Source organism: Ambystoma mexicanum, chromosome 1q (assembly GCF_040938575.1).
Source record: "Ambystoma mexicanum isolate Mex_15411 chromosome 1q, UKY_AmexF1_1, whole genome shotgun sequence".
Lineage (NCBI taxonomy): Eukaryota > Metazoa > Chordata > Amphibia > Caudata > Ambystomatidae > Ambystoma > Ambystoma mexicanum.
The window spans coordinates 1,147,708,588-1,148,285,303 of record NC_090922.1 but is presented as its reverse complement, the minus strand read 5'-3'; the positions used below and the strand labels follow the sequence as shown (position 1 = coordinate 1,148,285,303).

At 45.6% G+C, this 576,716-nt stretch overlaps 1 protein-coding gene and 1 non-coding gene across 4 annotated transcripts; one reads left to right on the top strand and one right to left on the bottom strand.

Moving 5' to 3' along the window:
- Positions 1 to 2,508: 2,508 nt before the first annotated feature.
- Positions 2,509 to 2,627, bottom strand: LOC138564609 (5S ribosomal RNA). The gene has a single exon (XR_011300553.1). It is a non-coding gene; the product is annotated as a 5S ribosomal RNA (ribosomal RNA).
- A 132,989-nt stretch (positions 2,628 to 135,616) lies between these two features.
- On the top strand, positions 135,617 to 529,552 carry RNPC3 (RNA binding region (RNP1, RRM) containing 3). Of its 3 annotated transcripts, XR_011290577.1 has the most exons (16): positions 135,633 to 135,846; positions 144,700 to 144,747; positions 174,813 to 174,931; positions 218,829 to 218,912; positions 239,811 to 239,922; positions 246,730 to 246,798; positions 257,622 to 257,716; positions 276,035 to 276,160; positions 278,827 to 278,945; positions 324,651 to 324,815; positions 342,793 to 342,887; positions 371,674 to 371,732; positions 373,219 to 373,351; positions 381,202 to 381,268; positions 399,515 to 399,602; positions 529,333 to 529,552. XR_011290577.1 is itself a non-coding variant. In XM_069641890.1 (15 exons), the coding sequence occupies exons 1-14, from the start codon at positions 135,688 to 135,690 to the stop codon at positions 381,265 to 381,267; spliced, it is 1,449 nt and encodes a 482-aa protein (XP_069497991.1). In that variant the 5' UTR covers positions 135,617 to 135,687; the 3' UTR covers position 381,268; positions 529,333 to 529,552. The 3 variants fall into 3 exon arrangements, 2 of the variants coding, with proteins under 2 accessions (XP_069497991.1, XP_069497992.1); XM_069641890.1 differs by lacking the exon at positions 399,515 to 399,602 and having other exon boundaries at positions 135,617 to 135,846; XM_069641891.1 differs by lacking the exons at positions 399,515 to 399,602; positions 529,333 to 529,552 and adding an exon at positions 399,261 to 399,499.
- The last annotated feature ends 47,164 nt before the right edge of the window (positions 529,553 to 576,716 follow it).

Sequence of the window (576,716 nt, the reverse complement as noted above, 5' to 3'; positions counted from 1 at the left end):
TCATGATGCCTACCCCCAAGGAGCCAGACCAGGCCCAGCAACCCCAGAGGCAGACATCATTTTCCCGAGGGAAGTCCCAGCGGCCCCAGGTAGGGGCCCTTTGGACTCAGTCCTGGCGCCTTTGGCAGCAGGCTCATGTTGGACAATAGTCCAGGCGCCATAGGCGCCAGGCTCATAAAGGATGACTTTGTGTTAAGAAGTGCTTGGTGTGAACTTACATGATGCAGACCGTGCTGCAACATCCAGGCCACCTAGAGGCCTGAATGGGACTATTTTACCTATGGGACTACTTTACCACACGGGTGAGGCCGGCGGAAGAATACATACCTTAGAGGAAGACTACATACCTGGAACTACTTTGAAGGCTATTTAAGCCACGCCCAAGCAGCAACTCACGCTTCGCGTTTTTCTGCACCTAGCAGCTGGATGCTCACCGTGTCTGCTCCTGCATCCGGACTCCAGCCACGCCCGACAGCATCCTGGAACACCTGTAAAGGGAGAAGAGAGGAGAACAGGAGAAAGAAGAGACATTACCTGCTTAATCCGCATTCCAGAGTCATCTCGCCGACGATCCTAAAGGGAAGACATTCATTTTTAAAAGCACATCGCATAGCTCGCTGCAGCGCAGCATTCCACTCACCTTTACTAGGCGCCTTCTTGCCCATCAGCGACCATCTGGATCTTCCGCCGCATTTCAGCGCCTAAAGGAGAAAACGACAAGAACAAAGTTGAGCTAGGGAAGAGAATAAGAAAGGCTTAATTTCCACCATAAGACTTACCTGTTGGGTCAATCCCTCTTCACATCGGGTCGGCGCCGTTTCTTCGGCATTTCCAAACCCCAGCCCCTAATGGGAAAAAGACATTAGCATTAGTGAGCGAATGCAAAGACATTAGCGGAACGCTCATCAAAGACTTACCTGATATTTATTGGGACATCTCTTCTCACTTCGGGTCGGCGCCGTATATTCGGCATTTCCGAACCCCGGCCCTAAGGGGAAAAGGACACAAGCATTAGTGCATTAATGCAAGAACACTAGAGGAACCACTCATCAAACACTCACCAGAATTTTCCTTCGGCGGTTCCATTCCCTAACTCGGAATCTTCATTCAGCACCTGAAATAGAGAAAACAGACAATGGTTATTTAAAGCTTGAACTTGCAACAGAATTCTTACGGTACCTTACCGGAAAAGTCAAGCGAACTTGAACTCTCACCAATCCGAGATCCAGTGAAGTAACTGGATAACAACGCGCCCCTGCATCAGAAGCAGGATGGAGAGCTCGTCCTTTCAGACCCTAAGGTGAGACTTCACGGGGAATCGCAGAAGGGTTTCGTGGAGGGTGAGAAGGGGAGTGGGAGGCCTACGCATTATCCCGCAGATTGTTAATACTCCCTTTTCACACACAGAAGGATATTTCTACGAGCCAGACAAGCCAGATTTGGGGGTCCGGTCCATTCCATCTTCCGAGTCCTGCGCATCACCCTAGAAGAGGCCACAGCAATCCAAACCAGGCCAGCGCCTCCGTGGGAGTCAGGTGAGCGTTACATTTTCTCATTGTTCGAGGCTAATACTTTTTAACATAGCCTCAAACATACCGCCGGTTTATTTATTTAATATTAATTCACCGGTTGGTATTTTTTGCCAGAACTCGAAGTTGAGCCCTTTGTTCCACTTTGTTCCACTTTTGGCAGGCTTCTGCACAGAAGCCCTCCAAAGTGGTGCCACTCTGTCTTGGTACCACAGGGGATGTGGGAGGGGGCTTAGGCACCCTGGACTGAGTTGCCACAGCAACTCAAGTCGCACTCTTGTGTGATTGGCCCAGTGGTGAGCCGCCCGGCTCACCACTTAGCATGTTTGAGTGACAGCTAGGACTAATGAATGTAGGTTTTCTGCATAAAAGCAGGGCTTTGGGGACTGGGACTTCAGACGTCACCACAGGACCAAAGAATACGAAGAGGGAGAAGCTGAGCCGACCTGCAACGACGACACCACCGGTGGAACCCTCCTGAACCGACTCACCACTTCTTCCAACGACAGAGGAGATCTTCATCCCGAAGAGTCTTCTTCCTTTGACTGGTGGGGATAACCTGTTTGCCCACCTTTTCGCCTTCCTGGATCGTCTCGTGGCCGCCTTGCCTGTGCCAAGTACCCCGGCAACCGGGATACCAAGTTTTACCACTACTGCGAATAAAAGGGTAGTACCTTTTTACCGAAGCACTCCGCGGCTGGTTTCTTCCCTGGCAGTGCAACGACCTTCAGCTTTCCTCCACGTCGAGATCTTCTCTTTCTTTGGACGGTGCCGCGACTTGCATCCACTGCCAAGAACAACTGCCCCCGCTGGAGGATTCGCTCCACTTTCAAGGTACTGTGTCCGCCTGGCCCCCCTCGCAACGGTCTGTCTGGGGTGTCTCGTAAATCCTCATTTTACCACTGGGGTTGGCCCTAGGCTGGCTAACGGAACTTTTCTGAGCTGAACTGATTCCTTTTTATTTTTTTTTATTTTTATAAGCCACCAGCACCTGGTATTCCCAGGCGGTCTCCCATCCAGGTACTAACTAGGCCCGACACTGCTTAGCTTCCGAGATCAGACGAGATCGGGCGCATTCAGTGTGGTGTGGCCGTAGGCTTTTACTAACTAGGCCCGACACTGCTTAGCTTCCGAGATCAGACGAGATCGGGCGCATTCAGTGTGGTGTGGCCGTGTGATTCCTTTTTAAACTCTCTGCAAGAATTTCCAAGCCTTTTAAACTGTGTGATCTTGGGCGCATTGTTGTTCTACTCTCTCTAAGAGGGAGCCATGTCTCTGAACTTTTTGCTCACAAGTAGACTTTGACTTTCCTGCCTTGCTGAGTGCTTCTAAAGTATTGTGTTGTGTGCTGTTCCTAATTTCCGCCTTTCCCTCCCTTTTTCTTAACTTATTGGAGTGCTATCTTTAGTTAAGCGCTCACCTCTGTCTAGAAATAAGTGGTGTCAACATATGACTTGTCTAATAAGGAATAAGGGATGTATATATATTAATAGTGACTGTGTTTTTGAACTTGCTTACAATAATAGTGCTAGAGTGTTTCTAAGTGTGTCTTTAAATAAATAACGATATTCTTGATACCAAAGCTCTGGTCAGTGTTTGCTTGTGCTACTGTATTTTGGTACCTATCTTGTATACTCTATATACTGTCTAACTCTTCTTGAGAGATGTCTGGCTGCTCAGCCACAGCTACCAGGTAAATCTCGGTGGTACCGACTGCTACCAATTTGGTTTACTGCCAACACCTGTAGTCTTAAGCCTTTTGCAGTAGTCCCTAGGGGAACTGCACAGGTTTCTGCCTAACAGTCTCTGGTGCTACCCTTTGCTCTATCACTATCTGGTAAGGCACCCCAAATTCATAAACCATCTCTTCTGTGTCTTTGGTGTCTCAGAACAATTGCTTGTCGGACACATCCCTTAGCGATAAGGTTGGATCAATGCACAGAACTGTGCACAAATCTCTTTCTTCCTCATCAGTTCCCGAGAGAACCACCCTGTTCTTCTTGAACACTATTGCCTCTAGGAACATTGTGACAATGGTGCCTGGTGTTACCTGCTGTGGCATAACAGGCCGAAACAAAAACTCAGTAAGTACCCGCCATGTCTGATCTTCAATTCCCGGGACCCAACTCTACAAAAAAAACATAAAGAAACAAAATTTAATACACAGGTACCCACCTTACTGAGGTAGGTAAGGCGGGTACCTGTAGGTGTTTCTACCATGCTATTCCCGGGGATCCCTGACTCAGGTGGCCAGGGGAGGGCCATCCTTTTGGATCCCAACCCTGGGGGCGGATACGCGAGGGAGGATCACCTGGGAGAGGGACCACTGGAGACTGTGGGAGGAATGCCCTTGGGTGAGACATGGTATCCCCCTGTTCCAATACATTCCTACCCGACAGTCGTTATGGGATATTATCGCCCAAAACCCATTCACCCACAACAATACATCTATTCCTTCACCTTGACAAAAACATATTCAATTTTCCCTTAATCCCTAAGAAAAACGGCAACTCCTTCTCCCAATTTCCGAACAAGACTAAGAAGAAGAAGAGGCAAAAGGGAGTTATGAAGATTATCCATAGGAACTAATGCACCAGGGATTCCTGTGGGCGGTCGCCATTTTGTCCCGATAATGAGGCCAAGCAGGTTCAGGCCTCCATATACAGTTATTCTCACCTGAAACCTGTTAAGCCTTCCAGTCAGTATAAAAGGCAGAGCACACAGGCACACTCTGAGCGAGCTAGGGATGCAGGAGGTTGCACAGAGGCCGGTAGGAAGGAACAGCAGCTGGACAGCCTGGAAAGAAAAAGACTGCCTGAGCACTGAACCTGTGAGTACAGGGGAGGCTACAGTGTGATGAGGGAGCTGTGGCTCCAGGAAGCCAAACCAGAGGCAGCTGGGGCAACCTAGCAGCACCCAAGACAGATCTCCTCCCCTGGGTCAGATAAAGAGGCCCAGGCCTTTGAGGGGCAGGTGGTGAGACCCTGATATCAAATTCATTCCAATAGAAAACCCTGCTGCTCCTGAAATTGCCATAATGCTGTTAAGGGGAGCTGGCGAAGTTGGAGCAAAAGAGGAGTGATGCATTCTGGGACATGGAGACCGAAATATAAAAAAGTATAGACATTTTGTTTGAAAAGCTGAGCAATGTGAGACACGAGAAGGAGCAGGTCATCCGGGGCTAAGCCAAACCCACTGGAGCAGGACGACCGATTGAGAAACCAGAGTGAAGGGTAGAGAAACCCTGAAGTGCCCTGCAGGAGATCGTTAACTCTGGGAAACCATGAAGGAGATGCAGAGAAAGCCAAATCGCAGATAAGAAGAAGCCTGAATTGTGTTTCAAGGACACCAGTGACCCTGCTAGGTGAATGACAGAGTTGGGGAGGCGAGGCCAAGCCTGTGATATCAACCTTGACTCACGAATCAAAGCCACAGAAACAAGAAAGGAATGCATACAACCGGTAAGTTAGTGAAAGACATGAAAGGCCGGTTTGTGTCAGGGAAAGATTGAAGCCTCAAAAGTGTACCGTACGATTGAAGGTTTCACACGTGCTGATGAGATGCGGAAGAAAGGAAGCCAGCAATTAACTTTTAAGTTGATGATAACTGTGAAACCAGTGATACAGTGTAGCAGAGTGGTCCGGCCAAAGAAAATAGCCCACTCGAAAGTCTCCACAAAATGTATGATGCCTTGTTATAAAGCGGCAAAGTGAACACACTTAGAAATACACGATGGTTAAGATTGATCCCTGTGAAAGGGGAAGCTAAAAGGTGATTGCTTGAAGAGGAAGATTTCTATGAACTTTTTTGATTGTGGTATAGAACTACCAATATCAAGAGACACTAAGGCAAATAACATTAAGGAAGAGCTAAAGTGAAATGTCGAGGTGGTCCTACGGTGGTCTATGGTAAAAGCCTCGCACATTTGAAAGTCTTTGACATCAGTGAAAGGTCCGAGCCTGACTGAGGGAGACCGGAAGCATGAAATAAGTTAGGGGAAGGGAACCCCTAAAGAATTAAGTTTGGGGAAGGGAACCCCTGCAAGTGCTGTTATTACGAGGTCTGAGCCCAGCAGAGGGAGATCTATGATTGAATCAGTTAGTTTTTGGTTGAAAGGTCCCAGCCTCACTGAGAGAGGCGTATGTGAACTATTGATGCTTTGAGAGGTCTTAGCCCAACAGAGGGAGACCTACGTGAACTTTTGTTGAACTGTGAAAGAATACTTGGATAGCTGGAATAAGTGACTTTAACATGGAAGGCCAAGTGGGCCTCTACCCACGTTTTGAATGATCTTTTGTTTATAACCTGAGCCAGAGTGTGTTAGCCTGTTTACGGGGGCTGCCTTACTCTCTGCCGTCCAACGTGGGGAGGAGAGCTGACTCAACCGCATTGATCCTTTATGTTATAACACTGACTTTTCTTTGAATACACATTTCCCTTTAAACACTTTTTGTATAAGAGATAGTTTAGCCATTAGGTTTTATTGGTATAGGCCATTTTGATTTGACATAGACTGACTCGGACTGTGTTTTCTTTATTATGTGATGGCAGAGACGACTCCCATCATAGCTATAGGGCAAAGTAGGAGTTTTTCCAAACCCCAAGAATTAAATGTAGGTTTTGAAAACTTGTAGCTCTTGTCTCAGCGTCATACTTGTAATACCATGCCTCTCTTACAGCTGTCACCACCATATGCATGCAAACGAGCTGCTTCTGTTACCTGGAATTGAGCGTACTATACCTATCTCTGTGAAAGCAATCAACATTTGAAGTTTACTCAAGATGTATCTGCCCAAAAGATTAAGCAGGGTATCTGTTCAATACAACAAAGGAGCAGATACATTTTGTTTACCTATCTTGATACATAGATCTTCAGTATAAGGAACTGACTGGATAGCCCCCGAGAATATCTGTGTGTCCATTGTTTTGCATGACAAGGGCAACTCACCTTCCTTAATGCAATATTTTGAGACCCCCGTATCGGCCATGAATGAGAAAGTTCGATTACCTACCTGCACACCTATCTGGGGTTCCACTTCCGAATCAGTGGTAACAGACGGGACCGGACACATCAGAGATGCCTGTGGGCTGTCCTACTCTTGGTAAATATTAGCATCAGGGAGCAAAAAAGGTCTCCCTCCAAAACCACTTGTTCCAGTATAATGAGTAAGGGTAAGGGATTTTTCTCCCATGTCTGTACTGGTGCCAGTGCTGGCATACTCAGTGGGATCCGATAGGTCTGTGCAGCCCCAGTTGCTCGGTGCTGTTAAACCCGTACCTTCTGCAATTGCACAGAGGCATATGGCAGGGTCGGGGATTGCATCTCCTGAGCTCCCACGTTAAAATACTGTGACCTGACTTGACAATCTCATAACACGTGTCCCATCCTTCAGCGCGGCCAACACTGAATCCCATAAAACCCTCCACAGTTATTTCCTATTGGCCCATTAAACTGGGGACCCATTCCTTCAAACCTGTCATATGACCCACTTCCCTGTGGAAATCCTCCTCTACCACTCGGAAGCCCTCTCATTTGCCTTCAACCGGGGGCATACCCGCCCATCCAACCCTATGTCATACCTGATCCACCATGTCCCTGTTGTCCCAATTGCCTCTGCTGTCCCTCCATGGAGCTAGTAATCACTTCCCCTTCCAAACAAATCTTTGCCAATTAATTCTGAACAAGCTTGGCCTCTGCCCTCAGGGCACTGAACTCTCCTTTTCCTTTTCTTACCTCTTTTTACAAAAATGCACAATATGTCCCAGAATTTCTGTCCAGTTCTTGGCATCCATCCCTACCACTTTTCCTAAATCACGCTGGACCACCCTGTGTAGTCCCTTCTTCAGCATGTGGTATAAAATCACCACATTATTGTCCCACGCTTCTCTGGGCTCTGTACTGCACATCTCCTGAATTAACTGGATGTGTGAGGCAAGATCAACATTCAACTTCATTGTTTTAACTAGAATCAAATGTATTTCCGGCATATCGGGATACAAAATCTCCAGGGCCCCCATACCTGCTACCTGCAATTATTAAAAACTGCTCCACCATGAGCAACTGAACTCACAGATACCCTGCTCTCCTCCAAAACTCATCTGACCGCTCCCCCATCAGAGCCGTGAATACGATTTTCATGTCCCCTATGGCCAACATGACAACAGTGTAAGTTTTGCTAACGTATACATCCACTTCCCCACCACTGCAGTGAGCGAAGGGAGTGTCTTCATCAAATTATTCCATCCCATGTGTGACCACAAGACATCAAACACCTTTCGAGACCCTTCTGGAGTAACGGAAACTGAGTTGCACACGCGTTTTCCTGGCGCTCCACCATCTCTCCTGTGCTACTTACTACAGCCATGCAAGTCCCCTGGCAGATCTTAAGACTCCTTTGTGTATTCTCGGTCACTGTTCTTGGAGTGGGAGGTAGGGCAGCTACACCTGTCTCCCTGCTTGATATCCTATTGCCATTCCTCTTTGTCTCCTACTCCGGTTATTCCTTCCCTGCTGGAATCCTGTACCCATGACAACATTCCTGTTCAAATTGACCTCCTTAATAATCGATTTATCCAGCCTAACAAGAATGTATCCATGCCTCTGCCTTCCTTCCTCTACATCCTTTGCCTGTCTATCCACTTGTTCCCGCTCTTCATTTCTCTGCCACCATAACAGCATTATCTCATCCTCCGCTAGCCTCAGCACTACTTCTATTTTTCCTGCTCCCGTGTCCCTACTACCCTTCTCAGCCTATCCTCTATCCTATTATGCTGCCGAAAAAAGCATAGTCTCTCCTTTCGCCCTCATTCTCAACCCTTCATCTACTCTTCTGATGGACGGCCTCACTCTTTCTCATTCTTCCAGGCTTAATCTCTCTGCTAATATAGCAGTCAGAGGAGTTATTCCCTCTTTCCGCTCTCCATTCTCAGCCTTTCTGTAGCCCTAACCATTGAAGGAGTTACCCTTCACTTTCCATGCTGTCCATTATTCTAAAATCATAGTAGATGAAGGCGTTACCATTGTGTTCATCTCGCAACCACTGGAGTGGCCGCTGGGGAAAATGGAAGGTCTAACTCAGGGTCTGTATACCCTTCTGCAAGAGATAAAGGAAAGCATCCATACGTGGACAGTGTGGAAGGAATTCCCACACTCTCTTTTGTTGGCCCCTCCTCTAAGATTTTAACATTATGGCCCTTTCCTATTTTGTACCTCCTCAATAGCTCTAAGATGTTCAATCGCTTCTCTAATTTTGCACCCTTATGCCTTGTAGTTAAAAAAAGTATGCAGGTTTTCCAATATCCCCTTATCATAGGTCCCCCAGATAGGCCAAGAATTTACCTTTTTACCCTTAGTTTACTGCAGCCATTCCCGATGGTATTCCAGAATCTTCGCCTTATAACCAGAAAGCACCGGACACAAATTATTCAATGAAGTCTCCATACTCCAACCCAAGTTATCCAAAATTATTTTACAAAGACAACACCTCAAGCTGAACCTCCAGCACAGGAAATGTCCACCCAAAGAACCACCCCCTTTTCCCCTTACTTGTTTCTTAATCACAATCACTCACCTCACTCGCTTTCGCAGCAATCGCCTCGCTTAGCCATTAACTTTAGTTACAATTCTCACTCTTACACAAAAGACAACATCTTATAAAAACACGCTGGCCAATATTTCTGAGATATTTCCTTCACTCGAGCTTGGAAGGAGCGCAATGTTTTTCACTACAACACAGCTGTTCTCGCTCTCTTCATCATCATTACAGTCCTCTCTACTACAATACCATCTTTCCCTGACTACAGGAAGTTTCCCCTACACTACTTCGACTAACCAAGAAAAGCAACGCAAGGGCCTCGCCTGCACAGTCAATACAAAATGAAGGGTGGCAAGGGTATACTTCAGGAAGGTATCTATGGGTAGATTTATCGAAAGATGCCACCTCACCTATAGGTGAGGGCTCCAGCCAACCGGACAAGCAAACTGAAGGGTATCAGGACAAAACTCTCAATGGACATACTCGGTAGGATACCACCTCACAACTCTAACATAACAAACAAAGTAAAAATATACACAAACGACTTACAAGGTAAAACAATTCGCTCACTCCTTCCAAGTATTCACCCTTTCAATCCCTGTAACCTCAGCTAACTCCACACGCACCTCCAATTCTACCCGTACCAAACCCCTTAAATCAAACAAAAACCTTCTTTTCCCAACATTTCCCCTCTTGCTTTACCCCCCAAAGGTGCACTCATGTGAACCCGAAGCACTCCGATTTGGTGCTCCATCAATTCGTCCTGCACAGTGGTATGTTATGATATGATATGGCATTTATGAAGCGCCTATACACAAGTGTTTCAAGGCACGACAAGGCAAGGTAGGGGGAACAGGGGGAAGACAGATAAACGATCCTACTAGGCCAGGTGTCATTCAGATTGCGCAAGTGCATGGGAGGAGGTGGTACCATGCCTGTGGGGAACAGACAGGACTTTAACCAACGTGGCACCCACACACCTCTCTTTTTCACTGTGCATCGAATACTAGTCCCCGCAGGGAGGTGCTGCAGCCAAGTTGTGCGGACAGGAGACCCCCAACGTCTCACAAAGCCTGGTGTCCCTTCATGGTCCCCAAATGTATGGATGGGTCCCTACTCATCTTAACCAAGCAGGCCCACAACTTAGGAAGCAAGTGCATGTTTGTACGAAACACAAGTTTATTGTACAATCATCCAGGGAGGATATAGATGACCTACCGTATAGTTACTTTTAGAATGAGAGGGCTAGGATAGGATTTCGAACACAGGACATTTTTGCTTTGTACATCTTGACACAGGACAGGTCCTTAATGTTGGTTGAGGTAGGGAAATACCTCCTATATTAAGGATAGTGAAGCATTTTCCAACCCCTTTATTATTTGATAAACATTTATCCCAACCACTATGAGGCCTCTGTGTCCGTGTCTCATTCCTGGTTCCTCACATTATATAGTGCTTTTATCAAAATTACTCTGACATCAAGGTGTGGATGAGTAACTTCTTTAATCAGTTTTCAAGCATAACATCCAGTTTCTAGAGTCATTATTCATCAGATGGTAAAGCCCAGATCTCATAGACAAGCACCGGCATCCTCTCTCTCAGGCTATATCGCTCAACTCCCTGAAGAGAACACCAGTCACACATAAACATTCTAACCAGTAACATTCCATTGTCAATCATGACACTCACTCCAGATTCCATTAGGATGCAGGATAAGACCAGATCCTTACATATCTCCTCTCCTTAGAGATATCAAAAAGACAACCAGTTAACTCAAGCATAACAGCTATATACAGCACACACACACAAACACCCACAAGTTCGATGCACCTGCATCATCTCTCCAAAATAAGAACATTCTGCTAACCACTTCCTATATTCCATGAACATCCACACCGCCGTGTGACACAATTACAAACAATGTCCCTTCCTCTTTCTACTAAGTGAAGAAGAGGCATCCAACTACTGAAAACCATTACTATACTTTACAAACATAGAGGCACCCATACCTCTCATCCAAATCTTAACCCCAACGTCCCCCAATATAACACAGACACAACTCCCTCACACCCTTCAATCGCAAAACGATATGTGCCTCAACACATACCACCTCCAACTAGGCTTAGTATCCCTGATACTCGGGTATCTACTTCACTACTCGGTGACTCCATTACCCCAATTGTGCCCATGTTGAAAGTATTCCTCAGTACATAAAGCTCCTTTTTGGGAGAAACCCACTTCGTACACCCGAGCAACATACAAACATCAATAACTCTGCTAAAATCCTCATATTATCATAACAACTACTGTAAAGGTTCTAAGCACAACAACCATTAACTTTGCTTAACCATCAGCACATATACACTTTAACATAACCAAACTCTCATTAATTCTGCATTATAAAAGTCCCAAAAGTCCCACCTGTGTAGAAAAACATTAGTGCAGAGAAACTCTACTTTAGTTTCCACATACCAAACTCTAGCAATACTGACTACGCAACCTATACTTCAATAAAAAGTCCATCTGTGGAAGGAAATGTGTGTTAGTTAAACATGCCAGTAACACTCTATTCCACTACTAAGCATTTGTTAACAGAGGCCACGACTTTTACACTCTATCCGTGCACACCAATCAATAGCATGCACCACCACTTGCAACAGCCCTCCCATCACAAATGTTCTTAAAACACAAATACTGAGTAACATTTCAAACTATCACTAGAACTACGCATGTTTAAATCACTTCCTTCAAAAATGTCAATTTAAACCTCCTTTAAACCCCTTCACATCAGGATTTAAATCCCGCACGCCCCTGGCTGATTGAACACAAACACCTTTGAAACCTAAACTCAAAACAAAATTTGTAAACAAAAATTGCAAACCTTGTTCTTTGCTTCTCAGCATTCGACCACTTTGATGGAGCACCCAAATATCTGGACAACATATCCCACAAGAAACTACAACCGTCAATTTCAAGCTCACACTCTCACGCACTCACGCTCTTTAAATGTTATACAGGCCTCGCATGACATTTATCACCAAACTAAACTTAATCTGCTATTCCACTAATAAACAAATCCTCAAAAGCAAAGAAAAACGAATAACTTCGTTCCTTGATCCTCGTGTCCACATCTTTAAACTAACAGTTCCTTCGGGGACACAGCCCCTCCTCTTGTCCACTTCGGTACTCTAAAATACCTTCAGGGACACAGCCTCTCCTCATGTCCACATCTCTAAACTAAAAGTACCTTCGGGGACACGGCCCCTCTTCAGGCTCAATGATGCAGTGCTCTGCATCTTTGCAATATTGCTTTCATAACAATGCGACAGCAGCACACCATAATCCGATCCCTAATTCAGAGCACAGACTTGAGAGCGCAGACTCTTCCAACTACTCCTTTTTGCACTCTTCTGCACAAGGAAACCTCCTACACAGCGCAGGCCGCTCCCTGCACTTCTCGCTGGCACACATTTTGCAAGTGTGTCACTCCGCCTGAAAACAGCCGGTTCCGAGCCTGATATATGCAACCTTTTCTCCTCAGCAAAGCCGGAATTAAGATCCCCTTCCAGTGCTGTAATGGGTTCTAACTCCCTTATGGTGTTGCTGTATATTGGCTCCGAGCCCCTTCATAAGCACATTTGTGACTCCGAATACCTCCACTGTGCCATGGGCTCCAAGCCCCCAAGTGTATTCACGGGCTCCAAGTCCCTAGGTGCAGGTACGAGCTCCAAGCCCTCTCAAACGCTGGAATGGCCCCCAGGACCCTCCTCTGCTCCAGGTGCTTTGTACCTTAGCCCAAACTCCTTCAAACAACTTCCCTGTCACTTCTTGGCGCAGCTTAGGTTCACCACCTCTTCTGATGCTGCTGCCTTGGGCTGCAAGCCCCCAGCTGCGCAGCATGGCTTCCTAATAATCCAGGCGTAACTTAGACCCCCAGGCCTCCTCAAATCACTACTGCCTTGGGCACCAAGCCCTCCATGTCGCAGCTTGGGTTACTAACCCCTTAAAATAGTCTTTGAGCCCTCAGCCCTGCCAAAGTCTCTTGACTTTCTCTGTTCTTGACCTGTCTAACTACTGACAGACCAGCTGGCCCCTGGCTTTGGCGCATCTCCTTATTTTCTGTGCCTGTGCCCTTTGCGCTGGGCCCTTCTGCGCCTATAGCATTAAGCGCTCTTCCTACCTGAGAGAGAGGGTCTTCCATGGTTTGGGGGGCGGTGCTTGTCTCTTCTTCTGTGCTATTCCCCCAGCACAGCCAGCATACGCGTCGCCGATGTGGAGTTCTGTGTTTTAGCAAAATGACTCTGACATCAAGGTGTGGATGAGTAACTTCTTTAATCAGTTTCCAAGCATAACATCCAGTTTCTAGAGTCATTATTCATCAGATGGTAAAGTCCAGATCTCATAGACAAGCACTGGCATCCTCTCTCTCAGTCTACATCGCTCAACTCCCTCAAGAGAACACCAGTCACACATAAACATTCTAACCAGTAACATTCCATTGTCAATCATGACAAGATTCCATTAGGATGCAGGATAAGACCAGATCCTTACACAAGGCATCCACTCTATTCATAAACGCCACACTCACTCTGCAGAAAACTCTTTCGCCTCCTGCTTATCTCCAACTCTCTCTTTGCAACTAGCACTACTGTCTCACCATCTCTCTCTGACCACTTAATTGTTTCCACCACTATTACCTTTCTACCTTCCCACCATTCCTCCCCACCCGCTACGCCCATTTCAAAATGAAAGATAGCACCAGCTAATATTATTCCCTTCCATTCTAAGCTCCAGCACCCACTCTCCTCCTTTTCTACAACCCTGTTGTCCACTGACACTACTTTCAACAACTTACAATCTAAAAATTCACAACACTTTCTCCTCCCAATTCCCACTATGTACTCTCACCCCTACTCCCAGTGTCCACAACCCTGTATCACAATATGTGGCTTACATACCTACATACCTTCATGTGACGACTCCTGCAAAAATGGAGGCACTACCAATCCCATGAGGATATCTAAATTTACCTCTCAGCCTATGAGTCCCTCAATTTTTCTGCCAATAGTGCTAAAAGTCATTACTACCTTTTTATTATTGATACTCTCTCCAAACACCCTTGCTGACTCCAAAACGCACTTCTCTCATCTCTGTGATGAATCTGATGATGTCATCACTGCTTTTCTGGAGGTAGCCTCTCCTCATGTGGTCAGGGGACAGCATGGCTACCTGATCCTGACCCTGGTGGTGGCTACGCGATGGAGGATCACAAAGGGGGGGTGGCGACCGTCAGAGGGATGGACAGGAATCATCAGATGATACATGGTGTTCCCCCTTTCCTTTTAGGGATATCCCCTGCATCCCCCATGCCTTAATGGCATATTGTGACAACGTCCTTCAACATCTTGCAAAAGCTACTGACAAAACGTATGAACATTTTAAACCTAATAAAACAACGTGTAAAGAGATGAGGAAGAGGACTGCCATGAGAAAGGGTGTGAACCATAATGCTCAGTCTAGTGTTGTGAGGAATGTGATTGGTCCAAGACATTTTTAAGTCTGAAGGTGGGAGTTTAAATCAGCTGCTGCAAGACAATGGAGAGACCTTCCTTTTCCAGGCGTCGGGTTGGAAACCAATGAGAGGTGTAGGGAGAAGTGCAGAGCAGACAGTGTCCCAATCCGGGAGCGAACCCTGAAGGCAGGCAAGTGGAGGCGGTGAGAGAGGGAGCCGACCCAATCACTCCTAGCTGGTCGGTCAGACCAGGAAGCAGAAGGGACCAAGAGCCATGGCTGCAGAGCACTGCCAGTGAGAGAACAGGTGTGGAGACGAGCTTCAGACCGCCCGTGTAGGGAAGCGTTGCCGGTTGACCGTAGAATTGCCAGAAGAAGACGGAAGTTGTAGTGGGAACTGGTAGCTAGGATGGGCTTCGTCCCAATGCAAGGAGTGAGAACGCTCTGTGACACAGACTGGGGAAAGCTGTGCGAGTCCAGCATACACTGAGGCGAGTACCCGAATGTGTACAATTGGAGGGAGGGAATGCATATGTTGTTGGTGAACCCAAAGGGGAGGATGGGATGCCAAAAATGAGGCAAAAAGACCCTGAAAGAGTGAATTGATTGCCAAGAGTGGGGAAGAGAGTAATCCTCATTGGAATCAGTGTCATCTTCATTGGCACAGTTCTTTGCCATAAAGTAACTTGCGGAAGACTCATGCACCCTTGTACTGAATGAGAAAGAGAAGTTGCAACGTAAAGTCCTGACAGGAGAGTATACTAGGTGTTTTGCAAGTCTGGGAATCACACCCAAATTGTGTAAAGGAACTAACTGGATAAGAGAACCTGGCAGGGGAGTATACCAGGTGTTTTGGGAGTCTGGGACCTGTACCCAAGTTGTTATCTTGGAAGGGGAACCCTAAGGAAAAACGATTACCTTAACATTAGAATTGTATTGAATCTGAAAAAAGGCCTGGGGAAGGGAGTCATTTCCCCTGGAGTGAATTGCAACAAAAGAGGAGGGAGTTATCCTCTTGGGCTATAAAGAACTTGGTTATTCTTTGAACTTTTGTTTTGGTGGAGAGAATCCTGGGGAAGGGAGTCATTCCCTTAGGAACTGTGAACATGATCCATTTGGATCTTTTGTTGGAGTTATAGCTTCTGTTGAACTTGAACATTTGCGCACTTTCTAAGCCAAAGACAACACCCTTAACACCTTACAGTTAGTTTTGGAATGCTAGGGCTAGGATAGGATTTCAGACACAAGACAGGTTTGCTTTGGACATCTTGACACTTGATAGACCCTTAGTTTTGGTTGAGGTAGGGAAATACCTCCTAGATTAGAGACAGTGAGGCATTTTACAACCCCTTTAATATTTGATAAAAGTGTATACCAATCACCATGGGACCTCTGTATCTGTGTCTCAGTGCTGGTTCCTCACACCTCCTAAACCTGCAACCATCAACTATACTCTGTCAGCTAATTACCTTGCTAAATACTTTGCTTATTAAATCTCTGCAGATAAGATCTTTCTCTCTCTACCTTCCTCCTACTCCCCCACACTCCCCTTTGGACTCCACCCACTCTTCCACTTTGCTCTACCTCCATCTCTCAATTAATTCACACTGACACTAAGGAAATACTCACTCCGTATTAAGGCCCAATCCATCCTGCATCCTTGCAGATCCTCTGGCACCCCAACTCATCAATACTATAGCCCCTTTAGTAGCCCATCATCTCGCCAATCTTTAATCTTTCTCTCGACTCCACTGCTAGCTAGTTATCTTCAAAAAGATCTATCTGCTGCTTTTGATACAGTCGACCATGCTGATCTCCTTAACACCATCTCATGAATAGGTATTTGTGATCAAGCCCTAGCTTGGTTAAATTCCCACCTAGCTCAATGTCAGTTTCCTGTATCATGGAACCACACCTCCCAATCCATCTCCCTAATGATAGGTGTTCCCCAAGGCTCAGTCAATGGTCCCCTTCTGTTCACACTTTACACCACTGCGCTTGGAGCACTCATCTCTTTCTGGGTTCTCATACCACCTCTTCGCTGACGGTGCCCAAATCTTCTTCCTTCCCAAACTCACCTCTGACCTATCTACCAAAATCTCAAACTGCCTATTGTGAAGGCATCATGAAGAAGGACACAGACAACAGATTCCAAATTCAAACAATCATTTTTTATTAACTTAAATGTCAGGATGGAAAAAGGCCTAACTTGCATTATGCAAAGGTGGGATTTCCCTACATAAATAAAACTAAGGAGAGTCTGAGTCAAATGGTTCAAATTAGGAATTTGTATGTGTTCAAAACCTATGCTGGCCCTCACAGCTATAACTATACAATGTTAAGGGATGTCAACACTCAGCAAAAACCAGTGTTCAACACAAAGTCCCGACATTCTTCCAGCTCGCAGCTTCCTTTCAGCTCCCTTCCTCAGGTATGAAACAGTTCAACAAAGTAAAGTCTCAAAATACCCTTATTTAGTATTAGAATGCAAAGAAGTCTCTTCAGGGCTCAGTGTTTCCTTTCCCCAAGTTAGGATTTGGCATCCACCTCCACAAGTGCCAAATCACACAAAATGAACTTGAAATGAAAGGCTTCTAATCAGGACTCAGGGTTCCCTTCCCCAGGTTCCAAAACACAATTCCAAAAGAAACACAACATATCTTTATCTTCCACTGTTTGGTTAATTTTGTTTTCAAATACACAGTTCAAACGATGTTGGTAGTTTTCCCACAGGTTGCAATTGTCTCTGTGTATGAGGCTGCAGTGTCCTTTGTCTGCCTATTCTTGTCACCTTTTAGTTTCAAAGCATTGGTTCTGTTTAGCAACAAAATCTTAATTCAATTTGGTGTTCAATTATTAAACCTCTGGCTTAAGGTTAATTTTCTCTTCATATGGAGTTCAATAATTATTAATTTCACTTTAAATATATAATTCAATGTGCAGACACCCCCAAAAACATGTTTCTCATCACACGCGATCACTCAGATGCAAGGTATTCCCTTTTGTTTAATGGTAGACAAATATAACTGGTCGTTTTGCTTTAATTGGATAGTTCGGTTAACAGAGATTTTCAAGCACGTGTTCCTTGCCACTCGTGACCACTCTGATACAAAGTATTACCCTTTCTTGTATACTTAATAAAAATAAATGTTCGTTCCACTTTAATTGAGCTGTTCACTGTTCAGAGACCTTTGAAAAAGTGCTTTCTTCCACACGCAACCACCCCAATACAATATATTTCATAAAATGCTTAAGTTCACACAAGCACACCGGGTTTCTTAAGTCCCAGAAACTCACTAGTTGCTTAGAATGTTTGTGCTGCAGCACGGATCACACAGCCTTCTTGCTCTAGTGCCGGGGCTCCAGCTTCTGCCCCTCAGACACTTCTGGGGTGGTCCTCCACCACAGGGGAATGAGCACTTTAAATAGAAAGGAGCGGGGCAGCCTTCCAGCATGGCTCTCTTCACCTTTCTTTCTTTCTTCTTTCATTACTGTCTCCTGTTGTGGGCCAGCCCTGCCCTCCTCTCCCATTGGTTGCCTTGGCCCCTTAAGCCAATAGCTGCAACCGGGAGGCGGGAGCCAGCCACACCATCTAAGGCCCACAACAAAGGCCGTGTCTACCCCTGTCCACCACAGTATGCCACATTTCCGCCCCTTTGGGTGTGCTTGTGCACCCCACCCACCCCCATGCTCTCGTGAGTGTGCTTGTACCCCCCACCAACCTCCATGCCTCCATGAGTGTGCTTGTACCCCCACCCACCCACATGCCCCCCAGGAATGTGCTTGTACCCCCACTCAACCCCATGCCCCCTGTGAGTGTGCATGTACTCCCAACCCACCCGCATGCCCCCTGTGAGTATGCTTGTTCCCCCACCCACTTCTATGCCCCTTGTGAGTGTGCTTGTGCCCCCACCGACTCCCTTGCCCCGTGAGTGTGCTTGTACCCCCACCCAGCCCCATGCCCCCCGTGAGTGTGCTTTGTACACCCACCCACCCCCATGCCCTCCATGAGTGTACTTGTACACCCCAATAACCCCCATGCCCCTGTGTGTGTGCTTCTAACCCCCACCCACCCACGTGCACCCTGTGAGTGTGCTTGTACACCTACCCACCCCCTTGAGTGTGCTTGTACACACCACCCTCCCCAATGTCCCCCCTGAGTGTGCTTGTGCCCCCAACCCGCCCCCAGGCCGCCTATGAGTGTGCTTGTACCCCCCACCCACCCCCATTTCCCCCATGAGTGAGCCTGTACCCCCCACCTACCCACATGTCCCTGTGAGTGTGCTCATACCACCCACCCCCAGGCCCCCTATGAGTGTGCTTGTACACCCCACCCACCCACATGCGGACCGTGAGTGTTCTTGTGTACCCCACCCATCCCCATGCTCCCGTGAGTGTGCTTGTATCACCCACCCCCATGCCTCTGTGAGTGTGCTTGTACCCCACAACGACATCCCCTTGTTGGTGTGCTTGTGCCCCCAGCCACCCCCATGCCCCCGGTGAGTGTGCTTGAGCCCCCTACCCACTCTCATGCCTCCCATGAGTGTGCTTGTACCCCCCACCCACGCCATACCCCCTGTGAAGGTGCCTGTGCCCCACACCCAACCCCATTCCCCCCTTGACTGTGGTTGTGACCCCCACCCTCCTCCTTGCCCCCTGTGACTGTATTTGTGCCCCGTCACAACTGCATGCCCCCGTGATTGTCTTGGTTGCATCCCAACTTTAGCTTGAACATTGTTTTACTCTACCGCCCACCAGGAGATGGAGGTAACTTTAATGATGACCTAGTCAACTTAGTTACGCCTATGTTGACTACAAATTCCGGGCTAGTTATTTTGGGTGATTTTAACCTTTGGAAAAATGACAAAAAAGATAAAAAAGCATTACAATTAGAGAAGGTGATGAAAACTCATCAGATTATCTACCATAATACCAAACCCACACATATCAGGGGACATATTTTGGACTGGATTGGTGGAGAAAATGTCCAATTCGGACCTATTTCTACTACCTCTTGCATCTGGTCTGACCATGACCTCTTGACATGTTGTTTGGAGCTCCCTGCTAAACCAGCAAGAGTGCATGCCATGGCGCACACAGTCAAATCACGTAATTTTAGGGACATCACCTCAGATGTTCTAAAGATTTATGTGGATTCACTCATGGATAAAACAGAAATACAGGATAACCCCGAGAGACTCACAAAAGTTTATAACGAGGTTATGTTAGAGATGCTAGATAAGTACGCCCCCTTAAAAGACAAAAAAGTTAAAGACTTGCCCAACCGCCATAAGTGGTTTTCTCCAGCACTAGCCAAACTTAAAGCTAGCAAGAGACGGGCAGAGCAAGCCTGGTATAAAGATAAATCCAATGAGAATCTATCGGCATGGAAACTCATTGCAAAGCAGTATAAGGCGATGATCATAGAGAATAAGAAATCACACTATGACGATCAAATAAACCAGGCTGGAGACAAGACAAAGGAACTCTTACGTCTCTTCAGAACTTGGGAGAAACCGATGGCCTGTAATCCTGATATCAAACCTTCTACTGAAGATTGTAACTGAGTTCAGAAGGCCTTCGCAGATAAACTGTTGAAAGCCCAGAAGAAAATTGAACAGGAAGCACTGATTCCACCTATATCAAAATCTTCAAAAAAAGACAACTTAATTAATTCTCCAGGTCCTTTTAACTTCACTGAACCAAATTCAGTCGAAGTCCTGGAGATATTAAAAAACATGCACCCCACTAATTGCCCAGGGGAAATTTTTCCTTCCAAATATATATTGGAACACCGAGAATTGTTTGCTCCGTTCCTTAGCCGGTTCGTCAGTTAATTTTTTCGTACCGGCTACATCCCTCAATCCATAAAAAATGTGGCAGTTACCCCTCTGTTAAAAAAAACAGGCTTGGACCCGCTGGATGCAGCCAATCTGAGACCAATCACAAATACCTTGTTCTTTCTAAAATGAATTGACAAGGTAGCTACCACACAGCTCCAATCTTATGTATTTAACACCGATAAGTTACATGTGAAGCAGTCAGGATTCAGGAGCTTTCATAGAACTGAGTCCGCGCTCTTGGACCTACAAACACACATGCTTGGTAAATTAGAGCATGGCAGGTCGGGGTTGCTGATGTTATTAGATCTCTCAGCAGCCTTCGATCTGCTGGATCATAAAATCTTGCTCGAAAGGATGGCGACTGTCGGAGGTCTATCCAGCAACGCCATCATTTGGCTTAAATCTTTCTTGGAGGGCCGTCAGTCTTGTGTTTACTGGGGTGATCAGGTTTCTGAGCCACAGACTATAACTTGTGGTGTTCCCCAAGGGGCTTGTCTTTCACCTTTATTGTTCAACATCTATATTCTACCATTATGTGTTGAGCTGGAAGCCCTGGGGATCTTTTTCTGCAATTATGCAGATGACTTCCAGTTGGTACTAAATATAGCAGGGGACTATGAAGTAGATCAAGAAACATTGACTGCAGCATACCACGTTATCAAACAATGAATGTCAACGAATTGGCTTTGTTTAAATGCCGCTAAAACGGAGTTGATGCTATTTGGTTCTAAATATGCACAATCAAAATTTAACCAAAAATATAACTGCTTTTCTATCGAAGGCAATCAAATTAAGATTGTACAGAAAGTTAAGACCTTGGGCACCTATATGGAGGAAAGTCTTGATAGTGAGGCACATGTCGCCGCCGTCTCCACCAATACTAACTACCATCTTAAGGTATTGAGACAAGTAGCCCTGCTAATATCGGTGGAAAATCGTATAAAACTAGTAAGAGCAGTGATTCTGCCACTTGTCGACTACTGTAACGCCCTATTAGGAGGAGCCAGTAAGGCAAACGTTCAGCAGCTGCAGAAAATACAAAATGCAGCGGTACGAATCATCTTTCAGATGAAAAACTCCGAACCTACCAGCACTGCCCGTATTCAATCTAAACTGCTCACCATGTGTCACAAATGTATCTTTGGCAATGCCCCTGCCTATTTGAAGGAGAGGATCAATATCTACCAACCAAATAGATGCTTAAAATCAAAGGAGGGCTCCCAGTTGGTAATACCACGTACTAATAGGGCCCGTGGACTGGGGCGGGCGTTTCATGTGCAGGGCGCCCAAGCCTGGAATATCCTGCCAACCAGGTTACGTAAAACTGATGATCATCATCTTTTTCGCAAACAGTTAAAGACCATCCTGTTTAGCTAGGATTGTCTTAGTATCTGCATCTTCTTCTGTCTTTCGGCGCCTGGATGCCTACGGGCTTTGGCGCCTTACAAATCCAAATAACATAACATAACATACTTCCCCTGACCTTTCCTCCTCCTGTTAATTTCAGGCACTACCTCAATTGCTGTTAGGCATAGTAATTGTAGCTGCCTGTTTTTCGCAGCCACCTGCCCCCCCCTCTTGTTAAAGTCTGGCATTACCCCAATTGCCGTCAGGCATAGTAATCGTAGCCGCCTATCTTTCGCAGCCACCTGCCCTCTCCCCCATCCTCTCTCTTGTTAATGTCTGGCATTACCCCAGTTGCCATCAGGCATAGTAATCATAGCCGCCATTCTTTCTCATCCACCTGCCCTCTCCACGTCCTTTGCCTCCCCATGTCTTGTTAAAGCCTGGCACTACCTCAATTGCTGGCAGGCATAGTAATCACAGCCACCTGTCTTTCGCAGCCACCTTCCCCTCTCCTTCTGCCCCGTCCCCTTCCCCTCTCCACCTGTCTTGCAGCCACGTTCCCCCTTCTTCTCCTTCCCCTCTCCACCTGTCTTTCAGCCACCTTCCCCTCTCGCCCTCTTGGCATGTCCATTAGCACTTACTCCTATAATTTGTCCCATGACCTCTGATAGTAGCTTCTGTCCCCTCTTCCCTCCTCCTCTTCTCCTCCCACTCCCCCACAGCACTATTCTGAATCGTCATCTGACCTATTCCTCTCCTCCTCCCTCTCTCCATACCCCCTTCGTACCCTTCCCTCTCCTCTTGTTATTCATGCACTACATCAATTGTCGTCAGGCATAGTCATGTTAATGCTGGTTTTGTCTCATTATTCCCTCCCCCTTTTCTCCTAAATTGTTTATTGCACTTGAAATGTCACCAGGCTGATTATGATAGTTATGTTTCACATTCTGAACTGTTTCAAGGACTTGTAAGAATGTAATTGTATTCTCCCATGTTCCCTCCCTCCTTGAAGTGCTTTGAAACACATTGTGTATAGGTGCTATACAAATAAACAATCAATTCAATTCATTGCTCCAGGGAGTCCTCACTCCCATGCCATGCTGAACTGTTCTCTGCTCCATGCACTGGCCTCCTGGTCTGTGTCCTGTCGCTTTCCTCTGCCACTGGGTTTGGCTCCATTTATACATCTGCAGCCCCTTGACAGGCTGCAGGTGTGAATTATTATTCAGTCCTGCCTAACTCGCATTTGCCAGGGACTTGCCTGACCTTCACAGATGCAGGAATCTTCCTCTTCCCAGTACTAGAGTGGTAAAAGAGCATAGTCTTCATTGCTCGTAGTTGCCTCTTCTTTGTCCCAGTACTGTGAAGTGTCAATAATGGATATGTGAGGGGAGCTGGCTTATAATAGCCCATAAAGGTTGGGGAGGGGTTGGGTTGGTTGTCACTAGAGAAAGGGGAATACCACATCTCGCCAAAGGGCACCCTGCTCCCCATTCCCAAGGATCCCCCACCCAGGTGGTCCGCTCTCGCTTTTCCGCCCCCAGGGGGCAGGATCCAATAGTGAGTGATTTTCCCTAGCCACCTGTGCAGAGGATCCAAGAGGTTAGGGAGTGAGAATACCCTCAGGGTTCTCACACTATCCACTTTTAAATACTGGCTGGCCTCTCACTCCCTAATGTTGAACTTCTCTAATACAGATGTGCTTTACTTTCCGGTCAGATCCTCTCTCCTCACCTCCATTCCCTTTGCAATTCTCACCTGACCCTCTCCCCTAGTCCATGTGAGCCAGAAACCTTGGTGTAATTTACAATCCTTTACACTTCTTCTCAAACTTTATCTCTAAAACTGCACTGGCAGCCTGCCTCAACCTCTACCATTACAGGAAAATCAGGAAACCTTTTCCCTTCAAAGCTGCCAAACATCTCTTTAAGTACTCTTGGTGTCTTCAAACTTGACTACTGTGCCAGTATCTTCTTTTGGTCTTCCTAACCATTTATTCCATCCCCTTGACAAAATTATTAACTTTGCAACTAGGACACTATTTCAACTTCATCCCTTCAGCCACAATTCCCACATTGTCAACAGGCTGGGTGGCTTTCTATATAAAACAGGTCCAAATTGAAATTCCTCCTGCTTATACATAAGTGCATCTCTGGTAAAGCACTGACATATCTATCCTCCTCTTAATTTTGCTCCTTCACCCATCTTGCTCCACTTACGTGGAACTCCCTTCCCCCTGAAATTTGATCCACAGTCCAAATCGATGAAAACACACCTCCTTGCTTCTTAACTCTCTTCTTGAACCACATCTCCTGCCCTACGACACTGCCCATACACTCCCCCTTTGCTTCCCTTGCTTCTCACCTTCTCTCTAGCACTTGTAGCGGCTGCCTCGCCCCTTCCCCAACTGTCTGGTCAGCCTACACACACCCTAAATGTACACATCTACTTGTCTCAAGTATATTTGCTTTCGTCCCAAGAAACTGCCCCACTTACCCCAACTCAAACCTGACCATTTTGTCAATCAAACTCTTACTATTATCAAAGGGTCACTGCCTCCTGTTCAACAGCTACACTGACTGTATGCTCTTTTGTTAACAAAAGAGACTTTGTTTCCAGTATGTTTCTATGTCAATATAAAATGGGGAGAGGGAGCGGGGAGCTCCCTTTTGTGCCAGCTAAGTGCAGTTTCAGCAGAGCTTCGAAAAGATCCACTGTCATGCTGGCTTGGATTGGGATTGTGATAGGCAGCATTTTCCTTTGGCGCAGGAGGAGTAGGGAAGTGTGGCAGCGACAGGAAGCTCTTCAGGGGTGCAAGGGAAATGTGACAGGTCAGAAATTAGAGACGGACACAAAGTTGTAACGTTCTCAACATCAGCCATTTTTATTAACAGAAAGAGGTGTGGATAAAGGCATAGCTTTCCCTATTCTTAAGAGAATGTCCAATCCTGTGAAACTAAAACTAAAGCATGCCGAACTTGTGTCCAAACTATCGCTGACCATCTCTCTAACATACACAATCAAAAGAAAATTCAAGGTAAATGTTTCTAATTGCAATTCAACAGAGATGTGCAAAAACCCAAACATCTATCTTCTACAAAACAATTCTAGTGTCCAGGGGTTGGCTCCTTTCCCCTGAATTGTTTATGGAAAAATGTTTCAAAATGTTCTGTTTCAATAATAGTCCACTAAAGGCAACGGAAATGTCTCTTTCACGTAATACTTTCATCAGGATGGCAAACAAATGTCTTTCCCATAACACTGGCTGGCAAATAGCAATGAAAAGTCTTTCCTAATTTTCAGGTTGACCAAAATGTTCAATTCGAATCACAACTTGATATGATAAATATCAATGATATGATCAATTTAACAACATCACTTCACAATGGGTTTCCTAGTATACTCTCCTGCTAGGAAACTTCTCGACTCAACTGAATCTCTAGCTATCGTGGTTTACTCCCCTGCCAGGAATAGCTCTCTTTTGCTCATGCAGATTCCTTGGTGTACTCTCCTGCCAAGTATTTCTTCCCAAAAGGTTCACTACCTGAAGTGTATTTTTTTTAATTACATTTTTTATTTCATTGTATACGCTTATAAATACCTTTACAATATCTCTCAATTACAAACAATAAAACTCATGAAAGAAAAAAAGTTAAAGCATCAATCTCATCTTGTGACAGATATCCTTGCTGAAAAACATCTCTGCATGATATCATTGTATCACAGGATTATTGATACTCAATTTGATAGCATTTTAAAGTGAGAAAATGACTTGATTTGAGTGACCACACAATAAATATGACCATAAAACATAATAATTAATAAAATTAGACTTATATATGAAATGTCTAAAATACATCAAACACCCAAAATGCAACGATGGACCCCTTACCAAAATATGCTTCAAAGACTCAATGCAATTGGCTTCTTTGCGGAATCTACATGTTATCATTTCCTTAGGAAGGATTCCCTTACTTATTTGCACTTCATTTGTGGGGAGAGTATTTAAACGGAAGAGCAAAAACCCATCTTGTGCCCTCTTATTCAGGAATAAGTTTAAATATGAGGGGAGAATACCAATTTTGTTATGCTCATGCTTAAGATGGTCCAAGGAAGAGGAAAGCCAAGTATTTCCACTATCTTAGTGCAGACCTCCACGAATCGGGCCACCGTCTTATTAGAACCCCTTTTTAAGATGACCCCCATATATTCATACAGTGAGTCTTTAGGCAGGTCCAAAGATTTCCACATCAGACTCCGGTATTTCCACTTGAGCCTGGATAAAAGAGAGTTCAAACCCAATTCATACCTAATAAATGATATGGGCACACACTTTGAAGATTAAGGGCTTTCCTCCAGACTATTGCTTCTAATAGATCCTGTTTCTCCTGTACCCAAAACTGCATTAAATCCAAGCCATACAGCCGTTTCGGAACCACTTTCCCGACAAAGAAAGACACCAGAGGTTTTACCGAAAATGTACAGTACTTCCAGTTTATCAAGCGTATCTGGGCACCCAGACGCTCTGCCTTATTTCTTAAAATATCCCTAATCTTCCCCTTGGCAGGCTTATTTTAAAAATCAGAAATCCTAAATAGATAACATTTTCTGAAACATGAAGCTTATGTCGATCTAAAAACCAAGAATTATTTAAGAATTTATTGAAACTGCTAAAATCCATAATTTTTCTTTTCATCAGGGTTAATTGCTAGGAAACGTTCCTTAGCACAGATGGCATATGCAGAGATCAGTCTCTGCAGACCAAGTTGTGTACAATCAAAAAACATAATATCATCCGCATATGCTATTCAATACAACCTAAACAATGCAAATTTAGGGGGGCGAAATATAAATGGAAATAGCTCATCCTCTAAATCCTATATACATGAGAAAGACAGGGATATTGGATACAGCACTGCAGCAGACCCGTGTCTGTATAAATGTTTTGTGAAAGAAGGCCTTTATTACTTAACCTGAACTGAATATTCGTGTTGCTATGTAAAAAGGACAGTCAGTCTTAGCAGCCCATCCGGTAACCCCCAGCTTGCCAACGTAGTCCAAAGCAAGTTCCTATTCACTGAATCAAAGGCGGCTAAGAGATCCGTTGAAGACACAAAGACATGGGGCCTCATTACGAGTGTGGCAGTCCAGACCCCCACACTACGAGTCTGCCTGCCGGGGCTCTCAAGCCTGGTAGGTCTGACCTGCTGGGCGCAGCGACCCCGGTAGGCAGAATCTTCACAGAAGCACCGCCACTGTTAGCAACAGTGCTGGCACTTCTCCCCACTCCCATAGAGACCGATAGCACTCTATGGGAATGGAGAGTTACAAAATCCGGTGCCTGACATCTCGCACCGCCAGGAATTGTAATGCCGGTTACCACCAATCTCGTAATGAGGCCCACGGTTATACCATTTTGATCAGGCAGAGTCTTGCAGCAGTATTATAATGAAGCCATTTGTTGCGGTCCCTTGATATTTACAAAAAAAACACCTGCACTTTCTTTTATCTGCCCACCTTCGCAGACCATGCCTCTAGGTGATCCAGAAGTAAAGCAGCAAATATTTTTTGGTCTGCCTCCATAATCATAATGGGCCTGTTTTTGGTTGGATTATTACGTTCACCTTTTACAAATCGGTAAGACATAGGATGTATAATTATAATTATTCTGTTATAATTATAATTGTTTAATAATGAGCTTAATATCAGAGATTGGTTTCTAAGCGCGGGATTGGGATTTGAACCTGTGTTGCGCTGCATTGTCTTGCTTCCAAGACAAAAACATTGTCCCTGAGCTATCCCCTTTCACCATGTATGCCACAATTCCGGTATCATAAGTGATTTGACAAGTTGTACAAAATACATTTCTAAAATACTGGTCCAAAATACTGGGGCTGCTTTAAACATCTGATTGTTCAGCCCGTTAGGACCGGATGCCCTGGAAGGGCTCATCCTTTAAATTGCCTCCTCAAATGCATTCATAAATTATACATTCACTGAACATTAGTAGGACTTCAGTACCTATGATCAAATCTAAAGCCACCAAACCATTTTTATAGATAGTTTCAAAGATATCAATCCATGAGTATTTTCCAATCTGATTCAATTGAATCAAAGATTGACAATTTTCCAAACCATTTAAAACCTGCTAAAAACCAGAGGAATGTCGATAGTTCAATAGTTTTATAATTTCCTCCCCAACATTCTACAACATTATATGCCAGTGGATGATAAACCAAACCTTATAATCCTGTTTGGCCTCCTTTATCTCTTTTAATTTTGACAACCAGCACACCCTTGGAATGGCTCATCCTTTAAATTGCCTCCCCAAATGCATTCATAAGTTATACATTCACTGAACATTAATAGGACTTCAGTACCTATGATCAAATTATAGGTACCACTTTTCTGAATGGAGCAAAAGGACTGTCTTAAGGCCTTCTTACGCACAGCTACCATGGGATCAAATTGATGGACATGTTGTACATTTGTCTTCTTATTCTGCAATTGGGACCTAGAGAGTCCCATTAATTCCTTCAAAGTCTTCTTCAAATACACATGTAAAAGATTATCATTAAAAGTAGACATTTTCCAGCTGTGAGAATTTACATTCCAATATTGCCGAAGATTCTCAGTAAAAATGTCCATGGCCTGATTAGATATAAACACCTAATTTCTCCCCATGTTGATCCTAATTTGGCCAGTTTCATGATCTCTCCATTGCCAATAGGGATAATAAATTCTGTCACCAACATATTGTGGTCACGCAAGTCATTTCTCACTACATTAAAACCTTTACAAAAATCAAAGAAATCAAATAAAACATGATGCACAAGAACATAATCTATGATTGAATTCAGTTTCCCACTTTCCCACGTCGGGTAAAGGTCACCCTTTATATGGCCATTGAGGATTCTCAAACCCAATGGATCCAACCAGACCCTGGTTCATTTTCTTGGACTGGTAGGCATTGATCATCAGATCCTCCACATCATCTTTATACACATAATCTAGGCAGTCCGAGCTAATTTCCCCCGCCATTATTAAATAGTTGGTTCCCTTTTTGGTCTAACCAGTCCAAGATCTACCAAAAGTGTGGAGTCACAAACAAAGTACCTGTGCGCTATTTATCACTACTCAATCTGTAACGGACAATATCAAACTAAAGGGTGTTAGCAGCAGTCCAGTACCCACCAACCAATCCACATAGGCTGGCGTTGAATTAACAGTATATTGAGAGGGGTAGGATTGCGCTTCACACCATTAAACTACAAAAAATCAACAATCTGGGTACAGTATTTTAATGGAGATATTTTGAAGAACAGCCGACACGTGTTTCGACACTTGGGTCGTCTTCAAGGCTGAATAAGATCATTAACAAATAATAATTTACAAATTCAATAGATAACAGTAAAGAAATTGTTGTAGAAATAAAGTGCAAAAAGGTGATTAAAGGATATTATAAAATAAAATAAAAGACATACCAAGAAACAGGTTAGGGGCGAGGTACAGCAGTTGTGGATCAATGTAAGTACACAATAGAAATAAAAGAGAAAATGGACAATAATCAAAACAGGATTCATCAATACAAGTTAAGGTTGATACCCTATTGCCATCTCTGGACTAGTTATGACCAGCACCCCGTGGCACAACCACATGCGACTCCAGACACCAAAAGAGTTCAGGTGATAATCAAAATTCTGGATGACCCCAAAACAATAATTATGTAATTAAAGGAAAAATACTGGAATTACAACATTAACCACTAATTAGTGACAAAAAGCAACTCGAAACACCAGTTATATAGAATCACAAAATAATATAGTACGAAGTCCGTCATAGAGTAATAGGACACAATAAAATCACTTACCACACAAAACTACAAATCATCAGTTCAATGACGATATCCTATTAAGAGAAGAAACCAAATAGACCTCAATTCGAAGGCTTCAATGCGTACTGAATCAAATAATACAGATTTTAAATCAAGCCACTCACCGATTGTATATGCTGAGTGGTTCACGTCAATCAGGAAATATTACAGGTGAAAGAGAAAAAATTACAGGAGGCCACATTGGCCGGCAAAATTATATAGCCTGAAAGATGACCAAAGTTAATGAGAAACTGCGGTATCACGGTGAGCAAGAAGCAAATACTCACAAAGAGATAATTACTTACTCGACAAATCGAGTGAGAATCATATATACCAGGACAAATCCAACCTTCAGTGATCGAGAACGCTCTGAAATAATAAATGCCGCCGGAGACGTCACAGGGGTGACGCCGACGGAAACGTTGACACGTTACATCGCTGTGGTGATGTATTATGTCAACAAGGTGATGGTAGCAGAAAGAGAAGCTACCGCAGTCGCAGGCTATGAAGTATGGTGTCAACACAGCACCGAAAAAAGTTCCAAAACCCGGCAGTTGCCGGAACACACTACAGGATCACGTGTTTGGACTCCTTAAGTACAGTAAACATAGAGTATCCAAATTACACTATGAAAAGATATGGTAAGTGCTGGCGATTGGATGCGCATCAGTGGTGCGCCACGGTGATGACTGGCCACAATCAGACAGATGGCTTAATCAATGATGCACACACCTGAGAAAAGCATTTAAAAACGTAGAATTTAACGGTAATAGGTGAACCGGATTCACAAAAAAACATGCATCTCATGGTCTGAATTTAATCCATGTGTGGTGCATCTCAGAAGACATATTAGTTTTGCTTCCATCTGCCGCAGTTTAAGCTGAAGATTCCCGCCCCTTTTCCCCTTATGTGCTTTCAACAGTCCAATAAAGCGCAGATCAGCGATTGAATCTAGTTGATGCTCCAATTGCTAATGAATTGCTAGAGGAGATGTGGCGTCCTGTAATTTGTTCTCTTTCACCTGTAATATTTCCTGATTGACGGGAACCACTCAGCATATACAATCGGTGAGTGGCTTGATTTAAAATCTCTATTATTTGATTCAGTACGCATTGAAGCCTTCGAATTGAGGTCTATTTGGTTTCTTTTCTTAATAGGATATCGTCATTGAACTGATGATTTGTAGTTTTGTGTGGTAAGTGATTCTATTGTGTCCTATTACTCTATGACGGACTTCGTACTATATTATTTTGTGATTCTATATAACTGGTGTTTTGAGTTGCTTTTTGTCACTAATTAGTGGTTAATGTTGTAATTCGGTATTTTTCCTTTAATTACATAATTATTGTTTTGGGGTCATCCAGAATTTTGATTATCACCTGAACTCTTTTGGTGTCTGGAGTCGCATGTGGTTGTGCCACGGGGTGCTGGTCATAACTAGTCCAGAGATGGCAATAGGGTATCAACTTTAACTTGTATTGATGAATCCTGTTTTGATTATTGTCCATTTTCTCTTTTATTTCTATTGTGTACTTACATTGATCCACAACTGCTGTACCTCGCCCCTAACCTGTTTCTTGGTATGTCTTTTATTTTATTTTATAATATCCTTTAATCACCTTTTTGCACTTTATTTCTACAACAATTTCTTTACTGTTATTTATTGAATTTGTAAATTATTATTTGTTAATGATGTTTGTTATTCAGCCTTGAAGACGACCCAAGTGTCGAAACACGTGTCGGCTGTTCTTCAAAATATCTCCATTAAAATACTGTACCCAGATTGTTGATTTTTTGTAGTTTAATGGTGTGAAGCGCAATCCTACCCCTCTCAATATACTGTTAATTCAACGCCAGCCTATGTGGATTGGTTGGTGGGTACTGGACTGCTGCTAACACCCTTTAGTTTGATATTGTCCGTTACAGATTGAGTAGTGATAAATAGCGCACAGGTACTTTGTTTGTGACTCCACACTTTCGGTTACTGTTTCGTCGTCACTTTTACTTGTGCCAGCTGACCATTACTTTATCGATAATGGCTGACTATATGGCCAATAGGGACCAGGATAGAGCGGCCCTATTTGCCCCGAGGGGCAGTACCGCAAATGCTTTTAAAAGCAATTTTACAGCTCCTGAAACTCTAAAACAGAAATTTATCAGACTTGAAAGATTATCCAAAAAAGAAATTAATAAATACTGGGAGCAGGCATCCCTCACAAACTATCTTGAAAATAACCTCATCCCCAGGGGCCTACGTAACCTAACTTTTCCGAACTTCGACAATGAGGAAGATGCAGACCTAGCGGAACAGTGGGTGGATAATCTTAACCAGAGCTCTAAGAATATGATAGAACTATTAATCCTACATGCTACTAGGGAACATAAAAGAGTACTTACCCAAATTCAGGAACTCAAAGAGGAAATTACTAAAATGCCAAACACGGAAGAAACTAAACATAAGAACTTTGATAAGATGCATGAAATTTTAGTAGAATACCAAGATGAAATCAAATTTTGCGTAAATGTAGAAAGTTTTTTCGAGATGATAAGGATTATCGTCAGGATAGGGTTTTTACATTCCAAACTAAATATGATAACATCAATATTGGTTCTAAGCTCGCCTCAGCCACTACCTCTGCAAACACCACCCCCGCTAGTTCTGACCCTGATTCTGAAACAGACCTTAGTGAACTACAGACAGATGATATCCCAATCAATGAACCCAATCTAAAGGGTAAACATTTTTTAGGGGAAATTCGGAGATACAAAAAAGGAAATGTAAGATTCGCAAATACCAAACAAGTTCGCTTCAACAAAACACCAACAGTATTTACTCCAATACCCCCAAACATACCAGGGGCAGGAGGGGGGGCAAGCGGCAGCGGAAGCGGCAGTTCAGACGAAGAGCAAGCCCGTCCGGGCATCTTGACTCGCTCCAAAAAACGTTTGGGACAATAACTGATGTGGATTTAGTTACTAACCTTTCCAATCGTAATTTGACTGCTCATGAAATATCTGCCCTGAATAAAGGCTTATCATTTTCACCAAGTGTATGTACTAATTTTGTCAATTTTCAGGTTGACCTCTATACATTTTTGAGAAAACTCAAGCTCAAAAAATACTTTGCCACACAGGTGACTATGTATAAACCTAAACCCAAACCTGATCCCCCGAGTGCTCTCAGCATTGGAGATCTTAAAGCTATTGAAATTTTGGTTTCCTTGAATCAGGAGGCCGGTTGTGACACTTCGAATGTTATTCAGGACTTGAATATTAATCCACTGCATTTGGACATTACGGAACTTAAACCGAAATCTAAGTTTACACCGCAATTTATTGGAGACAATGTCATTGAGACATTTAATCAAGCTTTGACTCGAGACATCCATCAATATATGGACAAGCGCTCCAAACCCCATTGGAAATCCAATCTTACCAAGAATCAAAAAATTGCTCTTCAAGAACTAGCTAATGACAGTAATATTGTAATTAAAGAGGCAGACAAGGGGGGTAACATTGTCATTCTAAACACTTCTGATTACATCACCATGGGCCTTAAACACCTTGAAACCCCCGGCTGCTATCTAAACCTTAAATCAAATCCTACTAAACGTGTTGTGTTAGATTTAACTGATTTGATTGATCATTGGCACTCTAAAGGATATTTAACTGATGATGAAAAGGATTTTTTGCTAATTACTGATCCCACCATACCAACGATGTATTTTTTACCTAAAATTCACCAACCTTATGACGTTCTACCTGAAGTCAGACCCATCATGAGCGGAATTCATTGGGCCACAGAGAGCTTGTCAAAATACTTGGATGAAGTGCTGAAACCATATGTAACGCAAATAAACTCTTATATCAGAGATAGCACTCACATTCTCAAGGACCTCATTGCTATTACCTGGCAAACAGATTTCATGCTAGCTACCATTGATGTTGTTGCTTTGTACACTAATATCGATCATGTTTTGGCATTACTTACATTAGACTATGTTTTCAAAGATTGCTCGGCATCATTTATTGAACATGTTTCTATGTTTAAACAATTTCTCATATTTGTCTTAGCTAATAATGTTTTTCTCTTTAATGATCAATTTTATCTTCAATTGAAGGGGGTGGCCATGGGGGCTAAGTTTGCACCCTCCTTGGCTAATCTCTTTATGTCATATTTTGAAGAAACCCACATTTTGAATCAAAATCAGTATAACGCCAATATCGTTACATGGCGACGTTTTATTGACGATATTTTTCTGATTTGGAAGGGTACTGAAGAGACCTTCAATGACTTTCTTACCTATGCCAACACCAATACATTTGGGATTAATTTCACCAGTAAATGTGATTGTAAACAAATTGACTTTTTGGATTTACACATATTTGTTGAGAATCAACAAATTCATATGCGTACGTACAGGAAACCCACTGAGGTGAATTCTATATTAGCAGCACAAAGCAACCATCGACGAACTACCATTAACAATATCCCTACGGGGGAGTTCCACAGGGCCAGGCGAAGTTGCACACGCCCTATTGATTTTGATATGGAATGTAACATCATTAATCAACGTTTCCTAAACAGAGGATATCAAGCCTCTGTAATTAATGTAGCCGATGCTAAATTCACTAATGTCACTCAACCGGACCTTTTGAACAAGGCGCCCAAACTCAAAGACTCTTCACCCCATATCTCTTTGGTTACCCCATTTACGGCTGATTCTTCTATGTTATACAAAATGGTTGCTAAACATTGGCACATCCTGAGACTCGACAAGGATTTAGAGCCATATCTGACACCCAAACCGAAATTCACTTATCTGAGATCACCTACTATTAAGTCACGGGTGAGTCCATCATTCTTTGATAATAAAATGGCTAAACCTTCATGGCTACAGCAACATACGGGTTTTCGCAAATGTCACCTGTAATATTTCCTGATTGACGGGAACCACTCAGCATCTACAATCGGTGAGTGGCTTGATTTAAAATCTCTATTACTTGATTCAGTACGCATTGAAGCCTTCGAATTGAGGTCTATTTGGTTTCTTTTCTTAATTGGATATCGTCATTGAACTGATGATTTGTAGTTTTGTGTGGTAAGTGATTCTATTGTGTCCTGTTACTCTATGACGGACTTCGTACTATATTATTTTGTGATTCTATATAACTGGTGTTTCGAGTTGCTTTTTGTCACTAATTAGTGGTTAATGTTGTAATTCCGGTATTTTTCCTTTAATTACATAATTATTGTTTTGGGGTCATCCAGAATTTTGATTATCACCTGAACTCTTTTGGTGTCTGGAGTCGCATGTGGTTGTGCCACGGGGTGCTGGTCATAACTAGTCCAGAGATGGCAATAGGGTATCAACCTTAACTTGTATTGATGAATCCTGTTTTGATTATTGTCCATTTTCTCTTTTATTTCTATTGTGTACTTACATTGATCCACAACTGCTGTACCTCGCCCCTAACCTGTTACTTGGTATGTCTTTTATTTTATTTTATAATATCCTTTAATCACCTTTTTGCACTTTATTTCTACAACAATTTCTTTACTGTTATCTATTGAATTTGTAAATTATTATTTGTTAATGATGTTTGTTATTCAGCCTTGAAGACGACCCAAGTGTCGAAACATGTGTCGGCTGTTCAAAATATCTCCATTAAAATACTGTACCCAGATTGTTGATTTTTTGTAGTTTAATGGTGTGAAGCGCAATCCTACCCCTCTCAATATACTGTCAGTCCAAGATCTAAACCTGTAGGATGGCAAAAAATCCTTCAGTGGGGCATTCCCCTCGTGCCGGTAGATGTTCACAATTAGACGATGCAAAGGTACGCTATCTCTTACCATCGGGAGGGTAACCTCCAATGCCCCCTTCTGAATCATGACTACATTAGTACCCCGAGATAGGAGGCTAGATTTATTTGCAATCACTAGGCCCCCTAAAGGGCGGCCTACATGTTGATACTTGGCAGTTTGTGAGAAAACATTGAAACCATTCAATATCAGGAAAATCCTGAGCCATGTTTCTTGGATGAGGATTATATTAAAACTCTTTAAATAACCACCTAGCTCAGGGTTGGAGAGGAGATGACAACTGCTCTTGAGTTTCAGAAAATCATAGTAAGCTCTTCACTACCTCTCCATGCATCAAAGAGAACAAGCCTCCCCGCTCATATTCAGGGATGAACTAATCCAAGACCAGTCTACTTCATCTCGATGACGAGAGGCAACAGGAGGTGCCCAAGAGATTTTACGCCTGGGATCGGTCCCTCTATTTACTGTGATAAATGCTCCTTTACCACCCTGCTCCTGAATCCCCAAGGGGCCATGCCCCTTCCCTCTCAGGCGATTGGCAGAGACAGAGATCCCAAACCCATTCAGAGTATCTTGCTCACCTAAAAGTAGGTAAATCATGATCCCTGGCACTGTTTCCAGCAGCACTATGTCAATTCTCTTGGCATTAAAAGGTTCAACCATCTCTATATCCTGAAATTGTATTAGTCTCAACTTCGGTATTCCATCAAATAAAGCTAAGATGTTACTACGATTCAACAGAACAGAGCCCCCCTGCCCCCGGGCCCCTATACTCTAGGCCTCCCGCAAAATACTTGGGGTTAACATATTCCTTCATCCCCAAGACACACACATTGGCCTCACAAGGGTGAGTTACCCATAGGGGAATGGACTCCCTAACCAGACAACTTCTGAGTCCTCCCCACTAGGCCCTAGTTACTGGAATTGCCTCTCTTCCACTACCGGGTCTGACAAACCATTATGTACAATATGGGGCTGGTTCACCAGCAGAGTGACATTCTGGGTGTCTTGTCTCCATCCTTCCCCAACCCCACCTTTCTCAGAGACTCCTAAATGAGTAATTTGTGCTCAGTGTACTGGCTTTGTAGGATAAGTGCCAACTACACCGGTAATTCTTTCCCCATCAAATGAATCATGGCCCCCATCTCATTGCCATGACCTAAGTATGAGGGTGAAGCCAAATAAGTATCTGTTTAGTTTAGTTTAGTTTATTATTTATAATGCGCAATTATACCCAGGGGTATCAGGGCGCAGCATTTACAAGAATATGGGAAGCTTAGTTACAAGATGTCAAAAGTACAAATTGGCATCGGGAGAATGTACAAAGCAGCAGAGGAAAGCAAGCAATATATACAGTATATACAAATTTAAAAAGTGGCACACGAAGTTACACAGTGTGCGGATCGCATGAGGATAGACTAGGCACTTAGTTGTCTTGGCAGTCCTTCAGTTTCAACCAAGAGATTATCTTAGAGCGGAAATTCAGGTAGGGCATGTCTACTCTGAGGTTGGGAGGCAAGGAGTTCCATAATTTGGCTGCTTTTACCGGGAAACTGTTACCTCCTATGGTGGCAAGTTTGTAGTTTGGGACAGAAAGGCAGTCTTTGTAAGCAGTTCTGAGGGGTTTCACGGAAGCTTGTCTATGGAATCTGTTAATCAAGTAGATCGGGGCGGCGTTGTTGAGGGATTTGTAAGTAAGTGAAGCCGTCTTTAGGAGAATTTTATCTCTGTTGGGGAGCCAGTTGTTCTGTAGGCTGAGTCCTGAGATATGCTCTCTTCTGGGGATGCCTAGGGCTGCCCTCAGGGCATTGTTCTGGAGAGTTTGTAACTTGCTAGTGGTAGCCTTGGAGGTTCCCAGGTAAAGGGTGTTACAGTAGTCAAGGCGGGATAGTATAAGGCCTCTAGCAAGTGTGAGACAGCTAGTGTCTGACAGAAAAGGTTTAGCTGCATGGATTAATTTGCACATATATGCAGATGAAGATTCCAGTGAGCTCAGTTGTCTTTTGAAGGAGAGGTTAGAGTCTAAGTAGAAGCCCAATGTTTTAACCTCCTGTCCAACTTTTATGTTGTTCCCATCTATCTTGAAAGAGTTGTAGGCCGGGCTAAGTTTCCTTAGACTGTGCGTTGTACCCATGATGATAAGCTCCGTTTTCTCATCATTCAGGCATAGTCCATGAGTGGCCATCCATGCCTGGATGATGATGTACACCCTATTTAGCAAGGCCAAATCCTTTCCATAATCTCCAGAAAGCGGAAGGAGGATCTGAGTATCATCTGCATAATTAGTGTAGGTGATACCGAGATGATCCAAATCATCGAAAAGGGGCTTGGTAAATATGTTGTACAATGTAGGGGAGACGCAGGAGCCCTGTGGTACACCGCAGGTGATAGGTATGGGGTCTGCTGCAGCTGTGGGAGAGAAGACCCTCATAGTTCTTCCGTTAAGGAATGAGGTGATCCATGAAATGGCCTCAGGAGAGAAGTGTGCTGCTGTGTGGAGATGTGAGCATAGGACAGAGTGGTCGACCAAATCGAAAGCTGCAGAGAGGTCAAGGAGGAGGAGCAAGGCAACTTGTCCTTTGTCCCTGAGTGTATCAATCTGAGCTTTCAGGTCGATGAGTGCAGTCTCAGTTCCATGTTGAGGGCGGAATCCTGATTGTCTGGATCCTAAGAGGTGGTGTTCTTCCAGGTGCTTCTGTATTTGAACGTAGGCGACCTTGTCTAGAATTTTTAGTAGGAAGGGAACAGTCGTTATGGGTCGGTAATTGGTAGGTATGGCTGGGTCAAGGGTAGGTTTTTTTAGTAAAGGAAGTACCCAGGATTGTTTTAGATTAGTGGCAATGGAGCCAGTGGTGAAAGAGGCATTGATCAGTTTCGTGATGAAGGGTGAAAGATCGCGAGCAGCGTCTTTGATGAGCTGTGCTGGGCAGAGGTCTCCCTGGCAATTAGAAGGTTTCAAGGACAAGATGATTTTTTCTACATCGAGAGTATTGACTTTGGAAAATTTGAAACGGGTGGGGTCTGTGGTTGTGCACTTGTCTGGTTTTTTGGAAGGGGACAAGTCTTTTAAGGTCGCTTTTTTGCTAGAGATTTTGGTTTGAAGGGTCTTGATCATGTTGGCCAGGGCATTCTGAATTTCTGAGCACCAGTTTTTATCTTTGGTGCAGGTATCAAGGGGTAGTATGGGGGTTTCAACTTCTTTGAGAATGGAAAAGAGTTCTTTCATGTTGGACTTGGCTGACGATATGCGAGAGTCAAAGGAAGTTCGTTTGGCCTTGTATATTTCTTTTTTATAGAGTGCAGTTATTTTGGATAGATTGAGTTTGTTAGCAGCTGAGGGACATTTTTTCCATGTAGCCTCGCAATTTCTCTTTTGTTGCCTCAAATTTTTGAGGAATGGTGTAGACCATTTGTTAAGGTGTGATTTCTGTTTGCTCGGTCTGAGTTTGAGAGGGGCGATGAGGTCCAGTGCTGTGGCCATGGCTTTATTATATTCCTCAACTAGGATCTCTGGGTCTGTGTTGTCCGAGAGTGTATCAAGTTTGGGGAGTAGGTTTGGGATGAGTCTTTCTGCGGTAATGTTTTTCTTGTTTCTGGTGAGAGTGGGTGGTGCTGTTGTGATGGGCGGAGGTGTAGGTCTGTCGGTAGTTAACCAGAACGAGACTAGGTGATGGTCGGTCCAAATTAGAGGTGAGATATTGGTGATGTTTGCTACACAATTGTGATCAGCCACCCAATCAAGTATTCTACCTTTCGAGTGAGCAGGGGCCATTCTTCTTTGCACGAAGCCTAGTTCAGCAAGGTTGGTGACTATAGAGTTAGATATTGGGTCTGCTGGGTCGTTATAGCCTAGGTTAAAGTCCCCCAAGGTGAGGACTTGAGATGAGGTTTTAAGATTGCTAGTTAGAATGGCGTTGAGGTCTTCATCGAAGGTACCGATGGGTCCTGGCGGACGGTAAATCAGGTGGATGGTGAGGGTTTGGGTATTATTGAGTGGGACTTTGACTGATAAGTTTTCACAGGATTGGACATTGGTGGGTGTAGCAAGTCTCATGGGTAGGCTGAGTTTATGTATAAGGATTCCACTGCCTGGCCCTCCTTGGGAAAGGATTCCTTGTTAGGCTTCCATTTTTTTCAAAAACATCCTTGCAATTACACTGTGCTTCTTTGGGTAGGGTCAAATTCTGAAGAACCTTCCTTTTTGGAATTAATATTTCCTTTCTTAATTGACAGATGTTTTGTATTTCTCTGTTGCTTCCCCCTATCTTTGGAGCTTGATTAATAGAGGTGACTACTATGAAGGGCTCTTTCTGTGTAGCCGTAATATCAATAATCTCCCTATTCCGTTGGAGGCTATTCACCCTCTGATTATCCATCCCCTCTTTCACACAGGGGGACTGCCACCCTGTGCCTGCGTGACCCTGATAAGACCCCCTCTTTTAAAGGGACTGTTGTCTTGCGAGGCCCTTGTGTAGCCCCCTCTCCTAAGACCCTATTGGTGTCCTTATGCACATTCAGCAGGTCAATAAGAGTTGGGCTGGCCGAGGCCTCACAAATGGATGATACATTATTAGCAATGGCCGACCCACTCCCTGGTGACAAAACCAACCCAACTTTACAAACGATACCCGCCCCTTTCCCCAAGGAGGGCCAGGCAGTGGAATCCTTAAGCAGATCCTTATCATCAGCCCAATGCTTAAAACGATCTGCAAGGTCCTGTATCAACAATGAATGATCTGAAACCTTTTCAAAAGAAATTTCATATAAAATCGCAAATTCCAAAAGAACTGTATTAAGGGCCACAATAGCAGAGATGTTCTGATCCCCCCCCCTGCGAAGTTCACAACTTTTCTTTTATTAATATCCTGCGGTCTATGAATCCCCCTGCTGAAGGGTGGAATCATTTCCTCCCCTAGAGATGCCAGCAGTGGAAGAGCCATTGCTTGCTCTAATCGAAGGCCATTTCCGACACATGCTTGTGCCCATATTTGCTTTCTTTTTCTCTCTACTCCTTAAACCATATGGGCACATTTGGGTGTTCTCCACACTTCACTTCTTACCTTTAACACCCAGATAGGCAAACTGCACACTTACACACACTTCTGTATGCTTCAGTGTGGATGTGAGGTCATATAGGGATCGCCCCTGCATGATGGAAAGTGAAAGAGGGCTCTGAGTAGTTTTCCTCTCCTTCACTCACACTCTGATGTTGATGCTATAACGTTATGCTCAGGACCAAGGCACTCTATGGAAGCAACGCACCCTCAGCAAACAAAGAATCCAAATAAGTGTGTGCAAAATTAGCAACCTCTGGCATTCTCCCCAACAAAACTGCGCAATCACACACACTTGAAAAAATTCAATAAAATTCAAAGGAGCCGTGCATTAGCTTAGGGCAAGAGTAACTCTAGGGAGCCGACAAGTTCACTCACAGAAATATCACTGCAGTCGAGCAAGCAATCACAGAGTCTCAGGTCCAAGTCCCCCAGGGCACTCTGCAAAACTGCAAAAGGTGCAAAGAGGCAGCATGCAGATTCACTCACCGCCCACTTACCCAAGGGGCAGAGCCATGACCATGGCCACAGTACACCCCACTCCCTGAAAGGCCTCATGCACCAAGACCGGCGGGACTGATCGCTATGGTCTATCTGATATGCACTGCAGTCTTCAGTCTTCGATCTCAGAACGCTCTACGCCGCTTCTCTACAGCTTCTCTTCCGCAGCCAACTGTGGTACCAACGCATTCATATGGTTAGCGAAAGGGACCATCATGCCGGACTGCCAGCCATATCGCTTCCCACAATTCAACACAGCCGCCTCTGACAACCTGTATGTCTCTTGTCAGATCTTTTTGTAACATTCACATTCCTCTTAGCTATAACACAATTGCACTTCTTCAATAGAAAAATGTTGTTGACTTCAGTTATTACTTGCTCCAATTTCCTCCCATACTGACATCCCATTTATGAGGGTTTGTTCAAGCTCTGTCTGTCAACCTTTCTCTTGATATCTCTTGGATCTTGGCAATGCATCTTCCAGGTTTCCCCAAATTGAGATCTCATATTTAGGAGAATTGTAAAACCTTTGCTTTCTTGTTTCTTCTGGTATGTATTTTGGCTTATGGCAAAGCTGGTTCAAGGTTTTCCCCAAATGGCATCTCATATCGGGAGAATTCAATTAGTTCATTAAATTATCGGCACGTCCCGGGGCTCCTTACTTTTTTTGGTTGACTCCCCAGTGTTACGTGCAGCTGTGCCAAGGAGTTTTTATTGGGCAAGCTTCCCCTTCTTGGCCGAGTCTCTTTTGGTTCCTGCGCCCGCTTTTTATTCTTTGCTGATGGAACCGTTGTGGCTCTACAGGACTGCGTTGTCTCTGGTCCTGCTGCGCACAGTTCAGCTTTGGCGATCCCTCCAGGGCACCCGCTTCGACTTCACCGGAGTTCCTCTTCTCCAGTCCTGAACACTTCCAGTCCGCCACTGGCATGCGTCCCTCACTCTCCCCACAGCTCTTCTCCATGAGTCTGCCTCTACTTCTGGGCTTGCTTCCTGCTCCGTGCACTATGCAGCCTTTCTCCTCCCTCCTGCTCCGATCTCCGGAATGCAGCTGATTTCCAGGTTTAAATGTCCTGCGCAGCTGTCTTTGATCTGGACAACTAGACTGCACGTTATATTTGGAGTCACATTTTCTCCACATTGACTCCTAGCTCCTCTTCCTCGTCTCAGTACTTGAGACTTTCTGGCACTTGGAGTCCAAGGACGTTTCAGATGATGTTAAGTTAAATTGTTGGATAGTTTTATTCAAATAACAATCCTCATAAACATTAGATGTTAAATGACAATATGCAATCAAAGATTCTGGAATTAGGGATTCTTCCTCGCATGAAATGGAAGAATACTGCTTCTCTCCTGCTGGAGTCACCACTCTCCCATACATCCATCTCCTCCCATGTGACCCACTGTAAGGAAGGCATGGTATCAACAGTAAGACAGACACAAGTGACCACAGTTCAAGGATGTTTATTGAACCTTTGCAGGTGTGTGATAAACACCTAGCTAAACCTAAATCTACAGATGGTAGCACACTACGACCATAAAAATAATAATAATGCAGTCCTAGTGGATTCTTGTCAAAATAAAAGGGCCTATACTAAAATAAACCTATTGCCAATCCTTACCACTAATTTACAAACAGTGTGGGGTAATGTTCACAAACTTATAAGTCAGGTGTCAGAAACCTGAAAGTGTCTCCCTGTCTAGTGCCCAGGGATCTGTCCTCTAGGTGGCCAGGACACAGCCATTGCTATTGGATCCAGTTCCTGGGGGTGGACCAATGAGCGAGGATCACCTGGACGGATGTCCTCAGGGAGTGGAAGTGGGACACCAGCGGGTGAGATGCGGTATCCCCCTTCTTATGACACCTTTTCCCCATCCTACCCCATAGGATACTCAAAAACTCTGTGCCCCCTCTTTTCCGACACAAACACTTTCACACACCACAAAAGACGATGAACAAACACTAGAGCCATTAACCTGACATGTTTCACCACAAGGGTCAGGCAAAGCCAGGCAAATGACCAGAATCACACACGCCTGACAGCCCTTTCCCTTCCTCACAGGGATAAAAGGTGTAGCACAAGAGCACAATAGGAACAAGGCAGACCGCACGACGAGAGAACTAACTCAGCATGCCAGTTCAAGAGGAGGATAAAGACGGCGCAAACGATAGGGTGACAAGGAGAGAAGCGACCTTGCCCTTTCCGACCAAGGCCTTTGAAGCCTCTGTGGAAGGAATCGTAAGACCGTGAACAATAGCCAGCGCGTGTTGCTGCAGATGTCAGCGGTACATGGGGCCCTCCTCCACTGATAACCAAGCCGGGAAGAGATGCTTGCCATTGTGGTACCAGCTTTGTGTCCAGAGGCAAGAAAAGCCAAGCTGTTCATCACAGCCGGTGAGTTGAAGGGAGAGCCGATAAGAAACCGAACTGTGATGAACAAAAGTAGCAAGCAGCAAATTGAAGAAAGTACAAAGAACTGTTGATACAAAAGGGGAAAACCAGCTATAGAGGAGTCAGGCACCACGTGGGTGCTCACTTGGGAAACTCTAGCCGATTGCCCTATTGTTGAAACTACCATTACCAGAAGACCTTTGGAAAGGTGAGAAAGGGGTCAAAATGGTCATACAGGGGTCTAGTAAAATCCTCTGTACACTCGAAAGTCCTTGACCGACAGATTATTGTGAAGCTAAGGGAAGTGAATCTTGACTCGTAAGAACTGTTCAAGGAATTCTGTGAGTGACAAAGTTGGCAGAAGTGAACCCGTTGCAGGGATGCCAATAAAGAGGGGACGAAGCCGAAAAGTCCCAATAAATAGTGTGTTGACAAGCGTGAACCCGGCAGAGGGATGTTCACAGTGAACTATTTAAAAAGATATTAAGATTCGTGAATGTCACAGATGAGATTGTGTTGAAAGCCGTAGTGAACCCGATCGAGGGAGGCTAACATTCGAGATAGGTCTGAGCCTGCAAGAGGGGGATCCAAGGGTGAAAAGGTATCACCCAGCGTGCAAGCAGAAAGTAACTTTTGTTTATTATTTTTGGAAACACATCAGGTCCTCGGAGGCAAGAGACTTTTTGTAGAAAGGAGACTTAACCACCGAAGGTCCTGATACCTGAGACTGGAACTGTTGTCTAGTGCTAGGAAAGCTTGGGCGTGTGCTCTGCTCCGGAATCCTACCTTGTCCCGTGTTCAAAACATGGGGAAGGGTGACCCTGACTACCGCATCCTGACTTATTATTTGTGAACACTTCTTTCTTTCCTGTGAATCCCATCCCACACTCTTTGTTTGTATTTAGCGTAAGGATTGGCAATAGGTTTTTCTTATTATAGGCCCTTTTATTTGACAAGATTTCTCTAGGACTGCCTTATTATTATTTGATGGTCGTAGTTAGCTCCCATCTTAAATTTTGGTTTAGATTAGGTGTTTTTCCAACCCACATATATAGTTTAATAAATACCCTTGAACTGTGATCACTTGTGTCTGTCTTTACTGTTTCCATCATGAGTTCCTTAGACAGGATGTTAGGGCCATTGGCCTCCCTTCCTCGCTTTTTCAGCCGGGGCAAGGCGGATCACTCGAGCAAAGCGCACCCTTTGGCTTCTGCAGCATGAGGATACAGTTCCATTTTCACAGTTCAGGACCTTCTGTGTCCAAGCCTCTTTACCTCTTGCAAGTCTCTTGACTCAGAGGGCCTGGTGCACAAAAACAACATGCAAAGATTCTTTTCCTTTCACCAGTATTCAATTTGGGTGTTTTTCCTGGATCCCCCTGAGCCGGGCTCAGATCCCTTTCAAAACAAAAGTTCAATGTTGGATCCCCTTCTTCCGGGCACAGATCCCCTTCAAAACAATGTTCAGAGAATTTTTCTTGGGTGACTCATGGTTCACCCCGGATCCCCCTAAGGCGGACTTAGATGCCTTTCTTTCACTCAATTAGTCTCCCTCAGCCGGGCTCTGACCAATTGCGATGTACATTAAACAATTGAAGACTTTTGAATGTGCACAAGGTTTAGTTTGACCCGTTGCATGACTACTTCGATCTTGATATTCCTTTTTCTCACACTCAGCATCAGATACCTAACAGAGACTTTCGAATGAGTGCCCACGTGGTGCCGGACCACTCTGTCTACAGTATCTTTACTTGGCCTCCCAAAGTTCAATTATAAAGTTCAACCACTCCTTAGGTTTCCAATTATATTTACGTTGCTCAATACAAACGCCCCACACACTGTTCTCTATATACAATGTTGCAGCTTGTAACCTTGATCAAAACACAAGCTGGTTTGATATCAGTCTCTCCGACTCACCGGCTGTGCTTTCTTTACTGACGCCGCTTTGTTGTAGGAGCCAAAGACAGTACCACGGCAGCAATTACTCCTCCTCGTCTTGGTTATTGACACGGGAGAGCCCATGGTACCTCCGACACACTGTGCAGGTTTGTTCAGCCTTAGTTGCTGTTCTTAGGTTTCTTACTTTCCAAGGCTCACGAAAGTAACAGTCTTTAAAGGTCAAGGGTACTTCCCTCCATGCAAACCTCTCTGGCCTCGCTGTCTTTCTCCTTGTATTAAACTGCCATCTTGGAACTGCTGTTTCCTCGTGTGCTTTGCCTCACAAAGAGTGTGCTTTTGTGCTCCACCTTTTATCTGTGTGGTGAAGTGTGATGGAAGTCAGGTGTGTGTAATGATCAATAATTGCCTGACCATTGTAGTGGGACATGTCAGGTATACGGCTCTGGTGTTAGTCCATTGTCATTCACGGCAAACTGTCTGTGAGAAAGTGTTTGTGTCGAGAAATGGGGTGGGGGTTGTATGCCTAGGTATCCTACCTGGTAGGATGGGGAAAAGGTGTTACAAGGAAGGGGATACTGCATCTCACCCTCCAGTCTCCCACTTCCACTCCCTGAATACCCCTCATCCAAGTGATGCTCCAGCACTGGTCCATTCCCAGGAACTGGATCCAAAAGCAATGGCTGTATACAGTCCACCTGGATGACAGATCCCCAGGGACTAGTTGGTGAGACACCTTCAGGTATGTCACACCAACCCTCAGATTACCATCACCAGTGCCAGGATCAGGTAGCGTTTACCTTCCCCTGGCAACAATATGGGAAGAGACTTTAGGCTGTGGATCAGTGATGACTCTGCAGGATTCACAACAGAAAGTAAAGTTGAGTGCAGAGGAGAGGGGAGGAGGTGGTGCGTAGATATTCAGTCAGTCAGGTACAAAGGAGCAAGACCATTGATAGTGTTGTAGACTAGGAGAAGGAGAATAAAGCAAGTTATCAGTAGGTAGAAGTAGGGAAGGATCTGGGTAGGTTATACAGTGTGCAGATAGCAAAGTTCTTTGCTCCTCCACTACTGCATGAGCATCAATTTCACCAGGTATTCGGTGCTCAACATCGTGTATCAAACCTCGGGGACACATATTGAACAAGGCCTCTGTCGCGGCCACTCCCGTGGAACAATGAAGCGTGGTACGGTACTCTAGTAAGAATTGGTTTAGGGCCCTTTTGAAGCATATCCCTTAGCCATTTGCAATTCTAAAGACCATATTTGATGATCTCATTAATCTTTCAGGCTCCCCGTTGGCTCTTGGCCACACTGGAGATATCTTCCTGTAATGAATTTCACACACTCGCATAAACTAAGAAAATCCATCTCTCTGAAAAGGAGGTCCATCGTCTGAACATACCTCTTAGACCATGGATGCGAAAATCTTCTCCAATACTGGTAAGGCATCTGACAGGGCCGTGGAGGTGACACACTCCACCTCTGGATACCTAGACCACTGATCGATCATTACCAAAAAATGGGTGTCCCTGCTGGTGTAACCAAAGTCGATATGTATCACTTCCCATGGCCTACAACTCCTTGTCATCACCCCAATACTGGGCGCCTTCTGAACTGGCACAGCCGCACAAACTCGTCCACTCACTCTTCCAAAACTGGAAACAACACCTTTAATATCAGGTTTGACTCTGTTTTTGCCGTCCATTGATGACCATGATGGGCTAGTACAAGCACTTTAGGAATGAGCTTGGAAGGTATCACCATCCTTGATCCTCTTAGCAGTAACCCATCCCCTGTGAATGCCAATTCATTTGTGATGCTTCCTAGTTACTCCAGCGCAACTCGGGCACTGTTTGTGCATTTGTCTAGGCTTCTCAGAACCCACATCCAGTCACCCCAAGTGACAGCGTTCTGCATTATCTGAAAACATTAATCATTTTCAGATGCCATTTTTATTTCTTCCAACGACATTGAGTTTGGTATGGAGGCCTCTGTGAGGAGCCGAACAAATTCTATTGTAGTGTATAGGCACATATTAATTTGAAGAAAAATAGATTTGTGCTTGTCATGGCATGGCGTATACAGGTTCACTGTGCCTATGAAGAAAATGTGATGATGTCTGCCTTACAGTTTTGGTAACATCAAGTAGACAAAAACCAAGTGCTGTATGTTGAGCATGGGTCAGGTTCTTATGCCAGTGATTTAAAGTGAATTGAATGCATCAAAACGGAAACACGTTAGGCGCTAGAGATTGAGAATTCAAGTGTTGCATATTAGAATGTGAATCATCAATCCATCAAGATGTTAGGTCTGAAAGTCATCTATTCTACCTATCTTCATCATTAGCTGGTTCTTTTTATAGATGTCAACTTTTAAGGTGAAGTGATTGGTTACTGCTTGAGGAGGAGAAATAATCTCAAATTTCTACTCATGTTAGTGCAAAGTACAAATATGGATAAAGATACCTTTCATCTGTGTTCATATTACGATATTGTTTCAGTCCCAAATGAGACTCTCAAAATTAGCTTTGTATTTCCCAGTGCCAGCCGACAGAAGAATAATTTCTCAAAATGTGCTATATTGATAGATTATGAATCTATATTAATGATTTGGGTAATTTTCGGTTTCCGGCTTGGTTGGTGCAATTATGGCTTTGTGACCTAAAACAAGATCAGTACTCCCACTTGAAATAATGATATACAAAATACTTTGACCATGTTTTAAGTCGGCTTGCCCCCCAATTTATTGGCCTTTCTTTTGCATTGATAAGGAGTTTTTAATTGGTTGATTTTTTAATTTTCTCACATTATCAGTGCCTTTGTTTCTAGTCTGTCTCTGGACCTAATTAACACAGTAAAGAAATCCTGATTTTTACTGGTCGTTCTAGTTAAAAGCTTTTTGTCTCTTGATCTATTTTCTCCAAATAAATCCACTTCTGTTTTGCCTGGGGTTAATTACTCCCTTGATGTTATGAGTTGTTTAGGATTGTGTGCACATTCAACAAAATATGTTGGCCTATATAAGACTTCTCTGCTCTTAAACGTTTACAAAAATCCAATTTATTAAAGGTTATCGTAAAAAGAGTTATTCAGAGTTCATTTCTTTTTTTAATGTATCCAGTGTCTGGAAAATCGTTATTTTTGAATCCAGGAGAGCATTGTTTGTCCAAATATGTTACAGCAAATGCAATTCTGAATCTTCAAGTGGTTGAATTTGTGATAGCACTCCTGCTTGTCCTGCATGATTCCACGGATGCTTGGCCATTTGCGATGAATGGCTGAAACTCTTCCCACAATTAGAACATGTGTGTGGTTTCCCTCCTGTATGTATTTGTTGATGTGTGTTGAGATTTGCTGACCAGCTGAAACTCTTTCCCCATACATCACATGTATAAGGCTCCTCTCCTGTGTGGGTTCTTTGATGGTTTTTGAGATGAGATTTCTGGCTAAAACATCATTCACAAAAACTACATGTATATGGTTTCTCGACTGTATGGGTTCTCAAATGGTTGTTAAGATTTGCGTGATTGCTGAAACTTTTTATTTACAGAGTACAAGCATATGGTTGCTCTGATGTACGAGTTCTAAGATGGGTAACAAGATGTATATTCTTACTGAAACCTCTGCCAAATCTACTACATTTATAGGGTTTCTCGCCAGTGTGGATTTTCTGGTGGGTAATTAGATTTGTTATATTACTGAACAGCTTTCCACAATCTGAACATATGAAAGGTCTTTCCACTGTGTGAGTCCTTCAATGGTTGATAAAATGTGTGCTTTTACTGAAACTTTTCCCACACTGAGTACATGTATATGGTCGCTTGCCAGTGTAGGTTCTTTGATGGTTTACCAAAGTTGCATCATGACTGAAGCTTTTGCCACAATCTGTACATGTATATATTCTTTCTCCAGGATTGATCCTCTTTTGTTTGCTCGAGTTACTTTTTTTGCTACCTTTTTTAGACTATATGGCTGGATCTTGTCCATTTTTGAAATTGATGTTTTGGTTTGTTTTTGGCTTGTACAGCATGGTTATGGGCATTTCTTGCTCTGCAATTTCAAGTACATCCTCGTTTCTGTGCTCTGATACTACCAGAGAAGATTTTAGTCCATCGATACATTCTTCATAATTCATTTCCACCCAATGGTCTCCGGTTTCTGGTTCAAATTCTGCGATCAAAGGTTCCTCATCCTGTTCTTGCTTCACGATTATGGGAAGCTGGTCTACTTCTTGTTCAGGTTCCAACCCATCTTCTGCAAACTGGATAGCAACAATATAGAATGTCACTGGTGTCTGTTCGGTCATTTCCATGTTGGCTCTACGTCTCTTTGATCTGCTCTACATCAATGGCTGTGAGAACCGCCTTTTGTTCTATAATATAGTAACAACCAGCATCTGGACCTAGAGCTTGCACTGTCAGAATACTTGCCCAGTGCTGGAGTAACCGATTAGGAGATCAGGACTTGTGTTGTAATAAAGATAGTGAACTCAGATCCTGTGCTGCATCAACAAGAGCTGTTAAAGCCAGGTAATTTGCTAAAATTATACAAGGTTTGGAGCTGACGACTTTAATTGCGGTAACAAGGGGTGCAAGCACGGCCCACAGCAACCTACGGTATGGGTGGAGGCTACGGGAATGGGAAATGGCACATATTTTGCAGCAACACGAACCTGGACATTGGGTAGCTGTACAAATTAAGGACTATAGATATGCTGAAATAACACAGAGGGCATGAAAATTGACTGCATGAAAAAGGGGGTCAGAAACAGTCTTCAGCCCTTCCTGAAGCTACACAAATGTTTGGAAACCTGCCCTCAGTAACTGGGCTGCCTCGAAAGCCGACCTGTCTTAACAAATGGGGCTAAGAAATCATGCCTGCTTTAGTGCAATAGCAGGTGCATGCTGAAGTAACAAAGGGCTGGTAACTGAAGCCTTTTCTCAAACAACAAGAGGCAGTAGCTCGGTTACAGCCCCAAATGCTTGAAGCCCAGGGTTCTGTAATGAGGAGCGGGGGCTCAGTGCTGCAGTACCGTCAAGGTAAGAACGCTGGGTGCAATAACAGGGAATAAAGATTACCCCTGCTAGCTGCGCATGGAGTATTAATTCTATTAAAGACTAGGAGGCGAGCATTATGCTTCAACTTCTTTAATTTACCACTCTTCAGCAGTTTCAACAAACTCAGAACCATAACCAACATTGAAAACAGTCTAAACAGACTTTTCTCCTTTTGAACTACAACTCCCATAGTCTCTGTAGTCCATCTCAGTCCTTGCTCAGCTATGACCACATCCTGCCCTGAGCTCCTCCTCTCTTTTACTCGCTCTGAAAGTCATAATAAGAACTCCACACTAAGTCCTGCAACTGGCAACGACTTTAACCATTCCAAACGAATGTCGAACTTCCTCGACCCAGGCGACTACCTCTGCTGGCCTCCTCCATCAATTATTCTTCTGCTCCTCACCTAGGAATAACAGAAAGTAGAAAAAATCAGGGTGGTGTCCATGTATTGACACTATTATCATATTATAATGACATACAAACATTCAATGTAAAGCTCAATACATCTTTGGGTGGGAATTTAATGCTTGCCTCCTAGCCTTTAATAGAATGAATACTCCCTGTGCAGCTAGCAGGGGTAATCTTTATTCTATGACAAGATTGGAGGCAAGCATTATGCTTGTTCAAAGCTTCCCAACACCGCGACCGCTAAACTCTCGGTCGGCTTGAAATAAAATTCTTTAAAAGTTCGATCATTCGACCAGTCTGCTGTCAGCATAATATCTCTGAGGGATACCCCTGTCTTATAGGCTTTGGACGCCATAGCTCCTCTCACAGAGTGCGCTCCATACTTCTCTACATCTATTCCTGCCGCCTGCATCACTTCCTTAACCCATCTGGCTATAGTAGCTGTGGACACCCCTTTGAATGGCTTCCTGCGCGCAATCAGCAATTGCTTCGTACTTGCTGCTCTGAACTCCTCTGTTCTGCTCTCGTACTGTTTCACGCAGCTCGCTATGCACCATTTAGATCTAGCTGGGAAATATGGGTAGTGAACTGAAGATGTCCCTGTCTTGGTTCTTCCCACGATTGTAAAAGTCACGCCTTCCGGCCCAAATGACTTCCTATCTACCTCCAGGGCTCTTACGTCTGATACGCGTTTACAAGAAACTAGACATAACAGCATCGCTAGCTTCCCTGATAACTGCTTCATAGATAAATATCTGTTCCCGGGCCAACTCTCCACTAGTTTAAGAACTGATAGGACATCCCAGACCGTCTTGTATCGAGGTTCAGGAGACACTTTAAATCTGGCTCCTCTAATAAGCCGTACTACCGCTGGGTGTTCCCCTGCTGGCACTCCATCAATAGGGAGATGCCCCGCGGATATGGCCGACCTGTACACCCCTATGGTACGAAACACTTTACCAACTTGTAGTAGTTGAGCTAAGAAATTCAAAATCATCACTACAGGGGCCGAAATGGGATGAAGACCTCTCCCCTTGCACCAGCTAGTCCACTTGGCCCAAGCCGCGTCGTAGCTCCTTCTTGTGGACGGAGCCCAGGAATCTGCAATGAGCTGCGCAGCTTGCGCCAAAATGCCTGGCAGCACCCAGCGTCTCCTGATATTCTGCACGCGATGAGCGGGAGAGTCCCCCTCACTCTCAGCAGTTTTTCTCCTTCTGGAAGAAGCCTCGGGTAATCTACCGCCAGTTCCATGAGTGTCGGGAACCATACTTGTGACTTCCAGCATGGTGCTACCAATAGCAACTCCGCTGTCTCCCTCCGACACTTCGCTAGAACTCTGCTCAGCATCATGAATGGCGGGAACGCGTAATGTGGACCTCCGTTCCAGTCTTGTAGGAACGCGTCTGTTCTTCAAGCTCCCGGAACCAGCCTCCAGCTGAAATACTCTGCTGTCTGGGCGTTCAACCGGGACGCGAAGAGGTCTATGTGCACTGAGCCCCATCTCTCTATCATCCTCTGAAAGACTGCTGGATCCAGCTTCCAATTGCTGGAATCCGTGAGGTACCAAGAGTTTCAGTCCGCTATGACGTTCAACGTTCCGGGCAGGTATTCCGCCGTGACGGACGTCTCTGACTGTAGGCAGAAGTGCCAAAAGTCCTTCGCTAGTTCGGCCAGCATCCTGGATTTGGTACCACCCAGGTGATTTATGTAATGCACTGCAGATATGTTGTCCATCTTTAGGAGGACACAAGATCTCATCTTCTCCTTCGTGAAGGCCCTGATCGCAAAGGACCCTGCAAGGAGTTCTGGACAATTTATGTGTAAGCAAAGTTCCCCCTCGCTCCATTTCCCTCCTGTCTGCAGGTTTCTGCACCTTGTGCCCCAGTTTAACCGGCTGGCATCGGATTCTATGACTAGATCCGGTCTGTCTCCGAAAATGGCACGCCCATTCCAGGCGTCCATATTCTGCAACCACCATTCCAGCTCTGTCTTGGATTCTTAACCCAACGGCACTGTCTGATGGTAGCGCAGACCCTGCTGTAGATGCCGTATCTTTAACCTCTGCAGTGCTCGATAATGAAGTGGACCTGGAAAGATGGCCTGAATAGAAGCTGCAAGCAGCCCTACTATTCTTGCTAGGTTCCGGAGAGATACAAACTGCTTCTGCAGACATCCTCTGAGTTCCCTCTTGATGTCGCGAATCTTCCGAGCTGGAAGCTCCAGTGTCGCTTTCCTGGTACGCAGAATGAACCCTAGAAAGTCTAACCTCTGCGCCGGTTCGGTATCTGACTTTTTCCTGTTCACTAGGAACCCTAGAGACGACAACAGGTCTATTACCCACTCTGTCTGGTACCTGAGGGTCTCTCGATCCTCGGCTAGTAGCAGTAGATTGTCTAGATAAATGATCAATCTTATGCCTTTCTCTCTTATGGCCGCCGCTGCTGGCTTCATTACTTTGGTAAAGGCCCATGGAGCCGAAGCAAGCCCGAAGGGCATAGTCTTGAACTGCCAGAGCTGCCCTTTCCAGCGATAAGCTAGGAAAGTTCTGAACTCTTCCGCTATCGGAATTGTCAGGTATGCATCTTTCAGATCCAACCTGGTCAACCAATCTCTCTCTCTGAGTGTGTCTCGGAGCTGGTGGATGCCCTCCATCTTGAAATGTCGGTACACAATCCACCCGTTCAATCCTTTAGGTTTATGACTGGACGCACTTTCTCCTTTCTGTGCACCAGAAACATGTTGCTTATGAAAGCGGGCTCCCTCGAACATTCCTCTATGGCGTCCTTCGCCACTAACTGGCGTAACTCCTGGTCTAACAGGCTCTGCTCTGCACGCTCTAAACACTGCTGGTGGGGCCTGCGCGCTTGCACTGGGGACTGAAAGAACTCCAGGCGTAATCCCACTACTGCTTGCAAAACCCAGGCATCGCTGGAAAGCTCGCGCCAACTTTTCCAGAACATGCTTGTTCTCCCTCCTACAGGAGGGTAATATGCAGCTCTCACCTTGAGTGAACCCTTGTCCACGACCGGAGCCTCTTCCTCTGCGACCCCTCGGGAAGCGTCCTTTGGAAGGCAAGAAGGAGTCCTGTTGTCTACTCTCCCAGTACTGGGCCCTGGGATTCTGGGGCCTTCTTCCTCCTTGGGTACGAACAGTCGACCGACCCCTGTGGCGACTGGCCCCTCCAAAAACTCGACTGGGGAAAATCTTCCTTATGGAAGCTTGCACCTTCTCCAGAGACGCGTAGCTGCCTACAAAGCGACCCATTTCCTTGCCAAAGGTCTCCCCGAAGAGGAGTCCCTGCGCAGCTTCACCAGCCTCGTAGGAGGCCAAATCACTCAGCTTCTAATCTATTTTCAATAGGAGTCCCCTTTGGCGTTCAGAAGCTATGGCGCAGTTGGCGTTCCCCAGGAGGCACACTGCTCTCTGCGCCCAGCCCGCTAGGGCGTCGGGGTCTACTTCCTCCCCAGTGTCTTTGGCTCTCTCGGCCAGGTCCATTATCTTAGCGAGCGGTCCGGCCAGGTCTAGCACCTTCTCCTGACAACTCCTCCAGGACCTATCGATACCTTTCCGGGGATCTTTGATCGTCTTTGAGACGAAAGTCAGCATTTTGGGGTCCAATTCTGGCGTCTCTGCCACCTTCCCCGGTAGATCTGGTCCTGGACACTCTGCTCGGAGCCTTTGGCGGACCTCTTTATCCAGTGCCTTTCGCAGCCCCAAGGTCATATATTGTGTCACTCTAGGCGAGGGCTGCCAGTCCGAGGACCTCGGATTCCGAATGCTCTCCGGGTCAAACATGTCCTCCTCCACCTCTTCGAGGTGCTTTTCTTTGCGGATTCTCTTCGCTCCGCTAGGTTTGATCTCTACCTCCTCCTCCTCCTCCTCTTGCGAGGGGATTAAACCTTCTTCCAGCTCTTCTCCTGAGCCTGGGTCCTCTTCTTCATATTCTTCGTTCCCTGGAGTGGGGGTCGTGAGGTCTGGCACAGTCTGATGCCGCAAATACGCTTCACAGAGCTTTGCAAAGGCATCGACGACCTCTGGGGCCTTCTCTTCTGCCCCATCCGAAGGGCCCTGGGGGTCAAGAGGGGCTTTCCTCTTACGGGCCTTACTACTCCCCAATGACCCTGCCTCTGAGGGTTCCGCGGGCATGCATCCCATCCGTCCGACACTGTCTAAGGGCTGGTGCAAAATTGCTTCGAGGGACTCCAGCCTATCCTGCAGGGGTTGCACCCCTTGCGCCACTGCATCTATGAGTGAATTTCCTAGCACCTGCTTGAAGCTGGCAGCCAGATCTGAGGGCTGCTCCTCTTCGCTCCACTCAAACTCCGACATTTTGCGTGGGTGCTGTGTGCCTGTTGTACCCGCAAGGGTGTCACTGCACGCCCTTTCACTCTAGGTGCGCTGGGTCTTATTCTTGTGACCCTTCTTTTAATCAGCAAAACATAATTTTTTTTTTTTAATTGTCTTTTAAAATTATTATTTCCTTGTGGCTGTGCTGGACGGAGAGTAGATACTAAAGTTGCCTGTGGTGGCTTCCTTCTCCAAATCCTCCTTGTCAGGGGAAACGTATCACGTGCCCTCACACGTCTTCCTGAGCCTCCCAAAGGCTATCGCACAACTGTGCTGATAAGACACGAAACACGCTCTTAACGTGCGCAAGTTAGGAATGCTCTTCAAGCTCTATCGCGCCCTCTGAACGGGCCGCTCATTCGCCTGCAATGATAATAGTAAAAATCACCACCGGGCCCGGCTTCATTTGCCTGCGCTGCTCCGTGTCGCTTGTACCGAATGCTGCAACACGGAAGCTAGCGCGCCTCGGCTCCGCCTCTGAAAAGGAGGGGGTGCGAGACTCTTACGTGGCTGGCTCCTCCCTCCCAAGGGAGGGGGCCGCTAGTCACGGTCGGATCTCCGCCGCTCTAATTCCCGTGGGGAGGGACGCGGAACTCGACTGAAGCGCAGTCATGCGACCCGCTTTCTGCTCGCCCTCGCTCGCGCTGCCACCCCTGATGTGCCGGGCATATGGCACGGGGCCTGCGAATCGAGGCGAAGCCAGCCCACACAGTCGGGCTATATAACGCTAGAAAAACACTACGCACCGCTGCGCTGTATCAACCATATTATCTAACATATAATCGAGCTGAGGATTAAAACGTCCTATTCCTCACTGCATTCTTATAACAGCCTCAATCAGCATAGCTATTACAGCCTTAATCTCATCTTACACTAACTGAAACCAACTTTTATACCAAAATAGGGAGATAACCAAAAAAGTACTTATCTGCTTGAAGAGCAGTAAAAGAAGAGGAGGAGCTCAGGGACAGGATGTGGTCATAGCTGAGCAAGGACTGAGATGGACTACAGAGACTATGGGAGTTGTAGTTCAAAAGGAGAAAAGTCTGTTTAGACTGTTTTCAATGTTGGTTATGGTTCTGAGTTTGTTGAAACTGCTGAAGAGTGGTAAATTAAAGAAGTTGAAGCATAATGCTCGCCTCCAGTCTTGTCATAGAATTGATGTTCTGCATAGCACCAGGTTTTCGAGCCAGGTAATAAGTGTTGGGAGCACATACTGCAATAAATAGTCAGGAATTATGGTTCCGGTAAAGCAGGGGTTGGGATCCAGACTACATGCACTAATCCCCGGGATAACTACTGTGAGTTCCAACTCCATAACACTTCAGATGTTGGCTCAAGCTTCATTAACACAGTAACTGTGAGCCCATGTTCGGTGGATTCGAGCAGTCAGTGAAGTTGCTTGGAGCTCGTTTTCTGGGATCATTTGATGCTGGTGCATAGAACACATTCTATTTTTCCTTGATGGATTTGGAGCTGCTTGTAGCTCATTTTCTGGGATAATATGAGGCTGGTTCATAGACCAAATTCGATTCTTCCTTGATGGATTTGGAGCTACGTGCTGCAGGGTGTCTAGACAGGTAGTCTGCTCCATTATCACTCCCAAGGCGATATATAAGTCAACATCGTACTCATGTAGTGCCAGCATCAAGTTCTCAATCCTCACCAGTGGCTTTGATGAGGACCAAGCCTATATTAGGAGGATAAACGTTTGATTGGTGACCAACGTGAGTGGTTTTCTGTACAAAAAATATTAAATATTTTTTATTTAAATAATTTGGTTGAAAAAGCAACCTTTAATTCACATTCATAAAATTCAATAGTCAATGCAAATCAAGCGTAGCCATTTAAGTTCTCAAAATATTTTTAAAAAAAATCATACTTTCATACACACAACACAATAATCTAATAATGCTATAACTCTCTTTAACATAATTAATCTACATTCAGTGCATTGCTAAAACCTAAAATCGCTATCACTGTAGAAGTAGTGCGCACTGCCAGTAGCATAGACCGAATAAAATCATCTCTGTTAAAATACTGCATTCCAATAAATTAATAATATTTCTTGAGGTATTTAACACGTAAACAAAATAGGGCACTACAATCAAGGACCCAATGTCATAAAGTCTCAGTTTTGCTTGCACAGAATGTACAACCTGCATTATCTGAAGAAATCAGACCAAATTGGACTAGGAGACTCCTAGTGCGCACTGCGTTCCACTGAAAACGTAGGAAGCCCAACCGAATACATCTATCCGGGTAAATACTCAAAAATTGTGCTAAAGTACGCAGATCTTCATGTTCACTATATAGATGTCATAGGAAACTATATAAATGTAAGGATTCTATTGTTTTGATACAATCTCAATGAAACAATCTAGACTTAGTTTTCATAGGGTTATTACAGAGATCCTCGGTTGTACTTCCTATGTCCTCCAAGATAGTCCCACATAAAGTGTAAATTGCTTTCAAATGTACCAAACACTGATCTAAATACATTTTATTCAAGTCTAGTTAAAGGGAGTTGCGCGGTGGATATAAGAACTTTCTTACCAACGAGAGGATACTCCAATATGCTCTTGCCTTAAGAGAAACGACTACCAACTCATGCCTGATTAACGTAATTGGGGTGCACTTTAGGCTTTCGATACTCTTTTCCAAATTTCCCGCATTCACCATAAATCCCAAGGATGGCCATCAATGGCCTCTGTTTAAACGGTGATAAAACGAGGTCTTCATCATAGCCCCAAAAGAAATTTTAGCCAAACTTGGCCCTGAAAACTCCCACTTCACCATTGACAACACGAACATTCCATTCTCCACATCTGTGAAGAACTTAGGAGTCTACTTAGACTCCACACTCTCAATGACGAAACAGGTCAGAGCCATCTCCTCCGCATCCGCGCTCACCACCAAACTAATCTATGCCATAAAACCCTTCCTAATCTCCCAAATTAGCCTCTCTATCGCCAGGGCTACAATAGGAGCCAGACGAGACTACTACAACACCCTCCTAGCAGGCACCTCAACCAAAAACCTCAAAAACTCCAAATAGTGCAAAATAACATGCTCTGCGCGGCCCTGCACATACCTAAATTTGACCATGTATCCCAGGCGAGATGAAATGCACACTGGTTCCCAGTAAAAGAAAAAATCAATTTCAAAATCCTCACCATTAATCATAAATGTATCACTCTAGCCGCACTTTCTTACTTATCGGAAACCATACTCAAGAACTCCTCCGACTGTCACAAAAAAAGCCATCATACTAACCAACTCCACATACCCACCATAAGAGGAGCCAAAGCCGGCAGCATTGGCTTCACCCACAAGGCACCTAAGCTTTGGAACGCCCTTCCCAACTCACTCAGAGCAGAACCTCCCTGTTCTCCTTCCACAAATCACTTAAAACTACACTATTTACCTAACTCTCTACTTCCACATACACCCTTTCCACCTCACCTCAAGATTGACTGTATCACTTCATGTCTGTATCTCTACTATGTCTCACAAAATTGCTCTGTAATGCAAATATTGTTGTATCCACCTAACCCTCCACTGTAACCAGCAAGCTTGTCATCTCTGTAACAGCGCCACGATGCCCCGGGCTGTTGTGCGCTTTAAAAATATGAATAAATAAATAAATAAATAAATAAGGGATTTTACCTTCTGAATTTCAGTTTTTCCGATAAACCACCTCTGATGGAATGCTTCCTTGATTTTGTCAACTGGATGACTTTTCTAGGTTAACACTCAGTGACAAATCCTTTACATTTGGCAAACGGGTCCATAAGTCTCTGTAGGCCTATATCGGTCACATCAAAAAGGATGAAATCATCCTGTAAGCCAACCCGGGAGGATAGCTCAGTGGCAACATGCTCGCCTTGGAAGCAAGACGACACGAAGAAACACAGGTTCGATCCCTGGGTCCGTGCTTAGAAACATCTGGGTATTTAAGTGCATTATAAATACACAACTAAGACAAGGCTGTGTGAGATCTTTAAAAAATAAAAAAAATAAAAAAAGCATATGCAACCACCTGACTCTAAGAGCTGATATATTTGGGGGCAAAAGTCCTGCGGATGACAAATGATCTACTGCGTCTGCCAAGTACAAATTAAAGAGCAGGGGTGCTAACATACTTGTTTATTATTTGTATCACGTCCCACCCTTAGGTAACTGGGAGCTGGAAAAAACTTAAGAAACAGGCATACACAGGATCACAGCAGGCGAGTAGACCAAAGGCTACAGGTAGGTATAGTGGGCAATAAATAAAGAGAAACAGCATAGGTCGTGGTTGAATGGCAGTACAGTAACAACACAAAATACCTATGTAATAAATAAGGTGACTGTGACTGTGAGTTGACAGCAGCTGTGCTGGAAGTGAGGCCTCAGGCTTCAGTTAGATAGGCTTATCAGTGAGCCAACTCTTTACTTTAGTTCTGAATGAACAGAAGGAGGGTTCCATTCTGATGACAGGAGGCAGGGAGTTCCAGCATTTGTCGGCCTGAGCTGGGAAGCTGGCTCCTCCAGCTGTTTTTAGATTGAACCTTGGTACTGTGAGGCAGTGTGAATGGAAAGATCTGGTGGGTCGAGCTCATTGATGTTTGGAGAATTTATCTGACAAGTATTTGCGGGCGGAATTTGAGAAGCATTTATGGGTGTTAGCTACAGTGAGTAATGTTATTCTGTTGCGCACCGGGAGCCAATGGGCCTCCCGTCTGAGATTCGAGATGTGGCTGGACCTCGGAATGTTTAGTGCTGATCTCAAGGCGTTGTTTTGTAGGACCTGAAGCCTGTTGAGGTTCCGTTCAGAGGTTACTAGGAATAGCTTATTATAATAATTGATCTTGGATAGCACTAGGGCTCTGACTAACGTAACGCAGCTATTAGGGGACAAGTCTGATGTGCAGGCATTAATTAGCTTATTGGTGTAAGCCTTTGAGGACGCTGTAATGTTAACTTGTTTCTTTAGAGACAACGTAGTATCAAGATAAACGCCTAAGGTTTTGATTTCCTTAGCAATCTTGATTGGGTTCCCATCGATATTGAAGGATGCGTACTGAGGGTCAAGCTTGTTTATTAGTGCCTGGGTGCCGACAATCAAGAGCTCCATCTTTTCGTCATTAAGGCAGAGGCTGTGGGCAGCCATCCATGCCTGGATTTCTAAGTAGATTTTGTTAATTCTCTTGGAATCATCTTCGTAGCAGCCTGTCAACGTGATGAGACCCTGGGTGTCATCTGCATAATTCGTATAGGTGACCCATGTTGTCAAGACGATCGAAGAGGAGCTTCGTGAATATGTTTTATAGTGTTGGGGAAACACATGAGCTCTGAGGCACCCCGCAGTGGATAGGGATAGGGTCAGCTGAGGCTGTGGGGGCAAAGACTCTGGTCGTTCGTTTGGTTAAGAAGGATTTGATCCAATTGGAAGCGTCAGTGGAGAAGGCAGCTGCAGTAGTGAAGTGTTCTGTGAGGATCTGGTGATCGACCAGATCAAATGCAGTCGAGAGGTCTAACAGCAGAAGGATAGCCAAGTTACCTTTGTCTTTAGCCTCGTCCATCTTTATTTTCAAATGCAGGAGGGCCGCCTCTGTCGTGTCTAGGTCAGAAGCCGGATTGTCGGAGACCAAGTAGATTGTTGTCCTCCAAGTGTTTCTGGATTTGCAGATATGTCACTCTGCCCAATAATTTTAGGAGGAATGGGACGGATGTGATTGGCCTATAATTCGTTGCAATGTTAGGATCTACCTTTACTTTTTTTTTTAAAGTGGCATAACCCAGGCCTCCTTGAGGTTGTTGGGGACTAAACTAGAGTTGAATGAAGAGTTTATCACTGTGGCGATGAACGGGACAGCTCTTTAGCGCCTTCCTTAATGACAGGGATCGGGCGGATATCTCCTTGACACCTTTAGGGATTTAGACCTCTGATGATATCTTCCACTTCTTTAGGTGTGACTGGGGAAAATGAGAAGGGTGGGCATAGTGGGGCTTGATGGTCTTGCGGCTGCTTTGTAGAGGGGGTGCTAATGAGGCTGTTCTTTTTGGCTGGCAGGGCTGGGGATTCCAATTTCCCTAAGATACAGAAGAGCTCCTTAGTCCTTGATTTAGCGTTTAGAATTATATTATTGTAGGTTTCTTTTTTGGTTGTTAAGGATGACGGATTTGTAGGAGGCAGCCGCTGTCATGAACAGTGCCTTGTTGTGAGTGGTAAGCGATTTTCACCAAGTAGTTTCAGCCACTCTTTTGTAGTTCCACAGATTTTTAGTTCTGGTGTGAACCATTTGTTGTGGTGGGCAATATGCTTGTCCTTTTTTGGTTTGAGAGGCGCAATGTTGTTCAGGGCTGACTCTAAGGTGTCTTTATAAAGGTCAACTAGTTTATTAGAATTTAAGTCCTTATAGCTAGTTGGGTCCAGGATGTTATTTATTAAAGGATGTCAATTTAGCCGTGTTATGTTCCGGAAATTTCTGGCAAAAGTCGGAGGGGCCACAATAGGAGTAGAGGGTGTTTTCCCCTGGATGGCGAAGGATATGTAATGATGGTCTGACCAGGCGATGGGTTAATTCTGAAGAATTTTGGTGGAGCAATTAAGGTCAGACAACCAATCTAGTGTTCGACCCTTGATATGTGTAGCCCCCGTGATACGGTGCTTAAAGCCGAGTTGGAAAATTGTGTTTTCCAATGCTAAGGCGTTGGTTTCGTCGGGGTCCTGGAGCCCTAGGTTGAGGTCTCTGAGCAAGAGGATTTGCGAGCCTAATTTAGTGTTGTTTGTTAGGAGGTTTGTAATGTCTTCCTTGAAAGAAGAGATGGGACCTGGGGGTCGGTAGATGAGGTGCATGAGGATTGTTTGAGTGGCTGTTAACGGGACTTTAACTGATAGGAGTTCAGCTGAGGGTAGGCTGATATGGGAGGTGGCTCTGAGGCCCAAGTGGAGTTTTGCTATAAAGGCAACTCCTCCTCCTTTGCCAATATTTCTGTCTGCTCTATTAATAGTATAACCTTCAGGGAGGGATAAGGATAGAGCAGGGCCTGCTGCCTGGTGCAGCCAAGTTTCAGTGATGGCGAGAAAGTCTAGGCAGTTGGTGGAGATGAGGTCCGCAATATCAAGTGCATGGGCAGCTTGGGACCGTGCATGGATCAGTGCTCCTTTGATGGCAGGAGGCGTCGCTGCAGAGATTGGACCTTCAGTGCTTGTATTAGCGGTGTGGAGGGGATCCCTAGTTGAGATGGTGGTAACTGGTAGGTTAGGTGAAACCATGATCTCTGTAGTTGCTATTGAATTGGAGAGCGGTAAAGTCTTTTTAGGCTTGGATGGTGGAATTTGAGCACGCAACCTTGTGGTAGTCTTACAGTTAGAGAAGCGAGAACCTGGTCTCTTGTTTCTGGTATTTACTGGGCAAGGTATTAAACCAGTAGGAGGTGTGGCGAAGCGTTGGATCCATTCTGCAAGGCTGAGTAGGTTATTAGGGGTGTCTCTGGTGTGAGTGCCATCTGCGGGTGAGTTGTTGTTGCCAGACGGGTATGGCGAGAGGGATGGTAAGAAGCTTTTGGGCGCAATTGATTGGACCAGTGCCGAGAGGGATGGTAAGAAGCTGTTGGGCGTGATTGATTGGAACAGCGGGAGGATGGAGGCCATAGTGAGGGTGACTCTGTGGAGGACAGCCATGTGGGCAAGGTAGATGGTGTCCTGGGGCGCAGCTGAGAGTGCAGGGGTAAGGATCCCTAGTGAAACCACTAGAGTGTCAAGGGTGGGGTCCTAGTGTCTTAGGGGCACAACAAAATACAGGCTAGGTATGGGGTCCTAGCGACCTAAAGTCACAGCAAAATACAGGCTAGGTAAGGGGTCCTAGCAACCTAGAGGCACAGCAAAATACAGGCTAGGTAAAGGGTCCTAGCGACCTAGAGGCACAGCAAAATACAAGGCTGGGTGCAGGCTCCTAGCGACCTAAAAGCACATCAAGTTACAGTCTAAGTATGGGGTCCTAGAGACTTAGATGCACAGCAAAATACAAGGCTGGGTGCAGGGTCCTAGCGACCTAAAGGCATAGCAAGATACAGGTTAGGTGCGGGGTCCTAGTGACCTAAAGGCACAGCAGAATACAGGCTAGGTAAGGGGTCCTAGTGACCTAGAGGCACAGCAAAATACAGGCTAGGTGAGGGGTCCTATCGACCTAGAGGCACAGCAGAACACAGGCTAGGTAAGGGGTCCTAGTGACCTAGAGGCACAGCGAAATACAGGCTAGGTGAGGGGACCTAGCAACCTAAAGGCACAGCAAAATCCAGGCTAGGTAAGGGGTCCTAGCATCCTAGAGGCACAGCATAGTACAAGGCTGGGTGTGGGGTCCTAGAGACCTGAAGGCATAGCAAGATACAGGCTAGGTGCGGGGTCCTAGCGACCTACAGGCACAGCAGAATACAGGCTAGGTACCGGGTCCTAGCGACTTAGAGGCACAGCAAAATACAGGCTAGGTACGCGGTCCTAGCGACAGAGATGCACAGCAAGATACAAGGCCAGGTACGGGGTCCTAGCTACCTAGATGCACAGGAGAATACAGGCTAGATGCAGGGACCTGGTGACACAATTGCGAGGGTGAAGGCATGGCACAGGAAGCTGAGTGATGCTAATAACTGATAAAGGTCTGGTGGTCGTATCAAAGCCATAAAGCACACATCAGCCAGGATCCAGTTATACTTGGAGGGGCAGTGCAATTGGTGTGTGCGTGAAGTAAGTATGTAGATACATTTGGGGCAACACAAGGTGCGTCAGGTGGACTAAAAGCACAGCAGTAAGGTCATACGGTATGGACCAGTAGTACTCGTTAGGGTGAATAAACCCAGACGGGAGGATAGTCATCATAGACATGCGTGCTTGGAGTGAGGAATCCCAATGGGATTTCATTGTGGCGACGAAATGCCAAGCTCGGCAGCTGAGAATGATCGCGAAGAGACAACCTTGTCGTACACCACTGCCCACTGAAATACTTTCAGAGAGGGTGCCCGAGTGGTTCAAACATACTCTTAATGTAGTTTCTGCATATAAAGCCATTATCAGTCTCAATAGTCCTCTCGGAATACCCTATAGTGCAAGTTTACGCCATAGAAGACCCCTATCGACCGCATCAATGGCAGCCAAAAGGTCGAGAGATGCAATATACACACTCTCATAACTCCCGTTCCATGTCAGATATTGAAGACAGTTCATTATAGTTCCGTTAAGGGGTGTTTCCATATTACTCCTAAAACCCATCTACCACTTCTTAAGTAACCCCAAATCTACCTGCCATGATTCCAGATGCGATCACAAAATAGATGCGAACACCTTACTATCCACATCTAAATTTGCACATAGGCAGTAATTTAGGGGGTTAGACCTATCACCTCTTTTGAAAATAGGTATAACATGTGCAGTAGACCAAGTGAGAGGGTACACCCCCTTCTTTACAATATTTTCAAAAAGAACAGAGAGAACCTCAGACCATAGATTGGGATCCCCCGAAACAGAAGCTTGGAAAGGCCATTCGGCCATGGGACATGGGAGAAACTTATTTTGTGCAAACAATCCTCAACTTTTCCTTTACTAAAGTCGTTGATTTTTAACTCTTCTTCATTGTTGCACATTTTCAGTGCCTCCCATTGATCCTCAGGATCTCCTGTGAATACTTTAGACAAATGGGAAACCCATGTTACCTCGTCAACCCCATTCAGCTGAGAATCTGGCTGAATGTTGTCAACCGCGTTTATGATTTTCCAAAACGCTCTACTATCTTTATCTTTGAGACAGCAAAGCATTAACTCTGCACCTTCCTGCAAACACTTATTCCTATTCCTATTTTGTTTAAGGCAGTTTCTATATGACTGACGAGCCCTCCGTATCCCTTCTAATCTATCTACATTAGAGATCAAGGATGCTTTTTTATAATGAATTGTTTTCCTCAATGGTTTCTTGCGCGCCACTACTTCTTCTCTGTACACATGACTATGATTGCTTTGTCTCGCTCCCTGATTACCACACTTCAGATGTCTACCCTCTATTAGAGCACAGGATACACATTTTCCAAAGTTTGCAAGAGTACAAACTTGATATCTCTATTCATCTGAGTTCTTATTCATTTAATTTGTAAATGATCGATTAAACCTCCTCACGGAACCCTCATTCCAAGAAATCCTATTCCCACTATTGTTGATAACCAAGTCCCTACTTACTGCTATCCTTGGTCTCGATTCCCCCTCAATGATTTCAATCTGAAAGACTGTTTGCATCAACGCATGATCACTATGAGCAATAAAATGAGTTTCGAAGCGTATACATTTAGGGGACAGCCAGTCATCCGTAAAGATAATTCCAAAACTGATGAAGTGAGACCATTGGTCCATGTAGGAGCAATAATCGGTCCCTGGTCATTTCGTGGATATAGACCAAGACCCTCCAAGCATTCGGACCAAAGTCTCCCATAATAAATGTTCTTCCTGTTCTTATTACAACCCTGTTCAAACTCTATTGTAGATTTCCCATTATTAGTATTATAACAATTGGAATTGAGATCCCCTACTAAAATAACTGTCTCTTTATTAAATTAGAATTCCACCATTCGATAACAAACTCTTATAAACTCTGCAAGAATCCTTCTAGTTCAAGCATCTTGTCATCCCAGTAGACGTTGACTATCAGCAGCTCCCAACATCCTTCTATTGTAATAAAATCAATGGTCTTAGATAGAGCACCTTGACAGATGTCAGTGGATTTGAGTGCCAGAGAAACCTTTATTAAGGTGAGGAGACCCCCCTGAGGGACACCCCTTTGGAACCTTGCTAGCCGATTGACCGGTCACCAAATAACCCTCAAACGAAGGAAACTGTGTCAGCCAAATTTCTTGAAGGTGATTACTAAAAAAGGAACTCAGCTGGTTCATAACTTCCACTGAGGCAAAGAGGCACTCATGCCCTCTTGTATTCCAGCTGACTAAGCTCAACTTCCTTTTAGTCTATTTTGGAGGATTCTCTACTATTTCAATTGCCCTTAAGCCCACTTAGCAGCCAGGATCAGTAATTAGATGCTTCAGACTGAGTCATCTTCTGTTGAAGTTCCTGAATCAACACACAAGTGTTTGGGTTCTTCATGTAGCTCTGATTGCCAAGAGGAGTCCGCACCCCGTCATTTTCTTTGGATACATCAAATCCCTGCACTCTAATGCCATCACTTTCCTTCACTATAATATCTGCCACTAAGGTTGACTTAAAGACAACCACTGACCTTGCCAGATTTTGTCGATCTTGAAAATACACCTTAAGAATATCAGAGGAAGCGATACCTGCTAAATTCGGGATCCGAGAGAGTAAGTGAAGGATAGTTGAGTGTCTAAGAATAATTGTGTTATTCTCCCGTAGTACACTTTCAAATACCAAAGTACAATTTATTTTGTTGGTATCATAGACTTGGCCATCATTCGAGGGTCCGTCACGCGAGGGCCGCGACCATAGTTTTTTTCCCACTACAATGGGTCCCTTAGGTCTATGTTCCCACACTGGCTTTTCACTCAGCAAGCTTCCCTCTATCAGGCCCAGTTCTAGTTGGGGCTTTTATGGTGATATGCTCTTAACACTGGTTTGAAAGTTGTTACTAGGTTTATTGTTGCTCCTGTCCTTACTCATGCTTAAGGAGTTAGGGAACGATACACCTTTTCCCAATCCTGCTACTTTAAACTCATTACTCAGTCTACTCAAAATGTTTTGGTGGTGTCAAAATTGACAACACCAATGGTATTTGAAAGGGTGCTTGCATGGACTTTTTCTCATGCGAATTGGGAGTCACTTTAACTTGTTTCACCCCCGTACCTATTCCCCCAGTGGCACCCCACTGATCCAACTTGTCTACACACAACATTGTTTGAATTGTACTTGTTGCTCGATCCAACTCATGACCTCCCAAGCCACAAGCTTTATTCCCCAACTCACTTAGGTCTGTCAACAGTCTCTTTTGCTTAGATTTGCCATGTTCAATTCTAACATTTAACACAGGCAAATTTCCACAGAGGGGCTGTGCAAATTTCCCCACTGCGGTCTCCACATGGAATTCTCCAGCTTTCACCGGATTAGAATTAGAGGCGCTTTTAAACAGTGCGTCCCTAACCACTGGCTGGTCTAAAAAGGTGGACATAAAGGATTTAGCCCCTCCCCAGTAGATTTAGGGGGAGACAAGTTCTTAGGTTTTTTTGGTAACAGGATCTCCCCTGACCTCCTGTAATTTCCTTTTTTAGATGTAAAAGTAGTTATCGTCAGCAGCCCTGCAGGTTCCATCTTTCTGCAGGGAATACTGCTAGATAAATCAATAGCCTCCTTACCAAGTGGGCCCCTACTTCCATTATCCGTGTCCTGTTTACCAATCTGGCCCATCAATCTCCTTGAGCCATCCCTTTCCAAGACTAGCTGATCACTCCCAAAGTTATTAGCCCCTTCACCACCCCTCCCAGTTATAATTGCTTTTCGAAGTTCAAGTTGGGACGGCTTATCTTCCTGGCTGTGCATCTTCTTCAAAGTCTCAATCTTTTCCACCACTGACTGCAAAATGATGGAGTTTTTCCTAATATCTTCTTTTAATCCCTCCTGGCTCTGTATCGGTTTAAAATGTTCAATCTTCTCCACCAAAGACTGTAAAACGATGGAGTTGTTCCTAATATCTTCTTTTAACCCCTCATACAATGACAGTAGGGTACACAAAAATGTATTAATTTCCAAGAGGGTTTCAGGTGTTGGCGCCTGCCACCGAGAATTCTTAGCAGAATTAGAAAGCGATGGATGCCTCAAAAGTTCAAACGGGGAGGAGAAACAAAAAAAGATGTATCAAACTCCATCCCCTCACCAATTGACTATTGCTAAGAGATTTTCATACACCGATGAGGATATGTCATACACCGAAAACATTTCCTACAAAGCAAATGACCGAATAGACACTTCTTCAGGTTGTTACATTCTCTTCTAATGACACCCTAGAAGTTTCATCAACAACCAATTTTCCATTTATTTCTTTTTTAGGGAGAAAAATGAGGTTATCAATTAACCCTTCTTTCTCCCTTCTTTTACTTGCTTAGGGGTGGCGCAACTGACCGTGGGTTGTACACTATCATTCTCTGCAGACCATTCTTCCTGGGTGGGCTCCCAAGTATCTACACTTGCTGCCCCCTCTGGAGACAAAGGGAGGGGCATTGACATGGCCAATAACATCTCAGCATCCGAAATATACTGATGTTTGGCTATATCAGTTGTGTAATTTTTCCCACTCCTTAATTCACACATAGCACCCACTTTAGAGGGGAGATACCTCAGTCCCAGAAAACCACTGCCTCCGTCAAAGACTCTCACACCTTGTGCCCACAACAATTCCCGCATCTGGGCAGACTTGAACACAACCGTGTGGTTTTGTGAAAAAGACTCATTGATTTTATAATAAATACAGGGGCATATGTCATTTTGCAAGTATACACTAGTAATGTATTTCATTGTCCCTCTACTTAAGGGAAGTAATTGTAACACAACCACAACTCTCCTCTGTAATCACTTAAATGAAACCTGAACTCTTCTTTTCATTTGGAGAGGTAAATAGTACCAGGTTACTGCTAGGCTGACAGATAGTTACACCAGCATGTTATTTAAAATGTCTTCCCCTTAAGTATTTTAACTCCTGTGATGCGATTTCAGCCAATCTAACAATAAATAAATAATCATATATTTCATAGTTCTATAAAAAGGCACTGTAAAAACACTTTCTTCATTCCAATCTGTAATAATCCACAACTTAATAAAACCAACAGGTCAAAAGGGACTTGTAATAAAAAGTCAATATTACTAAACATAAATAATCATGTATTTCATACTCATGTAAACATTGACAATAGAGAAAGCATGTTCTGCATTCAAGTCAGTGAGCTCTACAACTTAATAGAACCCGCACTTCCAAAGTACTAGCACTGGTGGATTAGAGGTTTTATATTCTGGCACGACCCTCTTTCCAGTTCTCAACACACGGGGCCTCATTACAAGATTGGAGGTAATGAAAAAAGGAAGGCGGAATGGTAATAGCGGCATCGTTAACGGGCCCGGGGCATTCCGACCCGACAACCCGCTACTACCGGCATCGCCTGTACTGTGCCCCATAATACCGGCATGCGCGTGTACAGACGCCCTTTTAGGGAGTAAATACCGGGATGCCAGTAATAGGAGGAGATCACAACCCATGTGGACATGTAAATACCGGCATCCCGAAGCCGGTAATTAGGGGCTGCACGATGGCACCCATACAGGCATCGCGGACCACCCGCAAACAGCAATCAGCAATCAAGCCAACTGCCACAGCTGCACACAATCACAACAGATGGAGTCAATGGAGCCTGGGCCAGCACAAAAGGAGTACACCCACACACCACACCCCTTCCCACACCAAAATGCTACCACTAGCTGTTGCAATCATGGTGCTGGAGGACATGCCTATACTGCTACAACTACAGCAACAACAGCAACTCCAACAAAAACTACAGCAGCAACAACAGGCAGCACAGAGGAGACGCACGAGGAGAAGGAGGGTGAGACAGGCCCAGAAATTACCACCTGCACAGCCAGCAGTGCCTCGTAGGCAGCCACCAATCCCTCGCATCAGACCCAGGCCATTCAACCTAACCCCTGAGCAGATCCACACCCTGTACCGGTTGGACCGGGACACCATCACCACCATACTGGACATGATAGACAATGACATTGCCAGCCTCATAGAAATACAACACTGCCATCCCCCCGCTACTAAAGGTGGTGTCTGTGCTCCACTTCCTGGCCATGGGCACATATAAACACACTGTGGGCAGCTGCATGGCATTTCACAACCACTATTTTCACGCATGCTGAACCAAGTGCTGGATGCCCTCCTGAAGCACGCAAGCACCCACATATCCCTACCACGTAGCCAACACCAAAGTAGGCTTCCATGCACTGGCAGGCATGCCCAATTGTGTTGGTGCCCTGGACTGCACCGATGTGGAATTGGTAGTCCCCCATGCCATAGAGGCAGTGTACCGCAATCGCAAGCAATACCACTCCATCAATGTGCAAATGGTATGTGACTCCAGCAAGATCCTCACACATTGCTGCGCCCGATTTCCTGGATCAACACATGATGCCATGGTGCTGCGCAACTCCACACTACCCCGTCACATGGAGCGACATGCTGGGCCATGTGCCTGGCTGCTTGGTGAGTTGCCCAACTGGCCCATGGCAGTGCTTTGGGGCACTGATGTGTAGGGATGCATACTCCACCTGGGTGGGAAGGGGGGGATGCATACTCCACCTGGGTGGCAATTGTTGGTGATTGGAGAATACATGCAGAGCTAAACACTCCTGACCTGGGCCTCCCAAACCGAACATGACACATCACTGGCATACATCTGCATATCGATGACAACAAGCAAGAGGCACGACCATGCCACCATGAGTATGTCAAGCAATGCATGACTGAATAGGATTGCAACTGTGCCAATGTGGCTAGTGTGACCATGCACAGTGTTGAATACACAGCATAAATGGGAGGCTAAACATTGGCGTACAACCACAGTACATCCACCTCAGCATGCATTATCACATCCGGCATCATCCATTGAACGCCATCCAGACTACCACAACTCATAGCAGTATAGTATGCATCTAGGTAACAATCTTGCATACGTACAGGGACATGTGCATGTCCACACCAAATAGCTGCGGCCATGACTGTGCTTCCTGAAGGTGGCAGCTCAGAGTGACACACACCTATTTGTATTTGCTTGCAGGTGATGGAGGATATCCCTTGAGGCCATGGCTACTTACCCCTGTGCGGAACCCGCAGAACAGCCATGAAGAGGAGTACAATCTTGTGCACACCCGTACCAGTGTTGTGATTGAGCAGACCTTTGGCCTGTTGAAGGCGCGTTTCCACTGCCTGAGCAGGTCTGGTGGGGCACTCCTTTATAGGCCTGAGAAGGTGGCAAAGATCCCCATGGCCTGTGTCATGCTGCACAACATGTGCGTACGGAGAAATGTAGCACTGCCACCTGACACTGACATGCATGCATCGGGTGAGGATGATGAGGATGGAGACGGAGGTGAAGTAGCACCCCTGCCAGTACATGATGCACGGGATGGCCATGCAGTACGCCAATCACTGATTCACAAATACTTCTGAACCACAGGGACTATGATAGACATGTGTCAGTGCCACACTGGGTCCATGTGGACATGCACAACAAATCACCAATGTTCAGCCATTATTTTTTTCTCACAACGGGTGTATTGGATTTAACAGCAACAATGTGACATAGTCCCCAACCCCCCAAGTGAACTCCCAAACCCCCAATTGACCCCCCATACCCCCCAAGTGAACTCCCATACCCCCAGGTGAACTCCCAAACCCCCCCAATCAACTCCACCAAATGCTCCCAATCACCCCCAACCATGTGTCCCACTCCCATTGTCCGCCCACACTACTTGCAGGACTTTTTGCTGTCCGGGGGAAGCATTAGGCGTGGCTTGCACTCCTCTTGGTGGGACGCACAGGGCTGGTGGGGACTGAGGAAACAGAGGAGTCGGTGGCAGGGTCCATGGCTGCTGCAAGGCGTGGCCACTGCATGTGGAGCAGTATGGACGTAAGTACCTGGGTCACTGCCCCCAGGCAGTCCCTCATTAGCACTGCCGACGCATTCACTGTGGCTGTGTTTGCGTTAATTTCAGCAGTGGTCCCCGCAATGGCAGTGGCGATTTCCCGCCTGGTGTCCTCGCCATCTGCCATGTACTGCCGCAGGATTTCCAACATGGACTCCTGTCGGGCCGCCACCCTCGCCAGGCGTGACTCGAAGGTGTTGGTGGGAGCAGGAGTGGTGGGTGCTGCACTCACGGGGCCTTCTTCATCGGTGCTGTCCTCTGGGAAGGGGCTCAGGTCTGAGTCATGGAGGCAGGGATCAGCACTGCTGTGGGTGGGTGAGGGCTCAATTTGGGGCGCGGGGATGGACACGGGGCTTGGGCTGGGTAGACATGTCACTACCGTGGCTTCCCCCTGCTCCACATTCTCCTCCAAGTCATCCTCAGTGGTAGCCAGTGCTTGCAGGGACTCCCCTTCATCTGGTGTGGGTGTGGGCTGCTGGGTCTCAAGTGTGTCACACACACTGGCAGCAGGTGTTGTTGGCTGTGTCTCGGATCGGTCAGGCACACTGGCTGTTGGTGTGGCCTGCTTGGCTGCCACGGAGGTGGTAGTGGCGGTAGCCCTTTCCTTTGGGAGGGACGTGGATGCCCTTGCGGTGGTGTCTTCGCTGGCATCTTCGCCATTGATGCCTGGGGGGTAGAAGAGATGCAGGGCATCAGTGATGGTGTTAAATGCCAGAGCATACTGTGGTGCTGTTCATTATTCATATAATCATGCATTCATGTCTTACAGGTGTGTCACACAGGGTAGTGTGAGGGGGCATTTTGGCATTAGCTGCATGGCAGGTGGCATGCCGTTGATTTGGGGTTTGTGTGATGTATTACATGGGCACAATCCATGTGTGTTGGCTGTGTATTGGTTATAGGATTGGCACTCAGCATGCATTTGTGTCTGGCAGAGTTTGGCCCACCATCTGGACTTGTATGTGTTCATGTGGGTGTTGGGACATGCATTGCCTTGCCTAGACTCTCTTCCATATCACTTGTGCTATGTCATGGTTTCCCCTACTGGGATCTGCAATGTCACTCACGTATTTCTGTGGATGATGCCGCACCCATCTCCATCTGCCCAAATCCCTTGATGGTCTCTGGAATGTTGAAGGAGCTTGCAGTCTCCTCCCAGTTGGTCATCTTTACAGGAGAGTGGGCACCCCCGCCTGTGGCCATGGCATCCCTCCTGTTGCTTGCCATGATGTTTCGCACCCGCAAGCGGAGGTCATCCCACAACCTCCGGCAGTCCTTCACACTACGTGGGGTGGTTCCTACAGCCGACACCTTGCGGGCTACCTCCTGCCAGATGTCCTTTTTCTTCTGATGCATCTCACGCTTCAGGCCCTGGGATTTTATGATGTCTGTGTGTGCAGCAAGGGTGTCAGCTAACATGTCTAGTTCTGTGTCGGAAAAGTGCTGTTTCCGCAGCCGGGGGGTGGTCTACCTGGTTGCTTTGGACATTCTGGAAGGTTTGGCACAGAGCTCTCCAGGAATCAACTGGTGGTTTTGGAGGATTGCAATGGATTGTGTTTTTAAATATAGCCGCCGGCCCATTTCCCGTTCCGACGCGATAACGTTATTTACGGGTCCGGGATTACGAGCCCGGTGTTAGCATGTGGGGTCATACGAGCACGGACCCGCTCGTTCCGCCATGCCAGTAATGACCCTGTTTTTACCTCACTACTCGTAATGAGCCCACGGTCTTAACACTTTAGTGGACAGAAAGAGTATCGGAGCTCAAAGGCTATATGCACCCACAGTCGCTCCGAGACTCAGCAACAAATAATTAGCTGACAATACCCACAGTACTTTCACAGGGTCTCAATGATTTTACTAGCCCACTATAACACTTGGCAGGCTCAAGATGGTAAATAAAACAAATCAGTAAGCGCAGGAGCTCAAAGGCTTTTATAACCTACAGTGACTTGTGCGCAGAACTAATAATGAGCAGTGAAAATAAATAATGCAAGGGCAGACAGACAGTTATGCAATGGGCTCAATGGCTAATTTAGCCTACAGTCACTCCAGTGCAAGGCGACTTCGAAGTCTTCAAAAATTCATGAGCTATAAGGCACAATCCCAGATGATTCACACAGCCGTGGCACATCTGGCTGCTGTGTTCACTACCCACTGAAATTGATCTTCTTACTAAACAAAGTCGGGACCAATCGGAGATCTCTTGGCGTGCAAGATAGATGTTGCAGCTCAGCCCAGTTAACCAGTCAGAGTAAATCACAGCATGCTAGTACTTGGTCTGTCGGGACTACTTAAAAACGGAGTGAACTTTTACCAGGCTGATCACCGAAGGTTGGTCACAGGATTAAAGTAACATGACACCCAGAGAGGGAAAATAGCAGTTCACTGACGGCCAGAGATTTCTTTTACCAGACAGTCCTTCGTTTCAGGGAGGAAACACCAGATGAAATCAGTTTCACTTTTTCAGCAAGACATCAGTTCTGCTTTTTCAGCAAGTTAATATGCTCAACATCCGCCGAACACTCAGCCAAACACTCCATCACGCTCCGCTTGTGGCTAGTGTTTTTAAGGGCTCGTGTACCTCCTCTACTGATAAAAAGTGCCCCTGAAAATTCTTAACAGAATTAGAAAGAGATGGAAACCTCAAAAGTTCAAACGGGGGAGGAGAAACAAAAAAAGATGTATCAAACTCCATCCTCTCCCCAAATGACTATTGCTAAGAGATTCTCGAGAGGACATGTCATACAGCGAAAGAATTTCCTCCAAAGCAAATGACCGAATAGACACTTCTTCTGGTTGTGTTACATTCTCTTCAAATGACACCCTACAAGTTTCATCAATAACCAATTTTCCATTTATTTCTGTTATAAGGAAAAAAAATGAGGTTATCAATAACCCCTTCTTTCTCCCTTCTTTTACTAGCTTAGGGGTGGTGCAACTGACCCGGGGTTTACACTATCGTTCTCTGTTCCCGGAGAGCTTATCTGTGCAGATGATACTTCCGGGGTGGGGTCCCAAGTATCTACACTTTCTGCCCCCTCCGGAGACAAAGTGTCATGATTCCTGCCCCTCATGTCCCCAGCCCTCCAAGATGTCAGGCTGGAGCCAGGCCATGATCACCTACATGGCCCTCAAGGGCCTCTCCATCCCTCCAAAGACCCACTTGGAGTCAGGCTTGGCGCTTGTGGCACCGGACTCACTCACTCCCATAGGATAACATTGGGGATTGGACTTGTAGTGCATTGATGGGGACAAGATGGATGCCCCCACATATTTCGGTTCCCAGAACTGCATGTGCAGTCTAGTCTTTTGGGTGTGGTTCAGCCCAGAGACACCTGGGGTACCCAGAGACTATTTAAGCCACGTCCAGGCTGAGAAACATGCTTTGTGTTTTCTGCACCTGCAGAGTGACACTCACCGTGTTCGGATCGGTCTCCAGTAGGCCTGCATCTTTCTTCTGCGCTCAGCTCCTGCAAGAACACTGTTAGAAACAGCCTTACCTTGCGGCGCTTCTGCCCATTATTCATCGCTTCTTCTGTTCTGCGGGCATCTTCGGCGGTGTCATTCCCATCCCGGCACGCCGCTTCCTAAGCAAAAGGGAAAAGAACAGAAAAAAGGCATTAGTAAGCATTCAGCAAATCTTCCCTTATTTTTAAAGACTGACGAGCGTCAAACGCTTACCTGAATCCCAGCCGCACTGGGGGAACTCTGTCTCCGGAACTTCTCGTCCATCTGCAAGAGGGAAAAGACACTCCACTCCAGGTTAGCGTGGAAACATCAAGAAGCGCTGCATACCGTGCTTACTCAACTGCATTTTTTCTTCATAACCGGCATCCACGCTGAAAACGTCGCGGCACCTAAAAGACACAGAAAAAGAGCTCAGTTCAATACGGATATGAAAGGGTTGCATCACGCATCGCGCTCTCACTCACCTTCAGTACTACTCATCTCAGCAGCACGTCGCCATCCCCGGACGCCGGCCATTATCTATGGAAGGAAAAGAACGAAGTTAGAGAACTGTTCAAAAGGCCCATTATACTTACCTGTCGGACACTTGCCAGTGAAGTAACTAGGCAGCAACGAGCCTGCATCAATCAACGCGCCCCTGCGCTGAAAGCAGGACGGAGAGCCCACTTTCCAAGAAAACAAGGTGAGCTGTGGATCAAAGGGAAGGGTTGGACCCCGGGGAAGAAGGGGTTCAAGCACACAGCGACAATAGGGAGTTAAACTCTACCAATCCTGTGTTTCAGGCCCAGTCTCCAGTCGAGTAGACTCCAGGGAAGGGTTCGAGGTCGTAAGAGGTCAGAACAGGCTGAGTGACGTCCCCGTGGATACCAGGTGAGCGTTACAGAACACAAAGCCTCACATCAAAATCCACCTGGGCGTCATGGAAACGTCAGAAACCAACCAGTTAGCCCACATGTTGGGGCAGCTACATTCCCGAAGTACATGCAGCCAGGCAGGAGACCAACACCCTGAGGAGAGAGCTGATAGTAGCCAAAGAACGCACTGATGATTTAAGCCAGCAACTTCTCCAGTCACAAGCAGGGCATGCACCATTGCCGGGAAGCGTGCCCTCGATGCCAGCATCATCAGCTAATCCCGTTCAGATAACCCTTCCTGGGGCAGTTCCCTTGGCCCCGCCCGAACGATTTACGGGGGATCCCAAGAGGTTTGCAACGTTCATGAACCAGTGCCGCCTGCACTTCCTTTGTAGACCAGGGGCCTTTCCGAATGACATATCACGGGTGGCTTTTGTGCTATCCTACCTGGGTGGTAGCACCGCAGACTGGTTTGTACCCTTTGTGGCCCAAGATGATCCTTTGCTGCATGACTTTAGGGGCTTTCAGCAGGAGATGGAAAAGCTGTTCGCCCATCGTACTCATGGACAGGCATTAGACAACGAACTTCTGTCCCTATGCCAAGGGAATCAAGACCTATTAACATACATAGCCACGTTCAATAGACTCATAGTTGAAGCAGAATGGCCAGTGGAGAAGAGAACCACGTTATTTCATTGGGGGTTGCGGGGGGAGCTCAAGGATGTTCTCGCACAAGTAGTGAACCCTCCGAAAGACTGCTCAGAATTAATTGACCTTGTTGTTCAACTGGATCATAGGTTGCAGGACCGGAGAGCAGATCGAACCAGACCGGACCCTCACCCTATGTATGTGCGTTCAAAGGACAATGTTGCCAGCACAACGAAAGGTTTAGGAGAACCAATGCAAATCGGAGGCTCAGATCCCCCTTGACTAAAGCGGAAAGGGATAAAAGGAGACAGCAGCAGTTATGTCTGTACTGTGGAAGGTCAGGTCATTTCCTTAAAGAGTGCCCTGTGAAGCCACAGAGGAGGACGGTAGGGGGCCACGGACAAGGAAGATACCATCAAGGAATCGGAAAACTCCCCAGTCCGGCAAGTGTAAGGGTCCACTTGTCGAGCGAAGAAAGTGAACTACAGACCTCCCATTTTGCACTATCTGTGGTCTTGATCAATCACCAACAACCATCTCGGATGCATGCAGTAAGAGCGTACATTGACAGTGGAGCCGTTGGGAATTACATCGACCAGGATCTTGCGGCAAAGATGGGGCTTCCGTTACACCCTAAATCAAGCACCGACACTGTTACCACTGTCGACGGCACGGAAATAGCTTCTGGCCCAGTATCCCAATGAACTACAGCTTTAACCCTTTTGTGCCAGGATGGACATCCAGAATCTATCATTTTTGACCTCATTAAGGCACCAAAGTTCCGGTTGATTTTGGGAATGCCATTGTTGGTAGCTCACAATCCTCGAATCGATTGGCGAGCAAAAGAATTGGCCTTTCCCGAGACTTGCGCCCACTCATGTTATCGCTAAGAGAAACAACCAATAGACACCAGAACCTCCAGGCTTGCGACTGTGGCAATCGGCACCCTACCAAGTGAATACCAGGATTTTCAAGACGTCTTTCAGAAAGAACAGGCTAATACCCTGCCACCGCATAGACCATACGATTTCCAAATCGACCTGATACCAGGCGCACAAATCCCTTGTGGGCGAATTTACGCACTCACGGAACCAGAAAACCAGCACCTGAAGGCCTATCTTGACCAATACCTGGCCAACGGGTTCATCCGTACCTCGAAGTCTCCAGCAGCCAGCCCTCTATTCTTCGTACCGAAAAAGGAGGGGGACTTGAGAACGTGCATCAACTATCGCGCACTGAACCAGATTACCGTAAAAAAACGCTACCCCCTGCCACTGATCCCTGAATTGCTTGATCAACTCAAAGATGCCCAAATCTACACAAAACTAGACCTGAGGGGGGCATATCACCTTGTTCGCGTAAAACAGGGGGACAAATGGAAAACCGCTTTTCGCACCAAATACGGCTTGTACGAACATCAAGTAATGCCCTTTGGCCTTTGCAATGCGCCTGCAGCATTTCAATACTTCATGAACGATGTCCTACAGGAATTGATTGATGTCTGTGCTCTAGTGTACGTCGCCGATATTCTAGTATATTCCACATCAAACCAGGACCAAGTTAAACACGTCCGATCCGTATTGGAGAAACTCCGTCAACACCAGCTCTACGCCAAGCTCAAAAAGTGCTCATTCCACGTCTCCGAGGTGGAATTCCTGGGCTTTATTCTCAGCCCAAATGGAATCTGAATGGATGTACACAAGGTACATGCTATCCTGAACTGGCCATCCCCAAATTCATTCAAGGGGGTTCAAAGTATGCTGGGTTTTGCAAACTTCTACCGCCGGTTCATCCCAGGATTTTCGCAAATCATGCATCCCATCAAGTCATTGCTAAGGAAAAGCATCAAAAAGTTCCAGTGGCCAACAGAAGCCGAGGAAGCTTTCCAGGAACTCAAAGCAAGATTCACATCTGCCCCAATCGTACGCCACCCTCGCCCTGATCTCCCATACCTGGTGGAAACGGACGCCTCAAGCATGGCTATGGGAGTCGTCCTCTCACAAAAGGACCCCGAAACGGGCCAGTTACACCCTGTTGCCTTCTGGTCACGTAAATTCACACCCCTGAACTCAATTACGCTATCACAGACAAGAACTCCTGGCCATTAAGTCAGCCTTTAAGGTATGGCGGCACTACCTCTTGGGCGCCAGACACACAATCACCGTAATAACTGACCACCGGAACCTCCAGTACCTAAAAAAAACGGCAAAGGCCCAATTCTCACGACAACTATGTTGGGCTCTTTTTTTTGCTGAATATGACTACGTGATTACATTTCAACCAGGGGTGAAAAACAGGAAGGCCGATGCCCTTTCCCGTATGGGGGTGGAAGGGTAAGGGTATCAGACCCCTGACCCAATAGCAATCATCCCGAGTGACAAGCTCCTAGGAATCACAGCAACCATAACTCAGAAAGAATTACAAGAAGAAATCCAAAACCTGATGAGTCCGGAGCAATTACAAGCGTGGAGTGCACAAGGAGAACATTACATGATAAAAGATCAGTTGCCCTACTTCAGGAATCGTTTATTCTTACCAAACCAAGAACTACGAGAACAAGTCATGTCCGGTTATCATGATTCCTTGATCGAGGGCCACCCCGGAATCGCTAAACCCCTAGCCAAGGTAAAACGAAATTATTGGTGGCCCACGTGGCATAAAGACATTATCCAATTCATCCTATCTTGTGGAGTGTGTGCTCAAAACAAGTCATCCAAGCAGAAACCGGCTGGGCTATTACAACCATTTGAAATCCCACCAGCACCCTGGCACACGTTGTCCCTCGACTTTATTACTGACTTACCACCCAGTCAAGGATTTAGCACTATTCTTGTGGTCGTGGACCTATTTTCAAAAATGGCACATTTCATTCCTCTTAAGGGGCTCCCAAATGCTTCCACTCTGGCAAAGGTATTTCTTGAAGGCATTGTACGGCTCCATGGGTTTCCTTCAGTTTTAGTCTCAGGCCGAGGTACTCAATTTGTATCTAACTTCTGGAGAAGTCACCATCCCCAAACAGATGGTAAAACTGAGAGGACAAATCAGACGCTCGAGCAGTATCTGCGTTGCATGTTACACCAAGCTGAAGGAAGCTGGTTCGACCTATTATCGATAGCTGAATATGCTTAATTCCCTACACACCAGCATTGGGCAGACACCCTTTTATACCATGTATGGCAGGCACCCACGTACTTCTGAGTTGGACGTTCCTACAACCCTGGAAATGCCAGCAGTCAAAACCTTGCACACAACCATTTCTCAAACCTTTAAAAGGGCAGCTGAACACCAACTTCAAGCTAAGAATCGCCAAAAGAAGTTTGCTGATCAACACCGAGCAAAGGCCCCCAACTACCGAGTGGGAGACAAAGGGGCTCATTACACGGTAAGCGGTAACCATGGCGCTATTAGCGCCATGGTTGCCGCCAGTATTTTACCGTGTCCGCCTTGGTGGATGGCGGAATTACCGCCCTACTCCAAGGTGAGCGGGGGCGGTAATTCACCAAGGCCCTTCCCCATTCCCATTGTTGCCCCCATAGGGCATAATGGGAATGGGGAAGGCGCTAATTATGGTACCGCAAATTGCGGTACCGTAATTAACAACAAGGTCCCTTTGCGGGTTCGTTTTTTAACGCCTGCTAAAAGCAGGCGTTAAAGTACCAACCCGCAAAGGGACCTCATAATAAAGCGGTAAGGGTTAACGGTCACCGGTACCCTTACCGGTGACCGTTAACCCTTACCGCCTAGCGTGTAATGAGGCCCAAAGTCTGGCTAGCGTCTAAACACATGTCCATTAAAGGAACCCAAACTTTCCGTCCAAGATACCTGGGTCCATTCACCGTCACCTCCGTGATAAATCCTGTGGCGGTCAGACTATCTTTGCCGTCAAACATGCAGATTCATCCTGTGTCTCTACTTAATACTTAAACCTGTTCAACCTGGGACCCGGGTAGCAATACCACCGCAGCCAGTAGTAGTCGCCGGGGAGCCAGAATTCGAAGTCAAGGACAACCTGGATTCAAAGTACATCAGATCCAAATTATACTACTTAATAGACTGGAAGGGGTATGGTCCACAAGACAGGAAATGGGAGCCTTGTGAGTACATCGATGCACCTCGCTTGCCTAGACGATTTCATCAAAACCATCCAAACAAACCAGGACCAGACAGAAGAGCCACATTGAGAGGGGCCTTGGGGGGGGGGAGTGCTGTCATGATTCCTGCCCCTCATGTCCCCAGCCCTCCAAGATGTCAGGCTGGAGCCAGGCCACGATCACCTACATGGCCCTCAAGGGCCTCTACATCCCACCAAAGACCCACTTGGAGTCAGACTTGGCGCTTGTGGCACCATACTTACTCCCATAGGATAACATTGGGGATTGGACTTGTAGTGCATTGATGGGGACAAGATGGATGCCCCCACATATTTCGGTTCCCAGAACTGCATGTGCAGTCTAGTCTTTTATGTGTGATTCAGCCCAGAGACACCTGGGGTACCCAGAGACTATTTAAGCCACGTCCAGGCTGAGAAACATGATTTGTGTTTTCTGCACCTGCAGCGTGACACTCACTGTGTTCGGATCGGTCTCCAGTAGGCCTGCATCTTTCTTCTGCGCTATGCTCCTGCAAGAACAAGAACACTGTTAGGAACAGGCTTCCCTTGCGGCGCTTCTGCCCATCATTCAACGCTTCTTCTGTTCTGCAGGCATCTTCGGCGATGTCATTCCCATACCGGCACACCGCTTCCTAAGGAAAAGGGAAAAGAACAGAAAAAAGGCATTAGTAAGCATTCAGCAAATCTTCGCTTATTTTTAAAGACTGTACGAGCTTCAAACGCTTACCTGAATCCCAGCCGTTCTGGGAGAACTCTGTCTCCGGAACTTCTCATCCATCTGCAAGAGGGAAAAGACACTCCGGGTTAGCGTGCAAACATCTAGAGGCGCCGCATACCGCGCTTACTCACCGCATTTCTTCTTCATAACCGGCTTCCATGCTGCAAAGGTCGCGGCACCTAAAAGACACAGAAAAAGAACTCAGTTCAATACAAATACGAAAGGGTCGCATCGCGCCTCACTCACCTTCAGCGCTACTCATCTCAGCAGCACGTCGCCATCCCCGGACGCCGGCCATCATCTATGGAAGAAAAGGAACGAAGTTAGAGAACTGTTCAAAAGACTCATTATACTTATCTGTCGGACTCTTGCCAGTGAAGTAACTAGGCAGCAACGAGCCAGCATCAATCAACGTGCCCCTGCACTGAAAGCAGGACGGAGAGCACACTTTCCAAGAAAACAAGGTGAGCTGTGGATCAAAGGGAAGGGTTGGACCCCGGGGAAGAAGGGGTTCAAGCACACAAAGACAATAGGCAGTTAGACTCTACCAATACTGTGTTTCAGGCCCAGCCGCCAGTCGAGTAGACTCCAGGGAAGGGTTCGAGGTTGTAAGAGGTCAGAACAGGCTGAGTGACGTCCCTGTGGATACCAGGTGAGCGTTACACAAAGGGAGGGGCATTGACATGGCCAATAAAATTTCAGCATCCAAGATATACTGAGGTTTTTGCCATATCAGTTGTGTAACTTTTCCCACACCTTAATTCACGCATAGCACCCACTTTAGAGAGGAGATACCTCAGTCCCAAAAAACCACTGTCTCCGTCAAAGACTCTCACACCTTGTGCCCACAACCCTTACTGCGTACGGGCAGACTCAAACACAACGGTGTGGTTTTGTGAAAAAGACTCATTTATTTTATAATAAATACAGGGGCATATATCATTTTGCAAGTATACGCTAGTAATGTCTTTCACTGCCCCCTCTACTCAAGGGTAGTAAAAGTAACGCAACCACAGCTCTCCTCTGTAATCACTTAAATGAAACCCAAACTCTTGTTTTTCATTTGGAGAGGTAAATAGTACCAGAGAACCACTGCCTCCGTCAAAAACTCTCACACCTTGTGCCCACAACACTTCCCGCATCCGGGCAGACTCGAACACAACCGTGTGGTTTTGTGAAAAAGACTCATTGATTTTATAATAAATACAGGGGCATATGTCATTTTGCAAGTATACACTAGTAATGTATTTCATTGCCCCCTCTACTCAAGGGAAGTAATTGTAACACAACCACAACTCTCCTCTGTAATCACTTAAATGAAACCTGAACTCTTTTTTTCATTTGCAGAGGTAAATAGTGCCAAGTTACTGCTAGGCTGACATATAGTTACACCAGCATGTTATTTAAAATGTCTTCACCTTAAGTATTTTAACTCATGTGATGCGATTTCAGCAAATCTAACAATAAATAAATAATCATATATTTCTTATTTATATAAACAGGCACTATAAAAACACTTTCTTCATTCAAATCTGTAACACTCCACAACTTAATAAAACCAACAGGTCAAAAGGGACTTGTATTAAAAAGTCAATATTACTAAACATAAATAATCATGTGTTTCATAATCATGTAAACATTGACAATAGAGAAAGCATGTTCTGCATTCAAGTCAGTGAGCTCTACAACTTAACAGAAACCGCACTTCAAAAGTACTAGCACTGGTGGATTAGAGGTCTTATATTCCGGCACAGCCCTCTTTCCAGTTCTCAACACACGGCCTTAAAACTTTAGCGCACAGAAAGAGTATTGGAGCTCCAAGGCTATATACGGCCACAGTCGCTCCGAGACTCAGCAACAAATAATTAGCTGTCAATACACGCCGTACTTTCACAGGGTCTCAATGATTTTACTAGCCCACTATAACACGTGGCATGCTCAAGATGGTAAATAAAACAAATCAGTAAGCGCAGGAGCTCAAAGGCTTTTATGAAGGAAAACCAGCCCTCCTTCTACTCCTAGCTCTCTCGGTTGCGTTCGATCTGGTCGACCACAAGATTCTCACTTCACACCTCACCCAATCAGCTAACTTCTCCAAAGAAGCAGCACTTGGGTCACGTCCTTCTTGGAGGGTAGGGCCATGAAGGTCTTCTCCAACACTGCCAACGCAGCCCCCACCACCATCCACTGTGGATTCCCACAGGGCTCTTGCACAGCTCCCACTCTATACAACCTGTTTACGAAGCCTCTCTTCGACAAGCTGGATGCCTTGGGTATTGCATTCACCAACTATGCTGATGATACCCAGGTACTCCTACCTCTCACTGGAGTATACCACAAAGACGCCGAAGCACTCCACACCATCTACACCACCATCCAGGCCTGGATGGTGGCCAATGGCCTCTGCCTCAATGGGGAAAAGACTGAAATCATCATACTAGGTCTAAAAACAACACTAGCCAAACTCGACAAACTATACTCCAACTTCACCATTGATAAAACCATCATCCCTGTGTCTACCTCTGTTAAGACCCTAGGAGTTCACATAGATTCCACCACTATCCATGCCAAAGCAGGTCAGCGCCATCTTCTCTGCCTCAGCTCACACCACCAAACTTATAAATGCCATAAAGCCATACCTCTCCAAACCCAATTGTCTATCTATAGCCAGAGCAACCATCTGTGCAAAACTGGACTATTGTAATGCCCTCCTAGCAGGCACTTCTGCAAAAAACATTAACCGACTCCAAGTCACACAGAACAATGCACTAAGAGCAGCACTTGACATCCCAAAAAGAAACCACATTAACCATGCCAGACAGGAGGCTCACTGGCTCCCAGTGAAAGAAAGCATCACGTTCAAAATCCTCATTCTCACCCACAAATGCCTCACAGACACAGCACCCTCATACCTATCTGAGACCATAACTAAATCCACCTCCACACGACCAGTCAGGACTCCCTACACCAACCAACTACACATCCCTCACATGAACAAAGCCAGAACTGGAGGGTTAAGCTTCCCATACACAGCCTCCAAGTTATGGAATTCCTTACCTGTTGACATCAGAGCTGAAAACTCTCTCCTTGCTTTCCGGAAAAAACTAAAAACTACCCTCTTCACCTAATCCCACTCTGTCGCTTCTTTCGCTTCTCTCCTTCTATGCTCTGTTAATAATAATATGCAAATGTCAATGTAACTAAGAAAAAATGTCTGTAACCAGCGTCACGATGCCTCCAGGTTGCTGCACGCTCAACAAATGCGAATAAAATAAACCTACAGTCACTTGTGCGCAGAACTAATAATGAGCAGTGAATATAAATAATGCAAAGGCAGACAGACAGTTATGCGATGGGGCTCAATGGCTAATTTAGCCTACAGTCACTCTAGCGCAAGGTGACTTCGAAGTCTGGGAAAATTCAAGAGCTATAAGGCACAAACCCAGTTGATTCACACAGCCGCGGCACCTCTGGCTGTCGTGTTCACTGCCCACTGAAATTGATCTTCTTACTAAACAACGTCGGGACCAGCCTTGCCAAGATAGATGTTGCAGCTCAGCCCAGTTACCCAGTCAGGGTAAATCACAGCATGCTAGTACTTGGTTTATCGGGACTACTTAAAAACGGAGTGAACCAACATAACATAAACTCCATGTTGCTCAAGCTGGTATCTTAAAATGATTAATTGTACTTGTTGTTTGTTAAATTTAAATCATGCTTTTAGCTTATACAATAATGCTCCTCATATGTATGACAATATGCTATGTTATAATTGCTGCTCCCATAGCAGGTGTAATGAGAATTAGAGCTGGTAGGAAAGAGAAGTGATATTAAATATATTAACTTGCTACCTTCAAGTGTCAGCTTCATATTTCTGAGTAATAAGGGCACAAAGAAATGTGCAGCTCACTACACCCACTGGGGAGACATTAGCACATAATGAAGTGTATGTTGTAATAATTCAGCTTGAAGACGAACACCAGAAAAAGATTGGAGCACTGTTTGGCCACAGTTACATATTCAATATAAAGGGCTGTTAGCATTTCAAGATTGGCCACCATTGTATGCACGGCAAGCACCCAGGGGTGAAGAGGTGGTAATGCATGCTTTTTCAAAAGAAGTGAGTGGAGAATTAATGCATAAATATGCAAGGAAATGGTCAGTGCTGGCAGCGGTGCAGCTGTTTAAAAATCATGTAGGGCATTGTAAGGAATGTCCAGCATATGTGATTGCAGTACTGAAACCAACCCCCCCCCCACAAAGGCAGTGGGCCTCATTATTACATCGGCGGTAGCCGTGCCTGTAGTACAGACACGGCTGCCACCAGTGTCATTTTATTTCTGGCGCCCGCGGATGGGCAATTACCGGGTCATTACGGCCCTGCCGGACCCGGTAATTGCCCATTTGCGAGCACTGGAAAAAAGATGCTCCCCATTCCCATTCGACCCCATAGGGCTGAATGGGAATGGGGAGTTTGGATACACCGGCACTGTTTATAACGGTGCCGGTGCATCCAACATGCTGTGCTCACGGGTGCCTTTCTGCCTGCCAGGTTCGACCTGGCAGGCAGTAAGGCACCCGCGAGCACAACTCGTAGTTTGCTGGTCCGGGAACTACGGTACCGGCATGCTTAGTGGTACCGTATTTCCCAGACCGGCAAACTTATAATGAGGCCCAGTATCCAGTTAAACCACACGCAGTTAGCCACATGCAAACCATAGTAGGCCAGCTAATGGACCAGTAATGGAGAAGCTTATCTTCTCTCTCATTGTGCTCTTCACAGTTCTTGCACCCTAGAGACATTGGGTACGTCCTTCTTGGCTGTGGCTGATCAGTTAGCGCTAGCCAAACTATGTAAGGAAAGACCCCATGAATCCAAACTTAAAACTCAAGTGCAGACAGGCTGAAAGAAAATGGCGGGCCAGTTACACGGCTGCCAACAGAACCGCTCTTTGTCATGCTCTAAAACTTATCAAAAAGCAATTTTTTCGGCTAAAAAATCTTTTTTTTTGTGAAAAGATTGAGCACACTGTTAATAGGTCCACGACACTTTTTTAGTTAGTACAATCCCTTTCTACCCTTACTAATACTTGTGTTTCTAATAAGCCCTCAAAGGCTCTGTGTGATTCTCTCTCCTCCTTCTTTCATTAAAAAATGTTAGCTATTTGTAAGGACATTAGAGATAACTCTACCTGGGTTGTCTCCAAGCAGACTACTTCCGAGTTGCCTACTTCTGAAACTGGACTTAAATCAGCGTCGCCTGCAAATGCTATTCCATTGGATGTGCTCAAAGATATATCTACAGATCTGATTACCCATACCACTACATCAGTGAATCTGTCCTTTCAAGAGGGGTTCATGCCAAGATCCCTGAAGCATGCACGTGTGCTTCCGCTATTGAAGAACCCTTCACTGGATCCAGCCGTGCTAGCTAACTTCCGTCCCCTCTCCCTTCTTCCATCTTTGATGAAGGTGCTTGAGGCTTTGGTCTCTCCCCTCCTGTCATCTGTTATGGAAACTTCGGGGTTCTTTGACACTTTTCAGTCTGGTTGCAGAGCAGGGAGAGGAACCAGATCAGTTCTTAACTCTCTATTTGATGATCTCACCCGCCTTGTTGACCAAGGCGGCGTGGGAGCTCTACTCCTGCTCGACCTGTCGGCCACGTTCGACACGGTAGATCATTCTATCCTGATCTCCTGTTAGTTTTGTCGAGAGCGGGCCTTGGGGGCCAGGTACTGAACTGGTTTGCAGCCTTCCTGGCTGACCGGTCCCAGTCAGTCTTTCTGCCACATTTTTGCTCTGAATCCATCTCACTGTTTTGCTGTGTTCCGCAAGGATCTGCGCACTCACTGATTCTTTTTAACAACTATATTCGCCCTCTTCTTCTCCACGTGTCTCATGGCTTCTGCTTTTATTCCTATGCGGACGATACGTAGATACTGGTTCACCTATATCTTTCTCGCCCTGAGACTGCAGCCTGGCTCAGGAGCTGCCTGGAGGATTTGGGTGCTTGGATGGCAAATAACTCTCTAAAACTCAATGGCAGTAAAACAGAGGTCCTTGTGTCGGGACCGACTTGTCCTCTCACTTACTGGACTCCTGACTTTTGGCCTGCCTCTTTTGGCCCTTTCCCCTCTCTGTCCCCCTTAGTGAGAAATCTAGGGGTAAAGTTCTCATCTTCCCTGGCTATGACCGAGTAGGTGGGTGCAGTCTGCAAATCTGGTCATTTTATGTTTTGCACCCTGCAGAAGGTTCTTCCTTTTATTCCTGGTCACTTTCATGCCCCGGTGGTAGCAGCGTTGGTTCTTGGTACGGCTGATTATTGCAATTCTCTGTACCTCGGCCGACTACACTACCTAATAAACCGCATTCAAATGCTTCAGAATACTGCGGCCAGAGTAGTCCTGCGCCCCCTGGGACGCACTCACATGTCACTGTTCCTGAAACAACTTCACTGGCATCCGATCCAAAAGCGAATATTGTTTAAATCTATGTGCCTGGTACATCGTGCTTTTTACAAGTTAGGAGCTGAATATCTTCAAGAAATATTTGTCCACTATGTCCCTGCTCGCCCTCTTCAGTCTCAGGCTGCCCTACTATTAGCTGTCCCCCGTGTTATACGGACTCGGACTGGTGGCCGTGCCTTCTCTGTGGTCGCCGCTAGTGCATGGAACCAACTGCCTTGGGCACTGCATGTGACTTCTAATGATTTGGCATTTTGGCGGGCCCTGAAGACCCATCTCTTCTGATGATCCCCCTATGACATGTTTATTCTGGTCCACCTTTCTCTGCTCAGCGCCAAGATGCCCTAGGGCGTACGTGCGCTCGATAAGAATATATAACATAACATAACCAGGGGGTAAACATAAAGCAAGCTAGCCCACATAAAAGTCCAGTGCTCCCAGTTTTAAAACCTGATGGTATCTACTGTTTTATTGTAGATTTTCGAATTTTGAATGCACATTGTAAGACGGAGGCAGTCCAGAACCAACACAGTTCTGGGTTGCTAGCCAACTTACACAGATGTAAATATAAAACAAACCTTGATGTAGGCAATGAGTATTTCACACAAGTGTAGAGAGCCAGAAATACACTGCATTTACGTTTAAAGGAACACATTTCCAGTTCACTAGAATAGGGGTATAAAGATTTGTCTAGCACATTCTCAAGTAGAATACAGATCTTACTCGCAGACATTCCTAATTGTTGGCAGTATGTAGATGACATTTACATCACCCATGAGAATCTCAGTGAACACTTGCAACAAGTAGACAGAGTCATTCACACATTGGGCCTCATTACAATCCTGGCGGTAGCCGTGCCTGTACACCTGCCATCGGAGTTGCATTTTTTCTGGCGCCCAGAAATGGGCAATTACTGGGTCATTACTGCCTTGCCAGACCCGGTATTTGCCCATTCCTGGGCCTTGGAAAAAATTCTTCCCATTCCCATTTGAGCCCCATAGGGCTCAAATGGGAATGGGGAACCCGGATACACAGGCACCGTTATCAACGGTGCCTGTGTGCATCTGAAATGCTATGCTCGCAGGTGCCTTTCATTCTGCCAGGTCAGACCAAGCTCAAACACTGCTCACCCTAATTTAAAGTGAACGGTGAACGTTGACCCAAATGAGAATATGGAAGATCTTATCTGTTGACAATTTAATTACTTTGTGGTATTTTGTTTTGTTTAGTCATAGTGCTCAAAAATGTGTTAATTAACTTCATCTTTCTTTTTTCCTTTTTATGTGTTTCACATTTGTCCTGACTGTGATGGGCTGTAAATACTGTTTTAACTATTTTTCTTTTTTCTTCTTCTTCTTCTCTTCTTAAGATGAGGAATGTATGTATAACAGTGTATATAAAACATTTGAAAAGTTGGTTTTCCAGCTATGACAAATAAAAAAAAAAAAAAAAGTTATGTGTGATATTACAATGCCTTTTTACTTGTCAAACGTGAACCCATTCTGTGGCCCAAATACACATTCTGGGGACACTGTGCAGTGCCATTTCAAACCGACAGTCCGGAATTCAAAGCAGTTCCCATATATTTCACTGAGACCATACCAAGCAGGGGGTTACATGTTTGAAAATCATGACAAATTCCCTCCAGAGCCACATAATGCACAACACATGTACGTTGCAGATTCAGTCATCTTTGACAGAGAATACTTTGCAAACATGACTGAACAAATATGGCGAGCAATCGTGCCTCTATGGTCTACTTGGGGTCAATAGATATGGCAAATTAAGGGGGGTTCACACGTTAGACATGGCATGTAGGTTCCCACATTTGATGTATTTCTTAAATTATACGCAATTCCAGACCACATGCAGCAATAGGAACCTGAGTTTCTACCCTGAGTGGGAGAAGGCAGAAGGTGCGTTCTGGAGTGCATCCTATAGAGAAGCAAAAGAACGCAATGGCACCAAGCATATTACTTATGCATCAGGGAGAACTGTGTTATGGGCGGTTCAAGCAAATGAATGCAATAAGGGAAAAGCAGGACTCAGTGTGGGCCCATATCGGGCTTGGAACTCCCATAACACATCCCTGACACAAGCTATATCCATAGGTAATCTATGCCAAGGAATGCTTTCACAGTAGCACCTTGGTGAGGTGATATAATCTCTAGATAACTTCATAAAAGAAGAGAATTGGACAGCTATCATGCAGTTAGCGGCTGGTCTGAAGCGCTCCCAGAATGGGCATGTCAGGAGAGCAGCTACCTGCACCACCTCTGACCCCAGTGTACCTTGTGAGGTGGGACAAACTTCCATAACAGGAAAGATGTACACTTGTTCACAAGCAATAATGCAAATCCTGCAAACTGAAAGTGAGGCAGTACAGCTAGGATTTCATGTTTCAGATTCTAATGATCAAGCGCTACAGCAGGGCTTTTATGCGCTGCGAGATGTCATAACAGATGTTATGGATTTGATTCAGAATGACTTATCTATGATTAGAAGTGACCAAGAAGCCTCAGTAAGTCTTTCTGTGGTAACTGATTTTCTGGCTGGACACACTCAGCAGAGGCGTCCCAGATTGGAATGTGATTTCATGGCCAGAACAAATACAGGTACTTAACTTGTCCAAGGTTGCAACACGCCAGATGATGTCTGGCTCTACTTTCTTATTCCTTAGTGTACTGGCAAAGAGAGAAGTGGCTGCATCTGCTTGTTCGCCAGGTTCCACAAATTGGATTGTGATATGATATGATAGTTTATTTATGTAGCGCCTATACACAATGTGTTTCAAAGTGCTTCAAGGCAAGGGAGGGAACATGGGAATTTACAATGACATTCTTACAGGCCATGAACAGTAAGGATGTGAAATTAACTATCGTACTTGGCCTGACGACATATCAGATAGTGTAAGAGCTAAGACATAGATAAGGAAGGGGGGGAGTGGGAAGGAAATGGAAACAGACAGGCAACTACCGTACTAGGCCTGATGACATTTCTGGTAAAGTCGGAGAAAAACAAAAGGTGAGGGAGAGGGGTGCAGAAAGGAAGGGGAGGAACAAAACAAGCGACTATCATACTAGGCCTGACATTTCAGATAGTGCCAGAGGTGGGGGGGGGGGAACAGTAATGGGAGGGTGGAGGAAACAGACGAGATAGCTATCATATTAGGTCCAGGGACAATTCTGATAGAGTAAGTGCATAGAAGAAAGTAAGGGGAGGAGATAGAAAAAGGGAGAAGGGAAAGGAGGAGAGAACAGAGTAAGCAGTCAAAAAGAGTAGAGAAGCAAGAGTGGAGAGCAAATACAATTGCAGAAGTCAGTAGTAACACATAAAGTTGCAAGCCAGGATACAAGATGAAGATGGGAACAGGATGATTCAGGGCCACCATGAGTACAAGAAGCAAAGGAAGTCCAGCATGAGAGTTGCGAAAGAGTGACGCACCGTGAATGAATGAAGTCCATAAAAGTCAAATCCAGCATTGGCCACAAGACGGTGAATGCTCGGTGTGAACGGGGTACTAAACATTCCCATTCACACAACACCTTCTATGATATGTTAAGAATTACATTCTTGGGTAATGTATATTGGGTGAATGACACGTGGGTCAGAGAAGATTACGTGGTACCATATTCACATGCATGTGTGTCACCATCTAGGCCTGAGATATCATTGTACTCATTACGTGAATGCAAAGGTTCTACTAGAATGTGTGCACATGCTGAACCAGTGAATTCCTGTGACAGTAACTCGAAATATACACTGCATATTGCACCAATTCAGTCATTTTACAATCAAGCGCATAGCTTAGCTAATGGTTCATATTTGGTAGATTTTAATTAATCGTGTTGTCATGTGACAGTGGGAATACAAACTCTCAACACTGTAACTGCACAAGTTAAATGCAGTGGATTTATTTTGAACCTACCTAGATCATTTTGGTTAAAATTATCATTCTGGCCTAGCTTCACTTTACAAAAATGAGAGACCCCGAAATTGAGCTTATATGTAGCAAGGCTGTTAAAAATGCGTTTGGAGGTGCGAAGCATTGAAGATACATATCTCCAAGCACTTTTTGCTGTGGTCAAACAGATTGCATCTCTGCTACGCTCCAAACACATGAGGCAGGAAGCCATGCACTCTTTGATTGACAGTTCACAGCTCAGTGGGTTCAATACTGGACTTTCAATAGTGACAGAAGTAGCCACAAGTGCCCTACATAAAAGGTTAATTGCCTTGGACACAGTCATTAGAACATTGACTTCGTTGAGTGCTTGGTGCGGCTGGCTGTTGGTAATACCTGGACTTTGTCTCATATTTTGTTGTAGACACTGAATTATGGCAAGTCACAAAATAAAGGCCCTTGAAGCAACCTGTCTCCGGTACAGAGCAAAGCTGTGCAGACGTCTTGAATACAAGCAGTGTTTGCAATTTCAAAAACATTTCATTTTGTAATTGATCAGGAAGAAATCCATGGGGTCAGCCATCACTAAGTGCAGAGTTTATGAAGAAGAATCACTGCTTGCATAGAAAGTAGGAGTAACAGCCTCGCCGTCCAGACTGGCGCTGTGGTGCAACAGGCTCTCCAGAAAAGTATCTGTACATAGAGGCATTTGCGGTATCCAAAGGTACTTCCCACAAGTATTCTACTGCGAGTTCATTGAAAGTCCCCCTGAAACCACACCTGATAATGGGGGCATGCCAGAGCAAGAGAAACTGCTCGGAAAACGACGAAAGCGACTATTGTCAAATGCGTCCAGTAACCCCAACGGCACAGCCAAGGAAGCACCTGGTCCCTCTGTCTCAGAGCCAGATACAAGTCAGCCACAAGATGATCGACGCACACTCGCAAATCCTGACCCACATGCACCTGGAGAAGAAGGTGACACAAGTGAAGGATTTCTCTGGTTCTAGGAATATATGGCACAAGGAAATAATGCCCAAAATAGTTAACTGTGACGACATCAGCATCTTGTTTTCCTCTCCCCTGTGCTTCTTGTCACACCTCAGGAAGAGACTTGCTATTAATCCAGAGTTTAGAATCCCTGAGATTCTACAAATGTTGCGCAGACAAGCGTCTCAGTCAGGAATCAAAGAACTGAACATATATCACATTCTACCTCAAGATGCAAGTTTGAGTGCAAAGCAAACATACAAATTGGATGACCTCCATGTGCTACTCTCTGTGAGTGTGAAGGAAACTCACATATTGGTTTATTTTCAAGGACACCAATTCAAACTAATAGCTATTTTTGCATGTGACAATGTGCTCAAGATCACACAGTCCACAGCGCATTGTGTCAAGAAATCACGGGCCAAGCTATGCTGGTTTCTAATTACTAATGGATTCTCAAAGGATCCTTTGTCGTATTTTGAAGCTATCGCCAGTAAAGATTTTTCAATTAACCTATATACCTCACATTGAATACATGCATTCATTCATTCATGCATTCTTAGCTAGGTCCAGTTGCAATATAATGGACTCATGCTGAATACCTCAATGTTAGATACATGTACTCATTCATGCTGATGTTGGCAGGTAGTGCAAACTATTGGAAATATGATGCAGCCGTCGATATTTTTTTTATAGTTTATAGCACACAGTACATGCTTCTAGGCGTTCGGCAATTTATCAAGCAACTCATGTTAATTCTTGCATGCAGCAGCTATGTGCTAAAATATGAATGTATACATGCTTTTCTGTTTACCACCAATATAGGCAATCTTTATGTACTTAGAGCTCTCAGTAACCATACTAATGACTTCACAGAGCTACAAATATTTGATCTATGCCAAACTGCCTTGAGGGGGGTATGCTATGAATTAATATGGATGATGGATGAACGAGCTAAGACAGTTAGCCACAGATCAGACGACTTCAGTAATGGCAACAGCGAGAGACCACTAATGTGCGTTCAATACAATATACACGGTTGCATATATGGCAAGAGCTAGTTGCAAGAGACAGATGTAGACACTTACTGTAGAAAAATACATTGGGCCTCATTAGGACCCTGGCGGAGAGGGTATTACGCCAGCGTAGTGCATGGCGTACCTCTCCGCCATACTACGAGTTCCCGTAGCGCCATGGAGGTTTTCTCCGCCTGGTTTTACCAGCCGGAGAAAACCATGGCGCTACGGGACCTCGTTGTTAATTACGCCACCGTATTTTACGGTGGCGTAATTAACTCCTTCCCCACTCCCATTATACCCTATGGGGCAAAAATGGGAATGGGGAAGGGCAGAATGGGGATTGGGGATTTACCGCTCCGCCGAGGTCGGAATGGGGCGGTAAATCCGCCAACCCCCATGGCGCTATCGGCGGCTTTCCGCCATGCTTCGCGGTGCATTTAGCACCGCGAAGTCCGCCTGGGTCGTAATGAGGCCCATTGCCTTGAATGAATAACACACGCGGGTTTAGCAACTCAACAGTAAGGGGCTACAAATGTTTGTTGAGTAGAAATCACACGCTTACACATAATACAGGAGCTGCTTTCAAAAGACAAGAAAAGACACATGCTGTAGAAAATATAGGTTCTGTTTAATACAAACAAAGGTGTGGCCAGCGAAGAACAAATGCAAAATCTGCTGCTGGGCTGTAGTGAGAGGTGAAGAACAGGAAATGGCAAGCTTCCTTGTGTCAGCATAGAAATACAACCACAAGTGGCAGGTCCCTGCCTTAAAACTGCTAAATTCAAGAGATACTTTTCACACCAGTCAGATCAGATAAGAAGCCAAGGACAGGACGCACAATACCAGAATACACATGTACAGTTAAAGTGTCCAAACGCAATTGTCGCTCTTCACCTCTACAGAAACGCCTTTACTATAATGGGGTTTAAAGTGGAATAGGAGCGTATGATACACTTGGCTCTTTTCCCCAAGCAGAAGCCCCAGTCACTCTAAGGGAAACAGCTAAGAGTCAAAGACAGCAAATGTCTCTTAATTTTGCACACAGGCATATCATATGTCCAACACGAAGCAAAGCACAGGAGCAGTGTTAAGCTCTACAGTTGAATGGCCCAGGTGTCAGAAATTACACACCCATTATAGGCCCGCTTTAATATAAAAAGCACAGGCTGACGGGGTAACCAGACACACAGTGCAGCAGAAGAAATGAATCCCGGTAGGGGGCTGGGAAGGCACATCTATCACAGGTCCCCAAGCAGAGGCACGAGCAAGCCTGATTGACAGGAGGTCGTGGTCAATTTGCATGCAGTCCAGCAAGCCCTGAAAGTGTGAGTTTAAATGTGGAAGTCGAACTGTATGCATTTTCTGAGACTAAAGGTGTGCTTTATTATGTTACACCACTCTCGATCATAATATAGCTCAGTGTAGACCAACATAACTAAACTCAATGTTGCTCAAGCTGGTATCTTAAAATGATTAATTGTACTTGTTCTTTGTTAAATGTAAATCATGCTTTTAGCTCCTACAATAACGCTCTTCATATGTATGGCAATATGCTATGTTATAATTGCTGCTTCCATAGCAGGTGTAATGAGAATTAGACCTGGTAGGAAAGAGAAGTGATATTAAATATATTAACTTGCTACCTTCAAGTGTCAGCTTCATATTTCTGAGTAATGCGTCATAATGATGTCTCTCTGAGTCCAAACGAACTACACAAACATTTTCCTGGCTGTATTTTGTCAAGTATGTCAAGAGGTGAGAACACTCAAGGAAACAGTCCTAGCACTAGACCGAACTCCTAGGGGCATCCCTTTCCATAGAACACGACTTTTGATTCCATGCCCACTTCACACAGCCCTATTTTGGGGTGCAGGGAGGGGGCAGAAATCACGCCCTATGGGGCAATTGAGTCAGCTTGTGGCCAGTGTTTTTAAGGGCTCGTGCTACTCCTCTCCTGATAAAAAGTGAAAGCAGACTGCAATCTTAGATTTCAGGCTTCAAAGCAGTACATGGCAGTGTTCTCACGCCAAACACTCTGCCATTTTCTGTAAATCGTGTAAATCGTGTATGGAAGGAAAGGTCTTCAAGACCCCCTCCCCTCCATTCCCACCAACGTACAGTCTATGACTCACCCAGCAGCCGTCCATCCACGTACCTGTGGCCAGGGATGCGGAATGGCTGCGGGTCGACACATGTGGCTGTAATGTTCACCCAAGAGTATGCTACCAGATTCCATTTTGGGACACACTCAGACTCCATTTTGAACATAACAATTTAGGCCCCACTAACTCAAGCAGTCTGCAGGGCTGCAGCTCTCCCGTCCTGACCACGCACAGCGAGCCCAGCGCTTCCCTCACCCTCCTCCCCTCAGCGTCCCTGCTGCAGGCCTGTTCTCAAGGGAGACTAGGCGCAAAGAAGTAACATGACAAACACTGTATCTTTCACATTCCGCAGTCCATCATTGACCTGCAGAGGACCGGGCTGAAGCTGGGGTTTGAGAAAAACAAGCTATCTCCATAAAACTTGTCCTGTCCCCTCGCAGACCCTACATTTATGACATGTGCTGAGGGAGGATAACCCCCCAACCATGTTCCCCGTTTGTTTGAAGTGCCAGATATGCATACATAACACGGGTGCCACCCTGTTTCATCCATACAGCTAATTCCTCTGAAGGGACTATAAATTCACTCCTGTTGGTGTATGCCACGAGAGTGATTGTATATATATATTACACAGCCACAATAGTGGCTGTGTAGTTATGCTTAAGTTGGAAGAGCACTTTTTGGGCAGCCTATAACTCCGCTCCGCCTGGACGAATCCTCACCAAACTTTGCAAAAAAAAGTATATTTCGCAAAGTTTGGTGAGGTTTGGTCCAGGGGGGGTCCCAAAACACCTTTTTTTCCCATAGACTGAATGGGGGAAAACCTTTGCACACGGCTACAGGTGAAACCGCTGGACGGATTTTCACCATATTTGCAGCAGGTACAGGGGCTTGGTCCAGAAAGCATGCTTTTGTAAATTTGGTGACCTTCCGTGCAGTACTTTTCATAAAAATGACCAAAAAGTAAGTCTGAAAAAATGAGTGATATCTATGTCCCCTTCGCGGTCACACTTCCCTGTTCGGTCCACGGACAAGATACCGATTGGCTAAGGGGCTCGCGTCATGACCGCGGACACGCAACGTCTCCGTCGATTGGCTGCAGCAAGACGTGTTCTGCGTCAGATTGTTTGGATGCGCCCGACATCTTGGATCCGCCGATAGAGGAGCGACAACCAGCGCAAACATGCTATATTTATAAAACTCTTTTGCTGTGTCATAGAGCGTTGGGAAAGGTTCAGACAGTAAGACATGGGTGATCAATGCATTTGTTCTGGCGGTCGGTCTTCATGATGTATTTTCTATGGCCACTTTGTACGCACAGAAAATGAGGGGTCCAATAACGGTAGTATTTCAGTCCATGCAGTGCACAGGCAACTTGTAACTGTTGTAAGGACACGCGTGGTGTTAGCGACCATTGAAATTGACAACATGCCATAATTGCATTACTTTTTCCTATGAGTATTGTATTCATTTGTACGCCGCCATGGGTGTGACATGCTATGGTGGTTGTGGCCAGGGCCTAGAGTCTTGAATGCATGGCCGTCGGCCAAAGGCCTTACTCCCAAGACTGTAGGCCCTGGCTACAACCACCGCAGCATGTCACACCCATGAATGCACCCGTAGTATTGCGTATTCATTGCCTGGTTGTGGGGAGTGTGTACAAAGTTATAAGCACTGGACGTCCAAGCCACTGCGCACCTATCCTATGTAATATCTATGGACATACAGCTAGGAGTGCAGCCTCTGGCCAGAAGCACCTATAGAAAAACCCCAACTACCACACATCACTGGACGTGGTTGTGGGGAGACCCTGCATTCTTGGGTGCATGGCCAAAAGCCATGCACCCAACAACAAAGTTATAACCTCTTCACTTACAAGCAACATGGGTTTTATCTAGTGCGGTGGTTGTGGCCAAGATGTATACTTTTGGATGCATGGTTGCAGGCTGAATGCCATACACCCAAGCATGTACACACTGCCCACAACCACTGCAGCTTATCACATTTATACTTCACACCCACACAATCGATTATGTATCTGGCAGGTGTGGCCAGCTCCCAGAGTTTTGGGTACAAATTCAGTACATGCTACATTTACAATGTTTCCTTCTATGGGTGTGCTACTGATTTTTACACAACCATGGGTGTAATATGCTGCGTTGATTGTGGCCAGGGCCTACAGTCTTGGGTGCATGGCTGTAGGCCGTAGGCCAGACGCCATACTTCCAAGACTGTAGGCCCTGGCCACAGGGACCGCAGCATGTCTCAGCAATGGGTACACCTGTAGTATTCATTATTGATCAGATGGTTGTGGGAAGTATGTACAGTCTAGGCTGCATGGCCAAAGGCCATGCACCAAAGAAGAAACTTCTAAGCACTGGAGTTATAAGCCACTTAACATCCATATATTGAAATGTATGGACATACACCTATGATTTTAGGCCCTGCCCACACCACTGCAGCATTTCACAGCTACAGAGACAACCCTAGCATTGAACATCACTCAGGTGGCTGTGGGAAGGTTCTGCAGTCATGCGTACATGGCTGCAGGCCATGCACCCAACAGCACAGTTATATGTAGTGTACTTACAAGGCACAGTGGGTGTGATATGGTGTGGTAGTGCATCACTCAGGTGGCTGTGGGGAGGGGCTGCAGTTATGGGTGCATTGCCAAAGGCCATGCCCCCAAAAGCACATTTGTACATAGTGTTGTTATATGCCCCAATGGATGTCATATGGTGTGGTAGTAGTGGCCAGGATGTAGAGTATTTGAACAAAGTAATACGCACTGCAGTTGTAAGCACCTATGGATTTTATATACTGTATACCCATTCATTGATAAATCTATGGCCTCACACTCACGTCTGTAGCCTGTGGCTACAAACTACTGCAGCATATCACAGCTATAGGTACACTTGTACTATGCAACATCATTAAGATGGTTGTGAGGAGGGCGTAGCGTTTTGGGAGCATGGGCGAAGGCCATGCTCCGAAAACCAACTTTGTACGTAGTGAAATTACAAGGCACAATGGTTCCGATATGCTGTGGTGTTTCTGCCCTGGACCCAGAGTGTTGCCTGCATGCCCAAAGGCCATTCACCCAAGACTGAAGTCATAAGCAGTGGGGTTATAAGTGAATATGGGTGTGGTATAATGCGGTAGTTGTGTACACGTCCTAGCGTCTTGGCTGCATGGTTGCAGACGATTGTCCCAAAAGTTAACTTAAAAGTAGTTAATTTACAAGGACCATGGTTTTGATATGCAGCGATGGTTGTAGGTAGGAACTATACTCTTTGTACCTTGGTCGTAAGTCGTAGGTGGTAGGTTACGCAACCAAGATGCAAGGGCCAGCCTACAGCCACAGCAGCATATTGCTACCATAGATTTGACGTGTAGGTTTGCATGTGTACAAAATGACTGCTAATATACTTACACCTTACTTTGTTCAGAATCCATATGTTTAAAATGCCTTTAGTACTTGGTGGAAGTATCCTTTCTTAATTTCTGAGATAAAAGAAAAAGGTATGTTAGTCTTTGCATTTTATGAAAACTTACTACATTGCATACTAGACAGTTAACTTTTTTTTTTACCCTCATATTTAGTTTACAAACCAGTGTACTGTGCATTCGGCTCAGTTTCTGTGTTTGCTTTTCTGATCCTTGGGTCTGGGGAATAAAATCCTTGTTGGATTAAAAAAAAACTTTATTTGCTATGGTACTAACTACTTCCTTGTTTCCTTTGAGTGCTTCCTTCTTCTTTCTGATTAATGTTATGTTTGTTGCCTTGCTGCCGATTTTTAACAAGAGTTAGATACCTGTAGGCATATTCTAACTGTGCATTTGTTCTTACAGATCTGTGATATTAATTTATTTGTGTCGTTGTTATATCCTCTTGGGCAGGTAGATACCTGTAGGCGTATTCTAACTGTTTGTAGTCTTTCACATAATTTTTTGGTAATCTTGAAATACACATTATCTATTAAATTTTGCCTTTAAGAAGATTAAATACGCATTTGTATGATTAGCTGGCAATCTCAGCTTTAGAGTAATGGTGCTATCATTACATTCAACCCATCCACATTTCTTTTTAATGTATGCAGTGTAGTGACCTGCATTGGTTGTAGCTCCTGCATGGTAGATAATACCTATTGTTGTAAAGGTTTTCTTTCCAAGAGACACTCGACCGTGTGTGAATCCAGTCAGTTTGCAGTTGTTTTTAGTACCATCTGCATTATAACGTAGAAGCATAAATATTATGTAGGCACTATGTGATTGTATCAGTAAGGTGGAGCGATTGTCTGAATTGCAAATAGTACATAATCTGCCATGGTTTGCATTCTGTACAAGTTGCTGAAATGGAATAGATTCACAATTAGGTATGTAAACATACACAAATCGCTCATTTGGGATTTGTTCATGTAGCACATTGCTACAGAAAGTGCATGTATGTTTCCATATGTACGAAATCTGGAAGATTTCATTTACAGGTATGCTTTTGTTTTCCAATACTAGTAGTAAGTACATTAGAAATTCGTGTGGATCTTCTTGTGAGTTTATAGTGAATCTCACTATTCTAGCACAGTGGTCCAATTCTTGCCTTATTCCATGCAAACGTACGTGTTGTCAGTATTGTTTGTTGCGTTTCTATGAAGCACTAACATTTGCAAACACAATTGGTCTGTACTGCGTAAGTAAATATTGTTAACAATTGGTGGCAATTGAAATAGAATATTCATTGCTACATTTGCCATGCAAATTTGCAAATTTGAATGGACCAGCTAGTTCTGCATCTGAGTGCATTTTACTGAGTTTCTGTTCCTTCTTTGAAGATGTACCTGGTTCACATTCCCTGATAGGATCTTCTTTGTTTGTGGTAATTGAAAAAGCTTAACTTCTTTTGTTTTCTTTGAGGGATTTGCTGTTGGATTCTGTTGCATTTCTGTTGAAGTGAAGTCAAAGCTGATATTCCTTGCATTCTAGAATACAATAGACTGCGTTCACTGTACACCCCCATCTAAAATAATATCCTGTTCCAGATAAAGTAAAATGTGGTAAAAGAAAACTGAATCAGTCTATTGTATTCTAGAATGTAAGGAATATCAGCTTTGACTTCACTTGCATCAAGGTTCATTAGCCAGACCTTCCAGGATTTTGCGGCATGAAATGGCAAATTTTGCGGCATGAAATGCCAAATTTTGCGGCACAAACCTTTATTTATTGCAGCATTTTTGCGGGACATTTTGTATTAACTGGAGGGTGTAAGATTGCCACATTGCAGGTAATAGGCAGAGTGCAAGGCTAGAAGAGAGCCAGGGTATCATTATTATGTATCTTTTGTATTGATTTAATAGGAAGAGCCAGACGTCTCTGGCTTGGCAGAACAGTGTTTGATTTGGCTACATTTCTGGTTTAATGTTCATGCCTATTTAACAGTATTAACTAAATTGATCATTATCAATTGTAATGCTGAAAATATTCCCCTTCTATGTTCTCCAATCCCCCAAACACCCACACACATCTCACCAACTCTCCATCACAACTTACATTCCTTAACCTCTCACTCTGTCATACAAATACTCACGTGCTATGTCACACTGTCAAGTCACAATTTGTACTGCCCAGCCCCTGCCACACTCCAAATCATACTCCCAACTCACACTCTACAATTCCTCCCTCAATATACAGTCCTTCATTCTTTTGTGCTGCTTCTGCATCTTGCATCTTTTCTCCCATTCTATCACATTCTTCCCTCATCCTTTTTCCCAATCTGCAGCTCATTGCCTCTTTCTGGCCAACCGCTTCCTCTACTTTCTGTACCTCTGCTCGCTCTCAGATTTCTGGCCCACCGCATCACTGCTTCCTCTGCTCTCTTGTGCAGCACTTCCTCCTCTGACCCACTGCTCTCCCTCTGCTTTCTTGCCCATCACTTGACATCTCACCCATCACTCTCCCTCTCTCTCACAGTGTAACCATTTTTTTATTTTTTTTAAATGTAGATTTTGACCCAGTTCCTCAAAGGATGGGGCATTTAAAAAAAGAACAGAGGATATGCTATTTTTAGACAACCCATTTTTGGAAATGAGCAGGTCACCTTATTCTCAAAGGTCCAAGGTTTCTGATCATACAATGCACGTCTCGGTGCCGTCGGAACCAATATCCCTTTGTACCACGCATGTTTGCAAACAAATTTGTTATACTTGATTGTAAAACCTCATCTTTTTCCTGTACTTTTTGTATTAACTGCGTAGCTGACATATTTTGAAAGTGGGTTCCAGATTTCAAAATGTGTGCAACTCCGTAACATAGCTTTGCTAATTCACTTTCATAGAGTAGGTGGAATATGTATTCCACATTTTGTCTAAATCTGGAATCTTGCAAATACATTCGTAATGAGCGGTATTCTGATGCCCCAATCTGAAAAGGGTCTATCATCGTATCTTCCACCTTTGTCAGTAGGAAATAGCAGTGGAAAAGCATGTTCTTCTGTGCTTTTTTGCCATATACTCATTGGTGAACCTTTGGTTTGTCTCATTTGATAAGTTTCTAGTGCATCATCTATGCTTTCATTGGAATGCAATGGATGAATTGTGTACAGCTCCAAAAGAGTGGATACTGTAGCAGGATCCAGAAGTTCAAATTGTCCAGTTTCTGATGGCTCTTGAATTATTTTAGTTGTTTCCCTTAAGCTTTCTTCAATATTTATTTACTTGTAGTACTTGTTATTGACGTTTAGATATTGCAATGCTTGTCTAACTTTATGTAAGTCCACCAGTTGTTGCCAAATTTTTTTGTCTTTTGTTGGTACACCATTTACCAAGACTATAAAAGGATGCTCTATTGAACGTTGCACTCCTAGAGTGTGTACATTTTCAGTTAAATCTAATGGTAAATAAACTACTTTGCCACGAATGCCTTTCACCAATTCAGAGGGGAGGTAATTTTGCTGTTTTTGGATGAAGGCGTATAATTGCTTGAAATGGGAAAACTGTTTGAATTATGATGATGTCATACAAATTGAATTGTTGCTTGATTTTTGGTAGTGGGAACAATTCCAAATTATTTGTAATAGCACGTGAAGGAGTGTGTTGTTGTCTAATTTTGTAGTGCAGTAACTGCAACATATTAGGCATTCAGTTAGTTCATATTTGTTTTCTGCTAAAAGGTAGACAGCTAATTCAAACCATTTAGAATCTTCATTGTTTTCTATTTTGTATGTAATGTCTATATTTTTTGTGTTCCTTTTGTAAAACGTTCTGCGGCAACACACACACACATGGTTTGGTACTTCAGCCGATGCCCTTTTAAATTTTAGTATTTCTTTTCTGTATGTGTGTAATAGAAGGTTGCTATGTGTAAGTATTTAGATGTACCATGCAGAAGAGTATTATTTAAATTGCCTAATTCTGAAGCTGGACTTTTTGCATAGATTGTTTGCCAAGGTTTTTGTGTTTTGTGACACATTTTGATGGAGGTGGTAAAGTTTCGGTAGTCGACGCTTCCTTTGTTTTGCTAAACGACTGTATTAGCTGGTTTTTTCCAACGTTCTCTACAAACTCTACTACAGATGGATGCTTAGATTGGACACTTTTCTTTTTATTTGCTCTAATTCTGCATTCCTTTCTACGGACTTGCTTTTTGGTAGGCAATCTTTGGAGTCTGTTGAAAAAAAGAAGGCATGCTTTGGTCTATTGTACAATGTATGTGTGTTGTGCGCATGCATGCATGATTTTGATGGGGAAGCTGTTTGTCGTGGTGTGTGAATGTGCATTGGACTCTTACAATGATTTGGGAAGGCTATTTTTCTATTTATATAGCACTACAATGTGCTTTAGATGACAGTACAGAGTGGCCTAGTGGTGACTAGAAGCATTATTTGTAAACGAAATGGCATAAAATTGAAACAGCTATTTCTTTCCTAGTACTAACATTCTAATGATTCCGTATGTTATTTTAGTTCCAAACACACAGGGATTTGTGAGCCATTCTGCCTGTTAGTCTTTGTTTAACAAATGGGGATTTGTGAGTAGAATTGTGCAGAAATTAATGTTTGCTTTGGTGCCCAAAGTTAATAAATAACCCACGCACCCTCATTGAGGAATAGTTAGAATATAAAGGTAGTACTGTACTTACTTTTTTTTGCGAAAAGACCAGGTTTCTTTGGATATGTCGTTTGCAGTGTAGATGCTGTTGCTTCCCAGGAGAGTCATTTTCACTGCGATTGAGAAAAAAAATGATTCACATTGTGTGTTTAAAGCAGTGATGATAGTGTACACGTTAATTGGGCATCATTTGTCAGAGTATTCTCCTTTCGTATTGCAACACAGTGCATTTGTGCATTTCACTTCACTATGTACTGTCTTGGTATGTTTTTTGCAGTATGTTACTTGCAAGTCCTTCAGAAATTAGAACAATTTTAAGCTTAGGAAAATGCCTTGTTTTTTTAAAGCTATTTTATCTATAGGAGAGAGGTTTGTAAGCGATAGGACATTACAGTAGATGGGAAAAAATGTTCTACTTTCAAATTATAAGTACGATGGCGAAAAATCGGGAGACCCTCAGAGGGAGATGTCACCACAGCAATAGGGAGCGCTTATTTATTCCATACGATCGCATTGCAAGTAGCATTACACAGTACACAGTACACAACTCAGACATTTTGCAATGTAAACACCAGTTTCGTGCTAAATAGGCATGACTGTAACGTATGTATAGGTTATGCGGGAGACAATAAGCGGTAGTGCGGTTTGCCAATGAAAAATCGGACATCTTCCACTTAAAATGGGAAGCGTTGGTATGTATTGCCTATGCAGATTTAGCAGCATTAATTTGTTTAAATGAAATCATAAGGGTTGCACATCTTCTCTGATTAAAATATGCATACCTGTACTCTATACGCATGCATGTGCGCATGCATGTAGGTGTACGTAGAAATCTGCAACACTTGCACAGTCGTTTGTGAGGTAGGTGCTTTGCAACGATATGCGACTTCCATTCAGTGTCATCGATAGTAAATTTGAAGTGTGCAATGTTGCTGACGGAGTTAGATTTAGCGATGTTTAATATGTTTGGTGGCTGGTTGTGTGACTGCTTAGTTGTGTCCAATGAGGGACTGGATTTGCGACTGATGTGGAAAGGGTAGAAGGACTAGGTAAAAGTTACGTGCCGCATGTAGACAACGCTTGTCCGTGGGTAGGGCGTGTCACATACGGGTTTCTACAGCAAATCCAGCATGGAAAGGGGACTGTAGGCATTAGCCAATCAGACGGTCACATTGCTCTTTTGTGTCGAAAGTCAGTGCGTATACTGAAGATGGCAGAGGTGGAGAGGGTCAGGCTTTTGGTGCTTGGAGATATTTTTGTCCATGGCTTACAGCACTATGCCGAGAGTAGGCATGTGACACACCATTTCAATGTGAGAGGAGTGGAGGTGGTGTGGAGTGCTGAGGCTGATGGCGATGTTGTTCCAATTCTGAAAGTTTGCAGACAAATGCTTACGATGACCTCTCCTCATGTGGTACTTTTGCACTACAGTGCTTACCATTTGGGGTATGTGAGTTCACGTACTTTGTTGGAAGATTTAAGAGAGTTGGTTCAAGCACTCATGAACATCTTTCCAACTGTGAAAGTCATTTTTTCCGGTTTGCTCCCTAGAGGAAAATGGGACAACAGTTCTGTTTTCTGTCCAGATCAAAGTATTGGGAGGTGTAACATCAATCGCGCCATGCGTGCTTTCATGTTAAGAGCTGGTATGCTTTTCTGCAGCCACGACAACATTGATCCCAGTAATGCAGATTATTTTGCAGCAGATGGTGTTGCACTGTCTTCTTTGGGAAATGCCATGTTCTTTTGGAATGTACGGCTTTCTTTAGAGAAGGTTCTGTAATGGTTGTAGGAGAAAAGTAAGAACAAAAAGGCATCTGCCTAAAAATGTAAAAAGAAAACGGCTCTTTTCAGATCCCACCTTCAAGGGGAAAAGGGGATTATTACTTAACTGTACAGTCGTCACGCTCTGATCCTGTACTTGTCCGTGGACATGGCGGTAGTTTGCAGGCAGCACATATTACCAACGGGGATTCTGGGGTGGAGACGCACACAAATGAGAATGAGCGCAGCTAGGGATTGGTCAATACAGTTCAGTAGGTTTCCTGTCTCAGCCTGTTCCAGCTGACCGATCCCTCTCCAAGGAGCAGGAGCTCCCAACCATCACTGCTGGAGCAGTGCACCCCCCCCCTAGAAGGTGTAGCTGGAGCTTCCCTTCCCCGAGGCTATCCCAGGTACTGCCCTGCCGTATGAATCGGCGTTTATTTTTCTTGAAGTGCGACTCCTGCGCACATTTCATCCGCCGCGCCTGCTACATGTAAGCAGCAAGGCTCGCTGCGGCTCCGCACGTCCGTGCTATCTGGGCACCATTCCCGAGGCTGCGGGTGGCGACCATTCCAAGATGGCGGCCCTGCCTCGCTGACTTCACCTCCACCGGCCCCTCCGACGACATCCCTGACCATTGGCCGACGACGGCTACAAGGCAGCCAATCGGGCACCGGGAGGCATGAGCCGGCCCCACAGAACGAAGGCCAGCAGGAACTAAGGCTGTTTCCTGTCTCAGCCTGTCTATGCCTGCCTTGCCTTTTGCCAGAGACCCTACTCGTTGCCGCCTGTATCCAGACTATCACTAGGTATGTCAGCCTAACTCCCCTAAAAGAAACAGATAGGTCCTCCAGCGACGCAAGCGTGCATTCGCCGTTGCCACGCATGGGGTACTTGACGCAGCCCAATATGGCTGACCTATTCTTGTCGCCGATGGAACTACCTACATTCAAGTAAGGACTCTTTCAGTTACTTGATTGCCTATACTGTCCAGCCAGCCATACCCGGGTATTGCTTCTTCCAGTCACTGATTGTCCTCACTGCCAGGTGCACATCTTGCCTATTGTGATGTTGTGAGCCCTAGTCACTGTTGCTTTTGCACACAGGTGCATATCCAATCTTGCCTATTGTGATGTTGTGAGCCCTAGTCACTGTTGCTTTTGCACACAGGTGCATATCCAATCTTGCCTATTGTGATGTTGTGAGCCCTAGTCACTGTTGCTTTTGCACACAGGTGCATATCCAATCTTGCCTATTGTGATGTTGTGAGCCCTAGTCACTGTTGCTTTTGCACACAGGTGCATATCCAATCTTGCCTATTGTGATGTTGTGAGCCCTAGTCACTGTTGCTTTTGCACACAGGTGCATATCCAATCTTGCCTACTGTGATGTTGTGAGCCCTAGTCACTGTTGCTTTTGCACACAGGTGCACAACCACTTTTTGTTATTACTAATGTCGTGTGATTCAGCTACTGCTGCCTTGCACATAGGTGCATAGTCTCATTCTCCCCTTAGTGAGTTAGCCAGCTCACAAGAGAAACCCCCACTCTAGATAGCTAACACCTGCCCACTCCCCTATCCAAACCAAGCCATACCATGCAAGGCTGCTTACTATTCATGATGTTCCCCTTCTGTGCCATCCCGTTTGATACACGTTGCACAGGTGCCCACTTCCTTTTCCACGATAATGGCCTATCCAGAGCAGCCTGCCCCCGTCATCATCCCATCCCATGCCCCACTCCCTTCCTGCCCCGCACCAACCCATTCCACAACCTGCACCCTCCGATCAACAGTTTAACAGATCACAAATGTATCCAAACGCTACGAAGCAACAACACACCTCACTTTTCACCTAAAACAACTACCCCAGTCCTCAGTGCACTTAGACGCACCAGACTCAGATCACGGACTTCCACATCTTCCTATCTCATTACGGGAGGACTACCCAAAGTTAATCAACCCAATCATATCCCAATTCTAGGCACATCAAGAACCCTAAGACTCAGATCTAGAACCTTCAACCCTCCTCGTAATATCACTCTTACCAATCATGCTAACACAGAAGGCATACCTCTATCAAGAACTCAAGATAAACACCCCAAAAGTCCCATCATAAGCAAACAACAATCTAACGCTACTGAAACTACCAACACTCACCCACCCACCCCAATCCAAGAGCCACCTCCGGCCTCACACCTCAAAGCAGCCCTCATTAACGCGCGCTCCATACATGCTCATGCCACTGAAATTCACGACCTCATTACTGAGCAAGAACTTGACCTACTCATAGTGACAGAAACCTGGCTCCACCAAGCATCCGGCCCCTCGCTCTCCATTGCCATTCCCCCAGACTATACCATTCTCAGAACTGACAGAACAAAATCAGTAGGTGGAGGAGTAGCCATCATCTCTAAAGACCACCTCAAACTAAGAACCAGCCCTATCGAGAGCCCAGACGGTTATGAAGTCCTGCTAGCTAAACTAGCTACGGACCACAAAACCACTATTAATTTAATAACCATCTATAGAGCACCTAACACCTTATCCCAACCAGAACTAGACATACCATTATTGCTAACGCCACTCATAAAACCAAACACAAAATGCTTAGTACTAGGGGACCTGAATCTAGGATTCAACGACCCCCAAGACCACAAAGCAGATGCACTACACAGTGCGCTTAAAGACATGGCTTTCACGCAACTCGTGAACACCCCTACCCACATAAAAGGGAGGACTCTAGACTGGATACTATATCTTAACACTACAGTATCCATAGATTCCATCTCCCCGGTACCATGGTCAGACCATCACTGCATAAACTTCACTATCCTGAGCAAAAAGCCAGATGCACCCAAAACGGCCATGAAAGAATCATATGTAACAAGAAACACACGTAAACTCACAGCAGAAAATATCAACCCACTATTAGCCAAAGCCCTCAATACCAAAATCATTAACGCCAAAGAACCGTGTGCCCTGGCAGACTTTTACCACAACTCTCTTACTAGTACAATAGACGCCCTAGCACCCTGCGTTAATAAAACTAAACGTAAAGACAAAAAATCCTCCTTCTGGTTCAATGAGGAACTAGTCGCCCTCAGACGAATTAAAAGATCGCTTGAACACCGCCTAAAGTAACACCAGACCCCAGAAGCTTTGGAAGAATTCAACTCGGCAAACAAAACCTATAAATCAGCCATCATCGCCCATAAAGCAGATGCCTTCAACACAAGAATCAGTAATGCGTCCTCCGATAGCAAAGAGTTATTCACCATACTCAAGGAGCTGGAGAACCCAATCCCTATAATTAACCCAGTCAAACCTAGCAAAGAATGGTGCACCACCATCCAAGATGCCTTAGACACTAAGATTAAATTACTACAAAACAAAATTATCTCTAAAAGAAACCTCCTATCCGACAAACACTCCACGGCCAACCAGATCTCCACTACCGGAGTAAACACTGCCCCTCTCTTCAACTTCACACCAGTCTCTCACGATACAGTACTTAAGACTATAGCCAAACTCAAAGCGTCCAACTGCAAAGGAGACAACTTCCCAGCACACCTAATTAAACTCTGCGCCCCCATCCTCACGCCCATAATCACCAACTTTGTAAATGCCTCCTTCTCCACCAACCAGGTCCCAATCAGCATTAAAGCAGCCTGGGTCACCCCCCTTCTAAAAAAGCCCACGCTAGACCCACTAGTGCCTACTAACTACCGGCCCATAACAACTGTCCCATTTCTACTTAAAATCATTGATAAAATAGCGTATAACCAACTACAAACTCACCTAGAACAAAATAATTTGCTAGGAGCCAGACAATCAGGCTTTAGGCCTAACCACAGTACTGAGACAGCACTCTTGGATCTAAAAATCCAATTAGACGCTATCAGAGACTCAGGCAAACTAGCTACACTACTGCTACTGGACCTATCAGCAGCATTTGACCTAGTAGATCATGACAAACTATGCAACACTCTAAAAAAAGATTTTAATCTTTCCAACAACGCCACTTACTGGATCAAATCCTTTCTTACGGACCGTACATCCAGAGTTGCCATTGGGAACTTTGCAGCGGACCCCATATTAGTGCCCTTAGGGGTCCCCCAGGGATCCTGCCTATCCCCCACACTCTATAATGCATACACCAAACTCTTATTCTCAGCCCTAGACGATATGGGTGTCATCTACACCAATTTCGCAGATGACACACAGATCCTCATCCCTATCTCAGGCGACTACACCCAAGACACCCTCACCATCAATAAAGTTTATTCCATAATCCAAAACTGGATGGCCCTGAACAGTCTTTGTTTAAATGATGAGAAAACGGAGATCCTCATCGTGGGCTCCCAAAAAAGATTAAGCACCCTCCAGCCGGACTACTCCCACATTAACATTGACGGTACCCAGATCCCAGTACTTAAACAAGTCAAAACGTTAGGTGTCTACATCGATGCCAACCTCTCCATGCACAAACAAATAGCAGCCCTCTCCTCATCCACAGTTTACACAGCAAAACTTATTGCTCTTAGTCGCCAATTTCTCACCCCTGTAAATTGTATCACTCTGGCTAGAGCCCTAATCCTAACAAAACTAGATTACTGTAACATCCTCTTCCTGGGAACATCCAAAACCAATATAAACAAAATCCAATTACTGCAGAATAAAGCCCTTAGAGCGGCTCTAGGGATAAAGAAATCAGAACATATCTCTAACATTAGAAGAGAAAATCACTGGCTGCCTATTGAAGCAAGGATCATATTCAAAACCCTTAGCATTGTCTACAAATGCACCACTAACAAAGCGCCCAGCTACCTCAACAACTCTATCAAAAACAAAATGGCTTGCAGATCACTGAGATCCAACAATCTGGCCCTCTTAGAAGTTCCCACATTCAAATATAGCAGAGCAGGAGGAAGTAGTTTCAAAGTTCTAGCCCCTTCGCATTGGAACGCCCTTCCACTAAGCATCAAAAAGGAGGAATCTTTACAAAACTTTAAAAAAGCTCTGAAAACCTGGTTATTCAATAAATATTGAACTATCTCACCAATTGTAATCTGATTTAGGACCATTTTTCCATTGTAACGTCTGTAAAAATATTACTGTCTTGAAACTGTAACATTGTGTATTAATTTGACTACCTTCTGTATCCATTCGCCGTGATACCCCAGGGTCTGGGCGAGTAATAAATGTATTAAATAAATAAAAATAAATAAATAAAATAAATAGGTGTGTTCTGAACAGAGAGATTTAGTGAGGCCGTCCTCTCCCTGACAGGAGACCACTCAGCTATGGCTCTGTGTGCTCGAAAACAGATTATCTGGATTTTGGGAGACTCATGAATACATTGGTTGAAGGTGCATGCAGAAAGTTGCCGTCTATCTACAGATCTTGCATTGCCTCGTGCGGAAGTGCACTGGCATGGCGTGCGTGGAATGAGATGGCTGGACTTGGTACCTCTCTGTGTTACTTTACTGACAGAGCGTCATCCTGATATACTTATCATTCATTGCAGAGGAAACAGTTTAGGCCACGTCTCTGGAATTTCTTTACGCAGATCATGGACATGTTCCCCAATTGCCACATAGTTTTTTCCCGTATTGCACAAAGACAAATATGGCTGCGTTCTTCTGCATTTGGTCCACAAATGGAGAAAGCAAGACGCAATGTGAATAAGGCTGTTTGTACTTTTCTAAGAGATGTTGGCATGTCCTCATTCTATACTGAAAACATTTTGTTTCGGAGCGCTTTCATTTTTCGATGAGATGGCGTCCATCTCACATATGCTGGCAACCAAATTTTTCTTCACAATGTACAAAATGCATTGCGCCCTTTTTTGGAATCACACTAACCTATTTGCCATTCCGTTTTTCCCAATGTACAGTTTTTGAAGCAGACACAACACCACCAAAGGCTCTTTTCAGAGCCACCACTTACTCGCAGCGTAAAGTCCATTGGTTTTACTCCGCGTGCACCCTCCATTTCTGTGTCCTACGACTGTCCGCAGACTTTTTCAAAAATGCGCAGGGGCCTACAACGGTCACTTGCTAGTTCTACTGTTAAACTGAGAAAGGCAGCTCTGAAAAGAGCAATTTTTTAAATGTTTATATTGTTTTCCACTTTCCTGCTTTTGGGCACACTACACACTAGGAGAGGAGGGCAAAGGTGGGTAAGGAAGGGACACCAACCACGGGGACAAGAAGGGGCAGGTGGAGAGAGAAAGCTATAGGGTGATCTTTACTTGGGTAGGAAGCAGTTATTCTGATGCTCCGTGACCGTAGCCTCAAAAGCACTTCGAAAACTCTCCCCCCTGCAGAGTACTGCATCACAATACATACACACTATTGTCACCTTTGAAAGAAAAGGGTCAATAGCATTTCGAATGGCTTGTGAGGAAGCTGGAGGGAGGCACTCTCCCACAGGAGTGTCTCTTGTGGTGAGAGGATCGGACACGGAGGATGCTGTGGAGGAACTTAATCTATTACGTTCTTCACACAGCATCACCTTGCGAATGTCTGCACTGTGGAACGAAGTTAGGTGGCGCTTCATGGTTGTAGTACCAAAGCTATACACACCAGGTCTCCCGCGACTCAGCACCAACTGGCACTGGTTACACCTGACCCGGTTCGCACGTGCTTTTGGTACGTTCCCACAAACGGAAAACAACCGCCACACCCACGACTCCTGACGAGTGCTTGTAGTGCGCAGTTCCTCCACCTCATTCTCTTCTTCCTCCTCTTCCTTGATCTCTACATCCTCACCCGTATATCCCCCTGCAGGCCCTTGGGGAGGTGGTGGAGGGTTTGGGGGTCTTGCTGAGGCTAATGAAGCGACAGTAGCCATGGATGCCATAACAATTAGTTTTCCTATTGGTCACTACAGCAGTAAACGCAGCACAACTCAATCTGCTATAGCCAGAAGCACAATGAAGATGCGCTCAGGGGTGTGGCCATTTATAGGGGTGGAGGGATGCGCCTCATCACCATCTTCATCACTGAAAAGCGTTCCAAAATATTTTACACACCATGTCCACAGGTAAGCTATTGTCTGCGATATGTGAAATTATATTTTTATACTGCACAATCATTTGCCTTGTGTGTATACTTTTTCTGTACTGTTGCGGAAGCACAGAAACTGCGCAAATTAGTCCACACACTCAGTGTGGGTGCGGTCACATGATGACGTCCTGAACACATCCGCGACAGAAATGGGTGTCCACTGGACAGCAAATGCAGACTAACAAAGGTGCGCATGCGGGCAAGTGTCCTACGGACAGTGTTCAGGTTCTCAAACTAATTCAAAGTGCGACACAAGTGAGACAGACAGTTAGGGACAGGCGCGATGTTCGCTGTACTTATGGTTGTACTGCGCATGTGCGTACAAGATATGCTCACTGCACTGACAGGTCCAGTGTCCTTAGGACAAATCTATTTTGTTTGACTACGAACATGCCGGCCACCACGCCTGTTCTACGGACGGTACCATCTTGGCTGCGGACGATATGGGCAGGTATAGTGTCCTTAACACGCTCCCATTTTGCTCATTTACAGACATCCCGGACACCTGGTGTGTTCTACGAACATGTTTTATGTCGTTTGTAAGCAGTACGGCGAGGTATAATATCCTTAGGACACCGCTTTCTCTTTCTTTACGCACAACTTGCACAGATGGTGCTGTAAAACATCAATTCCATCCATCTTAGTTGACATTAGTACGGGTAGGTGTACTGCCGTTGCAACATCCACATTCCATTCCTTACGGATAGGTCGAACAGGCGCGCTGTTCACAAACATTTTAAGTCTTTTAAAAAAAAAATGTACTACTCAAACTCTTTAACTACAACTACTATACAAAAACATTCAAAACACGCACACACACTCCTCACATTCCTCAATTATGGGAAGCTAAGCAACCATAACTCGCACCACCAAGGTGCATTGCTAAGCCTAACACCCAGGACATCAAAGGTGACATCACAAATGTCATTGATGACATCACTGATGACATCACATGTGCATTTACTTTTCACACTGCACCTCCACTAGTGATTGTCATTAGAATATTGGCCAAAAAATGTAACACATCATTGCAGAGCTATCATATGCCAAATAGTTCATTAAGCAATGCACTGCTAAATAATTCCATTGAAATAGTGCGTTTTTTCAATACATGAACGCCCTCAAAAAGAAACGTAGCCATTGTCTGCAACATGTGCTACAGAGGTGCAATATTCTAAATCATCCCATGTCCGCTACTACATTGATATATGCTTCCATTGCAGATTTGTGTACACTGTGCTACTTAAACATCTACAAATGCTTCCCTTACTGCATAATTGTACTATTACTCACAAAACACAAATAGCCCACAATGTATACCAATAGAAGCATATACAGGGACCGTACCATAAGCAAAAAAACCTGTTGTATTACCAGAAACTATTAATAACCGTCCTCATTACCTTCCCGAACAGAAAAAATTGCTTTGTTTCAGGATTCCTTCTTATCCTATGTATATGTATGATATGATGCCATTGTACCCTAAGGAAAGCATTTTAGGAACAAATGAGAAGGGTTACAACAACAAATATAGCACTTTTTACCTTTTTACTTCCTGACTAATAGGGAAGAAAGGCACCTGGCTTAGATACGTCAGTGAATAAAAAATGAGGGAGGTACACATGTGATGGCATCAGTGATGTCATCAATGACATTTGTGATGTCATCTTTGATGTCCTGGGTGTTAGGCTTAGCAATGCACGTTGGTGGTGCGAGTTATGGTTGTGCAGCTTACCATAATTGGGGAATGTGCAGTGTTTTTTGGTTTCAATGTGAAGTGTAACATCCCTTTAACAACGTTTTTTAACTGAATGGACATATATATGTATGGCAGTGAACGAAAACAAAGGGGTTAAACATGTAATGTCGTCAGTGATGTCATCAATGACATTCGTGATGCCATCTTCCATGTTCTGGGTGTTGGTGTTAGCAGTGCACAGTGGTGATGGCAGGTATGGTGGCTTAGTTTACCATAACTGGCGAATTTCAGGGGTTTTTTCGTATTAATTTGAACTATAATGGGGAGGTGGAAAAGTTTTTTTAGTGAAGTGCACAGATTTTTGGTAGGGCAACTTAACCATAACGTCCCCTTAACAACATTTTTTTTTGTAGTGAAAAACGTCCCCTTAAAGTTTATTTTTTAGTGATATATATATATATATATATATATATAGAAATAAGATGACCCTCATCCATCCCAGATTGCACACAGAACCATGAAGTGTACGTTTAAGTCTTTCATTACTAAGCAAGGATTATTGGTTGTTACAGAATACACAAAGCAACGTATGATATCAATATATACTCAATGATTTCCTAAAGATTTACGATTTCAAAAGTATTCAATCAAGTATCATGATATGTATGGTTTAATATGGTGTGTGCCCACTGTGTAATAGAGTGTCCTTTGTGGCATACGAGTAACCTCTGAGCATTGAATCATGCACTTCATATTCTAATCAGAACGTTGCACACCTTTTAATGTACCAATGCACACACTAATCTATTTCTACCTCATTTGAATGCATGTTCTATGTGTGCCAATACAACATAAATAATGCACGGCCCAACATGCTACGGGGCCCTTTCTCCCCTCTCCTGTACCACCCACTTGCACAGCCCCCACCATCCCTTCCCCTCTGGCCAGGCTGAGATATGAAGCCCTGGCCCTGTGGATGATGTGATGCTTCACTTGTAACCCCTTGCCCTTCCCTTGCGCCGTACCCAGCGAGCACCCCCCAAACCCCCTCCGACTCGGATTGCAAGAAATATGGTCGACAAGCCTCCCATCCCACCTCCCCCTGAAGTACCAGCTGAATGTCCTCTGACCCGGTAGTATGCCAGTTCACGCTAACCCCTACTGACCATAAAGGCCATATATTTTCCCTTGTACTAACATACTACAAAGATGTCCCCCAATTGATCTAACAAGGAGGAATGATAGATATATCCCTGCCTGTGCACCCTGATAGGCCTCCTACACCCATGAAAGCTTCAAACCTATGCACACCCCTTGAAAAATAGTCTTTAGAATAATGAACGACTCACACCCAGAGTTATGTGTTATGTCTCCTGTGATGTTAGAATAACGGTTTGTAGGATTTACATGGCATCCTAAATTACAATTAACAAAGAACGAGTGTGTGAGGCCACATGGGCAAATGTTAGCATAGTCAAAGATGTATCAATCAACCATCATCTGCCCAACGCTCCACCCTGATAAGTTGAGCCAACTTGCAAGCAACAAGCTGGCACCACGTGGACCTCTGCCAATCCTGGAACACCGGGCCTAAGGATTACATGGTGTCTAGTCTTCACCACCCAATTCCCACAACTTATGTGCCCCCTATAGTTTACGTCATCTCTGATGCGACTTTGTAATAAATGTGAATGTTTTCTGATGTTTGGCAGAGCGCTCTCAGAGTTTGTAGAGTTCTCTGCTTGCCCTATATTGGTTTGGATAAACTTTAACTTTTTGACTTCACCCGCACTTGGTCTTGGTCTCATTTCCATCCGGGGTGTGTCCATCATTGACTCTTATTGGGGAGTTTTAGATGCCTTGTGGGGGACGCTCACTTTCAAGTGGTGACCCCTAGGACGTGATTTGTCTCTTCATTCCTTTTGGCACGAGACGTCCCCGGCCACAGGGGAGACGAACGGCGCGCCCCCTCAAGAGAGCTGCCCGCCTACGAAAAGTGGTAAACTTAGACGTGCGCACACAGAAGGGGAGAGGGTACGGGTCCCACTTTGCAAAACCCACAGTACCACTCGCCGGAGCCGGGGGCGGCCATTGAGTGTGGAGCAGTCACGGACGGACCAGGTCCGCAGGGTATCGGATCAAGACGGACACGTGAGTATCAAGTGTGAGCGATATTAAAAGGAGTTGGATGTAGAACAGGGTATACGAGGTCTTGGAGGTACAATATATACTATGCTATTTTTTTTCTTTCTTTCTCTGCATATGGCAATTAGGATGAGTTAAGGTAATTGCCCATTTGCGAGCGCCGGAAAAAAGATGCTCCCCATTCCCATTCGGCCCCACAGGTTCCGAATGGGAATGGGAAGGTTGGATGCACCTGCACTGTTTATAACTGTGCCGGCGCATCCAACATGCTGTGCTCGTGGGTGCATTTGGCCCGCCAGGTTCGACCTGGTGGGCAGAAAGGCACCCACGAGCACAACTCGTAGTTTGCTGGTCCGGGAACTACGGTACCGGCATGTTTACTGGTACCGTAGTTCCCGGCAAACTTATAATGAGGCCCAGTATCCAGTTAAACCACACGCAGTTGCCCACATGCAAACCATAGTAGGCTAGCTAATGAACCAGTAATGGAGAAGATTCTCTCTCCTTTTTCTTTCATTCAAAAATTGTAGCTATTTGTAAGGACATTAGAGATAACTCTGCCTGGGCTGTTTCCAAGCAGACTACCTCCGACTTGCCTAATTCTAAAACCTCATGGCTCGCCTTCCCTGTCTTTTCTGAGCAGGATATATCTAAAGCTATCCATGACTTAAATCAACGTCGCCTGCAAATGCTATTCCATTGGATGTGCTCAAAGATATCTCTACAGATCTGATTACCCAAATCACTACAGCAGTGAATCTGTCCTTTCAAGAGGGGTTCATACCAAGATCCCTGAAGCATGCATGTGTGCTTCCGCTATTGAAGAACCCTTCACTGGATCCAGCCATGCTGGCTAACTTCCGTCCCCTCTCCCATCTTCCATCTTTGAAGAAGGTGCTTGAGGCTCTGGTCTCTCCCCTCTTGTCATCTTTTATGGAAACTTCTTTGATACTTTTCAGTCTGGTTGCAGACCAGGGAGAGGAACTGAATCAGTTCTTAACTCTGTATTCGACGATCTCACCGCCTTGTTGACCGAGGTGGCGTGGGAGCTCTTCTCCTGCTCGACCTGTCAGCCGCGTTCGACACGGTAGATCATTCTATCCTGATCTCCCATTAGTTTTGTCGAGAGCAGGCCTTGGTGGCCAGGTACTGAACTGGTTCGCAGCCTTCCTGGTTGACCGGTCTCAGTCAGTCTTTTTGCCACATTTTTGCTCTGAATCCATCTCACTGTTTTGCGGTGTTCCGCAAGGATCTGCGCACTCACTGGTTCTTTTTAACATCTATATTCGCCCTTTTCTTCTCCTCATGTCTCATGGCTTCGGCTTTTATTCCTATGCGGACGATACGCAGATCTTGGTTCGCCTAGATCTTAATCGCCTTGAGACTGCAGCCCGGCTCAGAAGCTGCCTAGAGGATTTGGGTGCTTGGATGGCAAATAACTCTCTAAAACTCAATGGCAGTAAAACAGAGGTCCTTGTGGCGAGACCGACTTGTCCTCTCACTTACTGGACTCCTGACTTTTGGCCTGCCTCTTTTGGCCCTTTCCCCTCTCTGTCCCCTGTAGTGAGAAATCTGGGGGTAAAGTTCTCATCTTCCCTGGCTATGACCGAGCAGGTGGGTGCAGTCTGCAAATCTGGTCATTTTAAGTTTTGCACCCTGCAGAAGGTTCTTCCTTTTATTCCTGGTCACTTTCATGCCCCGGTGGTAGCAGCGTTGGTTCTTAGCATGGCTGATTATTTCAATTCTCTGTACCTCAGCCAACTACACTACCTAATAAACCGCATTCAAATGCTTCAGAATACTGCAGCCTGAGTAGACCTGCGCCCCCCGGCAAGCACTCACATGTCACTGTTCCTGAAACAACTTCACTGGCATCTGATCCAAAAGCGAATATTGTTTAAATCTATGTGCCTGGTACATCGTGCTTTTTACAAGTTAGGAGCTGAATATCTTCAAGAAATATTTGTCCATTATGTTCCTGTTTGCCCTCTTCAGTCTCAGGCTGCCCTACTATTATCTGTCCCCCGTTTTATACGGACTCTGACTAGTGGCCGTGCCTTCTCTGTGGTCGCTGCTAGTGCATGGAACCAACTGCCTTGGGCACTGCGTGTGACCTCTAACCATTTGGCATTTTGGCAGGCCCTGAAGACCCATCTCTTCTGATGATCCCCCTTTGACATGTTTATTCTGGTCCACCTTTCTCTGCTCAGCGCCAAGATGCCCTAGGGCGTACGTGCGCTCTATAAGAATATATAACATAACATAACCAGGGGGTAATCATAAAGCAAGCTAGCCCACATAACAGTCTGGTGCTCCCGGTTTTAAAACCTGATGGCACCTACCGTTTTATTGTGGATTTTCGAATTTTGAATGCACATTGTAAGACAGAGGCAGTCCAGAACCAACACAGTTTTGGGTTGCTAGCCAATTTACACAGATGTAAATATAAAACAAACCTTGATCTAGGCAATGAGTATTTCACACAACCTTTAAGTGTAGAGAGCCAGAAATACACTGCATTTACGTTTAAAGGAACACATTTCCAGTTCATTAGAATAATGCAGGGGTATCAAGATTCACCTAGCACTTTCTCAAGTAGAATACAGAGCTTACTCGCAGACATTCCTAATTGTAGGCAGTATGTAGGGGACATTTACATCACCCATAAGAATCTCAATGAACACTTGCAACAAGTAGACAGAGTCATCCACACATTGGGCCTCATTACAATCCTGGCGGTAGCCGTGCCTCTAAAACAGGTACGGCTCTCACCGGAGTTGCATTTTTTTCTGGCTCCCAGAAATGGGCAATTACTGGGTCATTACTGCCTTGCCAGACCCGGTATTTGCCCATTTCTGGGCAATGGAAAAAATTATTCCCATTCCCATTTGAGCCCTATAGGGCTCAAATGGGAATGAGGAACCCGGATGCACAGGCACCGTTGATAAAGGTGCCTGTGTGCATCTGAAATAATGTGCTCGTGGGTGCCTTTCTTTCTGCCAGGTCAGACCGGGTGGAATGAAAGGCACCCACGAGCACAACTCTGAGTTTGCCGGTACGGATACATTAGTACCGGTAAGTTTACCGGTAACATTGTATCCGGCCTGGTAAACTCGTAATGAGGCCTATTGGCTGCAAAAGGGTACCTGTTTAATTTTTAAAAAATCAAGAATAGCTCATCGTGAAGTTACCTTCCTAGGGATCACTCTTTCAGATGAGGGCAGTGGCTTCTCAGTAGATTTTCTTGAGAAGTGTTCCAATATAAGACCACCCACCAAGCTTAGGCAGTTACAGGCCATTCTAGGACTGTTAAATTTTGGCAGATCGTATGTTTCTAATTTTGCTGAGCTAGTGAAACCATTGTATGCTTTCATGAAAACCAAATTTTAAGGCAGCTCACTGGCTGCCAGAACACACTTGTATCTGCACCAGGTATATTCATTAATGACTGACACTGGTCCTTTGCAGGACAGGAATACAGATAAAGACTTAGAGATAAACCTGGTGGTGGCAGACAATGCTCTCACACACACTGTGTGCAATCTAGGGGATACTAAACCAATTGCATTTAAGTCACATACATATTCCACACCTGAGTTAAAATATACACCTGAGGAGAACATTCTGGCTTCAGTTCTGATGATTATTCAGAAAGAGAGGCATCTGGCAGCAAATGGAACCATACACATAAACACACCTTTAGCTAAACTTGAAGCTGCCACAAAAGCTAGCGTTCAAAATGCAAAGGCATTACACAATAGATGGATTCAATGGTCAGCATCTCAGCATGCTCCGGATGTAAAGTACCATTATAAGGCAGAATTGCAAAGACTGAGTGGATTGAGTTGGACAATGGACACAGAGCCAGACACCTCACAGCCTGACATGCCATTGTTTGATTTTTTCTAGGTAATTTACTGCAATGGGTCGGCAATTGCTCAGCGGTGGGGACACGGTCTAAGTACAGAGCAGTCGTAATACACTTCACACATGAAGAAACATTTATACACACTGATATTGCAACCAAGCCTCTGGGAGATGTGTCTGCCCAGACTGCTGAATTGCATGGATTACTGCTTGCACTGCGCCAAGCAGATTCAGGGAAGTCCACACTAATAGTCTCAGATTCAGATTACATTGTCAGGGCTTATAACACTGACTTGTATTGGTGAATGCAGAATTACTTCAAAGGCATCAGGAATAAAGCAATTGCTTCCAGGCAACTCTGAAAGCAGGTTTGGGATCTTAAACAGACTTGCCCTTTGCTATGGGTGATGTACACAAGAGCATATACCAAAGGGCACATTCATAGCACTGGCAATGCATTGGCAGATAAATATGCCAAAGAGCACACAGTGAGAAAAACAATAGCAGCCATAACTTGCTCATCGACTGCAATTGATGAGGAAATAAAAGAGGCTTGTTTAGGTTTTGTACCTAGACAAAAAGGTTTCCGCTGTAAATACATTTATGACATTAAAAATAACAAAGCAATAGTCACCATTCCTATGACAAAAGGGGATCCTATTCAAAGATTAATTCCTAATAGAGCAGACAGGGAAAAGCTGATTGCAGCCACACACACTGGACGTGCATCTGCCCATTTTGGGGTGAGTGCAACTGCACAGCTGCTCCTTGACCGTTTCTGGTTGCCAGGGCTTCAACAGCAGGTGAAAGTATATATAGCAAACTGTGACACATGTTTAAAGACAACTGTGGACCACAGCAGAAAACCTAAGGAGGTTCCTTTGAGAAAGGCAGCCTCGCCCTCTGAGATCCAATAGATGGATCATATAGGCCCACTACCAGCAGTGAACAAGTACAAGTATATTCTAGTAATAGTGGATTCTTGCACTAGGTTAACCTGGATGATGCCTCAATAGAAGGCAGACTGCAAATCAGTCATACAGGCACTTAGGGATGTGGTAGCGATGAGCGCAACCAAATCGCTCCATGCTGACAATGGTCTGGCTTTTTCAGGGCAGGCCCTGAAGAAGGCCTTGGAAGCATGGGGAACAGAGTTGCAATTCTCAAACGCATTTTCGCCTCAAAGGAACAAGGTTGTGGAGAGTGCCAATAAGACCATAAAAGTTAGCCTGACTAAATGCATTTTGTCACTGGGAGGTAACTGGTTAGACCATGTGCCCTTAGTAATCAGGAGTGTAAATAATTGACCACGCCAGTCTCTATGCAACAGTAAGACCCCATTTGAACTCTTGTTTGGGAGAAGGATGAATATACCTGATGTGCATACTCTTCCCAGCCCCCTTTCTAGGCACAAGCATCTGCTGGTGACAACGCTGCTGAGGGAATCCCTCCAGGTGGAAGCTCCTGAGGCCAGTCCTGAGAATACTCTCAAAGCAGGAGATTGGGGCCTGGAAAACAACCATGACAAGACTCTGTTTGGCCTGTCTTACAGACCAGCAGTGCAAGTAATCAGAGTGAAAGGTCCCAGAACTGCTGTCCTACCTGCACTACCACCTAAGAGAGGTACTAGGCAAGTTTCTGTGTACCACAAAAAACCTGTGCCAGATGGTTACCACGATGTTTCCACACAATCTTCCTCTTCCAAGTGAGGAGCCCATGGAAGATGAAGGGGTGGAGATCCGGCAAATGATGATGATAGGCGTTCAAGATGAGGAAGAATAGGCCAATCTTGACTACGCGTCCACAATTCAGGAAAGTACTGCAAGTCTGCCAATTTGGAAACAGAAAGCCTTTCTAGTTGCTAAAGTAATGAAAGAATTATTTTGGACAGACTTTCTAAAACAGTTATGATTTTCTGGCAGTGTATTTCCTCCTACTATGGATCAACCTCACTTTATTCCTCATCTCACTGACTTCTAGGCACTTTCTGTGCAAGGTTTCTACTCCACCTGTAAGCAAAGAAGTTTTTCTAAAGCCTTTAAGTTCTTCATACATGTTAGAGAAAAGAGAGCTCCAAGAGCCAGGAACTCCAGCCTCAATAAAAATGTTTCCTCTAACTATGGGTCATGTGTGGATGCCACTGTTCAAGACATATAATGGGCCACCAACACAGCTGCAAGTTCACACCTTTTCAGTGATTGATGAATCCAGACTGTTTGCACCCAGTAATCCTGTGTCTAGAACATACAGAGAACTGTTAAGAACTGTTCGCCCTCTTCAGTCTCAGGCTGCCCTACTATTATCTGTCCCCCGTTTTATACGAACTCTGACTAGTGGCCGTGCCTTCTCTGTGGTCGCTGCTAGTGCATGGAACCAACTGCCTTGGGCACTGCGTGTGACCTCTAACCATTTGGCATTTTGGCAGGCCCTGAAGACCCATCTCTTCTGATGATCCCCCTTTGACATGTTTATTCTGGTCCACCTTTCTCTGCTCAGCGCCAAGATGCCCTAGGGCGTACGTGCGCTCTATAAGAATATATAACATAACATAACATAACCAGGGGGTAATCATAAAGCAAGCTAGCCCACATAACAGTCTGGTGCTCCCGGTTTTAAAACCTGATGGCACCTACCGTTTTATTGTGGATTTTCGAATTTTGAATGCACATTGTAAGACAGAGGCAGTCCAGAACCAACACAGTTTTGGGTTGCTAGCCAATTTACACAGATGTAAATATAAAACAAACCTTGATCTAGGCAATGAGTATTTCACACAACCTTTAAGTGTAGAGAGCCAGAAATACACTGCATTTACGTTTAAAGGAACACATTTCCAGTTCATTAGAATAATGCAGGGGTATAAAGATTCACCTAGCACTTTCTCAAGTAGAATACAGAGCTTACTCGCAGACATTCCTAATTGTAGGCAGTATGTAGGGGACATTTATATCACCCATAAGAATCTCAATGAACACTTGCAACAAGTAGACAGAGTCATCCACACATTGGGCCTCATTACAATCCTGGCGGTAGCCGTGCCTCTAAAACAGGTACGGCTCCCACCGGAGTTGCATTTTTTTCTGGCTCCCAGAAATGGGCAATTACTGGGTCATTACTGCCTTGCCAGACCCGGTATTTGCCCATTTCTGGGCATTGGAAAAAATTATTCCCATTCCCATTTGAGCCCTATAGGGCTCAAATGGGAATGAGGAACCCGGATGCACAGGCACCGTTGATAATGGTGCCTGTGTGCATCTGAAATGCTGTGCTCTCGGGTGCCTTTCTTTCTGCCAGGTCAGACCGGGTGGAATGAAAGGCACCCACGAGCACAACTCTGAGTTTGCCGGTACGGATACAACAGTACCGGTAAGTTTACCGGTAACGTTGTATCCGGCCTGGTAAACTCGTAATGAGGCCTATTGGCTGCAAAAGGGTACCTGTTTAATTTTTAAAAAATCAAGAATAGCTCATCGTGAAGTTACCTTCCTAGGGATCACTCTTTCAGATGAGGGCAGTGGCTTCTCAGTAGATTTTCTTGAGAAGTGTGCCAATATAAGACCACCCACCATGCTTAGGCAGTTACAGGCCATTCTAGGACTGTTAAATTTTGGCAGATCGTATGTTTCTAATTTTGCTGAGCTAGTGAAACCATTGTATGCTTTCATGAAAACCAGATTTTAAGGCAGCTCACTGGCTGCCAGAACACACTTGTATCTGCACCAGGTATATTCATTAATGACTGACACTGGTCCTTTGCAGGACAGGAATACAGATAAAGACTTAGAGATAAACCTGGTGGTGGCAGACAATGCTCTCACACACACTGTGTGCAATCTAGGGGATACTAAACCAATTGCATTTAAGTCACATACATATTCCACACCTGAGTTAAAATATACACCTGAGGAGAACATTCTGGCTTCAGTTCTGATGATTATTCAGAAAGAGAGGCATCTGGCAGCAAATGGAACCATACACATAAACACACCTTTAGCTAAACTTGAAGCTGCCACAAAAGCTAGCGTTCAAAATGCAAAGGCATTACACAATAGATGGATTCAATGGTCAGCATCTCAGCATGCTCCGGATGTAAAGTACCATTATAAGGCAGAATTGCAAAGACTGAGTGGATTGAGTTGGAAAATGGACACAGAGCCAGACACCGCACAGCCTGACATGCCATTTGATTTTTTCTAGGTAATTTACTGCAATGGGTCGGCAATTGCTCAGCGGTGGGGACACGGTCTAAGTACAGAGCAGTCGTAATACACTTCACACATGAAGAAACATTTATACACACTGATATTGCAACCAAGCCCCTGGGAGATGTGTCTGCCCAGACTGCTGAATTGCATGGATTACTGCTTGCACTGCGCCAAGCAGATTCAGGGAAGTCCACACTAATAGTCTCAGATTCAGATTACATTGTCAGGGCTTATAACACTGACTTGTATTGGTGAATGCAGAATTACTTCAAAGGCATCAGGAATAAAACAATTGCTTCCAGGCAACTCTGAAAGCAGGTTTGGGATCTTAAACAGACTTGCCCTTTGCTATGGGTGATGTACACAAGAGCATATACCAAAGGGCACATTCATAGCACTGGCAATGCATTGGCAGATAAATATGCCAAAGAGCACACAGTGAGAAAAACAATAGCAGCCATAACTTGCTCATCGACTGCAAATGATGAGGAAATAAAAGAGGCTTGTTTAGGTTTTGTACCTAGACAAAAAGGTTTCCGCTGTAAATACATTTATGACATTGAAAATAACAAAGCAATAGTCACCATTCCTATGACAAAAGGGGATCCTATTCAAAGATTAATTCCTAATAGAGCAGACAGGGAAAAGCTGATTGCAACCACACACACTGGACGTGCATCTGCCCATTTTGGGGTGAGTGCAACTGCACAGCTGCTCCTTGACAGTTTCTGGTTGCCAGGGCTTCAACAGCAGGTGAAAGTATATATAGCAAACTGTGACACATGTTTAAAGACAACTGTGGACCACAGCAGAAAACCTAAGGAGGTTCCTTTGAGAAAGGCAGCCTCGCCCTCTGAGATCCAATAGATGGATCATATAGGCCCACTACCAGCAGTGAATAAGTACAAGTATATTCTAGTAATAGTGGATTCTTGCACTAGGTTAACCTGGATGATGCCTCAATAGAAGGCAGACTGCAAATCAGTCATACAGGCACTTAGGGATGTGGTAGCGATGAGCGCAACCAAATCGCTCCATGCTGACAATGGTCTGGCTTTTTCGGGGCAGGCCCTGAAGAAGGCCTTGGAAGCATGGGGAACAGAGTTGCAATTCTCAAACGCATTTTCGCCTCAAAGGAACAAGGTTGTGGAGAGTGCCAATCAGACCATAAAAGTTAGCCTGACTAAATGCATTTTGTCACTGGGAGGTAACTGGTTAGACCATGTGCCCTTAGTAATCAGGAGTGTAAATAATTGACCACGCCAGTCTCTATGCAACAGTAAGACCCCATTTGAACTCTTGTTTGGGAGAAGGATGAATATACCTGATGTGCATACTCTTCCCAGCCCCCTTTCTAGGCACAAGCATCTGCTGGTGACAACGCTGCTGAGGGAATCCCTCCAGGTGGAAGCTCCTGAGGCCAGTCCTGAGAATACTCTCAAAGCAGGAGATTGGGGCCTGGAAAACAACCATGACAAGACTCTGTTTGGCCTGTCTTACAGACCAGCAGTGCAAGTAATCAGAGTGAAAGGTCCCAGAACTGCTGTCCTACCTGCACTACCACCTAAGAGAGGTACTAGGCAAGTTTCTGTGTACCACAAAAAACCTGTGCCAGATGGTTACCACGATGTCTCCACGCAATCTTCCTCTTCCAAGTGAGGAGCCCATGGAAGATGAAGGGGTGGAGATCCGGCAAATGATGATGATAGGCGTTCAAGATGAGGAAGAATAGGCCAATCTTGACTACGCGTCCACAATTCAGGAAAGTACTGCAAGTCTGCCAATTTGGAAACAGAAAGCCTTTCTAGTTGCTAAAGTAATGAAAGAATTATTTTGGACAGACTTTCTAAAACAGTTATGATTTTCTGGCAGTGTATTTCCTCCTACTATGGATCAGCCTCACTTTATTCCTCATCTCACTGACTTCTAGGCACTTTCTGTGCAAGGTTTCCACTCCACCTGTAAGCAAAGAAGTTGTTCTAAAGCCTTTAAGTTCTTCATACATGTTAGAGAAAAGAGAGCTCCAAGAGCCAGGAACTCCAGCCTCAATAAAAATGTTTCCTCTAACTATGGGTCATGTGTGGATGCCATTGTTCAAGACATATAATGGGCCACCAACACAGCTGCAAGTTCACACCTTTTCAGTGATTGATGAATCCAGACTGTTTGCACCCAGTAATCCTGTGTCTAGAACATACAGAGAACTGTTAAGAACTAGGATTCAGACATTTGCGCAAAATGCATTATTTGATGTGTTTGATGACGTGGAGGATCTCCATGAAATGGGGCCCCATGTGTGCTATGTGCGATATTACAATGCCTTTTTACTTGTCAAACGTGAACCCATTCTGTGGCCCAAATACATATTCTGGGAAACCCTGTGCAGTTCCATTTCAAAACGACAGTCCGGAATTCAAAGCACAGTTCACATATATTTCACTGAGACCAAACCAAACATTGGATTACATATTTGAAAATTAGTACAAATTCCCTCCAGAGCCACATAATGCACAACACATGTATGTTGCAGATTCAGTCATCTTTGACAGACGATACTTTGCAAACATGGCGAGGAACGGTCCCTCTATGGTCTACTTGGGGTCAACAGATATGGCAAATTAAAGGGGTTCACACGTTAGACATGGCATGTAGGTTCCCACATTTGATGTATTTCTTACATTATACACAGTTCCAGACCACTTGCAGCAATAGGAATCTGAATTTATACCCCGAGTGGGAGAAGGCAGATGGTGCATTCTGGAGTGCGTCCCATAGAGAAGCAAAAGAACGCAATGGCACCAAACATATTACTTATGCATCAGGGAGACCTGTGTTATGGGCGGTTCAAGCAAATGAATGCAATAAAGGAAAAGCAGGACTCAGTGTGGGCCCATATCGGGCTTGGAACTCCCATAACACATCCCTGACACAAGCTATATCCATAGGTAATCTATGCCAAGGAATGCTTTCACAGTAGCACCTTGGTGAGGTGATATAATCTCTAGATAATTCAAAAAGGTAGCAGGCGCTCCTCTCCAGAAAGAACATGGCATGATGACCTGTTCTGAGATGAGAGTTTGCAGCACACGCTTTTTGCTCACTGTACCTTTCACAGATGGGAAATATCCATTTCAGTGAAGCTGGGGGCAACCAGACGTGGACTCCCTGCTCACTGTGCTCAGAGAGGCAAAGCTTCACTTCACTGATGAGGCCCAACAAGGCTGAAACACGTGTATGGGGTTGCTTTTGGTACTCTTGTTCAGAGAAGAATTGCCATAGCATTTCGGTGCTGGACTGCCCATGTGGGCGGGACAAAGACTGATATGCAAATGGATATTTCCCATCTGTGAAAAGCACAGTGAGCAAAAAGCGTGTGCTGCAAACTCTCACCTCAGAAGAGGTTACCATGCCTTGTTTCTGGAGAGGAGCGCCAGCTACCTTTTTGAAATAATCTCTAGATAACTTCATAAAAGAAGAGAATTGGACAGCTATCATGCAGTTAGCTGCTGGTCTGAAGCGCTCCCAGAATGGGCATGTCAGGAGAGCAGCTACCTGCAACACCTCTGACCCTAGTGTACCTTGTGAGGTGGGACAAGCATCCATAACAGGAAAAACGTACACTTGTTCACAAGCAATAATGCAAATCCTGCAAACTGAAAGTGAGGCAGTACAGCTAGGATTTCATGTTTCAGATTCTAATTATCAAGTGCTACAGCAGGGTTTTTAATGCGCTGCGAGATGTCATAACAGATGTTAAGGGTTTGATTCAGAATGACTGATCTATGATTACAAGCGACCAAGAAGCCTCAGTAGGTCTTTCTGTGGTAACTGATTTTCTGGACACTCTCAGCAGAGGGGTCCCAGATTGGAATGTGATTTCATGGGCAGAACAAATACAGGTACTTAACTTGTCCAAGGTTGCAACACGCCAGGCGATGTCTGGCTCCACTTTCTTATTCCTTAGTGTACTGGCAAAGAGAGTAGTGGCCGCATCTGCTTGTTCGCCAGGCTCCACAAATTGTATTGTGATATGATATGATAGTTTATTTATATAGCGTCTATACACAATGTGTTTCAAAGCGCTTCAAGGCAAGGGAGGGAACAAGGGAAAATAAAATGACATTCTTACAGGCCATGAAAAGTAAGGATGTGAAATTAACTATTGTACTCGGCCTGACAACATTTCAGATAGTGCAAGAGCTAAGACATAGATAAGGAAGGGAGGGGGAGAGTGGGAAAGAAATGGAAACAGACAGGCGACTACCGTACTAGGCCTGACGACATTGCATGAAGAAAGGGACATTGCATGAAGAAAGGGACAGCTGCATTAATGGATACATACTGGGTTTGAGGTAAACAGGCATACTTGCACCTCCCACAGTCATGGAGGGGCACGTGCTCCCTGTCAACGCTGCATTCCGCCCTGATGGTGGTCCCAGAAAGTCATATTCAAGCAGGGAAGGGGCTGTCAGCCGTCCAAGAACCAGAGGCACCACAACCAACCGATGAGGCCCCAGTGCATGCCTTATCCGCACAGAACTTGCAAAGTTCAGTATCCAGAACAAGAAGGTCGTCCAATTACATATCCAAGGCATCCACAGAACTGTTGGCGCAAATTCCAGATATGTTCCGGTTATTCAATTCTGGTGAAATATTTTTCGCCTCCCTCGTCCCAAGTATCCAAGCGCGAGCCAATGCAAAATGGCTCCAAATCACACGCTGGGAGCTGATCCAACTGGCCAATAATACAGAAGAAGTATTCAACATAATCAAGGTGGAGTTAGGGGCCCTACGACTAATGACGATGCAGAACAGGTACATCCTATATCTGTTGACGGCCATGGATGGAGGTGTCTGCCGAAAAATCGGGAGCGCATGTTGCACTTTTGTACCTTCTGCAGATGCGGATAATGGAACTCTGTTGCACGTTATTGCAGCCGTGCACAACCTTGGCGAACGGATGAAGGAAGGAGGGGTGCAGCCCAGCTCGTGGTTTGATGAACTTTTTTCGTGGGTACCTTCCTGGCTCCGGATGGCCATCAGACTATTGGTACCCACCATCGTCTTTTTGCTCCTGATTTTTTGTGTGTGCCAGCTGGGTCTTCGGTGCTGCGCAGACGCGGTACCCAATGGTGTCATGATGATGGTGACAATGGACAACGCGAAAGGAGTGAGGCAGATGACACACGAGGCACAGGTACAGACAGGAGAGGACCCGGGGCCTAAATATAGAATGGTGCCAGTGTATTATGACAGGTACATAGTAGATATATAATACCACACCACAAAAAAGGAGACCTGCACACTAGAGTAGTATAAGGAAGTTTGGGTGGACTTGGAAGGTGATGGGGATGTATATATATGACGTGCACTCACGATGAATATGCTACAGCTGGGGAGAGCCTCAGGGGAGTGTGTAGAGCATGGATGCCAATAAAGGGAACACCTGCCTGGGATGAAGCAGTGGCTGATGAGGAAGAAAGTAGGAGACTGGGTGAACTGCAGTATTCGTTACTTAAGTAACGAAAGGGGGGAATGTATGGAAGGAAAGGTCTTCAAGGCCCCCTCCCCTCCATTCCCACCAATGTACAGTCTATGACTTGCCCAGCAGCCGTCCGCACACCTATGGCCAGGGAGGCGGGATGGCTGCGGGTCGACACATGTGGCTGTAATGTTCACCCAAGAGTATGATACCAGATTCCATTTTGTGACACACTCAGACTCCATTTTGAACATTACAACTTAGGCTCCACTAACTCAAGCAGTCTGCAGGGCTGCGGCTCCCCCTCCTGACGGCGCACAGTGAGCCCGGTGCTTCCCTCGCCATCCTCCCCTCAGCGTTCCTGCTGCAGGCCTGTTCTCACGGGAGACTAGGCGCGAACAAGTTACATGACAAACACTGTATCTTTTACCTTCCGCAGTCCATCATTGACCTGCAGATGACCGGGCTGAAGCTGGGGTTTGCAAAAAACAAGCTATCTCCATAAAACTCGTCCTGTCCCCTCGCAGACCCCACATTTATGACACATGCTGAGGATAACCCCCCAACCTTGTTCCCCGTTTGTTTGAAGTGCCAGATACGTATACATAACCCGGGTGCCACCCTGTTTCACCCATACAGCTAATCCCTCTGAAGGGACTATAAATTCACTCCTGTTGGTGTATGCCATGAGATTATTTATATATATATATATATATATTATATATATATAGAAATAAGATGACATCCCAGATTACACACAGAACCATGAAGTGTACGTTTAAGCCTTTCATTACTAAGCAAGGATTATTGGTTGTTACAGAATACACAAAGCAACGTATGATATCAATATATTCTCAATGATTTTCTTAAGAGGTACGTTTTCAAAAGTATTCAATCAAGTATCACGATATGTATGGTTTAATATGAGGTGTGCCGACTGTATAATAGAGTGTCCTTTGTAGCATACGAGTAACCTCTGAGCATTGAATCATGCACTTCATATTGTAATCAGATTGTTGCACACCTTTTAATGTACCAATGCACACACTAACCTATTTCTACCTCGTTTGAATGCATGCTCTGTGTGTGCCCCCACAACATAAACAATGCACGGCCCAACATGCTACAGGGCCCTTTCTCCCCTCTCCTGTACCACTGCGTGCACAACCCCCACCATCCCTTCCCCTCTGGCCAGGCTGAGATGTGAAGGCCTGGCCCTGTGGGTGATGTGATGCTTCAATTGTAACCCCTTGCCCTTCCCTTGCGCCCGCACCCAGCGAGCACCTGCCAAAGCCCCCCCAACTCGGATTGCAAGAAATATGGTCGACAAGCCTCCCATCACACCTCCCCCTGAAGTACCAGCTGAATGCCCTCCGACCCGGTAGTATCCCAATTCACCCTAACCCCTACTGACCATAAAGGCCATATATTTTCTCTTGTACTAACATACTACAAAGGTGTCCCCCAATGTATCTAACAAGGAGGAATGATAGATGTATCCCTGCCTGTGCCCCCTAATAAGCCTCCTAAACCCATGAAAGCTGCTCACCTATGCTCACCCCTTGAATAATATTCCTTAGAATAATGAACGACTCACACCCAGAGTTGTTTGTTATGTCTCCTGTGATGTTAGAATAACGGTTTGTAGGATTTACATGGCATCATAAATTATAATTAACAAAGAATGAGTGTGTGAGGCTACAAAGGCAAATGTTAGCATAGTCCAAGATGTATCAATCAACCATCATCTGTCCAAAGCTCCACCCTGATGAGTTCAGCCGACTTGCAAGCAACACGCTGGCACCACGTGGACCTCTGCCAATCCTGGAACACCGGGCCTAAGGATTACATGGTGTCTAGTTTTCACCACCTAATTCCCACAACTTATGTGCCCCCTATAGTTTACGTCATCTCTGATGCGACTTTGTAATAAATGTGAATGTTTTCTGATGATTGGCAGAGCGCTCTCGGAGTTTGCAGAGTTCTCTGCTTGCCCTATATTGGTTTGGATAAACTTTTACTTTTTGACTTCACCCGCACTTGGTCTTGGTCTCATTCCCATCTGGGTTGTGCCCATCATTGACTCTTATTGGGGAGTTTTAGATGCCTTGTGGGGGACGCTCACTTTCAATGTATAAGAGGAAGTGCCTGCACCCCCACAATACTGCTAAGGCTTCACACTCAATGTGTGAATAGCGTTGCTCAGCAGCAGACAGGGCCTTGCTCTCACAGGCGAGGGGTAGCACTTCCCCTCTCTTGATGTGCTGTGTAAGAAAAAATTGCCCTGATTCCAAACGGGCGAGCATCCATAATCAATTATGACTTTTGCCTTGACTTGAAGAAGGCCATCGTGCTTTTGGCTATGAGAGCACCTTTGATCTCGTCAAATGATTCTGTTTCAATGGTTTCCATTGCCAAGAACTCTCTTTCTTCATTAAATTGCAAAGAGGCTCTGAAATGGTGGCGAAATTCTTAATGAAATGCCCACAGTATGTCATCATGTCTAGAAAACGACGAACCTCAGACAAGTTTTCATGCAGTTTGGCATTCTTAATGTCTAATACTTTGGCCGGATCTGCTGAGATACTGCCCTCCTGGAACATGAATCCAAAAAACTCCATTCCTCACTGCAAGAATTCACACTTTTCCTTATTAATTGACTCTGCATGTTCTGGGCTGGCACACAGGAAAGGACGCAGAGACAGGTCTTTCTGTGTCTGGCTCCGCTTGTGCACTGCAAGCGTGCCTCACGTGAGGCCCTATTTATTGGGCTGATGTTGTGATGTTTTCATGACACTGCCTCTTAAAGAGACCGCTTTTAGAATGAGCTGACTCCTAACCCCCTTCCAATGACCCCACTGACATGCAAGTGCTAACACACCATCACAAATGTAACTGCCTAAAATTGTCTGAATACAAATGCAGTTGCTAACAATGAAATGCTTTACATTAGCATACATGCCAACCCTCCCAATTCAGGCGGGAGACTCCTGATTTTTCAGTGAAAAATATTACTGTTTTTCAGTCTCCTGCTTAATATAACTATAGCCAGTGCTTTAAGTGGGCCGGGGCCTGCCGGGGCCGGTCCCCGGCAGTCTCCAAAAAGTGAGGCTGAGCCGGGGCCCTGCCGGGGCCCCCCAGCCCCACTACGCCATGGTAGGACGCATTATCCCGCTGCGGCCGCAGCCGCAACGAGAGATGCGCCCGCCAGTTTAACTCAGGTAAGCTGACAGAAGTGCCAGCCAGCCACAGCGTCGCTGTGACTGGCTGGCACTTCCGTCAGTCTCTGTAACTTTCTCTGATGACCCCTCATCTGAGGGGCCATCAGAGGAAGCTGCAGTCCCTTAGTTCCTCTCGCCAGGTCGCTGACCCTCAGCGAACCCGCGGGCTCCATGATCTAATATGTAGATTAGATCTCGGAGCCCGCGGGTTCGCAGAGAGTGAAAGACGCCTCGGGGTCAGTGCTCTGAGCAGAGATCACTGAGCCCGAGGCGCCTTTCTCCTTTGGCAAGGCTTTATAAAATATGCCTTCAACTGTGTACGTTTAAGCCATCTTTTATACACGTAGAAATATTTCTATGTTTATAACAGATGGCTTGAATCGTACACAATTCAAAGCAACTTTTATAAAGCTTTGTCGACGGACAAAGCCACCTTGGGTTTTGTCCGTCCTCAACGCTTTATAAAAGATGCCTACGTTTCAAGCCGTCTTTTATAAACATAGACATATGTTACAAATGTCTATGTTTATAAAAGGCAGCTTGAATAGTACACAAACCATAGTAAGGTAAGCACACAAGTGTGCGTAACTTACTATGGTGTGTGCACTTTCAAGCCACCTTTTATAAACATAGAAATATGTAACATTGCTATGAATATAAAAGAAGGCTTGAAAAATACACAAACCATAGTAGTACGCAAACAAATATATAAATGCTCAAATACATTTATATATTTGTTTGCGCACCTTACTATGATTTGTGCACTTTTAGGCCACGCCCACAATGGAGGCCACGCCTCCAAACGAGGGCCCCCCCTCAATTTCTTACCCCACTTAAAGCACTGACTATAGCCCAATGCATTCCTATGGGTAAATCTCCCTCCTAGGTGCATCTGCATGTTGGCATATATAACATTAGTAATCGCTGTAGAATACACATCAATGTTCTAAACACACCTAGGAGGGAGATTTCATTTTCCCCGTAGGCATGCATTGGGGCAAGAATTATTTTAGGCGTGAGAACATAAAAAGTAGTGATACAGCGGGAGGGTTGGCAATGGCATTTATGGCTGTAAAGAGCAGGCAGGGTTTTTTGCCTGTCCTCCAATGGTTCTTTAGAACTAGGGTGACCAGACGTCCGGGTTTTCCCGGTCCCGGGAGTTTTTTCATTTTTGAAACCCCGTCCGGGTTTTGCATGTTTGGGGGGCTACGGTAATTAAAACAGTAATTATTTTTCACAACACTTTCAGAATTTTGAAGTTAGACTCGAACCCCCAACCTCTCAGTTACAGACTGTGCCACAGTGACTGGCGTGGAAATTGTTGTACAGCAAGCCAAGTAATATCAATTATAGCTCAAGCTCGTTTTGAATTAACATGCCACAATTCAAACACAAAACTGCACAAATTAGATTATATACAGTTTATAGAAAGGAGAAGTGCTGGAAATATGGTTGGGGTAGTTGGGGCGTGGTGGGGGAAGAGCAGTAATTGTTGGGCTGCGATGGGGTAGTCCCTCTTTTATGTTGTTGGCCGTCCCGGTTTTTTGTTTTGAAAATCTGGTCACCCTATGTAGAACAGTAAAGTCAACATAAGCCAACGTTTAGAGGGGAGCGGTGGGATAAAGAAAAATGTTCCCAATGGTCATTTGCTAAATAAATAAAGCACCGCGCCGAACAAAGGGCCCTAGGAAGTTTCGTCACTCTCTTCTCGGGGATGTTTACATTTCCCACCTGGCATACTGACAGTTTGATTGACATACCCGCCCTAACTCGTGTCACTTCCGTGCCGGCTCCTAGAGAGAGAAAGCCAATATGAAGGCTCGCTCGTTAAACAAATAGGAGCCGCCTTTGAGTCGTGCCACCATTGGGAGCCGATTGCGAGTCATGCCATGAGGACAACTATCCGACACTGCGTAGTGTTCGCGAGTTACCCTAAAATGTCACGCAGGTCACGTGATAAGGTTGTGCGCAGGGACACGTTTCTTGGGTCCGTTTCTCAGATAGGAAGTAACCACTGCCCTACCAAATACAATTGTGGCAGTGCAGAGAGCCATGGAAGAATCCGTGCGGCAGGGGTCTTGTTCTGTAAGAAAAAGCAGGACGCTACTGGTTCGGCACCTCCCCTCAGAGTTAACATACGAAGACAAGGAAGAGCTGCTCAAGTATTTCGGTGCCCAGTCTGTTAGGGTATTCTCAGATAAAGGACGGCTGGTATGTGAATGCATTCGACGTAATTTTGTTACCGTCTAACTAGATCCACGTAGTGCTCTTTTCCCTGGTTCGATTCTGGAGTACATCTACCTAGCAGCTTCAGGTGTCTCGGAGGACACCTTGGCTTGTGTTCATGGATTAGTCATTTTTGTTTTTCCCGTTACAAGTATGCAGCAAGTCACCGCATGCTAAGGGATAAACAAAGATGATTTTAAATTGATAAAGAGGGCCCCTTAGCAGCTGTGATTAGGCCAGCCCTTCTTCCATCAACACTTTACCAAGGGTGCATAAAGGCAAGGACTACTCTGGATTTGGCAGCAACTACGCTATCGCCATGTAGACCGGTTGAATCAATTCAAGTGAGCATCAGAAGAAGCATGGCGCAATTTCCTTGAGAACCTATGAGATGATGGGACTATACAGAGCTGAAGAAATCCACAGAGAGATGGGGCATTATACATGACGCATTGCCAAGAACAGCAGGGTATTTTATGTGCAGGGCAACGGTGGTCTCCGCCGAATTGAACCTTTCGCGTAACTGCTTGCAGCACTGTGATCTATAGGCTAGTGATTATTTACACTTGGCGTGTTAGAATTTGCGTGCTTTGTGTATGTGGAGAACTGAGGACCATGATTTATCTTATGCCTATAGCTAGCGTCTTGCAACTGTCTTTAACCCTGCACGATTTGTTGTTTTGAAATCTTGAGATTGTAGAACTGTAGACGTAACACATGTCACATTTAGTCAGCTATATGTGCCCTAAATGCAAATTACATGTCTGCGGTTTTGTCATTTGCTGATCTAGTGATGTTTGACAATTGACATAGGGCAGTGATCAGCCCATGATTTCAAGAGGCAGTGTGTTTTCACTTTTACTGGGCTTCATCTTGCAACTCTCAGCATGCTTCACCAGCTCTTTATTCTGAATAGTTTCTGCTCAAGGAGTACCATTTGAGGTGCTTCCCACTTCCAGATTCGCTGCAATCAGGGCAGTTTCTAGTCCACTTGGTGACCAGGGCGAAACACTAGGAATGCGCTGCACCACCGCCACCCTGCGTGCCTCTCCCAAACTACACCGTTAAGTAACTCCTACCCAAAGTCAATAAATCACTGCTAAACAAATCGGTTTTATGACATCATGATTCATGAACTTTGCAGTAACTGCTCGGACAAAGCAGAGTACACAAACAGTATATACTACTTCAATTTTTAGTCTAAGTTAAGGGACCTTCCTTGACTTTGCTTCTGTGAAGCATTTATTGCTGCTGCATAATCAATGTTTTCAATAAGTTCACTCTCAATTTAACATATTGCAAGGGCTGATAACCTTTCCTCAGCCATTGTGCAGCGCAAGTATGTCTTTATCAGTTTCAATTTACTGAAGCTCCTCTCACCACTTGCCACTGTAATTGGAATTGTTAGTAAAATCCTCATGGCAACCCACACATTTGAAAACCACCAATGTGTTTTTGTATGATGAATATGCTGCAAAATCTCAAGGGGCGTAATGGAACTCTATGAAGCGATGGCTAGATGTGTCTCAGTTCCTCACCCAACTGGGAACCATCTATATCAGATTCTGTGGCCCTATCACCACCCTTTGCTAACAATTGCTCCAGGTGCTTGCACAGTTGTATTAGTTCTTCTTTTCCAAGCAAGAGCTTTATCTTGTACATGAAACCCCAGCTTGTATTGTGCGGAGACAAGTGGGGAAAATTGCCTTTCAAGCGAAGTAGTTGAAGCGTCAACCAGGGTATAAAATATAGTTACTTTAAAACGTTTTTCATTCTCAGGGGTCTTGTCTTGAGTCTCGAACGCAAACATTTTTTCTTTTTTTCGTATGCAGTTTAGTTGCCTTAAAAGTGGGGTCATGTTAGGAACGATAACTTATTATATTTCATTCATTCTCATGCTTACCATTAATTGCCACACTATACAAATTTATGTATTTCTTATCCTGTAAATAGCTCTTATGATGATTAGTCCTTGCTAGTAGTGTTTGTTATGATCATGGCAACCATCAGAATGTGCAGGAGAAAATAAGCAGTTGCTGATGAGAAGGGAGCAGCTGATGCCTCCTAGCTGCGGGTCGTTTCTATACATATGATCTTAATAAAAGGATTAGATCATTTACATGCATCGTGTCTGGAACTTCATTTCTTAACAATTGGTGAAGAGGATTAAAAGGATTGTAGGAGACGACCCCCGGCTAGTAATACAGTGTCTTCCCAGAGCAAGAGGCACTTGCAAGAAGGCAGTCTGCAGTCTGAGGAAAGGACGTCCATGCCCAGTGGTTGGAGATCAGCAGGAAGAGGAAAAAGTTGGAACACAGATGTGGATGTTGTTAAGGATATTGCGCCCTGCAACATTAGATGATTGGTGTTTGGGAACAACCATGGACTGGGCAGATGAGTGAATATTGAGTCAAGCAACTGTCTTTGAAGACATTCATGAACTTTGAAATTGTTTCCCTGTGATCATTGCTGGCTACAGTAAGGAATTGGGACCACAACTTAGTTGGGGCACAGCAAGCCCAAGTGCCTTACGTTGAAAGTTCAGCATTGGTGAGTTAGCAGAATACTGCTCAGCTTGTTTGTCTGTGGATGGAAAAGATTTTCAGTATGCTATACTCACAATTTGTGACTGGGCAGTGAGTGGTAGCACATTAATTTCCTTCTGATACATTATACTTAGCAACATTATTTGGAATGCATGGATTGGCTTACAATTTTCACCTGAAATAGGTCATACCACACAACTAAAGTACAAAACTGGGACAGGGCAACCAACATAAAAGTAGGACTAACTCTTGAAAGTGGCTGTGAAGGCACTACACTTCTGTAGTGTTTGGAGGAGAAGGGAGTATTAAGTGTTACTGTTCAAAGAAACACATAGTGTTTGTTTGCAATAAATGAATTATAATATCTTAAGTTGTAAAGTGCAGCATTTCTTTCTGTGCGAGTGCATTCCTGTCTGCCAGCTAAGAAGACCTAATACAGAAAACCGGGACCACTGCAGTTTCCAATGGGAACATAACCTTGGGACAGATCATACAGCTTACTGTACTTTCTGCAGTCAGCCAGAGGATGGCTGTCCTTTGGGGAAAGCGTACCTTTGAAAGACTGCCTGATCTGCATCATAGTCGTTCTAGGCTAGCAAAACACAGCAGGGCCTGTTTTTATTTTGCCTAAACGTAACCACATCCGAGAGATGTTTCCAATTCAACCACCATGCCTATGCTGTCATTTCCCCCATTGTTTAATTCTGGGTACGGCTTGTTTTGGCAGACGAGGGAAAGGGAAAGGAGGCTCGTCACACAATTTGGTGTAGTGCAGAAAGCAGGATTTGAACTCAGATTTCCTGTTTCCAGTGTCAGAAATGTAGCTAATGCACCATTTGCACTTCTGGATATGTAGATTTAATTATGTGGTTGTTTTCACCATGGCAAAGATATATCGTAAATGAAGGTTCTCCTTATATGAGATTGGTGCCTGCAAAATATTTTATTTCAAAATGTTAATTGTTTGAATATTGTGTAAGGTTTCTCACAAACTGGACATTCTGGGGGGTCTTCATCTTCTTTTGTAGAATACGCCAAAGTCAAAACGGGCATTTAAGGGGAAACAATATTTGTAAATAATTTCCAGTGAGTGGACGGACATGTCATAAAGTCCAAGAAACATATCTTAGGATGGTGAATGGTTTTGCTGTGTAAAGGTGTTTGCAGTGTTGGATATAGAGCATAACATCTTTCCACTGCTCTTCTGATGACATATCATGAACTTTAAATTATAACTGAAGGAGGAAATTGCATTCAACATTTCCCTTCTAACAGACCATAAGAGTCAACTGCTTATTGCTCACCCCCTTATTTGTGGAAAGTGGTAAGAGGGACATTTCAGGACTGCCTAGTAATTTACTTTTTTTTTTAATGGCAGGGCCAGTTCCGGGCTTCTGTAAAGTGCCCGATATCAGCTTGATTTAAACCCCCCTTTCGAGCCAGCGCCGGGCTGTTGCTGTTGTGGCTTCAGCCGATTGTTCATGCTTGCTTTGCAGTGATCGCAGGGAGGGGGCTAATTTAGGCAGGTTTTATAGAATGGATCCCTGTGGCTTCGCTCCACACTGAAATATTGTCCCAGTCTCAATTACCTAAACACGGTGCAGCCCGAGTAGCCGGCGCCAGGCAGAAAATGTGAATGGGGGAATCCGAGGAGTCCATGGGGAGCGAGGCCAGGGCCGAGCTTCAATTACAGATAACTCCCAATCTTTAGATCTTGGCCTCGCTCGCTAGTAAACACTGTCTTGTTTAGGGCAGAGGCAAAAACCCTAACTCACTTGTGAAAGAGCAACAGATGAAGGAAAGTCCCGTAGCTGGAACAAAAAATTAATTATGTTTTGTTTGATAGCAGGTCACTGTGGGTGTTAAAATGCCTTGCCTTGCTTCACAGCACCCATATACAGTAAACACAGAATGCCGAACGCCATGTACATAGTTCTGCACACAAACAAGTCAGAGATGCAATGCCGTTTTCTTTCTTCGTGCAGGGTCCGAGAAGCCAGGAACACTTAAAGCAGGCGTCTTTATTCTTCTGTTGTGTTATATTCCTGCACAATTGCAAAGTTGGAACACCACCAGGAAAGACGACCTTTTATGCCACCCACCCCAAGAGGCACAAAAGTTCTCAGAACCTCTGACTTCCGTAATGTCACATAGTACTTGACTGCCAGTCAGAAGAGGAGGCAGCAGCACCTGCTATGGCTACTGTGCTGCGGCTACTCTCCCCACGGCAATCGTGACCCACAAACTGCGAAATTGCGCCCTCCAGGGACCGGGGGGATTGCACCCTGGGCTAGACACCAGCTTTGCCCGGGCCAAGAAACGGACCTGGCTGCAACTGTTACTTTGTTTCTGCCACCATTGAGCATGTATCTATGGCAGTGGCTTGCATCGCATGGAAGGAGAAGTTGGTTGTTGCTTGAAGTCTCCCCCCAACCCCCATTGTCTCCAGTAGAGGAGCAAGGTCTGCCTACCCTCCTCTATCGCAGGCAAGCTATCTGAACGTCCCTAAGGAGAGATTGGGCTTTGCAAGCTGTGTGTTCCTGCCATTATGAGTAATAAAGGCACGCCCCTTAATGCTCTCATCAGATCAAATAGAACCCACTAGGGGGGGAAAAATGCCCAAGTCCATCTTTTAAGGATAACACGTTTTAATCTTGCACACAGATTAGAGCAACAGCCAAGAACTCTGCTGCTAAGAACATTCTGCCAAAAAAAAAGGGTACAAACAGAGGCTTAAGAGAATACACATCGTCATCGTGACGCAATACATACAGTAAAAACCTGTGCACCTGGTTGGTGTGCACCCATACAGGATCCGCCTGCCCCATAAGGGATGCCAGGTCATTGGTTCCAGCCCGTTCGTCTTCCATCAAGTGGGTCCTGCAGACCTTATCTTCTCACTGACGAAGGTCAAAGAAAAAAATTCACTACACTCCTAACACAATGTTACTTTGTCATTATACTGTGGACCTGGTAGGCTTTAAGACTGGCACAAAGGAGGTTGTGGGGCACTCTAACCTCCATAGACACATTTCACTCACTCCCTCCTGCGCCATCCAGCTCCAAGGTCTCCACCCTCGTTTTGAACTATAATGTATCCCTCCCAGCACCTTGCAATACAAATCATATAATTGTAGCTCAGACATGCAATGTCCATCCTCTTTGAACACTTCAGGACTTGTTACTTTGGGGTTGGTGATCAAAGGGTGCCATGGAATTCGGAGATCTTGAAGTTTAGTCAGTTTATATCGGCTATAATTTGTGGTCGCCTGGGGATGGGCCGGGTCATGCTTTGGCCAGTGTGAGGTAACATGCACACCAGGCACCGGACAACGATCGTGGTCTTGTAGGGCACATTCCTTGCGGATAGAAAAACATATTTGCAACTCCGTTGGAACAATGAATGAGCTTTATGGCGGTTGAGCGTGTGGGTTGTCCTCATGGGAGTTCGGGCATGGCTGGAGATTTCCCTCGTCTCTCAATTAGGGCCTAGTGCATGAAATGCTGCATTTGCGCGCAGGCCTTGTCTCCAAACTATGGTTGCTAACATCTACACAGAATGAACTAACCTCTATACAAAAAATGTCTGTCTTGCTCGTGTCTTGGGCAACACTATTTTATTTTTTTGCATTTTTAAAGCGCTCCCACAGCCTGGGGGCATTGAGGCGCTGTTACAGATTTTTTTTGGTCTTATTTGCATATTTATAACACGCTTAAATACCCAGAGGTTTCTAAGCGCGGACCCGGGGATTGAACCTGTATTGCTTTGTGTCTTCTTGCTTCCAAGGCGAGCATGTTGCCGCTGAGCTATCCTCCCGGGATCACTATGCGGGTTGATTATTTTTGGGGTCCTACCACAGTCCCCCCTACCACCTAGCATGTCATAGTGCTTTAAATGCAGCTTGCCTTATTCTAAAGTGCTTGGGTGTGGTCGGACGGGGTTGCCCCCTTCCCAACAGAAAGTTATATGAAATTTGGGCTTTTGAGTCTGGATTTCACTCCTTTGTACACATTATTTGCTGGCACATCCTCATTGAATTATTTTGTACCCATTTATCGCTGGTATGCCACCCCACCCCCATTGAGTCTACTCCCAGCCGTCTGACAAATGAAAGCAGTATGGCGTCAATCTTTCGAGTATCTGGGAATTCCTCAAACATTTATACCTGGGCATTTTGAGCCAGTAGTTCAGCACATCATCTTCTCAGGATTCTTTTGTTCTGAAGAATGTTCTTCAGCCTGTGTTGTACTGGTAGTCCCACTGTCAGTGTGGCCATGTATCAATGTAGGCGTTTCTTCCCAGCACTGGCATGTCTGTTGTTGGTTGCTCTACCATCCCCAGGTTTGAATGAAGGTACGTAACAAATACCCGCAAAAAATGAAAACGTAGTAGCACAGGAAGAAACTACCTTTACTACTCCCTAATTGGAAGAAGTAAACATGCATCTTTTACTATGCATGAACTAGGTGTCAATAAATAAAAGAACAAATCATGGTTTTCCAGTTAAAACATATTTTTAGACACTTTTAAAATACTCACATTGGCAATTGAACTTACATGTGTACTCCCTATCATTTTACTACCAATTTTAAACCAATAGGATTTTGAAGTGGGAGTATTCTACTGCCTATCTAAAGCACTGATACTCATATTGACTGTTATTTCTCAAATTGGTCTTCAGAAAGTGTTTATAGGGGGCTTTGCAGTGGACCACAAAGAGGGTGGTGGAACCATTGGTACGGTACCTGCCAGAATCTTGTCTCCTGAGACTGGATTGGTGTCTGTCAACCACTCTTCAACCTCCCATTGTGACCGTGAGATCTGGATTTCGAGTGCTCTTGTTCATATTGCCTTTATCTTCCGTGTCTTGCTATCTTGGACAACCCATTAGCTACAAGCCCTGTCACATGCCTCTTCATTTTTTGTTATCTGTGCATCCTGCACCTCTTAGTTTAAACTTCCTCGTTGACGATTGATCTGGTTTTCTGAGTCTCAATATGTATATGTGTTCTTGGTGATGAAAACAGAGGATTTTCTGTGGGATTCTGTATTATGCTTGTTGCAGCAACTCATCCAAGCTTGTGGTGTATTTTAAATTTTTGCCTGGGTTGAAGGAAGTGATGCTGGAGGAATAGTGGGTGGGGCTTAAACAATAGCTGAACATTGTTCTCATCGACCTATGCCTCTGTTGTCCTCCTTAATGATTGACTCTTCCTGAATGTTCAATCTTTTTTGCTGTAATGAGAGAGTTACTGCAAAGAGACAGTAAGTGTAGGTGTTAAATATACATATCTGTGAGCGCACCATTGTCAGTTCCTGTCCCAAATGGTGTCTGGGCAAAACAGGTTGGTAGAGGGCTGCAGGACCTATTAGGCCTTCACCATATAGGACAGGAGCCAGGAAAGGAGACAACCATAACGATTAATTAATTAAAAGATAAGTAGGCAAAGCTACCTGCCTCAATGGGGAGTAACATCAATTTTTATATAGCGTTACAGACCCGCAGGTATCTAGGAGCTGAAATAACAGTTGACGGGGTTCGAAATTTAGGGGAGCTATTTAGCTCCTGCTTCTAGCACAGTAGAGCCTGAGTAGCTTGGCACCAACAGCTACAAGGAGCTACTGTTGGCTCCCCACGGCCAACTGCTGCCTTCCAAACATGTAAATGTGACATTAACTTAGAGTATTTTAGAATGTTAATAAATAACAATTGTAACACATCTAATACACATTTAAACACAATGGTTCATACAAAATGGACAAAAAGTGAGAGGAGCATCTCTGGTAGCTCCTGGCTTCCCTGTGGTAGCTCTTGCCTACTGGGTGATGACTGACACCCAGGAGCTTTCTTTAGCTCCTGCTTATTGAATCTCAATTTCGAACTCTGGTTGATTATCCCACTGTGACGTACTCCATTTATCAACCTCGGAAGGATGAAAGGTTGCGTTGGCTCTGCCGGGATTCAGCCATGCATGAGCAGGCTGCACACAGATGTCAGAATGATTGCTCAGCTGGCTGTGCTATCGGACCAGAATGCCTCCTTGTTTAGGACTGTGACAAGGAAGGTGGGAAATATGCGATGGGGACGTAATCATTGCTTGTGTTTTGAAATTCATATGGAAACTCAAGTGATGCTTCATGGAGGCATTCGGTAATGTTAACAGATATGCATGATTCATAAGGAGCTGTTGCTATCTTGACAAAACACGTTTTCTCAATAACTGAATGTCTCGCATAGCTATTTTTTGTTATTTGATTCAGAAATTCACATTTTGCTTTTTTGTTTTCCAGAAACGCACTGCTTTTGCAACATTCTCTAATGAAAATGCAGCTTCTAAGGTATGTAAGTGTTCAAATCGTTTCCAACTATGATTTGTGAACTGTGCTGTTTTTAGAGCTCAGTAGGAGCTTTTTTATTTAGTGAGTTTATTTCTTCTTGTAAGCAGTTGCGGTATGCTGTAGTTTTGTTATTGATCAGAAGTTATTGTTGACAAATAGGATTTCTTTACTCTTTACTCTGCGGTCTTTTTAACAACTCCCTGCATGCTCCTTCTTGCTTTTCAGTTAAGAATATAAACCAATGGAATCAATGTTAACGACCTGGGGCAGGGAAGCTGCACAGAAGATGCTGCCGGGACGGGACGGAAGTGGTGTACGTTATCTTGACTTCCACCCTTGACCCCAAAGTGTGTCCAGAGGATACACAGGGAAAAGGATCCATGGATCTGCAGTGTAGTTGGGAGTTTGTGCAGTGCTTTTCAGGGAATGTCACTGAATGAGCCGCTGGTCACTACCAAAGCTTGCCGTCGGAGTGGGCAAGGGGCCTGTAACGAAAATCAATGCAGTGGCAAGGGTGGGTTTTAGGGCAAGTATGCTTCGGTGACCTGGATAGTTCACAGCCATGTCCGCGTAGACCTCTTTGCGAGGTATACTGGTGCATGCAGACGAGAACAGCACTGTTTTCTCCACCCTCTGAGAGTTGGTGATTGAGGGTTGGAGAAATGACATGCCTTGGGGAAGAGGTGCTTGTGGTAAGTGTCTTTTGAGTGGTGGATGGACAGTGACCCAAGCTTGGGTTTCCCATACTATACTGTCGCTTCATAGCTACCTGACCACCTTATTAGCACTACTAAAGCACCCACAACCATTCTGGGCTTGCCTAGACAAACATCTAAGCCACTGTTGTAAGATCCTACTTTGTACTGAATGCCTTTCACAGGCTTCTCATCTTGGAGATTGTGAGGAATCTGTGCAGGTCTTCCCAAACGCCACGGTCGCCACAGTATGTTGGCTTCTTCTGAGGTACTGTAGTGGTTATCTCTTCCCAAGGTTGGGGGGGGGCGTGGCAAACTAGCCATGGAGTAGGACGTCTTTCTGGGTAGCTCCTGGTGATCCGTAACTGATCCTTGCAAAATACATGCATAATGCGGCCTGAACACCCTGTCATCAAAGGCGAGAGCGTCAGAAGGTGAACTGCAGGGAACCTGAAAACAGCAGGCGCGGGATGCCAAGGGATCCGAAGATATTCGTGCCTGGAGGCTGTGGCATAAACAAGAACAAAAGGAACAAAATAGCGGACCCGGACTTCAGAGAGCCCATCCGCAACATTGTATGAAACGGAAAGCTTTGCCCAAACCAGCTGGGAAGCATTGTGCCCCGGGCACACAGAGGCACAGACACCAAGGTAAACGCTCTGTGCCGGCAGCAGAGGGAGCAAAGTGTGGACTGTAGCAGTGGCGGCCCCGAAGAACAGGGGCCGCGGAGGAGAGCTGCCACAGGAGCCCGTCACGGACCAAGGGCCCGGCTGAGGAGGGGGCGCGACGTGGAAACCCCTTGCTATGGGCATCGGAGCACACACGCACAAACAGACCCACAAATATATTAAAGAAAATGGAGGAACACTATAGAGAGGGGTGCCCCGAATATATGGGCAGTGTGTACACCCCTGGGGGGACAATGTCGCACAGATGGTGTATTCAAGCCTGTGAAGAACGATCAGGCACTGCGTGAGCCCTGGACGGGGAATGTCTGCTTCAGCTGATGGTGAAACTGACATGGTATTCGGCCGAACGGACCCGACCTGTAGGGATACTCTGCAATAGCACGACACCGGGCTGCATTGGCAAAAAGGCACTGAAGCAATTAAACAGGGAAGGAGGGCATGACTGGATTTGTGGAGCGCTGCTGATGGACTAGGGCGTGCCGGGGAGGAGGCTGGCAGGGCTTTTGAGGTCCTGAGGCCCCCATGCTTGGGTAGGGCCCTGGATATCATAAGGGAGTGTGCGCCCCCCGGCCCCCTACTTGTGGATCATAAGAGGTCGGCGGACCCCCGACATAGGGCTGCGGCACCATGTCTAATAAGCCTCTCCGACAAAAAGTGAAGCAACCTATGCTGGATGAATTTGCCAGAACACCGCCGGGCCCGGAAAGTGCCAAGAGCAAAGATAAGCCCCCCGCAAGTAGCATGGCAGCTGCGGGTACGAATCAGGAGGTCCTGGCTGCGATTGCGAACCTGAAAGCAGACTTGAAAGCGGCCTGGGAGGCCAAGCTTGAAATAGTGGTGTCCGAATTGAAAGCAGCGTTGGACCTTAAGGTCGGAGAAGTGCAGGAGGAGGTGAATCTACTCCGACAAGATGTAAGGTCCCTGGCGGAGCGCACAGAGAGCCTGGAGAAAGAGGGGAGTTCGAACACAGCGGACTGTGCCTCACACAAGTTGGAACTGCATGCCCTGGTGCAAAGAGTGGGTAACATGGAGAGTAGGGCGGAGGAAGCGGAAGGACGCGCCCGGAGGAACAACATCCGCATCGTTGGTATACCGGAGGGAACCGAAGGCCACAACCCCACAGAGTTTGTCGAAAACATGTTGCTACAGGAGATAACCGGAGGAGCTCTGTCTCAAGGATTTGCCGTGGAACGGGCACATAGGGCTCTGACGAGGAGGCCGTCGCCAGGCAATCCGCCTAGGCCAGTTATCGCCAAGATCCTTAACTATCGGGACCGGGAGAGGATTCTGGAATACTTTCGCAAAGGTGGAACAATCAAGCGCGGGGAGGCAAACATAACAGCCTACCCGGACTATACCCTGATGGTGCAGCGGAGCCGAATGAACTTTGGAGCTGTTAAGAGGAGACTGAGGGAAGCGGGCCAGAAATACATGCTACTTTACCCGGCGAAATTGAAGGTCTTTCATAAAAACAGAATTTTATTTTTTGACACTCCGGAGGATGCTATGGGATGGCTCGACACGCAGGGTTGCCCCCAGGAATCCGACATCCAGACGCAAGGAGGAGGCGGTCGAGATAAGTAAAGAATAAAGGAGTGCATTGGAAGATGGTGACGCTTGAGACCATGGGACCTGAACCCCCATTTAGTATTAGTATTAATAGTTAAGCGGCCATTAGGGCGACTACACCCCACTGAGCTCTGAGCGTATTGGTTAGGGCTATATGTGGGGGTGCCTGTGATCCAGGGATGGAGCTGGGCAACAGTTGAAGAGGGAGTTGTTGGGGAAGGGATGGGCAGGGGGAGGGGAGGGAGGAGGGGAGTTCGAGGTGTACATAGTTTTAGTTAGCTCAGTTGGGGTGTGTAAGTTTAAATATGAGCCTTTGTGGAAGTACTATTATTGAGAGTCTGTTTGGTGTGGGGGGAGGGCTGCGCGGAGAAAGGAAGGGGAACCATTGACAGACCATGGGAGACCTTTAGATATTAACATGGAATGTTAGAGGGCTCATCAGTTACTTGAAGCGTAATAAGGTTATGTTGTACTTGAGACGACAGAAGATAGACATCGCCTTGTTGCAGGAGACACATCTGACAGGCGAGAAGATGGAGTTGGTGGGGAGGAAATAGAAAGGGATAGTGGTGGGTTCATCGTACTCTGCCTACGCAAGGGGAGTGCTTGTCTGGGTGGCGCCGCATGTCCCATTTAAGTTAACTGAAGAAATTGTGGAAGCAGATGGGAGGCTGGTTATGGTTAGGGGGCTGTTAGAGAACAAAGAAGTATGCATAGTGAATACATACGCCCCTAATCAGAACACGGCGGCATACTTTAGGACACTGTGTACCAAGTTGAGTGTGTGTGTGGGGGCTGCGGTGATTTGGGGAGGGGATTTCAATTGTGTCTTGAATCCAAGAGTAGACAGGTCGGATGGGGTGGCGGCCAGGCCCAGCCCAGCAGCTAAAGGGTTACAGACGATTCTAGCAGATTTTGGCTTGGTAGATGTGTGGAGAGTGAAACACCCTGATGGGAGGCAGTACTCGCACTATTCGGCCCCACATCAGCTACACACAAGGCTTGATTATATCTTTGCCACTCCGGACGTGGTTGCTGAGAGTAGTCATATAGATTACAAAGCGAGGGTTCTCTCGGATCACTCGCCCCTGGTTCTCGGGTGGCAATATTGCCCCCCTAGGGCGCGAATACCGACCTGTAATTTAAACTACAAGAAATATATAGAAGGGCAACATGCGGGAGGAGTTAAAACGGGCCGGCTTTTAGCGTGGTTGTATAAGAGCGAGGCCCCTAGGTCCCCGATTCGAACTGTAACCAGTGAAGAGGGTGAGACGGTGGACACTCAGGAAGGAGTGAATAGGGCATTTGCGGAATACTATACGGCTTTATACGAGGGTGATGGGGGGGGGGAGCAGCCGAGAGGAGATTGATGAGGTATTGGAGGACATAGGTCTGCCCAAGGTGAGTGACGAGGAAAGGGAGGAGCTTGATGCACCGATCACTCTTGAGGAACTGAAAGAGACTGAGGCAGTTGCCCACCAGTAAGGCCCCGTGGGGAGATGGATTCCCTAGCGAATTCTATAAAATGTATGAGGAGGAGGTGCTCCCACCCATGCTAGATATGCTCAACGAGGCGTTTGAGGCGGGACGGTTGCCGGAGTCACTCAGGGAGGCGATCATTATACCGCTCCCCGAGCCCAATAAACCTGGACATAGTTGTGGCTCCTACAGGCCCCTGTCGATGTTGAATCAGGACAGCAAGGTCCTGACAGCTGTTTTGGCCAACAGAATGCGGAGAGTGATCGGTAAGCTAATTCACCCAGACCAAACGGGCTATGTCCCGAGTAGGAATATCACTCACAATCATAGAGGACTCCACCGAGTGGTTGAATGGGGGTCCAGTTATGACGGCGAAATGGCGATTGTGGCATTGGACGCAGTCAAAGCGTTTGATTCTGTGAAGTGGCCGTGGTTGCTGGCGGCCCTGCGAGGGTATGGTATGGGGCCAGGCTACATTAGATGGGCTGAAATGCTATATAGCGAACCGCTAGCCAGGGTCCGTACGGGTGCAGTGGTGTCGGAGAGATTGCAGCTGGGCAGAGGCACTCGGCAGGGGTGCCCATGGTCCCCGATGCTGTACATTCTGGCCCTGGAGCCCCTGGCAATATACCTCAGGCAACAATACGAGCCGATCGGCATCGAGGTGGGAGGGGAGAGTCATCTCATATCCTTGTACGCAGATGATCTGTTATTGTATCTAAAGTACCCGGAGGAGAATCTTCAGTATGTTTTGGAGGTGATGGAGCGGTATGCCAGGCTGTCCGGTATAGCGGTGAACCCTCAGAAATCTTGCCTATTCCCGCTAGGCAGGTACGTGGGAAGGCCTATAGAGAGGTTACCTGTGTTGCAGATTCCGTGGGCGGTGAGTTCCTTCCGCTACTTGGGGATAGATGTGTATCATTCAATTGAGGAAGAACACAGGCGCAACACTGAAATAGCCATAGAAAAAATCGGGAAGTGCATGAGGTTTTGGGAGAAGTTGCCCCTAGCGATGATGGGCCGAGGTGCTATGCTTAAAATGGTGGTCCTGCCTCGACTTTTACATTATTTCAACAATATCCCTTACATGATCACTAAGAAGTTTTTTGTTAAGCTGCACAGTATGTGCAGACACTTTTTGTGGCATGGCACCCGAAACAGAGTTGCATTATGGAAGCTGCAGAACTTCTATGAGAAAGGCGGTATTAAACTGCCTAATTTTGAGGCTTATTATGTAGCGGCACAATTGCAGTACGTGGCTAAGTGGCTCTCTGATGAGGAGACCCCCAAGCACAGGTTGTTCGGGAGGAACTGTGCTCCTTTTTACTTGCGGGAACTGATCTGGGTGGCAAGCTCGGACATGAGGGAGCACCCTAAGATGCTGTTGTTGGGATGGAACATGTGGCGCCGAGCCTGCCGAATGATGGGGAACCCTTTCCCGTGTGACCCGCAGATACCGCTGGGCGCACTGGCAAAGGGGGACAGGCAACTGCAAGTAATCATTAGGACTTACTGGGAATCGGTGGGTCTAGTCACCTTGGGAGATATTTGGCAGAATGGAGCTATTATGGAGTTGGAGGAACTTGGGGCAGCGTCGGGATTGCACGTAGGCCAATAAGTCACTTATCACAGGGTAGTACAGGAGATCCGGAGTAGGTGGCCTGAAACCATTTTGGCAGAGGAGCCGGACACCACCGTCGGGGTGATATACGATACATCAGAGGGTGGGCATGAGGTGTCCAGGTTGTACGAGATGTTGATGACTAAGATCGGGAAGGACCTGGTGCATTTGAGATCAGAATGGGAAACAGAGATGGGAGCCCCGATGGAGGATGGGATGTGGGAACGGGCCTTGGGATATCATAAGAAGGTGTCGAGAAATGCCAGGTTTAAACAACTACAGTTGTACATAACGCACAGGGCGTACATGACCCCTCAGAGAATATCAAGGTTCAGAAACGTTGGGCGCCAGGCTTGCCCTAAGTGTGACGAAGAGAATGCAGACATGATACACATGTTCTGGGCGTGCCCGGTAATTGAAGTCTATTGGGGTGAGGTGGCACAGAAACTAGCGAAGAAGGGGGTCACACTCATAATAGACTCGGCCTGGGCCTGCTTGCTGGGGGGTTATCCCAGAGCGCGGAAACGCAAACATGTTGGAAAATTGAAAGACTTGGCATATGTGCTCGCGAAACGAAGGATCGCTATGGGGTGGAAGGAGCGTCATGGGCCGCAAGTGGAGGTTTGGTGGAAGGACTTACAAAAATGGGCGCAGGCTGAAACAGTTGTGTGGCAGGAGGCTAGTAACTCAGGGGGTCGGGGGATGAGGAAATGGGCTCCCTCATGGCATGGAAACTGTTGATAGCTGAAATGTTTGGAGCAGTATCGGCCCCAGCAGAATCCGAAAGCAGCGACGCCCTGACACACGGACCAGACACCGAGGGCGAGGAACAAACAGGCTCATAAGGGGGGGGGGGGGGAGTGCAGTGTTTATGTTGTTAAATGTTTTTAATTATGTTCATTGTAATGTTGTTTGTTTGAATAAAATAAAAAAAATCTCTTCCCAAGGTTCATTGCGCAAACTCATCTGTCGGAACATGCCAGTTAAGTGTGTCTCGCAGCAGCCTAGAAAAGTTGACTTGCAACATTAGAAGTCCTCTTCCTTGAGTCTGCCCACTGTGGTTCTGAGAGAGACCTTGTCATTGGTGCTGCAGCTGCTGTCTTCATCTCACTGTTTGCCAGTTCTAGTCTGCTGGCTCAGTGATTCTTTATTCAATGTATTTAATTACTGAACCATCTGCCTTGATGAGTCAGAGGGTCTGCAAAAGGGGTCTGAACTCCTGGGAGAGTGTCATGGCATTGAGCAAGTCTAAGAGCACCTTTTTGGTCCACTGCTCTGCTGCAGCCCAAGCCCTTCTGGCTTCTGTGCCTCACACTCGAGGGAAGACTCCCACACCTGCCTTGCCCACCCCAGATTGTCCTGCGACACTTGGCTTTCCGACGCCTCTCCTTAATTCTCAGAAAAGTATTTGTGAGGAGAGTCTCATATCGGTTCCTCTACAGTACTGATGTGTCGAAGCCTGACACACATCTTCTCCAGTGGCAGCTGTCTTCAGAAATATTTTCAGGTCACCAGGGGGAGCATTGAGTCTCCGCTTTGGCAGAGCTTGGCACTACATATGACAACGGGGACAGTATATATAAAGAGTTAGTAGCATCCCCTGAATTAATTTCTTTCTTTCTCCATTCACGGCTCAGAAATGCCATGAACCTTTTCTTGTTTTATTTTCCCATGCATCATGCCCATTACCCTAAAGGTGGCCTTGATGCCCTGAAGAACACAATACAATACGGTGCACTGTGGTTCCAGCCAATGAATGCAACCAAAGGCCCTCTGCCCACCCTTGTGGCCCTCCCAATCTTTGAAGTCTCCCAACTTCAGAGCCTTCTTGCAAAAATACCAGTGTCTCTGAGACGGAGGAGGACGCCTTCCACACTCGGAATGGAAAAAGAAAAGGGGAAAAAGAAGCCCTGCAAGGGGTTTGCTCACCCAGAGATACATTGATGTGCCACTACTTATACGCCTCTGGGGAAAATATGCTGTCACTTCTATTCCAAGGATGTTTAGGACACTTCCAAGGAATCGCGACCTAAGGTATCATTCCCCACTAGCTCCTATATTCCAGAGACTGGTAGGCACTCGGGCGTCCAATGCTACACCCTTTAGCCCACAAGACTGCATACTTTTCTTTTTTTTTTAAATTAGAATTTTATAGCGATTGCCGGCTAAGAAATGAACAAAAGCAACCAGCATCACAATTAAAGGAATAAATAGTTGGGAGACAGCAAATTACTAGGTAAGAAGATGGGTTTTAAGACAAGTCTTGAAAAGAGAGTATGGAACACGGAACACGGAGAGTGGAAGAGTTCCAGTTTTTTGTGGCCAGAAGAGTAAAAGAACAGAATCGTGAGGAAGCACAAGGAGGACGAGGGACCGCGTTAAAGGAGGATCGGCAATTTAATGCCGGTACTATTAAGTGCTACAGAGATGTGGGTGAGAAATAATGTGCTTTCGCAAGCGCTGTCACCACCACTTGAGATATTTACTTAGTCATTTCTTGGTGCTGTAAACCGTACATTCATTGTGCAGTTGCAGTGCTCCAAGTGAAAAAGTTAGTGTGCAGTGAGGACAGGAGATGGTAACGGTGGGTATAGTGACTGTATCAGAGTAGTGGTATCGGGGCATTGTCTCCTGCAAAACCTCTACTCGATGGGTTTAGCAAAACCGGATGGTCCACTGCGTGAAAGGCTCAGGATAAATCTATTAAAGCCAGGAGTCCCGATTGGAGGTTGAACCACACTTTCTGCAGGCACTGTTGCCTACATGGAGATGAGTGTTCACATTCAGGATGGTCAAGCTGCTCTGAAGAAGATCTTTCAGTACTTCGTAGATCACTGACCTCCTTGCAGGAAAGTACTCATTGCTATCCTGTAAACACCAATGACTCCAATGTTGGTGAAGAACGAGTTTACTTGCGTTTAACGCCATTTTTCTTTACATTTATATTTTTTAAAAACATTTGGTCGTTTTCATCATACATCATATTGTGATTGTAAATGTAGGTTTTGGTTCACGGTTATCAATATACATTGTTATTTTAACATTGTGACAGTTGGAGGAAAAGTATCTGAAACCCAGGCGCTCACCCCCGACCCCCTTTCATACAGCTCTTCTTCCCTGCTCCCCCGAGCTTACACCCCCCTGGAATTAAATTCAGAAGCTGGTCATCCACCAGTCGCCCTATCCTGTCCCTCTGAATGGTTAGGATCTCCCTTCCCCGATAACCCCATCTTCACTGTCATGTAGTCTAAGGCAGTCTTAAATCCGAACAGACCTCAAGCTTGTCCCAGACTTCGTGCCATATGGTATGCCATGAGACTCTGTTCACTAGGGGTGGTCCAGCAATGATGCCACATCTTTCAGCCCGCACCCACTTATGCATTTGCCAATGCCAGTCACCCATTTTCTGCCCAGCCTGTTCCTTCCAAGCCATGGTGATCATCCAGTTTGAGAGCAAGGGCCCCAGTCCTAGCACTCTAGAGATGGCCCTACCCCGCCTTCCTTTCTTGATGGCCCCAACCCCAGTAGGCAGCGCTGCACCGTAAGCGGAGTCCTCATCTCAACCATCTCAAACATCTCTTCACAAACCCTTCCCAAAACCCTGTCACCCGATCACATCCCACCACATGTGGAAATATGTCCCTTTCGCACTCTTACACCTCCAACAGGTCGTCTCCGGCCCAGGGACCATTTTGACCATCCTCACCGGTGTGACATAATGCTGCCTTACAATAGTGCTTTGGACAAGTGCTGTTCACAGGACCAGCTGTTCTCCATTCCTTTTTCTTCAGCATCTGTGAAAACATTGCAAGCAAGCTGTGGTATGGACATTAAGATGAACTACTATGGACACTAGAGCACACCTTCACTTCTAAATTATTTTTAGGGATTAACCTTTATTTGTATATCTTTTTGCTTTACTCTGCGTGACTCTGTTCTCAACGGGTTTCATTCATACCTCTCAGGACACACTGTAGCCAAGTCCCTGAACGCTCACCAGAGAGAATACAACCCGCTATGGAAGAAAGGCCCAAGTCTATCTTGTAAGGATTACACGTTTTAATCTCATATGCAGACAAGTGCAACAGCAAAGAACTCTGCTGCTAAGAACGTTCTGCCAAAGAGAGGTACACGCAGAAACCTTTAAAGGTACACAGCGTCATAATGACGCAACAACGTTCAGTAAAAACCTGCGTGGCTGATTGGATGGACCCTATACATGTTCCACCTTTACCCATAAGCAGTGCTCCAGATAGGATTTTGGCGTGAGAGTATTTTACTTCCAAATTTTAGAATTTGAGAGTAAATCCAATTTCAAGGGAGTAAAATGATTTTCCTCATTCGCAATAGAATAATAACTGCATGACAAATATCCAATATGTGTGTAAAATTAAAACTATGTTCGAAAACCTTGGTGACAAAGAACTTGTAGGTGCGTACTACCCAGCTTCATATTCATAATATTTCAACACCAAAACTCTGTTTAGAACTACTACAGATGCCAGCTAGTTACATCATACATAAAGTCCCTTACTCTACCAGCATCACTTCTCTGCCTCTCTGACCAACTGTTGCTGCTTGGCACTACCTGCTTGACAGCCGCTCCATGTTTTTGCCCCATCTCTCCTTCCCTTTGCTGCTTGGTTTCCTCAGTCTCTCACAGATGCTCTGGCTCTCACTGTTAAATGTTGCTATGTCACGTTTTGCGGTCTATTGCCTCGTTACTGTCTTTCCCATCTATGCATTCTATTATTGCTTTTTCCCGCCTATATTTTGCTGTATCGGTTGATATAACTCCTCTTCCTCTTTCATGGCATTACTCTGGCTAAATGTATTTTTTTTGTTTCCTTTTGTGGTTGCTACTCCTTTTGATTATCTTTCTTGCCCTGCCTCTTATGTCATTGGGCTGGAATTCTCTAATCTTGCTTTTCTATTTCCAGCTCTCCCTGCCTGCTGTTGATTAGTTTTTTATCTTAGTCTCTAAATGACTCCTTTTGGGGGGTGGGGGGGAAGAAGTGTGTGTTTGTGTGTTTGTGTGTGTGTTCGCCTTCTTCAAGTATAGCCTCCCTCATGGATGTGCCGTATTTGAGACATTACAGGTATAGCAGCCCTGAGGGAAATGTGTCTTTTCGGAGTCATTGCAAGTATAGCAGCTCCCATGGGATGCACGTGTTCTACTTCTGAGCCATTGCAGGTATAGCAGCCCAGATGGAGGTGGGGGGGGGGGTGTATTCTGAGCTATCACAGATATAGCAGCCCTGATAAGAGGTGTGTGTTCTCCCTGATTAGGTGGTGTTCTGAGCCATTACTGGTATAGCATCCCTGATGAAATGTGTGTGTTCTGAATCACTGAACCTTTAGTAGTCTGTTTGATAAGTCGAAAGCTAAGTCTGTTCTGTTACAATTGAATGTTTTCTGCATCTTAAAGACATCCCGCTGATGCAGATGCATTAACTCACCTATTGACAAGATTTGAACTAATAGCTTACACAATGATCACTGCAGCAGGCTGTTGACTCTGAAAGGCACGTAGGGTTAGGGCACTGGCAGTTCCATGTAAGGTTTGCCTGAAATAATTGGCTTGTCAAAAGCTCAAAGTCTGTTTGGACTATCCTACATGCGAGTCAGGAGATTCATAATGAGGCTTTGAAATGTGCTAGATTTTTGGCAGTGGAACTCGGTAATCTGGCATGGGAGGGATTGAAGCATATGACAGCAATGCCATCTTCTCATACTGTCTGCCAATGTGTATCACATCAGCTCAGGAGCATGGTGGGGATGAGCTCAGACACTGTTCTTGCTCAGTATTTTAGCTCTCTGCAGAAAACACCAAGACATGGTGATGTGTCATTACAGCATTTCTGTTAAGAAATGCAGGTACCTTTCCAAAACATATCAGTCCTGCTAAGAAATTTGGACATGATGCAATCAGCCTGCTGTGAATAATTGGCATTGTGCCATGACCTGCTTATAGCAGCTCTGCTGATAAATTAGGCTACTTTGCCTGAATATATAGCAGCCCAGTTGATCGTTCATTGGTACAATCTGTGCCACCGCAAATATATACAGCACTGCTTTTATCAGTTTCCATTATACCTGCTTGCTTTGGACGGTCAGAAAGGGAGTTAAGTAAAGTTCAGACCACATGCCTAGCTATTCCTTATTCTCTAAGAAATCAAACTATGTACAGTGCCCTTTCATGAACGCGAATACATGCAATCTTAAGACAAAAAAAATACCTTCATATATAACACCAAAAGCTTTTCCTTCTCACAAATGACAAACTGCTTGCTGGGAGGCTCTCCTAAAACTTCAAGAAATTAAGAACCCTAAGCCATTGAATGCAGTTGATGTGCTTCTGTTATACAAAGAAAACGAAGTATGATGCCCATGTTGCTACAACTGCCTCTATTAAATCCAATTAAAATAGAGGAAAATTAAGCCGAAATGCAGCCCTCGTTTAAGACCATTTTCATTTTACACAATACTACATGTGTCCTAAAGCAACGTGAAAAGCATTTTCATGATTCAAAACGCTTTAATAACACTAACCTACACAATTGAAGCAGTTGAACAAAGTGAACAAAACACAAATTCCATTGTACATTACATAAGGTATTAACTTGATAGTTACTAACATTCTCATCTGTTAATGATCCTAACGGACCAGGACTCATCCCAGTTGCTTCTTTCAAGGAACTGTGTGGATTGCTAAAGTAAAGAGTGGATTTGCAAGCTGCTGCTGGCCAGGCTGTCGCCAGTGAGCTCCGTGATTTATGGGGGTGCTGCCATAAATAGCATGTGTAAGTGGTACGCCAGGAAGAATCAAAAGTGCCATATTGACAAGATTTCTGTGTGTAAAACGGCCTGATACGCAACATATATGGAGGGCTGCCCCTAAAGGATGCTGGTCTCCGTCCCTTCCGTCTGTCTACCATCACGTGGGTTCTGCAGGGCTCATATTCCTTTCACGTCGAAGGTCAGAAATCAAAATAATGATACTCCTACCATACAACTTATTTTATCACTCATACTGTGCACTTGGCAGGCCTTAAGACGGACACAAAGGAGGATCTGGGGCACTCTAACCTTCACACACACATTTCACTCACTACCCTCCGTGCCATCCGGCTCCAAGGTCTCCACCCTAGATTTGAACTATAATTTATCCCACCCAGCATCTCGCAATACAAATCACACGATTGTCGCTTCACCGATATGCCCTGTCCGTCCTCTTTGAAAATGTTTCAGATTTGTTGCTTTGGGGTTGGTGGTCATAGGGCACCTGGTGCCACTGAATTCTGGGATCTTAAGGTTTAGTCAGTTAATGGGCTTTAACTTGTGGTCGCCCTGGAATGGGCCGGGTCGTGCTTTGGCCAGTGTGAGATAACATGCACACCAGGTGCCGGTCTCTGATCGCGACCTTGTGGGGCACATTCCTCTTGGGTAAAAAAAACACATCTTTGCAACTCTGTTAGAACAGTGAATAGGCGTTGTGGCAGTTTGGGGTGTGGGATGTCCTCATGGGAGCCCAGGCATGTCTGGGAATTTCTCTTGTCTCACAATTTTGGGCCTAGTGCATGCAATTCCGCATTTACTGAGCAGGCTTCCCTTCTACCTATGGTTACTAATATCTACACAAAATTAGCAATGCTGCTTGCGATTTATGCTGTACTATGTGGATAGACTATATTTGGTTATATTGGAGTAAGGGCCTGTTAAACTGGGAGGTGTCCCTCTCACCGGCCCCGCTCCCCCTGGTCCATCATAGTGCTTCAAATGCATCTCGGCTCACTCGAAAGCGCCTGGGGGGTAGGGCAGGGCTACCCCTTATCAACAGCACCTTCTGTTTCCTGGACTGGTAACACCTCCTCCACTTCGCCCCTCTCATGGTGTCCCACAAGACTGTTCTTGGCCCTCTTCTTTTAAAAAAAATAAAAATAAAAAAATTGTTTTACTCTTTACACCTCTTCTCAGCGCTATTATCTTATCTGTTGGCTTCTCTTATCACTTCTACGCAGATGACTCGCTAATCTTTCTATCCTTCACCTCTGTTACTGACTCTCTTCACTGTTCCTTGACTGCCCGACTTCTTGCTATTCAGTCATGGATGTCATCTTGTTGGGAAGATATTTTTATGTTTCATCTTCTCTCTTAGTGAGACCCCTAGCACTTTTTGTTGGGCTTCTCAACTTTTTTCTTTCCATCCTAAATGAGGGGATCGTTTTTATTTGCTCTGACCTTTGGAACTCTCTCTGTGTTTTAGTGTGGAGTCTACTATCCATATTTCTTAAGGCATCTGTGTTTTACTTTTGCAGCAGACGGCACACTATGTGCAGTGTTGCTCAGAACTCTTTGGGGTTCTTTCTGTATCCTTACTAACTACAGTTCTTAAGGATAGATATACTTTGTATCCTTCCTAAAACGCTGTACTACGAGAGATTGGCACACACCACCTGATGTGGAATGCTAAGGGTATACCTAGTATCCCCCTTCTCTCTGCTCATGTTACTTTTTAGTCACATAGGCCACCTTATAGCTATGGCTTGTGGCAGTGGACATGTTCTACCAACTTTTGTTCTATTTTTCTTACCGCCGACTGTATTCACAGTCCCAGTTGTGCACAATAGGGTCACCTATATTTTAACATGGTGGCTCCTTTCTTTTTTTTCTTACCATTTCTATCGTGGTTATTTGTCAGCGTGTGTGTGTGTGTGTGTGTGTGTGTGTGTGTGTGTGTGTGTGTGTGTGTTCGTTCGTTCGTTCGTTCGTTCGTTCTCTCCTTTCGCGGGATCCCTTGGGTGTCCCCGCCTAGGCCTGAGTGCCTCAATGGAACCAGATCCCACAGGGGGAATGCGGGGGCTGGCTGTCCTGATTGGAGAGTCACCCGCCCCTTTCTGTAAATTGCTCAGAGATTTTGCAGAGGACTATGTTGTGAAACTGAATAAAAGGTGAGGTTCCTGAGGTGACAGGCAAGTCGACCACTGGAAACAGAAGTAATGGAAGCTGAGGATGACCGGAGACTCCTGCAGACCCTTCTCATCACTGTGAAGCAACTACTGCTGTCCTGACCCCAATTTCTACTCTACAGAGAAGCTCCATTTGGCTGGTGGGACCAACCAGCCCAGAGATGAACTACAAACTGAGCCATCTCCCGAGGTGCTGTGCCTTTCCAGAGCTGCAGATCGCCAATACCAGGAGACCGCCGACCCATTTTCAGTGCAACGTCTTTGCAAGGCCGAATCTGTCCAAGTGTTTGCTGAGCTCCAGGTGAACCTCCAGCGACACGATCCGCCTCATTTACATTCCCATCACCAAAGTGCTGGACTCCAGAATTGAAGTAGATCAACCAGGCAAATACGTCCCTTTGTTGGTACTCAGAAAAAGGTGCCAAAACCGCAGACTGAAGAGACCAAAGAAATCTATGCCAAGGGTCCTCTCTCGACACTGCTGCTGAGACATCGCATTCAGAGTCCTTCCTTTTGTCAACAGACTGAGGAATCGGGGGACCGGATCTGTCACTGCACCAAGGAGACTCCAGCCACAAGAATTTCTTCTAACCGAAGATACTGTGGGATGATATGTAGAACTTAACTCTGAACCAAGAAGTCGCTCCAGTGTAACTAGAGTGCGTGAAAAGGTGTCCTGAGTAGCCACCTCAGACCCAAGCTGCTGGCTTGTCTCTTTAGTGAGTACTTTTGCAGGTCTCCATCATTGTGTTAAATTGTCAAGTATTTTTTCTTAGAGACTGAAAGTATCCTGGGGAACATTTGCTATACTGCTGCTTCTTAATGCTTGAACTCCACTCTGACTTTTTCGTATTGTTAGGGATTTGACTTTAAAAGTGTTAGATGTCAGAAGAGCCTCAAGAACGTTACGCTCTGCTGTTGTGTGATTAACCAACCGTTTTCCTCCTGTGAAGACATCATGAGTCGGACACAGACAATGGGTTCAAGTTCTTTTTCCAAAGTTTTATTAACTCAAAAATGTAGGATCGAGTAATGCCTAACTTGCCAGGATAGTCTGCGCCAGTAAGTACAAAGCAAAAATCTGTCTGTGTCCAAAGCCTATACTTGCCATTACAACTAACTGCATACAATGTGTAGGGATGTCTGCATTAAAAGGAATAGTGTTCAAAATAAAATTCAGAGCTTCTTCTAGCTCTTGGCATGTAATCCGCATACCCTTCCCCAAGTTCAACTAGTTTATAAAGCACAGGGGTTCCCATCCCCACGATTTCAAATCTTCCAGCTTTTCAAAACAACACTGAACTTCAAAATCATATAAGATGCTGTCAAAACACAAGTTTCTTTGTGTGCTTTCAGTTGCTTTTCCATTCAGGGGCACTCGGTCTAGGCAGAGTTGTTGGACCATGCAGTTCACCCATTCACAGGTCACGCAACCAGTACCCCTTCTGTACTGCTTTTCCATCAACACTAGTCCACAGCTTCTCCTTAACAGTGAGACTTGCTCCATTCACATGTGTCGCACTCTCCTGACACTGTACCGTGGTTTGATTGGCTACTTGTTATACTTTCTTGTATTCTCTTGGTTCTTGCCAATACTTGTTTCCTTATTACATACAGTTCCTCTGACTCTCTTGGCTTTGGCCAGGGCTAGATTTCTCATACCATACAACTCGTTGTGTTCTCTTGGTTTTGCCAGCACTTGTTTCTCAGGTAACCGTTCATTGTATTTTGGCTGTTGCCGATGCTTGGTTTCTCATATAATGCAGTTCATCATTTCAGTACAGTTCTTAAACCTTCTTTCATTTCTCTCATCTTTCATTCAAATGAGTATTCATAGCAATGTGTGCTTCCCTTTAAATCAATGTTCATTACTTGGTTTCTGTGTTCGCCTGCCAGCCTAGTGTTCCCCCTTCTGGTTGCACTTACCAGTTGGAGCTTATGGCTTCTTGTGAGATCCTCTACCGCAAGTTCCTTCCTTTCCATGCGGTACCTAGCGTCTTCTCCCAGCGGCTCTCCGTGGCTCACCCAGCAGTGTTCCTTCTGTGACTCAGTACTCGCACAACCGCATCGCTCGGACACACTGGTTTCCTTATTGTGGCTTGCCAGCGGCCTCCAGTGTCCTTTGACTTTGCTTCCCGCTGCATAAACTCTGCATTTTTCCACAGATCTCGAGCGCTCCACTTGTCACACCGCTGCACCAGAGAGGTCTGCCTGCACGCAGCAGTTTGTGGTCATACTCCCATAGCTGACTCCATTTCCATCTTTATTCCGGCTTTTAAAGTTGCCGCCTCCATGATCATTCCAAAAAGTATTAAACCGCCCACTACTGAAGCGGTAGTCCTGCTTTACTCTTGTTGTCCACCTCCTCGTCACAATACCTAGCTGGGTTCGGTATGTGTCTGTATTAAGAAAAGGAGGATGTGTTGCTCTAATTGTCCTTTTCTTCTACCAGTAGCATAATGTTTCATGGAGAACATTTTGGGGTAAAAACAGGGGAAGGGCGGTAACAGTCTAAAAACTACAAAGGCTTTAGGGATAGAAGGCTTGTTGTGGAAGGGAAATGGGGAATACCATGTCTCACAGAAGGATGTCCTCTTCCCCACTCCCCAAGTCTCCTCCACCAAGGTGATCCTCCTTCGCATATCCACCCCCAGGGTCAGGATCCAAAAGCAACAACCTTTCCCTGGCCACCCTAGAAGAGGATATTGGTGGGGGAAAAGAATGCAGGATGCCCTCGGGTTCCTCACACTTACTAAAATACTTTATATTGTGTGGGTTTGCTAACTAAATACAATTACTGTATATCTTGGTCTTAACGCGAGTGTGCGGTTGTACCGATAATTTGGTAGAACTGTCATTGGTGTCAGACTTAACAGTTGTACCACAAGCAACTACCACTGAAGCAGTGGCCTTTTGAAATGTGCATTTAAGTATTCCTAAGTGTGTTGGTTAATTGAACAAAGTATTTTAAGACCTTTCTTGTGTAAATATAATAATCCAACATTTTAAGTGTTTCTTTGGACTATTGTATTTACTGGGTTAGTGTACTTACCAATAGCTCACATCTTCCTCCTATGATAAGCCTGGCTGCTCTGCCACTCTGACAAGGTTCCATGAAGTAGTACAGACTTATACTAAGAGTTGGGGACCTGTATACGAAGGCATAGTTTTATGAAGTCTTCCCTCCAGTGGACTTAAGGAAAACTCCCCTTACACCACTTACTATCTCCATCTTAATCCCTCAAACGGAGGCTCTTTTCTTTCCATGCTCCTCCATTCCCCTCCCGCTCCTTCAGTCTTTATTCTCCCCCCTCAAACCTTCCCATCTCTCTGTTGGCCTGTAATCTTGGCGTCATTCTTGATTCTTCACTTTCCTTCTCCACTAATATCTCTTCTATCTCCCGTTACTGCCCTCCAGCAGAAGTTCAGTATCCTAAAATCCCGTCGGTTCCTTATTTTCTCCTCTGCCAAACTTCTCATCACCATGCCATCAAAGATATATCAAAAAATTATTACAATACATACCGATCATAAATATCCACTATTTCGGCAGTTCAGTACAAGAAATAAAAATATCAGAACCTTGTAAAGCAATTCCATTAGACAATGCACGAATCCTAAAGATTAAAATCATTCTTCTGCAGTGATTATAAACTAGCATAGGATGGGCTGCATGACCTACCTATAATTTGAACAATTTCAGAAAAGGATAATGTTTCTTTTATGGGAACCAAACTGCACCTCCCTGATGATGCCCAGCAAGGCCGAAACGTGTCTGTGGTTGTTTGCGTGCAGAGGGGACTTGGCATGCTCCCATTGGTGGCAGTACCTGACTGATTTGCATGTGGCTGGACCCCTTTTGTAAGGGCGCAGACATGCTAAAAACTGTGGTGTGGAAGGTTGCTCAGAGTAGTGCCAGTAGTTCAGATTAATTCAAAACCTTCCACCCATCGCTTTTTTTGGTTTCTTTTATTATTATTTTTTGTTTTTATTTGCATTAAAATTGCAACCACAATTTTTATGAATATCAGACAACTTATCCAATGTCCAGTAAAAGAGGCAACAGGAGAAAATAAATAGTAAAAGAGAAAGTAAAATAAGACTAAAATAAACAATGCAGTCAAATGGTTTTAGCAGACCAAGTCTCAGGAAAGACTTCTGGCAACAACTTAGCCACAGCAATTACATTCTTCGACCATTAAGGATGTCCACCAAACTGCAGAGTCAGAGATTGTGTTCCGAAAAGAAGGGTCTAAAGAATTTTGAACGTGCGTCTCTTATGGCCAGCATGCTGTTATTACGTGAAACAAGGATTCAACCTTGGAGGTGTTACAATGCCAGCAATGATTTTCTGGTGACTGTCCCCGGATTGCTTGAATCTCGTTCGTTGGGTGCAAGTTCAGAGAAGCTCTCATAAATTGGTCCCTGACCTTCTTGTCAATTGCTTCAAATATTCAGACTATGACTATATTTAGCTTTCGGCCTTCTGAAGGTAAACAAGCTAAAGATTGGTAACTACTAGCGACATCCAAAGTTTGGATCAAGTCATGATCTTTTCGTTTTTCTTTTACTTGCATCAGATTAGTCACCAGTTGCTCCAAGGAGCTTCCATCGCCTCTAGGTGATTCATCATTTTCAAACGCCAACCCTTCAGGGTTGGGTTGCAGACGATCATTTCCTTGTATACCATTTCCTAAATTACAGGACGCGGAGGAGTACAGCATTTCCCGAACAGGGCTAGTCTGTTCCAGTCGACTATGCACTTCAAAGATGTAAGGCCCAGTTCTCTCTGAATGATGGCAATAGGAGTGGGCAACGTGACTCCCAGGACCTTCTTCCAAAAGGCCCCCTCAAGACGTGACCATAGGAGCGCCGGGATGTTGAACATGGCTTCAACCTCATAAGTCACCACATGTGTTACGTTGGCTTCGTAGTACCTTAGGACTGGTAAAAAAGAAAAGCGCCCAAACTTTTTGTTTAGTGCACATGCTTGGCTGGTCAGAGCTTTCATCTTTCCCAGAAGATAAGTTGACATTAGGGCTTCAGATCTTGAGTTACTCAGCCAAATACCCAGATACTTGAAAGACTGCACCTGTTCAATTTTCTCGCCACCTATGTACCAGGATATTTTTTTTTTTCACCTTGGTAGTTACCAAAGCTCAGGGTTTTTGTTTTGCCCTTGTTTTAAGATGTAACTTGTAACTTGTAGGGCGTTAAGTTGCCTTTGTAGACCCACAGGGGTCTAGTCGATAAGTACGACATCATCAGCGTACAGTAGTCGCAATAACTGGGCTCGTCCGACTTTGGGGGTCCTCCAGAAAGAAATTTAAGAGTGCCGGGCCCATTGGGCACCCCTGCTTAATGCCTGTTGAAGTTTTGCTTTCATTAGAAAGGGTCCTCCCTTTGCTCATTCAGACTCTTAAAGAAGTGTTAGAGTGCATAGCCATAATTGGATGAAGTATTGACTTAGGGCAGATCTTCCTCTCCAGTTTCAACAAAAGTTTACCTCTATCAATTTGGTGAAACGCCTGGACCAAGTCCAGGAACGCCATGTAGATCTTAGGTTTTTGACTTCCTGAGTTGCCTTTCAGTACTTGGAGATGCGAGATGTAAACCGAGGGGCCCAAGCCCTTAACAAAACCCGTTTGAAACGGGTCAAGGCAATTGACACCAGGTTTGAAAATGGTCCAGAATGACTGTACTGTATAGTTTTCCGATTCAGATCACCTTTTTTGTGGATCGGTACCACTATCCCTCTCCTCCATGAGCTTGGCAATTGGTGAGAGATGGCTATTTGGTTGAACAAGATGGATATAAGACAGCCCAGTCTTCGGGGAACTCCTTCAGCATGCTGTTGGTCAGCCCATCAGGGCCCGGCGCTCTTGAACCTTTTATCTTCTTGATTCGCTTTACAATGTTGCTGACATCGTTGTCAAACACCCACGGTTCAGGACTCTCGCAGGCAGTGGCACTTTCACTGGTATCCAAAGGCATGGTGTAGAGACTTCCAAAATGATTAATACAGGATTCCTCACTTATTGGGTTTGATTAATCTTCTTTTGACGCCGTCTCATCAACTTTATCAGTGACCAGAATTTCCTCCGATCTTTACCGGCCAAAGCTTTCAACATGGCCTCTGAGGCGTTCTGGTATCTCTGATGTTTAGATGCACACAGCTTTTGTTACTTGACTGGGCCAACCGAGCTGTTTGAAGATCTTTAGGCAACCCAGACTTCTTAGCAACTTGTGCTAGCTTTCTCACCACTTTTCTCTGTGCCACCAGATCCGAGTTAAAGGTGTGTTTATTATTGGTGGCCGAGGGGATCTTCTTGGGGTGATAGCTGAATTGTTCCAACAGGGGCAGTATTCAACTGAGAAAACGGCTCTTCCTAGGTCCGTTGTTAAGGTTCTAATCTTTGTGGTTGATAGTCTCAGACATAGTCCCCCATTGCAGGAGTGACCGTTGATGTCATTTGTTCCCAAGCGATGGGGCTCAGTACCTTCCATTCCAACAAGTGGAGATGATGGTCGCTATGAGTTGTCTTAACCACTTGGAACTTGTTTACCATGGGTAGTAAGTTGTTAGAGACGTAGATGTAGTCTTAAGACCGAGCTGTGACCCATATTGTCCCATGTTGGCTGAGGTGGCATGTCTGCTTTGAAGTTGCCGTTAAGCAGGTGCATATCTCTAGAATCCATAAGTGTTCCATAAGTCCCGTCTGGTGTGCCGGATCTGCAGTGTTAAGGTTGCCACATATGATGACATAGTTAGACTGCTGGTTGATGTAATCGTCGTCCAGTTGGTCGGTAACCTGGGCTATAAACACTTCATTGGAAATCAACACCTGATTCCAGTAGACGTTGATAATTGTTAGTTTACTTAAGGGTTCGAAGCCTACTGATGATGCCCTGGTCTCCCCTCCAATCACTAATTCTTGTGTAAGGAGGTTCATTGAGACAGATTTGAGAAGATTTAGGGGACTGCCTGATTTGACTGCTGTCAGGAGGCCCGCTGATGGACTTGTAGATATTTCAAAGCCGTCCAAGACTGGAGTCTTCCTTAACTAAGTCTCTTGCAGACAAATCCGGTCATAGTACGCCACACTTATTTCACTGGCTTTTAATAGATGAGTGAACCCCCGAGTGTTCCAGGAGGCTAGCTTTAAGTTGGTAGGTGTAGGTACCGAAGGAACTGTATGCTATTATCGGCATTGTTCTTGAAGGTTACGGCTGGTTTGCTAAAGTTGCTTTGGGCCGATAAAGCACATAGCAGCCAGGACCAGTATGATTATGCGAGACTGAAAGTCTTGGAAGCAACTTCTGCGTTAATACAACCCACTTGCCGAGAGGAAGACTGTTTGTTTGAAATGTGACGTTTATTTTTAAACCTGGGCCAGTTGGGTCCCTTCCTAAATCTAAGGGCTTCAGATAGGTAGATATTGATGCAGGACACATTGTTCCGCCATCCCCTTGAAGTTGGTCTAGGTTGTTACTGCAGGAAGTTTTTGATGCTGTGGCTCATTTTAGATGCCTTGGTGAAGTGTCATCCACAAATTTTCCAGCCGTCAAGTCAAACCCCAACATTAATAAGCTCTCTGTTGCATCAAGCAACATGTTTTTGACGACAGATGAATTGATGTTGAGAAACAGAATCCAAGCGCCTTTCGTCGCTGAATTCGATAAGTTGTAGGTCGATCAAACGTAGCTGTCGCAAGTTTGGAATGGAGTGTAGAAGATCTAAAACTGCTCTCCAATAAAGAATGAGCTTGTCGTTACATCCAGCACTCTCTCCAATTTTAGAGAGTGAGATAGGGGATTCTTATGCCACGAACCTTCCGGAGCTTGGCTGCTGTTATTCCATCTAGATTCTTTGTGTCTCAAATTTTCCACCCTTCTTGTGCATTCGCCACGATAGTACGGGTGTTTAGTCTGGCAGGGTGACTGTTCTCGGGTCATTTGCTCCTTTGCGGTAACCAACCGTTCGTTGGCTTTTTGATGATGTCTTCTCTCAGCCATGGACACACTGTCACGACCCTCGGCCCTGATTCCCCACTGGCAAGCCCATTGGCCAGGTGGAATCAGGGCTCGGATCACTAATAAGGCCTGGCATCCACTTCTTAGGCCCTCTTGGGGCCAGTCCTGGCGCCTTTGGTGCCAGGCTCATCAGTAACAAAAGACCTCTGCTTGCGGAACTACTTTATTTAGGCTTTCAGCCAACATGGAGGCATCCACATAGCTTGATTCCTAGAACCAAGCTATGCGGTCTAGTGTTTTGGGTGTGGTGGCCTAGCGACTACTTTACCTGGACTACTTTACAGTGGCTATTTAAACCACACCCGAACAAGACAACATGCTTTGCGTTACTGTGCTTCTAGCAATGTGACGCTCACCGTGTCCAGCTTTCTCACGAGCCTGGTGAATTCCGGACCTGCAGAAAAACCAGGAACATCGTTCGCAGCAGAATCTTAACTGCATTCATCATCCTTCACTGCTCGCAGCTCCTGAGCAGCTCTGTTGGTGGAGTTAACCGCCCGGATCGAAGGACCTGAGAAAAGGAGGAAGACATCATTTAAAGGAGGTAGTGGAGACATAACAACCACAAAGCGCTTAAAGACTTACCTGGTTGGTTGCTTTTCGGCCGGCATAGCTCCGGGACTCCATCTGCACTGGGAACTCACTGCGACATACGAAAAGAGAAAAGGACCGGTCAGTGAGGACAAGACATCGCTGCGCTACGCAAAGCGCCTCCTTACCGCATCATAGCGCTATAGCGTGCCATCATCTCCCGGTGAGAACCAGCATATCCAGTTCTCCAAGTGGACACTCCGCGCTCCTAGGGAGATAAAAAAACAAACAAAAACAAAAAAAAGAAGACATTTAGAACACAGAAAAGGCATGCAAGAATTACGACGCCATCAATCGCAATAAGACCTACCTGAAAGACACTACAAAGGCAACAGTCAGTGAAGTAACTGGACCGCCCGCGCCCACAAAAGACAACGCGCCCCTGCCCAGAGAGCAGGACGGAGATCCCACCGATTCCGACAACCAGGTGAGATGAGAACCTGGAGGGGCTGGAAACACAAGGGAGGTGGGGCAAAACTTACCTTGGTCGCCCAGTCCTAATATAGTCTTCATTTCCAGGCGGAATTCCATCGACACCGAGATCACAACAGGGAATCATTGGGAAGGGCACCAACGACCAACTGGCTGGGTGGCGTCCCCGTGGATACCAGGTGAGCGTAACACACGAATGGAGGTGAACCCGGCAAGTCCGCCTGAGTTTCTGGTGACTCAGCGCAAGCTTCAGGATTAGAGATTGGGGCCGCTAACCCCTTCTCACGTGACTGGCTACATGTTGATTCATCAAGTGAATAGTTAAAAAGTTCTAAAAATTGTTTGCAATGTAGGACTTGCAGGGACCGTAGGAACATGTACACTTGAGGTGTCCGCCCTAGTGTCAACGGGCTGTCCATGAGGACCTGCAATCACCCTGCTTCTTGACTTTAAGGAGGACTTTCTTGGGGCGTGTTTCGGAACTTCCACCACACCACTCTGAGTAGATTTTGGACACTGTTGCTGGGCCTCTATAGTTATTTGCTGGTCTTGTCCTTTTTACTGAGCCCAGGAGTCTTTTGTTGGTTGAAGATGGAGAAGGCTAGGTTGCCGCTAGCTCCTTCACCCTCTTAAACCACTGAAATGTTTAGTAATGATTGGTCAGTACAAATACATGATCCATTCTCCGCTCTTTTGGGAACCGTTGCTCCCTTCTGTGAATCCTTAGGAATACCCCTGTCAGATCGTCAGGGAAGGACACGTTTGTAGTCTGGACAGACCTGGAACAGAAGGTACTTGAAACATGGTCTTTTCGATGAACCATGCTGGCGTTGTCACCTGGAGGGTACTTTCCCACTTTCCCAAACTCCAATCTTTTGCTGTAACAAAGCCTTCCCGAAAGATATGTTTAGAATGAGTCAACGGCAGTAGCATAGTAGGATCCTTAAGTGTGTTGTTCATCCAATTTGGTGGATGGTGATAGTGCCTGGGTGATGGTTGCCATAATTTAGAATAGATCTAGTTTTTCTCTTCTATTGGAAGAATTTGATTGTGGTTGACCAGGATGCTGGTTATCCTGGAGCTCAGAGACAGGGTTTTGATCAGAAGCTGATGTGGACAAACCAGGCTGGTCAACCACAGTTTCATGTAAGGTCGGCCCCTCTTCACCCGGCAATGACAAATCCCGGGTTGCCGGTACGCCAGATAAAGCTGGCTCCGGCCTCTTTAGTTTTGACACAAACACTCGAAACTAACACAAGAGGAATGGGCCAACTCCCGGCCGTCTGCACACCCAGCACGTGCCGGGGAAAACAAACTCTCTCGCCAACCTCTTTGGGGGTATCACAGGTGCGGACGAGGCGCCTGAGTCCAGGCACTTGGAAGCTGCAGTCGGCTCGAGTTCTAGCATCTGTGAGCCGTCCTTGCTGAGACTAGATGTTGGGGTTGTGCTTTGCCTATTTATCATGAATGGTGAAGGTGATGTTAACAGAGGTTTTGCTATAGATGTGGATGCCGTGAAGTTAAATGGGGTAATCCGATTGGACCCTGAGGCATGGTCCTCGACTTGTCCCTGAAAGTCTTTGATCGGTCACACCCACGACTCCACACCCACCAGAATATCCGCATCCGATGGGTCGACAGAGTTGAATTCAACAATAGAAGGAGCCAGCTTTTTGGTGAACATCGAGGGTATAGTTGAGCCCAAGGCTGGACTCCGTTGTACGAGCCTTGTGTACCAGTTTTGGAGGTTGTTTAGTTGATTTTTGTTATAATCCCCATGCGATCTGGCAAGGTGTCACATGCATCTTGGCACCAGGATGAATGGAGAAAGGACTTATGTTGTCCTTTTAAAGATGCGTTGGTAAAGTCAGTGTTACTTCGGTCTGGGGCACAAGGTTCCACCCTTTGGCCAGACAATTCCTCTCCAGTTAAACCCGGGAGACCCGGGCTGCTGTTGTTTAAGTTGGGGCAGTTGTAGGCAGGACGGGCACTGGGTTATATTCCATTTTATTAGATCCTGTACCCTCCATGTGGGAACGGGATGTCGGGATATGTTCACCTGTACATTGTCAAGAGTTGAGAATTTGAGCCTCAAAAGAGGGGTGTACCAGAAATGGAGGATACCAGTTCCGCCCTTTCTGCCTCAGTTGATATTAGAACAACCTGTGGCCCGCTCCCTCCGCTGAGCTGTCCACTCGTGGTAGAATGATGGAATGGGGAGAGCCCGTAGTCGGGCTAACATATGATTCATGTGAAGTAACCACAGGATGCGAGATCGACCGAGGTTGAAATTCGGCAGCTGGCAAGTCATTCTGAAAGGAAACCTGTACATGAGGGCACAACAAAAGCCCAGGTGATGTTTGACACTGAGCTTTTGAGGAGTTCAAGTCGAAAGAAGAAAATGAGCACAAAGGAGTGGCCACAGTGTCCGGTGAAGCATCTCAGAGCGTCAGCACAGGGGATGTATCCAAAGTTAATTTGGAGCCAGGCGTTGCCTGGCGCATAAGGGTCCGCATTGAGGGAGAGGCAAGCATTGGCACCATTAAAGTGGAAATTTTAGGCTTACTCACCACATGGTCATCACACTCCAAGTCAGAGTTCCGAGACTGCTGTTGCCGTTTTTGACATGTGGTGACTTAAAGATAGCAGCCGCCCTTGATCACACGTACTCTGGTTTTTGGAGCTCCTTCGTAACATGGCCTCGTCCATCGGACACCAGACACTCTATTGCACTCCTGGTTTCTTTTATAGGAACAATCATACAATGGGGGGAAATTATGCTCATCAAATGATATGCCACCACATCCTGTTACTAATTTCGTATTTCTCTTGAGTCAAAGCCAATAGAAATGCGTTCAAATGGAGGCAATTTATGTTTTCTCACCTGATTTTTGTGCGCCCAACTGAAATAAGAATCAGATTTCATGGTCATAAGAGAATAGTAAAAATTCTCCAACCAGAGATTTCACTGGTATACTGTTAGGGAGAATTCTCATTTCTGTTCCAATTCCCTTCAAACTCAGAGACCCCCAGCTCTTTTGCTGGACTTTGGGACTTGTTTAATTTTCTATACTGGAGTGAGTGAGACCTTTTTCTCACTCATGTATTTTTGATCTAATTTGGACTCTGTTTCTTTTGGTTTTGGAGTCTGACAAACTCCATATGCATCACCTTTTGTATTGTGACACACAGCACTCTCCGTGCAGTGTCACAGAGCAGTCTTTTGGATTTCTCTTCAGGTTTAAATACCTTCTCTTGGGTAAACTACTGTTCCCAAGAGTAGTACAGTGAAATTGACTTTACTTATCGGTTTTTCCTATGTCGGTCCAGTAAAGCCTAGCTTATGTGGAAGTACTCGAGGGGTGGGGGGGATAGGGTGGGAGGTGGTGTGGGGGGTGGGGGAGGGCTGGGGGAGGTGGTGTGGGGGGTGGGGGAGGGCTGGGGGAGGTGGTGTGGGGGGAGGTGGTGTGGTGGGTGGGAGGAGGGTTGGGGGGAGGGATGGGGAAGGGGGATATATGGGGAGGGGGGATATGGGGGATAGGCCGGATAGGTGGGGAGGTGGTGTGGGGGGAGGGGGTAAGGGGGGAAAAGGGGTATAGAGGGGGAGGTGGTGTGGGAGGTTGGGGGAGGGATGGGCGAGGTGGGGTGGTTACTTAGTAGCCCTTTTTCCTACTTGCGCATGTAAAAAATGTTAAGTTACCCTCACGACTTTTAATGACTGGTTGCAGTGGTTTAATTTTCATACAAGTGTGCATTTATACCGCAGGCTGAATCCTCAGCTGCAGTATTACACCCATAGGTGCCCATTTTGTCAAAATGGCCCCAGTCTCCTTTTTTTCAACATTTCTTGTTGGAAAAGTGCTTCTTGAGATTTACTCTGCGAGCCAAACCAGGTTTGGTTCCTTTGTTTGTTTTGTCTTTGGCAGGGTTCACTGCTGAAGCCCACCTCTGGCTCCGGCGTGTCTGGCAGGGCAGGAAGTGAGGGAGGTTCTCGAAACTCCCTGTGCTTAATCTCCTAGGTGAGAGGAATGCACCCAAAGGTGATTGGCTGGCTGGTTGGCTGTCCGTCCTTGCAGGATAGCCACCCTGCTGTGTGAGTGACAGCTATGCTGCGAATGAATGGGGGAAACCTACATAAACCTGGTTTGGCGTGCAGAGTAAAACCCAACAAAGACCTCACAAGCAAGAAAAGGCTAAAAAAAAGACCAGGCCCATTTTGACAAAATGGGCACCCATTGGTGCAATACTTCAATTTACTGGGGCTGCAATTGCAGCCCGCGGTAAAAACACAAAATGGTAGTAAAAAGTAAACCACTGCCACCCGCAATTAACTGTAGAAAGGGTAACATAAAAATGATGCGTAAGAAACTAGACACGGGATACTAGTAACCCCTCCAGTACCCTATTGTAAGATGGTGTGTGCTGGGTCTAGAAAGTTACAATGTAAGTAAAGTCAGTTTCACTTCACTGCTCTTGGAAACCGTAGTTTAACCAAGAGAAGGTATTTAAACCTTTGGGAAATCTGAAAGACTTCCCCCGTGCCACTGCACTTAAGGTGCTGTGTGACACAATGTAAAACGATTATGCCTATGGAGTTTGTCAGACTCCAAAACCAATAGAAACACAGAGTTCAGATTAAAGAAAATACATGAGCGAGTGGGGGAAAAAGGGCTCACTCTCTCTAGGACTCCTTAATTTTGATCTTGAAGTCCAGCAAAAGTGCTGGGGGTCTCTAAGGTAGAAGGGAATTAGCACATTTCTGAGAATACTCCCTAACAGAAGGCAGGGTCAGAAGAAAGAAACTGGAAGAGAAGCTTGCTGACCTTCCTGGACGGTTGGTTTGCCTGGTGAAGCCCTACTGCAGTGCTGAAGCTCTGAATTTCGTATTGACTAGAGAAGCCCGGAATGGATGACTTCTTCCCTTGGGTTGGTGGGACCAATTGACAGCATGAAGAACTGGAACCCCTCTTCCTGCTGGCTGTACGTCTTTGCTGCTTCTGGAACCGATTTGCAGGGGACAGGAACACCAGGAACGAGTGTATCGTCTTTAAGCCGGACCCGAGCTCAGGGAGATCCTAAGGAGCCTCTCGAAGCAGGACAGCCTGAGCCACCTCAGAGTGCTGGACCCCAGAAGCAAGGGGTGCGCATAAGGTGTCTAAGTACAGGGGTGGTGCTATTTGCCGGTAGCTGAAACCGCAAAGTGCAGCTGATTTGGAAGGAGTCCTTTGCCGCCGTCGACCTATGAACTGCAGTGCAGGAGTCCTCCCTCTTGTCCCCACGACTGAGGACCAGGAACTGCAGGACTGCAACTTGAACAGAAGCCGGCTGGATCATCATCTTCCAACCTAAGGTACTGTCTTGACTAAAGGGGTACTTCCCTTGTTTTGTCTATAGCTTGTCTCTCTCACTTGAGACTTACAGTAGCTGTATATTCTGCAGAGTTGTTTGCAGCTTTGCTTTCACAAGTCTTACAAACTCTTGCCTAACATACACTAACTAATTGGTCAAATAGCTGCTTCGATCACTGACTGACTTGATGACTTTGCAGAATTCATGAAAAGAGGCTCTAAAACCAATGAAAGCATGGAATCACTAACCAACCTAATTTTCTTTTTCTGCAATTGTCTTGCGCAAGTAAGTTAGTTAAAATCAATCTAGTCAGTGTTGCACAATTGCTCAACCAAATAGAAACCCACATAATACAAGGCACCTAGATGTTTAATACATTACTCAAGGTAAAACAATTAATTAGCTGTTGGGCTAAATACACTAACCGTCATCTTACAGATTTTCATTCAACAACTCGAATCCTAGTCTGTGGATTTATGGCCAGTAAGTGATAGATACATCTCTTATTCCTTATCGAGACTTGAGCTGAGATCTGTAATCCAGTTATGCGTAATCGGCTCACTGTGATGTCTGTGATTGTATTTGTTTATGCATGCATTTTGAAATAACATTAGTTGGTTTTCTTTCCTCGTTGTAGGCATTATCCAGACTGCATCAGTTAACTCTTTGTGGGCATTCTTTAGTTGTTGAGTTCGCAAAGGAACACAACCATGTTCAGCTACTTGATCAACCTTCGTATTCGGAGGGGAAAAAAAGGTATGTCAGGCATCTGATCATTTTACTTTCCCTTTTGTTAATGTCTTGGTGCAAAGGATATCCTTCCAAATGATTGATGATGTTTTAAATGATTTTTTGGGTGCAATGCTAACTTTATACTTCTAGGCAGTTGCTTTTAAGTACAACGATGAGATCAATCCTTCGAAATAATTCTATAGTATTTGTATACCCGACATAAATTGCACACATGAGAGGAAATTAACAAACTGAAATGGGCACAGACTATAAGGTGCACAATTTTGCTTGCCTTTTGCACCTTTATCTCAGAATGTGCATGCGGGAGAACATATACAGTAATGGCTGCAGGCGCATTGGCCAAACAGCCAATTCCTCATGCGTATGTAAGTGCTAGGCATTCAGCCAACATCCCCATATCAAGCTTCATTAAATCCACACAATCAATTGAGTTTTAGTCTACATTTAAGGTGGCTAGTTTCCCACTTTAATTGTACTCCACCTCGTGGTCAAGAGGCCATTCTGAAGTGTTTGTGTTCAGTAATTACACTGTCTGCCGGTGTCTTCTAGATGACCGCATTGAACTAGGCAAATCCCTGTTACCTGGAAGTCAACCTCTGGCAGTCTGCCCTTCAAACCCGTTGGTGAAGTTGGTCTAAGGGTGGGCTCTTGAGCAGCTCTTGGGTAGATATTCACTGAGAATGACTGAGTCTTCCTCCCTGGGAGTCGGCCTGCTTCTGCTTTCTCTAAGTAGTGATCACAGAGGAGCACTCAGGGAGGACTTTATCAGTTAGCAAAGATAAGTTCCAGTGAGGCATTGAGCTGGCGTGGTACAATGAAGATTTTGCATTACACCAGTCAGTATGTCTCAGTACTCCCCATTGACCCTCCATGCCCCCACCAGTTCAACTTGCTGGGTGAGGGTTTTGATTTTGCGATCCAAATCTGCACTGTATTATATTTTATACTTGTATTTTATTACATTGGTAATTAGAAAAAATAATTGTTTGGAATGTTTAAGCCTGAATTCTTATCTAGTGTGTTGCAGGTTTAGTGGCAGTTGCTCCAGTGCACAGGAAGAGACTCATATTGTGAGGGTTTTGAAAAATGAACAGCTGGTCGGAGAATCTGATGTGTGGTAGCTAACTCTAGCGCATTGAATGAAGCATGCCTGTGCCTTAGGTGGTGCCTGTTAATTTTGTCCCAAAGACAATAAAGGGAAATTGTCTATAAAAGGCAATGACCTGATGCTGGAGTGTTAACCATCCTATGTCTGACGTGACCGAAAGAATAAAGAAGAATAACCCAAAAAACGTGCAGTTCTTTGATCTTTGTCTGTGGGTCTACTCAAAGATTTGTGGCCAAAGTGAAAGCAGCTACAATACCGGACATTCCCCATGTTAACTCTAATAACCATCAGAAATGTAAACAGAATTTATGCTGTTTTTCAGAGGGCACAACTTTTTGAGTTTGAAACCTAATAGAAGAAAGCATGTTTGGGACTACAAAGGCTGTGTGCGTGATAGTCAAACGGCTGTGCGTCGCAAGGACTCTCTGTATCTGGTGCAGTCTGAAGTTTTTAATAAAGGTCTGCCTGTCAAGGTACATTTATCGAAGTCTGTTGTTTTGCTACGTTGCCTAGGTTTCAATTTGCCAGAAAAGGTCACCTCTCTTGAAAAATCTCCTATTATATTAGAAGAATTGAAAAATGTTGTAAGCAATGTGAATTGAACCACTGCATGCCTCAAGAATTTGAGTTTTCCATTTATGGCAGATTCCGGTGAGAGTAGTGAGGGTGAAGGATGCAGGCTGGAGTTTGATGTGCTCCCAAATCTTTCTGACTCCCACTCCCCATCCTCCTGGCCGGCCAGTACTACTGTGGCCCCAGCTGTGGGTGTTCTATAGTTACCCCACCCGAAACCATGATTCATAGGCTGCCCATTTGGTGATTTTGGTGGGCTTTCAATCGATACACCTGGGACATTATGAATCTTTTGAGCCCTTCATTGGCGCAAATCAATTTTGGTTGAAAAAGATCACTTCAGGGGAAATTCTTGCAAAGTGGCAATAATAAAAAGGGTTTTATGTTCATTTTTCGCCAGTCATTGTCAATGGGGTTTTTGCCAATTAAGTTTTTCGTGAAAAATTGTTTTCTTTTTGAAGGGTTATCCACCTCAAGCCCCCTTCCCCCTATTAATTTAACTCTATTCCCGACCCTATTATCCCTTATATAGCCTTTCCCACACCCCCTGTGTTTTCCCGTGGGTTTTATCGAGAGACAGATTGACAAAAAAGCATTGCAAAAATGACTGGTGAAAAATGAGCGTTTGTTAGGGAGAATTCTCAAATGTGTTAAAGGCATGGTCTAGTAAAAATTTTTATTGCCCCTACGGGTCGGCCATGTTTTTTTAAGCCTAAGTGGCTCAATTTTAGAAAACTTTCCTATGGACCTTACCCGAGTTTTCGTCCATTAAACGCACGTGAAAACAAGCACCAGGGAGCCGCCATTTTCTGATAATCCTATCTTTTCCCTGATCGCCTTGGCTGACCTGCTTTTGCGGCACTAAATCAATTCCCCCGCCCCTGAGCCTGACATTATCAAAACATTCATATTCCCCGCCTCTCCCCGTGACGTTACTGTGCTGCGTAGGCAAACGCGCCCAGTCGTCTTCTGCGCGACTCCACACAGAACCCGAAAACCAACACAGATCAACTCACAACACAGCGCGCCACAATTCGGAATATGAAACTGTACTTTAAAATGAAACGGCGATACGGTACATTTGGTAAAGTACATTTATTTGACATTAAATGTTTAGAGAATATTCAGCAATTGCCATATGAACTCCGGAAGCCATTTATTTTCTTTTATCTGTATCCGCAATAACTGTTCCGTTTCATCTTGAGTCACGCGCTGTTCCTTTATGGTACACAGGGTGTTCATTTTCGTAAAAAGAATCACTTTGGAAGCACGGTGAACCGCAAGGCTGTTCCATCAACTAGGCACTAGTCCAACCTAAAGGTTATGTTGCTTCTAGCCACTAGTACAGCGTAAGGGCATGTGGGCCCTTGGCGATCTTCCCATAATATGGTGATCGTGCTCCAGTTGTTGACACGAAGCTGCAGGTGTCTGCTGAAGAATCCATCCGCCGGTGTCTCAAACAGATGGCAGTGGCAGAATGGGATCAAATACCTGTTATGAAAACAAAAAAAATTATAATTAGTCTCGCTAGCCGAACTTCATTAATATTACTCATTTTATTTATTACAGCCGATCAGAAACTATTTGCTTGCAAGGATAGTTCAATGGAGTATGTTCGTCTCTAAAATCAATGCGAAAAGTAACAAGATAAATCGAGTCCAACACACAATGATAAACGACAGTCTACATGCGTGAGGAATGATATATATGATATGGCATTTGTAACACGCCTATACTAGTGTTTCTAGGCGTGACGAGGCAGGTGGGGATCAAGGGCAGACAGACAACGATCCTACTAGGCCAGGTGTCTTTCTGATCGCGCATGGGGAAGGGCTGTACATGGTTAGTTGAATACAAATTAAATAATAGGGCCAGCTGGTGGCAAGTGCAAGGTAAATGCCGGGAGAAGGGGCTGAAGGATACAGAGACAGTCCCGTAGTGCAGGTAGGCAGTGCATGGAAAAGTGGCTGGGCCAAGGACCGTGTTCGGTGAGACCAGTGGACCTGCATGCCCATGTGCCCACTACAAACAGTTTTACTTGCTTTTCCTAGCTCTTCATTCATTCATTTATTCATGCATCCATTCATTAAATCTTCATTCCGGTATAAAAGCGTGTAAAGATTTACTTACATTATATTTGAAATTTCCATTGTGTCTCTTCGTAATGCAGTCTGTAAAACGGACCGTGCTCTTGACAACGATTTTTCATATACTGACCTAAAATGAAACTCGGTCTAGTTTCTGAATTTTCTGCCTTATCGTCTCTTACGTTATTGCGCACTCCCTTCAAATGTAGTTCTTTCGGCATGGTCCCTGTCTCAAGGCCAAAAAACAATAGACCCTTATACTTCCAGTGCGACTTGTGGGCCTCATCTGGGCGCTGTCCTTCGCATTCTTTATTTGCAACATCACGTAGTATAGGCATCTGTGAGAACTTGAAGTTTAGAATCCGTCTATGTAGTACGCCTCAATGTGCAAATGCGAACTGGCTTCTCTCCCAAATGCCACGGCCCGCTTGGCTGGCGCGTTCTAAGTGCCCCAATTTTGTCCCCGTTGTCTGCGAGCTTTGCAGCCCAAATTGAGACATTTCATTTTTGGCGGAAGGTCAGGGAAAGTATAAAGTACCACAAGAGTTGAGTTAAAAGTGAGATTTATTGTTTGTTTGTTTTATTATTTGCAATACGCAAGCCTCCCCTCCGTTAACAGTGCGCAGCATTTACATTTACATGAGATGAGACACGAGAAAAATATATACATACAAATATGTGAGGTGAATAGAGAGAATTCAAAGATGACACCCAGCTTGTTCGCCACCCATGATGGTGAAGGTAGAGGTTAGGTTTACAGGTACACTGTACAATAACATTTATTTACAAAAAGACAATCGTATTGCAATTATTTAAACCGTGATTTGTACTTCACAATCAGCTGTGCTTCGGGTGGGCATGGCACAGTCGCAATGTTCGGTGGCAATGGATCACTGCTCTGCACAGAAACGTCCAAAATTCCATATCTGTGCTTCTCTAACACAGCAACAATAAGGCCTTTCACAAAGTCGAACTGCATTTCATCATAGACTGGTTTGATCACCCATTGCTTACTTCGTTTTGAAAACACCTTAGTGTAGCGAGGCATCCTTACTTTACCCCTAGTCCTAGATTGTTCACGTCCGACATTGCTGTTATGGGCCAAGACCGCTAGTAGAGTGCGATGTTTCATGCCCCGAAAGCTAAAATGCAAGCGCTTTGGCCTGTGCTTTAGGCACGTATTGTGGAACACCTCCAAATCTCCTGTGTGACAGAATTCTGTCAGTCCTCTCAAATCTCTTGATAGAGTTTTGTCGAAAACAATCTTCTCAATGGCTTTGTGTGTCGGTGAAGATGGAATCTGCCACTTCTTCTTCCGTGCCTCCTCTGGGGACAAAGGGCCATGTTCACATTGGTGGAAATGTTCATTTGCTGTCCAGCGGTGAAAGTTGGTACAGTGGTGCATCAGTGACCGCCATTTTTCAAGTATTATTTCCACTGACCCCTCACAAGTTTTTGAGCTCCACCAAAGATGGTTGGTGATAGAATGTGACCACTGCAAAATACTTTCAAAACCTTTTTTTTTTCCCTGCAGCCGAGATTTTCTTATTGATTGATTTAGCAAGATGCCATACGTCAAATTGATGTTTAATATGTGGGAACTGCTCTCTCATTGTCTTGGCAATTGAAACGTGTCTATCCGTGGCTATGAGGTCGATGTGCATTCCCCTCGATTGTAGATATTCCACTGATTTTATAAAACCTAGTTTCTCCATGGCCACTGAGGATGTACATTGTGCTACCTGCACGACCACCGAACTCACAATTTTCTTACTATCCATGTCCTGAAAGTGGTAGGTGCAGTACTTTGCAGAAAATCCAGGGCTGTCGCACTGTCCATCGCCGGCTAGCCTGAATCGTTTGCCTTTGAATGTACTTGCTAGAGACAATTGTTCAATTTTCCAAGCATCACTAATGGCCGGAAACAGATAATCACGTTGGTATATGTAGTACAGCGCTTTAGAAATGAAATGGAGTACCACAAACTGAAAGAAAGCCTCTAACTTTCTAAAACTGGAGCCACTAAAAAGTGATGCAGCTGCACACAGTAGATTGCCTGCTGGCAGTTTCTCCAGCATCGGTTGTGCAGACCATGAGAACCTATGATTTAATCTACAGGCGGCATTTATTTTGACGTTACTGCCTTTTATTTGACGAGTCACATTAATCAATGGCTTCCCACATACTTTCCCTCTAATGGAATGCACACATTTCAGCATACTTATAATTTCCATCAAACAACTGTCGATTACAATGTATTTGCTCTCTTTCATTAGACTGTCATCCTGCGTCACCGTTGTTTCGGCCTGTGACGTTGTGGAGATTTCAACACATTGGAAAGTAATATCGCTGATATCAAGTTCTGATGCGTCTATGGATGCTGCGGCTGGTTCATTCTCTGTCATTTCGACATCTATTACTTCAACATTGATGGGAGAACACAACAATGTCGACAGGTTTTTGGGTCGCAAATATTTGGCGGGTGTAGATTGTGTGAATTGATCTGCAACTACTTCAGAGCTATCTTCAATACATTCAATAACATCTTCTTGTGGTGGTGCGGTCGCACTGTAGCTATGGTCCAATGCAACTTTGCTGTAGTCTCCAAACACAGTTAATTCATGTTCTGGCCATTGGACATGAGCATCTCGAGCCTGAACACGCCTCGCCTCAATTAATAGTTCCTCCATAGTGTACACGGTCTGGCAAGCCACATCTCTCATTCGCTTCACTGTCTGTGTATGTATAGTTCTGACACCCACGGGTAACTGGAGGAGAGATTGGAAAAGGGATGTTCAGTTTAAACACAAGATGGAGTGTAGTAGAATTGACTGGAAAAAAACATAAAATAGTCCCCAGCACAAACATTTTTTTAAAGTTATGAACTGTTTGTAACTAACCTTTTTTTGTTTTTTTTTCTTTGCAACTTTTTTGACTCGACCTTCAACATCTGCACGCTGTAGCTCCGATTCGTTTCCGCATGTCCTCCCTTCCTCTTGCGCTGCAACGACTATATTTTCTGTATCCGCATAGACAGCACGGAATGAGGCTCCATCGTCTCCCTGAAACATAGTACTTTCATTACTATGTATCAAAATATTGTTAGCATAAAACACACGTGAGGACGAACACACAGGTACATCTCAATAGCCAAACACGATTTAAACATTGTGTGCAACAATCAAATGACAAGTATTCAACCAGTGATGATCTATTTCGATGGAGCTGTCAGTATCCATACCTCTGGCTCTGCATGGACTGCCATGAATGGTTGTATTGGAGAGGAGGCATCCGCATCTCCCTGAAACACAGTACCTGCATTAGTATGCTTTTCAATATTGGAAACATAACACACACTTGGGGTCGAACGCACAGGTACATATAAAGAGATAACCGCAAATGATGCATTGTCCAAAAGAATCAAGGAAAATCTAAATATGATCACATTTCATCGACTTTTTTCAACGATTCCTTTGCATCTGCATCATCTAAATGAGATGTTGTGTTTGTGGTGGAAGCTTCTTCTTCTCCCTGAAACACAGCACTTGCGTTAATAGGGAAGAAAGTATAGCAAATGGAATCACGTTATATGATATACCTCGTGCTGCTGAAGAATATCTATGGATGTTGCAAATGTAGTGTGCACTTCCGAAAGCTGTTGCGCCGATTCGTATACTTGAATGTCAGGCTCTGCATCAAGTGCAGGTGTTGACGCTCCATCAACTGCCTGAAACATAGTACTTGCATTAGTGAGGATTACAATTGTGAAAACATAACACACACCTGGGGTCGACAGCAAAGGTACATATCAACGGCTAACCACGAATGAAACATTGTGTAGAACAATCAAACGACAAGAATTCCAGCTCTGATGATGACGCTCGATGGAGCTGTCAGTATCCATACCTCCTGCTGTTGAAGAACATCTAGAAATGTTGTAGATGTGGCGGACGCTTCAGCATCTCCCTGAAAGACAGTACTTGCATTAGTATGGATAACACTAATTATAACTGAAAACAAACACCAGTGGACGATAACTAAGGTGTATATCAATTGGAAAGCAGTAACCAAACATTCAGTAAAGTAATTACACGATAGAATAAAACTATTACTTGACATGCATAAAACAAGTATGTAGCGGATTAGCCTAGTAAGATTACCTGATACGCGCTAGAAGTGGTTGATAACTGCGACCACGTCAAGGATGTAGAATGTTCTTGCTTCAGATTGAAGGGATAGTCAAGAAGTTGTAAAGGTCAATTAATGATTGATAATGAAATGCCAATATTAAAAATAGCCATGTAAGCCGACAGAATACTTGAAAAATGCTCAATACAGCACAGTTCCCTGTCCCCATATATATATATATACATTGCGTTTGTGGGTAATGAAATCGAAAAAGAATATATTGATAAATGTCATTATTCAAAAAACTATACACTCATATCAATATCGAAATTATTACAAGGGATAGAACACCTACAATATCAATTAATCCATTTGGCTACCTACACACTTACTGCAAGGCCTAAAGCTAAATCCGGACACTTGACTCACCGGTGGCGGAATGTGGACGAATAGAGTGGGAATAGCGTTTTTGCGCAATTTCCGTGTCGTTCGCCGTTTATTCTTCTTTGTTACCCAAGAAGTTGTGTACATCTCCAAGGAAAAGTGCCGGCTGCAGATGCGGTATCGATCACCCCTCTTGTCCTGTAAGACTTGTTGGACTCTACTTTCCAGCTCATCCAGTGGATATCCGCAATGTCTGACCCATTCTCTTATTCGATCAACAGTTTTCTGGAATACATGCATTGTAGTGCCTTCAGATTTCGCATGGGTCTTCGAAGGGCAACCGCTAATCGAACTGGCAGGCATTGTTGATAAATCTGAAAAGTAAATATCGATATTATTATACAATCTTCAAGAATAAAGATTTGATACAAAAGTAAATGAATCATACAATGATCAATGCAAGGTTTGTTTTGGTCGCAGGAACTATACCAGTTCATTATGTGCGGCTTAGTATTTGCATAAGTTGCAGAAATGTTTAAATGATGTGACTAAAAACTGAACATGTGACTCATCCCTTGGATGTTCTGTATTGCACGAGAAGGAAACATGCTTACATTATAGACTGGACCCCCGAAGGGTGCAATTCGATGACAATAGACACAGATGAAAATAAATAGATCTATTGATAGCATAGCAATGGAAACTCAAGTCAATAGCAATGGGACCAATGAACCTAGCACTATTGTGTACTCAACTCGTAAATGGATAGAAATTTAAAAATCTGCGAAATATGACTAGGATACATGGCCTTACCTTGACCAACAAACAGTTGGATTCAGCAAGCAGAGCAGTTTGTTGCAGGAGAATAGGTGGGTGGCCACGGGTAGCACACTGATGGGTTTGCTCTAAGCGGTCACAGAAGTTCACAGATAGCACGACGACGAGCAGATAAGCGTAGATCTCAGTGGTTGCCAGGTAACACGTTTAGGAGTTGACTTGCAAAGCACAAAGATGTTCTCATGAGACATATCAAGTGGTTTATAAAGTATTAGAAACGGGGGTGTGTATGTGAATGAATGACGTATGTATGTCGTGGTTTTAGGGGGGCGGCCTGCTTCAAGGGGAGGCCTGGCTGGAGACACGGGGTCTGAGGAGGCCATGTGACCGATGGCCCCTGGGCGTGGGACACCTTTTGAAGTGTACATGTAGCTTGGCACCTTGGCCTTTCGCGCCCCTGACAGCCCCCCATGCCAGCGCGCATCCACCGATGCGAAACGCCTTTGATACAGGGGGGTGGGATGGAGGGCCCTGGGGCGTGCAGATAAGGCACAGGAAGACTGCTGAATGGAGACACACTTATGTGTATAGCAGGGGGGCGGCCTGCTTCAAGGGGAGGCCTGGCTGGAGACACGGGGTCTGCGGAGGCCATGTGACCGATGGCCCCTGGGCGTGGGGCACCTTTTGAAGTGTACATGTAGTTTGGCACCTTGGCCTTTCGCGCCCCTGACAGCCCCCCATGCCAGCGCGCATCCACCGGCGCGAACCGCCTTTATATCAATATACAGTATATCGCCTTTATATCAATGATAGTATATCGTTGCTTATCAATAACAAATGCCACATACCGGAGATTCTTGTGAGCACAGACCCACACTTCAACCGGTATATTATAGTGGTCAAGACCCTAAGGCCTGTATAATCCAATGGTAATTGTTAGTATAGATATATGTGTGACTTTTATAGAGACATAACCTACTGAAAGACTTTGAACAAGTGTTATTTAGTGCATGCATTATCGAGAATATGTTATGTTGGCTTAGATAGATAGTGACCACCCTGCTTCACAGCGACCAGACCTTCACCCATCCGGAGCACAGATGTCTGACGTCCATCCTTGAATGGAGACACACTTGATTCATTTAAAGAATCGAGACAACCGTTGTTAAAATATATGTGGTGTTTTATTTTGTATCTTATTTTCATGACACAAAAATACAAGACTTTAAAGATTATACAGGTCAGGTTGCAGCATAGCGAGAGAAAATCCCCTGTACTGACCGCTGTCACTCAGGAACATTTCTCTAATGGCACGAACGGCACAGGCGGGTATCACTCTTCGAACGCGGTGTCCAAGCCTCCCGCGAAGCCACCATGTAATGGAACGATAGGCCACCAGCCTGTACCACCTGTGAAAAGGAATGAAAATATGACCAAGATAAGTTTAATAAACGTTTGTTGTCAATGACAATTCTTGTAACTAATGGCATTTTACACGGACAAATGCTATCTAGACAATGCACACTATTGAACGACTTACATGCGTTACAATGATATGTAGATGTAATTTTGGACATAGTAGAAGAACATGAAATAGGAGTGGCATGACAAGCAGAGTATACTTACTCGTTACTCGGATTACGAGGACGAACAGTTGCTCGAAGTTCGTGCATAAGCACCATCATTATTCTCAACACGGCCCGTGTGAGGCAGGCTGCCCTGAAGTCTGGCAGCTCGGTGATGCATTGCGGTCGTGGCTCGCCTTCCGAAATGTAGGCCAGGCATCCCGAGTTTTCTCGGCAGCAGCAGTTTTCGTCCTCAGTTGGCATTAGCTTGCACCGATTGCATGTGCACCAGGTGGAGACGCCGTCCATTCGACTAGGCCCAGGCTCTTCATCTGTTGATTCGTCCTGCCAACTGCCGTCCGAATCCCCATTGTTTTCGCGTGCTTCCCTTTCCAGTAGTTCCTCCTGGGTATACTCGGGCTCGTACATGTAGAGCATTATTGTAGCCATTGTGTGTTAAACTAAAATCATTTATAGCGGTGGTACTGGTATCTGTTCACACGGGCTACAAACGGCGAAGGTAGCTGACCAGAGCACTGAAACGAGTCACAGAATACTCAAAGTAACACAGAGAGAGGAATGGAATCGAAAATCTGCTGCTGTGTGTTGTGAAACGGTCTGTTTATACTTATTGAGGAAAGAGGCGTCCTGCCATTTCCATGGCGACACGTCATTAACTGAAGCCCAGCGAATGTTGACACGAGACATGCTTTGGCGTTGGGAAATGGGCGGTACGAGTCTGCTGATGACAGGCTCAGGGGGGGGGAATTGATTTAGTGCCGCAAAAGCAGGTCAGCCAGGGCGATCGGGGAAAAGATAGGATTATCAGAAAATGGCGGCTCCCTGGTGCTTGTTTTCGCGTGCGTTTAATGGAAGAAAAATCGGGTAAGGTCCATAGGAAAGTTTTCTAAAATCGAGCCACTTAGGCTTAAAAAAACATGGCCGACCCGTAGGGACAATAAACATTTTTACTAGACCATGCCTTTAATTCTCTTCTACCATAGAGAGCCCCAGGTCTTTTGCTGGACTTTAGGACTTTTTATCTCTCATGTAATTTTAAATGTGATTTATTCTGTTTCTTCTGACTTTGGAGTCTGACAAACTCCATAGGCATCATCTTTACATTGTGTCGCACAACACCTTCAGTGCAGTGGCACAGGGAAGACTCTTAGATTTCCCAAAGATTTAAATACCTTCTCTTGGAGAAACTACTGTTTCCAAGAGGAGTGAAGTGAAATTGACTTTACTTGCATTGTAACTTTGTAGACCCAGCACACACTATCTTACCACAGGGTGCTGGAGGGGTTACTTGTATCCCCTTTCTCTAGTTTCTCATGTAACATTTTTATGTTGCCCTTCCTACAATTAATTGCTGGTGGCAGTGGTTTACTTTTTACTACCATTGTGTATGGGTGCCCATTTCGTCAAAATGGCCCTGGTCGTCTTCTTTTTTTCACCATTTCTTGTTGTGAAAGTCCTTCTTGAGATTTACTTCGCGTGCCAAACCAGGTTTGGTGCCTTTGTTCGTTTTGTCTTTGGCAGGATTCACGAGTGAAGCCCACCTCTGGCTCCAGTATGTCTGGCAGGGGCAGGAAGAGAGGGAGGTGCCCGAAAACTCCCTGTGCCTAATCCCCTTTGTTACAGGAATACACCCAAAGGTGATTGGCTGGCTGGCTGTCTGGCAAGGACAGCTACACTGCGGTGCGATTGACAGCTAGGCTGGAATGAATGGGAGAAACCTGCATAAAAGGCAAGGCTTTTTGGCTTGGGAGGCAGTCGACAACTGGATGAAGGAATCCAAAGAAGAACTTGAAAGACACGTTTGCTACAACTCCTGGACCGTTGGTTTGCCTGTTGAAACCCTACTGCTGTGCTGAAGCTCTGAATTCGCCTCGATTAGAGAAGCTCTGCAAGGACGACTTCTCCATTTGAGTTGGTGGGACCAACCAACTCCAAAGTAAGCCCGTCTGGACATCCTCTCGAAGCTGGTTGCACTGCTGCTGGAACCGAATAGCCAGGGAGAGGAACACCAGATTGTGTGCGCTGCTTTTAAGTGGGACCCGAGTGCTAGGAAGATCCTCCGGACTACCCTGATGCAGGACCGACCAAGCCTGAGCCACAACAGAGTGCTGGACCCCAGAAGCAAGGAAAGTCTGAAGTGGTATCTGAGAACCGCAGTGTTGCTATTTGCTGTCGGATAAAACACTGAAGGACCGCTGACCGCTGATTTGAAGTTTGCCCGTTGCTGCCACTGACTGTCCCATTGCAGAGCAGGAGTCCCCAAACGTCCTCCCTCTTGTCCCCACGACTGAGGCTCAGAAACCGGATCTGCAGAGCTGTACAGGAACAGAAGCCAGCTGGAACCATTTATTCTAACCAGAGGTACTGTAAGGTATAAGATAACTGACCTCTTGTTGTGCCTTACTTGCTATCAGTTGAGCCCTGTCTTGTTTACCTTGCAGAGTTGCTCAAACATTGCCCCTCACAAGCCTCGCAGCTTGTGGCCTTTCAAGTGTTCGATTTTCTACAAACATTTCTAACAACATTGTGCAAGACTTTTTAACTGCCTGCAAAAAAGATCTTCAGCTCCCCTTGACATTGCGCAATTATCATTGGCTGTTCTGGCTCCCTGAGAGACTCCTCTTTACCTCTGACTTTGATTTGGCCTTTCCCCCAGGAAAGGGTTAATTTACTCTGCTTTGGAAGGTTTTTAAAAGTACTTAACTGTTTACAAATGATTTGTTAACCTTTGTTTTATTCCTCTATCTTTTCCACCAAACTCAGTATTGCTCTAAATCTACTAGTGATAAATCAATGTCCAGTGTCCTAGCTATTTAAGTCACCTAAGGGTGTAGGAGGGGTCTGTGTGCCATCCCCAATGGGTATCAACTAATTTCGAGAAACTAAGTGTGTTTTGAAGTATATTTGAATTGTTGCATATATTGCTTCCTTCTGAAGAAGGCCTTACAACTGACTGTGAAATAAATTAATAATTGTTTACCAAGAAACTTTGAGAATAAGTGTTTATTTATATAACTGCTACTGTGAAACTCTGTGTCACAACATTACTGCTAACAGTGACCCCTCTTGAGATGAGCCTGGCTGCTTGACCACACTACCAACCTGTGTAGTTCAGCCTTATACCAAAGGTTGGGTCCCTATTGCCATTGTCTCTAATCCCGGTTGCATCTCAATTCTGTTCCAAGCTATCCCATAGATTACAGACCTCGGTCATCTGTGTTATTCCATTGCAATGGTTTTATGCTTTTTGGAAAACTGGGTTTGACATTTCTGGGCTATTTTGCTAATAGATGAATATAAAGAAAGCAGAGAATACATACATAACAGTAAACTGGGTAAGCAAACATTTCACAGCGACACAACATAAGACGATAAGTAAGAACACACAACCTAAAATACATTGTATGGGGCATCTGAAAATAGAATACAATTGATCCTTTTTATATTCATTTTGTTACAAATGCCTGAAAACACACAGCCAAAATAGGGTCCCAAATACTGACCACGTCACTGACCATGGCCAGTGACTCCACCCCCTTACCCCCCCCCACCCCCACGTCACTATAACTCTACAAATAACTTTCAAAAAGAAATAAAACACAGCACCCTAAAATATTTAGCTGTGAACACAGAACTACTCCTAGCCCGCGGTTATCTGTAGTCTTTCATTGCCTCAGATATAGCCGCAAATGTTGGAAAAAAAAGGCTGGAAAATGAAATGCGCTCCAGCTCCCCAGACCCTCACCAAGTGCCCTCCTCATCTGTGCCAGCTCCCCCCACTCCCCAGATGGCCTACTCACTCTCCCTTCCCCCAGAACATGCGCTGCTTCCGTGACGCAGTTTGCTGTCCTATGTCGGCTATTTGCAACTATAGCCGAGGCTACAAAAAACTTTGTGTTGCAAACTCAGTCCCTAGACACCCTCCAATTCCCAAATTTCACTCAATGGCTTCTAGCCACCTTCTCCAGCATGGGGTCTGGCATGGATTCACATGCTCATGAATATTTCCCATCATCAGATCGGGAATCCGAGGTAAAAGAAAAAACTGTTTCACTTTGACATATTTCTCCTCTAAACCAATCGCTGTACTCTGGGTCATACTGCCCCCAGCCAATGACAAGCCCCTCCCTTGGTAGCCTTCTTCAGTTTTTTACTGCATGTTCAAGTGTTGGGAGTCCTCGAGTTATGCTCTGTGAGCTATTCTGCAGTTTTTGCTTTTTAAATTATTATTTTATTAAACTTTATTGGTTTTCAACATGTTATACAACAAATTGCGGCCGGCACATCACTGTATATCTCAAAAAAGCGCCCCAACTGGAGGCCAGTACTCTACATACCGTAACATTTCCCCCGTCCCCGCCACCCTCCCTGACCTTGGCATAGATGGAACATTTTTACTTGACCCAAATAGCTCTCTGGGCGGTGCCGTTCGTCTAACCTTATTCGAAATGGCAAAACGTATTTCTACACATCCTGGTATGGCAGCATCCTCCCCACTCCGGACCCCCGGGGGTGTCTCCCTGGGCTCCCCTATCACTGGTGCTCGGCGCAACCAGTCCTTCCATGCCCCCGAGTTGCCTCCGGCCTCTACGGCGACATGTACCTGGCCCTAAATTAATCACATTCCACTTCAAGACCCGTATTCCCTCCATGTATGGCCGCTGTTAGCCTTTCCATTCGAGAGATGTTTTTAGCGGTAAGCACCCACTCCTTTTTACCAGGGAGGCATACCCTCTTCCAGTGTATAGCCAGGCATGACCTCCCCGCCAACAGGAAATGCGAAAACGACCTAGACATGCCCCGTCAACATATTCCAATCCGTACAGCACTAGGAGCGGTGTCAGCGTTCGGGATATTCCATCCAGGTCTTTAATCCACCCAAGCCCTTCATCCCCGAACATCCGGACCTTCACACACCCCCACCACATATGCCAATAATCCGCCCTGGCCCCATACTCAAGATAACAGAGGGGGCTCACCCCCGGGAACATTTGAGAAAGTCAAACCGGGTCATACTGTCACTTGTGGAGCAATGTTATGGCATGCAATTTATATTGGGCTGAAATGGAGACTTTTTATGCTTTGCAACACATTTACCCCCACAATGATTCATCCATCTCTGTATCCCTTTGTAATTTCTTCCGCAGCCCCTCCGTATTCCCCTGTCCCACCTCCACCAGTCCCCCATACAGGGAGGAGATCAGCCGTTTCGATTCTACTGGTGAATCCAGAATATTCTCTACTGGTGGGCAGGCCCTCTGTATTTCATCCTTTCAAACCTCCCGTGCGAGTACTCCCTTCAGTTGCAGGAAGCAGAACACTGATAGATCCCGCACCCCCAGTGCTTTCTCCAATTCCACTATTGTAACAAAGTGGCCATGCCTCCACAGCTGCCCGATGTGCGCTAGTCCCGCCTCAAACCAACTCTGAAACCTATCAAGGTTCGGAATGTGATACCTCAACACTGGGGCCCATAAATGACTCAGTGGCGATGGCCATGTCGTTACCCTTACCATTTCCGGGCACGCTCTCCAAATCTCCCAGATGACCCCCGGAATGGGATGTTCACTAATCTTCCTGGGGTCCGGTTCCTTGGGGCCCAGAGCCATTCCCCCACTGTGGCTGATTGGAGATGGAAATTGTCTAATGCCACCCACTGGTGGTCCCCCTGCTCTCTGAGGTGCGGGATTAAGATCCTGAGCTGAGCAGCTCGAAAGTAAAGTCACAGATCTGGGAAACCTGCTGTCACGACCCTTGCCCCAAACTCCCTCTGGCAAACCCATTGGCCGGTGGAGTCAGGACTCGGGCCTCTAAAGCCTGGCATCCTCTTCAAAAGCCATCATGGAGGCATCCACATAGCTTGGTTCCCTAAGAACAAAGCTATGCGGTCTAGTGTTTTGGGTGTGGCAGGCCTGGAACTACTTTCCCTGGTACTACTTTACCTGGGCGATATAAACCACACCCTGACTGCAGAACATGCATCGTGTTACTTTTCAGCTTGCAACGTGACGCTCACCGTGTCCAGCTAGTCCCTCGAACCTCGGAGAAGCAGAACCTGCAAGGAGACAAAGGGAACATCATTAGCAGCAGCATCTTACCTGCAGTCTTCATCTTTAAACACTTGCAGCTACTGAGAACAGCTTCCTCGAATCTGCACGCCTCCCGGACAGAACGACCTGAAAGAGGAAGATCGAGGCAACATTAAAGAAAGCTGTAGAGATGTTTACAAATTACGAACTGCTCAAAAGGCTTACCTGGCTGGTCGCCTCCCGGCTGGCAGCACTCCGGACATATTCCACTCGCGCTGAAGAACACCGCGACCTACAAGGAAGGAAAACACAGGTTAGCAAAGGCAAGACTTCGCAGCGCTGCGCATAGCGCTTACTTACCGCATCATAGCACTCTTAATGCGCCATCATTTACCAGCGGGGCTCAACCAAGCTAGTTCGCTGCGCTGAAGCTCCGCATACCTAAGGCAGAAAAGAGACATTTTAAACAAAGAAAGGCATGCAGGATAGCAACAAAACTAAAGAACAGCAATAAAGACCTACCTGAACAATATCAAACGGGCCGGCGTCAGTGAAGTAACTGGACCGCACTCGCCCGTGAAAGACAACGCGCCCCTGCAAAGAAGGCAGGACGGAGAGCACGCCTAATTCTACCACAAGGTGAGGAGAGTGCGCCACAGGGACTGAAAGCATACGGGGTGGAGGGAGGATACACCCCAGTCGGTCAGTCTTGAACACAGTCCTCCTGTATTTTCAGGCAGAACCTTCCCCGCAGACCAGATCAGGGCAAAGCTGAGAAGCATACCAGCGAGTATCCCGCCTGGGTGGCATCCCTGTGTATACCAGGTAGCGTAACACCTGCTCCCCCTTTCTCTTTATGCAGCACCACGACCCAATATGCCACCCTGGCCTACTTTCTGTGCCATAAAAACATGAGAAGATGCCCCTTTATTTCCCAAAATGTTGACTCTGGGACTGATATAGGGAGCATCTGGAAGAGATATAACATTCTCAGGAGGAATTTTGATATTGTATTCCCAGAATTCCCAGATATTGTAACTGGTCTTCCTTGATCTCCATCCCCAGAGATGCCAGCTGTTACTGCCTCTGTTCCTCCATCGGTTCCAGAGGGAACAAAATTGACTCAGCCCTGTTAATTTTGAAGCCAGAGAATAACCCATCCTCTTCAACCAATTCCACCACCACCCGGACAGACGCCGCCGGGTTTCGCAGGTGGTGCAGTATATCGTCCCCGTATAATCCCACCTTGTATTCCTTTGTACCTACTGTGAGCCTCGGGTCGACCCTCAGCCTCTGGGCGGTTCCATGGATGGGGCAAACAAAAGTGGCGCCATCGGGCATCCCTGTTGTGTCCCCCGTCCCAGCTTGAACCATCTAAATAGCTCACCGTTCGTCATCACCCGTGCCTCTGGACCAGAATATAGAGCCATGACCCCTCTCAAGAATCCATCCCCCAGTCCCAAGTTGCGCAGAGCCCCCCCTCCCCTCTCCAGCCCCCCTCAGGAAAGCCCAGTCCACCCTGTCGAACACTTTTCAGCATCAGATTCCCACTCAGTGTAGAATTCCCATCTTTTCCACTGGCCTGGTCTATAAGATGCAGGGTTTTTCTCATCGTATTTGCTCCCTGACGTCTCTGTATAAACGCCACCTGGTCCGGGTGAATCAGTTGTGGCATGACCTCACCCAGTCTTGTGGCCAGTACCCTCGTGAACATTTTTGCATCCATATTCAGGAGCGAGATTGGTCAGGGGATCCGCAAGCCTGGGGATACTTAGTCTCCTTCAGTATTACCATTATAAGGGCCTTCCCAAATGAGTCCGGCGGGCCCGGCTGCTCTCAAGGATGTGGTTAAATAACTTCACCATGTGTGGAACCATTAGTATTTTTGTTTTGGGTATTGGAGCGTGTGGGCTATCTTGCCCTCCTCTAAGAGCCGCAATTCCAGCCTCTTCCCTCGGACTTCCTCTATCACGCTCTGAAACACTTGTGTACAACCGCATTATTAATAAAATATCATATCGTACCCATTCTTCCACCCCCTTCTCCGAGTTGTGTATTCGTCTTTCAAGAGTCCCCATCCCTGTTCATAGTTTATTCTCCAGGAGCATCCTCTCTTTGTCCTAGCCCCTTCTCTAATCAGGAGTCCCCTCCATGTCACCTTCACTGCGTCCCACAATGTGTCCTGGTTCACCTCCCCAGTGTCATTCAGTGTAAAATATTCCCTGATCCCTTCATAAGGACTCATTGCATCTCCCATATAGTTTTTCCTGATATGCCATGATAGATACATAGAAACCAAGTCGTGATCTGACCAGCTAATCGGGTGAATCCTGGAACCCAAGGCTGAATCCCACAGTTCCCTTGTTATGCACAGATAATCAATATGAGTGTATGTCCTGTGTGTTGGGGAATAGAAAGTAATGCCCCTCCTGTGGGTGGAAGAAACGCCACACATTCAGCAGATCATGGAAGTCCAACACCACCTGGATCCCTATGCCACTCCCTCCCAGGGCTTCCATCCCTGACTGGTTCAGGGCCTTCCCATCTAATGTGATATCCGCCCACAGGTTGAGGTCGGCCCCCCTCCCCCGCACAATCATGCGCCCTGTGCCCTCCTTCTGCATTTTCGCTAGCATTGGGTGCACAAATTTCAACTGGCCCTGATTCGGGACATACATCGTTGCAAAGGTAATTCACCCCCCCCACCCCCCTTGATAAGCACTGATACAGCCAGTGCTTGTCCATCCCCACTCCTCCACACCTTCTCCTCGATCATCCTGAGCCGTTTCTGTATCAGAATGCCTACCCCACCTTTCCTGGTGTCTCCAGAGGACCAATAGGTTTGACTAAGGAGCCCACATGGCAGTCCTTTCCTCCCTTAGGGAGAACCTTGTTTCTTGTATGAAGAGCACATCCAATCCCCCCCGCCCCCCTCCTGAACTCTCTGGCTGTCAAGGATGGTTTTGTGGGTACGTTTTTCCCCTTAACATTAAGCGTGCATACCCTCAGGTGATCCTCCTCGCCCCTATTACCTAGCTCCGCTATCACCAGGATCTACTCTGCACCACCTTCACAGTTCCCCATCATACCCATCTAACTTCACCCGGGTCCCTTCCTCAGACCTTGATTGCGCACCAATGCCAAGTTCCCTTAGCCCCCCCACTCTCCTGCCCAAAAGCCTATCCAGTCCCAGCCAATTAGCATCACTGGACTAGTACCGAATCACCAGTAAGAACCAAACCCCTCTGGTTCCCCCCCAAGCACCTCACTAGTTCAAGAGCCCCCTTCTAGCTCAAGATACCACAACACTCCTTTTTCCTACCCCCTCTCCCCAACTTCCCCCGGACATGGCTGAAGCAAGACAAAAAAGAACAATGCAGTCTCCGGTTTTCCCAACAGTTTGTCATGCCCAGGGTAGTAACGGGCGCCCCATCCGTAATTCACTCCATAGCCCAGAGTACCCCTGTTACTGAATTCTCAGAAATGTGCCAATTCCCCCTACCTTAGAGAGCCCCAGAAACTTTGCTGGATTTTGAGGACTTGATTTTCTTACCTGGAGAGAGTGAGACCCTTTTTCCCCACTGCCTCGTGTATTTTAATGTGATTTCTGAGCTTTGTGTTTCTTTTGGTTATGGAGCCTGACAAACACCATAGGCATCATCTTTTACATTGTGTCACACAGCGCCTTCGGAACAGTGGCACAGGGAAGTCTTTCAGATTTCCCAAAGGTTTGAATACATTCTCTGGGATAAACTACTGTTTCCCAGAGCAGTAAAGTGAAATTGACTTTACTTACATTTGTAACTTTCTAGACCCAGCACACACTATCTTACAATAGGGTGCTGGAGGGGTTACCTAGTATCCCCTTTGTCTAGCTTCTCAGATAACATTTTTATGTGACCCTTTCCTCACTGAATGGCTGGTGGCAGTGACTTTCTTTTAACTACTGTGGTGTGCATTTACCGCGGGCTGCGTTCGAAGCTGCAGTAAAGCATCCAATGGTTGTCATTTTTGTCAAAAAGGACCCGGTCTTCTTTTTTTGCCATTTCTTTGTGGAAAGGTCCTTCTTGAGATTTACATTGCGCGCCGTACCAGGTTTGTTCTCTTTGTGTTATTTATTATTTTATTTAAGTTTTATTTTGCATTTTTAAAGCGCTCACACAGCCCGCGGGTATCAAGGCGCTGTTACCGGAATAGTTTGTTTTTTCAGTTGCGTAATTGTTTTTTTTTGTTTGTTTTTTTGTCTTAGTTGCGTATTTATAAAGCGCTTAAACACCCAGAGGTTTCTAAGCATGGACCCGGGGATCAAACCTGTGTTGCTTCGTGTCGTCTTGCTTCCAGGGCACGCACGTTGCCGTTAAGCTATCCTCCCGGGATTTTGGTTTTTGCCTTTTTATTTTTAACAACTTTATTTATCTTTGCACACAGGTTATGCACATACATTTGTATCAATCATTTAGCAGTCATACAACATATACAAGTTAGCTTTCCTCTGTATTCAGGCTCTCATGTTGGCTCTCATGTTCTGTTAAATCTGCCAGATATTGTTTATACCTCGACAATATATTTCTGGGTTTAGAGGGGGGCATTACTGAGTCTATGTATAGTTCGTCGATATCGTTAGCCCACAGCATGTCTCTGTTCCAGTCTTCTTTAGTCGGCGGTTGTACATTCTTCCATCTCATCAATATGGCCCTTTTGTCTATTAATAGGCCTAGATTTAAAAGTTTTCACCACGTTGGGTTCATTTTCTCCCCCGCCCCCAGCATACACGTTTGCGGTGACCATTCCACCGATTGGTCTGCCATCTTGTCCAGAGCTCCACAAACCTCTGACCAATATTGTCTCAGTTCTATACAGTCCCATAGCATATGAAATATGTTGGCGTTTTCGCTGTTACATCTCGGGCAGGTGCCAGGTGAGGCAGGGGATAATCTCTTGAGTTTTAATGGTGTATAGTGTGTCCTATGTACTATTTTGTAGTGAATCAGTTTGAATCTTGAATTGCATGATATCAGTTTGGTCAGTGCACAGATCTGGGACCATTCTTGGTCTTCTATCAGTTGCCCCAGATCTTGCTCCACCTGCCCTTAGCTGTGTGAGTTACCACCGGGTGTGTCTGTACTATAAATGTATAAAGAGCGGAGGCCGTTACTTTCTGAGACCCCCCCTGTGTATATGTAGCCTAATGCTATGTTTATTTCAGGTTCAATCGGTAATGTTGGGTATATATGCTGTATAATGGCTGCCACTCGATTGTATTGTTGCTTATGCGCATTTGTGTTTCCCACTGCGTCATATCTTCCCACTGTAGAAAGCATTTTTCTAAGAATAGCTGCCCCCATTGTGTAATGCCTCTAGCACTCCAATGTATTGCCACTTCACTCTCTATGGAGAGGGGTGTATGGGGGTCACCCCAGATTGGCATAATCATGTGGTATAACTTACTGGCGTCAAATATGTCAGCGATTTTAGACCATGCCGTGATTGTGACCTTGGTTGGATTTATTGTGTTGTAGTGTTTGGGGGGTTGGCCTAGTTATCCTTTGTAGAGCTAACGCCGCTTCTCGCTCCCCTGAGGACATGGGTGGGGGGCCTGGGTTGATGAAGGATGTGGCCCAACTACAGTCTGGGTGCTAATAAGTGACTAAATTCCTTATAGAATTTAGCTCCCAGCCCATCTGTGCCCGGTGCTTACCCATTGGGGAGTGCTTTTATTGCTTCAATTATTTCAGCTTCTGTAATGGGTTCCTCCAATGATTCCCTAGTGACATCTGCTAAAAGAGTTGTTGGTACTCGGGAGAGATAGTGTTCTACTTCGGCATCTGTGACAGTGCTCTGAGGGGAATATAGGTCTTTATAGAATGCATAGAATGTTTCCTTCAGTTTATTCTGATCTGTGGTTATTGTACCGTCTGCAGTTTGTATGCAGGGTATAGTTGTGGGGCCTCTTTCTCCGTGTACCGTTCTTGCCAGTAGCCTCCCCGGACATTCCCCTTCACCATTTCTGCGTGCCGCAACAGGCATCTGTTAAATACACGCTATCTATCAAAGTATCTGATCGCTTGATCTGCTGTTTCCGTGTATTCATCTAATTTGGTCTTTATTTCTGGGCTGAGTTGAGGTGACGGGGAGAGTGCATACTGGGATTGCAGAGATGTTATTTGTGCTTCCAGTCAGGTTAGCCTACTCCTAACGTCTTTTAGAATTCCTCCTTCTATGGATATTGACTGACCTCTAATGCATACTTTAAATGCCTGCCATAATATAGCCTGACTTGAGACAGAGTTTTTATTCTTGTATATATTGCACCATTGAATTTTTATAAATCGGGTCTCTTACGGCTGCAGGTTTAAATCTCCACGGTGGTCTGTCGTTAACCCTTTTGGGGATCTGCAGTGTTAGTTTTATCGGGGAATGACCAGAGTAAGTCCTAGGGTGGATGTGTGAGTTTGTTGCCCATGCCATGCTTTCCGTATCTATTAGCCATAAATCTATTCTGGAGTGCATGTTGTGAACTGTGGAGTAGAATGTATATTCTCTCCTGTTGGGATTTAACGTTCTCCAAGCATCTTTTAGATTTAGGTCCGACATATGTTTGAGTATTGTCTGTGCTGCTTTGGTTGGTGTTCTAGGTTGTGTTGATGTGCGATCAAGTTGTACATCTAAAATAGTATTAAAGCCCCCACCACATATCACCTGGGCAGTAGGGAAACTCGCTGATTTTTCAAAAACTGAGGAGTAGAATTCTAGGTGGTCAGTATTCGGTCCATATATATTCAGGAAGACTATTTCCTCATCATAGAGATTGCCGTGGAGCAGTACATATCTCCCTTCAGGGTCACACTCAGCTTTTATACATTTGAACGGTAACGTTTTATGTACCAATATTGCCACCCCTCTCGCCCGTCTGGAGTATGTTGTGAAATATTGATGTGTCCCCCAATTCAGCATCAATTGTTTGCCCTGTCGTGATCCTGTATGGGTCTCCTGCAGGAAGATTATCTTAGCGGCTTGTCTATTGGCATAGGCCAGAATCTTTCTTTTTTTGATCCTAGATCCCAGGCCCCTTACATTCCAGCTTAACACATTAATATTGTCCTTGCCTGTTTTAGCCATTGTCTATGAAGTTCTTGCCTTTGTTTGTACGCCAATGTATTTCTGCTATATGCTTGAGTGCCTTTGTGCTTACATCCTGTGTGCTTTTTGCTTTACCAACCTCCCTTCCATAACAAAACCCCAACATTCCCAAGTTCACTCCCCCCCCCTCCCTCACAGTTCCCCAAACTTCAACTGTTCCATTAAATGTCCATCCCTCCCCACCGATCAATATCTTGAGCACCTGCTACAGGGGGGGGGGGGGGGGCTGCGGCCTCTCCAGTGCCCATGCCAACATTGGTTATGAATGTTGTATCCGGTTCTGACTTGTTACTCTCACTCATCATGATGTCTTTGGGTTAGCGCTATTGATGTAATTCAAAGCATGCATTTTAGACATCCCAAATGTGGGCCTCCCAAGGGGAAGCCTCTGCCATTGCTATTCATCTTACTACTTGAACGTGATGGCAATGATGTGGCCCTCGGGTTACTTAGATTGCCCTCCATTTAAGTTTGTCTGTTAGGTGGAATGTCTGTTTCTACAAACTTTGCTGCCTCCTCAGGGAATGTGAAAAAAATATGATTTATTCTGATGTTGGATTTTGAGCCTGTCGGGGTAGAGGATTGCATATTGCACTTGCTGATCGCGAAGCATTTTATTGACCCCTGTGAAGAGCTTCCTCTCCTGTTGCACCACCAATGTGAAGTCTGGGAAGATGGGTATAATGTTAGCTTCCCATTTTAGCTCGTTTCTCTAGCGGTTTATAGGATCAGGTCCCTGTCCCTGTAATTTATCATGCGTGCTATGATAGGCCTGGGGTATGCCCCAGGTTTCGGCTTCGGGGCAAGTGATCTGTGTGCCCGCTCCACTATGAACATCGGAGACCATCCCGGGTCACCCAATAGTGTACGCAATAGGTCATCCACCGCTTTCTCCATCGTTCCTTTCATAGCTTCTTCCGGAACCCCAATTATGTGGATGTTGTTCCTTTGAGACCTTGCTTCCAAATCTTCACATTTGGTCTTCACCATTCCTAGTTCTATGGCCATTGTGGACACCGTGTTCTTCAGGGTTTCTAAGGCGTCTTCTGTGCCCGATATCCTTGTTTCTGCCTCTGTCATGCGGGATGTGGTTTTGTCGAGTTGTGTTTTTATAGTAGCAACACTTGCTGTGGTTCCATCTAGCTTGTCGGTGAGTGTTGCAAAGCCCTGCTGCATGGCCAGAAAGACCGCCTGAGGATCCATCATTGATGTGGGGGGGGAGGGAGCTTGCTTTTCCTGCGCAGGCATTTCCTCTTCCATCTCAGGGTCTGAGTCTTTCTGCATTGTAGTCGTGTATTTAACGATAGTGCCTCTATTCTTTTTAGGGCCAAAGCTTTTGGGCATCGTTCCTGTTCAAGGGGGTTATCAGAGAGAGTTACTTCAGAGTTCCCCTTACCAGTTGTCTTGCGCCTGCGGTGTAGTGCATGAGCTGAGATGTAGAGCGTGATAAACAGGCCAACCCGATGTCCAGATTTCAGTGGATCTTGTAGCGTAGTATCACACTGGCGCGGGCCTGAGCCTTGTCTAGGGAAGCGTGTTATAAAGGGTGGGTGTCTTTGTTTACCAGCTTAATGTCTTAGTCAAACCGCCTCAATGATCGTTTTTTTACCTCTACTGAGGGTGCGTTATCTCGAAGATTTATCTCGCTGTGATCTAATCTGGCGGTTCCTGCGTTAACTCCCTTAGGGGGGTGTGTGATTCTCCTTCCCTTTTTCGCTCTTCGCCGCGTCGCTCTCGCCACCATGGTATGGTTGTGTAATAGCCCGTCGCCTCCACTGCGTGTCTGAAGGGGGCGATACGTTGTAGCTCTGGTGTCCTGATCCCTCCCCCCCCCCTGAATTCGTAATGTCAGCACTGGACCCCTTGCCAGTGCCTTATTTGTAACCTCTACCGTGTCTTCTGGAGTCGCTTCTATGGGATGACGAGGTATCAGTCCATCTCGTCCGGACGTATGGGCCTTTTTATCTGTGCATGGCTACTGAGTGGTCCGTGGGGGGTGGGGTGGGTTCTTTGTTGTGTGTGGCCTGGGTGTAGACTGACAATTCTTTCTGTGGTCTGGCTGGGTCGGATGGCGTATGTTCCTGTCCCGTTGCGGGAGCAGTGGAGAGGGGGGGGTAGCGGTAAGGCACCACACCCCCTGCCCGTTCGTCTATGGCGCTTGTTCCCACAGTGAAAAGTCTAATGTCCAGGAAATCAATCTCGCTTCCCTTGTGGCCTCCAGACAGTCCACACGGGGGGGGTGAAGATACGTGCGCGTGGGAGCGGGCCCGGCTTACCTTCCTCGTGGCGGATACAAGCGGGGCCGGGTGACTCCTCTTCCCGGTCGCTGTTATGATGAATGCAGAGGGGTCTCAAGATGCTCTCCGATGTTCGGAGCGCCCGCGACTCATCCCCCCCCTGGCTGGTCGGATCGAACGTTCTGCTGCCGCCGCTCGCGTTGTCCTGGCGCCAGGCTCCTCCCCACGTTCCACGGCAGATGCGCAGAGATCCGCAGGGCTCACATCTCGGGAACCCCTTCACCTTAGACAAGCGGCTAATATTGCTGCACGTTCTAAGCGGAATTCATGCGGAACCGGAGTCAAACAAGTGGCTATTTCGGCTTTGCGGCCCTGGATACTGCCGGAGCTTACTCAGGAGCTGCCATTTACTCCCGTGCGCAACAGCGCCCCCCCGTTCGTTTTGCCTTTGGCGGGATTCATGAGTGAAGCCTGCCTCTGGATCCATGGTGTCTGGGGTAGGCAGAAAGCGAAAGAGGTGCCCGAAACTCCCTGTGCGTAGTCTCCTAGGAGACCCAAATGCACTCTCTGATTGGCTGGCTGACTGTCCGGCAAGTACAGCCACCCTGCTGGGTGAGCGACAGCTAGGCTGGAATGAAAGGGAGAGAACTGTCTAAAAGGCAAGTCTCTTGGCTTGGAAGGCAGAGTCGACCACTGGACGAAGGAACCGAAGAAGAACTTGAAGATGCCGCCTGCTGCATCTTCTGGACCATTGGTTTGTCCAGTGAATCCCTGCTCCAGTGCCGAACCAAGTTCGCATCGACAGAGAAGCCCCTGCATGGACGACTTCTCCCCTTGAGTTGGTGGGACCAATCAACTCCAAAGCAAGCCACCTGGACATCCATCTCGGAGCTGGTTGAATTTCCACAGAGTTGCTGCTGGAAACCGTAGAGCCAGGGAGAGGAACACCAGTTTGTGTGCGTTGGCCAAGAGCTCCAGGAAGATCCTCCGGACTCCCAGGAAGCAGGACTGACCAAGCCTGAGCCCCACTCAACAGACTGCAAGACCCCAGAAGAAAGGAAAGTCCATCTCGACAGCCAGGAACCGCAGTGTTGCTATTTGCGGTAGACGCAAGGAGCTGAAACAACAAAGTGCCACTGAAAGTGAAGTTTGCCGGGAGTTTTGACCGTCCCACTGCAGGAGTCCAGCGGCATCCTACCTCTTGTCCCCACGACTGAGGCCCAGGAACAGTGAGATCTGCAGAGTTGCACAGGAACAGGAGCCATCTGCTGCATCTTTTCTTCATTTTAACGGTACTGTAAGATAACTTGCCTCTTGCTGTAGAGTTGCTTGCATCTTATAGTACTCACAAGTCTAACAGCTTGTGGCCCTACATTGATTCATCTTTTTCTTCAAAGACTTCTGAAACATTGTGCAAAGACCTTTCTACCCATCTTCAAAGAAGTGCTTCGGCCCTTCTAGACTCTTGCCTATTGACTTTGGCTTAGCCTGTTTTAAATGAATGACTCTTATTGGGGGATCTGACTTTGCCTGCTTAATATTTGTGGTATCTTGTTTGTTCTAATGTTTCCCTTTTTACTTGCTCTTAACTAAATCTGAATGGCAACAGTAGTACATTAATGTCAACAGCACCCTAGCAGTTGAAGTCACCTGAGCGTGTAGGTCTCTGCTGAATGCCATACCAAATGGGTATTTACTGATTCTGAACTAAGAGATTGTGTAATTTTGAAGTATATTTGTGTGGTGAAGAAGGCTTATATTAACTGACTGGTAAATAAATGAATAATTTTTTTTATCAGGAAACCCTGTGTGTAAGTGTCTGCTTGAATACTTGTCACTGTGAACCTCTGTGTAACTCCCCTACAGCTCACATTGACCCCTCTTGAGATGAGCCTGGCTACTCGTCCCGCCTACCAGCCTGTGTAGTACAGACTTGTGTCAAAGGTTGGGTTACTACTGTCAGGAGGTCAGGGTTGTTGTTGTGCACCATAAGGGCACTGAATACAACCTTGCCTAACAACCCCTCCGGTATCTCCCCCTGGCCAGGTGTTTAGCTTCATAAACTTTCTGGAGTCGGGAACTTTGCATGTGACTAGTTTGTAGTCATATCCATCACCTTCAAAGGCGATGCAAAATGGGAACCCCATCTGTACCCGATTCCTTTCTCGTTCAACCACTTCATGAGGGGGGCACACAACAGCCTCTTCGCCAGGGTTAGGGTGGACAAGTCCTGGAAGACCGTGATTTTTGGCATTACCCCGGGTCACAGTGCCCACTGATCTCGCCTGCTCCATGATCTTCAACTTATCAGGGCAGTTGTAAAAACGAGCTAAGACTGACCTTGGGCTCCTGGATGCCCCACCTGCTCTGTGCACCCTATCGATTTTTGGCTCGTCAATAGTCTCCTCCCCAAAGAGGAGCTTTGCAAGCCCATGGAAGGCCCTCTGCAAGTCTCTCTCGGTTTCCCGCTCCTTCTCAGGAAGGCCAAAAAAATCTCTGTTGTTCCTACTCTCCCGATCTTCAAAATAGTCCATTTTGAGGGTGAGTTCAGTCCCTCTCTCTCATATCCATTTGGGTTTCCAAGGTGTCAAGGGAGGTCTGGTTGTTTTCCACCGTTTGTAGCCGCTCGTCCATCTTATCTATTCTCATGTTGATCTTGTCCCGTTCCCCCTCTACGTCCACTCTCATGCCCCATATCGCTTCCAGTATGGAGGTGATGTCTTTTTTGATGGACCCTGGGGGGGGGAGTGGGTGAGGGGCTACTTCACCGGCCAACTCCGGCGCCCTCCACTCAGTGTTAGTTTCTCTGGGTTTGGGGGGGTCCACTCCCGCCTGTCTGTCCAGTTTCCGTCCTCCAGGTCCTCCAGGGGCAGTCCAGGTCTACTAGCACCCCCTACTGTATTGTCTCAGCAGGGACCCTATTCCAGGAAGAGCCACCAAACCACTGGGGTGGTCACATATGTGCCTCTGGTTGGGCCACGACAATCTATCCCATATAGTCTGACTGGCCACCTCAGCAATAACTCCAAAAAGAGGGGTGGGGGGGTCGATGGTCTTCTGCGCATGGGATCTGATCATCGGCGCTCCTCGAACCCACTCCTCACCAGGTCCACTATATTGGGTGGGCACATGCCCCTAGCCGATGCCAGGGGGCCTCACACCCCTGCTGTCGGCCCACTTCCCCAGTCACTGTGGGCCTCTGTTGGCAGGAGCCGCACTCTATTCCTCTGTTTCAGTGGGGGGAAACATCACCGCACTCAGCCCACCTATCACCTCCACAATCTCCTCTGGATCCGGCACTCCCACTGCGGTTCCGGACCCTCCAGCTCAAACCCCACCAGGTCTGTTCCACTGGGCAGGCATAGGACCCTAGCCGGTGCCAGGGGCTTCACACCCCTGCCGTTGAATCGCTTCTCCAATCTCTGCGCCCCTCTGTACTCCAGATCTGTGTTCTGCCCCTCAGTTCCGGGGGTGGAGCGGCACCACGGCACTCAGCCCATCTTTCAACTCCCCGATTGTTACGGGACCCGGTGTTCACCCTGGGGGGGGGTCAATGTTACGCTCACCTGGTATCCACAGGGACGCCACCCAGCCGGGTTACTCGCTGGTATGCTTCTCAGCTTTGCCCTGATGTGGTCTGCGGGGAAGGTTCTGCCTGAAAATACAGGAGGACTGTGTTTAAGACTGACCGACTGGGGTAAGTATCCTCCATCCACCCCCATATGATTTCAGTCCCTCTGGTGCCCTCTCCTCACCTTGTGGTAGAATTGGGCGTGCTCTCCGTCCTGCCTTCTTTGCAGGGGCGCGTTGTCTTTCATGGGCGAGTGCGGTCCAATTACTTAACTGACGCAGGCCCGTTTGATATTGTTCAGGTAGGTCTTATTGCTGTTTAGTTTTGTTGCTATCCTGCATGCCTTTCTTTGTTTAAAATGTCTCTTTTTTTTCTCCCTTGGGTATGCGGAGCTTCAGCGCTGCGAACTGGCTTGGTTGAGCCCCGCTGGTAAATGGCGTATTAAGAGCGCTATGATGCGTTTAAGTAAGCGCTATGCGCAGCGCTGCGAAGTCTTGCCTTTGCTAACCTGTGTTTTCCTTCCTTGCAGGTCGCTGTGTTCTTCAGCGCGAGTGGAATGTCCGGAGTGGTACCAGCCGAGAGGCGACCAGCCAGGTAAGCCTTTTGAGCAGTTCGTAATTTGTAAATGTCTCTACTGCTTTCTTTAATGTTGCCTCTATCTTCCTCTTTCAGGTCGTTCTGTCTGGGAGGCGTGCAGATTTGAGGAAGCTGTTCTTAGGAGCTGCGAGTGTTTAAAGATGAAGACTGCAGGTAAGATGATGCGGCTGCTAATGATCCTTTTGTCTCCTTGCAGGTTCTGTTTCTCCGAGGTTCGAGGGAATAGCTGGACACGGTGAGCGTCACGTTGCAAGTTGCAAAGTAACGCGAAGCGTGTTGTCTTGCTCAGGTGTGGTTTAAATAGCCCCAACAAAATAGTCCAGGTAAAGTAGTCCCTAGGCTACCACACCCAAAACACTAGACTGCATAGCTTGGTTCTTAGGAACCAAGCTATGTGGATGCCTCCATGTTGGCTGACAATACACCAAAGTAGTTCCCAAGCACATTTTCTTTCATGGTGTATGAGCCTGGCACCATATGCGCCAGGACTGGCCCAATGAGGGCTTTAGAAGAGGATGCCAGGCTCTAGAGGCCCGAGCCGTGACTCCACCTGGCCAATGGGTTTGCCAGAGGGGGATTTGGGCGAGGGTCGTGACGGTCAAGCCCACTCCATAAGTCCTCTTCAATAGGCACAGGGTAATGGGTGGGGGGTGTCCAGGGGTGCCCAACTATGGGGCAGCTGCAGGGGCGGGTCACCTGGGTTGTGGCTCACCCTCCTGGACCCTCCTCTCAGAGGCCCATTGCCTGCTGCTGCCGTCCCCCAGCCAAAGCGCTGTACTGCACCTCACAGTTTCCAGCGATACATGGTAAAGCCTGTGCCCCGCTCACCCAGCTCCTCACCAGAGGAGTGCTCAGCCAGTCCTTGGGCAACTTTTTATGGAAGGGCCCGGTCTCGCTCCAGCAGCCACTCTGGTGGCTCAGCTCCCATGCAGTGTCGCCCAACCATTCAGCTCCCGGCAACAGAGCTCCTGCTCCTCCCCAGGTGCTGCTCATTCACCAGAGCTCGTAGGCAGAGCACGGTGACTCCAGGTCTGCAGTGTTATTGCTCCCGCAGACCTCAACCTCCAGCCCACAGCCCGAATGCCCCGGGGCTCAGTCTCTGCCAGAGGCCAGTCCCCTCTGCCTCCACAGGGACACTCGGCCACAGACGCTGACGCAGCAGCGGCCTGCAGGACTCGCTCCCAGGCAGCTCTCAGGTCACCTCGATGTTCCAAGCCCTACAGGACTGAGCTCTGAAATTCCGCTGGAGTGTGAGCCTTATCTGCTCATCCGTTTTATGGTTGGCCTTTTGGGGTGGGGGTCAGAAACTGGGGCTCAAGCTGTTTTCAACTCTAAGGAAGCGGAGCTGGACGTTCAGACTAGTGCCATGAACACGCCCCCTGGTGGCCTTGTTTTTGCATTTTTCAACAGGAAAAAAGTTATATTTTTGTCAAATAAGAGCCTGTGTGCTCTTCTCTTCATCTGCCGACAGCGGGGATCCATTTGTCGGTTAATTTCATCGCCCCTCAAGGGCAAGGATTGTCCGAGTTTTCATCAAAGTTTCCAGAATGTCATCGGGCCTACTCCACACTCACGACCATGACAGAGGAGGAGGAGGAGGAGGAGGAGAAGGAAGGAGGTTCCCTTTTCAAGCTCTGCACCAGATGCGGATTGTGGAACATTTTTGTAGAGGACAGACTCATTCAATGCCTCTACTGCCTTCACCCGGACCACAAAGAGGGAGATTGCAAAATCTGCCTTGGCTTCTCCAAGAGAATGATGACGGATGGACACAGTAGACTGGCGGTATGGCTAGGTGACAAGACCTCTGCCCTGTGCCCCAAATGGGGGTCATGCCTCCTAGGACCGGCCGGTCCAATAATCGGGCTACTAAGTACTTTGAGGGTGCTCCATCCGTGGGCACCCAAGATGAGGCCAAGCTCTGCAAGTCCGCTTCGTCGGGGTCGCCCCGCTAATGAGACCCTCGGCGGCAGGGCGCGATCAACGTCGCCATCTGCCTCCATCTCCAGCTATTGATCGGGCTCTTCCTCCAAGAGGAAGTCACTGTCACGACCCTCGCCCAAAACCCCCTCTGGCAAACCCATTGGCCAGTTGGAGTCAGGACTCGGGCCTCTAGAGCCTGGCATCCTCTTCAAAAGCCCTCATGGGGCCAGTCCTGGCGGGCGCCAGGCTCATACACCATGAAAAACGATGTGCTTGGGAACTACTTTATTGTATTGTCAGCCAACATGGAGGCATCCACATATCTTGGTTCCTAAGAACCAAGCTATGCGGTCTAGTGTTTTGGGTGTGGTAGCCTAGGGACTACTTTACCTGGACTATTTTGTTGGGGCTATTTAAACCACACCTGAGCAAGACAATACACTTCGCGTTACTTTGCAACTTGCAACGTGACGCTCACTGTGTCCAGCTATTCCCTCGAACCTCGGAGAAACAGAACCTGCAAGGAGACAAAAGGAACGTCATTAGCAGCAGCATCTTACCTGCAGTCTTCATCTTTAAACACTCGCAGCTCCTAAGAACAGCTTCCTCAAATCTGCACGCCTCCCAGACAGAACGACCTGAAAGAGGAAGATAGAGGCAACATTAAAGAAAGCAGTAGAGACATTTACAAATTACGAACTGCTCAAAAGGCTTACCTGGCTGGTCGCCTCTCGGCTGGCACCACTCCGGACATTCCACTCGCGCTGAAGAACACCGCGACCTGCAAGGAAGGAAAACACAGGTTAGCAAAGGCAAGACTTCGCAGCGCTGCGCATAGCGCTTACTTAAACGCATCATAGCGCTCTTAATACGCCATCATTTACCAGCGGGGCTCAACAAAGCCAGTGCGCAGCGCTGAAGCTCCGCATACCCAAGGGAGAAAAAGACATTTTAAACAAAGAAAGGCATGCAGGATAGCAACAAAACTAAACGGCAATAAGACCTACCTGAACAATATCAAACGGACCGGTGTCAGTGAAGTAATTGGACCGCACTCGCCCACGAAAGACAACGCGCCCCTGCAAAGAAGGCAGGACGGAGAGCACGCCTAATTCTACCACAAGGTGAGGAGAGGACGCCAGAGGGACTGAAATCATATGGGGGTGGATGGAGGATACTTACCCCAGTCGGTCAGTCTTGAACACAGTCCTCCTGTATTTTCAGGCAGAACCTTCCCCGCAGACCACATCAGGGCTAAAGCTGAGAAGCATACCAGCGAGTAACCCGACTGGGTGGCGTCCCTGTGGATACCAGGTGAGCGTAACAGTCGCCCAACCCGGCAAAGCTGCAGGAGACCCCCGAGAAGCCCCCTCAGGGTGCCAAAAAAAAAGGGGGAAAGGGGATCAGGGGAAGAGACTAAATCCCAGGCCAGCCACAGGCCGTGACCCACGTCATGGATGTTTCGTCCTCGGACAATGAGGACCAGGAGTCCCTGCACATGGTCCACGAGGACGTGGAGGACGACCGCAGCAACGCCGACGGTGCGGGGCCTAGTGTGCCCACCACACCTCAGCCGAGAGATGCATCCATGGACATCCGTTCAACCCTGCCCACGTTGGTGTCAGAAATTTAGAAGAGGATGCCCCAGGTCCCGGCCCCAGCAGCTCCGGATCAGCCCCTGGCTAAAAAGAGGAAGCACCATCCAAGCTCGACACCCACGTCGGGAAGGCCATCAATGAGTCTTTGCAGGCCATCAAGACTGATAATGGCTAGTGCTCTGGGTACTCTCCAACAGCACCGCTATTCCTTTCGCACCTCTGGTGGAAAACCAGGCAGATTTACGAAGGGTTTTGGTTGAGGCTCCTTGTTGTACTCTTAGCCCTCCCGGTCCAAGACCCAGGAGGCCGTTCCAAGGTTTTTGGTGGAGGTGGCCAACATGCTGTTGTTGCCCCCAAGGCGGAACGCAGGTGCCGAAGGAGGACAGAACCAGCCAAGTCGTTGGGCCCCCAACCAGGCACCGCGGTGGGAGGCCAGCTGGTGGGATTCGTAGGCGAGTGAAAAAAGATCTCCACCGAGAGATGGGTGCTGGACACTTGCCCACGGACATACCCTGGAGTTTCAGCAAAAGTGTCCACGGAGCCCTCCGGTGACCAGGCAGGAGCAGCACATCCCTCAGCTCCTGCAGGAGGTACGGGTCATGCTTAGAAAGGGGGAGATGGGGCTAGTTCCAAAGCGACTATGGGGCTACAGAGTCTACTCCAGATACTCCTTAGTCAAGATGACCGTTGGCTGGAGGCACATTCTAGACCTGCAGCATCTCAACAAGTACCTGAAGTCCCAGAAATTCAGGATGGTCACGTGCTCGGCCAACTGGAGGAAGGAGACTTCTTGTCGTCGCTGGATCTGTTGGACACCTACTTCCAGGTCCCAATCCAAGGTTCCTATGTTTTGTAGTGCAGGGAAGACGCTACCAACTGAAGGCCCTCCTTTTCGTCTTAAAGTCGGTGCCCAGGGTGTTCTGGCACCAGTGGCGGCCCATTTTCGAGGGATACACGTTTACCCATACTTCGATGACTGGCTCATGCAGGCCAAGTCAAGAAAGGTGGCCGTCGAACACACAGAGAGGACTGTCCAGCTACTGTCCGATCTGGGGTTCTCCATCAATTATCCAAAGTCCTGCTTGACACCATCGCAGAGCGTACCATTCCTGGGAGCCACGCTTCGTACAGTCTCCTGCTTAGCGTACCCTCGGAGGAGAGGGTAGCTGCCGTGCTGGGGAAAGCGCAACGACTGTTGTCACTGAAGACTGCCACGGTGCGGACCATCAAGTCGCTGCTCGGCATGATGTCTTGCGTCTACCTTATCCGGCTCTGCAGGTTGAGGATGCAACCTCTTCAGGAGTTCCTGGACGCCCGCTGGATATAAGTGTCAGGAAGCTTTTGAGGACAAGATCCCCCTCGATGAGTTCTGTCGGGTGGTAAGGTGCTGGGACGTACACTCCTACATCGCCCGAGGTACAGGGTTTTAAAAACCCCCATACCAGGAGACTGTCACCACAGACTCTTCCCTGGAGGGTTGGGGAGCCCTCATCAAACGTCTACCTGCTTCCGGAGGAGAAGGATCTCCACGTCAATATCCTGGAACTTTGGGCAGTGTTCTGGGCCCTCAAGTAAGTCCTTCCGTGCCCGAAGGGCAAGGTGGTGAGGATCTTCACTGAGAACACCACCACAATGTTCTACATCAGGAATCAGGGGGCCACTCGATCCCCAGTCCTCTGGCCGGAGTCAAGAACACCATCGGCCTCAGCAGGGAGTTGCACTCTTCGGCAGGACCAGGTGGACCGCATCTCCATCAAGTGGGGCAGGGCCCAGATCAATCTGTTTGTGACGGCGGCGACCTCCAAATGCCAGAAATTTGCCAGTAGGTTCCACCAGCTGAGGAGCATGGGGGTGGGGGGGGGGGTTTGTTCTCCTTCCTGTGTGAAGGCCTGTTTCTTTATGCGTTCCCTCCGTTGCCTCTCCTGCTGCGAGTTATCAGGCAACTCAAACAGTGCCGATGCAGGATGATAATCGTCGCCCTGGCATGGCCAAGGCAGTTTTGGTACCCAGCCAAAACCGTTATTCCTATCAAGTTATTAACAATAGAATTTCAGCCTGTCAGCATCCCCTATGGTCAATCGTCAAGCTGCCAGTGGTCGTGGATCTGCTCACCAGAGGAGGAGGCGCAATCCTGCATCACGACTCAGGATAGCTGAACCTTAGGGCTTGGCTCCTGCAGCCCTAGAGTTTGGAGGATAAGATTTGCCGGCAGATTGCAGGGAGGTCCTTGCCAAGGCCACAGCGTCATCCACTCTTAAGTGCTACGGTCACAAATGGAAGCATTTTTCTATGTGGTGCCGGTCGCAAAATTTCACCCCTCCTGAGGGTCACGGCCCTGCAGATTCTTCCATACTTGTTGTCCTTTGCCAAGGCGCGACTGACGCACGCTTCTATCAAGGTGCATCTGACGGCTATCTCCCGCTACTCCAGTCCTCCAGGAAGATCTTCTCTTTGGTCCCACCATCTGGTCAAGGAGTTTCTCAAAGGACTGTTGCGATCTTTCCTGCCGGTGAAGGCTCCTGCTCCGGTGTGGGAACTCCACGTGCTGCTAGCGAGGCTCATGCGAGCCACCTTCAAGCCTATGCATACGGCCCCTCTTGAGGTCCTCTCGTGGAAAACTGATTTCCTTGTGCCCATCACCTCTGCCAGGAGGGTGGGTGAGATCAGGCCCTATCCTGCAAACCACCATATCTGACGTTCCACGAATCGAAGGCGGTGCTACGGATGCACCCCTCCTTCATGCCAAAGGTTCCATCAGAATTCCACCTCAACAAGCCTTTGCTGTTGCCTGTGTTTTTTCCAAAGCCTTTGTCACCGGCTGAAAGGGCCTTGCACTGGCTGGATGTTGCTTGTGCTCTGAAGTTCTACCTGGCTCGCACAAAGAGTTTTCAGAAGAGACCCAGTTGTTTGTGAACTTTGGTCCTGTGAACTATGGGAAGGCCTTGTCCAAAGCTTCCATCTCCCTTGGCTGTCCGGCTGTATCGCATACTGTCATCAGTTGGCAAACTGGCAGCTGCCCGGCCGGAATCCATTCCACCAAAGTGATCGCTGCGACGACAGCATTCCTGTTTGTTGTGCCCCTTCTGGACCTCTGCAGGGCTGCTATGTGGAGGTCTACACACACCTTCACAAGGTTCTACTGCGTGGAGCGGGATTCCAGAGAAGAGTCCAGGGCCGGCCAAGCGGTTAACTTGAGTTGAGTCTGTTCCGGAGGTAAGAGTGTTGCTACTGTTGAGCCGTGCCACCTCCCATGGTTGTGTTATGTTGTACTGCTATGAATTCTTTATTCATAAGCATGTGAATCCATGCCAGACCCCATGCTGGCGAAGGAACAAGTTACTTATCTGTAACTATTGCTCTCCAGTATGGGTCTGGCATGGATTCAAATTCAAACTCTCCCTCCTACCCCTCTGCGGCTCTTCTTGGTCATACTGCCACTTTACATGCTTAACAAATCTGAAGATGGCTGCCAAAGGAGGGGCTTGGGGAGAGGGCAGTCATTGGCTGGGGGGCAGTATGACCCAGAGTACAGTGATTGGTTTAGAGGAGAAATACAGTTTTTAAGTGAAAGTGAAACTGTTTTTTCACTTACTGAGGATTCCCGGCCTGACGGGGAATAATCATAAGCATGTGAATCCATGCCAGGCCCATGCTGGAGAACAATAGTTACAGGTAAGTAACTTGTTCCTTCCCATCTCTAGCCTGATGGCATTTGCATGTTTTTTTAACCTGGAAATAGCTTCTTTATTCCTGCATTTCATTTTCCCAAATCCTTGGCTATATCACGGGATATTGATCGCATCGAAAGAAAAACAAGAAGGTGGTTGTTTCATTTCTAAAAAACCCTGGTTTCAGGTAAATCCACTAAATATCGCAATCTATTTTTGGGAAGTGGGCACCCCTTTCTACATCAAATATTTAAAGAACTCCTGCACGGAATAACCCCACACCAACGCATTATGCCAAAGTTGTTCGGGACCTGGTCCAAATGCGTCCAGCAGTTTGGGTTGTGCGCTTTGGCAAAAATGTACCTTGTTTGTCTATGCGAAAATGAACGGGAATAGGGCGCATTCTTGGTGAAATTTCTTTTTGGGACGCTTAATAACTTTCTAATGAATCTTTACGAAACCTTGCACTTTGGGGGTGTTGGGGCCGGCACAGGATTTTAATCACTTTAGAAATTTCAGCCAAAACCATTACTCCAATCAACTTTACTTAAAAAAATGTACCCATAGGGTTAAGGGCGCCAGGACAATATAAAACAACCACAAAACAGATAGATAGAACAGAGTAGCACAAGAAGATTAAAAGAAACCAGTTCAGTTAAAAAGCAAAGTTTTTAATTTCTTCCAGTTCAGTGGATTTTTGGCTTCATATTTCTGGAGGCAGTCCATTCCAGTCTCTCGGAGCCGCATTCAGAAACGCTCCTTTACTGGCTTTAACCTCTTAAGTGCCATTGAGGTTCCCCCCCAGTGCCAATGGCTTTTTTTTAAAAAATCGCGGTATTCACCGCCCAAACCTGCCAACATTTCCCCCCTCATTAACCCCTTAAGTGCCACCGACGAGCCGGCTCATCGGTGGCAACCTGGAGCGGTTTTTACCGACGAGCCGGCTCGTCGCTGGCATTTAAAGGGTTAATGGTGTTACACTTCTATAAAGCCAGCTGATCAGTATTATTAGACCTGAGAGATCTCACATGGACTTTTTCTTCTAGCAGGTCCTGTAGATAAGATGGCATTTTACCCAGTCGACATTTGTGAACAATTAGCAACGCACAGTGTAGTAGTCTGGCCTCGACAGGTAACCAGTGCAGGCCACGTCTGGCTTCAGAGATATGCTCGCTCCACACGGTTCCTGTGATTACTCTAACAGCGCTATTTTGTATAACCTGTAAGCGATTGCGCTCCCCTTTGTTTATGCCAAAAAATAAGCTGTAACAATAATCTATTTGTGCCCCCACTATCGCCCTCGTGATGGTCTCGGCATTGAGTGATAAAAGTTCAGAGATTAGTAAGAGATTAATGGAGTAAGCTGCAGATGACACGAGGCTACTAACGTGAGATTTCATGTTAAGGTTTTCATCAAGGACAACCCCTAACGTCTTGACCTTCTTTTGGACAGCAATTTTGGTGTCAGTCAGATCCCAGTTTTTAAAATCATATTCGAGATACCCACGACCAGAAGCTGTTTTCTCCCTGTTCAAAGCAAGGTTATTTATCTGCCATCCAGTTTTCAATGAAGTTATATACTTCAATGAGCTTGCGTTCATCTTTGTCATGAGTACTGGTGAGAGGGATGACGCTCTTGAGTATCATCAGCGTAGTTCGCGAACGCTACATCATTTTGCTCTAAGAGCATAAAAAATTGAACCGTGAAAATATTATTTGAACACGGTGAGATCCACGTTTCTTGTGGTATGCCAAATTCCATAACTGTAGGTGGAGCTTCAGCTTCTCTATAATAGACCCTACATTCTCAATTACTCAGGAAAGAGGATATCCATTGAGCAGCCTCGTTCGAAAAGTTGGCCAAATCCCTCAACACATCAAGATGGAGTGATCCACCAGGTCGCCGAGAGATCCAGGAGCATAAGGAAAGAGCTGGCCGACCCTTATCCATGCAATCCACTAATCTTGACTTCAATTCCAGCAGGGAAGTTACAGTCCCAAACCTGACACCTGATAGATGTTTATTAAGAATAGAGTGGGCATTAAGATGGGCAGGTATCTGGACAGCGACCCAATCTAAACATTTTAACAGAAACCGGGTGTTTGTAATGGGTCTATAGTTAAGCGGGATATCATCTGGAAGACCTGTTTTTTTAGGATAGGTGTTATCTGCGCCTTTTTCTCTCTTGGAAAGGGGCATTGACAAATTAGCAAATAGCATTTAAAAGTGTGGAGGGATAAGATTTAATAATAACTGCCGAGCAGGGATCTCCTTTGCATGTTGTAGTCTTACGGTGTTCTATGATTTTGGGTAATTCAGCTTCCGTTATAGCCGTGAACCTAAAGAGAGGAATCTGTGGATTTTTTACTGGGGTGGCATGATCACTTGCCACCAAGGATTTATGTGATTCTCTTTTTTGACAATGTCTGCATTTATTTTATAGAGTTTACCCTGCATAGCTTCTTGGATTGAACGCCACGCAGCTTTGTTGATAACTAAGCCTGTGCCCTGCCTATATGGGGTTTCCTGTTCTTTAAAACTTTTAAATAATTCTTTTACTTCAGATTGAGCATTCTGAATTCTAGCATTAAAGCTATTTTTCTTTGTGTTAACAATGGCTAGTTTGTAGTCTTCAGCTGTTTTTTTATAGGTTAGCGGCATTAGTGGAGAGTAGTTGCCTTTCCAGGCATAAAAACACTTAAGCATAAGAGCCTTAAATTGCTTGAGTTTTGCCGAATGCCAGGTATTCCTGTTTCAAAAAGCTTTTCGAAATGTCTTTTTTAGTGGAGCTAGAGTGTTCGAGATATTATCAAAGGAAGAGGAAATAGCATTAGACAACTCCTCGGCTGAGTCAAGGTTAAGTATATTTACAAGAGTAGTACTAAGAATGGGTTCAATGCGATCGCGAGTAAAATTCCTCAAGTTTCTCGAAACAAACTCCTGCTTATGCAGGCCTTTTTGTTTAATAGGAAATTCATGTAATGTGAAATGTACAAAAGAATGATCTGACCACGGGCAAGAACGTACAGAAAAATCTTTAGTAGTAATATTGAGAGTAGAGACCCAGTCAAGAGTGTGCCCCTTACAGTGTGTGGGTTCACAAATCTTTGGAATAAAACCATGATTGGACAATGTGCACTCAAGATCTGTAGTTCTGCTATCCGAATCCTGCCCTAGCCAAAGATTAAATGTGCCCAGTATTAAAAACCTAGTTTTTGGTTTAAGAAAAGTAGTGGAAGGTCTTTAAAGCAAGAGAAGGTTAACAGTGGACTCTGTGTTAAGGCCAATCAACACATTTCAACTCTATACCTTCAGTGGTTTGGCATTTCACCTCCCAAATAGAGAGATGAGATTTAAAAATTAATGCAACCCCTGCCCCTCTTCCCAAAATCCTATCCTGTCTATAGCCATCAGGGATGGCTAAACTCAGTGAGGGGCCAGCTGCCTCATGGCCCCAGGCTTTTGCAATGGCACAGATATCAATTTCCATATCCATAATGTAAGAGGCTACATCCGTGGCACGTTTAATCAGGGGCCTAGTATTTAACATAACTATTTTTACTTCTGATATCAAAGTGATTTTAGGTCTGGAAGGGAGATCACTATGCTTATTGTCTGGCTACGGACTGTGCGTCGTCTGGACCCACGATGACTCTTCTGCGAGAGAGGGAACCGTGTGACAAAAAGCTGCCATTCTTGGTGAATACATTCCAAAGGGCTGTTATTTATCACAACAGGCAGAGTAGGTGATACTATAGCAAGACTGGATATAAAATTTAGGGGTTTGGGTACCCACATCTGTAAGTGATAGATCAGGATTAGTTTCAGTCAGGCATAACACAATTAGCAACCGGAATTACCTTAGAAAGGTTCCGTCTCCTGATTTGTAGCCATAAAAATGGTTATTGCTGCTGCAATAGCTGCGAGTACTTCAATAATTCCCATAACGGGATGAAAAGCAGAGAACTTCATGCTTCCGGACCGCCAGCAACCGCTTGGTGTTCTCGCGCCGGCGCTCTCGGGCCTGGTATGCACAAAAATAGGTGTGAGAACTACCAGGTGGTCTGGGAGTTGTGGTTGCAAGGCCTAAGCCAATCAGAACACGTCTGCTTTAAGACTCGGTAGCAGGATGTAGACAAAATGTTACAGACACACTTAGCCCCAAGTAAGCGCCGAACAGAGGAAATTGCACGAGGCAGGTACTAGGAAGCTAAAATAAGATTCAAATACAATCACAGGCTAAAAACCCATGTTAAAATGCGTGAGTATAAGAATCAATAAAATCAGCTGCTAAATCAAGTTATTAACAATCGAATTTTGAGGGGTTCCTATGGAAGTCCGACTCACCATGGGAGTCCGACTCACCTTAACTATAGGGTGGCTATCGCCGTCCGATAATATCAGAAAATCTTTTTGTTTGTTCCTTATACAATTCCACACCGTTCCACCAATCTGCACTAAATTTTGCGTAGTTACTTATTGGGACCATTCGGACATTACTGGCTACGTGACACGCCACCCCTTTCCCCAGATTTCAGCCCATTCATACATGAGACAGTTGCCTGAAATTGGTGAAACATCAATGTGGTCGTAGAAGGACCGGAAACACTCATTTTAAGCACCTCGACACGAGGAACAAAACTCAAAGGTCTGAAACCACGTTTCAAGGCCTTAGGACAGACCATTTCTGAGTTATTTGCACAGCAATGCACAACGCCAACTCTAGTCTCCCTGCCAGGAACACATGCTCATTCTCAGTGCAGTTTGCTTCAGAGTGCAAAGCACATCGAGCAATAAGCGACTCGGAACAGTGACCAACAGGATTATTGATTTTCAACAATTGATGATCATGACCAAGTCTGTCTACAGACCTCGTGCAGAGTATGGGTACTTTGTGCTAGTTCAAAATATAAATGTGTATCAGCCAGTGATGGTTTCTTCCTGTGGCTCTGTGTTGTACTGGTCCTGAGGTGGGTGAAAGTGGGGAGACCAGCTTCTATGAATCTGCTTCCTATTTATTTATTTTTTTTATTATTATTTTTTTTAAAGTAGTTTTACTCCCTATTTTTCTTCTGGGGTAGGATTTGCCTATTTTAGTCAGTGAAAGTGTTTTTTACACCCGTTATCTGTATGGCTGGATGTCCTGTTAAAACCAAGTATTAACAAAGTCAGCAGTTTTAATTTGTCTATAGGGAGTAGGGCATATGATAAGCAAATGCCTATCGCATGCCCAGGTAATCGTACCATTTTCCGATGTTGCCATCTTATTGCCGGGTAGTACAATTATGGCAGTGCCTAGCAAACACCTATCCGAAGCCTGCACAACACCCAACATTTGTTGGCTTTGCCAATGCTTGTTTTGATCGTGAGCTACACTTGACTTAACACTTCTGATTCCAGTCATAAACCTTTACTCCAACTTCCAGCAGATTTAAATACACCAGTCTGTGGGTGTAACGTAATAGGAAAAATAAATCCAAATTAAAGGTTGAGTTACACATTTGAACAACAAAATGCAACATTGAATTCAGGAAGCACTGGCCTTCAAACCCTGCCATCTCTTCTAGTCTTACTGGTCAAAAAGAAAGTATACTAGCTCCGCCGGCTTGAACCCATTTGCTAAATCCAATACTAGTACAAGGATGACGCCCAGATCTACCTTCTTGACTACTGCATACTTTTGGGAGTTGCCAACCCCACTCTGCTTACTATCACTCTCATCCTGGGGTCCTCTGATATGTCCCTGGGGTTTACTCTCAATTCCAATCTTACCTTTAAAGCTCATCTTTCCTAAGCCTGCTTTTTTTTAAAAACTTCTTTTTTTTCTTCCTCCCATTTTGTCTTATTCGGAACGTTCAGTCTTTCTTACTTGCTTTCTTTTTCCATTCCACCAGTCTAGCTGTGGCTCTTTCCAGGTCTCGTTGGCAGCAATGCCATCCTGGTCAGCCTGTCTGCCTGCCTACCTGCCTTGTCCTTGGCACTTCTGAGGACAGTCTTAACATTTAGCAGAGCACTTGCCTGGTTGTTTTACCAACATGAACTCTGTTGCACGTATACATTTTTAAATGTGCAACTTTGCTGTATCTACACATAGTCACAATTTAAATTTTTGGTCTTTATGTTGCAAGGGCCAATGACCTGCCACAATAGGAACATTCCATTTTGTCATGCAATCTAAATTTCGTTGACAGACCATTCCAATTGTTTAAGATAACATCTCTTTCTGAAGGCAAACAAAGGATTCTATTAATTCGGTTGCTGGGTCAGTAAGATGTTGCAGTTATTTAAAATCAATGTCCTTATATTTTGACTGTACTTGCAAAAAAGTTGTAAAGTTCTAAAATAACATTTCAAACCAATTTCTAAGAATAGTACCAATCCTTTTTTAAAATTTTATTATTTTGTGACTTTTTTTGTTAAATATGTTGTACATTGTTTTACCCAACATTTATTGCGTTTGTAACGTTATCACATTGTCTGTAATTAAATGCAGTTCCAATGAAGTTGATGAGGAAGAAAAAGAAATCAAAGAACCAAGTCCCCCATCCATAGAGAGTGGTGTTGCTCCGAGCCATGGGTTGGTACATTTACTTAATTGTTCAGAAACCTTTTGTCATTAAACACTTATTTGTTTTAATTGACTTAAAATGTTATGCATGCAGAGAAATGGTAAGCATTTACTTCATTATAATTTTTAACGTTTGTGCAAACATGTTTTTCTTAATGCATATTATTTGCTTCTATTAAATGCTTGTTGGCAAAGGACATAAATGTTGTAGTCTTTGTTTTTTAATGAGGGGTATCTAGATCCACATTTGATTACTATTATTGATGCTACAGTTCAGTTGCCCTAAACAAAGAGAAGAGAAAATAAGGTGCAGTAACACAGGATGCTTTTTGTTCCTAATCCTTTGCAACTGCTCCCACACTTAGCAACTACAGATGATTTGGTTGTCTCTGATAATAAAGCAACTTATTAGGTAGAAGTGGGGGGCAATGTCTGTAGAGGGTAAAAACCAGAGGAGACTCTAAGCCATTTTGGACTAGTAAAAGACGCAGGAAATAGTCTGTAGTACATAGTAAACAATACATCTAATTCAAAATAATTAGGTTCAGGAACTGGCAGCCCTGGGAATTAAAGCCTTCCCTGGGCCGTTCGTTGTTGGATCTTTCTTTTTTCCGGTCAGGGTGCCACCCCGCTGAACTTCTATAGAGATTCTCCCTGTGAAACGATATGCAGAACATGGTGGCGCTTGTTAGTCGACTGCTTAAGGAGAGGGATGACTGGCGCATGGAATCTCTGACCACAGTAACCATGGAAATTGGTGAGAATAAGACGGTTATAAAAGAGATGAATGAGATGTATCTTTAAAATAAGACATAACAATATCCTGGATGAAAAGGTTGAAAAATGAGGAGCATAGTTCAGCAATGAAGATCACCATTCAGACATTAACTATCCAACTAGAAAAGCTCACTAGTAAGTTCTCTGAGCAAGATACATTTCCAGTCAAAATAATCTTTGTAGATAACCTTTGTATAGCAGGTTGTCCTGATGGGTTTGAAAAAGGAAATCCCATTGACTTTCTTCAGCAAACCATACCTAAACATGTGCAGTCTGTCAGGAAAATCCTTTTAAATCGAACAGGCACACAGATCCCTGTGGCCCAAACCAGCTTATTGGGCATGAACTAGGCAGTTCCTGTGCTTTCCTGCCTAGTAGATGCTGCTCAGAAGAGCCAGAGGGTTATATACAGTAGGGTTGGGGGCCTACAGAACATACAATCTTTTTTTTGTGGAATATAGCAGAGCTGTTATGGAAAAGTGTAAACAACCCCAAAGGTCCACGGATTTCTGCCAAGCAGCACCACCTGATCTTTTACTTTGTGTATCCAGCCTCCTTTAAAAGTTTATCTGTAAGTTTAACGCACACTTTCTTAGACCATTTTAAAGCTGGCGAATTCGAAAGACGTGACCAGAGAGGCTCCGGGATGTTGAACATGGCATCAGTTCCGTAGGTGACCACAGGTATAACATTAGCTCTATAGTACCTGAGGGCTGGCACAATAGAGAAACAGACAAACTTCCAGTTCAGGCCGCAAGCTTGGCTAGTGAGAGCCTTCATCCTTATTTGTAGATGTGTTTGCATAGTGGCTTCAGATCTTAAATCACTCAGCCAAACGCCTAAATACTTGAATGATTGATCCTGTTTGATTTTCTTGCCATCCAGAAACCAAGAGGAGCGGTTATTTCCTTTGTTGGAATTACCAAAGCTTAATATTTTCATTTTTTCCCTATTCATTTCCAGGCCGTTTGATGTAATATACTGTTGTAAGGAGTCCAATTGACTTTGAAGACCCTCTTTGGTCTGGTTGGTTAGTACCACATAATTTGCGTACAATAATTGAGGTAATTGGACTCCTCCGACCTTGGGTGGGGAAGATCTTGTTAACGAAAAGCCTTCTTTCATGTCCTCCAAAAAAAAAGTTGATAAGGGCTGCGGCCATTGGACATCCCTGTTTGAGCCCTGTTAGGCAGAGTTTGTATGCAGTATCCTCTGGGACCACTACACACAATTCTGACTACAGGTATAGGCAACCCAACCTTTGGTATAAGCTTGTACTACACTGTTTTGGTAGCGTGTTGAGCAGTCAGGCTTATCTCAAGAGAGGAAATGTGAGCTGCAGTTTAGTTACACAAAGATTCACAGGTACAGGTATTCAAATAAACTCTTACACTCAAGGTTTCTTGCATAAACATTTATTAATTTATCAGTCAGTTATAAAGCCTTCTTCAGAAGTGAGCAATACAATATGTACACACAAATATACTGTTATTCATTCCAGCCGAGCTGTCAGCCACCCAGCAGGGTGGCTGTCCTTGCAGGACAGTCAGCCAGCCAATGACCACAGAGTGCATTTGGGTCTCCTAGGAGACTAAGCACAGGGAGTTTCGGGCACCTCCTTCACCTGCCTACCCCAGACAGTCTGGGGTAGGCAGGGTAATTGATACATAAACAGCCCTCCAGGGTCCTACACCCGGTGGATGCCATTTATTGGACAGCTTAGCATTAAACAACACAGAAGGAAGTGTCCCTTGTGAACCATCCTTGGTACTTTTGAAGTTTGAAAGTACAAGACTCACCTTTGTCCATAAAGGTTAGTCGACTGAGTCGGTCGCTATTACTGTTACACGGGTATTCATATGGATTTAATTAAAGTGCAGTGACTTTGTTCCTTTTATATTTCTTTAGATAGTGAAGAAATGCAATCAATTTCTACACCTGAAGAAGGGGTCGGGGAACCCCGAAACGTGTAGTGTTCTGCTATGATTGGATTAATACCGAGTGATGCATTGTTATTCAGTTGAAAGAGAGTCTCTTTGTTCCATATATTAGCTTGTATTTGCATTTTAGCTAATTTAGCTTTGAACATCATTTTTGTGATAGGTTTCTTCCTTTGTATGAACCTACTGTGAAGAAATTGTATTTACACTGGCGAATGAGGAAATTCACCACACTGTTTATTTATACTTTGAAACTTTTATTGATCACACAATACAATTTTGCTTAAGTCAACAATTTGTGTATTGGACTTTATCATATATTTAATTTCTCTTTAAATCAATGGTTTGTTGTAAAGTGTAACAACAAGAGACTTTTGTCTCGATCAGAGTGACCAGGTTCTTTCCTCAGTGCTTTCTGAGGTTATAAATTTGCCTCAGCGTTTTTCCCCACTCTCTCATGTATTTTGATATGTGTTTTACCTTGTTTTCTTTGGTTATGGAGCCACTGGGACCCCTACACACAACTGACTACAGGTGTAAGCAAAACCGACCTGTTGGTATAAGTCGTACCACACAGTTTTTGGTAGCGAGCTGAGCAGCCATGCTTATCTCAAGAGGGAATGTGAGCTGTAATAATGTTCCGCAGAGGTCTACAATCACAAGTATTCACTCTTATACCTAAGGTTTCTTGGTAAAATACTTATTAATTTATTACAGTCAGTTAGAAAACATTCACTAAATGGAGGCAATCAATACCACACAAATATTCTGCAGTACTTCACACTACCCAGTTCTGAGGCATTTAAACTACTTTGAAGGAGGAGCAAAATGTCATTCAGAGCATTTGAAGTAGGAGCAAAAAGGCATACGTTAATAAAACGAATAGTGGAGTTATTCTTAAACAGTGCAAATAGTTTGAGTTCACCAGAGCAGTTGATCCAATGCAATTGATAGGCTGAAGTCAATGGGCTAGAGTCATGTATCAGTAAAAACGGTTCTCAAAGTTAAACAGAAAGGTCTTTGCCACGGTTCTCAGAAGTAGTTCATAGAAGAAAGCGTTATGTCGGGTCACAAGCTGACTAGGCCTGCATGCCATTTCAAGCACTTTCGCAGTGAGAGGCAAGTTCTCTCGGTCGGGTTTTCACAGTACCTTATATTGAAGAAAAAGATGCAGACTACCCTTTGGTATAAGTCTGTACCACACAGTGTTTGGTAGCGAGCCGGGCAGCCAGGCTTATCTCAAGAGGGAATGTGAGCTTGTAAGGGTGTTACAAAAAGGTCTACAATGACCAGTATTCAGATAGGCACTTATACTCAAGGTTTCCTGGTAAACACTTCTTAATTTATTACACAATCATTTATAAGGCATTCATTAAATGAGGCAACCAATATCACATAAATAATACTTCAATACCGATTAGTAAGCAGTTGAGCTCCCTTGAAGTCGGAGCCAAATAGCATTGAAGTAGGAGCAAAAGGGCATAGGCTGATAAAACAAATATTACAGTTACTTTAAAACCGTGCAAATAATTTCAGTTCACCAGAGGAGTTGATTCAATGCAATAGGTAGGCCAAAGTCAATGGGCTAGTGTCTTGTATAAGTAAAAACGATTCTGGTATTTAAATCGGAAAAGTCTTTGCCACGGTTCTTAGAAATATTTCACGGAAGAAAGGTTTGTATGTCTGGTCACAAGCTCACTAGGCCTGCAAGTTGCCAAAGTTCCACAAACTTTTGTGGTGAGAGGTAAGTTTTCTTGGTTGGGTTTTCACAGTACCTTATTTTGAAGAAAAAGATGCAACTTCTGTTCCTGGCAGTTCCTGCAGTTCTTGCTGTTCCTGAGTCTCGGTCGTGGGGACAAGAGGGCGGACGTCAGGGGACTCTGCCCTGCACAGGGACGGATCACAAAGCTGGCAAAATGGCAAATCTTCGATTCTGGTTGCTGTTCCTCAAGTACACAAGCTGGTGTCCTTCTCCCTGGTTAATCCTAACCAGCTCCCAGAATGGTATCCAGGTGGCTTACGAGTTGATTGGTCCCACCAACTCGAAGGGAGACGTCGTCCTTGAAGGGCTTCTCTGTCGAGATGAACGTGGCGATTTGGATCTGCAGCAGGGCTTCACTGGGCAAACCAACGATCCAGGAGTTGCAGCAGCAGTCCTCTTCCAGCTCGTCTTCGGTTTTTTCGTTCCAGTGGTCGACTCTGCCTTCCAGTCCAGGAGACTCAACTTTTAAACTGTATTCTCCCATTCATTACAGCCTAGCTGCCACTCGCCCAGCAGGGTGGCTGTCCTTGCTGGACAGTCATCCAGCCAATCACGCCAGAGTTCATTTGGGCCGCCAAGGAGACTAAGCACAGGGAGTTTCGGGCACCTCCCTCACTTCCTGCCCACCCCAGACACTCGGACGCCAGAGGCGATCTTCAGTCCTGAAGCCTGCCAAAGACATGGAAACAAAAGGACCAAACCTAACTTGACGCGCAGAGATAAACACTAGAAGGACCTTTCCAAAAAGAAATGGCAAAAAAAGACCGCGACCCGTTTAAACAAAGGGGCTTAAGGCACCATCTTGAAAAACATGGCTTCCGTGATTTTTAGCTACCGGTGTTTGCGGTCGGGAAAAATCATGGTAGTTTGTTCTAAAACCACTGCCACCAGCCATTTCGATAAAAAAGGGTAACATTTGACTGCTACATGAGTTCTAGAAACGAGATAATAGGTAACCCCTCCAGCACTCTATAGGAAGATAGTCTGTGCTGGATCTAGGAATTTAAAAAGACTAGTAAAGTCAATTTAAACTTGCATTCTATGGGAAACAGTAGTTTATCCCAGAGAAGGTATTTAAACCTTTGGGAAGTCTAAAAAGACATCCCTGTGTCACTGCAGTGAGGGTGGTGTGTAACACACATGAAATGATGCCTATGCAGTCATCTTACAACTCCATAATCAAAGAACACAAGAGTAAAACACATATCAAAATACATGAAATAGTGGGGAAAAAAGGCTCCGGTTAAAGGCTTTTTCCAGGTTAAAAAAAAAATCAAGTCCTCAAAATCCAGCAAAGTTGCTGGGTGTCTCTAAGGTGAAGGGAATTGGCACATTTATGATAATTCTCCCTAATACTAGGGCAACCCGAATGCACCCAGTCCTGATTGGCTGGCTGGCTGGCTGTCCTTGCAGGAGAGCCACCCTGCTGTGTGATTGACGGCTATGCTGTGCATGTGTTAGGACAGTTTTTCTGAAGTCCAACTAAGAGCTTAGTAAAACCATTCAACTGAGGCAGTACAAGATTCCACTCTTCGTATAAGGCTGTTGTAGTACCTGAGTACATGGCCGCGCAGACAGAGCAGCCAGGCTTATCTTAGTACGGAGAGAGGGCTGTAGAATCAGTACATATGAAATTGTAATAGAAATGGTTCAAAGTAACACTGAAACACTTTGTATTGTAAAAATAAAGGATTTATTTAAATAAGGTAGGCCCAGATAAATCTAGGGGTAAATGAGCACTAACACATTATATGAAATCACAATTATAAAAAAACACAACACTATACTTGAAGGTGCACAGACCCAAGGATAGACCCTATTTTAAATACCTAACAGTAGTTCTAGGAAAGTCAAAACTTTTTCATACACATTCAGTATAGGGCACACCTATTCTTGGGGGGTAAAAAGAAATCGTTACTTTCACAGTTACATTCAGTAATGCAAGGGCAGTAGACCCTACCAGATGTACAGTGACTCTCGGTACAAATCACATAATCATTCAACTGGACAATGTACTTTTTGTGAATAGTGGAACACTTATTCCAGGTGCAGTAAAAACCTATAACTACTTTTTGTGATAACACACCGTTATACTAGGTGAGTCAAACCTAAGGATGTTATATTCAATTACAGGTGCTTTTTAGATCAGTGAACCACAGATGGAGATAAGCAGTAACTGATTGTTGGGAAGGCACACAGCTAACTCAAGATAAGTAAAACCCATATACTTTTTATATCTCACAAGCAGTCCAGGTTAGATCTTTCCCAGCTATAAGGATAACTGAGGTATGACTTATCAGGGACTGTTAGAACCACAGACTCTAGGTTAGGGTGCACAGGTAAAGTAAAACCCAATGTTACACTTTACTGAATGACTCAGTTATTCTAGGTAGGCAACAACCTAATGCAGACTTAATCTGGACAGGCTAGCAGCAAGTCAGGGGAAGCAAGACCCAGTTGTGGGACATGCATACAATTATCCTGCAGGAATAATCTGGTGGAACCAACACTTTCCTTTTGTGAAGAGGCACAACCTAATCACAGGAGAGTAAAATACTTCACATCTACTTACTTTCTATTGAAATAGCAAAATAGTTTCTATTTGAGAATAGTGCATCACACATTCAAGATATGTAACTAACTGTTCACTCTTAGAGTTACAGTTATCAATTAACTCTTTACAAGTGAAAGTTCGTAAGTCTGTATATAAAGTTAAAATGGGGCACGGAGAGGACTCTGCTACTCCGAGAGCGCTCTGCCCAAACAACAGAAAATACACATGATATTACAAAAACACATCTATGACGTGCACTATAGGGATACAGTAAGTTGTGCTCATTGGGCAAAGGGGACTGGACAGTATCCTTTGTGTATGGGTGTTGCTCCAGGATTGGTCAGCTCCGGACTTGTAGCTTTGTGGAGCATGTGGGTCAGCTGGGCTCATCTGGGTGGGGTGCAGGGTCAGGCGATGTCCGCGTTGCTGTATTTCATTCTATCTTACTCTTTACCCTTTCGGCACACACATTTTAGTATTGTACATAATTTCAATACATAATATATATATCATCTAAGCATTTGACCTGGGCCACTAAGAGTGAGGGTATATTGGCTAAGGTGCCTTATCTAACACAGTATTTCAAAAACACATTAATCGAGCAACTCTTTAAATCTAATGTGGGTTTTTTACTCTTTGTTAGTAACAGAAGAATATATGGTTACAGGGGATTAGTGGTATGGGGTGAATTGGAGTGGCAAATGGGTAAGGGGCCTGCAACTGTTACATCAAAGAGGTGTGGAGTTAGGGGGCTTGTGGTCTATATTTCTTTAGAAGGGGTCTGCTGGTGCAGAGGCAGGTTTGTGGAGACAGATGGATTTTTCCAGGACCATGCACCGGCCCGGTCACACACAGGGCAATAATGTAAAAGGAAGAGGAGAGATATAGTGTTTAGTTCGCTATACTATGCTCCCAAGCTTTCGTGAGAACAGGACAGCTGTGGAGATGGCTGAGGGGAGGAGCTTGAGGGTTGGCATGCTGGCGGTGCGCGGAGAATGAAGGGGAGAGGTGCAGGTTTGCATTCAGTTTCTCTGTTAACTGCGTTTATTTTTCCAAAACCAAATCTTCTAAATTGAAAATCTCATCCAGGTATTCAGCTAGAGCCACTCTTTCACTTCTATATTATCCATGTGATGTGCATTGTTAGGCAAAGTATGTATGCAGTACCTTTTGGGACCACTATACACAACTAGGACTAAAGGGGAAGCAAAACCAACCTTTGTTATAAGTCTGTATTACACAGTTTTTGGTAGCGGAGCTAAGCAGCCAGGCTTATCTCAAGAGGGAATGTAATGATCTTGCACAGAGGGCTACAATCACAGGTGTTCAAATAAACTCTTACACTCAAGGTTTCTTTGTTAAATACTTATTCATTTATTTAACTGTCAGTTATAAAACATTCATAAGAAGGAGGCAATACAATCGCACACACATATACTTCGGTACTGTACACTCTGTTTCGGAGGCATTCAGAATACTTTGAAGGAGGATCAAAAAAGCATAGGTTATCAGAGGATAGATGTTTTTAAGTTTCTAGGAACTAGTTGAACCACTTCCACTACATGTGGTTTTTGCTCTATCACCTTAGCAGCAGATAAAGGTGGGAGTCACAGTAGTGACCTCTAGCTTTGTGTGCCTAGGGTCTTTATACCTATTTGAAGTTATGGGTGCTACACCCAAGTGCCCTTCAGAGTGGCAGTAAATGCATAAAAGGCAAGGCTTCTTTGACTCAAGACAGTCGACAACTGGGAAGAACACCCAGACGAAGAAACCGTGAATGAAGCTTGCTGCATCCTCCTGGAATGTTGAATTGCTCAGTGAAGCCCTGCTGCTGTGCTGAAACTCCTTTTTCTGATCGACAAAATAAGCTCTGGAAAGGACGACTTCTTCCCTTGGATTAGTGGGACCAACTAACCCAGAGACAAAACTTGCTGGAAGACCTTCCCCCAGTTGGCTGTACTTCTTTGGTGCTGCTGGAACCGAGTGCCAGGAGTCGAGAAATCGTAGTCTAGTGCAACGTTTGTAAGTTGGCCAAAAACTCCAGGAGTCTCCTGAGGACCCTGCCGAAGCAGGATGACCCAAGCTCAAGTCACATTACCAGAGTGCTGGACTCAAGAAGTGAAGGAAGCCCAATGGTGTCCGAGATCCACGGTGACACTGTTTATCGAGAGCTGAAACCGCTAAGTGCCGCTGAACCAAAGAATGCCTGTAGCTGCTGCTGACCTTTGAATTGCTATGCAGGAGTCCTCGAGACATCCTCCCTCTTGTCCCCACGACTGAGGCCCAGGAACACAGGATCTGCATCGCTGCAAGCAGACAGAAGCCAGCTGGATCCTCTTCTAACCAAAGGTACTGTTCTGACTTTGGGGTACTTACCTCATTGTCTGTAGTTCTGCTCTGCTCAGTTGAGACTTGCAGTAGCTGCTTTTTAGTGTTGATTTCAGATCTAACTTTCACAAGTGTAACAGCTTGTGACCCAACAGTCAATTTCTACAACAAAACTCTACCGTTGCAAGCCTTTTTGCTATCTAAGAAGTTCCTCAGCTCCATAGACTCTGCTCCAATTTACTTTGACTGTCCTGGCTCCATGCGGACTCTTCCTTTCCATTGGCTTTGATTCTTAGTGTCCATCATATGTGATGCATTGTTTTTTAACTAATATTGCCGGGAAAGGTTTTTGTCTAGACTTCACTGGGAGATTTAAAAGTGCTCACATGCTCTGAGAACGTGTTTAACCTTTTTTCCTTCCTTTAACCTTTCCCTTTCCTTTCTACCAACCTCAGAAGTGCAAACGTGATATATAAATGCCAATACTGTCACTGCAGGGTGTAGGAAGTGTGTATGAAGCATCTTTAAAGAGTATCTACTTGCTTTGCCTTGATTCTGAGAAAGTACTTTGAAGTGTATTTTATTGTTGCACATTGCCCATTGCATTAAAGAATGCTTATTTAAAACTGACCGTTAGAAAACCTTGAGTGCAAGTGTTTGGATACTTGTATTGGTGAATTTCAATGCTACAGCTCTACAGCTCACATTTACCCCTCTTGAGAGACATCTGGCTGCTCAGTCACTCTACCAACTTGTGTTGTACAGACCTATCCTAATAGGTGAGTTACTTAATACTACGAGGACAAGGGTTGTTTAGTCTTCCCCCAGGGTTACTACATACATTCTTGCCTAACGGGGCCATTTTGAGAAAATGGTCACCCTTGGGTGCTGTACTGCAGCTGAGGAATCAGCCTGCCGATACATGGCACAGGGTAGTAAAAAAGAAACCACTGCCTCCAGCCATTCAAGTCTTACTCTTAGTGTAACAGAATGTTACATGAGAAGTGGGATAAAGGGGTTACCATGAAACCCCACAGCACTCCACGTAGGGTGATGTATGCTGGACCCACAAAAGAAAAGGTAAGTAAGATAGGAGTCATCTTAATATTTTTGGGAACAGTAGTTCACCGAAGAAAATGTAGTTAAAAAGGCGCTGTGCGTCACAATGCAAAAAGCAGATGCCTATGGAGTTTACCAGACTCCATTAAACAGTAAGAAACACAAAAGTCCTAGTCAGAAAAAAACACGAGAGTGAGAAAAACGTCCCACTCAGGAGTTAAAATTAAAAAGCCCCGAGTTCAGCAAAAGAGCTGGGGGTCTCGGAGGTTAAAGGTAATTGGCACAGAAATTAAAATTCTCCCTAACAATGCCCCAAAAGGATATAATCAAAAATACGCTATGGAGAGTCAGCAAAATGACACCCATAAAAAAAGAGTAAAAGAAAGATTGAGTGGGGGGAAAAAGGTTCTGGGGGTCTCATAGTGGAGGGAGATTTAGTGTAGAAATGAAACCCTCTCAGAAGCAGAAGTGTGACCGAGTGGTCCAGTGGCCAAAAGTAGGCCGGTCTGGTTAAGCTCGGATGCAAGAAAGTCAGAGTTCCAGAGGCTTTCTCATCCAACAAGTACACACTTTAAAGTTTGTGGAAAGTGTTCAGGGACTTTGTAGAAGGCTCCCTGTTAGCCAAGATTGTTTGGAGTACACTTTGGATGCACTACAAAAACCCCTGACCTCCTGGCAATAGAAACCCAACCTTTGGTATAAGTGCACTACGCAGGTTGTTAGCGGGTGGAGCAACCAGGTTTATCTCAAGAGGGGTCAATGTGAGCTGTAGGGGAGTTACACAGGAGATCCACAGCGACACATATTCAAATTAAACTCTTAGACACAAGGTTTCTTGAGTAAACAATTATTAATTTATCAGTAAGTTAGAATAAGCCTTCTTCAGAAGGGAGCAAAATATAACGCCACACAAATATACTTCAAAAATACACACTCTTAGTTATCTAAATCCACAAGTAGCCATTTGGGTTGACACACAGGCACTACCTACACCCTCAGGTGACTTCAATAGCTAGGGTACTGTTGGCATTAATATATTGCTGTTGCATTTAGAATATTCTTGGGAGTAGTGTTAAAGAGAAGAGAGTTCAGAATAAAACAAGTATTCACACAAGTTATTCTCGAGCAGGTAAGTACTTTCAATACAACCCCCCCCAATGCCAAGTCAGTTAACCCTTTCCTGGAAGGAAGGCAAAACACATGAGCAGAAGGGAAAAGTCATTTTACGGAGCCTAGGCCAGCCAATGTTAAGTCAGCAAAAGTCAAGGTGAACTGAAGGACTTCTTGCAGGTAAGTAGAAAGTATTTTCCAATATCTAAAAAGTCTTGGTAGAATAGAAGTAATCAAAGTAGGGCCACAAGCTGATTAGGCTTGCGAAGTAAAGAAGCTTGCAGCAACTCTACACATGCAACCAAGCAAGTCTCCAATGTCTCCACAACAAGAGGTAAGTTCTCTTAGACTTTACAGTACCTTTAGGTTGAAGAAAAAGTGCAGCAGATGACTTCTGTTCCTGTGCAGCTCTGCAGATCTCGCTGTTCATGGGCCTCAATCGTGGGGACACGAGGGAGGATTTCTGGGGACTCGTGCACAGCAATGGGACGATCACTGCTCACAACCGGCAAACTTCAAACAAGTGGCTGGTCATGTTTCAGCTCCTCGTGTCTATAGCAAATAGCAACACCGCGGCTCCTGGCTGTCAAGATGGACTTCCTTGCTTCTGGGGTCCCGCACTCTGAGGGTGCTCAGTCTCAGTCAGTCCTGTTTCCTGGAAGTCAGGAGGATCTTCCTGGAGCTCACAACCAGCTTAAAAGCAACGGACATAAACTTGTGTTCCTCTCCCTGGCTATCCAGTTCCAGCAGCGACTGCAGTGGAAACTCGACCAGCGTTGAGGGGATGTCCAGGTGGCTTACTTTGGAGTTGACTGGTCCCACCATCTCAAAGGGAGAAGTCGTCCTTGCAGGAGCTTCTCTGTCGATGTAAATTTGGATTTTCAGCACAGCAGCAGGGCTTCACCGGGCAAACCAACGGTCCAGGAGTTGCAGCAGGTTTGCTCTTCAAGTTCTTCAGATTCCTCCATCCAGTAGTCGACTCTGCCTTCCAAACCAGCTTGCTCCCCATTCCCGCCCAGCTCTGCCACCCAGCAGGGGGGCTGTCCTTGCAGGACAGCCAGCCGGACAATCACCTAAGAGTGCATTCCTGTCTCCTAGGAGACTAAGCACAGGGTGTTTCGGGCACCTCCCTTGCTTCCTGCCCCCGCCAGACACCCTGGAGCCAGAGGCTTGTTTCAATTGTGAAGCCCGCCAACGACAAAATGACCAAACGGACCAAACCTAGTTTGGCGCGCAGAGTAAATCTGAAGGACCTTTCCACAAAGAAATGGTGAAAAAAGATGACCAGGGCCATTTTGACAAAAATGACACCCACGGGTGCTTTAAAGTGGCTGCAAACGCAGCCCGTGGTAAAATCCCGTAATGGTAGTAAAACGTAAACCGCTGCCACCAGCCATTCGGTGAGGAAAGGGTAACATAAAAATGTTACATGATAAGCTAGACAAAGGGGATAGTCAATAACACCTCCAAATAGTGTGTGCTGGGTTTAGAAAGTTACAATTGTAAGTAAAGTCAATTTCACTTTACTGCTCTGGGAAATAGTAGTTTATCCCAGAGAAGGTATTTAAACCTTTTTGGCAATCTGAGAGACCTCCCTGTTGTGATGTCTGTATGTTAAAATCTGTGTAGATAGACAGGTGCTACAGAAGTGACCCAATTGCAGATACAACTGGTCTTCCTGAAGAATTTAGAAACAAATGACCTCTTTGTAGTCAAACCGGCCGACAAAGGTGGAGGCATTGTCCTGTGGGGCAAAGACCTATATGAAGCAGCAACCATCAAACAACTAAGCGACACACGTTTCTACAAAAAGTTGTTTCTGATGTTTGTTAATCTGCTTAGAATCACATGCTGTGCATAGGTCCGACATCCAGTGGTCACTGCGGAGTATTGCATTTTGTTTTTCGTAGTCGAAAAGGGGACGTCGACAAGGCGTGTCTGAAACACTATCCCTATAGTGACGTGCGTTGTACCCACAATCCCTCACGCAACCATCAAACAACTAAGCGACACACGTTTCTACAAAAAGTTGTATACCAACCCAATCACCCGCATCCTCGAACAAATCAAAAGTCTCATGCTCTTTGCCACCACACAAGGTTGTATCCACGAAGATGAGAAGGCCTTCCTAATAAAAGAGCACCCAGTGATACCCGCATTCTATTGCATTCCCAAAATGCACAGAAATTTCACCAAACCACCAGGAAGACCAATTGTATCTGCAATTGGGTCACTTCTGGATTCCCTGTCTATCTACACAGATTTTTACCTTCGTCCATTTGTCAGAAAAATGACATCATTTATCCAGGACACTACAGCCATGATACACCATCTCAATAACATACAGATATCACAACAAGACAATCTTGTCACTTTTGATGTTGAGGCTCTATATACGAGCATTCCACAAAATGAAGGCATCAACATACTCAAAGGATATCTAGATGAAAGAACAGGCTTATCAACACCCACCTCCTTCATCCAAGAATATATCCGCCTGGCAATCACTGAGAATTATTTCATACACCGGGATGAATTCTACCAACAGATAAGAGGGACCAGCATGGGCTCTACCTTTGCACCGGACATGCAAATTTATGTATGGACAATTTGGAAAACAAATTTGTTTACGACAACAACATATACAAAGACCACCTGATAGGTTGGGTTCGATATATAGACGACATCTTCACCATCTGGAGAGGAACGACGACACAATTACAAGACTTCCATACCTGGCTCAACAGCGTTGATGTCTGTATAAACCTTACTATGCACCATGACACTCCCAGCATAGCCTTTCTGGACCTTAACATCATCCGGTCGGAAGATGGCACCATCACCACCACCCTATACCGCAAACCTACTGATAAGAACACGCTTCTTAAATTCACCAGCTTCCAACCGCAGGCCCTAAAAGAAAATCTGCTGTACGGGCAGTTCCTGAGAATAAGAAGGAACTGCAGCACGTTACCAGAGTATGACCACCATGGTAAGGAGTTAGAGAATCACCTCAAAGCCAGAGGATACCCGTCAGCCATCATTAGGAAAGCACGCAAGACAGCCAGACACACCAACTGGACAGATTGTCTGACGAAACGTCCAAGAGATGAACATCAAGAAAAAATGACATGCGTGACAACATTCACACCAGTCAGCAATGCCATCAGAAAAACGATCCTGCAGAACTGGAACTTAACTACAAACGGAGACCTTTTCCCAAGAAACACCAGGGTTTGTATTTATAAGAAGTAAGAACTTGAAAGACAGTCTAGTACATACCTATCCCACTGACAAACACGAAAAGACAGACCAAACTATGCTATGGCACCTTCCCCCCGTAGTCGGACACTTTAGATGCGGCAAGTGCTCAGGATGCCATCTTACACAAGATCAAAAAGAAATCTTACTCAAGGACATCACTTGGAAATACAAAACCTTCTCCAACTGCCTGACCAAATGGAGTATCTATATGATAAAATGCCCATGCAATCTGATGTACATTGGGAAAAGTAAACGAGAAGTGCGGCAAAGAATCTGTGAACACAGATCGTGCCTAAAAAACAACGCTGAAGACAAACCCAGGGTGGCCCACTTTCTCAAAGAAAAACACAAACACACTGAACTAAGGTGTGTCATCCAAACTGTCGACGCCAAAGCTAGAGGAGGAGACAGAGACCTGGAACTCAGAAAGTTGGAACAGAAATTGATACACCGCTTAGACACGGTGAAAAACGGACTAAATGTTTCAATTGAGTGGAACCTATTTTTTTAGATTTTCTTTTTAGAAAAATCTTTTTTGAAAAACATTGTGTTGGAACTCTCGAACCACGTGTACAGGCATAACATTATTTGATGGGAGAATTTATCTGTGTGACCTTACCCGAAACCTCTGTTATATATGATGGGGCCCACGTTTTGCAAAAATTAATTATTTCGTTGAATGTTATGTATCCTTATAGAAAATTGGCCATCTCTTGTCATCAAAGCAGTAACACCGCAGGGACCATTTCTCCACACAGTATGTGTTTAAAAAATCTGCTGAAAGTCTCTCGCTTTATGATCTTGTATATGTGTATTTGAGATTGTACAAACCAGCCTAACCAAATGCATAATGTTGATGCAAAGCTTATGTAAAGTAAACAAGGAGCCGCTGGCATTCTAATTAGTAACTAACCCCGGGGCAATGATAGCCAATATATAGGATGCACGAACACAGCAACATAGCTACACGAGGGCACCACACGCCTGCAGAGGAGGAATACACCACTCAACAATGTCTGACACAGTGCGTAAGTGTCTAAATAGTAACAGACTCGCACCTTCCTACGTGATTCAGTCACCTTGTGTACATCGTTAGCAAGACGATTCCCAGCTAACGAGAACACTACTCGCACAGGAGTGCGCGGCCCGTTACTTGGTTGGCGAGTTAAACGCAACGCACCTATTTATTATGCGCATGCGCTGATCAGGGTCACTACCCCGGACACCGCTCCATCGAGAAGGAATCAAACGCAGGTAAGACCGTCTCCCTGGGAGCGGTTCTGCTCTTAGACCCATTAGGAGGGTCCATGATGACTAAATCAGGCGGATCCCACCTGACTGCCTCCCCACCCTCCCCAACCCCATGCGAGGGGCATAGTTTGATGTTTAACAGACCTCACAGAAGGGCGCCCCTACTTGGGACACCCTTACAAACGGCAGCACGGCCATGTTTGATTTTATAAATGCTTGTAGCTATCCACAAGCTGACAGTCCCCTCACAGGGTTGGCTATTCCAGCTATTAAGCACAAGGCAAATATGGTGCCGTCACAAATTACTCAAGCACCACCATAGATGCAGCAAAATATATTATCTGTCTAAACAGCTATGGAGACCTGCAATAAACTAATAGCCTCTATTAACTTTGCAGTTCATCCATGTGGCTACCTACCAGACCACCTTTGACTAAGATCAAGACACACAAGGTGCACAGCAGGCAACTTGATAGAAGAACGCTGCAACTCTTCTCTAGACCTGTGACACTACAATCACCGGCTCAGGTAGGACTATGTTGCAGCACACCACGCAGGCAATCACTGTCCCTGCAGAGAGACACCAAAATCTGATTTTAGTATTTTTATATTTTTTTTTAGATGTCCCACCAAAGGGGTTCTTGTCATGATGCCTACCTCCAAGGTGCCAGACAAGACCCAGCTACCCCAGAGGCAGACATCATGTCTTCAAGGGAAGTCACAACAGTCTCAAGTAGGGGCTCTTTGGACTCAGTCTTGGCGCCTTTGGCGCCAGGCTCATATCGGGCCACAGTCCTGGCGCCATAGGCGCCAGGCTCATAAAAGGGGACTTTGTGTTAAAGGTGCTTAGTGTTAACTTACCTGATGCAGACCATGCTGCAACATCCAGGCCTTCTGAGGCCTGAATGGGACTACTTTATCTTTGGAACTACTTAACCACACGGGTGTGGTCAGGGGAGGAATACATTCCTGAGAGGAAGGATACATACCTGGAACTACTTTGAAGACTATTTAAGCCACGCCCAAGCAGCAACTCACGCTTCGCGTTGTTCTGCATCTAGCAGGTGGACGCTCACCGTGTTTGCTCCTGCATTCTGTCTTCTGCCACTTCTGCCAGCATCCTGGAACACCTGCAAAGAGAGAAGAGAAGAGAAAAGGGTAAAGAAGAGTCCTTACCTGCTAAATCCGCATTCCGGAGACATCTCGCCGACGGTCCTGAAAAGGAAGACATCCATTTAAAAGCACATCGCATCGATCGCTGCAGCGCCGCATCTCACTCACCTGTACAAGGTACCACCACGTTCTACGGCGACATCTGGACTCGCAGCCACATCACCGCGCCTAGGGAGAAAAAGACAAGAATAAAGGTGAGAGGGGAAAGAAAACAAGGAAACCTTAATTTCCATTACAAAGCTTACCTGTTGGGTTATTCCAACTTCATTTCGGGTCGGTGCCGCATCCTGGCATTTCCGGACCCCGGCCCCTATGGGGAAAAAGACATCAGCGTTAGTGGGCGCATGAAAAGACATTGCCCAAAAGCCCATTCAAGACTTACCTGATTTCTTCTGGATTGAGCTTCGTTTCGGGTTGGTGCCGCATCCAGACATTTCCGGACCCCGGCCCCTATGGGGAAAAAAGACATCAGCGTTAGTGAGCGCATTGATACAAGGACACAGAGAACTCTCATCAAGCTCACCAGAGTCTCATTCTTCGGTTCCACAGCTCTTCTCGGAATAGTTTCCGCACCTGAAAAAGAGACAGCGAACAATTATTATTGCGGAATCATACTCATTAACAGAATCCTTATGGTACTATACCGGGGAAAACAAAACTTGAACCCTCTACAATCAAAATCCCAGTGAAGTAACTGGATACAACGCGCCCCTGCATGAGAAGCAGGATGGAGAGCTCAACCTTTCAAACCCTAAGGTGAGACTTCACGTGGGGGTCGCAGGAGGGTTTCGTAGAGGGGTGAGAAGGGAGCGGGAGGCTTATACTTTCTCCCGCAGATTGTTAATACTCCCTTTTCACATACAGAAAGATATTCCTGCGAGCCAGACAAGCCAGATTCGAAGGTCCGGTCCAGTCCATCTTCCGGGTCCTGCGCTTCACCATAGAAGAAGAAACACTCCAAACCAGACCTGCGCCTCCGTGGGAGTCAGGTGAGCATAACAGTTCTCAAGGGATACCATCAAGTCCACTTGCACAGTCCTGAAAACGGCACTAGCACTTGTTCGGAAAACGTTGCACAGCACTCATACTCGAGGCCCCATGGTATTGGCAATTTGCAACCCTGGAAGGACACATCTTGTCATGGGATGGCTTGGAATGCAGGTCATCTCAAGACTGATGGGTCCCAACAGTCTCTGGGTCGGAGAAGTCTTATTTGGGACTCCTCTATCGCTTAAAAGAAGGGGTCAGCATAGGCAGCGGTTACACAGCATGCATCTGTGATCGCTGGAAGTAGCTACATCATTCTTCTCTTCATCGGTTCTTCTTTTCCATTGGTCGACTTGTCTTCACCTCCAAGATCCAGGTCACCTATATAGGAACCCACTCACAGCCTCTGCAAACTCTCCCTGCAGTTTACAGAAAGGGTCGGGTGGCTGTTGTGAGAAACCTGAAGGTGTCTCACCTGCTAGTCTCCAGGGATCTGTCATCCAGGTGGCCAGGACACAGCCATCGCTTTTGTATCCAGTTCCTGGGGTGGACCCGTGCGGTAGGATCACCTGGGTGAGGGGTCTTGTGGGAGTGGGACACCTGATGGTGAGACGCAGTATCCCCTTCCTTGTAACACCTTTACCCCTTCCTTGTAACACCTTTACCCCGTCGGACCAGGTGGGATATTTAGGAAATTTTAGTGCCCCACCCCTTTTTACAACACAATCACTTTCTCACGGACAGCCGGTGATGAGGGAAAACAGATCAGAGCCTTATACCTGACGTGGCCCAATACAATGGTCCGGCGAGGTCAGACAATGACTGACCATCACACACACCCGACTTCCATTACACTTCCACACAAGGATAAAAGGCAGAGCACGAGAGGACACTGAGCGAGGCAAAGCCCTTGAGGAAACAGCAATTTCGAGATGGCAGCTGAGTAAGGGGGTGAAGACGGCAGATTCGAAGGAGATTGCAAGGCGGGATATTCCCTTGACATTTTCGACAAGGAACTGTTACTTTCCAAAAGCCTCAAATAGAAAGCATAAGACAAGGAAACCAGGCTGAAGAATCTTGCATTTTGTGTCAGATACCCGGGTCCCTTCCGCATCTGTAATCAAGGTGGGAAGAATCACCAGCCCCTGTGGTTCCAACCTTGGCTCCAAGAACAAAGCAGCGTCAGTTTGACACAGCCGGTGAGGTTTGGAGACCGATACAAGACTGGTCCGTGTTGAAGCCAAGGTTGCAAGCAGCAATATTGTATGGCGAGCACTGGAAAGAACATTGTTAAAGCACTTGTGATAAGAGACACATGTGAAGTGAATGAACTTTAAAGCAAACTACAATACCTTTGACGGAGTGGTCTGGCACCGCGTGGGTGCTCAATCGAAGGTCTCTGTAAGGTATCCAGCCGAGGAGTGACGAAAGTAGGTAAATTTGATCCGAGCCCGGCAGAGGGAGATCATTTGAAAGTGAACAAATTCATGTGAATTGAAGTGGTCCTGTGGCGGGTCAAGCAAAATCGTGCACACAGTCGAAAGTCTTCGATTTTGATGAAATTGAGAAAGTTTGGAAAAGTACATGAATCTGGTCCGAGCCCGGCAGAGGGAGACCAATTGAAGATTTTGTGTAAGCATATCTGAGCCCGGCAGATGGGGATCTGGGGTGAATCAAAAATCCCCCAAGAAGTTGTACATGAGAATCCGGAGGAGAAAGGAACTTTTGAATGTTCGTTTGTCACATCGGGCCCTTTGTAGTAAGAGACTTTGAATGATAAAGACAATTTGGCACAGAAGGCCCTGATATTGAGATTTGAACTGCATCCTAGAGAAACCAGAGATTGTGCTAAGCTAGAGTGTACTGCCTTGTCCCTTGCTGAAAACGTGGGGAAGAGAAGCCAACCACTTGAATATCCTTACATATTTCTTGAACAGAACACGCTTCTTTTACAACATTGTTTCCCACACTATTTGTATTTTGAAGTAAGGATTGGCAATAGGTTTTAGTATATGCCCCTGTATTTTGACAGACTCAACTATGATTGCATTATTATTATTTGATGGTCGTAGCTTTAGATTTAGTATTAGGTGGGTGTTTTTCAAACCCAATTGAAGTTCAGTAAACATCCTTGAGAAGTTCAATAAACACCCTTGAACTGTGATCACTTGTTTCTGTCTTACTGTTTGATACCATGCCTTCCTTACAGCCCCCTTCTTCACATCGGCACCCAAACATATGTACAATCTGTTAATTTGCAGTAGGGAGTAAGGCAAAAATCTCTGTCCTGATGCTTCTAGCCTGAGGTCGGCAGGTTTGTAACAGTATGATTTTGGATTAAGAACTTGCAGGAACTAGATCTTAAAAAAAAGAAAAGTGTTACAAACTGAGCTTTTCAAACAAATGTCCCTGTACTGTGCACAGAATTCACTATGGATCTGTGTTCCGCTAATGCTTTATTCTCAGTGTGTCTAATAAAGGATTTGCTATACAATCCTGAGAACTTTGCATAATGGTGTAGTTGTGGATGGAAATAACTTGCCTTCCCTTGTCTCCATTTCATTGGTTTTACTTTCCCTCCCTTAATTTTTCTTTCTGTGCTGTGAGCCAAATTGCTTTGCATGTGACTTCATCTTAAATTAATTAATTCTTTCAATGCAGTTGCCACGATTTAAAGATTTACATATGCATATTTTTTTCAGATTAACGTTTCCTATTAACTCTTGCCTGAAGTATCATTATCCTCCACCTTCAAATTCAATTCTTTCCAACATTGCAAATACTTTGGCAAGTGTGCCAAAATTCTATGTTCAGGTAATTCTTTTACAGTTACTTTGATAGTATATGAGTAACTGACTGCCTCCCTGTTTCATTGTCAGTGTTGCCTTCTTTACCATAAAATAACAAGCATAGATGTTAACTAGTTTGTTTTGAATATGTTTGTGGATGTGTTGGAGTTTTACAAAAGTCCACCTTAGGTAGGATTTGAGAAGACTCACACTTGGGACACGGGGCACCAACTCTTAGTATAGGCCTGAACTACATACGTTTTGTTGGTAGCAATGCCTGAACAGCCAAGCTTCTCTTAGGAGGAAGGAAGGGCTATAGGGGGAAGTACACTGAGCTTGGTATACACATAGGCCAAAGAAACACGGATACACAAAGTTATATAGAAATAATGGTTTATTTTATATATACACTAAGATAAAGGTGATTCTTCAGAAAGTTAAGTACTATAACATGAAAAAACCAATGCAATATTTCTAGTAAGTAAAGCATTTTGTAGCACTTTGAGAATGGCAGCAGGCAGTATGCAATACAAAAGGTAAGTAAAATACTTTTGCACGAATTGATTCAGGTCAGAATGAATGAAACAAGACCAACATAAAGCGGGTAAATACTTTTTCAGCACTTGTAATACTTTTCGCAGTGGCCTAACATTTTAGAAGTACATCCCTGTCCTAGTTATGAGGGTCTCGGAGCCCAATTGGAGGGTAGAACCGGTCAGGCACAAGCTGTAAAAAGTCAGTAGTTCCAGAGGAGGCTTCTGCGATAAGTAAGTAAAGCTTTTCTGTTGTAAAAAAAAGGTTCAGGGACTTCGGAGAAGGCTTCCTGAAGGTACACAAGCGTTGGACCTGGGCAAATGTGAATGGGCAAACTCGAAAACACATGCATCAGCACTCCAGCAACACAAGAGCAGCAGAGCCACTTTAGGTCATTTTTACCATGAGTATCACAGTACATTGAACATGAAGAAGAGGATGTAGTACGATGACCCCACGATGCAGCAGCAGACCCAGTCACTATATTCTTGGTCAGGCAGACTAAAGAAGCGACACTGGAATGTATTTCACAGCAGAAGCAGAGTGCAACGGCTCCAGGCAAAGGATTCTTTGTGGTTGTGTGATTTTGGTGCCCTTTTTAAAGCACCATTGATGAACGATTACCTCCCGGTCTATTCATCTCGCTTTCTCTGTCCATTACTCTGGTGAGGGGACTTCATGGAGTGGATTCTTGTCTCTGGAGGTCCGGTAGGAGTCCACCAAAGTTTCGGGAGCATTCAACCTTCGGAAGGCGATACAGTGCACAATGGCCACAGGTCCCAGGGTATTGGCGGTTTGCAGCCGGTGATGGTCACATCTCGTTGTGAGATGGCTTGAAATGCAGGACATTTTGAGAGTGAATTGTCCCCCCCACCCGCTCCCAGTCTAAGGGAGTGTCTTGTCCTTTTTGGAGCTCTCCTGACGCATGGAAGAAGGGGCCGTACAGCGACGATTACTCAGAAGGCACTGCTAGTCTTCTGGGAGTGGCTGCAGGCGTCCTCTCCTCTTCTTCCTCGTTGATTCTTTAGTTCCAGTGGTCAGCTTGTCCTCAGTCTCCGGATCCATGCCTCTTTTGCAGAAACCCAGGCAGTCGGCAGCCATGCCCAGTTGGAACTGGTTCCAGGCTGGCATAGCATAAGACCAAGAACAGCAGCGTTTCGGAGTCCTCCCCCGTTTCCTGTCCTCCGACACACTGGTGCCTTGCCGGACTTCACAAAGGGATCCTACCGGAGTCAAACGAGGACCTCCCCCACCCTGCACTGGCAGAAGAAGGTCCAAGAAGGGACAAGCCATCTTGAATTGGTGAAAAAAGAAAACTACCATTTTGGGTCAATAGTGACCCTCTGTGCACTACCGTAGCTGTGGGGACAGCCTGGGAGTACACATTGCACAAAAGTAGGTAGGCACAAGAAACACTGCCATCAGCCATTCAGATTTGCTTGTCACTGTAACCAAAAAGTTACAGGATCAGTAAGAATGGAGATGGTATTAGCCCTCAGCACTCCACATAAGCTGGGGTGTGCTGATCTCATAGTAGAAAAGATAGGAAGGATACTAAATATCCCCCCTGCCCTTGAACATGTGTTCCCATAAGGAAAGTAACAGAAAATAAAAAGGAAGCCCAAGGGGCTCCCAGCAACACTGCACAGACAGTGCTGCGTGCTGCAAACGTCAGACAGATGCCATAAAACTTGGAGGACAGCATGACCCCAAGAAAAAGGTATAAGATCCCAAAGATTGGGGGGGGGAAAGAATGAGTGTGGGAAAAGGTTCCCACTCACTGAGGAGAAATGACAAAAAAATCAAGTACACCAGCAAAGTGCTAGGGGACTTTAAGGTTAAGGGGATTTCTCATAAAAATTAAAATCTGCCTAGCTGTATGCACCAGAAATGCAACCTAATAGATGGATTTTAAAATAATCTTCATTGTGATTCACCACAGCCAACTATAAGTTTTTAAAACGCTGCTTTCCTCAGGAGCAGGCCTGACCTACACTTCGAAAATGTAGCGGCTTACTGCTGAGTAGCTAACTTTGAATCCTCAAAAGGCATTATGAGTGATTCACAAAAAGATTTTGGCTTACTCCATACAAGTGAAAATGGGTTTTCACATATACATGTCTTGTAGATCTGGGAGTGTCCGAATGGGGAATAGTACAGGCTGTTAGGGGAGTTTTCCTAAAATCCCACTTGGAGGTGAGACCTTAGTGGGCTATCCCAGTGGTTTGTAGATCTCGAACTCTTAGTATCCGTCTGGACTACTCGGAGTTCTTGGTAGAGTGGCAGATTAGTCAGGCTTATCTTAAAAGGAAGATGTGAGCTGTAGATAAGCACACTGAACCTAGCTATTAATGCACATCAAAGAAACACTTACCCATACATTTATATTAAAATATATATGCATTATATTTATACAAGAGTCACTGTTAAATACTTAGCACAATAAACCAACGCACATGGGTATACTTAACAATACTTTCAAAAGGCCACTTCTTATTTGGTAATTGCTGGACATGCACACTTTTTACACCAGTTTGACAGGTCTGCCGTACTATCGGTAATAACGCGCACTCACAAAGTAATACGGTAATTGCATTTAGTCAGCATACACATAAGATAGTGATTTCTGGTAAGGAAAACCGTTGGTTAGTGTTATCCTAGCAGAGCTTCAGGTTCTACCGGTAGTTTCGCGACACAGCAAGTCTTAAAATGCAACCTTGGCTGATAGGCAGTTCTTAGTGGCTAAAAGTTCCTGTGGATACTTCTAGTCTCTAGGAAGGAAGCTACAAGAAGGCTCAACCAATGTCGGAAGGCCCTATGAAGGGACTCGCTAATGGGCACTAGCAGCAGCTTAAGAGGGGGTTGCCCTAAACACCTCTACGTGCACTCCAATGCTCTGGAGCGACTTTCTGGAATCAGGTAAGCAATAACGTTTCTAGTAACTTAGGCTTGAAGAAAATGTTCGAGGTGGATGCTCCGCGTAGTTGCAGTTCTGGACCCGACCTCTGGATTCCTTGGTCAGATGATGAAAGGCAGGACAATGGGCGGGTTCTCTCGGCAGCATTCTCTATGGTTTTGGCGTCATTTCTGCAGCACCAACAAAGGACACGATTTGTCAGTTCAATCTTCTTTGGTTCCTACAGTCCTGCACTCTGATGAGGTCTGGTCGAGTTGGATTGTGTCTCGCGTGTCCTTGAGGGCTCAGCAAAGACTTGGGCGGATTGAGCCTTTCCACGATGATGCACTCAAAATGGGCAGCAGGTCTCCTGGTATTTGGGTTCTGCAGCTCTGGAAACTCACAGGACTGCGCGAGATGGCTCAAATCAAAGTTCATCTTGGGACTGGTTGTTCCCACCAGTGAAAGGGAAGGAGTCCTCCTTTTTAGAGTTCCTCTGTCGCACAGAAAACGGGGTCAGGACAGAAGTGGTCGCTTCAGTGTTGCAAAGGCTTTGCAGGCATCTCTAGTCCTCTTCTTTGGTTACTTCGGCTTCTAGGTATCAGGTAATATTTTCGCTACCAAAAATATCGCCGTACATATGGTCGTCGGGAACGGCCATAGGCGATATTTTTGGTGTCGAAAATATTAGGTGCGGGGGTGTCCTCCGCACATAACTGATGCGGGAGTGTCCCCCGCAGGGTCCATGTGTTATTTCCGCCACAAAAATATGGCGAAATGTTTGTATGGCAATATTTTTGCGGCAAAAATATCACATGGAACCGGCTTCTAGTGGTCGACTGGCTTTTAACTCCAGGAGCCTCACCTTTTATACAGTTCCTGCACTCACTCCTCTGCCATCTTCCTTAGGAGTTTACAGAAAGGTGTGTATGGCTGTCCAATTAGGACAACAAGACCCCCAGTGGGAACTGGTCCCATCAGGCACACTGGCAGAAAAGGACAGGGGGGTGGAAAATTGCTCCCCCACTTCCTGCCTGCCCAGATACTCTGGAGCCTAGGCAGGAAAACCCAAGGGATACCGCCAAAGACAGAACACACACACCGCCCTCCCCCTCCCAGAATGGTAAAAGAAGGGCTACTGTTGAGCAAGATTGTATGCAGTACCCTTTGGGTGCACTACAACAACCCTGACCTCTTGGCAATAGCAACCCAACCTTTGGTCTGCACTACACAGGTTGGTAGCATGTGGAGCAACCTGGCTCATCTCAAGAGGGGTCAATGTGAGTTATAGGGGAGTTGCACAGAGCTCCACAGTCACAAGTTTTCAAATAAACTCTTACACACAAGGTTTCTTAATAAAACAATAACTAATGTATCAGTCAGTTAGAATAAGCATTCTTCAAAAGGGGGCAATCTAAAACACCACACAAATATATTTCAAGACCCGCACTCTTAAGTTTCTAAATCGGTAAGTACCCTTTTGGGATGGCCCACAGATATAACCTACACCCTCGGGTGAATTCAATAGCTATGGTGCTGGGGACATTAATGTATCACTGTTGCATTTTAGAAGAGCTTAGGAATAGGTTAAAGGAAAAGGTTATTAGAACATACAAGAGATGACAAATATTCTCAACCAGGCAAATACATTTGGATCCCCCACAAGAGTCATTCAGAGGAACAGGCTAAGCCAAAGTCAATGGGCAAAAGTCTACATGAGCTGAAGCACTCCTTTGCAGGTAAGTAAGACCAGTCTTTTCACAATGGTTTTAGAATTCTTTGAAGAAAAAGAAGAATCAATGTAGGGCCACAAGCTTAGACTTGCGAGTAGTAGAAGATGCAAGCAACTCTACAGTAAGAGGTAAGTTCTCTCAGACTTAACAGTATCCTTTGGATTGAAGAAAAAGGGCGCATATGACTTCTGTTGCTGTGCAGCTCTGCAGATCTCACTGTTCCTGGGCCTCAGTCGGGGAGACAAGATGGAGGACTTCTGGAGACTCCTGCACTGCAATGGGGCGGTTACCACTTGCAACCGGCAAACTTCAAACAAGTGGCACTTCGGTGTTTCAGCTCCTCGCGACTACCGCTGTCGAGATGGACTTTCCGTGCTTCTGGGGTCCCAAACTCTGTTGAGGGGGCTCAGGCTTGGTCAGTCCTGCTTCCTTGGAGTCTGGATGATCTTCCTGAAGCTCTAGGCCAGCTTAAAAGCAATGCACACAATCTGGTGTTCCTCTCCCTGGCTATTCGGTTTCCAGCAGCAACTCCATGGAAATTCGACCAGCTCCGAGAGGATGTCCAGTTGGTTTACTTTGGAGTTGATTGGTCCCACCAACTCAAAGGGAGAAGTCGTCCTTGCAGGATCTTCTCTGTCGATATGAAAGTGGAGTTTCAGCACAGCAGCAGGGCTTCACCGGGCAAACCAACCGTCCAGGAGTTGCAGTAGGCGCCTTCAAGTTCTCTTTGGATTCCTTCGTCCAGTGGTCGTCTCTGCCTTCCAAGCCAAAAAGCCTTGCCTTTTATCCAGTGTGCTCCCATTCTTTCCTGCCTAGATGTCATTCACCCTGCAGGGTGGCTGTCCTTGCCTGACAGTCAGGCGGCCAATCACCACAGAGTGCATTTGGGTCTCCTAGAAGACTAAGCAGAGGGAGTTTTGGGCACCTCCCTCACTTCCTGCCCCCGCCAGACACCCTGGAGCCAGAGGCGGGCTTCACAAGGGACCACACCTGGTTTGGCGCGGAAAGTACATCTCAAGAAGGACCTTTCCACAAAGAAATGGTGAAAATAGAACAGGGCCATTTTGACAAAAATGGCACCCATGGGTGCTTTTCCGTGGCTGCGAACGCATAGTCTACAAAGAATAGAGTTCCTAAAAGGCATAGCCCATAAGAATGAATGAGTGGAAAACCATTCCACTCATTCAGTATTAAAGAAAAAGGTCCAGAAGTCCAGCAAAAAGTGTTGGGGGTCTTACTAGGAGAGTGGTGCAAGCATAAACATGATAAATCTCCCTAGCACAGGCCCACAAAAGTAACTTTTTATATTCACAAAACCTCAAAGCTGTTTTTAGAAATGTTTGCGAGTGTGCTTAAGTTACATATGAACATAACCAGGTGTGTGACGTGAGGTATGTGAAGTGTATGCACATGTGTGGTGTAAGAAGGGATATGCAGTGGACAAATAATTTGGAGTCAGTAAAAAGTATAATATTTATTAACTTAAAATAAAATCTCTTGTTGGCGTGTTAATCTGCCATAACACTAATTTTGTGTCCAAGTTCCCCTTCGGGTGCACCTTTGTACATATTTTCTGACAAACCAAGTGAAGATTTTACATTGCAGGTAGATTTTGGGACCTCATTTGGTTTTTCTGTTGTAATGGTCTGTCACCTTTCTCTATTTGTAGGTTCTACATTTAATGAATAAAATGAATCTACCAACTCCCTTTGGACTTACGACTACTGCACCATCTGTGGTAAGACATTGTATTGTAGGCAATATATATGTACACCATCTCAGTTTTGTAGTGAACTTTTTCCATGGGTACAGAATAATTGTGATCTCTATATGAAGTATATGCATTTTTGTTTTTCTGTGAATTTGTGTTTTTTTATGGTCTCTCCTTTGGTCCCAAGGCTTTCCTCCGTTTCCTGGTTGTTTATTCCTGAAACGTGTTTACTTTCTCCATGCAAAATCACTGTTCACTCCCCTGTCCATTTTATCTTGTTTCACTTACTAGACTTTGCTCTTTTCAATCTGATGTTCTAATTTCTTTAAGCGTTCATACTCTGTCCTAAATATGTGCTTAATACCTCCTGTGCCATATCGATGTGTGAAACCCTCTGGCCTGCTCATCGCACCTCTAAATTTTGTTCTGTTTTCTTTTTGAGTTTATTCTGCATTTAATCCAAAACTTGTCATTATGAATGATTCCTCATTTACCGTGAAAAATGCTGGACATTAGTATTGGAGTCCATATAATTGCATATATTTTGTAGTCTCTAACCTTTGTATGATTTATTCTCCCTTGTCCTCTCTTCTCCTTACCCGTCTCATAATCTTATTTAAAAATTTCCTGCCACTATGCTGATTTATGGAGCACTTCACAAAAATAATAGGAAACATTATCTGTGAACCTATTGCCTTAACACCGCTGCAAGGACTTCTCTGGCAGAGCAAACCTAACTTTAGAACTATCCTAACCTGAACTTAGTCACTATTGGCGAAGTATTTTTCATTTTGCATCTTTCCCACTGATTTCAGTAGAACCCCTGGCATATTGGCTGACTGAGCCTTGTGGCTTTTCGGTGACGCTGGTCTTTTTAATGTCCCTCGCCTGCTTGACCCATTTCATTCTGAAGTGCCAGGGCACCCCAGCCCCCAGTGGAAACCTATGTAGCATGGGAAGGAGCACTTTCCAACCCCTCCTTGATTAGGGCCAATTGACCTTTAACCGGATGACCATAGAGGAGCTCAAAGGTGCTGAAGCCAACCCCTTCTTGAGGGACTTCTCTATAAGCAAAGAGAAGGCATGGCAGTAGAAGGTCTCACTTTCTTCGAAGGGGTTCTTCTAAAGCACCTATCATGCTCTTCAGTTCTATTAAACCTCTCCACCGACTCATTGGTCTGGGGATGGTAGGCTGTTCAGAATTTGTAGGTCGCTCCCCAGTTTTTCCACGTGGTCTGCATGTAATGGGGCATAAAATTGGTCCCCCTGTCTGAGATAACCTCCTTGGGAAAACCTACCCTGGTAAAAATACCAAGTAGGGTCTTAGCCACTGCCTGAGCAGTAACAGTCCTCGTAGGTATGGCTTCAGGATATCTGGTAGCATGGTCTACCACAACCAATATAAATCGGTTGCCTGGAGATGTGGGAGGGGTCTAAGGGACCAACAACGTCAATCCCTGCCCTCTCAAAAAGGACTCACCACTGGGAGGGGCACCAAGGGTGCCACGTTCTTGGCTCCACTCTCGCCAGAGGTCTGACAAGTGTGACAGCTTCTACAGAGTTTATCTACACCAGACCCCATCTTGGGCCTGTAGAAATAAAGAAAAATCCTTTCCTCGCTTTTCTTAAAGCTTAAATTACCAACTAGAGGAATCTCATGGGCTAATTGTAGAAACTGAGGTCTTACCTCCTGGGGCACCAAGTCTTCTGTAGTCTCCTGGGGTAGACTCAGTAGGCTCACTGTAAAGGAGGCCATCCTCCCAGTACAGCTTGTGCGTCCCTGGCTCTTGCCCATCCGGCTGGGGAGCTGCCTGTTGGCAAAGTCCTTCAAGAGTAGGACACTCTCTTTGACCTCTGCTGAAGTCTCCCTACAGGGGCCACCTTCTGCAAGCAAAGTCTGCATCTCAGGATTGTCTTTAGGATCCAGATCTCCAACAGGGGGAAGGTCTCTTCCAGCTCTTCTCATCTGTAGCTGTTTCACCATCTTCTGGTTGATCCTCCCACTCAGCCTTAGCTGGTGGAGGGGTCACTGCTGTAACCTTGGACTAGCCTCTCGGGGATGTCCTGGTTTTGTGAACAGGAGTGATACTTTACTTGTTTCCTGAGACCTTGGGTTTACCCTTTGTCTCTTTCTTCCTGGAATCAGAAGGTTGTTTTTCCTGTGGACTGGGAGTTATAGGTACTTCTGTAACTTCCCATTGAGAGTCATTTAAGGTGAGCTCTCTGGCCTTCCTAGTCTGCTCCTGCATCCTTTTGCTGGGAGGCCTGGGGTGCTTGATACAACCCCTAGAGCTTTTAAGTCATTCCCCAACAGGACTGTCCCAGGCACCTAATTTTGTACACTGACCCGTATTCTTACAGTCATATTGTTGCACTGGATGAGAGCTAGTAGTATTGAAACCATCTCGATAGGGCCTCCAGTAAGTTTAGTGGGCCTTTGGATTCCTTGGCAACATCCTCAGGTTTGAAAAAGGTTTCATCCACCACTGTAATGATGGCCCCGGTGTCTCTAATGGCAGGGGCTTCCTGACCATTAACAAGTACGCTTTCCTTGTAGCGTTCTTTTTTGTTATCTGGAATAGTTATACACATCGAAATTCTGTTGTTTCCACAGCCCCAGGGACACTAAAACACTGACTGAGACTCCAATGGGGTCTTTAGCCAATAGATCAAAGTTTCCACTGGCCATATGACCTTCTCCCTCAGTGATGAGGGCTAAGGAGGCAGTGTGGACCCCTGAAGGTTTTCCTTACATCTGGGGTCCCCTTTCACATGGTCAGTCGACCCACAAGCATAATATTTACCAAATGTTTTGACAAATGGGGGCTTCTGCTGACCTCCCTCTGGTTTGGCACCGGATTTTTTACTATACTGACCTGGTTTCAAATATGGCTTTCCCTTTTTATGTTTGTGGCCCTCTTTTGGATGGGAGGGTTTAGAATTCTCTGTCTTTCGTGTGCTGTTTCCCCTCATCCTTTTTGTGCGTGGGAATCCTTGTGAATGGCCCTGTTGGCAACCCACAGGTCAGCAGCTTGGGATCAATCTCTTTTTGAGTCAGGCAAGTGGTGTCTCAGAACAGGCATAAAAAATAGTCTTCAACAAAAATAGATTTCTCATTCCTTGAAAGGAGCCATCTGTAACCCTTAACCCACCCATCTAAGTTTTTCAAACATTCACACACCCAGGTAGCCCAAGCTAGCTTCACATTTTCATGCTACAAACTTTCAAGTTCCCCCACCTCCATTATATCCTCAGTTGCAACCTGGGGGAGCCTAGATAAAAGCCAAGGAATCAACTGATTCAATATGAAGCCCTGAATCCCATAATTGTATTCAAAAGAACCCAACCAACCCACAATACCAAGATTCACATCATACATACTCACTGCTTCTTTGGGCATGCAAGGCCTTTTTAGACTGGAAGACCAAGAGGACTCTGGGAAGGAAATGTTTTCAAGAGACAATTTCTTCATTTCAAGAGCATGCTGCATTTCTAACTCCCTGAGTTTGATGTCCTGATGTTTGGTTTCAGCTTGGATTTGTAACCTTTTGAATTCCAAGAGTCTCATTTTCTCAAGAGACACACATTCTGGACTTGGTGATGGACCTTGTGAGGTCCCAGTGGCTAAAGGTTGAGGCAAAAAGGCCTCTTGAGGCAAAGAGGGACTCCCTTACTGGGATCCCTCTCCCTCTTCTGACTCTTCTAAGACATTAGAGTAAGACTCTGAATTATCATCCTCATTCTCATTTTCTGGGTTAGTATGTGTGATAGGCCTACTACCCAGACTTTGATTCAACAATCTTGCGATCAATTAATTTTTTTCTTTCCTTTAACAGGGAGATTCCTGACTTTACACATTTCTTTCAGTTACTCTAATGTTAAAATGATCAGGGCTTCCTGACTGAAGTTATCCATATTTGGCATGTTACAATTGATTTTCTAGTGGAGCTTAGCCTTGTGAAGATTTTTAGTTGAACAAAAGCAAAGCAAATACTTAGTATAACAATTCTACAATAGAGCCTCACCGCCTGCCCACAGTGTTAGGCAAGATTTGGAGCTGTATCCTTTGGGTGCACTATAACAAGCTTGACCTACAGGCAATAGAAGCCCAACCTTTGGACTAAGTCTGTACTACACAGGTTGGTAGCATGATGATCAGCCAGACTTATCTCAAGAGGGGTCGATGTGAGCATTAGGGGAGTTACACAGAGATCCACAGTGACAAGTATTCAAATAACTCTTACTCACAAGGTTTCTTAATTAAACAATTATTAATTTAACAGTCGGTTTGAGTAAGCCTTCAGAAGGGGCAATGCAATACTAAAACACAAATACACTCCATAATGCACACTATTAAGTGAGTTTTTCTAACTCAGCAAGTACCCATTTGGGATGGCACACGGACACTTCCTACATCCGCAGGTGACCTAATTAGGTAGGACACTGGACATTAATATATCACTGTTGCTTTAGAGCACTACTTTGGAGCATGTCAAAGAAAACGGTTGTTAGAATAAAACAAGAGATCTCACACATATTCTGAAGCAAGTAAGTAATTTTAGAAACCCCCAATGCAAAGTAAGTTAACCCCTTCCTGAAAGGAAGACAAAACATAAAGTCAGAGGAAAGAGGTCATTCAGGGAGCCAGGCTAGGCCAATTTCAATTGGGCACATGTCTCGGTGAGCTGAATCAGTTCTTGCAGGTAGGAAAAAGTCTTGCACAATGTTTTAGAAGTCTTTGTAGAAAAGAAGAAATCAAAGTAGGGCCACAAGCTGATTAGGCTTGTGAGGTAAGAAGCTGTTAGCAACTCTACAGAAGCAACCAAGACCAGTCTCACCTGAGAACAGGTGAGGCTACAAAACAAGAGGTAAGTTCTCTTAGACTGTACAGTACCTTTGGTTAGAAGAAACGGTTCCAGCTGGCTTCTGTTGCTGTGCAGCTCTGCAGATCCTGTGTTCCTGGGCCTCCATCGTGGGGACAAGAGGTAGGACGTCTGGAGGACTCCTGCACTGCAACAGGACAATCAGTGACCGAAAACAACCAACTTCTATTCAGTGTCACTTTACGGTTTCACCTCCTCGCATCTCAGCAAATAGCACTACCATGGACTCTTGGCTGTTGCGACTGGCTTTCCTTGCATCTGGGGTCCAGCACTCTGAGGTGGCTCAGGCTCAGTCAGTCCTGCTTCCTGGAGCTCTTGGCCAACTTAAAAGCAACATACACAATCTAGTGTTCCTCTCCCTGGCTCTTTGGTTTCAGCGGCAGCAGCAGTGGAAATACAGCCAGCTTTGAGAGGATGTCCAGACGGGCTTACTTTGGAGTTGATTGGTCCCACCAATTCAAGGGGAGAAGTCGTCCTTGCAGGGCTTCTCTAGTTGAGGTGAATTCAGAGCTTAAGCACAGCAGCAGGGCTTCACCGGGCAAACCAACGGTCCAGGAGTTGTAGCAGGCGTCTCTTCCAAATATGACTTTGTATTCCTTCGTCCAGCGGTCGACTCTGCCTTCCAAGTCAAAAAGCCTCTCCTTTTATGCAAGATTCTCCCATTCATTCGTGCCTAGCTGCCAGTCAAACAGCAGGTCGGCTGTCCTTCCCGTACAGCCAGCCAATCACCTTTTGGTTGCATTCCTCTAACCAAGGGGATTAAGCACAGGGAGTTTCGGGCTCCTCCTTCACTTCCTGCCCCCGCCAGACATCATGAAGCCAGAGGCGGGCTTCACTCGTGAACCCCACCAAAGACAAAAGAACAAAGGGTTCAAACCTGGTTTGGCGCGCAGAGTAAATCTCAAGAAGGACCTGTCCACAAAGAAATGGGGAAAAAAGAAGACTGGGGCCATTTTGACAAAAATTGCACCCTTGGGTGCTTTATTGCAGCTGCGTACACCGCCCACGGTAAAAGCACACCATGGTAGTTGAAAGTAAACCACTGCCCCCGCTGTTCATTGAGGAAAGGGTAACATAGAAATGTTACATGAGAAACTAGACAAAGGGGATACTAAGTAACCCCTCCAGGACCCTATTGTAAGATAGTGTGTGCTGGGTCAAGAACGTTACAATGTAAGTAGTCAATTTCACTTCACTGCTCTTGGAAACGGCAGTTTATCCAAAAGAAGATATTAAAACCTTACGGAAATCTGAAAGACTTTCCTGTGCCACTGCACCACTGTGCGGTACAATGTAAAAGAATAAGCATATGGAGTTTGTCAGACTCCACAACCACAACACTGTTAAAATTATAGACAAAATACATGAGAGAGTGGGGAAATAAGGGTCTCACTTTCTTAAGGTAAAACATTTTAAGTCCTCAAAATCCAGCAAAGGTGCTGGGGGTCTCTAAGGTAGAGAGGAATTAGCACATTTGAGAATTCTCCCTAACAGGGGACACTGGAGATCCAGTGGCCAAGGGCTGAGGAGGAAAGTTGTAGGTAAGCAGCAAACGAGAACAAAGTCTATGAGGATGTCTTCAGGTTTGCCGGTAAGTAATAGTTTGTTTTGGCAATTTGGAGCCCAATGGTTTGAGGGGACTCCAGGTGCCCTGGATGGGGGTGCAAATAACAGCTTAACGGCAGCCCGCCAAGAACACCTGAGCAACACAAGACCAAGATAAGTACCTAGGCTTGGAACAGTACCTTATCAATGGAGAACTTGATGCAGCAGGTTGGTCCCCAGGGTGAGGCGAAAGTTGTCCCTGGTTTGAGCTTCTTGGCCTGGATGGCTGAAGAGGGAACAGATGGATCCACTCAAGCAGTGGGACGCCCAGAGGTGGATCTTTGTGGCACTGGTGCATTGAAGCTCTTCAGAGGCTTTGGGTCAACAATGGTTGCTGTCCGGCAGACTTGTCCGGGAGACTTTTCTTCGGTTCTCGACTTAGCTGAGGGGACTTGGAAAAGCACATAAATTATTTCTGTTTCGCTAGCACTGTCTATGACTCGTATAGAGCCTCATAGATCCATCCACCTGTGCCAACAATGACCTAAGAACCAGGCCGGGGTACAGAAGAAGATATTTTTATTTAAATTATAGGTTCAATGAATGGTTTCATTAACTTTTTACACACTCCAACTACTCTTTTGTACAAAACAAAGCTTCAATACAAAACACAGTTTGAGGTCCTCCCCAAGGATCAACCCCCCCTTTACTGATAGGCTCTTTCAGTTCAATGATTGAAGTGATGTAAAAGATTGCTGGACCCACCTGCATGACATTTATTGTTTACATGTAATTTGCACTGAAAGTCCTAAGTGACCCCTTTCTTCATTTTACACTTGAAAATAAAAATTAATGTTTTTAGACTCTCCTACTCCTGCTGTACTCATGAAAAGTATTCCTGTTTAGGCAGGATATTGCTTATGCGAACTGTGATTGTTTGCCCTTTGCACAAAAATTATAATAGTTAGAAATGTGAAATATTGTACCCCGATATCTAATTTAATAAGCCACCAGCTCCCCAACTTTCAGATTCAGAACATTTTCGGGGAAGCTAGAACCACATTTTAGATTGTTACAGGGTTTCCAAAAATCTAACTTCGATACAAATAACATCAAAATAACAAATTGGTGCAAAATATTTGTTGCTGAGAAAATCAACAGTTGTTAGTTCATTTAAACTATTGTGAATCTTAAACATGTATGGAAATCTTGACTAACATTTCACAATTTTCCTAAGTTTTTTTCCGTTTCCTGGAGACCATGTGGTCCATGCCTGTGTGCTGCAGTGTTGATTTCTCCTGGAGTAAACCCATTAGACCTTCTTCTTCCACGGCTAATAGTCATTTTATTGCTTCTCCCAGAGACCATTCCCTCATTAAATCCATGTGTTTGATATTTCAGCTGCAAAAGGCACATGCAAGGCCCTTTTGAACCAGTTTCTCTTGCACACATTGGTTTTGCAATGGGGTAACAAAGTGAAACACTGCTGTTCATTCTGTCATTCACAAGCATTTTCAGTTCCTCTCTGTAATCCAGCTTCACCTTTCACATACTCCTTGTTTCAACTGCAGAAGTACATGTATTTGATTTCGCTAGACACCTTGGGTGTGTAGGTTTGAGGCTGGCTTTTCATTCTAACAGTGTGCATTTCCAACAGAAGAACATATTTTGCTTTACAGGCCTAACCTGGCCTTTCTGTTAATTTGCCTGGGCTGGAAATATCACACAGACTTGCGCCTCCTGTATGTCTTTTCCCATGAAGCCCATCCTATTCCTTTTCCTTCCTTAGGGAGTGGGCACTCTGGCCTCCTTATTTTTGCATTCCGAAGTATGGTAATGGAACCCCTCCCTCTTTTTGGTTTCCTTGTTGCCCCTCCGCTCCCCTGGACTTCACTACTCTGGTTTCCCCGGCTGGAAGGGAATGAGATACATTTTCTATAGATGGGAGTAAAGAGAGGTTCTTTATTTTGTAAAAACATATTTCCCTGGAATACGGTAGAAAATTAACGTGCAAATCTCTAGTTGACTGGGGACACTCTAGATGAGGCGCGGGGCACGCTCCATTCCACCTTGCAAGGAAGAAAGAAAATACCTAGGGGTTAACATCACAAATTCACTAGAATCAACATACGTGCAAACTACCCCTGATTGCTCCTGTCCTTAAAGACAGATCTTGAAAGCTGGAATCCCCTTCACATCTGGATGCAACGGATGACCTCAATTGGGATGGTGATCTTCCTGTGGTTTCTGTACTGTTTCCAGGCCCTGCCGATTTCCTTCCCGCGAGTTGCTTTCGTACCCTACATAACCTTCTCTGCATTTATTTAGAAGAATAAAAAACAGGGTGGCGCTGCATGTGCTAATGGCTCTGAGAACCAGGGGGGGTTTTTCGGTCCTGAATTTCAGTCAATATTTCCCAAGCTGCCCATCTGCAGGTGATCAAGCAGTGGCTATCTCGGGAGGACGAGAAGCAGTAGGTCCGCATGGATCAAGTAGTCGTCGCGCCTGTTCTCTGGCTTGCAAAAAACGGATAGACAGGCAAATATGGAGACGTCTCAGATCACAGCACTAGGGGGAGGGTATGCAACGCCTTGGTATTTCGGGGGAAGATCTCATCCATACGTGGCTTCTCTACTCCCCTATTTGGCAGCCCACAATTCCTCCTGAGGACAGAGAGGGTGGGCAGCATTTAAGCCTCTGACTCGGGGACTTGATGCACGAGCAAGAGGTTACATTCTTTGAACAGTGCAAACAATGCTTTGGCTTGAAAGAAGGTGACAGACTCCACCCAATAAAACAGCTGCCAACCGACAGCTCACCGCCTTTGAGAAATATATTATAACACAATCAGGGGACCCACCTGATCTCTGCACTTTACAAAATTATCTCAGTGAGTATGGGGAACGGTCCCTGCCCCTATATGGGGAAATGGGAGGGAATGCTGGGCTGGGCAGTAACCAAGGAGGAATGGGACTTTATCTGGGGTAACATTCCCAAACTAACTAGGTCTATCCAGTTGAGGGAAGCGAGGTATAAGGTTCTTCTCCAGTGGCACTATTCTCCAGTGAGACTTCAGATGATATATCTGGACATGTCGGCATCCTGCTGGAGGGCTTGTAAGGGACGGGGGTATTGGCCCCGCATATGGCAGTCTTGTCCGGTTTTGAAATTCTTCTGGGAACGAGTGCAAGCCTCAATCAATAAAATACTGAACACTAACGTGCCCCTGTGGATAGAAGTATGCATACTGGGCCTTTGCGACACACAATCAGCGCCACAAAGCAGGGCGCAATTCAAAGCTTGCATGGTCCTTGTATTAGTGGCGATTCTGGTGGTGGCCAGGAACTGGGAAAGCAGGGAGGCCCCCACGGACCATGACTGGATGTCCAAGATCTAGCACATACTTGTGCTGGAATGGGTCTCCTATAACATTCAAGGGGACAACTCGAAGTTTCGGGAAGATTGGGGTGTGGTGTTAACGTATCTATCTCTGGGGTGACTATTGCTTCCATATGCAGACATTGTGTAAATACACCTTCTTGGACTATTGTGCAATTCATTGGTGATCAGTGACTGAGTGACTTGGTGGGGTACGGGGGAACTTTGGTGTTTATATGGACAAAATGCTGATAAACAATTTTTAAAAAAGAAAGGACAAGAGACGGAGCATAAGGCTACTGGGAGCCTCATGATTGGTGGACTAATATAATTTGCTGACTGTTTCTGTGGTTTTGAAACTGCCGCAGGTTTCCCGAGTTTCTTGGAAAATGTAACGTTTGCTTTGATAAAAAATACTACATGGGCTTTCTTGTAAAAGAAAGTGAACGTCCAATGCTTGCCTCTGTTTTTGAAGCAGAAGTTTACTTACTCGAGAAATTGGCTGCATGTATGTTTGAATGAGGGTTACGATTTTAAGGAACTTTCTCTTGTTTTTTGGGCTGCAGACTTGCAATTCTAAATGATATGGGTAGTTGTGAGACACAAACACTTTAATATCACTAATAGACACTAAATATAGTTCTTGTGCTTTGCTCTAAACACTTAACTGCACTGTATATGTTTCTTATGGCCCGACTTTATTTTGAGTATATCTTTCGAGTAAATATACTTTGTAGACATACCTTTTTGTGCTTATGTTTGATTAGCTGTAACCTAGTACCACTGCTTACCCTCTTAAGAGTAAAAGCTGGTAGTTCTGTCAAGCTTACGATTAGGAGTGTGGTCCAAATTGGCGGTAACTGCCTAATTACTACAGGTTATTTTTTCTAAGCCAGGATACTTGAAGTGTTTCCCTTAAATGGTGTAAAGAAAAGATTTATTCTAAAGCTTTGAATTCATGCCAGTTGCATTTAATCTATGAAGTGAGATAACTGAGTACACTCATTTACCATCCCTTGTCTTTTCTTGCGCTTGGCTGGCAAGGACCCTCCTTTGCCTGAGGAAGATGACTATGAGATGGAAGTTTCTAGTAGGGATGAATCTGAATTTGAAAGTGGTGATGAGGAGGACAAAGAAAGGTAGGTAGTTTATCTAGTTCTATGAGTACAAGTTATTTAAATTGATTCTGTTAAGAAAGTTCCATTCTATTTTACAATATCGTGATATTGTGTGAGAATTTTGATCAATGGCTACATTTTATTTATTGGTGTTAAATAGCTGCACGTTTATTCAGGAAAGAACATATTCTTTTATTTTCAAGAATTAAAATGCATGGCAAAATATCATTGTGCGATGCATGTCAACTGTATTTTGGCATGTATTATTGCTGTCATTTACATTTTCCGAGTCTCATTGTATCCTAAATCCTGAATGTCTCTTCAGAATCCACTTTCTTCAAGGATTTAACAGATTCAAGGATTCCTTTAAAAATACAGTTGCTGTCTATTTTGAAGATGCAAGAAAGGCAGAATATTTTTTTTATAGAATGGTGATGCATTTTAATTTCCCACTGAATAATGGAATCCTAATTGTGGTCCAGAGAGAACAGGTGTAAGCATTCATCCTACATATTCTCCCTATTGGTGATGGTGGCACTTACTGCTGCCAACCTGATTTCTTCTGTAAACTGTATTCTTTCCTGCCAACTACTCTCATTGCAATTGTACCCCTTACTGTGTGACTGGACGGAATGAAGTTTGAGGCAAAGGCGCAGATAAGGAATCTTTTTCATAGACCAAAAGTGGAGTTTTATTTTTTAGTATTTATGGTTTACAAAAATAGATATACTTTGTATACATTAACTCATCAATTTAACGTTAAAAAACATTTTATGCAAGTTCATCTAACTGCATTCATGAGTCTTAAATATTAAAACCAAATCATCCGGATTAGTGATATCATTTCACTCTTGATAAAAAAAGGTTCTCCATATAGTTAGTAAAATGTGTTCTAGGTTGCATATTGAACAATCAATTTCCAGTGGAAGGGTGTTTGTATACTTCTCCAGCATGGGGTCTGGCATGGATTCACATGCTCATGAATATTCCCCGTCGTCAGGCTGGGAATCCTCAGTAAAGAAACGATCCGTTTCAGTTTCGTTTCTGAACTGTCTTTCTACTAATAACCAATCACTGGTCTCTGGGTCATACTGACCGCAGCCAATGACAGCCCTCTGCCTAAGCCCCTCCTCTGGCAGCCATCTTCAGATTTTTACCGCACGTTCAAGTGTTGGGAGTCCTTGTGCTTAGCTCTCGAGCTTTTAATGCGTATTGTTTTTTTCGAAGAGTTTACTCTTATTTTTTCGGTCAATTTGAGCCTCAAGCTCCACAGATTCTTCCTCCGATTAACGGTGACCCGTTTCGGAATTTTGCTACGCCCCTCAATGGAGGATTTTCTTCGAATTACACTTCTTGGAGGATTCTGGAAGACCTTTGAGGCCTACCCCGATTCGGACATGGCCCAGGACAAGGGAGATTCGACGCCTACTGGATCCAAACTGTTCAGCAACTGCCCAGGATGTGGATTACAGAACGTCTTCAAGGAAGATGAGCACCCGATGCCTCTACTGCCTTCACGTCGACAAGTCGTACGTGAAGGAGGACTGTGCATTCTGTAAGAACATGTCCGCCCGGACGATGAAGGACCGTCTTATTCGGCTCACCAACTGGCTGGAGGGGAAGAACCCAGCAGCAGGTGAGAAGTTCGAGCGGTCTTCTAAGACCTCTGAGGGCGCTCCGGCGACGGGGGCCCAACAAAAAGCAAAGCACCGCGAGTCTGCGGGCACTGGGAGCGCAGTTGGTTCGGGCTGCTCGGCTGCCAAGCAGGGCGCAATGTCACCAACGCCATCATCCACGAGCCAACGCTCTGGCTCGGGGGAAAAGGAAGGCAGAGAACCTGGGTAAGCTTCGGGAGAAGCCCCAGTCGATCCCGACAGAGAAAGCCAAGGGTGGGCGAGGCGGTGACCCTCCCCCTAAGGTGAAGGCCTCAGACGCGCCCAAGGTCTTGAAGGCCCTGATTCACCCGGCGAAGGCCTCGATTGAAGGAGTTGTGGCAGCCCTGGCGAAGCCTGCGGAGGCTACCCCAGTGGAGACTACTTCCGGGCCTAGAGTTTCCCTGCCACCATGGAGGGAAACATCTTTCTAGCCTATCGAGAAAACCCCTTTGAAAACCCGGGACGAGAAAGAGGGGGGGCACGGTAGCCATAACGGACACAGATACCACCTCCGAGGATGAGCTGGCTGGCATCAAAAAATCCTGGTCAAGAAGTTCGAGGAAGTCGGGTCCTACGGGAGGGATCCTGACGAGGCAGACGTTGAGAGCAATGGTGGGGCCAACGAGGAGCCGTGGGCTGCGGAGGACACTGCACCCCAGCTGTCGCTCCCGTCGCAAACAATGCCTATGCCACAGGACAATTCAGGAGCAATCTTGATGGCTTTGCAGACCCTGTGTACGGAGATGGGGACCAGGTTGCCCTTACCCCCAGCGGACGGTCCAGCGGGAGCCCACCGAACAAGCGGAGACAAATCCATCCTCCCCCTCCCTTCCATCCTTCACCTCCATCCCCTCCACCGAGGAAGGAGACGGGGACGGATGACGGTGGAGACGATGGGACGGATCTTACATCACCCCCTGCCCGGCCCCCCCGCTGATGAAATTGGCTCCTTTCACGCCATGATTGCAAGGGCATCAGAGTTTTTCCACCTATGCCCTGAAGAACAGTAGGAGGGTTTCCTCTACCAACGACGTTACTGGATGACATCTGGGACGAAGGACTGTCCCTACTGAAGAACCCGTCCACGACTCCTGTGAAGAGGGACTGGTACGAGAAGAAGTACCGGGTCCCAGACTCCACCCCATGTGCCTCAGAGCACAGCTGTCCCCGGATTCGGTGGTCTCCATGGCGGCCAAGAAGAAATCGGCAGGGGTGACGGCATCAACTTCCACTTCCCCATCCCGGGTCATCTCGTCGGCAGCGACGAACATCAAAGCGGCCCTCGCGATCGTGGCATGCTATGACCGGGAGCTGTGGTTCAAGATCGCTCCCCTCCTGGACTTCCTCCCAGATGACAAGAGGCAAGGTGGCTTCGGGACACACCATCACGGTGGCCACGGACACCGCCAACACCGGCTTTTGCCAGATGGGCAACAGCGTTTGCCTTCGGCGGTGCGGTTGGCTCAAGTCCACCGATTTGCGTCAGGACGTGCAGACCAGGGTACTGGATATGCCCTTCGACGGGAACAACCTATTTGGCAAGGCAGTGGACGAGTCCCTGCAGGTCATCAAGGCAGACACCGAGACGGTCCGGGCATTGGGTTCTCTCCATCAACGACGACTGTCCTTTCGGACCTCCGGAGGCAATTCTCAAGGTGCTTCCAAAGGATTCGGTGGCAGTTCCGCGTCGTACTTCCAGGCGGCCCGCTCCTCGTCGCTGGAAGCCTACAGAGGCCGCCGTAAGGCCGGAGGACACCGTAGTCATCGCCAAGGTGGCGAGGCCTCAGCGAAGGAAGACTGAACAGGCCGTGATGTCGGGCCCCCACCCGAGCACCCCGGTGGGACGCCGGCTAGCTAATTTCGTCAGCGTGTGGGAGTCCATCTCCACCGACCACTGGGTGCTAGATGCCCTGGCCCACGGGCACACTCTGGAGTTCCAAAGAAAGTGTCCCCGTTTACCATCCATGGCCAGGAAGGTAAACCACGTGCCACAGCTGCTTCTCGACGTAGAGCAATGCTAAAAAAGGGGGCGATGGAACTCGTCCCGAAGAGACTCTAGGGCTCCAGAGTATACTCAAGGTACTTCCTCATCCGGAAGTAGACCAGCGGCTGGCGGCCCATCCTAGATCTTCGCCGCCTCAACAAATTCATCAAGTTACCCTTCAGCACGTGCTGGGACAGCTGGAGGAGGGCGACTTCCTGTCGTCGCTGGACTTGGAGGATGCCTACTTCCACATCCCCATACACAAAGGACATTGAAAGTTCTTACGTTTCGTGGTCCAAGGACGGCACTACCAGTTCAAGGTCCTGCCCTTCGGGTTGAAGTCAGCTTCAAGAGCCTTAACTAAGTGCCTGGCACTGGTGGCAGTGCGGCTGCACCTGCAGGGTATCCACGTATACTCCTACCTGGACGATTGGCTCATCCAAGCAAAGTCAAGAGAACTCGCTGTCGATCACACAGCGAAGACTGTCTGTCTGCCTGCTCATGGATCTGGGATTCTCGATCAACTTCGCAAAGTCCCACTTGGTACTGTCGCAAGACGCCCTGTTCCTGGGAGCCAGGCTCTACACAGTGGCACGGTTGGCTTCACCGTCGGATGAAAGGACGAAGACCATCCTGGGCAAGGTACAATGCCTGTTGACCATGGAAGTGGCCAGGGTGAGGTTCATCAAGTCCTTGCTCGGCATGATGTCATCGTGCATTTACCTTGTGCGTCTATGCAGGTTGCGGATGCGGCCACTGCAGGAGTTCCCCAACGCCCATTGGATGCAAGCGGTGGGCAGCTTCGAAGACCAGATCTCCCTCAATGAGATGTTCCGTGAAGCGATCCGGTGGTGGGGCGCCTGCGCACACCTTGCGGCGGGCATGGACTTCCAGACCCCTGCGCATCAGGAGACAGTGATGACAGACGCCTCCCTGGAGTTATGGGCAGCACACACACCGGAGATCTCCACGCAAGAGGCCTTTAAGGGCAAGGTGGTAAGGATCTTCACCGACAACACCACCACGATGTTCTACATCCGGAAGCAGGGGGGCACCAGATCCCCAGCCCTATCCAAGGAGAAGCGCAGAATCTGTGGCACTGGGCCGTTCCCCAAGGGATGTTCCTGGTACCCTTCCATCTGGCAGGAATAAAGAACATCATCGCTGACTCACTCAGCAGGGAGCTGCGCTCTGCCACGAGTGGGAGCTTCAGCAGGATCAAGTGGGTCTCCTATTCCGACGATGGGGCAATCCCCAGATCGATCTATTCCCTACAGCAACGAACACCAAGTGCCGGAGGTTCGCCAGCAGGTTTCCCCAGCCGGGGAGCATGGGCGATGCATTCTCATTCCCCTGGGACGGCCTGTTCCTGTATGAGTTGCCGTTGCTGCTGCGACTCATCAGGCAACTCGGACGATCCCGGTGCAGGATGATCCCTCGTTGCACCGGCGTGGCTGAGGCAGATTTGGTTCCCAGACCTTCTGGACATGTCGGCGTCCCCCCCCAGTCAAACTTCCGACAGACACAGATCTTCTCGCCAGGGAAGGAGGCGCCATCCTACATCACGACCCAGTATCGCTGAACCTTCAGGCCTGGCTTCTGCAGCACTAGAGTTCGGAGGGTACGATATCCTGGCGGACTGCAAGGAGGTGCTTGCAAAGGAAAGGGCGTTCTCGACTCTTAAGTGCTATGGATATAAATGGAAGAGGTTCTCTGTCTAGTGCCATGCACAGAAGATCCACCCTCTGTGGATTACAGCCCCTCAAGTGCCACCGTACTTGCTGTTGCTGGCCAAGGTGGGGCTGCCTCATGCCTCCATCAAAATCCATCTGGCAGCGATCTCCAGCTACACCAGAACTCTGGGGCAGTTGTCGCTGTGGTCTCATCGCCTGGTGAAGGAGTTCATGAAAGGACTGTTCTGCTCGTTCCCACTGGTGAAGGCTCTGGCCCCAGCATGGGAGCTCAACGTGGTGCTGACCAGGCTCATGTGTTCGCCATTCGAGCCTTGCATTCGGCACAGTTGAAATTCCTATTGTGGAAGACAGCATTTCTTGTGGCCGTCACCTCCGCACGCCGAGTGGGAGAGATCCAGGCCCCCTCCTGTAAACCTCCATATATGACATTCCACGAGACGGGGGTAGTGCTGAGGATGCACCCCTCCTTCATGCCCAAGGTGCCGTTGGACTTCCATCTCAACGAGCCCTTGGTGTTACTGGTTTTCTTCCCGTCGCCATCTGAGAGGACTTTGCACTCGCTGGATGTAGCTAGAGCGCTGAAGTTCTACGTGGACCGCACAGAGTTTTCGGAAGACATCACAGCTGTTTGTGAACTTGGGCCTGTAAAGCAAGGGAAGGCCCTCTCGAAGGCTTCCATTTCCAGATGGCTCTCCGGCTGCATCATGCACTGTCACCGGTTGGCAAAACGACCGTTGCCCGGCCGTCCGAGAGCCCATTCAACCAGCCTACGGCATCCCTGTCTGGTGTGCCCCTGCTGGACATCTGCAGGGCTGCTACGTGGAGGTCGACACACCTTCACGAGATTCTACTGTGCCGACCGGGATTCCAGGGAGGAGTCCAGAGTCGGCCAGGCAGTGCTGCGCAAACTGTTCGCTTAAAGGTGAGCATGGTGAGGAGGTAAGAGATGCTTAATGTTGAGTTGTTGAAATGCTTAATGTTGAGCCTTGCCACCTTCCGTGGTTGTGCATGTGTGTACTGCTTTGTATTCTTGAGCATGTGAATCCATGCCAGACCCCATGCTGGAGAAAGAACAAGTTACTTACCTGTAACTGTTCTCCAGCATGGGTCTGGCATGGATTCACATACAAACCCTCACTCCAACCCCTCTGCGGCTCTTCTCTTGGGCCTACTGCCACTTTACATGCTACCAAATCTGAAGATGGCTGCCAAAGGAGAGGCTTAGGTAGAAGGCAGTCATTGGCTGGGGGCAGTATGACCCAGAGTCCAGTGATTGGTTCTTAGAAAGTTCAGAAATGAAACTAAAACTGATTTTTTTCTTTACCGAGGATCCCAGCCTGACGACGGGGAATATTCATGAGCGTGTGAATCCATGCCAGACCAATGCTGGAGAACAACAGTTTCAGGTAAGTAACTTATTCCAAAGACTACTTTCGAAAATCTGATTACGGTGAGTACTAATGGTTGAAGTCTACCTGCAAACAGTCAATTGCAGAAAGTATCAAAGTTACAAATTTCCTCTCTAGAAATCAAGGTGTTGGCCTCTTAAGTGGTAAACTTCAGTAGATTCCAACAATAAGTGCCCCCAAGTCTCAATGATGAACTACAGAATCTGCAAATAAGTTTGCCTATAGATATCCCAGAACAAGCGTTAATGAATGTACCAACATGAAGAAATCGCATAAACGTACTTCTAAGAGATGTATGCAGGAATTTCATGAGATAACTTGAGTGTGTTTTTTGTTTCTTTTCGAAAGATCCCAACTCCTTGAATAATCTATTTGTCAATTCATCCCTTCTATCAACCAAATGAATTACCCATAGTTTACATTTGGCTTGATTTGGATTACTTTGGAAAGACTCTCTGATTATAGTTTGTAGTTTTAAGATGTCTTCTCATTGCACCACCAGGCCATTACGTTCCTCATGTGTGTCATTTAAGATTATTCTATTCAGGTCTTCAAAAAGGTGAAACTAGGATTTTATGGTACAGCAGTGTTGGGTAAGATTTTCATATTTGTGATAAATCTTCATGACCTGTGTCAACCCCAGAACATTTAACTTGGACTTGGGGATTACTTTCCCTTGTCCTAGGTGAAGGGAAATATTTTCCCCCCTCTCACCTAGTCTGTTTGGGTTACTCTGTTTGGGTGACCTTTTTATGTCTCTCCTTAGTGTATGGTTGGAGTTATAGTTTCCCATAACTTTTGGGCTTATGCTGGGTTGACCCTTTGTGCTCTCCTGTTAATTTCTTTTTCATGTACTTGAGTGAACTACTTTTCCCAAGTAGTAAAGAGGGATTTTCATCCCCTTTACATTTTGTATAAATGAGCCAGCACACCCAACCTATGTGGAGTGCTGGGGATGCGATGCGTATCCCCTTTCTTACTTGCCTGGTAACATTTTTGTTACTATTGTAAGTTTACCTCAATGGCTGGTGGCAGTGATTTTATCTTTGACTTTTAGTCATTCTTACTTGCAGACTGTTAATTCAGCCTCGGTAATGACAGAAGGGACACCGTTCTGCTAGAATGATAGGTTCTTTATTTTTTTACATTTCTTAGTATACCTGTTGGTGGTCTTCCCCTGCCATTCTAGGTGGGAACAACTTCAGTGGAAGTTTTGTTTTTGGCGGGTATCCTTTTTATTTCCCCCCCCCCCACTCGGGCTCCAGAGGTTAGGGAAGACGGGAAGCGAGGGAGGAGTCTGCAGCCCTTTGTCTTTTACCTTGCCTGAAAGGAACCGACTCCCAGTGAGGGGCTGGCTATCCTGATTGGATAGCCAGACCGCCCCTTTCTTTGAAATGCAGGGAGAGATTGCAGAAGTTGTGCTGGAGTCCCTGATAAATACTCCAAACCTGGAAGCTGCTGACAAGTTGACCACTGGAGTTGAAACAGAAGAGGAAGCTGACGAAAGGACGTTTGTAGCGGTTTCCAGCGACCGAAGAGCCTGCTGTGTAACCAAACCTGCTCTACCCTTTCTTCAAATCCACCTGGGGGTCCCTAACACAATGAATCCTGCCCAGAGGCTGGTGAGATCCACTAGTCTTCAGAAGACCTGCATTTGATCCATACTGGGCTGCAATATCCTGGGACCTCGAGCCATTGTGCGGTGCATGGTCCACCGAAGTGCGAATCCATCTGAAACTTTGGTGGCCTCCTCCTGGCTCTCCAGAGATGCAATTCGAATCCCTGAAGTCCCCCTCACCAGAGTGCAGGACCAAGAGAGTGAAGTGAATCCGACCAGCGATATTCATTCTTCATCTGGCTGCTGTAAAAAGGCGCTGTGAGAATACGTGAAGAAACCTTTGCTGGAAGTCTCCTCTGACTGCTGCTGCACGTTCCAATCCAGTCGCCAGTTCTTTCGTCACTAGACGAAGAATCCAGGGACGGGGTCCTGTGCTGCTGCGTCCTGAAGGCATCCACCCAGATGCTCTTCTTTTCTCCTAAGGTACTGTGTGTGCGTGCTTGAGTATTACTTACCTTAAGTCTGGTGTGCATCCTGTAAGGCTTAGTGGGTGATTAGTGTGGGTGGGAGTTTGCCCATACCACTTGCCCAGCTCTGTTGCTGTAACCTATATAGGGAGCCTTCTCAGAAGTCCCTGAACACTTTAACTTTGAAAGTGAATACTTACTTGTTTAAAGACGATTTCCTATGGAACTTTGACTTTCCCCTATCTCAACCTGTTTACAGCTGGCACCTAGACAACTAGGGTCCCTCTTCTGCCTCTGTGAGAACTCATGCAATAGACTAGGGAAGGACTGGATAAGAAAAGGCTTCTGTCTTGAAGTATAGCAAGTGTAAATGTACTTACTTGCTGAAAGAATTAGTGTGGTAACTATCTCTGTGAAAGATGAAGTTACAAAGTCTCCTTAAGTTATACTTACCTTTAAGTCACACTGTGCCCTCTAAAGAGTACTTTGAATGGTGTTTCCCCCTTCTGAAAAGTAATAAATGTTGGTACTGTTTTATCATTGCTTAACTGAATTAGTGTAAAAGCTTACCACTATGGGTACCTACCTTGAATAACATTGTGTTCTTTTTAAAGTTTAACATAGGGTGTTACTTACTCTGATCTGCTTTATACAAATCTAAAACATTCCTTCAATTAATACTTGCCTTTGAGTTGCTTAAAGCCCCAGTTAAACGTATAGGGTCCCTTGCTTACCTTGAACAGCTGTTGCTCTTCTAAACTTGTAACACTGGGTTGTGCCACCCCTGAATCTGCTTAGAGCATTTCCAAAATAGTCATAAGGCTCATTACTTTCCTTGAAATCCCTTGGGTCTTAAAGTGTAATTAGGTTTTACTTTCCTGGAATTGATGAGTGCATTCAAAATAGTTATTGTGTGTTAATACTTTTCATTGAGTAGTTTAAGGCTTCTCCAGAAAGTATGAGTTGCTTTACTAACTCTGAACCGAGTTCTAAAAAGTAATGTTGCAAGGAGTATACTTGGTTGGTTTATTATTTTTCATTTTTTTTTTTTAAATTTCTTTTTATTGATTTTAAGATGCAACAACTGAATTCGTTTCAATGCAAACCAAGAAGAACAACCCTACCTCCTTCCCCCTTCCCCCTCCCTTATAAACCCCTGGGACTTGGGACGACTACCACACGGCTCCAAACTAGTCCTGATTTGTTCGGGACTGCGGTTTCAAAATAAGTTCAGAATACAAATGTTATGGGGGCACCATTGGAGCATGTTGTCACTCTGTAGATACTGGAGTGCCTGGCCCCAGTCCGATTGAAAGCAGTGGCCACCTGCAACTTACATGACATCCATTCCATAGTTACAAAGTGCCATATCTTTCTAAGCCATTGGAGCTGTGTCGGGGGCGTCTGTTGCTTCCAATTTTGGGCTATCGTCAACCAGGCAGCTATTACCAAGACCATTATTACCTTGCGCTGGCGTTTAGTGTGCATGCTCTGTTTGGGGACCCACATGCCCGCCATCCATATTCTGTCCCAAGATTTTCAGCTCCCTGGACCATCTTCTCAACTTGGGCCTTGATCTCGTTCCTGAAGGGTAAAATGTACGGCATGTCCTCCAGATATGTCTAATCTCCTTTCTGGTGGCATCTTCGCCAACAGAGTCCATCCATATTGGGATACATTACTTTCAATCTGTGCAGTGTTAGGTGCCATTGTAACAACACTTTTGCCACATCTCACGCAGGTGGATGGATCTCGTCAATGTAATGATGTTTTGCCACACCTCTTTCCAATGTGTTTGCAGTATTTCTGTCCCTAGCGTCTCCGCCCATTTCTTCATATATATCCTCTTCCCCTTGTGAATTCAGATGGGCGTACAGTTTTGATATCAGTTTGCACGTGCCTGGATCTGTTATTACATTGGTTTAAAATTTCGTGAGGTCTCTTGTACCCACTTCCTCATTGATCGGGGTGGATAGCCAATGGGACAGCTGAACATATCGGTATATTTCCGTTCTCGACACTCCCAGTTCTTGAACACAGTCTTCAAATGACCTGAGTGATCGGTCTTTATACATATTTCCAATCCTAATACAACCTGCCTGTTTCCAGGAAATGAAGGCCTTTGGGTCCATCCCTGGCGGAAAGTCGGGGTTTTGGAACAGTGGTGTGAATGGGGATGGGTGCGTTGTTAAGTTACCTCTCTTGACTGCCGAATCCCATGTGTTGAGAGAAGCACTCATTATCTCGCTTATCCTGGTGTTCGGATGTCTATACCGTTTGTGGGACCATAAGAGGTTAGAGAGTGGGCCCCCTGCCACCGCTATGTCCTGGGTAGCCCAATTGGAGTGTGGCAGATCGGCCACCCATTCCTTGATCACCCTCAGCTGTGCTGCTTCATAGTACCTCTTGAAGTGTGGGAATGCCCGACCTCCCTCATCCACTGCAGCTGTCATCGTGGTCATTGTTACTCTTGGTTTTTTGTGTTGCCATACATATGCTGAGGTCATTTTATTTAACGAGCGGAAAAACGATCTAGGAAGCTTGATCGGAAGAGCTTGAAAGTAGTACAGTACTTTAGGGAGGATTGTCATTTTTACCACGGAAATTTGTCCCCACCAAGATGTCAACATAGGTGTCCACCTCGTTAACAGTTTTTGCAGGTTGGTGAATAATTTCGGGTAGTTTGCTGTGTACAGTTGTGTTATCGTAGGAGTGATTTTAACTCCGAGGTATATTGTTCTGTGCAAGTTTCATTCCTTGTATCTTTGACAACCGTACTGTGGTCCCAGTGTCAGCCGACAGGTTCAAAACCTCCGACTTGCTTTTGTTTATTTTGAGGCCCGAGATGGCAACAAATGTCTCCAGCTCAGTCATGAGTGTGGGCAAAGATCTGGAGGGATCCGCTAGGGCCAACAGCATGTCATTGGCAAATGCCATCATTTTGTGCTCCACCCCTCCCATCTGCACTCCCTTGATTAGATGCTGTTGCTGTATTTTCGCTAGGAGGGGTTCTAGGAACAGAGCATACAGAAGAGGGGACAATGGGCACCCTTGCTTGGTGCCTCTCGTCTGTGTGATGGTATTGGACAGGAAGGTGTTGACAGCTATTCTTAGAGTGGGGCTTTTATAGTTCGATTTTATCATCTTCATGTAGGAGTCTCCATAAGTTCCATTGTGTGAAAAAGTTGCGACCATTCAACTCGGTTGAACGCCTTTTCCGCGTCGAGCGCTACTAGAATGGCCTCTGTATTTGTACGTTCCGCTTTTTCTATAAGATGGCACACTCGCCTGGTATTATCCACGGTTTGCCTCATGGGGACAAAGCCTGCCTGATCCGCGTCCACTAGAAAGGCAATGTATGACGTCAGCCTATTAGCCAGGATTTTAGTGAAGAGCTTTGCGTCCAAGTTTATTAAGGCAATTGGCCTATATGATCCGGGGATGGTAGGATCTTTGTCAGGCTTCAGGAATAGCACCAGTTTTGCTTCATTCATTGATGCCGTGATGTTTCCACGGGATTTGAAGGAGTTGTACAGCGCCGTGAGTCTGGAGGCCAGCGCATTACATAATTTCTTATAAAATGCCTCAGTGAACCCGTCTGGGCCCGGAGCTTTATTCTTGGGGAATTGCCCATTAGCTTGTAGCACTTCTTCCTGCGTTATGTCTTGGTCCAGTGCCTCTCGGGCTTCCTCCGTTAGTCTCGGTAGGGTCACATTCTGAAGAAACGCTTCCTGCTTCATCTCGTCCAGGTTACCGGTGGTATAGAGGTCCTGATAAAAAGTTCTCATGATTTCGCCCATTTCGACGTTGGTTGTTTTTCGCGCCCCTGAGGGGTCCAGCAGTGCCTGGATAGTTCTCTCTGGTCGTCTCCTGAAGTTGTTGGGCGAGCAGGGCATCTGCTTTATTGGCAAGGATGTAATACTTTTGTTTCGTCCTCCGGAGTGCCTGTCCGATTTTCCGAGTGTGGAGGAGCTCCAGTTGACCGTGGATATGCTGCATTGCTCTCCTCTTGGCTCTGCTAGGGATGGCCACTGCTTCCTTTTGTGCATCTCGCAGTTGTGATTCGAGGTCCCTCTTCCCACTGCGCCATTTGTTTGTCTCTCTTGGCCCTTGTTAATTTGCATATTTAAGTAACTTTGGGTCTCACCCTAAGTTACTAGGGGAATCCAGACGTGGACCCCTTGCTCACTATTCTTCGAGAGGCACAGATCCACCCTACTGATGAGGTCCAACCAGACCGAAACACGTGTCTGGGGTTTCTGTTGGTACTCTTGTTCAGAGGAGAATTGCCTAACATTTCGGTGCTGGACTGCCCCAGGGCAGGACAAAGACTGATATGTTTGGGATATTTCTTCTCTGTGAAAGATGGTGAGCTAAAGACTCTGGGTAAGTCTCTCGTAACCAGGACTAATGTCTGGCAGAGGGGCTCCCGGGACCCCCCCTGGTTAATTTTCTCTTGGCCTTCAAGGCTATAAGTTCTCCCCGCAAAACCACCTTGAAGGCATCCCACACCGTCTCCTGCAAAACAATCCCTGTGTCGTTTTCAATGAAGTACCTATCAATCTTCTCTTGGATTTCCTCGACCAGCAACGAGTCTGAGTTCTGAGGGGAAACGCCAGGTCCACACTCCGCCCCCTCTGGTTTTCAGCTCTAGGGACAGTGTGATCAGGGCGCGGTCCCAGAGGACAATGGGGCCCATCTCCACCTCCATTATTGTCCCTAAGAGGTTGGTGGAGACCCAAATATAATCTGTCTTGAGAGCGAATCATGTACATGAGAATAATGTGTGAAGCCCTGTCGTTCCCCCTTCTTTACTCGCCAAGTGTCATGTAGGGCGAGGAGCTCAAATGCCTTCCTTAATGCCACTGAGGGCGCCCTCGATCTCTCACTAGTCTTGCCCGCTCTGTCCTGAGCCGGATTACAAGCCAAATTCAGATCTCCTCCCAGTATAATATCTCCTGTGGCAAACTCCTCAAGCGCCTTCAGCATAGTCAGTATGAAGGTCTCCTGTCCAGTATTCGTGGCATAAATCGAAGCTAGCGTAAGCCGCCTCCCTTCCAGCGCAACGTTGAGAAAGATGTACCTCTCTTCGTTGTCGGACCTGTGGTCATAGATCTGTGCCTTCAGTGTGACCTTTATAACCACCATTACACCAGCCCTTTTTCCTTCTGTATTCGAATGAAAGACGTGTTTTGCCCATTTTATCCTGAAGCGTGTTTTCTCACTCCTTTTGATGTGCGTTTTCTGATATAGTAGGATGTCTGCTTTCTGCATCAGGGCTTGTCTGTCTCGTTTGGCCAGTTTCATAGGAGTGTTCATGCCCTGAACATTCAACAAGAGCACAGTCACCGGAATCTTATTCGCGATCACCATCATAAGATTGGTAGGTGGGCTCCCTGCAACTGTCCCAATTTATCTGGAGTTCTCTGGGTCTTGCCCGTGGGTCGTCCTGCCTTCCCCAACATGTAAACCCCCCCTGCCCCCCCTTTGAAACCCTGGAAGTCGATCCGGGTTGCTACGTGCCCTGGGACGAATTGTCCTGCGCTCCCGGGTCGAATGTCCCCTCACCAACTTGTTGTGGGGAATTCTAAACCCCACTGAGACTTCCATTGGATTCCTTCTTCACTCCCTATCGGGCAAATCGTCTAACTCTATATTCTCCAGTTGGAGTTTACCGTGGTAGGCGTTGCCGTTTACTGTGTACATGCTGTACAAGAGTTGGACCCGCCTCTCGGTTGGTCATGTCCTCTTATCTCTTCCTTTCTTGTGGACCGTCTTCCACCCATCTTGTTGAGTTGGACCCCTGGAGTTCAGCTGGGGACGCGGTTGGGCGGTTTCTCCTCCATTCGTTATGCCTAGTAGCTCTGCGCCCTCCTCAAATGTGATTCTATGTTGGACCCCCTCCCATGTGAAGAGGAGGCCGAACGGGAAAGTCCATTTGTTTTTCACCTGGGCTGAAGACAGGTGGCGAACCACTTGACCCATCTTTCGCCTCTTGAGAAGGGTGGATTGGGCCAAGTCCTGGTATAGTTGTACTTCTTGGCCGTTCAGCCTTATCAGGGGGGCTTGTCTGGCTTTTCTAAGAAGCTGTTCTTTCTGCCTATATGAGGTCATAGCCACCAGGACATCCCTGGGCCTCGTTCCCGGTTCAGCCCCTCTTTTGGGGCCCACTCTGTGGATTCGGTCGATTCCTATCCCCAGGTCCTCTTCCTCATCCAAGATCTCTGTGACTAGTTGCATAACCGTCGCCTTCAGGTGGATTCCGGCACATTTGAGCTCCTCAACCTATTTTCTATGTCTTCACATTGTTTTTCAAGGTACGCCGTTGCCTGGGCTACTCTGTCCAGTGTTTCATCAGATTTTATGAAGTCTTCTTCCAATTGCTGGAGTTTCCTTTCAATTGTATCAGTTCTCTGTTTACCCACATCCTGCCTGAGTTCTTGGAGTGATTGCACCATTTTACCCCTCTGGATTGTAAATTGTTCTTGGACAGAGTTAAGCAGCTGTGTCTGAAGTTCTTTAAAACAGGTTTGCATATCCTCTTTAATCATTGCACTGCCCTCCATCCTCCCCCGCACTGCATTCGGGGAAAGTGGGGGGGAACGTCTTCTGGCGTGGGCATAAGGCTGTCTTGTGCTCCCCAAAGTTGTTTCAGATTCTTTCCCTGGTTCCTCTGCGGGGAAGATTGTGTTGCTGACCTCACCCGTGATTTAGACATTAATGCGTCGTGCTGGACTTGAAGGGGCTTGGTCTGTCGGGGTCCTCCGTAGGGCCTCGCCTGGAACCTAGGGCGTGATCCCTGTCGTTAACCGGGGGCAGGTACCATGGGAAAAGCTTGCCTTGACAGTCTTAGGGCAATTTGTGCTCTGACTATTGGAGATTTTGCTGTGTGCTTATAGGTGGAGAGCATTTCCACTTGATGCGCGTGGAGTATTGCAGCAGCGACTGTATTGGTGGAGATCTCTTATCTAGCGGATCGTGTAGAGCTCTAGAGAGCGGCCGCCCGCTAGTGCGCCCCGTGCTTGGTCAACTTCCCTGCCGTAGGGTACTTTGTGCAGTGTGTCCTCACCTTCAGTTTGGGCTGGGAGTCGGGTCCCGAGCCGTTGCCTCTGCTGTTGTTAGGCTCTATCGACCGTGGTCGCAGCTGCAGGGGAGGCCGCGGTATGCTATTTGATGATGTGAGCGCCAGGCCCTCCCCCTGATTTTGGCGGTCGGATGGCCTCCTCCACGCCGGCCCCCGGGGCTCGTCTGTTTAGGGCAGGCTCGCGCTTTCAGGTCCCCATACCCCATTCTGCATCCACCACGAGTGCTCTCCGTACTTCTCTCAGGGGGTATGAGCTACCCGGCGGCACGCTGATTCCCGGCGGTGCACTCGAGGCTCCACGGGAGTGGGGGAAGGGGGGGCTCTGCAGCGCTCCGCTGCTGAGTCCCCACGCCTCAAGTCTGCACCAGCGCAGGTACGCTCCACGGGGCAGGGCGCTCAGCGCTCAAAGGGACATCCGCACCTGCCACCCCTCAACGGTGCTCCAGCTTCATCGGGGGGGGGGGCGGCGAAGGCCCACCAGCGCTCTCCACCGTCTGGGGGTCTCGCCTCTGTTCGGACTGGTCTCCGCCCTTTGTTGGCCGGTCAACCACAGCTGCAGCCTCAACCCCCCCCCCCCCCGCGGCGCGGGCTCCATCCACAACGGCAGCACCGCCGATTGCCCGCCGGTGGTCTGCACGGCCGCCCAAAGCCGCTGTCTCTCCCTGAGGCGGATCCTGTCTTCCGAGCGGCTCCGTTGCTCGTCCGCCATACCCCCAGCTAGATGTCAGCCCTCCGCGGTAACGTTATTTATCAATTCGCCTGAAATGCTAATTTGATGTGCTTGTTGCCGCGGCCCTGATAGGAGAGACAGTTAGAAGTGTTCTCCCTCACCAGCTGCCATCGTGGAAGTCCTGTTTTTAACTGAGTGTCACTGCATGCATGACTAACTGTGTCTACTACCCTTGAATTACTGACTGTATTCTAAAAGTATATCTAACCTGGTTTTGCTTCCCAAGAATAGTTGATGGCATTATGAATGTGTAATAGGTTTGACTCACCTTGAACTGCTGATTGCTATTCTTAATAAGGTTATACTTTGGGTTGTATCCCTCAAGTATTGAGTTGGTTTTTATACTTGTGGTTATATGATATGTTCTAGTGCTAATTTCCCGAACATTTATCTGGACTTACTTTTATTTAAATAAACCATTTATTTTTTACAATACATAGTGTTGGCAAAAAATATGAATGAAAGGGGTTTCTTTTGTTCCAGCTCAGTATCCTTAACGATACAGCCACCTATGGAAGACTGCTTTTTCTCCAATTAGTTTAATGAACACTATCAATACTTTTCGCCTCATTACGAGAACGGCGGTAGCCGTGCTGATAAAACCGGCAGGGTGCCGCTGGACTCGTGGTGATTTACTGCCGCCTGACTTGCCGGAATAACCAGGGCATTACAGCCCTGGCGGTCCGGTCAGTCAGCTGCATTCGTAAATCCCAATTCCCGTAGGAGTCCGATAGGACAATATGGGAACGGGGACCACTGAAATACTGACACTGTGTAATAACAGTGGCGGTGTTTCAGTGAAAGTCTGCGGACGGGTGCCGTTCCGCCTGCCAGGGCAGACCTGGTGGGCGGAAAGGCAACCCGCCTGCAGACTTGTACTTTGCCGGTCTGGAAATAACGTTGCCGGTAAGCTTACTGGCTCCGTTGTTTGCGGACCGGCAAAGTCGTGATGAGGGCCTTTGGTTTTAGATTAGCAGACAAAAGTGGCATATGCAGAGACATATTTAACACTAGAGTATGCAGAAAATTGTTAACATGGGATTGATCTAAATATTCCATTAGTATTTTAATAATTCATGTATCCGTACAAATTTTAAGTAGAAGTACAATTCCTAATACTGTACAATGAAGAAACTTTAACGTATACAAAAATTAACCACTCTGACATAAGTTTACATTTCATATTTATACATTTGAAAGGCCAAAAACATATGAAGTTGATCTATATTTCGTGTCTGTGTGTAGATACACATTTAATCTACTATACAATCCTATATATAGTTGGCCACATTTCATAAATCTACATTTATGCAAAAAGTTGCCTATTGTGCATCTTTTGTGTATGCATTTAAACCTTATTCATTTATATCTGTTGGTAATCATCCAGCATGTTTGTTAATTTTTGACGTAAATCTTATTCAGCAGTGTCAAATCTGTTGCTTTTACAAATGAATCACCATACTCATGGGTGCCACCTTCTGCTGTGGAGCCCTTTTTCCTTTTCCGATATCACCAACCAGTTTCGACATTTAGATGCATATCATCTCCCAGATCATTTACTTTCCTCTGAATCAGTGTAATTGAAATGAACTAGTGCTGATACTTGATATCTATGGAAGTGTTCGTAACAATACCATTAAATGTTGAATGTTATTTATTAATTTTTATCTTAAATAACATGGAAAATATTTCAAATGAATTACTTTTATGAATTCCTCAAATAAATCCTGGCTATTATGAAATTATGTTTTAATGTAGAATTTCCAAACTCATGGAATTGGCAACGTTTCAGCCTAAAAGACCGCAACCAGCAAAACAGCCTCGAATGAGAAAGCGTCGAAAGATAAAAGACTTAATAAATGTAGGCACAGCTGCACATCCAAGGTATGTATCAGGTGTATAAATAGTATGTCAATGAAATAAGTTTATGAATAATTTATGCTGTGGCTTAGTTCTCTGACTGAACCAGCAAGTTATGGAAATGGTTTGTTTGCTCTGTATAGTCGTAACTTGTATGACTTTGGAACCATGTCACACCTGAGACCTTTGTCTATCCCAAAAAGTAAATGCAAAGGGGACGCACTCATGTTGCTTTTAAATTATGAAGTCAACTGACCACCATCACAGCTGCTTTGAGGGATAACGGTTTAGTTGTCACAGTTTGTGATGGAAATAAAACATATGCATGGGAGGCCTGGAGAAGACATTGGGCACACACAGAGTATCTCATGGCACCTTTCTGGCCACTCTGACATAGTTTTGTGACTGACTTTGTGGGAGCAGGTTTGATTAACTTGCTGCATTGTAAAGTAAATGCATGTTCTGTTTTATTCTGGAAGCTATTTGAAATATTGTTTTTGTTTGCCTCCCTTTCACCCACTGGTTCATATGCGGGCCCACTTATACTTTCATGGGAGCAGAAATGTTTTAAATACACGTGGCCCAGACCTCCTGCATACTATAGCTCAGTGTTTCACCACACACTAAAGAATAGTTAGAAGCTACTTAACAAACATACATCATGGCCCCTACCAGCTGTCAAAGCTCATGGAACGATAAATGCTCTTTTGAAAAAGGCTTTCCAAAGGATACACATATGTTGTGTCTTGTCTTTGTGGCAATGTATTATATGTTCCTTTGCAGATCACCTGCTCGCCATTCTAAACTGTTAGAATTGTGGAAAATCCGATGGGATTCCCCCCCAGGAACCTAGTCTGGATCCCTTCTCATGTGGCCAGGAGAAGGCAGGCACTCTTTGATCCCGACACTAGGGGTGGTGTACTGCGGAAGGATCACATGGGTTTGGGGGTGGGGGAAATGAAAGAGGCGGCAAAGGCAGCTGACACTTAATCGGTCGGATGACTGAAAAGGACATTGGCAGTGCGAGCAGATGCTTAGCTGGGGGGCCCAGGAGCCTCCAGATGAAAGGAGACCACAATCAGACCGAGAGAGCAGTGTGGAGAGCGGGAGGGGGACAGACACACGGACGCAGAAGAACAGTAAGGCCATATTAGGAGAGTCCATATTAATATTGAAGACTCAGAGGCGGAGAAGTCTGGAGAGAAGAGGTGAGGTTGGCCCACTCTGAGGGAGACCGGCACAGGGGTCCTGTACATCTTAGCGAGAGTGATCGACAGGGTATGAGAGATGCAAGGCTTGCGGACAAGACATTCAAAGGAGTAGGATTGAATGGGTATGATGGAGGTAGGTATCCATTCAGGGAAGACAATGGCCACTCCGCCTCCAGGCTGGTTATTCCTGGGCTTGGAATGGATCTTGTAGCGCTCAGGAATAAGGGTGTCAAAAGCAGTGACAGAGATGGTATTGAACCACATCTCATGAGCGTGAGGACGTCCAGGTCAAAATCTTCAAGTAGGTGACAGATGTCACAGGAGTCTTTAACAGCAGAGAGAGAATGGAGGGGAGTTAAGTGAAGGTGGTGGCCACCTTTTAAAGGTTTTCCTAGTAGGGGTACAGGGACGAGGTACCACTGCTGGAGAGGGCAGTGAGGAAGGGGGGTGGAAAATGGAGGAGTGGCAGGAGAAGGAGAGATGTTAATGAGAGACGGAAGTCGCCTGTCAAGATAATCGATAGGGTTGGGCAAAGAGCCCTTGGCCATGATAGTACTGTTCAAGTAGACCTTGATGATGCACCTGGATGATGGGAAGTGTGCCACAAGCACTTCCCATATGGTTCCACCATTAATGGGTGAAGAAGAGAAAGGAGAGAGGACAGAAACCATATGGGGAGTCCATAGGTCCAGAGAGGGAACAACAAAGAGAATGTAAGTAATAGTGTTGGCATTGGGCAGACTTGGGTTTAAGACCCGGAGACCCTCAAAACTGTTTGTTTCCAGGCTTCGAAAGAGAGGGAAGATGGGTAATAGAGTAGCTGTTGGAATAGATAGGGGAGATTGAAAGAACCATTGGGAAGGGGGACACAAGGATGCCCATGGGAGGGAGTGAGACGGAGAGTGTAACATACAGGCTGAGTAGAGAGAGTGGGTAGTTCAATCCAGCCATTAAGCACGCCAAGTGAGGGCAGTTGAAGGGTGCAAAGGCGCTCTTTAGAGAGGTGAGGACAAGATGAAGTTTAGTCGAGCGGGTTGAGGTGCTGCACTGGATGGTATGAATACAAAGTGCGTACAACCTGAGAGGTCTGTGGAGCGAGGTGCGGCTGCAAGGATGTTGGATCAATCGATGAGTGTTTTTCACTTTTCTGCAATAAAACGTATATATTTTTCAGTATTTAAAATTTTGTTTATGGGCAAGATTGTACTTTGAAACCATCATATCCTCTCCAGCATATTCCCTCCAACAAGTAAGGACTAATGTAGAGAGTTTGGTCTAAATTGATGGGAACCCTTTTTTGACACCACTGGGTTGGTCTTCTAAAACCCCTTACGAAAGGGTTTCCGAAAAATCTCCCTGACAACTACCCATTGTTCGAGCAATTCACAAACTTTAGAATGTAGCCTGATTGTGAAATGGCTATTGAAATATAATTGCATATACTGCATTAGAACATTAATGTGTTTTTATTTTAAACAGAGTGCAGCCTGCACAGCCATCAGATGTGTTTGAGCAGTTATCCAATTTAGGTCCAAAGAAAATTGAGTTCCATATTTCTACAGATCTTCCAACTGGTCCTGATAAAGAAGCTAACAATGGTGAGCATGTTTTAGATTTTCTATTTTACGTATAAAAATGTAAATTTGATCTTTGAGTGTGCCTAGTCTTTTTAATCATTTGCTCAACGTTTGGAACCGGATGGGGTACATGTAAAATAAAGACTCTGGTTAGGAACAGGCTCAGAGAGCAAGAGGCAGAAGTACTAGTTGAAATATTCCACGAGAAGGGGTATGTCCATGGAACGTCTTCTGGTATAAGTCATGTGAACTAAAACAAAGAATGAATTTGGGAATGCAGAAAAACCTGGAGGAATTCTTAATTTGGTAGACGGTAAAATAAAGTCCAAGACTAAATTAGGTGTATGGTATGCGAGTATGCGAGCATGTGGTTACAACTGTGTTGCAGATTAGTCTTAACCTCAAATGCCATTTTTGGTTTTGGGTTATGTGCTGGCACAATATTGCTACAAAGAGGTTCCAAGAAGCAGTCTTGGTGGTTGGCATGACTACTGGAAATGCGATGCCATACAATCACCAACGCACAAAGTGTTAGTTTCTGTAGTAATACACAGATGTGTGACTTTCACTGGAGCCGCAGAGTGAGTTCAGGAGACTGAGGCAGGCCTCCAAAACAGTCTACACATACGGCCTGGACAACGGTTACTGATTTATTTTTGAATCACCGCCGTTCTTCAGTTCTCGTCCATATCATTGATAATCTGAAGCTTCCCGAGTCATTCCCAACATGCTGCTGTTGAAGTGTAAACCCACCCTTTGCCATCCAAGTAAGGCCAATATTATGTGTCCTATCAGTGTCCCTCTGTTCTTGCCCCAACCCAGACATGTACATTGCTATTGGGTATCTATGGCCCACTCTGCATACGTCTCATGAACTTTGTCGATTTGCATTCCCCTTCCCAGGATCCCATTTCTGTTCACTGTCCACAGACCTGATCTTCCATACATATGTCTGTTTCTATTAGGGCTATTTACCCGGGCACATACTCCTGTGTCTCCTCTTCACCCTTTGGGTAGTCACCCCATCTGTGTACATGTCCATCCTCTGTATCCCCTTGCCCAGTTTTCCAAGAGAGATGCGCCTTGTTAGGGGAGTTTTCCTAAAGTCCACTTGGTGGTAAGACTCTATAAAACTATCACTTGGTATACAGGTCCCCAAATCGTATTAGTACCTGGTGAGGGAGGTGTGGCAGGCTCCCCGCCAATGGGGAGGCTCAGAACGCAGGCGTTACCAGACTGTGATCCCACCGCCCTGAGCCTCCTCAGGGTTGACGGCCGCCATCTCCCCTCGCCGGGGAATGAGATGTCTTTCCCTCCCAGTATCCACAGAATTCCCACCCCGTCCTCCCACCCTCACTTAACTTCTTTTCTGTCATTTTCGGGAGCGGACGCACTAGAAACACTTCTGTCCCCAGCCCGTCCGCTTCTGATCTGTTACAGGGCGTCATGGAAAGGAAGAAGGGACTACACATACTCCCTTCCCTCCTTTCCATGGTGGTCATTTCTATTTTTACTTTCTTTTTCTATTTTTTGAATGGCCGCCATGGAAAGAGAAAACTGACTTCATTTTCCCTTTTCCTGGCGGCCATTTTTTTAAAACTGTTTTTCTGTTCCAAAATGCCAGAGGGTTTCGGAACAGAAAATAAAATGCTTTTAGTATTCTGGTTTCACAGGCGGGGGTAATAGCAATAAACCCCTCACAGGGGGGCATTACCACGTAAGGCAATGCCCCGGACCTTTGTTAAGGGCCTGTACCTATGGACCCCCCCCCCCCCAAAGGATTGGCAGAATGGCAGAGCAGCCGGACTTATATTATGAGGAGGATGTGAGCTGTAGGTAAGTACACTGATCCCAGTCAACACAATAGTCCAATGAAACTCTTACACTCTGCAAGTTCTATTAAAATATACATGTATTCTTATATACACAAAGCAAGATGGGTAAATACTTATTTAGATTAACAAACACACATCAGAATGATTAAAATACTTTCCATAGGTGACTCCTTCAGTAGTAGTTGATTGCGCTTACAATTGTTACAGAAAATGACAGTAATGAAAGTTCTACCATATAACTAGTAGTGCCACGCATTTGCATTTGTTACAGAGAAATGACAGTTTAATTTATCTACTAAAGTCACTTCAGACAAAATCTGTAGGAAGGAAAAGGAGGGGTTATTCACCACTTTAGCAGCCATTTACTTTCTAGTAACACTTTCCAAGTCTTCTAATGCTTTGGCAGTCCAATTCCTAACTATACAATAGTTACAATATACGACCTCGGAAGGATGAAAGGCTGAGTTTGGCCCTGCCGGTCAAGTGGCACAGCGAGTAGAGCGCTCGCTTTGACATCCGTGCAGAGCCTGCTAACGCAGGTTCGAATCCCGGCAGGGCCAAACTCAGCCTTTCATCCTTCCGAGGTCGTTAAATGAGCACCACACACCGTGGGTAATAATAAGCAGCGCTCAGATACCTGAGGGTTCGTAGCGCTATATAAGTGCCAAATTATTATTATTATTATTATTATTAATGAAAGTCAGTGTAGGAGTGGAGCAAAAGTCCTAAGCAGCAGCAGAAAAGGCAAAGTTCCTCCGGATAATCTAGTCTTTTAAATAAAAATACTTTAGAAGATGACACAAGTTATAGGGACCCTGCAAAGGACTCCCTATAAGAACACAAGCTGCTAAGCCTGGGACAGAAGTATGGATGGACACCCAAACACCTTGTAACATACTCCAGTCACACTGGAACGACTGTTGGGCTTGAGGTAAGTTTCTCCTTGAGCCCCACAGTACCTTAGGTTGGTTGGAGAAAATGCAGCTGTATTCTTTCCTGTGCAGCAGTGATGGACCTGGTCTCCTGATTCCTTGTTCTGGTGACGAAAGGAATCACTCTGAATGGGATATCATAGCAGCAATGGCGAGAAAGAACCCTCAGCAAGGATTTCTTCAGTCTCGCATGTCGGTCTGTTTTGGTGCCTTTTTTATCAGCTCCAACAATGGATGGTTAGCACATGGTCGATCTTCCTCGATTCTGCAGTCCTGCACTCCGTTGAGGGGATTTGGATGAGCGGGATCGTGCCTCTGGAGGTCAAACTGGAGTTTACCAAAGTTCTGGGAGGATTTGTCCACTCCAGGACGATGCACTGCAAATGGGTTGGAGCTCCCCTGGAGTTCGCGGTTTGCAGCCCTGGAAGTTCACAGCACCTCTGGGGAGGATTTGATCTGCAGTTCTTCTTGGGGCTTGTTGGTCCTACCAGCCAAAGGGAAGGAGTCGTCCTCTTCGGAGCTTCTCTGTCGATAAGAAAACTGGGTCAGACAACAGTGGCTGCTTAATGATTACTGGAAGGGTCTGCAGGCATCTCTGGTCGTCTTCGGATCATCTGTTCCAGTGGTCGACTTGCCTTCTGCCTCAGAAACCTTAACTTTTATTTGGAATTCCCATTCACTCCTCTGAAAACTCTCACACAGTTTACAGAAAGGGGTGGCTGGCTGTCCAATCAGGACATCCAGCACCCTGTGGGACCTGGTTCCATTCTGGCAGAGAAAGGACAAGGGAGTGTTACTCCTCCCCTACTTCATGCCTTCACAGACACACTGGAGTCTAGCCAGGGACACCCTAGGGTTTCTGCCAAGGCAAAACTCGCATTCGGACCCCTCCCCTTCAGAAGGGTAGATGAAAGAACAACCACACAAGAATGGTGAAAAAAGAAAGGAGCCACCGTGTTAGACCATAGGTGACCCTTTGGTGCAAAACCAAAGCTTTGATTAGTTTGCAGTAAAAATGACCAACAAAGTTGGTAGACCAAGTCCACTGCTACCAGCCAGAACTATAGGGTTGCTGCTGTGACCAACAAGTCACAGGAGCAGAGAGAAGGGGGAAACTTGTTATCACCTTAGCACTGCACATAAGGTGGGATGTGCTAATCTCTCATAAGTAAGTTCAGTTAGTTCAGTTTACACTGGTGCTGGGCTGCCCATGTTGCGGGTGCGGGGGTGTGGGGGGGGAAGACTGATATGCAAATGGATATTTCCCATCTGTGTAAGGTACAGTGTGCTAAAGTTTGGCTGCAGACTCTCGAATGGGTGCCTTCCTAAAGAACAGGTCAATGAGCCTTGTTCTTTCTCGCAGAGGGGCGCCTATGACTACATTTTGATTATTTCAAGGGCCTTTGGTCTAGTCACCCTAAGTTTCCCAGAGGCATCCAGACGTGGGCCCCTTGCTCACTGTGCTCAGAGGCACAGCTCCACCTCACTGATGATGCCCAACAAGGCTGAAACATGTGTATGGGATTGCTTTTGGTACTCTTGTTCAGAAGGGAATTACCATAGCATTTCGGTGCTGGACTGCCCATGTGGGCGGAACAACGACTGATATGCAAATGGATATTTCCCATCTGTTTAAGGTACAGTGAGCTAAAGTGTGGCTGCGGACTCTCGAGTGGGTGCCTTCCCAAAGAAAAGGCCAATGGGCCTTGTTCGTTCTCACAGAGCAGCACCTATGACTACATTTTGACAGTTTACACTGTATCCCTTTAAGAGCAGTAGTATTTAAGGATAGTTCATGAATATTGAAGGAGAACCCACAAGTTCCCCAGCAGCACTGCACATAGTGGGCTGTGTGCTGCAAAAATGTAACACAGATGCCTTTGAGATATGGAGGAAAGCAAGATTCCATAGGATAAGGTAATATAAAAAGAACAGCCTTCCCAAAGGTCAGAGCAAATAAGAATGAATGAGGAGTAAAAGGCTCCCCTCATTCAGGAGAGAAAGAAAGGTCCAGAAGTCCAGCAAAAAGTTCCTGGGGGGGTCTCACTAAGAGAGCGGATTAGGCATAAAACGGATTAATCTCCCTAATACGTCTCCCCCAGACTAAGGGACAGGATGATCTACTCCACTCCTGGATGGATCTCTGGTTCCAGTCGGTCATACTTTCTGGAGAGACCATCAGCATTCTTATGTTGGGTACCTGAGTGATGCTCAATGGTGAAGTTGAAGCTTTGAGGCTAATGGACCACCCTTCACCTTAGAGACCCCCAGCAACTTTGCTGGATTTTGAGGACTTGCTTTTTTTCTCCTGGAGGGAGTGAGCGCCCTTTTTCCCACTCTCTCATGTATATTGATGTGTGTTTTACTCTCTTGTTCTTTGATGATGGACTTTTAGATGACTCCATAGGCATCCTCTTTTCATTGTTGTCACACAGCACCTTTAGTGCAGTGGCACAGGGATGTCCTTTGGACTTCCCAAGGTTTAAATACCTTCTCTGGGATGAACTACTGTTCCCCAGAGACTGTAAAGTTAAATTGACTTTACTAGTCTTTTTAAATTCATAGACCCAGCCCACACCATCTTCCTATAGAGTGCTGGAGGGGTTACTTAGTATCCCCTAGGTCTAAACACTATTGTAGCTGTCAAAAGCTACCCTTTCCTATTGAAATGGCTAGTGGCAGTGGTTTCATAACAAACTACCATGATTTTTCCCGACTCTGAACACCGGTAGATAGAAATCGGGGAGAGCATGTTTTTCAATATGGCGCCCAGACCCCTCTGTAAAAACAGACTCTGGTCATCTTTGTTTTTTGCCGTTTCTTTGTGGAAAGGTCCTTCTGGGGTTTAACTCTGCACGTCAAACCAGGTTTGGTCCCTTTGTTCGTCAGCCTGTGGTGGGCTGCTGGACTGAGTCCGCCCTTGGCATCCGAGTGTCTGGTGTGGGCAGGAAGTGAGGGAGGTGCCCGAAACTCCCTATGCTCTGTCTCCTAGGAGACCCACATGCACGCTGGCATGATTGGCTGGCTGGCTGGCTGGCTGGCTGGCTGTCCGACAAGGACAGCCACCCTGCTGGGTGAGTGGCAGCTAGGCTGGAATGAATGGGAGAAAAGGCGAGTCTCCAGGACTGGAACGAAGGAACCGAAGACGAGCTGGACGGACAGCTGCTGCAACCACTGTACCGTTGGTTTGGCTGTTGAAGCCCTGCTGCAAATCGGAATTGCCAGAACTCCATTCGACAGAGAAGCTCCTTCAGGGACGGCTTCTTCCTTTGAGTTGGTGGGACCAATCAGCTCAGAGGACACCTGGATACCATTCTCAATGCTGGTTAAGGTTTAGCCAGGGAGAGGGAAACCAGTTTGTGTCTTGAAGCAACGGCTATTTGAACCAAAGTGACTCCATTTTGTTTGCATCAACGATGATCCCATGCAGTGCAGGAGTCCACCTACGTCCTTCCTCTTGTCCCCACGACAGAGGCTCAGGAACAGCGAGATCTGCAGGAACTGCCAGGAGCCAACGTCTTCAGCTACATCTTTTAGCTTCACATTGAGGTACTGTGCCATGCGTTTGAGAGATCCTAACTCTCGCACTGAAAGTTTGTGGAACTTTCCCAACTTGCAGGCCTAATCATCTTGTGACCCAGCATATCATTCTTTTTCATCTAAAGTACTTTTACAAAGACTTCTCTGTTTTTTACCAGAACGGATCTGTCCTATCTAAGAACACTAGACTATTGACTTTGGCCTGGCCTATTGAATTGAACTGACCCTCATGGTACACTGAAACTTTGCATTGCCTAACAGAAGTGTTTTCTAATCCATTGTACAAACTTATATCTTTCTATTCCCATTGAAAGTAATTGAAGTGCCATTTGACTCCTTTTTCAGGGGGGCACAAACTGTCCTTACAACTTAGTTTGTTACTGTAGTGTATTGGTGTTTCATATTAAGTGGATTTCTGCTAGTGAATGTTTTCTAAATGATTGTGTAAATAAATGTATAAGTATTTTTTACCATGAAACCTTGAATGTAAGAAGTCTACTTGAACCACTGTGATTGTGATACTTCTGTGTAACTTCAACTACTGCTCACATTCCCTCTTGGGATAAGCCTGGCTGCTCACCTGGCTGTTGGTTTTTGCTTACACCTGTAGTCCTAATTGTATGTGGTGTTCCCAGAGGATACTGCCTGCAATTCTGCCTAACACTGGTGAGGATAAAGTATAGATGTTACATTGATTGTGCTACTCTTACCTTTGTTCAAAATAACCTTCACAAGGCTAAGCTATAGAATCAATTATTTTATAATGCCTAACATGGATAACTACAAACGGGAGGCCCTAGTCATTCTTACAGTATAACAACTGAAAGAAATGTGTTAAGATAGGAACTTTACTGTTAAAGGAAAGATAAATGAATTGATTGAAACATTGTTGGAACAGCAAAGATTGACAAATTGGCCTGTAACCGCCAATGTCTCACAAAATGTGGATACTGTTGATGAGGAAAATGATGATGCAGAGTCTAATATTGTTGAAGAGGCAGATGAGTCGGAGGAGTCTCAGGATGTGAGCCCCACTGCCCCTCTATCTGCTCTTGGGCCTCAACCTTTAGCCACAGGGACCCTACCAGGTCCAGCTGTGTCTCTCTTGAAAAGATGAGACTTGAGTTAGAATTCAAAAGGCTCCAAATGCAAACTGAAAACAAACATCAAGAACTCGGGCTCAGAGAAATGTAATTGAATCATGCACTTGAAATGAAGAAATTGTCTGTTGAAAATTGTTCTCTCCCAGAGTCTTCTAGGTCTTCCAGCCCTAAGAGGCCTTGCATGCCTAAAGAAGCTGTGAGAATGTATGAGGTGAGACTTGATATTTTGGATTGGTTGGCTGCTTTTCAGTATAACAATGGGATTCAGGGTTTCACAGGGAATCAGTTGATTGGCTTTTGTCTAGGCTCCCCCAGGTTGCAACTGATGCTGCAATGGAGGTGGGGGAACTTGGAAGATTGGGTATGAAAATGTTAAACTAGCTTTAATAGCTAGATTTGGGAAAACTCCTTACCAGTACATTAAGAGGTTTAGGACCCTCAAAAAGAATGATGGTACCCCTTTGGCCACCTGGGCGTGTGCATGTTTGAAAATCCTAGATGGTTGGGTAAAGGGTTACAGAGTTAAGATTTTTGAAGGAATGAGAAATCTATTTTTGTTAGAATATATTTTTAATGCCTGCTCTCCTGAGCTGAGACAGCATTTGGCTGACTCTAAGGAACTTGATCCAAAGAAGTTAGCAAAGGCTGCTGACTTGTGGGCTGCCAACAGGGCTACTCACAGGAATTCTGGGGCAACTCAGAAGAAGGATGAGGGGAAACAGCACAAGAAAGATGTAAAAGAGAATTCTAATACCCCCCATACAAAAGAGGGCCCCAAACATAAGAAGGGTAAGCCACAAGGGAAACCGAATCAGGCTAGTGAAACCTCTGGTACCAAACCAGTGGGAGGTCAGCAGAAACAACTCATTTGTCAAGACATTTGGAAAATGTTATGCTTGTGGGTCTACTGACCATGTGAAAGGGGATACGAGATGCAAGGGTAAACCTTTCAGGGATCCACATTGTCTCCTTAGCCTTCTCCCCAGAGGAAGAAGTTCAAATGGCAAGTGGAAACTTTCACCTACTGGCTGAAGACCCTACTGGAGTCTCTGCCAGTGTTTCTTTAGTATCCCTTTACTGTCTGTGGGAACAACAGAACTTGGATGTCTACAATTCCATCCCAGACAATACTTGAGCAATATGCCCTGAGCGGCGGGGGCACTACCGACTCAGGTAATGCCCCAGGGCCATAGTTATAGGCCCTGAGCAAAGTGGTAATGCTCCCGCCGCAAGGGGCATATTGCTATTAGTACCCCGGCCGCAAAAACTGCGTGACCGGGGCACAAAAAGCTTTCTTTTGTCCCGAAATGCTGCAGCGTTTCAGGAGGAAAAAAAAAATAAATGACAAAGAAAATGGCCTCCTGCCTTTCCCTTTCCATGGCGGCCATAGGGAGCGGACGCGCTGGGAACACAAGTGTTCCCAGCGCGTCCGCTCCCGAAAAAGGATCAAAAAGAAGGTAAGTGGAGTTGGGAGGGTGGGAGTGGGATGTGGGGGGGGGGGGGGAAACGTACCTGCGTTCCCGGCGAGGGACGAGGGAAGCCTCCAGCCGTGTGGAGGGGCGGAGCAGGGATGGCCCCGCTCTGAGTCTCCACACAGCTGGAGGCTTCCCTTGTCCCCTGCCGGGGACGCAGGAACAAGAAGGTAAATTGGGGGGTGTGGGTGGGTGGGAGGGAGGGAAGAGAATTAAAAAAAAAAAAAACGTACCCGAGTCCCCGGCGGGGGGCGAAGGCAGCCTCTCAGCCGCGGGGAGGCTCGGAGCAGGGATGGCCCTGCTTCGAGCCTCCTCATTGGCTGAGGGGCTGCCACGCCCCCCGCCAGGGACAAATGCTGTGGAATCCCGACGGAGGGCCAATCAGAATGGCTCTTTCATTCTGATTGCACCCTCGCCGGGTACTAATAAGGAATATTATATAGATAGTGTACTTGTAAATGGTCAGGAGACACTGGGGCCAGCATTACTGTAGTGGATGAATCTTTTTTTCAAGGCTGATGATGTTGCTAAGGCACCCAAAAGCCTCACTAAGCTTGCTGTAGGCCCTGTTCAAATGTTTCCACAATTACCAGCTCTCATCCAGTGCAGCAACATGACTGTCAAGATACCTGTTAGTGTGCAGAGTGAGGTGCATGGGAGAGTACTGTTGGGGGATGACTTTAAAACTTTTGGAGTTGTATCAAACACCCCCAGGCCTCCGAGTAAAAGGAAACGGGAGCAGACAAGGAGGGCCAGGGAGAGTACATTAGATGTCAGAGGATGTTGTAGAGGAAACTAGAACACCCAGCCCACAGGAGTTACTGACTGCAATTTCAAAAAAGAACGAGGTAAAGGGAAAACCCAAGGTCTCAAAGAAACCACCAGAAAGCACTCCTGTGCTTCCAACCAGGACGTCCCCCAGAGGACTGTCCAAAGTCACACCTGTGACTACTTCACCAGCTGAGGCTGCGTGTGAGACCCAACCAGGAAAGGTTGACTCAGCTGCTGAGCAATCCGAGCTGGAAGTAGACCTTGCCCCTGTTGGAGATCTGGATCCTAAAGACCATCCTGAGCTGCAGCCTTTTTTGGCAGAAGGTGGCTCCTGTAGGGCAGACTTTAGCAGAGGTCAGAGGGAGTGTCCTACTCTTGAAGGTATTCGCCAACAGGCAGCTTCCCAGCTGGACGGGCAAAAGCCAGGGAAGCATAGGTTATACTGGGAAGCTGGCCTCTTCTACAGTGAACCAACTGAGTCTATCCCAGGGGACTACAGAAGATTTGTAGTGTCTCTAGAGAGCAGCTAACAGTTCCTACAGTTAGCCCACAAGATTCCTTTGGTTGGTCACTTGAGCTTCAAGAAGACCAATGATTCACTTTGCGCCACCTCAACATCATCGTTTACTTAGGGCTGTACTGCCCACAAACTAATTCACTGTGTGTTGTATCGGCACAGATTTACTTTGATCGCCATATTTCACTCTATCAATGCTCACTAGTGCTCCACTGTAGTCGCCTAGTTTGTTGCACTCTTTTACTGTACTGTTCTTTGCTCCACACATAGCTGCATTTGTGAGGCACATTGCTCAGTGATTATACCCACCTACAGACGGCCCTCTCGAGACCACTTTTTAGACCAAGCAACTATGCCACTGCAAAGGCTTAGCCACATACAATATAGAACTACAAAAAAATGAAAGCACAATTGTATTGTTATGCCTACTTCATCTACTACTGCAGGACAAATACCAAATTCAGACAAATAATAGAACCATAGTGCCCGCATCTGACTACCAATACTTGATGCCTCCACTACTGTACACCAACAGCAACAACTACCTACCATGCTCCAACGGGGCATTCGTCCAATTAGGTACAGGCTTAGCACACCTACTGTGCCCCAGACAATACCCCCTACCATGCCCCACACCAATTCTGCCTATCACACCAGCGTTCATATCAACTCCAATTATCACCCCTACCACCCAAACCTCAAAGCACCCTCTAGGACCAGACAACCTTCACAGATTATCCTCTAGAACATACACAAACATCCTGCATACTAGACCTATACAAGGATCCTTAAGAAGAACAAAGCTATCCTCCCGCATCTCTAGTAACCCCACCCTCCCACATTTCCATAATGAACTGGCCAACCTCAAAGGACCCCTCAGCCATACCATTGATAGTAGTCCGCTGACCCTCTCTAAAACTATAATCAGCCAGAGAAGAATGCAAAGGGCTTCCCGTCCCACCCCTACTGCACAAATAGCCCAACCTTGCAACCCTGCGCCTACCACTGAACCACTTAAAGGGGCACTACTCAACACTAGATCCCTAGGCGTACACGCCACCGACATACATGAACATGTGCTGGACCTACTTGTAATAAATGAAACATGGCCACACCCTGCATCAGGACCACTGCTTAACTGAGCCATACCGCCAAACTACACATCTCTAAAACCTCACTCCAGTTTAGAGAATGTAAAACCGAATCCTCATCAGGATACAAACTCCTAGCCCTCAAACGAGCCATAGACCCTAAAACGATAATCAACTTTTTAGCAATATACAGAGCCCCTAGCTCTTCCAATAATCCAGAGATAGATTTGCCCTTACTCATAACACCTCTACTCAAACCCAACACAAAATTCATCCTCCTATGGGATATTAACCTAGGGTTTAAAGATACTGCTGACCGCAAAGCCACAGCATTTCATAATGCTTTTCTAGAAATGCAATTTAAACAAATTGTTAATGCACCAACCCACTCCAAAGGGCGAACCCTTGATTTTATTTGAACTGCCCTGGACCGATCACTCTCTGATCCGATTTAGTATCATCACTAAGAGAGACCCCTCCCCAGTGGCTATTCTTGCACCTCCAACTCTGCTCCAGAAGTTAATCAACAAACAACCTCCAGCAGGCCCTAACCCTGATGAAATATCAGGGTATAAATAAAAAAAGAAAAATATTGTATTTTACCAACCCACCTGGTTCATGGTCCATTGTGACCCGGGGTATTTGAAAAGGGGGTGTACCATCTCAATATTGAATCTTGAATCAGTATAAAAAGATGAGCATTTCAGTTGTGCGCTGCACACTAGGCCGAGACCAAGGTGTGTCGCCTGATTGAAATCCTTAACGGCACCGCCATACCTATCTCCAGTTAAGTAAAAACGTTAGGCGTTTACTTGGATTCTAGTCTCACTACGAGTAAACGCATCAGTGCCCTATCATCTACTGCATACACTGCCAAACTCATTGCACTGAGTCGACCCTTCCACTCTCAACAAAACTGCATCACTCTTGCCAGAGCCCTTCTACTTGCCAAGATTGATTACTGCAATATACTACTACTAGGTACCTCCTAAAAAAAAAAAAAAAAAAAAAAAAAAAAAAAAAAAAAAAAAAAAAAAAAAACGAAATAAATACATTGGAACTACTGCAGAATAAAGCACTAAGAGCAGCTATAGGCATAAAAAAGAATGAACAAATATAAATGTGTCACAGGTAACACACCCAACTATCAACAAAAGCATCAGCCGCAAAATCACTATCAGAACGCTTAGACCCAACAATAACACTCTCCTTCATATCCCAAGATTCAAGAATTCAAGAACAGGTAATTCCAGCTTTCCAATAGCAGCACCCAGAATCTGGAATTCTCCCCCAAACTACATTAGTAATGAGCCTTCCCTTATCAAATTCAAGAAACTCCTAAAAACCTGGCTATTTAACAAATATTAAATTGCTACAGATGCCTATTTTCCTTATCAGCCCGCCGCTGCCCAACTCCAAATCCTCCTGTAGTCATCCACAGTGATGGCTACACCGTTTTGCACTCCACGTCCTTTCCACTGGAACTAAGATCAATACCCAAGGAATAAGCCTGCATCCTGAACCTGCACTTTGTAACTGAATTATGAAGGCGAGCGTCCCCAGATAGCACGATCCTCCCCACAATGGGAGACAATAATGGACTCTCCCAGGATGGGAATAAGGCCAGGACAAAGTGCGGGTGAGCTTAAATGGGAGTTTATCAATCAGAATAGGGCATGCAAAGAACTCTGCAAACTCCGAGAGCGCTCTGTCTGACAATAGCAAAGACAGGCGTATATATTTACAAAAAGCGTCATAAGAACCTACATGCTATAGGGGGCACAAGTTTGTGGGCATTGGGTGGCGACGACTAGCTATAAGTGCTGCTGCAATGTGGTTTGCCGTGGCTGGAGAACGTCACTGGTTACCCTTGTGGGTTGGGCTGGGCCTGGCAGGTCAGCTGGGCTCAACCGGACGGTGGTGTTGTGCCAACGGTGACCAGTGTCAGAGATGAATGTCCTTCCTGACTTTCTGCCCTAGGGCCACGCACACCGCAGTCATTCAACATTGCAATATTATCTTCCCTGGTAAATCTTCCAATATGTTATTCTACAGGTTAATGCAACACAGGAGGAATGCACCTAGAGGGGGGTCTTGTGGCGATACATCAATACATGGTTACCATCGTCTTGTTGACCGGGTATCATAGGTCGCGGGGTTGGGTCTCGGGGCATGGGACAGGCGGTCCGCGTTATCATGTCTCGTTAGAAGTCATTATGGATGTGTTCCTGTAGTGTTGCCATAATATTGGGTGTCCTAATTTTACAGGGGCCATTAACCTAAGGTGGGCCGGTGGGTCGTGGAGCCTAAGAAAGGGCGCCTTTGGATCTGTGTTTTAAGGCTGGGGTTTACTGCTGGGTGGTAAATAATTCAGGTGGCAGGCCGTGGCCTTGGGTGCTGCGGGGGAATGTGAATGTTTGAAGCGGCTCCAGTCGAATTGGGGGAGGTGGAGCAGGGCAGCACAGGCCTCTGCTTTTTCGTCTGGCAGGCTTCACTGGGGGTAAGGGGGAATGGCCTTGCATGTGCTCACAAAGGTATTTTCCTCGTGTGTTGCAGATTTAGGTAGAAGAGACATAAATATTCATATAACATACAATACTCATTGAGTCTTCTCAAAGCTCACGTTTTTAACATTGCTAGTGCCATCCATATGGCCAATTCGAACATATTACTTATACGCTAAGGTTTTAACAATTACAACATTTTGTTACATGTCTATACATGTGCGGTAAGTTAGGTAGTAGTAAGGTTGGTGGAGCATGCAGGAACAACCCGCCAATGAGACTGGCGGCAGTGGCACATGTTGAGCTTGGACATACACATGGTGCATTTTCGTGCACCCCTTTACGTGAGCTCTCAATATGGTTGCATTTGTCTTCCTTTGCACTCTAGCAGCATTAGTTCATTTATGGCGCGGGACCGTGGGGTGCAGTCTTCTTGATGAAACACATAACACGAAAAACCCCCGGGACACTTTTACTATTTGCGCATAGCTACAGGGATGTGGGTGCTTCATCCCTAATGTCATATAAGCACACGTTCTGCCATTTTTATGGAGTTTACAGGTTTTTAGTCAGAGGGGCAGTGGAGAGAAAGGTTTCACCACGGGTGGTTTGCACATTAGTATTTGGGGACTCTGCTTATGTCAGGGGACCGTTTTACAGTTCTTTTCCACCCAGGCCCTGCTGGCCGGGTCATGCTAGAAACAGTGATACACTGCGGAAGGTGAAATGGTACAGTGTTGGTAACTAACACTAGCTCATGTGCGTCTGGTCGTGGGAACAGGCTCTCAGCGGATCTGCCAGAGAGCTGCGGCCACAGGGATAATTGAAACTCTCCAAGGGTGGGGGCCGCGCTGCGGTGCACAGGGCTCAAACCATCTTTATTTCACAAAATGGTTTCCAGGACCTAGCTAAATTCAGCAGGTTTGGTTAATGTCTTCAGCCAGTGGCCCACCCACCACCTGGGCCCTGGTCGCAGAGAGGACCCCTGACGAGCCATGGACTTCACCGGGGGGGGAGGATGCAGGGGACGGGGGTCTCTTGGACCAATCCTCCCATACAGTTATTGTTACGCTCACCTGGTATCCACGGGGACTCCTGTATGCCTTGGTTGCCGGATTCCCCCGGATGTGCTCAATTCGGGATGATGTCTTCTATGGCAGGTGGGCCTTGTTATGATGTCTGGCGTGCTCTCCGTCCTGCTTTCTGCGCAGGGGCGCGTAGTTTTCTGCGGGTTGAAGCGACCAAGTTAACTTCACTGGTGCCAACCCATTCAAGTGTCTTTAAGGAGGTAAGTTCGATTATATCAGTCTCTGAAGGCCTTTGCTTTTCTTTCGTGCTATTAATGTCTTTCCCTGATTGTTTCCCTCCTTAGGTGTGCAGAGGTTCGCTGGGTGCGCTGCTTGGGTCAGGCTCCTGCCGAGATTTATGAACGCGGAGCGTATGAAGAAAGGTAGGTTCAGCGTGAAGTGCGGCGCGCTAATGTCTTTTTGGGCTAACCTGTATTCTTTATTCCTTTTCAGGTCGCAATGGTCTTTCTGGGCGTGCAGTGATTTCCAGAGCGGAACCGGCCAAGATATGCCCAGACATGTGAGGAGATTATGGTTGCTGCTGTGATTGCTGTGAGTAATCTGTTTAACGTCGTCCCTTTTTTCTCTCCCCTCCAGGTGCTTTGTTCCGATGCGAGCGTGATGTCCTGAAGATGCTGCCAACAGGATGGAAGACCGCGAGCAGCCGGGATCGAAGGATGGAAGGCTGCAGGTAAGCTGGGACTGCTAATGATGTTCTTTTGTCTCCTCTGCAGGTCTGCAATTCCAGGAACGCTGGGTGCTGGTCTCTGAACACGATGAGCGTCATGCTGCTGGCTGCAGAATAACGCAAAGCATGTTCTTTAGCTTGGGTGTGGTTTATATAGCCTACCCTGTAAAGTAGTCCAGGTAAAGTAGTCCAGGCTACCACACCCTAAAACACTGCACCGCACAGTCTGGTTCTTAGGGACTAGACTGTGTGGGTGTCTCCATGTTGGCTGCAGGCTTCCACACAAAAAGTAGTCCCCTCCAGTCCCATTCCAAATATGCCAAAGGCGCCAGGAATGACTCCAGGAGAGTCCCTGGTGATAATGTAAGGCCCTTGGGGCCCCAAATGAACCCAAAGTCCTAATCCTACCTGGCATGTGAACATGCCAGTGGGGTTCTGGGTCACGGGTCGTGACAAGTTATCTGATTGCATGTTTTCTTTTTCTTATATCACTTTGACATTTTCGTCACTGTATTGTATCTGTAGCTAAACCGTTATTATGTATAACTACTATGTACCGTCAACTACCAAGATTGTTACCAACTATGTCTGTATAATTACGCTGTGATGTCTCAGGGTTTGGGCATACAACAAATGCAATAAATAAGGCTTTCTCTATATTTCTACTGGCCTAAATTGGGGTCTTATGTAGATACATTCTGTAGGAGCTGTCAGAATTGTCAGACATCTGGCAAGAGTGGAGACCAGAATGTGGCACTGTTGATGTCTCTCCCAGTGGAGGGAGGGGGGAGAGTCTCTTTTGAGAGGGTAGGAATCGACATTGTTGGTCCCTTAGACCCTCCAACCTCTTCAGGCAACCGATTTTATATTGATGGTAGTAGACTATGCTACTAGGTATCCTGAAGCCATACCTATAAGGACTGTTACAGCTCAGGCTGTTGCTAAGGCCCTACTTGGTATAATTACCAGGGTAGGTTTTCCTAAGGAAGTCATCTCTGACAGGGGATCAAACTTTGTCCCACTACATGCATGGGTTGGTAGAGCGGTTTAACTGTACTATGAAGAGCGTGATGGGTGCTTTAGAGTAACCCCTTGGGAGAAAGTGGGACCTTCTACTGTCATGCCTTCTGTTTGCTTATAGTGAAGTCCCTCAGGAGGGAGTTGGATTAGTGTCCCTTTGAGATGCTCTATGGTCATCCAGTTAGAGGTCCTTTGGTCCTAATTAAGGAGGGGTTGGAGAGTGCTCCTTCTCCCAAGCCAATGAGAGTCACCGACTATGTGTTAGCCCTCCGGAGGAGGATGATGACGGAAGCATCTGATAACTTAAAGCAGGTCAGGCTCTGGTGAAGCATTGGCATGACCAGAAGACCAGCATGGTTGAGTTTACTCAAGACCATCAAGTTTTAGTTATGGTACCTACAAGACACAGGGCCTTACAGGACAAATGGATAGGACCCTTCAAGGTTGTGGGAAAACTTGGAGAAGTCAACTATTTGGTGGACATAGGCAAACCTAAGGAGGCCCCCAGGGTCTTTCACACCAACTGTCTAAAAGCTTATGTCACCAGACCAGAAGTGGGAGCTTTGCTTCTAGCTTCAGCTCAAGTGGAGGAAGAGAGTGAACCTCTACCTGATCTCCTCAGGGGACAACTTTTAGATTAGAAAATAGGAGTTAATCTCTCTTCTAACCTAAGACTGGAACAACAGGAGAAGTGCATATCTCTGTTAAATCAGTTTGCATCCCTGTTTTCACTTTCGCCAGGCTTGACCCCCTGGGTCCAGCATGATATTCTCACTGGTGACTGTTTACCTGTCAAAAGCAGAGGTTACAGAATGTCAGACCATGTAAGAACCCACATAAACGAAGAGTTAAACAAGTTGCTTGATCTCGGCGTATTGGAGCCATCTATAAGTCCATGGTCTAGTCCAGTTGTACTAGTGCCAAAGGTAGGATCCAAGGAGTTGGGATTCTGTGTTAAGGATTTCTATCAGACGACACACCTTGGTCTCGGCCTAGTATGCAGCGCACAATTGAAATGCTTATGTTTTTACGTTAGATTCAATATTGAGATGGAACACCACTTATATCACACCCCCTTTTCAAATACCCCGGGTCACAATGGACCATGAACCAGGCTGGTTGGTAAAATAAATTGATTGATTTATTTTAAAAGTTCAAACTAAATCCTAGTTTTTTTGATATGGGGCAGCAATCACCAATGGGGTGATAATAACAGTAGGAATGTAAGCAATGCACTTAGTTTAACCTTCTATTGACACATCTACAAAACACCAGGGAATAGGAGCACTTTTTGATTTTAAGTAAGATAGCACTCAAGTTAGAATTTCCCCCGGCAAGGTTCCCTCAACCCACAAATAATCAATTCTGAGTGGATAAAAAGAAGCAGCAGGTAATCAGGATTGATAAATGGAAAACCGTATTGAAATCAGACCTTTCCTCCCCAAATAAGAGAAAAACGGATTTTAAACCCTGGCAATGCTAAAAATGGCACTCGGAAATGGATGAATAAATCAATGAATGTGTGTAAAAACCTTAAACAAATACAGTTCTTCACTAAAGCAACAATGTAAAAGTGCAAACAATCACAAGCAATGGATTAGCAAGAGCATACAGTTCCAAAATGAGTGGCAGGTTTAACACAGATTGCAGCAAATGACACGTTGGAAATTTTGCAAACTTTAAAATTCCCGCCTGAAATTCCCAAAACGGTTTTTAATAAAAACAGGTGAAATATTGTAAATCACAATTGTGTTGCGGTGTAGCTATAGATCATAGATACAATATGGAAGTCAAATTAGGTCTCTAGCTGGTAAATTGAGTGAGTAATGCAAGATCTAGAGAGGTGCGTTTTGAGTAAAATGGATCGGTGAAAAAGGAAAGGAAATCAGTTTTGACAAAAAACAGTTTTGCTCTACACTAGAGAATTCAGGCTAGTCTACCAAAGAGGGACACATTATGCTCCAAGGTTGATTCACAAATTCATCCCTAGCTCCCCAGCGCCCACTGTGGCCGGACCAGTCCAATCACTCGAAATAGCATTAATAGTTCAGGATTTACACATGGCAGGATTACTAAAAGAAATGGCGCTAGCACTAGAACTCAATGGCAGGGTGGCAAAAATTATTGTGACAGTTTGAACAAGGTATCAGGATGAGGATAGGATGACTTGGAGAGTGGGATGAGGATAAAGACAAGAAAAGCGATATTATATGGCATTTGTAACGTGCCTATACACAAGTGTTTCAAGGCGCGAAATGGGTTTAGGTGGGGTGGCAATTGATGCTGACAGTCCACTTTTTTAGTTTTTGGATTCTGGACAGTCAGCGTTCTGGTCATCGCACGGATTTGGTCTAATAAAGGACAGCCGGACAAAATCAGCGGGAGAGGATCAGCTGAGCAGGGACTGGTTACCGGGTAGCACTTCTGGACTAGCAATTCTGGTCACTGGATAATATAGGTCATCAGGGTAGCAGGATGGCAGCAGCATGCAGTGAGTGGCAGCAAGCCAAGCTGTATCAGGATGCCAAAAGTACCACAGTTTTCCATTTGCTAATGTGGAATTTTAGTGGTTTTCAGAATTTGAGGCCTTGCTGGAGCGGGATCAGCAATGCTTGGGTTTTGCAGTGGACCCTGGAGTAGGGTCAGCAATGTTTTTGCCTTGTAGTTGGGATCTGGAAGATGACAGGTACAGGAACGCAGTGCAGGAAATCGGGAAGCATGTCTAGGGTCTTGTCAGGGACTTTTATTTATAGTGCAAAATGACATCATCATGGTAGAGGCTGGGCAGGGTTAACTACACACGACCCTACACTACTTGGATTGGGCAGGGGTGCTAGTCTCTGCCTTGCTCTCAACTGGTTGGATTTCCAAGGGAATGATGTCAGGTTTATGAGGCGAGTTTTACAATGTCCAAAAACGTGCACATTTCTTTTACTGAAAATCTGATTTTGCCGAAAACATACTATTACACCCTTGCAATCTCTTGGCAAATTATACACACAGGTTATGTGTTCTGTGCAGCACGTATCAGTCAAATCCTCCAATCTGTGTGACCTTGTTTCGCCCTTCTGATACATTTTGGTAATTTTAAACGTGAAAGATTTGGCCTAAAATTCCATAACTTTGTACACAGATGCAAATTATCCCCAGGGATGCATGTACACAATGCTGTTTGCAACATTAAAGGCATAATCCAGTAAAAAATGTTATTGTCCCTACGGGTCGGCCATGTTTTTTTAAGCCTAAGTGGCTCAATTTTAGAAAACTTTCCTATGGACCTTACCCGAGTTTTCGTCCATTAAACGCACGCGAAAACAGGCACCAGAGAGCCGCCATTTTGTGATATATCACTTGCCGCATCGCCCTGGCTGACCTGCTTCCGCGGCACTAAATCAATTTCCCCGCCCCTGAGCCTGACATTATCAAAACATTCATATTCCCCGCCTCTCTCCGTGACGTTACTGTGCTGCGTAGGCAAACGCGCCCAGTCGTCTTCTACGCGACTCCACACAGAACCCGGAAACCAACACAGACCATCTCACAACACAGCACGCCATAATTCGGAATATGAAACTGTACTTTAAAATGAAACAGCAACACTGTACATTTGGTAAAGTACATTTATTTGACATTAAATGTTTAGAGAATATTCAGCAATTGCCATATGAACTCCGAAAGCCATTTATTTTCTTTTATCTGTATCCGCAATGGTACACAGGGTGTTGCTTTTCGTTAAAAGAAGCACTTTGGAAGCACGGTGAACCGCAAGGCTGTTCCATCAACTAGGCACTAGTCCATCGTAAAGGTTGATATGTTGCTTCTAGCCACTAGTACAGCGTAAGGGCATGTGGGCCCTTGGCGATCGTCCCATAAAATTGTCAGTGTGCTCCAGTTGTTCACACGAAGCTGCAGGTGTCTGACGAAAAAACCGTCTGCAGGTGTCTCAAACCTATGACAGTAGCAGAAGGGGAGCAAATACCTGTTATGAAAAAAAAAATATATAATTTGTCTCGCCAGCCGATCTTCATTAATATTACTCATTTTATTTATTACAGCCGATCAGAAACTATTTGCTTGCAAGGATAGTTCAATGGAGTATGTTCGGCTCTAAAATCAATGCGAAAAGTAACGAAATAAATTGAGGCCAACACACAATGAGAAACGACAGTTAGTCTACATGCGTGTGGAATGATATGATATATGATATGGCATTTGTAACGCGCCTATACACAAGTGTTTCAAGGCGCGACGAGGCAGGGGGGGAACAAGGGCAGACGGACAACGATCCTACTAGGCCAGGTGTCTTTCAGATCGCGCATGGGGAAGGGGAGAGGGGGGTAAAAGTGCTGTACATGGTTAGTAGAATACAAGATAAATAATAGGGCCAGCTGGTGGCAAGTGCAAGGTAAATGCCGGGAGAAAGGGCCTAAAGGATACAGAGACAGTCCCGTAGTGCAGGTAGGCAGTGCAGGGAAAAGTGGCTGGGCCAAGGACCGAGATCGGTGAGACCAGTGGACCTGCATGCCCATGTGCCCACTACGAACAGTTTTACTTGCTTTTCCTAGCTCTTCATTCATTCATTTATTCATGCATCCATTCATTAATTCTTCATTCCGGTATAAAAGCGGCTAAAGATTTACTCGCATTATATTTGAAATTTCCATTGTGTCTCTTCGTAATGCAGTCTGTAAAACGGACCATGCTCTTGACAACGATTTTTCGCATACTGAACTAAAATGAAACTCGGTCTAGTTTCTGAATTTTTTGCCTTATCGTCTCTTACGTTATTGCGCAGCCCCTTCAAATGAAGTTCTTTCGGCATGGTCCGTGTCTCAAGGTCAAAAAACAATAAACCCTTATACTTCCAGTGTGAATTGTGGGCCTCTTCTGGGCGCAAGCTGAAAATCAAAGCCGCTGTCCTTCACATTCTTTATTTGCAACATCACATAGTAAAGGCATCTGTGAGAACTTGAAGTTTAGAATCCCTCTATGTAGTGCGCCTCAATGTGCAAATGCGAACTGGCTTCTCTCCCAAATACCACAGCCCGCTTGGCGCATTCTAAGGCCCCCAATTTTGTCCCTGTTGTCTGCGAGCTTTGCAGCCCCAAAAAATCATAACTATGGAGACATTTAATTTTTGGCGGAAGGTCAGGGAAAGTATAAAGTACCACAGGAGTTGAGTTAAAAGTGAGATTTATTGTTTTTGTTTTATTTGCAATACGCAAGCCTCCCCTCTGTTAACAGTGCGCAACAGTGCGCAGCATTTACATGAGATGAGACATGAGAAAAATATATACATACACATATATGAGGTGAATGGAGAGAATTCAAAGATGCCACCCAGCTTGTTTGCCACCCATGATGGTGAAGGTAGGGGTTAGGGTTACAGGTACACTGTACAATAACATTTATTTACAAAAAGACAATCGTATTGCAATTATTTAAACCGGGATTTGTACTTCACAACAAGCTGTGCTTCTGGTGGACATGGCACAGTTGCAATTTTCGGTGGCAATGGATCACTGCTCTGCACAGAAACGTCCAAAATCCATATCTGTGCTTCTCTAACACAGCAACAATAAGGCCTTTCACAAAGTCGAACGTTGGTACAGTGGTGCATCAGTGACCGCCATTTTTCAAGTAGTATTTCCACTGACCCTTCACAAGTTTTTGAGCTCCACCAAAGATGGTTGGTGATAGACTGGGACCACTGCAAAATACTTTCAAAACCTTTTTTTTTTTCTCCTGCAGCCGAGATTTTCTTACTGATTGATTTAGCAAGATGGCATACGTCAAATTGATGATTAATATGTGGGAACTGCTCTCTCATTGTCTTGGCAATTGAAACGTGTCTGTCCGTGGCTATGAGGTCGATGTGCATTCTCCTTGATTGTAGATATTCCACAGATTTTATAAATCCTAGTTTCTCCATGGCCACTGAGGATGTACATTGTGTTACCTGCACGACCACCAAACTCACAATTTTCTTACTATCCATGTCCTGAAAGTGGTAGGTGCAGTACTTGGCAGAAAATCCAGGGCTGTCGCACTGTCCATCGCCGGCTAGCCTGAAACGTTTCCCTTCGAATGTACTTACTAGAGACAATTGTTCAATTTTCCAAGCATCACCAAATGCCGGAAACAGATAATCACGTTGGTATATGTAGTACAGCGATTTAGAAATGAAATGGAGTCCCACAAACTGAAAGAAAGCCTCTAACTTTCTAAAACTGGAGCCACTAAAAAGTGATGCAGCTGCATACAGTAGATTGCCTGCTGGCATTTTCCCCAGCATCGTTTGTGCAGACCATGAGAACCTATGATTTAATCTACAGGCGGCATTTATTTTGACGTTACTGCCTTTTATTTGACGAGTCACATTAATCAATGGCTTCCCACATACTTTCCCTCTAACGGAATGCACACATTTCAGCATACTTATAATTTCCATCAAACAACTGTCGAATACAATGTATTTGCTCTCTTTCATTAGACTGTCATCCTGCGTCAACGTTGTTTCGGCCTGTGACGTTGCGGAGATTTCAACACATTGGAAAGTAATATCGCTGATATCAAGTTCTGATGCGTCTATGGATGCTGCGGCTGGTTCATTCTCTGTCATTTCGACACCCGTTACTTCAACATTGATGGGAGAACACAACAATGTCGACAGGTTTTTGGGTGGTAATTTTTTGGCGGGTGTAGATTGTGTGAATTGATCTGCAACTACTTCAGAGCTATCTTCAATACATTCAATACCATCTTCTTGTGGTGGTGCGGTCACACTGTAGCAATGGTCCAATGCAACTTTGCTGTTTTCTCCAAACACAGTTAATTCATGTTCTGGCCATTGGACATGAGCATCTCGAGCCTGAACACGCCTCGCCTCAATTAATAGTTCCTCCATAGTGTACATGGTCTGGCAAGCAACATCTCTCATTCGCTTCACTGTCTGTGTGTATATAGTTCTGACACCCACGGGTAACTGGAGGAGAGATTGGAAAAGGGATGTTCAGTTTAAACACAAGATAAAGTGTAGTCCAATTGACTGGAAAAAACATAAAATAGTCCCCAGCACAAACATTTTTATAAAGTTATGAACTGTTTGTAACTAACCTTTTTTGGGTTTTTTTCTTTGCAACTTTTTTGACTCGACCTTCAACATCTGCACGCTGTAGCTCCGATTCGTTTCCGCATGTCCTCCCTTCCTCTTGCGCTGCAACGACTATATTTTCTGTATCCGCATAGACAGCATGGAATGAGGCTCCATCGTCTCCCTGAAACATAGTACTTTCATTACTATGTATCAAAATATTGTTAGCATAAAACACACGTGAGGACGAACACACAGGTACATCTCAATAGCCAAACACGTTTTAAACATTGTGTGCAACAATCAAACGACAAGTATTCGACCAGTGATGATCTATTTCGATGGAGCTGTCAGTATCCATACCTCTGGCTCTGCATGGACTGCCATGAATGGTTGTATTGGAGAGGAGGCATCATCATCTCCCTGAAACACAGTACTTGCATTAGTATGGTTTTCAATATTGGAAACATAACACACACTTGGGTCGACGGCACAGGTACATATAAAGAGATAACCACAAATGATGCATTGGTTAAAACAATCAAGGAAAATATAAATATGCAGATTTCATCGACTTATTTTTCCGATTCCTTTACATCTGCATCATCAAAATGGGATGTTGTGATTGTAGTGGAAGCTCCGTCGTCTCCCTGAAACACAGTACTTGCATGAGTATGGTTTTCAATATTGGAAACATAACACACACTTGGGGTCGAACGCACAGGTACATATAAAGAGATAACCACAAATGATGCATTGTGTAAAAGAATCAAGGAAAATCTAAATATGATCACATTTCATCGACTTATTTCTCAGATTTATTTACATCTGCATCATCTAAATGGGATGTTGTGATTGTAGTGGAAGCTCCCTCGTCTCCCTGAAACACAGCACTTGCGTTAATAGGGAAGAAAGTATAGCAAATGGAATCACGTTATATGATCAAGCATGATGGAGCTGTCAGTATCCATACCTCGTGCTGCTGAAGAATATCTATGGATGTTGCAAATGTAGTGCGCACTTCCGAAAGCTGTTGCGCCAATTCGTATACGCATGGACGCCGCTTCCACTGGAATTACTTGAATGTCAGGCTCTGCATCAAGTGCAGGGGTTGACGCTCCTCCTGAAACATAGTACTTGCATTAGTGAGGATTACAATAGTGAAAACATAACACACACCTGGGGTCGACAGCACAGGTACATATCAACGGCTAACCACGAATGAAACATTGTGTAGAACAATCAAACGACAAGAATCCCAGCTCTGATGATGACGCTCGATGGAGCGGTCAGTATCCATACCTCCTGCTGGTGAAGAACATCTAGAAATGTTGTAGATGTGGCGGACGCTTCAGCATCTCCTTGAAAGACAGTACTTGCATTAGTATGGGTAACACTAATTAGAACTGAAAACAAACACCAGTGGACGATAACTAAGGTGTATATCAATTGGAAAGCACTAACCAAACATTCGGTAAAATAATTACACGATCGAATAAAACTATTACTTGACATGCATAAAAGAAGTCTGTAGCGGATTAGCCTAGTAAGATTACCCGATACGCGCTAGAAGTGGTTGATAACTGCGACCACGTCAAGGATGTAGAATGTTCTTGCTTCAGATTCAAGGGATAGTCAAGAAGTTGTAAAGGTAAATTAATGATTGATAATGAAATGCCAATATTAAAAATAGCCATGTAAGGCGACAAAATACTTGAAAAATGCTCAATACAGCACAGTTCCCTGTTCCCATATATATACATTGCGTTTGTGGGTTATGAAATCGAAAAAGAATATATTGATAAATGTCATTATTCAAAAAACTATACATTCATATCAATATCGAAATTATTACAAGGGATAGAACACCTACAATATCAATTAATCCATTCGGCTACCTACACACTACCGCAAGGCCTAAAGCTAAATCCGGACACTTGACTCACCGGTGGCGGAATGTGGACGAATAGAGTGGGAATAGCGTTTTCGAGCAATTTCCGTGTCGCTCGCCGTTTATTCTTCTTTGTTACCCAAGAAGTTGTGTACATCTCCAAGGAAAAGTGCCGGCTGCAGATGCGGTATCGATCACCCCTCTTGTCCTGTAAGACTTGTTGGACTCTACTTTCCAGCTCATCCAGTGGATATCCGCAATGTCTGACCCATTCTCTTATTCGATCAACAGTTTTCTGGAATACATGCATTGTGCCTTCAGATTTCGCATGGGTCTTCGAAGGGCAACCGCTAATCGAACAGGCAGGCATTGTTGATAAATCTGAAAAGTAAATATCGACATTATTATACAATCTTCAAGAATAAAGATTTGATACAAAAGTAAATGAATCATACAATGATCAATACAAGGTTTGTTTTGGTCGCAGGAACTATACCAGTTCATTATGTGCGGCTTAGTATTTGCATAAGTTGCAGAAATGTTTAAATGATGTGACTAAAATCTGAACGTGTGACTCGTCCCTTGGATGTTCTGTCTTGCACGAGAAGGAAACATGCTTACCTTATAGACTGGACCCCCGAAGGATGCAATTCGATGACAATAGACACAGATGAAAATAAATAGATCGATTGATAGCATAGCAATGGAAACTCAAGTCAATAGTAATGAGACCAATGAACATAGCACTATTGTGTACTCTACTCGCAAATAGATAGAAATTTAAAAATCTGCGAAATATGACTAGGATACATGGCCTTACCTTGACCAACAAACAGTTGGATTCAGCAAGCAGAGCAGTATGTTGCAGGAGAATAGGTGGGTGGCCACAGGTAGCACACTGATGGGTTTGCTCTAAGCGGTCACAGAAGTTCACGGATAGTACGACGACAAGCAGATTAGCGTAGATCTCAGTGGTTGCCAGGTAGCACGTTCAGGAGTTGACTTGCAAAGCACAAAGATGTTCTCATGAGACATATCAAGTGGTTTATAAAGTATTAGAAACAGGAGTGTGTTTGTGAATGAATTACGGATGTATGTCGTGGTATTAGGGGGGCGGCCTGCTTCAAGGGGAGGCCTGGCTGGAGACAACGGGGTCTGAGGAGGCCATGTGACCAATGGCCCCTTGGCGTGGGATACCTTTTGAAGTGTACATGTAGTTTGGCACCTTGGCCTTTCGCGCCCCTGACAGCGCGCATCCACTGGCGCGAACCGCCTTTGATAGAGGGTGGGTGGGATGGAGGGGCCTGGGGCGTGCAGATAAGGCACAGGAAGACTGCTGAATGGAGACACACTTATGTGGATTGCATTGGGGCGGCCTGCTTCAAGGGGAGGCCTGGCTGGAGACACAGGGTCTGAGGAGACCATGTGACCGATGGCCCCTTGGCGTGGGATACCTTTTGAAGTGTACATGCAGTTTGGCACCTTGGCCTTTCGCGCCCGTGACAGCCCCCCATGCCAGCGCTCATCCACTGGCGCGAACCTCCTTTGATAGTATATCGTTGCTTATCAATAACAAATGCCACATACCGGAGATTCTTGTGAGCACCGACCCACACTTCAACCGGTGTATTATAGTGGTCAAGACCCTAAGGCCTGTATAATCCAATGGTAATTGTTAGTATAGATATATGTGTGACTTTTATAGAGACATAACCTACTGAAAGACTTTGAACAAGTGTTATTTAGTGCATGCATTATCGAGAATGTTATGTTAGCTTAGATAGATAGTGACCACCCTGCTTCACAGCGACCAGACCTTCACCCATTCGAAGCACAGATGTCTGACGTCCATCCTTGAATGGAGACGCACTTGATTCATTTAAAAAATCGAAACAATCGTTGTTAAAATATATGTGGTGTTTTATTTTGTATCTTATTTTCATGACACAAAAATACAAGACTTTAAAGATTATACAGGTCAGGTTGCAGCACAGCGAGAGAAAATCCCCTGTACTGACCGCTGTCACTTGGGACCGTTTCTCTTATGGCACGAACGGCACAGACGGGTATCACTCTTCGAACGCGGTGTCCAAGCCTCCCGTGGAGCCACCATGTAAAGGAACGATGGGCCACCAGTCTGTACCACCTGTGAAAAGGAATGAAACAAACTGTTTTTAAATGACCAAGATAAGTTTAATAAACGTTTGTTGTGAATGACAATTATTGTAACTAATGGCATTCTGCACGGACAAATGCTATCTAGACGATGCATACTATTGAACGACATTCATGTATTACTATGATATGAATATATCATTTTGGATATAGTAGAAGACCATGAAATAGGAGTGGCATGACAAGCAGAGTATATTTACTCGTTACTCTGTTTACGAGGACGAACAGTTGCGCAAAGTTCGTGCATAAGCGGCATCATTATTCTCAACACGGCCCGTGTGAGGCAGGCTGCCCTGAAGTCTGGCAGCTCGGTGATGCATGGCGGTCGTGGCTCGCCTTCCGAAATGTAGGCCAGGCATCCCGAGTTTTCTCGGCAGCAGCAGTTCTCCTCCTCGGTTGGCATTAGCTCGCACTGATTGCATGTGCACCAGGATGAGATGCCGTCCATGCGACTAGGCCCAGGCTCTTCATCTGTTGATTCGTCCGGCCATCTGCCGTCCGAATCCCCATTGTTTTTGCGTGCTTTCCTTTCCAGTAGTTCCTCCTCGGTATACTCGGGCTCGTACATGTAGGGCATTATTGTAGCCATTGTGTGGTAAACAAAGTAAAATAATTTACCGAGATGGTACAGGTGTTCACACGGGCTACAAGCGGCGAAGGTAGCTGACCAGAGCACAGAAACGAGTCACAAAATACTCTAAGTAACACAGAGAGAGGAATGGAATCAAAATCTGCTGCTGTGTGTTGTGAAACGGTCTGTTTATACTTATTGAGGAAAGAGGCGTCCTGCCATTTCCATGGCGACACGTCATTAGCTGAAGCGCAGCGAATGTTGACACGACGTGCTTTGGCGTTGGGAAATGGGCGGTACGAGTCTGCTGATGACAGGCTCAGGGGCGGGGGAATTGATTTAGTGCCGCAGAAGCAGGTCAGCCAGGGCGATGCGGCAAGTGATAGGATTATCACAAAATGGCGGCTCCCTGGTGCCTGTTTTCGCGTGCGTTTAATGGACGAAAACTCGGGTAAGGTCCATAGGAAAGTTTTCTAAAATTGTGCCACTTAGGCTTAAAAAAACATGGCCGACCCGTAGGGACAATAACATTTTTTACTGGACTATGCCTTTAATGCTTTCCTGGTAATCTGTCATATTTTGTCATTTATGTTCCCCATGCAGCAATGAGTTCTACCAAGTTTGAAAAGAAAGCCCATCAAATTATATTAAACTGCAAACTTTTTACTAATTCTTTTTGCAGAAATAAGTCTTTAAAATTTCTTTATAAAATAGTCTTTGTAACCAAAAGGCAGTCCATTGTTACTGGATCCCTTTTTTATTTCTTCCTCCAACTGCAAGCAACTGTCATGTCCTTCAAGGCAAGGGAAGTTTCCCATCTTAATTGAAGGTTGTATTGCCCCTTACACTTGACAGGTTAGTGTCCCAGGACTTCTATTGTCCCAGCCTGGAGCACAGACAAATGTCTGACGAGCGTGTGAACTTTTTGTCCTGGCCCATTCAAGGTTTTTCAAGCTGGCAATTTTTACTTGCATGTCTTGGATTTATGGTGTATTCCCTTCCTTGCTGAAGTTTCATGGCTGTCAACTGGAATGACTGGTTTTTCTGAGAGCTTGCAAAACCAGCCCATGTGCTTTAAACTCTTACATTTCTTATTATAGATCCTGAATTAAAACAAACCTGTGAAAGAAGAGCCTATGTGTGTATTATCACTTCTAACCTAATCCCTTTGTATTGCTAAGTAAACAGGCTTTTATCCAACAATTTACTTTTAAACAGGCCATTTTTTTCTTCAGTCAGCAAAGCCCATTTTCCACAGGTGTAAAAAGATGCAACCATTTCTTTCTTTAAATTCGGTTTGGCAGCTCCCTCAGATGCCCACAATGTCTTTACAGCTGTAGTTATTTCCTTGAATGCATGAGTTTTATCTAAAGCATAGATTTATTTGACACTGACCTTGCTCAGAGTTCAAGTCTCCTTGAACTGCTGAGCCTGGATACATTTGGAAAGAAATAAATGCATGTTTCCGTGCGAGTGAAAGTGAAGTTGCTTATTGATTCTCTGAGTTGGTTTGACTGGGCCTTTCACTCAGGAATTATGCCTGGTTTCGGTGAAGCACAGTGAAATATCCTGGGCATGATAGGGCCTTTTTAATCACAGTGGTTTCAGAATGAACAGATGGAATTGGCATCAAAGCAGCATTTTTAAAGGGTGAAAATGTTTAATTTTGAAGTTTTTTTGTGGCTTTTGCAGCAATGGCAGGCTTTCCTTTTCACTGGATTCCATTTATAGGTTTCAGAACGCACTGGCATACTTTTTCAGTGTGTCCCCTTGTTCCATTTTGCCTGAAGTGTGCTAGGCAGGATGGTGCAGCCATCTTTTTTTTGTTGCTGCCAAAACAGTTTTGAGGTCCTGGTGCGCACAGGAGCCAGCGCAGCTTGGTTGCTGTTACTTGCTCAAATGCAGCTTAGTGATGTGGGGCAATGCAGTTGAGTGGGTCAATATATCCCACAGTGTGGACTATAGAACTCTCTTAATGCAGTCACCAAGACTGATGCCCATCCTTTTCCTAGGACAGATGAACTGGTGGATAAACTTAGGTCAGCCCAGTACATCAGTACATTTGACCTAACGTCAGGGTATTGGCAAATAGCTCTGACCGACCATGCCAAGGGGAAAACTGCATTTTCCACCCCAGCAGGCCTCTACCAGTTTAAGGTAATGCCCTTTGGATTAAAAAATGCCCCTGCAACATTCCAACTGATGGTTAATTAAGTTCTGAATGCGATGGAGGACGTCAGGAAATCCGGCTATTGCCTAGCAAAGTACAAGCTGTACAAGAATGGCCCACCCCTACTACTCAAACCCAAGTGAGAGCCTTCTTATAGGTCTCACTGGTTATTATAGGAACTACATTGAGAACTATGAGTCCATAGCTTCTCCTTTAAATGTGGTCTCCTCACCCAAATTTCCTAAAAAGGTTAGATGGAATGATGAGTGCTCTAAGGCATTTGAAGTCCTTTGTCAAGCTCCAGTCCTAAGAGCTCCTGACTATAGCCAAACATTCATTCTGCAGACAGATGACTCCAATACAGGTATAGGTGTAGTTCTGAGTCAGCTGGATGAGAAAGGTAGGGAGCACCCCATCTGTTTTATCAGCAGTTAGCTGAAGGAACCAGAAACGAGGTGCGCAGTCATTGAAAGAGATTGTTTTGCTATTGTGTGGTCACTGAAGAAGTTTAATCCATACTTGTATGGATCTACGTTTGTGATTCAAACTGACCACCGACCCTTGAGATGGTTAATGCAGATGAAAGGGGAGAACCCAAAATTGTTGAGATTGTCAATCAGCCTACAAGGGTTTGATTTTACCATTGAACACAGGTCAGGGTGTAATCGCCAAAATGCTGATGGTCTCTCCAGAGTGTTTGACCGTCTGGAGTAAGGAGATTCATCCAGGGGTGGATTAAATCCTCCTGTCCCTTAGTCTGGGGTGGACGAGTGTTTGGGAGAATTCTCAGAAATGTGCTTATTCCCTTCATCTTAGAGACCCCCAGCATTGCTGGATTTTGAGGACGTGAGTTTTTTCCTGGAGAGAATGTGAGCCCTTTTTCCCACTCTCTCATGTATTTTGATGTGTGTTTTACTCTTGTGTTCTTTTATTATGGAGTTTTAGATGACTATAGGCGTCATCTTGTCATTGTTGTGTCACACAGCACCTTTAGTGCAGTGGCACAGGGATGTTCTTTGGACTGCCCAAGGTTTAAATACCTTCTCTGGGATGAACTACTGTTCTTCTGAGACTGTAAAGTTAAATTGACTTTACTAGTCTTTTTAAATTCATAGGCCCAGCACACACTATCTTCCTATAGAGTGCTGGAGGGGTTACTTAGTATCCCGTAGGTCTAAACACTCTTGTAGCTGTCAAAAGCTACCCTTTCCTATTGAAATGGCTGGTGGCAGTGGTTTTATAACAAACTACCATTATTTTTCCCGACCGCAAACACCGGTAGCTAAAAATCGGGGCGGCCATGTTTTTAATATGGCGCCGAAGACCCGTGTGTAAAAACAGACTCCGGTAATCTTTTTTTGCTGTTTCTTTGTGGAAAGGTCCTCCTTGGGTTTAACTCTGCGCGCCAAACCAGGTTTGGTCCCTTTGTTGGTGAGCCTTTGGCGGGCTTCAGAACTGAGGTCCGCCCTTGGCATCCGAGTGTCTGGTGTGGGCAGGATCTGAGGGAGGTGCTCGAAACTCCCTGTGTTCGGTCTCCTAGGAGACCCAAATGCACTCTGGCATGATTGGCTGGCTGACTGTCCGGCAAGGACAGCCACCCTACTGGGCGAGTGGCAGCTAGGCTGGAATGAATGGGAGAAAACTGTTTAAAAGGCGAGTCTCCAGGACTGGAAGGCAGAGTCAACCACTGCAATGAAAGAACCGAAGACGAGCTGGAAGAGAACGGCTGCTGCAACCACTGGACCATTGGTTTGCCCGTTGAAGCCCTGCTGAAAATCTGAATTGCCAGAACTCCATTCAAAAGAGAAGCATCTTAAAGGACAGCTTCTTCCTTGAGTTGGTGGGACCAATCAGCTCAGAAGACACCTGGATACCATTCTCAATGCTGGTTAAGTTTTAGCCACGGAGAGGGAAACAAGTTTTTGTCTTGAAGCAACGGCTACTTGATTCGAAGTGACTCCATTTTGTTTGCTCTGACAACGATCCCGTGCAGTGTAGATGTCCCCCCGACGTCCTCCCTCTTATCCCCACGACTGAGACTCAGGAACAGCGAGATATGCAGGAACTGTCAGGAGCCAGCAGATTCAGCTGCATCTTTTTGCTTCACATTAAGGTACAGTTTCATCCGGTTGAGAGATCCTATCTTTCGCAGTGAAAGTTCATGGACATTTCCCAACTTGCAGGCCTAATCAGCTTGTGGCCCAGCATATCATTCTTTTTCGTCTAAAGTACTTCTGAGAACTTTTACAAAGACTTCTCCGTTTGTTACCAGAACTGATCTGTCCTATCCAAGAACACTAGACTATTGACTTTGGCCTGGTCTATTGGATTGAACTGACCCTCCTGGTACACTGAACCTTTGCATTGCCGAACAGAAGTGTTTTCTAATCCATTATACAAACTTGTATCTTTCTATTCCCATTGAAAGTAATGCCATTTGGCTCCTATTTCAGGGGAGCACAAACTGTCCCTACAACTTTTGTTGTAGGGACAGTTTTTGCTGTCAACACAACAATTCCCACGGACCCTGGCATGACTCCAGTGTTTGTGAAGCAATATCGCTTGCCTCTCGCATCAATGGAGTCCCTTACTGAAATAATTAAGAACCTTGAGTCCCGTGGGATAATCAGTCCACAGCACCTTCAATAATCAGGTGCTGGGGATATTGAAGCCATACGGCCAGTGGAGAGACTGCGCCGACCTTAGGGAGCTCAACAAACGGGTCCATACTTCCCGATGGCCTCTTCCCTACATTGACCAGGGGCTGGCCCAGATCGAGGGGCCACAGGTATTCACTGCAATAGACCGACCAATGGATACTGGACTGTACCTGTCAGTAGGGAGGACCAATACAAGCTGGCCTTTACCTTTGGGGGGCAGCAGTACACATGGACCTGGACTCCCTTCAGATACATCAATTCCGGCAATGAATTCAATATTTTCCTACATAAGGCCATGCCCGTCCTGGGTGAAAGGGGTAACCTGGCCTATGTAGATGATGTACTCATCAAAAGGTCAACTGAGGAGGAACACATAGCAGAGATCCGTTATGTTCTGACACAGTTGAGGGCTGCCGGAGCAAAACTTTCCTTTCAAAAGGCACAGTGGTGTAGAACCCGTGTCAATTTCCTGGGGCATGAGATTACTCCTCAGGGTCTCTGTACCCAGGAAAAGAAAGTGGAAGCACTCCAGAAATTGAAAGACCCCACAACTCTGCGGGAACTAAGAAGCCTTCTTGGACGTAATAATTATAGTAGAAAGTTCATTGAGGGCTACACAGAGATTACAAGGCCCCCGATACATCTTTTGAAAGGGGGGGGTCGAGTGGGATCCAGAACAAGCTGAGGCAGTAAGACCACTCAAAAGAAGCCTCTCGCAAGCGCCTTGCCTAGCTTACCCTGTCAGAAACAAGGAGTTCTTCTTGGGTTCTCTAATACATGCTTGACTGCAGTATTATACCAAAAGCATGACAAGGTCAATAAAGTAATCTCCTATTTGAGCAAAACTTTATCCTCTGTGGAGGAAAAATTCAACGACTGAGAAGGCGCTCCTGGCAACGGTGTGGGCATTGAAGAATTCCCGCCCGGTCATCCAAGGGGAACACATCATAGTGAAGACTCCACACCAGCCTCTGCAATATCTCCAAAGTGACAGAATCCGGGCAGGAAATGTGAGTAATTCCCAAATTACTTCCTGGATTCTGTCAATGCAAGGCTTTCATGTGGAGGTCAGATATGGCCAAAACAAGAAGTGTCCCCTCGCGCAAGGTCTGGCTGACTTGCATGATTGTGCCAGAGAAAACTGTCTTGAGGACGATTGTCTAAAAATCAAGGACAACATGGAGGCATACCTCAATTCCCCATACAAAGTCTTTGTAGAAGACAAGTGTGAGGGAATGCCCACTGTCCATGTGGATGGATGCTTTTACCATGTTGACAACAACGGGGAAAAAGAACTTGTGGCCGGCGTAGGGAATGTATGGGTGAATGAGATCCCAGAACCCTCCGCTGGGTACAAGATTGGGCCCCGAATTAGTCAAGTGGCAAAGTTGATGGCTGTGCATCAAGCCATCCTCACTGCTGTCCAACATCAACTCCACAAATTGGCCATAATCACAGATTCGGATTATGTACGGAACGGGTTTGTGGAGCACCTGGTTAACTGGAAAACCAGAGGCATTCTATGTGCTAATAACAAACCCTTGAAACATGGGAAGTTAATCCAAAATATTGATGATCTGGTCACCTCGAATGGGATGACCATCTACTGGAAAAAGATCAAGGGTCATTCCAAAGTAGAGGGACCAGACAAAACTGGAAATGACTTAGCTGATCAGCTGGCCAAAACCAGAGCCATCCAAGGGGATCTACTAGAGATAGTCCCTGTTGGGGGAAATCCAGGTCACTGCGATCACTAGGTCCCAGAAAAATGCTCACAATGATCTCTCAACTGTACAATGGAGTAAGGAGACCCCAGATGCTGATTTGATTACGGCTCAGAAAGGGGATCCAATAATTGGTACGTTTTATCAACACATTGAGGACCCTGAGAATTTTCCCCTGACGAATACCGATTACATAGGGAAAGAGGACCTCAGAGTGTTGATGAAATGTCCAAAAATGTTCCGAATCCAAGACAGTTTGTTGGTGACCAAATCCCTAGCTGGCCATGATCAGTGGGTGGTCCCTACCTCATTCCAAAGCCTGATGTTAAGTCACGCCCATGATGCAGCCACAGCCGGTCATAGGGGGTTTCACACAACACTTGAGATCCTAAGAGAGGTTACATACTGGCCACACATGGTTGATGTATTTGTTAAAAATGTAAGTTATATTTTAAGACAATTTCAGACATTGTGTTTAAAAGTTAAAGTTAGGCACACTGGGCTTCAAAGACATTCCACACTTTCTCCCAAACAAAGGAATCGTCCCCCTGCTCTCTGCTAATAAACTGTCAGGCTGGTGTGAAAGGAACTGGGAGGGGCACTCTGGCAGGTTGCTCTGAGTGTAGACAAAGGACTCTCTTGAGCTGAATGAAAATGCTAATTCGGGTGTGACTGACATCAACTGCCCTGGCAGGAAGAAGAGCATGTGACTCTGACTCAGCCAAGTTTGGAGGCGGGCCAGACTGAAAATGTGGATTTGAAACTGGAGTAAATATATGTTTAATGAAAAGACTTATAAAATATTGTACCGAACTGACAAAAATATGAAACTTAGAGATTATTAAAATGAAATGATCGGTCACAGTTTAAAACTAATCTGGAATCCGTGCGATGTTCTTAGACTGAACCGCAAACAATTTAATATTGTAGCTATTGTGATTATGCAAGGAACATGAAAAATTACAGGAATATGCCCAGAGGGTTAGTGCATGTATGTATAAAAAATTGTACAGATCCGAAAATGTGTAACCAACCACAAGCGCGAAAAATTGTCATTTATGAACTAAAACTCGTAGGAAGATAAGATTTTGACAGAAACGTACCTTAGTCAATCTGTCATGTAATTTTGTATTATTAACAAGTTGTGCATATTGAAAATGTTTTTTGAGAAAAATAGATTTTCTGGGTAAAAGCAAAGGGGAGGTTCTTCCCTAGATTGTAAATGGCAGCATCACTCTGACACATCATGACACACTGTTCCTTTCTCAAATCAGGAGAGGGGGAATTCTTTGACCGATCAGATCCTTGGAGGGTTGGGCATAGACAATCAGCCTCCCCACCCACTAGTGAGTATTGAGTATTTAGTATAGAACTGTCCATAGTCATCTCTTAGCTTAAGTAATCTCATCCAACCCATTCCAACATATCCATAACTGCATTATAGAATCTCTTTTGTCTACCTTGAATTCTTCTCTCATCCACATAATCCTGTGATAACCATATTGATAATCATCTTGGCACTAATATATATTTTCTGGAGAAAGGCGATCGTCTCAGGCAGATGGAAACCATACGGAAGCGCCTCTGGATAGGTGGCTGTGCTGTCCGTGTAGTTTGCGGCTCCATAGACTCCCTAGTGTTAAGAAATCTTTGTTCTAAATCTTCAACAGCGCATCTTTCAATTTGAAATCGTGACCTTTTTGAGAAAAATCTACCTTCCCTAAAACCTCGAACTCTTGAACCATAGGAACAAAATTTAAACATCACTTTGAAGCTAACATCCTCAGTTTTCAAATGAACGCAAAACGCCATTCCTTATAGTTTTTCCGTAATCGCGTTTTTTCGTGCGCTGAAAGGTTTGCCGTGATTTCATATTTGGCTCAATTTCACTAACCATTCAATAATCATTGCTTTTTTTTTTTTTACCCGACTGTGATGCTGGAAATGCATCGGAGGGACAGGGCCTCCGTATCCTTGTCCTGTACTGCTTTTTATCGTGTGTTCTGTCGTGTTTTCCGCGCAGGAGTTCATGTCGGACTCCTGGCGGTGGAGCTCTTTCTTTTGGTTTGGTGAACGGACCCGTGGGATACCCTTATGGCATCCATGGGTGGGGGTACAACCCTGTGCCCCTAGTGTATGTTTTTGGGCACCTGTAGGTGGCCCACAGAGCAGGGTATCGGCTGGTGGCAGCTCCATGCTGAATTTGACAGGTGCACGGAGTATCCTCCATTTTGGGATACCCCGGCGGCCCTGCCATTGGGATCAGTTGATTCCTGATGGAAAACAAGATGGCCTCTGTGGCCTCTTGCTTTCTATTACCCATTACCTTGTTTTCCCAAAGTCCTTGGAAGCCCTGACTCTGTCCCTTCCCCCTGACTGGCTGTTGGATGGAAGTGCCATATATGTTGTTGTTGTGAAGGCCCAGTCAGATTAGCTGGAGCCTTCCCGGTGATGTATGTTGTGGGTACCTCCTGTGGGTGGGACCTGGGTGAATAGAGTGTGTGACGAATATGCATTCTGTGTTGTGGGTGTCTAGTATCTGGTGGTTGACACAATGACCGAGACAACCCTGGCCGAAACCGGTATGAATGCAGCTTGGAGTGTTGAATGGCTCGGTACTTGTCCCAATACACATAACTTGTTGTGAGTGTCTGGAGAGAAGTGAATGGCCTGAATACCTCGTGTGACTGATTGGGTGCCTGCATTCGTGAATGCCAGTAGTCGTGATTGTATGCTTGAGTGTGACCCAGCGGAATGAATGGGAGATCAACAGTATATCTGGGGACCTCTCGCTGCTAGGAATCGTGTTCAGAAGCTGAAGTCCACTACGACGAGTAACTGGATTAACTGACGCTTGACCTTGAAGCCCTGCTGGACGAGAAGAATTGCTGTTGCTCTCCTTCACAATCTGAAAGCTGTTGTGCCTCCAAGGACTGACCCAGAGAGGACCTGTTAAGGCGCCCTCTTCCCGAGCTACGAGGGACCATCGTGCACAGCTGATCTTTGCCAACGCTCCCTGGTAGACAGACCTACGACAGGCTGCCGACCCGATACGGGGACTGCTCCGGAACTCCAAGGAGAAGCACTCGGACTGTTGTCCGCCACTGTCGCCGACCGCCGTCGCCGTGCTCCCGTTTGCCTGAGAACTTCCATTGATCATCGGACGCTCTCGTCTGCATCGTCACCCGCTTGTCTCCCGCTGGAGAAGGCCCGACCGTCGACGCGCCGAGGAGCATCCACCGGTGGATTTCCCGCCACCTACAGACCGCAGAGACGCCGACGACTCGACGCCCTTGCTGGGCCACAGTTCTTCATCTCTTTGCGGTCAAGAACTATCGTCACCGAGGTGCCCCGCACGCCTCTTCCTTCCAGGACGCCAATGCTCTGTCGTCGAGCACTGCTAGGAACGAAGCTGCCACTTCCCGGCCATAGTTCACCCTGTTCACCGTCGGACGTTCGACGACCCGTGACTCCTGCCTTAAAGGGAGGGCACTCAAGAAGGGCCGTCGATTCCCCGACACCGAACGCCAAGTTCCCCGACACCTCTCGACGAACCGTGGCTCCCGCCTGAAAGGGAGGCACTCAAGAAGGATTGGTCGGTGCATCGTCGGAGAACTCTACTCCACCAGGTACATTGGGGGGGGGGGGGGTAAAACCTTAATAGGAAGAAGTAAGACTATTGAACATTTGGACTGGGCTTGTGCTATATATCTTTATTTACAGGTTGCCCAGGTGGGGGGGATCTCCACACAGAACTGTGTCTAGGTAACGGGGCCAGCATTCTGCCTATTGTTTCAACCACCTTACGTTCCTGCCTATCTCTATTGCTGGTTTACTCGTTATTGATCTGTGACATTTTAACCCTAAAGTTGATGCACTTTGATAACATTAGTGGTACCACTCTAGACGTGTATATATTTATCATTATTGACTTCCAAGTACTAAGTGCGTTATTGTGATCGTGCACATACCTTTGAATATTAATTATATAAAGACTGTGTTTTCAGTAATACAGTGTGTGGACATTCCTTTGTGGGGGTTCGGGGACTACACTGTACTTAAGAACCAGCCCGCATCACCTCCTGAGAAGCTAGGCCTTGATTGCTCGTCCATTGCTACCAAATAGAGAATCTTGGTTGGGGTCCGCTGTGCCTCTCCTCTACCATATAGAGAGCGGAAGTACAGAACCCCCAATCGGTCTTTACACTGACCCAATCCAAAACAACTCTCACTAGTTCTGAATTTGAAATTAGCAAATTAAAATCAATTTTAGCATTTTTCCCATTTAATCCAAACCACATTTAAAAGCAATTGACCTGTTTTAAAATAATGACTGTTCTCTCTAAGCTTGCTGGGGGGAATCGGTATTGAAACTGCAATTGTTGATTGTTATTCCTGATACCGGTGTGACCTCATTCCATCTCTTCATATTGCATATTGGGGGGAGTGAGTAATAACAGGGGGAAAGAGTGATTACATTGTCTTTGGTTGAATTAATATCAAGTTTATTTCTGTGTTGCATTCTTTCCTATCATTGCATTTTCTCGAACCCATACAAAGTATTCTCTGCTACATTATTCACCCTATTCCTAATTGATTAAAGAGATTGTTGATATTGTAATATTACCCATTGCTGATCATTGTTCATATTCATAAGTGTGATATTCAGATATTATTCATATTCATAAAAGTATAATCTATATATTGTTCAATTCTTCAAATATTTTAATTTGCAAAACAAACCTAGTTCTTGGCTCAGTGAGGCCGGGGGGATTCAACAACGAGAGGGGTGTTATATAAGGGTACATCATCCAGAATTAAAAAAACTTTTGACATAAAAATATATAAATAAGGGGTTCCATTGGGTATCCCACACTAGGCATTGATTTAGTTGGCGTGCTGGATTGAGATCACTTACAGAAGGCAACTCAATATTGTAGACCAATACACTTGAATACAAAAAATACGTTTTTGAGACCGTTTGAGCTCCCTTGAAAAAGGAACCAAATGGCAGTTCAGTTACTTAGCAGTGAGCAAAAAGGACAAAAGTAAGTGGAATAGATTATATATACTTTATATGCAGTGCAAATAGTTTCAGTTCACCAGAATAGTTCAATTCAAGTCAATAGGTCAGGCCAAAGTCAATGGGCTAGTGTTCTGGATAAGAAAGAGCAGTTCTGGTATCAAACGGTAAAGTCTTTGCGAAAGTTCTCAGAAGTAGTTTAGGCAAAAAAGAATCATTTGTGGGGTCACAAGCTGATTAGGCCTGCAAGTGGGGAAGGTTTCACAAACTTTCACCGCAGGAGTGACGTTCTCCCAATCGGATTAGCACAGTACCTTTGTATGAAGAAAACAAATGTTGCTGAAGTCATGGTTCCTGGCAGTTCCTGCAGATCTCGCAGTTCCTGAGCCTCAGTCGTGGGGACAAGAGGGAGGACACCTGCACTGCACGGGATCGTTGAAAAAAGCAAACAAAATAGTCACTTCAGTTTCCAGTAGCTGTAGATTCAAGAACACAAACTGGTGTCCCTCTCCCTGGTTAATCCTAAACAGCCTTGAGAATGGTATCCAGGTGTCTTATGAGTTGATTGGTCCCACAAGCTCAAAGGAAGAAGCCGTCCTTGAAGGAGTTTCTCTGTCGAATGGAGTTTGGCAATTCTGACCTGCAGCAGGGGTTCACCGGGCAAACCAACGGTCCAGTGGTTGCAGCAGCCGTCCTCTTCCAGCTCATCTTCGGTTCCTCGAGACGCTCCTTTTAAACAGTTTTCTCCCTTTCATTCCAGCCTAGCTGTCAGCGGGGTGGCTGTCCTTACCGGACAGTCAGTCAGCCAGCTAATCACACCAGAGTGCATTTGGGTCTCCTAAGATACTAAGCACAGGGCGTTTTGGGCACCTCCCTCACTTCCTGTCCACCCCAGACACTCAGACGCCAAGGGCGGATTTCAGTCCTGAAGCCCGCCAAAGGCACACGAACAAAGGGACAAAACCTGGTTTGGCGCGCAGAGACCAACACTAGAAGGACCTTTCAAAAAAGAAATGGTGAAAATAGAAGACCGGGATCAGTTTAAACAAATGGGTTTAAGGCGCCATCTTGAAAAACATGTGTCCCGTGATTTTTAGCTACCGGTGTTCGCGGTCGGGAAAAATCATGGTAGTTCATTGTAAAACCACTGCCACCAGCCTTTTCAATAGAAAACGGTAGCATTTGACTGCTACATGAGTGTTTAGACACAGGGGATACTAGGTAACAGTAGTTCATCCCAGAGAAGGTTTCTAAACCTTTGGGAAGTCTAAAAGACATCCCTGTATCACTGCACTGAGAGTGCTGTGTAACACACATGAACATATGATGCCTATGGAGTTATCTAAAACTCCATAATCAGAGAACACAAATGTGAAACGCACATCAACACACAGAGTGGGGAAAAAAGGCTCACACTCTTTCTAGGTAAAAAATGAAGTCCTCAAAATCCAGCAAAGTTGCTGGGGGTCTCTACGGTTAAGGGAATTAGCACATTTCTGAGAATTCTCCCTAACATATGGTATTGTATGCTTTTACCGTATAAAAAAAAAAAGTCCAACCCCACCAAAAGACCTAAAACAACCACCATGAAAAGTTCGGAATACCAAATGTCTGAACTTTTTGTGGTGTTTAGGTGTGTCGGTGGGGTCGGACGTGGGGCTGGGGAGTTGTTCCCTGCAGCACCCCTCTCACTACAGTGTGTAAAACTGTCATTGCTGCCACCAGTGCCTCTAGTCCTTATGTACATATAAAAGTAGCCACCAATCCCCAGTGACAACTTTTACGGTGATACTAAAGTATCCCCACAGACTCCTATGTAAGATGCTCTGTGCGTTGTAAGGGAAGTTACCAAAACAGTTAAAGTGAAAGATAAAAAGAAAACATTATTTCCCAGTGCTGAAAGGACTGATCAGTTTCCCCATAGAATACACAGGTAAACTTGCCTAAACAGAAATCTTTCCCAACACCAGTTGCAATGCATGTTCAGATGCTGTGTGCAATATTACAAAGTTACAATAGTGTGAAAGTTAAAAGGGAAACATAGTTTTTCCAGTACTGATAGTCTGAAGGACTGAACAGCTTCCCCATAGCAAATTAACAAAAGGCAGGGGAAATGAAGCTTTAGGCTTTACTTCTCAAAAAGTCAGAACAGGTTAAAAAACAAAACAAAAAGATTGGGGGTCAATAGAAACTATGGAGGAAAAGTATCTAAAGGAGAACTTTCCTAGCATCTGTAAATATTTTCCCCTAAAATGTATGACGAAGTTAACGAATTCTAAAGTGTCTTATTAATTCTTGGAAGCCATCACATGATGTATTATCATGTGTGCATTTGCATTACTTTTATTATGTTGTAGGCAATCCTATGGTGTTTATCCCCGATTCCAAGGGCTGGAACGGGGGGGTGGGAGATTAGGTGGGGGAAATTGCCCGGCAGCCCAAGTTATCGGCCTGAGCAAAACGAGTGCTGATAAGTGCTCCGTGCCATTATTCCCCCATTCCAGCCCTTAGAATGGAAGATTAAGGCTATTTGCACCCCGGGTTGCAAAAGGGGTATTTCAGGGTGCTAAAAAAAAGTATTTTCCTTTCTTCAACGGGGTGCCATATGGAGCCCCTCTTCTCTTTCCATGGTGTCCAGCAGGAGTCCGGTAGGAGAGGGGTGGGAGGGTGGGAAAAGCAGGAGTCAGGTAGGAGAGGGGTGGGAAGGCGGGGAAAAAAAAGGGACGGCCGGGTAGGGCATGGGGGGCTGTGGTGTTCGGGGAGATGGCAGCGAGGGGAGACGGATTCAAGCCCGCGTTTCTTAGACACCTGATTGGTTGGCTCCCCCCGCCAGGGTGCTAATATGGAGTATTGTTGCAGGCCTTGGAGATTAGATTTGTTTTCCTCACTGATTAAAAAATGTCTAGGTCCCTTTTCTGCCTACCCCTTAGTTATGCGTTTGGTCCATACCACTGGTCTAGGACCTACCATACATAATTGGGGTGCAGGATGTGTATCAGACCCTGTTCAGAATTGTGGAGGCCCATGGCGAGGTTATACCTACTTGTTAGGTTTTATGGTGTCCTCGTTCTCCCCACCAACCTGTTAATTGATGTTGGGTGCTTACCTGCTGTAGTGGGCCTACATGTAGACGGTGGGGTCAAGGAAAGCCCCGTTTAGACACACTGTTTACTGTTACTTGCTCCCTCAGCAGGGAGTTGCGCTTCTGCCATGAGTGGGAGCTTTGGCACGATAGGGTGGACCGCATTTTCCTCAAGTGGGGCAAACCACAGATCGATCTGTTTGCGATAGCAGTGAACTCCAAATGCCATGAATTTGCCAGCAGGTTCCACCTACCGAGGGGCATGGGGGGGTGCGTTCTCCTTCCCGTGGGAAGGCCTTTTCCTCTACGCCTTCACTCAGTTGCCCCTGCTGCGAGTCTTCAATCAACTCAAACATTTCCATTACAGGATGATACTAGTCGCCCCGGCATGGCTGAGGCAGATTTGGTATCCGGACCTTCTCAGCCTGTCAACGTTGCCTCCTGTCAAGCTGCCAGTGGTCGCGGATCGGCTCACCAGAGAAGGAGGCACAATCCTGCATCACAACTCTGGATCGCTCAACCTGAATGTTTGGCACCTGCAGCCCTAGAGTTTGGAGGATATGAGTTGCTGGCGGACTGCAGGGAGGTCCTTGCCAAGGCCAGAACGCCATTGACTCTTAAGTGCTATGGGCACAAGTGGAAGCGTTTCGATTTGTGATGCCAGTCACAGAAGATCAACCCTCCAAGGGTCACCGCCCACAGATTCTTCCAGGCTTGTTGTCCTTGGCCAAGGCGGGGCTGGCGCACGCCTCTAACAAGGCACATCTGGCTGCTATCTCCCGCTACATTAGGTCTCCAGGGCGATCTTCTCTGCGGTTCCACCGTCTCGTTAGGGAGTTACTCAAAGGACTGTTTCAACCTTTCCCGCCAGTGAAGGCGCCTGCCCGGGCGTGATAACTTAATGTGGTGCTGACGAAGCTCATGGGGTCCCCCTTCAGGCCTTTGCATCAGACTCCTCTCAAGTTCCTCCCATGGAAAACGGCTTTCCTCATGGCCATTGACCTCTGGCAGGAGGGTGGGCGAGATCCAGGCCCTGTCCTGCACTTTTCACAATAGAGGGTGGTGCTACGAATGCGCCCCTACTTCATGCCAAAGGTTGTCGGAATTCCACCTCAGCTATCCTTTGGTGTTGCCTGTGTTCTTCCTGAAACCTTTGTCGCCACTGAAAGGACTTTGCACTCGCTGGACGTTGCTCGTGCTCTGAAGTTCTACGTGGCACGCACAAAGTTTTTGGAAGACGTCTCAACTGTTCATGAACTTTGGTCCTTTGAACCATGGGAATGGCTTGTCCAAGGCTTCCATTTCAAGGTGGCTCTCTGGCTGCATCACGCACTGTCATTGGTTGGCAAACCGACCGCTGCCTGGCCGTCCAAGAAACCATTCCACCAGAGCAATCACTGCAATGACGACATTTGTGGTGTGCCTCTGCTGGACATCTGCGGTGCTGCTGCATGGAGGTCCGCGCTCACCTTCACCAGATTCCACTGGGTCGACAGGGATTCCAGAGAGCAGTCCAGGGTTGGCCAGGCAGTGCTACGCAACCTGTTCGCTTGAAGGTGAGCCTGTTCCGGAGGTAAGAGTAATTGCTTCTGTTGAGCCTTGCCACCTCCCGTGGTTGTGTAATGTTGTACTGCTATGTATTCTTTATACATGAGCATGTGAATCCATGCCAGACCCCATGCTGGAGAACAAACAAGTTACTTACCTGTAACTCTTGCTCTCCACCATGGGTCTGGCATGGATTCGCATACAAACCCTCTCTCCTACCCCTCTGCGGCTCTTTAGTCACACTGGCACTTTACGTGCTTACCAAATCTGAAGATGGCTGCTAGAGGAGGGGCTTAGGGAGAGGGCAGTATGACCCAGAGTACAGTGATTGGTTTAAAGGAGAAATACACTTTGTAAGTGAAAGTGAAAGTTTTTTCTTTTACGGAGGATTCCCGCCCTGCCGGGGAATATTCATGAGCATGTGAATCCATGCCAGACCCATGCTGGAGAACAGTAGTTACAGGTAAGTAACTTGTTCCTTATCTTAGACTTGGTAGGGGCATCCCTGTAGAGCTACAGAAAGTGAGCCGGTTTTTGCAGATTAGATAATAAACTATATTTTAATGATGTCACCTCTTTGTCCGACTCCTCACTCCACCTCGCCACACATACCAAACCCTATATCTCTTATGTATGTCTTAAGCCTTAGCCTACGCTTGCAAGAGAGAGTTTGATAAGATGAAGTGTGGTCAGCCCTTGGTTATCCACTAGGTTGGCCTCTCGGAAACGCCACACAGTGGTAGTTCTAAAAATTCCCCCTTAACAAGCCACAAAGAATACACCAACAGCGCAGAGCAAGTTAAAAAGTTTGTACCCCTACTCGGTCATCACTTCTCTGGATTAATTTTGCCTTCGTATTTCTCCATCAATTCATCCAGTCCTGCTCTATTCTTAATGCACTAAAGCTAAGCATCCTGCTGTTGCTTTCCCAGTGTGTGCAGTCAATTCTGTATGTATGCTGTCAGGAAAATGTGGCCGGGGGGGGGGCTTTCATTCCTAGATAGATTACAAAGGAGGCAGTGGAGTGAGGGGAAAAAGATGAGTGGGCTTTCAAAGTAGCTTATAGATTGCAATGGAAAAAGCACTGCAATTTATGGTTTATAGCGGTTTTGTTTTCTTACTCGAGTTATTGTATATCACCCTTTACAAGTAGATAATGTCAATGTGTATACTGAAGTATTTTATTTTGACGTAACGAGAATTGAGCATTTTAGTTTGATGGCATTATAATATTTTCTTCTGTTTTTAGATGTTGTAGCTTCCCCAGAAGAATTGAGTGCGGCTGGATTCGGAAAGATCTACCCAACTCCCCTTCCTGGTTGCAAGGAAGAGGAAGAAGATAAGGATGATAATGAAATGCCCTCGAAATTTATATCCAGGACAGAACTTGATAATGGCCGTATGTCTAGTAAAGGTAACTTGTTCAAATTACTGAGATCCCAGTTCTTTATAATTAAAAAGGTAGAATTAAGTATGTTGTTGACAGACCTCAGATCTAACCCCAAGGGCTGTCTTTTACATGCCCCATGGTTGAGCTAAGCCTAACTTCATCTTTGGTTACCATCCTACTCTTCTCTCCCCAGCACAGTCCAGCAACCAACACCCTCAACCTTGCCCCCAGTGTGCTTTGCCCGTTCTCCCTGCCACCTCAAGCCAAAGAGACCTGTAAGACTCTTTACATCATGATCTAGTTCCCAACAGCATGCCCCATGCCTAAACGCAAGTGTTCAGCTTACCATAGCTTTCCCAACCCTTTTCCACGCCCTAGTGCATGCCGTGTTCCCTTAATATTGACATCCACCCAATCAACAATTCTCTCACCTGAGCCACTCTTCAACCACCCACACATCCTCATTCAGTGTGCCAGCATGATGCTGGCAGCATTCCCTATTTTGATTATTAGTAGGATTTTCAGAAGCCCTCAATGTAGAACAAAGAAAGTCTGTTAGTGCTGAGGCAGGATTTAGTTGTGGGGTTCTGTTGCTTCAAGAAGGGCAAAAGACAGCTCAAAGGAAGTCCATGGGAGAAAGCCTTGCAGAAAGTCAGTGTGCTTTGCAGATACAGCTCTCACCTTTGTGAAAAGTACCAACTGTTGCAGTCCCAGTGTTGTGGGCAGATCTGAAGAACCGCAGACCATTGGCTATGAAGGTATGCCCCCAGATGAAGATCAAGGTATTGGGGAGAATTCAGAAATGTGGTAATTCCTTCTACCTTAGAGACCCCCAGCAACTTTGCTGGAATTAGAGGACTTGATTTTTATTAACCTGGAGAGTGTGAGACCCTTTTTCCCACTCTCTCATGTATTTTAATGTGATTTCTGAGCTTTGCGTTTCTTTTGGTTATGGAGCCTGACAAACTCCATAGGCATCATCTTTTACATTGTCACACTGCACCTTTAGTGCAGTGGCACGGGGAAGTCTTTCAGATTTCCCAAAGGTTTAAATACCTTCTCTGGGATAAACTACTGTTTCCCAGAGCAGTAAAGTGAAATTAACTTTACTTACATTTGTATCTTTCTAGACCCAGCACACCCTATCTTACAATAGGGTGCTGGTGGGGTTACCTAGTATCCCCTTTGTCTAGCTTCTCATGTAACAATGTTATGTTACACTTTCCTCCCTGAATGGCTGGTAGCAGTGGTTTTGTTTTAAATACTGTGGTGTGCAATTACCGCGGGCTGCATTCGCAGCTGCAGTAAAGCACCCAAAGGCGCAATTTTTGTCAAAATGGCCCTGGTCTTCTTTTTTCGTCATTTCTCTGTGGAAAGGTCCTTCTTGAGATTTGCTCTGCATGCCAAACCAGTTTTGGTTCTATTGTTCGTTTTGCCTTTGGCGGGATTCACGAGTGAAGCCCTCCTCTGGCTCCAGGGTGTCTGAGGTGGAAGTGAGGGAGGTGCCTGAAACTCCCTGTGCTTAGTCTCTTAGGAGACCCAAATGCACTCTCTAGTGATTGGCCGGCTCACTGTCTGGCAAGGGCAGCCACCCTGCTGGGTTACTGACAGCTAGGCTGGAATGAATGGGAGAGAACTAAATAAAAGGCGAGGCTTTTGGCTTGGAAGGCAGAGTCGACCACTGGACGAAGGAACCGAAGAAGATCTTGAAGAGGACACCTGCTGCAACTCCTGGACCATTGGTTTGCCTGGTGAAGCCCTGCTGCTGTGTTGAAACTCAAAATTCGTATTGACAGAGAAGCCCCTGCAAGAACGACTTCTCCCCTTGAGTTGGTGGGACCAATCAACTCCAAAGTAAGCCACCTGGACATTCTCTCGGAGCTGGTTGACTTTCCAGAGTTGCTGCTGGAAACCGAAACGCCAGGGAGAGGAACACCAGATTGTGTGCGTTGCTTTTAAGCTGGCCAAGAGCTCCAGGAAGATCCTCTGTAATCGCAGAAAGCAAGACTGTTGCTATTTGCGGTAGACGCTAGGAGCTGAAACACCGAACAGCCACTGATTTGAAGATTGCCGGTTGCGAGCAGTGACCATCCCATTGCAGTGCAGGAGTCCCCAGAAGTCCTCCCTCTTGTCCCCACGACTGAGGCCCATGACCAGTAAGATCTGCAGAGCTGCTCAGGAACAGAAGTCATCTGCTGCACTTATTCTTCAATACAAAGGTACTGTTAGAGGTCTGAGAGGACTTAACTCTTTCCGTAGAGTTGCTTGCATCTTCTACTTCTCGTCTAAACAGCTTGTGGCCCTACATTTGATTCTTCCTTTCTTCAAAGACTTCTAAAACATTCTGCAAATACTTTTTCTACTTACCTACCAGAGGTGCTTCATCCTGTATAAGCCTTTTGCCTATTGACTTTGGCTTGGCCTATTATACTGAATTACTCTGCTTAGGGGATCCAAAAGTATTTGCCTGATTGAGAATATGTGTGGTCTCTTGTTCTAATAACCTTTTCCTTTTACCAACTTATAAGAGTATTCTAAATGCAAACAGTAAGATATCAATGTCCCCAGCACCCTAGATGTTGAAGTCACCTGAGGGTGTAGATTGTGTCTGTGGTCCATCCCAAAATGGCCTCTACTGATTTAGAAACTTAGTGTGTACAGTATTGACGTGTATTTGTGTGTTGCTATTATATTGCCCCTTCTGAAGAAGGCTTATTCTAACTGACTCATAAATAAATTAATAATTGTTTATTCAAGAAACTTTGAGTGCAAGTCTTTATTTGAATACTTGTAACTGTGAATCTCTGTGTAACTCCTACAGCTCACGTTGACCCCTCTTGAGATAAGCCTGGCTGTTGAACACATTACCAAAACTGTGTAGTACAAGCTTATACCAAAGGTTGGGTTCCTTTTGCCAGGAGGTCAGCGTTGTTGTAGTGCACCCAAATGGTACTGCATACAATCTTTGCCTAACACTTGTGGCAGGCGGTGAGTATATATTGTAGAGCTGTTGAATTTGCTTTGCTTTTGTTCAACTAAAACCTTCACAAGGCTAAGCTCCACTAGAAAAGCAATTATAACATGCCAGATATGGATAACTTCAGACAGGAAGCCCTGATCATTTTAACAGTAGAGCAACTGAAATAAATGTGTTAAATCGGGAATCTCCCTGTTAAAGGAAAGAAAAATAAACTGATTGCAAGATTGTTAAATAATCAAAGTCTGGTTAGTAGGCCTTTCACACCTACTAACTTAGGAAATGTGGAAAATGATAAGGAGGATGATGATTCTCCAGCATGGGGTCTGGCATGGATTCACATGCTCATGAATATTCCCCATCGCCAGGCTGGGAATCCTTGGTAAAGAAAAAATCAGTTTCAGTTTCACTTGTCTATAGGTCATACTTCCCCCAGACAATGACTGCCCTCTACCTATGCCCCTCTTCTGGCAGCCATCTTCAGATTTTTACAGCACGTTCAAGTGTCCTCATGCTATAGCTCTCGAGCTTTTACTGCGTTTTTGCAATTTTTCTAAGAGTTGTGCTCTATTTATTAGGTCAATCGAGCCGCAAGCTCCACCGATCAACCTTCCGATTAACAAGGACACGTTTTCGGATTTCTTCAGTGCCCCTCAAGGCTGGATCTTCGTCAAGTGATATGAGGCCTACACCGCGTGTCATGGCGGAGGGGAAGGAGGACTCCGCGCCTCTCCAAGGTTTGCCCCGGCTGCAACCTACGGAACGTCTTTTCGGACGATGGACATTCCCTGTGCCTCTACTGCCTGCCTTCGGACCAGACTCATGTCGAGGACTACTGCGTGGCTTGTCAGGGGGATGGTGCCGCGCACGTAGGCCGAACGACGCAAGCGCCTCAACGAGTGGGTGCAGGCCAATGCCCCTGCTCTGGGTGAGTCCCTGCAGCATGCCTCCCCTGCCCAGAAGAAGAAATCTGAGCGCTCTTCTAAGACCGTTGAGGGTGCTCCTCCCCCGGGTGCCAAACATAAGGCTAAGCACCGTGAGTGCTGTTACGACAGGCTCCTCGGCGGCCAGGGTGAGTTTAGCTTCTGATGCTTGTTAATCTGCTTAGAATCACATGCTGTGCATATGGTCCAACATCCAGTAGTAACCGCAGAGTATTACATCTTGTCTTTTGGGGACCGAAAGGGGACGTCTGCATAGGCGTGTCTGTAACACTATCCCTATCGTGACCTGTAGTGTACCCAAAATCACTTGCGCGCCGAGGTCCCTCCGATTGTTTTTTTCCACCCAGATAACTGGTCGTCCTATAGCGGAGCTCTTACATAAAAGACTTTGTTTATTTTATACCGACTTGTCGGTTATTCCCCGTTAAGTCACTTCGACCACAAGAACAACTTCGACAAAGACTGCAGGGGATTTGTCTACGGCAGTGGATTTCGGCACCTAAGATCCGGCGGCCAGAACTTCCACGTGGCCGGGCCCTCTGGCCGACCTTTACAGTAGGGATAGTGGGTCCGGGGTGGCCATATTTTTGGTATGTCTTTCCTCTTTCCCCCTCTTTACCCTTTTGGTCTGGTCATCTTCCCCTTTTGCTATGGAAAGGGCTTCTTTTAGGTTCTGCCCTAAGTGTAGGGTCAGATATCCTTGGAAGGATGTACACAGGACATGCAACGCCTGTCTCCCTCTAGATCACAACAAGAAGCGGTGTGCGGCTTGTGAACTCCTTTGGCCTAAGACCCTTAAGGAGCGGTGTGTAAAGTGGTGGGCCGTGTATGGTATGTCGCTGGTGAATCCCCCTTCCCCACCGACAGTGACGGAGGCACCTCCGATGACCAAAAATCCATTGTGGATGTGATAGACCTCGAGGCGGACACTTCTAGGTCCGCCATGCCCATCCCCAACCCTTTAAGGCCTGACTCTGGTCTTGCTTCAGGGACAACACCCGGCGACAGGGGCGTACAAGTGCATTTCACTAAGCACCCAACCCCTACACCTATTTCGATGGGTATGTCGTAAAAGGTGAAGGCGCTAGCAGGGGCATCAAAAATTTCGGCTGATTCCTCGGATCGTACAGATCCAAAGCCTTCCCCCGAATCCGCAGCAGCGTCTTGCGACTGGGCATTCGAAAACAAATAAGGGCGCTACCCCTAAATCAGGTTTACACATCAAAGCGGGGAAATCCGATGCAGCGATGGTCCCGAAGGCCACGGTAGGCCCAAAAATCACAACTAGGCCTCAAGTCGAAAAACCACCCGCTCGGCCCTCAAAAGCAGCGGAAGGCAATAAATCTACCGATAGACCGTAGGAACCACTATATCACGCCGATTCAGCGATAATCAAAGACAGCATTGAGAGAATTACTTCAGCGGTTGGGTTTATTCCTGTTCGCCGAAGAACATGGGGCAGGCTACTGACAAATCTTTTGATACGCCATTGTGCCCCGAGTCTCACGATACCTATGAGGAGAGTCAAGAGCCTCTTTCCAACACCCTGAGAGACAATTTTCGGCGCCGAAGGGCGGAAGACGATGTTTTTCCACCCGTAGGCCCTTCTGGGTCCTCTAAATGGACAAGGGAGAAATTTGAAGGGTGTATGGACCGTCTTGAAAGGATTATCAGTTTTTCTGAGCATCCTTCCCCGAAAAGGTCTTGTGCAGAGCCTAATCTGCTTCACATTTCCAAGAAGATCAGCCTTCTGTCCCCGTCCAGCATGAAGACATCGTCCAGATGAACACTTGGAGACATTTACGATGAAGATGAAGAACCTTCCTTCCTAAAGAATTACGAAAAGGACCAGGCTGATGCCACAGACAATTGGGAAGAAACCCAGCAAAGGGGAACGGACCCATGGACGCTTCCCCATCAAGATCAGGACACTGATGTATTGTGCCTAGATTCCCCTCCGTCCGGCTCGCCAGGCCTCGCCTGTAGACGACCAGATGGCCTTCAATACCATGTTAAAGAAGGCAGCTGAGCATTTGCAAATCTCTACTCAAGAGGCAGTGCCTGAGCAGGACTTTGTAGAGGATATTCTTCAGGAGAAACCTCCCTCTAGCAAGGCCATTCCCCACCTTAATTCTATCAAGAGAAGATTGGCTCCCTCCCTGGTATCACATCTCAAACCCAGGCAGTGAAGCAAAGAGTTGAAGAATTATTTCAGCCGGCTCCGTCAGACCCACAATACTTTAAAGGGCACACCACCCCTGATTTTCTGGTAGGGACTACCACCTGGAAACGGGTAGGAGTACCCCTTGCCACGGGAGCGGCACCTCCGGATAGGGAATCCAAGAGGCTGTATACCTTAGGCAAGCGAGTCACCTCGGCTGCCGCATATACCAAGCGTATAGCAGAAAAAAGGACCTCAACATGTGCCCTGTTCTAGACCTGCGCCTGTTAGGCAGAATCCTCTGCAGTTCCCTTGGGGAGCACTACAGAAGATTAGGACTACAGGTATATGCAATAAATGCCCTTTGGTATCAGTCTGTACCGCACAGATTTAGTTGGTAGTTGTGGCTGAGCAGTCAGACTTATCTCAAGAGGGAGATGAGCAGTATTCAGGGTTTACACAATAGGACTACAGTACCATTGAACAAGAAAACACAGACCACAGCTTTGTATCAAAAAGAATATGTATATTTATTTTACACTCAAGTTCAACACATAAATCACTATCTTTAAAGCAAGTTAAAACAGTCAAGAAAAGTATACACAACTCCCTATTTAAATTGTTGACCAGTTTGAGCAAGAGTGAAAACTGAGCAAAATGGCACAGTGTAAACCAAGCAGAAATGGCACAATTTCTTCAGTTCAGAGGGAGGGAAAGGACAAATCATACAGGCTTAGACTCCTAAACACACCAGCAACACTTCCCAATTGGATTGTGAACAAGTTAGGCAAGGCAGTACTTTAGCATAAGCAACACTTGTGTGAAAACCGAGCAAAATGGGACTTCAGCAATATTTAAAAAGGGAAGGAAAGGTGGTTATAAGAGTTTAGGTGCACCAACACATTTCTTGATGAAAAGCAATCTAGAGAAGGCAGTTGTAACAGATTTAGCCAGAGTCAATAGGCCTGTACCAGAGTCAGTGGTACAAGGCAAATGCCCAGGATCAAACGGTTCTAGTAGCTGCAGTCAAGTCTTTGTTTACCGATTTGAAAAGGCAGTTGCAGAATGTAAAAAGACATTGTTAGACGATAGGGGCGGCCAACCCAGAAGGGTAAGTAAAGGATTTAAAACCACTTTAGCAGTACCCAACGAAACGGGAGGCCTGGCGGAACAATGTACCTTAAAAGTAGAAGAGGCTCCTGCGGTGGCGGTAGCTCCTGGCAGTTCCTGCAGCTCTGGAGATCCAGCAGAGGAAGAGAGGCTCTTGTCGTGGAGGAAGGTTCGAGTACTGCCCAGGGATGAAGCCAGCCACAGTGATGCCAAAATGCAATAAAAAGGTATGCTCCTTTAAATCGCGGTCGTGGTGGACGGGTGTCCGGCTATACGGTCTCCAAGTGCTTGGCACTGGCGATTCGACCAAGGCAGGTCCTGGAAGGCGATTGGCGAACTGGTTGGCCCCACCAGCACAAGGGAAGAAGACTCTTGCAGGTAGAAGATCTTCTTGAGTCGTTGGAGAAAAGTGGTGAGGATCGGCAGCAGGGCTTCACTGGTGGTTGAGTCGTTGCAGATGACTTCAGCTTCTCTCCTCTTCGGGTTTCTTAGTTCCAGTAGCAACGTCTTTTCCTCCAGTCCTCGGAGTCCTGCTTTTTATGCTTTTCACTCACCCAGCGGGGTGGTTATCCTGGCGGCATAACCCCCCCCCCCCCCCCAGCCTATCAGGGCAGAGTGTGACTTGGGTTGTCTAGGTAACCCTGTCCAGGGTGCTTATTCCCTCTCCCACTTATCCTGTCTACCCCAGACTCGGTGGCGCCGAGAGGAGGGCTTCTGTGTAGAAGCCCACCAAAAGGACGAAGAAAGGATCCCTGACCTGGGTTAGGATTTCAGAGAAAGACACGAGAAAGAAATATCATCAAAGATCTGGCAATAAAAACCTACCGGAGTAAAGTTAATAATAAAATAAACCGGCGGTATGTTAGAGGCTGTCAGTAAAAGTGGTAGCCTCGAACAATGGGAAAATCCCATAGGAAAATATTTGCGGTCGAATATTTACGGTAGTAACCACTGCCACCAGCCAGAAACTTTGTAGAGAGGGACTGGACAGTACCCTCTCGAAAATTAACACCAGGGAAAAACTATTTAATCTTCCCAGTACTTCCATAGTAAAATGTGTTGTACTGTTTTTGTTCATAACTATTGACTAGTTAAGTCAATGGGGACTTTACATGCATTGGGAGACAGTAGTCCGTCCCAGGCTATGGAGTCTATGTTTGGGGGTCACTAGGACACCCTTGTGTTACTGCACTAAGGGTGCTGTGTAACACACATGTAAAAAAGATGATACCTATGAGGGTGAGAAACCCCCCCCTAGACCATAAGCACAAAAATAGCCTAAAACACACATCAGTAATATGTCTAAGAGTGGAAAAAAGAGTCTCGCTCTTAGCAGGAGAAACAAAATAAACCCTTCAAATAGGTAAGGGAAATTAGAAGAGAATTCCCCCTAACAGCGCCCAGCGAACAAGTTCACAAAACCTTAGATGTTTTGCATGGTAATACTACAGGAGGTGATCCCACTGTTGAAACGAGGACTACATGGCAACATTGGACATGAAAGATTAATACTTTCCTTTTTCAATGTCGCCAGCGCACAGAAAATATCTAGGTTCATGATGGAGGACGGGCATTACCAATTCAAGGTACTCTCTTTCGGCATCGCCTCAGCGGCAAGGGTGTTTACGAAGGTCCTGGCAGTAGCTGCAGCACACCTGTGCAGGTTATCCGTCCCGGTTTACTCTTACCTTGACGACTGGCTCATAACAAGGGACTCGTACGACACATGTTTTTTGAATACCCAAAAAACCGTGGACCTTCTCTTCAGTCTGGGGTTCTCTATCACCAAGAAGAAATCCAGTCTAGTCCCCAGTCAAATAAAACAATTTCTGGTAGCTCTAATCTGGACGAAAGACGGCCTCATCTTCCCCTCCAACAAGAGTGTTCAGAACATGCTTTTCCAGATCCCTCAATATGTAGCCAGTCGGGAGGTGACGGTGCGCAAAGCCACCATTCGCAAAGCGCTTTCTAGGAATGATGGCGTCGTGCATATACTTGGTTCCCCACGCGCGGCTTCACATGCATCCCATGCAAGAGTGGCTCAACAGCCAGTGGTGTCAGGCCAGCGGACAATGGGAAGATCTGGTCATTGTCTCGCCAGCCCTTGTTCTCTCTCTGCAGTGGTGGTCAAGAGACATCCTCTTGAAGAGGAAGACCTTCACCACCCCTGCAGTGGAAGCCACTCTCATGTCGGACGCATCTCTCATGGGGTGGGAGGCTCACCGGAGTGCGGCCCCCTCAAATAGCGTCCAACCATATAAATTTACTGGAGCTATTAGCGGTGTTCAAGGCATTAAAGGCCTTTCATATGCAACTACAAGGGAAGACAGTGCTGATTGTAACAGACAGCACTACAGCCATGTATTACCTGAACAAACAGGGTGCACACACTCTCCAGGGCTATCCAAGCTGTACCAAAACATTTGGATGTGGGCTCTCAACCACAAGATGTTTCTGTTGTCCCAACATGTTCCAGGGCAACTCAATCTTCTGCCAGACGTGCTCAGCAGAGATTTTCCTCTGCCCGAAGAATACAAAGGGCATCTGCACGAAGACATTGTGTCCAACGTCTTTGCAGAATGGGGCTTCCCAGAGATCGACCTGTTCGCAACTTAGGAGAACGCCCAATGCCAAGACTACACCTCCAGGTACCCCCAGAACTGCTCCAAGGGGAATGATCTTTGGATAACATGGTCAGCAGAATTTGTCTACGCTTTCTCCCCCCCCCCCAACTCCCCTTCTCAACAAGATAGCGCACAAAATGCACCAGGAACCAGTTACCATGATACTGTTGGCCCCCACGTGGGCCCGCCAACCCTGGTATGATCATCTGATGGAAATGTCCCTCTCCCCACCAGTAAAACTACCCTGCCCGTACAACATGTTGTTGTCTCAGGACAGGGGGAGACCCTACACCCATACCCACAAACTCTGAATTTAGCAGCCTGGCTTTTGAGGTCATAGAGTTTGGACACCTACAGCTCCCTCAGAGGTGCATGGACATACTCAGGGAAGCTAGAAAACCTAACACCCGTTACTGCTATGCCAGCATATGGAAACGTTTTGTCATCTGGTGTAATTCCAAGGACGTCGGTCCCATTGATTGCTCACCCACACACATTGTGCTGTACCTTACCCATCTGTTAGACACTGCGTTGGTCTTCAAGGTTCATTTGGCTGCGCTCTCAGCCTACACCACATCACAACAAAAGGTGTTGTGGTGGAAGATACCAGTGATCAAGGCCTTTATGCAAGGGGTTAAGAGGATTTATCCTCCCATTTCTCACCCAACGCCTGGGTGGGACCTAAATGTGGTTTTGACCAGGCTCATGAGAGCTCCCTTTGAGCCAATGCATAAAGCAAGTCTAAAAGACCTGACTTATAAAACGGCCTTCCTAGTGGCTATCACTTCTATTAGAAGGGTTAGCAAACTACAGGCTCTTTCTGTTCTAGACCCCTTTGTTACAGTCCACAGGGATAAGGTAGTTCTGCCCACTCACCCCAGATTTGCGCCTAAATTCATCTCATGTGAACCAATCGCCTGAACTACCTACTTTTTTCCAGAATCCCTCTAGCATGGCCGAAAGAAGCCTACACACACTAGATGTGCGCAGGGCAGTCATGTTCTATCTGGAAAGAACTAAACCACTGAGGGAAAAAAAAAACAATTTTTTGTTTCAGTGGCACCTGGTAGAGAAGGAGATCCTGTCTCTAAATCAGCTATCTCAAGGTGGATTGTCAAATGCATCACACTATGTTACACTCTTGCTAAGAGAGAACTGCCCTTCAAGCCTAGAGCACTTTCTACTCGAGGCACTGGGACATTCATTGCAAATGTTTCCCTGGAGTCCATTTGCAAAGCGGCAACCTGGAGTTCTGTACACACCTTTACAAAACACTATTGCCTAGACACTCATTCTAGTTCTGATTTTTCAGGTGGGACAAGCAGTACTAAGACATCTTTTCTCTACTGTTCTTTCTCACAACCCATCTCCAACTCCGGGTACTGCTCGCTAGTCTATGTACAGCATGTGATTCTAAGCAGATTAACAAGCATCAGAAGACATGCATTACTTGCATCCTTAACTCCCTTCTCTCCACTCGACGCTCTAAGCAATCCACTGTCCTTATTCTTCTAGACCTCTCTGCTGCCTTCGACACTGTCGATCACACCCTTCTTCTCAACACTCTCTCCTCCTTCGGATTTAAAGGCTCTGTACTCAACTGGCTATCCTCTTACCTCTCCTCCTGCTCTTTTTCTGTTTCCTGGGGAGGCCGCTCCTCTCCTACCCAGCCTCTGGAATATGGAGTATCCCAAGGCTCGGTGCCTGGCCCTTTCCTTTTCTCACTCTACACCTCCCTCCTTGCCCCTGTTATCTCCTCATTTGGCATCTCTCACCATTTCTATGCTGACGATACGCAGCTCTTTCTATCCTTCTCTTCCTTCTCTCCCGACCTCCACCTTAAACTCTCTTCCTGTCTTACTGCCATTAAAAACTGGATGTCTTCTCGCTTTCTTTCTCTTAACACTGATAAAACTGAAGTTGTTTTCTGTGGGACTCCGCATTTGATGGGGCTGGGTATTGCGTTGGCGGAGTCAGAGAAGACCTTCATTACCCTCTCCTGAAGGAACGAGGAGATCCAGTCACACGCCTTGGTTGAGAAGTGGGCTGAGGTCGTGAGATGGTGGCATAGCGTTTTGTGTCCGACCAGGTCGAAGGCCTCAGAGAGGTCTAGAAGCAAGAGGAGAGCTGGTTTGCCCACGTCTCTTAGGTCATCTATTTGGTTTTTTAGGTCAAGTAGTGCCATCTCGGTACCGTGTCGGGGGCGGAAGCCAGACTGGCAAAGCCCAAGGAGGTGGTTGTCTTCAATACATTTTTTAACCTGCAGGTAGGCTGCTTTGTCCAGAATCTTTAGCAGAAAGGGGACGGTTGTGATGGGACGGTAGTTCCCTGGGATAGAAGGGTCGAGAGATGTTTTTTTTTAGGAGAGGTTTGACCCAGGCTTCTTTTAGGGAAGTTGGTACATGCGATGATTGAAATGATGAGTTGATGAAGGCTGTAATAATGGGAGCCAGGGCAGGGACACAGTTTCTGATAATGTGGGAAGGGCAGGTATCTCTCTTGCAATTGGATGGCTTAATGGATTTCATGAGGGCAATGACCTCAGATTCAGTCATGTTCGAGAATTCAAATTTCGGTATTTGACTGGGAGCGTTTGGCGGTTGGGCTGGAGGGGCCGTTGTACGCTCAAGGAGAGCAGATAGTGCTTTTTGGTGGGATAGAATTTTAGAATGTAGGGTATCTAGTTTGTGTAGCATGGCTGCTTGAATTTGGTTGCACCAGGTCTCATCCTGGGTAATGATGGAAGGTGGAGTGGACGGTGTCTCAAGTTCCCTGAAAATGGCGAAGATTTCCTTAGTATCAGAGTTCACATTGCTGATCCTGGTGTTGTAGGAGTCTGCCTTAGCCTGTGTGATGGCTATTTTGTAGTCTCTGGATATAGATTTGGAAGCAGTTTTGTTGGACTCGGAAGGGTGCTTTTTTCATATGGCCAGAAGCGCTCTCTTCTTGGCACGGGGATCAGCAAGTTCTTGTGAAAACCATGCGTTGGAATGTTTATTTTTTTTTGCTTTTTTTGCATGGCATCTACCACTGTGGTTATAGCTATTTTGGGACACTGAGTGATCTACCCTGTCTTGTGAACTTGTCTTCAAGTGCATATAAACGCTTTGCTGATTCGGCACCAACCTAGCGGAGAGCTGCAGAGAGGGAGCGCAGCCTTTGCAGACTGTCTTCGCTGCACGGCTTCGCCTGCCGGTTTACCTCCCCTCCATTTAAAGCAGGAGGGGAGGGCCGAGGACGCTTGTTGTATGAATCAGCAAAGCGTTTATATGCACTTGAAGACAAGTTTACAAGACATGGTAGATCACTCAGTGTCCCAAAATCCAGCAAAAGGAAAATACCCAATCAGGACAGTAGGACATTAATTCAATAGCAGAGGTGGAGTTGGCAGGGCTCACCCGGAATGACAAATACAAATAGGTACCTGAGCACACACGCATCCAGATAAGGCGTGGAGCGTCTGAAGAGTTCCGGGTGGTTGTTGGCGAGTCACCTGTGAGGAGAGTTGGAGCGAGTCACCTGCAAGGAGGGCAAAGGAGTTCCGCGTCTGGTAACAGCTAGCCGGGGTGAGGTACCGCAAGAGGCAGCAGGAAGAAGGAAGAATAATCCAATAACGTACCGTGTCAAAAAAGCCAGGCGAGCATGACGCGATTAAAGGGGAAGGCAAGCCAAAACAGGAGCAGTCTGGGTCAGATACGTAGCGGTCAGCTGAAAGCCAAAAGGGAGTAGGAGTTTCAATCCAGAAGCCAGGCAAGGGTCAGGAACAGGTAAGATCAGGAATTCGTGCGGAGGAAACACGAAAGAGTAAACTGACATAACCGCTGTAGCTTGTAACGCTAATTGGCAGCAACAAGCCCCTTGAAAGACGGTGGTTTTAAAGCCATATGGGGGCGTGTCTTGCCTTACCTCTTCCACGTACAGGAGGTGTCAGCTGACACGGACTCCGTCGTAGTTTGTGCAGGTGCCATGGCAACCTGTATGAAAGGGTGACAACTGTATAAAAGGCGATTCTTTGGCTTGGAAGGCAGTTGACCACTGGATGAAGGAACTGAAGAAGAACTTGAAGAGAACGCCTGCTGCAACTCCTGGACCATTGGTTTGTCCGGTGAAGTCCTTCTGCAGTCCCGAAACGTCAAGTTTGCATGACTGAGAAGCCCCTGCAAGGATGACTTCTCCCCTTGAGTTGGTGGGACCAATCGACTCCAAAGTAAGCCTCCTGGACATCCATCTCTGAGCTGGTTGAATTTCCACAGAGTTGCTGCGGGAAACCGTAGAGTAGAGCCAGGGAGAGGAACACCAGTTTGTGTGCGTTGCTTTTAAGTTGGCCAAGAGCTCCAGGATGATCCTCTGGACAGGAAGCGCGACTGACCGAGCTTGAGCCCCCTCAACAGAGTGTCGGACCCCCAGGGAGAGTCCATCTCGACAGCCAGGAACTGCAGTGTTGCTATTTGGGGTAGTTGTGAGGTGCTGAAACACTGAACAGCCACTGAAAGTGAAGTTTGCCGATTGCAAGCTTTGACCATCCCAGTCCAGTGCAGGAGTCCCCAGACATCCACCCTCTTGTCCCCACGACTGAGGCTGAGGAACAGTGAGAGCTGCAGAGCTGCAAAGGAACAGAAGTTGTCTGCTGCATCTTTTCCTCATTGTAAAGGTACTGTACAAAGTCTAAGAGAACTTGCCTCTTGCTGTAGAGTTACTTGCATCTTCTACTACTCGCGTCTCAAAGCTTGTGGCCCTACATTGATTCCTCTTTTTCTTCAAAGACTTCTGAAACAGAAACATTGTGCAAAAGACTTTTCTAGGTACCTTCAAAGAAGTGCTTCAGCCTTTCTAGATTCTTGCCTATTGACTTTGGCTTCGCCTGTTTTAACTGAATGACTCTTATTGGGGGATCTGAAAGTATTTGTCTACTTAAGAAATATTTGTGGTATCTTGTTTGCTCTAATAATCTTCCCTCTTTTTACTTGCTGTTAACTAATTCTGAACAGCACCCTAGCAATTGAAGTCACCTGAGGGTGTAGGTCTCTGCTGTATGCCATCCCAAATGGGTATTTACTGATTCTGAACTAAGATTGTGTAATTTTGAAGTATATTTGTGTGGTGTCTAACAGTGCTCCCTTCTGAAGACGGCTTATATTAACTGTCTGGTAAATAAAATATTTGTTTTTATCAAGAAACCCTGGGTGTAAATGTCTGCTTGAATACTTGTCACTGTGAACCTCTTTGTAACTCCCCAACAGCCCACATTGACCCCTCTTGAGATAAGCCTGACTACTCGTCCACACTACCAACCTGTGTAGTGCAGACTTATACCAAAGGTTGGGTTACTACTTCCAGGAGGTCAGGGTTGTTGTAGTGCACCCTAAGGGTACTGCATACAATCTTGCCCAACAGCGGGGAAATAATCTAGAATTTCTTACGAAGTGCTGACGGCGCTGTATAAGTTTGGTGGGATGGACTATCCAGATTTGTATTTGTATTTCCTTGCTTCAACTTCAGTATTCATACTGGTGATGGTCTCCCTCAACCGACCTCCCCTATGTTTGCCTGGAAAAAGTGAATATCCTCCCAGAGGATCTTGGGGGACTGCTGTGGCATGACCCAGTCGCGAGCAGTCGGCAGGAGAATGGCGGGCATGCTTGGTGATGTTAGTCTTTATTCTTGTTCCTTCGCTATATGTGGAGTCCAAGGAATCCCACTGACACACAAAAGATATTTTGCACACACTTTGAGGCCCTGGGAGTCCACTCTGTACGGGACCTCCTGGTTGACGGCTGCTTTGTCACCTGGGAGGCCCTGAAGTCTAGAGGCAATTGGAATTTGGTGACAATGTTTCTGTACTTCTGCCTTCGGGAAGTACTTAAAACTCTCTGGCCTAACTCTACTGGACCATCTTCCCTGACTGGCTGCTGCAAGAACCGAGGGAAGAAAAATTTGTAGTAGAGTGCAGTCTGAAATCCAGCCAGAAGCTCCAGGAGTCTCCTAAGGACCCTCCAGAAGCAGGATGACCAGAGCTAGAGTCCCCTCATCAGAGTGCAGGACCCAAGAAGCCAATAAGTGAACGAAGCCCAACATGTATCTGAGATCCGCAACAGTGCTGTTTACCAAGCGCTGACACTGCGAAGTGCTGATGACCTAAAACAGCCCGTAGCTGCCGACTACCTCCCAACTACTGCCACAGGAGCCCTCCAGACGTCCTCTCTCTTGTCCCCACGATTGAGGCTCAGGAACCCAGGGACTGCACTGCTGTAACAGGACAGAATCCAGCTGGACCACGCATCTTCAAACCAGAGGTTCTGTTTAGACTTGGGTGGGTACTTGCCTCATTGGCATTTAGCTGTGCTTCTCTCAGTTGGGAATTGCAGTGGCTTACCTTTTTAGAGTTGATTCCAACTCTCCTTTCACATTCTTAACAGCTTGTGACCCTACAAGTGATTTTTCTAACTAACTCTTTGTGCAAGACTTTTGATTCTAAGAAGTGCCTCAGCTCCGTAGACTGTGCTCCACTTGACATTGGCTGTCCTATCTACCTGTAGACTTGTCTAGCCCATTGATTATGATATTGTTTGTCCCTCGTAGGTGATAACTTGTTTTAGACTGTTATTGCTGGGAAAGGCTTGTCGATTTCACTGGAAGATCGAAATGTCCTCATATAATACTGAGAACCTGTTTTAACCTTTTTCCTTCCTTAAACCTTCCCTTTTTGCAACCTCAGAATCTGCAAAGTATAACTGGTGTGAAATATAAATGCCATTACTGTCCTTGTGAATGAAGTCACCTCTTGTTTGATTCTGAAAAGTATTTTTAAAGTATATTTACATTGTTACATGAATTGCCTTTTTAACAAATGCTTATTTAAAACTTGAAGTTAGATAAATAAATATTTATAACTGAAATCTTGAGCTTAAGTGTTACTTGGTTACTTGTATTAACAAATTTAATTTCTACAGCTTACATTTACCCCTCTTGAGATAGGCCTGGCTGCTCAGTCACACTACCAACTTGTGTAGTACAGACCTATACCAAAAGGTGGGTTACCGAATACCAAGCAGATGTGTTGTGTAGTCTCACAGTGTGACTGCACTAATTCTTACCGAACAGTAGTCTCCATAGTAAAGGTAAAAAAAACGGAGTACAGACTTCCAGAAGAATGAATGAGTGGAAAGACTCGGCTCATTCAAGATAAAAAGAAAAAGGTCCAGAAATCCAGCAGAAAGTGGTGCGGGTCTCAGTAGGAGAGGGGGATGAAGCATAAAAATTATAAATCTCGTTAACAGCCATCAATTTGGGCATATGTATAAGCAGAGCTTGCAAAATCTACTAGCCCACTAGCATTGACTAGTATTTTTTATGAAGGGCGAGTACCATTTGCATGATACTCGACCTTGCTGTGAGTATGGGGATGTTAGAAACTTAATTTACTGCAAACACACTTTGTTTGCAGTACATGGCAAATACAAGTTCCGCTGTGCATTCTTGACAGCATTGCACCAAATATGGAATGTGATTATGGCGACATGCACCATTTTACAAAAAGCACTAGTAAATATTTAGTCACTAGTAACCTTGGGGAAAGTGCATTTCTCTTCAGTCGAGTATGTAAACTGAGGAACTCACCCTGCATGTGTGTGGGAATTGGGGATTTGCAAGGCTTGGTATTCAGCTTTTGCTAGGCATGGCTATCGTATCCCCAGGCACTCCCACCATTTTGCAACTGCTACCCTCGATAGCCAGTTATACCACTAATAGTGTCTCGCAAATGCCTTTCCTATGCCGACACAAAAGCCAAAACTGTTGGCATTGCAAATGCTTGTTGTTGTGTTTGTATCGTAAAAATCTAAAGTAAGTACTCTCTGGAAGGGGCATAGCAGTCCAATAGTGATTAGTTGGGGGGCAGGTTGCCTTAGCTCTGCATTGGATCTTAAATGGTTATTCAGAATTTTGCATGCACAAGTTATTTTAATTTGTGGGGGCTGTCAGCCTGAGGGGTGGTTTGAATATATAAACTATACCAATTTCAGATAACTCAACTCTAAAAGTAAGTGACCTCGTTTTCACTGCAAATGGAATATTATCCTTTTCTGTGTGTATTTTGAAATTACGTAAAAGAAAACTTTTGAGCATTAGATCGAACTTCAATATGGTCACACTCACTTGATAATGTTTACCCTTTTACTCTTTAAAGAAATGGCAAAACATTCTGTGTTTAAAAGCTATGATCCGGGAGAACCAAACTGCAGAATTTATGTGAAGAATTTATCCAAGCAAGTTAAGGAAAAGGTACGTTTTAGCAATTTTTTAATTATTTATTTTATTTATTGATGTTTTAGAAGGCAGCAAATGTGCACAGTCCATTAGTCGGTACATAGCACTGTATGAGTAGAAGAGCAGCAGATGCGGAAAGGGGAATACTGATCTTTGCAACCTTGGAACATTCACATCAGGCTAATACTAGGGATTCGCAGGTTATGAGAGAGTGTGAGCTGTACGTGCAAGGCATTTGATTACGAACGGGTAAACAACTGCACTGTGTTAAAGTTCCATCCAGAGAAGTCTGAGTGTGCTACGTTTAGCTGCATTACCCAGATTGTATGGAGTCCGGACCAGTCAGGGAGACTAACAATCTGGTGGCACCAGATGAAAAGGAGGTTGATCCTACAGATCAAATGCTTTTTCAAGGAAGGGCTCTTGAGACATTTAGTGCTGTTTCACTTTGATGGTGGTTGATGGACAGAGTGATTTCAGTTTTTTGTATGACCTGCATCTGGTGCAGTAGAGTCTGGGGAGACCAAAGTAAATACTGTTGCAGTAATCATTTCTAGATGGACCCAAGCTCCTTCAAACCTCTACCTTGTGCATTTTATTATGAAAAGGGACGATGTGCATGTGTAGCTGCAAGTGTGATTTCTAAGAAATATCTTGAGCCTACATAATGAAGTAAAGAGTGACCGCAAAAATAATCCACAGGTTCTAGGTCCAAAACCCGGGGTTTGAGGAGAGCTGATAGATGGGACTAGATGAAGGTTGGAGGAGGAGGGATATTAGAGCTCAAGTGAATGATTTCAGTCTTAGACTAAATAAGGCAGAGGTTGTTGTCTATCCATTTGCGGAATCGGGACAGGCAAGAAACAATCGTTCTGTGGATGGATCACTTCCCTGCTGGAAAGAAATGTGGGTCATCTGCATAGATCTGCAAAAGTGTAGAAAATACAGAACAGAGAAAATACGGACCATAGAGTTCTGCCAACTGTTGCAGGTAGGTGTTGCAGAGCCAGGCTGAGACTATGGAACCTTGGAGAATCGCATGTAGGCAGATTTTAAGCTCCCAGAGGAAGATGCCTAACCTGGTCTGGGTCACTCTGTTACCTTGGAAAGATGAGACTCCGTAGGGCACTTTCTTTGATGCCAACCAGGCAACCAGGATGACATAGTTAAGTTTCAAAAACAACGGATAGGTCCAAAAGAATGAGGGTGGCAGGGAATTCTCTTGAGCGAAAAGGCCAGCATGGAAAGAGCCATGGCACAGAATAGCTGCTGGCTGGGCTGCATAAAACCTGCTTAGAGGAGATGTGTTAATCTGCTTCACAGCTTTAATAATTTACGTAGAGGTGACCAGCTTAAATGGGGTAAAAGAGGATTTTGGTCTGGCTTGAATTGCTGAGGCAGCCTAGAGACGGATTTAGCCAGGCAAGCTATGTTTGCCTGAAATGGCACGCTCTTGTCTTAGAAGCATGGCAGCCTTCCACCAGAACTTGGCAGGTGATGGGTCTTGCGGTACATTCAGTTTGTGTGCTCCTCTCCCTACAGATCCTGAAGACCTCAGTAGTCTTACTGGTGGTGGGATCAATGCGCTGATACATTGCAGTGAGCACTTTGATACATTTGCTGGGCATGTAGTTACTACTCAAGTGACAGACATGTCGGCCGGTCTTTCCTGGTCTCATTGTTCTGCATTTGAAAGCTCTTTGCTCTCTTCAAGATCAATGCTTGTGTCAAACCAGTTGTTGCATTTCAGCAGGGTAGAGGGGGCTGAGAGTTCCTTCTTCATGACGACAGAGGCAACAACATCGAGAGCACTGGCAAGTTGCCTGGAGGTTCACAAGCATCGTTTAGGGGGAGGTAGGAAAGTCTTCAGGGTCATTGTAAGTGCTAGATTTTTCCACAGACCCCCAGTGAGGGATGTGTATAGAGCTATCCTAAGGGGGTGTCAGGCAAGATTGTTTGTAGTACCCTTTGGGAGACTACAGAAACCTTTTCCTCCTGGCTATAGGTAGCCCAACCTTTTGTATAAGTCTGTACTACACAGGTTTGTATTGTGGCTGAGCAGCCAGACGTATCTCAAGAGGGGTCATTGTGAGCAGTAGGGTTTTTACACAGAGATTCACAGTGACAAGTATTCAAATAAATTCTTACACTCAAGGTTTCTTCATAAAACAATTATTAATTTATTTAACAGTCAGTTATATAAGCCTTCTTCAGAAGGGAGCAAAACATGTAAAGCTCCAAAATACACTTCAGAACACACTCTTAGTTTCTCCAAACAGATGATACCCATTGGGGATGACACACAGACACTTCTTACACCCTCAGGTGACTTAAATAGCTAGGACACTGTGGACGTTAATTTATCACTGGTACATTTAGAGCAATGCTGAGTTTGGTGTAAAGGTTAGATTGGGGAATAAAACAAATGATTCATAAACTGGTAATTACTTTTTAAACCCTTCAATACAAAGTAAATTAACCCTTTCCTGGAGGAAAGGCAAAAGCACCAAGTCAGAGTTAAGTCTCTCAGGGAGCCAGGACAGCCAATGTTAGTTGAGCAAAGTCTAGGTGAGCTTAAGATCTTCTTTGCAGGTAAGTAAAAGTCCTGCACAATGTTTTTAGAAAAGTTTGTAAAAATAAGATCACTTGAAGGGCCACAAGCTGGGAGGCTTGTGAGTGGCCAAGCTGCAAGCAACTCTGGAATGGCAACCAAGACCAGTCTCAACTGAGAACAAGTAAGGCTACACAACAAGAGTTAAGTCCTATTAACTTTACAGTACCTGAGGTTGGAAGAAATGGTTCCAGTTGGCTTCTGTTCCTGTGTAGCTCTGCAGATCCTGTTGTTCCTGGGCCTCAGTTGTGGGGACAAGAGGGAAGATGTCTGGGTACTCCTGCACTACAACCTGAAGGTCAGCGGCAGCAATGGCCAAACTTCAATTCTGCTGCACTTTGCAGTTTCAACTCCTTGCGTCTATAGTAAATGGCACCACCGTGGTCTCACGGATACCACTCTTTGACTTTCCTTGCATCTGGGGTCCAGCACTGTTGAGGTGGCTCAGGCTTGGTCAGTCCTGCTTCAACGGAATCTGGGTGGGGGGTATTCCTTCAGCACGGGTCTGTCTTGAAAGAGATGCACTCAGTTTGGTGCTCCCCTCCCTGGCTCTTCGGTTCCAGCAGAAGTGTAAGTACAGCTAGCTCCGAGAGGATGTCCAAACGAGTTCACTTTGGGGTTGATTGGTCCCACCAACGAATTCGGAGCTGCAGCAGGGCTTCACCAGGCAAACCAACGGTCCAGGAATTGCAGCAGGCCTCTCTTCCAAGTTCTTTGATTAATTCGTCCAGTGGTCGACTCTGCCTTGTTTTTAATGCAGGTTTCTCCCATTCATTCCAGCCTAGTTGTCAATCACACAGCAAGGTGGCTGTCCACCAAGGACAGCCTACCGGCCAATTACCCTTTGGGTGCATTCCTGTAACCAAGAGGATTAAGCACAGGGAGTTTCGGGCACCTCCCTCACTTCCTGCCCTTGCCAGACACTCTGGAGCCAGAGTCGGGCTTCACCAGTAAATCCCTCCAAAGACAAAATTAACAAAGGGACCAAACCTGGTTTGGCTTGCAGAGTAAATCTCAAGAAGGACGAAATGGCGAAAAAAGACAACTGGGGCCATTTTGACAAAATGGGCACCCATGGATGTCTTGCTGCAATTGCAGCCTGGGGTAAAAAAAAAACAATTGCAGTAAAAAGTAAACCACAGCCACCAGCCATTAACTGTAGAAAGGGTAACATAAAAATGTTATCTGAGAAACCAGACAAAGGGGATACTAAGAAACCCCTCTAGCAGCACCCTATTGTAAGATAGTGTGCGCTTTGTCTAGAAAGTTACAAAATGTAAATAAAGTCAATGTCACTTCACTGCTCTTGGCAGCTGTGGTTAAACCTAGGGAAGGTATTTAAACCTTTGCGAAATCCAAGAGACTGCCCTGTGCCATTGCACTGAAGGTGCTGTGTGCCACAATGTAAATATGATGCCTATGGAGTCTGTCAGACTCCAAAATCAAAAGAACACACACAGAGTACAAATCTCAGAAAAATACATGATAGTGGGAAAAAGGTCTCACACTCTCCAGGTTAGAAATTAAAAGTCCAGCCAAAAGAGCTGGGAGTCTCTAAGGTAGAGGGAATTAGCACATCTTCGAGAATTCTCCCAAACAAGCGGGAAACCAGTGTATGCACCAAGTCAGACCAACTCACTCAATTGGTGATGTAGCAGTGCAGTCGTGTAACACACTTGGGCTGGCAGTTTGGCCTGACAGATTATACTTTTATGATTTATATCCTATCCTGCAAGTCAGATCCCAACCTACACCCCAAATGTGCTCTAAATGCCCATCTGTGGCTGTGGCAAGTGTTGCAGCAGATAATAGTGCTGTATCCAATGCAAAGCTCTGGACAGAATTGAATATTGGCATCCAGTGCAAGAGAAGCCACTACCCATGAGCACCTGACAGGATAACTGTTGGATGGCAATACTGTCCTAGCGTCTACCTCTGGTGTACCTAGGAACCAATTCATGTAAGCCTGGTGTGTATGGTAAACATTTGATTTATCAATATGATCCCTACACAGTTTTATAACTTAGACACTATACTGCTAAATAGAAACACATTTAGAATGCTCACACTCTTGTTTAACATTCATTTATATTGATTCCCTTGTAGAGATAATGAGCTGTAAAGATAGTATAGTGAAACAATATGCAGTCCCTTCTCCTATTCACTTCCAAAATGTTCAAGCAACCTACAACCAATCAACAATGTGTGTATAGCCATTGGGGTACAGTAAAACTTAAAATCATACTTACAATTTTGGTTCGGTCAAGATCGTCGAGCCAGGAGAAACGCAAGATTATACATACCATCCCTTGAATAATGAAATCTCTGTAGAAGGCATGGCTTCTATGAGCAATTGGCAAGAGCAACCTAAAAGCAGTCTAAAGCCATTTATTAAAGAAAGTCCAGGTAAAGCATTTGAAACTCTCCTGAAAGTGTTTTATTTTCTGTCCTCTCTGCTTTGATGGATCCACTTATTCTGACCAATGAAAAACAAGGGGAAGCACAGGCAGTTTGTTTTTCGAAACTCAAAAATGGGCGTCGACAAAGGGTGTGCCAGTAATACTATCCCTAGTGTGACGTCCACTGCACCCATGATCCCTCACGCGTGTAGGACCCCCAGATTGTTTTTTTCCACCATACTTGACGGAAGCATTCCGCAGAGTTCCCTGGCTTTCAGCCATATTTTGCAAAATATCGATAATATTTCCCCGTTTCTTCCACTCCCACGTCGAATCATCGAGGTTCGAAGTTCGACGCCGGCCCTGAGAAGAAACGACCGTTGAGAGCTGCGCGACAGACTTTGGGCCTCGGAAGCCCGCTGGCCTCGGCCCTGAAAGTAGGGAGAGTGGGGGGTGGTAATATACTCTACACTCGTGTGTGTGTGTGTGTGTGTGTGTGTGTGTGTGTGTGTGTGTGTGTGTGTGTGTGTGTGTGTGTATATATGTGTATATATGTGTATATATATATATACACTAGCCCGCTGCCACAGGGTGTGTATGGAGGGTACCCCTTTCAAATTCTGCCCCAAGTGCAACCGCAAGTATCCTTGGGTTGACAAACACGCCACCTGTAACCTCTGCTTGCCGAGGGACCACCCCGAGGCGAACTGCAGAGCGTGTAGCCAGTTCAAGACTAAGACACTTAAGGACTGCTCGACCAAACATTGGGCCCACCACGCCAGGCAACGTGAGGCCATGGAAGCGGAGTGCACCTTCAGTGATGGCAGCAATGCCGTACTGTCGGACGGCGAGGGCAACCAGGCGTCGAAAGGCACGCAATTCCCCGACCTCGGAAGGCTACCCGGCAGGGCAGTTATGGGGAACACACCCAGCGACACGAGCGCTACCCACACCACTTCCACACCTAAGCACTCGAAGTCCAACCGAGACTCGACGCGCGTGTCGGGTTCTCGGAAAGAGGCACACAAAGAGCGGTCCACCGAATCGGTGTCCTCTGGGTGTTCTCGGTCAAGATCGCCTCACGAGACCAGGCAACCATCCATAGGTGCCAAGAGTGCCTCACTCAACAAAGTTATGGAGGTAGGTTTGTCAGAGGATGAAGCCGACCGCCAGCCCCAGGCCGCTCACCAAGAGTCGGCGTCAGTAGACTGTTCGGCGGCTGCTTCCGAATCCCAACACCCTCACTCTAAGGAAAGGGACTCTACCCCCGAATCTCGACGCCAGGCGTCGAAAAGCTCTGAGAGGGTGAAAACACCAGGGAAACATGCTTCCACTCACGGGGAAGGGGGGGGACAGCAGAAGAAACCATCCCATCATTCCTCTGCACCACAGGTACATAAAGACAGTGCTAAGTCTTCTGAGAAATAGCTAGCCAAGACCCCTGCACAAGCCCATAGGTCCAGTCAAGTCATAGAAGGGGAACCCTCTCAAGGAAGGGTCATTCCCAGCTCCAAAAAATGGACCAATGACGATATAGACAGGGTTATGTCTAGAATATCCTCCCTAGCAGACTTCTACTCCAAAAACCCAGAACACTTCCTCTCCTATACCCCTGATGGGGCTACTCCCTCAGGGTCTAGGGACCCTCAGCCCCATGGTAAGAAACGCAAGGTCAGTCTTCAGACCCTTTTTACATTCAGCCTTACACCCAGTATAGTGAGGATCCACTACAGGATGAGGATCCAGACTTGCTAACGTTGGACGACCAAACTGAGGTGGACTATTATGGGGATGACTAGGACCTAGAGGAGGAGGAAGATAACCCAGAAGTCTACAGAATAGACTCCCCGGTAGACAAAGATCCTCAAGTCACCGACTCTCCAATCGACAACCATCCTCTCCTAAATGAGGTCTTGACTAAAGCGGCACAACACTTCTGCATAGACACTCAAGGGGCACAGGAGGAGAGGGACTTTGCTGAGGAACTAGTAGGGGAGAAGAAACCCATTGCCCAGGCCATTCCAATTCTCAAGTCCACTCAACAGGGAATTGATCCTTCCCTTCTCAATCCTAACCTCACCATGGCAGTAAACCCTAGAGTCGAAAAACTGTTCAGGGCAGCCCAATCGGACCCGCTTTACATAAGGGGGCAACTGAAGCTGGACTCCCTGGTAGTTACTAATACCCGGAAGAGGGCGAGAACGCCTCTATCATCATCTGAGGCTCCTCTCGACAAAGAGAGCAAGAAGATCTATGGGTTGGGAAGAAGGTAGCCTCCGCTTCCGCTTACCAGGCAAGGATTGCCAACCCCACCACTCTGCTGGCGAGTTACAACTGCCACCAGTGGGAGCAAGTAGCTGCCCTCATCGACTCTGCACCGGAACCCTTAAAGGGCCAGTTGGCCCAGGTTGCGTCGGAGGGGAGAGCCATGTCCGGTTGCATCCTTAAGGCAAACTTTGATGCAGCAGATAACGTCAGTAAGCTAATAGCAGAGAGCACTGTCATTAAGAGGCATGCTTGGTTAAGTCAGTCAGGGTTTAAACCTGAGACACCAGCATCCCTAATCAACATGCCGGTGGAGCCTAATCTACTGTTTGGTAAAGCGGTAGAGGACGCATTAAAGAATGCCAAAGATGAGTATGAGACTCTGAAATCCCTGGGACAGTTCACCAACAAGCCCCCTAATCAAAGAGGCATTAGTAATTTTCGTTGCCCACGCGGCCAAAATTCAGAGAGGCTCCAACTATTCACAGGGGCAGGGTACATCATGGGGTAACAACCAGCAGTCTACCCAGAGTTACAGCAGGGGAAACAAGAGGGGCCGTGGTAAGGGTAGAGGCAGCCCCAGTAGAGGTGGCACGCCGCCTGCAAAACAGTGATGCCGCATTCAGGGTCCCTTCTCACGTCCCCTGTAGGGGGACGCATTACCAACTTCACCCAAGCTTGGGAAGGGATCACATCTGATAGATGGGTGCTGTCCACAGTGTCCGCAGGATACTCCATAGAACTACTAGAGCGTCCCGAAACCACCCTCCACGTCAAAAAATACATTCATCAGACCACCAGAAGATCCTCCTTGAGGAGATTGCCAATCTTCTAGCAAAGGACGCGATAGAACTCGTCCCAGGCAAACAGGTAAACAAGGGTATTTATTCAATTTACTTCCTTGTGCCAAAAAAAATCTGACGACGCGCCCAGTTTAGATTTACGCCCTGCAAACAAGTATGTCAAGCCCCAGAAGTTTTGCATGACTACTCTCCAAGAGGTAATCCCCCTCCTAAAAAGGGGGATTACATGGTGACATTGGACATGAAAGATGTCTATTTTCATATTTCCATGTTCCCAGCACACACAAGATTCTTCCGGTTCAAGCTGGACAGTCATCACTACCAGTTCAAGGTGCTGCCCTTCGGTATAGCCTCGGCTCCAAGGGTATTCACCAAGGTACTGGCGGTGGCGGTGTTAGGCGGAAACCTGTGCAGTTCCCTCTGGGACCACTGCAAAAGATTTAGGACTGCAGGCGTTGGCGGTGAACCCACTTGGTAGCAGTCTGCACCACACAGATTCACGTGGTAGCTGTGGCTGAGCAGTCAGACTTCTCTCAAGAAAAGTTGAGCAGTATGTGGAGTATACAAAATAGGGCAATTCTTCACAGTAAGACAAGCAAACACGCAACGAGGCTTAGTGTAAAGATATTACGGTATTTATTTATAATGAAACATCTATGAAAAACACTAAGGCAAATCACGGCAAACAATTCAAACACAATTACTCTACGAAGTAGACGATCAATCCCCCTAGCAATATCGACAACTCTAGGTTCTACCGGTACCACTTATTTTCAGACAGAGGTGTATACCTTAACCCAGATGACACTCGAATATTAGTTAGGACGGGAGAGAAAAAGATAGGCAGGTTATGAAATCAACACAGTTCAATCCTAGCGGATAAAATGCAAGGCAGGAAGGCAAGAATCACAATAGATCGTAAAGTTCAGAGGCCAGGCCCACTCGGAGAGAGGCAAGGCGCGATGTCCCAAAAAGTCTCTAGTGGAGATGCATTCAAGTCTGTATAGCAAATTGTTATCGGTAGATCGAACCAGTTCAGAACAAAGAACGAGCAAAGCTTGGAGGCGACCCAACGGAACGGAGAGGATTAAGACACCTCACTCGAACCGATCGAAAGGGAAGCCAGGCAGACACGGTACCTTGTTGTGGAGGGCAGCTCCGGCGGGGGCAGTTGTTCCTGGTGGTGGATGCACGTCGGGTCTTTGCCAAGAGTAGAGATGATCTCGTTGTCGAAGAAAAGTGAAGTCCGGTGCACCACCAGGGAAGAGACCAGCCGCGGAGTGCTCCGTCACAAGGCACCACCTTTTGGTCGCGGTACAGGGGTAGTGGCTATCCGGTTGCCGAGGTGCTCTGCACGGGCAATTCGACCACTGCGTCCTGAGGCGAATAAAAAGCAAAGGGGACTGGTTGTTCCCACCAGTCAGGGGAAGAGACTCTCCGGCAGGGAGATCTCCTCTGTCGTCGGGAAGTGGTGAGTCGGTTCCGCAGGGCTCCACCGGAGGTGTCGTTGTGCAGGTCGGCTCAGCGTTACCCTCGTCGGATTCTTAGGTCCTGTGGCGACTTCTGAAGATCCAATCCCAAAAGCCCTGCTTTTATGCAGAAAACCCCCATTCATTCAGCCTAGCTGTCAATCAACACATGCTAAGTGGTGAGCGGGAAGGCTCACCACCTGGGCCAATCACTCCAGAGTGCGACCGGAGTTGGCAAGGCAACTCGGTCCAGGGTGCCTAAACCCCCTCCCACACCCCTGTGGTAACCCAGACAGAATGGCACCACTTTGGAGGGTCTCTGTACAGAGCCCGCCAAAAGTGGAACAAAGGGCTCGACCTTTGGTTTAGGAGTTACAGAGACGAACACAGACGCCATTTTACAAACCGAGTTCTGGCAGAAAATACCACCCGATAAACCTATTTAAGATAAGTAGATCGGTGGTACGTTAGAGATTAACGAGAAAAAGTATCAATCTCCAACAATGGGACGTATCCCATAGGGTTATGTTCGGGGACGAACATAACAAGTAGTTTCCACTGCCACCAGCCAAAACTCGACGAGGGGGGACGGGACAGTGCCCCCTCGAGTAACAGATTCAGGAGTAATCGAATTACCCCTACTAGTACGTCCACAATAAGATGGTTTGTACTAGTTCTGTTAGTAAATTTAGGTCTAGTAAAGCCAATGGTGACTTTACATGCCCGGGGAGACAATAGTCAGACCCCGGGTATGGAGTCTATGGTGGGGGATCTGCTAGGACGCCCCCGTGTTACGGCACGTAGGGTGCGGTGTAACGCACAGAGAAAAACATATGAGACCCTATGGAGTAAAAGAGCCCATAGAACACATTGACATTCAAAGGAATTACACACATTCATGTCCAAGAGTTGGAGAAAAGAGTCCCACTCTTGGCAGGATGGAAAAAAACAAACTCCCGAAATCCAGCAAAGCTGCTGGGGGACTCACTAGGTTAGGAAATTCAGCCTAAACAGAGAATTCTCCCTAACAGGCGGCACACCTATGCAGGGAGGCAATCCCAGTGTAACCTTACCTGGACGACTGGCTCATCACGGGGGAGACCCCGGTAATTTGCAGATCAAACATTCAGAGAACAATCAACCTCCTCTTCGAATTGGGTTTCTCCATAAACGAGAAAACATCAAACCTGTTGCCAAGCACCTCCAAACAGTTCCTAGGAGCTGTCCCAAAAACTCAAGAGGGGTTGGCCTTTCCATCAGAGGAAAGAATTCGGAATCTACTACTGCAAATTCCTCTATATCAGCCCGGCCGCCAGATAAGGGTGCGCAAAGCGATGCGTTTGCTAGGCATGATGGCGTCATGTATTTACGGTCCCCCACGCGCGCCTGCGCATGTGACCCATGCAAGAATGGTTGGCGAAACAGTGGTCTCAGGCAAGTGGTCATTGGGACGATCTAGTGGTCGTTTCGCCAACACTTGTACAAAGTCTTCACTGGTGGACAAGAGAGAACCTGTCAAAGTGGAAACCCTTTTACAATCCAGAAGTACAGGCTGTAGTCACTACAGACGCATCCCTGTCAGGGTGGGGAGCACACTTCCTCCACCATACAGCTCAGGGTCTCTGGTCCCACACAGTAGCCAAGAATCATATCAATCTGCTAGAGCTTCTGGCAGTATTCAGAGCGCTTCAGGCGTTCGAGCCCCACCTGTTGAACCTGTCAGTGCAGATCCTGACGGACAGCACAACAGCGATGTTTTACCTAAACAAACAGGGAGGGACTTGTTCGCCAAATCTGTCCAAGCTTGCCCAGAAAATCTGGAAACATTTACCTGTCATCTCAACATCATGTTCCAGGGGATCTCAATTCGCTAGCGGACGCTTTGAGCAGAGATCCCCTCCCAAGAGAACACGAATGGTGTCTACTCAGAGAAGTCATAGAAGACATCTTCTCACAGTGGGGTTTCCCCACTACAGATCTTTTCGCCACAAGCGAAAACGGGCAATGCCCAGGATTCGCATCCAGGTTCCGCCAGCCAGACTCCAAGGGGAACGCCCTGTGGATGAACTGGTCAGGGATGTTTGCCTACGCTTTTCCACCAACCCCACTCATGAGGAAGGTGGTCAACAATATGCACAGGGAATCGATGACGCTCATCCTAGTTTCTCCCATGTGGGCGAGGAAACTGTGGTTCCCACACGTACGCAGACTAGCAGTGTGCGAACCCATCAGACTCCTGTGCTGGTACAACCTACTGTCCCAGCCCAAAGGTCAAACAGTGCATCCTCAACCCAGTTAAATTAACCTGGCAGCATGGCTCCTGAAGTCATAGAGTTTGGACAGCTCAACTTACCACAGAGATGTATGGACATCCTAAAGGAATCTAGGAAACCTAACACGAGGCACTGTTACTTTGATAAATGGAAAAGATTCGTTATCTGGTGCCAGAATAAGCAAATCAACCCAGTTGATTGCACTCCTTTCAATATTGTCACTTTGCAGGCCTGGTTTTTAACTCACTAAAGGTACATCTGGCAGCGCTGTCAGCCTACACCACTTCCCACAAGAAGGTTTCGCGGTGGAAAGTACCGGTGGTTAAAGCCTTCATGGAAGGGGTGAAGAGACTCCACCCTCCAATTTCAAACCCACCACCTGGTTGGGACCTTCATGTGGTGCTTGCTAAGCTCGTGGACCCACCATTTAAACCCATGCATAAAGCCGGTCTCAAACACCTGACCTATAAAACTGCCTTCTTAGTAGCCATTACATCCATAAGAAGGGAAGTGAAATTCAGGCTCTGTCAGTGCAGGATCCTTTCTTTACTGTTCATAAGGATAAACTGGTTCTACGAACACACCCTAGGTTCTCACCCAAGTTTATTTCTAATTTCCACGTTAACCAGTCCATCGAGCTTCCGGCCTTCCAAGAACCCAAAAGCTCTGCTGAGGTGAAACTACACACTCTAGATGTGCGAAGAGCAGTCCCCTACTATGTAGACAAGACCAGACTGCTAAGGAAAACAGACCAACTGTTTGTCTCCGTAGCTACAGGCAGAGAAGGAGATCACGTCTCTAAAGGTGCCATCTCCAAATGGATAGTTAATTGTATCCAACAATGTTACTCCCTTTCTGAAAAGACTCTGCCTTTTACGCCAAGAGCCCACTCTACAAGAGGCATTAGGGCCACTCTTGCTTTCATTGCAAATGTACCCCTTGACACCATTTGCAAAGCAGCTACCTGGAGTTCTGTTCACACTTTTACTCAGCACTACTGCATTGACACTCATTCCAAGACAGATACTCAAGTGGGACAAGCGGTTCTAAGACATCTGTTTGCTCAGGACCCTTCTCACATCCCACCTCCTTCTTCTAACACTGCTCGCTAATCTATGCACAGCATGTGATCTAAGCAGATTCCACAAGCCTCAGAAGGGATACATTACTCACCGTAATCGTATTTCTGATGCTTGTATCTGCTTAGATTCACATGCGACCCGCCCTTCCTCCCCTCTGAGAGAAGGCGCATGGATGCTTGTAGTCTTATCTTCCTATCTGCTTGGATAATATGTACTCGCGCTACTCCTCATGCCAGAAAAAATACAATCTGAGGGTCCTACACGTGTGAGGGAATCATGGGTACAGTGGACGTCACACTAGGGATAGTATAACTGGCACGACCTGTGTCGACAACCATTTTCGAGTTTTTTAAAACAAACTGTAATACTCTCCAGCTTCCACTAGATGTCGGCCTATGCACAGCATGTGAATCTAAGCAGATACAACCTTTCAGAAATACCATTACGGTGAGTTATATATGTAGTGGAAGCTGCGGAGTATTACAGTGGTTGATTTCGAAACTCGAAAAGGGACATCGACAGGGCGTGCCAGTAATACTATCCCTAGTGTGACGTCCACTGTACCCATGATCCCTCACGCGTCGAGGTCCCTCAAATTGTTTTTTTCTGCCATGCTATACGGACGAGTATAGCGGAGTTCCTTTCTGCAAATTAGCCATTGACTTTGTGAATTAAAATGGTTTCTCTTTCTATCCTTTCTTTGACTATCGTAATACCATGCCGAAGAATCGGAAAGAAGACTACCGTCAAATATCATCATGATGGACCGAACAGCCTTGGAAGGCCGCCCCGGGTCTCGGTGCCCAGACAGTAGGGAGAGAGGGGGGAGGCCATTTTTAGGCCATTTGTAGAATGCATATTCTCCCCTTCCTACACTTTGTTCGCCCAGCTGCCATCACCCTTACCCAATACTATGGCAAACACCCCATTTAAGTTTTGCCCTAAATGCAACCGCAAGTTCCCCTGAGTAGACAAACATCTTGTGTGCAACTTGTGTCTCCCGAGAGATCACGTCTAGACGTCTTGTCGAGCCTGTAGGCTCTTCAAGCCTAATACGTTGAAAGACAGTTCCACTAAGCGCTGGGCCCACCACGCCAGGCAACTCGAGACCATGGAAGTGGAGGGAGCCTTCAGCGATGGCAGCGACGCCACACTTTCGGACGGCGAGGGCACCGGAGTAGCAGTCGCTACCCAAGTGCAAGCCCCCGACCCCGTAGGACACGCCGGCGGCCATGTTGTGGGGACTACCCCCGGCGGCGGTAGCGCTCCAAATACACGCAACACAAAACACACAACCCCCAGTCGACACTCGGGTTCTTTGAGTACTCGACAACGCTCGGCACCCTGGGATCGGTCAACCGAATCCCTGTCCTCTGGGCAATCTAGATCCAGATCGCTGCATGACAAGACAAAGACGTCGAAAGACGGCAAAACGTCAAAAGACGGCAAGGGTGCCTCGTGAAAATAAACATCCAAGGCTCATTCGTCCGCAGACGAAACCTCGGCCCCCACACACGAAATTCAACGTTCTTCATCTAGTAAGACGTCGGGCCCCAAGAAGTCCGTTTCACTCTCCTCTGGGACCAAGGGAGGCAACAAACCCCATAAGACATATAAAACCTCCCATATTGAAGACGTGTCCAAGGGGAAACCTAAGGACCCTAGGCCCAAGCCTATCCCACCCACTAATGAAGACATGGGCCTTCCCAACTCCCAGCTCGAAAGATTGGTCCACCGAAGACATCGATAGGGTTATTCGTAGGATGTCCTTCATTGGGAACCTCTTCCAAAAGGACCCTGAACAGCCCTTTAGCCTTCAGACCACCCCACCCACCTCAGCCCCCTCAATCTCCCGACCCCCTGTTTCTCAACCCCCTTCTTAGAGGGTTCGTACTGAGGTACCAACTCGGGGCAGACTTTTCGATCTGTATGACCCTGAAGTCCATTCAGAGGAAGAACAGGAAAATGTTTTGTGTTTTGATACATCTGATCCTCAACTTATGGATGAGGACTTGGATGAATTCTATGATGGGGACGATGAAGACCCAGACCAGGAGGCCAATATTTACTCCTTGGATTCGCCCATTAATCAGGATCCTCCAGTAGTAGACTCCCCTATAGATAACCAACCCTTACTCAATGAAGTTCTAACTAAAGCAGCAGAACACTTCCACATAGATACCCAGGAGGTGGCAGAAGACCGAGACTTTGCTGAGCAATTGTTGGGAGATAAAGACTGTAGGCCAATTCATTCGAATATTAAAGTCTCTCCAACGCAGAATCCAACCTTCTTTGGAAGCACCCAACCTAACACAGGCCTTTAACCCGCGTGTTGAAAAAATGTTTAGACCTGCACCTTCCGACCCTCTTTACATAAGAGGCCAGTTAAGACCGGACTCCCTGGTGGTTACCACCACACGGTAAAGAGCAGGCACTCCCCTTGCTTCCTCCGAGGCTCCTCCAGACAAGGAGAGCAAAAAGATTTATGCAATGGGCAGGAAAGTAGCCTCTTCTGCAGCCCTAACCTACTTGCATCTCTAATAATGCTACACTTCCGGCAAGTTTCAACTGCAACAAGTGGGATGAGATTTCAGCACATGAGCCACTTAAGCCCCAATTGGCCATGATGGCAGCAGATGATAGAGCGGTGTCTACTTGTCTTCTAAAGTCAAACTTTGACGCAGCAGACAATGCAGGTAGAATCATCGCTGAGGGCACTCATCAAAAGACACGCATGGCTTCGCCAATCAGGCTTCAGGCTGGAAACACAGGCCACCTTAATCAATATGCCGGTGGAAAAAGATGTGCTTTTTGGCAAGGCAGTAGAAGACGAACAAAAAAACTGCTAAAGACGAATATGAAACCATTCAGTCTTTAGGCCAGCTCACTAACAAACCCACAGGGCAAAAGAGCAACAGCAATTTTCGCCGCTTTCGGGGATAGAATTCCCAGAGGTGATCTGGATACAACCAGGGCCAGGGTTCCTATAATACCAACCAGGGACAGTCCTTTCAGGGCTACCCAAGAGGACAAAGAAGAGGTTGTGGTACTCTGAGCAGAGGCCAGGCTCGAGGTGGCACGCCACCTCAGAGCCAGTGACATTCCACTCCAGGTACCCTCCCATGCATCTCCAGTAGGACGACAAATTTCCAACTTCACCCACGCATGGGAGGGTATTACCTCAGACCGATGGGGGCTGTCAACAGTAGCAGGAAGCTACTGTGTAGAGCTTCTTCAAAGACCTCGCGATCATCCCCCGAGACAAAAGGTACACTCAGAAGAACATCAACGGATTCTTCTACAGGGAATTACAGAGCTTCTATTAAAGGACGCCATAGAAGTGGTCCCAGCCAACCAGGTAAACGGGGGTATATACTGAACTACTTCCTTGTGCCCAAGAAAGATCTAACAATGCACCCTGTATTAGATTTAAGGCATGCTAACAAGTATGTCAAGCCACAAAAGTTCTGCATGACCACGCTACAAGAAGTAATCCCGCTTTTAAAAAAGGTGGACTAGATGGCAACACTGGATATGAAAGATGACTATTTTCATATTCCAATGTTTCCAGCGCACAGAAGTTCTTGCGTTTCAAGATGGCGAACCAGCACTACCAATTCAAGGTGCTTCTCTTCGGAATAGCCTCGGCTCCAAGGGTATTCACCAAGGTACTGGCAGTGGTGGCAGCGCACCTGCGCAGGGAGGCAATCCCAGTGTACCCTTACTTGGACGACTGGCTCATAACAGGGGAGTAGCCTCTGATTTGCAGGCAAAACATTCAGACAACAATCAACCTCTTCTTCCAATTGGGCTTCTCGATCAACTAGAATAAAATCAAGCCTGGTGCCCAGCACCTCCAAACCGTTCTTAGGAGCTATTCTAAACACAGAGAAAGTGTTAGTCTTTCCCTCAGAGGAGAGAGTAACCAACTTGTTACTGCAATACCACACTATCAGGCCGGCCACCAGATAAGGGTACGCAAAGCAATGCCCTTAATAGGCATGATGGCATCTTGCATTTACCTGGTTCCCCACGCGAGCCTGCGCATGCGTCCCATACAAGAGTGGTTGGCGAAACAATGGTCTCGGGCAAGCGGTCAGTGGGACGATCTAGTGGTCGTTTCGCCAACACTAGTACAAAATCTTCGCTGATGGACGAGAGAGAATTTGACCAAGGGGAAACCCTTCTACGATCCACAGATACAAGCAGTGGTCACAACAGAGGCCTCACCAGCAAGGTTGGGGGCACACTTCCTTCACCACACAGCTCAGGGTCTGTGGTTTCACCCTACGGCTCAGAACCACATCAATGTGCTGAAACTTCTAGCAGTGTTCAAAGCCCTCCAAGCATTTGAACCCCATTTAACAAGTCTGTCGGTGCAGATCCTAACAGACAGCACCACAGCAATGTTTTAGATCAACAAACAAGGTGGTGGACACGTTCTCCAAATCTATCTAGACTTGCACAGAAAATCTGGAGATGGGTACTCAAACTGAAGATGTTCCTGGCATCTCAACATGTTCCAGGGGAACTCAACACTCTAGCAGGCTCTCTGAGCAGAGACCTCCTGCCAGAAGAACATGAGTGGCGTCTACACCTCTTTTCCCTGTGGGGCTTTCCAACAATAGGCCTATTTGCCACAAGCGAAAATCGGCAATGCCCAGACTTCGAGTCCAGGTTCCCGCAGCCCAACTCAATGAACTTAGCAGCATGAAGTCATAGAGTTCGGACATCTCGGTTTACCCCAGAGATGTATGGATATCGTGAAAGAATCATGAAAACCTAACACAAGGCACTGTTACTATGACAAATGGAAACCATACGTTATCTGGTGCCAGAATAAGCAGATCAACCCAGTTGCTTGCACTCCTAATATCGTCACCGATATCGTCATATCTAGGCCAGGTGGGTTTATTTACTGACAGTCAGAAACCTCACTTTCAAGAGGTATTACATTAATAGATATTGCTAGTCTCAAATGTTCTTACACTAATTTCATTAGAATTTAATCGCATTTTACGATGTACATATATATAGGTGAAAAAGCAGACCTGAAACGCAGCAATCATTTTTATGTCTGAATACAGATTATACACACTTGCTAATAATACTGCCTCTTGTTTGCTTACTTTACTCTCCATATAAGCCCCATATTTGTATGCATTGCAGTCTATTTGTTTTGTGTGTATTAGTAGAAATATGTAGTAAGTGATGCATTATTAGCTACTTAGTACGGAAAAGTCTGATACAGAAGCATTCACCGTTTAATATATAACTTTGGAAAATTACAACTATAGCACCTCTGTGGAATATGCTGCAGCCAATACCTACATTTCTGTATGAGTGGGTTCCTGTACTAGAAAGAACACTGCAATCGAATGTTCTTTAAAACACTACATTGCGTGATGAAGTATGTAGTTTATTACACATCTCCCGATAATCCCCGATACTTTTTTGGCAACATTACATTCACAAACCCTTGTATGAAAAGTAAATGCACATGTGATGTCATCAGTGATGTCATCAATGATATTTGTGATGTTATCTTTGATGTCCTGGGTGTTAGTCTTAGCAGTGCACGGTGGTGACGCGAGTTATGGTTGCTTAGCTTACCATAACTGGTGAATTTCAGGGGTTTTTCAATTTTACTTGTAACCATAACGTCCTTTTAACAAAATGTTTTTACTGAATTTCATAGGTTTTTATTAGTGCATGCTATTTTCCTACAACTTACTAATATCATACTTACCAAATATAACAATAGTTGTGTCCAATTTACAAAGTGTCACCTTAAAACTCACTTCCCACCTTCTAGAATCATTTTTAACACTTCTATACACTTTTTGCAACTTTTTCAACCATTTTTGCATCCGTAGACATCTACAAACATATGACTTCATTGCGGACCTTCCGGACAGTGCCACATGACCATATGCTGGCACGCGACATGATGACGTGTCCGAGAACCCGTCCGCACTTCACAATAAGATCCGTCCTTTGCGGACAGTTAGGAACTACATTTTTTACTGATCTAGGAACTTTCAACTTCAAAATTTCCCTTGCACACCACCTACACCTTTTCATACTCATTATCCATTAACAATCTAGTACACAGTACTAGTTGCAGTATGGCAGTACTAGTTGCCATCCCTCCTCCCCAAGAGCCACCACCACCAGCTGGAGGACCTTCACAACAAAAAAAGTGCAGTACTTTCAAAGACAATGAAGAGGACCAAGAAGATGAGGAAGAGGAAGTGCCTACTTCTAGCACCAAGATCGAATCATGGGTGTGCCAGTTCTTTGCTACTGTTGGGAGTGTACCAAAGGCTAATCTTCTTCCTCAACAAATACTGTAACCATACCGCCTGATGTCTGTGGGCATTGGTGTGGTATAAATAAATAAGGAGGGCTACGGACCATTATCCTCCATTGCAGCCCTGAAATGGGGGATACAGGCCATTAGCACCCCTGGTTCCCAAAGTGGGAACCCAGGGTGCTAAAACATTGATGTTGGAGAAGGCGGGGCTCCGTACACAGCCCCTCTTCCCTTGCCATGGTAGCCTGCAGAGCCCTATGAACATATTACCACAAGCACGTTTTTTCCCTTTCAAACCTATCCTACCTTCGAATACCTTTACCAAATAGCCGGTCCCAGGTAGACATAGCCACTAACACCATTTTTCGTCCCTAGCGGTAATGGCCAGTAGCCAGATTGTCCGCGTCATGACCTTATGCCATGACCCAGATAATCTGGCTACTGCCCACGGCCACAGGCTATACTATACCTCAGTCACCAAAGGTATATGACTATTTTATGTACCTACATTATTACACTTTTCAAAAAATAACACGGGCAAAACCATGCTTTAATGTCCTTGCCAATGCTCCTCACAAGTTTGCTCGAAATCCGCCCATGTTTTATTTTTTAAAGTGTCAAAATGTATGTTCTTACAAAAGTCCTATAACTTAGCCCCCACTTGACAAAAATCCATTCAGTCTTTACACAAATATTGAAGGTTGGGTCTATAATCTTTCTCAAAGCTTTTGGCCACATTCGTCAAATAGCAACAAAGTTACAAGCCATCTAAAAATGTTGAGACCCCCCATCTAATTTCGCCCCCTCTTGAGAAATTCCCACCAAACTTTAGAAAACCATTTTTCTGATGCTTGTTAATCTGCTTAGAATCACATGCTGTGTATATGGTCCGACATCCAGTGGTAACCGCGTAGTATTGCATCTTGTCTTTCAGGGACCGAAAGGAGACGTCGGCATAGGCGTGTCTGTAACACTATCCCTATTATTATTTTTTATTATTATTGTGACGTGTGTAGTACCCAAAATCCCTCACGTGCCGAGATCCCTCAGATTGTTTTTTTCCACCCAGATAACTGGTCGCCCTACAGTGGAGCTCGTACTATACTAGAGACATTGTTTATCTTTACTGAAATATGCCCTGTTAAGTCACTCCGACTAATAAAAACATCTTTGACGAAGACTACGGAGGAATCTTCTACGGCTGTGGTCTCGGCGCCTAAGATCCGGCGGCCGGATTTCCGCGTGGTTGGGCCCTCTGGCCGACCTACACAGTAGGGAGAGTGGGTTCTGGGTGGCCATATTGTTGTTATGTCTTTCCTTCTTTCCCTTTCGGTCTGGTCATCCTTCCCTTTTGCTATGGAAAGGACTCCTTTTAGATTCTGCCCTAAACGTAGGGTTGTATATCCTTGGAAGGACGAGCACAGGACGTGTAATGCCTGTCTCCCCCAGAGCACGACGAAAAGCAGCGTTTGGCATGCAAGCTCCTAAAACCCTTAAGGATCGCCGTGTAAAGCGGTGGGCCGTGTACGGCATGTCACATGTAGAGCCTCCCTCCCCTACCGCAACACCAGCCGAAAGTGACGGGGGTACTTCGGATGACCAAACGTCCAATGCGGATGTTATAGACCTTGAGGTGGACAATTCTAGGTCCACCACGCCCGTCCCCGACCCTTCCAGGTTCGACTCTGGTCTTGCTACAGGGACTACACCCGGCGACAAGGGCGTACATAAACATCGCACTAAACACGCAACCCCTACGCCATCTTCGACGCCTTCGTGGAAAAAGGCGAAAGCGCCAATGGGTCAGTCGAAAATTTCGACGGTTCCCTCGGATCGTGTAGATCCAAAGCCTTCCCCGCATCCGCAACACTGCATGACGACTTGGCAAACGAAAATTATTAAGGGCGCTATTTCCCAATCTACACGCGCCGAAGTTTTGGATTCCAAAACTTCATCGATTTCCAAGGCCTCAATAGGCCCGAAAGTTACGACTAGGCCTCTACCCGGCAGTCCGACTGCTGGGCCTTCTGGTGCCACGGACGGCGTTCCGGCTGCCGCTACATCATCGGAGGCTTTCTCTCATGACGATTCGGTTACTATCCGGAAGAGCATAGGTGGGATCGCAGCTGCGGTGGACCTTATCCCGGTCCCGCAGAAAGTTATGGGCCAGGCCGCGTAAACATTTTCGACGGACTTGGGCCGCGATTCCGATTACTCTTACGTGGATAGCCAAGAGCCTCTCTTAGACCGCTGAGAAGATCCTCTCGACGCCAAAGGCCAGAGAACGTTGTTTCTCCCCACCTAGGTCCTTTGGGTCCTCTAAATGGACTACTGAAAAGTTCGAGGGATGTATGGATCGGCTGGAGCAGATTATCAGTTCTGCTGACCAGCCTCCACCGAAAAAGGCTCGGATAAACGTTAACCTTCAAATACAGGATGTTCAGCCTCAGGTTTTCCAACAGGAAGACCTGGCCCACATGGACACATACAGGGACGTCTATACTGAAGAAGAGGAATCCTCTTTTCTCGAAAAGTATGAAGATCATCAACAGGAGACAACGGAAAACTGGGAGGAAACCCAGCAAGGAGGACAGGATCATTGGTCACATCAAGATCAGGACTCTGATATTTTGTGCATCGATTCTCCTCCTTCCACCCCGGCTCGCCAGGCCTCCCCTGTGGATGGCTAAATGGCTTTCAACACCATGTTGAAAAAAGCAGCAGAATTCTTCGAAATTGCCACTCAAGAGGCTTTGCCTGAGCAGGATTTTGTGGAGGACATTATTAAGGAAAAACCTCTGACAAGTCAATCCATTCCCCTCCTTAACTCTGTTAAGAGGCGGATAGCTCCATCTTGAGTCACACCTGCCCAGACAAGGGCCGTGAACCCGAGAGTTGAAAAATTATTTCGGCCTTCTCCTTCCGACCCTCTATGTATCAAGGGGCATGCCAACCCGGACTCACTGGTGGTGACCACTACTCGTAAGAGGGCAGAGGTACCCCTTGCCACTGGAGAATCACCTCCGGACAAGGAGTCTAAAAGATTGTATGCCCCAGGCAAACGTGTCACGTCAGCAGCTGCATATACCATTCGGGTTGCTAATAACACTACACTACCAATCTACCAAAAAGAAAACTTCCCGACCTAAAAATTCCCACGAACTACCGCGCAATAACAGTACCATTTCTGCTGAAAATATTGGACACAGTTGCGTACATCCAAATTCAGAAATAACCAACAACATCCTTGGGCTACGTCAGTCTGGATTCCGCCCGAAACATGGGATGGAAACAGCACTCCTGGATTTAAAAATCTGAATAGATGACCTGAAAGATAAAGGGAAGTTAGCCCTTCTTCTGCTCCTAGACCTCTTGGCTGCATTCAATATTGTGGAACACAACATCCTGTGTAATCACCTGACCTCAACAGCACATTTCTCCACCAACGCTAACCAATGGATTAAATCATTCCTCACAGACAAAACAATTGTCTTCTCCCCTAAACAGAAGCACCACCTACCTTTGTTACGTGTTACTAGCCTGCCTAAAGAAGCGGTAAGTATGTACGATATGAAACTTGATATTTTGGATTGGTTGGGTGCTTTTGAATACAATCAAGGGATTCGGGGTCTCGCAGGGAATCAGCGGATTCCTTGGCTTTTGTCTAGGCTTCCCCAGGTTGCAAATTATGCTGTAATGGAGGTGGGTGAACTTGTAAAACAGAGTATGAGAATGTGAAGCTGGCCTTGATAGCCAGATATGGGAAAACTCCATCCCAGTACCTTAAGAGGTTTAGGATCCTTAAAAAGACTGATGGTACCCCTTGGGCTACCTGGGTGTGTGAATGTTTGAACAACTTGGGTTAAGGGTTACAAGGTAACTACTTTTGAAGGAATGAGAAATCTTTTTTACTCTATTTTTTATGCCTGCTCTCCTGAGCTGAGACAGAACACTTGGCTGACTCAAGCGATTGATCGCAAAAAGTTAGAAAAGGCTGCTGACTTGTGGGATGCCAACAGGGCCACTCGCAAAAAGGATGAGGGTTAGCAGCTCAAGAAAGATGGAAAAGGGAATTCAAATTCCAACCACTCAAAAAAGGGCGCAAACAGAAAAAGGGTGAACCTTAATCCAAAGCACTAGGTAAGCCTAGTGAAACCGCTGATGCTAAACTAGAAGGAGGTCAGCAGAAGAACCCCCATTCCAGAGACCATTTGGTAAATGTTATGCTTGTAGGTGAATTGACTATGTGAGAGGGGATCCCAGGTGCAAGGGTAAACCTTCAGGGGGGGACCACACTGTCTCCTTAGCCTTCATCCCTGAGGAAGGTCATATGGCAAGTGGTAACTTTCAACTATTGGCTGAAGATCCAATGGGAGTCTCAGCCAGTGTTTCTTTAGTATCCATGGGTCTGTCGGAACAGCAGAATGTAGATGTGTATAACTCTATTCCAGATAATACCAACGAATACTACAAGGACAGTGTACTTGTAAATGGACAGGAGACCCCTGCCATTAGAGACACTGGGGCCAGCATTACAGTAGTGGATGAAACTTTTTTCAAGCCTGAGGATTTTGCTAAGGCACCCACGAAACGTGCTGGAGGCCCACTCCAGATGATTCCTAGACTACCAGCTCTCATCCAGTGCAACAATATGACTGTGAGGATACCCATCAGTGTACAAAGTGAGGGGCCTGTGAGAGTCCGGTTGGGGAATGACTTAAAAACTCTTGGAGTTGTATCAAACATCCCAGGACCCCCAGTAAATGGAAGCAGGAGCAGGCTAGATTGGTCAGAGGGACAACTTTGGATGACTCGCAAGGAGATGTTACAGGGGTACCTATAGCTTCTACTCCTCAGGAAAGACATGCTTCTAATTCCGGACAAAGAAGGAGACAAATGATAATGATAATGATGTGTTATTTATATAGCGCCTTAATCCAAAGCACTTTTAAAGAAGAACAGTGTCACACCTGTTCAGAGGACAAGGACATCCCAGAGAGGACAGTCCAAGTTCACACCTGTGACCCCTCCACCAGCTGAGGCTGAGTGGGAGAAACAACCAGAAACGGCTACTGGTGAAACAGAGCTGGAAGAAGCCCTACCCTATTGTTGGGGGGAATTCTCATAAATGTGCTAATTCCTCCCACCTTAGAGGCCTCCAGCTCTTTTGCTAAACTGTGGGACTTGGACTTATTGATTCTGTTTGTTTTCGGTGTGTGTTTCCTTTGGTTATGGAGTCTAACCAACTCCATAGGCATCATCTTTTGCATTTGTGTGACACAGCACCCTCAGTGCAGTGACAAAGGGAAGACTTTCAGGCTTCCCCAAGGTTTAAATACCTTCTCTGGGATCAATTACTGTTTCCCAGAACAGTGGAGTGAAATTGACTTCACTTAGCCTTGTAAATTTCTAGACCCAGCACACTCCATCTTACAATCGAGTGCTGGAGGGGTTACTTAGTATCCCATCTGTCTACTTACTCATGTAACAGTCAAATGGTACCCTTTCCTATCAGAATGGCTGGTGGCAGACCACAAACTACCATGATTTTTCCAGACCGCGAATTTATCGTAGCTCTGGTAATGTTAAATCGCAGCAGCCATGTTTTTCAAGGTGGTGCCCAGCCATCGTTGTTAAAACAAGTCCCGGTTTGCCTCGTCTTTGTGAAAAGGTCCTTCTAGAGTTTTTCTCTGCACGCCAAACCAGTTTGGGTCTCTTTTGTGATTCGCCTTTGGCGGGCTTCAGGAGTTAAACCCGTCTCTGTCTCCAGAGTGTCTGGAGTAGGCAGGAAGTGAGGGAGGTGCCCGAAAATCCCTGTGCTTAGTCTCCTAGGAGACCCAAATGCACTCTGTGATGATTGGCTGGCTGGCTTGCTGACTGTCTGGCAAGGACAGCCACCCTGCTGGATGAATGGCAGCTAGGCTGGAATGAATGGGAGAGAACTGAATGAAAGGCGGGTCTCTTGGCTTCGAAGGCAGAGTCGACCACTTGAACGAAGGAACCGAAGAAGAGCTTGAAGAGGACAGCTGCTGCAACTCCTGGACCGTTGGTTTGCCCGGTGAAGCTCTGCTGCAGGTCCGAATCGCCAAGTTTGCATCGACAGAGAAGCCCTGCAATCGACAACTTCTCCCTTTGAGTTGGTAGGACCAATCCATTCCCAAGTAAGCCACCTGGACACCCATCTCAGAGCTGGTTGAATTTCCTCAGAGTGCTGCAGGAAACCGTAGAGCCAGGGAGAGGGACACCAGATTGTGTGTGTTGCTTGTAAGCTGGCCTAAAGTGTTTGGAAGATCCTGCGGACTCCCACAATGTTGAATCGACCGAGCCTCACCCCCCTCTATACTCCCCCAGCTGAGTGTGGGACCACCGAAGCAAGGACAGTCCACCTTGACAGCCAGGACCAGCGTTGTTACCAGTGCGGTAGCTGAAACGCGAAACAGCCACTTAAATTGAAGTTTGCCAGTTGCAAGCTTTTGACCAGTCCCAGTGCAGTGCAGGAGTCCCCCGGCATCCTCCCTCTTGTCCCCACGACTGAGGCCCAGGAACAGTGAGATCTGCAGGAACTGCAAGGAACAGAAGTGATCAGCTGCATCCTTTTCTTCATTGTAAGGTACTGTAAAACAAGACTTCGAGTACTTACCTCTCACAGTGAAAGTGCTTGAAACCTTTCCAACTCACAGGCCTAATCAGCTTGTGACCCAACATGAGTCTTCTTTTTACAAACTACTTCTAAGAACGTGCGTAGACTTTTCCATTTACTTACCATAACCGCTTTGTCCTATCCAAGACTTTAGCCCATTGACTTTGACCTAGCCTATTGAATTGACTCTTCTGGTTAACAATTATTTACACTGTCTAAGAATAATTGTTGTCTTTCATGTTCTGATGACCTTTGCCTTTTACTTACTTTTTTAATGGTGTACAGTATTGGAGTATATTTGTGTGTTACTATATGATTGCCTCCTTCTAATGAGTATTTTATAACTGACTGATAAATTATTAATTGCTTATACAAGAAACCTTGAGTGTAAGAGTCTATTTGAATATCCGTAACTGTGAATCTTTCTGTAACTCCACTACTGCTCACATTTCCCCTCTTTAGACAAACCTGGCTGCTCAACACACTACCAAAACTGTGTAGTACAGACTTATACCAAAGGTTGGTTTGCATACACCTGTAGTCATAGTTGTGTGTAGTGTTCCCAGGGGGTACTGCATACAAACTTTGCCTAACACCTATGTTGGAGATCTGGATCCTAAAGACCATCCTGAGCTGCATACTTTGCTTGCAGAAGGACGCTGTAGGGCAGACTTCAGCAGAGGTCAAAGAGAGTGTCCTACTCTTGAATGACTTCACCAACAGGCAGATTCCCAGCTGCAAGGGTAAGAGCCAGGGAAGCACAGGCTGTACTGGGAGGATGGCCTACTTTACAGTGAGCCTATTGAGTCTACCCCAGGGGAATACAGAAGACTTGTAGTGCCTCAGGTGGTGAGACCCCAGTTTCTACAGTTAGCCCATGTGATTCCTCTAGCTGGTCACAAAAACCTTGATTGGATATTTCCTTTATTTTGGTACCAAGTACTATTGTTTGGATGCTTCCTTGCTGGCTCCCACCCCTCTTGAAGAATATAGAATGCCTTTGGCTCATACCACCAAGAGGCAAAGGAAGTATACCATTCATGTTGTTCATGTTGTGCATATTTTACCTTTTGTGATTGGCATCACTGCTTGTTTAGTAGTAGTTGTGTGGTTGATTAAGAGTTTAGAAACCACTGTGCATCCCTGTACTTCTGTAGCTCAGTTCATTGTCACACACCTGACCACAGTGGATGTACATTGTAGAGACATTTAATCCAATACACACCAAAACAAACTGAAACGGAGTGTGTCAGGATGAGGATACATTATCATAATGGCCAATTTTAGCACTGCCTCTTGGTTAGGGTCACCAGACATCCCAGTTTTCCCAGGGCAATCCAGGGAAATCACCCTCGGTCCGGGGAGTTTTTTAGTTTGGTGAACCCTGTCCCGAGATTGAAGGGTGGGTGGCTACGGTCCCCGTGTTGGCAAAATTGTCTTTGATATGTTTCCCTACATTCAAAATTGTATATTTATTTGTGTTGGACTCGATTGTGGCTTCAATCCCCTCCTTTGGATCATGATTTTCTGTTGGTCGGGGAGGGCGAAAGGCAGGAGAATCAGAGAACCGGTTCCCATGCCTTTTCCGACATATAACAGTAAGCATATGCTAATGTCGGGTGACCAGACGTCCTCGTTTTGTCAGAACTATCCCGGAATGGTGTCCAGAGGTGTTTTTTTATTTTTTATTTAGAAACCCTGACCTGATTTTGTTGAAAGGGAGGGTGACCACGTAATCTGTCAGCGATTTGGAACTAAATGAACATCGTTATACTTCTGGAATGTTGCCTTCTCAGGGTGGTCTTGAACCACCAACCTTCCAAGTCCCAGTCACATGCATTAACGGCTTGAACCACAAACTGGCTAAGCAACGAATGAATAGCAAAGCATCTAATATCAATCGCAGCAACACCTTTGTTATCAACGTGCTTAACTCCACAGTGAAAATGCACAATTTAAATGTAGCAGCAGTGCCAGAAATACTGTGGGATTGGGAGGAGGTGAGGTACGATGGAGCTTGTAGTGGTTGATTTTGGGGGGCGAGGGAAGATGAGGTGTGTGTGGGGTGGTCCTTCTTTAATATTGTTGGCCGTCCGGTTTTTTGTTTTGAAAATCTTGTCACCCTACTCTTGGTCCACATAGACAAAGGTATTGCCCAAAATAAGGTGATCGGAAGCATTGCTTAAAAAAATGCACTAGTACCTCAATGGTTGCATTTGGCCACTAATGGTTAAAGTGACTACACACGTTGTGAAGCCAAAACGAAATCAGTCTACTTCACAGCATTCATTTAGGGTGATAAGAACACCCTAGGACTAAAATGGGGAACCCACCCTCATAGTCATATGGGCTACTAAGGGTAGCACACCAGAAAGAGGGTAGTGGTGCAGGGGGACCACAAAAGTTTAAAAAACAAAGAAGCCAGAAAAAGTTTAGGGAACCCAGAAAGTTAGGGAATCCAGAACCCCAAAACTGAAATTCTGCCCTAGCAGTGAGGGATGAAGGTGGCAGCAAAAGTAGCAGTTGGGGCCCACTTCATAGGCCTCAACTAGAGGAACTCCATGTCCTTGGCAGGGACTGGCGGCTCTGCTTAAGCAGGCAGTGACCAAGAGAAGCTGATCTAGCATTTAGGGTGCAGATTTTGAAATGGTTCTCGGTTTTCAATACTGTTGTAGAGGGAGGACAGCAAGGTAACAAGGAAGAACGGGGCGGGGGGGCGAGGGGGTTAGAAAGCAGCACGTGAGGGTTGAACGGGGATGGGATCAGATGGGGCCAACAATTGCTTCTGGGGGACAGCACAGACCCTGATCTGGGCGGCCCAAAGCAGAGATAATGGAATAGGACGAGGGAGGAGAGACGGAGTTGGAAGGCTAGTAGATTATTGTGTGCATTTTTTCACTTTACCTTTGAAATAACTTTAACGTGATCTATTTTTTTTTACAGGACCTTAAGTTTATTTTTGGACGATACATTGACTTTTCATCAGAAACGGAAAGTATAATGTGAGTATTGCATAAAATCCGATTTTGTCTGCCGTGTTTTTTTTCTTTAAACCAACATTGGGATGATGTTGTAAGACAGTGTATTTTCTCTGAAGTTCTCATCTTTACAAATGTAGCCCTTTATTTAGGGAAGAGATTGATATATTTGGGTGATGAGATGCAACATGCAGGGTGGGCTGAATTGAGACCAAGCTCATATGGAGAGGGTTCTTGTGTAAACCAAAAGTGAAATATGACCCGTTTGTAGCATGTACTTCTACAAATCTGGGAAAAATTGTACAGTTCCTTTCTTCCAGCGTGACAGCCATGTTAGTTAAATGCATTGTCCTTCCTCGATTTTGGGAGTCTACTTAAGTATTTTGTAAAAACTTACTGTACATGTTAGTCAGAGTATGTTACCATTAAATGCCTTTTTCTTTTGTCAAATGGTTTAATTATCTTGCATTTTCAATAAAAAAAGTTGCTAGTCGACTATCGGCTTACCTATCGTGCCATTTTTAGCAGAAAACTAAACTATCTTTAGATTTCCTATTTTGTTTCTACGATTGGCCTACCTATCGCCACACCGGTTACCATTTTATTTTTAACATGTTTGCTTGACAGCTTTATGGATTGCTAGTGAAAAACAACTTGGTGATCCTTGTAACGCTTTAAATTCGTAGTCTTCAGTGACCGCTACATAATTTTTCTTTCTTGTATCATTATTACCCTGGTTAATGTATACATCTCAGTGAGATGCAACTACTGTAATTCACTACACTGAAGTATGCCCAAAATTAGTCAACCTCGTAGTGCAAAATAAATTCTGCTGCAAGAATGTTCTTAAGCCTACCTCAGCCCGAGCATCCTTCGCCTTGAAAACATGCCATTAGCTGCTTGGGGTGGATTGTATTTATTTTAAAACACTGTACATGACACCTGAGCATTTCGTCGGATTGCTCATAATTTGTATTCATTTATTTGTTTGACATTTATTTCAGTGCATACAGCCCTGAGGCATCTAGGCACTAGTTAAAGAGAATGCAGGTACATCTACAAGAGCTTTCTTGGTAGAAAATGGCATCACATGTACCAATACAATATGTTGATCAGCTGATACAAGCATATCTCTTCCTGTGTAAATTATCAAAGCTTTCTTTCTCCTACAGATGCTACTCCATGCAGTGCATATCTGAGATATATTTGGCATTTAGGAAAACATTAAAACCTTTATTTCCGAACTAGACCAATCACCTCCTTCAGGTATCTTCTCAAACCCCAGCCCATGGTGCCCTGTTAGAGCATGTGTTTTCACTTGACACATTATTTTGACAGAACATTATCAATTTTAATACATATCAAAGTTTAGGTGGCTGTGCAACTATTTGACTTCACTCATATGCTGCTTCATTGCATTTATGGTCCGTTAATCCCCAAATATGAACAGTCATTGCATGCTATGACCGAGTAGGAGAAAACCGTAGGCTGACCCACTTTTTCCTCACAGGTTTGACATACGTTTGATGAAAGAAGGCCGCATGAAAGGACAAGCATTCATAGGCCTGCCCAATGAGAAGGCAGCTGCAAAGGCTTTGAAGGAAGTCAATGGTTATGTACTCCATGAAAGACCAATGGTGGTTGTATCCTTTTATCCAAGCATTTACTTGTGTTTTTATTTTGTTGTGGCATTTTGAAAGATTGGTTCTTCCTGTGATGTGTTGATTACCTTGTTTTGTAAAGTAATGCATAACATGTACATGACTAGAAACCAGGTTAACAAATGATGTACATGTTAACACATTGATCCTCTTCATGCTATTCTCATCACATATTTACACTCTTCAGCGTGTGGAATACCATCTCCACCGATCGTTGGGTGCTGGACGCTGTCGCCCACGGACACACAGTTCCTAGGGAAGTGTCCCTGAATACCACCGGTGGGCCGACAGGAAAACCACGTCCCTCAGCTGGAGGTTCAGGCCATGCTAAAAAAAAGGGGGCGATAGAGCTCATCCCAAAGCGGCTCCACAGTGTACTCTAGGTACTTCCTCGTAAGAAAGACGACCAGGGGCTGGAGGCTCATTCTCCACCTAAAACAACTGAACAAATACATCAAGTCCCAGAAGTATCGAATGGTCCCTCTTCAACATGTGCTCTGACAGCTAGCAGAGGAAGACTTTGTCGTTGTTGGATCTGGAGGATGCGTACTTACACATCCCAATTTACAAGGGACACCGCATGTTTCTGCGCTTCATCGTCCAGGGGAAGCATTACCAGTTCAAGACCCTTCCCTTTGGATTAAAGTCGGTGCCAATGGTTTTCACCAAGTGCCGGATCCACGTTTACCCTTACTTGGACGACTGGCTCATCCGGGCCAGCTCAAGGAGCATTGGTGTCGACCACACGGCGAGGACCATCCTCCTGCTGACGGATCTGGGGTTCTCGGTCAATTATGCAAAGTCCTACTGGACTCCGTCACAGGACGTGCTGTGCCTAGGATTCCAGCTCAACACGGTGACATGCCTGGCATCACCGTCGGAGGAGAGAGTGGTGGCCATCCTGGGCAAGGTGCAATGGCTGCTCGCTCTGAAAATTGCCACGGTGAGGACCATCAAGTCTCTGCTCGGCATGATGTCATCATGCATTTATCTCATCCGACTCTGCAGGCTACAGGTGCGGCCACTGCAGGAGTTCCTCGACACCCGTTGGATTCAGGTGTCCGGATGTTTTCAGGACAAGATGGCTCTCGATGAGGCGTTCTGTCTGGCGATAAGATGATGGGGCGTATGCTCTTATCTGACCATAGGTGCATATTTCCAGACCCCACCACATCAGGAGACGGTAACAACGGATGCCTCCCTGGAGGGATGGGGAGCCCACACCGGAAGTCTTCATGCCAGAAGGCTGTGGCTGCCGGAGGAAAAGACATTGCACATCAACGTTCTGGAGCTATGGATGGTGTTTTGAGCCCTCAGGTTGTTCCGGTCATCCCTCAAGGGAAAGGTGTTGGGGGTCTTCACAGACAACACCACCACAATGTTTTACATCCGGAAACAAGGGGCACCAGGTCCTCCGCGCTCTCCAAAGAGGCGCAGGACTTAGGTTACTGGGCCGTCACCCAGGGGATGTTCCTTATCCCGTTTCATCTGGCAGGAGTAAAGAACATGGTCGCCGACTCCCTGAGCAGGGAGCTTCAATCTTGCCACGAGTGGGAAATTTGGCAGGACCTAGTGGAGAACCTGTTCCTCAAATGGGGCAATCCCCGGATTGACTTGTTTACGACGGCGACGAACACCAAGTGCCGGAGGTTTGCCAGCAGGTTTCCCCAGCAGGCTAGCATGGGGGGCACATTTTCATTCCCTTGGGAAGGCCTCGTTCTGTATAAGTTTCCTCTGTTGCCTTTGTTACTTTGAGTCATCAGTCAACTCAAACAGTGCCGGTGCCGAATGATCCTCGTCTCACCGGTGTGGGCGAGGCATGTCTGGTACCCGGATCTTCTCAGCATGTCAGTGTCTCCACCAGTACAGCTGCCAGTGAAGGTGGTGCCATTCTTCACCACGATCCAGGGTATCTGAACCTGAAGGCTTGGCTCCTGCAGTGCTAGAATTGGGTGGCTACGATCTCCCAGCAGACTGCAAGGAAGTTCTCGCCAAGGCTAGGGCATCGTCTTCTTTGAAATGCTACAGACTTAAATGGAAGAGATTTGCTATTTGGTGTCGTTCCCTGAAGAGCGACCAGCTGAGGGTCATGGTTCCTCAGGTACTTCCATATTTGCTGTTGTTGGCCAAACCGGTGCTGGCCCACAGCTGTCTCCCGCTACACCAGTTCTCCAGGACGACCATCCTTGTGGTTGCATAGTTTGGTCAAGGAATTCGTCAAGGGACTATTTCGCTCATACCCGCCCGTGAAGGCTCCGTCCCGGGCGTTGGAGCTCAATGTGGTGTTCACTAGGCTCATGGGACCTCAGTTTGAGGATATGCATTCTGCACCCCTCAAGTCTTTGTCGTGGAAAACTGCTTTTCTCGTGGCCATCACCTACGCACGATGAGTGGGAAAGATCCAGTCTTTCTCCTGAAAACCACCTTAGTTGACTTTCCACAAGACGAGGTGGTGCTGCGGATGCACCCCTCTTTCATGCCCAAGGTGCCGTCGGACTTTCATCTAAACAACCCCTTGATGTTAGCTGTGTTTTTTCCGACTCGTCGCTGGCTGAAAGGACGTTGCACTCTGTGTGTGGCTAGAGCTCTGAAGTTGTATGTGGCCCGCACTAAGATTCCGGAAAACCTCTCAGCTCTTTGTGAACTTTGGTCCTGTTATCCATGGGAAGGCCCTGTCCAAGGCTTCCATTTCCAGGTGGCTCTCCGGCTGTATCACCCATTGTCACCAGTTGTGGCAAACAGAGTGCTGCGCTGGCCGTCCGAGAGCCCACACTACCAGAGCGATCGCTGCTACAATGGCATTCCTGTCTGGTGTGTACCCCTGCTGGACATCTGCACAGCTGCAATGTGGAGGTCAACACACAACTTCACAAAATTGGACTCCTCTCTTCGTAAACTTTCGACCACTAACTTTAACACACAATAAGTAACCTAGAAAAAACAGTACACCATCTACAGTGAGTAAACACTTTTTTAACACTTTGAGAATGGCAGTATACAATTGAAAAGGTAAGTAAAATACTTGTCTACTCATTGTTTCTGGTAAGAATGAATGAATAAAACAAGACCAACATAAATCGGGGCGAACACTTAACACTTGCAATACTTTTCTCAGGGCCTAACACTTTAGAAGTTCATCCCTATCTAATTATGAGTGTCAGATTGGAGGGTAGAACAGGTAAGGCACAAGTTGTAGAAAGTCAGTAGTTCCAAAGGGGACTTCTGTAACAAGTAAATATTTTCTGTTATAAAAAAAAGTTTCTGAGGCTGACCGGAAGGCACACAGGCCTTCAGCCTGGGCGAACGTGGATGGGTGAACTCCCAAATACATAATCCGCACTCCAGCAACACAGGAGCAGCAAAGCAACTCTAGAGTTTTAACAAGAGTCTTGCAGTACCTTGAATGTGAAGAACAGGATGCAGCATGATGCCCCCACGATGCAACAGCAGCCCCGGTCACAGGCTTCTTGGTCAGACAGTCGAAAGAAGGGACAGTGAGTGGATCTCGCAATAGCAGTAGCAGTCGAGTAAAGAGGCTCCAGGCAAAGGATTCTTTGTGGTTCTGTGATTTTGTCACCCTTTTCAAAGCTCCAGTGAAGAACGATCTCCACCCGTTAGATGCATCTCGCTTTCTCGGTCCAGCACTCTGGTGAGGGGACTTCATGGAGTGGAATCTTGTCTCTGGAAGTCCAGAATGAATACACCGAAGTTGTGGGAGGATTCAATCTTCAGAAGTCAAACCACTGCACAATGGCCACAGGTCCAGTGAGGTTCACAGCTTGTCGTGGGATGGCTCATAATGCAGGTTACTTTGAGACTGTTTGGACCCATCAGTCTAAGGGACAGTCTCATCCTGTTTGCGGCTCTCCTGAATCTTGGAAGAAGGGGTCGGACAGAAGCGATTACTTAGTCATCTCCTGATGTCTTGCAGTGGCTGTGGGCATCTTCTCCTCCTCTTCCTCTTTGATTCTTCAGTTCCAGTGGTCAGCTTGTCTTCAGCCTCAGGATCCATGCCTCTTATGCAGGAACCCAGTCAATCAGCACCCATGTACCATTATAACTGTGCGTGGATATGTCCTTTTAGGACAGCGAGCCTCCAAGTTGGAACTGGTTCCAGGCAGGCATAGCAGAATACAAAGCACAGCAGAATTTGAGTCCTCTGTTTGTCCTCGCAGACAGTCAAACCAGGACCTCTCGCACCCTGCATGGCAGAAGGACCAAGAAGTGACACGCCATCTTGAATTGGCAAAAAAAGAACACTACCATTTTGGGTCAATGGTGAGGATTCTTTGCACTACCACGCCTGTGAGCCATTCAGATTAGCTTGTCACTTTAACCAAAAAGTTAACAGAGCAGTGAAAAATGGGTTACAATATAGTCCCCTCAGCAATCCACATAAGGTGGGGTGTGCTGGTCTCACAATAGAAAAGATAGGAAGGATACTAAATATCCCCCTGCCCTTTGAAACATGTGTTCTCACAAGGAAAATGACAGAAAATAAAAGGGGAAACCCAAAGAACTCCGAGCAAAACACTGCACAGTGACGCAAAAGTCAGACAAATGCCACAAACCTTGGAGAAAATCATGTCTCTAAGAAAAAGGTATAAAAGGAAATATAAAAGGATCCCAAGGATGGGGTAAAAGAACAGTGAATGTGGAAAAAAGGTTCCCACTCAGGAGAACTGACAAAGAATCTAGTAGTCTAGCAAAAGGTGCTGGGGACTCGTGAGTGAGGGGACGAGCATGCATAGCCGTTTCCACACACCACCCTCTCCAATAGGGTTTTATGTGTGCCACGGTCTGACACTACTTCTCCCTTGACAGGTCCTGATCGGAGCAGTTCTGGCACAGGATACTCCACTGGGCTTGGTGAGATTGGGAGATGACCTCTAATCTTTGGGACAGTTTACTGAGCTGCTGGCGTTGCCACTTATTGATTCTTCATTTAAAGACCCCTGACCACCTACAAAAGGTATCTTCTTGTGAATTGTGACTTTTAAGGACACTGGGTATAGCAGTGAAGGACTTTTTAAGTGTAAGGAGAATTAATTTAATAAGGTGGGGTAATGGTGTTTGAATTGCTTTTAGCGTCCCTACATTGGTTTCTCTGACTTTTGATTATTTTTGCATTAGTGACCTTTTTTAATTTTGTTATTACTTCATTGCACATAGTTGGCCATGTTTCATAACTGGATAATTTCCAACTGTCTTAAAAGTAAAGTGTAGGTATTGTCTAGGGACATCACTGATTGTGAATGTATGTATATAATATTGATCTAGTAGTAATACTTACCTGTTATTTTCATTGCTTAGAGTGTGTTCAGGCCTAATAGTCTATTTTTGTATCTTGCGGTCGAATTTGATTTATTTGAGCGCTTTGTGATTCTCATTGTACCATTACACAACTCCTGCATCTCCTGAAGTTGACGCCTTATTGCTCTACCACCTACCTTGATTGAGTTTGGTTAGGCTTAAACAGTGCTTAATTTGTGTGGGTGTTTTCCAGGGTTCAGCCCTGGCACTTATTGTCTCAGACTTACTTTAATTATGAAGTGATGATAGTCTGTGCATCCATCAAACACAAAAAGGAGGTGTGAGCTGTAGTGGAACCCCAAATATGTTGACACTGTGGGTGGCAGCAGTGGTGGGGAACTGCCCATCCGCAGTGTCACAGGAGTTCTAGAAAATATTTGGGACCTGGCACTTATTTCTTTTTACAAATTAAGCACTGGACTTGAGCATCTTTGTTGTGTTCATTAAAATAGGGTGACCTCTCGGAATCCTGATAGTTAAAAAAATCCATCTTAACACATACTTCAAAAGGGTTTTAAACAGCGAAAAGCAGTATTTTATGACATTAATATGCATAAATAATCACATGAGTACATTACCAATATAGCGATTTGCTCTGAAAAATCCAGAACCCCTTCAGGGGCAAATGGACAATAGCAGTTTACGGGTAGATAAATCATAGTCCTGTAGGAGTAGGAGCTTAGAATTTTAGCAATGTGACTCTACATTTCCTCTTCATCATTTTAGCATGCACATGTAGCTTGTCATTTTAGCATGCACATGTTAGCGTGGGTTTGAACTGCAATAGGGGATTGGGGGGTGAAACTCGTTTCTGGATTCAAGAATTTGAGTTTCAGACAGAAATGCACAAGGCACATGGTTGCCAATGCATAAGGCACATGCTTAAAATTGAATATTTCAGGACAATATTTCAATTGACTGAGTACTAAACCTAATACATTAACATACTAATCCAACCCCAGTAACATGTCCCTTAATAACATTTTGTGCAAATTAGTATATGTGGAAATAACCTGAACAGTTTTGGAAAATGCATGATGCTTTTGAAAATGGGAATTTAAAAGTGCAGTCTGAGTTGGTGTGGTAAAATGAAAATGTGAAGATAGATCCACTCTAATAAAACAAGGCATTGTTGAAACAGGTAGCAAGGAGATGTATCTTTTTCCATCCAGCACAGAAATCAAATGGCATTTTCAGTGGAATGATCTGGGAAGGGGAGGGGTTTTCCTTTATTGACAGAGATCTATTGAAAAGGGCTGTGAGTGGGAGTGTTCAGGGAGAGATATCTTTGGGCGCTGGGAGAAGAGGTGACGGGGATCTGGCAGGCAGACTGAGTTCAGTGCCTGAGGCCGTTTGATGTTGGAGCAGTCCTTATCTAAGAGACCCGGGCTGCGACAGGTGAGAAGGCTGATGAAGATTTCCATGTTAAGCGGAGTCAGAAATATCCCCAACATATCTGGGTAAATTTCAGTCTACGTTAGGAATTGCTGGTTTGACTGTTGGTCAGTTAGTCAGAGCTAAATAGGTCACTTCATTTTAAGTGCTCAGATGTTTAAACATGCATGTAACTCCACATTCATGTGAATTCCATTGCGTTTTTTTCTTCCCTTATCTCAGTGTATTTCTTTCCAAGTTCCACGTTTGCAATGTGAAACACAATGTGAGCAAGGCTGTTATCCTGTGTAACTTGCATATTTTTACTTTATTATAAAGAAACAAAAAACCTTGCATATTGCTGTTTAGTCCTTTTTTTTATTCGATCTGCACAAAGAGACAGGTGTGTGATAAGAAATATCTCAACATTATATAACTGTTGCAAATTGCCTAGATAGTTTGTATGAATGTATGGTATTTCAATTGACCCGCTTTACAATTGTTGAAACTCAGCCAAAAGGGCGTACTGTGGTATTGTATATAAAATACCATGAGGAAGCAAGAATTACTCACCCTGCGTGTACTAAGTTCAGTATTTTGTTTGAGTGACCCTGGCAATTTTTAGGCAATATTCGAAAATTGGCCTCACCACCATCAAAATACCCTGAATTACAACAATATTATACCACTATAAAATGACGACGAAGTAATAGGTAAAATCCAACAGTCCTTCTTTTTTTTTTTTTTTTTTTTTTGAGTTTCATTAGAAGATTTTCCCATAGGGTTCAAAAGGACAAGCCCAATAGTTAACCCGCCTTTGTGGTGTAAATATAACTATATGCTACTTACAGTCCGTAGGTGCAGTGACGTCTACAACCATCGAGCTGTAGCATCAGAGGAAACCCACTGGAAAAGCTCAGAACCAGGGAGTTTATTTTCGCTGGCACATTTAAAAAATATTTTATGATTTAAGGCCATAAAAACTCTGCCTATTTGTTTTTATTTTTTCTGATAAAAGAAAATAAATGTATGCATTGGTTTCAGTTTTTGATAGTTGTGCTTTGACAATCTTGCTTTGAGCTAGTAGTAATTCTTGGTTTGTGATGTCACTCCCGTCTTCTGTTTGCGCCTTAACCCAATCTTAGCAATTTGCACGTTCTGCAAGACCAAAAGAAAATTCCAAAGAAGGACAAAGGAAAAATAAAACATAGGGTAAGTACGCAGCTTAAAATCAGAAAATGAAACCTATGGATGAAAATATAAAAGTGCTTTTTGACAAGTTATTTGTTTTATACTATTGATAACTTGAATGAAATAGACCCAATGGAAGTAACCTAAAATGGAAATGATATTTACACTATTTGCCGACGGGCATAAAGGAATATTCGTGCAACTCATTTTGTGGTACATCTTGTACTGTTTGGCATTTATGAGTAAGACTTGTTCTGCTTAATTTATTGAGAGCTACAATGTAGCCATTCAGAATGTTCCTGCAGGAGAGATGTAGACATGTCCCAATTGGTTGCATTTGGCAGTAAGTTATGTTCCCTCCAGGCCTCCTCCTTATTCTGTTTTCTTGGGAAGGCATGCTTTTTCACCTTATTCTGTTGTCTTGGGGAGGTTTGCTTCTTAGTGGCAGGATAAGAAACTGATGCTTAGCGGTTGCATAATAAAATCTAGCACATCGTCTGGGCATCTACATATATTCCAAACCTCTCCCTTAATGCACTTTTTTCTACATCCATGCTTTCGCCATAATTTGTATACAGTTGTACACCTTCTGTAACTAATTTAAAGAACTGAAGATTTTGAGATGCATTGACTGACTTTCACCCTTTAAGCCACTATGGAGATGTTGGTATCTGGTCATCTCCTGTACTTTTCATGGTTCATGACTGGCTTCCCACGCCAGGAAGTGTTAGGTATGAATTGGTGTAGTAACACTGTGTGAGACTACACAACACTTATCTGCTTGGTATTGGTATTAGGTAACCCAGCTTTTGGTATTGGTGTGTACTACACAAGTTGGTAGTGTGACTGAGCAGCCAGGCCTATCTCAAGAGGGGTAAATGGGAGCTGTAGAGTTGTGCAAATGAAATTTGTCACTACAAGTAACTCTTACTCGAGGTTTCAGTTATATATAATTATTTAATTAACAACATCAATTTTTGAATAAGCAAAAGGCAATCCATTGTAACAATGTAAATAGACTTTAAAATTACTTTTCACAATCAAAACAAGTTGGTGGATAATCTTTAGATATGCTTCTTACACAATTCCTACACCCTGAGGTACCTTCAATCACAAGGACAGTTTTGGCATTTATATATCGCACTAGTTAACTTTACAGATTCTGAGGTTGTAGAAAGGAAAGATTAAGGGAAATTAAAAGGTTAGAATCGTTTCTCAACAAATGTGAGGAACTAAACATTCCAATGAAGTCTAGATAAGTCTTTCCTAGCAGTACCCGTATACAAGTTACCACCTATGAGGGACAAACAGTATCAAAGTCAATGGACTAGAAGAGTCTTCAGGGAGCCAGGACAGCGAATTTCATTTGGGACACAGTCTATGGATCTGATGCACTTCTTAGATCAAAGTCTTGCGCAAAGTTAGAGAGGTTCAGAAAAATCACTGTAGCCTCACAAGCTGTAAAGCCTGTGAGAAGGGAGTTAGAATCAACTCGGAAAGAAGGTAAGCCGATGCAATTCCCAAGTGAGAAGTATGGCTACAGGCAGTGTAAGTGAAGTACTCCAAGCCTTAAAATGTACCTATGGTTAGAAGAGTGGTGCAGCTGGATTGTGTCTTGCTAAAGCTGACCCTGGTTCCTGAGCCTCAGTCGTGGGGACAAAAAGGAGACCATATAGAGGGCTCCTGCGGTGGTACTTGGGAGGTTGTTGGCTTCTACGGGGTCTTTTCGGTTCAGCGTCACCCTGCGGTTCCATCACTTAGCAAACCGCACCAATGCCGATCGCGAATACTAGTTGGACTTTTCACTCCTTTGGTCCTGCACTCTGGTGAGGGGGACTCTGGATCTGGAGGTCCTGCTTCTGGAGGGTCCTTGGGGGGGCTCCTGGAGTTTCTAGCCGGATTTGTTGGCGCTGCAGACGTTTCAATCGACTATGGACACTCGACCCCTGGCATTGGGCTCGCGCAGCAACAGAGAGGCACAGCAAGTCTGGGATAGTGGTCCAGTGGAATTCGTCTCGGTATTAGTTGGTCCCACTAACCCGAGGGGAGAAGTTGTTCCGGAGGAGCTTCTCTGTCGAGGTGAAAAGGGAGGTTAGCACAGCAGTAGGGCTTCACCAGGCAATTCAAAAATCCAGAAGGTTGCGGCAAGCTTCTGTCCCAGTTTTTGTCTGGTATTTCTCCCGGTGGTCAACTCTGCCTGTAGTCCCAAAACCCTCGCCTTTTAAGCAGGTTTCTCCCATTTATGCACAGCCTAGGTTGTCAATCACACAGCAGGGTGGCTATCCTGAAAGGACAGACAACCAGCCAATCAGGGATAGTTGCATTCATGCATTCCTAGAGACAAAGGAGAGGGGAGTTTCAGGAACCTCCCTCACATCCTGTCCTTCCAGACACACCGGAGCCAGAGGCGGGCTTCAGGGCTGAAGCCCGCCAAAGGCAAGACAAAGGGCTCAAATCTGCCTCAACACACAGAGTAAAACCCAAGAAATACCTCACAAACAGAAAATGGCGAAAAAAGAAGACGGGCCATTTTGACAAAATGGTCACCCATGGGTGCTGTACTGCAGCTGAGGTTCCAGCCTGCGGTAGAAAAGCACAATGGTAGGAAAACGTAAACCACTGCCACCAGCCATTTAAAGTAATGAGGGTAACATACAAATGGTACATGGGAAAGTAGGATAAGGGGCTACTAGGTAACCCCGCAGCACTGCACATAAGATGGTATGTGCTGGACCCACAAAGCGAAAAGGTAAGTAAAGTCAATTTCACTTTACTTTTATTGGGAACTGTAGTTCACATAAGAAAAGGTATTTAAACCTTAAGAGAAACCTAAAGGATTTCTCAGTGACACTGCACTGAAGGTGCTGGGTGTCACCATACAAAACGCAGATACCTGTGGAGTTTGTCAAAAACAGTGAAAACACAAAATCCAAATCAGGTCAAAACACATGAGTGTGAGAAAAAGGTCTCACTCACTCCAGGGTTAAAAATGTAAAAGTCCTAAGTCCAGCAAACGAGCCGGGGGTCTCTAAGGTTGAAGGGAATTGCCACATAAATGAGAATTCTCCCTAACTGGAAGCCAACCTTAGTGGACCTTCGAAGGTTAGAGACGAGTATTAACTCTCTCTTTGTAACTAGGACGAGCAGTTAGGCAGAGAATTTTGAGATTAGGGGCTTGGTGTAAAGTACAATTAACAAGCACACGGGTAAGTCCAAAAATACCTAATATTTATTATCTATTATGGTGGGCAGGAAAGACACTAATGTCTAGCCAAACCCAATTAAAAGACTAGCAGAAGAATAAGGCATATGGGGAGGGGTGTGACAGTGGTCTAGTGCTAAAGCAAAGAAAATGTCAGGAAAGTATTATCACACAACTGCTGTCATATACATATATACAGTCACCATTTGGGGGTACTACTAGTAGAACCCCATCCCTTTTCTTAGAAACAGTTATGCAATAGTTAACACCGTTAGAAGCAACACTGTAAACAACTATGTAGTAAAGCATGTGTGAATTAGAAAAACAGATTTAAAACAAGTAACACTGAGCAAGGAATAGTAAGTCGCACACCCCACAGAGCACCCTATGGCAAGGTCCCTATTGCTTAATGAGTCCAGCACTGATGAGGAATGATGCCTAGTTCTCAAGTCACCTGTTCCATAAGTCACATTGTTCCAGTGGATTTACTGTTGGATTGCAACACTAGCTACCCCAATGACCATAGGCTGCAGGTTAGTATTTCAAAGATCAATAAAGTTCAGAAAGACTTCTCTCCCAGTCCCACCACTCGAGGGAAGGCCTAGGCGGACATCCTTGGCCAGACAACTACCTGACTTAGTCAAGGGTAAGGACTTTGCCCTCTTGCAATCCTATGATGGGAGTTGGAGGGGGAGCAGGAATAGGTATGCTAACTTACCCCCTTACTCATTTGTTTCAGGGGCCACTGCAGGGGTTCCTGGATCGGCTGGGCCCACTTATGTCTGTACTGTGTTCTGTCCAGAGAGGTCCAGGTGCTGTTTGCAGTGCTCCCTTTCGGTGCCTGGATTGGGTCTGGCTAGTACTTAGTTCAGGTTCCAGTGACACAGTTCTGAAGACTGAAAAGCTGACCTCTTTGGCATGATATGGTACAGAAAAAAGAGGGGGTGAGGCGTGCATTCTAGTTCCCTAGCTTTGTGTACCTTCTGCAGTTCAGTTGCTCTAAGTGCTTTCATGCCTCTTGCAATCTTCAGGGAGGCAGTCTGTTCAGGTGTTGCCGATTAATACAAATTTTGGGCTCATGGAATTCTGGTAGCTGTAGTCAAAGCTGGTAGCCAGGAACCAACTCCCCTCCAATTGCACAATATAAATCCCACGGTGGGGGGAAACCAGCAATATGGCTCTCCTAAGTGGGGCATGGGTCACCCCGGTGCTGCGTCTCTGGAGCCCGGGACTCCCGAATCAATATTTCGAAAAAAGGGGTGAGGCACCCACTCTAGTTCCCAGCTTTGTGTACTTTCTGCAGTTCAGTTGCTTTTCTCCTCCAAGCGCTTTCATGCCTCTTGTTCAGGTGTTGCGGATTAGTACCAATTTTGGCCTCATGGAATTCTGGTAGCTGTAGTCAATGTTGGTAGCCAGGAACCAACTCCCTCCAATTGCACAATATAAATTCCACGGTGGGTGATACGATACAGACCTCCATGGGACAGGCAACCTCAGGACACCTCCAGGTCAGTCAGGTGGCGACAGGCTATCTTTGTGTGACAAACAAAGGAACAGGTCCTGCACAGCTTCTCTTCGGTGTAGGAAGCTGAAGCTGCTGGAACAGATGTCTTGTTAAACAAGCTGGTTGTTACACAATCAAGGATGCCCTTGGAGTGGCGACGGCTGCAGTGAGGTGTTCTATGAGAGAACCAGTCAGTTCACTGTGTTGTCCAGGGACACTTCTGAAGGTTCTCCTCAAACAGAGGTTGGGGAAAGGTTGAAGCAGTGACTAAGACCTTCTTGAGATCAGGACAGAGGAGCAGGGCTTCACAAGGATTTGGCTGGAGGCAGTACTGATCAGCTGCAGCGGTCTTCCTCATGTATTCAGCGGGATACACTTCTTTGTCAGGGTCTTGGCTCAAACGATGATCTGAAGAATGGATGGCTGAGCCCTCTTCTTATACAGGATTTGGACTTGAGTTTCCACTAGATCCACCAATGGTAAGGATCTGCAGCATTCAAACTGCAAGTGCTGTCCAATCATGGACCGGCACTGGCCACACTTTCTGTCCAGAAACAGGCGCACTGTGGCTCAGATATGTACCCAGTTCCCACATCCGGCCACACACACAGAACATCACTTTGCCCGCTAAAGCAGAAGCTTTGCCTGGGAAATAACTTTACATCTATGGAAATTCCAGACCGGAGATGTTGGGAAGAAGGCCAAAGTACTAAGTGTCCAAAGTACAGGCAAAAATCCTGGACATTTTGTAATTGTGACCATAAAGTTACAAGGATACATAATATTCCAACCACACTTCACTTTAAGGTGATGTGTGCAGTTTTAAAATTACGAGACATCCACAAAGGGAGACATAGACTCCTGGTACTAATGGTCTTAGGGACTGCTCAGTTTCCCCATAAGAGTGAGCAAAAAACAAAGGAAGTAAAGCTGAGGGATTTACTTGGCTTCAAAAAGTCAGGTCAGCTAGCAAACCATAGCAAAAAGATGGGATGTCTCATGGAAATCTATGGGAGGAAAGCGGCAAAAAGGTGGGTTTGCCTAACATATACACATAATCACTGTTTCATTTCCAAATTGGAATACATAGCTACACTGTTTAAGCAGCAACACTGTAACAATCCCTTAAACCTCAGTACTAAGTTCCACAAGTATACACCATATTTTAGGAACAAGTGTTCAAAATATTCCAGGTAAGTATGCCATCTTTGATTACTATTAAAGATACTTTGTACTGTTATGCAGATTTCTCTCACAGGAGACCATGGGATTGATGCAGTTGTAGTCATTCATTTAGTGCAATGCATGCATATTATATTAAGGTTTGCTGGGTAGGGAAGGGGTAGCTTCCGATCCTTGTCTTTGGGCGGGGGTCCCCCTAACAGGATGCTCAGACACAGGTGCCACTACCAAATGTCAAGCTCGAGTATCAACAGCAGTGGTCTTTGTGCCCATAGGAATGAATGGCAGGGGAGCATTAAAATTGGTATGCACCCATGCCCCTCAAACTGTGATGAAAAAAAGGATCAACCCTAGTTAAGTCCAGGCCATTGGGGCATCTTCTCACGCCACCTTTTAGGTAGTTGAAGGTCCATGGATTGCGTTTGCAGAGTCCTCTTCAAATGAGAACTATGACAGCCGAGTCCAGCAATTTGACGGTTTCTGGTCTCTTTCAGAAACCATTTGAAAATGGAGCACCACCTGGCAGAAGCACAATGTTGAAGGATCCTCAGGACACCTTCAGCGGCAATGAATGCTTGAGTGACCCTACACAGTCACGAAAAGGCATAACCTGTGGACTCGGGCACCCATGTTTGACGAAAAGCAGTACAAACAGAGTGACAACATTTCAGTATCACAAGTATGCTTGCAAAGTTTCCAGCCCCAGGATAAACCAATTTGAATGGATTGTGTCCTCCCACGTATTCCTCATTTTATGATATTTCCATATCCAGCTTCAGCTGCTTCAGCACTTTTTTCCAGCAGAGGGCGCTGCGCGTCGATGTTGGTCGACTCGAGGTCCCTTGGAGGCCTCCGTCTCGATGTCGACGTTATCAATGGTATAGAGCGCGCACATCGACCGTTAGCTTCAGTTCAGTTTTTCCACAAAAGTTATTGCTTCGGATACGGTACTCTTTGGTTTTCCTATCGTGAATCTTCGAGTATTTTATTGAAAATGGCATTATCATCAGCTTTTTTCGACACCGAGATCAGGGTTTAAGAAGCGCCAAGATTGTGGGGCGAAGATGTCCCTTACGGACCCCCATCGGGTGTGCCTGTGGTGCCTCTGCTCCTCTCACGCTACCTTCTACTGTAAGGCCTGCCTATCGATAACGGTGAAAGCCCTGAAAGAGCGAAGAGGGAAATTAGCGGCAGGTAGGTCAAAATCCCCTTCGACGACCAAGTTGAAAAAAGTGTCTTTCGACAAGTCGAGAAATATTTCTCCCCGTCGTAAAAAGAGAGAGATCACGCAGTGGTTCTCACTGCTTGTTATCTTCACAACGGTCAAGGAAAAGGCACCAGAGGTCGCAGTCTTCATCGCCGAGTTCCTCCCCAGGATGGGTTAAATGCTCGACTAAATTGGCCTCTTCAGCTGAGTGGGAGAAGTTCCGAATAAAAACAATGAAAGTTTTTGAGAATGTAGCCTTGACCCCCTTCAAACTCATAAAAGCCATGCCCAGGTCGAAAAACTCGATAAGAAAAAGGATAAGTGCAAAAACTGTGTAGCCTCTGGCCCAGAAGGCAAATCAAAATCTCCTCGAGAGCAGTCGAAGGATCCCTCGAGTTGAGACAAATCTTCCTCGAGGAAGAAGTCATTAACGCCACCTGGGGTCTCTGAGCCTTTTGATATCAGATGAAAAAACATACAGAAGTCCCTGCAAAATGCAAGTGGACTAGATACGTCCCCAGAATTGGGAGACCGGACCCAACTGACTATGCTGAAGGGGGTTGTAGACAGTTAAATGTCCAGGGTGGTAGAGTATCTGGGGTGGAAACAACCAACACCAATATACAAACAGGATGATCTGACTGACATCCTAGATAAGGCACCCCAGGAGGATCCTATTCTTCCTTTTCATGTGGCATTGCAAAGGAGAGTGAGTACAAATTGGGAGACGCCAGAATTGAATATGGCAGTAAATACAAAATTATCAAAATACAGGGTGTCCAGTAGTAACCCCAGTTACATAACAAAGCATCTCACTCCTGAAAGTTTAGTGGTACAAGCTGCCACATCAACCTCTAAACAGAATGCTTACCCTACTATTCCCTCAGACAGAGATGACCAGCGTCCATGGCGCCTAGTACAGTTATGCACAGATTTGCCTGGTTAAAGTCTGGTTTTGCTCCAGATGTGCAATCCAGATTGCTTAACATGCTCTTTGATGGCACACACTTATTTGGTAGAAAGCAAGGACGAGAGCTTGGGGAAAATGCAGACCTCTAAAACGGCAGCAAAGTCCCTTGGTGCTGCTATTAGACACACAAAACCGCCCTACCGGCACACCTTGGAGGGGGTACGTCCTTTTGCTTTTACTCCTCGGTTGGAAGGGGGAGAGGACTGTCCAATCGGAGGTCAGAAATGATGTCCCTGTGGTGGACAGGGAAGAGTTACTAGGACCGCCCAGGCAGCGGCTGCTTTACCATCAGCCACTGCTCCAGCCGCCTCAAAACCTCTCTGAGGTCTTAGTTCACAAGACCCCAGTGGGAGGCTCTTACTGCATCTGAAAGAATGTTGAGGAATTATTTAAGATGCATGGGCACTGGAAACAGTTGCCCAAGATTACTGCCTTCCCTTTCTAAAAAAAAGCCTCCGTCATCCACCGGGGAACAGCTCTTTCAAAGTTCCAGATCCGATCCTTATGCAGGAATTATTAATCCTGCTAGAGAAAGGTGCTATAGAACCAGTACCTGTAGCGGAGAGGAACAAGTGTTTGTACTCCCGCCCCCCCTACTTTCTAATTCCAAAAAAGGAAAGAGGATTGAGACCCATTTTGGACTTAAAGAGACTTGAACAAGTTCCTCGGGAAGGACAAGTGCAAGATGGTTACCCTTTCTCAGATCCTTCAGGCCTCCCAGCTTCAGGACTGGATGGTATCATTGGACCTTCAGGATACTTTTCATGTGCCAATACATCACAAGCACAGAATGTACCTGATGTTCGCCATTGGCGGTTCTCATTATCAGTTTTGAGTTCTGCCATTTGGGCTGACCTCCGACCGAGATTTTCGCCAAGGTAATGGCGGTGGTTGCAGCGAGTCTTGGGAGAGGGGCCCCCTACCTGGACGATTGGCTGTTCAGGGCACGTTCCCCCGAACAGGCCCTGGAACATCTCAGCCCCACCTGTCCTATTCATTGGGGAAGTCCTATATGCATCCCTGGGAAAAGCCTCACCACCAGAGGTGAGGGCTCAAGACATTCTGCAGATGGTCACCAAATTCCAGAGTACCCAGCGTCTCCTGGCCTTTGACTTTCTGAGGTTGCTCGGCCTTATGGCATCCTGCATTTTTCTGGTGCCAGAGGTCGCCTGAGAGTGAGATCGCTCCAGTGGGCTCTCAGGACTCAGTGGTCGGATCTCCTTCAGGTCCCAAACAGTCGCTCAGGATCTCCTGTGGTGAGCCTGCGAGGACAACATTTTGAAGGGAGAACCATTTTGGCAACCATGGCCGGAAATAAAGGTAGTAACGGACGCCTCACTCGCAGGGTGGGGCGCACATACCAACGACCTGACGATCAGCGGTTGCTGGTCTCCATCAGAGTCCTGCATATCAACCTGTTGGAGCTGAGGGCAATCAGACTAGCGCTGAAGACCTTTCTGCCCTCTGTATTGGGAAAGAAAATCCTGATACTGACGGACCACACGGTGGTCATGTACTATCTCAACAAGAGAGGAGGTGTAGGCTGTTTGCCGCTACTCCCGCTAAATATATGTGAATAGCTGCAAAAATGTACACATCAAACATTCCCCTCCAAGCTGTCTGGAGAGCGAGTGCTTCACAACTGCTCGCCGTGTTTAGCATCTGCCCGCCTATATTCATTTGAAATGCAGTGCTACTTCATGTACCCCGAAAGGCAGCCCTGTGGACACATCCTTCGATTTGAAAGGTTAATCGGCCACCCAAAGGCCTCTGGTACCTTTACACCATTCTGGGCATAATCCAGTCTGAAATCTCCTTGGTTTGGAACTTGTATCTGGTCATCTTGAAAAAGACATTGGTAAATTGTTTACACCAATGAAGCAAGTGAAGGCTTCCTTCGGATCAGAGTGTGTAAGTTTATGGGGAAAACCCCTGCTTCTTGCTCAAATTACACACTGACACTTCAGCATAAAGGTTGTCATTGCATTCTAAATACAAATGTATGGCTGCCTATGGAAATAAAGTAACCGTCCATGTCAACATTTGAAACACATTGTGTATAGGCGCTATATAAATAAACTATCCTATCATATCATATAACAACTCGCAGAGAATAACTAAACGTATTCAATCTGAATCTGCTTTGACTCTGTAGTCAGCAGACCTCTGTTGATACAGGTCAAATGTGAGCAGCCCCTCCCAGGCCTGTAGATCATACTGCTGGAAAATTCAATTTGTTTACTCCACTCCCTGTTACACATGTTGCTCTCTTTTCATCCCTTTGTTAACCTGCGATATTTCACTTTTCATCCGCCACCCTTTCCTTTTTTCTTCCTTTTTAAAACCCTTTCTCATTGTTTACCCAGTTTCCTGTGTTCCTACCCGTGGCCAATCTGAGCCCCCATCTACCTCCTTTCCTCAGTGTATCTATTCCAATGCCCTGTGTGCCTCTTCCATCCTAATGTACACTTCTCTCACACCAACATTGCATGCACACTCACTCTCTTACATACATTCTTTCGCTGCCTAGCATACAACCACATACCCTCACATAATCCTTTTGCATAGTCATACCCTCTCTTTCTCAGTCTCCTGCTTACTCCTTTCTATCACATGAACACAGGGCCCCATATTGTCAGTGTTGTCCATTCCCTTTGTTGCCTCTTACATTTTTTTTCTACCCTTTCCCATTTTGTAGCACGTTCTTCGCTTCACCTCTCCCTCCTTGCCAATATGACCCCCCCATGTGCCAATTACGACACCTTACTGAGCCGCCCTCTGTCCCCTTCTGCCTCCATCCCCTGTGAGCACCCCCTCCCCAGGCCTGCCCATCCTATTACCAGTAATTTCTTGGCTCCTTCCGCCCTTGCAATTCCTCGTAGCCCTCACTTCTCCCGTTTACCTGCCCAATGTCTCTTTTCCCATATCACCAGTATCTATTTCCCAACTGTCCCATATTCCTCTTGCTTCACCATTCGACTTTGTGAACCTTTTACTGTCCCTCCCCATTGCAAATCTGAATGGCCATCTGCTTTCTAGCCTGTTTATTTTGACCTTGTTTCTCTTCCATCATGTCCACTTGCAAATACAGCGAGTACTCTCACACTAGCTCAGCATGCATACTGGCTCAGCATGCACAGCACACATACTCCCCCTTGCACTCACAATCTCTCATACCCTTGGGGAACACTCACCAACTCAAACACCCGCACGCACTCTTGTTCCCAGTGCATAGCATGCATGTTCACCCACTCACATCTTTGCATGTACCTTTTGTCTGCCACCATCACAAACACCCTCACTCTAGCACTTTACCCTGGCCCGTAATGTCAGAACTGGCCCCATCAACACCACCACCCAGGGCTGCAGAGACAGCACCGGCACCAACACTGCCCAGGACCTCAGCGACAGCACCCAGGGCCCAGTGCAACCAACACCATCACCCAGGGCCTTACACGCAGCACCACCCACAATCATGCCCTCCATGGCAATGCCACTGCCATAAACCATGCCCTCAACAGTAGCACTGGCCTAACCAATATCACTTTAAGAGGAAGCACCACACTCGCCAATCATTCTCTCAGCAGAAACATCACTCCCACCAACACCTCCACCCATGCCCTCTGTGCTAGCTCCACCAACACTACCATCTTGTTCTACCGAGGCAGCACCGGCCCCACAACCAACACCACCACTGGATGCATTGCTAGTAGTGAAGTCAACACCATCACCTATGGGTCTCAGCAGCATCACTCGCCCCACCAACACCACTACCTTGGACCTCAGTGGCAGCGCCAGCCACAGGATTAACACCACCACTGCTCCCAACCAAGACCTTGCCGTGAGTGCAACCAACAACCCTGAGAAGTAGAGGCAGTGCAACCCTCTCAATAATCACCACCAGGCAATTGAAAATGCTGCAATAAATGCAATTGTCTGCCACAAAATCTCAATTTCTGTGCCGCAATATCCTGGAGGATCTGCACTGTGCAGAGAGGCAATGCAGCTCTGGTTCTGGGCAATTCAAGAAGGAACCTCCCAGCATTTCATCCAGCCAGAGTGGAGAATATGGCGGCAGACGCTCTGAGCTGTCTCCCACGAGTGGGAAGTAGCTCAGGAAGTCCTTCAAGAGATCTTCACCCTTTGGGGAACCCCTCAAGTGGATCTGTTTGCGACCGGTGTCAACCAGAAGTGTGAACGGTACTGCTCAAGGTAATTTTCCCTAAAAGGAGCTGTAGGAGATGCGTTAATAGTGGACTGGGATTTTCCACTCCTGTACCCATTTCCTCCAATCCCAGCCATTCTTCTAGTCATCAGGAAATCCATGACCCTAATTGCTCCAGATTGGGCCAGGAGGATCTCTCTCTCTCTCGTTCTCTCTCTCTCTCGTTCTCTCTCTCTCGTTTTTCCATCCAGATATCAAGATTCTCCACCTTCACGCATGGTTTCTGAGAGGTTGAGATACGCCTGAGTAGCCAGGTGTCAACCAGCAACAAATGACGAGATAAGTGTGGTCTGGGTGGGGAGTACAGCAATTACTGTGTTCCTAAAAGCCCTGCCTCTCATATTACCTACACAACATAAGCATACCAAAATCAGCCAAAAACTTGCAATAATTGCACCAATCACACATGCCCTTGACATCTTCTGGGAATCCAAGCAAACTTAAATGCCATTCATATTTTGAAGCCTAGGTCTTTCCCCCTCTGTCTAGGAATCTCAAATTTAGCTCTGTTAAGATCTGCCACTCTGTGAAAACTAGGTTTTTCTCCCACTGTCTAGGAATCTCAGATTCAGCTGTGTTTATATCTGCCTTTTTGTGAAACCCAGGCCTTTCGCCCACTGTCGAGGAGTTTCGCCCTCTTCACCCCAGAATCAGAAGGGAACGAGTAGTAATCATAAATTCGGGCAGAAACAAGAAGCCCAGGGGGGGACCTACAATTCATTGCCTGACCATCCCCAACTGGTGGGTGTAGGGAGGACATTTCGGACCTCTCATGCACACACACCGCCAAGCTTGCAGAGGAATTCCAGAGTAGGCAGGGACCCCCCACTATAAGTCAAGGGAGCGAGCCATAACCTTCCTAATTTAACCATCTGTAACCCTAGGGCGGGGGAGGGGATAACACACCGCCACAACCCATGTCCACATACAGCTAGACTTCTACAGAAGGTTATTACCACACCGCAACGTACCTACCGACTAGGAAGCACACAGGATGGTCATCGATGGTGACCACAGAAACCAAAGAAAAGAGGTAAGGGGGCGGGGCGGGGGGGATAAAACCCTGCTAACGCAATACTAAAACCTAATTTTTCCGCAACTCTTCTCCTACAGAAACTCAGACAACCGCATCTTTTCAAAGCAAACCGCACGTACTTCACCACACTCCAACAACATAAAAACAACACATAACCATGCACAACAGCACACTGGAATTGCTCAGACTCGAAAATCGCACCTAAGCTCAGCGAACAGTGCAAACCAAACTGAAGCTGCCAACAGAAATTGATATTCCCACTGCACCCTACTAACTGCTCCCACAGCCTCCCTGTTTCACACCGTCCTTTTTCAGATCTGCCAGAGTGCCAGGGGACCACTCCGGTGGTGATAGTGAACGGTACAAGTAACCTTTAACATAATAAGGATTGGGGCCTCCCGGAAGACGCAATGGAGGTTTTGCTTTCGTCCAGAAGGCCAGCAACAAAGTCCTTGTACCGCTGCCACTGGAACAAATTCTGCAGCTGGTGCAGGGATAAGAATGTGGATCAGTTTACATGCAGTACACCTATGGTGTTATCATTCTTATTACAGAACATGAGGCAGTAGGGAACCTTATTACACCTCCTGGCCAACTTGGGACTCCAGGTTGGTACGATCAAGGGGTATCTTGCAGCTCCCTATTTTTAAGCGCTCCTCTGAAGAGGTATCTTTCTTCAAGATTCCCCTTGTGATACAATTCTTAAAAGGACTGACAAATACATTTCCCCCAATCCCATTTCAAGTCCCAATTTGAGATCTCAACCTTGCATTGAGATTTCTAATGTATGCTCCTTTTGAGCCTATCCATACCTGTTGTTTAAGACCATCCTTTTAGTGGCCATTAAATCAGCTTGAAGAGTGAGTGAACTTCAGACCTCGTCATGTAAGCCACCATATACAATCTTCTATAAGGACAAGCTAGTCGTAAAAGTGAAACCGACCACCTTGCCTAAGATTGTGTCTGAGTTCCATTTAACTCAGAACATATTTCTACCTTCATTTTATCCTCCTCCTCATCCTGGAGAGATTACACAGGCTTGATACTAGGCATGCACCGACATTTTACATCTCCAGGATGTCTAAGATAAGACACGATGATCAACATTTTGTAGGTTAAACAGGCCACAGGCTGGGTATGGCAATTTCGAAACAAACCTTGTCAAGATGGATTATTCTGGGAATAACTGAATGCTACAGATTATCAGGAAAGGCTCCCCCGGAGGGTCATAGAGCTCATTCAACCAGAGGTATGGCTACCTTCTCTGCAAAACAGAGAGGTGTCCCAATTAGGAATGTTTGTGCCACATGGTCGGCCGTACACACCTTTACCAAACCCTATAATCTGGACTGTTTCTCAAGCCGGGAAGTTTTTTTTGGAAAGGCAGTGCTACATTCTGTGCATGCAGACGTAAGAAGGAACTCCTAAATTATTAGGAGTCTAAACATGGACTCCCTCCTCCAGGAATACTTACACTGCTTTGGGAGTTTATCATAATATGTGGGAGGACACAATCCATTCAAAGAACAAATTACTTACCCATGGTAACGTACTTTCGACTGGATGTTCCTCCCACGTATTCCTCATCGCCCCTCCCAACCTGCCCCACAGTAGAATTTTCCATATGATTGCAGTCTGCGCTCTTTCAGGAGAAGTAACTATCGGTGTAGGTTATCCTATACATGCTTTAAAAATGGCACTGAAGCCAACGGTCGCTGCACGCGCTTTATACCATCAATGACATCGACATCGAGACAGAGGCCTCGGAGAGACATAGTCAACCAACAAAGACGCGCAGCGCCCTCTGCTAGAAAAGAACTACGAAGCAGCTGAAGCTGGATATGGAAATATCATAAGATGAGGAATACGTGGGAGGAACATCCAGTCGAAAGAACATTACCATGGGTAAGTAACTTGTTTGTCTGTGCTACTCCGAGGGATGCAAGCCAGGTAACGGGCTTGGTGACTTCTCTGAGATCCAGAGGATACGGATAGATCAGCAATCAAGACTGTTTGGGACTACTAGTCTCAGGAAGGCACCAGGTACATATCCTTCTTGATGAGGAACAGCAGTACTCCGCCTCTGTGGTGGATTAGCTTGGCCAATGATGGCCCCAGCAGCAGTTCCCCAGTGTCCTTCTGTGGTATCCTCTTGGGAATACTGGCTTTAGTGGTTGACTGTCGAATGGCTCCAGATCACTGCTAATATTTGAAACCCTGGGCTGGACTTGACGTTGGGCCACTGAGAAGTTCCTACATTAGTCAAACGTTGGTGAGAGATTGTCCAATCCTGGGCACCCAGCACTCTCAGCAACTGCCCGGGAACCGTAACCTCATTCTGGCTTGACTATGCTCTGGAGATGATGAGTTCATTCACAGAGGGTATTTCCCAGGCTTCTTAAAATAAGCCCCTGAACATTCCTGACCATATTCTGACCGCGGCTGGTAGGAAGAAGGCAGACAAGGGAAGGACAACAATTGCAAGTCTTAAAACACAAGATTTAGCTATTTTGAACTACCGTTGTGATAAAATGGCTACCTCACAGTAAAATTGTATGGGGGCCAAAGGAGTTGCACAAAAATGGTTAAAAGCACCAACGCTGCCAGTGTTGCACTAGAAGTGTAACAAATACACTAATGTGAAAATGAAGGGGAAACATTTCCCTGCACGATTCTTCCATAAGGAGTACTGCTACTCAAAAAGGATTTAAATAGGGGTTATATGTACTCATGCACTTGTCACCAGAATGACTGAACAGTGCCCTAAAAATAAGTGGGCTGTGCCTGGGAGTGGGGTTGAAAAATACTATCGTCACAAAAATCAGTCAATGCCATAATATATGCACATATGCTGGTGATTCGAATCAAGTAGATGGGAAAGTTGCAAGAAGATTTCCAGACAAGCGCTCACCTTGGGAACAGGAAGATGCCATGTGACATGGGTTTGAAACCCCTGCCCAGTTGACTCTGGTCCTGCTAACCTTGCAAAGTCGATTTAGTATTGTAAGTGTTTAATAATGGTCACACTGATTATTACACTACTTAAAAACTAGAAGAATCTGATCTGATATGACATGCTATATAAACCAACACACCATTATTATTACTATTAATACCGTGGAGAATAAGAGCACGCTCCACTGCTTGAACCACATGGTGTTTCATCTGTGTAATTAATTCTTTCCTCGGTTGATGTGCGTCTGAGATCAATTTCTGCTAGTGTGAAGATTGGCCTGAAATACTGGCAATTGCTGTTGGTATAAAAGGACAAAGCCAGCCCCTGTAGAATACGTATACCCTTACCAAATAATAATTTTATGTGTTGCCTTTTTCCAGTGGTTTAGGGACGGAAACAGGCTCACATAATACAGATTCAACCAGGCTACTTCTTCATCTGTATCATGAATGGCTTGGTGTTGGTGAGGGTTCACCAGTGCTTGCCTAGTGCTGCCCAGCATTCAAAAGCTTTGGACACCCTCCATCTGACAGTGCTTAGTTCAAAGGGTCTGTGCATGGTCGAATGTGGTCGGACGGACTGCATCGGCCATTGGGTTGTAAGATTATCATGTTGGTAGAGCTATAATTCAGTGTCGTTTCTCTAGCAGTAGTTTTTATAATGAATATATAACCTACATTCTAGCCAACACCATCATAAAGTGTAGGTTTGGTCATAAATCACGTGATGAAAGTAAAGACTGCGTTTAAGGACTTTTATTTTTGTCTGCCACTTTCATTACCACACTTTATTTAGAATGCATTTGAGGACTACAGTAGTTTCCTTGAGACCCATGATTTAAATTACGCAGCCACAGGCACCCAGGATCTATTTGTAAACTAGACTATCGTTGTGCAAGTCTTGAAAGATACCACTTTAATAGGCTTGAAATCCCAGTGCAGAGCCTATAGTGCAAGAATACAAAAATCTCACTTTTCCCCATATTAGACCCGTGTACTGGAAATCTGGGGTTCAGAATCGCACTATAATCCATCAGGATGAAAAATTAGAAGTATTGTTAAGGAATTAAATAATCCACTAGCCTAACTTCTTCCAAAACAGAGCATTTGTTCCCCCCCCTCTCTCCCATGCTCACTTGCACACATGCTTTCACTCACCATCACACACATGTAACACGCATGCATGCAATACCCAATCACTTTTTCAGGCACTCGATCCGCACTCGCGCAAATAACACATGGTCTCAAACTAGACCTCAAAGTGTGCTATAAATTGAATTTATAAAGAACTTGAAAACCTGGTAACGCGCAAATCACTGTTGCTCATAGATTAGGCACACTCGCACATGCACACGTCATGTTACAGGATGTCCCTTGATTAACCTTTCAGTCATCATTTCATCCATCTCTAATAAGTGGATGTTTACTAAAAAAAATTGTATTCTCATTCACCTAACTTTCACACATCATTAAGCAGCAATCCAGATTACTTGGGTGCGTTAAAGCTGTACTTGATGCATTCAGTCCTTCAGGATGACGATGAAACAAGAATAAAATAGTACATCTTAATAGTTGCATTCAGCCTTCAGCGAACTTTGCTGCTCTCAGTGGATGTACGTGTACATCATAGCTCTCCCTGTTGTGCAGCAGATGTAGGTAAAGGTGGAGTTTGTGCATTCTTTTATGCTGAATTGACACAAAATAGTCTTTTCTTTTTCATTTCTACTTTAAGCTGTCCACTTGAGACCCACGTTTTTCACCAAACTTACTTGAAAATCCAGTGAACTAAAACATTCTGATAGAAACATTCCTGTATAGTACTACACAGCTATGTGACATGGCAAATGTATCCTTTAACGTTGTATCCTTTTTGTATATTGTCTGTATCCTAATAGTATTTTCTGTGTAAATAGTTTTGCAGTTTGGCAGATTATAAAATCAAAATAAAATACAAGTATGTGTTGCTTCTTATGCCTTTTGCAACAGAGAAAAATGTGAAGATGCAATTGCATGACTGGGGTACAAAACGGATTCCTCCCATTCATTAGAAGTTAAGATTTGATTAGACGTGAAGGCGAGTATTATGCATTGTTGTCTTTATTTCTTTATTGCAGCAAGAATAAAATAATAAAATATTGTAGCCTAATGTACCACACCTCTCTACCAATCCTAGTCCATCTGTGAATTAAGTTAAGCTCTATGACCAAAATGCCTTCTTTTGCCAATGTCGTAAGTTCATCAAATCCTTTTCTCCTGGGCCATCTGTCCCTCAGATCCACAGGCATGAGGTATCTTCTCCGAAAAACATGTGTCTATCAAACCCTGCTGCAGCTGGAAAAGAATGAGATAGAAAATATGGTGGCCAAGGATATGGATAATACTCACCCATGTCTGTTAATTCATTTTTTACTCTACATCATGAGGAGCAGCAATCTGTATTTTGTTGCAGCATGGAGGGTCCTATTATGCACTGTCAAAACGGAGTGAAAACTACTGTTAAAACCTGTAAAATAAGTTTGCAGTATAACCTATTGAATGTATTATAACTGGCCCTGTCTGCTGATTTAAACATTTCCTCCAATCGGACACCAGACCAATAAGCTTTGGCGGCCTTGGTGCATTCACCTTTTGCATAAGAAAGGTGGAACACCCTCTCCATCATTGTCCCAAATTGCCCAGCAGATTTGGCAGTGGTGCATAAAAAGACATGCATACTCAAGCTCAACATATCCCAGAATCCACAACTGCCTGGCAGGTTGGTGGTTCAGGAACATGCGTGGGAACTGAACACAAGTGCACTCAAGCAAATGTTTAGAATTAGGGGGGCTTACAAACCTGTTTATTTGCAACAAATAGAAATTCCATATGTTCAGATACCCACACCCAGGGTACCTAGGCATCCTTTGCGGATGAGTTTGTCAGTGTTAGGTTAGATTTTCATGTTTATGCTAAATCTACCTCACCTGTGAGACCTCCAGCTCTTTTTGCTGGACTTTTGGATTATTTTTCTATTTATCTGAGTGAGTGGGAATCTATTTCCCTACTCGCCCTTTCTTTTACTCTTTTTTTGGGTATCCTTTTTATGACTCGCTGTTAGGCAAGATTGTATGCAGTACCTGGGTATCACTGATCATTCTCTGGCCTGGCTGACCTCTTTCCTCTCTGATCGACCCTCCCAGGTCCAACTTGGATCCTTCCTATCATCCATCTTCTTCTCCACCTGTGGTGTTCCCCAGGCGTCTAACCTCTCGCCCTGGATTTTCAAGCAATATCTGGCAGCACTCGCCCACTGCATTGCCACTTTCTGCTCAAACTTCGTGCTATGCGGTTGACAATCAACTCATCTTCAGGCTGCCCTCAGCCACCTCCTCTACCTCGCTCATCTCCGATTGTCTAAATGCAATTCAAGATTGGTGTGCCGCCAACTATCTTTGTCTGAATGCCAGCAAGACAGAGATACTCCTCATCAGCACACCATCACCATACTTTCCCCTCACTCTCTGGCCGGCCTCCCTTGGCCCCCCTCCTATCCCCACGTGCAAGGCTAAGAACCTCAGGGTCACCTATGATTCCACACTTTCCTTCTCCGCCCACATTGCTGATGTCTCTAAAACGTCCAACTTTCTACTGCACCTCCTCAGAGATACCCTGCCTTTCCTCTCCTTCCTGCAGAAGCTCACTGTCTCCCAAGCTCTGGTTCTCTCGAGGTAGGACTATTGCAACAGACTTTCTAAATCTACCTGCCTCTGCTCTCCGCCCTTTGCAACTTATCCAGAATAGGACTGCAAGACTTGTCCTTGGCCTCAAGCCATGGGATCGTATCTCTCCATTGGCTCCCTGTGGATGCAAGGATTAAATTCGAAAGCCTCTGCATTGTCCACAAGGCATTCTGGGACCTGGCTCCAACATACCTTCAGCTATCCCTCCGCAAATACCTCCCCTCTCAAGCTTCTCAACCACTAACTCCCTCAGGGTCAGTCGTTTTTCAAAGAAATGAGCTGGGGATAGATCTGGCTTCGGCTGGGGCCTCCCTCTGGAACAGCTTCCCTGCCACTCTAAAACTTGAGGAGAACCATCTGCGGTTTGGGAAACACCCCTGGACCTTCCTCTTTGCTTCTGCTTTCGCCCTCCCTCTCCCCTGCTGATTTCTGTCCTCCCTCAGCACTGTGCGCCTGGTCACCCTCTGTCCTCTGGGCCCAGTTTACCTGCTCACCCTGCCACCCTTCTGCACTGCCTTCGTGCCACCTCTTGTACTGGGGTCTGTATCTGTACCCATACAGTTCCCCTCTTTTCATTTTTTCTTCCTGCACTTATCAGACTTACCCGGTCTGCTGCCTTAAACCCAGCACTTGCCACTTGCTGGCTGCACTACCATTGTTTGTTGCCTTTATTATTTATCTTTCTTGCCTTGCTCCACACTCTTTTCTCCCTCCCCCCCTTCCTGGCACTCCCCCCCCCCCCCCCCCCCCTCCCATGCACTTGCGCGTTCCCAATGTCACTGGGCCTAGTAAGATTGTTGTTTTGTTCTCCCTTGTTCCCCTTCCCTTGCAGCGCTCTGACACACTTGTGGATGAGCGTGATAAAAAGAAAATATCATATCATACCCTTTGGGTGCACTACAATAACTTTGGCCTCCTGGCAATAGGGACCCAACCTTTGGTGTAAGTCTGAACTACACAGGTTGGTAGTGTGGTCGAGCAGCTAGGCTTATCTCAAGAGGGGTCAATGTGAGCAGTAATGTTGTGCCACAGAGCTTCACAGTAGCAGTTATGCAAATAAACACTTACACTCAAGGTTTCTTGATAAAACAATTATTAATTTATTTCACCGTCAGTTGTAAAGCCTTCTTGAGAAGTGAGCAATATATGTAACAATTCAAGTATACTTCAAAACACACTCTTAGTTTCTCTCAATTAGTTGATACCAATTGGGGATGGCACACAGACACTTCCTACACCATCAGGTGACTTAAATAGCTAGGACACGGCGAACATTGATTTATCACTAGTACATATAGAGCAATACTGAGTTGGGTGTAAAAGATAGAATCAAGGAATAAAACAAACGTTAACAAATAATTCACAAACCGGTAAGTACTTTTGGAAACCTTCCAGTGATAAATCAGTTTAACCCTTTCCTGGGGAAAGGATGATGCACAGAATCAAATGTGAGAAGCGTCTCTCAGGAAGCCAGGACAGCCAATGTTAATTGCACAATGTCAAGGGGAGCTGAAGATCTTCTTTGCAGGTAGGTAAACCGTCGTGCACAATGTTTTTATAAATGTTTGTAGAAAATGGAACACTTGAAGGGCTACAAGCTGGGTGGCTTGTGAGGGGGCAATGTTTCAGCAACTCTGCACGGTAACCAAGACAGGTCTCAACTGAGACAAGTAAGGCTGCACAACAAGAGGTAACTTCTCTTTGACTTTACAGTACCTCTGGTTAGAAGAAATGGTTCCAGCTAGCTTCTGTTCCTGAACAGCTCTGCAGATCCTGTTGTTCCTGAGCCTCAGTTGTGGGGACAAGAGGGAGGACGTTTGGGAACTCCTGCTCTGCAATTGGATGGTCAGCGGCAGCAATGGGCAAACTTCAATTCAGCGGTCCTTCGGTGTTTCAGCTCCTTGCGTCTGACAGCAAATAGCAGCACAGTGGTTCTCGGATAGCACTTCAGACTTTCCTCGCATCTGGGATCCAGCACTCTGAGGTGGCTCAGACTTGGTCAGTCCTGCATTAGGGAAGTCCGGAGGATCTTCCAAGCACTAGGGTCTGACTTAAAAGCAACGCACACAATCTAGTGTTCCTCTCCCTGACTCTTCGGTTCCAGCAGCAGCAGTGGAAATGCAACCAACTTCGAGAGGATGTCCAGACGGAGTTGATTGGTCCCACCAACTCAACGGGAGAAGTCGTCCTTGCTGGGTTTCTCTAGTTGAGGCGAATTCAGAACTTCAGACTGGACAAACCAACGGTCCAAGAGTTTCATCAGGCATCTCTTCCAAGTTCTTCTTCGGATTCCTTCGTCCAGTGGTCGACTCTGCCTTCCAAGACAAAAAGCCTCGCCTTTTATGCAGGTTTCTCCCATTCATTCCAGCCTAGCTGTCAATCACACTGCAGGGTGGCCGTCCTTGCTGGTCAGCAAGCCAGCCAGTCCGCTTTGGGTGCATTGCTGTAACCAAGGGGATTAAGCACAGGCAGTTTCGGTCAACTCCCTCACTTCCTGCCCCTGCCAGACATACTGGAGCCAGAGGCATGCTTCACTCGTGAATCCTGCCAAAGACAAAATGAACAAAGGGACCAAACCTGGTTTGGCGTGCAGAGTAAATCTCAAGAAGGACCATTCCGACGAGAAATGGCGAAAAAAGACTGGGGTCATTTTGACAAAATGGGCACCCATGGCTGCTCTACCATGGCTGTGTACGCAGCCTGCGGTAAAAACGCACAAAGGTAGGTAAAAAGTAAACCACTGCCACAAGCCATTAATTGTAGAAAGAGTAACAAAAATGTTACATGAGAAACTAGACAAAGGGGATACTAAGTAACCCCTCCAGCACCCTATGTTAAGATAGTGTGTGCTGGGTCTAGAAAGTTTCAAAATGTAAGTAGTCAATTGCACTTCACTGCTCTTGGAAACAGTAGTTTCACCAAGAGAAAGTATTTAAACCTTTGGGAAATCTAAGTGACTTCCCTGTGCAACTGTACTGAAGGTGCTGTGTGTCACAATGTAAAGACGATGCCTATGGAGTTTGTCAGACTCCAAAGTCAGAAGTAACAGAGAATAAATCACATTAAAATTACATGAGAGATAAACAGTCTTAAAGTCCAGCAAAAAGAGCTGGGGGTCTCTATGGTAAAAGGGAATTAACACATTTCCGAGAATTCTCCCTAACACTCGCCTTACTGTATTGAATTATACTTTCCTATAACTTTTTGGGCATCTGCATTTTCCTATTGCAGCACACAGCACTTTCTGTACAGTGTTTTTGGTGTACCCCTTGGAATCCCCTTTTTATTTTTTCTTGGGTTCCTTGTGTGAACTACTGTTCCCAAAGGTAGAAGGATACTTTTTATCCACAATCGCCATTGTGAGATCAGCACACCCCACCTTATGTGGCGAGCTTAGGAGATGCATTGTATACCCTTTCTCACTCTTGCTGTAACTTTTCTGTTACTTACCTTGCAGAACACATGTTCTTGCGGGTAGAGAGAGGTATGTTTACCCTCTACATTTTATATTTTGAGACCAGCACAGGCCACCTTATGTGGAGTGCTGGGGTGTGGGGTTACTCTGTATCCCCTTTCTCATTGGTCCGGCAACATTTCTTGGACAGTGACAAGCTTACAATTATGGCTGTGGCAGTGGACTCGTTCTACCGCCATTTGTTTGATTTTTTTTTTACTCGCAGGCTGTCAAACCAGCCACGGTAATGCACAGATATGATGTATGGTATTTATAATGCGCCTATACACATGTGTGTCAAGGCGCGACGCGGCAAGGGAGCGGGAACAGACGGAAGACAGACAGCAATCCCACTCGGCCAAGTGACAATCAGATCGCGCAAGTGCAGGGGAAAAGGGAAGAGGATAAGTGCAGAGTGGGAGGGGGCTGGGGACAGTGCAGTACATGGAGTAATAGAATAAATAAAACAATAAGAGAAGTAGGGCCGGCTGGTGGCAAGGGCAAGTGCAGACATCAGGTGTCAAGTGCTGGTGGGGAACTGTATGTAAACAGGTAACAGTCCACAGTGCGGGGGTTGCCAGGGAGGCAGTGCAGGTGTTTAACTGGCAGGGGACCTGGCCCTGAGACCAGAGGGTGGCCAGGTAACAAGTACAGTTTCAGTCAGGAATTCAGCAGGGGAGAGGAGGAGAGAAAGCCGAAGCAAAGAGGAAGGTTTTGAGGTGCTTCCGGAACCAGGGACGGTTCTCCTCGAGTTTCAGGGAGGCTGTTCAGGGGGAGGCCCCAGCCGAAGAAAGGGATCTACCGCCAACTCGCTGCTTGGAAAAGTGACTGACCCTGAGGCAGTTCGAGGCGGATGAGCGAAGAGCTCGAGAAGGAAGATATTTTGGAAGAGAGTTGAAGGTATTGAGGCCCCAGGCACCAGAATGCCTTGAGAACAATGCAGAGGGTTTTGAACTTAATCCCCCCAGCCACTGGGAACCAGTACAGAGATTTCAGTCCTGGAGAGATAAGATCCCTGGGCATGAGGCCAAGGACAAGTCTCGCAGTCCTGTTCTGGATGTGTTGCAGAGGGCGGAGAGTAGAAGCAGGCAGATTTAGAAAGAGGCTGTTGCAATAATCCAGCCTACAGAGGACCAGAGCTCTGGAGACAGTGAGATTCTGGGGGAAGGAGAAGAAAGGAAGTTCCTCTGAGGAAGTGCAGCTGGTAATGCGACTTTTTAGAGATGTCGGAGATGTGAGGAGAGAAGGAGAGTGTGGAGTTGAAGATGACCCGAGGTTTTTAGCCTCGCAGGTGGGAGCAGGAAGAGGGCCAAGAGAAGCTGGCCAGAGAGCGACGGGAAAGGAGGGAGCGGGTGTGGCGATTAACAGAATCTCAGTCTTACTAGCATTAAGGCAGAGATCATTGGCGGCACACCGCTCCTGGATAGGAGACAGTCGGAGATGAGACGCAGAAGAGGTGTCCGAAGGTAGCCTGAAAATGAGCACAGTGTCACCCGCATAGCACTGAAAGTTGGGGCAGAGTGGCGCAATGGGAGAGGGAGAGAGGTTACACCCCTGGTGGACACCGCAGGTAGAGATGGAGGAGAGGAAGGACCCAAGTTTGACCTGGGAGGGTCGATCAGAGAGGAAAGAAGTCAGCCAAGCCAGGGCCTGACCGGTAATACCCAGGTTATCACGGAGATGATTGAGCAGGATGGCATGGTTGATCGTGTCAACGGCGGAAGAGAGATCAAGTAAGATGAGGACACAGGGGGTGTTGGAATCAAGGCTGGAGAGCAGATCTTCACATATGTTCAGGAGAGCAGTTTCTGTGCTTCTGACAGCTATGAAGCCAGACTGATGGTCATGAAGACAACCAACAGATTGAGTGTGAAGATTTAAGCTGGGAGATGGCCAGCTTTTCCACGAGTTTACCCAGGAAGGGAGTGATGGAGATTGGTGATAGCTGGGCTGGACGGGTCGGCAGAGGGTTTCTTAAGAAGGTGCACAAGGGAACACTTTGGGGGGGAAGGGAAGACTCCAGTGGCAAAGGAGTGGTTGCAGAAATCGGCCAGGGCAGGAGCCAGGGAGTCAATGTGGTCCTTGATGGTTTTGGAGGAGCAGGGATGAACCTGTTTTGATGAGACTTCTTAGATCGGACTTGTCTTGAAACCTTTTCTGGGGAGAACAGGGGAAAAGCAGAGAAGGAGGGAAGAGCGGTGGCAGTAGAAGTGCCAGAGCAGGAGCAGGGAGTAGATGGTGCAGGGGTAGAGGAAGAGAGAGATGGGACAGGATGTCCTGAGATTTAGAGATGAAATGAGAAGCCAAAGCCGTGCAGAGTGCCTGGGAAGGGACAGGAGGGGTAGAGAATGCAGCAGGATTGGCCAGTTCTTTGCAGCTTTTAAAGAGCTCGGCCAAGTTGTTGGATGCCACAGAAACACAGGCTTGGATGTGAGCTCTCTTCTTGGTTCGGACAGAGAGCCGGTATTGCCTTTGGAGCAGGCGACATGCCAGTTTGTCAGAGGATGTACCAGAAGCAAGCCATTTTTGCTCAGCCACACTGCACTTGTGTTTGATGGTGATGAGGTCTGAGTTGTACCAGGAATTGCACTTGGCATGGGCTTCAAGCGGATCCTCATGACAGGGGAAAGGACATTGAGAGTATCGGATATAGCAGATTGGAGCATGGAAAGGGCTGTGTTAGGGTCCGAGTCAGCCAAAAGGGTGGGGGGGTGAGAAAGTGGCAGTGAAGGTCTCAACTGACACGCTTACTGGAATTGGCTTATTCTGGGGAGAAGAGAGGGTGAGCTGGGAGCAAAGGAGAAAGTGATCACTCCAGGAGAGAGGAGTGGTGAGAGGGATAGAAAGGGGTAGGTCTGAAGAGATCAGAACATCCAGGTTGTGCATTGCAGAGTGAGGCGGGCCAGAGGGGAGAATAGAGAGTGAGAGGTCACGAAAGAGTCCAGAGGAGGGACAGGGAGCATCCAGGTGGATGTTAGTCTCCAAGAAGGAGGAGTTGAGTGGTCGAGACCAGGTGGGAAGAGGAGCAGTCCGTCCATTCATAGAGGAAGGAAGAGATCTGACCAGATAGTAGCCACAGTAAGGGAATGGCTAGGAGAGTGAGAGCCTGCAAACGAGGCACTCGAAAGAAGAGTAGGCCTGCGTAGGAATGACAGAGGCAGGAATCCACTCGGGGAAGATCAGGGCTACACCCCCTCCGGAGCGGTTGGACCTGTGCGCGGAGAGGATCTTGCAGCCGTCAGGGAAGATAGTGTCAAAGCTCGTGACAGAACTGGCCGTGTACCATGTCTCGGTGAGACCGAGGACATCAAAGTCAAGTTCCGCCAGGAGGCGGCAGATGTCATAGGTGTGTTTGGCAGCTGAGCGAGTGTTAAGAGTGGCAATATGGAGAAGGTTGCCGTCCTTGAAAGACTTCCGGGGAGGGGTACAAATCAGAGGTACTCCCTGCAGAGTTGTAGAAGAGGAAGGAGGAGAAGGCAAGGTAGCCAAGGAGAAGACAGCAGGGGAAGGTGAGTAAGTCATGGAGGGAAGAGAGGGGACAGCAGGAGAAGGAAGGAAGGAAGGAAATTGATGAGGCGTGGGAAGCGTCAAAGAGGAGAAGATTGGCCTGAGGCCCTTGGACCAAGACGGTACCATTCAAGTAAACATTAATGATGACCTTGGAGGAATGGAAGGAGGCCTCCCACCGGGTGCCACCATTGATGGGAGAAGAAAAGAAAGGAGACAACATAATCTAGAATGGTGGCTTCTTTCTTTTTTCACATTTTTTGTGTGCTTGTCCTTTCTTGGTCCTCCTGCTGTCCTGGGAGTGGGAACTCTGTTTTGATTTTTGTCTTCGTCGGTTGCTTATGAACACAGGCGGGCATGGTGAAAAGTATTGCCCACAAATTGACTACCCCAAATGGAACCTCATTGCAGTGAAGATCCAGTTGGACTAATCTGTCATGGTCTGAGAGCAGGCAGAGGTCGGCAGTGGGTCGTGGAGCGCACTGACCAGCTGATGAGTGAAGGTGTGGCTGCAGGAAAACTCTTGTCCAAATAATGTGTACACGAGTTGAAACCACGGGATGGATAAATCATGAAATGAGTGTGCAGTTTGCGTTGACTGTGGGCGCACTGCATTAAGTGGGACATTGTAAGCGCTTTGGATTAAGGCACTATATAAAACAAATACAAATGATCAATGCAACTTTGTGATCACAGAGAAATAGTACTATAGTAGAAATGGGAAATTCACACGCTATGGGATGTTGTGGATTGCAATGTTGTAAGTGTTGACCAGAACTAGAAACACATGTCTACTCCCCTGGATGGTCCGCCAGGATGGTAGTTGTGATCAAGAAAGGCTTGGGGGGGGGGGGGGTAGTGTTTTTGCGCAAATGGCATGAATACTCTGCCAACAACCCTGATTTACAATTCCCAATGCATGGATTCTTTTGACCCAGAAGGAATAGGATATTTAAGGGAAATGTTCGCTGCTAAGGGCAACAAGGCCGTTAGACCCCTGCAATGCGAAATATATAAACAATGGGAAGATAATACTAGACAAAAATTATGTGAGACGCGCAGTTTAAAAAATGTAATCCACAATCCGAAAAAGATAAAGGATGTGCATATGATAAAAAAAAGATGAAAAGGATTGGGACGAGGAAGACCGTGAAGATATGAAAATTAAGGGTGTGTATGTAGTCAAGGCTTGCCCCTCAGACCTGAAACCCAAATAAATAGTGACAGAGGATGAGACAGAATGTTTAATTGTTAAAAGGCCTCCCCCCAGTCCCTTATCGGGTATCTGCTGATGAGTCATTCTCCTCACCACCTCGTGCCCACAGGATTACAGCCCACAACACAAACGGTACTGTTGGCATGGATGAAAAATGGGGTAGAAGGAGTGGAGCAAGCTAAATTGTATGTGCCCCTGAAACGAGATCCACTTATATTTGCAATAGTACAAAGGCTATGCAAGCAAATGTGGCTGTTACATAAAAAGGTGAATGAGGACGACAAAGTTAACCCTCATACCGAGCGATTATAAGGACATAGAGCAAGCAATCCAAGATTGTAAGCTTGATTCAAACTTCTGTCCTGCAATAGTGTCAACATTTTTATTTTGGATCATACATGCCCATCAAAGTCTATGGTAACTAAAGCGTTTCCCAGGAGAGAAGTGCCTGAGTTTGATACTGATAATCCAACACACCAGGTCCATGTCTCCTGGAGTAATAGGATGGAGTTACTTTCTTTTGCTAAAGATTATTCAGATATTAGACAAAATCCAGAACAGTGGTACACCCAGAAATGAATGGGTACTTAAAACAGGTCCGCTCACATTGGGAGGTATAGATCAGTTGTTTTCATGCATTCTGCCTGCAGATATCTGGCGCCAATGCAGAATACAAGACAGTTTAGATAGTGTCTTAAAGTGGGATGAGATGACTGAGGCAGCGAACAAAAGGGGAAAGACTGGGGAATTATCAGAGGAAATAGCTCTTCCAGGCCTGTTGATAGCACGTATGCAGCAAGTTGTTGCCTGCAAGCAAATTAATTGGGATAAGGTGACTGCTTGCAGACAGGACGAAGGGGAGTCAGTTGAAAAATATTTTGCACGAAGGAAAGAAGCTTTTATGTTGTTCAGTGGAGTGGACACGGATATGCCAGAGGGGTAGAAAGCCTTTTGTTCACACTTTGTAGAGGGATATTATTGCTTCACCTAAGGAATGATATACAAACCTGAGTCTACATGGCCAACTCAAACTGCTGCCCAGATTTTGATTATGGCTAGGTTTTAATACAAACTGCCACGCTAAAGGGAGAAAAGGAAAAGAAAATGAAGGAATTAAAAACCAGAGCACTAATGCAACAGGCTTTTCCAGAAAGAGGCAGATGTCATGTGCGTATACAAAGAGGAAGAGTAATATATAGAGGAGGAAGAGGTGGTAGTGCCCCGCCAAATAGTGGAGCAGGTATGATACAATGGGTCTCATTTTTGCAAAGCCAAAGACCAATGGATAAGGGAGTTTCTTTTGTGCCAGGAAGGGCGCAGACTCTCTTATAGGCAAGGAATGACAAGCAGAACTTTTATAAAGACCGAGGCCGGGGACAGCAGATTAGTAAGTGCTGGGACACTAGAAGAGAATAAGGAGCAACAGCATAATTTTGTCCCTAGGCAAGGTTAGCAATATTCAGCTAGGGATTATTATAAATATGACTACAGTACAATGAACTACATAGCATAGAGCTGCCCTGGAGAGGGAAAAGGGTGCATAGGTATTCTTGTAGATTCAACAGGGCCATCTGTGAAAGCTACAGTACAAGGCAAACAGGCGATATTCTTCCTTGATACAGGTGCCTCCAAAACATCAATTTTCCACAAAATAATGCCCCATATTCCCCTCTCCTGGAAAGTAAACACTTCAGTGGGATTCTCTAATAATCTGGTCCAAAGTTCAATATCTGACCCTGTAGAGTTTAGTATAGGTCCTATATCTGGCCTGGCTCAGCTTGTTGTCACTGATAAATGTGCTTTAAATCTGTCATGAATGGATTTGCTAAAACATTTGCATGCAAACCTATACTGTTCACCTGATGGAGTGTACCTAACATGTAATGCTGAGTCAGTTTCAAAATGTTTTGTCGCTACTAATGAATTGCCACATGAACTTAAGGGAATTGACCCTTTGATATGGGCCATGGGATTTAATGATGTAGGATGTATGGTAGTTGACCCAGTGACAATAAAGGGTAAGCCCAGTGTGTTATTACCGCACATTTCTCTGTATAAAATACCCAAGGAAGGGTTAGAAGGAATTAAGCCTGCAATACAGGATTTTTCATTTGAAGGGATTCTAAAAGAAATAGTGTGGAGTCCCTGCAACAGTCCAATTCTTCCTGTACGAAAACACATTTACAATTGGCCTTGTTTTGCAGCACAATGGAGACTGATTATTGATCTCTGAGCAATAAGTGAAATTGTAGAACAGTATCCGGTGGTGCCGGACATGAGTTCCCTGTTCACCAGGATGCAATCTCAGCCCAATATTTCACTGTTATGGGCCTCAAAATTCTTTCTTTATTATTCCGATTCATAAAGACAGTCAGTATTGATTTGGAAAGGCGGTCCTACACCTTCCATAGGGCCCCAAGATTACACTGAAAGCCCAAGTATTTTCAGCCAAGCATTGAAAACACAGCAAGACATGTTTACACCGACTGCAAATTTATTGTTCAAATATGTTGATGATTTGTTGATAGCTGCAGACACGCAAGAGCAATGCATGGATTGCACTGTGCGGTTATTACAATTTTTAACACCACTGGGACATAATGTCCCTAGAAAAATGGCAGTTCTGCACAACACAGGTCACCTATTTGCGACATCTATTGTCAAAGGGGGAGCGTAGATTACACCCTCACGAATAGAGGCTATAATGAAAATACCTGTCCCTATCACACAGAAAGATGTCAGAGGGTTTATAGGGATGTTTATATCTTGCAGGCAGTGGATTCCCAATGTTTCCCTTTTAGCAAAACCACTGTTAGTAACTAACACTGAGTAGCACTCCAGTCCCCTTGCAATGGACTGCTGCTCAGCAAGAGTTTTGATGTTCCAAATCTGCATTGTGTAGCGCACCTGCTTTGGGCACTCCTGATTTTACTAAACCATTTACGTTGTTTGTGCATGAAAAACAAGGGTGTGCGTTATCTATACTAACTCAACAGCAATGGAGGTAAAAACAGACTGTGTGCATATTGTACTTCTACATTGAACCCAGTGGTAAAGGCACTTTCAAATTGTGTAAGGGGTGTAGCGGCTGCAGCCAATTCCATGAAGCAAGCTGATTCCATACTACTGGGAAACCGTTACATTGTCTGTGCCATATGCGATTGATATTTTATTGAACAAAACTAAAATGCAGCAGTTGACAAGGTTAACTAGGTATGAGCTGACGTTATTGGCTCCAAACCTAGCCACACAACGTTTTAACACTTTAAATCCTGGCTCCTTGCTACTACTACCATTGGATTAATCAAAAGTAATGAATGATTATTAATAACAGATAATGAAACGAAGAGACGATTACTCCAACAGATAAACCTGATGGTACATTGTATGTAGATGGTTTGTGTTTTAAATTATCGGATGGTACTACTATGGCAGCATATGCTATTGCAACATTAAAAACCATTGTTGAGGCTTGTAGGATAACTCTGCATTCATCACAGGCAGCTGAAATGATTGCCCTCACCCGAGCTTGTGAGTTGAGCTCTGGTCTTGTTGGTAATATAGTATAGAAATTCTATACTATGGCCTGCCTAAGAAATTGGTAATCATTAGATGTAGCGCACACAAGGACATTGTATGTGATATGGGGAAAGGTAATGCTTATGCTGACCAAATTGCAAAGGCAACTGCACAGTCTCCTGTAGCACTTATATATGTTGCATACATGATGCAGCCAGAGAATATTTTGACACCCTTGAAACAGTGTAAACTATTCCGACTGAGGCCATTGAGCAAGAGCTTCAGGGATGGAAACATACTGGGAAACATGTAGCTAGTTATTGGCTAGAAATGCAAGATGAGGGAAAATCGAAATGACCACATATGTGGTACAACCTTTAATGTTGTCCTATGTTCATGGCCCATCTCATGTTGGTGCAGAGGGAATGTGTAGCCTCTCACTACAGTGTGGAGTAAAGCTAAGCTTAAAGACCAACCATGGTTGATTTTTGTAAAACTGTTTAGAGTGTCCTATAACATTGGGAATAGTGAGGGAGACCCAAAAAGACATTTTCAACCATCGGAATTTCCTTTGAAGCATTACAGCCAGAGTTTATTAAAATGTCCTCATTGTCTAGGAAAATGTATGTCTTAGTGATGGTATGTGTGTAAAGAAGTATTTACCCCAGTTTGTACTGCCTTACACTGGAGCAACAGTAATGTGCCTTTTGTTAAACACTGCAATAGAATTAGTGCACTCAGGTGTTGGATTGTTTCCTTACAGAGTAGTCATGGGCCAGCCAGCAAATGTTTGGCGTGTGGCAAATTCTAAGACACACATGATATCCACTGTTAATCGACTACTGTAAAGAGTTAGCTAAACATTTGTCCATTCACTGCAAACAGGTTACTGATTGTCTTTCAACACCATTGTAGGGGCCAGGACATAGCATCCAGGCAGATGACTGGGTGCTTATCCAGCATCAGAACTGCAGCCCAGGTCAAAATGGGCATTGCAGGTATTGCTCACAACTGACAGCTGCCGCACTTTATATGCAAAGCGAGCACCGTCTTCTTTGTTACCCACACCATTGCCTGCCGTGTCAGGTACTGAAAGCGCCCCTTCTGCTGAGACATTGGACTCTTGCATCATTGCCACTCATTCCAGACATTACTGGAGCAACAGAGGGATCTCAAAATAACTGGAGACTGGGGAAACTGTGAAATAAGTCATTGAACTACAAACTATGAAGAGGAATACCATTCTATGAGGGACAGCTACTAAGCGGGCAAGACCACCATCTTTACGGACTACTTGGGGTGGCCGGTGGGTGGGTTGTAAAGAGAGACACTTCAAGGAGCAATTACGCTCAGCGAAACCTTTCCTGGTGGAATTTTGTGTGTATGGCTATTTCACCCCAGAGAAGGTCTGTGCATCTTTATGCACCTGTCGGAGAAAGAAAAACATAAGCATTGTTCCAAGGGGTTTGCATATGCAGTACTCTTAGGAGTGATTGTTTGTGTTGGATCGTGTTAGGGATATTTATCATTTTGGTGCTTCATCCCTTCTCCTAGTGAGATCCTCAGCACGTTTTGCTGGACATCTGGACCTTTTTCTTTCAATCCTGAATCAGTGGAGCCTTTTTCCACTCATTCATTCTTGTGGGCTCTGTCTTTTGGAACTCTTCTTTGTATTCACCTGTACTATTGAGTCTGTCTGCTCCATAGCTCTTAAAGGCATCTGTGTTTTACTACTGCATCACACAGCTTCTTATGGGCAGTGTTGCTGGGATCCCTTAGGGTCCTACTTTAACATTCTTTTTCTATATCCTCAAGTAACTACAGTTCCTAAGGATAGACAGGGATACTTAGTGTCTCACCCACTTTTTAGCCAAATAGACTATCTCCTAGTTATGGCTGGTCGCAGTTGATGTGTCCTACCAACTATTGTGTATTTTCTATACCGCAGGCTATGTCCATAGCCTCAGTAGTGCACAATATGGGCACCCAAGTTCCAACGTGGGGCATCCCTTCTTTTTTCGCCATTACTAGCGTGGTTGTTCTTGGCTAGTCCTTCTAGCCTTCTGGGAGGGGGAGGTCTGTGTGTGTGTGTGTTTTGCCTTTGGCAGGAACCAGTAAGTATGCCCACCTAGGCTCCAGAGTGTCTGGGCAGGCAGGAAGGAGGGGAGGGAGTCATCCACCCGCTGTCCTTTGTCTGCCAGAGTGCCTGAATAGGTCCAGCTCCCACAATGGGGTCTGGCTGTCCTGATTGGACAGCCAAACAGCTCTTTCTGTAAAATGCTTAGAGAGATTGCAGAGGAGTGTGTGCTGCAACTGTATAAAAGGTGAGGCTTCTAGTGTAAACAAATCAATCGCAGGAAACTGAAGTAACCAAAGACGACGACGACCAGAGATGCATGCAGACCCTTTGCAAGACTGAAGCAACCACTGTTGCCCTGACCCTGTTTCTGATGTGACAGAGGAACTCCGAAGAGGACTCTTTCCCTTTGGCTGGTGGGGACAACCAGTCCCAAGACCAACTTTGAAACAAGCCATCTCCCAACGTCCTAGGAGCTTCCAGAGCTGCAGAGCCCCAATACCAGGAAACCTGCTGCTCATTTGAGTGTTATCGTGGAAAGGCTGAACCCGTAAGGACACTCCAAAGATCAGATCCAACACGCCCAGACCCCGCACGCCCAGACCCCGCACCAGAGTGTGGGACTGCAGGAAGCAAAGAAGATTGATTAGTCGATCCGTGTCCTTTGTTGGTGCTGCTGAAAAGGCGCCAAAACCACAGAGTGAACCAAGAAGTTGCTGAAAGTCGTGCTACAGGTCCTCCCTCGAGACTCCTGCTGAGACACCATCCATTTTCCTGCCTTTCGTCATCAGAGCAAGGAATCTGGAGGTTGAGTCCAGAGCTGCCACATCACGGAAAAGCCAACACAAACTTTCTTCTAACCAAAGATACTGTGGGGAAAAAGGTATTGATTACCTGATTCCAAGAAGTTGCTCCATAGCGTCGGGGTGCATGTAGAGGTGTCCAAGGCAACCCACTCTTACCTCTGACCCAAGCCGCTGCTTGTTCCCCTTCTTAAGTCTGTTTTTCGGTCTCCTTTGTTAGTTGCTAACTTACTGCATCAATAACTTTAGACACTGAAAGAAATCCACAGGAACTCTTCATAATTCACTTTGTCAAGACTTCAAGCCCTCTCTGAACTGCCTCTAGCTAGGGTTGCGTTTTTGGACTAAAAAGACTTGCTTTGCTGTGCCTGTCCAGTTAAGATTCACTTACCACACATATTCCTCATAAGATAAGCCTGACTGCTCTGCCACATTACCAAGGCCCTGAGCTAGTACAGACTGATACTAAAAGTTGGGGGATCTACAAACCACTGGGATAGCGTACTAAAGTCTTACTTACAGCCAGTAGGACATTAAGAACACTCCCCCAACAGATGGATGGTTATTCTTGGAATATTATATAGCTGTATCCTTGTTTAGTACAGTAATCACTGTCCCAAATTCTGCACTGTCTCAGACCGCAGGCAACTTCTGTATCCACCACAAATGCTTTTATTATGTAAGAGAATGTTATTAGAGATATTCTGGCCATATACGTAACCGATTGTCTTACTTACTGACATACATTGTAATTATAGAACTATGTTAAAAAAAGGACTGATTGTGAAAATGATGTGCAAATATTGTAGGCACTTTGTAAATTAGCGAACATAGGTTTTCTAATTAGCTGGCTGTGCACACGATTTAAAGAGTGCTAAGCTTGCAGAGAACAGCCCTTTTGTGGTTCGCACGTACATGTTTATTCTTGGAGGAAACCCCAGTGAGTTAAATTATCCAAAGCGACAGCTGAATGGAATAAGCTGAGATCCTGCCCTGTGTTAACTTTTAGCCCATGATTTAATTACCTGTCATGAAGCAATGTGTACTGAATGTATAAAGCTGTTTTTTCTCATCATGAGCTCAGAGAGGAGGAGGCTCAGATGAAGCAAATTGCATATCCTCTTGAGCCCGCTCAATCGAAAAACTGTTTCTCCGAAACTTACTGCGCTTGTGCTATTCATTTTAAGTTGCTTATGAGCTCAGACGGGCATGGTAAAAAGTATTGCCCAAACTACTCTGACCCTTAGGCTTGTGGGACCATTCCGTCTTAAAGAGAATGTGGTGTTTTGGAGGGGCAGTACTATGTCAATAATTGACCCCTTGTTTAAATCGAAACTCAATTGCAAATATCAGTGTTTAAATTGTATTTCTGGTGCCAGGGATACAATCTCCTGGCCTGGCAGACTCCATACAACTCTAACTCCACCAACCTCTTGTCACCAACAGGTAACTCCCTTGCACTCTGAGGATAATCTTCCTCCTAGTATTAGTCAATCTATAATTAACAATTTGATAGTTCACCATGTGATATTCAATCTTTATACATGATGGGACAAAACCAGGATATATTCACAACCCAATTTCCTTATTTATGTGAACCAGACACTGAAATAAATTCTAGCCTTTCAACATTATTCTTTATACCAAAGCGATTTCATCAAATTAAGCAATTTAAACTATAGCCAACGTGTTTTGAATCAACCAGCCATCATCGGGGCTTGTTTTTTCATCAGTTTCATGAAGTAACAAATTAATTTTCATCTGTGTACCTATAACACATGACAGATTAAGACTTTTTGATATTTCTTGTAATTTCCAAATTAATAAATGTTTATAGTATTTTTGAAGTGCATGAGAATTGAATCCCATGTGACACTAACCTCAAAAGAATATGGGAGCGTGGATGAAATTCCTTATCTGCTCCTGCGCGGCAGGTCATTTGTCACATATTCATCACTTCCCACATTTAAACGATTGTTATGCCAACAATCCTACCCTACTGTACTAACAAAACTCCAACGCGAAGCCGCCAACCCTTCTGGCTCCTCCTCGCCCCGTTAATGTATATACAAAGCTTGTCCCCCAATCAAACAAGAAGCATGTGCAATGGCATGCAGCCGCAACGTGGGCCATCTTGGTGTGGCCAATAGCCCATTCTGTCAACGTGTGAGTTAGATGATACATTAAAGTCAGAACAACTCCCAACTAATTAATTTACTGCAACGGGGCAATACGGCCATGGATTAACGACCCGGTGCCCTGCCACTGTGTGAAAATACTTGGAAATGCGCTGCATGCCCATAACACCCAGAAGTGCGTAAACGGTGCAGCCGCCAACCTGCTGGGGCTGGTCAAATACGTCATGAGTGGCTACACTTCGGTCCACAGCAAAACCTTGCCCTTGGATCTACACAGCCATCTAATCGGATAAAATTAGAAAATGACATATCATTAAATAATCCCAGCTCATACTACCCTTTCTGACCACACATGGACATGTCAGCTCAAAATCTAACTTAATATCCATATCTACAGTCATTGAAACATATATAGTTTGAAACATAGTATGACATACATTTAGTATGACATACACAGCTCATACCACCCTGTCTTACCACACAAGAACAAGTCCACTCAGTCTAAACGGATGCTCCCAGTAGTCGGTAACATCCCTACTTGTTTTGGTAATAATCTCCACCTCTCTGGACCTCTATCCCTGTTCACATTTTGGTAGTGGCATCCTAGACACTTAAGAGTGTGCCCCCAGCAAAGCAGTTGTCTTCTGGCCTATCACTCTCAGCATAATGTCCACATTATTTTGCCTAAGGCCATATTCACGAGTTTTACAAAAAACACATTAGATTTTATTCGCAGTTCATCCCCCAAGGGCTAAGTGAGTCCAGTCTCTCTATCCAAGAGATCTCTTTCTGGAGAAGCTGTTTGTGTAAATCTCTCATTCAGTCTGAAGACCTGCAATTCGATCCATCCCATGAGGAACTGTGACCTTCCTGGCTTCAAACCACAAATACCCTGGGACCACAAGGCTAAGTGCTGTGCATCATCTTCCTGTGAACGAATCACTAAAACTTTGGTGGACTCCCGTTGGACCTCCAGAAGCAAGATCACACTCTTTGAAGTCCCCTCACAAGAGTTCTGGACTGAGATAGTGAGGGGAATCAAGCAGACGGCGAACGTTCCACATCTGGTACCTTGAAAAAGTCACCAAAGCCACAGAGCTGCGAAACACACTGAATAATCCTTTGTTGGAAGCCTTTTCTGTTGACTGCTGCAAGTTCCCATCCTGTGTCCTTTCTTTCGTCATCAAAACCAAGAATCCAGTGACTGGGTCCTGTGCTGCTGCATCGTGAAGGCGTCCATCTCTTCTTCACTGCTGAGTTACTGTGTGGCTGAGAAGAATAATACTCACCCAATATCTTGTCGCTTCTGTGTGACTGGGGTAGTGATTTGTGTTTTTGGGAGTTTGCCCACACAGTTTGCCCAGGCCTAACATTGGAACACATCTCGGGTGTCTTCTGCGAAGTCCCTGAATGCTTTTTACCAACTCTAAATGTCAGCACTTTTTGATCAATAAATCCCCTGGAACTCTGACTCTCCCCTATCTTTGGCTATCCTGACCTGCCTGTTGTTGCCAACTGTGCCACCAGTGTCACCCCCTACCCCCTATACCCACACTTCTGCCTCTGAGAACACTCACTCCCTAGAATAGGGAACAACTTTAAAAGTATAAGACCTCATTTAGAAAATAGAACAAGTGTTGCAAAGTACTTACTTACCTGTGAATTGCTTACTGCCATACTGAAAAGTATACCAAGTTATTTACTTACCTTTTTGAATTGTTCCACTATTCTAGAAAGTAACATGGTTGGTAACCCTGTATTATTCCTGAAACTGAATTAAGTGTAACAGTGTACTACCACTAGGGTTTTACTCACCATGAATAGCAGACTCCCATTCTAAATGTGTAATACTGAGTTATTACTCATCTTTGAAGTGCATGTTGCTAGTCTGAAAAGTAATTCATACGTTATTGCTTACCTTTGAATTGTGTTCCACTATTCTATAAAGTAATGTTAGCATAACTGCATATTTCCAAAAGAAGAATGTTCTATATGTTGCAAAGTGCTTCTTACCCGTTAGGTTGGTAGTGTAATCGTATTATTTGTGAAACAGAATAAGTTCCACAAGTGGCCAGGTACTTACTTATAACATTGTTGGTATAACTATATTATTCCTGAAACAGAATAAGTAACATAGTTTACTACCAGTAGGGTCTGCTTAACTTCATTTACAAACTGTCATCCTAAAAGCCTACTAATGTGCTTTTACTCCTCTTGGAATAGCATACTGCCATTCTAAATGTGTAACACTATGTTTGACTCACCTTGAGCTGCATACTAAATATGGTTTATGCTTTGCTTTACTTACCATGAGCATTGTATTGGTTTTTATATTTGTGGTTGACTTAAGATAGAACTTATTTTTCTAAACATTTCTCTTTTCCGATGTATATTTCAAACAGGAAGTAGTGGCACTGGAATCGGAAGCCACTGTGTGCTTAGTGTTCAGTGCGGCTTGATTCCTGTTCACAGTTAATTCAGTAGTATGGCATACGTGTGAACGTGCCCTCCTCTAGGTGCCTTCCTCTAGTTTCATCAGTGAGCGGCAAGCCTCCTGAGAGTTTTGGGACAAACGCAAGCTGTCCCTGTGTGTCTGACAGCCCCCAGGTGAGCTGAGAGAAAGGGAGCCGTGAGCAGAGCACTTCTCTGAATATAAAATGTTCTGTGCAACATACGTAGCTCGGTTGCACAGATAATCGGTAGAGGTAAGCGCAGAGCGGTTGGTGCCGGTGGAGTTTGTTACTCCATGGTATTGGTGGGCGTGGATTTTGAGAGCACTTTGAGTATTTTTTATTTTTTTGCCTTGCATATCAGAAAAACAAAGGTTATAATTGTCCAAATATTATCCAAGAAAATGTGCTTGTTGGTGACTGTGGACGGCGCCGTTTGTGATGCTTTGGCTCACAGCGCTCACAGACGTTAACGGTCTTTGAGCCAACTTGTACAAATTATAACTGGAAAACGAAAACGAATACTACTGATCTGGTTATCTATCTTCTCCTACACATCAGTATTACCTGGTTGTGAGTCAGGAAGCATTTAGTGCTGGTGACTGTGTATTCTGTGAGCCTGAGGTCGACTTTACGCCCTACAGTGCCTGCAGATGTCAGACTTTGAGCCATCATATTGCATTCGAGGGGATTGGTTCCTCCGACGTATTCAACATCCATGACAAGTAATCACCACAGCTGGGCTGCTTCAGAACATTTTCAGCGTCTGCGTCGATGACATCGATACGCTGTCCTTGAGGGCCTCTGTCGATCCGACATCACCAGATGTTATAAGTAGGATGCACGACGCCCATAGTCTCAGTTCAGTTTTTTCCGTGAACGTGTTCGCTTCAGAGATCTGGGCGCGCCTCGGTTCTGTTCTATCGGTTCTTCGAACTTGGTGCTTTGTGAAGTTATCATGTCTTTGTCTGTCTTCTTCTACCCCGCGGTTGGGTTTCAAGAAGTGTCGGGACTGCGATTCCAAGATGTCACTTACAGACCCGCACAACGTCTGCCTCTGATGCCTCGCCGAGGACCACGCCACCAATGACTGTGACGATTGCCAGTCGTTAACGTCGAAGGCCTTGCGGTAGCGGAAGAAGAAGCTTTCGGTAGGTAGGGTTTCCAAACCCCGAAAGTCGAAATCCGTTGGGTTTTCGACTGACGATTTGAGGTGTGACTCTCTGTGTCATCGGCCTAAGTTCAGGGGAACTCAGTCCCGGAGTGGTTCCCTCCATTCCTCTACCTCCTCGAGGCACTCGCGGAAGCGCCGTCACAGGTCGCCGTCCTTGTCCGAGGACTCCGCCAGACGGCACGTAGCTTGTCCTACCAAGCATTCTTCTCCTGTGGAATGGGACACATTTCGTAAGGAAATGATGGCAAGTCGCAGGGCTCCGTTCCGGCCGCGCCTTCGAGAGAAGCCGGCAAGGAACGTGCTAGAGCCACCGTTCGCACGCCTTCGGGCTCCGGTGGTCGGCACGGTCACCGGGAACCTTCGAGGTCCCGGTCGGACAAGGTGGATCGCTCTAGCCGTGCCTGCTCCAGGTCCCGGTCCTCGACGCCTTCGAGACCGGTGGAGTCTGTGAGGTCTTTTAAGAAGACGTCGACGCCATTGGCGCCATGGCTGTCGAGGGACTCTCTGGAGGCTCTGCCTCCGAGGAAGTCGACACCATTGGCACCGAGGACGTCTAAGGACACACTCTGGGCACCGCCCTCGAGGCCTGTGTTGTGCCATCGGCTCCACGCTTCACGCCGATTCCGTTGACGCCCTCAACGCCTTTTGTGGAGGCTGTACCGGAGGTACCCCGTGCATCTGTGAAGACTCTGAGGAAGGCCCTGCAGAAGTCAGTGAGGCCTGTCTTTGATCCTTTTCCTGTGCCCTCGTCCAGGGAGTTATTCCAACCTCTGGATTATATCTCTGAGGTGGATGAGGAGTCTGAGGAAGGTGTGGTTCCTGATAGGGTTCGTGACCACTTGTTATCTGGTCATAGCCAGTTGGAAGACCTGCGTCAGTCTTTGAACGACGCCAGTGGTCTTGATACCTCCCCGGAGGTTGAGTTTGGCAGGCCTGAGCCTGGTACGCATGCTGAATCTTCGTACAGGCACTTCATGTTGAGGGTGACGGAGGACTTGGGGTGGTCTGCGCCACCAGGGGATTTTCTGCAGGATGACCTGACGGATATCCTTGACCAAGGTCCACCCACTGACCCGGTGCTGCCATTTCATATGGCTTAACAGAGAAGGGTGGCAGTGGCTTGGAATGCTCCGCAGAGTCTCCCGGCAGTGAGCAAGTCGTTGCTGAAAAAATACCGTCCAGCTAGTATTGACCCTAGCTACTTGACTACGCACCTCACTCCGGAGAGTTTGGTGGTGCAGGCGGCTACGGCCCCAGCAAAGCAGGCGTCGTACCCTACCATCCCTCCTGATAGGGACGACAAATGTTTTGATGGCTGGGCGAAGAAAGTGTTTTCTTCAGGTGGTATGGCTTTACAGGCAGCCAACTCTGTGTGTGCCTTAGCATGTTTCACTCACACTCTGTGGAATTGTGTGTCTTTGGCGGCTGAACATATTCCCGAAGGGGAGGAACGGGATGGTTTTCTTGCCCTCGTTCAGGATGGCAAGGATGCCATGTGTGAATCCGTTCAGTCGGGTCTGGACGTGACAGACTGTCAGCCGGTCCATGGTGGCGAGCACCGTGATGCGCAGGTTTGCGTGGTTGCGGAAGTCGGGGTTTGCTCCTGACGTACAAGCCCGGCTTCTCAACATGCCCTTTGATGGTGAATATCTTTTTGGCAGCAAGGCTGACGAGAGCCTTGAGAGGTTTCAGACATCCAAAGGTGCAGCGAAGTCTTTGAGCACTGCAGTTCGCCAACTTCTGCCTTTTCGTCCTAGGGGACAGCTATGGAGGGAAGGTTCATTTCGATACTACTCTTCCTTTGGTAGATCGAGGGGAGCTGCAAGTCAAAGGGGCCAACGGAGGAGTACCAGAGGTGGAAAACAAGGTACTCGAGGTGCCAAGGCCGCTCGGGCTGTTGCCTCTTTGCCCTCAGGCACTGCCACAGCCGCTTCAGCTCAGTCATGAGGCCATGTCCCATGGTTCGCCAGTTGGGGGAAGGCTGGGGCAGCACCTTGTAGAATGGCGTGCCATTACTTCAGATGTGTGGGTTCTGGAGATCATAGCCCACGGCTACTGTCTTCCTGTCCGGCAGAGGCCTCGTGACAATCCACCAGGGAATCTCTCTTTGAAGAGTCCGGATCCGCTCCTTGCGCAGGAAATCAAATCCCTGCTGGAGAAAGGCACCATAGAACTGGTGTCTGTAGCGGAGAGGAACAAGGGATGGTATTCCCCTTATTTTTTGATCCCCAAGAAAGACAGGGGATTGAGACCCATCATGGACTTACGTGGTTTGAACAAGCTCCTCAGGAAGGACAAGTTCAAGATGGTTACTCTCTCTCAAGTCCTCCAGGCTCTTCAGCTTCAGGACTGGTTGGTGTCTCTCAACCTCAAGGACGCTTACTTTCATGTGCCGATTCATCCCAAGCACAAGAAGTACCTGAGGTTCACGGTTGGCGACTCAAATTTTCAGTTTCGGGTCCTGCCGTTCGAATTGACCTCCACCCCGAGGGTCTTCACCAAGCTCATGGTGGTGGTGGTGGCAGCGTATCTCAGGAAAGGGGGGATTCACGTCGACCCCTACCTGGACGATTGGTTGATCAGGGCGCGCTCTCCCGAGCAAGTCCTGGATAATCTGTCAGTCACCTGCCACTCCCTTCACAAGCTGGGCTATATCACAAGATATGCGCAGGAACCAGTGTTACAAAAATATAATCAATTTTATTTTTGGTGCATACTAAAAAACAAGGACGTCAATGGTCCATTTGTAAAAAAGGGCCAACGTGTAACAACATATAACAGTGAATCAAACACTGTATTAAAAAAACATACACATGTATCTCTAGACAACTGTTAAATCTCAACAAAGCCCATTGCTAGCTTTTGGTCCAACAGTTAAAAAACCGGTTCAGTGACAGATTGTAATTACAATGTTGCCTCATTTTTTATAATATTTTCAAACATTCAAATAATTTCAAAAATGTGCATCAAGGGTATATTATTGTTCAATCATCTATATATCATTTATTTAAACATTTGGATATCACTGATTGATCCTTGTGCGTCTTACTTATTGCACTAGCCAATTAATGGTTCACTGGTTGTATTAAAAAACCCTTTTGTATATGCTCAGAGGGAAACTACGGAAGGACAGTGAAAAGAGAATGCATGTTTACTCCATTTTGCATGCTATAATAATTTCTTTGGGCAAAGGCTCACAAAGGTACAGGCGATGTATGTCATCAGTGTAATCGATACGCTCATGTAGGTGAGTGCGTCGTGGTCCCACTTGTATATTTAGGACCATATGTCACTGCATTGGAAACAACGTTATAAGGAGCTGGTAAGTGCATGGTTAACCTTTAACAATCATTAATCTGATTTTAACAAGGCCATGTTTTTGTACCTTTTGATTTCTTCGGAATCCCTGTAGCTATGTTTGCCCCGAAGTATTATCGTGTCGACATGCTTCTCTTAGTAGAAACACCATGGACAAACTGCTTGGCCGGTTGCTTTTATTATTCGAGTACTCTACGATCATTAAAGAATAGGTAGTACGTTAGAGCGGTGAATTTTAACAGCATCTCTGTCTCCGTGTCGCCAGTGATTGTTGCATAAAGGGAGCTCTTACTTGTATGTCAGCGCGGCTGCGGCGTATCAGGATCCGTATGCGAGCGCAGATAGTTGCTGCTTGGTCACATGATGTGACTAATGTAGCCAACGTTTGACGCCGTGATGTCATCGCGTAATGGTGTTACCAACGGCCCCTTCAGAGACCAAAGAGGTGGCCATTTTGAAGTGTCACAACGGCCCATTTGCGGTTATGGATCATGTTGTGTATTAGTCTATAAATTCTAAGATCGAGTATCCTAAATTTCACGTGTCAATGAGAAATGGTTCTAATGGATTTGTGTATCACCGTCTGTGTGTTCAAAGATACAGTGAGATGGCTAACACAGACGAAGGAAAAACAACATATCTTTCATTATTGTATCAATTTGCTACGTTGGACGAATACTATATAGCTGAAAAGTATAAAAGACCTCTTCCCATAAGTCTGGAGTCGGTCTTGGAGTGAGACTGAATGGGGAGGTACATAGCTGTAACTGTCATTACTTTCCAGTACTGTAGATGGATCCTAGATCACGCTCATTTATGGATAAATAAACTCCACTCGATGAACAGGTTTAAACCACACTTGACAGAGTCAAGTTTATGGATCCATTTTTGTTAGAGCTTGCACAGTTTGAGATCCCTATCTCCCCCACGGGGGTGTACATCCACAGTTTGTAACACACACCATGATATATCATTGTGAGAATGTTTCATTTTTTGATAATGTTCAACTAGTGGCTTATCTTTGGTACCATTTTTTATGCAAGAGCGGTGTTCTCCTATTCTGGTCCGAACTGATCTTTTGGTTTTGCCAATATATACCAGCCCACATGGGCAGGTAATGCAGTAAATAGCCCATTTTGTTGCACAGTTGGTAAAAGATCTCAGTTTCCAAACAGTTTTTAGGTCGATGGTTTTGACATTCTTGGTGAAATTACACATGAGGCATTTTCCGCATTTGTAGTGCCCTATAACTGGGGGCAAGCTCCAGAGTGTCGATTGTGTGGGCAATTTTTTTGGTTTATTCGGATATGTGTGCACCAATTTATCACCAATATTTTGTGATTGCTTGAAAGCAAAACGAGGAGGGAGGATGGAGAAGGATTGTGTATTAATCATCCTCCAGTTTTTAAGAATGGTCTTTCTCAAATCATTGCTGACAGGGGTGAAAGATGTCACACAAGTTATTTTATCCAATTTGGTATTGGCTTGTTTGGAAAGGCAATCATTCCTTTGAATGTTGGCCGCCCTTTTATAGGACCTTCTGATGGTGTGTGAGCGATAGCCTCTGGCTTTTAAATTCTTTTTTAGTGACTCACTATGGGCTACAAAGTCTTCTTTTTCAGAACAATTACGCCTAATGCGTAAAAATTGGCCAAATGGTAGATTTTTTTTCAATGATTGCGGATGAAAACTTCCAAAATGAAGTAGGGTGTTTTTTTTGTGTCGGCTTTTTGTATAGGCTAGTGCCAATTAGATGATTAGGCCTCCGATAGATAAGTAAATCTTGGAAGGCAATGCTTGTGTTATTGGCTTCCCAGGTGAAGTTAAGAGATGCCTCACATTGATTGAGCCAAATGTTGAACAACTTTAGTTCTTTCATTGTGCCTCACCAGATCATGAAGATATCATCAATATATCGATACCAAGCTTGGATGTTTTTTGCAAAAGGATTGGTATCGATATATATATATGGCTTTGTTCAAAATGGTCCATGTATAGGTTGGCCAAATCTGGGGCAAATGTAGCCCCCATGCTCGTCCCGTTCAGTTGTTGAAAATAGGAACCATCATAAATAAAGAATTTTTTGGTCAACGCTATATGTATACATTCAGCAATGAAGGCCGAAGGTGGGCGTTTGTCAGCCCGTGTTTCCAATAGTTGTAACATAACATTGATACATTTCATCTGAGGTATGTTGGTATAAAGCGATGTTATATCAAGTGTGACAAAAATGTCCTCAGTATGGATAGTAAGTGAATCCAGGATTTTAATCATTTTGGTGGAATCTTGTATGAATGATTTCATTTGGTTGACAAAAGGTCTTAAAAGCACATCAGCGTATACTGACAGAGGTTCTAATAGTGAGCCAATGGCCGACACTATCGGTCGTCCCGGGGGAATAGTTACATGCTTGTGCATCTTAGGCAAACAATAGAAAGCCGGGGTGACTGGATTTGTATTGATCAGAAAAAGTTTTTCTTCGTCGTTAACCCACCCCTGATCTGCCGCATGAGTTACTAGGCTGACTAGTTCTTCCATGATTTCAGTCGTTGGATCCGAAGGAATAGGTTTGTATACAGAAATTGTTTGTCCACTTCAATTTTGTAGAGGTCGGCCCCCCAGAGAACAATCCCTCCACCTTTATCAGCCGGTTTAATTATAAAAAGGGATTGGTTTCCAAGTTTTTCAAAGCCAAATGTTCTGATTTTGAGAGATTATCTCAGCATTTGTTCTTATTAGCACATAGAAATCTCAGTTCTCTTAGGATTTTGTTCTCAAAGGCTAGTATTTCTGGTGATACCATAGATTGCAAAGGAGTGAAATTCGAAAGGGTTTTTTTTCCCGATCTGTTGTAATTATCAAGTATAGGATCATTTTTGTCATGGAAGAAATATTTAAACCTAATGATGCGGAAGAAATTGCGCATTTCTACTTCCGTTTGGAAGACATCTGCTCTAGATACAGGGACAAACGATAACCCCTTAGAGAGAACCGAAATCTCATCTGGTAGTAGTACATGTTTGTTCAAATTGAAAATGGGGGTTACCAGGTTTGCGGCGGGATCCATTGGCGGGTACGCATGGCATGGTTGCCCCATTGTCTGGTTCGTCCCCGATGTCCCCGTCGTTGAAAAAACTGTTGTTGTCCCCTTTGGGGTTGGATCATATCATTTGTGTTTGGGGCATTGGCAGAGGTGTCTGAATCGCTACTGTTGGATGAGTTGGAAAAGCTCACAAACTTCCTGTTCCTTTGTGATCTTGGCTGAGGCTGTCCATTCCAATTTCACTGGTTTATATTATGTTGAAAAAAACCGGGGGCCAAGTAAGGATATGTAATTTCTTCTTTGTAATTTGCAATATCCTTCTTTAGTTTCCAGATCTTTTTGTCCAATGTTATAGTTTGGAATTTTACCATCTCTGTATTCATTTTTTCTAGTGCAGATTTAGCCTCAGGAATACGTGACTCTGCTTTTATCTTTTTTTCTAGGGTATCGATATATTAGAAAAAATGAGGCAACATTGTAATTACAATCTGTCACTGAACCGGTTTTTAACTGTTGGATTTTGTTGTGTTTTTGTTTAGATACACTGTTTAACACAAAGCATCCTCTCTGAAAGTACGACATCTAAACACCAGGTGTCCTTCTGTGTGTCCTGACGAAAGCCTTAGCTGGACTATTAGGCGTCCAGGTTACAACAGTGGACACGAATCACCTAGTGGTTGTATGTTCTAAGGCTGGAAACAGAGTCACTTCTGTCGACACATTGTGTACGAGGGTTCCTTTCAAAAATCAATGATAAATGCTTATGAATGGAAGTCACCTTGTTATACTAACACCACCAAAAGCTAGCAATGGGCTTTGTTGAGATTTAACAGTTGTCTAGAGATACATTTGTATGTTTTTTTAATACAGTGTTTGATTCACTGTTATATGTTGTTACACGTTGGCCCTTTTTTACAAATGGACCATTGACGTCCTTGTTTTTTAGTATGCACCAAAAATAAAATTGATTATATTTTATGTAACACTGGTTCCTGCCCATAGCTTGTGATATAGCCCAGCTTGTGAAGGGAGTGGCAGGTGACTGACAAATTATCCAGGACTTGCAAGGGAGAGCGCGCCCTGATCAACCAATCGTCCAGGTAGGGGTAGACGTGAATCCCCCCTTTCCTGAGATACGCTGCCACCACCACCATGAGCTTGATGAAGACCCTCGGGGTGGAGGTCAATTCGAACGGCAGGACCCGAAACTGAAAATGCGAGTCACCAACCGTGAACCTCAGGTACTTCTTGTGCTTGGGATGAATCGGCACATGAAAGTAAGCGTCCTTGAGGTCGAGAGACACCAACCAGTCCTGAAGCTGAAGAGCCTGGAGGACTTGAGAGAGAGAGAGTAACCATCTTGAACTTGTCCTTCCTGAGGAGCTTGTTCAAACCACGCAAGTCCATGATGGGTCTCAATCCCCTGTCTTTCTTGGGGATCAAAAAATAAGGGGAATACCATCCCTTGTTCCTCTCCGCTACAGACACCAGTTCTATGGCGCCTTTCTCGAGCAGGGATTTGATTTCCTGCGCAAGGAGCGGATCCGGACTCTTCAAAGAGAGATTCCCTGGTGGATTGTCACGAGGCCTCTGCCGGACAGGAAGACAGTAGCCGTGGGCTATGATCTCCAGAACCCACACATCTGAAGTAATGGCACGCCATTCTACAAGATGCTGCCCCAGCCTTCCCACCACTGGCGAACCATGGGACATGTTTGATTCACTGTTATATGTTGTTACACGTTGGCCCTTTTTTACAAATGGACCATTGACGTCCTTGTTTTTTAGTATGCACCAAAAATAAAATTGATTATATTTTTTGTAACACTGGTTCCTGCGCATATCTTGTGATATGTTTACACACAAGATCTTTACTTACAGTTGCCTCATATCAGTCTAAATTTCCAAACCTATATGTTGACATCAATAGGTAGCTTGCTTTGGGGACTTCTTCTTTTGCCCAAGTTTCAACATGTCCAGAGTCTCCCGGCGTTAGTTCTTGAGGTTGCTCGGCCTCATGGCATCCTGCATTCTTCTGGTACCAGAGGCCAGTTTGGGGATGAGATCTTTGGAATGGGCTCTCAAGCTCCAATGGTCGCAGTTCTCTGGCAGGATGTCGGACCCCGCTCAGGTGCCTCCCTCGGTTGCCCAGGATCTTCTGTGGTGGGCTGCCGAAGGCAATCTGAAGGGGGCTCCATTTTGGCTACCCTGGCCGGAGGTGACGATCGTGACGGACGCATCCCTCACGGGATGGGGCGCTCATGCCAACAAGTTGACAGTCAGCGGTTGTTGGTCTCCGTCTGAGTCCAGACTCCATATCAATCTGTTGGAGTTGAGGGCTGTCAGGCTAGCCCTGAAGGCTTTTCTGCCAGCTGTGCGGGGGAAGAATGTCCTGGTTCTGTTGGACAACACAGTGGCCATGCACTACCTCAACAAAAAGGGGGTGCAGGGTCTCTCCCTCTGTGCAGAGAGGCGATGCAGCTCTGGTTCTGGGCCATCCAGCAGGAAATTTTGATCTCAGTAGTTCATTTGGCCGGAGACGGAAACATGGCGGTGGACGCTCTGAGCAGGCAGAGCACGGTCTCTCATGAGTGGGAGCTGGCTCAGGAGATTCTCCTGGAGATCTTCGCCCTTTGGGGGACCCCACAAGTGGATCTCTTTGTCACCAGTGTCAACCGGAAGTGCGTAAGATTCTGCTCGCAGGAATTTCCTCCAAGTGGAGCCTTAGGGGATGCGTTTGTAATGGAGTGGTCCTTCCCACTGCTGTACATGTTTCCTCCAGTCCCTGTCATTCTGCAAGTGCTGCGCCGGTTACGGAGGTTCGGTTCCTGAATGGTCCTCATTGATCCGGCATGGGCCAGGAGATCGTGGTACCCGGACCTTCTCGACATGTCCATCTGCCCTCCACGCCGACTTCCCTACTGAGACGATCTGCACTCACAGGGGGGGTGTGTCAGGTTCTCCATCCAGAGGTCAAGTCCCTCAACCTTCATGCTTGCCTTCTGAAAGGTTGAGGTATAAGGATTGGGACCTCCCTGAAGACGTGATGGAGGTGTACCTTTCAGCCAGAAGGCCCGCAACTAAGTCCCTGTACCGTTGCCGTTTGAGAAAGTTCTGTGACTGGTGCACGGTTAAGAATGTGGATGCTTTTTCATGTGCCATTCCTGTGGTTCTGTCTTTTTTGCTTTCGTTAGCCCACAAGGGCCTGCAAGTGGGTACCATTAAAGGTTACCTGGCGGCGCTGTCCATATTTAAGCGCTCGTCTGAGGAGTGTTTATTTTAAGATTCCTTTGATTTCTCAGTTTCTGAAAGGGTTCACTAATCTATTCCCACCGTCACCTTTCCAGGTGCCCGGTTGGGATTTGAACCTGGTTCTAAAATTCCTAATGGGAGCTCCGTTTCAGCCTTTACATTCTTGCCCTTTGAGACTGTTGACTTTTAAAACTGTATTTTTAGTTGCGGTTACTTCCGCTCGCAGAGTCAGTGAGTTGCAGGCACTGTCCGCTAAGCCACCCTTCACAGTGTTCCATAAGGACAGGGTTGTCCTTAGGGTTCGTCCTTCTTTTCTTACGGAGGTTGTGTCGGAATTTCATTTAAGCCAAATGGTCATGGCGTTCTATCCTCCTCCACATCCTGGTAAGGAAGAGGAGAGGCTCCATAGGTTGGATCCTAGGAGAGCATTAAGCTTCTACATCTCGCGCATCTCCCGGGTCAGAGTGGATAATCAGCTCTTTGTAGGATACGCTGGAAGGCGTTTGGGGAAGCTGTTACTAAGCAGACCTTGTCCAGATGGATTATCTTGACCATCTCGGAATGCTACCGTCTGGCGGGTAAGGACCAACCGGTAGGCTTGAGGGCCCATTCTACTAGGGGTGTGGCTGCCTTCACTGCTCTGCAGAGGGGTGTTCCAATTCGTGACATATGTGAAGCAGCCACATGGGCCACTGTCCATACTTTTGTCAAACACTACTCCCTGGATTCTATCCATGGGCAAGATTTCGCATTTGGTAAGGCAGTCCTCTATTCTGCAATTTGATTGGGCATTCTAAAATTCTAAATTCTTTTCCCACCTCCATATGCTGGTACTGCTTTGGGAGTCTGTCATAGATGTGGAATACGTCGAAGGAACCAATCCCCTCGAAGAACAAGTTACTTTCTTACCTGGTAACGTTCTTTCGATGGGATGTTCTGACGACGTATTCCACATCGTACCCTCCCAGCCTGCCCCTCTACAGAATTTCTTATGCGATTGCAGCTTCCGTTTCCGCAAGGCTTTCTGTAGTCATTCTGGCAGAAGATTGGTGCCACACGTTCTGGGGGAAAAAAACTACAACTGAGGCTGGGCGTCCTACTTATAACATCCGGTGACGTCGGCTTGACGGAGGCCCTCGAGGACAGCGTATCCACGTCATCGACGCAGGACGCAGACGCTGAACATTTCCGAAGCAGCACAGCTGTGGTGATTACCTGTCATAGATGTGTAATACGTCATCGGAACATCCCATCGAAAGAACGTTACCAGGTGAAAAAGTAACTTGTTCTTCTGCTCCATAAGGAACTACGATAAGCCCGGTGGTAAGGGTGAAGGTGGTATTCTTGCTGTTTTGTGGTGACGGTTGACACTGTTCTTGGCACCGCATGCTTTTCTTTTGTGTATTTCTTTTTTCTGATTTTGCAATATGGTTACTTTATGAAGCATGTTTGGTGCCAGCAATTGTGAACTGGAACCAGACCAAGTGCATAATCTGGGAGCCATACCAATCCCCAATTGAGCTTTGTCTCAAAGTATCCCGCCTGGACACAAATCGCTGGCGAGTAATGGCTTATCGGGCCTAGATGCTTCTATGAAGGGGCCAGATGGAGGGACCACTTTTCTCCCGACTGCTTAAATTAATCCAGTGTCGTCTGATCTGGCCTCTGATGTCCTTTCCTCAAATGTTTCATCTTCACATAGAGGGAATTTGGATATTCTGGCTAGCGCTCCATCTGACGTTGGATTGTTGGAATTAACTGACGCAGAATGTCTTCAGGAGGCTGAGGTGGTGACGGCTCCTCTGCCTATGAGGAAAATTGTTAGGTTTCATGCCTCCACTCCACAGCCTAATGTAAATATCAGGAAATTTGGTGATCTAGGTGGCTTTTTATGCTGCCTACAAAAGAAAGCGACTGGTGGGATGGGGGTTTCGTTTGCAGACAGGGGTGCATCTAAAACGATTTTTGATTTGAACAAATCCAATGTCTTTACTTTTGGGGAAAATAGGGATTGTGGGCCATCTTGTAATGTGCATCAACGTCTGCTGGAACACTACGGAAGTTACTTGAACCAACAAGGTCCTCTACAAGGGAACAATGTTAGTGAACATCTAGATCAAACTCAGGAGAGTTATCTAGAGGATTCATTCCATAGGGTGGTTAATGCCACTAGTGATGTGTTAAGAGACAATATTGATCTGAACTTATCTCCTGCTGTGGCTGTTTCTAATCAGAGGAACAGTCTGCCTATATTGTCAACAACTATGAATTCCACGACTGCTCCCACTAATGTAAAATCGGTTTCTGATATTCTGCCTTGCCTGGGTGTTACCAAATGCATGTCTGAGAAGGGGATTTGTGAACATATCTCACCCCTCCTGTCCAACTTGCACATTAGTTTAAATCTGGCATTAAAAGCCCTTTGTGATATTCAGGAAAATCCTGGGGGCATTTTGGCAGGATAGCAGAGGGCCTTTAATGATCTAACTGAACGTATGTCTGGTATTGAGAATGTATTTAGTAATGTGAAATCTACAAATAAATCTGCTGTTATGAAGAATTGTACTGAAGAAGATTATAACTGTAGACTGACAATGTTGGATGAAAAATTGTGTCTGCTAAACTAGAGGCTTTGTCAGTTCGACCCCGGGTGGACCTGGCAGAATTTGGATCCCCCTGTAGGGTCTATGGCCAACCTGAGCGGACTGCTCAGGATATATTAACAAATAATCAGGTTGAGGCCGGCTTGGATAGTCCTTCAGCACTTATAGAAGCTATGGGTCTTTTGCAAGACAGTGCTGTCGAACAGGACGTAATTGTGGTGGCTGACTCAAATCTTTCTACTATTGAGAATAAACCTGATGTACAGTTAGCATCAGTCAATACTATAAGGGGAAAAAACATTAGGAAGAAAGCTAGACACATTAAAAAAAACAAAGAATATGGTCCCTGTGAAGATTAGGGGGAGAAATTCCAATCTTAAAGCTTTGCGGAATTTAAATCAGCATGATGTCTGTAAAAAGGTGGTTGTGCTGAACCGGTTATTGGGGATCTTGAGGATGGATCTATGCCGCCCGTCCCGGCTTGGTCAGAGGTACTGTTACGGGTGAGGTGACTGTCCCGGAGAGTCTTGTGCCCTCTAGTGGAGCAAATATGGGGGTGCTTGACCGACTTCAAACAAAGCTGACAAAAATGACAGCCTTTGGCAAAGTTATCAGTACAATGCATGCTCGTACGTCCACTGGTCCTTTGAAGGCCATTCCTGCGGTTAATGTTCTGGTTTCCAATGTGACTGCAGATATTAGTATACCTGTGGCGATTCCGGATGATAGCCCAGAGTATCTACCTAAGAGAACTTTGGCTGTGCCCAAGGTAGTGGCGGGGCAGAGCAGTTCTCTGAAAGTTGGGCTGATTGGATCTGCTCTGGAACAGGTAGGCTGCACAGCTCCTGGTCAAGTGCAGGCTGGGGCTGTACCCTTGATCTCTGGATCTAGTCTAGGTCGACAGACGCTTCTGGGAGCAAACGTGCCGGTGGTGGGAGAAGCTGTATGACCCAGCAGTAAAATCATAGGCTGGCTACCTCCACAAGAAGTGTCTGAAAGGGACTAAACTCAAAAGGACACGGTTATTAACTTTTGTAAAAGTTAATTTCACCTCTTAGAGTGATAACCTCTGATATAGAGGCCATTTCTCTTCCTAGAGTTGATAATGGAAGAATGGTCAGTGTTTTCCACTTAGGCATGGTTGCAACCATGGTTTGGGAACAACAGTTTAATGTCCAATCACTGGGGTTTGATCTGGTGGAATTACAAGACTCTGATGAAGCTAAAACCTTTCTTTTGTTTAATGAACCGGTGCTGCTCTCAGAAGTGGCGGAGAGGTCTCTTTCTGTACCGCAGTGTGATTCTGGAAATGTTATGTCCTATTTCAAATTTTCTGGGAAATGGCCAGGACTGATCTTGGTTTCAACCTGCTCTTAAGTCTTTAGGTCCGGCACGTGCATGCCAGAACTGTCATTGAAGTAATAGCTTGGAATAACTGCGATAGCTCTAATTTGTATACATTTTTGCTTAATTCCGCATGTATTAGTATTCAAAGAATTTATTTACTTCAGGAAACTATGCTTAAGGCTATTTCTTTGCTAGATGGTTACTATACTATTTCTTGCCCTGCTGTTAGGGGGGAGGAAGGGGCACCCGAGAGGTGGCCTTACTATTGCAATAGATCGCAATTTGGGGTTTTCATGGGAAGTTAGGTATTGTACTGAATGGCTCTTGGGCTAAACTTGGGATTTGGTTCTTTACCTATTCTGATACTCAACCTCTATTGGAACCCCATTAGAGTTTCATTTGAAACTATAGAAGAGGGGCTGGGTGAGATTATGGACAAGTGGATTCAGAAGGGTCATGATTATCAAGTGATTTTGGGAGGGGACTTTAATTCCTTCTGTGCAGATAGAGCACGATGGACCTCTATAGGGGCTCTTCCGTCCATGCAGCATGTGAATCTCAGACAAGATATTAGGTGGGATCTCTTACTTAGTGAGTGGGACCTGTCTTTGCTGGATCATCTGCCGTCTTCATTTGCCCCGAAACACACCTGGCGCAGAGGAGTTTCCACCTCCCGTATTGACTTTTTCTATGTTTCTGATGCTAGTAGGAAATATTGTAGCCATCTGACCCATCTTCAGTCTGAATTGTGGGGGATGCGGGGAGTCACCTGCCCCTCTCCTTTTTTCCTTCTGACTATCGCTGTCTCTACCCCCTGTATTAGAGCTGATTTGGCGGGTCTGGAATCCAACAACAGGGGAACTAAAGTACTGTGTAACAAGAAAACTGTGTATTAATTTAAACAGCGCTTGCTTCTATCTCTTCAGAAGCCTGCTACTGTTTTCTTGGGTTGTGAATATGGGGTAGATGGTGGTCCCCGTATCTACAATGTTATTGTTGCCTGTCCCCGACAAGTTGGAGATCTCCATAGCTCCACTATCTCTAGTATGAGAGGTATTGTGAGGGATGATAGAATTTTATTATTGAAATCCTGTAAAAGAAAGGAAATTGCAGCTCTGAGGAGATCTTGGGTAATGCTTTCTGACTATGTTACGCGTAAGCGTGCACTTGTCCTGAGACATAAGAATTATGTTAAATCTCTGAGGATGGATGCTTACTCTCTGTGTCTTATATGTTGGAGTATTTGTGCAGGGGTAAATGTGGATAATTTTGGTCCTCAGTTTATAGACTCTTGGGGAATTTCAAGGGGAGCATGGATTGCCTTATAGATTCAGCTACTTGGGTATCTTTCTACACTAGTAAATATGTTCTACCTGAGGATTTCAGGGCCATTGATGGTTCTGAACTGAGCTCTCCTGTAAAGGGTTTGTTTAATTGGAATAAGGAGGACATACTATGGGTGATCGCTCGACTTAAGCCATCCAGGGCCCCTGGTCCGGATGGCACCCCCCCCCCTTTTGTTCTGAAAGAAGATGCTGGCACTTGGACCGAGCTCTTAGAAAAATATGGTCGAACATAGTTTTTATCTCGTATGGTGCCTAATTCTTGGGTGAAGTCAATTATTGTACTCATTTACAAAAGGGGTGACAAACTGGATTTGTCTAACTATCGACCCATAGCTTTGACCGATGCGACTAGTAAGGTTTTTTCTATTCTTCTGTTAAGTGATCTCAATAGTGTTTTAAGGGAACTTAACCTTCTGAGTCGGTTTCATGTGGGGTTTCGCGCAGAACTGGGTACCTCTCCTCTTAATGCTTCCATTCTGTCCCATCTAAGACACTATGTTGTTCATTCCCAGGTTGGTAAAGTTTATCTAGCATCGTTAGATATGACAAGTGCTTTTGATGGAGTAATAAGATCTAGGCTCTGGCATAAAATAATTTCTTTGGCTATTCCTCGCAAGTTGGTTCAGCTGATTGCTCTTTTCCACACTAAAACCTTTATCCGTGTTCGCCCGTCTGAGGATGGTGTTCTCTCTTCAGAGATACTTACCTTTACAGGGGTCAAACAGGATTGCACCCTGGCACCTACGCTCTTTAACCTTTATACGTGCGATGCTGAGGGACTGTGGCAGGGTCCCTCCGTTGCACCAGCAAGTTTGGGGAGTGTTAGGTTGGAGTGGATGGCCTATGCAGACTATTTTATATTGTTCGACAGAACTCTGCACGGTCTTAGAGCTAAGATACAGCTTTACTTCAACTATCACCAGGAAAACAATCTGTTGACCAATGCATCAAAGTCTAAGGTCCTTGTTTTTTCTTGTAAAACAAAGGACATACAATATGCTTGGACTATGGGACCTGACAGGGTGCAGAAGGTCAAGACAGTAATCCATCTGGGATATGATTTGGCCAACAGGGTCAGTATTGAATACTAGAAATCCATCTTGAATGGTAAAGCTAGGAAACGTACTGCTCAAATGAAGTTTTTAAAGCAGATATAGTATGTATGTTTTCTATGCTTCCCCTGGGGCGTTTCTGTTTAGCCAAATTTGAAGCAATCATCCTATATGGTCTTGACCTCTACTCCCATAATATGGGGGAGTTTTTAAATGTTATCCAGGGTAGACTTTGGAAGGGTGTTCTTGGCCTTTCTATGACTATTTCTATGACTATTCCATTATCAGACACAAGCTATGTCTTGTGTCATTAAACGCAATGTACGTTTGGAGACAGCTCTCCTTTTTTACAAGATTAATTGCTCCTCCTAATAATTCCCTCTGGGAGTCTTAAGGCTGCTATGCTTGACGGCTTGTTCCATCCTTGAGAGAGTTCAACGGTAGGATGTCCTCTGAGGCTGTTGTGCATTGCTGCCTTGGAGGATGACTTGGTTCTAAGACCAGGGCATATTACAAAGCTTCTTTTTAGGCTAGACTGGGCTGAGACAGTGGATGGTATCCACTCGTGCACCATCTTTGTGGAATACCCTGTTTGTTCATGCAAGGGAATGTGTCCCGTTATACCCTGAAAAATGTCTGTGCCCAGTAATACGTATGAACTTCGTGTTCCAGGTTTAACCAACTACCTGTTTATGAGAAAATTAGGCATTCGAGCAGCATGTACACTTTGGCCGATTTGAGGGTACCAGGGAAGGGAATGTAGGTTCTGCAGTGTTATTGATTCTGGTGAAACTTTGAAACCATATACTACCATGGTTTAAAGCCCATATTTATTATTTATTCTATTTAATTGCACTACCATGGTTTACAGCCCTTTATTATTTATTCTATTTAATGCACTACCATGGTTTAAAGCCCTTATTTATTATTTATTCTATTTAATATTTATTTGATTTTCACTCCTGCTTTGCACGTTCCACCCCCCCCCCTGCACTTTTCCACCATTTTCCTTTCCCTTGCGCTTTCTTAAATGTCACTGGGCCTAGTAAGATCGCTGTTTTCTGTTTTTTTTATCTCCCTTGTTCCCCTCCCTTTCTGCCTGGTTGCGCTCTGAAACACTTGTGTACGAGCGCGATATAAATGAAATATTTAATTTCATTTCAACCCTTGGTTGTTGCGTCTAAGTTCTTTGATAAGGAACTAACCAAGTTTTTCAAGGATAATATAATTGGTAACTCAGATGTCCAGGAACCTGTTTTGGTATTGTTTATGTGGGGCACTGCTGTTTCTTTGGTTCTAGCTCTGAATCTTTTCCTTATATTTCTTGGTTCTGAATTGGATAGGAAAAACTTAGTACTGAAAAAATTTTACATTTTTAAATGATTGTTTTTTTTTTCTTTGTAATTTTTGAATGTTTTACTTTTATGGAAGTTGTTTTTTTCTCTTTTGTAAATTGCTATTAAGTCGTACCTTTTTTTTCTTGTTTTTTCGTTTCTTTTTGTATTTATGTTGTGTAAGGTTTCTTGTAAACTGAAGATGCAACAATAAAAAAAAATCTCAAACAATTATGTTTAAAATAAATTAGTGTGTTAGTGTTTTATGCTGCAAGTTCTTTGTACCTCTCTACAGCCCTCTTTCCCTCCTAAAATGAGCCTGGCTGCTCTGTCATTGCTACCTAATATCAGGTAGTAAAGCCTTATAGTAAGAGTTGGGGTTTCTATATTACCCAAGGTATAGTTGTATAAAGTCCCTTTGGGTGGACTTTACACTGTCCGAACAGTCAGGGATATTTGCTTGCTCTTTTCCACATGTTTCTCCTCCCCCAGAATAGTTCACAAGTTCCAGCTTGGAACCCCTGCACGGGCTGAGTAAATAACTGAAAGTTCACTCTCCCAATCCATTAGAAAATTAAGTATCAATTTCCCAAAAACCACTCCTAGATTATGGGGCCAATGTTCCCCATATCCCCCATTGCCTTTTTCTATATGCTGGTCTGATAACAGAGTTCTTTCCAAAACTGTGGAATTATTGCAGAGAAACACTGCATTAAAGACTTTTACGTAGAACAGGAAATCTGTTGGGAAAGATTTTCCTGCTGCAACATTCCCTCCATTAACATCAATGGAACCACCCACATTCTTCCTATTGTTTGATTCCTGTCTTGAGTTTTGCAGTTTTTTGCTCTACTGTCCTTGATTATCTCATCTGTTTTGGAGGCACTGGTCAGTCCCTAAGGCTACCAGTGAAAGGTTGTGGGGACCAGTCTCCCTTTGTGAGATTCCTTGTTGGTGGTTTTAAGCTGCACACAACACCTTCCAGTGAAGTGTAGTAGGGGTATTTTGGTATTTGTCTTTCTGTAACATTTCTGTTAATTTCACAATGTGTCCCAAGACTGGATGCTGCAGTGGATATTTGTTTACTGTGTTTTTCAATTTTTACTTGTGCACGTTTGCATTTTACTGTATTTCTTTTCGAGTACCAGAAAATAAGATGAAAGTGCCACACATTTTTCACCCTGTCCTTTGGCCATCTTTTTCCTCTTCAGTTTAGGAAATACTATCTATGGAAAGCCCTTATACTTTAGTGGGAAAATCGGCAGTGTGGACATCTGGCTAGATGTGGCAGAATGGGCAATCTGATCCAAATCTGCACCCTGGCAAGTGGCATGTCGGTTGCTGGGCAGATGTTTGGCACAGGTTATCGTGGTTGGGAAGCCTTTTCCATTTTCATTGGGACAGATCTTTTATCCATCCCCCTTCTTTCCTCCACATTCATTTTGGGGGGCTTGCAAAGTCTCTGGCTCAAGTTGAGGCTAAAAAGAAGACTCCTGCAGCCATTCTTCAGATCATTGTTGGAGCCAATACTACTATGAAGAGCTGCATCCTGTTGAAGACTAGATCACTGTCATGAAGTTCCAGCATTGCCTCCAGCCAAGGCTCTGCCTTTGTGGGCTGATCTTTTGAAGACCCTCTGTGGTGCTTCAATGCTTCAGCTGGTGAGACTAACCAGTACAGGCCTCTGCATGTGGCTCCTGCCCTCTGGAGCTTTCATAAGTGTTGTGGGACCATCCTGTGGGCTGACCAGCTTCGGCCAGAGCATCTGCTGTGCATAGGTCCTCCAGCTGGTAGACCAAAAACAGCCGTCCTGCAACTGCTGCTTTCCATTTTGAAGATGGGCCTTATAGTAGCAGTTTTTGTCTCTGCCACGTGAGTCGCCTTTCTCCACTTATAAAGACTCTAAACTCCCTTCAAAGGTTTCATCTTAGGACTTGTGACACTTAAGTGCACTAGGCCTACTCACCTAAGAAGCAAATTAGTTTTAAATGTTAGGGCCTTAATTTATAAGGCAGAGTAATAGTATTTCCATTGCTTTTTCAATGCTGACTTGAATTCCAATTGTATCTCAATTACCTGATTTGCTTGCTTTACTGCACACATTGTTCTATGTTTAATACATGAAGCCTTTCCAACTGTCATAAAAGTAAGAGTGTTTGTTCTTTAGTGAGAAAACCCATTGTGAATGTATATGTAGTTGCAGTAGTACTATGTACCTGTTATTGCCATTGCTTGGATTGTGATTATGCATAGTGAATATAATATTTTTATACTTGCTGTCTAATTTGATTTCAGTGCTCTGTGTGTGCTTCAATGTACCATTACACCACCCTCACAATTCCGAAAGTGTAAGCATTACTAATAATTTAGCATTTATATAGCGCTATGAACTCTCAGGTATCTGAGCGCTGCTTATTATTACCCAAGGTGTGTGGTGCTTACTGTTCTACCAACTACCTTGATTGAGTTTGGCTAGATCAGAGTCTTTTCGCTGTTCACTATAATAAAATGGCCTGTCAGATCCCTCACTCTGGGCTTGTTTTTTTAAATCTATTCCAACGATATCCACTCCGAATAAATATCCACTCCGAATAAGTACCCCTTCAAACACAGAGGATGAAAGCCGTACCCCCGAACCTTCCTCTTTAGGGCTCCACAAGTCAGTGACTGTAAAAAGAAACGGAAGAGAGAATGCTGGTGCCAGGTACCCACATTTGTTAGAAATCAGTTTGGGTACAAACCCCCATGTTCCCCAAGCCACCAATACCCACATTTCCATTATCTCCTCTCGTGCACTAATGTGATCAGCACGTTTCTTCTTAACTGTATTTCTTTTTTGTTGGCACTGCAGGACCTCAACCAGTGACAAGCTCACTAGTCTATTATGTTTTAGGGTTTATTTCCTAGATATTCTGCCTTCTCCGTCAAACCATCCTTTGCATTTGGCAGCAAAAGAGTGGTGGTCTGCTATCATATTAGGGAGGGCTGAAAATTCTTCCAGCAAGAGGTTGACTGAAAATCCCCAGCAGTGACTGTCGCCAAAAATGAGTGAGTCCATAGCTTTTGTCATAACCATTAAATAGATATCAGTACAGGCTAAGGAAGACCATCAAATTGCTTGGAGCTTATAAGGGGGGGGGGGGCAAAGTCCTGGTGTAACTGCTAGTCTCATCTCTGTCAAACATGCCCACATACTCCTCCTTGTTGAACTAGGAAAGGCCAATACTCCCTAGGGTTGGGTTGTGGTAGCCATTCTCTATACTACTTTAAAGTCCCACCGGCCTGCCACTCTCCAAGCGGGTAAGCCATAGTCTTGATGACTTCAACAATTAAGCCATATAGATCTGATGGTGGGGGTTTCTAAAGAAAATCAGCCATTCCAGATACGTATAGGCTCTGCTCTCCACTCGCAGAACGTTTTCCATGTACTTCACTGTCCCCGATGATGCAGGCAGGATTCCCTGTCTAGTTCCATCTGTTTTCCAAACACCTCAGTGTTCTTTAGTAATGGGAAGATACACAAAGACAATTGTCAGAACTCCCTCTTAGGACATCACTGCAGGTCTTTCAGAGGTGGAATGTGATCTCCCACTAGCCTTTGAAATGTAGAGGTATTAATGTCCATATCTCTTAGTTTGTCAATCATCCTGGCTGCTGTTCCCTGGACCTGCCCCATCGCCCAAGGGTCAGGCTTTCCTTCTGTATTCCAGGTAAAGAAATGAACAGGTGTCGATGGCCACTCTCCAGATGAGATTTGGCCTTGCTTCAATCCATGCCATCATGGAGTTAGAAACCCAAAGGCAAAACAAAAGAACTACTTTTGGATTTGCAAGGAGCAGCACTAACCAGACGTTCTCCACTCTAAAACGGTGTTGACTGACTTCTCTGACCTTATTTTGTATGTGATTGAATACACTCTAGGGCCAGTGGCTGGTAAAATACTTAACTGGACTCCTGAATGTGCCGAGCCCCCAGATGAAGGGCTTAGTTACCACCCCAGCCCCTCCAACAGACGTTCTGCTTCTTGTCGGCCATTGCCTCTGCTGGCATTGCAAATAGTGCCTAATTCTCAGCTTCACTTGATTTTCTGTTCATGCTCTCTTTAAAGGAGAACTGTCATGAAATAATGTATTTTTTAAACTTTGAAGTAAATGCCTGTGGTTACTTGGAAAGTCTGAACAGTCTGTTAGAAAATATCAATAATGGACTTGCATGGTCACCTGCGGGACCCTTTCTGCAATGGCTGCTTCTACAACCTATCGACAAAGACTTGACTTTTTTATACATTTTCAAACTGTGTGCTTGACCCTAGCCCTGCTCCCTTACCACATTGGCCTACCAAATCCAGTCATAAAGATGGCAAACCCTTAGAGCCAACTGGAGAGGTAATTTTTCAGGCTAGGTAATACTTTGTGTCTGAACAGTGTGTAATGACTGGTCCTGTACTAAGCACCAATTGTATCGCCTATTACAGTATAATTCTCATAGAAAAGCTCTCTACTTAAAAGATGTTAACATATATTACATTCAAGAAAATAATAAATATTTGTTTTAATCACATTTGACAAGTACCCGACATTAAATACGCATTTTCTACTGAATCCATTCATATAAACAAGCCATACACACAATATATTTTAACTAGAGGAATTGCTAACAACATGGCCATACGTTTCGCCAACCGGGCTTTGTCAAGGCTAGTGTGACATGAGTAAATAACCCAAATCACTATAATTCCCATCATTTGCTCTTAAGTATAGACAATAATGCAGCTTATATAACATATTCCTTGGTTGAGAAATACATGTAGAATAAATTAAAGAAACTGGGTGAGATAATAAAATACAACAAATTATAAAACCTTATAACCACTAACTATAATAACTATAAATGTTGTTTTTGCCATTCCCTACTCACCAGAGCTCTAAATGTCTCAATTGTGTAGTAGCTTTTTTATATCCTGTCTTTTCCTAAGAGTCAACTTTCATATTCCCAGAGTTCATTTAGTGCCAGTAGTCTAAATCCCTGCAATAGATAGTTAAAATTTAATACAATTTTAAATAGCTGTTTTGTGTATCTTAGCACATTTAAGGAAAATTGTATGGTGACTCACCTCCTTATCTAATTTGTAAGCTCTGAGTACACCCTTGTGGCCGTCCTCCCCCCCGCCCCACCCCACCCCATATTGTATTTCTTTGGATGATTTTTATCTTGGCATGGCTGAAATGGACAAACATCATTGGCGTCCTGTTTTTCTTCTTGCTGTGTGCTTCAGTTAATTGAAGTTGTAGTGATATGATCGTGTCAAACGTGTTACATCATTTGTAAACATTGACAGCACGCGATAATGGGTAATGTCCTGTCCACTTAGACTAACAATTTATCAACTATGCATCTTTCTAATAAACACTTATATTCTATGTTTTTTTAAAGTAATTGTGTACTGAAAGATCCTCCTTGACAATGGTATTAAATTGATGGGATTGAAGTGGAATATTCTTGACTATTTATGGGGTGTACTAATATCAATGAAGGTCCTATCTGGCATCCCTAAATGTATACATGGAAATAACATGACAAACTTAACACATGTTTATTGTAACAAATCTGGAGTATATTACACGAACGCTTCTGTAAATGATCATTTATTCTTGGACAAACATGTGAAGCGTGGATTATTCCATAGTGCATTATGTTGCATAGTTTAAATACATTCTTATAAATCTATCTTCTGATAGCTACAGAATGTCATTACTTAGTATAAGACCTTATGTGCAAATAAAACCTCATTCAGGAAAACGTTCATTTTATTTGCCCCCGATCTTTGTACCAAGTTGACAGATCTGTTTCACCTCTAGGCATCAAACCAAATATAGACCAGCATCTAAGATTCCCAAAATCAACTTCAAAAGATGTTGTCTAATAAACAAGGTACAGAGGTAGCAGGAGGTAAATACTGAGGAAGGGGTAGAAGTCTAACCAGTCACAAGAATAAGTTCAGATTACAGAAACCAGAAGAGGACATGTCTAAAAGGAAATGTCAAACATTTCCTTTGGAACTAGTGAGACACAATGATCAAATATTTCCTTCTAATACCTCCTAATGTATATTGGGTATAATGAAATATATACACAGACTTACCGTAAATCAACAGAGGTCAATTGTACTTAGCTTGCAACCACCTGTCACTGCACATGTACAGTAGAGAACATACCTTTGGAGAACTTATACTTAATAGTTAAGAAAATGAAAAGAACAGAATTGCATTAAAATAAATGCTTACATTAAAAGAAATTTGTCCAAACTTACTTTCCATCTCAGATTCATTAACCCAGATGGTCCATTTACTGCCTAGGTTCAGTCCCATTTCTACAAACCATAGAGGTTGAAGCAGAATAAAGTGAAGAGAAAACAAATGAACGGATATAGGGGTACAGATCAAGAGGTCTACCAACGCCTTGAAGGGTTATTCATCAATCGGTTCCGGTCTTTCAAGTTTCCCAGTTGCACACTCCCCTTTCCATTCCTGATAAAGTGCAATTTGAAGTTGCTTACCATCTGTAATTAAGCAATAGTGCCACAAACATTTGCCCTTTATGCTGTCAAGGTTTTCCACATAATTGCCAAGGAATCGGATATAAAGAGGCCCATGTGCAGCGCATTCTGTTAACACATGGTGCGCTGATTCTTTTATGTTTGCAAACCACACTGGCGTCAATTTCTGTGCTCCTTCCCGATTTTCAGTTCTGGCCCTATAATTTCCAAAAGAGGGGGTTTATTCAGCCTGAACAGTAGTAAAAATCAACGCAATCGTGGAGATGGAAACATTTTCAGATAATTGTGGGGGGAATTTGAGTGTACTAGGTACGGGATCAGAGTCATAGCTTTTTTAGTAAGGCCATATGTGCATAATTCTGCGTCCAGTCCCAACATTCGAATTTCTGGGTATGATATGATAGGTTATTTATAACATGCTTCATACCCAGAGGGGTCTAAGTGCGGACCTGGGGATCGAACCTGCCTTGCTCCGTGTCGTCTTGCTTCCCAGGCGAGCACGTTGCCTCTGAGCTATCCACCCGAGACAGTAAATGTCTTCTTGAGCGTAAAGAAATCTTCCTACCAGTTTGGCTCCCAGTCGGTGTCCTTAAAGGTTTTGTTGACAAGGGAGGGGAAGTTGCCTCTAGGATGTCTTGCACTCTCATTTCCCAACAGTTTTAAAAGTGGGCGGACCAGGGTTGATTGAGTCTTGATGTCTAGGAGGCAGCATCTTTTCAGTAACATAGCCGTCAGTGACCCAAGTCCCAACTCTAGTCTGATTAACTCTATCGGTTTACGAGGTCCCAGGCCTTGTACATTCCTCCAGAATTTCCCTTCCATTATTTTTAACCAGAAGATGTCCTTCAAACACAGAGCCTCTAAGACATATAGCATAGTGGGACAGAAGCTTTGTTTATAAAGAGCCATTATTCCTTGTAAGATGTAGCCCGAAACGGCGTACCATTAGGATAGAGGTAACTTTTGCATTTTTTATCTAGAATGATGGCTGCATAGTTCCCTCTGGTCGATAGTTTGTAGCCCAAGTATTTAAATAGTTCTACATACTCAATTTGTTTCCCCACTATCATAGTTTGCGGAACAGTAGTATGTTTGCTGCTAAAGTTCATCAACTTGGTTTTGCTGTAATTTAGCTTCAGGCTATTAGCTGCTGTGTGTTCCTCAAGTAGGGTCAGTGATATTTTTAAACCTGCATAAGTATGGTCACATATGACCAGATCATCCGTGTATGCTAGGCAAGGAACTTTTTCACCGGCCACTCTGGGAGAGCACAGGTTTGCCCTTTTCAGGAAGTCTGGTAAGTCGTCTAGGTACATATTTGAACAGTAGCATGGTCAGTACTCAGCCTTGCTTCACCCCCCTGTTTGTTTTTATTTGTTGAGTGCATCCCCCGCCAATGACCATCCTCACCTGAACAGTTGTTCCCTCATAGAATCCCTGTACTACCGTCACTAATTCTGCCGGGCAGCTGTGCACTTTCATTTTGCCCCACAGTCTGTGCCCATCAATGGTATCAAAGGCTGACTCGAAGTCAATCATAGCCATGTACAAGGAAGGCTTACCTTTGGTCTTGGCTTCCCTTATTAGGGAGTCCATCAGACGTAGGCATTTAATTGTTCCTGATCCTCTCCTAAATACCATCTGAAAATTACCCACCAGGTTTGTTTCCTGAACATTTTTGGTGATGTCCTAATGTGAGGGAAGCGAATATCTTGCCAGTGATATCCAGCTTAGCCAGTAGTTGGTAGTTACCAGGCAGTGCTCTGCTGCCTTTCTTATAGATGGGAATCAAGATAGGCCTACTCCATGACTGAGGAATTACTCCTTCTGCATATACCTTGGTGTACAAAATTCTCAGGAAGTTTGCCCAAAAGACTTTTAGAACCCTTAAGAACCATGTTCGAGAGGCCATTAGGGCCAGGTGCTCTGTATTCTTTTAGATGTCTGATTTTTGTTTCATTGTTGTCAAGATAGAAGGGGATATAAAAACTGCTTGTGGTAGTTCGTATTTCTGGATTTCCCGGGGTGGCCATTTTAAATGTCTTCTCAATGTGTTCCACCCATTCTTATTCCCCTATCCCACAGATGACTTGTTTTGCTTTAGGACAATTAATGGCCCTCAGTAATTTCCACATTTTACGCATGTTCTTACATTTGGCTACCGAGAGCGATATTGCCATTGTGCATTTGTTCCTGCTCCCACCCAGCCCCTCACCCAGATCGTATATTTATTTTTCACTTGTCTTTTGGCTAGAGCTTTTTTACAAATGGGCATATCTGCTTGTTCGATAGACCAGAGTTCTGCTCTCAAAGCCTTTTTTTTTTCTCTGATCATTTTATCATAGTGATGTCGAGTGTCAGGGCTGGATATAGGAGTGTATAGCAACCCTTGGCAGTGCTTAATTTCTTCATGCTCTCCTCAATCCAAGCATCTATCACTTCAGCAGGCAAGCACTCTATTAGCGAGGAGAGGCTGTTTAGATTTTTACAGGCAAACTGCTTTTCTTTTTTGAGGTTTTTATCATGCAAGGTGATTCTATTAACTGCAGTATTTACTAGGTTACCAATATTGCTTAGCTTCTCTTGGGGAATTGCCTACCAACAAGAGGGTAAGCAAGGCATGATCACTGAATGTTAGAAACAATTACTAATTTTCTAAGATTGGGAATTAATTAGATGTTACCAAGAATCTGGCAGTCTTCTGTGCATGTTACCGTAGCAGGTCTATCCCCCGAAACACGCCAGTTATGCATGTAAAAGTCCCAATCGCTGATTGCATCAACCCAAAGTTTCCCTTTTGCTGTGTAAGCACTATCACTCATGACAGGGTGTGCTTGAACACATTTGGTCTCTAGAATCTCATAATTACAAATACGCGAATTCAAATCCCCACCCAGAATTATCTTCTCACCTTTTGAACGTGGTAATCTTTTCACATTTCTTCAACAAGTTCAATAATGGAAGCTGTGTTAGAAATGCTGGGTGGGTCATAGCCATTAATGATGGTAAGGTTTGTATTGTCTGAGGGAAGTGAGATTCACACTGCGAACACAAACGGAAAGTTCTTTTCCAAGACTATTCTGGTGGCCTGAATAGAGTTTCTTACTCCAATGATAAGACCACTGTAGGAACATCCTCTACTTTTTTCTGAAATATCTGGAAGCCGTCCATGCTGAACTCTGATAATAACCAGCATTCTTGTAAGAGGAAAATGTCATGTTTCAGTAGTGTGTCCCGTGAGCCCTCTGAGGTCAAGTAACACACGAAAACCAACCAACACACGAACCAACACACGAAAAAGGCCGTATACTTGACTGGGTTGCTGACTATAACTGCAATACAACGATTGCCGATATCACTCCACAAATCTGGACTGATCATGCACTGATAACTTTCCTCCTAAATGTTAACTTGGCCCTACCCATTGAAACTGCTCTGGCTCCCCCCTTGCCAACCAGAAACAAAAAACTTATAACTACAGAAAAACTGCTACCATTCATCCTCCCCAGACTAAACTCTTTACCTGACTTATTGGACACCTCTTCACTAGTAAACGAATTCAACTCTTCCATGGCTACAGCTTTAGATACTATTGCCCCACTGAAACTGAGAAAGAGTAAGCCCAGAGCCCACCTAAATACCTGGTTCACTCCTCACCTCAAATTTCTAAGACTTGAAAAACGTAAATGCGAATCTGCTTGGCGACTAACCCCAACAGAGACAAATAAAATTACACTCATCAATGCCTCCAAGATTTACAAAAATGAAATAAAGAAAGCAAAAAGAGAGAATTTCAACAACAGAATACTGCAGGCCAAATCTGGAACGAAAGAACTATTCCTTATACTAAAGGAACTAGAAAACCCTATTCCTGTCCATGATAACTGTGACAAAAACAAAATATGGTGCTCGAACATCCAAAAAGCACTAAACGACAAAATTGCCACACTCCAAACAAAAATTGAGATAAAGAAACAGAATATTCCACCCTCAACTAACCTAAGACGCAAACCACCAATCAGCACTAAACTAGACCATAAATTTAACTTCTCGAAAGTAACTACACTTGAAACCGAAAAGATAATACTTTCACTCAAGCCATCCAATTGCCGAGGCGACCTATGCCCAGCCCAACTAATAAAAGACGCGGCCAGAGACCTCTCCCCATTCATTTCTAAACTTATTAATGCCTCCTTTGCATCAGGCACTGTACCAGATAACCTCAAGCAATCTTGGGTCCTCCCCCTCCTAAAAAAACAAACATTGGACCCATCCATCCCGACTAACTACAGGCCCATCACAACGGTACCCTTGTTGTTAAAAATCCTAGACAGGGTAGCCTACCTGCAGATCCAAAAACACCTGGAGCTGCACCACCTTTTAGGCACAAGACAATCAGGCTTCAGACCTCAGCACGGAACTGAAACCGCGCTCATCGATCTTAAAATTCAGGTCGATGAGCTGAGAGACTCCGGAAAGATGGCCCTACTCCTCTTACTGGACCTCTCTGCAGCCTTCGACCTGGTGGATCATGATGTGCTCTGCACCCACCTAGAAACAGCTGCCCATTTCTCCACACATGCCATCGCATGGATCAAATCATTCCTAACCGGTAGAACTATGAGAGTCTTCTCTACTTCTGCTGCTGCTGACCCTGTATCCATCATATGTGGAGTCCCACAAGGTTCTTGTGTCTCCCCCACTATGTACAACATCTTCACGAAGCCCTTGTTCGATGATCTGGATAATCTGGGTGTCACCTACACTAACTATGCGGATGACACTCAGATTCTCTTACCACTTTCAGGGGATTATGAACAAGATTTGGCCTTGGTGAACAAGATTTATCCATCATTCAGGCATGGATGGCCACACACGGACTATGCCTGAATGATGACAAAACGGAACTCATCATAGTGGGGAACACACAAAACATCAATAGATTAAAAGAAGAATACTCCTCCTTCGTCATAGATGGTAACACTATCAAGGTGGCAAAAGAGGTAAAAACATTAGGGTTTTACCTTGATTCCCACCTCTCCCTAACCAAACAGGTGAGCGCAATGGCATCCAGCACCGCATATACCTGCAAGTTGATTAGAGCCGCAAAACCATACCTATCCACTGCCAACTGCCTAACCCTTGCTCGAGCATTAGTGCTGTCGAAATTGGACTATTGCAACGCACTATATATAGGGGCCAATAAACATACGCTGCATAAGATTCAAACACTACAGAACAATGCTCTTAGAGCTGCCTTAGGAATTCCAAGAAGGGAGCATATTTCAGAGGCTAGAAGACAATCCAACTGGCTCTCCACAGCGGACAAAATCAAACTCAAGACAGCTTCTCTAACTTTCAAAAGTATCAACCATCTAGCACCCAAATACCTAGTTGCTAGATTCAACAGAAAAATCTCCACTAGACCCACCAGAGAAGCATACTCTAACCAGTTAGTGATACCCCCATTTAAACTAAGTACGGCCGGAGGAAACAGCTTCCCGGTCAAAGCTGCCCAGCTTTGGAACTCCCTCCCGCCTGGCCTGAGATCTACCCAATCCTACGCTCTCTTCAGATCTAACTGTATCAATTGGATCAAAGAAAATGACCGATAGTCCTGCCCTACACCAATATAACCACTGTTCTACAAACGTACTATGTACATAGTTATATACTCTCTATCTTCCTACTGCATATTTCCTGTATATATTATGTTATATGTATATATTATGCACAATGTATATTCTCCTTACTGTCCTGCATTATGTAACTTCTACGACGTATAACCACTACTTGTAAACATGCGTAACCTGTAAAACTTAAAGTATCCTTGAACAACGCGCCCGGTTACCCTCGGGTCTGGCGCGCGCTATAAATAATAAACAAACAAACAAACAAACAAGTGGGTGAAGAGCGGGGTGTTCCATGTGCCCAGCAGCCAATTTCAGTGAGAGTTCCGAATCTTTTGGGAGCTCGACTGGACCACCAAGTTTAATATGTTAAGTATGTTTTCTAGTAGTAAATGCGCAGGGTTCTTCGCCCCTATTAGCAGAGGACTTTAGTACTTCCCATAAGGGCTCCACTGGTAGCATCACAGATGGCAGTGTTAGGATTGCTTCCATCTCTGCATCTAGTTCATATCCCAGCATAGGAAAACGTGATTTATAAAGTCTTAAAATATTGGCTGTTTCAATGGAGATGCAGTGTATTCTGCTGCATTGTAGACGTGTGTGTGTGTTCTCCAGCATGGGGTCTGGCATGGATTCACATGCTCATGAATATTCCCCGTCGTCAGGCTGGGAATCCTCGGTAAAGAAAAAATCAGTATCAGTTTCGTTTCTGATCTGTCTTTCGTAGTAGTAACCAATCACTGATCTCTGCGTCATACTGACCACAGCCAATGACTGCCCTCTACCTAAGCCCCGCCTCTGGTAGCCATCTTCAGATTTTTACCACACGTTCAAGTGTTGGGATCCTCGTACTATTGCTCTCGAGCGTTAGTGCTTTTTTTCGTGTTTTTTCTTAGAAAAATTTCTCTTTTTTCGGTCAAAAGAGCCTCAAGCTCCACCGTTTCTTTATCCGATCAACGGGGACCCGTGTCGGATTCTTCTACGCCCCTCAAGGGTGAAGATTTCGTCGAGCACGCTTTTGGAGGATTCCAGAAGTTTCTCAGGCCCTCCTCGAGCATGGCCCAGGAGAAGGGACGCTCGACGCCCGGAAAGCTGTTCAGGGTCTGCCCTGGATGCCAGCTTCAGAATGTCTTTAAGGAGGACGAACACTCCCTTTGCCTCTACTGCCTACATGAGGACAAGACGCACGTGGAGAAGGACTGTGCGTTTTGCGGCAATATGTCGGAGCGGACCATGAAGGACCGCCATCAACGTCTCGCCAACTGGCTGGAAGGAAAGAGCCCATCAGGCGAGAAGAAGAAGAAGTCCGAGCGGTCTTCTAAGACCTTTGAGGGCGCCCCGGCGACGGGGGTCCAACAGAAGGCCAAGCACCGCGAGTCCGCTGGCACCGGGAGCGCCGAACGGTCGGGCTCTACGGGCGCCAGGCAGGGCGCATCCTCCCCGGCGCCATCAACCACGAGCCAACGCTCTGGCTCGGGTAAGAGGAAGGCCGAGCACCCAGCGAAACTCCTGGAGAGACCCCGGTCGTGCCCTAAGGCCCCATCGGAGGGGGAGCGAGGTGGTGACCCTCCCCCCAAGGAGAAGGCGGTGAGCGCACCTAGGGTGGTGAAAGCCTTGATCCATCCGGCCAAGGCCTCTATCGAGACAGTTGCGGCGGCCCTGGCTCAGCCTGTGGAGGCTACACCAGTGGTGGCGACCTCGGGGCCCAGAATCTCCCTGCCACCGCGGAGGGAGTCCTCTTTCATGCTTATCGACAGGACCCCCGTGAAACCTCCGACGGAGAAGAAAAAGGGGGGGCAGGAGGTCGTCGTAAACTCGGCCTCAACCTCTGAGGAGGAGCTGATCGAAGTCTTAGGCCACGGCTCTGGCGTGGAAGAAGGCCATCCTGTCGGGAGGGACCCCTAGGTGGAAGACGAGGGCGTCGAGGGTGCCGACGGGGCTCCTGATCGCCCGTCGGAACTCACTCAACCAGTGCCGCAAGACAACTCGGCGGCCATTTTGTTGGCTATACAGTCCTTATGCTCGGAGATAAGGACGAGACTGCCGTTACCACCAACGGAGGAACCGCTCCCGACAGGGGACCCGGAGCCAGGCCCTTCTGGGAGCCCTCCTCCTAAGAGAAGAATGATTCATCCTCCACCTCCTTTTCATCCATCGCGCCCTGCTCAGCCCTCCTCCCCGTCCATGACACGTGGGGATGATACGGGGACTGACACGGCCGCGACGGGTACAGATGACGAGGTTTACGAAGAGGATCTCCCGTCGTCACCTCCCACCCGGGCTTCCCCGCCCGACGAGATTGGATCGTTTCACTCCATGATCGCCAGGGCATCCGAGCTTTTCCAGCTCTGCCCGGAAGAGAAGGAAGGTTTCCTTTATCAACGGCGCGAGACCAAGAGGAAGACGGTCCTTGCTGTACCTCTACTAGACGATATTTGGGATGAGGGCCTTGCCCTCCTCAAGAACCCATCCACCATGCCGGCTAGAAGGGATCGGTACGAGAAGAAGTATCTGGTCCCGGACACGGCCCCCTTGTGCCTTCGGGCTCTGCCAACCCCGGACTCGGTCGTCTCCGCAGCGGCCAGGAAGAAAGCGGTGGGGGGCACGGCCTCTACGTCAACCTCCCCGCCGGACGGCGAGGGAAAGAAAGTAGACACGTTGGGACGCAGAGTCATCTCATCGGCAGCGACGACGATTAAGGCGGCCAGCGCCTTGGCTATCGTAGCCCGCTACGACAGGGAGCTGTGGTACAAACTGGCTCCCCTGCTGGACTTCCTACCAGACGACAAGAGGGCGGAAGCCCTAGAGATCTTGCAGGAGGGAGAGGTGGCGTCGGACCACGCCATTACGATTGCGACGGACATCACTGACACTGGATTTCGCCAGTTGGGCAACGGCGTGTGCCTTAGGCGGCGTGGATGGCTCAAGGCTACCGACTTCCGTCAGGACGTGCAGACCAGAGTCTTGGACATGCCGTTCGACGGGAACAACCTGTTTGGGGAAAACAGTGGACGATTCCGTTCAAGCCATCAAGGCGGAGACGGCCCGGGCTCTTGGGGTTCTCCAGCAACGGCGGCCGCCCTTTCGGAGCGGCGGAGGCAAACAGGGTGCCTCCAAAGGTTCCAGCGGCGGATTTTCCACCTACCGTCAAGCGGCCCGTTCGTCGTCACAGGAAGCTTACAGGGGACGAGGCAAGTCAGGCGGACCCCGCCGTCGTCGCCAAGGAGGACAAGGCGGCAAAGCCTCGTCGAAGCAGAACTGAACCGGCCGTGGGGTCGGGCCCCCACCGAAGCACCCCGGTGGGAGGCCGGCTGGCGAGCTTCGTCAGCGCGTGGGAGTCCATCTCCACTGACCTTTGGGTGCTGGATGCCCTGGCTCAGGGTCACGCGCTCGAGTTTCTAAAGAGGTGCCCGCGCGTCCCCCCTGTGGCCAGGAAGCAACATCACGTCCCTCAACTTCTCTTGGAGGTAAGGGCGATGCTCAGGAAGGGCGCCATCAAGCTCGTCCCAAAGAGGCTTCGGGGCTCCGGAGTTTACTCAAGATACTTCCTCGTGAAGAAGAAGACGGGAGGATGGCGTCCCATCCTGGACCTACAACGACTGAACAAATTCATCAAGGCACATAACTTCTGTATGGTCAACCTCCAACTCGTCCTGGGTCAACTGGAGGAGGGCGATTTCCTGTCGTCGTTGGATTTGGAGGATGCCTACTTCCATATCCCCATCCTAAAGGAACACCGAAAGTTTCTCAGATTCGTGGTCCAAGGGCGTCAATACCAGTTCAGAGCCCTTCCCTTCGGATTGAGGTCGGCACCCAGGGTGTTCACCAAGTGCCTCGCACCTGTGGCGGCGCGGCTGCGCCTAGAGGGGATCCACGTCTACCCCTACCTGGACGACTGGCTCATCCGGGCGAAGACGAAGGAGCTCGCCGTGGAGCACACAGCAAGGACCGTCCAACTACTCACGGACCTGGGATTCTCCATAAACTACGCCAAGTCCCACCTGGTGCCCGCGCAAGACGCGCTGTTTCTGGGAGCGAAGCTCGACACAGTGTCGCTTCTGGCCTCTCCGTCGGAGGAAAGGACGAGGGCCATCTTGGGCAAGGTGCAGCGGATGCTGGTTGCGGACGCGGCCAGGGTGAGGTCCATCAAGTCCCTCCTCGGAATGATGTCTTCTTGCATTTATCTCATCTGCCTGTGCAGGCTCCGGATGCGCCCGTTGCAGGAGTTCCTGGACGCACGCTGGATCCAGACGACGGGCAGCTTCGAGGAGAGGATCACACTCGACGAGAGTTTCCGACGAGCGATCCGGTGGTGGGGCACCCGCGCGCATCTGATGGCGGGCATGGACTTCCAGACCCCCGGCCACCAGGAGACCGTGACCACGGATGCCTCCCTGGAAGGGTGGGGAGCGCACACCGAAAATCCTCACGCGAGAGGCCTTTGGCTTCCGACGGAGAAGTCCCTCCATATCAACGTCCTGGAGCTCCGTGCAGTGTTTTGGGCACTCGGGTCCTTTCTTCCGTCCCTCAAGGGCAAGGTGGTGAGGATCTTCACCGACAACACCACCACCATGTTCTACATCAGGAAGCAGGGCGGTACCAGATCCCCAGCCCTGTCCAAGGAGGCACAGGATCTGTGGCATTGGGCCGTCGCCCAAGGGATGTTTCTGGTGCCGTTTCACCTGGCAGGAATAAAAAACACCATCGCCGACTCGCTCAGCAGAGAGATGCGCTCGTGCCACGAGTGGGAACTACGGCAGGATCTAGTGGACCGCCTCTTCCGACGTTGGGGCACACCCCAGATCGATCTGTTCGCGAAGGCGACGAACTCCAAGTGCCGGAGGTTCGCCAGCAGGTTTCCCCAGCCGAGGAGCATGGGCGATGCTTTCTCGTTCCCCTGGGAGGGCCTGTTTCTATACGCGTTCCCTTCATTGCCGCTGCTGATCAGGCTCATCAACCAGCTCAAGAGGTCACGGTGCAGGATGATCCTCGTCGCACCTGCGTGGTCGAGGCAGATATGGTTCCCGGACCTTCTGGACTTGTCAGCGTCCCCGTCAATCAAGCTGCCAGTGGACGCGGATCTTCTCTCCAGGGAAGGAGGCGCCATCCTCCATCACGACCCGAAGTCGCTGAACTTGCAGGCCTGGCTCCTGCAGCGTTAGAGTTTGAAGGATACGACATAGCGGCCGACTGCAGAGAGGTTCTTGCAAAGCCCAGGGCGTCCTCAACTCTTAAATGCTACGGACACAAATGGAAGAGGTTCTCTGTCTGGTGCCACGCACAGAAGATTAACCCTCTACGGATTACGGCTCCCCAGGTACTGCCGTACCTACTGACGCTGGCCAAGGCTGGACTGGCGCACCCGTCCATCAAGATTCATCTTGCTGCGATCTCCCGATACACCAGAACCACGGGGCGGACGTCTTTGTGGTCTCATCGTCTGGTGAAAGAGTTCATGAAGGGACTGTTCAGATCGTTCCCGCCGGTGAAGGCTCCGGCCCCGGCGTGGGAGCTCAACGTGGTGCTGACCAAGCTCATGGGACCTCCGTTCGAGCCTCTGCACTCGGCTCCGTTGAAGTTCTTGTCGTGGAAAACAGCGTTTCTTGTGGCCATCACCTCTGCACGACTGGTGGGAGAGATCCAGGCCCTTTCCTGCAAGGCCCCGTACTTGACTTTTCACGACACGAGGGTAGTGCTCAGGACGCACCCCCTCCTTCATGCCCAAGGTGCCGTCGGACTTCCACCTCAACGAACCCTTGGTGTTGCCTGTTTTCTTCCCGATGCCTTTGTCGCCGGCTGAAAGGACTTTGCACTCGCTGGATGTGGCTAGAGCGCTGAAGTTCTACGTGGACCGCACAAAGTGTTTTCGGAAGACGTCACAACTCTTTGTGAACTTTGGACCTGTCAATCAGGGGAAGGCTCTCTCGAAGGCTTCCATTTCCAGATGGCTCTCCGGCTGTATCATGTACTGTCATCGGTTGGCAAACCGACCGCTGCCTGGCCGTCTGAGAGCCCATTCCACCAGAGCGATCGCAGCTACCACGGAGTTCCTATCTGGTGTGCCCTTGCTGGACATCTGCAGGGCTGCTACGTGGAGGTCGACGCACACCTTCACGAAATTCTACTGCGTCGATCAGGAGTCCAGGGTCGGCCAAGCAGTGCTGCGCAACCTGTTCGCCTAAGGTGAGCCTGGTGAGGAGGTAAGAATTGCTTAATGTTGAGTTTGATGTAATGCTTAACGTTGAGCCTTTTCCACCTCCCGTGGTTGTGCATGTGTGTACTGCTATGTATTCTTTTATTCATGAGCATGGGAATCCATGCCAGACCCCATGCTGGAGAAGGAACAAGTTACTTACCTGTAACTGTTGTTCTCCAGCATGGGTCTGGCATGGATTCACATGCAAACCCTCCCGCCTACCCCTCTGCGGCTCTTCACTTGGTCATACTGCCACTTCACATGCTACCAAATCTGAAGATGGCTGCCAGAGGCGGGGCTTAGGTAGAGGGCAGTCATTGGCTGTGGTCAGTATGACACAGAGATCAGTGATTGGTTACTACTACGAAAGACAGATCAGAAACGAAACTGATACTGATTTTTTCTTTACCGAGGATTCCCAGCTTGACGACGGGGAATATTCATGAGCATGTGAATCCATGCCAGACCCATGCTGGAGAACAACAGTTACAGGTAAGTAACCTGTTCCTTTTATGCGCTCAAAATATTAAGTGAGAGGTGTCCAGTACTCCTAAGGGCAATATCATCCGCGTCACCTTTAGGAACTCTGCTCTAATCATGTAATCATCTGCTTAGTGCTTTTAATTAGTAGGCTAATTTTTCAGTAGAGCTCCAACAAACGGTCTTACATTAGTGTCAAAGGCCTTCAAGGACACGGGCTGTGTATGTGCCAGATCTATGAGCAGGATTATTTTCTACTTTTGGGCAATATAAGCTTTCATTTGACATATCTTGATTTAACATGGAGGCAAAGTCCTCCATCTCACTCCCTTCATCTTGGTTTGCAGTTTGGTCATTAACCAACTTGTCAATGTGCCCTTTTCGGTGCATTGTCTCCTTTTTAAAAAAATGTTTTATTTGGCTTGCTCTTCTTATTCTTCTCTGGGATTAAGACAGGCGCCAACTGCTCTTTTCCTTTGTTTGCGCCTATTACCCTGTTTCTTTTTTTTTGTTGTCACTTGTCCTTTGGCGTTTTTTGTTGCCTACGTTGTTTCCTTGTTAATTGGATAATAGAAATTTCACTTGTTTCGATTTCCAATCCCTCCGTTTCCTCACTTCCTACATTTCTGTTGCTGGGTATAGTTATCAGATCTTTGTGTGACGTCTGTCTAATTCCACTGCAGTAATGAGTTTGTCCAGATCTTTGTCTCCATCTCCATCAATGTCCTATGGGTTGTTTTTATGCTTTAGCCCCCCTATTAGTACTTCCAGGATTTTGCCATTCATACTTAATAGAATTTTCATGGCAAATTGTATCACAGAGTTGGGCCTGTAGGTCTCCAAGCGCTGTCTCTGCAACCTGTCCAGTAATTGTGATGTCTTCAGCTGTTTCAACAGGGCATAAAGTAAGGGAGACGGAGTCTTTGCGAGGAGCTTACAGCTTCAGGTGCAGTTATGGTGGACTTCGATTTATTTTTAACTATGATTTGCTCCTTAATCTACTTTCTTCTGCAATGGTATCTGCTTTGGGTAGTTCAGTTGCTGTAAGTGTCTCGCAAAGTGTAACACAATTCTGGTAGAGAATTGTTATTGTCATTAGCAGAGAATGTTGGGCCAGTTGAATTGATTGTGTTATGCTTATCACCACTCTCCTTTTGTGATGTAGACAAGTTATTAAGTTGTTCGGGCTTCGACTGAACTAGTGGACCTTTAGCAAAGTAACCCGTAATGGTACCAGCAGCAAGTTCTTCTCTCATTCTTTGTGGAGAGCTAGTGGCCTGTATTGGATTTCTATTTCCTTAGGTGCAAGCTCTTGTATAACTCAATGGCTGGCCTTTTTTATATGGAAGATTTTGGCTTAAATTGTAATTATTTGTTTTTGTGCGACCTTAGCCAGGCATTTTTTCAAAATGCTGCTACATACTGTGGTTACTGACGATGGTGGAGTATAAGTCTGATCCCAATTGATTACTTAGTCTTTTCCATGATGCGGCTTTGCTTAGAGCTGATGTGTTACTTCAGGGAACAGCAGCTGATGTCGATTTCACACCACCGAAACTGGGGTAGCAATAGAAAGACCTTTATCACTAGTAAGATTGCCGCTATAGGTTTGAGAGGGGGAACGTCACGGCTCAAAGGGCAAGGGACACTAGTCGCCGCCCCTCAGTCACTGTGGCACCACCCCGACTTGATTGGGGCTGTGGATTTGGGAGGGGAGTCACGGCTCAAAGGGCGAGGGACACTGGTCACTGACCTGCAGTCACTGCGGCACCACCCCCACTTGAATGAGGCTGTGGTTTTGAGAGGGGAGAGGCGGCTAAAAGGGCAAAGAACACTGATAGCTGTCCTGCAGTCACTGCAGCAATACCCCCGAATGATCCGGTCAAAAGGGGATGAGAGAGGTAGCTTTAGACAGAGCTTCGATTCACTCCTCTGTAATATTCGTGACCAAATCAAGTTTCAAAGAGCAGTAATCCCCAGTCACGGCCCGCAATCACCAGAGAGTCGCTTTTTGGAGCTCGAGGACAGAACGTGGAGACGGAGGACAGAACGGTCAGGAATGTTTCTTTAACCAATGGACACTGGAAGGCTGCTGTTTGAGTTACAGCTGGTTAAAATTACTTGTTCTCACTGTTGTGTTTGAGCAGAGAGTGAATAGCAGGTCTCAAATACATATAGCATCAGTAAAGTACGACCATTAAGTGTATGAAAGTAATACACAGTTTACCCTTGAGGCTTGTCATTAGTGGAGTGCAGAAAAGCCGACTGTCCCAGACTGCGGAACACAGAACACAAAACACTCGGTGCACTCTGCACCGCTCCGCTCCGCTCTAATACTGTTTTTAATGCAATGCGAAGTACCGGCTCCAGGCTGTATGGAGTAACGAAAGATTCTGCAAAGCGCTGCATTGTCCACACGGAATGAGTGTAGGCCTCCACCAAGCTCCACAAAACACTTAGTACACTCTGGAGAACTTATACGGGCAAGCAGGAATTGTGAAGAGAATATACTAATAATGTAAATCAGTTTGATTAAAGGTGGATTTTGGCGGATGGGTTATAGTACAATTCATCTAATAACTTTATTCGGCCATCGGGCCATCAAAGTACATCCTAACATAATAATATAACTTAAGTTACAGTAACAGTACAGCCTTCCATAAAGCAGAGTGAAGTTTCCTATGACGCCCAATTCCCACTAATAACAACAATTCAGCCCGAAGCTCAGTTTCCTTTTTCGCTACTCTATTAAGTGACCATCAGTCCCTGGCCCGCTGCGATTGCCCATAGTTCTTTTCCCCAATGCATGGTGTTGGCACCGGATAACAGAGTATGATATTTTATTTATAACGTGCCCATATACAAGTGTTTAAAAGTGCAATGATGCAGGGGAGTAGAGGGGAGCAAGGGGGGGCAAGACAGCGATCTTAATAGGCCCATTGACATTGAGAGTGCACAGGCGCAGGAGAGAGTAAAGGGTGAAAAGTGCTGAGGGAAGGGGAGGGGGCAAGTGCAGGACACAGGATCAAAACCTCAAGAATCAAGAAGTTCTGCCAGCAGGTGGCAGTGCAAGGTTAAGTGCTGAACAGCAAGTGATAGTGCAGATAGGGGGACTGTAGGGTTACAGATACAGCCCGAAGTGCAGGGTTGCCAGGAGGCAGTGCAGGTGTGCAGCTGGGAGGGCATGGACCTGGGCCCGTGGTTCGGGGGGTAGCCTGAGCCCGTGGTTTAGGGAGTAGCCAGGTAACCAGTGCAGTTTCAGGCAGATCTGCAGGGAAGAGGACGAGAGAAGGCAGAAGCAAAGGGAAAAGTCTTGAGTTGCTTCCAGAACCGGCAATGGTTCTGCTCATGTTTCAGAGAGGCAGGGAGGCTGTTCCAGAGGGATGCACCCACCGTGGAGAGAGATCTGCCCCAGCTCGTTCCTTGGAAAAGCGCCTGACCCTCAAGGATTTGGACGTCGAGAAGCGAAGGGCTCCAGTAGGAAGATGCTTCAGAAGAGAAAGCTGGAGATATTTTGGTCCCAGGCCGCAGAAGGCCTTGTGGACAATGCAAAGGGTCTTTAATTTGATCCTTGCAGCCACTGGGAGCAGATTGAGGGGTGTCAGTGCTGGAGATATACGATCTGTGGGCTTGAGGCCAAGGACAAGTCTGTCTGTTAGGCAGAATCCGTGCAGTGCTCTTGGGGAACACTACACACAATTAAGACAAGTGGTAATACAAGTTCACCTTTGATATACTCCTGTACTATGTTAAAGTGGTAGCAGTAACAGAGCAGCGAGGCTTATCTCAAGATTATATGAGCAGTAGCAGAGATTACACAAAGGGACCACAATTACTGTGACTTAAGCAAACACTGACTCAAGGTTTCAGGTTAAAAAAAAATAGAAGTACATTTATTTTTAAACCATCTGTTATAAAACACAACACTTCTGTAAATTCAAAATCACACGTAAAATACACTACAACCAACCAATTCTCTTAGCACAGAACAACTCAAGGTAAGTGCCTTATGTTTTGGTGGACCGGTGTTCTGAAACAAAAGACGTTACCGTGAATACGTATGTGATCACTTTTTGACAGTTTGGTCTTACTAAAGATGCGCGTATCCGCGGCAAGAAATGTTAATGGGGCAAAACACACTTAGCACCTGGGTCAACCAGAGAGAGTTGGGGGCAAAAATCATAGGCAATACTTTTGTCCAGGCAGACAGAATCAGAGAACACTCACTGACAGCAATACAAAAGTCAATAGACCAGAGCCAGTGTCAAGTGGAACCGGGTTCCTGTTGTCGAGGAACACACAGTCAGACAGTTAAAGATTCAACGTTGCCAGGAATACTTGGATATTGTCAACAGAGGAAGCAAAAGTTATAAGAGGGAAGGAAGACAAGGGCAAGCCTTGGGGGAGGAGAAAAGGGATTCACCCTAGTTCTTCAAATCAGAACACAGTACCTTATTCAGTGAAGAAGCTGGTGCCACGGCAATTGTTACTGGTAGTTTCCTGCAGACCCACTGTTCCTGGAGCTTTGGTCACGGAGATGAGAAGGACAACGTCGGGAGGGGTCTGCACCAGGATGAGGCCACAGTAGCGACGGTGAATAAAAGGTGTGCTCCTTTAAACCAGGAGAGGCTCTTCAGATGGCTATTCGGACCACTAAAGAAGGGTGCAGTGATTTCGACCACGAAGAGGATCCTATGGCTGTGGGAGATGAGCTGGTTGACCCCACCAGGCTCACGTGAAGAAGGCTCCGGACTGGATCTTCTCTGGTCGTCAAAGGGTAGATAGCTCAGGACTGCAGCAGGGCTTCACCGGGACGGGGTAGTTGCAGCAGCCGTCTTCTTCTCCGCTTCTCTTCGGTTCCTTGCAGTTCCAGTGGCGACTCTGACTTCCAGCCCAAGAGTCCTGCCTTTAATGCGAAAATCCCCCATTCACACAGCCTGGCTGTCAATTGCGCAGCAGGGGGGTTGTCCAGCCCGGACAACAACCTCAGCCAATCATGGCAAACTGCGACTTGGGTTTCCTAGGATACCCTGTGCAGGGGGTGACTACACCCACCCCTCCCTCACATTCAGCCCACCTAGACACTCAGGCGCCTAGAAAGGGCTTCTTGGCTGAAGCGCGCCAAAAGACGGTGAACAAAGAAGGAAAACCTGGTTTGCCGCACAAAGTAAAACACAAGAAGGACTTTAACAAAAAGAAATGGCGACTAAACCCAACCGGAACAAAAAGAAAGAGTATTTGGTCAAGCGGATTTATGTTCGAGGCTAATATAATAGCCTAAAACAATACCACGTTTATATAGTATAATCGCGGTAGAAAAGTTAGGGTAGATACCACTGCCACCAGCCAAGTCTAAATGTTAAGAGCAAAACAAAGCTCAGAGAAGCACAGACAACAAGGGGTAGGGTTCAACACTTTCCAGTATTCCATGTAAGATGGGTTGTACTGGGTCTGTAGTTTTAAAGTGACTATGTAAAGTTAATGGCAACTTTACCTGGTTCTTGGGGACAGTAGTCGGCCCCAGAAAAAGGAGTCATTGGGAAGTCTTAGAGACAACCCTGTGTTACCGCACTGAAGGTGCTGTGTAACACACACAACAAGTTTTTGGGCTCCTGGAGTGGTGTGCTCCAGAGTCCACAATCACAAAAACAGATGAAATACACATGCAAAACACAGGTAAGAGTGGGGGAAAAGCTCACACTCTTACCAAGTGGAAAAAAATGAACTCCAGAAATCCAGCAAAGCTGCTGACCGAAATTAGCCCTAGAATGAGAATTCTCCCTAACACAGTCCTGTTCTGGATGAGTTGCAGAGGACGGAGAGTAGAGGGAGGTAGATTTAAAAAGAGGCTGTTAAAGTAGTCGAGCCTAGAGAGAACCAGAGCTCTAGAAACAGTGATCCTATGGGGGAAGAAGAGGAAGAATACCTCTGAGGAGGTGCAGTTGGTAGTTTGACTTCCTAGAGAAGTCAGATGTGAGGATAGAACTAGAGTGTGGAGTCGATGATGACCCAGAGCTTCTTAGACTCGCAGGTGGGAGCAGGAGGAGGGCCAAAGGAGGCCGGCCAGAGAGTGAGGGGGGAAAAGAAGGGTGCATGTGTGCCAATGAGGAGGATCTCTGTCTTGCTGGCATTCAGGCAGAGCTCATTGGTGGTGCACCACTCTTGGATTGCTGCGAGACAATCCGGCATGAGAGAAGAAGAGGCGGCAGTGGGGAGCCTGAATGCGAGCTGGTGTCATCCGCATAGCATTGGAAGTTGGCGCAGAAAGCAGCAGTGTGGTGGACGAGAGGTGCCAGGTATTGGTTGAACAACCAGAGAGAAAAGTTGGACCCCAGGGGAACACCTCAGGTGGAGAGATAGAAGAAAGGAAGGACCCAAGTTGTACCTGGCAGCGTCGGTCAGAGTGGAAAGAAGTTAACCAGGCCAGAGCCTGATCAGTGATACCCAGATTATCAGAGCCGGTTGAGCAGGATGGCATGGTTCACTGTATCAAAGGCAGAGGAGAGATCAAGTAGGATGAGGACAGAGGGGAGATTAGAATTGAGGTTTGAGAGCAGGTCTTCACTGATGTTCAGAAGAGCAGTCTCCGTGCAGTAATGAGGTTTAGTTCTGGGGTCAGGCAACAGTGTTGTAGTGAAATTAGGGACTGATTACAATTGTGCTATTTAATGTTCTGCTGTGGTTCATGTTGATACACTGAACACTGTTGGCCACTCTCTGGTCCCTAAATTCCATCTGCCTGAAATCACATGTACTTCCAACATCGTAGTGCATTCTGGAGCAATTCAGTATTGCCTGCTGGGTTACAAAAAGATAGCCCCTTGCAGTGTAGAATGGTGCGTGCATTTATTGATAAGCGCATCCCTTGATTCTCATTGGTTGGGAGATAGTTTGGGGACCTTATGCAGGAAAACTATGCCCCTTCCTAGAGCCACCATTCACCTTGCTATTGGTCATGCCCTCCCTGGTGTACGATCTACATATCCTAGGGTGGATAGCACTGGGGCCATGGTTTCCTACTATATTAGCAACCCTGCCATCCCATATTAGGTTGTACTTGTGCTGGCTGTTTTAATGGCTTTCCTGAGTTTGGGCTGCTGGGTAGATTGCTTGTCTCAGTTCTGTGTCCTTCTGGTTGGCGCACATGGATCATATCAGGTAGGGACCTGGCAAACTTTATTGGTCTTGGCACTGTGTGGACCAGTGTTTTCTTGATACTCGAATATAGGTCCCCATCCCATCATGCTGGTACTCACTGTAGCCGAGGGTCCTTTGGCGGTATGTTTTTCTGACTCCTGGTGTGGTTTGTAGACCCCCATAACATCTACAAGGCCAGAGTGAAACCTGCTGTTACTCTCCCTCTTCCTTAGGCTTCTATTAGGTCCAAAAGCAGCCTCTTTTTATCTACCAGTTCGGACAGTACTCTCTTCCATTTACAGCAATTATCCATGGGTGCCTCCTTGATGGCAAGCTCAGCGATGAGCGGGTTGCATAGGCCAGGTGGATTGGGGCATTTTGGAGGGTATGATTAGGCAGGGGACCGCTCCCAGGGCACATATCTGACACATTCTTATTCCCAACAATGCCAGTGATCAGGAGCCTGTTTTCAGGGGCCTCATCCCTGGCCTTAAGCTCTGTCGATTCCATAGATTCCCGAAGTGTATTAGTCTCTACAGGCGATGCCAGGTTCTTGGCTTCTAAATTGAGACCCAATGGGTTCAGGATCTCGTAGTCATTGCAATTGCTCATTGGACTTTTCTTGGTTAACTCACCCCACCCCACCTTAGTATCCGAGTTGAAGGTTGACTAGTAGTGAGGACTAGACCTTGCATCCCAACACTAGCACAGGCCCTGGCTCTGCTTCGTGTCTATTGAGGTCCGGTGAAATTTGAGGAATATCCACACTGGTGAAAGCAGGGCAGTTGGGTGCTGGCATATTTGATGGCAAGTCCATAAGTTTGGAGAAGTTCCATTACTGCTCCCCAAACACCTGTTACAGCAGTTCTCTGCCTGCAGTGCTGGGCAAACCCACCTTAATTGGTTGGTTGGTTGGGTGGTTTGTTGGCGGTGGAATTTACTGCTGAAATGTCTGTATATATGCCCAGGACTACAAGTGGCCACTCTATCACAGTCTGGGTGTTCCTTTCCTCTTAAGTTACTGGATGGACCCCACCAGTCCTGGTTGGTCCCAAGAAACTGGTGGGTTTTCTTTATCAGGAAATACACCTCCCCTGTGAACTTGATGGGACTGCGGGCTTGTTTCTTGAAAGCAGTGTCAATATCGTAACAGCGCCATGTGGGAGGGGTTCCATTGCCAGTTTGCACCTCACGGTCAATATTTTTTGTATCGTCTCCATGCAGTCTTGCATCGTGGGAAGTAAGGGGTGATGAAAATACAAGGTGTTAAGAGGTGTTAGGAGAGGGCTCAGCTTGGATTGGCTTGGGTTTTGATTTTGGTTGAGCTGGCTTGAGGGCACCCAGACACAATTGTACAGTTACAGGTCTATGCCCCCCGACCCCCAGTCAGTCCTTGGCTTTTTCCTCTCACATTCTTATGAACTTCCGGTGTTGTTCTGGACTTCCCCAGGGCCCAGAATATATGCGCCTCGGTAGTTTGGGACGCCTCACACAACGCTGGCACAAAAACACCCAGCGGAAGCTCAACACCCGTGCCCTTATCCCACAGGCTTCAACCTGGTGGGCCTGTACTGGAACAGGAGGAGTTGGGGGTGTGGACCCAGGTGATCCCCCATATGGCGGCCTTCCTGGTCCAGAAAGCAGGAGAAGGCAGGAGCCGGTGTTGCACTCCCGCTCCTGCTTTCCCTTATCCCACACCCCTATCCTGCGACCTTATCCCTATCCTGCGCCCTTCACCCTGGCAGGCCCGGGTTGGAGCAGAAGGTGAAGGGCCATGGTCCCAGGTGATCCCGGTACGGTGGCCCTTCTATTCCAGAAAGCAGGCGAAGGCAGGATATATCCTTTCAGGTAAACACCTTAGTCTGGTGTGCAGATTCAAATGTGTGCTTCAACAGAAGTGTTTAATATATATTCACTGTCTTTCAGCATAACCTTTGCCTGGGCTCTATTTTGCATGATTTTACACCTTATGTTTCAAAAAACGTCATTTTGCCAAGTCCTCGTGCTGCACCCCATATAGTAGAGCTACTGTCGGTAGAGCTGCTAAAGAAGTTCCGATTTAAACAAGGCAGTAACTACTTCCCCAAGCAACCAACTATGAAAAAATTATTTGGATTGTTAAGAAGTCAAGTTTATTGCGACCTACACTCATGAAAGCCACAAGCTCATCAACACGTTGCGTAAACATTTGCATTTTTTTACACATGGATGAGGATCTCAATATATCAATAAGTCCACAATTGTATATATATCGGAGAGCTACAAAATTACATAATGAACTGTCTGAATTTTATGAAGATTCTGGGACATTTACCTATTCGGTTGTACCATGGTCAAGAAATACACGTTTTTTTTTTTTTTATATATAAATGTGGCCACTAACAGGTGTCAACATGCACTCGATAATGTTGAAGTCAAATGGGTAATATTTCAGGCCTTTTCCAAATTGTAGCAGCAAATTTTTTCTATATAGATTGTGTTTGCAAAAAAGTATATTTAGGAAGTAAGATTCAGGAACTACGCGTAAGCATATGTTAACAGTAACCAGGATAAATTACAACTGGAATGACTGAAAAATGGACATTCAATCATTGGCTACTGATATTGTGCAACGTTCTCCTCCAGGTGGCAATAGAGAATTGAAATTAAGAAGACTACAGGCAAAATTCATATGATAATCACTATCCCAATGAATGTAATTCTGATTCACTAGAATTTGTTTGAATTGTGCAACATAATGTACTATGGAATAATGTATGCTTCTGTTGACATGTTTTCTCCAAGCTAAACATGCTTCTTTGCAGAAGAGTTCATCTAATGTGCTGCAGATTTATTACAATGAGGATTCCAGATATTGCTAGATGACATGCGCCTTGCATGTGTACATTTATGGTTGACCTATTGCACCTTCATTAATATTAGTTTCCCGCCTAGATAAGATTTTCCTCTACACTCCCCTCCGTTTAATACCAGTTGTATCAACAAGGATTTTTCAGCACATAATTACTTTGCAAAAAACAGAGAATAGAAGTGCTTTATTAAAAAAGATCCAGAATTAAGGCTTTTTTGGAGCCAATGTGGACCGGGCATTACCCATTCTCGCTTGCTCATTCATTGTTTACAAACGACGTTACACGCTTGATGTGATGACATCACTACAGCTTCAATAAGTAGTAAAGAGAAATGGCAGCCGCAATAGTACGCGGAACGCCACTGAAAGTTTGTTTATGCCGACTAAGGCAGAGTGAAATATTTGGAGGTTTGAAAGGGTATTAAAAATAACCACCAATTAAGTTATTTTCAGACTGCCAAATTGTTGTGGAGTAACGTGTAAAATAGGAGTTAATGAGAAGAGAGTCAATAGGCCAATAATAACGATCTCAAAGAACATACAAAATGAATATGCAGTGAGTCACCTTACCAATTTTCATTTGAAAGAAATTGATATATTTCTAACACATACACAAAAAGCTTTTTTAAATTTCATTGACCTTTAACTTTATCTATTGCAGGGATTTTGACCACTGGCACGAACTCTGGGAATATGAAAGTTGACCATAAGGAAAAGACAGGCTATAAATAAATCTACTATACTTGACCATCGGCACATTTCACAGTTGCGCAGGAAATAGCTAAACATATTGATAGTTGGTGGTTATAAGGTTTTGAGGACAGACTAATTAACTAAAATGTATTTTATTTACTCTTCTCTCCTCCGCTTCCCATTTGTTCTATTTTCTATATGTATTTCACAACCAAGGAATTTGTTGTATGCAAGTTGCATTATTTTCGGAAATGAGCAAATGATTATGCAAGTATTTATGAAAATTATAGTGATTTGTGTTTACTCATTTAACACTAGACCGGACAAAGCCTGGTGGGTGACAACACATGGCAGTGTTGACAATTCATCAATTAAGTATCTATTTGGTGTATGGCTTGCTTATATGAATGGATTCAGTACAAAATGCATATTGAATGCTGCGTCGGCTTCAGTAAAGTTATTAATGTAACTGTTATTAATCGTGATAGAAACAAATATTTCTATTCATAAATATGCATAGAATATATGTAAACATCTTTAAACTAGGGATTTGCTGTGAAAATGATACTATATTGGGTTATACCATTGGTGCTTAGTACAGCACTAGTCGTTACAAAGTGTTCAGACTAGATTTTAATGGTGTAGTGCTGTATGTCACAGACTGGTTGACAAGCAGTCTCAATGGTTGGTTTGAGCTTACATAATGTTATGTTAACCCCTTAAGCGCCAAGGACGAGAGATCTCCTTGAAATTACCTCCGTAGTGCCAAGGACGAGATAAATTGTCCTTTTTGGCACCTTGTTGTGAGCGATCCCTGCAAAGCAGGCATCGCTCAAAACTGTAATCCAACCCCCGGGCTATGTGAGGTGGAGGTCCCCCCTCACTGCGAGGGGGCTGGATTATCTTCAGTTTCACACAGGCCGGTGTGAAACAAAGTAATTTCACAGCGGCAGCCATTTTGGGCTGCCTCGGTGGAGAGAGAAGGTGAATGCCCTTCTCCCTCTGCCTCGATCTCCGGCTGTATTTCAAGCCGGAGATCGAGGCAGGTGTCGGTGGAAAGGGGAGATTCTCCCCTTTCCAACAACACCATTTGTGTAAGCAGAGCGCTCGATCTGTGGGCAGCAATGCCACTAGACACCAGGGATGTCTTTTTCAGTACGGGGGAGGGCGGACTGCTTACTAGGTAAGTGGCCCCCGAGGCCCCAAAGCATGGGGCCACATGCATGGAGACCCCTGGGGGCAAATGGATGACCATCTGCCGCCAGGGCTGAGGGGCAAAAAAGCAAATAAAAAGCAATGGGAAGGGGGATTTTTTTTTTTTTGGTGTCGTTGCAAAGGGGAGATTCTCCCCTTTCTAATGACACTATTTGTGTAAGCATTGCTGCTCACGGATCGGGCGCAGAGCACTTGATCCATGGGCAGCAATGCCACCAGACACCAGGGATGTCTTTTCAGTACAGGGGGTGGGGGGCTGCTTGGTATTGCTTGTTTTGTGAAACACTACAAAAAATGTGTGCTTTCCTAACTGCAAGAGTCGGGGGAATGTAGCGAACCATTGTTTTTCTCAAAATTCATAGAAGCCATTGCCGTACCAAGCCAACCATGTCCATCACTTACCTTTTTTCTCTGTAATTTTCCCACTTTTTCCCTAAACGTTGGCATTTCCCCTACCTAGTTGCCCGACCTGTGCAAATCACCCCTTCCTAAACTTGGAATTTTGTCTACTTTTCAGAAATGTATGCCTTTCTGTCCTCCAATTTGGCTTTCCTACCTTTTTCTTCCATTCCGTCCACGCATGTCCAATTGGCAAAAATTGCCAAAAACGCCTACCTCTCCCAAAATGGTTGATAACCACATCAACATTTTTTTTTTTTCCTTTCCACGTAACCTGTTCATGAAAGCCAGGAAATTGGGGAATTCATCACAGCAAACAATTTGTTCCTAGCTCTTACAAGGAAAAAACCACAGGCTTCTTTGTACATCATTTTATTGGCATTTTAAAATTTTTTAAAAAAAAGTTCACCTTTTTGGTTATTTTCTCTCACACCCCCCCCCTACAGCAACCTAGGATTCCTGGGTGGAGTTACGACCGCTTACATGTTGGGAAAAAAGGGGCCAAATTTGGCCGAGCTATCTCATGTAACAAAAAAGTTGCAAGGCATTGAATGGCGACATACCGAAATCACCAAAAAAGGCCTTGGCACTGGGGGGGGGGGGGCATGGCACTTAAAGGGTTTAAGGTTCTTATCATGCACTGTTGCTACCTGCGTGGTGTCTTGGTACTCTGGCGGATCTTTAAAGCATGGAGGGTGGCGGGCATGTTAGTAGAACTGAGGAGGGAAAAAAAGAGCAAGATCACAGTGATGTGCTCTTCGCAGCTTCATTTCAGAGAAACCGGTCACGGAGAGTTGGTGTGTTTTGTGGTTGGCAAGATTATGGTGCTCATTACAAGTTTGTTGCTAATATGCTAGTAATTCTAGTCTAGTCTTGCTGGTGGTATCGTTTTGGATAACCCGGCATATTCCAGCTCTGTGGGTGCTTGCATCCAGCCCTTACTGGAAACAGTACTAGAGTTGTGCCGGAATTACCAGCATTAACTTCAAATTTCCAGTGATTCCAGCAAACGCATGCTTGTAACCGCGATGGCGGCACCTGTACTGCTGTAGTCACCAGCACCTGTGCTTCTGATGCCGGAAACACCAGCACTGGAAAGAGCCTCATCGCCATAACTGGAAGCTTGCCGGTGGCCATTTTGGAAATCTCAGTCCATTTAAAATTGGCGACTTTCTGTTGCCATCCACAAAACATCGGCATCATGCCTGGGAGTGAAAAATCTTGCCTACCAGAGGTCCGGCTCCGCAAGGCACGATTTACGGAGCCGCAACTCACTGCGCTAACAGATCATGTTCACTATGCCGGAAGCGCCTTTTGGCCCATATAACAAGTGCACAAGCCAAAGGCACAAGATTGCTATGTGGCAGGAAGTGATGGAGAAGGTATTTGAAGTGGGTCATGTCCCCTGCACACCTAGTGACTGCCATAAGCAGTGGGACGACCTGTGTTTGCATAACATCCTGTCTGCCCATTGCATGGAATCCCTGGCCACAAGAGAGACGCCTCACCCTCGAACCTGATGCCCTGGGAGGAAACCTGCAGTTTGATACTGTACATGGAGGGCATTGAGGGAGTTGGTGCGGCAGAGGGCCGGGCAAAAGGAGATGGTGCTAAGTGCAACAGGCCCCATGTAAAAGTCAACCATGTGACAAAATAAAAAATGGCCCCATGCAGATCAGTAAAACATAGTCAAAGGAATGGGTCCAACACATGATGACCACATCAACATGGGACACACACACACACGCGCGCGCACACACGCACGCTATGCACATGCACCGTAGACAATATGCTGTGCCTCGCACAGGGTCACATGAGCACTGGCCATGTGCGCCAAGAGAGTGTTATTGCATCTGGAGGGGTGAGGATATTTCCAATTTCATTTATGATGTTTAAAAGTTATTTCTGAGTGTTGGGGGCTTTTGTGATCCATTCGTTGTATTTCATTTTCACTTGGAGAATTTCCGCATTTGTTTTTGAGAGGTTGTTTTGGCTTGGTTGTAGTTTTTTTCTCTATTCTTGTTCTGGTATATGGTTTGTTTTCATTGCTTTGAGGTGGGGTGTGAACGATCTTGCCTCTGCTTTCTTTCATGATGGGACGAGGGGTTTTTCCAGGGAGATGCTCTCAATTGTTTCCACGATCCGTTTCAGTATTAGGTTTGTTTTTTCATCTGTCAGTTGCATCAATGGTTGTAATCGATGGCTTTGAGGATTCTAATTTTTCTTCTAGGTTACTGCTTTTGATGGTCCTCCTGTTTCTTTTCCAGATCGGGGGTTCTTTCGGTGCTTGTTGGATGCTTTTTCATTGTATTTGGATCACAACGGGTATAATCAGGTGGTTGCGCCATAGTATTTAGGTTTGTGCTGCTGTTGTGATCAGGTTTTTATTGGCAAAGATTGCATCCAGAATGTGTTCCTGTGTGCGTCGCTCCTTTGACCATCTGTCATAGTTTCACTGTCTTTCGCTTAGTTGGGGTTTTCTGCGAGTACATTCTGTTCTCCGAAACATATGTTGAAGTCCCCGAGAATGATCAAGTGATCATGTTTGATGGCCAGGTTTGTGACTACTTCTACGAATGTGTCTATAAAAAGGTTGTGTTGTAGGATGGTGGTCTATAGAGGATTATACATGTGAGGTGTGTTTGTGGGCCTGATGTCCGGTGAAGGACGAGGGCTTCTCAGTTTGGGATGTTCAGTGGGTTGGCTGTTTTTATTTTTAGGTGTTCTTTGTATGTCACTGCGAGTCCTCCTCTTTCCTTTTCTGTTTGCCTGTATGCATTTGAGATTGTCAGGTAGACAGCTTTGCCTGATTACATTGTAGTTTTCAGCTAGCAAGGTTTCTGTGATGAATAGGATGTTGATTCCTCTGTCGCAAAGTAGATAATAGATCTCTGTTGTGTGTTTGGACATAAATCTGGCGTTATTTGGTTGCTGTGTATCCTATTCTTTATAGTGGCCTTTTTTGTTCTTGCTTGCATCTTTAGTTGGTCTTGTTTGTGACGTTCATCCTCAGGATGTAGGTTGTGTTTTGTTGGGTCTGTTTTGTCATTGAGTAGGTCGGCTAGGTTTCGTATTTGGTTCACGTTGTCTTCTGGCTCCTCTTCTGTTTCTGGTTGGTGGTGCTGGTCGTCCCCTGGGGCTTTAGTGATGTATGGAGTGAAGGTATTGTTTCCCTTCATTCTCCTTCTGTGTTTTTTTCCTCCTTTTCCCTTTGAAGTCCCGATATCCTGCTGATGTGTCTTAACATTTCTGATATTTGGTTGTTGATCTGGCGACTGGTCCATTGCAAGGTAGGGCATTGGGTACAGTAATTGTCTTGTTTTTTGCATGGTTCTTTTTACCGTCGGGCTCGTGAGTGATTGTTCTATTGCTGTGTTGATGTTTGCTGCTGTGGTTGCCTGGTGTGGTTACATTTTGCGTAACCTTTCTCCTTGTTTGCTTGCACATCATCCTCTCGCTCCTAGAAACAATTGTGTACAGGCGTGTTATAAATGACTTATCATATCTCCTCTGGTGTGGCATTGTCCGTCATTTTAAGTCTTCAAGTGTTTTTCCTTTAGAATACGTTATCCTTTGGAATGCTTGGAGGGTCAGTGTGTCTCACGGTTGTGATGCTGGAAATGCATTGGAGGGACAGGGCATCCATGTCCTTTTCCTGTATCCCTTATGTGAGTTCTGTGTTTTCTGCACAGGAGTCCACTTGGGACCCCTGGCAATGCAGCCCGTTCTCTTTTTTGTTGTGGTGAAAAGAGACCCTTGGCATACCCTTATGGCACCGTTGGGTGGGGGTACAACCCTATACCCCTAGTGTGTTTTTGGGCACCTGTGTGTTGCCCACAGAGCAGGGTATGGACTGATGGCAGCTTCATGCTGATATGACAGGAGCTGTGAGTATCCTCCATTTTGGGACACCCAGGCCCTGCCATAGGAATCTGTGGATTCCTGATAGAAGGCAAGATTGCCCCTGGGGCCTCTTGTTTTATATTGCCTGTTACCTTGTTTTTCCAAAGTCTTGGGAAGCCCTGACGCTGTCCCTTCCCCTGACTGGGAGTTGGGTGGAAGAACCATATATGGCTCTTCAACACCACAGACTAAATCTGAAAACCAAAACCTAAAAGGATGACTAAACCAGAAAGGAGACAGACATCCCCAACCCGAGAGGGTAACTCACACGGCACCTGGACGGATGACACCAGATAGACTGGAACACAGGCGGCACGCACGGAGACTCAGTCAACTCCCCAGACAATCCCACCAACACTTTGCCCGCCATTAGTTACCGCCAGGTACTACAGTGGTATGGAATTGTCGAGATTTTGGCAATCAACACACTACATGAGAGGTTGACATGGCAGGTGCACTGGCCACAGGAGTATGAAGGGAGAATAAGGGGAGCCATGAGAGAGCATGTCAGAGGTGGGGGCCAGAGGAGTAAGGAACCTTATATGCAAGTCTGGCCCAGATCTGGACAGAGCCGCATCAGGGGAAACCACGCAAGCCAAGCGCCTCAATTCGGGATAGAGAGGCAAACTAACCAACCCTACTAACAATTTCCCTTTCTGCATACACCTCTCAAACTCCAAACCAAACCTACAGCAAAACAAACCGCACAAACTTCACTTCACTACACTGCAACAACAAAACAAAAAACACATAGTCTTGCACAACAGTACACGACGACTACTGGCCGCAAACACCCCAGGCCCAGCCAACGGACCTACCGGGCTGAGGCCGCCAATAGCACATCACTGCTCTCTTGCACTTTTCCTGCTTACTCCCACTAACTTAACCTCCCATTCTTCTTCAGAACCGCCAGAGTGCCAGGGGACCACTCCGGTGGTGAAAGTGCACGGTACAAATGTCCTTTAACATTAACATTGTGGGGAAGTCCAGGCCGAACTGGCTGGAGCCATCCCAATGCCTGTATGTTGTGGGTACACCCCTGGGATGGGACCTCTGTGAATAGTGTTTGTGTGACCAATATGCATTTTATGTTCTGGGTGTCTGGTTTCTGTGTGTGTGAGACACAATGAATGAGACAGCCCTGCCTGAAACTGATATGAATACTGTGTTTTGTGCTGAAAGGCTAGGTGCTTGCCCAAATCCACATTCCTTGTTATGGGTGTCTGGGTGGAAGTGAATGGCCTGATTGCCTGCCTGCATGAAGGCTCTTCTGTGTGATGGGCTGACTGGGCCTGGCTCAGCCAGAGTGAATGAGGTACAGATATGTATATCTGAGGACTTTTCACTTACCAATTTGTTCAGAAGCTGAAGTCGAAACTTGAAGCTCATCCTTGAAGCCCAGCTGGAAGAAGTTTGCTGCTGCATTTCCTTCACTGTAATCCAAAAGCTATTGTGGACTGTTCCAAGAGAGAATTAGAGGACCTGGCTAAGAGACCTCTCCCTGAGCTACGAGGGACCATTGTATAAAAGCTGCTGTTTTTCATCGAGGCACCCTGCAAGCCAGTTCTTTGAGTCTGATGTCCGGGAAACGGGTTCCGCCGAGAATCCTGAAGAGAGCGCCTTGACATCAAAGCCATCAAAGCACATTTGCGTTGACCAGGGTTCAGAAGATTTACGTGACTGATGTAAGCCAAGCCGAAATGCTCTGCATTGCCTAAGAACATTTGACAGAGGGCTTCCTTGCCATCACCGTTGACCACTTTGTCCCGCTGGATAAAGTCAAGGTCGCCAGCTACCAAGGAAAGTCCACCGCTGGGTTTTCCCGCCACCAGAAGCCGACAAAGACATCCCGAGGACACGGACAGAGTGAAGATCCGAGGTCCAGCCTGTGGTCTAGTTCCGATCACCGGAGCTATCCCGAGGTATGTGATGCGTTTGCAGCACCGACAGGCCAGAGGACCGCAGAACGCGACTCTCGACACCCCTGCTGCCAGGCCTTCATCCATCACTGAATTTGCGGCACCAAACACTTTGCATCACGGTTTACTGCATTCCTCATCTTCCCAGGACTTCCACGATCGATCGTCGAAGAGCACCGCGTAGATGGAAGCTGCAGCATTACCGCAAGTGTTACACTTTTCATCGAGGTTCTCGACGCGGTAAGGAACTCGTGGCGACAGTAAAGACCAACGCACGTGATCACAGTTCAAGGGCTTTTACTAAACTGTATGCATGGCTGAGAAAAACGCCTAAGCTAAACCTAAAGCTAAGATTGGAGAAAACTACGACCATCAAATAATAAGGCTGTCCTAGTAACGTCTTGTCAAATAAAAAGGGCCTATACTAAAAAACATATTGCCATTCCTTACCACCAAGTTTCAAAAAGAGTGTGGGATAATGTTCACCAGAAAAGAAGAGTGTTCACAAAAGGTAAGTCAGGTGGTATGGCGGGGTCTCCCTTTCCCACGTTTTTAACTCTGGACAAGGCGGGACTACAGCACACTCCTGGGCCTCTCCAGCACGAAGTTCACAAGTCTACTTCACAATACCCAGAACCTTTGAGGGTCAAGTCTCTTTCCTTAGAAGGCCTGCTGGATCAAAACAACAAACAAACAAAAGTTCCTTTGGTGGTCTTGCACCTTTGGCCGATTGTTCTTCGCCCATAGGACCTCCCTCCACCGGGCTTGGATCCTCTTTGCAAAATGGGCCTGCCTCCGTCTGGTTCACTACGGCTTTCTTCAACACAGTTCATGAATTTCTAACACAGTTCATTATTTGCTCATTTTCATCAGAAAGCGTAGGTTCCTTTCTCCTAACTTTCTTTCGGCATCCCTCTATCTGGTTCACACTTGCCTTATTCCTCAGTTCAGTCTTTTTAGAAATCCTGGTTCCCTTCCCCTAGCTTTCTCTCAGTCGTGGGTGAGAGACTTTCGATTTTACAAAGGATTTGACGTGACCTTTGTAGGACCACTCTGAGATTTCACATCACCCTTTCTTAGGGCCTTCTTGTACTTCTAGTTTTCAATACACAAAGGGGACGAGCGAGAGTCCTTCGAATGAGCACCCCTGCACTGTCTGACCACTCTGCAGCTGGCCCTTGTCTGGGGTTTTCCCAAAAGTTGAAACACACACAAGTTTTCTTCTCAAGTTCCTTGCGTTCATATTATGTTGCCACTTGCAACTTTGGGCTCAACACAGTTCGGTTTGCTATCAGCTTCCTCGGACTTACCGGCTGTGTTGAACCCGTTGGCTTGTCTTGCTTCTGGAGCCAAGGACGGTACCACGGTAGCTAGCGTGCCTCCCCGCCTGTGTTATCAATGTGGGAGGCCTTGTGCACCGTTGACATCTGTTTCTCCACATGCCAGCTGTGACTCCCAGTCTTATGATTTCCCTTTCGGAGGCTTTGCAGGTCTGGGTTGAAAAGGGCAAGCGCAGTTCCCCCATCATCGTCCTTCCAGGTCTTGCCGCCTTTCTCCTCAGTTTGAACTGCCAGTCCAGTATAGCTGTATTTTCATGCATTCGGCCTTGCTCATAGTATTTTCGTGCTCCACCTTTTATCTTTGTGGGGAAGGTAAAGAGCCGTCAGGTGTGCGTGGTTATTGTCAATTGCCTGACCCGTGTGTTGGGACATGGCAGGTAAACGACTCTGGTGTTAGTCCGTTGTTTGTTATGGTGTAAAAGTGTTTGTGTCGGAAAAGGGGGTGCTGCATAGAGCTTCTAAATGTCCTGCAGGGTAGGTTGGGCAAAAGGTGTTAAAAGGAAGGGGGTAGTGCGTCTAGTCCGTCTGTGTCCCACTTCTACTTCCTGAAGACCTCCATCCAGGTGATCCTCTCCCACTGGTCCACCCCCAGGAACTGGATCCAATAGCGATGGCCCTGTCCTGGCTACCTGGATGACAGATCTCTGGGTACGTGTGGGTGAGACACCTAGAGGTTTCTCAATGCCCAGTGGCTCCTGCTTGAAAAGGTGTCCACCCTCGAAGGATAAAGTTGACAAACCGTTGAAGAAACTCTTCCACATCAGGTATATTGGGGTGGTTGATCTTTTTTACCAAGAAGCAAGGCTTATTAATCATTTATGGACTGTGCGTGTTAATTCTTTTATTACAGGTTGCCCAGGTGAGGGGGATCCTCATTTAGAATTGTGCATTTATAGCCAAATAAAGCATTCTGCCTTTGTTAAACTTTAACCTTCCTTCCTTCCTTATTGTCTATGTTGATGCACCTTACTGAAAGATTTGATGCATTTTATAGGAATCTAAACGTTAAGTGTGGTACCACATATTGTATAGATTTGCCGTCCTAGAAAAACCAGAGTACAAAGTATGTTATTGAATTGTGTATATATAATCTCTGAACCTTATTTTCATATAGAGAACTGTGTTAGCACTTAACATAGTGTGTGGACAGTGTTTTGTGGAGGCTTGTGGACTCACTGTACTTAAACAGCCCACATCACCTCCTGGGAGCTTAAGCCTTGGTTGCTCGTCCATAGCTAGCATATAGAGAACCTTGGCTGGGGTGCTCTGTGGGTCTACTCTATCATATCGGGGGCAGAAATACAGATACCCCCTCCAGTCCTCACAACAGTGATGAATGACTTACCGAGATTGTAAGGTTTGATATTTTATAATTGTGTTATTTGATTTTGTGCCCAAGGCGGTCCTTTCCGATTTGGGTTTTTTCCTGTGTCGCGGCTTGGGATTTCCTTTCAGTGTGTTTTAGTTCACTGTTGTGATTTCCTTCCTGGGAGTCTGAGCTTTTTTTCTCTTTATTGGCGGTTATGTGGCAAGTGTGGTAGTTGTGGTTGTCTCTGAAGCTTCCACCCTGGTTTGTGTTTTCCTGTTTTCCTTTTCTGTCTTTCGGTCCTTTGGTTGGGTTTTTGGAGTTTGTATTATTGAATTGGATCACAGGGGCATTAGCCCTCCTGCGACCTTGGGTGGAATTTTTATTGGCTTTTCTTTTATTGTGGGTGCGAGTCGGTTGGGGCAGGTTGTTTGAAGTGGGAGGCCTTCTGGCTATATAGGGCGTTAAGGACGGCGATACTATCTGGGGTGAAAGGGAACAAGCAGTCCTAGGGGACCATGGCTAGTCATAGGGTTGTGAATCGCAGGTTGGGTACCCTTGCGCACGGTTAGGAAGGGGGCGCTACACAGTTGCTATCACTTTAAGTATGATGTCCGGAAGGGGCAGTGGGGAGCAGAAGGCCTATGGTGTTATGGGCCAGATGCCTAGCTGTCAAGACCTGCTCTGTAGGGTCTGTTTTATAGTATTGGTTACCTTACCCCATAGGGTTGGGGGGCAACCCATTCATCCACCTTAGACTACCCACCTCTGAATCTTGACACCAGGCGTCGAAAGACTCAGGGAAGACCAAGGAGTCAATGAAACATGCCTCCACACATGTTAAAGGGGACAAACAGAAAAAAACATCTGAACACCATGTTCAGAAGGACAAACATAAATCTTATGAAAAGCCCAAGACCCCTGACCCTGTCACTAGGCTTAAGGTTGTCCCTCCCACTCCACACGATATGGGAATAGAAGATGAACCTCAACAAGAGGTCTTGAACCTCAACAAGAGGTCTTCATTCCCAGTTCCAAGGAATGGAGCTCTGAAGATATCGACAGAGGATGAGGAGAATGTCTTTTATGGCAAATGTTTTACGAGAAAAACCCTGATTACTTTCTGAGCTATCAGAATTCCCCTGCTACCTCAACTCTTTCCGGATCCAAAGACCCTCGGCCTCCTAGTAAGAGACCTCGTACTGAGACTCCAGTTCAGGGCCTGATTTCAGACCCACTCACTATTCAACCTTATCTTCAGTATAATGAAGATCCAGACATACAAATACTGGACGACCTGGCAGGGGTCGAATATTATGGGGACGATGAGGACCAGGAGGATGAGGAGGAGGAGGAAGACGAGGCAGAGGCCTACAGTGTCTACTCCCCTATTCCCAAGGACCCACCGGTGAATGACTCGCCCGTGGATAATCAGCCATTACTGAATGAGGTCTTAGCTAAAGATGCAGAGCACTTTCACATAGACACTCAAGGGGCTCAAGAAGAGAGGGACTTTGCAGAGGAAATTATGCGAGATAGGAAATCCGTGACCCAAGCCATACCAATTCTGAAGTCCATTCAATGCAGAATTGACCCCTCCCTCCTCACCACTAACCTTACCCGGGCAGTCAACCCAAGAATAGAGAAAATATTCAGGGCCGCCCCCTCCTACCCACTTTACATAAGGGGTCAGCTTAAACCCGACTCTTTGGTAGTCACAACCACCAGGAAGAGGGCTGGTACACCGCTAGCATCCTCTGAAGCTCCCCAAGACAAGGAGAGCAAAAAGATATATGGGCTAAGAAGGAAAGTGGCTTCCACCTCTGCTTACCAGGCAAGACTTGCTAATACCACCACTTTGCTGGCAAGTTACAATTGTCACCAATGGGAGCAGGTAGCTGCCCTCATTGCCTCCGCACCTGAACCTCTATAGGGCCAGTTGGCCCAGATTGCGTCAGAAAGGAGATTGGTGTCCGGATGCATTCTCAAAGCGACTTTTGACACAGCAGACAATGCAGGCCGGCTCATCGCAGAGAGCAGTCATCAAGAGACACGCTTGGCTGAGGCAGTCGGGGTTCAAACCCGAGACCCAAGTCACTCTAATCTACATGCCGGTGGAACCAAATGTCTTGTTTGGGAAGGCGGTGGAAGAGGCACTCAAAACAGCCAAAGACTAATATGAGACCCTTAAGTCCCTTGGACAACTAACCAATAAACCAATGAGGGAATAATAATTTTCGTTGCTCTCGCGGCCAAAATTCCCAAAGAGGGTCTAATTACTCAAGGGCAAGGATCATCGTGGGGACGCAACCAACAGGCTACCCAAAGTTTCGCCAGATGTCAGAAAAGGGGCCGTGGTCGAGGGAGAGGCAGCCCAGGTAGAGGCGGTACGCCTCCCAACAAACAGTAATGCTCTGCTCAATGTCCCTTCCCATGCATCCCCAGTAGGGGGCGCATTGCCACCTTTACCCACGCATGGGAAGGGATCACCTCGGACAGATGGGTGCTGTCCACAGTGTCCGCGGGATACTGTATCGAACTGTTGGAACGCCCTGCGACCATCCTCCAAGACAGAAAACACACTCCTTGGAAATCGTCATTCTTCTTGCAAAGGACGTGATAGAACTCGTCCCGGGCAACCAGGTAAACAAGGGTATTTATTCAACTTCCTTGTGCCAAAAAAGATTTAACAATGCGCCCAGTATTAGACTTACGCCCTGCAAACAAGTATGTCAAGCCCCAAAAATTGTGCATGACTACACTCCAAGAGGTAGTCGCCCTACTAAAAAGAGGAGATTACATGGCAACATTGGATATGAAAGATGCCTATTTTCATATTTCCATGTTTCCAGCGCACAGAAAAATCTTGCGCTTCAAGGTGGATAGTCAGCACTACCAGTTCAAGGTGCTGCCCTTCGGTATAGCCTCAGCTCCAAGGGTATTCACCAATGTACTGTACTGGTGGTGGTGGTGGCGGCGCACCTACGCAGGGAGGCAATCCCAGTGAACCCTCAACTGGACGACTGGCTCATCACGGGAGAGACCCCAGTAATTTGCAAATCCAACATCCAAAGAACGATCAACCTCCTCTTCGAATTGGGCTTCTCAATTAACGAGAAAAAATCAAGCATGGTGCTAGGCACCTCCAAACAGTTCCTAGGAGCTGTCCTAAACACGCAAGGGGGGGTTGCCCTTTCCATCAGATGAAAGAATTCGGAATCTATTACTGCAAATTCCTCAGTATCAGTCCGGTCATCAGATAAGGGTTCGCAAAGCAATGTGTTTGCTAGGCATGATGGCGTCATGTATTTACATGGTTCCACATGCAATCCATGCAGGAATGGTTTGCGAAACAGTGGTCTCAGGCAAGTGATCAGTGGGACGATCTAGTGGTCGTTTCGCCAACACTAGTACAGAGTCTTCGCTGGTGGACAAGAAAGAACCTGTCAAAGGGGAAACCCTTTTTACGATCCAGAAATACAGGCTGTAGTCACTACAGACACGTCCCTGTCAGGGTGGGGAGCACACCTCCTTCACCACACAGCTCAGGGTCTCTTGTCTCACACAGTGGCCAAGAATCACATCAACCAGTCTTCAGAGCACTTCGACCGTTCAAACCCCATCTATCGAACCTGTCAGTACAGATCCTAACGGACAGCACAACTGCGATGTTTTACATAAACAAACAAAGGGGCACTCGTTCGCCAAATCTGTCCAGGCTTGCCCAGAAAATTTGGAGATGGGCACTCAGACGGAACATTTACCTGTCATCTCAACATGTTCCCGAGGATCTCAGTTCACTAGCGGACGGTTTGAGCAGAGACCCCCTTCCAGAAGAACACGAATGGTGTCTACACGAAGAAGTCATGGTAGACCTCTTCTCACAGTGGGGTTTCCCCTCTATAGACCTATTCGCCACAAGCGAAAACATACAATGCCCTGGATTCGCATCCAGGTTCCCACAGCCAGGCTCCATGGGGAACGCCCTATGGATGAACTGGTTAGGGATGTTTGCCTATGCTTTTCCACCAACCCCTCTGATGAGGAAGGTGGTCAACAATATGCACAGGGAATCGATGACGCTCATCCTAGTTGCTCCCATTTGGGCGAGACAACCGTGGTTCCCGCACGTATGCAAACTGGCAATGTGCGAACCTATCGGACTCCCGTGCTGGCGCAACCTACTATCCCAGCACGAAGGACAAACAGTGCATCCTCAACCCAGCTCGATGAACTTGCCAGCATGGCTCCTGAAGTCAGAGTTTGGCCATCTCAATCTACCACAGAGATGCATGGATATCCTGAAAGAATCAAGGAAGCCAAACACAAGACACTGCTTCTTTCATAAGTGGAAAATATGTTATTTGGTGCCAGAATAAACAAATCAACCCAGTTGATCGCACTCCTTCCAATATTGTTACCTACATGCTCCACCTACTGAATGCAGGATTGGTATTTAATTCGCTCAAAGTACACCTGGCGACACTATCGGTATACACCACCTCCCCTAACAAGGTGTCATGGTGGAAGGTGTCAGTTATAAAAGCCTTTATGGAAAGGGTGAAGAGACTCCACTCTCCAATTTCCAACCCACCACCAGGGTGGGAACTTAATGTGGTGCTTGCTAAACTCTTGGACCCCCCCCTTTCGAACCCATGCATAAAGCTAGTCTCAAACACCTGACTTATAAGACTGCCTTCTTAGTAGCCATTACATCCATAAAATGGGTCAGTGAGATTCAGGCTCTGTCAGTACAAGATCCTTTCTTTACGGTTCATCAGGATAAACTGGTTCTACGAACTCACCTTAGGTTTTCACCTAAGTTAATGTCTAAATTCCATGTTAACCAGACCATTGAGCTTCCGGCCTTCTTCCAAGAACCCAAAAGCTCTACTGAGGTGAAACTACATACACTAGATGTGCGAAGAGCGGTCCTCTACTACGTAGACAAGACCAGACCGCTAAGAAAAACAGATCAACTGTTTGTCTCCATAGCTACAGGCAGAGAAGGAGATTGCGCCTCTAAAGGTGCTGTCTCTAAATGGATAGTCAAATGTATCCAGCTGTGTTACTCCCTTCAGAAAATACAATGCCTTTTACGCCAAGAGCCCACTCTACAAGAGGCACTGGGGCCACTCTGGCTTTCATTGCAAATGTACCCCTTGACACCATTTGCAAAGCAGCTACATGGCACTCTATTCACACCTTTACTCAGCAATACTGCATTGACACGCATTCCAAGACAGATACACAAGTGGGACAAGCGGTTCTAAGACATTTGTTCGCTCATAACCCTTCTCACATCCCACCTTCTTCTTCTAACACTGCTCGCTAACCTATGCACAGCATGGGTTCTAAGCAGATTCCACAAGCCTCAGAAGGGATACATTACTCACCGTAATCATATTTCTGATGCTTGTATCTGCTTATATTCACATGCGCCCGCCCCTCCTCCCCTCTGAGAGAAGGCGCATGGATGCTTTAGTCCCATCTGTCTGCTTGGATACTCTGTACTCACGCTACTCCTCATGCTACCCCATGTCAGAAAAAAATAAAATGTGAGGGTCCTACACGCGTGAGGGATCATGGGTACAGTGTACGTCACACTAGGGACAGTATTACTGGCACACCCTAGGTCCACGCCCATTTTCTAGTTCCAAAAAACAAACTGTAATACTCTGCAGCTTCCACTACATGTCGGCCTATGCACAGCATGTGAATCTAAGCAGATACAAGCATTAGAAATAAGATTACGATAAGAGTAATGTATCATATATACACACACACACATACCCCCCAAAATCGACGGATTTTCCCCAAATTTGTAGCAGGAGCTGCGGTTTGGTCCTGAAAGAGTGTGCTTTTGTAAATTTGGTCCCGTCCAGTAGTTTTTTTTTTTTTTTTTTTAAACAGGCAAAATGTAGGTAAAATATTTGTGATATCTGGGTCCGTTCTGCGGCCCCATTTCTCTGTTCAGACCGCAAACAGGACTCCGATTGGCTGGACGGAAGCATGATGTGTGTCACATTTTCCCGCCATGTTGTATTCGCTGCTATCCGCGGATTACGCGGCGGCAGCAAACAGGGCAGGAAAACATGTTTTAGGGGTGTATGTTGGTGGGAGGGGCTGGAAAGATGGTTCATATGCTGTATTTGTTTAGGTGGAAGAAGATTGTTGTGTCCGCGGGAAGGTCCTCAGGTGAGCAGCTTATCTAGTGACTGCAGGCTGGCTTCATTGGGTGTATGAGAATCTGTGTACTGGGTGCAAGTAAAGTAACAGTATGAAGTGGACAGGGTCTCAGGTGGCTGTCTTATGTGTGTGGTAGTAGTGACTGCAGGCAGGCTTCATTAGGATAGGGGAGTGTTGGGGAGAATTCTCGATGTGCTAATTTCCCTTACCTTTTGAGACCCCAAGCAACTTTGCTGGATTTCTAGGATTTTTTTTTTTTTAACCTGGAAAGAGTGAGTCTTTTTTTCCCACTCTTTCCTGTATTTTGATGTGTTTTTTTACTTTTGTGTTCTTTGGTTATGGAGTTTTAAAGCAACTTCATAGGTGACATCTTTTTATGTGTCACACATCACCTTCAGTGCAGTGGCACAGGGTTGTCTTTCAGACTGCCCAAGGTTTAAACACCTTCTCTGGGACTAACTTCAGTCTCCCAGAGCATGTAAAGTTAAATTGACTTTAACATTCTCTTTAAATTTACTGACCCAGCACACACTATCTTCCTATAGAGTGCTGGAGTGGTTGCCTAGCTTCCCCTGAGTCAAAACACTCATGTAACAGTAAAATATTACCCTTTCCTACTTTAAATGGCTGGTGGCAGTGGTTTAGAGCAAACTACCATGATATTTCCCGACCGCTAACAACGGTAGCTAAAAATCGGGTCAGCCATGTTTTTCAATATTGCACCCAAGACCGATCTGTAAAAACAGACTCTAGTCATCTTTTTTCACCATTTCTTTTAGGAAAGGTCCTTCTTGAGTTTCTCTGTGTGCCAAACCAGGTTTGGTCCCTCTGTTCATTGGGCTTTGGCGGGCTTCAGTACTGAAGCCCTCCTCTGGCGCCTGAGTGTCTGGGGTGGACAGGATGTGAGGGAGGTACCCGAAACTCCCTGTGCTTAGTCTCCTAGGAGACCTGAATGCACTCTGGCGTGATTGGCCGGCTACTGTCCAGCAAGGACAGCCACCCTGCTGTGTGAGTGACAGTCAGGCTTGAATGAATGGGGGAAAACTGTTTAAAAGCAGGTCTCTGGGCTCTGGGACTTGGAAAGCAGAGTTGACCACTGGTACAAAAGAACCGAAGAGGAGAGGAAGGACGAGGACTCCTGCAACTCCTGGACGACCAGTGAAGCCCTGCTGCAGGTCCAATTTGCCTGAAACTCTGACGACAGAGAACCCCTTCAAGGTTAACCTCTTCCCTTGTTTGGTGGGAACAACCAACTCGCAAGCCACCTGGACACCGTCCCCATCTGGTCGAATTTTCATCAGAGTGCTGTTGAAAACCGGATAGCCAGAGGGAAGGAAATCAACTCGTGGACTTTAAGGCACTCGCACCTTAAACCGATGTCTTGCTACAGTGCAGGAACCTCCCGACGTCATCCTTCTTGTCCCCATGACTGAAGCTCAGGAACAGCTAGATCTGTTCGAACTGCCAGGAACAACTGCCTCAGCTACAGCTTTCTTCATTAACAAGGTACTGTGCAAACACAGTCCGGAAATCTTTTCAGCTATCGAGAAAGTGTCAAACTTTCCTCAACTACGAAGGCTTGTCCTTCCCTAAACATTCGTCACACTTTTCGCCTAGCCAAATTCTTCTAATCTCTGTGGCAAAGCCGTCTTATGCTGCAGTGGTTGTGGCCAGGCCCTAGACTCTTGGGTGCATGGCCGTAGGAATTTGTAGAAACGTGTCTATAGAAGCATGACACCAATAAGCGTATACTGGGGGGGGGGGGGGGGGGGAGAGAGAGAGAGAGAGAGAGAGGGGGGGGGGGGGGGGGGGGGGGGGTGTGTGTGTGTGTGTGTGTGTGTGTGTGTGTGTGTGTGTGTGTGTGTGTGTGTGTGTGTGTGTGTGTGTGTGTGTGTGTGTGTGTGTGTGTGTGTGTGTGTGTGTGTGTGTGTGTGTGTGTGTGTGTGTGTGTGTGTGTGTGTGTGTGTGTGTGTGTGTGTGTGTGTGTGTGTGTGTGTGTGTGTGTGTGTGTGTGTGTGTGTGTGTGTGTGTGTGTGTGTGTGTGTGTGTGTGTGTGTGTGTGTGTGTGTGTTTTTTGCAGTATTATGGTTCCACTTAGATACCAGTTGGCGTATTATAACCGTTTACATTTTCACAATTTTCCAGGGTATGTTTTCAAGCACCTTCATTTTTGTTGGCATATTTCTTTTTTCCACTGTTGCCAGGTGCCATTGCAGTATTATGGGTGTTAGGGAGAATTCTCTTATAAGGCTAATTTCCCAAACCCCAGCAGCTTTGCTGGATTTTCTTTTTTTCTCCTGCTAAGAGTGAGGCTCTTTTCCTCCCACTCTTAGGCATGATTTGAGGTATGTCTTTGACTTATGTGCTTATGGGCTATGGGGTTTCATTTTACTCCATAGGGTATCATCTGTTTTTCTGTATGTGTGGTACACAGCACCATCAGTGCAGTACCACAGGGGTGTCATAGTGACCCCCAAACATAGACTCCATACCCTGGGACTGACTACTGTCTCCCAGGGCATGTAAACTCACCATTGGCTTGGCTTTACTAGTCCACAACTGTGAACAGAACCAGTACAAACCATCATATTGTGGAAGTACTGATAAGGGGTAATTCGATTGCCCCTGGGTCTGTTTTCGAGGGGCACTATCCCGTCCCCTCTCGTTGATTTTCTGGCTGGTGGCAGTGGTTACCACGCAAAATATTCCACTGGAATATTCTCTATGGGATTTTCCCATTGATTTTAAGCGCACCACTTTTTGGTGCAATGTTAAAGATACCGCTGGTTTATTTATTTAATATTAAATCACCGGTTGGGTCTTTTTGCCAGAACTCAATTCTAAAATGGCGTTTGTATCCGTCTCTGTAACTCCGACCAAGGTCGAGCTCTTTGTTCCACTATTTTGGCAGACTTCTCCACAGAAGCCCTCCAACTTGTGCCACTCTGTCTGGGTTCCACAGGAAGGGTGGAGGGGGAATTGGCACCCTGGACTGCGTTGCCTTAGCAACCCAAGTCGCACTCTACTCTGATTGGCCCAGTGGTGAGCTGCCCGGCTCACCACTTAGCATGTGTGATTGACAGCTGGGCTGATGAATGGGGGGTTTTCTGCATAAAAGCAGGGCCTTTGGGACTGGAACTTCAGAAGTCGCCACAGGACCTAAGAATCCGAAGAGGGAAGAAGCTGAGCCATCTGCAAATGACGACACCACCGGTGAAGCCCTGCTGCAACTATGCAACTACCTCACCACTTTCCCGACGACAAGAGTAGATCTTCTACCGGACGAGTCTTCTTCCCCTGAGCTGGTGGGATCTACCAGTTCGCCCTTTTCGCCTTCCAAAGATGGCTCTTGGTCGAATCGCGCGTGCCAAGCACCCCGGCGGCCGGATAGCCAAGCTCACCACTTTTGACCGCGAATAAAAGGACCGCACCTTGTAATCGGGAACTCCGCGGCTGGTTTCATCCCTGTGCAGTGCAATGACTCCAAGTTTCCTCCTCGGTGGGATCTTCTCTTCCCCTGGTCGGAACCATGAACTTCAACCACTGCCAGGAACAACTGCTTCCGCTGGAGCTTCCTTTCTCTTTAAGGTACTGTGTCCTGTCTGGCCTCCCTTTCTACAGATTGCTAAAGGTGACCCTTACATCCTTGGCTTCTAAACTGGGTTGGCTCCAGGCCTTCTAAATATATCTTTTGAATCTCCCCAACCTCTTTTGAACACTCTGCAAAGACTTTCAGTGCACTTTAAACCGTGTGATCCTGGACATATTTTGCTTTGCTCCATTTAAAGTGGGCCTGGCCTAGGAACTTTGGCTCTACAGTATAACCTGCCTTTCTCCCCTTGCTCTGAATCCTAAAAGTGTTGGGAACTGTGTTATTCTTCTGCTCTACCTTTTTCACTCCCCTTAACTACATTATCAGAGTGCCATCTTGGTTAAGCGCTCACATCTGTTCTAACAAATAGTAGTGTTTTAACCCTGACTTGTCTGATAACTATTAAGGGAGGTGTGTATACTTTACCTGACTGTGTTTTAACTTGCTTTTGATTGAGAGTGCTAATATATGCCATAAAGTGTGTTTTTAAATAAATAATTATATACTTTTTATACAAAGCTCTGGTCAGTGTTTGTTTGCTCTACTGTGGTTTGGCCCTATTGTGTATACTCTACATACTGCCCTACTCTTCTTGGGAGAAGTCTGACTGCTCAGCCACAGCTAGCAGGTATATCTGGGTGGTGCAGACTGCTACCAATTGGGTTTACTGCTTACTCCTGTAGTCTTAATCTTTTTGCAGTGTTCCCCAAGGGAACTGCACAGGATTCTGCCTAACAATGGGTGTAGTTACGTGCAGTTGCGTATTTATTGCAGTGGTATGGGTATAGTTATACAGCTGTTGCCTTATTCTCACAGTTGGTCGTTTTACAGGTCATTCAGGAGAGTTTGTAGACCCTCATACTCGGTACCTTTCTTTTTAAGTACTATGAGTGAAACTGTATACTATTCGTTTTCCACAGTTATTGTATTCTGAGACTATAATCATTGGGTCATTAGGAGAAAAAAAACTGTATAGCAGCGTAACTGATGCACTCGTGGGCCAGTTGGTGTATGCTGAGTTGTTCGAGTTTTGCAGAGCAGTAGGTTATTTTTTGTTTGCAGTTACATATCTGTTGGTGGGTATTGGGCAGTAGGCTATGCTGCTTTGGTAGATCAGTGAGTACATTTTGGTTTCAAGAATATTAAGTAGGCATTTGCAAGATTTGCTGGTAATCTCTGCTTCAAAGTAATGGGAGTATCATTGCATTCAAACAGCCCACATTTCTTTTTAATGTATGCGGTATAGTGACCTGCAGTGGTTGTGGCACCGGTGTGGTAGGTTATGCCTACTGTTGTGAAGGTTTTCTTGCCAAGTGATACTTGCCCGTGTGTGAAGCTAGTAAGCTTGCAGTTATTTTTAGTACCATCTGCAATGTATCATAAAAAAGCATTACTATTACGTGTATTGGCTGTGTGAGTTTATCTGTAAAGTGGAACGTTTGTCTGAATTGCAAGTAGTACATAATATGCCATGATTTGCCTTTGTACTGGCTGCTGAAATGGAATGGATTCCATTTAGGTATAGATGCAAACACAAAGCGCTTGTTGGGGACTTGTTCGTGCTGCACAGAGTGCATGTACAAAATCTGGAAGATTTAATTTATAGGTATGTTTTTGCTTTCCAGTATTTGCAGTAAGTAAATTAGAAATTCTTATGCATCTTCCTTTGTGTTTATAGTGAATCTCACCATTCCTGCACAGTAGTCCAATTCCTGCCTTATTCCTGAGACCCTGTTTGTGTTGTCAGGATTGTTTTTTGCGTTTCTATGAAGGAGTAGGATTTGCAAACACAACTGGTCTTCGCCGTTTAGGTAAATGTTTTCAACAAATGGTGGCAATTGGAATAGAAGATTGATTCCTACATTTACACCAGTTGTGTTGGAAAATGTGAATGGACCAGACAGTTCTGTGTCTGAGTTATTTGATGGAAGTTGACTTGCTTTTTTTGAAGAGGTACTTCTCTTTGTTTTTGCAATTTGATATGCATTTGCCTTTTGACTGCATCCTACTGTGGTTGTGCTAATAGATGGAGTAGCAGCTGCTTTTAGTTTCTTTGTGGTACTGTTGGGAGATCACTTGTTTGCACTAGTTTTCTTTTACCAAGTTTTCCTTATTGAGGTACAGGGTACATTTTGAGATGGGGCGTGTAGAGTGCATGTCGTCTGTTGTACTCTACGATGCAAGGAATATCAGCCTTGACGTATCAAAATTGACTATAAATAGTCCTTCAAGTGTACATAGGCGTGGCAGTGCTACATAACTCATTCCTTCTTTAAAGACTGTGCTGCCAATGTCAATCAATGCCTGATCTAGGGTTAGACCTTGTGATTTATGAATCGTGACTGCATAAGCAAGAGACACAGAAAACTGTTCTCTGCATACATACATGTCTTTGAAAAGAAGGAATTGGGCTGTTAGCGTTTTATCCTTTTAACTTGTGAAAGTTTGTCAAAGTGGATGTTGACAAACTGAATGTTGTCACGTGGGTATGTCTGGAAGCCAACAACGGTACCAAGTGCTCAATTAACTAAACTTTGCTCCACGTTTAGGTTACGCTTTAGCATTACTCTACAGTTTAAATACAATGTTATACTTTTTTCCAAACCAGCTGTGTTTGAGATAGAATTTAATTTTCTAAGCTATTTAATCATGCTGTGGCTTGTTGACACATAAGCACTGTCATACCGTGCACGTCTAGTTTGTAGAGTTAATTTGCACTATTGGTTGTATTTCTTTTTTCGACATTGTTTCAGTGAATTGTGCACATCTTGCTAGGGTTGGCATTAAGGACATATATTTTACATGTTTGTATGCTAATTGTTCCATGACATCAGCAGAAGATGTGTTATGCCTGTATAGTTCATGGATGAGTCTGATATTTAAAATGGACTGCACACCAATTCAAATGCTTTTCAAAAAGTTAGCATAGGTGAGGTCTGCAGACCTACGCATGTTTTTAAGTTAGTTCTCTGTATTGGAAATGGTGCCAGAGATTTACATTTCCTATGCTGCCAAGTGTGTTATGGCACAGTTTGTGTCCTAAAGTTTTAAAAATAGGTTCATTTTTCACTGGTGTTAATTGAAGAAGATCTCCGAAAACAATGTGTGTTCCTCCAAAGAGTTCTTCGTAGTTTGTTTTAAGGACCTCTTGCAATCTTAGGTGAATGAAAGCCAACATTAGGTTGGAGACCATGCTCACCTCATCTTTTAGGAGCATTTTCATTTGTTTCAGAATTCTGCATCGCTCCATAACAGTTTCTGCAGAAAATATGTAGTAGTCTAATTTGTGTTGGTGCTCTACTGGTAGGAGTAGCAATCGTTGTAAAGTAACAACACCTATGTTGTAGGCAGCTAAACCTGTGGGGGCAGTTACAACTGCTGAAAGCTTGTTGTTTGTCAATTGTTGGAAGAACTTGCTGATGATTTTTATTAAGAATGTTTTTCCTGAACCTGCTTCATCACTTACATAAAGGAATACAGGTTTATAGTTTTGGCTGGTGCAAGTTAGTTTTGTGCTGTACACCATGTTCAATTTCTTTAGTTACTTCAAGAAAAATACTACACTGTTCATCATTCAGCAAGGTTTTCTTCAGATTCCTCATACTGATACATGGTGTTTTCTACTTCAGTTGTGGCAAATTCTACTTCATTTAGTATGAGTAGCTCTCCAAGTGGTTCTTGGCTTCCTGTCAGATAAAACAGAGGGGGGTCTGGGAAACTCTATCAGCACAAACACTCCCCATTGACTTGTTCTTGGGTGGACGGCCCCTGGGAATGTCTGAACCAAGTATTTAGCTCACTGTTCTTTTCACAGAGAAGAAATGTCCCCGCATATCAGTCTTTCTCCTGCCCAGGGATAGTCCAGCACTGAAATGCTAGGCAATTCTCCTCTGAACAAGAGTACCACAGCAACCACATACACGTGTTTTAGCCTAGTTGGGCATCATCATTGAGGTGAAGCTGTGCCTCTCTAAGAACAGTGAGCAAGGGGTCCACGTCTGGATTCCCGTGGTAACCTGGGGTGAGACCCAAAGTTACTTGGTATGCAAAACAGAGGGGGGGGGTCTGGGAAGCTCTCTGTAAGATAAGGTGGACTACTCTCAGGAGTATCCACATTTAGTTGTGCTTCAGGTTGTTCGTCTTTTTGGCCTTCATTGTCCAACATGTGTTTGTACTGCTTGAAATGTATGTGTTATAGTGCTTTCACTCACATTGAAAGCATCTTCGTAGGAGGCATGGCTGTCCAATAAATATTTTTTTCTCCATGGTTTAAGAAGTTGCAGTAGCGACATGTAGTAAAGTTCTCTATGTTGCAGAGTTTTAAATGATAGCTTCATATTATTTATCAGGCTGTATTTGGTAAGTTTAACCAGGCTGCCCTCACAACTTTTGACTATGTATTTACTGTTTTTTCTCATCTGGTTTAATATTATTTTTGTATGAGAAATTTTGGGCTATGTTGTATAGACATAGTTTCCAAAGCAGTACTCCTGTGTGGGTAGTATGTATTCAATAGTTTTTCAAAATGTCCTGACTGTTGGGATCGTTTTTGGCGATTGTTTCTATGTCTTGATACAATTTGAGAACTCTTTTTCTGGATGCAGTAGGACCAAGGCTTAGCCAGACTGTTTTCAGATTTCCCATATAAGGCTGTGCCTGTTAAACGGTCTGTGGCTTCGTAGCAACCACATTCTGTATGGGTGAGCATTTTTATGCCAAAGCTGTATAATTTTTGTGACAGCGTTTTTTTCAGATGATCTGTCATCCCAGAAGTCTTTCGGCTCTATTTTCTCAGCTTTGGTTAAGTAGGCTGCGACATATCGTGCAACTGCAGTGGAATTGTCTGCAATGTACTGCACATCTATGTTTGCATTTAACAGGAGGGCAATCATTGCATTGTAATCATTGATGTACGTTGATGCTGCGCTTCCTTTAATGCAGTTTGTGTTCTTAGGCAATTTGCCTTTCACACTGTGTCTAACAGAAGGCATGAAGTGTCCTTTTGCTGAAACTGGTCTAGGGAAACCAAAGTAGCATTTGGTGTAGTATTTGCCTTTGTTTTTATATCTGCGTCGCCAATGCTTGCCACATTTGTCTTGAAACCGCAAAAGTTGTGCATGTAGTTCACTATGTGCAGTTTCTGAAGGGATTTCACAAGTGACATATTTGTGAATGAACTGCAAAACCGTGGCATCACTGTCCTGACCAAATTTAGGAGCATCTTTAATCCACAAAAGCATGTGAATGTGTGGTTCTCCTCTGGATTGATATTCCTTTCTCCAAAAGAAGTGTTGCCCTTCTCTGAGGCAAGGAATTGTTTTTATTACAGGTGAAGTACAGCATGGCAATAAAGAGGTGATGGAAGTACCTCGACACATTTACAGGGTCAAAAGAGCAGAGTTCGCCTGGTGTTTTCATGTCTATCCCTGGTTTGTTTTCATTTGCAATGCATAGGAAATCGTCCAAGTATTCCCATATCCCATGCATACTCTGCACAACTTAAAGTGACGAACCATGTGGATGGGCCAAGGTTGCGTAGAATACACTATACACCTGCGTGACGTCGGAACCAGTATTCTTTCGTACCACGCATGTTTGCCAAGAGATTTGTGATACTTGACTGTAAAACTTCATCTTTCTCTTGAACCCTTTTGAAGTAGCTGCATAGCAGACATGTTTAAAAGAATTGTAACCTGTTTTCAATGTGTGTGCAACTCTGTAACCTAGAGTTGTTAGTTCACTTTCAAACAGGAGGTGAAATATGTATTCAAAGTTTTGTCTGAATCTGGGGTCTTCAGAATACATTAGTAAAGAGCTGTATTTTGATGCTGTTAATTGTGTGCATCTTTCATCACACCTTCCACCTTTTCCAGTAGGAACCAGTAGAGGAAAGGCTTGTGCGTCTACACTTTTTTCCCATATGCTGATTAGAGCTTCTTTGGCTTGCCGCATTTGATATGTTTCTAGTGCATCGTCTATGCTGTCTTTGGAGTGCAGTGGGTGAATTGTATAGTGGTCTAAAATGTTGGATGCAGTAGCATCTAGAAGTTCAAATTGGCCAGTTGATGAGGAATCCTGAATCATTTCGGTGGTTTCTCTCAGGTTTTCTTCAATGTTTATTTCTTTGTAGTATTCATTGTTCTTTTTAAGATATTGTAGGGCTTCTCTAACTTTAAGTCTAATAGTTGCTGCCAAATTGTTGTCTTTTGTAGGTACACCATTGAGTAGGATAATTAAAGATTGATCTATTGGCCGTTGCACTCCCATAGTGTCGGTTGAATGTAAAACTGCTAAACCAAATCATATAGGTGTTGAGAGACATCATATATGTCTTCAAGAAAGGATGTGCAAAATTATGGACATTTGAGTTAATTTGCTAAAATTAGACATAATGTATGTTTCCAGGTATCTCATAGGGGCAAGTTTCACAATTTACAGAAACACCCCCATTTCATGGTCAGTGTTCAGGCCAACCACAGTCGATCTGAATCTGCAAATTGTCCGTGCTTCTTCTTCTCTCAGAGCCTTTTCTCTGTTTCCTCCACATCTTCCTAATTTAGACCAGTGAATCTGATGTTACTCTTGTCGTCCATTTGGTGAAAAGTCTGCCAGTTTATTGCTAGGGGCAGTGTTCATCTTGGCTGGCGATGAGAATGATGTGTTCTCGTATTCGGATCCTGAGTTCTCAGTTTGTGCTTCCGATGTACATTTTTCCACATACACAGATGATGGCATATATAATGTATTTGGATTTGCAGTTGATGTTTTCTTTAATAGTTGTGGTTATGCCATTTCTGTCACTAAATTTGTTGGTTGGCTTATGTGCATACTGACACATGGTGCATATGCCACATTTCCTAAAGCCGGGTGTTGCGTCTTGTAACCATGTTCTCTGGCTGCTTTTATCCTCTACTGGCAGTAGAGATGGGCGGACGTTCAATTTCACTGTACGAGATCGCCGGTAGGTGATTTTCGGGTGATCTATGCATTTACTGATGTTCGTCCAGTTTTAATCGGTGCCAATGTTTGCGTAGTATTTTCCTAATTATTCGATTGTCACTGCAAAATGTGGTAATTAATTGCACTTTCTTTTGTTCTTTCTTTAAAAGTTGTGGTCGCACAGTTAGGGTTTGTTCTCTTGGCATACTGTTTGCTTTTTCACATGCCATTTTGGTGCATTTCGCATTGTATCCTCTTTCTCGAAATCTTCTGAACAGTAGGTTACGTTCATTCTTGAAAGTGTCTTCATTACTGCAATTCCTGCGGGCTCTTATATACTCGCCTTTAGGGGTTTTGGGCCTCATTACAGGTTGGGGGGTCCGGAATTAACAGTGACGGTAAACCCACTGCCACTGTTAATTCCGGACCGCCCGATCCCGAGACCTGCAGGCGGGAGGTGATGTTCCCGCCAGGTCTGACCTGGCGGGTTTAACACCGGCCGCCTGCAGGCGGACGTGGAAACACCAGCACCATCACGAGATGGTCTTCCGATGTTCCGTTCCAAATAAGAAGTACATTGTCTATGTATCTTGCCCACATGGCGACCTTGTTGATGAATCTGTATAAATATACGTATCCTCAAGCATCCCCATAAAAAAGGTTGGCTAATGCTGGGGCGTATTTAACGCTCGTGGCCACCCCTATTTTTTGTGTCTATAAAAGGTGTCATCAAACATGAAGATGTTGTTTGTCAAAGTGAATAGCAACATTTCTTTAAGCATCTCCACATATTGGTAATGCAATTCTGATTCCTCCTTAAGTATGTAATCAATAGTTCGAATGGCGAGATCATGTTGAATGGACGTGTATAATGCTTTCACATCCCAGGTTGCAAGAAAAAAGCCAGATTGCCACTTAATCTTTTCTATTCTTAAAATAGTATCCATTGTATCTTTTAGGTAGGCCTTAATTTTTGGAACTCTAGGTCTTAAGATTGAGTCTATATATTCTGAGATTTTCTCTGTGGCCCATCCGATGCCATTGACAATAGGTCTTCCTTCAGTTGTGTCTTGAAATGCCTTGTGTATTTTTGGTAAAAAAATAATTATTGGGGTAATAGGTTGTTTCACCCACATGCAGGTTTTTTCATCATCCAAGAGTAAACCCTTTCTGTACCATTTATGTATCTGTTCTTCCAGTTCAATGACTATGTCCTGTTTTGGATTATTAGGGAGTGTTTCATAACACCCAGGTGTCGACAGGTGGTTTTTTGCCATCTTTACATATTCCTTTCTGCCCATTATTACAATATTACCGCCTTTGTCGGCCTCTTTGATGACAATTTGTTTGTCATTTTTTAAGGTAATAAGCGCTTGGTGTTCCAGTAGGGAAAGATTGTTTTTGCTGTGTTTCTCTCTTCTTTGCAGTACAGGTTGGTTGATTTTTGTTGATCCAGATCTTTCGTGACTGCTTTATAGAAGGCATCTATGGTGTTCTCTGGACTGAGTTGCGGTGTGTATCTTGATTTGACTTTCATTTCCTCATTTGTTAGACTAGTTGCCATGACATCCAATTCTTGAAGTGTATGGTGAATTTGATAGTCTTCTGATTCCTGAAGGGATCTGATTATCTGTATATTATTCAGTTCACCAATGGTTACATCACTTCTGATAATCTCTCTTCCTTCTGTTTCTTTTCGATATGGATGTGCTACTTGTGTTGCAAAATATTTTTTCAATTTACGTACAAACTTGAATAAATCTATGTGTACCGCTGTTGTGTCAAACTTACAGGTTGGGGCAAATGATAGTCCTTTGTTGAGGAGTGAAATTTTGTCATTGGTTAATTTTCTTTTTGAAAGGTTGAGTACTAGGTTTGTTAATTGTTCTTTCTGGCTGCCTCTCTTGTGCTTGCTCTTGTCTGTCTCCTTTGTGCCTCTGAGTTGTCGGAGCTGGCTGTGCTTTCCCATCCCCCTCCTTCCTCTTCTCCTTGGGTATATATTTTATTTGTTTGGTCGGGAAGCTGAAAACGGACCGGTTTAGTGTAGTTTGCATTCCGGGTTCCTTTCTTGTAGTGGCATATTTGATTGAGGAATCTTTGCTTGCTCTGATTTGTATTGGCATCTTGATTTTCAACTTTATCTTTTTCAACTTCAGAATCCACATCTGAGCTTCCAGATGATTTATTCGGGGTACTGGTCCTGGATACTTGAACTGGTTTATTGAACTGGTTAAATTTGACCTGGAAGGTCTAGACACGGTCATCTTGATACTCTCTCTCATCTCTGAGATATTTTCTAAGTTTTCTGATTTTGATTTCCTCCTGGTAGTCTCTCAGAAAATCATGCATTTTTTGATAGTTACGTTCCTTAGTTGTTTCTAATGCTTGTGTGTCGGTAATTTCTTTTTTGAGACTCTCAATTAGTTCCGTGGCTCTTTTATGTTCTCTTGTCGCATGTTCCACGAGGAGTTCCAAAATTGTTTGAGCTGTGATTTTAGGTTTTTTTCCCATAGTTCCACTAGATCTTTGTCATCATCTTTAGTGAAGTCAGGGAAACTTATTGTGCGTAAACCTCGTGGTATCTAGTCGTTGCTCAAATAGTTTTGTAAAGATATCATCTCCCAGTATTTATCGATGTCCTTTCTTGATGCTCTTTCCAATTTAACAAATTTGGATCTCAAATCTTCTTTCTTTGGATTCATATTTTTGAATGCATGCAAGGTATTCCCTCTTGGTGAAAATAAGTTTGTTGCATCTTCTGCATGATTTTTCAAGTATTCTGCCATATTTTGTATTTGCTAGTAGATTGAGCTGCAAGGCTGTTGATATTGGGTTGAGTATAATGTTTGATGGGGTCTTTTATCAACTTAAGACTGCCTTGTGCTGTTGCTAGTGTTGCATGCTAGTGACGTTTATGGAGAATTACCCCTTGCTCCGTGTTATAAATGCCAAAAAGGGAGGTAGAGCCTCCTACTTCACTTGTTAGTGCAGCGCCACAAAATAATTTCAGGCGGTACTGGCATTTCGTTTTAGTGCATCTCATTGTTTATTGATTTGATAAGTGGGTTGCCCTTTGTGAGACACGTGTTTTGTGAAGTTAATGCCTTTTTCAATCAGGGCTTTTAAAACCAAAAAAGATTTTTTTAAACCAAAAAAATTATCATTGTTGCATACATAAGCAAAAGCAAAATGTTCAAAAAGGATGGGGAAGGGGGGAGAATATGTACATATACTATTTGTGCCATGATAGAATTCATAAATGTATTTCCAATGTATAATGAATCCATTGACAATCAAGTAAAGGAAACATCACACGGTAGCAAAAACAGTAAGTAACATTGTCACAGAGAAAAAGGAGGGGGGATGGGGTGGATTATTTAGGGAAGAGATAGGAAATTTCAAATATATACGAGAGAAAAAACAAAAAGATTGAAAAGAAGGTTACATAGGTTAGTCATGGATTTGTTCACTAATTAAAGGAGGTATATTGATTATTGGTTACTCCTCTAAGGGAAACTTACCCAGTCATAGTTGCAAATCTAATTGTCTTGGTTTTGGTAGAGGTATGCACGCATGAATATATGGGTTTAAATCCCACCTACAAAAGTAATCAGGAAAGGGCATTTGTATATTACAAACACAGATGGCTGACTTGTTCAAGTAAAAGTGCAGAAACATCCGTGTACCAATATGGTGCAATGTCTCCTGTTTATATTCTTGGCGTTACCTTGTCTGTAAACTTTTTTAAATGGGTAAATCATCTTGCTTATTTGTTTGTATCTCAGAATTATATCCATGCCATGGGCGCAAAATGCATCCACTACCCGTGCTACATGAGTAAGTAAATAATGCTACGACAAAAGATCGTACATGCGGCTGCATCTCGCTAATGTATTTTTCCTTTTGCACAGCAATAGTCTATTGCAAAAGTCATCGGTGGTGCAAACAATCATGAATTCTGTCCTTTCCTAGTTACGTGCGGTCTAGAGTACGCGCGATGCTATCAACTAACATTGGAATCTCATTCTGTTAAGTGAGAGGGGCTTACCAGACAAAGGACTGTTAATGTGAGGCAGAAAGGAGGAAACGAAGAGAAACCCCCCAAAAAAATAGAAAACAAGAGGTGTTTCATTAGTAGCACCAAAAAAACAAAAACCTTTTCAGAGCCACCAACACAGAGGAAATCTCCTACCCTAGGTTGAATTTCCCTTCCCCCACCCCCTTTAATTGGCCGATTTATCCTCAAACACTGCTGTAGTTTGCCGATTGCACGTACCACATCCAGGGCTTTGAGGATGGCAGGCATGGAAATGGGACTCTGAAGGCCAGGGGCTTGGCCAATAAGGTTTGGTGGGTGTGGTGTGCAGGGAGAGACTACAGAGGGTCTGTTTTGCTGAGAGGAGTGCAGATGGCTATGGCTGTGTCTTTCAGGAGGCAGAGTGTCTAGATTTTGGGGGACTCTTGGATACATTGGTTGCAGGTATATTCAGAGCATCGTGGAGTGAATGCACCTCTTGGATTCCCTCATGTGGATGTACACTGGTATGGAGTGCGTGGCATGAAGTGGCTGGATTTGCTTCTGCTGTGTGCCACTTTGGTGACGCAGGGTCATCCAGACATTATTATTCATTGTGGAGGGAACAGTTTAGGCCACGTTACCGGCATCTCACTGCAGTTTGCGATGAAGGAGGCACTTGGGAAAGTCATGGACATGTTTAATTTTTTCTCGCATTGCGCAGGCACAGGTATGGCTGCTCTCCTCTTCATTTGGTTCGCAAATGGAGAAAGCGAAGCACAATGTCAACAAGGCTGTTTTCACCTTTTTGAGAGATGTTGGCATGTGGTCCTTCCACAATGAAAACATTACATTTTGTAGCACAAATATATTTCGCAGAGATGGAATCCATCTTACTGATGCTGGCAATCAGCTTTTTTTGCGAAATATGCAAAATGCTTTGCAGTACTTTTTGCAACTATAGCAATCATTTTTGCAGTAGGTGTTGCCACTTTACATCTTCCAAAAACAAAGCACAAAAAGGCTCTTTTCAGAGCCACCACTTTCTCCCGGAAATTAGTGCAGGGTTTTTGATGGTGCCACCCCCCTTCATGTTTTAGACGTCCACGGACTACCACGCTGCCTAGAATTCGCTTGCAGCACAGGGGTCTTCACCATTCCATTGGGACTTCTATTTTTAAACTGTAAAAGGTGGCTTTGAAAAGAGCCTTTATTTGTGTTTTCTTGTTTTATATTTGTTTTGGATTTTTTAAACATGACACACAAGGGAGGGAAGGGAAGGGAGAATAGGGAAGGGGCACCAACCACTAGGATAAGAAAGGGCAGGTGGAGAGAAGAATATGTTGGGTGGGCCTCATGGAGGTAGGGGGCACTTTCCGTCATGCTCCCGGGCCGCAGTCTCGAAAGCACTGCAGCCTGGGACTTTGCTAACCCCTGCAAAGTACTGAGTCGCAGTACACAAACAAAACAGTGACCTTTGAAAGGTAAGGGTCTACTGCTTTGGGTATGGCTATGGCCTCGAGCCTGAGGGAGAGATTCGCTGCCCCACAGGAATGTCCCTTGTGCTAACAGGAGCAGGTGCCAAGGACGCTGCAGAGGAACTCGACCTACTACCCTGTTCGAAGGGGACAACCTTTCAAACTGCTGCCTTATGATTCAACCTCAGGTGTTGCCGCATGGAGGTAGTCCCATAACTGTAGAGCCCAGGTTTGCTGTGGCCGAGTACCATGCAGCGAAACTTGGCCGCACTAGCCTTGGGTCCACCATCAACAGTGGTAAAAAACCTCCACACCCAAGACTCACTTCGGCCGCTGGTAGTAAGGACTTCCACTACCTCATTCTTAACATCCTCTTGTTCCTCCTCTGCATCCTCACACCTGTTCCCCTCTCCAGGCCCTTGTAAAGGTGGTGGTGGTGATGGGGTGGTGCTGAGGCAGCAGAGGTAGACATGGATACCATTATCAAAGTAAAAGTAGCCTGGAACCAAGAACAGAGCAACACAGAAATCTGCTAAACAGCAACCTGCAGCAGTAGTCCTGGTCAGACAGAAACAGAATGAGGAGCAGCACTGGGCGGTGGCCCTGTCATAGGGTGCTGGGGAGCGCTTCGCTGACATTTCGAAACCCAAGCTGGGCTCAGTGTCCAGATCGCCTGGGGCATGGTCTGGGACCTCTACAAGGGTAAACGCTCACAGTAAAACACCTTGGATTGCTCAAAAAAGCACCTTTTTGCTGTTCGGGGTCCCGCGAATGGGTCAGCTGTCCGTAGGATAGCTATTGAGTGGGATCCATTGTGCGCATAGTTGTTCTATGGACAGGGTAGGGGTCCTCAAACTAATTAAAAGTGCGACACACGTGCTGCAGACAGTTCCGAACAGGTGCAGTGTTCATTGTAGCCAGGGGTGAGATGCGCCCAGGTCTCCACCAGACATGGGTGGGGTCCCCAAACTAATTAATTTACGTCACCGCTTTGCTGACATGCCGGATAGGCCCCTTGTTCGTAGGACCCGGGGAAATAGATGTGCATGCCCCCAAGTGTCCACCGGACAGGACTAGGATCCCCAAAATAATTGTACGCCACAACTTCGCAGACAGGCGTGTTGTCTGTAAGACACGGGGAATGTGGTGTGTGTGCGCGCGCTCAGGTGTCTGCAGGACACGGGTTGGGGGGGGGGGTCCCTGAACTAATTGAAGGTATGTCACAGCATTGTGGACAGGCGCAGGGCCCTACAGACACCTCAATTTTGAATGCAGACTGCCCAGACAGGTGCGCGGACGTCTAGTGGGGCTTTTAAGAACACACTCGCACACACACACACCCACACACTCACACATTCACACACACACACACACTTAGAAAAGGTAAGGGGTATCAGAAATGGAAACCTATACAGGGGAATTGGGGTTTCCCAGGTTGGTCATCAGGGGAAGAAGGGATTGATGTCTCATCATAACGTCTTTGCTTACAGGGAATGTGGAGATGGTTGGCTGGGTTGGGGGAAGGGGTGCGGATGTGGCAGTGGTATTTAATATTGTCCATTATATGTCTCTGTACGCATTCTTTCATGTCGCCAAAACTGTTCATCAATTGGTTCCTTTTTGCCTGAAGGCTCACTAGTTTATTTTGCACACTGTTAGTTTGGTTTTCTATGTGCCCATGCACTTGTGGAGGAGCTGTTGCTTCTGGGTCATTCCCCTCATTTCCCGTATGTACTGTTAAAGAAAAAAATGTCTCTGGTACATGTGAAGCAATATGTATTCTCTTACTTTTCAAACGGCACTGTATACCATTGGAGTTACTGTCTTAACTCATTTCATCATGAGGGAAATTCTCCTCAAGCCACTCCAGGGTGATTGCCATTTCTGTGTAAAACAAAAAAGGGAAACCATTTTGACTAGTACTGTACACAGAACAAACTGCATAGTTATAGGAAAATATATAGTGTACTTACCACTTTTTAGTACAGTTCTGCTGTCAGTACTTTACACTGGTCCCGCTGACAGTTATTTTCCTGCTTGGTGTATTCCAATATGTTGCACACTCTATGCAATTGCATTGCTGTCTTTATAAGTACAGAGTTTGTAGACCTATTTCATTTTTCTTTACAATTCACTTATGTGTTGGTCTTTCATTTTTCTTTACAATTCACTTATGTGTTGGTCTTTAAAGGTGTTCAGTTTCTTTGCTATATGCTACCATAATGTGAAACAACCCCCGTGTTATTGGGCAGTGTGGATGCTGCGCAAAGTCTTCGGACAGTCGCATGGTCCGCGGACCCTCAGGTTATCAGAATGGGTTTAGGGGGTTCAGTATGTTGTATGGTACATTTATAACCGCAGAAAAATAGAGAAATAGAGTGAATTGACTCTATTAGGACTGGTGCTCTCAGTTTGCCCTAAAAATAGCGAATGTTAACTTTTGCAATGTGTGTCCGTATTTTCGTGAAGATTCAAATTAGAAACTGCATCATTTTCTTAAAAAATATGTTTATTTCACATCTAATTGCTGTGACGTCTTTCTTGAATATTCTTCTGCATATTCAATGAGGCCTGGCATAAAGATATTGGCTCGAATTGAATGTACGTTTGCCGATGCATTTCGGTTAGTAAAACCTTCGTCAAGGCCGTACTATTATTTCATTATGCCTAATCGTTCTCTATTTCAAAACAATACATCAACATAATCATTAGAAAATCATTTAACAGTAATTCCAAAAACAAACGCATGCAAACACACATACCCGTTCCAAGATGTGTTATTAAATGTTCCAACAGTGAAATGGTGAATATGAAAAACAGAAAAGAGAAATCTTTATTAGAGATCGGTTATGTTACTCGCCTTGCGATATTCACTTAAACTGTGTGGCAATTATGTTATGTGGAAAGTTATCAGACTGAGGTATATCACTCAGCACATTCTAATCTAGAGCGCAAGACACACTCTTACCGTTACTCAGCAAAAACGCTCCGATGTGGTCAAACGCGTCTGCAGGGGCGCAAGCGCAAATGACGGGAGCAGAATTTATGCGTTGCCATGGGGATCCAAAGGCATCGCATGGGAACACGTACGCCTTAGGTCCCACCCCTGTGCAAGCACAGTAGGTGGGACTGTCGCCATGACCACGCTGTGCTAATTAGTGTAGAACTGGATGTGGTGACGGAAGCAGAATGTATGCGTTGTCATGGGGATCCAAAGGCGTCACGCGGAAGCACGTACGCCTTGGGTCCCACCTCTGTGCCTGCACAGAAGGCGGGACTGTCGCCATGACTACGCTGTCCTTATTGAAGTAGTACTGTTCATCGGCGGTCTGACGCCTGTGTGTGTTGAAAAATCTCGTTGTGCATTGCATGAATGCAGTGAGAGCCAGTACTGGATAGTTAGAGGTACACATCTTGATAGCGCATTACGAGAATGCAGTAAAAACAGGTATTTAGTAGTTAAAGTGATACAAATCTACAAAGCGGGGTGTCTACTACACCCAGGTGTCAAAAAAAGGGTCCTAGAGGAGGAACCGATGTTGGGACAAATTGTCAAAGGTATTACTGCGGGCAGAGGTCGAAACCAAATAGGTCTAGGGGGGTAGCAGGGAGTAAATACTCTACCAACAACATGGGGAAGTAATGGCTTGGATACCTTGTCTAGAAGGATGAGAGGGAGTAAATGATCAGTAGACAAGATAGGAAAGTTGCACAGGCACATGTGGGGGTCAACTCAAAAAAGTGGTTATAGATAAAGTTAGGCCAAAGTCAAATTATGACGGGATAGTGATACTGGATTAGAAGAAGACAACTATGCTAATCCACAAAATGGATATTCATAGGTAGCACATATAGTTTATTTCTTCATCTAGTCCCTGGGGTGTCAGAAAGCTCAGTCGATCTATCCAAAATGTTTCCGGTTGGTCGAGTCTTTTTTGAAGATTCTCATATTTGTTGTATTTGCGGACCACTTCTAAGATTACAAATCTGATCTGTGCCAGATTATGGTGTTTTTCTTGCCAATGCCTGGCCACCGCCGAAGTTACTGTGTGTGATTCCTTATGCATGAACGATGTTCATTCCATCGAATTTTAGCAGTCCGTTGTGTCTGGCAGCGTAGAATAGCCCACAGGGGCATTTGATTCCCTACACAATATTCTGTGTCACACCTGGCATAGTCTTTCAATTTGATCTTAGTTCCAGAGTGTGGGTGGTTAATGCTCGATCCTTTGATGATGTAATTGCAGTTACTTCAGTTAAGGCGCGGAAATGTGCCTATCCGCTCTGTTGTCCTTTTTTTGCGCATTGGTTTCGTGTAAACCAACTTGTCTTTCAGGTTCTGGCTCTGTTGATATGCGAAAGTAGGGAGTTCTTTGAAGAGATGTTCTATTCTCTGATCAAAGGTTATGGTATTCCAATTTTTCTTGAGTATGGATTTTATCCGACTGCTTTGCCTTTAATATTTTGATACAAAGACCAGTGGGGGCAATTGTTCTTTTTTAATTTTGGGTTTCAAGAGTTCTTCTCTGTTTTGTGTGGCTGTGCGAGCAGTAGCTATATCTATTTCTTCTTGAGAATACCCTCTTTCCAAAAATTTGTTCCCCATCTCCTTCAATGATTCTTGGCAGTCCATAGGGTCACTGACTATTCTTTTTACCCTTAGCATTTGGCTATAAGGGAGATTCTTAATCAGGCTGGGTTGGTGAAAACTTTGTAAGAGATTATTGCGATCAGTATTCTTGCGATAGATCGTGGTGCGGTATTCGCAGTTAGTAACTCTTCTCTCCACATCCAAAAAATGTATAATTCGAGTGTTCATGGGTAAACTGGATGCGGGGGTCTGTTATTCAGATAGTCAAAAAAAAGTTAGAAGTTCGGATTCTGTGTTTGTCCAAATGCCAAAAATATCATCTATATATCTAATCCATATCAACAAATTTTTTTGCCATTGGGGATTTGTGAGTACATGTTCCAGTTCCAATTTGTACATACATGCGTTGGCATAAGAAGGTGCCACGGTGGCCCCTATCGATGTGCCTGCCACTTGCAAAAAATGTTTGTATTGGAAGTAGGAGTTATTGCTGATAAATTCTTTCTGTGCCTGTAGCTCACCTTCTTGTAGTAATAACCATTCCACTGCCTCCCTACCCAAGTCATGCGGGATGGAAGTATAAAGACTCTTGACGTCTACGGTGAAACAGATGTGGTTGGGATTAAATGGAATTGTTCTCAGTTGTTGCAAAAAATGAGTACAGTCCTTGATGTATGTGCTTGTTTTTTGGATTAAAGGTTGTAAAAAATAGTCAATATATTTTCCCAACGGTTCCAGAATACTGTTCATCCCTGCAACTATGGGCCTCCCCGGTGGTTTGTGTAGATCCTTGTGGACTTTCGGTAGTGTATAAAAATGCGGTATACGAGGATAAGGGTTAATGAGGAACTTTTTTGTGTTATGTGAGATCCATTCTAATTCCTCAGCTTTTGTCAAAGTCTCCAGGTTTTCTTATTTCTTCTGTAGGATCTGTGTCCAAAGGAGCATATGTGTTTGTATCATTCAGTTGCCGTGCACATTCTTGGTCGTAATCTCGACTGTTCAAGAGAACTATACTGCCTTCTTTATCCGCAGCTCTTATTGTTAATGATTCATCTCCGTATAGGTCTCTGATCAATTTAAATTCATGAGGTTTCATGTTGCTGTACTTCGAATAGCCAAACTTGATTTTCTCCAAATCTCTTGTAACTTGTTTTTGAAATATGTCGATCGATGGTACACTGATGGGTGGTATGAAGTTACTTTTTCCTTTTGAATTCTTTAAGATCCAAAGGGTCCTTATCAGGTCAATTCACCGGTTCTAGTTCACTGAAGAACACCTTCAGCTTCAATTTCCGAATCAGTTTATACAGTTCTATTTTTGAATCAAAGAGAGTACTGTTGTGCGTGGGAACAAAGCTAAGTCCTTTCTCAAGCGTTTGTGTCTCTGTGGGAGTGAGTACCCTGGAAGATAGATTGATTACTAATTTTTCTTTTGCTGTAGTCTTGTGTTCGGTTTTGCTTTTTGTTTTCCTTTTTCCCCTTCTGGTTCTCTTCTTCCTCTGTCTAAAAAAGGTATTCTATCTGCTCTTGGTGGTTCTGTTGTGCCTGTAGCTCCTGAAACGCTTGCACCTGTTTCTTCTTCTTGATTTGTACTATCTCTCTCTCTCTGTCTGTTTCTGAGCTGGATGTTTCACTTGTGTTGTTTGGCTTGGGTTTCCTCAGTGGTGGTCCATATTTATCCATCCAACTGTATACCTCATCTTTTAGATAATCATAAGTGTTGCCTTTGAATTTTCTAATTTTCTTGTTCTCAAGCTCTGTTTTGTATTCCGACAATTTGGTGTTGATATCTTCAAGGATGGCATCCACCTCTTCCCTGTTGTGGCAACTAGTTGGGTTTCTATCTCCCATGGTATGGTATATTTATACAAATTAAGGGTATCCTGGTAAAATCCTATGAAATTCAGTGAAAAAACTTTGTTAAAGGGACATTAAAGTTACTTTGCACTAATAACCTATCATATTATGGTTACAAGTAAAACCAAAAAACCCCAGAAATTTGCCAGTTATGGTAAGCTAAGAACCATAATTCGCTTGTTAATTTGGAAAAGGAAAGCTACATGGAATACTGCGAAGATTCCGTGCACCTCAATTGGTTAGGTATAAGCACAAATTGGCCCTCCAAAAGTAGACTAAAATGTCAATCTAAATTCAACACTCAAGGTGTCCAGAACTACCACATCGAGGCTTTTTTAAATGTAGTCATTGACGACTTGAAAAGTATAAGAAGAAAGATGAGGTTTCAGTCAAAAAGCAATCTGTTCAACAAACAGAAAAAGTTATTGGCGGATTTGGGCAAAATGGCTAAATATATTATCAAACCAGCTGATAAAGGCTGCAACATCTTCGTGATGAATGTTAGTGCGCAGTACTAATGTCCTTTAACATTATCACCACTGGAGTGGTCCCCTGGCGCTCTGGCGGCTCTGAAAAAGGAAGGTAAGGGGGGTTAGTGGGAGGAAGCTGGAAAAGTGCAAGAGAACAGTGATGTGCTGTTGACGGCCTCAGCCTGGTGGGTCCGTTGGCTGGGCCTGGGGTGTTTGCGGCTGGTAGTCATTGTGTGCTGTTGTGCAAGTCTGTGTGTTTTTGTTTTGTTGTTGCCATGTAGTGAAGTTTGTGCAGTTTGTTGTGCTGTAGGTTTGTGGATGTGTCTGGTTTAGAGTTTGAGAGGTGTAAGCGGAGGGGGAAATTGTTAGTGCAATTGGTTAGTTGGCCTCTCTATCCTGAAGTGAGGCGCTGGGTTTTTGTAATCTCCCCAGATGGGGTTCGGGAGCACCCCTGCTCCTCTGTCCTGATCTGGGCCTGTCCAGCTTCAAGGTCCCTTTCATATCTGGCCCCTCCATCACCAGCCTCCATCGCTCCACTACCCGTCTTCCTTTCCCACTCATATGGTCAGTGCACCTGCTAATGTCCACAACTCTGGTAGTGTGGTGATTGCCAGTATCCTAACAATTCCACACCACTATGTTACCTGGTGGCAACTAAGGGGCGAGTGTGGATGTTGAGTGGGATTACGGTGGGGTTGTTGACTCCATCTCCATTGGTGTCGCCTGTGTTCCGCTCTACTCGGCGTCACCCCTACAGGTGCTGTGGGAGCTTCCCCGTCGGTTCTGGGAGTTGTCCGTGTCCACTCCAGTTTAATCATCCCTTTTCCTTTATGTTTCTGTTTTCAGTTTGAGTCTGTGGTGTTGAAGAACCAGGTTTTTAGTGATTTCCAAAATTTTAGGTGATCTTTGGTGTTTCTTATTTCTTTTGGGATATTGTTGCAGGTTTTTGCGGCTAAGTGGTAGAAGGAGGTGCCTCCAAGTTTTTTCTTGAGGGATGGTTTTGGTTACAGGTGGATTTCGTTGCTTGACCTAAGGAGTCTTGTTGGCTTGTTGATTATTTCTTTTGTAGGAATTCTGCTCCTTGTCCATTGATTGCCCTGTGTGTTATGCACATTGTTTTGAAGGTGATGCAATGTCTTACTGGGAGCCAGTGTAGTGTTTTTAGGGCAGGAGTGATGTGTTCTCTTCTTGATAGTTTGAGGAGTAGTATGGCTGCTGTATTTTGGATCCATTGTAGTTTCTTCAGGAGGTATTCTGGTATTCCGAGGTGATAGAGGCTGTTTGCATAGTCGATTTTTGACATGATGAGGGCGACAATAGTGAGTGTTTTGTGCGTGAAGGAGAGGAAAGGTAGGATTCTTCTTGCCGTGTGGAGGAGGAAAAAGCATTTCTTGACTGTTGCATTTATTTGTGGTTCTAAGGTTAGGGTGTTGTCCATCAGGACTCCAAGATTTTTTACTACCTTTGATGGTGCAGTTCCCCTTTTCCATTGGCCAACGGATGGCGGTTTCGGTCTCTTGGTCTTTGGATATGATCATGATTTCTGTCTTTCCCGGGTTGATTTTCAGGTTGTTGGCCTTCATCCAGTTGAAGACTTTTAGACACTCGGTTAGGGTTGGGTGATCGGCTTGGGTTTCTTTGATTTTGTAGATGATTTGAGCATCATCTGCATACTTGTAGCATGTAATCTATTTTTTGAAGATTCTGATAACCAGAGTCTGGTAGATGTTGAAGTAAAGTGGCGATGTTGAAGGATCCTTGTGGCACTCCAGTCGTTAACTCGTGGAGTTGATTTGAAGGGTTTAATCCATACGGTTCTGTTCTGTCTGCAAGGAATTATTTAGTCCAGAGTAGTGCTGTCTGTTATACCTGTCTCTACTAGTCTTTTGGTTAGGGTGTCATGACTAACTGTGTCAAAGGCTGCGGAGAGGTCGAGTACAATAAGGGCTGAGGTTGTGTTTGAGTCAGCAAAGGAAAGTAGTGCTGTTTCCGTTCCTCTTGCGGGTCTGAAACTGACTTGAGCTTGGTTTATCTGGTGGTGTTTTTCTACGTGTTCTTGGGTTAGTTTATATACATACATACAGACAGTTTTGCCGGGTAGGGAATGTTTGAAATCGGCCTGTAGTTGGAGAGGTCTTCTACGTCGCCACTTGTGATTTTCAGAAGTGGTTTGATATATGCTGATTTGAAGGTCTTCGGTACAGTTCCTGTTGCTAGTGATAGGTTCAGGAGGTTTCTGTAGTATTCTGCTAGCGTTCCTTGTGCGAGGATTGATTTGTAGATATCCGGGGGGCAGGGATCCATGGGTGATCCAGCTTTCTTGCAGTGTTTTACCAGCATTGCGAATGCCTCTGCTGATATTTTGGGAACGTTTTTGAGTTTGTGCTGAGGTTCTGTAATAGGTTCGCTTGGTAGTATGTTGTGGTCGATTGGTATGTTTTGTATGGTTTGTCGGATGTCCATTTTTAATTTTTTTAAGTGGTCTGCCAGGTCTTTGCATAGTTTCTCTTAGGGGTTTGGGGTGTTGTTGCAGCCCGCAGGGTTTCTCATCTCTTTAATGATGTTAAACATTTCCTTTTGTGTGTTGTTGGCATTGATGATTCTGTCATCATAATGCCTCCTGTTCGCCTTTTGAATTTCCTTCTTGTATGCACGGATTTGTCTCGAACAGTTTTTTTTGGGTTGTATTCTTTCCTCCATTCCAGTTCCATCTTTTTGTTTTCCTTTTTCATGGTGCTTAATAGTGGGGTGAACCATTTTGCCATTGCTCTTTAATTTTTATTGGGGTGAATGGTTTTTCTGGGTCAATCTTGTCGATTGCATCTGCTGCAATCCATTTGTGTAGTAGCTCCGCTTTCCTGTCTAGGTCAGCTATCTCTAGTTCTGTAGTTTAGGGTTTGGTTAATTCCAGTTGTTCGAATAGGTTGCTTTCTTTGACATGTTTCCAGTTTCTCTATGTGGTGGTTGTGAGTTTAGGAGGTTGAATGCAGACTTGAGTAGGCAGGGTGATCACGAATGGGATGATGAGATGGTCGCTCAACAGTATTTGTATCGGTGGTGATGAGTTTTACCTTGGCAGAAATTGCATCGAGGGTGTGTCCTGCTGAGTGTGTTGCCCCTTTGACTAGTTGTCGTAATTTCATGGTAGCAAGTTGTTCGATCAGTGAGTTTTTGGGAGTTGGAGTGACTGTCTTCAAACCAGATGTCCCCCAGGATGATTAGGTGTTCGTGGTTGATGGCTATGTTGGTGATGGCTTCTATGAAGTTGTCGACGAACGTTCCATCATATGTCAGTGGCCTATACACCAGGATGAATGTGATGTTGGTTTTTGGGCTTGCTTTTAGGTGTATTACCATGGTTTCGCAGTTGAGGATGTTGAGCGGTTCGTCTGTTTTTATTTTCAGGTGTTCTTTGAATGCTATTGCGATGCCTCCTCCTTTTTTGTTTTTCCTGTCTATTTGAAGGCATTTGAAGTTGGTTTCAAGGCAGCTTTGGAGTGTGATTGTTGTAGTTGTCGTCCAGCCATGTTTCTGTGATGAACAGGATGTCAATGCCGTTGTCATCGAGTAGGTTGAAGATCTCTGAGTGTTTTGACATGGATCTTGCGTTTATAAGATTGCAGTGGAGTTTGGAGGTGTTGTTTGGTTTGGACTTTCTTGTTCAGGTTGTCTTCTGATCAGTGTTGGGGTTTCCTTCCTGGTGAATCGCTTGAGGTGTAGGTTTTGAGGTGTCAGCATCTTTGAAGAGTTCTTCTAGGTTCTGTCTTGGGTTTTTGTTTTCATCGGGTTCGTCTTCCATGAGTTGTGGTTGTGGATTGGAAGTTCTTCTTGCTTTGGTGATGTAGGGTGTTATCGCACTGGTCATGTATTTGTGTTTCTTGTGGTGTTCATCCTCCTTCTGCACGCTTGTGTTGGGTAGTTTGATGTTTCCGATTCTAGCGTTGGGTTGGTTTGCACTGGTGACCAGTTGTCTGAGATAAGGAGTTAAGTAGAGGCATTTGTCTCTTCTCACACTGTTGGTTCATTTCTTTGAGTGCGGGGGTGTGTTCTGTAGTTGTGGTTCTTTGTTGCTTTTACGGAGTGTTTGTTCTTTCTTCTCTTTTTCTTTCCCTAGGAATGGGCCGTTTGCGTGGCATTATAAGATAGAGTTGTTTAGACTTTGTTTGCTTATGTCCAGTTGGTTTTGCTTTGATCTGGTTGTCTTGTGGTGTAGTAATGGGTGTGGGGGGCTGTCCGCTTACGCAGTTAGTGCTCTGTCTGTAGGTGGAATTTCCGGCTGAAGTTGCTAACTCGTTCAGTCGCTGTTTTCAGAGGGGTAGGGGAGGTGGTTAGGGGCTATAAAGTTGGGTGTTATCGGTGGCTCTCTTTAGCGCCCGTCTTCCTAAACGCGGTTCACAGCAGTGAGCTAGCAATGTGGGTTTAAGAAGGATATCTACTAGTTGAGGGTGATTTTGAGGGGCACAGCTTGGACTTATGCCTTATGAGGTGTGAGCCCCTAATCGGGGTGTCTCTCCACAGTAATACACTGGTGGGTTCTGTCTCGCTTTAGAGAGAGTTGGTCAGCGGTATTTGAGAGACCTGTGCAGTGGCCTATCAGTGCAATCTAAATATCACACGATGCAGCCCGGAATTAGAACCCCTACCAAATTTGAGGGACCTGTATAGTGGGAGAGGGGCCTATCAATGCAATCTGAACATCACAAAATGCAATATGGACAGAACCCCTATTAAATTTGGTAGATCCGTACAGTGGGAGAGAGGCCTATCAAAGCGATCTGAATATCACACAATGCAGCACGGAAATAGAACCCCTACCAAACCAAAGGAACATGTACAGTGGGAGAGAGGTACACCAATGTATTCTAGACATCACACAATGCAATATGAGGACAGAATCCCTATTAAATTTGAGAGGTCTCTATCGTGGGAGAGGCCTATCAATGCAATCTAGACCTCACACAATGCAATATGTGGACTGGACCCCTATTAAATATGAGACACCAATATAGAGGGAGAGAGGCCTATCAGTGCAATCTAGACTTCACACAATGCACTATTGGGGCAGAACCCCTATAAAATATGAGAGACCTGTATAGTGTGAGAGAGGCCTATCGATGCAGTCTAGACATCACACAATGCAGTATGGGGACAGATCTGCTATTGAATTATGAGAGACCTGTGTAGAGGGAGAGAGGCCTATCAATGCAATCTAGACATCACGCAGTGTAGTATGGGGACAGAACCCCTATTAAATATGAGGCCTGTATAGTGGGAGAGAGGCCTATCAATGCAATCTAGACTTCACACAATGTAGTATGGGAGACGGAACCCCTATTAAATGTGAGAGACCTGTATAGTGGGAGAGAGGCCTAATCACACTGTTTAAAGTTCGTTTGCTAAGTGGCTAGGATTCTGGGGTGGAGTTGTAGCTCTCCCCTAAACCAGGCCACTCATACCTTAGTGGTCCTTGTAGTTGATGGTTGACTGCCGGTCACTGGCTTCACTGGGTTCTCCTACGGACTCCTGCTGACACTTCTGGAGCCGCTTCTGTTGGAGCCGCCCTAGGCCTTGGGGCCCTTAGCCTTAGGGAGGCGGCAATGAGGATGTCTGGGGAGGGGAAGGGGAGTGCGGTACAGGGGCCAGGGTGGGGGGCACAGAGAGGCACAGATATTATATATAGAAGGCCCGGAGGGTCTTCCACTCACTTGCCTTGCACGATGGGGGGGGAGGGGGACATGGAAGGGAGACGAGCTGAGGCTGAGGGACTGCACGGGGCACTAGCGGCTTTGAAATTAGGCAATATAGAGATCCAAAGGGTCTACAAAATAAAACAGCAGTCACCCGGATCAGATGTTAAAAAAAGGTCTCCGGCAGGGATCCAGTGCTGGGCAGCAGCCGGGACGCAGCACTAGGCCCTGGGTGAAAGCACCAATCAGACTGCAGGGGAGGTCTCGGGAGGAGGGACGAGGCAGGGAGTGATGCGGAAGGGAGAGGAAGAGAGAGAGAGAGGGGGTAATCCACGGGCAGGAGCCCAGTAAATTTAGCCAATATCCCCCAGTAATGTGGAGGGTAAGGGCAGGCCTCAGGGGCTTTTACCTGTTCTCCGGCAGGGATCAAGTGACTACATCAAAGAGGCATATAAACAACTTAATTATGCCACTTGCTATGAAAGATTAGCAACCAATCCAATGAAGGAATTGGAAATAAAGGTGTTGGCTTCTCTGATGAAGTGGCAGAATATGGGCATCTTAGAAGAAGATATGTTCACATTTCTATTCACTAAACATTCTATTTCTCCAACGATTTACTTCTTCCCAGAAGTCCATAAAAATCCCACTAAGCCACCAGGGAGACCTATTGTGACCCTCAGTGGTTCCCTTCTTGAAAACATGTCTAAATTTGTAGATGAAGTACTGTGTACCTTTTTATACCCTCATTACCGTCATTTATAAGGGACACTACAGATTTCCTATCAAAAATAGATGATCTTCTGTGGGAATCCACATATGTACTAGCAACCATGGATGTAGTATCCCTCTTTACGTCTATTCAACATGCAGATGGTATACAGACATGTGAATTCTTTCTTAACACTTCTTCTCTGTGATCTGCAACATTCAAAAATGATTCTCGAAATGATGGATCTTTCCTTGCAGAATAATGTCTTCCTCTTTAATAATGAAGTTTTCCACCAAACCCAGGGCACCACCATGGGCTCTACATTCCCGCCATTGTACGCTAAGAAGAAAATGATGTATTCACCAATAACATCATACTGTGGCTTCGATACATAGACTATTTGTCATCTAGAATGGCACCACAACATCATGGTGTGAATTTGTGAAGTTACTGAACATCAATAATTACAATCTAAAATTCACAGAACATCACAGTCTGCATTCCATAGTGTTCCTGGATGGGGATGTACAAGTCAAAATCATTGCACAAAAGTAGTGTGAGAATTACACAGAAAATCAACAGGGGCCAATGTCCCCTTACACACAAAGTGCACATCCTAAAAATCTTCTGTGGAGTATCCCATATGGGGAATTCATTAGAATACGACAGAACTGCAGTGATATTTTGGATTTCGATCGACCCAGTCAAATAACTGCTCAAAGCTTCTTGCAACAACAATGCCCTAGGAGAGTGATTGAAAGATCATACTTAAATGTACGAGGCATGGACAGATCTATGTTATTGACAAAACAGACATCCAACTCAGGATGTGAACAGAAGAAAATACCACCAGACTTATTCTAACATTTGGAAGCCATTTCCAAACCATGAGACAAATTGTCAACAAATATTGGAAAGTGTCAAAGGTTGATAAAGACTTGGGTAGGGCACTGCATGAACGCCCAGATATCACCTTTTGAAACAGTGTCTCAATTAAGGACACATTAGCGACAGTTGTATGGTTCCTGAAAAAATTGGCGAGAGCTCCAATTGGTTGTCGGAAGATGGAGATGGCTTTTTTAAATGTACTAGATGTAAGATCTGTAAATATGCCCAGAATTGCAACACCTATACTTGTCCAATTCAGAGACATTCTGTTCACATCCAGGGAAAAATTACATGCAAATCGAAATTTGTTGTACTAACCTGCCCATGCCTTAAATGGTATGTCGGAAGCACGAAAGCATGAGTGATGTCATCAATTACATTTGTGATGTAATCTTTGATGTCCTGGGTGTTAGTATTAGCAGTGTACGGTGGTGGCACGAGTTATGGTTGCTTAGCTTACCTTAACTAGCGAATTTCAGGGGGTTTTCGGTTTTACTTGGAACCATAATATCCCTTTAACAAAGTTTTTTTTACTCCATTTCATAGGCTTTTAGTAGCGCAACTTGACCATAACGTCCCTTTAACAAAGTTTTTTTCAGTGCATTTCATGGTTTTTACCAGTGCATGCTATTTTCCTACAACTTACTAATATCATACTTACCCAATATAGCAATATTTGTGTCCAATTTACAAAGTTCACCTTAGAACTCTGCCATTTCCCACCTAATTTTTAACACTTTTATACACTTTTTGCAACTCTTTCAACTAGTTTTGCATTTGTAGATGTCTACGAACATCTGACTTCATTGCGGACCTTCTGGACAGTGCCACATGACCATAAGCTGGCGCGCAGCATGATGACGTGTCCGAGAAACCATCTCTTCTGCGGTCTTCACTGCTACGTGTTTTCCGTTGACGCCTGTGCGCTGTAATTTCTGCGTGTTTTCTTCAACGCGTGTGCGTGTTCGGATGAGGCGCGTGTGAGCTCTGATTCATCTGTTAAGGGCGAGAGTGCGAGTTTGAAAAAGAAAGTATCTGCGCATTTTGACTTGTGTGGAATATGTCAAGAGTGGGTGAAGTAGTTGTGCGCATGTGCTTTACTACGTGAACTCTTGTGTGCGTGATCGTGGTCTAAACCACTACGTGCTTCCTTCAACGCATGTGCGCGGTCTTCACAGCTACGTGTTATCTACAGCGTGTGTGTGTAGTCTTGGCAGCTACGTGTTTTCTAAAACGGTAACACCCATTTTTTTGCTTCTTGCATCCCACACCCATCACCTCCCTAAAGAATATTTGATTGACAAGTGCTGTGTTGTGTTTTTTTATATGTTTTTACCGTGATGTTCGCGGACACCAGACGCGAATCCAAGATGGCGGACGTTTCTAAAAATCTGACCCACTTCATGCTTCACCCCAGCCAATTAGAGAACAGGTTGTATGTCTGTGGACATGACGAAAGCTGTTTGGCCAATCGGTGCCCTGTCCGTGGAGCGAACAGGGAAGTGTGTCCACAGAGTGGACATAGATATCACTAATTATTTTGCCTTACGTTTTGGTCGTTTTAAAAGAAACTACTAGACAGATTTACACCAAATTAACAAAAGCACGCTTTTGGGACCAAGCCGCCGCGCCTGCCACAAATTTGGTAAACATCTGTCCAGCGGTTTGGGCTGTAGGTGTCGGCAAAGTTTTTTTTTCCCCCCCCCATTATGTCTATGGGAAAAACAGAAGTTTTGGGACCCGTCCCTGTAACTTTGCTCCCCCCCCCCCCCTTACCAAACCTCAGCAAACTTTGCAAAAGAATTCAGGATGGGCCAAATACTTTTTTTTGTGCAAGGTTTAGTGAGGATTCGTCCAGGGGGGGCGAAGTTATAAGCCGTCCAGAAAGTATTTTTCCTATGGAAACAGCAACTTAACCATAACTACATGTATGCTACCGCCCATATATATATATATATATATATATATCCCTCAAAATACTTCATGTAGTTCAATGAGATGGTAATGTGCAGTAAATGTATAATGACCTTAGTTTGCACTCAGTTAATTAGCCTCAAGTGTCACCCTATAGTATAGATAAATACCCCAATAGTGCTTGTATAACGCCATGTGCTACAGGATTAGCCTGTAGGTGCAGGCTTGAAGACACTAATGATTTCTGTGGAGCCACCGTATGTAAAGTAAAACGTAAGGGACACTGCCATCATATGCTAAATGCAGCATCCCATGCCTCAATAATTCCATTAGAAGCCTTGTATAGTCCCCATATGTAAAATAGGCTTTATAATTAAGCTTTTTGACTGCTTCCTGGTCACTAATAAAAGTCATGTTAATGTAATCCTTCCGACACCAATCAAGCATGCTGCATGCTGGGTTAACTGATAGCATACACTGAGGTTATCAGATAATGTTGAGTTGAACCAAAAATTAACTTAATGCCATGATTGATGGAAAATAGAATTCACTGTTCCATGTTCTTATGTTATTACTCTAAGTGTGGCAGTGCATAACTTTTGGAGCAGCTTCAATGCTTGGACTCTTAATGTCTTGGTTTTCTGGCAGACCTCTTGAAGATGCACACTAGAGGGGCCCTGGTGTCCGTATTCTGCTCTTTGATGCAAAGTAATTGAATCATGGAGAAAGGTCTATTACAGTGGCAGCCATTTTGTAGAAGCGAGTTGAGCTGTTTGATGGGTAGAGAGTAGTTGCAAGTTGCTTTTATGTGCTTGAATTGTATCACATCCTACTTTTCTGTTCCGATGCAATAATTACTGCCCAAGACAAGGTGAAATCCCTAAGTGTTGTCCCAGACACTATCCTTTAAATGCCAGCTCATGCCAACTCAATCGTTTACGCTAATTATCTCATGATCTGTCCCTTTTTATCCAAGGCTAATTCTGCTGCCATTCCCAAAACCATAATCTAAGTTAAAATAGATTCTGGTCATCATTTTTTTGGGGAAGAAGGGCATAATTTCCGAGACTTTGAATACAGCTGAAAGGATTGTGACTAGTACTCCTAAGCAAGCCCACATTACTGGTCTTGAGACGACTGCACTGGTTGCCTGTGAAAGTCAGAATAGTGTTCAATTAATTTTCGCTTGTAGACCAGCATTATTTGGCCCATCCAGTTAACAGAAATAAATGCCATCAGCCTACAACGCAGCTACGTTCTTCCAAGAAACGATTAATATAGTTCCATGCTATAAGAAAAAAGCTTTGAGGTGCTTTTTTCAAGCTCAAGCTTCTGCCTTGTGGAACTCTTCTGACGGAGATGCATACAATTGAATGTTATGTCCTTAAGAAAATGACTCGGAATCCTTGCATTAAAGCATTTCTGTTTTTTGTCCTTTGTAAAAACACAGTGAAACCGGTTGTTGGTCATTTTGTGCTTTATAAATCCAAATAGAATAGACTAGAATAATTCAGTGTTGCTTGGTACATTGGCGTTTCCATGGTTTTTTGTTGTTGTTGTGATTATTATTATAATTGCTAATGTCCATGGCAGCCACTGTTTGCTGTTCTTGATGCAGCATGTATGCCTTTATAACAAGCATTGACAAAGCTAATAGGTCTGACTTTGCAAATATGGAGGGTAACATTTGTTTTGTAGAATCCTCATAAGACAAATCTATTATTTTCCTCTACATTTACAATGCAACCCCTTTTGGGCTTTTGCAATGCTTGTTCTTTTATCAGAGAAATCCCTCTATCTTGCTCTGGCTCCCCTGCCTTCCTCTTCGTAGCCCCCATTGCCCTATGCCTTCCCCGATCACACTTGAACCCAGTCTCCAGGTTTTTCTTGAGTACAGTGTTGTAGTTGCTCTCTGATTTTGAGGTGACTAATTGTTTCCAAGCATTGACGATCCACCAATGAACCTCTGAAATACTCTTTTAAAGCAAAACCATATTATAGAGGGTTTCTGTATGTATGCGCTTGTATATATATTTGTGATGCTTCTGAATCTGCGTGGATTCACATGCTGCGCATATAGTCAAACGTCTAGTGGTAATCGTGGAGTATTGCATCTTTCTTTCAAAGATCTTAAAGGGCGTTATCCCTGATGTGGCATGTAGTAAATCCAAAATCCTTCATGTGTCGGTCCCACCAGATTGTTTTTCTCTGCCTATCTAGTCTGTTGCTCAGTGCGGAGCTCCTTATAGAGTTTATATTGCTTTGTATTTGCTCAGCCGTTCTCGCTAAGTTTTTTTTTTTTGTTAAACAATTTTATTCAATAAAACAAAACAAATATCAACCAACACGCAGTGCAAAAAGCAATACAATTTCACATTGTTCATTACAAAATATTGGTCACTGCTCCTCTTATCCCACCCACCCCTACGAGCCTATTGTTCCACTCAGTCTGTATCTGCACCGTGTGGTGGAGTCTCATTTCCAGTGGATTCCGTCAGATTTTGTATTGTTCCAAACAGTTTTGCTACCAGCGATTTCCATGCCGTCAGGGTTCCCACCTCTTCTTTTCCCCCTATATTACTTGCTTTCTGTCATACCATGGTTTCCGCCTCCGCCCACTTCTGCAACTCTTTCCACCACATCTCCACCCGTGGCCTATGCCAAGCCTTCCATCCCATGGCAATATTCCTTTTTGCAAGCACATATGCTAAATCCTTCAAGTTATTGACATGCTTAAGTTTTTGCGATCTGGGGTAGCCCCCAGTAAGCAAGCCCAGGCTGAGTCTACGACAATAGTGACCCCCTTTGCTGCTAGTTTCCCCGCTACTTCACTCCAGAAGCGCTCAATCACTGGGCAGGACCAGAACATATGTACCATATCAGCCTGTTGCCGTTTTCGCTAAGTTTCCTTAACATCCTCTCAATAACTGATCCTGCCTATCCGACGACTCAGACTGATTTCTTCTCAGCTTTGTCCCTCCGGCCCGGCCTCTCAATAGGGACAGTGTGGTCCTATTTTGCTGACTTTCTCCTGAGAATGCCTCTTCTTTGCCACTCCTCTTCCTTTTCCTTCAGTCTGGCTGCAGTTTCTCTGTTATTGGACGAAACACCCTTTAAACTTTGCCAGTCTTGCAGCGGCAAATTCCCCTGGAAGGATACTCCTAAAGACCGCAATCAGTGCCTCCCTCAAGACTGACAACATTGTTGCAAGGCCTGTAAACTTTGTCAGCCCCGTAATCCTAAAAGACAGGGCCACCAAGCGGTAGGCAGCCTATGCCATGCAGGTAGAGGGTCACTCCCCCTGCCGACACAATCGCCTCAGACGAGAAGTCTGTCAGCAGCCATGGCTCCCGATTCAGAAGCCATAGACTTAACAGTGGAGTCTACAGATTCCAGCATGTCCATCCCCGGTTCTGATAAGCATGCCACCGGCAGTGCGATGGGGAGACCACACCCTGGTGACAAGGACACACACCATACCACTACACATAAACGCACAACCCAGAAGATAGACTTGATGGATTAATTGAGAAGGCCATCGACGCCCACAGGCCTGTCGAAAAATTCAACAGGGCCTTTCTGGCCCTCGGCAACAGAGCCATCCTGCCTTCGCTGCCTAAGAAAGGCATTAAGATGTCGTCTTTGGCGGGCTCTTACCATAAATAATTGGTCATCAGTGCAGTAGCGTTGAAAGACATGCCCAAACGGGTCCACCCATCCAAAGCTCTGGGAGAAGCTTTCTAAGGCCTACTCCCATGGATCTGACTCTAAAAATTACTCCCTTTTACTCCCCAACCTATCCCCCTGATTCTCAAGCACTGCAGCAGGATCCTGTTCCAGCTCCTCCACCCCATCCCTCTCCGATGAGTCCTCTTCCTCTGGGTGGACTAGGGAGAAATGTGAGGTATGGAAAAGATGTCTGTTTATCACCTTTTCCGACCAGTTTGATGATATTCTTAAGAGGCATAGACCTGTGGATAGTGGGTGGAAGCTGTACGTGGTGTGGTACAAATCAACATGACTTGTCCTACACTTCAAAAGCCCCCAAGGATCCTCTCCAGGTGCACAGTTTGCATCCCACGTCCACTCGTACATCCTGTGGATTTGTTCCATGACAATCAGGATTACCTTTTACTATGTCTCTGATCTGGATCAGACCTCACAGGAGTGTTAGGGAGGATTCTCTGTTTAGGCTGAATTTCCTAACCTAGTGAGTCCGCCAGCAGCTTTGCTGGATTTTTGGGGTTTATTTTTTTCTCCTGCCAAGAGTGAGACTCTTTTAGCCTCACTCTTGGACATGATTTGAGTGTGTTTATTTGACTCTAGATGTGTTTAATGGGCTATGGGGTCTTTTAATCCATAGGGCTTCATGTGTTTTTGTGATGTGTGTTACACAGCACCCTCAGTGCAGTAACACAGGGGTGTCATAGTGACCCCCCAGTATACCCTGAGACTGACTGTCTCCCAGGGCATGTAAAGTCACCATTGACTTTACTAGTCTTGAATTCTGAACAGAACCAGTACAAACCATCATATTGTGGATGTACTGGCCGGGGCAATTCGATTGCCCCGGGGTCTGTTAGTCGAGGGGGCAAGTCTCCGTCCCCCCTGATCGAGTTTTGGCTGGTGGCAGTGGATACTACTTTTTGTATCCAACCGCAAATATTTCTCTATGGGATTTTCCCATTGTTCGAGGCTACTATCTTTATTTATTTAATTCCGATAGCCTCGAACATACCGCCGGTTTATTTATTTATTATTAATTCTCCGGTTGGTATTTTTTGCCAAAACTCGGTTCTAAAATGGCATTTGTGTTCTCTTCTGTGACTCCAACCCAAGTCGAGCCCTTTGTTCCACCTTTTGGCGGGCTTCTCCACAGAAGCCCTCCAAAGTGGTGCCACTCTGTCTGGGGTACTTAGGAGGGGTGGAGGGGGATTTAGGCACCCTGGACTGAGTTGCCTAGGCAACTCAAGTCGCACTCCGTCCTGATTGGCCCAAGTGGTGAGCCGGCCGGCTCACCACTTAGCATGTTTGAGTGACAGCTAGGCTGAGTGAATGGGGGTTTTCTGCATAAAAGCAGCGCTTTTGGGACTGGAACTTCAGAAGTCGCCACAGGACCTGAGAATCCGACGAGGGAGAAGCTGAGCCGACCTGCTACGACGACACCACCGGTGGAGCCCTGCGGAACCGTCTCACCACTTTTCCCAATGACGGAGGAGATCTCCCGCCGGAGAGTCTTCTTCCTTTGACTGGTGGGGATAACCAGTTTCACCGTCTTTTCGCCTTCCCGACGCATCTTGTGGCCGCCTTGCCTGTGCGTAGCACCCCGGCAACCGGAATACCACGTTTTACCACAACCACGAAATAAAGGGCAATACCTTTAACCGGAAAACTCTGCGGCTGGTTTCTTCCCTGGCAGTGCAACGACCTTCATCTTTCCTCCAAGTCGAGATCTTCTCTTCCTCTGGACGACGCCGAGACTTGCACCCGCTGCCAGGAACAACTGCCACCGCTGGAGGATCCTTCCCACTTAAGGTACCGTGTTCCGCCTGGCTTCCCTTGCCACCGACTGTACGGGGTAGATTTAGCCCCCGGCTTTTGAACCTGGGTTAGCCTGCGACACCCTGGCTAAACTTTTCTGAGCCTCTCTAAACTCTTTTCGAACTCTCTGCAAGACTTTCAAAGCCTAGTGTAACTGTGTGATCTTGGGCGCATTTGTGCTCTGCTCTAAGAGTGGACCAGCCTATGAACTTTGGCTCACAAGTGACTCTTGCTCTTCTGCCTTGCTAAAAGTGTTCCTAAATCTTAGAGTGGTGTATCTTCACATATTCTGCCTTTTTCCCTCCTTTTTTCATGAACCTATTGGAGTGCCATCTATAGTTAAGCGCTCACCTCTGTCTGGAAAGAAGTGGTGTTAACTAAGTCTTGTCTGATAAGGAACAAGGGTTGTATATATCATAATAGTAACTGTGTTTAGAGTGTTTTACAAATAAGAGTGCTGGAGTGTTTCAATCAGTGTGTTTTTAAATACATAATTATATACTTTGATACCAAAGCTCTGGTCAGTGTTTGCTTGTGCTATTGTATCTGAGTGCCTATTGTGTATACTTTGCATACTGCCTAACTCTTCTTGAGGGAAGTCTGACTGCTCAGCCACAGCTACCAGGTAAATCTGGGTGGTACAGACGGCTACCAAGTGGGTTTACTGCTAACACCTGTAGTCCTAAATCTTTTGCAGTGTTCCCAAAAGGAAATGCAAAGGTTTCTGCCTAACAAGGACCCAGTCTCTCAAGACCCAGACTGGGTCCCCACTGATGACCAGGGCACTTGGCACTCTACCACGAGACATGATCCTGACCAGACAAGTTTTTCTTGGACTCCCCTCCCGTAGTTCAACCCTAGGCCTATTCGCCCATTGACAACCAGATGTTATTGAACAACCTCCTCAAGAAGGCTGCTGACCACTTCAAAATCATCACCCAGGAGACAGCACCCAATACAGATTTCATTGAGCATATCCTTCAGGAAAAGGTCTGTCAGGCAATTCCCCTTCTAAATTCAGTAAAGAAAAGCCTGGATCCCTCCCGACTCCCTCCTTGCTTACACTCTCGGTCACTCGGGCTGTCAACCTATCTCTATCTCTCTCCAGACAAGTCAATGCCATCAGCAGCATACATGGCCAAACTGATCACAGCTAGCAGACACTTTCTAACGACAGACAACTGTGTCCCATTAGCCAGAGCACTCATCCTTTTGAGAATTGACTACTGCAAATAACGCAATCAGTGCCACCCTCAAAATCCCCAAAAAAGACCATATCGCCACAGCCAGGCAAAACCTCCACTGGCTCCCAGTATGGGACCGTATTACATTCAAAGTTCTGTCCTTAACGCACAAATATTTGTCCAACAATGCCCCAGCATACCTTGCAAACCAAATTTCCAAAGCACAGACAATCCGACCCACCCGTTCTGCGTATTCACACTTGCTCATTATCCCAATATTCAAACTGCAAAAGGCTGGAGGCAACAGCTTCCCAGTAATTTCTGCCAAACGGTGGAATGCTATGCCACGAGCACTAAGAGCAAACTTGCTGCTCTGGTCGTTCTGAATGTACCTGAAAACCTGGCTGTTCGCGGAAGGAGGTTGCATCTAACCTGTATTTAATGTATTAATCAATGCACATGCTGTATTACAAACTAACATTGATGCAAGTCCTGTGGCATGACTGTAACACAACAACCACAGTATACCAACTTGTAACCATATCCTTAAGCAAAGCGCCCAGAGGCCTTAAGTCCTTGTGGTGGTCGAGGTGCCAAGTCAGCTCATGCAGCAGCCTCTGTTCTGTCGGCCGCTTCAAAACCACTCTGAGGGCTTGAATAATTCATCACCAGTGGGGGTGGAGGGGGCAGGCTGTCTCAGCATTTGTAAGAATGGCGAGACATTACTTCCGATGCATGGGCTCTGAAAACAATAACCCAGGGTTACTGCCTTCCATTTTTGAAGAATCCCTGGGACAGTTCACTGGGGAAACACTCTTTGAAGGTTCCAGATCTGCTTCTTGTGCAGGAAATGTTAACCCTGCTAGATAAAGGCGCTATAGAACCAGTGCCGGAGGCAGAGAGGAACAAGGTTTGGTATTCCCCATATTTTTTGATTCCCAAAAAGGATGGAGGACTGAGACCCATCTTGGACTTGAGATACGTGAACAAATTCCTCAGGAAGGACAAGTTCAAGATGGTCACTCCTTCTTAGATCCTTCAGGCCCTCCAACTCCAGGATTGGTTGGTGTCATTGGGCCTTCAGGATTCTTATTTTCATGTGCCAATTTATCTCAAGCACAGAAAATACCTGAGGTTCACGGTTGGCGGCTCGCACTTTCAGTTTCGAGTCCTACCGTTTGGTTTGACCTCTGCTCTGCGGGTTTTCAACAAACTGATGGCGGTAGTGGCAGCGAGTCTCAGGAGGAGTCTGGGATCATCTCAATGTTACCTGCCACTTTCTTCACAGACTGGGCTTCTCCCTCAATTACAATAAGTCCCACATGACCCCTTCTCAGAGGCTTCAATACATTGGAGCTGTACTTGACACATCCTTGGGGAATTGCTCGCCAACCGAGGTGAGGGATCGAGACATTCTTCAGATGTTAGCAAAATTTCAGAGTGCCCTGTGTCTTCCGGCCTTCGACTTCTTAAGGTTGCTCGGCCTCATGGAACCTGCATTTTTCTGGTGCCAGAGGCACGCCTGAGGATGAGCTCCTTTCAATGGGCTCTGAGAACTCAATGGTCCCAATTCTCAGGAAAGATGTCGGACTGTCTTCAGATTCCAACTAGAGTCTCTCAGGATCTTCTGTGATGGGCCTGTGAGGAAAATATTCTGAAGGGAGAGCCATTTTGGCAACAATGGCTGGGTATAACGGTAGTGGCGGACGCCTCATCCAGGGTGTGGGGAGCTCATGCCAAAAATCTGTCCAAAGCGGTTGTTGGTCTCCATCGGAGTCCAAACTACATTCAATCTTTTGGAACTGAGAGCAATCAGACTAGCGCTGAAGGCTTTTCTGCCATCAGTCAGAGGAATAAATATCCTGAAAATGACGGACCACACATTGGCCATGCACTACCTCAAAAAGAGAGGTGGTGTCTGGTCACTACCTCTGTGCAAAGAGGCAATGTAACTCTGGTAGTGGGCTATTCTAGAAGGAAGCTACCTCTCAGCGGTTCACCTGGCCAGAGAGGAGAACATAGTGGCGGATGCTCTGAGCAGGCAGAGCAGTCTTCCCACGAGTGGGAGCTAGCTCAGGAAGTCCTTCAAGAGATCTTTACCCTTTGGGGAACCCCTCAAATGGATCTGTTCGCGGCCGGTGTCAACCTGGAAGTGCGAGCAGTACTGGCCAAGGGAATTTCCTCCAAGAGGTGCTCTAGGAGATGCGTTTGTTGTGGATTCAGCCCCTGTCATTCCTTATGTACTCAGGAGGTTGCAAAGGAAACACATGATTCTAATTTCCCCGGATTGGCCCAGGAGGATGTGGTACCCGGACCTTCTGGAAATGTAACTCTGTTCTCTGATGCATCTTCCACAAAGAGAGAACCTTCTCTCGCAGGAGGAGGGCTGGGTTCTCCATCCATAGGTCAGGAATTTCAACCTTCACGCTTGGTTTCTGAAAGGTTAAGATATAAGTATTGGGACCTCCCGGATGACGTTATGGAGGTGTTGCTTTCGGCCAGAAAGCCAGCAACAAAATCTCTGTGCCATTGGAAGAAGTTTTGCTACTGGTGCAGAGTAAAGAATGTTGATCCTTTTCAGTGTGATACTCCAGATGTTTTGTCCTTTTTGCTTTCATTAGCACATAGGTTGGCATCATTAAGGGCTACTTGGCAGCGCTGTCAATCTTTAAGTGCTTCCCAGAAGAATGTTCTTATTTCAAGATCCCACTGGTGGATTAATTTCTAAAAGGGCTCACTAATGTGTTCCCTCCATCTCCTTTTCAGGTTCCGGTTTGGGTCCTCAACTTGGTCTTAAAATGTGTAATGTGTGCCCCATTTGCACCTTTGCACACATGTCCATTAAGGTTTTTAACCTTTAAGATAATCCTATTGGTTGCTATTACATCTGCAAGTAGAGTGAGCGAATTGCAGGCACTTTCTTTCAAGCCTCCTTTTACTATATTCCACAAGGACAGAGTTGTGTTAAGGGTGAAACCATCCTTTTTACCTAAGGTAGTCTCTGACTTCCATTTACGTCAGAAGATTGTGCTACCAGCATTTTACCTTCCTCCTCATCCTAATAAGGAAGAGGAACGACTCCATAGGCTGGACCCTAGGAGAGTATTAAGCTTTTACATAGCGAGAATGGCTAAATTGAGAGTGGACGACCAGCTGTTTGTAGGGTATACAGGCTGCACATTGGGGCTGGTTGTTACTAAACGGTCATAGTCTCAATTGATCATTCTAGCCATCTGCTACCGACTGGCAGGCAAAGACCCTCCTGAGGGTTTATGTGCTCATTCCACCAGGGGCGTGGCTACATGGACAGCCCTTCAAAGGGGTGGCCCTATAAAGAACATTTGCGATGCTGCTACGTGGTCATCTTTACATACGCTTACAAAGCATTATTCGCTGGATGCTTCTCATGATCAGGATGTTGCTTTTGGTAAGGCGGTACTACATTCCGTCCTCTTAAAAATACACATTGTTAAATATGAACATTCTACTCCCTTCACCACTTACAGATACTGCTTTGGTATTCTGTCAAAGATGAGGAATACGTTGGAGGACAGTCCATTCGAAGAACAAGTTACTTACCAACTGATAACGTTCCTTCGATTGGATGTTTCTCCAACGTATTCCTCATCACCCTCCCAACCTACCCCTCTGTAGAATTTCCCATGCTATTACAGCTTTCGTTCCAACAAGGCAGAGTACTGTCAATGCAGTCATTATGGGCATCTGTGCTTCACCAGCAAAGGGGGGGGGGAAAACAGAACTGAGGCCAAAGGGCGCTGTACGTGCTACATATATCATCTGATGAAGTCGCCCTTGACGGAGGCCTTCGAGGGACATGGGACCGACGTAGAGCGCCCTCTGCCGAAAAAGTTTTCCAAAGCAACCGAAGCTGGACAACATGTAAAAGATGAGGAATACGTTGGAGGAACTTCCAGTCGAAAGAACGCTACCAGTTGGTAAGAAACTAGTTCTTCTCAACAAGCATAGTTCCCTCCAACATAAAATCGGCCTGGGTCACTCCACTATTAAAAAAAAAAAACCTCCCTTGACCCCTCAAGTCCTGCTAACTACCGCCCCATTACCACTGTCCCATTCTTACAAAACATTCTGGGCTTCCTAGTTTGTACCCAAGTACAGCAGTTCTTGGAGACCAACCATCTTCTTGGCAAAAGGCAATCTGGATTGTACATAGTACAGAAACGACCCTATTGGATTTAAAGATACAACTGGACTCCATCCATGACTCCCGCAAACTAGCCATCCTCCTCCTGCTCGATCTCTCTGTGGCTTTCGACCTTGTTGAACAAATCTTGTGAGAACCCCCAAGCCAGCACTTCAGATCTCCGCAGAAGCCATCCTACGGATCAAATCCTTGCTTAGCGATCAAACCACGCGTGTGTTGATGGGGGAATCAGCAGCGGATGCCATCCCTGCTCCGTTTGGCGGGCCACAATGTTCTTTTCTCTTGCCCACTCTCTACAACACCTACACAAAACCCATTATTGATTTCGTCGATGCTAGAGTGATCATTTATACCAACTTCGCTGATGGGCAAATTCTTATCCCTCACAGATGTTCATCATGCCGGCTTAGTTGAAATTAATGCAGTTTACAGCACAATTCAGAATTGGATGGCCGCGCATAGTTTGTGCCTCAACGACAAAAAAACGTAGCTCCTCATCAACTGCCCACACTGTCTGAGGCACGAGGATGCTACCTTTTCTTCTTTCTGTATTGACGGCACTTCCGTCCCTTTGCTGAAACAAATAAAAAACATTGGGAGTAGATCTGTAAGCGGACCTATCCATATTTAGACACATCCATGGCCTACACAGACCTTCTCTCCCAGAGTAGACCGTTCCTCTCCCCAAGCAACTGTCTCACACTCGCAAGAGCACTGATCCTCTTGAAACCTGATTACTGTAACATAATGCTTATGGGTAACTCAACAGCCAATTTCTCCAAACTCCAACTGCTCCAAAATAAAGCTCTACGTTCTGCCCTTGGTCTCAAACGTTCTGACCACATCTCAGCCTCCAGACACGATATTCACTGGCTCCCTATCAAAGAGAGAATTTAATTCAAAACACTTTGCATTGCCCACCACTGCGTATACAATGAGGCCCACTTGTACTGAAACAACTCCATCAGCCAAACTCGCCATGTGTAGACATTGGGTCTAGCTCCAGCATCCATCTCGCTGCACGCACCCCGGTACAAGTCCAAGAGAGTCAACTTCTGTGTCACGGCTCCGACACTCTGGAACTCATTGACCCTGACCATCAGAAACAATAACGCCCCACTTTCAAAAAACTAGTCAAGACCCGATTGTTTGATAAATATGATTAACTGCTGCGTGCGGCCACCGGCCTGGGCTATTATGTATTCTGCTATCCTAACCCATGTACTGTACCAATCCTTCGGTTCTGGGTGTTTCGAAAATGTTTAAAAAAAATTAAAAACAAATAAATACATTTGTCATCAATCAAGACTATTTGTGTTCTATATAAAAACTACATTGATCTGTCAAGGAATTTGTTGCTCGCAGCCTCTATTTGTCCTTGTGTGGCCGTTTCTTTTGTGATTACACTGCTTGTTCGTCGATTTTGTGGTGGTATTAATAAAGGGTTGCATTGTAGGTGTTAGGAAGGAAATGTGTTTTGAAAACAATACATAATTATTTTTCTTCTCACTGTTTGATCCCCAATTGACTGGCTTGTTTTGCTTTAAAATCTTATTAATATTTTTGTTCTTGACCTTTATTCAGGAAAGGAACATCTTCGGGCTTCAAGCAACATATGCCTTTATTTTTAATGTTGCAGGCAACTTGATACAAGCGGTCTTCGAGTTATGGAAAGGAGGAATTGGATTGTACAGTCAATTGCACCGTGTGTAAAAGCAAATCCAAAATGTTTTATTCTGTAAATATTTGTTTTTTTTTATTCAAGCTAATACAAAACTGTATTAAAGGCACTGTGAACATGGAATTTCAAGTGGTCTGCTTTTCTCTTTTTGATCACTCGAGTTTAATGATTTTTTTAAGGAAATGTAAGGTAACCTTCGCAGTTACAGAGATATCCGATCACATGGCAAAAATACATTTGGAAACAATCTGTGATATTATAAAATTGTGTTTTCTTGGTTTGCCTCTATTTTTAATACAATTGTTATTTTATATATAAAATATCTTCAGAGTGATTATACATTTTATAAAGATGACTTTCTTGTTTAAACCAGCTTTTAAATTGTATCTTAAGTCTTTGTATGATAGGAAATCTGGATTAAGTGCACAGTGTTTAGTCAGGGCCTTTGTTCATTTAAAAATGAGTTATTTTCGTTATTGTCAAAACATGGTGGCTGCAGTAGCTACAACGTCATTTGATTTTCGGAAGTAAATTCACCTTTCATTTGGCTCCTGCTCACCAGTAAGGTATGGCTGTTATGAGCTGAGGAGTAGAACATGAAGGTCCCTCCTATAATCTAAGATCACTTTCTCCTTAAGTTAAGCTGCATTTCCTCCGCATGTATGTTTGCAGACCATCAGAATATCAAATATGTGGGTATACTAGGAAGAATCTTCCATCCCTATGGTTTTGTACTTAAATGTAGGCGTGCAGTTCTTAAGCTCTCCTTTACTCAACTAATGATTGCTATGAGAGAGTAATTAATGCCAACTTTAGGATGAAAGTGGGGTCGAAGAGTTTTAGGATATTTTCTCCCCTGTTTTAGGGCATCACTGATATTGACCCACAACCAGGCAACAGGGTTTCCGCAAGGCAAGACAACAAGACAATAAAAACACTCCTCTAAGTAAAAAGACTTGGTGCACCTCTTTGCAAGGAAAACAAGATTTATTTTGTAAACAAAAAAGAAAAAAGGTGACGGAAGGTCCTCTAGAACAAAACTGGCATGAAGCGCTCTATTAATACAAAGCAGGTACAAGGTTTTAAAGAAAGAAATAGTCACTGTTGACATAAATATACAGTGTTAATCCCCACCCTGATTGGCTAACACCTATATACATACTCCCATTAACATGAGCTCAGTGGATAACTCTGAGGTCTAATAGGCTCCTTGGAATAATAGTGTGGTTCTCTTGATACCAGACACATGGGTGCACCCACCCTGCCTCTGCAGCTCTGGACTAGATTTGTTGGCATCACCTCTTGCTCCTTGTATCACAAATCACGTGGTGTTACTCACCCCCCCCCCTTATCAGCTGCCCACCCATGGTACACTTCTTTGCTTTCTCGAGGACCACATACATTGGCTTAATTCTGATGCATTTAGGCACTCTGTTTTCCAGCCATCTAGCAGTACAAATAGGATGGCTGCTATTGTTTCGGGGGGCGCTGGTGCCCTAAATCTAGACTGAGCGTTTTGACAGCTTGAGACCTCAAACAGGTCTCCCATGGGTTTGTCCTTCAGGACGGGCGCAGCCCTACCCTGGCTCTACCGTTCACATTCCATTCTGGTTTCGGAGGCCTACAGCTTGATACAATTAAACCATTATCTGCTCTGCGTGAATGCCATTATTCTCGGCTTCACCGATGGGGTTTGGGAAAGTGAAAATGATTTGAACTCTTCATTGTGCCGCGCTGCTACATCTCCAGCAGTGAATACGAAATACTAGGCCTCACTTTCAAAATGGTGACTTCAGTATTTCCTGCACCGAGGCCCTGGCTCTACATCATAGTTGCACATTATAGTTCACTACTGCTACACAAAATCACCCATGCCCTATACTTGGGCCTACCTACGCTTCTAGGTGCATTTGTTGTTCCCATCTGTGCTCTCCACCTCACTTGCACGTTCTTGTGCTCTAATAAATTGTTCTAATCCTGAATCATTTGGGGTGGGCCTGGGAGCTGTATGTGCATCCCAACATTCCCTCCTTTGGTTAATCCTCCATTAACTAACCCAGCTGCTTCCCTTCTTCTATAATCGTCTTTGGGCACCCATACTCTACACCATGACGTAAACTTCCATATGTTTCTGGGGCAGATGTGAGGTAGAGAATCACTATCCCCAGCTAAGTCAACATGGTACTCAATTTAGTTTTCTGTTTCCGGTGAGGGTGAAGTTAATGTTCCAGGGGAATCTATAGAGTGGTCAACTCGCACCATGCGTGGATTATTTGGATCATCTGTTGGTTTGTACTGGTGTTTTGTGATAGAGGAGCCACACCTACCCTTATTGAAACCATCACCATAGCACTGCTTGGGAGAGTCTTGGTGCAACATAGAAGAACCATTTGGCATGTGCAGAATATTAGCAGCAGGAACACCATGATGGGGACCAATATCTTCACCGCTATTCCTATCCAAGTTAGGACCCAGGAGAACATTTGTATTTATTTTATTTGTAAAGCGCAGCCAGGCCCTGAGGCATACAGGCGTGTAAATTTAGAACGTTACAGTTACATACAGATTAAAGTTACTGGTACATACATGTTGCAGGCAGTAAACAATGGAAGATACAATGAAATAATATAATATGGTATTTACAGTATGAACAGAGGGGCAAGCGTGGTTAAGCTGATATCTCCAAGTCCTGAAGCCAGCGCTTAGTGTTACTCTTAAATAGGTGGAAGGAAGGTTCTGATCTGAGGGGAGCGGGGAGTGTGTTCCATAGCTTTGAAGCCTGTACTGGGAAGCTGGCTCTACCTGAGTTGTGGAGTTTGAATCTAGGTATGGCCATGGTGTTTGCTTGAGCTGCTCTAAGTGGTCTTGAGGATGCATGTGGGGTAAGTTGGCTGGTGAGGTAAGCTGGTGCGAGGTTGGCTCTCGCTTTGTGTTTAAGGGCAAGAGTTTTGAGAGATATTCTATGCACTACTGGGAGCCAGTGCAGATTGTGTCTGGTCACAGAAATATGCGACTTCTTAGGGATGTTGAGGGCTGCCCTTATGGCGTAATTTTGTAATACTTGTAACTTATTAATGTTTTTGTGGCTGGTACCTAGATAGAGAGCGTTACAATAATCTAATTTGGACAGAACTAGCGTTCTAGCCAATGTGATACAATTAGGTGTGGAAATGAATGGCCTGCAGGCGGTGATAAGTTTACAAGTATAAGCGGAGGATGATGATACCACATTAGTTTGTTTGGAGAAGGATAAGGTGGTATCCAAGTAGATGCCAAGGGTTTTAGTGTTGTTTGAGAAATTGATGAGATTGCCATCAATAGTAAATGATTTAAATGCAGTATTTAGTTTAGCGCGAGTACCAAGGATGAGCAGCTAGGTTTTTGAGACAAAGGCCGTGTTGTGCCATCCACGCTTGTATTACTGCGTAGATTTCGTTGAGGGTTTTGCTATCAGTTGCATAGTCTCCCGTGATAGGAATGAGTATCTGGGTGTCGTCCGGATAGTTGGTATACGTGATACCCAGATAGTCAAGGATATCAAATAGGGGCTTCGTGAAGACATTATAGAGCGTTGGGGACACACAGGAGCCTTGCGGAACCCCACAAAGTACCAGTGAGGGTTCAGCCGAGTCAGTAGGAGAGAAGACCCTCATAGTTCTGTTTGCCAAGAAGGAGCTGATCCAGGCAGTGGCTGCGTCAGTGAAATGTGCTGCAGATTTCAGATGGAGGCAGAGTGTTTGGTGGTTGACCAAATCAAAAGCTGCTGATAAATCAAGCAGTAGGAGGAATGCTAGTTTACCATTTTGCCTCATTACAACCCAGGCGTTAAGGGTTTAACGGCACCGTTAACCCTTAACGCCTAATTACCATTTTAACGCCTGCTTTTAGCTGGCCACAAACAGTACTGCTCCTACCTTTGCAATGGGCGTGTCCTGCGCAGTTTTTTTAATGTATTTATATAGCACAAAGCCGGACAAACTTAATTGTATTTGGGTGCAGCTTACTCATAAACATAATGATAATCTGATATCACAAACCCATCAGAGCAAGGCCCATATATCATAAAGTAATGTTCAGTATGGGTTCTGTACCACCCAGACCAGACAACATTTCATTTAAATTAATGTCTCAACTTTTTTTGAAAAACACTTAGTGACTTCACTGCTCGAAACTCTAGGGGTAGTCTATTCCATATTCTGGGCCTATAGACCGAAAAGCTCCTATCACCCTTGGATGCACACGATGATGAAGGAATGCCCAACAGCACTATGTGCTTGGAACGAAGTGACAGCGCAAAGATAAGACAGAGGACTTTAAAGTCGATTCTGTCCCTCACAGAAAGCCAGTGTAGGGAGCGACGGAATCCTAAAATATGGTCTGACTTCTTTGATTCCATCACTAGATACACTGCCGCATTCAGAGGCTTTTGCAGTCGTTGGCACTGCTTGTCTTGGATTCCTGCAAGCAGACTGTTACAATAGTCTGAGCATTTACCAATACTCTGACCACTGCAGCCTGCTTGCCTGATGGTACATGATGTATGGCTTGACGCAGAAGCTCAATATTATAAACAACTGATTGCACCTATGCACTCACCTGAGCCTCACTGCTCAGATTCCCTGCCCATATGCAACCCAAATTCTTGATCTTGGTAACTAGTGGAAGATCCGTTCCCAAAAGGTGAGGTGTCTGAGGGCAGTTACCTGTCTACAAGAGATGTGTTGGGCCATACAAGGTAACCTTGGTTTTCTTGGCATTAAGCTGGAGCCAGTTAGCCGACATCCAAGGATTCCTCCACATTGCATATGTGGAAGATTCCTTCCTTGGATTGAAGGATTGTATAACATATATCTGTGTATCATCCTTGTAGTATTGAAAAAATAACCTATGTTTCCTCAATATGTACAACAGTTGGCATAGATATACATTAAACGGGGGCAAAGGGAGGTACCCTCTGGCACTCCACAGGTCTGTTCCAAAGGATCAAAAACCCACCCACCCAATTAAACTTGTTGCCTTCCTGAAGTAAAACACTTAAACCAAGCTGTGGCCTTCGTTGGCACTCTTCCGATCATACTCGGTTGCTCAATCAAGATAGTGATCCACTGTCAAAAGTGGCTGAGGGGATCCAGCATGACCAACAGAGTTAGATCCCCTCGATCTGCTGCCTTGAGAAGATTGTCCCATACTGAAGAGCCATCTCTGTCCCAAATAATGTGCAAAAAACAGATTGTAGGGGATCTAGGAGCAGATCTTTTTCCACAAACTCCTGTAACCGGGTAGTGGCTACCTTCTCTTTTATTTTACCTGGCCAGGGAAGCCCTGCTACTTTCCGTTAGTTATGGTAGATCTTCAAATCAAGGTGAGAACCGTGTGACCATCAATTTTTAGCTCTAGAGGGACTGACAGAGACGTATTCACCAGCTGGGTCATGTAAGATGTAGTCTCTGTTGCCAATCGTTTGGCCACCCGTATGGTAGGAGAAATCGGGTGTCATTGGTAGGTATCAACCCTCCTAGCATGACCTGGATGGTTTCCTCTAAAACTGGTTTAAAGTCAAAGTACTGAGCCTGGTCTGCATTATTCGCTACTGCCATACTAGGGGCCAAGTGAGTGTCCTTTCCATCTCCCGGACCTACACACTACACTACAGATTTGTTCCTGGATAGCCTCAATTTTTCTTTTAAAGAATACATTGAAGGCTCTTGCCTGTACTAGCGATGCTTCTGAGACCGTGGGTCCTTTGCTTTCTTTGCACATTCTTCATCATCCCGGTCCATCAGTACAACTTGCGCTCTGTGTCCTTTGAACATGCTTCGGACCCGATGGTGCCCAATGGACCAAACACTGGGCTACGAGTAGTGGCTTTTCTAGGGGTATATACATTTTGGCTGCCCCTGATGCATGAGGGATGAGAGAGCAAGCATAACCGCTCGCATTTGACCTCCTTCCCCACTGAGCACATGTGACTGTACCATATTTTACTGAGATCTGGATGGTGCACGTCAGTCATTGTATCAAACGCCAACCCTCTGTATTGGTTGTATTCCCTCTCTTCTTCAATCCCCCCACCCCCGTCTAGTGTTGTTTTCTGGCCCAGGTATTGTTCTCTATTTTATTTCTCTTCATGTTAACCACAGCATTTTGAAAATATATTCTATATCATGCTGTACATATTCTATATCATGCTCTACACACCGTGTAGACCCCCTTTATTTGCCCCACCATTTAATCTGACACTAATGAACACCAACTTCTACAACAAAGCCTAAACGTATGTATAATATAGACATTGTTATACACTGCTTGTGATGGGACGCCTGCAGGGGCGAGAAGAACAAGACAGCCACACAGTGTTCAGTTTTTTTCCATGCTAAATATCATTAAAACAAATGTGTTCTACCAGTGGACGATCGCGGCCCTGAAAAGAAAACGCATAGTATACTGAAAATGTTCACTACAGAAAAATCAATTCCTGGAAACTATACATAAGCAATATGCTTTTACTGTGTAAGTGGCTGCGAGTCTGACAAAGGTGGAGTTGTAGGAGGTGCCTTCCGGACATCAAAAAGGTGGATCCAACCAGAACTCTGTTACCTTGACGGCAAACAGTAAAAGGACTGTTGAACCTTGGTTGCCTTGAGCGCTGTATGAAATTGCAGACGTGGATGGTGTCTCCGGGTATCGGCTGCAGTGATGGTAAGCTTACTTTGTTTTGTGCCACACCAGCCTCCTCCCCAAAACATTTGCAGACTTGTGAGCATCAGATGCACCTATATCTCCATGAAAGTGGTGTGTGCATTCTCCTCCCTGGTGCAATTTTGTGACACGAGAGGTAATGGTCTTTGCAGGGTTGCGTTCTCAAGCTGAAAAAGGCCAGTGACAAACAGTGGACCCAGTTCTTTTTGAGCGTCGCACACAATTTAGATAATTTCCTCTTGAGGAGTGCATTCATCCTTTCAACAACCCTGTTGGCCTGAAATGAAGTACATCTTATGGCGAATGCAAAACACTGCTGCAATTTCTTTAAATAACTTGTTTAAGAAGTGGGTGCCATTATCGGATTTAAGTACGTCGCACCCCCCCCCCCCCCCAGCGGTGAAACATTTGTAGATCTAAAAATGTGGCAGCCGACTTAGTATCGGGATGTGCGCATGGCCGTGCCTCAACCCACCGGGAGAACGGACCCACAATGACAATAATATGCATATACGTGTTACATCTCACCCCCATGTCAACAAAATCTATGTGGAGTTCACGAAACAGCCCTTGCCACGCAGTGTCCTCACCCATGTTTTATAGAGGTGATGACGTACAGTTTGATACAAAAACATTCCATTTTCAAGCATGGGATCTTGCATGGATTCACATGCTCATGAATATTCCCTGTCAGGCTGGGAATCCTCTGTAAAAAGAAAGCCAATGTCTTGTCATCTCTGTATCCAATCATTGTGCTTTGGGTCATACTGCCCCCAGCTAAGGGCACTTGTCCTCCTAAGCTCCACCCGTGGTGGTCATCTTCAGGTTTTTATCGCACGTTTCTAGTGTTGGGAGTATTCATGCGTCGCTCCTCAGATTTTGTGCTGTTTTTTTGGATACTTTCGATCGTATTCTTCCATCTGTTCTTCGTCTACAGTCACACGTAACTACTGGCAGTGGGGAACCGTTGTTGGCAAAGATAGTTTTTCTATTGTTGGATCGTCTCTCCATGACTTCAGAGTCTCTTCAGGGCCTACGAATCCTGTGGCCTGAAGAAAATTTTCATCAAGGATCGGCACTTCAAGTGCCTTTGTCTTCACCTGGATCACAACACGGACGGATGCAAGATCTGCCTTGGATTCTCACCGAAGACCAGGAAGCATTGCCAATGGAGGTTAGTGGCTTCGATCAACCAGGAGAAGGCCTATGACGTGGCCTACAGTTAGTCATCCCTCATCCAGAGCTGGCAGGTCCCATGAGCGTGCTCCCTCTGTGAAGTAGATATTACGGTCCTTTGAGGATGCTGGGAGATCCAAAAGGTGGTGAAACACCATGCTCCATCTGCTCCCTCGAAGGGCGCTGCAGGATAAAGTTCAGAAGGGGTTGGTCCCCGTCACTGGCTCTATCAGTCAGCCTACTGGTTGGTGGGTTCCTTCCATCTGTGAAGAAGTCCCAGACCCCTTCTAAGCACTTCAAAGGGCAAGTCGTTGAAGGACAGACATGTGGGAGGTCCATCAGTGGCTCCCTAGTCATAGTCGGCGGCACGTGCCCCGTCAACAACTTTGTCTACCAAGACCACTACCACCTCATCGGCGGCCTCTTCATCAACGGCCATGTCACTGTCGACGATTGCTTCATCAAGGAAGACTGTTGTCGGTTCCTATTGTTGGACGACGTCTGGGCGGACGGATTGGTCATTATGAAAACTCCAACTACCACACCATCGAAGCGAGGTGAAGGCTGCAAAAGAAATACAGGGCCTGGGCACGGCTCACAGATGTCTCAGGTCAGTCTTCTCCAAACTGAGGGGTGTCTGCCGCTGCCAGGAAGTGATTGTCCAACCCCTTGTTTTTATCCATGGTGCCCCCAGACCAGGAGGGCAAGAAGCTGGATGCAATGGGCAAGTGCATAATCTACACTGCAGCTTCCACCATCAAGGCCACCAGTGCCCTCGCCATCCTGTCTGGTTAAAACAGGGATCTTTGGTACAAGCTCGGGCCTATACTGGATTTCCTTCCTGATTACAAGAAGCCCAAGGCACTGCCCCTGTTCCAGGAAGGTGTTATGCTCACCTTGTATCGACAGGGACGCCACCCAGCTGGGTTACTCGCTGGTATGCTTCTCAGCTTTGCCCTGATGTGGTCTGCGGGGAAGGTTCTGCCTGAAAATACAGGAGGACTGTGTTCAAGACTGACCGACTGGGGTAAGTATCCTCCCTCCACCCCCGTATGCTTTCAGTCCCTCTGGCGCCCTCTCCTCACCTTGTGTTAGAGTTAGGTGTGCTCCCCGTCCTGCCTTCTTTGCAGGGGTGTGTTGTCTTTCATGGGCGAGTGCGGTCCAGTTACTTCACCGAATCCGTCCCGTTTGATATTGTTCAGGTAGGTCTTATTGCGGTTCTTTAGTTTTGTTGCTATCCTGCATGCCTTGCTTTGTTTAAATGTTTTTTTGTCTCCCTTAGGCATGCGGCGCTTCAGCGCAGCGAACTGGCTTGGTTGAGCCCTGCTGGTGAATGATGGCGAATTAAGAGCGCTATGATGCGGTAAGTAAGCGCTATGCGCAGCGCTGCAAAGTCTTGCCATTCCTAACCTGTGTTTTCCTTCCTTGTAGGTCGCAGTGTTCTTCAGCGTGAGTGTAATGTCTGGAGTCGTGTCAGCCGAGAGGCGACCAGCCAGGTAAACCTTTTGAGCAGTTTGTAATTTGTAAATGTCTCTACCGCTTTCTTTAATGTTGCCTCCATCTTCCTCTTTCAGGTTGTTCTGTCCGGGAGGCATGCAGATTCGAGGAAGCTGTTCTCAGTAGCTGCGAGTGTTTAAAGATGAAGACTGCAGGTAAGATGCTGCTGCTAATGATGTTCCTTTTGTCTCCTTGCAGGTTCTGCTTCTCTGAGGTTCGAGGGAATAGCTGGACACGGTGAGCAATCAGTTGCAAGCTGCAAAGTAACACGAAGCATGTTCTGCAGTCAGGGTGTGGTTTATATAGCCCAGGTAAAGTAGTACCAGGGAAAGTAGTTCCAGGCCTGCCACACCCAAAACACTAGACCGCATAGCTTGGTTCTTAGCAACCAAGCTATGTGGATGCCTCCATGTTGGCTGACAATACAATAAAGTAGTTCCCAAGCACATTGTTGTTCATGGTGTATGAGCCTGGCGCCATAGGTGCCAGGACTGGCCCCCTGAGGGCTTTTGAAGAGGATGCCAGGCTCTAGAGGCCCGAGTCCTGACTCCACCTGGCCAATGGGTTTGCCAGAGGGGGTTTTGGGCAAGGGTCGTGACAGAAGGTGAGGTGGCTTTGGATAATGCCATTACAGTGGCACTGAACATAGTAGACTCAGGGTTCTGCCAGACAGGGAATGGTGTGGCCCTTCGACACCAGGGGTGGCTGAAGGCCACCAAGTCTCGAACGGACGTGCAGTCCAAGGTTGTGGACCTGACTTCAGACAGGGACAACCTGTTTGGGAACACATTGGATGAGACTCTCCAAGCTATCAAGCTGACAAAGAGATGGCATGATCTCTGGGGATCCTGCAGCAAAGGAGGTTGTCCTTTCGTTCCCCAAGGGGAAGATTTTCCAGATCTTCCAAGGGGTACTCTGACCCCTACCGTCAACCCTCTCGCTCCTCCACCCCGGAAGCCTACATGGGCCTCTTCAAGGCCTGCAGCATTGGAGGCCAGCGTCGTTGCCCACAGGCCAGGATGCAGACACCCAGCTAGGCCTGAACCGGCAAGGGATCTGTGCCCCCACTTTCGCACCCCAGTGGCAGGCTGGCTATCCAACTTTGTCAAGCAGTGGTGAAAGATCACCATGGACAAATGGGTGTTGGACGTTCGTCAGCAGGCGAACGCTTTAGAAATCCAAGACAGATGTCCCCACATTTCTCCTGTTGCACGTCAAATACTGGCCCAACTTCTACAGGAGGTTCAGGCCATCTTGAGAAAAGGAACCAGTGCCTCTGGGGCTCTGGAGTGTACTCCAGATACATTGTGGTATGGAAGAGGTCAGGAGGGTGGCGACCAATCCTAGACTTACAAGTACCTGAAGTCTAAAATGTTCAGGATGGTCACGTTACAGCATGTGCTTGACCAGCTGGAGGAAGGGGATTTTCTGGCAACTCTGGACTTGGAGGACGTATACCTCCACATCTCCATTCATCACAAGCATCAGTAGTTGCTGTGTATTGTAGTTCAGGGGCGGCAGTAGCAGTTCAAGGCCTGGCCTTTGTCCTTCTATCGTCTTCCAGGGTAGTTAAAAAATGCTTGGCACCGGTAGCGGTGCACCCACGCTGCAAGGGCATACACGACTACCATTAACTGGACAACTGACTCATTCGATCCCGCTCTCACGCGCTGGCGACCCACTACATGGCAGAGACCATACGCCTTCTGACTTTGCTCGGATAATTGATGGAGAATCTGAAGTCCTTCATGGTGCCATCACAGAATGCGCTGTTACTAGGCACCCTTCTCAACACAGTCGCATGTCTGGCATCCTCCTCGGAGGAGAGGGTGAAGGCCATCCAACGGAAAGTTCTGCAGCTGTCAGCGGTAAACATTGCAACATTCTGATCCATGAAGACCCTGCTGGGCATGTTGTCTTCATGCATCCCTCTGGACCCCTTTTACAGGCTCCAGATGCAACCTCTCCAAGAGTTCCTTGATGTAAGGTGGCAGCGGGTCACAGGCGCGTCGGCGGACAAGATCGCCCTAATTGTGCTTTCCTACAGCCCACACAGGACAGTCTAGCACTGGAGGCCTCTGGCTTCCAGAGGAGGACTTGTACATAAACATCCAGGCGCGCTGAGCACTCTTCTGGGCCCCCCAAGTCGTTACAGCTACAGGGGAAGGTGGTACAGATCTTCAGACGCCACCACCATGTTATAGATCTGGAAGCAGGGCGGAATGTGCTCCCCTGCGCTCTCCCTGAAAGCCCAGTCCCTGTGGCACTGGGCCATTCTTCAGGATATGTTCCTTGTCCTCTTTCACAAGGCAGGTGCCAGGAACACCATTGCGGACTCGCTCAGCAGGAAGCTGCGGTCCTGCCACGAGTGGGAACTTGAGCAAGGAGTGGTTCTACCCAGATCGACTGCCAACTCCAAGTGCCAGGCGTTTGCCAGTAGGAATCCTCGGCTGAATCTGGGTGATGCCTTCTCATTTCTGTGGGATCGGCTTCTTTTGTACACCTTCCCTCCGATTCCTTTCTGGTTACATGTGATCAACACAGTCAGGCATTGCCATTGCAGGATGATCCTCATCCTGCCAGCGTAGCTGCGCCAGATCTGGTACCGGGACTGTCTGTCAGTGGCTCCGTCCATCTGACTGCCTCTGCTTCCCGATCTTCTCTTCAGAAAAAGCTGTACCACAACCCAGCGTTGTTAATCCTCATGGCTGGGCTCCTGCAGCCCTAGAGTTCGGGCACTACTATTCCCTGCCACTGGAGTGCAAGATGATCATGCCAAAGCTAGAGCTTCCTCTGTGTTGTCTTGTTACGTTCACAAATGGAAGCGCTTCAGTGAGGTGCAAGACTTTGAAGATTACCCCTATGCAGCTTCTCCTGAACCTGCTTTTGCTGGGCTAGCTCATGCCTCCATCAAGGTTCATCTGGCTGCCATATTCCAGCACACCGGGCACATGCAATCGCTCCCTTTGGTCACACAAGCTTGTCACGGAGTTCCTCACGGTCTTCTTCAGGACTTCTCCACCTGTGAAGGCTCCTGCCCTGGTTTGGTTGCTCAACAGTTTTAACTAAGCTCATGGGACCTCTGTTTGAACCGATGCATCAGGCTTCTCTGACGTTTCTATCGCTTAAGTCTGCTTTCCTGGTGGCCATTACCTTGGCCAGGTGTGTCGGGGAGACCCAGGCCCTGCAAGCAGCCATACTTGCTTCCACACTTCAAACGTGGTGCTACGGACTCATTCCACCTTTATGCCAAAGGGCCTTCAGGGTTCCATCTCCACGCTCCTTTGAATATGCCAGTGTTCTTTCTGAACAGTTCTGCGCCTGCTGAAAGGGTGTTGTATTCGCTGGACGTTACTTGTGCCTTGAAGTTTTATGTGGAATGCACAAAGGATTTTCGGAAGAAGTCCCAGCTGTTTGTCAATTTTGGACCTGTGGGGCACGGGAAGGCCCTCTAAAGCTTCCATATCCAGATGGCTCTCTGGCTGTATTATGCACTGTCATCGTCTGACCAACAGACCTCTTCCAGGCCGGCCGAGAGCCCACTCCACCAGAGCCATCCCTGTGATGACTGCGTTTCTCTCTGGTGTTCCCCTGCTCGACATCTGCAGGGGTGCTGCATGGAGGTCCACCCACACCTTCACAAGATTCTGCTGCGCCGTCAGGTTTTCCAGGGATGAGTCCCTGGTCAGCCAAGCGGTGCTACGCAACCTGTTTGTTTGAGGTGAGTCTGTTGCAGGAGTAAGTGTATTGCTTCTGTTGTGCCTTGACACCTCCCGTGGTTGTATATATGTACGCTGTGCAATGGAATTCATGAGCGTATGAATCCTTTGCAAGAACTCTTCCTGTAGAAGGTTTAAGTTACTTTCCTGGCCTCCAGCATGGGGCTTGCATGGATTCACATGCAAACCCTCCCTCGTTACCCTCTGGCTCTTCTTGGTTCAAACTGCCACTTTATGTGCACAACATAATCTGAAGATGGCCACCAGGGGTGGAGTTCAGGAGGATGAGTGTCAGTGGCTGGGAGCAGTATGACCCAAAGGACAATGATTGGATATAGAGGAGACAAGTAGTTTTCAGTATAATGCAAAACTGCTTTCATGTTAGAGGATTCCCAGCCGGACGACAGGGAATATTCATGAGCATATGAATCTATGCAAGACCCATGCTGCAGAGTTACAGGTAAGTAATGTAAACCTTCCTGCAGGTTCGGAACCAACCAATCCTCCATAATGTCCGCAGCGATATGTTTAGACAGGTGCGCTGGGTGATGCAGCTGCTCAAGTCACCATTTCTCTGTGCTTTACTACCTTACTTGTGTCTCCAAATGAGATTGGTAGGCGATTGCATGCAGCCCTTTTTTGCCACAAGTCTTTCTGTTCCTCTGGCGCTTGTTATAGACAAAAGGGCACTCAAAATGCAGTAAGCAGGGTGAAGCCCTAACAGACTAGTATTGTATCACAAAAGAGGGCAAGACACAACTGTATGTCATTAAAATTAGGCAGTAGGAGACACCCATTAGTTATAAGGCAAGAAACACTAGCATTAAGTGGCCAAGGAGAAGCAGGGTCCGTCGGAAGACAGTAGGATAGTGAGGAAAAAACTGTCTGAACCTGTCCTTCCCTTGAGGTTTTAAGAGAAAACCCTATCCCTAGGAAGCGATGAAGTGCCGCTTACAAACAGGGGGAGACAGTAAAAGAAGTCAAAAGAGAATTCATTTTTGAAAAAGCAACAACAAAATGAAGGTTGTTGAACTCCTGAATATCCTTGGTCACTGTAGGTCCTCACAGAGGTAGAATGGGCAAAAAAAGGGAAAAGATGTAAAAATAAAAGTAAAGTTTCACCTTGGTCTAAAGATCCAAATGGACGGGTACGAATCTAGGCTGTCTATTGTGGGTACATTACACCTTTACTATCCCATAGACAGGTTGAGATTTCCCAAGGTGACTCGACAAGTAAAATTATAGAGGAAAAGAGCTCAACACCATATTATTATATTGCTGTAGTCTAAGCTAATTGGTCCAGCAAATATCCCCTAGTGGGGATGAGGTGAGCCAATTACAGGTGAAGACAAAACGTGAAGACAACATATAGGTCACGTTAGCCGTTCCTATTAGATGTTTAAATAGTAGGAAGGGACGTGAGACCTCATAAAAAGGCATAAAACAGGTTGTGCATGGTAAAGGTAGAGTATGTTTTGGTTATCCACCATGTAACAACCACCGTCTACCGGTTTCAGTGGTATAGTTTTGGTGTAACCACTTTCATCAGGACAGTCTTCTAAAACAAGGGGGACATTTTCTCTTGCAATGCTCAATATTCCATCATTGCTGCCATGGGGTTTTAAATACTTTAACCCACTTTCTAGTGCCAGTGCAGGAAGGTTCATGAGAGAAACCTTAACCACTGCAACAAGATGTATTCAAGAGATGTCGTGCATCTAGGCGGCAGGAGCACATAGATCTAACAAGATCAGTGTGCATTACGTTGTCGTATTTTCCGACACAGCGCAGCTGTTGTAACCCCCGAGACTACTAGTCTCGGGGGTTACAACATATTGTTGCAGTGGTTAAGGTTTCTCTCATGAACCTTCCTGCACTGGCACTAGAAAATGGGGTAAAGTATTTAAAACCCCATGGCAGCAATATGGTGATGGAATATTGATCATTGCAAGAGAAAATTTCCCCCTTGTTTTAGAAGACTGTCCTGATGAAAGTGGTTACACCAAAACTATACCACTGAAACCGGTAGACGGTGGTTGTTACATGGTGGAGAACCAAAGCATACTCTACCTTTACCATGCACAACCTGTTTTATGTCTTTATGAGGTCTCACGTCCCTTCCTACTATTTAAACATCTAATAGGAACGGCTAACGTGACCTATATGTTGTCTTCACGTTTTGTCTTCACATGAAATTGGCTCACCTCATCCCCACCAGGGGATATTTGCTGGACCAATTAGCTTGGACTACAGCAATATAATAATATGATGTTGAGCTTTTCCTCTATAATTTTACTTGTAGAGTCACCTTGGGAAATCTCGACCTGTCTATGGGATAGTAAAGGTGTAATGTACCCACAATAGACAGCCTAGATTCGTACCTGTCCATTTGGATCTGTAGACCAAGGTGTAAACTTTACTTTTATTTTTACATCTTTTCCCTTTTTTTTTGCCCATTCTTCCTCTTTGAGGACCTACAGTGACCAAGGATATTCAGGAGTTCAACAACCTTCATGATGATGTTGCTTTTTCAAAAATGAATTCTCTTTTGACTTCTTTTACTGTCTTCCCCTGTTTGTAACCGGCACATCATCGCTTCCTAGGGATAGGGTGTTCTCTTAAAACCTCAAGGGAAGGACAGGTTCAGACAGTTTTTTCCTCACTATCCTACTGTCTTCCGACGGACCCTGCATCTCCTTGGCCACTTAATGCTAGTGTTTTTTTGCCTTATACCTAATGGGTGTCTCCTACTGCCTCTGGCACTTGTCCCTATCTTTGTTACGCTCACCTGGTTCCCACAGGGGTGTCGATCGGACCCGGACAGCTGCGGTCTCCACCAACGTGATGCGTAGTGCAGAGATGACAGTCTGGACTGGCCCTCCTAATCTCGTCTGCTTGAACTGTAGAAGTATTCTCCTGCAAGTGGAGAAAGGGATTTAGCCACCCGTGGATTTTAGTGATGGCCCCTCCCCACTGTTCTCGTTGTCCCCACTAGTCACCTCTGATATCCCCTTTTAGTAACCTCACCTTATGTTTTTAAATGATGAGCTCTCCATCCTGGGTGGCATGCAGGGGCGCGTAGATACCAGTTACTTCACTGGTTTGAATGTACTGGAGGAGTTCCGGAGGAATATTGACTCCAGGGTTTATAAAGTTCAAAGAGTTCAATATGTCCGATGTTCACTCTTATTCCATTCCCTTGTTGAATTGCAGCTAAAAATATTGTCTGGAGGCTGCTGATGGCGTTCAGGTAAGAGTCTGTATTACCCCACACTGTCCGGTAAAAGTTGCATGAGTTTAACTTGTTGTTTTGTCTCCCTTTAAAGGTGCGGCATAAGAAGATGTGGCGTATTAAAGGGTAATGCCTCCGGTGGTAAAAGAGATTGTATTTGTCGGCTCTCTCTCGGCTCACCTCGTTATTCCTTTTATTTTTCCCCAGGTGCTGGAGTTCGCTGAAGAAAAATGATGGAGGCAGCGCCGAGTCGAAAGATGCTGAGGACTGGTGAGTATGACGCGACGCTGCTGCTAGCGATGCAACGCGTGCTGAAGTAATGTCCTTTCAGGCTCGGAGACGTGCTGGATCCGGAATCAGGCAAGGAATTAAAATAATGTCAGTGATGAAACCTTTTCTCCTTCTTTCCCCTTTTTCTAGGAGCTCTGGTTTCGAGGCGGACGTGGCAGAAGACTGGATGCTGACTTGCAGGCACGGTGAGCGTTACGCTGCAGAATACAGAATAACGTGAAGCGTGTGCTGCTGTTCGGGCATGTTTTAAATAGCCTCTAAAGTAGTTCCAGGTAAGAAGTTCCCCAGAACCACACCCAAGTAAAAAAATAGTCCCTGTAATAAAATAGTCCCATCCAGGCCTCACGTTGGCTTGGATTCATTTGCAGCATGGTCTGCATGAGGTAAGTAATGTCTATGAGCCTGGCGCCTTAGGCGCCAGGACTGATTTCTAAGATGAGCCTGGTGCCTAAGGTGCCAGGACTGAACCCAAACAGCCCCCAGCCGGGGCTGCTGGTGTCTTAATGGGTATCTGGATGCCTGTTCCCGGGGCTGATGGATCGATCCGGATGCCCGAGGGTAGGCATCATGACAATATTTCTATTATCTGTGTGATTGTTACTGCAGTATATGGAACCTCTAATTGTACTTGCAAGCTTGCTACTTCTGGGTAGGCTGTAACATCTGGCACTGGAAAATATATTGCTATTTGGCTGCCTCTTCTGCTGTCTCATTACCAAGGGAAAGTGGGTTTGTTATTAGTGTGGCCAATGCACTTCTGCGACAAGTGTGGGGCGTGCAAGAGCATAGATCAACCTGTCCCGCAGGGCAGCATGTTGCACTGGAGACCCATCAGCCCTCCAAAAGCCCATCCTCTTCCATCAGGATAATCCTGAATGTACAGTAGTAGTGAAACATGCTGCATCAGAGTATATTGTCACCCGGCACCTCTGCAATACCACCAGTGCCTCGATTAGGGCAATGGGTTCTGCAGCTTGGGCAGAGTAGTGCATGAGCGATCTCTTCTGAACTAAAACCTCATACTCTGTCAACTAAACAAACCACTGCCGCTCCTGTGTGCCTTTTGCCCATCTCCTGGTCTATAGTCGCTGAATCATCCACCAAGAAGGCTCCCCCTCCTCGAGAGCACAGTCTTTAGTGTTTAGGTATGTCATCTTTGGGGCCCTACATGAGTAACGCAATCAAGCACTTTGTCACCTTCAGTAATTGGTTCTATGAGAAACGTGGCTGTGTTGACCGTCTTATACCTCAATGTGAATAGATGGGCTTGATAAAATCACTGTCGTAGCTGGATGCCCTCTATGTGGTCAGTGTGGATTTGGATCATTCGAGGATTGCAAACACTGTGTTCCACAGGCAACGTTAGTGAGCACCACATGGTAATTGTGGCAGGTTTGTTTCATGGCAAAGGCAGCTCACGCCAAAGCCTGATCACATGGGAACTGACCCTGCATCACTGAATTCAACATACCGCTGTAGTAGGCCAGAGGCTTTTGACCCATAGTGCTTTTCTGTGTCAGCACTGCTGTCATCTGTCCACCTGAATGGGAAAACATAACATTCCTGTGTATAGCCGGAGGTTGCTAAAACAGGCATTACTGATTACATGTTTTTAGTTCTTGAAAACATTATATCCATGTAATAGTTTTTTTTTGTTGCTTTTTTGGTGTCCTTCAGCCCTTGTAAAAATGTTCTCCTGCATGTTGTGTAGTCGAAGATCCATGTTCTGCAATATTTCCTCAACCCTAGAAACATTTGCATGTCTTCAATTGTGACTGGCTGTGTTGTGCTGCGCACTGCAGCAGCACACTCAGGTGTCACTCGTTTACAGTTGACGGAAATTAGTTGTCCTAAATAGAACACTTCCTGTTGACTATTGCAGCTTGTCCCTGTCCACCTTGTACACTTTGTCTGCTAAGCGATTCAACAATGTAAGCCCTCTCTGCATTGCTGCTCATTTTCACTACATACCAAGAAATAGTCAACATATTGGATTATGGTACTGGGCACCTGCATGTTTCCTAAATCAGCGTGGAGTACTCTGTTAAAAATGCTGGTAGACTCACAGTATCCCTGTGGGAGCCTAATGTGCTTGAATCTCCTTCCGCGACAGGTAAACGCAGTGAGGTATTGAGAATCATGGTGCAATGGGATGGAGAAAATGTGTTCTTTAAATCAGTGACAGTGAAGTTGGTCATTGTAGTGGGTATTTTACAAATCATGGTTGCAGGATTCGGGATAGCCGGAAATTCATCCTGTACTATATTGTTTAAGGGACATTCATCCTGAATTATCCTCCAACTAGGACCCCTTTGATTTCTTGACCAGGTACATGGCCATGGTGATTGGTGTAATAAAGCATTCATGGTATCAATATTCCCTCATCTGCCTCCTTGGACAGTGGGTACTACTTTATTCTCGGGAAATATAGCTCCTGTTTTAAGGGTAATGTGTACCGCTGCCACACTCTCTAACAGTCCTACGTCATGGGGATTATTTGTCCATAGGCAGTCTGATACTTGTGCCAAGTCGTCCAGGGTAAAAGATGGCAGACTGCCAGCTAACATGTTGGGAGATTGAATCATTATTTCAGATGGAATATATACTTCCATTATCATTTCCTCCTCATTGTGTGTGTCCTCAAACAGTTGGCCATCTGACACCCCACTCAATGTTTGGGATGGATCAATGCACAGAACTGTGCGCCGCTCTCCTCCTGCATCTGTCTCAATCAACATGATTGTCTCATGCAACCACCACCGCTTCCAGATCTAGTGTAATGACTGTCCCGCTTCGTGGTCTTGTGGCACCACTGGTTAGTAAAAGAATTTGGATGGTACCATTCACTGCCTTCTGGCAACACCTGGCACTGCATTGAGCAAAATTATAAACCCATATGTGAACAGGCCTGGGTGCACAGGTACTCATTGGGTTGCTCCCTCACTTACCAATGCATGCACAATGACCATCACCCTTATACAGCATATACCTGGGGTCGAACAAACACCTTCCTCCGAGAAGGATATTGTCATGTTTAATTTACTTAGCACATCCCTCCCCACATTCACGGGTTACGCGGCTGAAAGAAACAGTGGTGCTCATACTTCTCTGCCACCTACATTAATGGGTAATTCGTCTGTAAACTGAACTATTTTGTTGCCCCAGTGAACCCTTGTATGTCCATTACTTCACCCGATAAGGGGAAATTGCCCTCCCCGGTACATGACTTCCTTGTTCTAATGTCTAGCATGAAAGCAAATGATGTTTTTCTTATCCCCACGCCCACCAATGGTTCCTGTTCTGGGTTGGCAGCTACTGTCAGAACTGGGCACGTTAAAGCGCTCTGTGGGCTGTCTTAATCTGGATAGGTATTTTTCCCTGGACATGTAAAAGGATTCCCTTCTACCACACTCGCCCCCGGTAATTAGTGACCCTGCTGTGTGGTGCTGCATTGTTATGTTGCACTTGAGGGGCTTGCAGCAATGCTGAATGCGTAGGATAAGTGGTGTTCTGTGGATGCTGGTGTGAGCATCTGCAGGTACTGGGGCTGGGCTGCGGGTTGGGTCATGGGTGGTGCACACATTCGGAGGGGCCATGGCGTACGGCTGTGGATAAGGGGCCAGTACTCCTTACATGTATGGGGGCATCCTACCACAGGTCCAACATTGCCACCTCTTTGGCCCATTGCTTCAAATCCTTTTCTACCCTACCTCCCCTGAAACCTGCATAGCCTTCTCTGGGGCACTCTCCTTGGGGCGCTCACTGATATTGTCCCTGAGATCCAATGTTCCAGTCGAACCCCTCCCACCCTTCCCAAGTGGGGGTTGCCCGTACCTCCCCCGGTGTCATCCTCTGCTCCATCTGACCTCCATGTGGCACAGTTACTATTGCTCCCTCCACTGTCAATTTTGCTCACTTATGTACTAGTTTTTCTTCCTTGTTCCCCTGTCTTTGCCATTTCCTGTGACTTCTCTCTTACAATGGTGTACAATTATTGATTGTACCTCCGCCCATCCTTTTTCTTCATTGCTTACCACCTTAACTAGTGACTTGTGCACCTCTTTGGGGAGGCCTTTCTTTAACGTGTAGTAGAAAAATGCTATGCATCTATCCCATGGTTCTCCCATTTCTACCCCCACATATCCTGTGTCTGCAGTATATAGTGTGCTGGGTCCTCATCTCGCATAGTTTGCACTATTATGGACTGCATATCCAGCGTGTTGGGGTATGTGAGCCACAGTGCTGCCCATACTCTGACACTGCAGTCCTTATTGTGGGTCTGATCGTGGCTATCATCCCCTATCGGTACACCTGGATACACCACTCTAACCCAAATGTCCACTGCCTGGTCTCATAGCACTGTAGCGAACAAGCTCTTAGTGTCACCCACAGCTAGATTGATACTGACAGTCTGCTTCTCAAAAGCCTATATCCATTTGCCTGCACCCGCAGTGAGGGACTGTAACATCATTTTCAATGTATTCATGTCCATCTGTGGCCAGGGTAAATATTATTCCCTCCCTGGGCCTTTGTGCAATTAACTAGAACTGAGTCGCGGGAAGTACGCGAAGTACGACTGTTGACTGTTGGAACGTTGGCACACTGCGAGCCGTGAAGGAGAACTTGCGGCTTGATCGAGGAGCGGACGTCTATGCAAGCAACACGGAAGTTGCCTGTCCCCTACGTGCCTCAAAATGTTTTGATTGGTTTGTGGCTTCTGAAGCCCGCCCTGACCCCGCCCACCCTCTCAATTGAAAAACGTGTGCATAGCGCACTCGCGCGCGCACACGGGAAGTACGCGAAGTACGACTGTTGACTGTTGGAACGTTGGCACACTGCGAGCCGTGAAGGAGAACTTGCGGCTTGATCGAGGAGCGGACGTCTATGCAAGCAACACGGAAGTTGCCTGTCCCCTACGTGCCTCAAAGTACTAACTCTAAATGGACTTCCAGCTGTTAGTTTAACAAAGTTAAATGCTTTAGTTGGTTCCTAACATTCATTTTCTATACCTCCCTCTACAGATGTTTTGATTGGTTTGTGGCTTCTGAAGCCCGCCCTGACCCCGCCCACCCTCTCAATTGAAAAACGTGTGCGTAGCGCACTCGCGCGCGCACACGGGAAGTACGCGAAGTACGACTGTTGACTGTTGGAACGTTGGCACACTGCGAGCCGTGAAGGAGAACTTGCGGCTTGATCGAGGAGCGGACGTCTATGCAAGCAACACGGAAGTTGCCTGTCCCCTACGTGCCTCAACGTACTAACTCTAAATGGACTTCCAGCTGTTAGTTTAACAAAGTTAAATGCTTTAGTTGGTTCCTAACATTCATTTTCTATACCTCCCTCTACAGATGTTTTGATTGGTTTGTGGCTTCTGAAGCCCACCCTGACCCCGCCCACCCTCTCAATTGAAAAACGTGTGCGTAGCGCACTCGCGCGCGCACACGGGAAGTACGCGAAGTACGACTGTTGACTGTTTGCTGCTTTGTGCAGTGGGCAGACTGGTTGTACATATATGAGATTTTCCATTAGATAATACAAATTTTCATGTGGCCATCAAAGAACGTGGGATTTGTGTTTCCAGATCAACTGGAGATATTATACGGAGCTATCTATTGTGTGAGGTAAGCAATTGTAAGGGGCGTGTATTGTAATCTCTGTGCGTGGTTAAGAGGTGGGAGGGAACTTACTCATTGAAATTGTGCAGAAATGAAAAGAAGGTTCATCGGTGGTAAACAAGATATGACAATGCCAACGAATACTATTAAGACTAGGCGTATGAGCATGGCTCATGCAATTGCACTAGCGCTTCCCGTTTCTTCGGATTCGGATGAGGACTTAATTGAATGCGCTCAAAATGAATCCGCCAAATTAAGTACGGAAAGGCAGGATGTGGTTAGCCAGGACTCCTCTCAGTCTCTATTCAATGAGGAGCCGAGACTGAGAGGCGATGTTGGGACTGCTACCTGCGGCACTGAATTGATCGAGTCACCACATGGGCGGACCGTGGAGTCCTTCTTAGATACACCCCCCATATTTGCTTCCGAGGAATTGAATTTGTTGGGTTTATCGATATATCCTGGTTCATCTACGCAATGCCCCAATTCTACGAGCAGCACGGGAGTGACTGCAGTAGTAATGAATGAGTGCAGGGGGATTGAAGGTCCGCAATTGATAGAAGGAAATGACGGTATTCAGGGGGAAATACTAAGAGAAGTAAAGTCGCAGACTGGCATATTGAAAGAAATATTGCTTGCCTTGATTGCTTTCCCAAATATGTTAGCTGGAATTATGGCAAAGACAAATGTAACGAAAAGCAACGGTGTAATTGATAAACAAATAGAGATCTTAAATAATGGAGCCCAGGCTTTGAGCGATGTTCAACTGTGTGGTCCCAAGACTGTGATTGAGGCGAAAGATCTGAGTGTATTTGAAGTGGATAATACTGGGATGAACATTAAGGGGGCGGATGATTTAATAATGCCAGTTGTTGAGAATGAGCCTATAAAGGTTGCGGACATATTTAACATTAAGATATCCAAAAAAAAATTGAAGAAAAATAGGCAAAAACAAGCGCGTGCTCAAAAAGCCTTTAATGTATCTTCATTAAAGTTCTTGAGAGAAACTAATATTGGTGACTCCGATATGACTATTCTGAAGCAAGGAGTAACTGCACAGGCAAAGAATGTATCACTGGGTGGTTCGAATAGAGACGGGGTGCTTAATGAAGGGTTTAGGACAGTAGTCCCTTCATTGAGTCCGCGGGCAAATAATATAGAGGAGACTCTGGGGAAGAATACGACTGAAAAAGGGGTGGGTGAGGAACACAATGTGATGGGTGGTCTTGGGAGGGGGGATACTAATAACACAAAAGTATCTGAATATTCTGACGCAGTAAACAAATTATCTGATGCTTTGAAAAATAAAATAGTTACTGATAGAATTGACATTAACCTAAGGAATTTGGAAATGGGCATGCTTGATATTTTTGATCTATTCAAGAATCCCGATGCGCAGATGCGTATAAAGATACCCGTAAGAGACACAAATGCCCCTCCTAATCACAATCTGGATGTGGAGAACATGACTAAACTGAAAGCCAGAGCTAATGAGCAAAAGTGCACAACAGATGGCGAACAAGATATCGCTGATTACAAGGCGAGTACTTTGAACTGCACTAATGATACATCGCTACCACAAGTAAGGGAAAAAAGACACAGTTCGCCATCTAACAATCATGATCTAGAGGGCAGAAATCAGCCTTTGACTGATGCGTATGTAAGAGATTTAATAAAGGAAATCTTGGCCGATAAATTAATGAACACAGAAAAATTACATATAGGCAATAATCCTCCTATCGACAGCAGTATTCATGATACAAGAAAAGTTAATGGAGGAAATTTAAAGGATGTAGCGAGCGCTCTGGGGTGTACTATCAGTAAACTTAGAGGTACGGTGAGAGATAGGGAAGTTTTACAAGACCTCGCTTACCCACAGAGAGTGCAAGATCTAGATTACGATAACTATGTGAAAGGGAAAAGCCAGATTAGCAATCACAACGTTAAAATGCGAAGGACGGAGCAGCCGTCAGAAGCAAGTTTGATCCTATATTATGTGTTTAATGATGGCCACTCTCCCATCCTTAATAGATCATATGTCTTGAGTCTATTTCGAGACATCCCAGAGTTAGCTCTTATATCATCATGTGACATCCAACTGGTTGATTTCATCGACCCGCATAGGATGGACTTCGTACGTTTAGTAATTGCTTCATCAATGGTGCGGGCTCTGATTCTTAAGGAAGCTGGAGCGCTGCAGAAGAGGGGCTTTGATACGTACGAATATGTGGACCATAGTGACTATTTACCAGAGAAAAACGAGGAACAAAGATCACGAAATTACAGTTCAAGAGAGACTGAAAACGAGACAAATCAAGCTGACGCTGGCCAGTTATCTATAAGTGACATAAATGAATGGAGAGCTATGGCGATTTCACTGAAGGAGACTCTGGAACATTTAAAAGGGATGGGAAAATCCAGTTAGTAATGACAACCTATTTAAACTGGTGTCCTGGAATTCCAGAGGACATATGCATTTGGTACAAAATAAAACAGTATGTAAGACTTTGGAGAAATTTGATTTTATCTTAATACAGGAAACATGGGCTTGCGGTCCTCTGTTATGGGATGGTTTTGTTATGCTCTGCATGTTTGGCCGAAAAGGCAAAAAAGGCCGGCCCAAGGGAGGTTTGGCAATTGCATACAGAAATAACCATGAAATATCAATGATTAGGGAGATACATTTACACACGTCTTGCCTTGCAGCTATCTTTAAAATTGCATCAGAGAAGGGTATTATCCAGCTCATGTTGATTAACATCTATTGGAATGATGCGGAAAATGACGATACTATACTTGAAAAATTGCTGCAGGACTTGAACACACTAATAGAGGAGTGGATAATTTCTACCCCAAATGGCCTAATGATCCTAGCAGGTGATTTGAATGCGGATTGTGTACAATCAAGCAGTGGGAAAGCCTGGAATTTAAGTGGAGAGGGGCTTAATAACACGGAAAAAAATAATAAAAAGCATAGAGGGGCCCTATGGTGTAACTTTGCTTATTCTTGGGGCTTGACTCAGTTGTATAATGAGAGACCGACCTGGAATGCCCGGGGGGCTTCGTCTATCATTGATTATATCTTTGCGAGTGAAAATCTAATTGGTAATATGCCAAATATGCTTGTTGAAGTTAACTCTGAAAGTGATCATGCCATGCTATCAATGAATTTGAATATAAAGAAACAAAGTAATACTAGCAATGTATATTGTCCTCAAATAACTGTAAATGTTAGGGGCTCCAGAATAAAGTGGAACTGGAAAAAGACAGTGAAATTTAATAATCTAATGCAACTTGATTTTGAGAATTGTTCATTGGAGGCTAAAAAGACTCATTACTCGGTTGACAAATTTGGTGAGTTTTTGGAGTCAATGATGACCAAGTTTGAGCACCCTAAATTGGTGGGGATTTCAAAGAAAAAAACTCATAGGCATGCCTTCGATCTTGATATGAAATTACAAAGAGCATTGTTGAATAAGGACCTCCGAGTTCTAAAAAAACAAAAATTCAAGTTACCTACAGAAGTGTTTGTTGAGAAATGTAGATTGAGGCGACAAGCATACAAGAACTGGAGGATTCATCACCAGGCCTGTGTATTACAGAGGGATGGTGAAAAAATGCTTAAAGCAATGAAAGAAAACAACTCGAGAAATTATTGGGCTCTGATTAACAGTACCGAGCTTACTCAAATCCAACTGAACACCAATCCCATTAGTGAGATGGTGTGGTGTGAATATTTTGAGAAATTATATGTATGCTCTAGTAATGAGGACTTCAAGATGGATCAATTGAATCATAAGTGGAACCTCGATGTATCCATCACAAAAGTTTTATCTGTAATAAAAAGAATGAAAGCCTCCGGCACTCCGGGACCCAATAACTTGTCGATGGTATTGCTAAAGCAAAATGACTCTCTCTGGGCACATATTTTGCATATGATTTTTAATGATGTAATTGTGAATCAGACCATGCCTGACTCATGGAAATTATCATATGTAATACTAATTTTCAAAAAAGGTAACCGTCAGAGTCCGAATAACTATAGACCGATTTCTCTGATAAATATGGAAACTAAGATATTCTCTGGCATAATTTTAGAGAATTTGTTAAGTTGGATGGAGGATAAGGATATTCTTGATATCCGGCAGATCGGATTTCGTAAAGGCATAGGAACTGATGCTGGGAGCTTAATACTCACTATATTGCAGAATCAATCTTCAAGATTGGTGAATGCACCAATTTACGCTGCATCTATGGACCTCTCTGCCGCCTTTGATATGGTGGATAGGCCTCTCTTATGGCAAAGACTTGTTAACCTGAAAATAGAGAGGGGACTACTCTCCAAGATCATCCATCTGTATACAAATGCAGTTTTAAGGGTACGACTTAATAACGAGGGTCTGATGTCAAGGGAAATTTGTGCAAGGAATGGTTTAAAACAAGGTTGCGCCTTGGCTGCAATTTTATTCAACTTATATGTTTCAGGAGCTAAGGATAGACTCGATCCATCAGGTTTAATAGCACCTAAGGTAGGGGGATTCATGATTAAATGGGTGTCGTACGCAGATGACTTCATACTTTTTGACAGAACAAAGATTGGCCTGCAACGGCTTATTAACGCGTTTGTGGGCTTTGTTGGTGATATGAAACTAAAAATAAATCCGAAGAAAACTGTAATAATTAATCTGGGAAACAGCAATAAGAAATGTTCAAACCCGGTATGGTTTGTGGAAGGTACAGCTATTCGCCTACAAAAAGCATTTAAATATCTGGGTTATGCCTTTGCAAGTAACTTGACAAATAGTTTTGTGAAAAAATGTCTTGAAGTCAAAGCGAATGATGCGGCAAAGCAAATGAGTTATAGAAAGCAAATATGGGAAATTCTCAATGGGAGCAAGTAGGGACTTTTACTTAATGAAAGCGATCCCAAGGCTGGCATATGGACTAGAGTTCTATCCCGAGAAAGAAAGACTATACTTAAAATCTATGGAATCAAAAATCTGGAAAAAACTACTCTTCTTTTTACCGAAAAGTATACTGATTGAACTAATAAGATATGAGTTTGGATTTAATTCTTTAAAATGCTCGATGGATTGTAAAAAAGCAATGCTCTATAGAAAGTGTTTACTTGCTAAGCGTAACTCTATGTATCAGGTCTGTGGAAACGATACTGGGAAATACATGTCTAATTTAAAAGAAGAGGTTGAAAGCATTATAAGTAATATTGGCGTTTCAATGCAATGTTTGTTGGAGAGACCTGCTAAAACCAGAGCACTGATTAAAGCATTCGACTGGGTTGCTAACAATTCTGTGATAATGAACTCAAAATTGTATGCTCAAGCTTTATCGTTCTGGAAATGGTTCCCTGAACCTGAACGATACTTGGTAAAATGTCCATCCAGGAAACTGCGGCATAGCATTATGAGATTCAGATTTAATGTAATGAATACAAATGAAATAGCTGCCGTAAGGAAATTGATTCCTGAAAATATGAAAATATGTCGGTTTTGCTCGAATGAGGACTTTCCCGAAACACTTGGTCATTTGTTATTAGGCTGCCCTATGCTCAAGAGAGAAAGATTTGCCTACTTTGCGGATTGCGTATTTGACAACTCTTGTGTAGTTAGAGAGCATTTATGGTTTGAAATGCTGCATGGGTGTAACATCTCGTTGAAAATAAGGGTGATAGCCTTCTTAGAAAATGTCTGCAAAGTCGTATAACAGTAGCAATGAAAAGGTAATTAAGCAAAGAGATTATGGACAAGTTTTGTAGTTGAAGGAAAAGGCAAAACAGTGTTTGATAGGGAAACTGTATCAATCTAATCTGTAGACAAATGAATTGAAGAATTGATAGAAAATATTCATGAAAAGAATGACTCAATTGTGTGATATATATTTTAAATTGGTTTTATACATATGAAATGAAAACGGATTTATGAGTTATACTAAAGAGAAAACAAAATGAATTTTTATTTTTTATATGTAAAATGATGTTTTTAAAGGCTTGTGCTAATGAATTGTTAATTGTTTGTGTGGAAAACGAGAACTGTTTTAATGATTTTTCTACATGTCTATGTGAAATGAGGTTTTCTATTGGTCTTAAATGATAAGTGTCTTTCTTTTCAAAGTTTAAATTTGTAAAGGTTTTTTCAAACCAATATACAATAAAGAAATAAAAAAAAAAAAAAAGAACTGAGTCCCTACTGGTCTTCCTGCTGTCTTTCCCTGCCCCCATTTTCCCTTTACCCTGGCACGCAATCTCAAACTGGGCCCCCACAAACTCTCAACTTGTGGCGATTTCATCGACTGGGCCTCATCCTCCCCCAGCTCCTCCTGTGTCCCACTCTTCCACAACTGCTGCTATATGGACATCGGACAGAACTGATCCGTAATCCAAGCCCCCTTCCCTGCGATCTTCCTCTATGCTACCCTTCAGAACACTGCCTTTACATTATGTCTCTACATGCACATCCCTAAGTGCCATACTATCAATTCTGAACAAAAAGTCCCCTTCTTGTCATTCATCGGTTCCAACGGAGGCTATCTGCCCATCGCCTTTGTCCAGCTTCAACCTAGCTAACTCTTCGTCTGTCTTCCTTAAGATCTTTCTGTGGTCTGCACTGGTTCCCTCTGCGTTTGACCAGCTGCAGATGTTATGGGGTCCGGTATATTCTCATACTGGGTGGGCATTGGAGGAGGAGGGGCAGTGGGACATGCAAGGGATTTGTATAGCCTGTCGCTGCCCCAGTTGGATAACCCCATGCTGGGGGAGGCTGCACTGTGGTTACTGTATTTGGCGGGATGGCACCCATGGACTTGGATGGGTTTGGGGTGCACTTTACCGGTATTCTGCCTGCTGTATTTGTAAGGTCAGGGGGACCATCCTCCAAATCCTCCACCATTCTCCATATTTCTAGGATCCCCCTTCTCTTAAATGTCTTCCCTTTATACTTGGCTGCTTAGAATGAATACATATGGCCCAGAACCCTCCTGTTGTTTGTCCCCTGTTCTGTACATAGCTTATGGGTCCCTCCTCTCATCTCAGCCACCCACTCCTGATGATCCTTCATACTGATATAGGGGGAGGGCAGTACACATATACTCCAATGGAGTTGACGGTTCCATATTGATGGTCCCTATTCGCTCACAACCTTCTTAATAAACTCGGACTCTAATAAAGTGGTGCCCTAACACTCCTACTCCTTTCCCATTTATGTCCCACCCCCCACTCATACCTTGTTTTCCCCACACCACTATAATCCACACACACCCCTCACTGTTCTTCCACATAATTATGCACAACAAATCTGGACCCCAACCTCAGTCCAAACCACCACTATAAAAACACGAATAAAAAAAAACGGTTTGTCCTTGCGTCCCTCTTGTATTGGGTGGAAGGATCCCAGGCCCTCCCAATATACTGGGCCTCTACCCTTAATTCTCTTTTTTTCTCCTTAGTTCTGCAGCGCTGCCTTCTTCCCCCCAATTGGAGAGGATCCTGTTACTCGATTACCTCATATAATTATGAAATATAAATGCCTCTGTATTGTTCCCACTGTGCTTGTATCTGGCAAACTGGCTATTACGGAAATGGCATTCTGGGTGGTGATCCTGTGCACATAAGTCCTGCACCAGCAAGCGCGTGGGGTCGCAGCAAAGGTAGGAAGGTTGTGTGTTCGCTTTTTCTTTTGACATGACATCCCCTCGTGAGACCCTGTCCCGGGTCACTACATCTTTGAAGAGCAGGTTGGTGAACTATCTTTGCCCTCCCTCATCTTGCAGTGACTTTGGAACTGTATTATATGCTATTTTGGTGCTGTAGTGTGCTATTTCCTAGAGAAGGTAATTGTGTATAATTCCATGTGGTTTTTCCACTCCACATGCTCTTTACCACACACACCCCCTCAACACTCACATTGCGCCCCATTATTGTTTTCTCCTGCAAGAGGTGCACTTAAATCTACAGGCTCTCTCGAGTTCCTCCACCACAGGGTCCCATCAACGTTCTGCACACTCTGGGAGCAGCCCCCCACTCCAAAGAGCAGACAGGAATTCAGGCAACACAGCACCTGTAAAACTCTCCAGTTTGTGCACAAGGGGCTGGTCACTGCAGGTGGGCATGGCCCCTCCAGATGTGTACCAGGAATCCTCCAACACTGCAGAGGGTCTGGGATACGGTCGGTGGTCACCAAATTTTGAAAGCAAGACATCCAGAGAACCACACAACAAAAACACTCCTCTAAGGAAAAAGGCTTGGTGTGTCTCTTTGCAATAAAAACAAGATTTAGTGTGTATACAAAAAGATAAAAGGTGACAGAATGTCCCGTAGAACCAAAATGACATAGAGATCTCTATTAATACAAAGCAGGTACAAGGTTTTAAGGAGAGAAATAGCCACTAGTGATGTAAACAATATACAGTGTTCATCCCCCACCCTCATTGACTACCACCTATACATACTACCAGTCTCCTATTATAGTCCCTCGACCGATTGGGCACATCCTAATCTACCTTTGCTTGCTAACACATGGTCCCCCTACTCCATCACCTTGGTTTCTGCTACTGAATTTATGGATTACTAGGAATATTACCCACCCCATCGGCCTAGTCACATGGTGTGCACCTTGTCATTAACATGAGCTCAGTGGATAACTTTGAGGTCAGATTTGCTCCTTATTATAGTCCGCTTCTCTTGATACCAGACACATGGGCACTCCACAGGGCCTTCCCAGCTCTGTACTAGATGTGTTGGCATCACCTCTTGCTTGATGTATCACAAGTCACTGGATGTTCTACTCGCTCCTCCTTTATCAGCTGCCCACCTAGGGCACACTTCCTTCCTCTCTCTCGTTCAAATGGGATGGCCATTGTTCTGGTGGGTGCTGGTGCCCTAAGTCTAGACCAAGCATTTTGGCAGCTCGAGACCTCTAACCTGGCTCCCATGTGTTTTTTCCTTCAGGATGGGCGCAGCCCTACCCTTGCTCTACTATTCACATTCCATTTTCGTTTTGCAAGCCTTCAGCTTGATACAGTTAAACCATTATCTGCTCAGCATGAATGCCATTATTCCCAGCTTCACTGCTGTGTCTTATGAAAGGGAAATTTATTAGAACTCTTCATTATGCCATGATGCTACACCTCCAGCAGGGAATACGAAATGCTAGGCCTCTCTTCCAAAATGGTGATACTTCAGTATTTCCTGCATACAGGCCCTGGGTCTACTTCATCGTTCCACATTATATTTCACTACTGCTATACAATATCACCTAAAGGTGAGCAGACCTAAGCTTCAATGACTACTATAAAATGAGTGCATTTGTTGGTCCCATTGGCGCTACCCCATCCCCCCCCGCAACCGCACACCTTCATCTTCTCATGCGCTGATAGATTTTAATGATTGAGCCATCCACCAAGTCACCCTGACTTGAAAACACTGTAACCATTCCCGAATAAAGGTTGACTCATAGAGCAGTTTAATTGAAGACACCAGCTGCTGTAGCAGAATATTTTTGAGGTAGCCCAAGACCATCAAACCACAGCTCAAACACATGAAGACTGTCTCGGTGCTGCCGTGCCATCAACAAAGGAATCAATTCAGAGACGTTACAGGGTAGTTGTTTCCCAGGCACCCTAGAAACACACAACCCTTTATCCCTCCACCCTTATTGTGGGCCTCGAGTTCTGGTTAGGTCTCACTTTTCTACCTTGGCTAAAGACATTTAAGAAACTATGGTTGGATATTCCATTTTTTGTGTATGTTTACCTTGTAGGGTGGCTTATAAGGATTTTTTGTTCAGGTTTTCAGTAAACTATATTTAGAGCCTTGATTGAACTTTCCCATTATTTTATTTACGTTTTAGCATAGGTTTGGAAGCGTCTGCTGATCACTGCTAGCTACCATTCAGATAAACCACCCAACACTCGCACTACTCAGGGATTTCAATATCTGGTTTGATGTGCCAAGCAACTCCATAACCCAACACCTGGTGGACAGTCTAGAGGCTCTCAACCTCTCCTGACATACCACAGGGCCAACCCACTCTGGAGGTCACACCCTCAATGCAATCGTCAGCCCCCATGACATTGTCTCTGTATCTAGTCCCAAATCGCTCATCTGGACAGACAACTCTGCCATCCATTTCTCTGTCCACACCCCATCCAAGACTATCCCTGCCTGCACACATGATCACAAATGCTGGAAAAAGTCAAGATTCTCCCTGACCTAGATGAAGCCCTGTTAGTCTCCCAGCATAGCTGACCTCAGATAGACCATTAACCATCGAATCCTTTGACTCCTGACTCAATGAATCACTACTTCCTCTCACCCTTCACGCCCCGCAGCCTCTCGCAAAGGACCATCCCCCAAATGGTTCATGCCCCACCTGAAGACCTTCAAAAGCCAAAATAACTCTTGAGCGCAAATAGTGAACATCTAAAACCCCTCTCAGCAGAACTATGTTCGCCCGCCACTACCATAATTGCAATAAACAAGTGCTGAACTTTTGCAAAAGTAGCAAAGATCTCCACAGAATCATCTCTGAATTGGTGAAACCCTCCTGCTCCTCTACCGTGACCATGCCAACACAAATGCTCTGCGACTCCCTCTCTTTACATTTCTACAACACATCACTAAACATGATGGCAACCCTTAATACCAAGCTTTCTACACTCACCTCCTGCCCCTCCTGACGCCACTGCTCCGACCGCCACAATGCCATTTTTCAACCCCATCTAGAGAGTTCCTTGATCTACTATCCGGCAGCAGACCCTATGGATCCCCAATTAAACCCTGGCCTGCCGATCCTCTGAAAGAAATATTCTCCTCATGTACCAGGGGTTGGTTCCCAACATCTATCTACAATTTACAAAACAACTGCTTCAAACCAAAGCTGAAATAAGGGCTAAGGTGGGAAACTCCCCCATCCTCTGTCTTCAAAAAGAGAACAGGACAGACTGAAGACCTGTATTTTAATTAGTTCATGATAAAACCTTTCACAGATATATAATTTATCTGAACCATTGAATAGCTGACAAAATGATCAGTCTAGACTATTGCAAATTTTACAAAACTAAAATGTTCATGTTTAATCCAAATATTTTTTGTCACATATACACATTTTATCAATCATTAAACATAATCTCAGTTTTGAACACTGAAAACCAAAATAAACATCAAAAGACAAATAAGCATTACATAAATGTGTGAATAGATGAAAACGCAAAAAATCAATCCTGTGGACAAACCAACGTTTAGTGATTGTGAAATACCATAGGTTCATAACATAAATTTTATAACTAAAGAACTCTATGTAAATGAGTTGAAACTGTACAAAGAGTGGAACATTAGACCACTGTTTGCCAGCACAACATGATCAAAAATCTTACTGCGGGTCTACGTCAATAGGACCTAAAATAAAGGCAATATGGAATGTATTGCAAGTCCTTATGCGGTGTCACAGTAATATATACACGTACAATGCAACCAATATTAATATAGGGCAACTTCTTCGCTTGGATTGACGTTTCGGCTGGTGTCTAGAATTCTATGACCGGAGCCTTCTTCAGGACCCAAAAACAATTGCTTTGCGGGAACACTGCATATAAACATAAAACCTCTAATGAGTATGTATATACTTAAATTAGTGTATATATAACAACGAGGACCGTTTTGGGATTGCCTACTGTGGGTTACCCAGTTCAATGTTCACACTTAAGAAACACACAGTTTCTTTGTTAGAGTAAAAGTTTTGAAAGAGCAACCTGTCTCTAAATAAACTTACAAGCGTATGTGAATACACTGTGCCGTTCTAAAAAAAATAACACTTGTTGGACCACAATGGATCATGTGTTTGCCGCTTTCTAGATGAACAGAAACAGAATTTTTATGGATTTTCTCTATTAAGCGGGTGCAGAATGTTAAAACAAGGAAAAAAGAAGAATGGTGGAATATTCTTCAATCAATTTCTCAATTTTTCTCTCTCAATATTTTCGTTAAAAAACAGGGAATCCACAGAGTTGCTGTATTGGGGATTCAAAAACCAAATGCACTGACTCCAGGTAGTCTTGTTGTACTCTTGGGTCAGGTCATTTTATAGCCGACCGGTTTCTGTGGTGAAGAGTGGTTGAACCACATTCATCAGGGCTTAGAATATGGGCCGGTGAGTAAAAGCCCTCTTCACTACTGTTGCAGCGCTGTCTGCATTAATAATGTTCCTCTACCTGTGAGGGTGACAGGAGGGGAGGGGGAGAAGAGAAACAGGGGAAATACCCAGATCTGCAAAATGGTGTGGTAATTACATAACACATTGCACACATAGTAAAGGATAATAATAATAATAATAATAATAATAATAATAATAATAATAATGGAAGGGGAATCTTACCCTATCCATGTTGCTGGTTGGGCACGGAGGGGTAACAGGTGGCCTGAGACCTAGGGACCAAGAGACCGTGTTTAATGTCATATTTTGTGCATAAACACAATAGCTTCGATGCATGCTAGTATCAATGTCATTTTGAGAAACCAGAGATCGCAGTTAAATACACTGCTGGAGTGGCCGCCGCTTGCGTGCCCGCTCCTATATGCAAGTATACTTCGCGGGCGGGATCCGATCCAGCGGACCCGTCCGCGCACTCATCTCGAACGAGCAAGGGCTGTCTCCCGGACAACACCTGCTGGGTCAGCAAGGGCGTTCGCAAGGGCTTACCTGCTGCTTGAGTCTGGGTCTGGCGGGCCGCGCGCGAAAGTTTCTCGACGCTGTGGCTCATCAGACCCTTCTGTTTATTGTTGCCATGGCGCCAGGGTGCATCAACGTGTGTGTTCCCAAAATGGCCGCCCCAGATGGAACAATGGTCCTCCATTTTGGGGTCAGGCCGAATTCGGATTGCATACCGCCGCCATGTGTGCAATGTTGCTCATCGGGGTGTGTATGGAATGCCTCATATGACATGGGCCAGAAGTGACCGTAAGTAGCATCATCTAGCTACAAATTAGTGTGTAGAGGGGATCACAAGTCTGGCAGCATGTAAGGAGTGAATGACTTTACACAAGACATCTAGCATATAAATGTATAAACAACATATGAGTATGTGAACAACAAAGTAGAGTGAACACATCTCCTTGTTCATAGTGTAGCCAAAGTTTGCCAACTCGTTGACTCATTCAAGCCAGTTTTGTCCGTTTGTAAGCGAAAAATCCAAATGTGCTCTCTTCTGAAGAGGAGGTCATGGATGTTGCCACCCCTCGTAGGTACTTTTATCTTCCTAATCATAGACCATGTGAAGTCCGTTGGATTGTGCTTTAGTTCGAGGAAATGTGTCACCATCGGGGCAGTGGTTTTTGCAGTTCGTATACAAGACCTATGTTTGGCGAGGCATGTTCTGATAAGTCTCATGGTTATGCCCACATATCGTTTATTGCAAGGACAGGTGATTACATATCCAAAATGTCTAGTTAAACGAGCCCGAAAAAGAGCTATGAACATTCCCATAGAGCAAACCCTGGAACATCACGCCAAGAAAAAAGAAACAGACAACCAAATCACGGCTGTGCTCAGTGTCTTACCTTTCACAAACAAAATCAAGAAGGAAGTTTTAAAACTTTGGCCTATATTGAATGTTGGCGACTCATGCCTGGACACTCCCAGATTTGCCATAAAAAGATGTAAACATTTGAGAGACTCCTTGGTGCACTCCTACAAGGACACCGAACCGAAACATACCCTGTGGGGCCAGAATCCTGCTACTGGCCACACACCATGTGGGTCATGCAGCGCATGCTCCAGCACCACCAGATCAACCAGTATAGACATCGGTTGACATTTCCCATGGACACAAAAGAACTTGACAAACAGTAACAGCAGCAACGTCATTTATGTCATCACCTGTCCTTGCAATAAACGATATATGGGCATGAACATGAGACCTATCAGAACACGCCTCGCCGAACATAGCTCTCGTATACGAACTGCAAAAACCACTGCCGCGATGGCGACACATTTCCTTGAACTAAAGCACAATCCAACAGACTTCAAATGGTCTACCATTGAGAAGATGAAAGTACCTACAAGGGGTGGCAACATCCATAACATCCTCTTCAGAAGAGAGCAACTTTGGATTTTTCACTTAAAAACTGACAAAACTGGCTTGAATTAGTCAACGAGTTGGCAAACTTTGGCTACACTATGAACAAGGAGATGTGTCCACTCTACTTTGTTGTTCACATACTCATATGTTGTTTATACATTTATATGCTAGATGTCTTGTGTAAAGTCATTCACTCCTTTCATGCTGCCAGACTTGTGATCCCCTCTACACACAAATTTGTAACTAGATGATGCTACTTACTGTCACTTCTGGCCCATGTCATATGAGGCCTTCCATACACACCCCCATGCGCAACATTGCACACATGACGGCGGTATGCAATCCGAATGCGGCCTGACCCCAAAATGGAGGACCATTGTTCCATCTGGGGCTGCCATTTTGGGAACACACACGTTGACGCACCATGGCGCCATGGCAACAATAAACAGAAGGGTCTGACGAGCCGCAGCGTCGAGAACCTTTCGCGCACAGCCCCCCAGACCCAGACTCAAGCAGCAGGTAAGCCCTTGAGAACGCCCTTGCTGACCCAGCAGGTGTTGTCCGGGAGACAGCCCTTGCTCGTTCGAGATGAGTGTGTGGACGGGTCTGCTGGATCGGATCCCGCCCGTGAAGTGTACTTGCATATAGGAGCAGGCACGCCAGCGGCGGCCACTCCAGCAGTGTATTTAACTGCGATCTCTGGTTTCTCAAAATGACATAGATACTAGCATGCATCGAAGCTATTGTGTTTATGCACAAAACATGACAACATTAAACACTGTCTCTTGACCCCTAGGTCTCAGGCCGCCTGTTACACCTCCGTGCACAACCAGCAACATGGATAGGGTAAGATTCCCTTTTCATCCTTTACTGTGTGTGCAATGTGTTATGTAATTACCACACCATAGATTGTAATCTGGGTATTTCCCCTGTTTCTCTTCTCCCCCTCCCCTCCTGTCACCCTCACAGGTAGAGGAACATTATTAATGCAGACAACGCTGCAACAGTAATGAAGAGGGCTTTTACTCACCGGCCCATATTCTAATCCCTGATGAATGTGGTTCAACCACTCTTCACCACAGAAACCAGTCGGCTATAAAATGACCTGACCCAAGAGTACAACAAGACTACCTGGAGTCAGTTCATTTGGCTTTTGAATCCCCAATACAACTACTCTGTGGATCCCCTGTTTTTTAACGAAAATATTGAGAGAGAAAAATTGAGAAATTGATTGAAGAATATTCCACCATTCTTCTTTTTTCCTTGTTTTAACGTTCTGCACCCGCTTAATAGAGAAAATCCATTAAAATTCTGTTTCTGTTCATCTAGAAAGCGGCAAACACATGATCCATTGTGGTCCAACATGTGTTTTTTTTAGCACGGCACAGTGCATTCACATACGCTTGTAAGTTTATTTAGAGACACGTTGCTCTTTCAAAACTTTTACTCTAACAAAGAAACTATACTTGAATGAGAACGACACTAAATGCTGTTGGAAAATGATTGCAATTCAAGGAAACAAGAAGGGAACAAAATCAAAGGACACTCCCTTCTCAAAGAAAGGGTTGTGAGCAATATAAAATGCTAACCTTTACACATCGCTGAACCGATCTGCAAGCATTCGGGAGATTTGAAAGGAAAACCACCAAGAGGCGATAACTCCAACTAGAATATAACACAAAAAGTTAATATTTTAAATCTATCTCCAGAATGCCACCAAGTATGATCAGAAATCTAAAAATAATATAATTTCTGAAAGAAATATTCTCCTCCACATGTGCAGGAGAACAAGCAAAGTCCATACTAAGTGACTCCCTTGCCTCGGGCATCTTTCCAGAGGCCTTTAAAATAGTACATGTCAAGCCTGTTCTAAAATAGGCATTACTCGAGCCTAAGAATTACAAACCAATTTTCCACACCCGTCTCTTGGCGAAACTCATTGACCGGGTCGCATACTCTAAGCTCAACCGTTTTGTAGAATCCAACAACCTACTCAACCCCGCCCAATCAGTCTTTAGACTGCGGCATGGAAAAGAAACCACTCTGATCTCAATCTGGCATGATCTCAAGGTCTTGGCAGACTTGGAAGGCTGTGCAGCGCTGGTTCTCCCTGATTTGTCAGCCATCTTTGACACTGTCAACCATTCTATTCTCCTTGACGGACTCCACTCCCTAAGAATCTGAGGCTCGGCACTCAAATGGATTGCCTCATTCCTCAACAACGGGAAACAAATCACTTTCCTCTCAATTGCTCGCGCTGTGAACACTGGAGTACCACAAGGTGCCTGCCTCTCTACCTTACTTTTCAACCTCTATCTGACCACTCTAACAGGGATCATCCGCGGGCGCATCCTCACTTGCTACAACTACCCTGACGATACACAAATTATCCTGAGAATTCCCAAAACAAGCTTCAACCCACGACCCGACCTTGAAGCATGCCTCAGAGACATTGACTGATGGATGACAAGAAACCACCTCATTTTGAACCCAGATAAAACAGATCATGGTGTGCGGCAACACTGCCCTTCTGCAGCAACTGCTATGGCCTCCTCCTTTGATAACCCCCACACCCTCTCCGACTTCTGAAATAGTCAAAAACCTCGGCTGCACTATGGACTCATGTTATTGATCTAATGAGGAGAGTTAAGCCTATCAAACTTGTGTCACTGCCACCTCAAGCTTCTTAGACGCATTTTCCCTTAACTCAGCTACCCCAACAGACTTGCTGCTATTATGTCCACTGTTATGTCGAGACTAGACTATGCCAACTCCTTATATCTGGGTACACCAGCATACCAACTTAAACTCCAAAGAGCCCAAAACACGGCCGCCAGACTACTCCTTGCACGAGGGCACAGGGATCACATCTCCCCCGCTCTCTGCAGCCTTCACTGGCTCCCTATTGGACGAAGGGCTATTTTCGAAATCCTATACATTACCCACCGAGCAGTGCACAAGACCGGCCCAGCATACCTAAAAGAAGATTACACCCTACCACCCACCACGAACCCTAAGGTCAAGCACTGCCCTCTTACTAAAGATTCCACCATCCAACTCAAACAGGATTGAAGTGTCTGCCAATCAACTTTAGCCCAACAATGTGGGACTCACTCCCTCCTCATATTCGCCACACCCAAGAATACATGGCCTTCCGTAAAGCTCTAAAACCTGTTTTTTTTCTGTAAACCATGATTTTGGCCATCTAAGGCTTCCGAAACGCACAAAAATTATAGAATGATGAGATAATTGACATTAAATTGAAAGTAATTACAGCCGGCTAACAAGTATGCCTAAAGATAGCAAGGGAAGAGACCACGGAAACTGACCAATAAGACATCAAGGCAGATTTAGGAACTGTGAGGCCAAAGTTGGCATCCTTAGTGTCGTGCAGGCTCTAGGATGTTCATCTGAATCTCTGCTTCCCGACACCACTAGACTGGCCTAGCAGCCTCTCGTCCCATCAAGTCAATCATACCTATCCACCCCTACCTGGCCAACTACATACCCATGAAACAAACCCTTCCCCAAGGCACTTAAACAACCAGGCTCTACGTTACCTCTGTCCAGCCTGTCCTCTAGCAGCGCTGTCTCGGTAGGACTACGGTGCAGTGAGATATATCCTGACCTATAATATGTATCCTGCCACGTCTTACCATGTAACCCACCATAAGCCTCAAACAAGGGACCCGGAAAATGAGCTCCCTTACAAAAAGCGCTGAGCCTAAGAATAATAACCCTCTGACCGGCCAAATTGTAACCTACTCCAGTCCAACCTGGGAATCTACCTCAAAGTACTGCTACCGTGAAACATGTGGACGATCACTGCCAGCTTATCCAGACCCAGCAAGTAACCTGGAACAGTGGGCTGCAAAGAGTACATCATCCACTCACCTCTCCTACGACTATGCTCACTCTCCACTTTACACTTACAAACAATAGAGCGCAGCTATACCCCTCGATCAATTTCAGCATAGCTGCACACATACGAACAATTCTCCATGAACACCTCAACAACCTATTACAACGCTGCTATGCCCCAGGAAATAATTGCCTAGCTGCGCACATAAAGGTCACAATGCCGCCAGAATGCAGTTTCGGAGACCAACCACCTGACTGCACACATTCAACTGATCTCTCATTACCACCGCAACCAGTGTTAGGATGCAGCCACCATTGCGTAAATCACATTGGCTGCACACATATTGAGTGCACCCAAGAACTGTATTCTATCATACTCCTCTGACTGACCTGGACTGCGATCCCCAAGAGAGTTCAACCCACAAGCGCTTTTAGATCATACTAATGATATATAGGGTGCTATATAAATGCCAAATAACAATATCTGTAATCTGCTGAATAAATTCCTGTTTGTGAGGTATCTTTGCCTCTTGCAGCTATATGTTAGTGCATCTAATAATGTCAACAGGTTTTAGCCAGGCCCTCAGGGAGTGCAGATTGGTGCATGTGCCGGTCTTATTGATTGGTCTGAAGCCACTATGTGCCGAGCAACAAGAGCTGCCAAAGAAGGCCAGAGGGGGTGTTCCGTCACTGGGCTATGTGTGCTTTTCCAAGCTGGAAACAGACATGTGATGAAGTTTGGAGCAGCTCGGTTGATATACAGCTGCTCTCGAGGACAGAAGTGTTTTTTCTTTTGAACTAAAAGGAGGACTTGTGTGATAGGCAAATGGAATAAATGATGCAATGCAGCTGTTACTACCGCCAAACACCCAGTAAAGGTAGAACACTGTAATCTCGACAACGTTGTTTTTTGTTCGTTAGGTTACACAATGATTTTGTTCATTTTTTCAACTTTTTAGCCAGTTACATTTTCTTCTCTCCATAAGCCATTAGGTGAGAAACTGGTAATATTATACGCCAGTTTACTAGCCATACGCAGAAATGGTTCATGTTGCTGGAGCACCTACGTTCATTCCATCGGGCATAGCCTCAGTTCTCAAGTGGACTTTAAATAATATACCAACACTCCATGGTTCGGCATACAGCATTGAGTGGAAAAGGGCTTTCCCTATGCACTTTTTGGGGATTTGCGGGGTTAATGCATTTTCTGAAAGCCTCCCTGAATTTACAGAAGCGAGGAGGGCGATGAAGAGGACTGGGGGAGAGACAAATAATGCATTTTAAATGATTTTGAAAAAAGGCGATCAACATTATGACAGTTAATATTCTACTCGAGCAGTGTTGTATTGGCATGAGGAAGCATGTCAAAGGTGAATACATGGAAGGCTTTACGGGCTTGCACAAACTTGCTAGCAGTTTTTCAAGGACCACAAGTTTACAGAAGAGATCCAGGAGCAAGGGAAGTGCCGACCACTATTCCAGGAATTAAAAATAGCGAAGAAGATAGAAGGCATGATGCACTGTGTGAAAAGACTGGAAAACATGGAGGAAAAAGAGGTGTACGAGATAATGGATATGCAACCCAGCAAAGGGAAGAAAATGGTAAAGGAAGCCGTGAATGAATGGGCAACTGCACTGTACGAGAAATTCAATAAGATGAAAAGGTGCGACAGAGGTGCAGCATGTTCAGATAGAATGGACTGCATGTTTCAAATGTGGAAGTGGGTTTTGTTAGGGAAGTTTTTCTAAAGTCCACTTGAAGTAACTCTTCCTAAAACTATCCCAATGGTATACAGGTCCCCAACTGTTAGTATCAGTCTGTGCTTCTCAAGGAACCTTGGTTGAGTGGCAGAACAGTCAGGCATATTGTAAGAGGAAGATGTGAGCTGTAGGTAAGTACACTGAACCCAGTTAGTACGGTATTTATTGGTCACTTATTAGGCACTTAAACAATTAGAAAAACTGTTTCAAAGCGGCAACAGGGGAGGTAGACAAATAATTACAGCAAGAATAAATAATTCAATTAAAAGTACAAACAAATATTGAAAATCGAGGGAAGGGGAGACAAACCTACTATGCCTTGTGAATGTTCACAACGTGCAAGTGCAGAGAGGGAGAGGGGTGAGGGATAAAGTGCTTTGATGCTCATGGAGAAGTGCTTAGGGTAAGTGCAGAGAGGAGAACGTAAGTGCAACCATCAATAAGTGGGCGAGCCTAGTAAGTGCAGTGGAAGGTCGACTGTGGCTTAGATGAAAGATGTGGGGGGGTGAAGGCCTCGAGGGCACATGGGCCCTGCACATCAGCCACGCTGCTGTGGGATTAGCAGGGAAGAGAGGAGGAGGAGGTAAAGAGAAAGGTCTTCAGGCTTTTTTTGAACTTGGATTCTTGCTCAACTTGCAGAGGGAGAGGGATGCTGTTCCACAGGAGGGAGCCAGCCGAGGAAAGTGATCGCCCACCAACTCTGGCAAAGCGCTCAACACGCAGGGAGTTGGTGCCTGAGGAACGAAGGAGCTTAGAAGGAGAGTATTTGGTCAAGAAGCATTGAAGACAGAGTGGTCCCCGGCCCCAGATAGCCTTGTATATGATACAGAGGGATTTGAATTTAACAATAATTAGTAGAAACACTTACCCAGATAATGTTGTATTAAAGTATATTCATTATATTTACACAAGGAATATCTTAAAATACTTAGATCACTTAACCAATTCACATGGGATTACTTGTAAATACTTTTTAAAGGCCACTGTTTAGTTGGTAGTTGCTTGCAGTACAATTGTTAGAGTTTGGCACTAATGACCGTTTATTAGTCTTTTAGGAAGGAAAAAGGTTGGTTAGTCATAAAGTAGCAGATCTTGTGATTGTATAGGTGGTTTCTGAACAAACTAAAGCTTTAAAAGTCAGATTCCCTAACTCTATACAAAAGTCAGTTCGGAGAGGGCTCAGTCTTAAAAAGCATAGCAAACGTTGCTGAGGATACTTTAAATCTCTAGATAAGGATGCTAGAAGAATTAACTCAACGGAGACCCTGTTAATGGACTAAGAGTGGACACCTGTTTGTGCACTCCAACACCATGAAGTGACTTCGTTAGGTTAGAAGACATGTTTGTGGCTGGATTCTCCTCTCTGTAGCAGCAACGGACCCGGTCTCCGAATTCCTTGGTCTGGTGACAAGAGGACGGTCTCTGACGGGGAGGTCTCGGCAGCAATCTCTAGAGAGGATCCTTGGCACAGATTTCTTCTGCTTCTTTGGTCAGTCTAGTCAGTCTGTGGTTTTGGCTCCTTTTTCTCAGTACCAACAATATCTTCTTTGATTGCTGAGTCCTGCACCCCGATGAGGGGACTTGGATGAGTCAGATAGTGTCTTTGGATGTTCACCTGGAGCTCAGTATAGACTTGGATGGATTCAGCCTCTCAAACACGATGCACTATAATTGGGTCGGAGGTCTCCTGGTATTCGCAGTCTTCAGATCTGGAAAGGTAGAGCACCTTGAGAGATGGCTCAGATTGTAGTTTGTCTCTGGGCTGTTTGGTCCCATCAGCCAAAGTGAAGGAGTTGTCCTCTTCGGAGCTCCTCTGTTGCATAGAAAGCAAAACGGGTTCAGGACGCTCTGGTCGCTTTACGATGTTACAAAGGGTCTGCAGGCCTCTCTGGTCCGTCTTCTTCAGTACTTCATTTTCCAGTGCTCGATTTGCCTTTCACTTCAGGAACCTCACCATTTTATTCAGTTTCAGTACACACTGCAGTCTCTCAGCACTTTACAGAAAGGGGCAGGTGGCTGTCCAGTTAGGACAGCCAGCCCCCCAAGTGGACAGTGGTTCCATTCGGGCAGATAAAGGGCAGGGGGGTGAAACACTCCTGCCACACTTCCTGCATGCCCAGACACACTGGAGCCTAGGCGGGAACACCCAAGGGTTCCCACCAAAGGCAAAACAAAAAAACAAACACACTCTTTCTCTCTCTCTTTTTCTCTTTTCCTCTCTTTTTCTCTTTTACTCTTTCTTTCTCTATCTCCCCAGCCGCCCCCCTTCCCGGAATGGTAGAAGAAGGGTTAACCACGAACAACCACGCTTGCAATAGCGAAAAAAGAAAGGAGCCAGCATGTTAGAACGTGGGTGACCCTATTGTGCACAACCAAGACTGTGCATACAGTCTGTGGTAAAGAAATAGCACAATAGTTGGTAGAACACGTCCACAGCCATAATTAGAGGGTTGTCTCTGTGACTAAAAAGCCACAGGAGCAGAGATAAAGGGGATAATAAGTATCCCCTTAGCACTCCTGATCTCCCACACAACACACTCCTTGCCTGGACATCACACACGCCACCCTATCTGCATCAGCTACAACCAACGTTCATGCCTACCGATCCACACCAACTTCTACTCCCCTCCCCCCACTACCTTCTTACCTCCTTTCATCCATGGTCCAACCTACCCCCACCAGTATAGCCGACCTTGGTGCTCTCCGGAAGCATCTAAAAGGGCCCACACACGCAACCTACTCAGGCCCACCTTCTTCCTACCCGCCCCGAGCAAGCCGCATAGCCTGCACACACCGACAGCCATGCTTCCATCCTTGCTTGCCACCAGCACTAGACCTCCTCCTGATAAACCCTGCACAGGGTTTCCCTGCTTCCCCAAACCCCGCCACACCAACCAGTACTCAAACAGGTCCTGCCTCCTACAACGCCCCCTGTCCACATCCCTTGCCCAGTAGATCACACACTAACATATCCAGCACCACCACCTCCAAGCCCACGTCATGCACATCTCACCAACCTAAGCCCTCCTTACCTAAAATCCTGCGCCCACCCACAGCCAGGGTACCACCCTCCAAATGTAACCAGCCGCACATCCCCTCCAACCCACCCACACCTCGACCACACAACACTCACCCTCCATCCACTAGAGCCCAGAACGCTCGTCTGAAACACAGGACCACCACCCTTTGCGTTTATCAGCCCCTGCCCAACACAGCACTGACACATGCCTATAGAGCTCCCTCCATCAATAGCTCGAACGCTCTCATAGGCTACTGGATCATCCCCCCTGCACAGATCTGCCCCACCACACCACAAATTCCTGCCACCAACGCTGTACCCAAACCTGCTGTCCCACTCCAACCCACGACCATGCCTCCTAACTCTAATTACACCCTGCCGCACCGCATTCCCCTACGTTGTGCTCTCCTCAACACTAGGTCCATCAACGCGCATCCTCACGAAATCCTAGACCTTATCACAGCTAATGACCTAGACATCCTAGCCCTCACAGAGACTTGGCCCTCTCCATTGCCATCCCTGCCGACTATGCCATCCTCTGATTTAATAGGCCGGACAAGAAAGGTGGTGGAGTAGCCCTCGTTTTTAAAAACCCTCTTTCTTTACACTCTTCCTCCACCACCCCTTTGCCCCACTGCCTGCCAGCCAAACTTAGATGTTCACCTAATAATACCCATGGCCTCCTTTGAAGACGGCCTCACCCAACTAATTTCCACCAACCTCAAATCTTCCACTCAATTTATACTTCTGGGCGACTTCAACCTGTGCTTCAACGATGCCAATGACTCAAATGCTACCATCATAGCTAACTCCCTAGGAGCCTTTGTATGCGCCCAACTCATCACAGATCCCACACCCGCCCAAGGCAGCATGCTAGATTGGCTGATGGACTACAACTGCAACATCACCATATCATCTAGCCTCTCATGCCCTTGGTCCGACCACCACACCATCTCTTTCTCCATCCCAGCCTTTAGCAAGCCTGCCAAACCCTCCCCCCACACAAAACACAACTATGGCCCGCTGCTCACGCACCCTGACAAGTGTCAACATCATTCCTCTCCTTAACTCCCCCACACCACGGCTGACCCCTCGGCCCTAGTTGACCACTATAACACCCTTCTCCGCAAAGCAGTCAACTTCCTTCATACTCTCAAAGCCAAGAGGCTTACCAAACCCAACTCACCACAACTCCTGGTTCCCCCAGAACTATGCGCAGCCAGAGCTGCCAAACGCACAGCAGAAGCTTCCTGGCTCAAAACCCCTACCCCTACAAACGAGAGCCACCTGTCTTCCCTCTCACTCCACTACAAACAGCTGATCTTCTCCTCAAAAGCCTCCATTTACAACACCAGAATCGCTAAAGCTGCCTCAAGCTCCTGGGAACTCCACCATTCTCCCTGAACATGAAACTCCCCTGGCTCCCACCAACGCTGGTGTCAAAGATGACTGGTGTAACAAGAGCCAAGACACCCTCACAGGAAAAATTACACAGCTCCAAGCCAAAATACTTACCAGACAAGCCTCCCTTCCCACGACAGTCTTCCATTTGCAAGCCACCCATGATAGCATCCCACCTTTCAAGTTTCAGCCTCCCAATGTCACCTCCCTTGCCAACATCATTGCTGGCCTCAAACCCTCCCACTACAAGGGAGATGCCCTCTCAGCTTCCGTGGCTTAAGACTGCATAAAGCCCCTTCTCCCTCCGATAGCCTCCATCATGAACTCATCCTTCACTTCCTGAAGTGTCCCTCTCACACTTAAGAAATCCTGGATCTCACTGTTACTGGAAAAAACCACCCTCGAGCCTGCCGCCCACACCAACTACTGCCCCATCATCACTGTCGCCTTCCCCCTTAAAATCATGGACAAAGTAGCTTATGTACAAAAACAATCTTTTCTAGAACTTCATCACATCCTTGGCACCCACCAATTAGGCTTCCTCCCCAAGCATGGAACAGAACCAGCACTCTTTGATTTAAAAAGTCAACTTGCCACTGCCAAAAACAAAGGAGCCTTATCCCTGCTCTTTCTCCTTGACCTTGCGGTGGCTTTTGACCTTGTTGACCACAAGACCCTCTGCCAATCGATCTCATCTGCCGCCCACTTCTCCCCAGAGGCCACCAACTGGATTGCATCCTTCCTATCCGGCAGATCCTCTAGAGTGTTTGCCACTGCCTCCCCAACACCCAACTCTTGTGGGGGTACCCCAAGGCTCATGTGTTGCACCCACCTTGTACAATGTCTACACAAGGCACCGTTTGATCACCTCGACTCCTTAGGTATCTCGTATACCAAATACGCTGATGATACCCAAATTCTCATCCTCCTC

Coding starts and splice junctions, on each gene's coding strand:
- RNPC3 (XM_069641890.1), top strand. CDS start 135,688: ATGGAAGAATCCGTGCGGCAGGGGTCTTGTTCTGTAAGAAAAAGCAGG. Junction 342,888..371,673: donor CCAAGCAAGTTAAGGAAAAG/GTACGTTTTAGC, acceptor TTTTTTTTACAG/GACCTTAAGTTTATTTTTGG. Junction 373,352..381,201: donor ATGAAAGACCAATGGTGGTT/GTATCCTTTTAT, acceptor ACCCAATCTTAG/CAATTTGCACGTTCTGCAAG.